The 576,716-nt window shown below is 34.0% G+C and overlaps 10 protein-coding genes, 1 long non-coding RNA gene and 1 pseudogene across 17 annotated transcripts; 6 read left to right on the top strand and 6 right to left on the bottom strand.

Annotated features, from left to right (window-relative positions):
• Positions 1–1,893: 1,893 nt before the first annotated feature.
• Positions 1,894–67,422, bottom strand: LOC105332564 (uncharacterized). Its single transcript, XM_066089316.1, has 72 exons — positions 67,002–67,422; positions 65,051–65,081; positions 64,257–64,350; positions 61,147–61,241; positions 59,522–59,743; positions 57,820–58,052; positions 56,661–56,871; positions 56,306–56,469; positions 55,369–55,609; positions 54,434–54,615; positions 52,335–52,512; positions 51,824–52,039; positions 51,385–51,555; positions 50,857–51,030; positions 50,288–50,458; positions 49,589–49,711; positions 48,697–48,900; positions 48,288–48,482; positions 47,989–48,195; positions 47,524–47,721; positions 45,830–46,030; positions 42,408–42,647; positions 41,210–41,464; positions 39,844–40,041; positions 39,470–39,717; positions 36,371–36,608; positions 35,958–36,113; positions 35,478–35,633; positions 33,420–33,590; positions 33,000–33,194; positions 32,707–32,839; positions 30,579–30,718; positions 29,972–30,181; positions 29,280–29,519; positions 28,945–29,024; positions 27,965–28,157; positions 27,000–27,239; positions 26,258–26,391; positions 25,597–25,793; positions 25,340–25,473; positions 24,985–25,101; positions 23,441–23,578; positions 22,920–23,085; positions 22,446–22,688; positions 21,457–21,722; positions 20,654–20,788; positions 19,880–19,975; positions 19,249–19,455; positions 18,267–18,543; positions 17,936–18,029; positions 17,415–17,511; positions 17,060–17,221; positions 16,157–16,312; positions 14,405–14,566; positions 13,985–14,149; positions 13,469–13,645; positions 13,013–13,174; positions 12,140–12,310; positions 11,728–11,889; positions 11,190–11,354; positions 10,907–11,068; positions 9,224–9,382; positions 8,341–8,496; positions 7,946–8,116; positions 7,610–7,774; positions 6,913–7,071; positions 5,212–5,376; positions 4,748–4,864; positions 4,317–4,424; positions 3,855–3,972; positions 3,246–3,439; positions 1,894–2,940 (listed from the first exon to the last, which is right to left on the bottom strand). Exons 1-72 carry the CDS (start codon positions 67,074–67,076, stop codon positions 2,915–2,917), a joined length of 12,162 nt encoding a protein of 4,053 aa, XP_065945388.1. The 5' UTR covers positions 67,077–67,422; the 3' UTR covers positions 1,894–2,914.
• A 36,219-nt stretch (positions 67,423–103,641) lies between these two features.
• On the top strand, positions 103,642–442,977 carry LOC117684422 (uncharacterized). Of its 3 annotated transcripts, none has more exons than XM_066067796.1 (42): positions 103,642–103,924; positions 110,916–110,946; positions 116,036–116,129; positions 117,596–117,690; positions 118,455–118,676; positions 119,155–119,387; positions 119,711–119,921; positions 121,310–121,473; positions 125,481–125,721; positions 126,174–126,355; positions 129,090–129,267; positions 129,514–129,729; positions 129,966–130,136; positions 130,499–130,672; positions 131,707–131,877; positions 136,973–137,095; positions 137,313–137,516; positions 137,660–137,854; positions 137,948–138,154; positions 149,901–150,116; positions 150,567–150,806; positions 159,489–159,568; positions 160,937–161,129; positions 161,834–162,073; positions 163,858–163,991; positions 165,254–165,450; positions 165,573–165,706; positions 182,625–182,741; positions 184,401–184,538; positions 184,959–185,124; positions 201,743–201,985; positions 202,151–202,416; positions 202,669–202,803; positions 213,711–213,806; positions 224,041–224,247; positions 225,027–225,282; positions 266,884–266,977; positions 269,851–269,947; positions 436,677–436,838; positions 437,194–437,349; positions 438,154–438,286; positions 438,521–442,977. In XM_066067796.1, the coding sequence occupies exons 1-42, from the start codon at positions 103,844–103,846 to the stop codon at positions 438,684–438,686; spliced, it is 7,059 nt and encodes a 2,352-aa protein (XP_065923868.1). In that variant the 5' UTR covers positions 103,642–103,843; the 3' UTR covers positions 438,687–442,977. The 3 variants fall into 3 exon arrangements, with proteins under 3 accessions (XP_065923868.1, XP_065923867.1, XP_065923869.1); XM_066067795.1 differs by lacking the exons at positions 436,677–436,838; positions 437,194–437,349; positions 438,154–438,286; positions 438,521–442,977 and adding exons at positions 274,611–274,772; positions 279,828–279,983; positions 295,962–296,097; positions 296,334–297,794 and having other exon boundaries at positions 103,643–103,924; XM_066067797.1 differs by lacking the exons at positions 103,642–103,924; positions 110,916–110,946; positions 116,036–116,129; ... (33 more) ...; positions 266,884–266,977; positions 269,851–269,947 and adding exons at positions 321,985–322,302; positions 323,578–323,608; positions 332,785–332,878; ... (28 more) ...; positions 432,621–432,714; positions 434,004–434,100.
• LOC136270349 (uncharacterized) lies at positions 122,406–124,849 on the top strand. The gene is made up of 3 exons (XR_010708100.1): positions 122,406–123,379; positions 123,480–124,052; positions 124,174–124,849. It is a non-coding gene; the product is annotated as an uncharacterized lncRNA (long non-coding RNA).
• Positions 309,462–312,538, bottom strand: LOC136270319 (sphingomyelin synthase-related protein 1 pseudogene; annotated as a pseudogene).
• On the bottom strand, positions 374,960–378,897 carry LOC136270286 (integrase/recombinase xerD homolog). Its single transcript, XM_066067526.1, has 2 exons — positions 377,369–378,897; positions 374,960–376,090 (listed from the first exon to the last, which is right to left on the bottom strand). Exons 1-2 carry the CDS (start codon positions 377,382–377,384, stop codon positions 375,078–375,080), a joined length of 1,029 nt encoding a protein of 342 aa, XP_065923598.1. The 5' UTR covers positions 377,385–378,897; the 3' UTR covers positions 374,960–375,077.
• On the bottom strand, positions 442,858–447,372 carry LOC105339177 (sphingomyelin synthase-related protein 1). Its single transcript, XM_034456584.2, has 5 exons — positions 447,188–447,372; positions 445,344–445,936; positions 445,014–445,131; positions 444,524–444,674; positions 442,858–443,996 (listed from the first exon to the last, which is right to left on the bottom strand). Exons 1-5 carry the CDS (start codon positions 447,200–447,202, stop codon positions 443,653–443,655), a joined length of 1,221 nt encoding a protein of 406 aa, XP_034312475.2. The 5' UTR covers positions 447,203–447,372; the 3' UTR covers positions 442,858–443,652.
• Positions 447,373–454,459: 7,087 nt separating this feature from the next.
• LOC105339176 (voltage-dependent anion-selective channel protein 2-like) lies at positions 454,460–459,692 on the top strand. Its single transcript, NM_001305296.1, is given in 9 exon segments — positions 454,460–454,484; positions 456,294–456,362; positions 457,306–457,437; positions 457,557–457,677; positions 457,904–458,014; positions 458,141–458,257; positions 458,428–458,575; positions 458,839–458,896; positions 459,389–459,692. Coding segments are annotated over 8 exon segments (843 nt in total). The 5' UTR covers positions 454,460–454,484; positions 456,294–456,298; the 3' UTR covers positions 459,481–459,692.
• A 1,732-nt stretch (positions 459,693–461,424) lies between these two features.
• On the top strand, positions 461,425–465,156 carry LOC117684423 (cerebellar degeneration-related protein 2-like). The gene is made up of 4 exons (XM_034456578.2): positions 461,425–461,639; positions 463,167–463,279; positions 463,889–464,037; positions 464,134–465,156. The coding sequence occupies exons 1-4, from the start codon at positions 461,582–461,584 to the stop codon at positions 465,146–465,148; spliced, it is 1,335 nt and encodes a 444-aa protein (XP_034312469.2). The 5' UTR covers positions 461,425–461,581; the 3' UTR covers positions 465,149–465,156.
• A 1,494-nt stretch (positions 465,157–466,650) lies between these two features.
• Positions 466,651–474,968, top strand: LOC105339225 (uncharacterized). 3 transcript variants are annotated; one of them, XM_034456570.2, is made up of 4 exons: positions 466,651–466,809; positions 468,423–468,611; positions 472,848–474,276; positions 474,364–474,968. In XM_034456570.2, exons 1-4 carry the CDS (start codon positions 466,759–466,761, stop codon positions 474,822–474,824), a joined length of 2,130 nt encoding a protein of 709 aa, XP_034312461.2. In that variant the 5' UTR covers positions 466,651–466,758; the 3' UTR covers positions 474,825–474,968. The 3 variants fall into 3 exon arrangements, with proteins under 3 accessions (XP_034312461.2, XP_034312463.1, XP_034312462.2); XM_034456572.2 differs by lacking the exon at positions 466,651–466,809 and adding an exon at positions 468,688–469,198 and having other exon boundaries at positions 468,473–468,611; XM_034456571.2 differs by lacking the exons at positions 466,651–466,809; positions 468,423–468,611 and adding an exon at positions 470,232–470,701.
• A 1,246-nt stretch (positions 474,969–476,214) lies between these two features.
• Positions 476,215–515,230, bottom strand: LOC105339175 (WD repeat and FYVE domain-containing protein 3). 3 transcript variants are annotated; one of them, XM_034456560.2, is made up of 71 exons: positions 515,138–515,230; positions 512,199–512,280; positions 511,220–511,396; positions 510,356–510,479; positions 509,922–510,196; positions 509,094–509,286; positions 508,498–508,684; positions 507,969–508,135; positions 506,988–507,043; positions 506,607–506,753; positions 506,186–506,283; positions 505,868–506,019; positions 505,603–505,701; positions 505,002–505,195; positions 504,222–504,360; positions 503,981–504,081; positions 502,472–502,662; positions 502,145–502,231; positions 501,694–501,916; positions 501,228–501,442; positions 500,579–500,979; positions 500,193–500,411; positions 499,815–499,996; positions 499,155–499,383; positions 498,660–498,799; positions 498,312–498,423; positions 497,533–497,723; positions 497,192–497,344; positions 497,019–497,092; positions 496,598–496,759; positions 496,229–496,320; positions 495,583–495,682; positions 494,625–494,842; positions 494,071–494,255; positions 493,549–493,692; positions 492,804–493,001; positions 492,241–492,298; positions 491,742–491,863; positions 491,175–491,376; positions 490,913–490,984; positions 490,595–490,823; positions 489,931–490,120; positions 489,675–489,760; positions 489,421–489,526; positions 489,040–489,141; positions 488,819–488,896; positions 488,554–488,686; positions 488,337–488,419; positions 487,786–487,939; positions 487,080–487,318; positions 486,534–486,682; positions 486,091–486,147; positions 485,839–485,985; positions 485,616–485,699; positions 485,283–485,337; positions 484,839–485,076; positions 484,484–484,590; positions 484,207–484,360; positions 483,917–484,008; positions 483,368–483,580; positions 482,964–483,102; positions 482,388–482,405; positions 481,163–481,317; positions 480,930–481,022; positions 480,363–480,590; positions 479,853–479,978; positions 479,660–479,719; positions 478,900–479,506; positions 478,543–478,654; positions 477,975–478,172; positions 476,215–477,738 (listed from the first exon to the last, which is right to left on the bottom strand). In XM_034456560.2, exons 3-71 carry the CDS (start codon positions 511,394–511,396, stop codon positions 477,612–477,614), a joined length of 10,638 nt encoding a protein of 3,545 aa, XP_034312451.2. In that variant the 5' UTR covers positions 512,199–512,280; positions 515,138–515,230; the 3' UTR covers positions 476,215–477,611. The 3 variants fall into 3 exon arrangements, with proteins under 3 accessions (XP_034312451.2, XP_034312452.2, XP_034312453.2); XM_034456561.2 differs by lacking the exon at positions 482,388–482,405; XM_034456562.2 differs by lacking the exons at positions 507,969–508,135; positions 508,498–508,684; positions 509,094–509,286; ... (3 more) ...; positions 512,199–512,280; positions 515,138–515,230 and adding an exon at positions 507,660–507,702.
• A 5,704-nt stretch (positions 515,231–520,934) lies between these two features.
• On the top strand, positions 520,935–528,772 carry LOC105339174 (elastase-1). Its single transcript, XM_066067793.1, has 6 exons — positions 520,935–521,075; positions 525,920–526,103; positions 526,311–526,407; positions 527,185–527,362; positions 528,288–528,427; positions 528,542–528,772. The coding sequence occupies exons 1-6, from the start codon at positions 521,042–521,044 to the stop codon at positions 528,695–528,697; spliced, it is 789 nt and encodes a 262-aa protein (XP_065923865.1). The 5' UTR covers positions 520,935–521,041; the 3' UTR covers positions 528,698–528,772.
• A 5,527-nt stretch (positions 528,773–534,299) lies between these two features.
• LOC105339173 (chymotrypsinogen B) lies at positions 534,300–546,311 on the bottom strand. Its single transcript, XM_011444602.4, has 4 exons — positions 546,021–546,311; positions 536,799–537,306; positions 536,572–536,693; positions 534,300–536,016 (listed from the first exon to the last, which is right to left on the bottom strand). Exons 1-4 carry the CDS (start codon positions 546,075–546,077, stop codon positions 535,327–535,329), a joined length of 1,377 nt encoding a protein of 458 aa, XP_011442904.3. The 5' UTR covers positions 546,078–546,311; the 3' UTR covers positions 534,300–535,326.
• Positions 546,312–576,716: the final 30,405 nt, after the last annotated feature.

Genomic DNA, 576,716 nt, shown 5'->3' with positions numbered 1-576,716 from the left:
GTGACTAATATATTAATAATCAACTTGCAATCAGAGATCATAAAACAGTGTCATGCACACTTAAAACATCTTTATTAATCTTACAAGAATAGGTTAACTGCGACAGTCAGTAGTTTTATTACTTTGATTTTATTTTTAAATCAAAGGTAATTGAATTTCATACAGTTGGCACTGATAATCGGCGGTGCACGGCCTCAATCGCTGGTGTAGACCAAATAATGATGATAGACATTACTCGGATTATTACTGCACTCTGTACACCATTAGTGAAAAAAGAGCTTTGGTTGGGGGGAATCTACCTTTGATTTCAACATTTCTCTCTAAACATCGAGCAATGTGGGGTTGAAAATGGCGTACTTGACGAACAGTTAATTCCTCTGCATAACGAAACCCATACGTCCATCACTTCATTCAAGCCTTTGATGACCCAATATCTGTTCCAGATTTGCTTATCACTCGCCGAAGAAGTATACATTACCCCAAAATGTTTATTTAACATGTGTTTTAATTTGTAGGTTGAAAGCCTCTTAAACAATTCGTGAATGCGCGTTCGCGGTCAAAGGGAAACTACTCACTATAAGATCAAAACAAACACAAGGGCGGATCCTTTCATTTATCAAACAAATTAACTGCAGTAATCAAAGCTGTTGATTCGACCTCTATTATATGTTTACTAGTCTGTTTTTCTGAGCAGAGCTTCCTTTTCGTGAAATACGCATATGCTGAAGACATCGATATATGGGCGCCAGGCGCTCGTACTCAAGTTCAAATGTTCTTCAACCTTTAACTGCAAAATTCCAGGAATATCGATGGTGAATGAGGCGTTAAAATTTAGTGCATGGAATCGTATAATTGATACGTACATACTGATAAAAACTGGTGTTTGTATATCAAAATAAAAAAAAAGATGTTATTTCAAAAGACTTCAGTGACATTTCATCATATCGAGATTGTTTTTTCAAGTACGACGTAAAACAATCCTATTAAACTTTTCATCACTGTACGTTGGAAATCATGTTCAAATGTATTTATAACTTTTCGCGAAAATGTAGTAGCGAGGTTTGTACATACATTAAAATACTGTATAGCAATTACAGTCTACAGAAAGTTGTAAATTGAATGCCTCATTGGTTTGAGCCACATGATGCTGTACAAATAGCTCCCCGAGAAATTTGGGTTTATATGAACCGTGGACCGACAACCCAAATTTCCCGTGAGCTAGTTCTGCAGATAATATGGTGTCCCATCGAAGCATCTTACTATGTATGTCGTTGATTTTCATTACTTTATAAATTCTTTATTTTCTATCGACAGTGGCTATTGTACAAAACAACACATTTTGCATGCTTTTATAATAGAATACCAGTTGCAAGGGGGGGGGGGGGTAAATGGTTTAAAATGCAACGGAAAGGAAGAAAATGTGACAGACTAGATCAGATTTCAAATCCCAAACTCAAGACAGACAAAATTCAACCCATCGCGTTGATTGTAACTACAGTAGTGCGTATGTCTGTGTGCGAAGGGGGGTTGGGGGGGGGGGGCTGGTGAAAGAAACGCTTTATATATTGTACGGTAACTTATGATACATGCTTTTCTAAACAACATGGAAAAGGTGATCATTTCATGGGAAAGAGGGGTTGTGGGTGTCCTTTGTATATTCCTATCTCATATTTAATAACTTTACTATAAATTTTAATAGGTATATCAAGTGAGATGAGCGGTGGGGGGGGGGGGTATCCAAGTTATATGCCTGTTTTAAAAAAAACAGGCTAGGACTTATCTTTAAATTTTACTGAAAACTTAAACTTTTTCTAAAGTGGTTATATATGTATATCATTTTACTCAATTTTTGAACATCCAAAAAAAACCCCCCAAAAAACCAACACAGATGAATAAATTGTCAACATATATTTGTAAACTTGCATAATATAGATTATAAGTATTCTAAATATATATAATTAGTATATGTATATGTATATATAAATGATTCATATGACAAAAATGATTACATATATCTTAATACACAACATCTGATTGCTGTAGTGAGGCAAAATATCCCAGCCATTCAACACTTGTAGTGTATTTTTAAAAAAAATACTATTTCGAATAGTACTGTATATTTGATCCAGACAAACATTTGCTCACTCACTCACTCAATACCAGGTAAGCAAAGCAGACATAACAAAGCATCGAACCACTCAGCAGTCAAGTAAAGTTGTCTCCCTTTTAACAGCTGATGACATCACGATAGTTGTTCTAAATGGTTCAGAGTTATAAATATACATTAGTTATTAATGGCTCGTTTAAATATTTAAACTGATGTTCGGGGTATATTCTCCAGCTTTATATCTTACAAAATTATATAGCCTTTATTTAAGGGGACTATCGAATGAGATCGTAAAAGCAGGTTCTATATCAATGTTTTTTCTAAATGGTAGATTATATTTCCCAAGAAAAGTGCTTGCTACTTCAAGATTTTCCCACCATATAGCATTCATTCTATTTCTCAACAACTATAGCTACAGCTCTTCCAGAAGACACAACATTAAAAAAAAAACATTAAAAAAATCAAAAAAATAATTTCTAAAATCTTTTGATATTTCATGAAGTTACTTTGATTAAGAATAGAACACAGACACTATGACATATTATACATTCATATTCATATGAATATTCATATTGTCAAAAAAATGGACGATTATACAGTAATATCAAGAGTATGATAAAAATATTATGGCAAGGTCATCATGTTACATGGTACTTGATGAAATAGAAATTGTTCCATTGGCTTGATGGCTCGTAGACTTGACATCCATCATTCTGACGTTGGTTTCATGAATGTTCATACACAGGGTACTTTCATACGCCCCCCTTGTCTGATCTATTCTGTGTATATCTAAGTCTGTGTGTACCCTCAAGCCTGGTATACCGCTGGGTCACCTGCAATGATGAACAGCAAAAATGGATTTACATATATCATCATAGAATTCAAACAATAATATCCAATTGTAAGATGTAAAGCACTGCAAAACATGGCTATAAGAAATTAGTTTGCACATTCTAGCTTTTGCATGCCACATACTACTTACTGAGTTACAAAATACCAGAAATTGATCATTTTTCCATCAAAAGTAAAATTTTTAGTCATTTTGATATGCGTTACAAATTAGTGAATGTAAAGATTTAATACAATGACTAAATGTCTGATGACATCACAAAACCATCTACTTCCCCCCTTGCTGTACCTCCATATCCTGTATTATCATATCCAATCTCGGGCATCGTGGCCACGCCCCTGTATGAGGCGCCTGGAGAATAGGATCTCATGCTGAAGTTATCATACGGACCTGGAGCAAAGGACTGATTATACAGAGACTGCTTATCCATCATTACTGGTGCTCCAGTGTACTCTGATTGTCTGGGATATTTTTCTGGCCTCCTGAAAAAAAATTGTGCACAATATTTTGAACTGGATATATATGGTAAACATTTTCGACTGAATTGAAACCACCCATGGGCATTTGAGTTTCAACCTATTTTGCTAGAAACCTGGATTGGAAAAAATGCTACTGTGGATGAAATTTGTGAAAAATTTTCCACCTAGAACTAAACTAACATTATATAAATAAGCTAGTCTGGATAATGCTGCTATCGATGAAATGTTTGAATAATCTTCCTCTGAGTTACTTACTAACAAACTTATTATTGATAAATCGCTAGGAAATCATGCCACTGTGAATAAAATGTTTCAGATATCTATGCCGTGACCTGAGACCTGACTTACTTGTGACCCTAGATAAAATCACGGGGGTGGGGGTAGGTTGGTAGGTAAAATGTTAGGAGAGCTAACTTACTTGCGAGCTCTGACCACACAGCAGACGATCAGGATGGCCAGAATCATGAGGATGGCTCCGGCTGTGACTGAAGCAATGATCACAGTCTCATTCTGTTTCTGAGACTGCTTACTGGGGTCTGCAAAGGAGTTCAGCAAAAAATTACAACTCACATACATTGTTACAGAAAAGGCCATCTGCACACCAGATAAGTAATTGGAAGAGCATATCTTCCTTCAGATACAGAGTATTACTTTGCTTCATGTTGTTCAAAATTTTAGGGTTGTAAATGGAGAGTCATTTAATATTGTAATGAATAATGCACAAAAGTACTGTATACCCTTGTATTTGACCATATCCTTTAAAATTTTGAAGTTGATAATAAAAATTTCATTATTTGTTTATGAATAATACTTTTAGAAATGATTATGAAGGGAGAATTGCATATCATTATGATCTAGCCTTCATGGATGTGATACATACCTAATCGTACTTCACACTGGGTGCCTGTGTATCCTTTATTACACTGACAGGATAGCTTAGGCGACTTGATACAAGACCCGTATACACAGTAGCCCAAATCACACATATCTACAATAGAAGTATATACATATGATTAAATGAAAACACATTCAGAAACTCAAACATCACAACATACTAGACCAACATACGCTATGTAACGTTCAGTGCGTGAGAAATTTTATTACATGCACATGTATAACTAGCTCATGTATCAATGAATGACAGAAAAAAAAATCATAGGAAAAAGCTAATATATAATTGTCAGTGGTTCATAATTAAACAAGAGTTTTTTACACTGTACAACTTGACAGTTTCAATGTGCATTGATCCTTACTCCAAAAATAAATGCATTATAATATAGTACAACAACTTTGTGACTGGGAGAAACTTACGAGTACAGTTGGTGCCGTCTCCTTGGAAGTCCTGGTTACAGGTACAGGTAAAGCCGTTGGCGGTAGGGGCGCATGTGGCTGCTGAGTGGCAGTTGTGATATCCTGGGGCACAAAAACCTGGGGGGAAAATATCATTTATATGTTTACTGTACATCAATGTTATTTTCTGAAATCTTATTAGTGCATAAATAAGATTATAAATTAATGTATGAGACATTTTTCATGAATCAAAATAGCTTTACTTTTGTATCTGTTTATCTCGATCCTGCCAAAAATTTTTTTGTAGCAAGTCATAAATCTTGACAAAATTACTGATGAATAAAAGTTTTTTGTATACACAGATTTAAGTTAAGGTTATACATGAATATTCAAAATAACTCCCACTGGTCTGTTAAGAGATGTATTTATCAAATGCCTTTAAACAGTTAATTTCAGGTAATATATTAATATTTTAATTCACATACGTTTACAATCTGATATGCTTGTGCTGCCCATACGGATGGTGAAGTAGCCTGCGGTTCCACATGCCTTGCAGTTTTCCGATCTTGGCTGATCTTGGTATGTTCCATTTGCACAAAGTTTACAATTCTGAACCGTTTTATCAAAGTACTCTCCAGCATTACAGTTAGCTGTAATAAAAAGATAACTAATTGTTGGTTATCCATCACTATAAATCTACAAGCCCATAATGAACTACTAACCAATCTTACAGTTATGACCAATTTTGACCATGAAACTAAAAATTGACCTAAATTAACTTTTGACCTTGACCTCTAAGGTAACTAAGTATGGCGTTATACATTCCTTTGATCATAAAAGTCTAAGGATCAACCATCATAATTGTATCACTGTTATTTGCAAAAGCCATGTAAAATATAAACTGGCATATTTAGAAATATAATAGTGGATTCTAAAAATTAACATTTTGAATTTTGAATTTTGAACATGCCATAAAAAAATAAATAAATCAAAGTACTGAAGTACTGACAGGGGTTGATTTTATCGATTATTATTTATTTTAAAATCAACAATATGTTATTTTGCTTGGCAAGTAGTTTATAATCTGTATTTGAATTACAGATATTTTCATAATATGAATTCTTTTCCGACAAAACTTCGAAAACCCTGTATGAATCATGTTGTGTAATTTTTAAAAATAGAATTGATTCCATCAAACTATGTATCAGTAATCAAATAATTTCAAAAATTGTATAGATCCAAGCAATAATGAACTCTAGTCTCGTTCAACCAGATGCTTGGCTGCCTCCGTTAATCTCAGACAAGCAAGAGATACTCTCCGTCAACACCAGGTCACGTGATAGCTTGATGACGCGACCTCTAAATATTTTCTGCTTGTCGAAGATTTACGGAGACAGCCGATGGTTGAACAAGACTATATTGAACTCTGGCGTAGGAATACACACGGCTGTAAAAATATCTAAATTGTTTGTACTATTTAAAATTGACCATTTTCAAGGTATTTATAAATAAGTTTCATTAAAAAACAAAGCTTCTGATACATTACATCGAATTTATTGATCATTTTCAATTAAGAGCTAAGTCTTGTCAGCGGTGATGATTAGTGCTTAGGTCCAAACAATGTTTCAGTTCAGGTTTGCTAGAGTAACTGCATAGGAGAGTTGATTAAAATCAACTCCCAAAAATGAGGATTTGATTTTACAATGGAAATAGGTTAACATTTGATCCATGAGAAATAGGTTAGATTTTAATATTGGTCCTTGAGACCAGATTGCCAACCCCTAGGCTTGATCAAAATGTGGTTGCTGCCTGAAAAGGGAGTAAAAAAAGCTGAGAAATGATCAACCTCCTATATATACCAGGTAAACATGTCCACTGGCAAAGAAATTTTATGGTACAAATGTTTATAGCCCCTCTACTGTCAATATATTTGGAAGTCCACCTAAGTAATAAGTACTGGTACCTACTTTGAGTAACATATCTATAAGCAATCCCCAAAATCCTTCCCAAAAATATTACCATTACAAGTACATGCAATTGTGGTTCACAGAAAGAACAAAGAAATCATCCTTTCAAGTACAGAGATTAATGTATATGATTTCAGATACAAGTACATAATAAAACTGAAAATAAAGATCGCTAATTGATGGAATGGCCGATCATAATAGACTTGTACATCAACTTACTGATGCTGCAGTTAGCACTGGATGTGGCTCCAGTGCCTGCTGTGGTGTACCCAGTGGAACACTGTTTACAGTCGAATCCCTCCGACTTGTCTCTGTAGGTACCAACAGCACAGTTTATACACACACCCTGTGACTCGTACTGTCCAGATGGACAGTCTCCTACAAAAACAGAGAAGAAAAGTAAAGAATTTACTTCATAACGCAGAAAATGTCCATAATATGCTAACACAAATAGAACATTGGCCAATAAACACCTGCAGGTTATATAAAACGGCATAAAGGAAAAGAAAATTTAAGTATTGCATTTTGTCAATTAGGCTCATATCTAATGAATTATATTACAAAAGTTGATAATTAGCTTAAAACTGGTTTTGTTCCTGTTAGCGGGTTGTTTTTTTTTCCGACAGAGATGGTAACACTAATGAGCAGGACCTTTAATCATATTAAAAGAAAATTCTTAACTTGTGCTCTTTGAAGTATACACTTAATACAATATCCATCAAATTTATTAGCTTGCATATAAAAAAAAATTTACACTTGATACATGTACTAGGTGCTGGTAAAAGCTATATAGCAAAATATTCTGATCTTCTTCACTTTTAAACAAAGGTTGTTTTGATTTTAATTAAAGTTTGGTTCACTAGCTCTTTTGTCTAAAGATCTAATACTGAGCCGTACTTTTGGTAGGGTGACTTACTTATACAATCATTGCTTGTGGTTGATCCAGTCTGTTTGGTTGTGAAACCCGGTGAACAGTTTGAGCAGGAATCCAGCCATTTAACATTGTTGTAGGTGCCAACAGGACAGTTAGTACAGACATTGGTTGATGGATTCCTATACTGTCCAGGTACAGTGCAATTCTCTATAAATTTACAAACACAATACAAACTCTGTAAATCACAGAACAAAATGGACCTTTCTTAAAATCAAATTCTGCATTTTAAAAAGAAAAAAAAAGCTTTAAAATCCAGACTGCATTTACAAATGCTAAGAGTGTTTAGAATCGGTTTTTGTGATGAAAGTTTCCACTCACTGACTGTACATGCGGTTACACTGGTGGCTCGCTCGCCTGGCGTGATGAACTCGACAGGACACATCTGACAAGTGATCTGAGAACGGTCAGTTTTATCTCTGTAGTAGCCCCGCTCACAACCACTGCAGTCATTCTCCACTGGCCGGTACTGCTCACCGGATGGACAATCCACTGTTCAAGGACAGAATTACTTTAAAATTATTTGAATTTGTGGCACAGAGTTTGAGAATTTCTGTATTGATCAAACAAAAACTAGATTTTGGCATAAACATTATGAAATAACTGGGATGTGATTTTAAGAAAATCAAAATTTTAAGTTAACGGTAATTCAGTATTCTAAAAATGGTAAAATTAAAATGGACAAATTTTCTTCTATTAAACTAAATTCTACTTACACACACAGTCGGACCTATTAGTAGCACCCTGTTTCTGAGTAACGTAGCTGGTGGGACACTCTATACAGGAACTCTGCCATTTATCTGGCTGATATTTGTCATAGGGACACTTCTCACAATTATTGTTGGTCAGGTAATATCCAGGATCACAGGCAGCTGAAGGATTGAATATGTAGTAATATCTTAATGATGCATCTTACATGGAATTATGCAATACGTACAACATGTATCTTGTACCCATTATAGTAGTTTTGGAACTTCATTTGAAGCACTCCAATCACAGTATGGTCATGCAAACTTAAACAGTTTAATAATATACTTGGCATATTTTTACTTGGCAGATTTTAAAACCTCGCCATTATTTTCAGAGAGTTAAGAACTATAAGAAATATGGATAAATATTTCGCGTTTACGATTTTATATTCTCTTGACTTGATACAAAACAGCAGGATTGTGGAATTTAAAAGCACTCGCGTAATATAAGGAATTTACAGTATTTGATCACGTGTCGACTATAATGATTATGCACCCCTGATAAAATTGAAAGAATGATTCCTTATTACATATGCATGGATTTACATCATATTTCAATAAGAGTACGTAAAATTCAAAATCATTAACAATATTTTTTATCATACCCCACTGGTGTCCAGCCCACAATGAACATCATTTGATACATAATACATAAATTTTTCTAATAGTGTAAACCCCACAGTGAAAAAAACTAGTGATGCTGAATAATAAGACTATTTCATGCAATGTACCAATTATGAATTTATTGAAATATGACTAATGGTTTTATCAAACTATAAGACACTTGAAAATGTAAATATTTACACATACATTAAGGTAAAGAAGTACACATCACTTTTTAAACACTTACGGACAGTACATTTGGCTACATTGTCAGTTCCTTCTTCAGAGGTTATGAAACCTGTGGGACATTCTTTACAGAGTGCAGCTGCATATTCAGCTTTATAGAATCCTATCTTACATTTCTCACATGTTCCACTGATGTCTTCATACCCTGGACTGCACTGCACTGTAGTGAAAAATTCTCAACAATTTATGTACTGTAATGCTGTGTATACTGCACAAATATTGACTGAGATTGAGGGCAACATTGATTACTTTAGCCTCTGCGGGACAAAATATTGCCAGACACGAAGCGGAGGGTGTATATAATGGTCTAAAGGAGGCTCATATAATCATTGTTGCCCAAAATTACAGTTAACAATTGTTTCTTATACTGAAAAATTTGAAAAGAATTTGTTTTGATTTTCTCTGCTCCACAAAGAACTCACAAGTTCATTTTTATGCTAAATATCCTCAGCATAGAGTGGTCTCCCATGACATTTTGCTGCCTATACAAATAATACTACATATGTTCTACTTTTATGCTAGTACACTGCCGTCCCTTGTTAAAATTGCCTATTGTGATGTCACCTTGTTTTGAAGTCGCAAATAATCATATGCATTCAATTGATATGGTGGATATATTCTCTAGATATTATTCCTAGCTTGTCAATATTCAAAAAATTTTTAACTGGTCAATGTCTTTCAGGTAAGCTAATATTTCAATTATTGACAATTCATTTGAAAAGAGTTATATTGAGATAATATACCGGTACATGTACTACTGAATGTAAGTTTACTGTAATTTAAATTGTATATACAGTCTACATTTGACTTAATATCACTTTCCATACCACAGTGAAATTTTTATATCAGATTAATTATGGTAACAGTCTTTATCAGAAAACAAGAGACTTAGGGACCAAATCGCTCACCTGAGCAAATATAAGCCATAACTCTGATTAAATCAACTTTCTGATATCAAATACAAAATATTTGGTCATTTTAGTAGAATAAATATCTTGTTTAAGAAGATTTTCAAAATTTTCTCCACATGTTCTTACGTTAAATATGGAGCCCCTTTTATTATAACAGTTTCAATTTTTTAAAAAGATTTTTCTCCATTTGTTCCTTTATTGTACAAACCCTCCATTTGTGACCCCAACCCACCCAATGGATAGTAATATAAATAAATTTGAATCTACACTACCCTAAGGATGCTTCCACACAAGTTTCAGCTTTTCTGTCCAAATGTTTTTCGAGAAAAGATTTTTGAAAAACAAATGTCTTCATTTTTTTTTATGTACTGATAAAAATTAAAGATAAACCCCATATTATGGGCCCACACAACAGTAAAATTTGGATATACTCTACCTGAGCATGCTTTCACACAAGTTAGGGTTAAGAGATATTTGTAAAAATGCCAACAAATTTTTCAATAATCTAAATTATCTCCCCTTGAAAAAAGACATCGGCCTTCATTTTAACAAACTTAAAACAATCATACATAAGAATGCTTTGCGCTAAGTATATATTGTTAACTCTGGTCCAAGTGAGCTAAAATCTGTGATAACAAACATTATACTGTGCAACAACAAAAAATCCAACTTCAATTAATTCTAAACTGTAAACAGCCAAAAGCTATGATTGAAATCGCAAATAATGATCTATTATATATCCAAAAGTTGGAGAATTCTTGCACAAAACTCACACTGGCACATATTCAGGGAGGAAGCTCCAGTCGTCTCTGTTGTTTTGTCGGTGGGGCATTGAATACAAGATGTCTGCCACTGAGTTGGTTGATAGTAGCCCTTAGCACATTGCATGCAAGTGTTGGAACCAGTGTCACGATAATATCCAGCCGAACAATTAGCTAGGTTAAACAAAAACAAAAAATGTTGAATACTCTGAAATACAACAACTGTCTACAACATTATCTAATGACTCAGCTGTTAGCTAGACATAAAATGTTTTTAAGAGTGCAATTGATTTACCAATGTTGCAGTCGGACTGCGAGATTGAGCCATTGTTTGCTGTGATAAACTCTACTGGACACAGGGTACACTCGGAGAATTTATCCACGTTGTTGTCTTTGAAATAACCTATCGTACACTTCATACAAACTCCCCCTTTCTTCTCTTCACCAGATGAACAGAATGCTAAAATTTTTCAAAAATTGAAAATCAAACTCAATTTTAAGTAGACTGAATAAAAAAGTAAAGTACTGTGGTTTCATTAATTTTCGTGGGTATCAATTTTCGTGGATTTTCTGAAAACCACAGTTTCAAGGATACGTAATTTCGTGGCCAATGATCCTATCAATACAAAATGTTAGTTGAAATTGAACTTCAATGAACATTTAATTTCGTGGATCAACTTAACAACGAAATCCACAAAAATTGGTATTCAACGAATATTTATGAAACCACAGTATATTTGAACGTTACAAAGAGGGTCTAATATTTAGAGACTTCCGAGATGATTTTCATATATGTTTAGATACATATGTCTATCAAGAATGGCTGGCCTTACTTTCACAGTCGGTTGCTTTGGTGGAGTTGACATCGCGGGTGAAGGTGTTGGCTGGACAGCTAATACAGGATGTCTGGTAGGGCTGAGGCTGGTACTGACCCCTCAGGCACCCATCACACCCTGTGTCTCCTGTCTGTCTCTTTGTTCCAGCTGGACAGTCTCCTAACATACCCAAATAAACTCAATTAGTTCACAACTTCTGCATCGTGTACTATACAGATAGTTCAAATAAAAAACATGGATTAGATTTGAAAGAGAATATTATAATGGTTGTTTTGGGAGGCGATCTATGTCAATTTCAGATATTTAAAAATGGAAATTTTCTTCCTTCTGCAAGAAGATAGATGTCACAAAAGAAAAAAACCTGCAATTTATCATGCTATCACATGTATTAAATCGGGCATTTACTTACGAACTGTGCAGTCAGCTACATCATCTGAGCCTGTGGTAGGAGTGACGTAGTTCTCAGGACACCGGGTACAGTTGTTGAATTTGTATTCAGTGTTTGTCTTGTAGTACCCAACTGGACAAACTTCACAGCTCTGACTTTGTTCATTGCGAATTTTTCCAGATTCACAATACACTAAAAAAATTAAGGCCTTTTCTTGAAACTTGAAGATTTTTACTATACAACAATAACAGTAGGTATTGGATTGAATGTACTGTACGTCCTCAAAATTAGGATACTGTAGATTCCGTATTTTATGTGTGTACTAAATTCAGTGATTCAACTGTTTTCCATTAAATCGCGAGAATATAAAATCGAGAATGCCAAATTTTTATCACAGTTCAAGTATAGTCAAATCTCTCCAAAAATAAAAAGTGATATTTTAAAATTTGTGAGATGTGCTTCTTGCAATTTTATGTGGATATTAATTCCTCGCGTTTAATTAGGAATGTACAGTATCAAACACATATCATTCTAAATAAATTGGGTTGCTGCCATTTTGAGGGAGAAACCTCTTGAATATTTAATGGTTTACTCAATTGAATAGATAATTACAGTATGTTTCTGAATCCTAGCTATGGATGGATTTGAGCCATACTGTAGATTCTTAATTAAACGCGAGGAATTAATATCCGCATAAAATCGCGAGCAACACCCATCGCAGATTTAAAAATCTCACCATTATTTTTTGTTTTAGAGTTGAGAACTATAAGAAATAAGGATAAAAGTTCCGCGTTCGCGATTTTATATCCTCGCGATTTGATACAAAACAGCGGTATTGCGGAATTAAGTATTCGTGTATTAATATAAGGAATTTACAATATTTGATGTTTATACCTTTACAGTCTGTGGGCTGGGTTGAGGCCATCTGATAAGTACTATATCCACTACTACACATAGTACAGTTCTCCTGATCAGCCTGAGGTTGGTAGGTTCCATAGGGGCACGGATCACAGCCGTCTCCTGTTGCATTGGGCCGGTAACCAGCACCACAACGGACTATAAAGAAGAGAGAGTGAAAGATGAAGAATAAAAAATGATCCATCAATGCTCCAAATCATTAAAGATTTTAATTTTGAGACAAAAAAACATAAAAATTTGTAAAATGGTCAAAGATACATGAATAACCATAATTTATTTTCAGTCAATATCTTTCTCATGTGTGACAATGTAAATTTTGTACATGTAGTTCCAAACGCAATACATTGTATCATAAAGGTCTATTTTGACTGACACAGTAAGAAGTCAAATCCCCCCTACTTACTGCATATAATACATGTACCCGGTACTTACAAATAGAGCAGTCATTAATGGAGTCTGATGCTGTTGTGGGTGTCAGTTTGCCCCCTGGGCAGGGAGTACACTTGCTGGTGGGGTCCAGAGTGTTGTCTTTGTATGTACCCACAGGACAGTTCACACAGGTCGGGGTACCAGTGCTGTTGTTAACCTCCTGACCACTTTCACAGAAGACTGAAAAGAGCATTAAAATCAGAGCAAAACATAGCTAAGTAATCAAAGACTACAGTGCTCATCAAGACAAGGCATTACCTTTGTGAGACCATCTTTATCGTATTTAATTAAAATCATATCTAATGATCTTTATAACACAATTGTATTGTACACAATGAAACCAATACAAATGATACCTTTCTCCTTATATTTACAGATAATACCAGTTGACCTAGGTGCAGATATCAGTTGACCTAGTTCCCTTGCAGATCAGTACAACTGGCCTAGTTTCCTTAGAGATTAGAATAACTGACCTAGTTTCCTTACAGTTTGGTGAACAGCTGATCTGGCTATACTTACAGATACAGTCTGACTTTTGGGTTGAGGCATCATTCATTGTCATGTATCGCACTCCGCCGCAGGATTTACATGACGTCTGCCACTTCTCGTCCTGATAGGTGCCCTTCTCACATCTAACACACGTTCCAGGCTCACCATCTCTTTTGAAGCCTTGGAGACAAGATGCTGTAAATAGACAATTTAAAAAAAACATTTTCATAGAAATTTAAATAAAAGTTTGAACATTTGTACACTACATGTACATCACTTTATAATCTTAACAAATTCAATGAACCTTAATTGAAAAAGAAAGAAGTATATAATCAACTAACCCGAAAGACTTATCTAAACATTATAGCAAATTAATTTTCATCTTTTATCTAAGTTCCTTTTGACATTAGTTGAGATGGCAATATTTAGCAAGGAATTGAATCAACTTACTTAGAGAGCAGTCGGTTGCTTTGGTGGAGCCCTTTGCTGCTGTTGTTTTGTCTGAGGGACAGGCCACACACACGGCTGGCGTGCCCAGTACTCTGTATGTACCAATGGCACACTGTACACACACTCCATTGGAGGACAGCTCATACCCTGGGTTACAGTCATCTGCAGAATTCAATTCAAAATGTGTGATATTGGGACTTTCTGCTTTAAATATACACCATATCAACACAAAGTAGACTTATCAAATAATCTTCCGTATTGAAATATTTACCACTTTATCAAAAAAAATAATTTAAGACTACTACAGTTATTGCCGAGATCAAAGAAATGCAGCGGACATTATTCTCCAATATACCACGAACACCATCAGTAAATTATCAAATCAGAAATACGTATTTGTCTTGCACTGATCATGAAAGTACAACTTCAAACTGTAAAAAGTTTTAAAACTATGTTAATTTCATGTGCTAGTTCAAGTCAAAACGATGTGTATTGCCTCAAATGTTTATTTTTAAGAGATCAATTATGCGGCTGTTCCTAGGACCTCCCTAGCACATTTTCAATGCATGTTTTTATGTAAAATATATAACGTTTAGTAGTAATATTCGTATAACGCCGAGACTTTTATACTTCAAAACAACATTTCGAGACCGTGGGGTTATTCTGCAACATTCACGAAAACTCGTTCTTTATTTCTTAAATCACATTCAAATGAACCAATATTACAAAAAATCACAAATTTCTAAATGCAGTTTACTGTATAGGTACAGTAACAGATGGTAATTTCTGTTTTGGTTGGCTTATATTGAGGAAATATTAATAATGATGTTAACAATGAACAATGAATAGTTTTAAAAATTCTTTTTCAAAAGCAAATTGCAGTTTTAAAAAAAAGGGTGTTTTCATTTTAGCTTCCTTTTCATCCTTTTTATTTTCATTTTTCAAATTTTTTATTAGACAGACAGAGTAGTGGTAAAAGTTTTTAAAAGGCTCTTAAACAAAGCAAGTTGACACATTTGCAGTTTATATGCATGCACTTATAAATATCAATATATTCCATATAATAAAGTAGTACGGATTACACATGTATACATATACACATTTTAAATATTACATACACACACAAAAAATCCCCCCCCCCCAACAAAAAAACCCCCCAAAAATTATAAGCAATATCTATGAAAACATTTCAAAGTAACAGTACTAATAATTAATATAAGATGTTTCATTTTATGATATAGTTTACATAATATAAAAGCAAAAAGAGTGTTTCATATGATCATCATTTCTAAAATCTTTATTCATTCAGTATCAGTTAGTAGTTTCATTTTTGTGTGGATATCAAAAGATATTATCTTGGCAGATTTATCAAATATATATCAATCATATAGTCAAACAGCCTTGCCCAAAGACACAAAAGACATAATGGGCAGCTATATTTAACAAATTCATTTAGGTTCTAGCAATTTATACCAGTAAACTGAACAACAAATCATTATTTTCTATCTTAGACAATATACAGGTATTTGTTTGCACCTGATACATGTATTTTTTTAATTGTTCTGTAATGAAACTAAATATGGCTCTGTATTTTGTGTGATTTACTTAAAGTTGCAATATTACTGTGGCTCAAGTTAAAGTCCAGTTTAAGATTCAAGTCACTGACAAGTTTAGATTTGCATATTGGTAGATGCATGTGGTACGTGATTAAGAAATGAAATAACTTTTTTGATATAACGATTTAATACTTACTGTAGCACTCAGATGCAGTTGTAGAAGTGGTCCCTCGTGTGGTCTGACCCACAGGACATGGGTCACAGTAGAACATCCCAGACTGGCTCTGGTAGAAGCCCACCCCACAGGGATCACACCTTGTTCCTGTTTGATAGTGTCCAGGGTTACAAATAGCTGAAATACAAAATAAATATCAAGGACTATCCCAAGACAACAGGAAAGCAAAATGAACAACAAATATCTGTTAACTGAAAATGAACTTGAACATCAACTAATTCAATGCTGTATACAGGGAATATTCGCCCATGTTTTATTTTTGCCCCTTTTGTCCCCTTTGATATAGTTTGCAAATTTAAGACTGGACAAATTGAAAAGGCGGAACCATTTGAAAGTGTAGCAGGGTGAGAAAAAAAACCATGGGGTATCTTTGTGTATTTTGACCTTGAAGTTTTGTTTTGGCACCATTGAATTCAATTAAGATAATTAGTTTGACAGTATGTGTTATATCTATACCCAACAAAAGAGATTTTTTGAAATTGGGACATGGAATAAGATTGTTAACATTTGCCTTATTTCAATTGTCATTGACAAATAAAATATGAAGATTTGATGACTGATAGCTAGTAAAACAAATGATTCTATCGGGTATATAATCCTATTGTTTGAATAATATTAATGGACTGAGAGACACATATGCTTGATTTTCCTTCATAAATCACAGTAATAAGAAACATTTCGTCCCCAGTTACCGCACCCCCCCCCCCCCTCCTTTCACATACAGATTTGTGTTAACCAAAAATGAATTTCAAATGAATGTGTTTAATTGATTTCCAGTGTAGAATTGACAAAATCTGAAAAGAAAAAAAGAAAAGATGCATTTTGTATATAGGTACAGAGGTGGAATTGTTTACTAATGCGTACGTTTGCAGTCTGAGCTGCTAGGGCTGGCTACAGTCTGTGTTGTGGATCCCTGGGGACATGGAGTACAGGAGGTCTGGTCATCCTGATCCTGGTAAGTTCCCACTGGACAATCCTCACAAACAAGGGTACTGCTATTGAAGAAATTTCCTGGACCACACTTGACTATAAATGTCGAAGAAGTGGAAAATTTATGAAGAAAATCAGAAAACGATTACCCGCGGCATACACCTTTAAAAACCTAGCTTTCCGTATTGTGAAAGAGTCACATAAAAAATGGAGGTAAAAGAAGGAGATAAATAAGAGGTATAATTAAGAAAATGACAGAATGGAGTTGTTGAACAGATTAAGACTGTACCACAATAGCCATCCACCACTGTTTCTCCAGTAGGACAACTTTCTGATGAGTCAATAGTGAAGGAGTTCAGGTCAGGTGATCCATTCGGAATTGTTGTCTACAAAGTGCAATATATAAATATATCATGTACTTTATTTTTCACCCCAATTTGCATTAGATTTTACATTACAGCTTAGTTCCTATAATCATAAAACAAAAGTAGCATAATGACATATGACTTATAACGAAGTACCAGTACCAGATTCCTGAATAACATAAATAAAACAGCAGTCCCCACAAACTGCGACACAAATTAATTACAGTGTACCCATTAAACAAATGATTTAATTATATCAGCTTAAAAAAAATTAATACAGAACATCATATTCTTAGCATTTCCTGAAATGATAATCCAATGTTAATTTCCTAGCCGCATATTGATAGTACACTAAAAATGATATGTAGGTACCTACCATACTCTGCGTATGAATTTGCAATATATTTAAGTATTTTCACCATCAATTTATCGAATGAAATCTCACCGAGAAGTCAAAAAGCTGGGATTCCAGGACACTTCTAGTCAGAATTTCCTCTACAGTTAAGGTCTCTGCAGGACTTGATCTAGTCAGTGTGGCTCTAGAGTGTAATGATAGTGTCATAACTAAACAGAGCACATCATACACATGTACATTAGAACTATAAAATGTCAGGTAGTTCAACAATGAAGAAACTCAATTAATTCAATGTGTAAATGTACTTCAATCACACAATCACTTCATACATCCATTAGAATAAGAGGGTACACATGCACCCACAAATTAAAACAAATTAATCCTGAAAACCTATGGTCCATTAACAAGTCCATTCACTTACAGTGATGTGGGAATGGTGATGTCGACTGAGGTTGGACTTATTATTGTCGTTTGACGTTTCCTTCGTCCATTTGAATTAGCCTGACAGTTGATGACAAAAGTCACGTCACTGCAGTCAGGCTGACCACAAATCTGATTGGACCATCTCGTGTCAATGGAGGCAAAGGCTTGTTTTAGTTTCTGGGCCAGGGTGTCCTTCACTCCTTCACAGAAAGAGGTGGAAATGTTGGGATACGCCAGATCTATCACAAGTCTCCTTCTTGCTCTGTTCTGTTCCACTGAAAAAGAACTCTTTTATCAATATCATATTCCTTATAATCAATACGTGCACATGTACATGTATATGATAATATGCAATACAATATACTTTTTCCACAGAAACCAGAAACTTCAAATTTCATATTAGGAATATTTTCAAGACTTGTTTAACAAACTCACTTAATTATAAACAAAAGACATATCATATCCCAAAGCTGAATTAAAAATTTACAAAGGAATTAAATGTTTTTTGATCTGATGGACAATGTTTACATTAATTGTCTGTGATAACACTATATTTTTAATGTAAAGTTAAATAATTTCATCAACGACGCAAATGACATTTTGTTATGATGCAAGCAGGGTTTGTGTAATCATACAAAGTGAACCCAACTTAAAATCGCAAATACTTTAAAATTTTGATACCGGTAGTGCAATTTGAAAAATTATACATGCATAAGTAAGAAGGAATCATGAATCATGGAGTTGACAATTGCCGTCGGGGTGAAATCAAATCCAATAAAGCATGAAGGGCTGTATGATAGATTTGATCATGCATCGACAGTAATGATCAACCTCATAATACTCATAAAACGATTCCTTATTCCTTAGTTGAATTAAATGTAAGAACAACTGGACAATGATGATTTTTTCCACAAAATCCATATCCAATATATCTCAAACATATTACAGTGTGTTTGTGAGACTTTTATCCAATGACTTACGTCCACAAGATGGGAAACGAAGTGGAATATTTCTATTGGATGGGTTCCAAGCTCCTGAGGGTCCACAGGTGTAAACTTTAGGTGTGTACCGATCTATCCTACGATTGGCATCAGTGCACCCAATGGTACACCCAAAGTAAGGGTTGTAGCTCCTCTCACAGGTTCTTGTACCTAGATGTGGGGGGTTAGGATCTGGACACTGCTCACCTACAAATATGTAAATAGATATACATCCATTTTTATCTAATTATATATCTGTACATAAATATAAAAAACAAAACTTTTCAAAACAGATGCAATGAACACAAACTATATGTAATGATATATAAGTTAATTTGTTCCACAATATTTTTGACTTCATGTGAAAATATCTGGGCTTGTCATTCCCTCTAATTCTGGAAATGCTTTCCTTCATTGGGATCAGAACGTTCTATTGCTAATATTCACTGGCAAAGTTGACTGATTAACTTGTTTTTTTTCTCTTTAATTTAGAAACGCATTGATTTTGTAAAAAATATCGATGGAAATTGTTTGTACAACAGATTCACTTTTATAAAACCAGTAACAATATATCCGTACACATATCAAGCTTTAACATATTTTAAGCATTAAAAAAAAAATGATCACTTACGCATCACATATATATTGAAGGAGCAGGATGCTGAACTGTTGGCTGCATCACGAATAGCGTATGTGTTGGTGTATTTGCCCCACAAGAATGTGTCTCCTGCAATTAAAAAAATCATACACCATCTAAATTAACAATTCATATTTTAAACTCCTGTTCAACTTTTATCTTAAGTTTCTCTATTGTATAGCAGAAAATTTCATTAACTCAAGGAGTTAATTTTCACCATATTTGCTGAAATAAAAACTCTGCAAAATTAACATCTAATGAATAATTATTAACATATAATGATTATGAAGAAATAATATATCGATCTATTCATGAAAACAATTAACAAAAATATGATTTCATTTTAATGGCATAACATGCTTAATTCATACTAGTATATCTTATTCATTTCGAACTTGGGAAAGCCCTTTATTGTTATCTACCAGTAAAACTGATTTCATCCATGTAATTTTTTTTGAAAATCAAAGAACTTGATCAACATTATAATTCTGAAGTACAGTTGAACTTTGATATCTCAAACACTGATATCTCGACTACAATGGATATGTCACAGTGATTTGTAAGTTCCAATCACTTTAAAAAAAAAAGTATTTTACCCTTGATATTTAAAATTCTAGGATATCACGAAGATTATAAACGGTCCCATCTAGTTTGAGATAGTGATCGAAGTTTGACCGTATATCTCTGTCAATCTACATGATATTATAATCACTGCAAATAACCTTCATTAGTGGCTTATGAAACTATGCACTTAGAATTCCTGTGTACCTGATTTGTAGGTACTCTCCTGTATGGTGGCACCTTGTGGAATGGGTTCAGTCCAGGTCACAGAGGTCAATCTGTCAGCTGACACCTTGTACACATTGGAGGGACATGGTGTTGTGAAGATTGGGAACTCCTTGTCTGGAAAAGAACAATTATACTTTCTATTTTGCCACATATGATTGCAAACAACATCATGCTCAGAACAAAGATAAACAGGAGCTTTACAGACCCGAAACATGCTATTACACCTCTATAACGAACTGTTCCGTGCAAGAAACGAACTGTACCATTCACAAAATGAAACGTACCATTCACAAATCAAACCGTACCTTTCACAAAACGATCTGTACCGTTCACAAAACGATCTGTACCATTCACAAAACGAACTGTACCGTTCACAAAACTAACTGTACCATTCACAAAGCAAAACGTACCCCTCAAAAAGAACAGAACCGTGCAACTGGTGTACTAGCACGTTTCAGGGTCTGTACCACTGAGCTACCCAGGCCAATATCCATGGTCTATATAGCTCCCAACTACTACATAAGTGTTGTCAGTGGATTATGCTCCTTAAGGAGTAAAAGTCTAATCAAGAAAGCAACATAAGATTTAACTCTTTCAACTAACAAAGCTCCCATTCTCAGGTTCCAATTAACTATATACTCTGAAGGATTGGTTTGGCCCTCTTTGTCAGTGAGTTAATATTGATACGGAACTTATCTTAGTCTAATACAGTAAATGATATTTTCTTATAACTGTGTATAACAACACTCCTATCATCTCACCCACAAATTCAGTCAACTTACTGTAGGTGACACAGTTAGCTCCAGTGCAGGGTTTCTGGGCACTTGATAGATACACGGGCTGCACACCACGGTGGTAGACAAACTCATTCCAGCGTAAAATGGACCCACTGAATACCTTTCGTGGATCAGGGATTAGCTGAGGCATCTCATTTTCAAAGCTCAGTCCTCGGTTGTAAATATTGAGCTGGCTAACATAGCCTCGGAAACCATCATTTGCTTTAGGCATGATTGTGCTGTCAAAGTCTGCACCAAGAGTGACCCATATACTGGAAGGAATATTATTTACAATTATTTAATGCTTGAGCAGTCAATAGACCCGAATATTTTTCCCAAGGTGCAGGGAACAGCTCAGTATGATCTATTGCCCGAGTACCTAATTCTGTTATTGGTAATTTGTGTTCACAATTCTTAATTACAGAATGTTATACCATTATGCATTCAAGTCATTGTTAATCAATACCAAGATGACTCAAACAATAAATTTTAAGAACAATAGTAAAATAAACATAATAAAAATATCTTTTAATCTTGTAGCAATTAAACTTTTTCCAAAAAAGCGTTGCCGGTCCAATAGATCGCAGTCTATTGACCAGCAGTTCAATAGATCACTTTCAAACCTGAATACACATACGAAATAGACGAAAATAATTAATCTGTAATAAACAACAAAATCCCTTTGATTAGATTAGGTAATAATCTCTAATATTGCAAATGTTTCATTGTTAGTTCATTATCATAAAGTGAAAAAAAAATTGCTTTTCAAAAATGTATATATATATACACCATTCAACAAACACATTCAGGGTTGTATTTAAGACCTGGAGTGCTGGGAATTCCCCCGCCTATTATGACATAATTACCCAGCTATTATTGCATTCAAACACAATAAGCTAGACCCCACAGACCTGTCTTCTACTTTTTCATTTCTTCCTTCTATTTCAATTTTTAAAGACACCCTGTGTAGTGAAAGAAAAACCCAGAGTTCTTACTTTTCGGCCATCATTGTTGTGTAGGGGGTGGTGGGAATCTGACTCTGTCTCAGACTGTTGACCACCAAGTCAAACCCGTTGTCCTTGTTCCAGGACACCACCACATAGTTCCACTGTCCGTCAGTGACCGTCTGCTGTTGGTAGGCAGCCCGCTGTGGATTCTGACCGGTCTTGTCATAGACGACCAAGCCTTGGTGGTCTAGGGACAGGAACTTTGTCACACCAGCCAGGCTGTTGGCAGACCTGCACAGAGGATAATACCAAATAAACATTATGAACATGTCTGATTACTGCATTGGAAAATGTTGTAATCAAATGAATGAAATATAGATATTTAATAAATACTGATATCCATGCAAGGTCCTGCTTTTATTTTTTAATGTTAATTATAGCCATCTTGAATATGATTTTTAATCTGACTTCCTTGAATTACTATTGATCATGCTTTTCCTGCTGAACATATATGATTCTTACTTTGCAGTGAAAATGGTCAGGAAGGTTCCTGTGAGAGAGGACTGGTAGAAGCGGACCCAGACACTGAGGGAGAAGGAGCTCCCACTCAGGTAGATGGGGTAGGGCAGGGCCGCATAGCCGTCCTGGCTGGTCTGGTAAAAGTACAGGTCATAATTGGGGTCCAAATCTGAAAGGACAAATCCATCATGTACTGGTATGTAGACAGCAAATTTTCCTTTTATAGTGAAAACCTTCTTTGTTTCATCCACAAAATACATCTCACTTTTTAACCAAAGAACAAAAAGTTATCATTATCTGGTACCTTATCAATAAAATAAATAATGAAAGCCAATGAATAATAAAACATTTTAAGTTATTTTATAATAAAAAACTGTATTTGATTGCTTAATCGATATCTTCCTACTTTTCATATGCAAATTATATAAACTGCATTTAACAGCTAAATCAGTATCTTCCTATTATTTAAAATCCAGGGTAACATGGCTTGATTTTATGGTTGTGGAATGCCTTAATTGCCTTACCTCTTACACATGACTCCCCTGTCTTCCCAAGAGGACACCTGCAGTAGTGGGCGTTGACCATATCAATGCAGGTGCTGGTACTAGGACAGTTGTTGGAACAGTCATTAACATTGATGCTGCAGTTAGCACCAGAGTAACCTATTAAACATAAAATCATGTATATAAATATATATATATATATATATATATATATATATATATATATATATATATATATATATATATTCATCAATACTGTATTTGCAAATATGTAACCTTTCACACATAAATTTTGAATCTTAAAATTAGAAAATCAATGCTGTGCTTGACCCTGGAGAAATTGTGATTAACTGTAACAACAAAAGTGTTGTAATCTGCACCAACTAGTTTTTCAAAATCATGTAAAAAATTGATGTCAAAAGTTATCTCACTAGAAATCACAAATTAATATATCTATAATTTATAATAATGGACATTGGAATATACAAATGAAAACATAAAATATAAACAATTAGATGCTCGTTGCGAGCAATGAGAGATCTTCCATTTGAGTGCACCATAAAGTAGCCAATATAGGGATAGTTGTTCTTTTCTCTCATTTCTTAACACTTTATCAAATTCCGTTTAACCTTCTTTAGGATTTTCAATAGATATATGATTATACTTATATTATACTTAAAAAGTCGCTATCATATTGTGATTTTTGATAAAATTAAATTGATAATAAGTCAAATCTATCATTTCAAATGTAAAATCATAAATCTTTACACAATTAAGGAAGAAAAAATATTTGGCACTTGGGGACTGAACCAGGGTCCCCTGGGCTCAAGTCCACCACTCTAACGACTGAGCTACACAGACATTCACTTCATGACTTTGGAGACCTTGAATCTTGAGAATGCATGGATTGATATTTTAAACAAATTCCATATTCTAAAATTAATAAAGCATCTCTATTTAATAATAACATAAAAAAAATCAAAACAAAAAAATATAAAAATATATGTTTTTTGTTTCCTTCCGGTGACGACCGGAAGTGACTGTGAACAATGGGATAAGCGAGAGACACTGCGGCTAAAGACTCTCTACCATCCCTGAAAATTTGAAATTTCTATCTATAATACTTTTGGAGAAAAATCGTGAACAAGCAAAAACATAAAATCTTTAATATCTCGGGACCGGAAGTGATGACCAAAAATTTTATTAATAAATTTCTTACAAATTTTGTGCTGAATAAGATCTGAAAGTTTTATCAAAATCGGCTGAAGCAATTTGTTAAAACGTTACAGAAAAAAAATTAGTAATAGGGGAAAAAAAACAAAACAATAACAATAAGGTCTTCTGTTGGAAACGGAAGACCTCAATAAAAAGCTTCTACAAAAATTGTTGCAATCAGTAATCTACAGTACAGTATTGTTCACCTAATAATTTATCCATTTTAATTGGTGATACCAATTAAAGCATAAGAATACCTGCATTATTTCCAACCCTTTCCACATAGGTGCTTTATTTGCTAAAGTGTTAAACAATTGTTATTAGAAATTAATAATCTGATTATTTTTTACCTGGTGGGCAGTCACATCTAAATCCTGGTGCCAAGTTGACGCATGTTCCTCCATTCTCACACTTATTTGGGTCACCACAATGGTTAACCATGATTTCACATCCAATACCACGATAGTCTACAAGCAATAAGATATAATCGTATTGACAAAAATACTTTTTCACTTTAGTCCAATACTTTTTACTAAAATCCTAAGTCAACAATTTAAAACAAAATGGAAGGTTTGATGTTAATATTAAAGCCTTGAATAATTATGCATGGCCATCACAATAATTTTTTTTTTTTTAAGTCAATATTTTCAATACTTTTATTTGATGCGTGATTAAGATAGAAAGCATCATCCATGAAATTCTTACCATCATTAGGACAGGTACATTTAGACAGTGCATTGACACCTGCAGTACATGTGGCTGAATTCAAGCAGGGTCTCAGATCACGGCAAATGTTTGGACTATTCTCACAAACTTCTCCGTAAGTGTTCTTAGGACACCTATAGATTAAAATTTCAAGAATTATATTTATAATTGATTACACTTTTAAATTGAAGCCATGATAATAAAAGTGAGAAAATTATGACATAAAATACTGATCCATATATTTCAAGCTTACTTACTTGCAGTAGGATTTTTTGAAGATGTTGAGACACTGTGAAGAGCTGGGACACTTGTTGTTGACCGTACACTCGTCATAAATCATCTCACAGCGCTTGCCTGTCCAACCTTCAGGACACGTACACTGGAAGTCATTGACTCTGTCTGTACAATTACCTCCATGCATACATGGCTCAGCATCACATTCATTTATTTCAGTCTGAAAAAGAAAATTAACCCAATTCAGGAAGGCCGAGGAGATAATGTGCAAAGCATGTGCTCACATCCATACAATGTAGTACTATACAGTAGACAGAGGTTGAAAAGATAAGTGAGTGCTTTTAAGGTTATATATTCATTAAGATGGAACATTATACATGTATATACACAGAGGATTATTGTAAAAACTGCATACTGTAATTAAACCAACCTTTATTCACAGCGATTTCATGTTTTCTTTATACTTATAAAATAGTTCAATACAACAAACTTTTGAGAAAATTAAGTCAATATGTTTAAAATTTCATATCTGATATAAATTTAGATACTGCACACATCAATTAAAGTTAATTAACACTAGTAATTTAACGCATTTAATATTTAAGATTGTTTTTTTATATAAGGTAGATTGAATTTTAAAACAAAAATAATGATTGAAGGATGTGAAGCGTGAATATAACTGACCGAACAATTCTTCCCTGTGTAGCCAGGTTTACAGTCACACATGTAATCATTTACAGCATCACTACACTTAAAACTTCCAACAGGATCACAGGGGTTTGATGAGCATTCATTGATGTTACTCTGACAGATGGACCCTAGTTGTAAATAAATCAAACATCAGAAATCTTGTCATATGTCTTACATTAGTATACACATCAGGAAAACGATTATAATAGTTATGGTGAATTAAAACTTAATTAAGTTAAGAATTAAGTTTTTAAAAGCAATTAAACTGCATGATATTTCAAATTATTTCGATAAGTATGTTCACTCTAAAATTACATATAATTATGCAAATTTTAAGCTCCAGAGCACGTTCATAATGTGAGAAATTATAAAGTTTTCATATTTTTTCTAGTAATCTTCATATATATATGTACCACCAGTCAAAATGTTTTACAGAAATTATGAAACAGAGACAGATAATTGAAGTTGGTTATTAGAAAGCAAAAAGATCATGGATACTGAATTCATAAAACACTCAATCTGTTGAAAATTAAAATGTAAACCAATAATTAACACTCGGAACCACACTAGTGGCTTCCCCCAGGTGCTAATAAAAGCTAACACTCACAAATTTCTTCTCTGAAGTGAAAGCTAGCTAGCTCATAATAAATATATAAAACCTCCATATTTATTATAACGCTTTAATAAATTCATCAAATAACTTCGTTCATTGCTTGACCAAGCGATGCTTGCTTACCTCCGTACCCAGCAGGACACTGACACTCATATCCCTGGGACCCTGGTCTATCTATACAGGTCCCTCCTTGTCGGCAGGGATTGGTTTGACAGGAATCAACATCATGTTGACAGAGTTTTCCAGTGTATCCAGTGGGACAGCTGCACGCAAAGTCTTTAAATCTATAAGAACATGCTCCTCCATTCATACAGGGGTTGGAGAGACAGTGATTCTTCACATCGCAGGTGTTGCTCTGAAATCCTGTAAAAAAGTAAAAGATCATCCCAATACAATTAAACTTTAATTATAATTTATTTGCATCTATGGTAACATATACAGAAGTGATAAAACCATCGTACATTGTGAGCAAAATATCATGCACAGGTATATAATGAGCATTTTAAGAGTATATATACGAAATATGCAATAATATTTTTCTGACATGATGAATATACATGTATATCTGATTTTTAAATGCATTGTGAAGCCATACTGAATGTAAACACACAAAATATCATATGGGAATTGGTGATTTTCAAAATGACATAGCAGAGGAAACTTAATGATACAATGTACTCGGGCCTGTCATGTTCTATTGGTGTGGGCTAACGGGATAATAACGCCTGATATTAACAGTTTACTGGAAACATGGACATAATTACAGAGCAAGATTTTGCAATTTCCATGTAAAATAACACTCAAACACTCAAAAAAGGGATATTTTTGTAGGAGTAAAATATTTTCGAAATGTATTATCAATACATGTCATGCAGAACACTTATTTTTTTTCATTTTTGATTATAACTCTTTGACATGTTATAATCTTTTTTTTTTGAAACTACAGCCGTTATTTATTTTGCAAATATTTACTTCACATAAACATTTCCAAGATTATATGTGGTAAAATTAACAAAATAGTTTAAGTAAACTGGAAAATCAATGTCAATAGTTTAAAATTAAATACATTGAAATTTTGATTCACATACCTTTATAAACAGCACACTTGTAGCGAACTTCGTAGTCTTCACATGGGTTATTGACCTGGTCATTACACTCTATTCCGTCCACTCCACACGGCAGGGAGAATGAATCCCCTGTTCCAGAAGATGCCACTTTAGATCCAACCACACGGCACTCTGCATCAATCGGCTCTGTACCGTTACAAACATTTACTCCATACTAAAAAAAAATATTTATACATGAAATAAATAATCATGTAATACATGTACAACAGAACAATATCAATGTTTATAAGGTAAAGCATCAAATAAAATTAAAACATATCTTTATTACAAATTAAACAGAAAATGTCCACATAACGTTATATAAAACAATAATTTCGACATGATCGAGTCATCACTGACCAATAGTTGTTTGTCTAAAATCTCGATCACTAAAATGAGCAAAATCTTGTAAAATTGCAAATGCATGAAAAAAAAGGCCTTTTCTTAATATTTGGCTTGTGGCATTACCGTATATTTGTGAAAATGGGGAAAATTTGTTACATTTTTTTATTTGCATCAGTAATTTTTGCGATTTAAAAAGGTTTTTTTTACAGCAAACTCTTTGGGTATTGAATATTTTTTGGTGTATAAATGATTGCGAAAAAAGCGAAAATTAAATCATCACAATTACCTAAATATACAGTATAGACCTGTTGCTAATACCATATTTTATGCCATAATCTTAGTACATGTACCATATTATGGTTTTATCCATATTATTATAATTATATATATATAATATGGTACTAAAAAAACACTTGAGCAAGCAAGCAAGTGATGTTTCCTATATACGGTAGTTAAAAAAAGAGACAGAAAAATCAAATTACTTTCATTTCCAGGTAAAAATGCATTATAACCCATGAAGTCGTTATTAAAATTAACACATGAATTCTAAACTATTAATGACATTGCAACTAATCACCTGCCTCTTGCAATAATTCCCCACTTTTCACCCCACATACCGTTGAGAGCTGCACTCTCTTCTCTGCCTCACTTCCTCCATTTGGAGGACCCTGATCATACCAAGGACTCCAGTAGTCATCTGAAAAATAAAAAGCACAATATATTTTTGAAAAACTTGTTTTTAATTCACAGCTTTACAGCAAAGTCCTCCTCAGATCAGCATTTTAAAATTAAACGTTAATTTTTGATAGAATAAAACCTATGAATCAGCACCATAATATTCAAATTTCATTGTACAACACATGTACTGTTGGCCAACTTTACTCATGTTTACATGTATCTAGTTTAATTGGTTGCAACAATTTGTATTTTAGGTGAACCATTATAACCCTACCATCAGGGTAGATGCATTTCTTTATGTTGAGAGTTGACCCTGCAACTGCAGTGATAGTTGGATCCGTGGGAGCAGTTTGATAGAGTTTGCAGGTCCCTGCTGCAAAGGTGTACGCCTGACAGATCTGTAAATTGTCACACTGCTGACGACAGTTACCAATTGTGATTGTACCAATTGGTGTAGAAAACGGAGTCAAACTTGTTCCATTGCCATTGTACATCTCATATGGACAGATCAGACCTTCAGAAAGCAGGAGAGGAGCACCATTATGCAAACCATAAAAAGTTGATTCTTAAATTTAAAACCTTTAAAGCCTACTTCCTCCCTAAAAATCAAGACCTTTAGTCATCAGTGCAAGAAGGGTACAAATGGATTTTTTTAAACGAAGTACAAATATGTAATTTTAAAACAATATTCATATCATATATCATGATATTTGTAATGAGCCTCAAAGCACAAAAACGCCCTTACTCAACAAATTATAAGAAAGGTGTGTCCACTGCCACTATAATAAGAAATTGGTTCAAACAATGTGTACATCTTAATTGTGTTACTTCTGTCAATAAATCCTATACTGCTGAATGAAATTACATCTTGTACATACATAAAATTAAACAGAACTTTAAAAACAAATATTTAATTCCTGGTAAATCATTACAGTCTGTATTAGCAAAGAAAAAAACTCAACCCACCATACTGATATCCGGGCTGACATATACACTTGAAGAGGTCCATGGAATAAGCGTCTACACACTGACCATTACTACAGCGATTCAGACTGCAGGGATTGACTCGATTCTGACAGCGGGTGCCTTGGTATCCAGTAGGACAAGTACAGGAATACCCACCGACTAGGTCTGTACAGGTCCCCCCATAGAGACAAGGGTTAGAGGCACAGTCGTCTAAAATTACAATGGAAAGTATTGTAGCAGCTAGCATTTATTTTTTATCATCTTAAGCACAGAAATTCAAATAAATGGTGTGCTGCTTTTTTTCCAGAAAAAAATAGCCATGACTATAAAAATTTCATTCTAAGATCTTACTTAAGCTTGTCTGTGAAATATTTCAAGTACATATTGTACTATTATCTTTATCAATTAAACACACTCAGATTTTTAAGACAATATATTAGGGTGTTTTCATGTTCTCTATTTCACAAAAATAGTCTCGTGCTGATGTTAGCATAACAGGTAGTAGGTACTCTCTTTAACATGAAAAAAATGATATAAAAACAAATCTTCAGAAAAGAAACCCAAAATTCTCATAAATTTCGTATAACTGTGACCAATGAACACTCACCAATGTTTGTCTCGCAGTCCTGTCCAGTGTAACCAGCCTTGCACTTGCAGATACGACGGATGTTATCGTAGTTTATACATTCCGCGGTGCCCACACTATTACATGGCTGTTCATTGCATTTGCTGGTCTGACTGGAACATCTGTAGGATACATACAAAATCTTGTACATACAAAATCTTGTACATATACAAAAATTCTTAATTAAACGCAAGGAATCAATAATGGCATAAAATCACAAGAAACTCATCTTGCGGATTTTAAAATCTACCTTTTTTTTTTTTGAACAGAGACAAACTAAATGATGCGAAGATAAAAACTTGGCCCTTGTGATTTAATGCAGAACAATTGAACCGCTTAATGAAATAATTGCATAAAATAAGGAATCTACAGTAAATTAAACAAACAGAAAATAAGCTGAATTATAGTAAATTGTCAATGAACGGCTCTGAGGTTCAGTTATATAAAATGCATGGTATTTGTTTTGAAATATAAGCAATACTTTGACAAGGGTAAGACAGAGGGAGAGGCTTAATGTCAAGCCCTCTTCATGTTTTCAACCCAAGCCCAAATTTTGCATTTATATTTCAAGACAATTAACATGCATTTTGTTTACCTTGCAACATAAAAGAACTATTGATACTTCAATTTACATATATCGGTGCATTTCTGCATTTGATACCATGATGCTATGGTGTAAACAAAGCAAAAAAATGATGTCACAATGCATTTGAATGACCAATAAATGAGGCTAATTTGGGGGATTGACCAAACACAACTTTGGTTCATTGCCGGTTAACCTTTATTTGGTCAATGCAAGGGGAGGTTGCAGGATAATGATTAAATCATGTCACCAGTTTCTCATTAGATCAGTTTCTTACAAACCATATCAGATTTACATGAAAATGAAATAGAGGACAAAAATATCAGACATTATCTTATACATATAACTCAGGTGCAAGTGCATTTAGTGTCCAACGCATAATGCTATAAGTTAGTTTTGATATTGTTTTTTAACTTTGATACAAAAATGACATAAAAATTAATTATATCCATAATTTAAATTCAAACCAAAACTATATATATAACATTATATAAAGCACCTTAGTTACTGCATTTTACATAATGAACTTGAGGGAATTTCTTTTATTAAAAAGTTTATGAATACAGTATTGTACTGGTATTTACATTTATTCAATCTGCAAAAGAAGTGGAAATATTAATGTGAATTGCAACTAATGGACTATAGTTTGCAAATGATATATAGTTACACGTTCTATAAAACATGTAATTTTAAATGTGCATATTTGAGTATGAAGTGAGGGTAATATAATTCATATCACTTAAATGAACATTTCTTCTTATTGTGTGTCAAAGAATTCTGTCACTCTTTTTTCTTTTACTAATTAAACCAGAGCAACTGACCCTCTGTATGTCAGAAATTAATTTGGTAACTGAATTCTTATTTTTTAATCATTACACAGGACTCTACATATGATGATTAGAATTCAGTTGAGGAATTAAGAGGGACCACTACATTCTCACCTGGCATTGTTACTGTTAACAACAGAGAAAACCATCTTTACACAGAAAAAGTAACATAGCAAAACATTTACAAGACATTAGGCCTGTGGGCCTAGAAGTTCACCTGAAATGTTAAACATATCTAACTTGTAGTTTATCTTTATATACACAATATAACTGTCTATGTGATTGTTCTCCCTAAGTCTTTATAAACCTGATAATATATAAAAGATAGTTTAGAAATCACTTGAAATTTTATATCATTTAAAAAAAGAAACATTACTTAAGTTCACTTTAAATGAATCTAATGGTTTTCAATAATTGATGTTTGTTAATCCATCTATAAAATATTTTTAGGATTTTCTTATCAAAAGAATTTCACACAATTTCCACACGATTCAATGAGGTTTACCTATCACCCTGTAACTAGATAAGCTACGACTTCCAGCCAATGTGCATACCCAAACTTTTCACTCTCTACAGACATGCAAGCACATTTATCTGTATCTCCTCAAATTTTGTTGCAATGAAATGACAAAATCTGATTTTTACCCATCACTTTGTCAGTATTTGAGACAAAATCTGAAAGAGAGGTGTAAATACTTACGTTGTTCCTGAATATCCTGACGTACACAAGCAGCGGTAGTTGTATAATTGATTGACACACATGCCTCCATTTTTACAGGGGGCTGTCGCACAATCATCCGTTGCATCTGTTTCACAACGTGCTCCCGTAGTTCCTGCAGCGACAAAACCAGAGTTTAAAATATCACAAAGTTAATAATGTCTTAAGTTTTGTATACATGATTACCATGAATGCACCAGAATACCATGAATGCAATTAAAACTTATTCTAAATCTTCGACTTTATAAAGTGAAGTGCCTTAAAAAACTACTTACCAGATGGACAGGTACACGTATATGAAGTGGCTCCAGACACACAAGTTCCTCCATTATAACAAGCACCTTGGATACAATAATTCACCTTATTTTCACATCTGCTACCATAGTAACCAATGGGACAATTACATATGGCTTCATTATCTTGAGCAACACATGTACCACCATTCTGACAATTCAGGCCAGAACACAAGTCTGCAATAAAAAAAAAACTTTTTTCAAGATAATAATTTTTCATTTCACAATTCGTATGCGAGCAAATGAATAAAAAAACTGTTTATTGTCATTCTGAAGTAAAATATATATTGATAATTGATACTATATATATCATAAGTATCTTTAATCACACTTATATTTAAAGAGATAATACACTTGAAAAGATATTTTTGTTAAGTATAGCATAAAATGCAAAGTTTGTACCCATAGCATTTTGGCAGCTAGATGAAGCAGAACTTCCTATTGATGCTGTAGACTGGGTATTGGGACACCTTGTGCAAGACGTGGCTCCAGTCTGATCCTGATAGTAGTTCTTGGGGCAGCTTCTGCAGGGGGCATAGCCATCATAGGAGTAGGAACCAGCCGAACATTTATCTAGTCATGACAGGAATTTTCTCTATTACAGTGCACATAAACTGTTTTACATGACAATACTGCAGAGAAAGCACACTTACATGTATGAGTTTCATACTCTATATTCATTGACCAATAAAAGTAATGTGTCTTCTAGATATATCATTCAAGGGGATTAATAACATGAAATGCAAGTCATTTGGTGAAGTATTAGATAGAATTACATGTACCGTATTTTTCGGGGCATATGCCAATGTGGGGCATAGGCCGAATTGCTCATTTTTAGACAAAATTCAAGAAAATCCTTAGACTAGCCAATTGGGGGATAAGCCGATTTTCAATCGATGATTACTATAGTGAAAGTATGACCGCTGATTAAGGAAGTCGTCGTATGAAGTATATACTTTCAGAATATCGATGTAGAAAGTCAAAAGAGTAATTAAAGTTATTAAATTTGCTTAACAAATATTTTAAGCAATTTTTAAAAATACATCTGTGTTTTTGGCTGTTTGGTCTCTCCCGTATTCGTCGGTGTATCGTTACGTATCGTAATTTTACATAGTGTAAATTTAATTGCAACACCAACCTCCAGGTTCTGTCTGGTAGAACTAAGTATAATATTTTACCAAACCTTTTATATTTTATTAATACCTTATTGCTTAATTTCATTTAATCAAGTTATTATACTTATACTTTGAAAGCTACTTGTAAATACGGGGTATGGCGTCCATTAGCTCAACACGTGGTTTCATATTCAAATAGAGTTATCCCCCGTAATCGCTATGAATGAGAAAACGAAATACCAAAGTTAACATAAAATATTTAATTTGTGTTCTTTCCATTAATTAATTAAATAGTGACTTGCCGTTATGCAGAGAAGTTGTAATGTTAAAAACACAGTTAATGCAATGAAGTGTAACGGTGTACACTACGTGTCTCCAGGCTGTGTTTGAGTCACGGGTTTCACACCTTTGTATATACACACGACTCCAGAATACCGTTATTTCATCCAACAGAAAATTAATTGTAAAAACACAAAGCATTTGATTTACTCCACACTCTAGACCAGTGATTCCCACGAACGCAGAGATGAAGAATTCAAAAAAATTCTGTCATATTACATTCTACCCGGTTTCGTTTTCTTTTTTACTACGCAATAATAGTGCCCAGGGTTCATACACAAATGTGGGAAAAATTCTTTTGATTGGGGTTGTAAAAAAATACCTCGTACAGTACTGTACATTTTATTACTCACGATGTCCTTACAAAAATTATCAACGGGACAACTATCGAACAATAGTTCAAACGGATGAAAAAAAAATAACCCTCATAATAAACTGCTACAACAGTACATTGGATAAAAACAGTGGATTTTATATTTTACTGTTAAATTTTTTCAACTTTGAGTCTACGATTAGCCTATCCCGGGGGATAGGCCGGGGCTCGCTCATCGGAGAAAAAAAATACCGGCCTATGCCCCAAAAAATACGGTATGTGTATACTTATTTCCATTTGTTGGATACGTTATCATTATTTTCAATATTTTGATATTTATATATGTGAGTGTTTATACATATATGCCACACATATATATTATAAGGTCAGTTTATAAATTACTATAACTAAAATAATGTCATTTGAAATTTATCAGCCATAAAATCAATTAGTAATATTATACATGCATGTACCGTTTCAGTCTAATTTGTAAAGACAACATTTTGTCTTATAGTGCTCACAAACCCTGTTATACTAATTCTGTATCACATTTAACATGGTTCATACAAACAGCCTTTTTCAGGGTAAGAGTTTATCGTGTGCAAACTTCGATGGTGAATTCTACCATGACCAAAAAATAAGATTTATAAAAAGTATTATAATAATCCTGTGTTATATGTTTCAGTGACTTACTTATACAGGATCCCACACTCACAGCTCCAGCACTGCTAGTTTTTCCATCATTGGGACAAGCGGTACAGCTAGTACTACTGCTCCAGTAACTGTTCCTGGCGCACTGGTTACATGGTGGCATACCAGATACAGAAAACGTGCCAGCAGCACATTTAGCTGTAAAACATGTAATAAAAATCCATTAATTATAACTATTAGGCAAATGCAATCTTTTTTTATATTTCAGTTTCCTAATTTTGCTGAATTTACTAACATAATACAGAAAGGCTACTGTTTATCATTATACATGTATAAAACTAAAGAAGAAGTTAAAATCACGAAAATCAATCAAAGAAGAAAACTTAATAACTAGAATTTAACTTAATAAATCAAATTTTCTTAAAAGCTTGTCTCTGCAGAACATTTTAATGGAGATACACGTACCTTGCATACTAAGAGCAGTACAAGTAAAAGAGATTAAAATGTCATCCCTTCACTGACCTTGACACTGTCCTTGTGATGTGGACCCTGTTCTTTGGGTACCACCAGAACCACACTGTGTGCATGCTAAACTTCCACTGTTTCCTTTGTAGGTGTTTACAGGGCACAAAACACAGGTGTTGGGGGCACTCAGATAGGTTCCTGCTGGACAGTCCACTTTGATAAAGATTTGACAAAAAATTGATGGCTAGATAAATCAATAGACAAGTTGCTTACTGGTTTGGGAGAGAGAGAGAGAGAGAGAGAGAGAGAGAGAGAGAGAGAGAGAGAGAGAGAGTGAAGGGGGTGGAGTTTTAGTTTTTTCATCCTCTTGATTTAAAATGACAATACCTTTCTATTAATTAAAGTGTAAAACACTACCAACTTTCAATGCAACTTCAGCCAAAATAAGAGATGTGATAATTCTGACTTACAGCAATAGTCCTTTTGATTCACTGTTACTTTCTTCTTCTCTGATGAACAGATGAACCCTTTTGAGTTTTCAATTGCACTTGTTCGAACAAGATTTGGACAGCCTCCAGTTGTAGATAATATCTTAGATATCGATATATCAAAACTCTGCATTCTGTTGAAAACTGCATTTGAACAGGTGGAATACAGGTTCTCACGATATCCCAATGGAGTCTGTTTTACTGTATAGATGATGCTCAGCTTTAAGACAAAAGGAAAGCTATTCAGTCAACAAGCAGAATACAGAAGTATGAAATATATGAAGCAAAAAGGGCCTTAATGGTCACCAAAGTAAAACACAAATCTGTGTAAGATTCTGGACAATTTTTCAAACAGATATCTGTACATGTTATTGTATTTGATTTAAATTATATTATGAGATTTTTTTGGTTGTTTTTGTTTTTCTGCTCAACTTTGCAACAATAACCTTAACCCTAATCAAAGCAGCTTTAATAAAGTGAAACACAAAATTTCTTGGACAACTCTGAAGATTATTTTGTTTAAAAAGATTTTAAAACATTTTCTCCACATATGCACGTAAATTGTATTAAAAAAATTTTATTGATTTAAAATAAATCAAAATACAATGTACTACAAAGTCAGGATTGCAGGCCATCTTTTACAATCTCATCCCATGTTTCATTAAAAAAAACCAAGAAGCTCATGGGCCACTTTCCTCACTTGAAAAACTATAGTTCTTATACCATTCTATTTCGATATGTTTAATATGAAACTCTTTAAAAATATTGTAAACCTTTCATTTATTCCAAGATTTGGCAACACATTAAATGATTACATAAAAAGAAGCCTACTTTTTTAGACATCATATCTTAAGATATTACCGTAGATGCGTCAACTGATCAACCTTATTATCCTAGGCCTCAACATATTAAAGAGCAGTACCGATCAGACCCAACCTAACAACAGAGTAAACCCCAACTAAACCCCGGGTTTACTTTCTGGGTTTACTTTTTGAAAATTTGGGTCCACTTGGGGTTTACTTTGGGTTTACTCGGGGTTTACTTTGGGTTTACACGAGAATTGCTTTTGGAGTCAACTATATGCACTGAAGTGTGAAGCAGACCTGTACATGTATTTTATCTTATCATCCTACTGCCTGTGATTCCTGCCCCTTGTATATTCAGAATACACATGTAGCATCTGCTTTCAGGGTATACTTCTAATCGGGGTTTACTCTCTGTGTCCACTCTGGGCTTACTTGGGGTTTACTCTGGGTTTACTCTAGTAAACCCAGAGTAAACCCAGAAAGTAAACCCAGGGTTTAGTTGGGGTTTACTTTCTGTTAGGTTGGGTCTGAACGGTACTGTAACATTATTGTAAAATAAGGATGCTTATATAGTAAAATACTTAATGTAGCATTGTAGTTCTTAAGAAGAAGATTTTTGAACATTTTTCCTGTAAACTTCTATGTTGAACCAATCTTGGAGCTCCAGTATTGGTCTGAAGGTCATGGTTTTCATAATTTAGAATTTACACTATCTGAACATTCTTGCATAACAATCCCACAAATTAAAGCATTGCAGCTATTGAGTAGATTAAGATTTTAAAACATTTTCCCTAAATCTTTCTATGTTGAACTTTGAACCCCTCCTGGGGCCTCAGTCTTGGCCTGGGGGGTCACGATTTTCATAATTTAGAATCAACACTATCTAAGAGCGTTTGCATAGTAATTTTACATATTGTAGTTCTTGAATAGATTAAGACTTTTAAACATTTCCTTATATTTTTATCTTGAACTTTGAACCCCTTTTTGGGCCCCAGTATTGGCACAAAAGGGGGTGTCACAATTTTAACGATTTAGAATTTACACTATCTGAGGATGTATGCATAGTAATCTCACAAATTGTAGCATTGTAGTTTTTGAAATAAAAAAGTATTTTAATCATTTTTCCTATATAATTTTATGTTCAACTCTAAACCCCTCCTCTGCCCCCTGTATTTGCCTGGGGTCACTATTTCAATAGTTTAGAATCTACACATCTGAGGATTCTTGCATAGTAATCTCACCAATCGTAGCATTGCACATCTTGAGAAGAATATTTTTTATATTTTTCTCTAAATATTTCTATGCTAAACTTTGAACCCCTCTGGGGTCCAAGTATTGGTCTTGGGGTCATGATTTTAACAATTTAAAATCTAAACTATCTGAGGATGCTTGCATAGTAATCTTGCAAATTGTAGCATTGCAGTTCTTGAGTAGAAGATTTTTGAAAATTTGCTCTATATATACCGGTATTTCTATGCTTAACTTTGAACCCCTCCTTGGGCCCCAGTATTTGTCTGGGGGTTCACAATTTAAAGAATTTAAAATCTTCATTATATATACAGGCTTTGATGTTAATATTGGCATTTCTGGTGCAGTGGTTCCTGAGAAGAAGATTTTTTTAAGACACACATATTAATTTTCCTGTTTTTGTAATTATCGCCCTTTAACAAGTGTTTCACCCTTTATTTTAACAATTATGAATTTCCTTCCCATAAGTATGCTTTGTACTAAGTTTGGTTAACTTTGGCCCTATGGTCCCAGAGAAGAATTCAAAAATGTGAAGTTTACAGATAGGTTGGACAGATGAACAGACAGACAGATGGACGACAAACAACAAGTGATCAGAAAAGCTCATTTGAACCTTCGGTTCAGGTAAGCTAAAAAAGATAATCAGGAAGCTCGTTTTTTTTTTCTATATATTCCTTTAATTTACCCCCTACCCCAGTTTGACCCATATGGGTAACAACAAAGGTAACCCTAAAATGATATATGAGTACTAGCTCCCTTCAATATCATTTTCACAAATGATATCCTTTACGTTCCTTGGATAAATCTTTTAAGTGTTGCAGGTTTTCTATATATTTTGATACTTAACTTTGAACCCCTGTTAGAACTCCTTCCTTACCTTTGCAGTCATGATTTGAGCAAACTTCTATAGGAGAGTTTGGAAATTACAGACCATATGCCTCAAATAATTTTTTTTTATTCATTATGGTATGTCCGTGTCTGAGAGAAATATGTTGGTACACGCATATTTTGATGTAATTCAACTTACACTGGTTGTTGTTACTGTTACAGCACTAGTTGCAAAAGATGATTCCTCATCAATATCAATGAAAATGTTGTCATTAGTAAAAAGGCCTCCACTACATCCTTGCTTTAAATTTGACTCTGTCTGTGGTGTTTGAGTAGAAAGTACTGATTTATAGGTCGAATCGAAACAGCTGGAGCCGATAGTCTGTCCTGCCGTCTCAACTCCATATGTAACAGTAATCAGTGATGTGTACAGGGCCTCCTGAGTTTCTACAGCAGAAAAATAACATTCATCAAACTTCAATGTGTTTTGATGGGTTCAAGCATGCATGGATACTTGAGAAAACACAAGTATTTAATATCATGATTATAAATTTAAAACACAAGATTTTTTACCAGGAGTGCATGCTGGGATGCGCTGTGGCCATGCACCTCCATTGGTACATTCTAAAGTCTTGACATCTAGTCCAGGAGAGTCATAAAAGGTGTACGTCTGATCACACTTTAAGTCACACTTGTATCCAGAATTGGTCGCACTACAATTTTTCTGACCAAACAATGGTGTTTCAAGAGAAAGAGGTGAGCAGGCAGCAGCTAAAACACAAATTACCAGAGGTCAATCAAGCTGCAGTTCATATGCTTAAATCATTCTTAATCTAATATGCAATTGACTTAATTATTACACATACCTCTGAAAGAAATACAATTGAAATAGATGAAAGGGAATATATATCCATGATATCTTCATTGAAAAATTATCCCTTTTCACTCATAAAATTTCACAGGAACAAAAACAATTTTTTTACGGAGATTTATAATGGGAATTAATTGTTTATTTCTCCATTCGGAAATACTCAAGATACCTCATGCAATTTTTTAACGTTATCATCCGGCTTATTAATGGCTGATGCAATGCAAAATCTCTGTAGACTTTCAATTTTGGAATGTGTATTGAAACCTGAAGCGGTAAAGGGGGCGTTTCAAAACAGATAATTTGGACATTTTTCATATTAGTGGATGAACGTAGTTTGAGCACAAAGTTATTTACTATTATTGAAATATCAAGCAAAAAGTGGTGGAAGCAAAAACTCGGGACAGAGTATAGATGAATCATCAGAAATCTTGACAAGCAAAAAAAAACCTTATTTCCCAAAATCATGAAATTCCTAATGTGGAGGGGAGCAATATTACTCGTAATATTTCATTCTTTTTAAGGTAAATTTAGGAACAATTATGTTTGCTGCGAAAAACAGTGGGGGGGCTAGCCCCTCCTAGATGCTATGTGTCTAATGGTTAGGTCTAACTTTGCAAAAAAAGTGTGTGGGGGGGGGGGAGGCTAAGCCCCCTATAGCCCTTGTTTCATAACCTTTGATGTTACAAAAATATGTTGAACTCTTTGTGCATAATTTCCCCACAGTGAATAAAATTTGTGATCAATATATACATGTATAAAACACCTTTTGCCACATATAATACTGTTCTCTTCAATATGTTAATCATGCATGTTAACACTACCCCTTCACGTGGAAGTCTACTGGTTTTTAACTATGTCTCCCACTTTTATTCTAAAATCTACCCCTTTATCAAATTCTGATTTGTAGTTTTGATAGATAGCCATTGTTAGTTCCATCAACCAAGCTACAGTGTATGCTTCTGTCATTCAAAGGCAAACATCATTTCTTGACCAATAAATTTTACCGGTACTACCGTATAAATTTACATAAAAATCTTAATTCATTTATATCAATAACAACCAGCTTACCTGCTGTGTACACCTGGACTCTACACTGATCTGTCCTACCCGTGGAATCCCTCACTGTCACAGTCATTTCCCTAGTTATCCCAATGAAGTTAGCACTGATGGTCAGACTTTGAGGACTGATTTCTACAGTGGGAGGCTGACCACTGTTGTCACTGCTCACTATCTCTCCTAGATCCAGTGTGAAGGTTCTGACCTCTGTGTCAACCACTGTCTCTGTTTTGGCTGAGGGACAGGTGACCTTAGGGGGCTCTTCATCTACATTAAATGAAAACTCTATAAATTTTAAGCTCATTGCTTTTTCTAGTTCATTTCTCTCACATGGATTCCAACACATCCACTCAAGTTGAATTTTACTAATATGATATTTTATACGTCATGAATTCCTGAATTAAACAAGAATTACATTATAACCATAACTTTCTGAATGACATAAACATTAATTTCCATTCTTAGGATTTGTGCCAATAACCTTCTCCATACAATGTTTCTTTATAATAGATGCTTCCATATTAATTTTAAAATTAATTCATATCGCAATATTTTTCAGAAGGTTATTTTTGTCTTAACTATACCGGTACTTTAAGGCAATATGAGCTGTATTTTTTAGAGTTTTATTTTGCTGCAAAAACCTGCTAGTATGCTAAGTCTGCATGTAACTTAAACTTTTATGATAAATAAGATTTGAAAAAATCATTTATTTTTGTCAGAAGAAAGATTTCTCTTCTAAGGAATATATAGCAGTTCAATTTTTGTACAGGACGACAATAGTTCAATTTTGCTTCAATCAAGGCTTTTTAACGGCTTTTCCACAAAAATAAAGCCAACAGAAATTAATAAACCATGATAATTTTGGTCATTTTAGTAGAAAATAACATTTTTGTGAAGAAAAAAATTTCAGCATGAAAATTGCAGCTCATATTGCTTTAACATATTGTTTGATATAACTGATTTTTTTTGAGATTTTTTAATCCTTACATTCAAGTACATATATTCTGCAATCCATTGTTTTTAAATCATCTCCCTTTGGATCTTTGGGGTAAAAATTTAACACAACTGACAATGTTCATATTTTAAATGAAAACAACAGAAACCAAACAAATTGTTCATAATACTGAACCTTTATCATGCTTGACATTGATAAAAACTCAAAGAGTTTTAGTGCTATAAACCGTATTGTTTTTAGATAAAACATACACACCTGTAACATTTACAGTAAAACTGCATGAGTCCTGGTTTCCGTTGAAGTCTGTGGCTGTGTATGTTATGGTTATAGGTGACTCTTCCAGCACCAATGTAGTGTTGGCATTTCTAGGGGAGACCTCAAAAGTCTTGATCCCACGACTATTGTCACTCACACTGGGTCGGTTGTGTGCGATAACAGTGTATCTCCCAAGATTCATATTCCCTGGGCAGCCAGATACAACAGGGGCTGTAGTATCTATAAAATAAAAGATTTCTTCACAATCAGAAGAAAACACCATCTATTCTTACCGTATAACGGGTATTTTTTACGCACTGATAATTTTTTACTAATTTTTACGAGTTTTATAAATCTGTAAAAATTAAACGCGTAAATTTTCACAGAAGTAAAAAAAACATCGCACGTAAATTTTCTACATCGTACGTATGAGAGTAATGTAATGACCTTCAGCTCAGTCCCTGACGGCTGTACATGTAGGTATATTTGAGCGTTTTTGGTCACGTGGTGATAACAGTTCAGATCGTAAGCTTTCTATTCAGTCTTGAGTATTTTCTAAAACTACGTATAATGCCACGTTAGTAGCTAAATTTCAATTACTCAGTCAATAACTATGGCGGGGATACAAAGCTATTTTAAACCAGTATCTACAATGCCAAATCAAAATGGATCGCATAGTGAAATGATTCCAAAGGAAGTTATAATTGCTTTAAATAAATCGGTTGCCACAACTAATTCTCCACCAAGAACACCGAAAAAAGGAAAATATACGAAATACACCAATTCCGATCGTGTCGCTATTGAATTTTAAAATGGAGTTGTCTTTCTTTTTTCCCTGGTAAAACGAACTGAGACGAGCACATGGTGTACATCAAAGTGTATATCAGATTATGAAACACGCAAGCATCAAATGGGCCGCAAAAAATATAATTCTTGTATAAATCACAATTGGTTGTTTACTAAGAAAAACACAATTCAGACGAAAATAACGAGTTGGTTGTACTAATTTTTATTGTAAATTTTAATATATTTTCAGCCACACGTTTTGAAGTTTAACATTTAACTATTATTAGTAATTAAGAAACGAGTTCGTTACTGAAAGCTTCTAACGGTAACTGTATGATCATTGCCATAGTATGATGTATCCACTCATCCTTATTCTCTTGGAGATTATGTATTTCAAACTAATTTGATTGTTTATTGTTGAATTCTATTGAATTAAAATTTAAGCATTAGTTTATATGATTTCAAGGGACCAAGCAATAAAATAGAAATAAATTATTTTAAAGGTACATATAAGATCATGCTCATCCGGTAGAATCTGCACAATTTTAAAGGTAAAAACTAAGCCGTATAATTTTTTTCCTAAATGGAATTATAAATCTTACATGTATCTACACTTCAATTAAGAAGATAATCATGGGTATTTAGTTAAAATACACAAAGTTCTCAAAAGAATTAAAAACGAATCAGGTTAGCTCAAATTTTCAGGTCAATTAAAATTTTCAGTGCTTTTCTATTTTTGCTTAAATAATTGATTTGGATGTCATTTCATTATTTTTTTCTACCACATTGCAGATGACAATATAATAAATACACACACAAAGTCATTTTATTTGACGCAGCACATAGAAATTCAAATATATCATATAGTATTTCAGGTCTTTAGTATGTCCCGTATACCGATCCCGATACATCGTTTTGAAAAGAATGAAGAACTCCAAAATTTTCCGAATAGATTATACACCCCTGCGAATGTTATTGTCATTTAAATTTTAGACCACATGGTTTTGTTTGACCCTTTAAGTTTCACAGTAAAAATCTTACCTCGTGTTAAAAGTTTATTTCATGGAATATAGGTACTTGTAGTCAAAAATAAAATCTAGAGGTTTAGTGATTTTAAATCTTATCTTCATAAATTGGTAGAAAAATTTGTTCTAGAAATAATTTCAATGTAACAATACAAAAAATAATTTGAATTTGTCTGCTGTTGTAACAATTAACATGCTTAGTAGAGATCCCCCTGAGGATTAATTTTTGATCCGTGCCTGACCTAGTAATAGCATCAATAGTGAAACAGACTATACTATTTTATGCAAAATGTTCCTTGAAAATGGCTCAATATACAAAGTTTTTATGAAAAACAGACAGCCATTATTTATTTAAAAACATGGTGTTGCACATCACAAGCATCAAACATGGCTATGATTTTATTAAGCAACCCAATGTTTATATTTTCAACCACTTTACATGTGGTTGAACACGAACGATAACTCTGTTCTGAATATTATCGTTTAGTATAAATAACCACTAGATGGTGAAATAAGACATACATCTTAAAAGATTTTCATGTTTTAACATAAGTCAAAGTAGGATATGATATGGAAAACGACCAGTACTTACGTATTTTGAGAATATTATTCGAGCACTTATACTTCCGCTCGAAATTACACAGGAACTAAACAAATCTTGGTATTAAAAGTCTCGTGAACTTTCATTCGAGCACCTCTTGATTTATTACATACTTAGCAACCATAAAGAAAACATTCCGAACACATTCGCAGGGGTGTTATAGTCTCGATAAAAACGCGCCTAACACGAGAGTCTATAACTTACTTTACATATAAGAGTAAAACCCAAAAATATGTGATATTTTTTTAAAGGCATTAAACATTTTTCTATATGCAAATTCCCTTTTAATTCATAAAAATAACCATAAAATTAATTCTATCAAAAAAACCATCCCACAGAAACGCAGTTACAATATTTAAATGTGTATCAAATAACGGACCGCTTTCTGTCGGCCCGTAATAAAGGTAAATGAATAAACACAATCATAATAATTAAGGACTCATTAACAGAAAAACGATTTTCTGATTTGTATGTGTGTTTTTCCCCCTTTTACCACAGATGATTTTAATTTTTACGGACATGTCCAATTCGTAAAAAATATACGCGTAAAAATTCAAATCGCCCCATTTTAAGACAAATTCGTAAAAAATCACAGCAGTAAAAATTACCCGTTATACGGTATAACATGCATGTATATTAATTATATCCTGAAAAACATACGATACAGAATCTGAATCATCGAACACTCAGAAACCTATAAAATTACTTCAATAATTTGATGAGGATAAAACAAACAGAAAGAGATCTGACTGACATACCAGTAATATATATACCCTGAGGTGTATCAGTTTTTTGCGTGTTGCAAGTTTTGTGTACTACAATTATCAATAGTACTCAATAGCCAGAGTTATTTCAGCCTGCTATATTTTTTGCAATCTAAAACTGATCCCATAAAAGCAAAAAATGAAACAGCACAAACAACCCCCCCCCCCCCCCCCCCAAATGTATCAAGCATCCATGCAAAATTGATGCCCTGATTGACCGTTTTATTCTCTGTGACCAGTTTATACCTTGGCACTCAGTGGGTGTGGTACCATTCCACGTCAGACCATCAGCGGCACCATTCAGTACACACTTCAATGCACTGTTGGCAGGAACAGTGAATCCAGCAAGGTTACAACCAAACGTGACCACCTTGTCCTGCTCGAATCCCGTCACATCGGTACTCAAGTACCCTCCATTTGGATATCCAGGGTCAGTACAGGTTGTTCCTATACAGAGAGTGCAAAATAAGTTTGTGTATATATAAAGATAAGTATAATTTAAACAAGCAAATCAATCTTTCATTGAATTTAGACTCTGAAATATTAAGCATTTCAGATGGGATTTTACAAATACCTGGCCGGCCGGTACTCTTTATGTTTATAAGTGATCAAAGCATTATGAAAATGCAAACTAGACAACATTGAGATGGTGACCATCTCAAAGGGCCCTGCTTATATATAGTGAACAAAAGGATAAAAAGAATTTCAGAGAATTTTGCTTTGACCTTGACCTATAACTTCGAAATGTTCCAGCTGGCATAGAACTTCTAATTCAATCTCATTACCCCTTACATTTAGGCATTTTTGTTCAATCTGAACATATTAATCAAAAGGGGAATAATCTATGGTCTAAAACTGATTATAAAGAGATCTGCTTTGACCTAGACATTGACTTTGTTCAAAGTCACTGCACACCATTAACCCAAAAGCTCTGTTTAAGTAAAGTATTAGCCAAAAAGGCTAGGTGGAGAGTATATATATGCTCTTACAAACAGGATTTTTGTTTGATCTGATATGATCTTGACACTTGATCTACAAACATCATTCAAGGTCACTGCATACCTTTTGATCAAAGGCATCATATGGGTGATGTATGAGCCAGATTGGAGCATAGAAAGAGAAGATATGCTTTGAACAAGGAGTTTCATATAAATTTGCTATGACCTTCACATTTGACCTTGAAAATTGGTTCAAGGTCACCACACACTCGTAAATCATAAACATGTTTATGTGAAGCATGAACCAAATAGGGTTAAGTGGAAAGCATTTTTGCTCTGAAAAAAGGATATTTGCATCGTCCGATATGACCTTGACCCTTGACCTAAAAACTTCATTCAAGGTTAATTCACACCCTTTGATCATAGACATTCTGTGTTTGAAGCATGAATTTGATTGGACCAAGGGGAGAGAAGATATGCTTCGGACAAGGATTTTATTTATAATTCTGCTATGACCTTAACCTTGGACCTAGAAACATGGTTTAAGGTCACTGCACACCCTTTACCCAAGGACTCTTTTTGGGTAAAGTATGAGCCAGATTGGGCCAAGGGAAGAGAAGATATGCTCCGGACAAGCATTCTCAGATGGACAGATTGACATTCTGATCACTTATATAGGACGCCCGCAGAGTAGGGCCATAATTACCATAGTCTCTTATCTTGGATACATTTCATTGACACACCAAAAACTATATCTGAATATGGAATGAAATACATGTACTTCATCTCTGCACTCGACCAGTTGATAGTCATGGGTGGTTTGATTTTAATTATCAGTTTACGCTGGTATATGTCAATTAGAGCATGGTTGAAGGTGATATATTGGTATATAAACAGACCATCAGGATCACAGCAGTAATACTTGAACTTTTAAGAAAAGCAAGAGATTGTTTTAGCTGAAACACAGTGTGCCACTAGAGGTCAGTACAATCTAAACCTCACCTTCACATCGAAGAGTTCCAAAGTCCCAGTTCCCATCATCCATACAGGTGACAGTGCTGTCATTGGTCGTGCTGGAGGACCCTTTCCTGGTCTGGAGATTTTCACAGGTGAAAGTAAAAGTAGCTCCATAGGTGGTAGGGGATGGAGTAGTGGAGTATGATGAGCCAGGTACTTTTACAGGGTTCCCACAGTCAATTACTGCAACCGCATTTAAATAAATCAATTCCTTGGCCAATTGAAATAAATGATCAAATGACAATCTGGATTCTTAAACATTTACTGAATTTGGTTATGAGATAACTACTGTATTCAATACCTTTGTCAATGTGTTGATATTAGAAATACCAATTTTTTGTCAAAGTAGCATGTGCATATATTTCTAAGATTTTTTTTTATTATATACAGATAACAATACATTAATACCAGGGTATATTACACAAATTACAGAGAAGTAGACTAACTCACCTCCACATTCATAAGGAGCACCATAGAGGGCGTAAGTATTGGTTGTCTTGTCATACAAGCACTGTTGCTGATTGACAAATGTGCCCTTCCCTTGGACATTACACGTCATGTTCAGATAGTCCAAGTAACTGACCGGGTTTGTGGTACTAAGAGTGGGGCGATTCTTTAAGTTCAATGTATTCAAGTCACTCACAGGGCAGGTTGCCACTGAAATTTTAATAAAAGTTCAAAGGAAAAATTCTTACAAGAAAATTAATCATTACAGGCACTATTTAATGTGATGTAGTTCTATCACTGACCTGAGCACTCCAACAGATTTGTGGTCTGTGAAGGTGTCCATTGCCCGTCTGACCCGCAGGTGAAAGTTTCTTCACCTCTAGACTTTACATAGCCCAAATCACACATGTATGTGATCTTGTCCATGTATCGATGCATTGCACGCTTTGTCATCAGCATTGCATTATTAACCACAGCAGGCTCAGAGCAGTTTCGACCTTTTTGGAGAAAAATAACAGAAAAATTAGCATAAGTTCCTTTAATTTTTCAGTTGATTCTAAATACAGAACTTAGAAAACTGTCGCGGTCAATATTGCTATTCATGAGTACAATAAACTGTTGTCATGCATGAGGACAATTGATTACATTACCATATTTGTCAATTATAACCAAGCAGGTACAAGTAGTATCTTATTTAGGCCTAACACTCACGAACACAGCTATGTCCAAGATGATAAACATCTCCTGCCCTGTTTCCATCATCTGGAGACTGAATGGTGTAGCCAGATCTACCATCCACATCAAACAGAACATATCCAGGTTGGTCACATGAGCAAGTGTAGGACCCAACAGAGTTTATACAAACCTGAGAGCATCCGCCATTCTTTGGACTATCAGCAGTGCATTCTTTAATATCTACAAGACAGAACAGAGTTTTCTAAAGTAATTCTTGAATTAGACCTTATTATAGTCTATATTCACTCAGGATTAAATTTTTTCAGTTGGCATTACATGTACTAATACTGTGGAATCATTTAAATTTGTGGGGGCCAATTTTCGTGGACTGTGACTATTTTGCTCATTCGCGGTGATGTAAATTCGTGGATGCGTTGGTTACTGCTTCAGTAACCAGATAACTCTTTATAAATTTGATTTCGTTGAGGATTGAAATTCGTGGGGAAGGGCTACCCTCGAATACCACGAAAATTGAGCTACCACGAATTTTAATGATTCCACAGTACTTGCAATTTGCCATATGACACAGTTAAATTTGTTTAAATTTATAGAGAGCAGCTAGTACCTAGTATTTCACAATTTTAAAGTCGCTCTCTGACCGCTGTATTGGAGATCAAGGACAATTAGTGAAAAAATAAAACCTTGCATAGGAAAAAATATATTCCTACACATCGATCAATACAGCAGCAAAAAGTGGCAGTTAGGATCAATACATATCAAGATCTGATCAATATATTATTTCTCAGATTTTCCTTTAACTTTGATTCATTAATTATTCATAATTTATTGAAGTTCATTTCTAGTCAGGCTGTTAAAATCTACAGCTTACATATGCTATATTTATTTGTTTATATAAACTTATCCTCACCGTCACACTGCCGTTTGTCTGCATTCAGTTTATAACCATCATTACAGGTACAGTAGAAAGAACCTTCTGTATTCATACAGTTCTGAGAACACCCTCCGTTTGTTGTATCACATTCATTTTGATCTATAATAGAAAAAAAAAACACGTTTTAAACCAATGTACATGTATTTTATTTTACATGCATTGTAACTTTAATTTTTATACACAGAAAACCATGTGTATTTGAATATTATATACAGGTCCACTACATATGAATACAAGGGTGTAGCAGCTGCTGAATAAGGATATGATACCATAATCATTATAACATAATGTTAAAAATTGGTATTTATATTATAAAATGGTAAATTCAAATAATAAATCTATACCCAAAACAGATAAATTTAAACTTTTAAAAATGTATCTCAAATCCTCATTTTGGTCATGATCTACTTCAAAATGAATTCTTAGATTTTTTTAACACAACATATTACCGGTATATACCATAGTCTGATCATACAGATGAAATTAATTATTATACAGAAAAAAGTGGTTGCAGAAATAAATAATGAATGCAATAATTCAATTAATTAACACAATGTATGTTTATCCATCTATCTTCAGAGTAAATTTAATTACCGGTATAACGCCGACATGTTATATACGGGTACATGTATTATATGGTTGCAAGAATATACCGTCCTGTAATCATTTTCTTACCAATACAATTGGGCACAGCATCAAAATTCCTGTCATCCCCACATGTAATGGTGGCAGATCCATTCACAATGTATCCTACATCGCAGGTTACTGTCAGAGTTTCTTGGAACTTAGGCAAGGTGGAAGAGGACACTCTGCCATTCTTTATTGCAGGAATGGGACACGTTGTTTCTGTAAAAGTTATAATTATTTTTTTTTAACCATTTAAGAAAAGGCTAAACTGTGTAATTGCTGTGAATATATATACTGTGGTTTCATTAATTTTCGTGGGTATCAATTTTCATGGATTTTCTGAAAACCACAGTTTCAAGGATACGTAATTTCGTGGGCAATGATCCAATCAATACAAATTGATAGTTGAAATTGAACTTCAATGAACATTTAATTTCGTGGATCAGCTTAACAATGAAATCCACGAAAATTGGTATTCAACGAATATTGATGAAACCACTTACAGTATATATACATGTGTACCTGAATTTATACATTAAGAAAATGACATTGTAAAGAAATCACACGATAGCTCTATGTCAAATCAAACATAAAACAAATCTAGCCATGATACATACTTATACACTCGGGAGCTGAAGCTGTCCATTGGCCTGTGGACTGACAAAACAAGATTGGTGCTCCAATCAACTGGTACCCAGCGTTACAGGTGTAGTTAACAATGGCAGCATACTGGTTGCCGCTGCTGGAGTAACGGCCATCGCTGATGGTAGACGGGGCCGGACAGCTAGCAGCTGGGGATAGAAATTAAATTAATAAGTTATCATGCATTCGTTACCATCATTTGTATAATTCTCACTTGGGAGGAATTATTTACTTGATTAACTTCAGCCAATTTTTTTCCCCTTCTTATACATTTATTTACAAAAAATTGGTTACTACATTCATGAAAATTAAACATAATTAAGTATAAAGATGCATATATCAACAGTCCATCAATTTTTACAAAACAATGCTTCCACAAACCTGCCAAACTCCATGCGAACATATTCACTATATTGCACATCTTTTAAACTGAAAAACCTTATTTACATGCAGTTTAATTGTTAAAAATTTCAGTGTTCGGAATAAAGAATATGGAGACTTACAAACACACTGTGGCCTGCTGGTCCACTGATTGGCCTGACACGTGATGTTGGCAGAACCCAGCAGAGAGAACCCTGGGAAACAAGTGAAGGTCACAAACGCTCCAAACACGACACCACTGGAGTGTGAAATGTAACCATTCTCAACAGCCACTGGCTCTCCACAGTAATTGGCTATAAAAAAAATGCTATAAGTTACTGTATTACTGGTGTACACATGCATGCATGGAATTTTGATCATGTTATATAATTGAATAAGTGTGAATAGAAAGGTTTTTTTAATCTTTTGTACTTAATTTAATTATCTCAATATTTGAAATTTTGTCACATGTAAACTGATCCAACATATCAATATCTTATTGCTACAAGGTCATTATGTTAACCACTGTAGATTCCTAATTAAAGACAAGAAATTAAGGATTAATATATGTGTATAACTCACGTTTACACTGAGGAATTGTACGAGTTCTCTGCTCAACCAACCATTTCCCTCCATACATGCACTTCATTCTCGCAGTGCGCAGATTCAATTCATCGGAATAAAAGCTGTATCCATTTTTACAGCTGACAGTGAACTCGTTGTCAAACTGACGTAATTGTAGAGCTGTCTGTGAGGGGTTCATCTCTGAGGCTTCTGTCAACCCAGGGTCTGGGCAGTCTATTAAAAAAAAAACCCACATTCTCTTATTCAGACAATAAAACATCCCTTCATCAAAAGGACATTAAAAATGTTTGTACATCTTTAATAAAACTTGATAAACAGATAATTAACTTTCTATGGAGCTTTAAACATCAAGCAATTTTTATTTTTATGTGATTCCATACTTATCATTTGGGAGGGGGTGCATTAAATTATAGATCATTTTTCCTTAATAAAACAGAATTAGTATCAAATATTAAACAACTATTTATAAGTACAATATTATATACAACCACTATATTTAAATTCTCACCAACAGAATAAAGAAATCTAAATCCTTTCTTGTTGGTGATAGCAGTAGATTTGAATCTGATGAACATTTTCCCATTGGGACTGTGAAAGGGCTGATCATTGGAAAGAGAGATGGTCGTGAACCCAGCTCCGGATCCATGGGCAGCAATTCCGGAATCATCTGTGCTATTGGTGTAAATCTAAAAAAGAAGATCTAGTCATAACTATATAGTATCATAAAGTCCCACGTATAGTATGCAACCATTTAATACACATCCCCTAAAGTTGGGAGTAAAATGTGTTTTCTAAGTATTATAACACATCCAAAAAATAACGTAATTTTCATTCGATCAAGATTGGCATAATTATGTTAACTCTATTGTGATTTGATCTAAATAAATATATATTTTTGTTTGTTTTGTCTTCTTTTCTTTTTCCTGATAATTCTGATTTTGTGACTTAAGGTATCCCACTCCTCACGTTTTAATTTCATTGGGCAGATGTTCATTATATTTTAAAGGAATATATGATTTTATTAATTTTAACCTCACAGAAAGATCATTATTTCATAATTACACAACATTCATACAGAAAATCCGTTTGAATTCAAGAAACAAACAAGTTTTTGGGGAAACTATTTTCTTGTGCGGAAGGTTTTTAGTCGAAATGACAGAAACAAGCAATTTAATGAATTTTCATTATACTTTTCTTTTTATCATTACGTACTTTACAAATTATTCACATTTTTAACATTTGATAGGTTTGTGACATGTTCTATAGGTCCTGTGTGACTTGTACATAACTAAAGAACTATATATGATAAGAGTTAAATTTGGCCCCCATAATTCACCATTTTTTAAAGTGTTTCGGTTACAATAAAATGTTATGTTATAATTTAGAAGAGTTCATATAAAATATATTTTTCACATATTTGTTTGATTTATTTGCACTGACTTGCAGTATATGACGTCAGAAGTGACGCTATTTCAAAAATTCAATCAAAATCAGTCGAAATTGACATTTTTCTCATCTTTTTACGAATGGGAAATATAGAGCGCATGCTTGAACCAGGACACATTTTTTGTCACTTATTAGTCTTGGCTAGATACATCTCTGATTAAAATATTTTGTTGGTTCAAGCATGCACTCTATGTTTCCTGAAAGAAAATCTTCTTGAAAACAAGCTTTTTTTATGCTAAAATGCAAAAATGGCGGGAAAAGGCTGTCTTTACAATGCCGTATTTCTAAATTGTGGGCACTTGAATCAAAATGAACATTAAGTTAAAACATCACATATATATCTGTACAAAGAAAACAAAGAATTACAGTAAAATAATGATATTCCTTTTAGGGGGCCATTTCAGGCCCATACCATATATAGTCCTTTTGAGAGAGTGATAGACATTTAGCATAAAATCATGCAAATATATATAAAATGTCTGAATTTTTTTAAGCCAAATTTTGCGAGAATTTTACCTTTGAAGCCATATTTTTTAAATTGACATCACATGTTTTATTATGTCAAAATGATACTGAATGCAAACTGGATAAGTCTTATAAAATTCTTGATATTCAAAATGTTTTTATTTCAAATCAAATTGTAACTATTACAGAAATTGTGTATTTTAAGTGCAGAAAGGTCACACAAAATTTATATGCAGCTTTGTACAATTGTTTTTCTTAATCCCTCTACTCAGTGTGACCATTGTGCATAATTAAAAACAATATTTCAAGAAAAAAGTTTGCGTAAATTAAAAAATACAGACAACAAATCCTAATCAGGCTGAAATCACATTTTAGGTGCAAAAAGGTCAGCTTAATTTAGCCATCACTCAGAGGGATGAACACTGACCTCCCATTATCTTTGCATTTTTTAAGTGTATTTTGTCTACAGATTTCAATGATATACTTCTCAATAATTTCTTGATACAAGAACACTGAGGAGTGGGATACCGTAACACTGGTAAAATCTGAATAAAAATTAGAACCTAGAAAATATATATATATATAATTATGCACATATTTACAATATTCTAGTTAGTTGTCCCCTTGTACAAAATATATTTCTTCACCTGATTTAAAAATTAATGAAAAAAAATTTGGAAAAAAACCCATGTTTACCTCAATGAAGTCCTCATTATCTGCAATTTCGAAACCCTTTGATCTATCCAACATAACCTTGACCCCTTTGCCACTAGGTATATCTATAGTCCAAGTACATGTCTGGAAATTGGCATAATTCACATTAGGATATCCCGGACTGGTTATCTCCCCTGCATCTGCAGTGTATCTAGCAACGCATCCTGAAATAGAATTAGGCACGTGTATCATCAGGGACTTGGATGGGGATTCCACTGGTTTTATAATTACAATATAGACAACTGAAAAACTTTTTTTTTATGATTTGATTGTTCAAATCCTATGTTTCTGATCCAACATGAGATACAATGTAGTTAAATCTTTTATATCCTTAAAAACAATATTTGAACGGAAACAGAAAATAATATTGGAAGTTCTAATTCCTTCGATGCATCCATATACCGTAATCCAGTGATAATAATACACAGTAATGTATATGTACCCCCCTCCCCCCCCCCCCCCCCCCCCCCCCACTTTGGGCTTGAAAGTGGTGAAAAAAAAGCTAGTTCGGATGTATAATAAGCATCCCAAAAATTGACCAAACGGTAACAGTTTTGCACACTCAAATTCATCGCAGAAATACACTACTGGAAATAGGAAAAACACGATTTTTAGATCAGGATTTATTGCAACTAATACATTGCGGTAATATCTTCATTTCATAATCAATGTTTTAAATAGACCTAGCATTAAATTTTCTACCATAAACAAATTAAACTACTTTTAACAAGCATTAATTGTTTTATCACAACAACCCCAATGTTTTTGGCCCAAATGACCTTGGATTTCACTATACGATCATACAAACTATAATCTATTTTCAAATATAGCATTCAATATGAAAATAATTATATGCACTTTGAATGCATCAGACTCAAACATTCATTTACAAGCAGGTTAAGAAGAAGAACAAATACCTTGTCTATACTTGAAGGAAAACCCAGTGCCTGACGTAGAACCACTGGTTCTCATGATGACGTACATCACATTGCTTGTGGAGAAAACGAACCTCTTCCCCATGACGGGCTCGGACTGGGAGAGAGGGAGGTCCACATTGTCGTTGTTACTGGCCGTATACTTCTCCAGGAGAGGGGCGCTGCCAGAGTCTCCATCACGAATCTCTATCACGTCATCTCCCATCAGGTCGATTTTCATTCTCTGAAACATGGGATATGCAAGTCTTCCATGAAAAACATTTATCTTTTTTTAATGAGTTTATTATTTTTTTTATTTTCTTCATTGAAAATCAGACATCAACCAGAACCTAAATATCATCTAGTTCTTTTGATTAAGGAGAGCTAGTAGAAATGAGAATTACTGTAAAGAATAATTTTAAGGTACCGGGTAAACTGTAATTGAAGATTAATCTGTATCCTTGTATAATTTTATATTTTCAATACTTTCCATCTTTAAAATTTACCCCCCCCCCCCCCCAAAAAATTGTTTATGTAACTGGGTCACCATTAGTCTTTCATTTTTTGGTTCAAGTGAACAAGGGGATTGTTCATGTTGACAATTCTAGTTGAGGTACCACACTCTGTTATGAACCCTCTCTTACAATATTGAATTGTTCAGATATGGGTCTACTCTGTGCCCTAGCGTCAAAGATTGGTGTCACCAGTGCAAGACATAAAAATTTCTGTAATTCTTGTATAGCTATTTTTCAACTATAAATAATTTACTTCAGATAAAATATTTGTGAGGATGATTTCATGGATCCAAAAAATTTACTAAAAAATTATGATCCAGTATCCCATTCACTTTAACTAACTATGAAACTCAGCTCCATGTAAAAACATGCAGTGGCACATTATATAGCAGTAGTGATTTGCATACATGCTGTGTACTGCATACCTCTAGGGTAACTATTTTCCGTCGTTCCTCAGCTCTAATAATCCACACGTAGTCCCGATTTCCCAGGTACGCGTTACTTCCATGAGAGCTAAATAGTGGAGGTTCCAAGGTATTGACTGTGGTTCTAGCGGTCATGTACAACTCTTCAGGATAACTATCTCGTGCTGAAATATTCAATATTGATTTCAATCTTTTGACCAATCCAATATATTTATATCTATTTGTTCTTTATATAGTTTATTGTAAGCATAATCAAGCAATTATATTTAATACATGTACTACTAGTTGCATAAAGTATTCGAATGATAAATGTACTGTTGTCTAATTGTTAAATAATAATGGAGTTTCCCCTTACAGCTATTGTAATTGGCTGTGAAGCCCACTTTCTCTGTCTGGGAATCTGTGGAGAATCGGATGATCATGTAGTTGTTGTAGCTTCTGTATCTGGCGGTTGAGAGACTAGGCTGTCCTGACAAGCGGGCCACAGAGCGGGCGGTGGACTCCGTACGGCCCCCAATAAGGACCTCCACAATGTCTGTGTCTTTCTCCGTGTTAAAGGATGTAAACTAAGGAAGAGAAGTTTATAACATTTGTTCAAGAACAATAATAACTCTTAATAAGTAGTATATCAAACATTACCAGAGGTTGATACTTTTAAAATAAGAAAATAACTTATACCGCAGGACTAAAATTATACCCTTCATCTCGCTCTCTATCATGTATGGTTATCACTCCTTCCACCAACCACGAACGATAACAATACATAACAGAGAACGAGATGACAGGTCTGTCTAATTTTAATTAATAGGTATACTACACAAATGTCACCTACTTCCCAAAATTTATTTTTTGCCAAATTCACCTATTTTTGTAGTGCCTGCATGGATTATATAAAATTTCTTTTAATGCAGTTTTTTTAAGTGTAATTTTTATGTTAGAATTCTTACATGCCAAAATCTTTCCAAATTAAGGGCTAAATTAACACTGTGCAAAAATAAATATTACAGTAAACAAGAGATGTTTGTAAATCACTTATTCCCCCCTCCCTTAAAAAACATCTGCGAAGAAAATGAACGGAATCTACAAATAATTGAAATTTTTTTTAAGTCCAAGGGGCATAAGTCTGTCGAAAATTGCTTGATCATATCCAAAAAATTAAACTTTATCTAGATATTATTATGATAAACCTGTACACCAAAATTCATTTCAATATGTATATCTTCTACAAAGAAAATGAACGGAAACTGCAAATAATTGGAATTTTTCTACACTCAATGGGCATAACTCTGTCGAAAATTGCTCAAACCTACCCAAAATTGAACTTGCCCTAGATAATACATGTACTATAATTAACCTGTATTCCTAATTTCATATCAATATGTGCATCCTCTGTGAAGAAAATGAACGGAAACTGTTGGTGGACAGACTGACCGATCTACAGACCAACCGACAGACAGCAGCAAAGCAATATGCCCTCCCTTCTTCGAAGGGGGGCATAACTATATCTATCTCACCTCTAAATAAATATTGGATCCTTCTGGTCCAACTATCGTCCATGTGCACACTTTGGAAGGTTGGTAGTTTGAGGGGTGGTTTGGAGATTGGATTCTTCCAGAGCTGGCAGTGTCTAGCAAGTAACTACATCTTCCTGCACACTCCACTTCATCCGAAAAATCTCCACAGTCATCCACGCCATCACAGCGCCAGTTGGAGTTAACACAGCGACCATTGTCACAGTGGAAACTCTCTGTATGGTCAAAAAAAAAATCAATATGATATATTTCTGTATTATTTCAAGATTAATTCAATGCATGTTTATATGGTTTTACTACTCATAGGAGAGCCAAGAGAGACGAAATCTTCAGACAAAAAATATCTTATTGCTTTTCATGGACAAACAAAAGTATTAGAGCATGCACTATATGACATATATATAATTTTGTTTGAAGTCAGAATTATAGATGCTTTAGGTTGACATCTGCTGTATTTAAATGCTATCAAACTTTAATAAAAGGGGTTTTTTTCTGGTAGAATACCTTAAACTGCAATAATGTATTTAAATGTACCAAGGTAACTACAGGTGCCACCACCTACGTGCTGAGTTTCAATCTCACAGGTATGATCTTACAGGAAATAATGCTTTGATGTCTGTTTAAAATACTAGCTAGCATGGAGATGTCAATTAAATGAACTTTTAAACATTGCAGAAACCATGAGTGCATGTTTTCGTATAGAACAAGTACATATATGGTAAATACACAGCATGCACTTCTTTGAGGTACTTTGCATGCTGAAAATATAACAGCTGAACACTAATCTCTGTGGCCCCAGCTGAAAAGGGAGACAACTCTATAACCTTAACATAATTAGTATAATATTGTAAATTTCATTACAAGGAAAATCAAGAAACTATACTAAAATGTACACATCGAGGGATGATGAAACCTTTAAATATTAGCAAATATCTTTAAACATGCATGATATATATATATATATATATATATATATATATATATATATATATATATATATATATATATATATATATATATATATATATATATATATATATATATATATATATATATATATATATATATATATATATATATATAAAGAAAAAATTAGGTTATCCATAATTCAAAAGACAGTCTGATTTTCAAAGATACATATGACTATCATGATCGATATCTAAGCATGGCTCAGTGACTCAAATAATTTAATTACACAAAAAACTAAAAAAAAAACACATATTGGGAAAAAAAATCAAATGCAGTTTTGTACTGTAAGAGGGTATTAAAAGTTCATATCATTCAGAAATGGCAATTATAATGCATGGTTTTGACAATTAGACCTTCATCAGCCCATGAAATTTACCTCAAGCATCATTTAATCTCGCACTTATAAATGCATGAATAGAGAATCATGAAGCAGTCTTATGTTTGAGTCAAAATTTCTACACAGTGTGACTGTCATTAAGTTTTACTACCCAAAACCACAGAGGTTTAAAATTGCATGTCTCCATCTTTACGTACTTTACGTCAATATTACTAAAGCCAATTCATGACACCTTTTAAGGTTTCCGTGAAAATAAATGAAATTTGACAATCTTGGGGCCAAATAATTAATTTCTAGACCCAAAAAGGTGGGTAAATATCATAAACAAGTGCAAATTATATTCGCCAAGATACTACTATGACTAAATGAATTACGTACGAGGTAAACAGGAAGTTCTTTGGCACATGAACGCCATCTTCATCAGACAGCTGCCTACAGTCCAAACGTAGTCACCGTCTTTCTTCTCTATGTAGACACAGTCTCCAAAAGTTGTGTCTGGGTTCCTCACCGACCATCGACCCTGATATATGGACGCTTCCGCCTTCATGTTCCAGGTGGTGGCTATCCCATTCTGAGTGGTCACACCCTTCTCGCTCATTCCTATAAAAATTCAACAACAAAAATCAATAAATTGTGGTGCTTCAAAATTATTTCAAATTCATTATGTTCATTTATAATTGTTTAACAGAATCTAACTTTTAGTTACCTTTCACTCTGTATAAATATTTAATTGTTCTACTTTTTCATTTCTTGTGTAAACATTTAATTGTAATAAGTTAATAGGATATTGTTGCATTTACTTATTACATGAATCTCTTTAGCTCATTCATCTTTTACTTAAAAAACAGTATTATTTCTTTAAGGCCATATATATATACATGTATATATATGTAAATACTGTCAGAGAGTATACATTTCAACTTTAAAATTAATCAATTATCATGAAATCTTCAATGTTAATTGCATCCTTATAAATTTACAGGCTTTCTATCGATCGTCCCTATACAGAAAGTGTGAAAGATTATTATCAAATGTGGTAAACCACCTTTAATTTCATTGCATAATAAATAAAACTCGATTTTCTACTTGTATTACCTGAGGCAAAAACACACAAATTTAAGCTTTACTGATTTAAAGTGCTAAGTAAAAGCCTGTTTTGTTCGCCCCTCCCCCATCCCTTTCAAATGAATAGTTTAATTCATCATGTCAAAGCTGCATTTGTAAATAATAATTATATAACTATCAACATAATTGCATTCCAGTTTGATGACAAGTCCCCCTTTTCATCTTCATATCATTGCAATGTATTGTCGTTATTAATAATATTCATGATTTCATGTAAAACAATGTGCGCATATCTTTTCAGGTATTAAAAACACATACCGGTATTTATTTGGACAAATGAAGGAGTTTTTATCAATCTTATAAGAAATATGTATACTTCGATCTAATTGATTATATTAATTTTACTCATCCTTCAGATTAGTTTCATGATTTTTTAAAGTTTTTTTTTTCAATGTTTTTATTTCATTTTTGAGGGGTGGGGGTGGAAGTGAGATGTTAATCCTTGCTGTAGATGGTGTTGGAACAATGTAATGGTCGGATGGAGCAGCAATTACTTACAGTTGGGAAAATGTAATGGTCAGATGGAGCAGCTATTACTTACAGTTGGCATTCATATTATACTGCCTACTACCTTTCTGTGGTTTCTACCCCATTAAGAGTGGGTAACTTGTCAAATCAGATAAATAAACATCAGAGATGAATATTTAACAGGTATGCAACAAAGCTGACCAGTACCACGTGGGTATAGAAAGCCTAACAGCCCCGGGGTACAAGTCTATTTATCGAGACTATTTTCTCCATCAGTCACATCACGCCATTAATTCCATTACAGGTGGCATTGATATTTCAACAAACACTTGGGTCTACAACATAGCCTCGGGTGTAGAGATTTATGTGCGAGGTGTTTTCAGTAAGTTACCCAGTCTGTTTATACTTACCCGTCCAAAACTTGTTGGTGTTCCGCACGGAAGCGAAATCACCAACATTCTGATTGGTGAAGTAGTCGTCAATGGTAACCATCTCTGCACCATTGCTATACAAAGAAATCACAAAATTCTGAATAATTATCAGCTAGCATATTATTTATATTTCAGATCCAGGTGAAAATTACAGAAGTATAAGTGAATTTAATTAACCTACAACAAATTGTATCATAGTAAATAATTAAATTTTTTTTTAATTACATACTAGATTTTGACCCGTGCGTGCACAGGTTGACATTATGTCGGGCATTTACGAAATAATTACATTAAATTTGCAAACCATGTTGACATTCAGAATATAGTTATATATAGAGTTATCTTCCACAATTTCTTTTATGAACAGAATATATATAGTAAATTTTGAATGAAAATCTACACTTATTTGTATTACATGTATCGTTTTTAGCCGGGCTCTGCTGAAAGCAGAGTCCTGGCTATAAGCAGGCAAATCGCCAATGTTACTATAAATAGCACAAATAAACAAAAAACCAAACAGCGTCAAGATAAAGCTTCCGCTATACCAAATAGTTACACAAAGAGCCACGTTTTGTCAAAAGTGTTGGCATATTGTTTCTTTTTTTTTAATTTCTAATGAAATGTCTATCTTTTTTAGTTTTCTTATTAATAACGTGTTTTTAAAACATTACTATGCATTTTGGACACATACAATGCGCATGAATTTCCATGAACTACTTTGCTGGGCGATGAAGAAACGGGGATTGAATATACATGTATAATGCTTGTTGCAAAATTCAAGGCAGTAACTGTTGAACTTTTTTACTTCTACTAGACAGACATATTTTTTGTTTATAGCCGCTTACAAAATTTGGTCGCTCTCTGATGCTTTGCCGACATTAAAAGCATGAGAGAGAGAGAGAGAGAGAGATTTTCAGTCTTTACTACACAATATGCATAAAGACACACCAAAAGAGCCCGGCTTTCAGTACTTCAGTACTTTGATTTAGTTTATCCATGCAAATGTGATATTGTGGAAACATAAACTAAAGAGCATCCTGTGATTTGGCTTGAATGTAATGGGCATGCGCAAGATTGTAAAATCTGAAATATTCAGACGATTTCCGGATTTTTTAAAGGAATTTTCTTGCATGATTATTAATTAGTGAAAACTGATTGAGAAAAAATAAAAACAAATTGGCATTCTCCAAGTACCAATGATGTTAAAAATATATAAAACAAAATTAAGACAGTAGTCTTACGATTTCTCGATATTTAAAAGCCCATTGAAAATTTGAGTCTATTAATTCAATATAGTAGTATAGATATGGTATAAAAGTACACTTGATGTACGATCTAGCTGGCGTAGACAACGATAAATATAATGATATATAACCTACATGTATGAACAAATTGTATGTATGTATATGGATAAAAACATTGACTACAACATTAAAACAAGGCAATTTTAGCTTAAAATGCAATAAAGATTATACCATATTGCTCTCTAAACATAGTTTTTACATGTATTACTTCCTTGAAGATGCATGTGTATAAATATGCAACTTTTAACAGGATAAAACCAATCTTCAGGGTTGAAACTTGAGGAGACAAATATTTCAAGGAACATTGTATTTTAAACTTGCAGGCTCAGCATAATTCATCAGACATGAAAGTAAAATGAATATGATATCATGATTCAAAGAAACACTAGGAAGCTCAGGGCAGTATAGGTTGAAATTTAGAGATGATATGCACTAGCTTACAACATTGCACCTTGCATCATGCAGTCTTGATAATATGCATGTCACTTTTACGATATAAAAAATTGAAATATAATAACGTTATATTTTACTTCTTTTTTTTTAAATAAAGATGCATGTATTTACTGATAGGTACAAGTAAAGACTTAGTTAGCACTGATGCATGTTCGTGGATCTTGTTCAAATTACCAATAGTGTTGAATCATATGCTTTTTTGATAATCAATATCCTGCAATCATATGTTTTTTGGTACTTTTTGATATTTTACTTTAAGAATAGAAAAACTTCTTGAATGATCATCATTACTGCAAAAGTTTTATCATGATGTTCGTTAAAATGTAACATATATGCAAGTCGGGACATTTAGTCAACTAACTGATATTTTGGTTCCTCTGAAACATTATGCTGATATCACAGTAATTAAATCCTAAGCTAAGGATATCTAATTCATTTTTCAATATTTTTCCAGGAATCTTAAACAATTTATATATCTATAAATAAAAGCAATATGCCCTCCTTTTCAAAGAGTTAATATATTTTTGCATTAAGTTTACTGTGTATTTCCTCCTCTGAAATCTAAGCTAGGATATACGTATACCTGCAGTAATAAAGTGCCAGGTTAGCTTTACTAACAAAACTGAATAAAGATGAAACCTATAGTAGTCTAAATGAATCTGTCCACATATGAATTTATTTATAATTTAATTATAACACATTTTTTGAACTTGATAGGCTATTGTTAATCTGTATTCAGTGCATTAATGGACAAGGTTTACCAAGTACATACTTATATACAGGGTAATATCTTTTGCTACATTGATAAATTCAGAAAGGTTCAAAAAAAGATAATTCAGGCTATGGAGGTAAACGTAGCAATCATTGCAGAAAATATAGCATTATTTACATAACCTGTTCATGTTGGTCATATTTTCTGCATTGTTCATGCACTGACTCCTTCATACCTGCATGCTTGAATCACCATGCAAATCAGCAAGCAATTTGTTGCTTAAATACATGTATTGTATTTTTGATCTATGCATTGTAATATATTTACATTTGTACCTGCAGTGATACTGTTAAGAAAAAGTCCTTTTGAAGGTGAAATACTATTAACCTTGGTTATCTTAACATAATATAGTGATTTCTTTCACAATCTACAAAATTTTGAAGAAAAAGTCTGTTTTTCACAGAAATATTTTCAGTACCCTGTGCAATATGCAAATTGAGTGCAGGAGATGTGCAAATCATTCTCTTAAGGATGATGGAAAGGAATTTTTTCTATTTTCACAATGAAAAGTCACACCACATAATTATAGGGCTTGGCTCCTGTTGATATGGTTGACTTACCCCTTGCACACCCGATACGCATTGTCCCACGTAGAGCTGGTGAGGGTATCTTGGCCATATAGTCTGTAGCACATAGTTCCCGACAAAACCCATCCTAGATAACACAGTACAATACACACGCTTCATTCTTAAATGTGTACAACAATATCAGTAACAGTCTACTTATTTTCAGATTACACTCGATCAACAGAAATTTGGGTTATGTATTTCTTTAATACGCACAAAAATTTGATACAGAATATAAATATCTTTTAAAGATTTTTTTTATCTTCATGTTGTAAAGGTATGTCTTTAGCAAAAATGAGATTCCTTTAAAAAAAAAAATTCAATTATTTTCGATATATTTAAAGATTTATTTAAATATAAAATGATGATTTCTTGCTCTGAATTTATACAGTATCAAAGATTAATGCCATATAAGAAGATGATTTACATTTTTTTGTTCTATAAAGCCTTGTTCTTAAGCATGATGGAAATATTTCAAGTTATCTTAAGTTTGTTTCACGTTCCTTGTGGTTTTAACAGAGGGGTGGATGTCTTGTTCTAATTTATCAAATACCAACTTAAAAGATAAGTACCAGCATATATGGACGACTAATTAAATAACTACAACCAAAATTTAATTTAACATATGAACATTTATATATATTTTAAAAAAAACGGATATGGTAGCCAAGTCAGCTGACTATAAATTTAAGAATTTAAGAGTATTTTTCGTTTGGCCTAAAATTCATGACAACTCAGTCCATTTAACTCCAGCTATTATGAATATAAATCTCTGAAGTCTTACTTACCTTCTGAACAGGTGTGTGTAATTTGAGTACCCTACCAAAAAGAAGAGAAAAATAAAGTTATAATTCAGGAAATTCAAAACAAAAATGAACTGTACTGCTATATATACAGCATGTTTCAATCAACAACCATGCTTTTCACAAATAAGAATGCCTCATAAACTCCACTACTTGAGAGAAATTTAACCAAATAAATGACAATTTCAGTAGGTTTTTTCATCAATTATATAATTGAGAAAATTAAACTTTCTGTTGTCATTGAAAATTGTCTTTAGAATGAACCGTTTGGCTTTTATAGCCATGATTCCTTGGATCACTATTAGTATTATGTATTTGCACAACAATTGTTGTGAAATCAACATGTATACATACAACATACTCTACATTAATTCATCATTAATTTATAGTTATAGGATATAAATCTATATATATAAAGATAGGCCAGGCCCCTTAGTCTCAGGATTGTTGTCAGATATCTAGGCTATTTCCCCAACGAGTCAGTAAGGTTTTGTAATTTGAAGCTCGAGGAATTCAAAAGGTCTCTACCATAAAAAGAAATAGGTCTTCATTTAAAAAGAAAGGAAAAAAAAAGAATATTTTCACATAAAGGATCGGCGGTTTTGACTTGAGATCTTTGTAGTTAATAATTATAGCCTTAAATTGTATTGCAAGTCCTTGCTAGCAAATACATTATTTTAACCTTGAAGTTTTTGCTCTTTATTTTAGATGTCTCTAAAATTCCTATTTAAATAAGTACATTAAAATCAATTCATTACTTAAAATAAATGTCAGGTCAAAACATCAGACAGAAAATATTCCCTCAAAATGTTAGTTCATGTAACACATACATGTATATCTATCTAAAATGATGTGAGTTGATCTTAATTAATATATAAACTGACCCATACTTGGCTAAAATGTGAAAACACTTATACCTCTTTTGGACACTCTTAGATACATGGGGACATCAAACACGAATACAAAATTTAAAATCAAAGAACCCTTTGGCCACAAAAAGTTTGAAGCATTTTGCAATCAAAATTCTTGATTTGGTGGACCATGTTTCTTAGGAATGCCAATATTTCTGGCCCAAAAGCATTTTCTCAGCATTTGATTTAAATGCAAATTCACTATTATACAATTTTGGGGTGTGGCATTTGTTTTTGAAATCACTCAAAATCTTAGTCATGTTTTCATTTATTCTGCAATACAACTTTATTGGTGAATTTTATGTTCGCTACCTGTGTAGAAATATGATAAAAACATGGAATCAAAGGTTAATTCAGGTATCAATTCTATGGAAATAAGCAAAGGATAATATTAAAAATGAATGAAAAAGATAAAAAAAATTAGGGTGTATTTTTAGGAATCTTGATGAACGTATGTAACATATTTTGGGTGGAAATAAATATATTTTATGTCTTGGAACTAAAATGTTCCACAAGTTTTCAGTTAGTGCTGTAGCTAAATTTCTTTGACCATACACATGAGTGAGTGAGAGAGAGAGAGAAAGAGAGAGAGAATGGGATTTTTTGCCTTTAACAGTGCTCTAGTCCTAAACAGGAACAAGGCATCGCCCTAAACTGTGTTCCAACTGGTTGCCCATCCATTCACATTATAATGTTTGGGTTTTAAATTCTTCAGTAATTACAATGAACCTAAAGTCGTGACCCTTCTGTAGTCTAAATATACACAGAATGTCTACGGGAAAATAACGCGGACGTACAACCTTCCTCTTTCATTTGTTTTACACTTGAAAGCGTCAACTGTGCGTGAAAAATAGCGTACGCATTAATTATAAATGGAAATTTGATTAAGCCCAAGAACATGTGTACACAACACATTCACGTCCATGTCTTCTATACAGTGCTTGCAGTTTGTGACTGGAAAACTGGGAATGTAACTTATCATTCATTAATAATTATCGATTATTCAGGTAAACAACCAAACTTACCTGGGATGCTGTCGCAAGGCATAAAATCCAAAGAAACGAGCACAACTGTCCAAATTCCATAGTTTTTGAAGTCATTTCTAAAGAATCATAACCCCTTTAGTCCAAAAATTTAACAGATCGTCAATTTTCGATCGTTCCGAGCACGCAAGAAGCGTGGGGCACAAATCCCGTAACGTCCCAGCCTCTGAATCAATCACGTACCCTCAGGTTTTTTTGCGATCTCCCGGTAATAGCAAACAACTGAAGTGCCACACCCCACGTGGGTTTTTTTTAACCGGAGCTTAGAAATTTCACGGTCCTTTGAACCTCGCTTGTGACTTGGTCGGCACCCTGTATTGGTTTTCGCAGATTGGCCTTATATACTTGTGCTTTAAATAAACCCGGGGTGTATCCACAATGTTTCCTTACGCAACAATAACCATTCTGCGAATGATCACGATCTTAGGTGCGCGTTAGTAAAGAAATTAAGACTTAAAAATACTTTTTCATGACACATAACAAAATTGATCATTCTTTGATCAATAACCGATCATCGCGTGTATTTGAAGCAGAATTTGCATGCAGGGTCCTTTCCAACACTTGTTTAAACACTGTACATTCCATGCCCAGGTAAAACCAAAATCCATCACAATTGTTATGTATTTTTTATGTGACAATTGAAAATGAATGTAGAAACTATTAACATACACTTGGTATATATTCATGGAAATTTAATTTGAATTCACATGACAGAGTAAGGTCATTCTCTCTCTCTCTCTCTCTCTCTCTCTCCTCTCTCTCTCTCTCTCTCTCTCTCTCTCTCCACTGAGCGAGTACGAAACTATAACAATGAAATATAATAAAATTGTAAAACTATTACAAACCCCGTTTTTAACCTTTAATATTTGAAAGAAATATAAACAACAAGGAAGAAGTCACAGTATTAGCTTAGCCTGGGCTTCAATTTCTATTGACTAGAAACAGTAGTAATTGAACACGACGATTATTGTGAGCATTTCACCACTGACTGAAAATTCAAGAAAAGAAGGCGGGGGGGGGGGGGGGGGTCAGGCGGGGTGGCCAACAAATTGACCATCAGATCTTCATTAGACATGATTGGTTTTGATTGATTTTGTTTTGGTCTTTTTTTTAAAGATATTATGTCTTCAGCTGTAAACTACATTTGTATTATTGAATAACAAAAAAAATCATATATTTTAGCTTTTAACATTTTGCTTTTTGCAATGTGTGTGTGTGTGTGTGTGTGTGTGTGTGTGTGTGTGTGTGTGTGTGTATATATATATATATATATATATATATATATATATATATATATATATATATATATATATATATATATATATATATATATATATATATATATATAGGCACACGGAATGTATATTTGCATTTTCTATTTTCTATTCTATTGGCTTGAAAAGGGTTATTTTCATAAATTCGTCGGGTGAAGTGAATTTACTTTGCAGAGGCACAGTTTACTTAAGAACGAGAAACTAAATATTTAGACAACAAATCAAATGACGAGGCATTTAAACAACTTCAGGCAATTCATCAGGACACGTGCACACGTTTAAAGAAAATTAAAGCAAGCTAGACCAATACCAATACCAAAATTTGGTTTATTTCTAATATTTTTAAAAGAGCTCCACTATATATAACCTTAAAGTTCAGTTTGATACATATTTTTATAGGAAGAGAGGTTGTTAGGGTGGTTTATTTCAATCTAATCTCTGACCTTTTCGCCCAAAAACGTCGATGGTCATATTATGTATTGCCAAACTCACAGCTGTAGCGTTCAGACATTATTTGATTGATGGTACCAAGTTTTATTTTCCATGAAATCCTTCCCATTTCACCAAATGCAATAAAATGCGTTTACCTTGGCTGCTAGCTACCAGCATACATGTGTGACAGTCATTATAAAGATTTCTTCATTCTATCAATGTCTGATTATAGTTCGTCGAAGGGGCCAACATTACGTGTATTTCTAAATTTATGAGTTCATTCATGCATATAATGTTGTTTATTGGTTCCCAAAGTTGTACATCAATCATAGACTTTGCAAGATATTTTCTATTTTAATTTTCTGTAAGAAACTACGTTATAAAAAAAAATGGTTGCAGCGAGTGAAGGTTGCTGGTTTGATTCCAGCATTAGTGTCTGCACGGTAGACCATTTCTTCACCGTCTCTTTCTATCCAACTATTGCCGGGGACAAGTTTTGTTTGCATAGTCTTACAAGCAGGAACTATTTTTTAAACCTTGAATTTACATTAGATGCAGTTTTGTGCTATTCGGTGGGGCCTCTGTGATTCCTTCAGTTTTTTCATCCACCATCGCATAGCGTCCTGCATTCTTCCCATATGAATTTCGGTTTCTTCTGCTTCATTTATATAGCTTTACTCAGGTTGCCTTCAAATACGTGTACATAAACACATGTATGCATATAAACACATGGGAGTTTTGTAAAGTACATGTATATTTTTCAAAACCGTGTACTCGGAATCGAAGGATTTTTCGATAGTGGAGAACCCCCTCAAAGACCCTGAGTTCAGTTATGACTTTCATTTCTTTTGAATTCTTTAAAATTTGTGCAAGATAGTTTTATATGTTATATGATTATAATCGCATGGAAATCATTAGAAATATTGTTAATTTCAAGATATTTTCGCAGCTTAATTTTATCCTAAATTTCCAATTTTTAATACATTTTATGTATGCTAAGGGGAAATAACCCTTTTTCGTACCTTTCTCTTATATATAGTTGTATGTTTAAATGCTATACATTTCTTATCCCAACAATTAATTTTAAAATGTGCTTGTAGTTTTAGTTTTCTGACACATTTGACAATTATATTAAATAAAATAAACTAGTTTCTGCCTACCAAATTTTTACTTTTGACAAAAATATGACGTTTGTGATGCTTAAATGTGCTTTTGGTATATGTATCATATATCTGACATCTGTGTGATGACATGTATATTTTTTCTTAAAATTGATGAAATCTAAGTCCATTAAGTTAATTCAGTTCAGTTTTTTAACTTTCATCAGAGAACTTTACGAGTATGAAGTTACATTAAGTATTTAAAACGGTTATAACTGAGTATATGATTTCAGGAGGATCAAATTCATGCTAAATAAAGAACAAATCTTAACGTTTTGTTTCTTGTACACACAAACACATGTACAGGTTGACACAAACTACATCTTCGCTAGCGAAGATGCACAAACTATACCAATTTGAAGATCGCACACACTCCGTCGAGCAATATTTCGTCCCTCAGGGGCTAATATAATCAATGTTGCCCTCAACTCCGGTCAATATTTGTATAATATTCATTCTTTCACCACAGGTCGTGCTACATAAGCTTCGCGAAGCTCGTGTATCACGACCTCTGGTGAGAGAAATTTTTTTAGGTTGAAGGTTTCGACCAATCGATAAACGGGTCGCGAAGAATTTAGTCTTGTTTTAGTTTCTACGCAGCTATTAATTACAACCATTTCCGTAAGGCGTAAGATATAGAGGGAATCATATTTGGTGGATGTAAATATTGTTAAATCAATCAATGGAATGTGGCTTTGCGTCTCATCCAATATTTTATGCAAAAAACCTCGTCAAAGTTTTCATTCTCACCTTTCACCTTTTCATAAAAAAACTTCACTGCATGCGCCCTTGTTCACTTTCAGTGTTTCGTTGCTATCTAATTTTTAACGGTTTCTCTCTCTCCTCCGTAGATGTTTGAGCAAATCTCGACATTGCCATTCAGCCATTTTATTCTGCTCCAGACACAACAAAAAGAGGTCATTTCAAAGGGCAACTACTCTGATTTAAAAAGTTATTTCAAAGGGCAACTACTCCAAATAAAAAATAAAGTTATACGCAGTTTCTATATTATGAAACTGAACAGTAACCTACTTATTTTACAACGCTTGATAAACAAGTTCTAAAACTTATATTTTAAATATCTCTCGTTGGCACTGATGTTATTTTCTGACAATTATCCAAAACATAAGACATGTTTATTTTTTTTTATTTCGTAATGCATCGTGCGTGTACGAAGTATGTGTATGCAGTGTAATATTCAAGAAGTTTTTTGATGAGTTGGAATAATCAACATATCGCTGGGTTTAAGCATTTAGATCTAATAAAAAAGAAATGAGAATACTTTTTTTTCTCGTTTTCACATAGTTTTGATTTCCAAAGGTCTTGTCTTTATCCTAAGACGTACTTAGGACACACCATAGTCCTAAGATAGCTTCGTGAACATGCCTGCTGGTTAAAGTTTTTGTTGCAGGTCCTGTATCTAAGTTATAACTTGTCTTATCTTCACCAAACTTGCATGGATGAGCATCTAGACCTACTTATGGACTTGAAAGACTTGGGTGCTGAATCTGGGTCCTAAATTTCAGATGCTGGAGGAGGTTAAGGTTTTTGGAGCAGGATAAAGTTTTTGTTGCAGGTGCCCTTTGATAGCAATATTTAAGTAACTGTTGGTCCTAACTTCACCAAACTTGCATGGATGGTGTGTCTTATGATACTGATGCACCAGACAGCTTGAATGCTGAATCTGAGCTGTAGGTTTTGGATGCTGGAGGAAGTTAAGGTTTTTAGAGCTGGTTAAAGTTCTTGTTGCAGGTGCCATCTGATGATGATATCTTAGTTACTACTGGTCCTAACTTCACCAAACTTGTATGGATGGTGCGTCTTATGATACATATGAACCTGACAGGCTTGAATGCTGAATCTAAGTCATAGGTTTCGGATGCTGGATAAGGTTCAGTTTTTTTGAATAGGTCACTTGTTTAATAGATTATAGTACTATTTCAAACTTGCATAGTTGAGTAAACTATAATATCGTATGATACAATATTATATAATAAACAATATTGTATCATACGATACAATATTATATATTGCAATATCATATGTAACAGTATCATATGATAATATAATAAATAAATGATACAATATCATATTTTACGATATTGTATCATAATATACAATACTATACATAACAATATCATGATACAATATCATATCATTCAATATAAAAAAATTGATACAATATCATATCGTATCATATAAGTTTTTACAATATAACATATGATATTATATTGTACCATATTAAACTAGTATAGCAAGTTTGATAGGATGCAATATTGTATTGTATATTATTGTATTGTTAAACATTGTATCTTATAATACAGTATGAAATGATGATATGATTATCATACAATTTTTTAACCGGTGATATACGATATTGGGTCAGAACAGTATCCATGAATATCCAAGATTAAAAGTATGATTTCATATAATATGATAAAGATGGTCTCATAAAGGTGATGCCTCATAAAGGTGATGCCTCGTCTCGGTGAGCTTTGTAATCAGTGATTACCTATGTTTTGTGTATGCAGTAAATTTTCTTCTTATTTGTTACATAGGGCTATGCCAAAAACGAAAATGATTTATACGTATATATTGATAATGGAGATCACTGTATAACATATTTCAACTGGCGTCAATTGCATGTGCTTGTAAACAAACATATTGTGAAAAAAAGATACGTTAGTTATGTTTATCAAAAACAATATGATCTTTTAGAACATCAGTAATTTATACATATTTTTTTCAAAGAGCATTAAGTGTCTCAATAAGAAAAAAATGTTGATGTACCTTCATAACGCACTTTGAAAAAACAATTCAAAGTGCGTTAACTCGGTCCTAAATTTAACCTTCTTTGAAAATTTTTATCAAAGTCCATTGATTTGGTCCCAAATTTAACGCACTTAATTTTTTTTTTCAAATTGCGTATTTTTTCAAAGTGCGTTGCCACAATTTCCCAACTTGTACAGTTTATGTGTAGATATGATCATGCACGTGTGTAATTGCTTTAAATATTTAGATTTTAAATGACGAATTAATAAAAATAAATGAGATAATTGTGTTCCATTTTGATAATCCAACTTAAAAGTAATTATCGTGTTAAATTAATATTGAACGTATCAATCAAATAAATCTTTAAATGTATATGTATCCAGTTCAACTATACCAGTATACTTTTGTTCATGCGCTATGCTTATACCCTGATATGTGAATATGTGGAAATTTTCAAATCCCTTAAAAAAAATATAATCATATACCCATAACTCTGATGTCACCCTTTATGAAGTAATTTTTTTTTTTACATGTACAACAAAATTTTTTCGATTATATCTAATTATGACAGTTGTAAAACATTCCACCTGCTCATATATGTGTTACTAAAAATACTGATCAATATTTTTTACACAGGAAACCTTTGATATTTTCTCATATTTTTAAAGAGGGGGATTTTAATGACATATAGAAGAAATGTAATATTCGAGTGAAAGTGGTTGTCAGATCGGGGGAGGTGGTCAAATCTTGTTTAAATTATTCAATAATTTGAAAATAAATATGAATTTTGTTTTATATTTACTTCGAATATCATAAAGAATATCTGTACGTAATTATTGCGACTTAAATATTGCGACATCTGAAGTGCGCTAAATAATTTGTTAATGTAAACATATATATGTAATTGCAAATGTATTTGCAGTATAGTGCTTGTAATGTATACGCATAAAAATACCCTCACCGAAAAAAATAATTAATAAATAATAATAATTAATGGTTATTATTGATTTTACGCTGAATTTAGCATTACATTCAATATTCTAATACGTAATCAATTTACTGATTGTGTGATCTGAGTTTCTTTATTTACCAAATGTTGAGGACAGGCACGTGATATCTTGTGTAGGGGATCATATCCCTTTTCCCCGGGCTCTGAAACATCTAAATTGTCACTGCAATTAAGAAACTGCAGGATGGCCTGGAAACGATTCCTTGATATAATTTTGCAAAAGTTTGGCGTTTCAAAAAACCACGCACGGGGGTTCGATTCCCAGTACGACTCAAATGTCGGCTTTTTAGCTCACCTGAGCTGAAAGCTCAAGTGAGCTATTCTGATCACATTTTGTCCGTCGTCCGTCTGTCCGTCCGTCTGTCCGTCTGTAAACTTTTTACATTTTGAACTTCTTCTCTAAAACCGCTTATCCAATTTCAACCAAATTTGGCACAAAGCATCCTTATGGGAGGGCGAATATAAATTGCAGAAATAAAAGTCAGATCTGTATTCAAAGCGGAGAAAACCTTGAAACTGTAGAAAAAGGGGGGTGCATGTTTAAAAATCTTCTTCTCAAGAACTACCGAGTTCAGTTCAACGTAGTTTAGCATAAATTATCCTTATGGGAAGGAAAATATAAATTGCAAAAATTAAGTGCTAATTCTGTTTCAAATCTGAGTTATTGCGAAAATAATAATAAAGGAAAGGCGTGTTTCAATCAGTTTAATAGCTTCGGGCTCGGCATACGGTAAAATGGGTAGGCAAGACTTGGCCTGAGCAAAACAAAAGATTGGCAGGTATTAATCCGCCAATCTCATTAAAATTTCGGGATATTTGATGGACCAGTATATTTGTATTCGCTGTAAATATTGCTGCAAAATAATGCGTATTTGGAATTGACGATTGCCGATCTGCCCAGGTGTAACGAAGAATTTTGACCCGGGTTGAAAATTGACCCGGGGGTCATTTTTCCACGTTGAATATTGAGACCAAAGGTGTTGAATAAAGACCCTTATCCGTTGAAAATTGACCCGCATCGTGGAATTTTGATCATGAAACCGGTTCAAAATTCAACAGCAAAGAATCACAAATTAACGAATCAATATTATAACTTGAGTTTATTTAATTAAATTTTTTTAGTTTTTATATATTTATTCTTTAGAATTACATGTTCACATGTTTCAACGGAGGGGGGGGGGGATTAAAATGAGACTTAAATAATTATTTTTTGAATTTACATAGTATCCCTTTAAATGTGTACATGTAATAACTATTTTATTCATAATAAACTTTTAACGTATAATTGCTGTGTGTGATATCTATATATTTTTAAAAAAATAAATATATATTTTAATAATATTAGTATACATGGTTACACGTTAAAATATTCAATTTAGTAAGTGTACAAATATAAATAATTTTAAAAAATTACAATACGTCATATTATTTAATTTTGGTTTTACGTTCACCCAGTAAATTGAAACGCTGATATTGTTCATTGTAAATTTTCTGAGTGGGAGTAAATAAAAAAAATTACAGTATGTCATATTGAGATTTTTGTGGTTGCACCCACTCAGTTTGTTAAAACTGTGACTATCTGAATTTTGTATTCACACCCATCCAGCCAATAACAGTTTACAAAATAATGATATGCTAACATGATTGTACTCTTTCATGAACAATGCTGTAGTAACTATATCTTGAAAGCCGATTTTTGGTGTTTTGTTTGTTCCGTTAGAATAACTTTTGATGTAACTAAATATCATCAAATTGCTCATTTTTCTAGGCATTAACAATTCTGCTTCATGGAATCTGCAGCAAGTTAGCAACCTAATTTTTGTACAGGATGACAATAGAATGTTGCTTTAAAGTTTCTAGATTGCTTTGATCTCAAAAATGTATCATAAATTTACTAACAGTAATTGCTTTCGTCAATAAATTGGTAAATTGCATTTTTTGAATAGAAATAAGTAGAAGAAGATCAAACAGCAGCGTTGGAGTAAATGGTTGACCTTCCTATCACAGCCACCTACATTATTAATTTAATTTAAACGTGTTAAATGTGTATATTATGGTATATAAGACATGAGGTACTTGAATATTAAATAATTATCTGAATATTTATCATGTATGATTGTATGACATATTGTTGGTAGACATGTTCACTCACACCTATATTAACAAACATATCACCTTCATTTATACCTGCAGAGATACAAACATAAGAATGAGATTTTCATGATCCAGCCCATTTAAAAAGAACAGTAAATAAAAGGGAACTGTATATTAAGTAAATATACAGGTATAATACTTAAATAGGTTAAAACAGTGTACCTTAAGAGAATCAAAAACGCTTTGGAGATCTAATATAAGTATAAACATGGGAAACAATTTTACAATTTTATCTATATGAAAAATCAGAAATACCATAAAGTATATAGTTCATATAAAATGGTACACTTATGTCAATAAGTTGTTTAAAAAGTTCGTCTCTTTGTTGAGTGTATCTTGGATATCAAGGGGAAAAATCACATTTCCTTCAGATTCAGACCCACAGTATAAACATCGACTCACATCAGAAAAAAAATTTCTTAAATATGTAAGTTTTACTAGCTTTATTCCGTAATTGACGTAAAATAATATTTCCTATTGTCTTAACTGAAAGGTTTGTAAGCTCTTTAAGTTTTGACTAAAAAGAAAGATAAAGTTGATGAAATTTTCTTTTCTGCATGAAGATTATTCCATAATTTACATGTAGACGGAGCAAAGCTATTGTAATAAGTATATAGTGGTAGATAGTAAAAAAGCTAATTCGATCTATGATTATATGCACGTTCAGTAAGAAAATATGATTTAATTCAATCTAACATATCTTGTGGTGCTAAACCATTTATATTTTTGTAGAATATAATTAGTTTATGGTTATCCCTTCGAGATTGCAAGGTTTCCAAATTAAGCTCACTATATAAAATTATTTTAAAAGAATTAACTCTGATCCCTGTCACTGTCCTGGCTGCTTCAATTTGTACATGTTTAAGCAATTCGGATTTTTCCTTGATACAGCTGCTCCAAACAACATATCTATCAGTTGTATACTTTTCGCATACCTTGTCATGTATATACCATTAATATAATTTGATCAACAATCCTCCGACTGTATATATAGTTGCAAACCTACTTTTTTTAAATTGATAACATTTTTGATGTATAGGGTATATGTTTTTAATTTTGAGAAAATATATTACGTCAGTTGCCTGTTTTTCTAATTTACAGGTAAATAATAGAATTGAAAAATCAAAATAATAGAAATAAATTGCATTTTTAAGAAGAACCATGACTGTATATGCAGAAAATTGGATGGTGCTTCAATAAAGTTAATCAGACAAGTTTATGAAAAAATTATTTTTAAGTCGTAAAAAATTAAAAACGTAATGTACATGATGTATATATACGTATAACAAAAAACCCAGTAAATATAAAAAAGGATAAAAATATGACAACTAATCATTTATTATTTTGTCAGTGAAATATTCTGACTTCTTCAAATTAAGCCAATGTATCTGACATTATATGCTTTCGTCTTGATATAAATATATATACCCTTTACCCAATAAAGCAGTATAGAGGTTATATATTTTCAATTATTAGAAAAATATATAACGTCAGGTGCCTGTCGAATAGAGCTCTGTTGAATTGCCTTAAAAGTGACGATAACGGGCAATATGTTTGTTAGATATATTTATCAGAGATTGTGACAAGTTTAAACTTTAAATTCTGTCACATGAGGGAATGAAAACCATGTCATCTATGTCAAAAAGTATTCTAGACCTACTCGCCTGCTCCATTCCGAAGCAAACGGTCATCTTCTTAGCTTTTATACATAGTATTGTAATACTATAGTAATAAATGGATATCATATTTTCAATCTAATAACTAAATGATTAATTGGACATATCAGCCTAAAAGAAATTAGCCACGTCCGCATATGTATCGGACAGTACGTACATTTTAAAACTGAAACTTTCAAATATGTGCATGATTGTACATTTAAACCGTGTAGAGTAAGTTCCAGTTCAGATCAAAACTCTGAGGTTTGGGTCAATTCTCAACAGGATCAATTTTCAACGTGTCGAGGTCATCAGAGTTTAGAAAAATCGTTCTCATACCGTTGAAAAATGACCCCGGGTATAAATTTCACGATTTTGGTCTCAATTTTCAACGTTAAAAAATGACCCCCCGGGTCAATATTCAACGTTGAAAAATGACCCCCGGGTCAATTTTCAACCCGGGTCAATATTCTTCGTTACACCGGCTTTTATTTTGCCACGGCCCGGGTTTGCATACCCATTTTACCAAAACTCGTATTCCATACTTCTAAAACGAGACGAAAAAGGGTCGATCTGACTATGATGAATTTGCTTGCTATGCAACCGTTCACGTACGAAGGGAAATTGTTGAAACATGCAAAATATATTGGTGCCGGTTTTGTGAAGTAAATTAAGGCTAAATATTTCTATGCGTTGACAGTTTTCACACATGACGTTGGTGTTAGCTTGTTCTGATTTTCGTTTCGTTTTCATTATTTATGCTTTGTAACTTGGGAACTATCGTCTGTATTTCGTGATTTTTACGTATCAAATCAAACAGAGACTTCGGTAAATCAAACAATTAACTGTTTATACCTGCACAAATTAAGCAAAATCTGATGTAGGGATACTGAAATACAATTCATTCTATCGGTAATTCGGCATTATCTTTTGCGTAATGGTAGATTAAGTACTGCAATAGGTTTTGTTGAGATGCTCGGCATTTTCTCAAGTTTATTCAGTTTAAATAGAGTTTGATATCGCTGACGAAATATGTAGGTATATACATGTATATTTATGATTCATTTCGAAAAAATAAATTGTGTTCTTTATTTGTTATACATGTAGTGCATGTTTCTTGTGTTTAATTGTTTACAATTTCTATTTACTAACCATATTTGAGTGTTAAGCTTCGAATTATAAGCAAGATACAGAGATTTGCTCACAATTCAATGTTTGTACACAGATCTTAAAAGCTAAAGATTAAAAAAGTAAAAAAATTGTCAATATTTATTACGAAAATTTTCAAAGTCTGTTCTTCCAGAAACCAACTTATTGAATTGTAAACTTAAACTTTTTAGCTCACCTGAGGGTGGGGCCACAATGGGGGTCGAAGTGTAACAAATGAATATATAGAGTAAATCTTTAAAAATCTTCTTCTCAGAAACTAATCGGCCAGGAAAGCTGAAACTTGTGTGGCAGCATCCTCAGGTAGTGTAGATTCAAAGTTGTGAAAATAATGACCCCCGGGGGTAGGGTGGGACCACAATGGGGGTCGAAGTTTAACATATGAATATAAAAAGTAAATCTTTAAAAATCTGTTCTCAGAAACTAATCGGCTAGGAAAGCTGAGACTTGTGTGGAAGCATCCTCAGGTAGTTTAGATTCAAAGTTGTGAAAATCATTGCCCCGGGGGTAGGGTGGGGCCACAATGGGGGATCAAAGTTTTACAAAGGAATATATACAGTAAATCTTTAAAAATCTTCTTCTCAGAAACTAATCAGCCAGGAAAGCTGAACTTGTGTGGATGCATCCTCAGGTAGTGTAAATTTCAAAGTTGTGAAAATCATGACCCCCGGGGGTAGGGTGGGGCCACAATGGGGGATCAAAGTTTAACATAGGAGTATATACAGTAAATCTTTAAAAATCTTCTTCTCAGAAACTAATCCGCCGGCAAAGCTGAAACTTGTGTGGAAGCATCCTCAGGTAGTGTAAATTCAAATTTGTGAAAACATGACCCCTGGGGGTAGGTTTGGGCCACAATGTGAGGTCGATGTTTTACATAGGAATAAACAGAGTAAATCTTTAAAAATCTTCTTCTCATAAACTAATCAGCCAGGAAAGCTGAAACTAGTGTGAAAGCATCCTCAGTTAGTGTAGATTCAAAGTTGTGAAAATAATGATCCCCAGGGGTAGGGTGGGGCCACAATGGGGGGGGGGAAGTCAAAGTTTAGCAAAGGAATATATAGGGTAAATCTTTAAAAATCTTCTCAGAAACTAATCAGCCATTCTTTATAATTGTTATGACTTTGGTCCCAGGACAATTCTTTGGCCTCACGAGAAGGTTCAGAGTTTGATGTACGTTTATATCCCATATATAAACTATTGTTAGGGATCTTTTTAAGAACTGCAATACTCAACATATGATATGACTATAAAATCATCCTGTTAGAAAAGGGACTAATGATTATAAACATAAGAATATCCAGGGGAAAATGGATTTTATTTATACAGGATCTACATGTATTATTGTACATTGTCCAGATAGTTTGTATCATGACTCCATTGAGCTGATTTTATCATACCTATTGTTCCTCAGGTGAGCGATGTGGCCCATGGGCCTCTTGTTTACAAGTCCCATGCTCAACACTATTCCAATAAATGCAAGCAATTCGTCAATAGTCACCGGAACCCAATGGCGAAAACGAAATGTGGACCCAATATTCCTGGAGGTCTGCTTTTTGGGGGCGATTTTCTAGTCCGCATAACAATTAGTCTCTCTTACTAAAATATCTATTAGGCCTATATCCTTATCATCATCGGTATGCGAGAATTTAAGAAAATAATCCAGAATTGCCATACCAGGACTAAAGTTGACGGGCCCAGCATTTCCTGTAAAATCTGGCTCCGGCAGCTGGAATGTCTGGCGGTCAACTACGCTAAACCATGGACCTCTGAAAAAACCCCAGCTTCTTCGCTTTCCAAGTCGGAAACGTCTTCGTTGGATGCGTCAACGTCTGACCCAGTGTCAGAATTGCTCGCCACCGAGAATTGTTAGCGCAATAACATGACGTCATATTTTGACTTCAACTCAGGGTAAAATGACGTCAATTTAAGCTATATTATACATAAAATTTATAATATAACACAAACCTATTATTTACCATTTCTTTCTTTGGAACTTTCCCACACGTTTATATACTTTTTCAGATAAATTCTAAATAAGTATAAAAACCGACATTTACGTTGCTTTGGCATAACGACAGGTAACGACATTTCTGTCGCTTTGGCGTTGAAAGGGTTAATGGATGTAAATAATAGTTTACGAATGCAATTATAAGTTTATCTGTATGTAAATAAACTTTAAAAATTGCCTTTGTTGATAAATATAGATCCACATCAATAAACTATCATAATAATTAACAATAGTTAGTTACAGTATAGTTTAAAGTTGTTAATCATAGATTCACAAATCGTGAAACTATATTTATAAAAATTAACGATGTTTTGTAATTGTACAACCGATAAACCTAGTTTATTAACTGTGAACTATGTTTAACTCATTTTTGTGAATATGGCATGCCATATCTGAAACATGTAAGTTATCGCGTTAATTATGGTTTATACATATTTACAAATGGAAATAATAGGTAACGAATCGTTAATTATAGTTAACGGTTCGTAAAGTATACATGTAGTTTACAGTCAATAATCCTAGTTTATTAACTGTGAAACTATTTTTAGCTAATTTTTGTGAATTTAGCGTACCATATTCAGAAGTGTTAACATAGGCCATCACTGAAAGAACAATTTGCGAATTAAAACAGTTTAAATGATAAATATAGGACGCCAAATTAGCAAAGTGAGCTAAAGATAATTTCAAAGTCGATAAAATAGGTTTATAGGTTGTAAACTATATTTTACGGACAGTTTACTATTATAGTTAACGACGTTAGTTAAAGCAGACATCTATCTTTCAGAAGTGTTAACTATAATAAACACCGAATATAACCGATTGCAATAGCAAAACATAGTTAAACGTTTAAAACTGTCTACGGATTTTCCCGTTTTCCCGATTACGACAAAGAGTATAAGGCCGATGTGACCGGCCAACAATGGATGCTCATTCCTCAATGGCACCCGATCCTACCTTTAATTCCCTTAAAGGTCTGTGTTTTCTGTTTATTGTCTCCTATTTCGTATTTTTCATTAATTGGACTTCTGATTTTGAACACTATTCGTTATTTCCACATTTCATGTGCTCGTTCTTTGTGAATATGGCGTGCCACTAAATCTGTTACTTATTTTTATCTGGTTCCCAAGTTCTGTCTCCATTCTATCTCATTCATACAAATCATTCTTGAAGAATCCAAGTTTGGATGTTGATGATGGCAAACTTATGGATGTTCCTTGTTCTAACTTTTTGGATTTAGAAATATTGTACTCAGATGACTATGTTGACGTTATATGTAACTGGCATACTTTGAATAATGTTATTGTAACATCATGTTAGGTTGGTATGGAATGGGTCATTTGGTGTTTAATTCTTGATCTTCGATTTCACTATCGGCTCTTGAAGGAAAATGTGTGCTTGATAAGTTTTCACCTGGATCATGACAGGTGTTAGATAATTGTAGTTTCTTGTCAGATACAGTCATTTAGGGATAAACCCAAACACTGTGTCGTGTTTCTCGGAAGTTTAAATTACTACATGTAGTATCGCTATGAATTGTTTCTGTGCAACTGGAATGTATAGTTGGGACCTAGACGAGTAACTTGATAAGGACCACGCACTTGATATGTCAAACTGTCTGACTAAGGGTCTTTCGGGTATCTGTAACTAAAGCACGATCATCTTGTCTACAATCGGGAACGTTGGCTGTTGTTTCATACCTACCTTAGAGTTTCTTTTGCTGTTATGGTACATCTTAACAAGGTTTGACATGAACTGTTGCATGAACAGTCCGTGGCACTAATACTAGTATTTTGGCTGGAGCTCAGAGGCTTGAGAAGAGAAAAAAACTAGTGACATGTAAAAATAAAGCATATTTGTATTTATAAGAACATGAAAAATATGTAGTATGATATTTAAATAAGACAACGGATTTTAAAATTTGTTATACATTTGATTTATCATATTACATGTAATTATTTTGCTGTCTCTAACCTATGTGATAAGAACAAATGAAACACACTGCCTGAGATTCGTCTGACTTTAACATTATTTATTATTAATATTATTAATTTTATAAAAGTATTTTGTAAAAAAATGATATTTTTTTTATATTGTTTTCTGTCGTGACAAGAAAATCAAAGATATACACTTCAACCTGGATAACAAGTATTCAGCATTATATCATTTTGCATAAAGGTAATATATTTAGCATGTGCTCGTGATACCAACTACCTTTGTCCTTTGTCCTTTAAGTTTTCCCGATGTTCACGAAAAGGGGCCCATAATACAAATATAGTCATCCTAAAATTTATTACATACTTAGTAATAAATACAGGTTCTTGGCATATGTGAAACAGATGACATCACACAACTCATATCGGCCTCCGGGGCTGATACAGGTTATCAGCCCTAGGGCTGATACGTATGGTGTTCCGATGGGGCCACTTCGACCTTCGCACTTTCGCCTTAAGGTCGAAGATGCGAGAGTGCGACGGCGAAGGAGCGAAAGTGCGAAGATGCGACGGCGAAGCGCGAAGATGCGATGGCGAAAGTGCGAAGGTGCGAAGGCGAAGGAGCGATACTACCATCGCTCTTTCGCCTTCGCAACTTCGCACTCTCGCCTTCGCACCTTCGCACTTTCGCCTTCGCCTTTTTTGAAAGCATTCAGAAAGTCTCGGTCGAATACATAGAATTTGATGCAGACACCGTATTCGTCAAGGTTTTCCGATTAATCCATGATATTATTGGTATGCATGCGCTAGGCCATTGTTTATAAATATTTTATAAATAAATATAAATAATGTGTATATGAGACATATATGTTTACCATTGCTGGCTATGCCTAATCATTATATACTCCACTTGAAATGTAATGTCCGCCATAATGTATACAAATGCACTTCCACAAATACACTCCTGTCACTCCCCAGCTGTCTGTTTACCGTGGATCAAACACAGTAACGTTCTAACCATGTTTCATTATGCGACACTCCTTGCTCATGTATGGATCCAGGGGGGGGGGGGAGAGGGGATCCGCGCCCCGGAAAATTCAATATTAAGAACTTCACACTTGCAGTAAAGGGGGAGAAAGGGTCCGGAACATTTAATTTTATTAATTATTTATAATAAAATCTCCAAAATATGTCTCGGGACCTCCCCCTTCACCCCGACAAATATAATTATCCATCGACCCCCCCCCCCCCCCCTAGAAAAAAAAGTTATGGATCTGCGCAGGCTGTTGACAATAATTTCTAAAAAGTTCATCGCCTTCCTCAGATGTCCTTTTATACAGCTAGAATTGTCTTTAAACGATAGAGAGCTCCACAATTATTAAAAGGCGAAGGCGAAAGCGCGAAGATGCGAAGGCGAGAGTGCGAAGTTGCGATGGCGAAGGAGCGATAGCAGTATCGCAACTTCGCCTTCGCAACTTCGCACTTTCGCCTTCGCATCTTCGCGCTTCGCCGTCGCATCTTCGCACTTTCGCTCCTTCGCCGTCGCATCTTCGCACTTTCGCCTTCGCAACTTCGCACTCTCGCACCTCGACATAAAGGCGAAAGTGCGAAGGTCAAAGTGGCCCCATCGGAACACCATAGATACGGATCCGTATCTCACACCTTGCGGAACATCTCTGCCTTTTTCCGTTTCTGCATTTTTGCATGTTTACAGACGAAATGAAACATTTCTTGCAGTTGACATTTTTAAATGCAGTTAAAAACTTTAGGTTTGGAGCATTTAATTTTAATACACGAAGATATTCCGGTTCTGTAGCGACATGTTGGTAAAACAATAAGATCTCATATTTTTATTTAATGCATGTACAGACTACTTTCAAATAATATTTAAAATCAATTTGTTCAAGTTGATGCCTTTTTAAATAATTTATTACTAAGTATGTAATAAATATAATAATAACTAGACACTTGTTGCAAAAGCAACAAAAAGGTCTTCCGTTTTGATATACATGTATCAATTTAACTGTGAGACATTGCTTCTCTCACATAGAAAAAAAGTAGATATGATAATTATTGTGAATGATATATCCAGACGTTACTTCCATGTAAAACAACGAAAATGAAAAAGAAATCAATTTTTGAAGTACTTTCTGTGACGACCGGAAGCAACGCCGATCTAAACAAAAATGTTAACCATTTGTACAATCATAAGTCAATCTTTCCTCAAACTTTGGTTGTTCACGTCTCTGCCAAATCTAAGATCTCTTTGAAACAATATTTTTTGTCTCGGGACCGGAAACAGACAAACAGTAGTGATTAATAAAAACAAAAGCTGGTATTTCTCGTACATTTGCTAAGCGTACATCATGTTTATCAGGCTAGATGAAACACCCGAGAAAGTCAGTTAAACTTGTTAAAAACATGATTTGTTTGAACCCTTCCAGTAAGAACCGGAAGTGACAGTTGGCAAAATTAGAGTCGTTAAACACATCCCCAATCAAATTTCTATCAATCATAAGAGCTTCGTGTCTCAATCACTTACAGTGACAAAAATCTCGCTGACATCAAATTTGTAAAAAGGAAAGCTACAGAGATATATTTGAGATATCTCACCGGAAGTAAAATTTATTTGCTAATTTTACATTATATAGATAACATATGTAAGATTATATACTGATATTTTCATTTTATGTAAAATGAATAAAATATGAAAAAAAACCCAAATTTTTGAAGTGCTTCCGGTGACGACCGGAAGTTACGCCGAACATTACAATATAGTGTAAACACATGCACATACATACTTCTATCATCCCACAAAGTTTGATTGAACAAGTCGTCACCGTTTTTGAGATCTCTAGGAATCAAGGTTTTTTGTCTCGGAACAGGAAACGGACAAACGGAAGTGTTCGATGAAAACGAAAGTAAGTAGTTCTTAACCATTACACAACAGGACTTAATTGGCTATCAATTTGTCTTACATTGGCAAACAAAAACAGTTAAACTCTTTACCAACTTGAATTGTTTGGACTCTTCCGGTGTGGACCGGAAGTGACGGTTCACAAAATGAGAGCGGTTAAACACATCTTCTATCAAATGTCTATCATCCATGTAAGTTTCGTGTCTTGGTCACTTACAGTTTATGAGATCTCGCTGTCATAATATTTGTTTTAAAAAGACTACCTGAGATATTTGAGATATCTCACCGGAAGCAATTTTTTTTGTTTATTAATCATCGGATAGATGACATATGAAAGCGTTTATACTTATATTTCAATTCTGTGTTAAACAAATAAAATGCGTTAAAACCTAATTTTTGAAGTGCTTCCGGTGACGACCGGAAGTTACGCCGAACAAAACAAAATAATGTAAACACATGTACATACATAGGTCTATCATCCCACAAAGTTTGATTGTTCAAGTCGTCACCGTTTTTGAGATCTCTAGGAATCAAGGTTTTTTGTCTCGGGACAGGAAACGGACAAACGGAAGTGTTCGATGAAAATGAAAGTTAGTATTTGTTAACCATTACACAACAGAACTTTATTGACTATCAATTTGTCTTACTTTGTCAAACAAAAACAGTAAATCTCTTAAACAACTTGGATTGTTTGAACTCCTCCGGTGTGGACCGGAACTGACGGTTCACAAAATAAAAACGGTTAAACACATCTTCTATCAAATGTCTATCATCTATGTAAGTTTCGTGTCTTGGTCACTTACATTTCATGAGATTTCGCTGTCATAATATTTGTTTTAAAAAGAATACCTGAGATATTTGAGATATCTCACCGGAAGTAATTTTTTTTTTGTTTATTAATCATCGGATAGATGACTTATGAAAGCGTTTATACTTATATTTCAATTTTATGTTAAACAAATAAAATGTGTAATAACATGATTTTTGAAGTGCTTCCGGTGACGACCGGAAGTTACGCCGAACAAAACAAAATAGTTTAAACACATCTACAGCAATAGGTGTATCATCCCTCAAAGTTTGGAGGTTCAAGTCTTTATCGTTTCTGAGATCTCATTGTCCATAGCTTTTTGTCGCGGGACAGGAAACGGACGACAGGAAGTGAATTTTGACAAAAAGAAAAACGCCTAGAGATATTATCATTTTCTATCAGTCCTGAAAATTTCAAGAAAATCTATCTATCCATCTCTGAGAAATCTTGTGGACAAAAAAGGGGAAAAAAATAATTATAATAACTAGACTCTTGTTGCTATAGCAACAAAAAGGTCTTCCGTTCCTCATGTATTAATCTGCACAAGAAATCCAGTTATCTTGTAAACAGAAAATGAATATAATATATATAAGTTTTGTGTCTTGATCTATCATAGTTTCTGAGATCTTATTTATTCTTTGTTTTTAAAAAAGAAGGCTATCTGAGATATATGAGATGTCTCACCGGAAGTAGAACATTTTTTTACCATGTGTAGATGACTTTTTGTATTTCTATAGATAAAATGTTACTTATACGCTAAATAACCAAAATATTTTTAAAAATATCAAAATTGGGTGTACTTCCTGTGAAGACCGGAAGTTACGCCGGATGAAATAAAATAGTGTTAACACATGTCCATACACAGGTCTATAATCCTACAAAGTTTGGTTGTTGAAGTCGTTACTGTTTTTGAGATCTCGTCGATATAAGGTTTTTTGTCTCGGGACAGGAAACGGACAAACGGAAGTGCTTAATGAAATTTAAATTTTTTATATCTTGTTACTTTCCTCTTTTACATTATTATTCATCGAAGTAGCTAAAGCTATCAAATTAAAACAGTTTAACGGATAAACAGTTTGATTTGTTTGAACTCTTCCGCTGTGGACCGGAAGTGACGGAAGACAAAATGAAACTGTTTAAACACATCTTCAATCAAATGTCTATGTTTAGTAAAAGTTTCGTGTCTTGATCACGTACAGTACCTGAGAACTTGCGGGTACAAAATATGTTTTAAAAAAGCTTCCTGAGATAATCGAGATATCTCACCGGAAGTAAAATTTTTTTGTTTATTCAACATTGTATAGATGGCATATGTAAGGATCTATACTAATATCTTTATTCTATGGAAAATAAATTAAATACGTAAAAACAAAAAAAATTGAAGAGCTTTCGGTGACGACCGGAAGTTACGCCGAACAAAACAAAAATGTTTTAACACATCTACATCTATAGGTCTATCATCCCTCAAAGTTTGGGTGTTCAAATCTTTATCGTTTCTGAGATCTCGATGTGACAAGCTTCTTGTCGCGGGACAGGAAACGGACGACAGGAAATGAATTTTCAAAAAATGAAAAAATCGCCTAGAGATATGATCATTTTCTATCAATCCTGAAAATTTCAAGTAAATCTATTCAGCCATCTCTGAGATATCTTGTGGACAAAAACTGGGGAAAAAATAATAATAATAACTAGACTCTTGTTGCAAAAGCAACAAAAAGGTCTTCCGTTTTGATATACATGTATCAATTTAACTGTAAGACATTGCTTCTCTCACATAGAAAAAAAGTGGATATGATAATTATTGCGAATGATATATTCAGACTTACATGTAAAACAACGAGAATGAAAAAGAAATCAGTTTTTGAAGTACTTTCTGTGACGACCGGAAGTAACGCCGAACTAAACAAAAATGTTAACCATTTGAAGAATCATATGTCAATCTTTTCTCAAAGTTTTGTTGTTCACGTCTCTGCCAAATCTAAGATCTCTTTGAAACAATATTTTTTGTTTCGGGACCGAAACGGACGAACGAAAGTGATTAATAAAAACAAAAGCTGGTATTTCTCGTACATTTGCTTAATGTACATCACTGTTTATCAGGCTAGATGAAATTCCAAGAAAGTCAGTTAAACTTGTTAAAACCAGGATTTGTTTGAACCCTTCCGGTAAGAACCGGAAGTGACAGTTGACAAAATTAAACCCGTTAAACACATCCCCAATCAAAATTCTATCAATCATAAAAGATTCGTGTCTCAATCACTTACAATGACGAAAATCTCGCGGACATCAAATTTGTAAAAAGGAAAGCTACATAGAGATATTTGAGATATCTCACCGGAAGTAAAATTTATTTGCCAATTTAACATTATATAGATGACATATGTAAGATTGTATACTGATATTTTCATTTTATGTAAAATGAATAAAACAAATTTTTTAAGTGCTTCCGGTGACGACCGGAAGTTACGCCGAACAAAACAAAATAGTGTATACACATGTACATACATAGGTCTATTATCCCACAAAGTTTGATCGTTTAAGTCGTTACTGTTTTTGAGATCTCCAAGAATAAAGGTTTTTTGTCTCGGGACAGGAAACGGACAAACGGAAGTGCTCAATGTAAATTGTAATTAATATTTTTTTTGTACTTGCCCTTTCTACTTAAATTTTCATCGACTACACTACAAATATCAAAGGAAAACAGTTAAACTGATAAACAGCTTTATTTGTTTGAACTCTTCCTGTGTGGACCGGAAGTGACGGAAGACAAAACGAAACCGGTTAAACACATCTTCAATCAAATGTCTATCATCCATGAAAGGTTTGTGCTTTGATCACTTATAGTTTCTGAGATCTCGTTTGTACAAAATGTGTTTCAAAAAAGCTACCTGAGATATTTGAGATATCTCACCGGAAGTAGAATTTTTTTGCTGAGTTAACATCGCATAGACAACCTATGCATAGATTTATACTTATATCTTTATTTTATGGAAAAGGAATTTTATGCGAAAAAGTAGTTATTTTTGAAGTGCTTCCGGTGACGACCGGAAGTTACGACGAACAAAACAAAATAGTGTGAACACATCTACAGCTATGGGTCTATCATCCCACAAAGTTTGGATGTTCAAGTCTTTACCGTTTTTGAGATCTCGTTGATACAAGCTTTTCCAATGCGGGACAGGAAACGGACAAACGGAAGTGCTCAATCTAAATTGTATTTAAGATATCTTGTAAACTTGCCCTTTGTACTTTATTTCTCATCCAGCACACTACAAATATCAATGGAAATAAGTTAAACTGATAAACAGCTCGATTTGTTTGAACTCTTCCTGTGTGGACCGGAAGTGACGGAAGACAAAACGAAACCGGTTAAACACATCTTCTATCAAATGTCTATCATCCATGAAAGTTTTCTGCTTTGATCACTTATAGTTTCTGAGATCTCGTTTGTACAAAATGTGTTTAAAAAAAGCTACCTGAGATATTTGAGATATCTCACCGGAAGTCGAAATTTTTTGTTGAGTTAACATCGCATAGAGAACCTATGCATAGAATTATACTTATATATTTATTTTATCGAAAATGAATTTTATGCGAAAAAATAATTAGTTTTGAAGTGCTTCCGGTGACAACCGGAAGTTACGACGAACAAAACAAAATAGTTTAAACACATCTACAACTATAGGTCTATCATCCCTCAAAGTTTGGAGGTTCAAGTCTTTATCGTTTCTGAGATCTCATTGTCCATAGCTTTTTGTCGCGGGACAGGAAACGGACGACACGAAGTGAATTTTGAAAAAATGAAAAAAACGCCTAGAGATATTATCATTTTCTATCAGTCCTGAAATTTTCAAGAAAATCCATTCCGCCATCTCTGAGAAATCTTGTGGACAAAAAAAGGAAAAAAAAAAATAACTAGACTATTGTTGCTATAGCAACAAAAAGGTCTTCCGTTCCTCTATCTTAATCTGCACAAAATATCCAGTTGTCTTGTAAACAGAAAATGGATACAATATATATAAGTTTCTGTGATCTTATTTATACTTTGCTTTTAAAAAAGAAGGCTATCTGAGATATATGAGATGTCTCACCGGAAGTAGTACTCTTTTTACCATGTGTAGATGACTTTTTGTATTTCTATTGCTTAAATGTTATTTCAATGCTAAATAACCAAAATATTTTTAAAAATATCATAATTGGGTGTACTTCCTGTGACGACCGGAAGTTACGCCGGATAAAACAAAATAGTGTTAACACATGTAGATCCATAGGTCTATCATCCCACAAAGTTTGGTTGTTCAAGTCGTTCCCGTTTTTGAGATCTCGTCGAAATGAGATTTTTTGTCTCGGTACAGGAAACGGGAAAACGGAAGTGTTCAATGTAAATTGTATTAAATATTTCTTGTATACTTGCCTTTTGTACATTAGTTTTCATTTATCTAACTAAAAATATTAAAGGAAAACAGTTAATCTGATTAACTGATCGATTTGTTTGAACTCTTCCGGTGTGGACCGGAAGTGACGGAAGACAAAATGAAACCGGTTAAACACATCTTCAATCAAATGTCTATCATCCATGATAGTTTCGTGTCTTGATCAATTATAGTTTCTGAGATCTCGCGGGTACAAAATATGTTTTAAAAATGCTACCTGAGATGATTGAGATGTCTCACCGGAAGTAGAATTTTTTTGTTGATTTAACATCGCATAGATGACATATTTAAGGATTTATACTAATATCTTTATTTTACGGAAAATAAATTAAATACCTAAAAACAAAAAAAATTGAAGTGCTTCCGGTGACGACCGGAAGTTACGCCGAACTAAACAAAAATGTTTAAACACATCTACAACTATAGGTCTATCATCCCTCAAAGTTTGGATGTTCAAGTCTTTATTGTTTCTGACATCTCGATGTGACAACCTTTTTTTGCGGGACAGGAAACGGACGAACGGAAGTGAATTTAGAAAATCTTTTACAGAAAACCTCTAGATGTTTATATTTTCAGTCATTCCTGAAAATTTTATAAGAATTCATCAAGACATCTCTGAGAAATTCAAAAGACAAAAAGGGGGAAAAAATAATAATAACTAGACTCTTGTTGCAAAAGCAACAAAAAGGTCTTCCGTTTTGATATACATGTATCAATTTAACTGTGGGACATTGCTTCTCTCACATAGAAAAAAAAGTGGATATGATAATTATTGTGAATGATATATCCAGACGTTACTTAAAACAACGAGAATGAAAAAGAAATCAATATTTAAAGTACTTTCTGTGACGACCGAAGTAACGCCGAACTAAACAAAAATGTTAACCATTTGTACAATCATATGTCAATATTTCCTTAAAGTTTGGTTGTTCATGTCTCTGCCAAATCTAAGATCTCTTTGAAACAATATTTTTGTCTCAGGACCGAAGCGGACGAACGAAAGTGATTAATAAAAACGAAAGCTGGTATTTTTCGTACATTTGCTTAATGTACATCACTGTTTATCAGGATAGATGAAATTCAAAGAAAGTCAGTTAAACTTGTTAAAAACAGGATTTGTTTGAACCCTTCCGGTAAGAACCGGAAGTGAAAGTTGAAAAAATTAAACCCGTTAAACACATCCCCAATCAAATTTCTATCAATCATGAAAGATTCGTGTCTCAATCACTTACAATGACGAAAAAATCGCGGACATCAAATTTGTAAAGAGATATTTGAAGTAAAATTTATTTGCCAATTTAACATTATATAGATGACATATGTAAGATTGTATACTGATTATTTCATTTTATGTAAAATGAATAAAACAAATTTTTGAAGTGCTTCCGGTGACGACCGGAAGTTACGCCGAACAAAACAAAATAGTGTATACACATGTACATACATAGGTCTATCATGCCACAAAGTTTGATCGTTCAAGTCGTTACCGTTTTTGAGATCTCCAGGAATCAAGGTTTTTTGTCTCGGGACAGGAAACGGACAAACGAAAGTGCTCAATGTAAATTGTAATTAAGTTTTTTTTGTACTTGCCCTTTCTACTTAATTTTTTATCGACTACACTACAAATATCAAAGGAAAACAGTTAAACTGATAAACAGCTTTATTTGTTTGAACTCTTCCTGTGTGGACCGGAAGTAACGGAAGACAAAATGAAACCGGTTAAACACATTTTCAGTCAAATGTCTATCATCCATGAAAGTTTTTTGCTTTGATCACTTATAGTTTCTGAGATCTCGTTTGTACAAAATGTGTTTCGAAAAAGCTACCTGAGATATTTGAAATATCTCACCGGAAGTAGAATTTTATTGTTGCGTTAACATCGCGTAGACAACCTATGCATAAATTTATACTTATATATCTATTTTATGGGAAAAAAAATTTATGCGAAAGAGTAGTTATTTTTTAAGTGCTTCCGGTGACGACCGGAAGTTACGCCGAACAAAACAAAATAGTGTATACACATGTACATACATAGGTCTATCATCCCACAAAGTTTGATCGTTCAAGTCGTTACTGTTTTTGAGATCTCCAGGAATCAAGGTTTTTTGTCTCGGGACAGGAAACGGACAAACGGAAGTGCTCAATGTAAATTGTAATTAATATTTTTTTTGTACTTGCCCTTTGTACTTAATTGTTCATCGACTACACTACAAATATCAAAGGAAAACAGTTAAACTGATAAACAGCTTTATTTGTTTGAACTCTTCCTGTGTGGACCGGAAGTGACGGAAGACAAAACGAAACCGGTTAAACACATCTTCAATCAAATATCTATCATCCATGAAAGTTTTGTGCTTTGATCACTTATAGTTTCTGAGATCTCGTTTGTACAAAATGTGTTTCAAAAAAGCTTCCTGAGATAGATGAGATATCTCACCGGAAGTAGAAATTTATTGTTGAGTTAACATCGCATTGACAACCTATGCATAGATTTATACTAATATATTTATTTGATGGAAAATAAATTTTATGCGAAAAAGTGGTTATTTTTGAAGTGCTTCCGGTGACGACCGGAAGTTACGACGAACAAAACAAAATAGTTTAAACACATCTACCACTATAGGTCTATCCTCCCACAAAGTTGAGATGTTCAAGTCCTTACCGTTTTTGAGATCTCGAATGTACAAGCTTTTTTGACACGGGACAGGAAACGGACGACCGGAAATGAATTTTGAAAAAATGAAAAAAACGCCTAGAGATATTATCATTTTCTATTAGTCCTCAAAATTTCAAGAAAATCTATCCAACCAACTCTGAGAAATCTTGTGGACAAAAAAAGGAAAAAAAAAATAATAATAATAATAAGAAACATTACAATCACTATAAGGTCTTCCGTTGGAAACGGAAGACCTTAATAATAATAAGAAACATTACAATCACTATAAGGTCTTCCGTTGGAAACGGAAGACCTTAACTAGACTCTTGTTGCAAAAGCAACAAAAAGGTCTTCCGTTTTGATATACATGAATCAATTTAACCGTAGACATTGCTTCTCTTACATAGAGAAAATAGTTAATACTAGACACTTGTTGCAAAAGCAACAAAAAGGTCTTCCGTTTTGATATACATGTATCAATTTAACTGTAAGACATTGCTTCTCTCACATAGAAAAAAAAGTGGATATGATAAATATTGTGAATAATCTCAATCTCTTACAGTGACAAAAATCTCACGGACATCAAATTTGTAAAATGGAAAGCTACACAGTGACATTTGAGATATCTCACCGGAAGTAAAATTTATTTGCTAATTTAACATTATATAGATGACATATGTAAGATTATATACTGATATTTTCATTTTATGTAAAATGAATAAAATATGAAGAAAACAAAATTTTTGAAGTGCTTCCGGTGACGACCGGAAGTTACGCCGAACAAAACAAAACAGTGTTGACACATGTTCATACATAGGTCTATCATCCCACAAAGTTTGGTTGTTCAAGTCGTCACCGTTTTTGAGATCTCGTCGAAATAAGGTTTTTTGTCTCGGGACAGGAAACGGACATGCGGAAGTGCTCAATGTAAATTGTATTAAACATTTCTTGTATACTTGCCTTTTGTACGTTATATTTCATTTATCTAGCTAAAAATGTCAAAGAAAAACAGTTAAACTGATAAACAGCTCGATTTGTTTGAACTCTTCCGGTGTGTACTGGAAGTGACGGAAAACAAAATGAAACCAGTTAAACACATCTTCAATCAAATGTCTATCATCCACGAAAGTTCCGTGTCTTGATCACTTATAGTTTCTGAGATCTCGCGGGTACAAAATGTGTTTTAAAAAGGCTTCCTGAGATGATTGAGATATCTCACCGGAAGTAGAATTTTTTTGTTGATTTAACATTGCATAGATAAGTTATGCATAGAATTATACTTATTTATTTAATTTACGGAAAATGAATTTAATGCGTAAAATAACTATTTTTGAAGTGCTTCCGGTGACGACCGGAAGTTACGACGAACAAAACAAAAGTGTTTAAACACATCTACATACACAGGTCTATCATCCTACAAAAATTGGTTGATCAAGTCTTTACCATCTTTGAGGTCTCGAGGTGACAAGCTTTTTCATTGTGGGACAGGAAACGGACGACCGGAAATGAATTTTAAAAAAATGAAAAAATCATTCCTACACTTTATCATTCTCTATTATTCCTGAAAATTTCAAGAAAATCTATCCTGTCATCTCTGAGAAAATCGGGGAAAAAAATAATAATAATAATAATAATAACTAGACTCTTGTTGCTATAGCAACAAAAAGGTCTTCCGTTCCTCACATATAAATCTGTACAAAAGATCCATTTCTGTTGTAAACAGAAAACGGATATAATTTATACTGTAAAGGAATTCCCAAGAAATAAACAGAACAAAAAGACAAAACGTCATTTTTTGAGTACTTTCTGTGACGACCGGAAGTTACGCCGGATCATACAAAACATAGTAAACATATCTTCATACATTGCCTTGTCTTTCCTCAAAGTTTGGATGTTCAAGTTTTTGTTAGTTATAATATCTCGTTGAGAAAAGGTTTTTGTCTCGGGACCAGAAACGAACGAACGGAAGTGATTAAGAAATTGAAAATACGTATTTTAGTACATTTACCTATGATATGTTATTGTTCATCACATTGAGTAAAATGTTAAAAAATTCTAATGTTAAAACAAAACAAAAAATCTTTTATTGCTTGAACACTTCGAGTGAAAACCGGAAGTGACGTACGACCAAATGGAACCCGTTCAACACATGTTCATTCAAATTGCCATTATCCATACAAGTTTTGTGTCTTGATCTCTCACTGTTTCTGAGATCTTGGGGGTAGTTTGTTTTTTTAAAAGAAGGCTATCTGAGATATTTGAGATGTCTCACCGGAAGTAGAACTTTTTTTGGTTTTTTTACCATGTGTGGATGACCTCCTGTATTTTTGTAACTAAAATGTTACTTCCATGCTAAATAACCAACATATTTTTTAAAAATCAGAATTTGGTGTACTTCCTGTGACGACCGGAAGTTACGCCGGTCAAAACAAAATAGTGATAACACGTATCCATACACAGGTCTATAATCCTACAAAGTTTGGTTGTTGAAGTCGTTACCGTTTTTGAGATCTCTTCGATATAAGGTTTTTTGTTTCGGGACAGGAAACGGACAAACGGAAGTGCTTAATGAAATTTAAATTTTTTATATCTTGTTTAATTTCATATTTTTCATTATTATTCATCAAAGTAGCTAAAACTATCAAAATAAAAACAGTTTAACGGATAAACAGTTTGATTTGTTTGAACTCTTCCGCTGTGGACCGGAAGTGACGGACGACAGAATGAAACTGTTTAAACACATCTTCAATCAAATGTCTATGATTAGTGAAAGTTTTGTGTCTTGATCACGTACAGTACCTGAGAACTTGCGGGTACAAAATATGTTTTAAAAAAGCTTCCTGAGATAATCGAGATATCTCACCGGAAGTAGAACTTTTTTGTTTATTTAACATTGCATAGATGACATTTGTTAGGATCTATACTAATATTTTTATTCTATGGAAAATAAATTAAATACGTAAAAACAAAAATTTTTCAAGAGCTTCCGGTGACGACCGGAAGTTACGACGAACAAAACAAAAGTGTTTAAACACATCTACAACTATAGGTCTATCATCCCTCAAAGTTTGGATGTTCAAATCTTTATCGTTTCTGAGATCTCGATGTGACAAGCTTTTTGTCGCGGGACAGGAAACAGACGACAGGAAGTCGATTTTGAAAAAATGAAAAAAACGCCTCGAGATACGATCATTTTCTATCACTCCTGAAAACTTGAAGTAAATCAATCCAGCCATCTCTGAGATATCTTGTGGACAAAAAATGGGAAAAAAATAATAATAAAAAACATTACAATCTCTATAAGGTCTTCCGTTGGAAACGGAAGACCTTAATAAAAAGAAACATTACAATCACTATAAGGTCTTCCGTTGGAAACGGAAGACCTTAATAAGAAACATTACAATCACTATAAGGTCTTCCGTTGGAAACGGAAGACCTTAATAATAACTAGACTCTTGTTGCAAAAGCAACAAAAAGGTCTTCCGTTTTGATATACATGTATCAATTTAACTGTAAGACATTGCTTCTCTCATATAGAAAAAAAAAGTGGATGTGATAATTATTGTGAATGATATATCCAGACATTACTTACATGTAAAACAACGAGAATGAAAAAGAAATCAATTTTTGAAGTACTTTCTGTGACGACCGGAAGCAACGCCGATCTAAACAAAAATGTTAACCATTTGTACAATCATAAGTTAATCCTTCCTCAGACTTTGGTTGTTCACGTCTCTGCCAAATCTAAGATCTCTTTGAAACAATAGTTTTTGTCTCGGGACCGGAAACAGACAAACGGAAGTGATTAATAAAAACAAAAGCTGGTATTTCTCGTACATTTGCTTAGCGTACATCACTGTTTATAAGGCTAGATGAAACATCCAATAAAATCAGTTAAACTTGTTAAAAACATGATTTGTTTGAACTCTTCCGGTAAGAACCGGTTCTTAAAGTTGACAGAATTAAACCCATTAAACACATCCCCAATCAAATTTCTATGAATCATGAGAGCTTCGTGTCTGAATCACTTACAGTGACAAAAATCTCGCGGACATCAAATTTGTAAAAATGAAAGTTACACAGATATATTTGAGATATCTCACCGGAAGTAAAATTTATTTGCTAATTCAACATTATATAGATGACATATGTAAGATTATATACTGATATTTTCTTTTTATGTAAAATGAATAATATTTGAAAAAAAACCAAATTTTTGAAGTGCTTCCGGTGACGACCGGAAGTTACGCCGAACAATACAATATAGTGTAAACACATGAACATACATACTTCTATCATCCCACAAAGTTTGATTATTCAAGTCGTCACCGTTTTTTAGATCTCTAGGAATCAAGGTTTTTTGTTTCGGGACAGGAAACGGACAAACGGAAGTGTTTGATGAAAATGAAAGTTAGTATTTCTTAACCATTACTCAACAGGACCTTATTGGCTATCAATTTGTCATGCATTGTCAAACAAAAACAGTTAAACTCTTAACCAACTTGAACTGTTTGAACTCTTCGGGTGTGGACCGGAAGTGACGGTTGACAAAATGAGAGCGGTTAAACACATCTTCTATCAAATGTCTACCAGCCATGTAAGCTTTGTGTCTTGGTCACTTACAGTTTATAAGATTTCGCTGTAATAATAGTTGTTTTAAAAAGAGTACCTGAGATATTTGAGATATCTCACCGGAAGTATTTTTTTTTAGTTTATAAACCATCGTATAGATGACATATGAAAGCGCTTATACTTATATTTCAATTTTGTGTTAAAGAAATAAAATGCTTAAAAACATAATTTTTGAAGTGCTTCCGGTGACGACCGGAAGTTACGACGAACAAAACAAAAAAGTTTAAACACATCTACAACTATAGGTCTATCATCCCTCAAAGTTTGGAGGTTCAAGTCTTAATCGTTTCTGAGATCTCATTGTCCATAGCTTTTTGTCGCGGGACAGGAAACGGACGACAGGAAGTGAATTTTGAAAAAATGAAAAAAAAACCTAGAGATATTATCGTTCCTAATCAGTCCTAAAAATTTCAAGAAAATCCATCCAGCCATCTCTGAGAAATCGGGTTAAACTTTTTAAAAACTTGATTTGTTTGAACTCTTCCTGTGTGGACCGGAAGTGACGGTCGACAAAATAAAAACGGTTAAACACATCTTCTATCAAATGTCTATCATCCCTGTAAGTTTCATGTCTTGATCACTTACAGTTTCTGAGATCTCAGGATTCAAACATTTATTAAAAAAAAGGCTACATGAGATATTTGAGATATCTCACCGGAAGTAGAATTTTTATGTTTATTAATCATCGGATAGATGACATATGTAAGCATTTATACTTATATTTCAATTCTCCGAGAAATATATTAAATGCGTAAAAGCATAATTTTTGAAGAGCTTCCGGTGACGACCGGAAGTTACGACGAACAAAACAAAATAGTTTAAACACATCTACAACTATAGGTCTATCATCCCTCAAAGTTTAGAGGTTCAAGTCTTTGTCGTTTCTGAGATCTCATTGTCCATAGCTTTTTGTCGCGGGACAGGAAACGGACGACAGGAAGTGAATTTTGAAAAAATGAAAAAAAACGCCTAGAGATATTATAATTTTCTACCAGTCCTGAAAATTTCAAGAGAATATATCCAGCCATCTCTGAGAAATCTTGTGGACAAAAAACGGACAAAAAAAAATAATAATAAGAAACATTACAATCACTATAAGGTCTTCCGTTGGAAACGGAAGACCTTAACTAGACTCTTGTTGCTATAGCAACAAAAAGGTCTTCCGTTCCTCATGTATTAATCTGCACAAGAAATCCAGTTATCTTGTAAACAGAAAATGAATATAATATATAGAAGTTTTGTGTCTTGATCTATCATAGTTCTGAGATCTTATTTATTCTTTGTTTTTAAAAAAGAAGGCTATCTGAGATATATGAGATGTCTCACCGGAAGTAGAACTTTTTTTTTACCATGTGTAGATGACTTTTTGTATTTCTATAGCTAAAATGTTACTTCAATGCTAAATAACCAAAACATTTTTAAAAATATCAAAATTGGGTGTACTTCCTGTGAAGACCGGAAGTTACGCCGGATGAAATAAAATAGTGTTAACACGTGTCCATACATCGGTCTATAATCCTACAAAGTTTGGTTGTTGAAGCCATTACCGTTTTTGAGATCTCGTCGATATAAGATTTTTTGTCTCGGGACAGGAAACGGACAAACGGAAGTGCTTAATGAAATTTAAATTTTTTATATCTTGTTACTTTCCTATTTTACATTATTATTCAACGAAGTAGCTAAAACTATCAAATTAAAACAGTTTAACGGATAAACAGTTTGATTTGTTTGAACTCTTCTGCTGTGGACCGGAAGTGACGGAAGACAAAATAAAACTGTTTAAACACATCTTCAATCAAATGTCTATGTTTAGTAAAAGTTTCGTGTCTTGATCACGTACAGTACCTGAGAACTTGCGGGTACAAAATATGTTTTAAAAAAGCTTCCTGTGATAATCGAGATATCTCACCGGAAGTAGATTTTTTTTGTTTATTCAACATTGTAAAGATGACATATGTAAGGATCTATACTAATATCTTTATTCTATGGAAAATAAATTAAATACGTAAAAACAAAAAAATTTGAAGAGCTTCCGGTAACGACCGGAAGTTACGCCGAACAAAACAAAAATGTTTAAACACATCTACAACTATAGGTCTATCATCCCTCAAAGTTTGGATGTTCAAATCTTTATCGTTTCTGAGATCTCGATGTGACAAGCTTTTTGTCGCGGGACAGGAAACGGACGACAGGAAATGAATTTTCAAAAAATGAAAAAATCGCCTAGAGATATGATCATTTTCTATCAATCCTGAAAATTTCAAGTAAATCTATCCAGCCATCTTTGAGATATCTTGTGGACAAAAACTGGGGAAAAAAATAATAATAATAATAACTAGAGCAAAGCTCGTTGCAAAGCAACGAGTGGGTCTTCCGTTAATGTCGGAAGTAAAGCTGGAAGTTCCTGTTAGAAGCAGAGCTCTTAAACCAACAACAAAAGTAACGCAAATAAAAAGATGAAAAAATCGAATTATTCCTGGTACGACTTAACAAAATACGAATGATTTTAAGTACGACTTAACAAAAACATTTCCGATTTCAAGAACGACTTAACAAAAAAAATCCGAATGTGTTCAAGTACGACTTAACAATTATTTTTGGTACGAGTTAATTTTACTTTGAACATTACGCTATTTTTTAAACCAAGGAAGCGGAATCAAAATTTCCGGAAAAATCAATTTTTAAAGCCAAATTTCTCTGTAATGCATCGTCCGATTTTTAAACAGTTTTCAGTGTTAGGTTTAGCTTAAAAAGCTCTACAAAACACATATTCGTTTTTGATTCGATCAAAAAATTCAATTTTTCGAAAAATTAAAATCACTTCCGGTTTCTACCGGAAGTGACAAAAAAATTTTTTTTGTAAAAATGCAATAAGTAAATCCGCAGATTTACAATCACAGAAAATTTCAAGTCTTTGTAAACAACCGTTTACGAGAAAAGTCCTGGACAAAATCACTTTTTGAAAATTTTTAAAATGACGTAACTAGAAAACGGAAGTGACTTATTGACTGAAAGTTTAAAAGCTTCAAGGGACTGGTATTTAACATAATCCCTTAAAATTTCTTGCAAATCGGTTGATTAGTTTTTTAGATATAAAGCAAAAAAGAAGTCAGAAGGAAAAACAAGAAGAATAATAATAATAAAAAAAACAATAGAATAACAAGAGGGTCTTCCGTTGAAAACGGAAGACCCTAATTAGACTCTTGTTGCTATAGCAACAAAAAGGTCTTCCGTTCCTCACATATAAATCTGTACAAAAGATCCATTTCTCTTGTAAACAGAAAACGGATATAATTTATACTGTAAAGGAATTCCCAAGAAATAAACAAAACAAAAAGACAAAACGTCATTTTTTGAGTATTTTCTGTGACGACCGGAAGTTACGCCGGATCATACAAAACATAGTAAATATATCTTCATACATTGCCTTGTCTTTCCTCAAAGTTTGGATGTTCAAGTTTTTGTTAGTTATAATATCTCGTTGAGAAAAGGTTTTTGTCTCGGGACCGGAAACGAACGGAAGTGATTCAGAAATTGAAAATACGTATTTTAGTACATTTACCTATGATACGTTATTGTTCATCACATTGAGTAAAATGTTAAAAAAAATTATAATGTTAAAACAAAAAAAAAATCTTTTATTGCTTGAACACTTCGAGTGAAAACCGGACGTGACGTACAACCAAATGGAACCCGTTCAACACATGTTCATTCAAATGTCCATTATCCATACAAGTTTTGTGTCTTGATCTCTCACTGTTTCTGAGATCTTGGGGGTAGTTTGTTTTTTTAAAAGAAGGCTACCTGAGATATTTGAGATGTCTCACCGGAAGTAGAACTTTTTTTGGGTTTTTTACTATGTGTGGATGACCTCCTGTATTTTTGTAACTAAAATGTTACTTCCATGCTAAATAACCAACATATTTTTTAAAAATCAGAATTTTGTGTACTTCCTGTGACGACCGGAAGTTACACCGGTTAAAACAAAATAGTGTTAACACGTGTCCATACACAGATCTATAATCCTACAAAGTTTGGTTGTTGAAGTCGTTACCGTTTTTGAGATCTTGTCGAAATAAGGTTTTTTGTCTCGGGACTGGAAACGGACAAACGGAAGTGCTTAATGAAATTTAAATTTTTTATATCTTGTTTAATTTCCTATTTTTCATTATTATTCATCAAAGTAGCTAAAACTATCAAAATAAAAACAGTTTAACGGATAAACAGTTTGATTTGTTTGACCTCTTCCGCTGTGGACCGGAAGTGACGGACGACAAAATGAAACTGTTTAAACACATCTTCAATCAAATGTCTATGATTAGTGAAAGTTTTGTGTCTTGATCACGTACAGTACCTGAGAACTTGCGGGTACAAAATATGTTTTAAAAAAGCTTCCTGAGATAATCGAGATATCTCACCGGATGTAGAACTTTTTTGTTTATTTAACATTGCATAGATGACATATGTTAGGATCTATACTAATATTTTTATTCTATGGAAAATAAATTAAATACGTAAAAACAAAAAATTTTGAAGAGCTTCCGGTGACGACCGGAAGTTACGCCGAACAAAACAAAAGTGTTTAAACACATCTACAACTATGGGTCTATCATCCCTCAAAGTTTGGATGTTCAAATTTTTATCGTTTCTGAGATCTCGGTGTGACAAGCTTTTTGTCGCGGGACAGGAAACAGACGACAGGAAGTCGATTTTGAAAAAATGAAAAAAACGCCTCGAGATACGATCATTTTCTATCACTCCTGAAAACTTGAAGTAAATCGATCCAGCCATCTCTGAGAAATCTTGTGGACAAAAAATGGGAAAAAAATAATAATAAAAAACATTACAATCTCTATAAGGTCTTCCGTTGGAAACGGAAGACCTTAAAAACATTACAATCACTATAAGGTCTTCCGTTGGAAACGGAAGACCTTAAATACCCTTTTTCCAGAGCACAGCCTGTATCAGCCCTCGACCAATATCATCCCTCGGGCCTTCGGCCCTCGGGCTGATATTGGAGTCTTGGGCTGATACAGGCTGTGGTATGGAAAAGGGTATGTATTATTCTCGATATATCGAACGTCATTATTTCGAATTGTTTCGTGATTCGAGATACTGAAGAGAGAGAGAGAGAGAGAGAGAGAGAGAGAGAGAGAGAGAGAGCTACTCCATTTTGTGAATTCGGAGATGATAATATCAAGTTTCGGGCTTTTTGTCTTTACGTTTACTTCAATCGTCATTTTTTGAATCAAACATACATTTTTGATAAATTCAGGTGTATTATCACGAGAGAGCAAGCTTTGCACATTAATCAACACGCGCTTGAATTTAATTGTAACAGAAATTACCATCAAAATGAAAGACAGATCAATTCTGGGTTTTTTCATCATACTAAAATCATTTTGTATGTACATGTGTATACCCATATTTAAAACTGCGTAGTTACGTTACTTTGGTGAATTTATCCGGGTGTTACCTAACAATGCAAACTATGTCACATAGTAAAAGCAAAGAACCGTGGAATTTTTAAATAAAAAAAAAACATTGAGAAGTGTCGAAATTGCTCTTTTGTGACGTATTTAGTGGTCGAAAATGAAACTGAATAAAAATCTTGATGAATAAAAAAATATAATAATTACAATATGCAAACAGCGTAAAAATCCCCTGTACAGAAATGGTCCAGTGTTTGGGGCGACAGATGCTCTAGATTTGTCCTTCACGCTTCTTGCATGTTTTGGGACAATTGGAAAGTGGCAATCGTTTGAAAACGTTAAGAGCGCTACTTAAACTACCATTATGGATGTAGTTCTGTGAAAATGCCTTCGAAATTTGTGGAATTTAGCATCTATGGAAAGTTATACTTTCTTTGGATTTTATGTTTTGTGAAATTATCCAAGGTAAGTTCCAAAAGACCTGAATAATTGATAATAAGTAATATGTTATTTTTTCTTCCTGGTAGCCTACTTTTAAGAATAATAGATACATCGATCTGAATGTGTGCCTTAAAGATTTTTTTAGATTATGATACTTTAAATTTGTTTATATTTTTGAAAAACTAAATGTATGTTACGTCTATATTACATTTAAAGCAAATCAAAGCATAAGTTTAAGTATTTAAAAGAACGCTAAAGAGAATAAATCACATTCCATTGGGGTCAAAAGTCATTAGGAATTGAGGAAGTGGCACTGGGGTGGGTTTTTGAACTGAATATTGGACAATCCTAAAACTATACTTAAGCAATAGTACATGGTGGTCAGGGTTGGTGGCGATGTTGCTACCCGAGAATTACACGATTACCTCTATCACAATCGTCTCAGGCCACGGTCCGGATTCCGCATAGCTCTCTCCTACATGTAGATGGGAGAGGATCGTACATTTTTGGTCGTGGTTTGCGACGCGACGAGGTTCACCACAGGACACAAACTTGCATTGTATAAGACATCTTTCTGAATGTTCGGGTGTACATCAGTCGAACAAACTATCATTATAAAACAGATCAGATTTGGTCACAATTTTGTGAATTTGATGTGCAATTAATACTACAGTAACTGTCTTTTACTCATGAAAGATTTTTAATTGTCAATAAGTCCTTGAGTAAATAGCCACTGTTTATTAACAAAAACGGATCCAGAATTCTTTTTGAAAGTTTGTGTGTGTGTTGGGGGCCGGTAATTTTGCCATGTAAATTTAATGAATTTGAATTTTCCAGGGGTCCAGAAAATAATATTTTTCATAAACAAAAAAAATATAAAATAATTTACATGTAATTATTGCCAAATACTGTCACTAGTTGGCCTGTGTATTATATATACATGTGTATATTGTATGCAGTAAGTCTTATTATTCCCTATAGTACTTCCACGTGCCAAATGTCATTTTAATCTTTCCCCCTCTATTTTTCAAAGGCTTTCTTTCTTTCTTTCTTTTTTGGGAGTTGATTTTAATCAACTCTCCTATGCAATCACGCAGACAAACCGAAAGTAAAACAGTGTTTGGACCTCAGCACAAATCATTGCTGCTGACAAGACTTAGTTCTTGAAAATAATTGATGAATTTGATGTAATGTGTGCTAAAGCATTGTTTTTCAAGGAAACTTATTTATAAATACCTTCAAAATAGTCAGATTTTAAATGGTACGAACAATTTAAATATTTTTTGTAGTCGTATGTATTCCTACGTCAGAGTCCAACTCGACGCTCGGCTGTCTCCGTAAATTTTTGTCGGAGATTTACGGTGTCAGCCAAGCGTTTGGTTGAACGAGACTAGAGTTCAATATTGCTTGGATCCATACAATTTTCAAGAAATATTCCTATCACTGATACATAGTTTGATTGAATTAATTTTATCTTTAAATATTATTTAACATGATTCATATGGGGGGTTCTCGACATTCTTGTCGAAAAAGTCCAAAACTCCATATAATAAAAATGTGCGTAATTCAAATTAGAAACAACTATAGAAATTGTATATGTACTTGTCATGCAAAATAACATATCATTGATTTTAAAATAAATAAACATCGACAAAATCAACTCCCGTCAGTTCTTCAGTACTTTGATTTTCTTTTAAAATTTTGCATTTTTATCATACATTGAAATGCTCTCACCTCATTCGTAAAATTGGTATTTCAACAATTATAATAATCTTTTTTTTAAAATTAGATTTTTACCCTTTATGTATTTTTGCAAAAATATTACAGTTACTTATTCAGGTAGTTTACTCCTATAGTATAAATGTGGTTGTATCAAGCATTTATTAAGAAATATATAATTGAAATATACAGAAAAAAACATACTTAATAAAACATAATAAAAAGAAAAGGATAGGACAGTGTTCATCCCTTTGAGTTAGGGCGGAGTTTTTTTTACCCTTTTTATTGCAATGAAAATACAGTTTTTTGCTGTAATGACATTTGTAGCCAGTACTTATTACTAAGCGGAATACCTCGTAATTACATCAAATATTGTGTTGATTTATGCACACAGTCATACACAAATCAAATTGAAAAAGGGTGGGCCGCATAATTTGTTATGACCTTTTTGCAAATCAAATGGCTCATTTATAAAAACTAAATTTAAATTAAATTTGAAGTAAAATAAATATATAATATGAATATCAAACTTTCCATAAATCCAGTGCATGTTGTTTATTATATCCTCAATATGTAATAAAACATAAGAGTCAGTGGTGTAGTTTTTTCCGAAAGAGAACGTCGAAAATAAAATTCTTGCAAACATTTGTTTTAAAAATTTCAGACATTTCCTGCACTGTTTTATGAAGGTCAATTTAAAATTCTTTTATATTGATTTCAACATTAGCGAATTGATTTTGATCAGTCATTTTTCAATAAAGTTAGCTATAATTCTCAACAAAACTCACAGGGGCTTGGTTGTTGGATAGTGAATTTCCCAATTATTTGTTCCCGAAGAAAAAAGTACTTTTTTAATGTACGTCGAATACACTTTTTTAACATGACTGAAACGGAGGGTTTCAGTGTATTTATTTAATGCAATACACAGAAATACATCTAAGATTACCAATCTTAATCAATTTTTTCTTCGGGAACAAATAATTAAGAACTTCACTATCCAACAACCAAGCCCCTGTGCTTAGTGTATCACAGTTTGTATCACGCATGCGCGAAAGGGATACTGTGTGGAACCTGAACGAAGTCAGGTCACATTATACTAGAATACGTCCGGCTCCCTGCATTACCACAAAAGACGCTCTCTCATGAGGTAAATTCTCGCCAGTTGTTTGCATGAACTGTATCAACAGTGTGTATCGCATCAAACTTAACACAAAAAGTGACACCATACGAATTTTGAAATAAGCCTAACGTTACAGGCATTTGGCCAATTTGGCGTATTCCGAATCACTTTCATTTTTTTGGTTTCAAAACATCGGGGGCGTAGTATCTAGATCTATACACGGGCCCTGGAAGTTATTGTAAATATATTGCATGTGCATGTATAAAAAAGTTTTTTATACATGCACATGCAATATATTTACAATAACTTCCAGGGCCCGTGGATCTATACGTCCCTGAAAATATGTTTAACAGCATAACCATGATAAGCATGTTTATAATTGATTGTTTGGTATCAAAAGAAAGGAGATTATTTATGTCAGGAAACATCTCTGCATCACAAAATGTGTTCCTAAATATTTGGGCAACCTGTGATTAAATTTCTTTGGATTTAAAATAAACTATCCTTCAATGCATGGGCAATCAAAATAAAAAAATTAATTTAGCCCACTCTTACAAAGTTTTGTCCCTTAGCAGCCGATTATTGGCGAGTCTTTCAACTTATGCAGGATGATTGATAATATGATAATGACTGTACACTTTCATGTATACTAGCTGTGCTGCAGTGAAGTACCTGGTTTTAAAATGCGCATCATCCGATTTCATCTCATAATAATTTTTTCTCAAATGCTATTGTTCATCGTCGGTGACCCATGTGTGATTCACATAGATTCTCTCCGAGGAAACCGTGTGAACTCAAAACTGTGGTTTGCAACGATGGCTATTGTTTTGCTTATCTCTAAAGTGATGTCTTCAATTACATGTAATAATAAGGATAAAAGCTTTAGTCATGCTCCACTGAATTCAAGTATGACATTATTTACCTGAACATTTTGTCGTACATAATGATCTGCAGGGGTGAAGAAGAGGTTTAGAATCCAAAAGAGGTAGCATTGCCCCAACCTTTTTTGCTTATAATTTGAAGCACATATTTTTATTTACAATACTTGTAGATAGGGTTTCTAATTAGTAACTAATTAAGGATATCAACTAAAATATAAAAGACTTAAAAAATTTAGCAGTATCAAGTTACTATCAACACATGCACAAAAAAGTTTGCATGCATTTACCGTCAGATTTATTAAATTTTTTTTGGAGGAAAAAAATCTTTCTGTGCAGAGACAAACTATTGCCATTGTTCAGTAAAAGTAGGATAAGTTGCTGAAAGGACTAAGTGCGGTTTTATGCAATTTTTGCCCCCCAAAATCAAAGTTTTAGAAAGAGCTTTAAAATAAGGTGAAAGATAGTTAAAATTATATTGGAAATAAAGGTGTAAAAGGTTATCACCACAGTGAAGTCATAATGTACTAATGACATCATGAATATTGCATTATTTTGATAAATTGATGTTTTGTAGCAAAATATGGGTGTTTTCCGATGGTTATTCGACTGGGAAACATCGAGCGCAGGCTTGCTCAAGTACCATTTTTTAGCATAATATGTATAACTATTTGAAGAAAAACATATGTTAAAATCGCACTTGAGCAGACCTGCGCTCTATACTTCCGAATGCAAATTATAGAGCAAAAATGAGAATATCTTCATTTGTTTGCAAATTTGCGGGAATTAGGTCATTGAGGTGACGTCATAGATAAACAGGGAGTGAGCAATGATGACTAAAATCATTGTTAAAGTTATAGGCATCCTCTTTACAATGATTTGTGAAGATTTCATTTTTATACGATACTAATTAAAAATTGGTTGAAATCGGGGGCAGATATTTGACCATACCGCACATAGTCCTTTAATTATCCCCTTGCGCAAGTTGTTGCGAAGGGATATAGCATCGCTGCTTTGCGTGTGTGTGTGTATGTATGTATGTCCATTTCAGCCTTTTAAGCAGAATTAAAGAAAAACCCTCGCATGCTTGTTTATCAAACTTGGTACTAGTATACTTTAATATAAACATGGTTAAAAGACAAACCCTATTCCTTTCAAGTAATTCTGTTAAATATTTATTAAAATATCATTAATTACAACACTTAAAATAGAAATTTTATGTACGACTTGAAAATAAACATTTCCTGTTCGCGAAAGTAAACATTTCTAATCAACAACTTGATATTTTGTTGGATTAAGGCCTTGTAAAAGGTAAGAAATGGGGAGTTGTAAGGATGTCCAAAGTGTAAAAGTGTAAAATTGAAGCAAGCAGGATATTAAGTTCATCCCAATTTAATCAATTAAAACAAGCAGCTGTCTGAGATGAATTTCGGGCTAAATTTCTTGAGTTACTAAGAGAAGAACAGGTTTATAATTCAGAAGAGACTTTGATGAGTATTGTCAACAATATAAACTGGGAATTCATTTCATGTTAATCGCTGTAGGTACATTACTCTATTTTAAAAATTACGACATGTTAACTCAAATTTTTCCATAGGGCAGACTACAAATCGCTAGATCTTTAGTTACGTTTCATATTCACTATGAAAATGCATAATGTATGTCACTGAATAAAGAGAATAACTATAGTAAGTTTAAAACATTTGTGATGTGTTTTGTTTTTGCTAGTTATGGGAGAAATTGTACAATATCATGTAAATGTAACACCCCCTCAACACCCCCCAATGGATACACCCCAGAGCATGCATAGGGATAGGAATAACGAAATATTTCAAAGAGGCATGGTCACGATTTTGGTCAAAATTATTTTTCTGATTTTAATATTTAGAATGCTTCAGAAAGGCATTTTTAATAGGCAACTGAAATTTGAGTCTCATTTGTTGAGTTATAAGCGAGTTACAGAGCTTGAAATTCTTCGCTATATGTAAACAAAGTGTTTGTTTACATTTTGAACATTGAAGTAAAAAATTCAATTTTAAACCTAAAATGAATGTGTTATACGTTAGGAATTGGATATTTATGCTTAACATAAATAAAAAGATAAACAAATAAGCATGAAAAAGATTTTTTACTGGAATATGGAACGTATTTAAACAAAAACAGGGCACAAGCCTTGTTTACATGACAAAGAAATGTAAGGCCTGTATCTTGCTTATAACTCTACGAGTGATTCTCAAATTTAATTTGATCATTAGAAATTCATTTCTAAAGCATTGTAAATAATAAAATTTGACCAAAATCGTGACCATGCTCCTTTAATTCAAAGAGGTTTAAAGAAGATGAATATTTGGTCCATTCAATTACTTGTAAATCCTAAATGATGCATTTCCACAATATTTTATTTTGTGAGGGGATGCTCCGCTTTCGCGGTGCCCTTGTTTAACATTGTTATGTCACTGGGTGAAAAATGTTTATGCTATAATGTCATAAGTTTTGCTTAAAATTACTCAATATTCATAATTTCAAACAATATTCATAAACTAAATAACAAAAATCCCTGGAAGATAAAGGTTTATGGAGATTTTGCCTTGCAAACTACATGAAAGTACTTGGTCAAATATTGAAGAATTTTAAAATCTTGATAAAAAATTTATATATATATTTTTTTTTCTTCTGCTACCAGTAAATTAAAAATGATATGAAATGTCAAAGAAGAACTAGTATTTTTTTTTTTTACTTAAATCTATTCCAATCGTACTTTTTGACAAAAGAGTTTATTAATTATTAATCACCCAAAAGTGACACACACTGGACAGAGTATAAATTCAAAGATTTATTAAAATGCTTTAATAAAGAAAAAATTATAACATGCTCTGAAATCCTGAGTAATATATTTCTGGTCATTGCTTTGAGGACTTCTAAATTCAAACACAAATTTATAATTTTGTGGCTGAACAGGTATTTAGCAAGAGAAGCTTGGTCCTAGGCCAGTATTGATGAATTTATAATATAGCTAGATGCACACTTGTTTAAGTAAATTAATCTCTTCTACTGATAGTTTCTAGTGAACTTTAGCTTTATGGCCTTCGGACACTATAATAAGATGTTTGTGTCAGTCACCATGTCAATACAGAAAGAACAATTAATATCCCATTTTAAGCCCCCCAAATCATTTGCAAATTGAAAAATCTTGAATTTTTGCTGCTGCTGAGAGTTCTTTTGTGAAAATGGTGTATACTTATATGTGATGTACCAGAAGTTTATAGTTCATTTAAATGACAGTAATTTCTTTTGGCAGGGAACATCTATTACACTTACCTGTCCTGAAGGTAAGTAACATATATGATATTTTATATATTATATGATAGCTAGAAGGCAGTTGTTAGTGATTTCTGCATGCATACTCACTTTATGAATATAGCTTGTTGTCAAATTATGAATATCAAATCTATGCAATTGAAAAGCAAATTTCCTGTTATACATGCTCGCATTTTAAGGCGGTAATGGGACATCTCATACAAACCATTTATCTTAGAAAGTTATGGACTTTCTCCTAATTACACCAGCAGAATCAATCTCCTTTCAAAGTTAGAAATAGTAAAAGTAAATAAAAAATAATTTCTTTTTGGGCAAACGAAAACACAAACCAAAATGCATCACGGGAATGTTTCGAAAAAGAAACGTTTTGTTTCGTCCCTCGAATGGTTGGGGTCGTTCAACCCGCATGCTATGCATCGATTGTAAAGAAAGCAAACTGAAGAAATATCAGCGAACAAAACATTCACGTTTATTTGTAATTTGTCTGCATGATAATTTTGACCTTTATTCAAAGCGATGACAAAGTCGTATTTAAACCATACCTGTCTCGTCGTCAGGGGTAAAAGTTTTACGAGGCGAAATAATGCGGTAATCTTTTGGTGGTAAGACATGCGGTAATGTCGTTTGTTTTGTTTGCAAATTTTGTGTGTATTTTTTTCGTTGAAATTTGGCTTAATTGACTGGGAAAACTACTGCAATGTCTATTGTTATACATATACTTAGCATATGATAACCATCGTTTAAAAGCGTGCATAAAATTTGATATAAAATCGGACCAAGCAGCTCTAACAAAATATACATTTTAAATTTTTTATACCCCCGCTCCGAAGGAGAGGGGGTATACTGTTTTACCCTTGTGTGTCTGTCTGTCTGTCTGTCCGTCCGTCCGTCCGTCCGTCCGTCCGTCGGTCCGTCCGTCCGTCTGTCTGTCTGTCCGTCCGTAACAAAAATTTCTGTCGCATTTATCTCAGCAACTATTTATCGCAGATGCTTGAAATTTTAACACAGTGTTTGTATAGGCATGCCATATCGTGGGATATATTTTTGTACCAATCGGACGCCAACTTCCTGTTAAATGACGACTTTGCTTATTTTTTAACCAAAATTTTCAAACAAATTTTCGTCAAAGAATTCTCAGCAACTGTTTATCGCAGATGCTTGAAATTTTTACACAGTATTTGTATAGGCATGTCATATTGTGGGATATATTTTTGTACCAATCAGACGTCAACTTCCTGTGAAATAATGACTGTTTATTTTTAGCCAAAATTTTCAAACAAATTTTTGTCAAAGAATTCTCAGCAACTGTTTATCGCAGATGCTTGAAATTTTTACACAGTATTTGTATAGGCATGCCATATCGTTGGATATATTTTTGTACCAATCGGACGTCAACTTTCTGTTAAATGACGACTTTGTTTATTTTCAGCAAAAATTTTCAAACAAATATTGTCAAAGAATTCTCAGCAACTGTTTATCGCAGATGCTTGAAACTTTTACACAGTATTTGTATAGGCATGCTTTATAGTGGGATGTATTTTTGTACCAATCGGACGTCAACTTCCTGTTTAATGACGACTTTGTTTATTTTTAGCAAAAATTTTCAAACAAATTTCCGTCAAAGATTTCTCAGCAACTATTTATCGCAGATGCTTGAAATTTTTACACAGTATTTGTATTGGCATGCCATATTGTGGGATATATTTTTGTATCAATCGGACGTCAACTTCCATTTAAATGACAACTTTGCTTATTTTTTAACCAAAATTTTCAAACAAATTTTCGTCAAAGATTTCTCAGCAAATATTTATTACAGATGCTTGAAATTTTTACACAATATTTGTATAGGCATGCCATATGGTGGGATATATTTTTGTACCAATCGGGCGTCAACTTCCTGTTAAATGACGGACTTTGTTTATTTTTTAACCAAAATTTTCAAACAAATTTCCGTCAAAGATTTCTCAGCAACTATTTATCGCAGATGCTTGAAATTTTAACACACTATTTGTAAAGGCATGTCATATTGTGGGATATATTTTTGTATCAATCGGACGTCAACTTCCTGTGAAATAATGACTTTGTTTATTTTTAGCCAAAATTTTCAAACAAATTTTCGTCAAAGATTTCTCAGCAGCTATTTATCGCAGATGCTTGAAATTTTTACACAGTGTTTGTTAAGGCATGCCATATCGTTGGGTATATTTTTGTACCAATCGGATGTCAACTTCCTGTTAAATGAGTACTTTGTTTATTTTAGCCAAAATTTTCAAACAAATTTTCCTCAAAGATTTCTCAGCAACTGTTTATCGCAGATGCTTGAAATTTTAACACACTATTTGTTAAGGCATGCCATATCGTGGGGTATATTTCTGTACCAATCGGATGCCAGCTTTCTGTTAAATGTCGACTTTGCTTATTTTGCATATTCACATCAGTGCGGGGGTATCACTAGTGAGCATTGGCTCACAGATATCTTGTTTGTAAAGGTGAAAATTTAAAAAATCCCCAAAATGATTGCAACTCATGACCTGCAGATTCGTAGTAAACCAGCTCTAACACACTGCACTACGCTGTTAGATGACAATATTGATAAAAAGAAACTACTTATATAATTACACTTCATTTTATTGTTTATTTCGATAAACAATACGTCACAACATGGAGGTGTCCCATACCACAGTGTATAAAAAAATATCTGCATCCCCATACTTACTTAACAGTGCCTGCAACTTGCACCATTTTGGACTGGAAGTGGTTGTAGTTTATAACATTTATAAAATACATCTTATTATGATTATTGCTCATCTTCATATTATTGGAATGTTAACTTCTCGTAAAACTGTAAATGATTTTTTGAAATATGGTATGTATACATGCAAACTTTAGTCACTGCTGACCAAAATGGAGTTGCATGCAGAGCGCTTGTTGATTTTATAGTGTATTGATTTAGTTTTTTTATACACTATAAAAGGTGGGAAGTGTCTATCATATGGATAATGGCTTATAAACAATCTTTCAAACCTTATTAGATTTGTTAACAATACGTGTTATTAGTCCCTCTACCGGTTTCACCGGAGGGGACTATAGCTTTCCTCTGCATCCATCAGTCTGTCCATCCTTCTGTCCATCCGTCTGTCTGTCTGTCTGTTCATCCGTCTGTCTGTCCCACTTCAGTTTTCCACACTTTTTTTTTTTAATGCATTTGAGAAATAATATGAAATTTGCTGAACAGCTTCAAAATGTCAAACTACAGATCAAGTTTACACTTTTGTAACGTCTGGTTGACATATGTTCGAGAAAATTAATTTTTTATATTCCATTTCTTAATGTTCGGGTTCGTTACCGGGTTTGGTGTATATTGAATAAACGAGGAAAGTATGTAGTCAGTAATAATATCGTGATTTACTTGTACCATTCCTTTTATTGTTTCTAACAAACAAATAAGTTTAATCTGTAAAATAGTGTCAAGCATTGTGTTGTAAATTTAATCGACGTTTTTTTTTTGTATTATTACAATCGGGTTCGCGATCTGGTTAGTCTGTTGATTCAGGGAACAGATGACGGTAAGAAATGATATTCTGCATTACAGTGCATTTATTTCACAAATTTCTACCAGCAAATATTTAATGGACTTGGCAAAATTACTGGAGATATAATAAAGAGTATTATTTAACCCATTTTTTATTTACCGTAATGTCTCGTGTATAACACGCACTTTTTTTCAGCCAAAATTTGATCAAAAGTGGGGGGTGCGTGTTGTACATAGGACAAAAATTTTACCCCATTTTTTCAAGCCGTGATTCTTGAAACCACGGGAGTAGTGACTGCCGATATAGCGTGTTATGCAAGTTGTATGAGTGTATACTAAATTTACTGCATCATTTTTAGTTTTTTTTCATGTATTGAAATATTTATCCTCTCTTAACACTATTTTTTGCATCAAACAAGTTTAAATATTGCCAGTGTATTCGCCATTACGTAAGCAGCCACCTGTTGACTCGGCGCGTGGTCAATGTTTGTTTAACAATTTCCGGTGTCAGAAGCATGCACCTGTCACGTGTTGGACTTTACAGGGTGTTTTCAAGTGCATGTAGATAAACAATTATTCAGATTTTATTAAACTTAATTACTTTGTGTCCAGTTATGCGGTTAAACTTTATTGCTTCAAAATACATAGACACTGCTGAAATTACACCGATCATTTGTTAGACTTGATAATGACGATATACGACATGTATACGTTTCTTCACAATGTTTATTTAAACAATAATCAAAGGGTTTGACTTTACTTAATCAATTAAATCATTTCTTTTGATGTTGTTTTGGTTTATATCTGCAAACATTTTTACTTTTAAGCACTAAGTTAGGTTCCCGTTCTTCTCTATATATGATGATCTTCAACTTCTCCGATGCTGTATAGGAACACTTTACGAAGTGTCAAATGATATTTGATACCGCCCATGTAAATCATGCTGTCCAATTTTAGTAAAATTGTAAGAACTTTGACTCTAATATCGATTGGGCCATGTTCCGATCACGAAATTACAGTAATTACGCTTGGGTTATAAAATTATCATTAAACATCGATAGTTATTTGGGAAAATGGCGGCCGTCGATTTTCATCGTCTGTGCAATGTTCCGATCACAAAATTAAAGAAATTGGCGGCCGTTAATTCTGCCATTTTTTTGGTGCTTGTTATACATAGGACCTGCTGTTTTTTCGCCCTTTTTTGGTCAACTTTTGGGGGGTGCGTGTTATACACGAGTGCGTATTATACACGAGACATTACGGTAATTTCTATATCAACTTTGTTGTTTGAATTTCCTCTGTTCATTTATCTCTGATAAAGCATAACATTTCGTTTTTAATAGTTTTGAAATAGATTTATGAGTCGAAGTTTTCATATAATAATACAAACCGGTAGGGGACGTGTATTGCTTATGCAATACTCTCAGAATGCTTGTTGTAATAAAGTTTTGAACGAGATGTCAAAAGAAATTATTTGGAAGAAGAAGGGAAAGGAAAACATTGATACTTTTATAATTTTATTAATGTAGATGCTAAATATTAATCATGTCCTGTATTTTGTGAATTAGGATGGGTTTTGTCGGGAACTATGTGCTACAGACTATATGGCCAAGATACCCTCACCAGCTCTACGTGGGACAATGCGTATCGGGTGTGCAAGGGGTAAGTCAACCATGCCAGTGCTCCAATCGCACCATCTAGTCGCTAAATGGCGACCAAACTTTATTTTTGGTCACCGTTTCAAATGTTTTGGTTGCCATCAAGAAATATTTCACTCACCACTTTTTTAAATGACATAGGTATATTATGAAACACAGAATGAACACTCATATGCCTTTTGTATTATTATTCTTATTATTAACAAGGACTTTTTTAATTAAACTTTATCATCTTACGCTTGGAGATTGTCTTGCACAAAGACACACCTTTACTTTTCCCGTGCATTGTTACACTCTAGAGCTTGGAAGGAGTACATCAAGATGTAGCAAAATCAGACATGTTTGCCAAAGATGCATGTGGATGAAAAAAAAAACTTTGCAAAGTTTACAGAACATGGTCTCCTTTGTAGGTTAACCACAAAATTCTCAATGCTATATATTTTCATCTATCGAGTGTGCATATTATACAATACAAATGAAAACTACATATAAGTACAATACAATTTAAACTTAAAATACAATACAAATTTACACGATACAAATAGAAAATTATATAGTACAGTGAAAAATTATAACAAATGATAAAGACCAAGTATTGAAACTTTTGACATATGCCATAGAAATTTTAATTCTCAAAGAAGTCGCGTTCAGTAGAGACAGTTCATCTGCCCATTGTTACTTTTTAGCTCACCTGAGCTGAAAGCTCAAGTGAGCTTTTCTGATCACATTTTGTCTGTTGTCCGTCTGTTCGTAAACTTTTCACATTTTCAACATCTTCTCAAGAACTACTAGGCCAATTTCAACCAAACTTGGCACAAATCATCCTTAGGCAACGGGAGTTAAAAGTTGTGAACCTTAAGGGTCACACTCTTTTTCAAGGGGAGATAATTAGGAATTAATGAAAAATTTTGAGAAATTTTCTAAAGTCTTTTTCTCAAGAACCATAAAGCCAGGAAAACTGAAACTTGTGTGGAAGCATCCTCAGGTAGTGTAGATTCAGAGTTGTGAAAATCATGACCCCTGGGGGTAGGGTGGGGCCACAATGGGGGGTCGAAGTTTTACATAGGAATATATAGAGTAAATCTTTAAAAATCTTCTTCTCAGAAACTAATCAGTCAGATGATTCTTTATAATTGTTAAAACTTTGGCTCCAGGACAATTCGTCGGCCTCACAAGAAGGTTCAGAGTTTGGTGTGGGTTTATATCCCATATTTAAACAACTGTTAAGGATCTTTTTGAGAACTGCAATACTCAACATATGATATGACTATAAAATCATCCTGTTAGAAAAGGGACTAATGATTATAAACGTAAGAATATCCAGGGGGGGGAATGGATTTTATTTATACAGGATCTACATGTATTATTGTACATTGTCCAGATAGTTTGTATTATGACTCCATTAAGCTGATTTTATCAATTGGTCCTCAGGTGAGCGATGTGGCCCATGGGCCTCTTGTCTTTATATAGCAATGGTGCAGAGATGGTAACTGTTGACGACTTCTTCACCAATCAGAATGTCGGTGATTTTGCGTCAGCACAGAATACCAACAAGTTTTGGACAGGTAATTTAAGTTAAACATTCTGGGTATTTTACAAAACTCTATTCTTTCTCTTAATTAACTCTTTTAAAAGAGTTTTAATTTGTGATAGCTTCAAATTTGTTTAAACCATGACTCTCAATGGTCAGAGGAAAGCCCCAGTAGAGGTTCAAAGTTCATCATAGAAACATACAATCTTCTAAAAGAGAACAGAGTGAAGAGAACCTATACAATTATTGTGGTTGCAAGATAACCTGCTGAAGTTTCAGGTTTAAAGCTAGGTGTCCAAAATTAGGAGTAGGGGTTCAATTTTAGTGGTGTAATTCTCAAACAGAAAATTCATATGAAGAAAATGGCCAGTGTAGTAGAGACAAATTGACCTCACACAACCTCAAACGGATTCTGAAAGTGCAACTGTCTACCTTTAGTTAGCATCCAAACTGCAAGAATGTGAATCAACTGAATACAATAACTGAAAGATACATATGTACTACAGGATAGTCTTCTTATTTATCTGTAAAGAAGGGATTGTAGGTGTAGAAAAAAACCTGCATCCAACTCAATATTGATCAATGAGGTAAACTTGTTTGAACTACTTAATATTCACAAATGTCACATATATGCAAGAACCAATATATTGCCACTGTATGTATATGATATACATATATCAGTAAAAATAAGAACAACCAACCATTAGACAATTTCCAGGGTTATGGGAAAAACCTTATAATATCTAATTATTATAATGTTTGACTTTTTCTTTGAAAACATGTTTCATGATTTCATAGGAATGAGTGTGAAGGGTGTTATCACTCAAAATGGAGTAGCCATGACTTGGAACATGAATGTTGCAGCATCCATTTATCAGGGACAATGGTCGGTGAAGAACCCAGATAAAGCTCACGGAGATTGTGTCTACATAGAGAAGGAAGATGGAGAGTATGTTTGGACTATAAACAGCTGTCTGATGAAGATGGCATTCGTATGCCAAAGAACTCCCTGTCTACCTCGTACGTAATACATTTAGTCTCGACTCATCATACTTAATGGTCAGATTTATGTATGATATTTATAATTGCAGGTGCAAGTATTATTAATGCTTTAGGTAATAAGTTGAACTGGCTGATGAAGAGTTGATCAGCTTTTAATTATAGCTTTCATTACTGTGACTACATTGTGTATTCAATGTTATCCTTGTTCATTTGTACCATGCAATAAAATTGTAAAAAATAATTGCAGAATTTTCAACTAAGGGGCTAAGGGTCTTTTGTTTTTTCTGTCCAGGGAATTTTTTTAACCGCCTCCCCCATTTTTCACCTTCTCTAATATATATATGAGAAACCAGAATAAAGTCCAAGGGTCTTTTGTTTTTTCTGTCCAGGGAATTTTTTTTACTGCCTCCCCCATTTTTCACCTTCTCTAATATATATATGAAAAACCAGAATAAAGTCCTGTACAAGCTCAGGTATTTTTATTTCGACCTTATAGAGAGTTTCCACTGTGACAATGGTCGCTGTGTTAACTCCAACTGGCGCTGTGATGGCGTGGATGACTGTGGAGATTTTTCGGATGAAGTGGAATGTGCAGGAAGATGTAGTTTCTTGCTAGACACTGCTAGCTCAGGAAGAATCCAATCTCCAAACCACCCCTCAAACTACCAACCTTCCAGAGTGTGCACATGGACAATAGTTGGACCAGAAGGGTCCAATATTTATTTAGAGGTAATGGATATATTTTACTGAATGGGTTATTTTGCACAATATTAATTAAGCCCATTGGGAAGATTTTGCCCTGTAAAAAATCTGAAATTATACAAAGAAAAACTATAGTTTAAGAGAAATTTTAAGTTATAATGTTTAAAATATGCCCATACTCTACCAAAAAAATGAATAGTTGAAATTTTTTTTTGAAGATTGGGGAATTTGTGTACCTGCAGTATTAGTTAGAAATATTTTTTTGAAGTATTAATCTCTGGTAATGTTTTATATACTAATCAAGAGTTATTTTAGTTCTTGAACAAATGTTATAAATTTCTCTTCCTTAGTTTACATCCTTTGACACGGAGAAAGACACAGACATTGTGGAGGTCCATATTGGGGGCCGTACGGAGTCCACCGCCCGCTCTGTGGCCCGCTTGTCAGGTCAGCCCAGTCTCTCAACGGCCAGATACAGAAGCTACAACAACTACATGATCATCCGCTTCTCCACAGATTCCCAGACAGAGAAAGTGGGCTTCACAGCCAATTACAATAGCTGTAAGGGGAAAAAAAAAATGAATTTTTGTTGAAGAAATTTTCATGAGCTGGAAACTTTTTGGAATCATACCCTGGAATGGTTCTGAGATTTGTTTTGCATAATTATGCACCACAGTTTAATATTTAACTTGGTAAAAGTTTTATTAAGGATTTAATTTCAGTGATAAATAAAAAAAATGAAAGGATGACTACACATGCAATATTTGCAAGAAGATAAACTTTTATTAAAAAGATTTTTTCTTTCAATTGCAGAAATTGTCAACATCTAAATTTCAATTTTACGTAATTGCGTGGTACTGACGTTGTCCGGGACCATCGAAAGATAAGGGGTCACGTGACCTATTACTTATGACCAATGGACAGTGATAATTGCATAACTGTTGCATAATCTTAAAAACAACAACATACAGACGTAGAAGGGCTTAGTATTAAGAGAATTGTATGAAATAAACTACGCTTAAAATTTTAGAAATAAAATAGTTTAAGCTACAATTATCAAAGTTTTGTCAAAGGGAGATTAATAGACAAACATGCACTCATGGTTTAAATGAGAAAAAACTGCCTCTTCTTTCTTTTGCTTTCCCTGTTGTAAGCAAGGGCTGATGCATGTTTAATATTATAATTCACCATGTAATTTCTCAGCTCTGGTGAACATATGTACAAAATTCTATCACATGACGTGTAAGGTAGCATGTTATGTGCTAACTAGAACAATGTTTTCGAACACGTTAAGTTGTCAAGCATTAATTGATTTAAAGTCTTCTGTACTAAAATGGGCGTGGTTAAATTGTTGAAACCATAGTAAATAGTAGACTTGTACCATATAGAATAGATAGAAATAACGCAACAGAAGTGACCGAAAAGTGCCCAAAACCCGGCTCTAAGGGCAGTCATCCTTTAATCAACAACAAATATTTCTTCTTTTATACCAGTAGGTAGACACCAGGTTTCAATTTTTCATAAGAAATCTCTTTTTTTTTCTCAAATTTCCTAATAAAAAAAAATACTGTAAACATATTACATTTGGCTGTGTATTCTATTTAGCATTTCTGGTGGAATGCGGCTTCCGCTAAATCAAGTACATCGCTAAATGCCATGCATACAGGATTTACATATTTATTCTAAAAAGTTGAAATCTCTGCAATCTATGTAAGGCAAATAGTCCATCGACAAATGTAGAATTTTTTCAGTATTGTTAATTTTTAGTGTTCTTCGTCGAGAAAGTCAACAAAAAGTGTGGTTCTTAAGAACTAACTGAAAGTTGAGTAACTGTTAGGGAAAAAATTCTGGAAATGTATTTTCAAGAGTACACATTTGTACATTTATGTAATTGATATTGCCGATTGTTTATGAGTGCTTTTAAGAGAAAACAATATTGAATATTTCAGCAAGAGATAGTTATCCCAAAGAGTTGTACATGACCGCTAGAACCACAGTCAGTACCTTGGAACCTCCGCTATTTAGCTCTCATGGAAGTAATGCATACCTGGGAAATCGGGACTACGTGTGGATTATTAACGCTGAGGAACGACAGAAAATAGTTACCCTAGAGGTATGCAATACAATGGTACACAAAGCAGTTTTATAGGGTATTTATATTTTGAATGTAGAGCAATTTTAGTTAGTGATTGGTTGAATATAAAGAAACTGCAAAAAATTTGATTTTTAGCTCACCTGAGCCAGAGGCCCTAGTAAGGTTTTCTGATTAGAAATTTGTCAATTGTTTTCATCGTTGTTGTTGGCATTGTCGTTGTTGTGGTAAAATTTCCACATTTTTTACTTCTTTTCAAGAATTCAACCAAACTTAGCCAAAGCATCCTTAGGGGGAGGGGATTCATGTTATTAAAATGAAGGGTCACTCCCTCTTTTAAGAGGAGATAGGTATTTTTTTCTTCCTCAAACTATCGGCCAAAAAAGATGAAACTTAACAAGCATTCTCAGATGGTATAGCTTAAAGTTTGGTCAAACCATGATCCCCGGGGTTAGGTTGGGGCAACAGTTGGGGGATGACTTAATACAGGAAAATCTTATTCTCAAAAACCATTTGCCAGAAAGGCTGAAATATGTGTGGAAGCATCCTCAAGCAGTATTAATTCAAGTTTGTTTAAACCATTATCCCTGAGGTAAGGGTGGGGTGACAAGGGGGTTGAATTTTTACATAGGAATATGTAGAAAAAAATCTTTAAAAATTTTCTCAAATACTGACACAACAAAAGAGTCTCAGTTTTTAGCTCACCTGAGCTGAAAGCTCAAGTGAGCTATTCTGATCGCATTTTGTCCGTTGTCCGTCTGTCCGTCTGTCTGTCCGTCCGTCCTTCTGTCCGTCTGTAAACTTTTTTACATTTTGAACTTCTTCTCTAAAACCACTTATCCAATTTCAACCAAATTTGACACAAAGCATCCTTATTGTAAGGCAAATATAAATTGCAGAAATGAAAGACCTATCTTTATTCAAAGCTGAGAAAACCTCCTTCTCAAGAACTACTGAGGCAAATTCAACGTAATTTAGCATGAATTATCCTTATGGGAAGGAAAATATGAATTGCAAAAATTATGGGCTAATTCTGTTTCAAATCTGAGTTATTACGAAAATAATAAGAAAGAAAAGGCGTGTTTTAAGCAATTTATGAATAGCATCCATGAGTCTTGGTAAAATGGGTAGGCATGACCGGCCAGGGCAAAACAAAAGATTGACAGTTATTAATCTGCCAATCTCATTAAAATTTCAAGATATTTACTGACCAGTATATTTGTATTCGCTGTAAATATTGCTGCAAAATAATGCGGAATTGGAATTGACGATTGCCGAACTGCCTCGGCTTTTATTTTGCCCCAGCCTGGGTTTGATTACCCATTTTACCAAGACTCGTATTTCATAATTCTAAAACGAGGTTCTTTGTTTAAAGCAGCCATGACACTATATGATAAACGGGTCGATCTGACAATGATGAATTTGTTTGTTGTGCAACAGTTCGTGTACGAAGGGAATCTTTGAAACATGCAAAATACATTGGTGCCGATTTTGTGAAGTAAATTGAGGCTAAATATTTCAATGCGTTGACAGTTTTCACATATGACAGTGGTGTTAGCTTGTTCTGATTTTCGTTTCGTTTTCATTTATGCTTTGCGTTAACCTGGGAACTGTCGCTTTCCTGATTTTTATGTATCAAATCAAACAGAGACTTCTGTAAATCAAACAGTTTACTGTTTACCTGCGCAAATTAAGCAACATCTGATGTATTAAGAAAGAACTAAAATGCAATTCATTCAGGCTATCGGTAATTCGGTATCATCTTTAGCGTAATGGTAGAATAATGCAATATGCTTTGTTGAGATGCTTGGCATTTTCTCGAGTTTCATCAGTTTAAAGACTACAGAATCTAAGGAAAGAAAAACTGGTTTCTGTAAAACCTGGCAGCAAAAATTCCCTTGGCTTCACCCTGTTGATGATGGAATGGGTAGGTACATTTAATTTACAAATATTTAATTTATAAATATGGCTATCTTTATATAAATCAATTTGAAAGAAACCATGTCTTGTGTACGGTATAATTATAGGTATGCTTTGTGAGCTCTGCATAAAGTTTAAGCTCACACCAGCAAATGGTAACCAAACATGGACTCATCAACCCTGCATCACCATTACTGCTGAGAGTATCCAGAACCATGCAAGGTCCAAGACTCGTAAGGAAGCTGAGCAGATGGAAACTCAACGAATACTTTCCAGCACTGGACAGGGGATTGAATCGGCTGTTCTTCGACACAAATTCATGGAAAAAACAGCTCTTGTGGGGGCTTTTAGAACTTTGTATTGGCTTGCAACAGAGGAACTTCCACACACAACCAAGTGTTCATCTCTATTAGGATATGCCAAACTTATGGGTTGTTCATACTTGAAGAATCTTCTACACAAAGGGAAGAATGTCAACTTTGAAAGCCACCGTACCATCCAAGATATGTTGGAAATACTTTCATGACCGGGTGTACATCCCCTACATTCAAAATGTAATTGAAAACCTGCATGACAGATTTCCAGACAACCCAGTCCTGGAGGCTTTAACTTTATTAGATCCAGATCTTCTGGGTGATGATCCATCAGAGCATGACTGGATTCATCAAATAAAGCTGCAGGTAATGAAACATATTAAATATTTATTAAATTCTATTTTATTTAGGTATTTTATGTAGAATTTATTTTCTATCTTAGAACTACCTGTTTATTTTCTAATACAATGTAATCCTGTTCTTGCAGACATTGGTTGATAAATTTGTTTCCATTGGCCCAAAGGAGGATGTCTGTTCTGAGTGGGAGGGGCTGAAGGATCTTCTTTACAAGGAATGTAAGGGGATGGGATTTAGACAAGCCCTTCATACAATAGTGAAGTTGGGCCTTCTGTATCCCTGCAGGGCAAAGTTTGCTGCTATTGGACTTGTTCTACCTGTTTCAACAGCAGACTGTGAAAGATGTTTTTCATGCTTGAAAAGACTTAAAACCCCACTTAGAAACAGAATGGGGCAGAAAGTGTTAAACTGTCTTGTGAACATTTCATGTGAAGGACAGCCAGTTGAACAATTTGATTTTGAAAAAAGTGCTATTAGTTTTGCAAAAGGAAAAAACAGAAAAATTTCTGCATAGATATGAATAAGAAATAAATTGAATATTGTTACTTTTTTGTTGTATATATCATCAGTAAGCATTAACTACAATGAATAATGCGCGGTAAGTATTCCCCGACCGAGGCTGTGTTACGGCGCGCTGCGCTACAATCGGACAAGTTTCCCCCCATGCATCAAAAATTTTCTGGGGAGAACACTGGTAACTATTATATTTAAAAAAAAAAATACAATAACTAGTAAGTAGTTGATGAAAAAAATGTACCTATATGCTTTCACATATTTTGATTGCTTTATTAAGTGGGGGAGGAGGGCAGAACGAAAATACAGGGAATTAGAAGTTATATAACAGTGTACCCCTACCAAATATTTAGTTCTATATCTTGCGTAGGATTTTCTTATTCTGTGTAAAATCAGTATTTCATGAAGGTACAATGTCAAAGATTACGTGTATGCAAAAATAAGTGTAAAATTCGAATACTTTACAATATTTATTTTTTTGTTATTCTTCTGAGGGCCATATGGCACAATATCTTTTGAACGCCCATTGTTGCTCAGGTGAGCGATGTGGCCCCATGGGCCTCTTGTTAACATATAGTATAAAGTCGAGAAAATTTGAAAATCTTTTAAACAAGAGCTAATGTTTTAACATATCAAAATATTTTTGTATTTGATACCATAAAACTAATTTGAGTTATAAATTTGTTGCTTAGGTGATTGATATGGCCCCTAAGCTGCTTATTAAAAATTTTGAGGGAAAAAATCATCTTGCTTCATATAAGTTTTATTCATTTATTTGATATGTCATGATTATACAATGATGTGTCCATCTACTACATTTACAAATCATAACAATCAGAAGTGAATGTCAGGAGGACAAAATTTTCAAGGCATATTCTTCATTTTTTTTTAATGTTTGATGAAGGGAAGGTTTGCATGTTTCAGAGAATGAAAATTGACCTGATGGGAGATGACGTGATAGAGATTCGTGATGGAGACTCTGGCAGCACCCCTCTCCTGGAGAAGTATACGGCCAGTAACAACGATGATGTAGACCTCCCTCTCTCCCAGTCAGAGCCCGTCATAGGGAAGAGGTTCGTGTTCTCCACAAGCAATGTGATGTACGTCATCATGAGGACCAGTGGTTCTACGTCAGGCACTGGGTTTTCCTTCCAGTACAGACAAGGTACTTTTTATCCTCTTTTTTTCATTTGTAGCATGTCTGTTTCGATGAACTATTTTGAAGAATGCTTATTTTCCCTCTATGTTTTGTAGGATATTGATTGTTGCATGATTTTGTATGTACTTTTGTGTTAAAAAAGATACCAATAGGATTTTTTAGCCTTAGGTGATTAAGATAAAGATATGAAATTATTGTGTTAAAATGTGCAAATTTTATCATAAAAAAATGTAATGACAATGCTATAGTTATCATCAGTTGAATAAAAAAGTATTCATTCTCTTTTTCCATTTAATAGTAAATTATTGTTAAGAATAAGAGAAAAACACATCTCATATTAGTAAATATGATTTGAACAAACCTTAGATACACAAGTAATTCATCTATATTTAATATAAAACCTCTGGAATCGCCATCCAAGTCCCTGATGATACACATGTACCTTGTTGTGTTTTCAGGATGCGTTGCTAGATACACTGCGGATGCAGGGGAGATAACCAGTCCAGGATATCCTAATGTGAATTACGCCAATTTCCAGACGTGTACTTGGACTATAGATATATCCAGTGGCAAAGGGGTCAAAGTTATGTTAGATATATCAAAGGGCTTTGAAATTGCAGATAATGAGGACTTCATTCAGGTAATAAGGAAATGTACGACTTATCTCATTTAAGTTGCCATGTTTCAAATGCTATGTTTAGTACCTTGATGATATGAAAAATTGTGAATATATATACATAACTAGAAACGATCTCGTTACGAGTAGATCTTCCGTGCAATTTCTGTTGTAAATGATACAATTTCAGAAAAAACACCCCCCCCCCCCCCCCTTACTCTCACATAATGTATGAAAATCCCTAATTGCATAATTAATGGTTGTGGCAATGAATTTTTCAAACAGATATTGTTACGATCAACAACTTTGATTCTATATGATACTTTACAAAATCTTTATCGTTTCAAGTTATTTTTATATACTTTACAAGTCTCTTGGTCCCTAAATAAAAGGGCCCAGCACCTTTATTCTTGATTTTCTTGAGAAGGTCTCACAAATACTTTTTTTTCTTGCACCTATCTAAAATTGTTGTTCATTTTTGAGATGCAAATGATTTAATATTTTAAGGGCCAGCCCTCTAGATCCTTAATGGGGACATACATGGATGTTTTTAATAGTGGAATTGGTTAGAATCATCAATTCAGACATTTTCTAATCTACAATGCTTAACAAAATATGTCTCCTTCTCTAGATATAATGCATCAAAGTTAAAGAACTTTAGCCAGCCCCTTTGTTTTGATTTTGTTGGAAAGAACTTTTGAAAAAAAGGTTTGATGATAATTTAATGAGCACCGTGCCAACATAATTATGAGGCAGAAACATGTATAATTATGAATTAGCTATACCGTACATTACTTGCAAAATAAAAATTCATATGGGATACATGTTACATACATTACAAGGTAATCAAGAAGTCATAGAAATTTAAGTCTATTTACTTAGATTTACTGTACAAGGTATAATTTTGCCACATACATTAAGAATTAATTCTAAATTCTATGCTGTGAAATTTCTTGCAAATTACCATTAGATCCTCTTTTTGAGCAATAAAATCAAAAACATATGAAGCAGTGTAATGCAAGATCATAACCTCACAAATAAATGAATTGTTGTTTGTAGATATCAGGCTTGGGGCGAATTACATTGTAAAGTAATGCATTACATTACCATTACTTCTTGAATTTGGGCATTAAATTACCATTACCATTACTTGATTTTCTTGAAGTAATGCATTACATTATCATTACATGAGTAAAGTAATGCATTACCATTACCATTACTTTGTTTTAAAAAGTAAAGCTAATAAAGAGTTTTTGCAAATGTTTCAAATATAAAACACTCTTTAAAATATCTACAGGTTCATGTTCAATCAGTATCAGGTTCAAATTCAATGACTATACAAGAGTTATTCTTTATTTGCTCAATATATAATCATCTTGTGGCATTATGAACAACATATTACATAAGTAAAATGATATTTATAGTCATTTGGCATAATACAATGTGGGATACGAAATAGAGACACAGAATTACATGCATAACAAAAAACAATTTATGGAATAATGTTGCGGTATCAAAAGCTAAATAGAGATATTTCCCCAGATTAAACAAATCTTTATAATTTTGGACACTTAATTGTATAAATTCATAAACAGATGGTTTTTCCAAGTAATATATCTTAAAATACGGTATTTTAATCATATTTCTTTCTACTGAGGACACTTTAAGACAAAAGATTGCTGTTGCACTTTATGATCGAAGTTTTAAAGGGTTCATCTTTTAACTGCATCCTGTTAGTTTGAAAATCTTCCCAGCTATACTAAATAAATGTTTTACAGGAGCAGTCGAAGCTTGGACTGAAAAGTACTGTTTGACGATCTCTTTCTTAGGATATATTAAGTGCAATAATAGAAAAAATACATGAATCTTGTATTTTCTATCAGTCCAAACTAATGTACAATGTACTTAATATACGAGAGAGAGAGAGAGAGAGAGAGAGAGAGAGAGAGAGAGTAAGTAAAAATATTTTCAAATGGGTTATAATACTGGAAGTGATATTGATTTTCATCATGGATGGACAGTGCATTCATTTTGCTTTTAAAGGTGCATGTCTGTCTCCTATTCTATTGGGACATAGTGAAAGGAAGGGGATTTGGGTGTTTAGCACTTCTTATAACAATACATTGTTTTGATACTTAGATTATCCTGGGGGGCATAGTGTATTGTTGACACATTTCTTATTGAAGTGCAGACTGATTAGAGTAAATTGTTTAAACGATTAAAACTCTTAATAACAACACTCTTGAAAATGTTATGAAATTGTGCTGATATATTTAGTATTAAATATTATAACAATTCAAAAATAAATCTTTAAAAATATTTTTAATAATACAATTAAAACATTTTTATCTCAATAATTATTTCTTTCTTCTTTAAAAATAAATTTAATCAAATTCTATTTCAACTATTCATTTATTCATCACATTTTTTAAAGTGAACATGCACAAATAAGCATAGTAATGCATAGTAATGCCATGTAATGCCAGCATTACACTAGATTTTGGAAAGTAATGAATTACATTACCATTACTTGTAATGCTAATTTTGTGGCATTACACATTACTAGCATTACTTTGAAAACATGTAATGCATTGCAATGCATTACCATTACATTTAGCATTACCCCAAGTTACAAATTACCATTATATCCTCTTTTTGAGCAATAAAATCAAAAACATATGAAGCAGTGTAATGCAAGATCATAACCTCACAAATAAATGAATTGTTGTTTGTAGATATATATCTCTATCATTTTAAGGTATACACTGGTACTACCGATGATTCCGGAATTGCTGCCCATGGATCAGGAGCTGGGTTCACGACCATCTCTCTATCCAATGATCAGCCCTTTCACAGTCCCAATGGGAAAATGTTCATCAGATTCAAATCTACTGCTATCACAAACAAGAAAGGATTTAGACTTCTCTACTCTGTTGGTGAGAATTTAAATTTATGAGGTGGTAACCTTGTACTTACCATCAAAATATTATAATTTAATTATGGCAATTCTGTTTGAGGAAAGAAAAAAAAAAAAGATTTATAATTTCAAGCACATCCCCCACACATCCTCTTTTTTACAGAAAGAATTAGTTTTATGATTGCTTGATGTTAAAAGTTCCATTAAAAGATTGAAGGATGTTTTATATATTGTCAATAATAGTATGTGAGGTTTTTTTTTTAAGACTGCCCAGACCCTGGTTTGACAGAAGCCTCTGAGGTGAACCGCTCACAGACAGCTGTACAATTACGTCAGTTTGACAACGAGTTCACTGTTAACTGTAAAAATGGATACAGCTTCCATTCTGATGAGTTAAATTTGCGCACACTAAGAATGAAATGCATGTATGGAGGAAAATGGTTGGTTGAGCAGAGAACTCGTACAATTCCCCAATGTAAACGTGAGTATGTAACCTTTGACTAATTTACACATTGTAATTTTTGAATGTGTGACTTCAAGTGTTCTCATAAAACAACTAACCTTAAAGCAATGTCAATGTCAGGTAGACAAAATATCAAAACATTTAAGTTTATTGAGTTTATTTTCAACAACACAAAGTAATATTTCATGACCATGCACATTTACAAGTACACACATGTACCAGTGATGCAATAACTTTAAGCATTTTATTAATAGCCAATTACTGTGGAGAACCAGTGGCTGTTGAGAATGGTTACATTTCACACTCCAGTGGTGTCGTGTTTGGATCGTTTGTGACCTTCACCTGTTTCCCAGGGTTCTCTCTGCTGGGTTCTGCCAACATCACGTGTCAGGCCAATCAGTGGACCAGCAGGCCACAGTGTGTTTGTAAGTCTCCATATTCATTATTCCGAACACTGAATTTTTTAACAATTAAACTGCATGTAAATTAAGTTTTTCATTTTAAAAGATGTGCAGTAGTGAATATGTTTGCATGAAGCTTGGCAGATTTATGGAAGCATAATTGTTTTGTAAAACTTTCTGGACTGTTGATACCTCTTTATACTTAATTATGTTCAATTTTTATGTATGCAGTAACCAATGTTTTGTAAATATATGTATAAGAAGAGGGAAATAATTCAGCTGAAGTTCATCAAGTAAATGATTCCTCTCAAGTGAGAATTATACAAATGATTATTTGCAATTGATGGTAACAAATGATGACCTATTAATTTAATTTCTATCCCCAGCTGCTAACTGTCCAGCCCTGCCTACCATCAGCAATGGCCAGCTCTCCAGCAGCGGCGACCAGTATGCTGCCATTGTTAACTACACCTGTAACGCCGGGTACCAGTTGATTGGAGCACCAATCTTGTTTTGTCAGTCCACAGGCCAATGGACAGCTTCAGCTCCTAAGTGTATAAGTATGTATAGATGGCTATATAGATTTGTTTTATGTTTGATTTGACATAGAGCTATTGTGTGATTTCTTAACATTATGTCATTTTCTTAATAATATATAAATTCAGGTACACATGTATATATCTATCACAGCAATTACAGTTTAGCCTATTCTTAATTGGTTAAAATAAATAATTTTAAAGAGACAGTATGGGGCGTCTTATCAAAAACCCGACTTGAAAAAATTTTCCGATCGGGTTTGGTATTTTTGTACTACTCATGAATGTATAAACTTTCAGTAAATTACAAAGTTCTCCGTGCAATAAATCTAATTATATCATTAAAATTAATAATTGCGTATAACCTTATCACATAAATACATTGCAATGTGTTCGGGGTTCAGCCTTTTATAATATTACGCATGCGTATTTACTGTAAACAAAACACATGCAGGGCTCGCGAAGAATTTCCTGGACAAGTTTGTTGATAAAAATATGTCTTTTCTACTTCTCATAGGTAAAAACTGTTCAAAGTTTTTAAAATAACCACAATTATTATTTTGTAAGCATGTATTTTTCGTGTTTATCATAGGAGTTGCTACAACCTAAATCTATTTTTATAAATGAGGCCCCTTGAGGGGTTATTTGACATATATATATATATATCTATTCATTTTAAAATGAACCTGAATTTGTAAAACATTTATAAATTATCGAGAAAGAAAGGATGTGTTTCATTTAGGGAATCGCTTTAACCTCGTTTTCCATGATGACCGTAGTGGGACGAAGATCTTGTAGATTTAAGCAGTGTCAATTACTGTCAATCAAAGTCCACGTGGTACAAATAAACGAAATAAGATTACTCCAGTTTGTACGACCCTTGAATTTGCGGAAGCTCATAATTATGTTAATTAAGTATGTGAAAGGGATTTTCATGTATTTCAACTTTTACAATTAACGTTATTTCTTATTTCCTAACTATACAATAGGTAAATCTGAAGTTATTCACACATGTGTTTTCAGCTGTACTGTCTCTTTAACTTTAAAATTTTTTACAGAAACAACGTGTCCCATTCCTGCAATAAAGAATGGCAGGGTGTCCTCTTCCACCTTGCCTAAGTTCCAAGAAACTCTGACGGTAACCTGCGATGTAGGATACATTGTGAATGGATCTGCCACCATTACATGTGGGGATGACAGGAATTTTGATGCTGTGCCCAATTGTATTGGTATGAAAATGATTACCGGACAGTATATTCATGCAACCATATACAGTCACACCTGCTGTTACGGCCACCTTTAATCAGCGGCCACTCGCTATTAACGGCCAGTTTCAATCCCGACTGTTTAGTTCTCCACTATTTTTTAACTCATTTAAGCGGCCACCTGTAGTAACGCAGCCAGCGGCCAGTATTTTTAGGTCCCGTAGTTTCAACATGCCCGTTTTAAATGGCCATTTTGTCTGTTTTGTCACATGACTTCTGACTCTGACATGTGACCCCGTATCGAGATAAGCCAAACTTAGACAGCTGATAATGAGTTAATGACAAATAATTGAGTGTGTTATTTGATGTTTCCTGAGATTTAATGAGATAATTGATTATAACACCAGTTTTATGTAGTTTATATATCTGCGTGTATTTATATACTTCATTTCAATGTTAATAAATCGCTAGTCTTGACATGTACAGTAATTTTCGATAATACCTTTTTTAGCTCACCTGAGCTGAAAGCTCAAGTGAGCTATTCTGATCACATTTTGTCCGTCGTCCGTCTGTCCGTCTGTCTGTCCGTCCGTCCGTCTGTAAACTTTTTACATTTTGAACTTCTTCTCTAAAACCGCTTATCCAATTTCAACCAAATTTGGCACAAAGCATCCTTATGGGATGGCGAATATAAATTGCAGAAATAAAAGTACGATCTGTATTCAAAGCGGAGAAAACCTTGAAACTGTAGAAAAAGGGGGGTGCATTTTTAAAAATCTTCTTCTCAAGAACTACCGAGGCAAATTCAACGTAGTTTAGCATAAATTATCCTTATGGGAAGGAAAATATAAATTGCAAAAATTAAGGTCTAATTCAGTTTCAAATCTGAGTTATTACGAAAATAATGATAAAGGAAAGGCGTGTTTCGTTCGGCATCCGGTAAAATGGGTAGGCAAGACTTGGCCTGGTCAAAACAAAAGATTGGCAGTTATTAATCTGCCAATCTCATTAAAATTTCAGGATATTTGATGGACCAGTTATATTTGTATTCGCTGTAAATATTGCCGCAAAATAATGCGTATTTGGAATTGACGATTGCCGATCTACCCCGGCTTTTATTTTGCCACGGCCCGGGTTTGCATACCCATTTTACCAAGACTCGTATTCCATACTTCTAAAACGAGGTTCTTTGTTTAAAGCAGCCATGACATTATACGAAAAAGGGTCGATCTGACTATGATGAATTTGCTTGTTTATGCAACAGTTCGTGTATGAAGGGAAATTTTTGAAACAGGCAAAATATATTGGTGCCGATTTTGTGAAGTAAATTGAGGCTAAATATTTCAATGCGTTGACAGATTTCACACATGACGTTGGTGTTAGCTTGGACTGATTTTCGTTTCGTATTCATTATTTATGCTTTGTAATTTAACCTGGGAACTCTCGTATTTCGTGATTTTTACGTATCAATTCAAACAGAGACTTCGGTAGATCAAACAGTTAACTCTTTACCTGCGCAAATTAAGCAAAATCTGATGTATCAAAAAAGTACTGAAATACAATTCATTCTATCGGTAATTCGGCATTATCTTTTGCGTAATGGTAGATTAATGCAATAGGTTTTGTTGAGATCGATGCTCGGCATTTTCTCGAGTTTATTCAGTTTAAATAGAGTTTGATATCGCTGAAGGAAATATGTAGGTATATATACATGTGTATATATGATTCATTTCGAAAAAATAAATTGTGTTCTTTAATTGTTATAGTGCATGCATGTTTCTTGTGTTTAATTGTTTACAATTTCTATTTACTAACCATATTTGAGTGTTAAGCTTCGAATTATAAGCAATTAAGATACAGAGATTTGCTCACAATTCTATGTTTGTACACAGATCTTAAAAACTAAAGATTAAAAAAGTAAAAGATTTGTCAATATTTATTAAGAAAATTTTCAAAGTCTGTTCTTCCAGAAACCAATTTTAACAACTTATTGTATTGTAAACTTAACCTTTTTTCGTCATTATTACTCCTACTGTACATGTGATCCTTGACTGTGTTTGTGTACATTTGTATAAACTGATTTTGAACCTTAAATACCAATGAACTGGTCTTGAGTGAATAAAAGAATTGAAAATCTTAGGCCATTCTTTTTTTCCATTTTTAATGGTGAATAGGAAATACCAAGTTAAAAATCTTAAGCTGAATGTAATAAAGTCATGTCAACAAAATATGACTCAAACCTAGGGAAACTGTGAGCTCTCTATCTTGCTTATAATTCTACGATTGACGCTGAAATTTTGGTTGAACATTAGAAATTCTATATGAATTAGAGTATGTTAAATACTTGTACAAAAAAAATAAAAGAATGATATTCTGTATATACCTACTCTCTGGGGTCCCCTCATTATACAATAAATAATGTGAAATCTACATCAATTTTGATAGTTTTTCAGACACGAGTAAATAAAAACGACATCTTTAAAACAGTTTCCATAGTTTTGACACATTTCTGTTATGGGGATAAAATAATTATCGCTATTCCTAAGAAAATATCACAGCGGAAAATTATCCTGGTTTGTATGCGAGGTAAATAACAGTCATTTTATTATAATGGAAAACAAATTAAATTTTTGAATGTTTTAATTTGAGGAATTGAGCACATTGAGGTACAATTTTCTTCTTCACATCTATACATGAAGGATTTTTTAAATAAAATACAATAACTATTATATATATTTTTTAAATACAATAACAAGTAAGTAGTTGATGAAACAAATGTACCTATATGCTCTCATATATTTTGATCGCTTTACAAAGTGTGTGTGTGTGGGGGGGGGGGGGGGGGGCAGAACGAAAATATAGGGAATTGGAAGTTAACAACTTAACAGTGTACCCCTACCAAATGTTTAGTTTTATATCTTGCGTAGGATTTTCTTATTCTGGTAAAAAATAGTATTTCATGAAGGTACAATGTCAAAGATTACGTGTATGCAAAAATAATTGTAAAATTCGAATACTTGACAATATTTATTTTTTGTTATTCTACCGAGGGACCATATGGCACAATATCTTTTGAACGCCAATTGTTGCTCAGGTGAGCGATGTGGCCCCATGGGCCTCTTGTTCTAGATAATCTCTTTGAGAGAATAAAAGGTGTGCTTATTATACATCCAAATGGAATTTTGACACTTTTTTAAGAGGTGAAACATTGTATTACTACTGTAATTGAGTACATAGCTTTTGAACGGAAACACTACTTTTGTTTGTTTACTGCATTTAATCAATTGAAAATTGTTTGGGAATATTTAGCAGAAAATGTTTTGCTCTTAATCACCTGATAGATAAATAGAATTAAAAAGGCCATTTAAAATTAATACAAACTGTTTATTCAGCAATCCGAGCTGTGCATTCACCGAGTCCAAGAACACTGCCATACAGATGCTATTTATAAATCTGTGCAATAGAGCCAAAATGATTATACTCGTGTTTTTTTTCTTCACTAATTTGAAATCTGGAATAAGAGGCCACCTGTCTTAAGCGACCAGTTTGTCATTGTCCAACAAGTGGCCTCTTAAAACAGGTGCGACTTTTAATGTACCTGTATAGAACATGTCGGCATTAATTAAATTTACTCAGAAGATAGATGGATAAACTTGGATATCTCTAATTTTTTAACCAGTCCCATCTACTTGGATATAACGAAGTCTGACTGTAAATACCAATTTATAACTTAATTTTTAATGATTCATACCTGTTAACCCTCCCGCATTGCGCGGGAGACTCTCGCAAAACGGCCTAAAAATCTAAGATCTCCCGCATCCAACCTATCACCCGCGCGGGAGACAAATTTCTCCCGCAATCGTATTTGTCTTCCCCATTACCCCCCCCCCCCCCATTCTGAATCTTTACATGCAAATTTCAACATCCACTGCGGGTTTTTCTCCGATTTTGAACTCAAAAAGCTGCTGTGTAGCTTGAATATATCAAAATCCATCCAAGTACTGTCTACCGTGATCATAGTATGACATGTTATAGCCCAGTTTACTTCTTACGATTACTTCCGGTTTTGACCTAAATCAGTTACGTATTTAGTTATGCATAGGCCTTATAAAAAAATAAGTGAAAGGTTAAAACATCTTGATTTTACTCTGTAACACCAAAGAAAACAATAACAGCCGGTGGTGTCACTTAACAGGTGCACAGGTAAAGCACCCAAGCCACGTGCAGTGAGTCGTGACTAATTCTGTCTGGCCAGCACGGTCGGTAAAAATCAAAGTGAGTTTGGAACACGGAGTGTTTATACAAGCTACCAATAAAGTGAAGCTCGAGGAAAAAGTGTAAAAGCATTTCACAAGAGTTTTTAAAGTTTATAGTACCGGTATAATGAATTACAGGGATGCTATAGACATTACAACAGAGATCATTTTTTAATGATACTGGAGAAATACATGTTAAAATTGTTTTGTGAATTAAAAATCTATCCTATATATAAGAAAAAAAATAGTTTTAATGAATATTATTTTCTGGTATTTTCTTAACTGGGTTTCACTGCATATTCAAAATAGGCAAAATAAATTTTCTGTGTTTACCCTAGATGTCAGCATGCAGTGATGGTTCAATACTGAACAATAGAAAGACTTCATATAAAAAGTGGCACTATTGACTTCTTGTATTGTACCATGCAAACAAAATAATAGTTTTCTGAACATGTACAGCAACACAAGTTGTAATTGCACACTGGTAGTCATAGAAATAATAAAATTTAAAATGATTGCAAATGCATTAATTACAATGGTAAAATAAGGTATCTAACAGTATTTTTAATATATATTTGCTTTTCACGTGAAAAAACGTCGTTTACGCAAAATCTCCCCCATAGCCAAGTTGGTAAGGGGGAGATTCTCCCACATAGCAGCTTTGAAAGGTTAACAGGTATGATAATTATGGTATCATATCCGTATTCAGCAGCTGCTATACCCTGGTACATGTATTTATGTAGTGGACCTGTATATAATATTCAAACACACATGGTTTTCTGTGAATAAGAATGGAAGTTACAATGCATGTAAAATTAAATACATGTACATTGGTTTAAAACGTGGTTTTTTTTCGATTTTAGATCAAAATGAATGTGATACAACAAACGGAGGGTGTTCTCAGAACTGTATCAATACAGAAGGCTATTTCTACTGTACCTGTAATGCTGGTTATAAACTGAATGCAGACAAACGGCAGTGTGACGGTGAGGATAAGTTTATATAAACAAATAAATATAGCATATGTAAGCTGTAGATTTTAACAGCCTGACTGGAAATGAACTTCAATAAATTATGAATAATTAATTGCAAGTATTAGTACATGTGATGCCAACTGAAAAAAAAATATAATCCTGAATGAATATAGACTATAATAAGGTCTCATTCAAGAATTACTTTAGAGAACTCTGTTCTGTCTTGTAGATATTGATGAATGCACTGCTGATAGTCCAAAGAATGGCGGATGCTCTCAGATTTGTACAAACTCTGTTGGGTCCTACACTTGCTCGTGTGACCAACCCGGATATGTTCTGTTTGATGTGGATGGTAGATCTGGCTATACCATTCAGTCTCCAGATGATGGAAACAAGGCAGGAGATGTTTATCATCTTGGACATAGCTGTGTTCGTGAGTGTTAGGCATAGATAAGATACTACTTGTACCTGCTTGGTTATAATATGACCTGGACAGTTTTCTAAGTTCTGTATTTAGAATCAACTGAAAAATCAAAAGGAACTTATGCTAATTTTTCTGTTATTTTTCCCCAAAAGGTCGAAACTGCTCTGAGCCTGCTGTGGTTAATAATGCGATGCTGATGACAAAGCGTGCAATACATCGATACATGGACAAGATCACGTTCATGTGTGATTTGGGCTATGTAAAGTCTAGAGGAGAAGAAACTTTCACCTGCGGGTCAGACGGGCAGTGGACGCCTTCACAGACCACAAATCTGTTGGAGTGCTCAGGTCAGTGATAGAATTACATCACATTAAATAGTGCCTGTAATGATTAAGTTTTATTGTAAAAATTTTTCCTTTGAACTTTGATTAAAATTTCAGTGGCAACCTGCCCTGTGAGTGACTTGAATACACTGAACTTAAATAATCGCCCCACTCTTAGTACCACAAACCCGGTCAGTTACTTGGACTATCTGAACATGACGTGTGATGTCCCAGGGAAGGGCACAATTGTCAATCAGCAACAGTGCTTGTTTGACAAGAAAACCAATACTTACGCCCTCTATGGTGCTTCTTATGAATGTGAAGGTGAGTTAGTCTACATTGTACTTGTAATTTGGATAATTTTTTAAGGTCTTCCGTTCCAACGGAAGACCTTCTTGTTATTCAACGGTTTCTTTTTCTTTATTAAGGTCTTCCGTCTTCAGCGGAACACCTCACTGTTTTTCTATGGGTTCTCATTAAGGTCTTCCGTTTCCAACGGAAGACCTTATAGTGATTGTAGTGTTTCTTATTATTTTTAAGGTCTTCTGTTTCCAACGGAAGACCTTATAGTGATTGTAAGGTTTTTTATTATAAGGGTCTTCCGTTTTCAACGTAGGACCCTTTTGTTTTTCTTCGGTTTCTTTTTATTATTATTATACTTTTTCTTTTTTTTCTGACTCCTTTTTTGCTTCATAACTCAAAAAGTTTAAAACCGATTCTAATGAAATTTTTAGAGATTTTAGCACGTTAGCGTCCCTCAAAGATGTAAAAGTTTTAAAGAGAACGTCACCTCAGTTTTGACGTGACGTCATTTTTAAAAATTTAAAAAAGTCATTTTGTCTGGGACTTTTCTCAAAAATACTTTAAGATACAGGTTTGAAATTTTGAACGGTAATAAATTTGTCATTTTACCTCTGTAATAGGGCCGGAAATAAAAAATCCGTTACTTCCGGTCGAAACCGGAAATGATTCAAATTTTTCGAAAAATTAATTTTTTTGATCAAATTAAAAACGTATATGTAATTTGTAGAGCTTAATAAGCTGAACATATCACTGAAAAATGTTTGAAAATCAGACGATGAATTACAGAGTTATTGGGGTTAAAAATTGATTTTTCCGGAATTTTTTATTCCGCGTCCTTGGTTTAAAAAATAGTGTAATCTTCAAAGTAAGATTAACTTGTACCAAAAATAATTGTTAAATCGTACTTGAACATACTCGGAGATTTTTTTTGTTAAATCGTTCTTGAAATCGGAAAGGTTTTTGTTAAGTCGTACTTAAAATCATTCGTATTTTGTTAAGTTGTACCAGGAATAATTCGATTTTTTTCATTTTTTTATTTCAGTTACTCTTGTTATTGGTCTTAGAGCTCTGCTTCTTACAGGAACTTCCTGCTTTACTTCCGAAATTAACGGAAGACCCACTCGTTGCTTTGCAACGAGGTTTGCTCTAGTTATTATTTTTTCCCCAGTTTTTGTCCACAAGATTTCTCAGTGATGACTTGATAGATTTACATAAAGTTTTCAGAATTGATAGAAAATGATCATATCTCTAGGCGTTTTTTCATTTTATATTGTATATTCTATAATATTGTATCATACAATTTTGTATAATATGATATTAGTTTCTGTAATATAGAATTATATCACATGAAATTGTATAATATGATACTGTTATATAATATCGTATCATACGATATTGTATAATATGATATTGGTTTATAATATGAAATATTATCACATTACATGAAATTGTATTGTATGATACTGTAAAATATATTATTGTATCATATAATATAATATGTATAATATAATATTGTATTATATAATATTTTACTTTATCACATAATATTGTATCATTTGATATGATACAATGTTGTATCAAATAATATTGTTTCATATGATACAATATCATATTATGTATCAAAAATGATACAGTATCATACAATATCATACTATATTATTTTTAAATTTTTTGATCAAAATTAACCAATATTATATGTAAATCATATCTGTTAACATTGAAAATGAAAAACGAAGTTCTTAGGAACAAGGTAACATATTTACCTGTAAATCGAATATATTAAATCGTACGCCTGAGTGTATACCTGCGTAAACATTAACTTTTATGCAATATAATTTTGTTGCATCATATTTTACAGAAACAAAACTATTTATGATATAATTTATATTTAATTTAAATCCGAGTTGTTATTTTCCGTGTGATATTTGATTTCAGGCTGAAATGTTCTCGGCAATCAGCTAGGGTGAGTGATAATGAAAACAATGTTAACAAATCGTACGCGGAATGTGTATCTGCGTAAATATTTATTATACCCCCGCTCCGAAGGAGAGGGGGTATACTGTTTTACCCTTGTGTGTCTGTCTGTCTGTCTGTCCGTCTGTCTGTCCGTCCGTAACAAAAATTTCTGTCGCATTTATCTCAGCAACTATTTATCGCAGATGCTTGAAATTTTAACACAGTGTTTGTATAGGCATGCCATATTGTGGGATATATTTTTGTACCAATCGGACGTCAACTTCCTGTTAAATGACGACTTTGCTTATTTTTTAACCAAAATTTTCAAACAAATTTCATCAAAGATTTCTCAGCAACAATTTATCGCAGATGCTTGAAATTTTAACACACTATTTGTGTAGGCATGCCATATCGTGGGATATATTTTTGTACCAATCAGACGTCAACTTCCTGTTAAATGACGACTTTGCTTATTTTTTGCCAAAATTTTCAAACAAATTTTCGTCAAAGAATTCTCAGAAACTGTTTATCGCAGATGCTTGAAATTTTTACATAGTATTTGTATAGGCATGCCATATCGTGGGATGTATTTTTGTACCAATCAGACGTCAACTTCCTGTTAGATGACAACTTTGCTTATTTTTTAACCAAAATTTTCAACCAATTTCCGTCAAAGAATTCTCAGCAACTATTTATCGCAGATGCTTGAAATTTTAACACACTATTTGTTTAGGCATGCCATATTGTGGGATATATTTTTGTATCAATAGGACGTCAACTTCCTGTTAAATGACGACTTTGCTTATTTTTACACAGTGTTTGTTAAAGCATGCCATTTCGTGGGATGTATTTTTGTACCAATCAGATGTCAACTTCCTGTTAAATGACGACTTTGTTTATTTTTTGCCAAAATTTTCAAACAAATTTTCGTCAAAGATTTCTTAGCAACTATTTATCGCAGATGCTTGAAATTTTTACACACTATTTGTATAGGCATGCAATATTGTGGGATATATTTCTGTACCAATCAGACGTCAACTTCCTGTTAAATGACGACTTTGCTTATTTTTAGCCAAAATTTTCAAACAAATTTTCGTCAAAGATTTCTCAGCAGCTATTTATCGCAGATGCTTGAAATTTATACACACTATTTGTTTAGGCATGCCATATTGTGGGATATATTTTTGTATCAATCGGACGTCAACTTCCTGTTAAATAATGACTTTGTTTATTTTTTGCCAACATTTTCAAACAAATTTTCGTCAAAGATTTCTCAGCAGCTATTTATCGGAGATGCTTGAAATTTTTGCACAGTGTTTGTTAAGGCATGCCATATTGTGGGATGTATTTTTGTACCAATCGAACATCATCTTCCTGTTAAATGACGACTTTGTTTATTTTAGCCAAAATTTTCAAACAAATTTTCCTCAAAGATTTCTCAGCAGCTATTTATCGCAGATGCTTGAAATTTTAACACACTATTTGTTTAGGCATGCCATATTGTAGGATATATTTCTGTACCAATCGGATGCCAGCTTTCTGTTAAATGTCGACTTTGCTTATTTTGCATATTCACATCAGAGCGGGGGTATCACTAGTGAGCATTGGCTCACAGATATCTTGTTTAACTTGTCTGTAATAATTCGTTTTAAATGAATCATTTTCTTATTCAGAAAGAAATGTACTTATGACAGATTTTATATTTACTCTAAACAAGAGTTGGATTTATATAATTAAACCCGCTATTTTCTGAGTGATTTAATCTCGGGCTGAAATATTCGCGGCGATCTAAAAAGAAATTCCAAGTAAATCTTTATTTGTACGTGTTCTCTCTCAAATTGTGCCATTTTCAGTTTGTTTGTAAATATCGTTAAAAGCGACCATACGTTTATCATGAACATCGTTTATCCTTTCCTATTGTGTATCAATCCTATCATATCGTGCGTGTATACTGTACTATCGTGCGTAAATCCTATCCTTTCGTGCGTGTATACTGTTCTATCGTGCGTTAATCCTATCCTATCGTGCGTGAATCCTATCCTATCGTTTATCTTGTAAAAAATAACGGTGCGGGTACTGTATTGTACATTGTCCAGATTGTTTGTATTATGACTCCATTAAGCTGATTTTATCATACCTATTATTCCTCAGGTGAGCTATGTGGCCCATGGGCCTCTTGTTTCATATTTCATTCATTTTACATAAAATAAAAATATCAGTATGAAATTTTACATATGTCATTAATATAATGTTAATTTAGCAAATAAATTTTACTTCCAATGAGATATCTCGAATATCTCTATGTAGCTTTCCTTTTTACAAATTTGATGTCTTCGAGATTTTTGTCACTGTAAGTGATTGAGACACAAAGCTATCATGATTGATAGAGATTTGATTGGGGATATGTTTAACGGGTTTAATTTTGTCAACTGTCACTTCCTGTTCTTACCGGAAGGGTTCAAACAAAACATGTTTTTAACAAGTTTAACTGACTTTCTTGAGTGTTTCATCTAGCCTGATAAATAGTGATGTACGCTTAACAAATGTACGAGAAATACCAGCTTTTGTTTTTATTAATTACATCCATTTGTCCGTTTCCGGTCCCGAGACAAAAAATATTGTTTTAAAGAGATCTAAGATTTGGCAGAGACTAAACAACCAAACTATGAGGAAAGATTGACTTATGATTGTACAAATGGTTAACTTTTTTTTTAGTTCGGCGTTACTCCCGGTCGTCACAGAAAGTACTTCAAAAATTGATGTCTTTTTCATTCTCTTTGTTTTACATGTAAATAACGTCTGGATATATCATTCACAATGATCATCATATCCACTTTTTATCTATGTGAGAGAAGCAATGTCTTACAGTTAAATTGATACATGTATATCAAAACAGAAGACCTTTTTGTTGCTTTTGCAACAAATGTCTAGTTAAGGTCTTCCGTTTCCAACGGAAAACCTTGTAGTGATTGCAATGTTTCTTATTAAGGTCTTCCGTTGGAAACGGAAGACCTTATAGTGATTGTAGTGTTTCTTCTTATTTTTTTTTTCCTTTTTTTTTTCTTGAAATTTTCTGGAATGAAAGATAATGATAATATCTCGAGGCGTTTTTTATACCCCCTCTCCGAAGGAGAGGGGGTATACTGTTTTACCCTTGTGTGTCTGTCTGTCCGTCTGTCTGTGCGTCCGTAACAAAAATTTCTGTCGCATTTATCTCAGCAACTATTTATCGCAGATGCTTGAAATTTTAACACAGTGTTTGTTAAGGCATGCCATATCGTTGGATATATTTTTGTACCAATCGGACGTCAACTTCCTGTTAAATGACGATTTTGCTTATTTTTTAACCAAAATTTTCAAACAAATTTTCGTCAAAGATTTCTCAGCAACTATTTATTGCAGATGCTTGAAATTTTAACACAGTGTTTGTTAAGGCATGCCATATCGTGGGATATATTTTTGTACCAATCAGACGTCAACTTCCTGTTAAATGACGACTTTGCTTATTTTTTAGCCAAAATTTTCAAACAAATTTTCGTCAAAGATTTCTCAGCAACTGTTTATTGCAGATGCTTGAAATTTTTACACAGTTTTTGTATAGGCATGCCATATTGTGGGATATATTTTTGTACAAATCAGACGTCAACTTCCTGTTAAATGACGACTTTGTTTATTTTTAGCAAAACTTTTCAAACAAATTTCCGTCAATGAATTCTCAGCAACTGTTTATTGCAGATGCTTGAAATTTTTACACAGTGTTTTTTAAGGCATGCCATATCGTGGGATGTATTTTTGTACCAATCAGACGTCAACTTCCTGTTAAATGACGACTGTTTATTTTTTGCCAAAATTTTCAAACAAATTTCCGTCAAAGAATTCTCAGCAACAATTTATTGCAGATGCTTGAAATTTTAACACACTATTTGTTTTTGCATGCCATATTGTGGGATATATTTTTGTACCAATCGGACGTCAACTTCCTGTTAAATGACGACTTTGCTTATTTTTTAACCAAATTTTCAAACAAATTTTCGTCAAAGATTTCTCAGCAACTATTTATCGCAGATGCTTGAAATTTTAACACAATATTTGTATAGGCATGCCATATCGTGGGATATATTTCTGTACCAATCGGGTCTCAACTTCCTGTTAAATGACGACTTTGTTTATTTTTAGCCAACATTTTCAAACAAATTTTCGTCAAAGATTTCTCAGCAGCTATTTATCGCAGATGCTTGAAATTTTAACACACTATTTGTTTTTGCATGCCATATTGTGGGATATATTTTTGTATCAATCGGACGTCAACTTCCTGTTAAATAATGACTTTGTTTATTTTTTGCCAAAATTTTCAAACAAATTTTCGTCAAAGATTTCTCAGCAGCTATTTATCGGAGATGCTTTTTTTTACACAGTGTTTGTTTAGGCATGCTATATTGTGGGATATATTTCTGTACCAATCGGATGCCAGCTTTCTGTTAAATGTCGACTTTGCTTATTTTGCATATTCACTTCAGAGCGGGGGTATCACTAGTGAGCCTTGGCTCACAGATATCTTGTTTCATTTTGTCAAAAATAATTTCCGGTCGTCCGTTTCATGTCCCGCGTTGAAAAAGCTTGTCACCTCGAGAAATCAGAAATCAGTTATGTATGCGATGTTATATTAACAAAAAATTCTACTTCCGGTGAGATATTTGAAGTATCTTAGGTAGCTTTTTGGAAACATATTTTGTACCCACAAGATCTCAGAAACTATTAATGATCAAGCCCAAAAACTTTCATGGATGGTAGACATTTGATTGAAGATGTGTTTAACCAGTTTCATTTTTTCTTCTGTCACTTCCAGTCCACATAGGAAGAGTTCAAACAAATCAAGCTGTTTATCAGTTTAACTGTTTTTCTTTGATATCTGTTGTTAGCTCAATGAATAATAATGTACAAAGGGCAAGTAAACAAGAAATATTTAATACAATTTTTATTGAGCACTTTCGTTTGTCCGTTTCCTGTCCCGCAACAAAAAACCTTGTCACCTCTTGATCTCAGAAACGGTAAAGACTTGAACATCCAAACAAGCAAATATTTTTATGTTTTGTATTTGCAATAAGGGACCTAATGCGCAAACTGGAAAAGGTCTTAGAAAAAAAAATCTAAAAAAGAAGGGATCTGAAGGGGTCAATATTAAAAACAGCCCTTTAGCTCATCTGATTTTCAAAATCTTTTCGGTTTATAGTTCAGAAGTACGAGTACAAGAGTACAATTTAAAAATTATTGTCCGAGGGCCCACTTTTAGACTCCTTATAGGGGTTTTAAGGGTCTGAAAATGATAATTTTATCCCAATTCAAAAAAAATAAATTTGAAGAGTTATCTCGCTTAGCTAAAAAAAATGATTAACATTAGACCTATTGGCATACCAAAACTCTTGAATCATAAATGCGTACTTTCTTACAGGGGTAGCAACGTTATTGTTGACAAACACTAAGCACGATTCTGATAAACGAACGATCATGCATGATTCACGAACGATCACGCACGATACACGGACAATCACTAACATTGAATTTTACGATACACGAACAAAAACGATAAAACGCGCAACCCAACGATTCTACACCATTAAACACCATTAAACACGCAAAATCAAAATTAATTTTTAAGATAAGAATTAAGGAAACGTATTACTTTAATTTGCATTGCTTTATGATTGTGTTTTATTGAAAAGCGGCATGTACTTTAGTCATGCATTGTTTTATATTTTACGTGTTAACACAAATATAAAGGATTCACACACAAATTAATTTTCTTTTGTCTCCATAATGAATATTAACTTCTATCATAAGTTAAAGAAAATTATGTCTAATGGAAATGAAGATAATGCACGAAATTATTTACATACGAGTTAACTGTTTATGTAATTAAATTCTCTAACGTACGATTTAATTATGCTGGATACAGGTTAATTTGTTACCTTGTTCCATAGAATTTCGATTTTTCACATCCAATATTTTCATAATTTACAGTACATAATTGATTTATTTCTATTTATCATCAATTTTAAAGCGTCTTAATGAATTTTATTTCAAACAAATGTTTATACAATCTACCAAATAATAATGCGTATTCTCATTTGGAAGAAAAACGTTTGGAATAATCGTTTAGTTTAAAACGGGGAATGAATCAGCTTGGCCGCTTTCATTTAACGTGTCGCTCTTGCCAATATGATAGAAATTATGTGTCAAGACACAATGTATGCTTGATATAGGCTGATTATAAAATTAAGCAAAACTAACTCGACCAAACAAAAGATTGAATGAGCTATGGAAATAAAAAAAATGTATTTAACGACAAACGAGAGAATGAATGTTAACTACTGTCAATGTTCTTATATAAAGAAAAAAGTTTTAAATTCACATTGTTTTACAAAAACTACTTGTCTTTGTGTTAAGAATAAATCCTGGGATTCCGTAAAAAAAGTTACAAAACGAAAAAACCACATGATCAAGCACGAACACGCACGGTAAAAAACGCAAACCAATTTTCCTGATACACGCACGATCCCGCACGTTACACGAACTATTTAACATGATTGGCTTGTCAGCATGAACTTTGTTACCACTGTACATATTAATTTTTAAAAATTTTCTTAAAGAAATAAAAGATATACTTGGATATAAGATTCTGGAGTTGTCTTTCTTTGGGCATTTAATTTCTTAAATGTTAATGTGTGGGTATATGTTCATTATATTTGTTCTTATTTTATCATATATCACAGTTTTTGAGAAAAAAAACTTAAGAATTTAAATAAGGGGTTAAAAGGGCTGTCGAAAAGCACTTCCTTTTTGTTGAATACAAAATCAGGTCTAGTTTTAAATTGTGTTCGTGACACTTTTTTAGCTGCATTTGATAAGGGGGTATGTGTGTTCTAAAGGTCGTAGAAAAAATAGAAGCATGTGAAGTGCTATATTTTTTTGCTATTTAGTTGCTTTTTAGTTGCAGTAGACATAAATCTAATATTTTAAAATTTAAAAAATGGTGTTTGACCATAAATTTTTCAGTTAAGTTAAAAAATGTGAAATTATATAAAAATTTTGAAATACCGTAATCCTGTGAATATAATACGCACTTTTTTCCCAGCATTTTTTACCGTCAGAAAGGGGTGCGTATTATACATCCCTATAGGATTTGGACATATTTTTTTCCCTAGCTGAAGCACGGGGTATCATACTGCTGTATTACCTCTGCTGTTCACAGACAGGATCGATACCCCGCTATACATCGTAACATTCCTTCATTATCACATATATATTATCATTTAAGCCTTAGGAAATCATTGTTATAGCATGTAATTAAAGAAAATGTATACTTGAAGTCTGTTAATAAATAAACTGTTTCAAAATGGCCTTTAAAAATTAATTTGAACTGCCTATTCTTTATCTCCGTGTACGCCGCCATTACAGATGTTATTAATAGAATGCGGAATTGGATGGCCACGTGCTATTTGTAACCGATCTTTGAAAACAGCTTACACATCATTTGGCACATTTTCAACCATTTTCATGTAATGCTAACTGATTTATTGCAAATAATTATGAATATGAATAATTCTATAACCTATTCCATTAATTGAAGCTATTGAAACAGTTGTGCTCCCCAACCGCTAACGCTTGACACCTTGGGTATCTCAGACACTTCCCATAGGCTATAAGTGAACTATACACAACACAACTATTTGTGCACATATTTATTATGTTCCAGGCCTCTAATTGATCACTTTGATCATCATCGGAATCATTTAAGAATTTAATTAGGTCCGTTATCTCCATACCTGTACATCGTCCGTTTTTCTCTTCACGTGGATTGTAATGACCAAACAATTATATAACGCTTCTTAAAAGTAGTTGATTTTATTTACGATAGAATATTTAATACTAGGTATTTTTAAAACATTGATTATGAATTAAAGATATTACCACGATGTATTAGTTACAATAAATCCGTATCTAAGAAAATATTGTTCAGCTTATTTCCGGTAGCGTATTCCCGCGATGAAGTTGAGCGTGCATACAAAGTGTAACTGCTTTGTTGATATTTAGGATTACCGTTTGGTCATTTTTTTTATGCGTATTATACATCCCAACAAGCTTTTTTTCATCATTTTCAGGCCCAAAGTGGGGGATGCGTATTGTACACTACTGCGTATTATATTCACCGGATTACGGTAGCATTTTTGTAACATTTCATTTTAAAATTCAATTTTATTCAATCAAATAATGATAATCACACTTGTTATTACTTTCTTACATATTTAATGATTAATTAAAACATTTGAATCTTTGTTTTGCTGTGATATTTTTTTAATATGAGCCAAATAATGATTTTGGTTGAAATCATGTGATCGAAGAAGGGGGTATGCATCTTCTGGAGACTCTAGTGACAAAAGTAAATAGTTAAGGCATGTATTTTTGGGGCTTTTTTATTACGTAAGGTATTATTCTACTTCATTAATGAAAAAAACCCTTACTTTAACCTCAAAAATCCTGAGTAGGGACCTACCTTAAATGATCAATAAATTATCTGTATTGTTAACATTGATTTCATTACCGAACACCCAAGCCGATCGCCGCAAACATTTCAACCGGAGATCAAATCACTTGAAAAATAGTGGTTCAATTAAAGTACAACCTGTTTAAAGTAAAGATAAACTCTATCACAGATGCATTTCTTTCTGTATAAGAAAATGATGCATTAAAAAGAATTATATTACTGACAGTAAAGTTAAATATATATTTACACAGATACACATTCCGCGTACGATTTGTTACCATTGTTTTCATCATGTTCATTACCGCACACCCTAGCCGATCCCGGAGAACATTTCAGCCCAAGATCAAATATCACACGGAAAATAACAGGTTTAATTAAAATACTCTTGCTTTAAGTAAATATAAATTACATCTTAAGCACAATGATGCATAAAAAACAAATTAAATTGCATAGAAGTTAATGTTTAGGCAGGTATACACGTCACGTACAATTTAATATATTCGATATGCAGGAAAAAATGTTACCTTGTCCCTATAAGAACTTGCAAAGTTTACATAAAGAACAGGGGCATACAAGGCGTTGCACATCCCCCACTCGGAGCAATGAAGACGAAAGAATTTCAGTTCAAGTTAGAATATTAATTTTTGACTTGTATGCATTGTTTTCATTATAAATTTCACGATGGAAGTCAATATTGTGCTTTCATTCTATAAACACGACAGGTATTGGTTTTCAAATTAAGTTGCACATCGTGTTTTGCCAAAATCTTGGATCATTCACTGTTCTTAATTGCAAATTAGGTATGAATGGGTCCTTACTCCATCCTAAAGTACTTTTATTTAAAGAATCAGTTTGTTTTGATTTTTATTCTTGATTTATTAAAATGGAGTCTAGATAAAAATAATAACATAGCGGGTACTGTAAAAGATGGAATAGCCATAAAACATATCATTAAGTTCGCTTAAATTTATTGTGCCAGAAACTTTGTCGAGAAAACTTTTTTTTCTGATCGAAAAGATATGATTTAATGATGATTTTTCAGAAGTACATTCTTATTTATGTAAGTTTGAACGTTTCCTTTAATGATAAAATAATAAATCTATTCAAAATATGTAATGACTTTAACTTGTAATCATACGTTGTGATTGGCATGTTATGGAAAATTGATTGTCACAGATTTCCAATGCAAACATAAGGGGAAATAAACACGGAGTATAAATATCATCATTTATTTGCCTGAGACACTTAATTAATAGATTCTACCCTTAGTTTTAGACGACTGTGCCTCTAACCCTTGCCTGTATGGAGGGACCTGTACAGACCTAGTCGGTGGGTATTCCTGTACTTGTCCTACTGGATACCAAGGCACCCGCTGTCAGAATCGAGTCAATCCCTGCAGTCTGAATCGGTGTAGCAATGGTCAGTGTGTAGATGCTTATTCCATGGACCTCTTCAAGTGTATATGTCAGCCCGGATATCAGTATGGTACGTTGAGTTTTTTTCTTTGCTAATACAGTGTAATGATTTACCAGGAATTAAATATTTGTTTATAAAGTTCTGTTTAATTTTATGTATGTACAAGATGTAATTTCATTCAGCAGTATAGGGTTTATTGACAAAAGTAACACAATTAAGATGTACACATTGTTTGAACCAATTTCTTATTATAGTGGCAGTGGACACACCTTTCTTATAATTTGTTGAGTAAGGGCATTTTTGTGCTTTGAGGTTCATTACAAATCGATCATGATATATGATATGAATATTGTTTTGAAATTACATATTTGTACTTCCTTTAAAAAAATCCATTTGTACCCTTTTTGCACTGATGACTTAAGGTCTTGATTTTTAGGGAGGAAGTAGGCTTTAAAGGTTTTAGGTTAGAATCAATTTTTTATGGTTTGCATAATGGTGCTTCTCTCCTGCTTTCTGAAGGTCTGATCTGTCCATATGAGATGTACAATGGCAATGGAACAAGTTTGACTCCATTTTCTACATTAAGTGGTACAACCACAATTGGTAACTGTCGTCAGCAGTGTGACAATTTACAGATCTGTCAGGCGTACACCTTTGCAGCAGGGACCTGCAAACTCTATCAAACTGCCCCCACAGATCCAACTATCACTGCAGCGGCTGGGTCAACTCTCAACATAAAGAAGTGCATCTACCCTGATGGTAGGGTTATAATGGTTCACCTAAAATTCAAATTGTTGCAACCAATTAAACTAGATACATGTAAACATGAGTAAAGTTGGCCAACAGTACATGCATTGTACAGTGAAATTTGAAAATTATGCTGCTGATTCATTGGTTTTATTAGCTCACCGAGACGAAGTCAAGGGGAGCTTATGCTATACCCACGGCGTTGGCGTCGGCGTCCGGACCTGGTTAAAGTTTTTGTTGCAGGTTCTGTATCTAAGCTGTTACTTGTCCTATCTTCACCACCCTTGCATGGATGATGCATCTGGACCTACTTATTGACTTGAAAGACTTGGATGCTGAATCTGGGTCCTAAATTTTAGATGCTGAAGGAGGTTAAGGTTTTTGGAGCAGGTTAAAGTTTTTGTTGCAGGTGCCCTTTGATAGCAATATATAAGTTACTGCTGGTCCTAACTTCACCAAACTTGCATGGATGGTGTGTCTTATGATACTAATGCACCAAGCAGGCTTGAGTGCTGAATCTGATCTATAGGTTTCGGATGCTGGAGGTGGTTAAGGTTTTTGGAGCAAGTTAAAGTTTTTGTTGCAGGTGCCCTTTGATAGCAATATCTAAGTTACTGCTGGTCCGTACTTCACCAAACTTGCATGGATGGTGTGTCTTATGATACTGATGCACTAGACAGGCTTGAGTGCTGAATCTGATCTATAGGTTTCGGATGCTGGAGGAGGTTAAGGTTTTTGGAGCAAGTTAAAGTTTTTGTTGCAGGTGCCCTTTGATAGCAATATCTAAGTTACTGCTGGTCCGTACTTCACCAAACTTGCATGGATGGTGTGTCTTATGATATTGATTCACCAGACAGGTTTGAATGCTGATTCTGAGCTATAGGTTTCGGATGCTGGAGGTTGTTAAGGTTTTAAGAGCTGGTTAAAGTTTTTGTTGCAGGTGCCCTCTGATGATATCTTACTTACTACTGGTCCTTACTTCATCAAACTTGTGTGGATGGTGCGTCTTTTTATATTGATGCACCTGAACGGCTTGAATGCTTAATCTGAGCCATAGGTTTTGGATGCTGGAGGAGGTTACGGTTTTAAGAGCTGGTTAAAGTTTTTGAAACAGGTCCCCTTATTGATGATATCTTAGTTATTACGTGTCCTAACTTCACCAGACTTCCATGGATGGTGCGTTGTCTGGTACTGATGCACCTGACTTGAATGCTGAGTCTGAGCCATAGGTTTCGGATGCTTGATAAGGTTAAGTTTTTTTATCCCCTCGCGCAACTTGTTGCGAAGGGGATATAGCATCGCTACCGTGCGTGTGTGTGTTCGTATGTGTGTATGTATGTGTGTATGTATGTATGTGTGTGTGTGCACTCCATTTCAATTTTCTAGTAAATTAATAAAAAACCTTCCAATAGAATTTCCTCAACCTTTGCACAAATATGCCTCATTGTAAAAGATTAAAACAAATGCAATGTCATATTAATTGGTCAAATTTTTATGCAAAAACTTAGATAAAATTACACCATTGTAAAGGGGGGGGCATACATTATGACAAAATTCGTTCAAAACTAAAAAATATTTATCATAGATTGCACAGTTCTGTAAAATAACGAATAAAAAATGCATGTGCCTTTCCAAACCATTAATACTATTACAAATTATTATTTCATTAAATCAATGTCATAATCAATTTTGTATACGAGTTATCAATCGAAATTTAAATTATGTTTTTTTCTTTAAATTACTTAAGAAGTGACTTGTTGTTTTGCAAGAAAGTTGTATTCCTAACAAACACAGTTAATGCAACAAAGTGTAACGGTTGGTCTGAGGTATACACTACGCTATCATTTATTGTGCCCGCAGGCTGTGTCTAAGACACGGGTTTCACACCTTTGTATACACACGACACCAGAATACCGTTATTTCAACTAACAGGAGATTAATTGAACCCAATTAAGTATTTGATTTATTCTACACCCAAGACCACTGATTCCTACAAACGCTGCCATGAAAGAATCACAAAAATCAAGATGATGCAATTTATTACCATGAATCAACGAGCATAAAAACATTCTAAAAGCACTTCATGTTCACATCATAACATTTTATAAAAAAAAGTTCAACAGCACAACGTTCTTATTGCTTTTACAGCACTAGTTCACAGAATTCACAGTCACTTTACACGTTCTTCAATCCTCATCGGCTGAAAATCCCTCGAAGTCGGATTCTTCGCTGTCGCTGTGGAAGAGGGCTGCGAGCGCCAGGGGGAGGTCATCAGCTGACTTGGCAGGGGCTGGCGGTGGAACCTCATCAGGTAGTGGGGCGTCGACGATATTGGCTTTAATGAAGCCGTTGATGATGGCTGTGTCGGGGACGGCGTTCCAAGCTTGTAGTACCCACTGGCAGACAGTGCTGTAAGATGCCCGTCTCATCCGGCCTGTTGCAGTAAAGCTTTTCTCCCCCGTCGTCATCCAGTTTTCCCAGATAACTCGCAGTTCCGCCTTGAAGCATCGGTTGACAGATATATCAAGGGGCTGTAATAACTTGGTAAGACCGCCAGGGATAACTGCCGGGACACTGCCAGTAGCACGGATGCGATGTTTTGTGACGTCACTGATGTGCGCCCTCATCGAGTCTAGCACCAGGAGGCTCTTCTACTGCCGGAAGAATCCACCGGGACGCTTCACGAAACATCTGGACAGCCACAAGTCCATCACGTCATTGTCCATCCAGCCTTTCTCGTTCTGGTGGACAACTATGCCGGGTGGGAACTTCTCTTTTATCGCCGTCTTCCGCTTGAAGATGACCATGGGGGGTAGTTTTTTACCGCTGGCTGTGCAACCCAGTACAACGGTAAAGCTGGCTTTCTCATGACCAGTTGTACGAATAGTGACGCTGCTGGCTCCTTGGGCGTTGATTGTTCTGTTCATGGGGATGTCAAATGTTAAAGGAACTTCGTCCATGTTGATGATGTGGTCGCTGCCTAAGTTGAACTTCTTAGTCTGCTCTGCGACGAAGGCTTGAAATGCGGCAATCTTTTCTTTGTGATCCTCTGGAAGGGCCTGGGACAGGGTGGTGCGTTGTCTGATGGCGAGATTCTTTCTCTTCATAAACCGGAAACACCAGGAGACTGTGCCTTGGAAATTTGTAATGTTCATCTCTTCTGCCATCGCTACCGCTTTCAGTCGTAGTTGAACGGTGTTCAGGGCTCGGCAGGCTGCTCTCTGCTCCATGACGAACGTTTCAAGCTTGTCTTCTAGATCTGGCCAGTGTGGTGCGTGTCTGCGGAAGGCTTTCTGGGACTTCTTTGTCTGTCGTAGGGCATCTTTCTGTTTCCTCCAGGATCGGATGTTCTTCTCGTGGACGCCAAATTTTCTTTGGGCTGCCAGGTTCCCTCCGTTTTCTTCTGCATACTCTATAACTTGCAGCTTGAATCCAGCGGTGTAAGATCTTCTTGACTGTACTGGGGGCATGGTGACTGTGATACCCCGATGGCAGTGTGCCCCCCTTTTTAAACGATTCTGCGGATTGAAATTTCCTCCACTGTCCCCACTGTCAAAACACCGGAGATGTAAAACGACTAATGATTGATTCCTTTGTTTTTTTATCCCCCTTGCTGATTGGTTAAAACAAAAACATGTAAAATTGTATTTGATTGATTGTTTGTTTTATAAACGATAATTTTGTTCATTGTTTAACACCAATAGCTGGAGAAAAAAACGTTTTAAGACTACGGTAAATCATAAACATGTACAATTAAACATTTATATGTACCTGTCTTCTTAACTATTTGATATCAAGAATTTCAATTATATAAAATAGATATTACTATCTGCTCCAACTATAAGTACAAGAGCAATTTTTAAACAATTTATGATTAGATCATTACATACCGGTAACTATTGTTTATTGTTCATAGTACTGAATGCACTGATTTCAGCTTCACCTTATTGCCGGTTGATTTGAATTATGATATACGGTGTCCAATCTTTTGATGTCATTCTTAAATATCTATTCTTAATTTCACTTTTTCACTTTAAAACCAAACTGCACACATTCATCATACCGGGGATTGCAATATTCGTTATATCACAGTCTTCCGTAATATTACTTTCTACACGGTTTCGTTTTCTTTTTTAGTATGCAACAATAGTTTCCTCGTTTCATACACGAGCGATTTCGGATTAGTTTATATAATGAAACATGGATATGGAAAAAAGACATTCTTTTGATTTTGGATTGTAAAGAAAATATAGCGTATATTTTATTGAATCGTAAGGAAAATATCGCGTATATTTTATTATTTATTATGTTACATATTAACGAAAATTATCAACATGATCAACGAGACAACTATCGAACAATAGTTTAAATGGATGAAAAAAAAACCAACCTCTCATAATAAATGATGGATAAAAGCAGTGGATTTGGGATTTTACTGTCTGATTTTTTAACTTTGGGACAAGATAAGCCCATATGGGGGATAGGCCGAATCTCGCGCATCGGAGAAAAAAAATACCGGCGTATGCCCCGAAAAATACGGTAGATAATAGTACTTTTTCAAACTTGCATAGTTGATCAAACTGTAATATAAGTGAATCGCCAAGGAAGCTTTAGATGCAGAGCTTGATCTCCATTATCAAGGATGCTAAAAAATATATCTTGGTTATTACAGGTCCTCACTTCACCAAACTTGAATGAATGGTGTGTCTTATGATACAGATGCACATGATAGGCATGGATGCTGAATCTGAGCCATAGGTTTCGGATGCTGGAGGAGGTTAAGGTTTTTGGAGCTGGTGCCCTCTGATGATGATATTTTAGTTATTACTGGTCCTAACTTCACTAAACTTGCATTGGTGATGCGTCTTATGATACTGATGCACCAGACAGGATTGAATGCTGAATCTGAGACATAGGTTACAAGGTCATTTGGGCAAGGTCAAGGTCACAGGAAGAAAACACACAAAAATTTGTGCCCGGTCCATATCTTTCTAATGGAGAAACATTGGAAGTTCTTACTTCACACAAAGATTGCTTATGACCTAATGGTGTGTCATGACCTTGATCCAAGGTCATTTGGGCAAGGTCAAGGTCGTTGGGAAAAATAGTGCAAAATTCGTGTCCAGTCATTATCTTTCTTATGGAGAAGCATTGAATGTTCTAACTTCACACAAATATGCTTAGGACCAAAGGGTGTGTCATGAATTTGACCCAAGGTCATTTGGGCAAAGTCAAGGTCACTGGCAGAAAAAGTGCAAAATTCGTGTCCGGTCATTATCTTTCTTATGGAGAAGCATTGAATGTTCCTACTTCACACAAAGATTGCTTATGACCAACAGTTTTTAAAAAAATAGAGCTCCAGCAGTTGTTATTTAAAGAAAATGGATGGTGAAATAGATTTATCCAATATTTTCTATAATTGGAAAAATACACGCATTATGATTTTTATCTTAGCGGGGGGTATCAATTGTGAGCTTGCTCACAGTACCTCTAGTTGATTTAACTATATTATAAATGAAACGCAGAGGTTGCTTCAGATGGGTATAGTCCACTAATGCATTTTCCATAGGCGGTAATGTTAACGTTATGGTTCATAGCTCCGGCCCTAATTTTCGTTCAGCAACGAGGGACCTCTTGAATGAAAGCTCATCAAATTGTCTCTTTCCTGTTAAAATTTTGTGGTTTGAAGTCAGATTCGTTTTCCGGCAAAATGCATCTGTATTGAAAAACTCTGAAAATGAAAGTAAAAGTAGGGAATTTCTCAGTTTTGGAAAGGGTGTACATCAAACAATTTCAATTCTTTTCTTCAAATGATAATTCAATTTTTACACTTGTTTTAAAAATCGCAAATCCTCTTTTCTGACATGTGTCAAGCATTATGATTTAAAATGTCCCAATAAATGTATATACACTCTGCAAGTATAGGGACTATTTTGCTTAAAGGCACTTCTTTGTTGTCCTACCGATTCTAAAAATAGTTAGAGGGATATACCCAGATGCAGAGTCTGATCTCCATTATCAAGAAATCTCCTACCTCACTTAAACTTGCTTGATAGAAAGATGTGGTTGTTAAATGATATAACATGATTCCTAATGATAAAGTATTGTATGATATAAAACACTATTGTTTAATATGATACAATATAATATCATATGTTATATTGTAAAAAGTTATATGATATGATATGATATTGTATCAATTTTTTTTATATTATATGATATGATATTGGTCTGTAAATTATTGTATATTATGATACAGTATTATATGATATTACATTGTATCTATAATATTGTATCATACAATATTGTATAATATGATATTGGTTTCTGTAATATACAAGTATATCACGTGAAATTGTATTATATGATGTTGTAATATTTTATATTAGCATATCATATGATATTGTATATTCTACTACAGTTATCGCCAAGATCAAAGAGATGCTGCGGACATTATTCTCTAATATACCACTGATCATGAAAGTACAACTTCAAACCGTCAAAATTTTTAAAACCATGTCAATTTCACACGTTAGTTCCAGTCAAAACGATGTGTATTGCCTCAACTGTTTATTTTTACGAGATCAATGCGGCTGTTCCGAGGACCTCCCCACCACATTTTCACTGCGTGTTTTTACATAAAATATATAAAGTATAGTAGTAATATTCGTATTAAATTGCCCTTAAAATATTAGGAACATGATTCAAAGATATTTTATAAATAAGTGAAGAGTATTAAAGATCCAAACAAAAATATGTCGTCTGCATTTGATTCCTTTAATCGATACACATGTAAACATTACTAACAAAACCGTTGGGGTTACACGGAACAGCCGTCAAAATGACCTAGATCGTCTCTCTATAGGAGAAACGATCTGTAGAAATACTGGGCTGTTAGTAGAATAGAAATAAAGTTCTTGTTATCGTGAATGTTGCAGGATAACCTCCTCGGTCTCGAAATGTTGTTTGAAATATAAAAGCCTCGGCTAACGCCTCGGCTTTTATATTTCAAAACAACATTTCTCGACCTTGGAGGTTATTCTGCAACATTCACGAAAACTTGTACTTTATTTTTTAAATATAATATTAGTTTATATGATATATTATTTATATAATAGTGTTGTGTTGTGCATGTACTATGCCTATATAGTAGTCAGGGTTTGATACATAGTGCACGAGCCGGAGGCGTTATTGTTATGCCGACTGTTGAATATACTGACGTGCTTTGCTATATTTAAGTAGCTGTGATGTTCGAGTGTTGACAAGACCCTATAAATTATCACTGGAAAAGCAAGCTTTTGGGTTTTTTATTCAAATAAATCAATTGATTTTATTATTTATTAAATCAACAAGTTGTTGTACAATAAAAATTCAACAAAGGTTTATGTTCTTTTCAAGAAATGAGAGACGTTTGGCCTTACCGAGAAAACTCGAAATGTTTAGCAGACGAAATCTCATTGAATTTTTTTCTTGTACATTCTTTATCAAGCGCCATTTAAAAAAGCGTTTTTGTGATTCTCATGTAGAATTTCTTTGAAAAATGTTCAATCAATTTGTTCAAAAGTTTATAAAAACTTTAACTTTAAAATTACCGTCAATAATGAAGTATTTTTGAAAAAATGAATAATTTTAATTGCTTGATGTCAGTCGTATATATCTACGTTTTATATAGATAAATACTGTTACTTTTAATAACGGCTAAATAAGCGTAGCGGTAATGCGTTGGGCTTCAAGCTTGAAAGATTTTAGCATCGTGAGTTCGAATCCCGCTGTCGGCGCTTGAAAGATTTTCGTTGAAAACATTTGCCGTGCTCTATTTCGGCATAGTATGCTTACGCTATATAAATCCTTTGACACTTACGAAAATAGATGAGTATTGAATATATAGTGACAAACTGACAGGAGGCATAATAATGTATCATATGATACAAAATGTTTATTATAATATTGTATTATATAATATTTTACTTTATCACATGATATTGTATCATTTGATATGATACATATTGTATCAAATTATAGTGTATCACATGATACAATATCATATTATGTATCCAATATTATACAATATCATACAATATGATATCATACTATATTATACAATACAATATCATGTTTCAATGTTATGATGTATTATGTAATATGATACTGTATCATATTATACAATATTGTATTATATATGATGATGTTGTATTATGTGATCAAATTCAATAAGGTTTAACACAATACAACGTTATTTCATATTTACAATACCATCTTTGTTTATTACAGTATTTTATTGTATTATATGATATATATTGTAAGTATGATAGGATGCGATATTTAATTTTATATTATGATCAATATTTAATTTTATATTATGATATTGATTAACATATGAACATATGATTATCATACAATTTTTTAATAGATGATATATGATTTTGTGTCAAAACAGAATCTATGAATATCCAAGATCATAAAGTATGATTTTCATATAACATGATAAAGGTGGTCTCATAAAGGTGATGTCTCATAAGGGTGATGCCTAGTCTCTGTAAGCTTTGTAATCTGTGATTACCTATGTTTCTATCAAAAATTAATGTGTTAAATTTTAAATTGCTGAGCTGAACTGAGGAGGACTTTGCTGTAAATTTAGCTATGAATAAAAAGATAGGTTTTAAATAATTATATACTGTGTCTTTTCTTTATCAGATGACTACTGGAGTCCTTGGTATAATCAGGGCCCACCAAATGGTGGAAAAGAGGAAGAGAAGAGAGTGCAGCTCTTAACGGTACGTGGGGTGTAGATGTTTGAAGTTTTGAGTCGTACATGTGTGGTAGAGTCAGGTATATGGCATTCCTACTACCTCTCACTAGTGGTTAACCCTTTAGCTTGGTCGGTAGAGTGCTGGACTGGCTTACCAGAGGACATGGGTTCAAACCCCAGCAGAGGCAATAAGTGTTACACATGTAGTGTTGGTAATTATAGCAAGAGGCAGGTAATTACAGTCGCACCTGCTGTTACGGCCACCTTTAATCAGCGGCCACTCACCATGAGCGGCCAGTTTCAATCCCGCCTGTCTAGTTTTTCACTATATTTTAACTGATTTAAGCGGCCACCTGTCTAACGCGGCCAGCGGCCACTGTTTTTAGGTCCCGTGGTTTCAACATGCCTGTTTTCAACGGCCATTTTGTATATTTTGTCACATGACTTTTGACTCTGACATGTGACCTCGTATCGAAAGAAGCCAAACTTGGACAGCCGATAATGAGTTAATGACAAATAATTTAGTGTTTAATTTGAAGTCTGCTGAGATTTAATGAGATAATTGATAATCATATCACCTGTTTTGTGTTTTTATATCTACACGTCCTTATATACTTCATTACTATGTTATTTAATGGCAAGTCTTGCGCCGAACAGCTTAACATGTACAGCAATTATAGCTAGTAATACCCACCTTTTTTTTCTAGAAAAATTCTTTTGAGATAATTAAAGGGGTGCTTATTATATATCCCAATGGAATTTTGATACTTTTTAAAGAGGTAAAACATTGGCCATCGTAGTTCAGTGCGTAGCCGTTGTTGGAAACGCTACTTCTGTTTGTTTATCGCATTTAATCACTTGAAAATTATTATTTGGGCGGATTTTGCAGAAAATGTTTTGCTCTTAATCCCTTGATAAATAAATTGAATTAAAACGGCTATTTAAAATTATTATAAACTGTTTATTCAGCAATCCGAGCTGTGCATTCACCATCTCCGTGTATGCCGCCATTACAGATGCTATTAATAAATCTGTGCAATAGAGCCAAAATGAAAATACTTGGTGTTATTTCTTCATTAATTTGAAACCTGGAATAAGAGGCTCCCTGTCTTAAGCGGCCAGTTTGTCACTGTCCCACAGGTGGCCGCTCAAAACAGGTGCGACTGTAGTTGCAATGTTGTTAATAATTTAGAATTCATGTGTTTTGATAAAGACTTTATTTGTTATGTGTTTTGATAAAGACTTTATTTGTTATTATGCATTTTTACCTGCAAATCAAAGATATAAATAGATTTTCATCTCTTTTTTAACTACAGTATACGAAACATTAAACTCATCAAGCCATTTTAGTACCATTTTAGTACATAATACATAACATTTTATGGTTTTTTAGTATGGAGTAAATGTTTGTAACGGTACAGAGCCGATTGATGCAGAGTGCCGTGTGGTTGGATCTAAAGCACCATCATCTGGAACAGGGGATACATTCTCCCTGCCGTGTGGAGTGGACGGAATAGAGTGTACTGATCAGGTCAATAACCCATGTGAAGACTACGAAGTGCGCTACAAGTGTGCTGTTTATAAAGGTAAGTTGAATCAAAATTTCTATGTATTTAATCTTAAACTATTGACAATGATTTTCCAGACTACTTAAACTATTTTGTAAATTTTACCACATATAATCTTGGAAATGTTTATGTGGAGTAAATATTTGCAAAATAAATAACAGCAGTAGTTTTAAAAAAAGATTATAACATGTCGAAGAGTTATAATCAAAAATGAAAAAATTAACCGTTCTGCATGACATGTATTGATATTACATTACGAAAATTTTTTACTCCTACAAAAATATCCCTTATTTGAGTGTTATTTTACATGGAAATTGCAAAATTTTGCTCTGTAATTATGTCCATATATCCAGTAAGCTGTTGATATAAGACATTATTTTCCCATTCTGCCTGGTTTAACCCACACCAATAGAACATATGACAGGCCCGAGTATCATCAAGTTTCCTCTGTTATGTCTTTTTGAAAACCACAAATTCCCGTATGATTTGTGTATTGACATACAGTATGGCTTTACAATGCTAACATCAGATATATATTCATTGTGTCAGAGAAAGTATTATTGCATATTTCAGTATATACACTCTAAAAATGCCTATTATACATGTACCTGTGCATGATATTTTGCTCACAATGTACGATGGTTTTATCACTGATGTATATGTTAGATGCAATTAAATTATAAAGTATAATTGTATTGGGATTATCTTTTACTTTTTTACAGGATTTCAGAGTAACATCTGTAGCCTAAAGAATCACTGTCTCTCCAACCCCTGTATCAATGGAGGATTATGTTCTTCTAGTTTTAATGACTTTGTGTGCAGCTGTCCCACTGGATACACTGGGAAACTCTGTCAACATGACTTTGATTCCTGTCAAACTAATCCCTGCCTACAAGGGGGGACCTGTAAAGATAAACCAGGGTCCCAGGGATATGAGTGTCAGTGTCCTGCTGGGTACGGAGGTGAGCAAGCATCTCTTTGTCAAGCAATGAAGTTATTAGATGAATTTATCAAAGCGTTAAAATAAATATAGAGGTTTTTTAAAGGACTATGTACGGTATTATGCATTTTTTGCCCCCAAAATCAAAGTTTTATAAAGAACTTTAAAAATAGGGTCAAACAAAGATAGTTAAAATCATATTGAAAATAAAGGTGCAAAAGGTTATCACCTCAATGACGTCATAATGTAGAAATGACATCATGAAGATTGCTTTATTTTGATAAATTTATGTTTTGTAGCAAAATAAGGGTGTTTTCCAATGGTTTTTTGACTGGGAAACATCGAGCGCAGGCTTGCTCAAGTATCATTTTTAGCCGGGCTCTGCTGAAAGCAGAGTCCTGGCTCTAGGCAGGCAAATCGCCAATGTTACTATAAATAGCAAAGTAAACAAAAAACCAAACAGCGTCAAAGTAAAAGCTTCCGCTATACTAAATAGTTACACAGAGAGCCAAGTGTTGTCAAAAGTGTTGGCATTTTGTTTTATTTATTTTTTATTTTCGAGAGAATTGTCTATCTTTTTTTTTTAGTTTTCTTATCAATAACGTGTTTTAAAAACAAGACTATGCATTTTGGACACATACAATGCGCATGAATTTCCAAGAACTACTTTACTGTGCGTTGAAGAAATGGTGATTGTATTGGTCCTATATAACGCTTCTTGCAAAATTCAAAGCAGCGACTGTTAATCTTTTTTCTACTAGAGAGACATATTTTTGTTTATAGCCGCTTACAACATTTGGTCGCTCTTTGACGCTTTGCCGACATTAAAAGCATGAGAGAGAGAGAGAGAGAGAGAGAGAGAGAGAGAGAGAGAGAGAGAGAGAGAGAGAGAGAGAGAGAGAGTTTCAGTCTTTACTACACAATATGCATAATGACACCAAAAGAGCCCGGCTTTAAGTACTTCAGTACTTTGATTTAGTATAATGGGTATAATCAATTGAAGAAGAAACTTATGTTGAAATTTTACTTAAGCAGACCTGCGCTCTATACTTCTGAATGCAAAATATAAAGCAAAATTGAGAATATTTTCATTTGTTTGCAAATTTGCAGGAATTAGGTCATTTAGATGACGTCATAGATTAACGGTGTAGGTATGAGCAATGATGACTAAAAACAAGATTAAAGTTATAGGCATCCTCTGTACACTGATTTATGAAAATTTGATTTTTATACGATACTATTAAAAATTGGCTGAAATCAGGGGCAGATATTTGACCATACCGCATGTAGTCCTTTCTTTTGAGCTAGCTTTCACTTCAGAGAAGAAATTTGTGAGTGTTAGCTTTTATTAGCACCTGGGGGAAGCCACTAGAGTGATTCTGAGTGTTAATATTGGTTTACATACAGTTTCATTTTCAACAGACTGAATATTTTATGAATTCAGTATCCATGATCTCTTTGCTTTCAAATCATCCACTTCAATTATCTGTCTCTGTTTCATGATTTCTGTAAAACATTTTGACTGGCGGTACATATATACCTGTAGATTACTAGAAAAAATATGAAAACTTTATAATTTCTCACATTATGAATGTGCTATGGAGCTTAAAAGTTGCATAATTATATGCTTTCAGAGTGAAGAACATAGTTATTAATTGAAATAATTTGAAATATCAGTAATATTGCTTTTGATTATTCTTAACTTATTTAAGTTTTAATTCACCAAAACTGTTATCGTTTTCCTAACGTGTATACTAATGTAAGACATATGACAAGATTTCTGATGTTTGATTCATTTACAACTAGGGTCCATCTGTCAGAGTAACATCAATGAATGCTCATCAAACCCCTGTGATCCTGTTGGAAGTTTATGGTGTCGTGATGCTGTAAATGATTACATGTGTAACTGTAAACCTGGCTACACAGGGAAGAATTGTTCGGTCAGTGTTCACGCTTCGCATCCTTCAAACACTATTTTTGTTCAAAAATTCAATTTACTATATACAGTCAAACTTGTATTAAGCAGTCACCTTCGGGAGGCACCCAAAGTGACCTCTTAACAGAGGTGACATTTGAATAGAGACTTGTGAATTTGCCAACATCAAATATCTTATTAAAATAATTATCACAACAAAACAATATGTATCAAAATGATAGATAAAGTAATTGATTAAATGTTTTATGGTATCTATTATATTTACAAATAAGTACAAATACATAACAATGTATTGTATTGTACATGCATTTTTTGTATTTTTTAAAATTATTGAAAAAAGTCATAACGTGGTAAAACCTTGTCGCTGACATTTTCACAATTATAACACTAACTATTTTCATGAGTACCGTATATATACAAAACAAACACTTTTAATACAAATCAACAATTAAGTTTTTAACTGACCATATCTGAACTTAAATCATATTATGAAATCAAGCAATATTCTCTTAATTGCCTCACCTGTTTCATTCATGTTTATAAAACAACTATTGTTAATACATGTTTAAACAATTCACTTGATTCCAATTCGTATCTGATCTGCCAATTATGTATTATAAATACATCAATTTATTTGGTTTCTCTTGCCTCAAGCGTATAATTATTGTTTACTTTTATCAACCGACATTCGGAAGCCATGTTTAAAAATCCCCGGGTGTTAATCATATGACCGGCCAAAATGGCCGCCTAATGCAAGTCGACTGTAAAATACGATGACTGCTGACCGCGTTAGACAGGTGACCGCTCTTTAGAGGGCAATTATAAAGGATTTTTCATCGGGAGGAAATAAAATGACCGCATACGAAAGGTGACTGCTTAATAGGGGTGGCCGATTCGGCAGTTTTGACTGTATAGAGAAATAATCTTAAGTATTAAATGCATTAAATTACTAGTGTTGATTAACTTGAATTGATGTGTGCAGTATCTAAATTTATATTAGATATGAAATTTTAAACGTGTTGACTTAATTTTCTCAAAAGTTTGTTGTATTGAACTATTTTACCAGGTTGGTTAACAGTATGCAGTTTTTACAATAATCCTGTATATATATAATGTTCCATCTTAATGAATAGCCTTAAAAGCACTCACAAGCATTGTATTATCTTTCCAACCTCTATCTACTGTATAGTACTGCATTATGTGGATGTGAGCACCTGCTTTGCACGTTATCTCCTCAGCCCTCCTGAATTGGTTTTTCTTTTTCAGACTGAAATAAATGAATGTGATGCTAAGCCGTGTATGCATGGAGGTAATTGTACAGACCAAGTCAACGACTTCCAGTGCGCATGTCCTGAAGGTTGGACAGGCAAGCGGTGTGAGATGATTTATGATGAATGTACGGTCAACAACAAGTGTCCCAGCTCTTCACAGTGTCTCAACATCTTCAAAAAATCCTACTGCAAGTAAGTATGCTCGAAATATATGTCATAGTTTTTTATGTCATAATGTTCCTGCTTATTATGATCGACTAACATTATTTAAGTGTATACAAACAAAGATATAATTCTTGAAATTTAAACAATAGATGTCCTATAAACACTTACGGAGAAGTTTGTGAATATAGTCCAGACATTTGCAGTGATCTGAGACCCTGTTTGAATTCAGCCACATGTACAGCAGGTGTCGATGCACAGTCCAAATGTACCTGTCCTAATGATGGTAAGAATTTCTTGCTTGCTACTGTTACGGATTTATCAGTCAATACAGCATCATAATTTTCCCATCTATCTGTTCCTAAGTAACATGTAAAGCTCAATTTCTTCGTTAATACATCCTAGTTGTTTGGTTATTTATATCAAGATAATGCATTGTATTTATATTAGCTTGTATTGAATATTTGTTACGTATGTATATCATGAACCCGAATTTCCTCAATGAGAGAAACTCATTTACAATCATCCGTAATATAAATGGAGTATTTACTGCAACAAGACTTACCTAAATGTTCAAGGCATAATTCTTTTACTTATCCAAGCAATTAATCATAAGCATAGTCCCATATCTACTCGTAAACACTACTTTGGTTGCAAAGATAATCTCAGTGTAATTCTCCTCAAACATGGCGCCAATCCGTACGGTACCGTATGTTTTGCGCGTGAGGTGATTTGCACCTACCGACCAAAGTGTATATATACGAGCGCCCTGAGCAGACGACAGCAGTGCAGTGCAGTACAACATTTACGTAACTCACTCCCGTTCAAATGGAGCCTTTAGCGCCCAGCAGAATGGTAAATATGTACTCAAGACGTTTTGTGCCTTACATTTAGGTTGGGTAAGTCTGATGCTGAATTTCGTACCCAGTATATTTGGGTCCCCCAAAAACTCCCCATACTGTTTCATCGGGTAAATTACCCATTACCCATCGTATCTATTACCCATTACCCATCATGTGATTTTGTTGTTTATTTACACCCATCTTGTATTTTGACTGTTTAATGCAATTATCAATAAATTTATAGAAAACTATAAATCCTTTTATTTATCAGGTAAATTTCAGATATAAGAGACCCACACAATTTATGTAACGAAATTGTTTCAGTAACTATTAAAGCTACTAGACACAAAAACGTTACAACTGGTGTCAGAAGTGGGATATCCATTGTCTTATCTCTGTTTACCCCTAAACTAATTAATAAGTAAACGACATTTTTTTTTGCTTTGGTATATTTTTATTGACCAAATATTTTTATTTGTACCCATTTACAATATGGAGTCTGAAGAAAGTTTTGAAGTCACTTTTAAGTCCCATCCATCTACGCCCCACCATTTGGAGGCTGACAGGGTGGCTACATCCGCTCTCGATCCTTACTCCTCGTCCCAGGCATCAGACATTGCCCAACCTGTTAATCAAAATCAATTTGATGTTATTATGTCTCTTATGCAAAATGTAAATGAAAAATTATTGGGCATGACAAATGAATACCAAAAATTGAGAGAGCATGTTAATAACTTGGAAAAAGAAGTCAAAAGTCCTATTTATGATAGGGAGACAATCATCACTTTCCAAATTATATACCGAGACCCGTTTACCCATCCCAAGCACCTGGGCAGAATCAAGTTCATACAGACCCATTGCATGATTAGAGCACAATTATGGTTGCAACCCACAAGATACCCATTTCCTATTATATGAGATGGACAGAAAACAAAATCGAGTTCCCAATCATTTTGCTCAAAAGCCCAATCATGTCACCATAAAACCTCAAACGTTTGACGAGTCAGAGGATTTTGATGAATACCTTACCCAGTTTGAAATTTTATGCGACTTACATGGATGGGATTATAGAACTAAATCTCTGTACCTTGCCAGCAGTCTAACGGGTGGTGCCCGGGCTCTACTAAGTGAACTCAATGGAGACCAACGGCGGGATTTCAATTCCTTGGTTAAAATATTAAACAGACGTTATGGCTCCGTCGAGAGATCTGAAATGTACCGTGCCCAGCTAAAAACCAAAACAAGAGGTTCCAATGAGACCTTACCCGAACTGGCCAAATCCGTTAAAAAATTAACCCGCAAAGCATACCCAACAGCTGACCAAACTAGTATAAGTTTTCTGGCACTGGATCAATTCATTGATGCCTTACCTGACCCAGAAATGCGATTAAGGTTAAGGGAAGCTAAACCCAGGGATATAAATGAAGCAGAGATATTGGCCATTCGTTTGGAAACTTACAGACTGGCAGATGCCCACAGAGTTAGAACTGCTCATGAAATTACTGGCAATGAAATGGACCCAATTTCTTCTTTAAAACAAGATAATCAAAACTTGCGGAAAGATTTACAGTCCCTTACCCAAGAAATCAGAGCTCTCACAAGAAATGGCCAAAAGTCAGCTCGAAATTTTGAACAAAATTCCCATGCATCTTACTCAAACCAGGGTTCTTACCAAAATCCATATAGGCCCAACTATCCAAATCAAAAACCCACAAATTATGGACCTAAACCCCAGGGTTCACCAAACCAAATTCTAGCAATGGGAGCAATTACCCCAACAACTCCAGACCTTTCCAACCTCGAAGACAGGGAAACTACCCAATGTCGAATTCAGGGGTCGGAAGTCGGCAGTTTCAAGGGGCAGGCCCCAACAACAGCCATTAAATATGGCTCAACCACTCCCACTAAAACCTAAACTCAATAATAAAAACAAAGTAAAATCTGAAAAAGAGATCCTTTGTCCTACACTTACCCCAAAAGAAATTTTAAAGGGAGATATTAAAGGGGGAAATGATGGAATATATGTTATTGGAAAAATTGGGAGTAAAAGAATACCTACAGTACAGGCAACGCGGATCCCGTGTTTCCCGCGCCCCGTCACGGTATAAACACATCGAGGTGATCGGCCAGGTGAGACAGGTATACCGCGTTCCCATCACGGTAAACTCATCATCTACCTGTCCCCGCCACGGTAAAATTATCGATGGAAAAGTATCGTATACAAGCGGGAGTTATCTCCCCAAATGACAAATAAATTGCATGTTTCTTTATATTTAATGACGATATTTAACCAGATTTTGACAGAGATTATAATCGAAATACTTGGAGTCTTTTTTACTATATATTTTTTTATTTCATAGCTATTAAATAAATTATAAACGTATTTAATTTAATACTTGTGCAGCAATTGCAAATAAAATATTTTCGAATCCATTATCATATTTTAAAAAGGTCGTTAAATTAAAAATTATCATGAAATGATTTTAATTGCCAATAAAATTATAAATGTGTACGCAGTGTGATTGTGTTTTCTCAACAATTAATTGGTCCGCCTACATTTGTATTGTTTGTTGTTGAAGTCCATGCGTGTCAACTAATGATGACCAAGTGATTAAAAATTAGGGCTTCCTATAAAATTACCAACCCGGTATTTTTAGCATGTTCCGTTCATTTCTTACAACGTCTTCTACGTGTAAAGAACATTTTTTTGTGAATTCACGTTTTTAATTAGTGAATTTGTGTTGCGTTACTTTAGGTACATGTATTGCTCGTCGTTTGTCATTGCGCGAGGATTCCCACTTTCTAGTGCGTTACGTTTGCGACGACAATCTTTAAGTGCGAAGCCGTTAGTTCTTCAAAACTCAGTCTGACTTGAATATTCAATGTGGAAATGAGTTCTATGTTCAGTGGGGCCGGCCTGAGGAAGTCGATCGAGCTGTGGTCTTGCATGCTGGATGTGAACAGGACATGAGGGCCAAGCTGCGAGAGATAGAAGATACCGAGTGTCTACCAGCCTCTCCTTTCTCATCAACTTCTTTGTCACCTTCGAATACGCCCCATTGTTATGCGAAAAATCAAATTAACGTATTTCTCTCTGAACTGAATTAATACAAATAGAGAGTAAGGAGCCTTAGAGATACCCAGAGTTGCATAAAATTATGTAATCGAAAGATATTGTGGGTATCCCATGTCATGGTGTCATGATGGTGTACCAGCTACCCGCCGTGACGGAGGTTAGCGTTCGCTCGCGACCGAGCCCCCCCCCCCCATATTTATATATATATATATATATATCGATATTTCATGTCGATAAAAAAACATTTAAACATTTCAGTAAATGTATTGATATCATTTTATGTGCGCATGTACATGTAATCTTATTGAAAGCTACTACAAATATGTAAACCCGTTTCCTGTTATCGTAACCTTACCCCCCCCCCCCCCCCCCACCGCTTTATGACTGTCGAAGTTAATTTTAGTCCCAATTGTTTTACACAAAGGTGTGAAACCGTCGCACTGACAGGAAATCACTCTACGCTTGAACGCACAGAATACACAGGAATGAGGCAGGTAGATAATCTGTGTAACGATTGACCAAGAAGAATTCTACATCAAACAATTTTACTGATAGTTATATCAGATAATTGATTCATTTTACTGCGTTCTTTAACCGCTTAACGTGTTGAAGATGTTCCTTCCCGCAAAAAACCTCCATTATAAACTAAACGAGAGATAGAGAAAAAACACAACGAATTAAACTTTCCAAACACAGTATATCATGCATCACGAACATTGTAAAGAAACTTAACTGTTAAACATACTTCTTATTTTCTTTATTAAAAATAAAACTAATGGAACGAAACTTTATCATGGAGGAAACACGTGGTAGAGCTAGCGGGTTGATTTGATTGACAGGTGCAGCACCTGGACTCAAATCTGAAATTGCATGATGGATTCAATCACAGTGTACCATATTCTTTTATGAATACTAATTTTATGAATATTTAGTATTGGATATTAGTATATTTCACATAAGTGTACGTTAAATTACGCCTAAACGTCCTCTCTCTCTCTCTCTCTCTCTCTCTCTCTCTCTCCTGCAAGGTGTTGTGCGATTAGACAAAGCCGTATGCGATATAGACTTTTTCTTTTGTCGTAAATAGGTGTGAAAACCCTCAAGGGCATGTGGTTTTCTACCCTGAGTTTGTTAATCACTACATGTATACACAGAAAATGATCGGACTTAAACTTTATATGTATACACAGGAAACGTATACTGACATAATACATTATGATTCCATGTGCTTTAACGCAGCACCAACTCTATATATGAATGATAATTTTATTATTGAATGGAAAAATAGATTTGTTAGTTGATTCCCGACATTTGTTCATTTCTCAATTTAAAACATACACATATATTGACAGTTTACGGCGCTATACATGTCAACTTATAAAATGAGAAGATGAAATTGCTCTGCATTGATACGAGTTCATCTAATGAAAATATTTTAATTTTAAGATTGTTATAAAAACAGGATTATCAACTAATAGAAATAATAACTGAAATAAGCACGTCAAATACAAAGATATGTGTTCTTTTTACACATCACAAAAATTTAACAGCGTAATAATCATGTTATGTTGTAATTCGAATGTAGTTTCCGATTTCATGAAATTCTATAATTTATTAAATTTATATTAATATGGACCACAATTTATTTACAATGCAGCTGTTATGCTTAAATCTGAAGTCGCATATTTGACGTGGATTTACGCGACCCGCATTGCCTGTAATGTACAGTACAGGTAAAGTAACAACAACAAGCAGCAGCAGGAATAACGGTAAATCACACCGTCGCGGTGTCACCACGGTCGCTATCCATACCGCGATCAAAAACCGCGATGGTGTATCGCGGGAACGATAATAATACCGTGACGGTAACGCGGGCCAATACGGGATCTGCGTTGCCTGTACTGTATGCAAGTTGACACGGGCGCTAGCGTGACTATAGTCAGTACCCAATTCTATAAAAATTTAAAAATGGAAAAGCCTCAACTTACCCAAGTTTCAATAAAACTTACATCTGCAAGTGGCGATATAATCCCAGTTTCTGGAGAATGCCCCATTCAAATATCCCTTGAAAATTTTCAAGTTACCCATACAGTACTTGTGGCTGATATACAAACCCCATTTATATTGGGATTAGATTTTATGACTCAGAATTCATGTGACCTTTTTGTGAAGAAGATGAAACTAAAGGTACAGGGTCTAGACATTCCCTGCTTTAGTTAATCTTGTGTAGAAGTTGTGTCGTGTAGCAAGATACGTTTTGCTGAGGATATTGAAATTCCTCCCCATTGTGAATTTATTGCACCTGCAAAGGTGGATAACCCCTTATTTAAGGATGAGGTTGGAGTAATAGAACCCATCCAGAGTTTTGTTGAGAAGTATGAATTATTGATTCCCCAAATCCTTATAACTGTGACAGTGAGGTTGCAGTTCGGTACATGAATCTGAAAGATGAAAGTGTCAAGCTTTACAAAAATACCCAAATTGCCACAGTCAACTGTGTTGACAAAGTGTTAGAAAGGGAAGTCTCTTACGATTCCCACACCCTTAATACTCTGAACCCGGAGTTTAAACCCCAATTCCCCAACCACTAACAGTGTATTGTTGAGAAACTCCCCAATGAAGTTACTCTTGAACAAAAGCAAAAATTGCAATATCTCCTTAATGAATACCAAAATAGCTTTTCCACTACCTCAACTGACATGGGTCTTACTAATCTTGTTGAACACAAAATTAATACTGGGAATGCCCCTCCCATTAAACAACACCCGAGAAGATTACCCTTAGCTAAAATGGGTGAAGTCGAAAAGAAATAGAGGATATGTTAGATAAGGGAGTAATAGAAACCTCCAATAGCCCATGGAGTTCCCCGATTGTCCTAGTTAAGAAAAAGGACGGGTCCATAAGATTTTGTATTGATTATAGAAAGTTAAATGATGTGACAATTAAAGATAAAAGATAGCTACCCAATTCCCAGAATTGATTCTACTCTAGACGCCCTAGCAGGAGCAAAATGGTTTTCAACCATAGACCTAAAAAGCAGTTATTGGCAAGTTAAGATGGCCCCAGATGACAAACCCAAAACAGCATTTTCCATACCTGGCGGTGGTCATTGGCAATTCTTGAAGAGACAGTATGGCGCATCTTATCGAAAAACCGACTTGAAAAAATTTTCCGATCGGGTTCGGTATTTTTGTACTACTCATGAATGTATAAACTTTCAGAAAATTACAAAGTTCTCCATGCAATAAATCTAACTATTTCATTAAAATTAATAATTACGTATAACCTATCACATAAATACATCGCAACGTATTCGGGGTTCAGCCTTCTATACTATTACGCATGCGTATTTACTGTAAACAAAACACATGCAGGGCTCGCAAAGAATCTCCTGGACAGGTTTGTTGATAAAAATATGTCTTTTCTACTTCTCAAAGGTAATAACTGTTCAAAGTTTTTTAAACAACCACAATTACTATTTTGTAAGCATGTATTTTTCGTGTTTATCATAGGAGTTGCTACAACCTAAATCTATTTTTATAAATGAGGCCCCTTGAGGGGTTATTTGACATATTTGTGTCTGTTCATTTTAAAATGAACCTAAATTGGCAAACCATTTATAAATTATCGAGTAAGTAAGGATATGTTTCATGTAGAGAATCGCTTTAACCTCGTTTTCCATGATGACCGTAGTGGGACGAAGATCTTGTAGTTTTCAGCATGTGTCAATTACTGTCAATCAAAGTCCATGTGGTACAAATAAACGATATAAGATTATTCCGGTTTGTACGGCCCTTGAATTTCCGGAAGCTGATAATTAGGTTAATTAAATATGTGAAAGGGATTTTCATGTATTTCAACTATTACAATAAACGTTATTTCTTATTTCCTAACAATACAGTAGGAAAATCTGAAATGTTTTCACACATGTGTTTTCAGCTGTACTGTCTCTTTAAACATGCCCTTTGGTCTTTGCAATGCAGGTGCTACTTTCGAAAGGCTTATGGAGAAAGTCCTCTCCAACTTGTCCTGGAAAATATGTATGGTCTATTTAGATGATATAATCATTCTTTCCCAGACATTTGATGAACACATCATAAATCTGAAACAAGTTTTTGATAGACTAAAAGGGGCAAACCTAAAAATGAACCCCAAAAAGTGTTACCTACTTCAGAAACAACAGGTTTCATTCTTAGGACATATTGTTGATGTAAATGGAGTCGCAACAGACCCATCCAAAATTGAATCAGTTCAAAATTGGCCAACCCCATCCTCTGTTAAAAATATCAGAAGTTTTCTCGGTTTATGTTCTTATTATCGCAAATTTATTTACAAGTTTGCTGATATTGCACAACCCCTACATAAACTCACAGAATCAAAACAAGAGTTTCGTTGGGATAAGAACTGCCAAGAAGCTTTTGATAAACTCAAACGAGCCCTTACCAGTACCCCAATCCTCTCCTACCCAAACAATGAAGGATTATTCATCCTCGATACTGATGCTTCAAATAACGGCTTAGGCGCAGTACTTTCCCAAGAACAAAATGGAATTTAAAAAATTCATCTGCTATTACAGTAAAACTTTCAGTGCTACAGAAAGACGGTATTGTGTAACACGCAGAGAATTATTGGCTATTGTAAAATCCATTAAAAATTTTCACCATTATTTATATGGTAGATCCTTCAAAGTTAGGACAGACCACGGTTCACTTACCTGGCTCCTAAACTTTAAAAACCCAGAAAGCCAAATTGCTCGTTGGTTCGAATTATTGTCACAATATGAATTTAAAGTTGAGCATAGAGCTGGCAGATCTCACAGCAATGCTGATGCCCTCTCTAGGAGACCCTGTCCCCTTGACTGCAAACACTGTAATAAAGCAGAAGAGAAATATGAGCCCTCTTGCTCTGCTATAACTACAAGAGCTCAAAGTACCACCCAAAATAATTTGCCCAATATTGATTCCCATGCCCCAATTCTTGACATCAAAGAATCCCAAAACCAAGACCCAATCATTAAAACCGTCATAGAATGGGTAAAATCCAAGGACAGACCTAAATGGGAAGAAATATCCCATCTTAGTGAAGCCCATAAATACTACTGGGTCAGATATGATTCCCTCAAATTTTTAAAAGGGATCTCATATCATATTTGGGAAGGTGTCCAGCCTAAATACCAAATTGTCCTTCCCAAATCCCTAAAACATCTCATATTTCAACAATTGCACAACAGTGTTACTGGCGGTCATTTAGGTGTTCGGAAAACCCTATCAAAAATTAAAGACAGATACTTCTGGTATCATATGTCTCAAGACACTAAAACCTTTTGTAGTAAGTTGGATCTATGCCAATCAAGAAAATCCCCCCATAAATTACCCAAAGCACCCTTACAAAAATATATTGTGGGAGAACCTATGGAAAGGTTGGCCATAGATATTATGGGTCCACTCCCCCTTACTAAAAAGAAGAATTCATATCTTCTTGTAGTGGGTGACTATTTTACAAAATGGGTAGATGCTTTCCCTATCAAAAACCAAAAGGCCCACACTATTGCCAAAATACTTATTGAAAGAGTTATATCTATATTTGGTGTACCTATGGAATTACATTCTGACCAAGGTAGATCCTTTGAGTCTGAGTTATTACAAGACATCTGCAATATACTTGGCATTGTAAAAACCCGCACTACCCCTTATAGGCCACAGTCTGATGGCATGATCGAACGTGCTAACCACACGATAGAGAACATGCTTTCAGTCTTTGTCAATGAAACCCAACAAGATTGGGATGAATACATACCCCTTTTTAATGATGGGATATAGATCATCTGTCCACGAATCTACAAAGGTTAGCCCAAATGAAATGGTCTTTGGTAGACCAACCCATCTATCCATTGATCTGGTGCTTGGTGTCCCAGACCCTGAAACACAAAAGCAAAAGTACGGATCTGAATTTGCAAATGAATTAGCAAGTAAATTACAAGTTATTCATAACCACGCCCGTAATCAACTTCAATCATCTACCAAACACATGATCAGAGAATATAGCAAAAAAATTCATCAACACTTGTATCAAGTTGGTGATGCAGTTTGGTTTTACTTTCCAAAATATGAGAAACATGGAAAAAAAGTTATGTAGACCATGGACTGGTCCCTACCTTATTGTTAAAAGAGTAAATGATGTTATATACAAAATCAGAAAAACTCTAAAACATAAGCCAAAAATCGTCCACCATAACTTACTTAAACCATATAAGGGAGATAACCTACCTTGCTTTCCCTAAGTGATGATTGGATCCCCTTCCATTATTTTTATCTTTTTCTATTATATTTACCTTTTACGTCTTGCTAATAAAATTTACTTTGTCAAATTTCAGATCCAGAAATACGATTGCACCATTTGTGACAAAGAATTCTCACTCCCTAACAATTGCGAGAGGCATATAACGACCGTCCACTCCGGATTCGGGCATAAGTGCACCTCCTGTGGCACCATATTCTGTAGAACGGATCAAAAGCATGGTTGTCCAGTGTCTTCATTCCAACTAATCAAAAAGTCAACGGGTACGTTCACTAGTGACGAGGCGATCGAATTCCAGACCTTCCAGAAAAACAGGTCCAAGTTCTGCAATCCAGTTCAACGACCCAATGCTTGGAGCCTCTTCCAAAGAAGAAGCTGATGAGCTTGAAAATCCCAGTTCCAAAGTCTTCAGGCGACTCTCTGACTCCAAAGGATCCAGCTTCTGCCTCTATTGGTCCCGACACTTCAACTTCTGCAGCCTTACCTGTACAGTCAGCTACTCCAAAAGCCTCAGAAATCCCTTTGCCTGACCTTAATAAAGACTTGGCTTTATCAGAATCTGACAAGGACTCCATCTATTCCAAAACAACTCTTGTCTCCAAACGCTCCAATCCTGATCAGTTATCTATTCACACAGATGGTGTTATTGACCCAGAACCTGAACAGGAGTATGCTGTTCCGGACCTCCCATCTTCCACTCCATACATACCAACCAATAAGCAGTCCCTAAAAGTTAAAGACATCATCGCAAGGCAGGATGAGGTTGTAACCCTAAATATTGGAGGGACCATGTTCACAACTACCAGATCCACACTGCGGGAGGATCCTTCCTCGTTGCTCGCGACTTTATCCTCAAAGCTTTCATCAACACCTTTCTTCATCGACCGCAATCCGAAACATTTCCCTTTCATATTAGACTTCCTGAGGAACAGCTGCTGTGTCTCATCCATCTCTATTCCAACTTCGGCTACAGCTCTGAAGGAACTTTCTCAAGAATGTGCGTTTTATGAGATTGACATTCTCTCCAGATTAATTGAGCCCATGCTCAAGTTGTTCTCACATTAGTGATGTTGTGCTGGACCTGTGATGCATCTGATGTGTACCTGTGATGAAACATTTTATTGATATATATGTGTCATATTATTCATTTTCTTAAATTGTTATCATTATTGGTTAAGTTATATGTTTATTCACATTATTGTTATTGTTTAAAATGTTACTATTAATGTATTGTATTTATGATGTCATATTGTTATCCCATAAATTGTTGTAATTGAACTCAGTGAGTATGTTGTCTTTATAAATGGAGATTTATTCCCATATAAAGAAAGCCAACTTTTAACATAAGAGTTCTTACCTGTACAACATTCGGGACGAATGTACAGAAGAAGGGGGGCTGTGTTACGGATTTTTCAGTCAATACAGCATCATAATTTTCCCTTCTATCTGTTCCTAAGTAACATGTAAAGCTCAATTTCTTTGTTAATACATCCTAGTTGTTTGGTACTTTATATCAAGATAATGCATTGTATTAATATTAGCTTGTATTGAATATTTGTTACGTATGTATATCATGAACCCGAATTTCCTCAATGAGAGAAACTCATTTACAATCATCCGTAATATAAACGGAGTATTTACCGCAACAAGACTTACCTAAATGTTTAAGGCATAATTCTTTTACTTATCCAAGCAATTAATCATAAGCATAGTCCCATATCTACTCGTAAACACTACTTTGGTTGCAAAGATAATCTCAGTGTGATTCTCCTCAAACATGGCGCCAATCCGTACAGTACCGTATGTTTTGCGCGTGAGGTGATTCGCACCTACCGACCAAAGTGTATATATACGAGCGCCCTGAGCAGACGACAGCAGTGCAGTGCAGTACAACATTTACGTAACTCACTCCCGTTCAAATGGAGCCTTTAGCGCCCAGCAGAATGGTAAAATGTACTCAAGACGTTTTGTGCCTTACATTTAGGTTGGGTAAGTCTGATGCTGAATTTCGTACCCAGTATATTTGGGTCCCCCAAAAACTCCCCATACTGTTTCATCGGGTAAATTACCCATTACCCATCGTATCTACATGTATTACCCATTACCCATCGTGTGATTTTGTTGTTTATTTACACCCATCTTGTATTTTGACTGTTTAATGCAATTATCAATAAATTTATAGAAAACTATAAATCCTTTTATTTATTAGGTAAATTTCAGATATAAGAGACCCACACAATTTATGTAACGAAATTGTTTCAGTAACTATTAAAGCTACGAGACCCAAAAACGTTACACTACTTTCAGTTTGTCATCAAATCAAGGTATTGAAAGTAATGGTTCTGTTTTGCTGTTATGGAGGCTGGATAGCCAAGTCTACTTCAAATTTTAATGATGAATTTCTTGACCATAGACTATTTGCTCTCTTTCCCCTCTCTAAACCCACTTTAGCCTGAAAGTTGAGGGGGAGGGAGGTAGTTTGGATGTATTATATGCACACATAGACTTTCGACCAAGCTGTATGTTGACTTTTAAAATCATGGTAATGCAGGAAAAATATATGAAGAAATAATGTACTGAAAAATATTCATTCATGATAATGTTATTAACACAGATTTCTTAAAAAAAATATTGAATTTTTACTTTAAGTTAGTGGTAACCTTCAGACTTCCCAGTAGGGTTACCTAACGTGAAAGCAACTTCAGATAGTTTAGATTTAAATTCGTTAAAATCAAAATCTTGAGGAATAGGGTGGGGCCACATTGAGGAAAACATTTAAATTATTCACAAAAACTGAAAAGTTATTATAATGGTTTTACTTATATGCAAGCATATTAACATGTTGTTGATTCTTTAAAATTGTTTAGACTTTGGCTCCTGGGCAATTCTTGAGCATCACAAAGGGTTCGGAATTTGATGGAAGTTTATATCTTGTGTATAAACAATTATTTAGGATCTTTTTTGAGAACTGTAATACTCAACATGTGATATGATCATTAAATCATCATGTTAGAAAAGGGACTCTATTATAAACATAGGAATATTAAGGGGGAATGGATTTTATTTATACAGGATCTACATGTATTATACCACATTTTTCAAATAATTTGTATTATGACTCCATTAAGCTGATTTTACCATACCTATTGTTGCTCAAGTGAGCTATGTAGCCCATGAGCCTCTTGTTATTTGGTTATTCTTGTCTTGATTTTTGTACTGAAGTCTTCTTCTTAAATAATGGTTTCAACCACCATATGTTCTTTTAAATTCAACAAGTACAAATAATGTACAGTAAAACCTGCACATATGTGACCTAATATATGGACAACTCTGTTATTATGAAAATATATTATTTTCTCTTTCCTCAGATCTCATACTTTCTTATGTGGATAATTTTACCCACAAACAAGTTGCTGAGTTCGCTGTCCTATCCATAAGTCCTTATTTTTAAAACAACTGATGCTAAGTAGCTGTACATTTCAACCTATGTCTTGAAGATTTTGACTGTTATATGAACTAGAATTACAGATAAAATACAGAGGGTTCCGCTTTATCTGATTGTCTGTTTGTCAGGCAAAAATGATCAGATTAACCGAATATCAGATAAACCAGTTTAGCATTTCATAAAGGAAATTGTGAAATATAAACAACCTATATGTGCATTATTTTCAGCCACACTTCTATTTTAACGATTTAATGTACACAGGATGAATGACCATCTTTAAGTTCTCCTTAAAGATAGCTTAAAGGTGTTTAAAGGTAGCTTAAAGACGATCTTTAAGCCATCTTTAAGCTATATGTGTTGCTTAAAGATGGCTTAAAGAAAGCGTAAAGATGGCTTAAAGGCAGCTTAAAGACTATCTTTAAGCCACCTTTAAGCCACCTTTAAGGACAACTTAAAGGTCCTTAATGTCCAAATTTCTTTAAGCCACCTTTAAGCTACCTTTAAGCTACCTTTAAGCCACCTTTAAGCCACCTTTAAGCCATTAATAAAAAAATAATTCAATATTGTGCTTTATTTACCAACAAAATGTATTAACTTTATGAAAGGAATGGTATTAAAAACGGTTTTTGTTCTAGAAAATAAAAAAAATAACAAACAAAAAAACGCCCTTGGCGAGAATTGAACCTGGGACCCTTGGTTTACTAACATCACCTCACTTCCTCTGCGCCACTGTAACTTACATATTAACAGGTGTTTTTATATCCTATATATCAGTGGATATTGAATCAATGTATTGAATGTATTTACTTGAAAAGATTTTGACAAACCATTCAGTTTGTAACAATCAGTTATATCTAATTTATAAATTACATGCATGCATGTATATAGAATGAAATACGGAACTTGGTCTTCAGTGAACAAAAATATGTTATACCTAAATGGAAACCGTTAGGCTCACTAGTAGGCTTTCTTAGTTAATAAATTTAAACCGAGTAGATATACGTTCATCTAATTTATAGCTATAAAAATGTAAGAAAGAAAATGAAATCATTTCTTTTACTAAATGCATTGAAACGTATTAGGGTATTTGCTCAATTTTCCGCAATTTCCCGGTTTTCATGATCGCGGCGCCGTTCCCAGCTGGTTCCAGTATGTTTAAATATTTAATTGTATACATGATTTTTAAACTATCAATTCTATAACAAACAATATTACCAATTACCGGTGACGCACTTACTGCATGTGGCAATTGCAAATGATGTCCTTGTAAGTACAATTGTATGATGTACTAGGCCGGGTATGTGATATTATATTTTCCCTTATACATATATTTAAATAATTAACCCCTATTGATGATCACCGGTATATTAATTAATTAGCCTCAAGATTTTACTCTTACATACATGTAACGTTAATTTGTAGACGTAACATTTTTGAAACCCAGAGTTTGAAAATGAATTACAAATGTAAATTAACTTTTATTCACTAGACTTATCGTATACTCGTATATACTAAAATTCAACGCCTTTAGAAACCCTGACGTGCACCTGGGCACACGACACACCTGTTGTGTATATCTTGTATATTCTGTGTTAGTGCCAGGGGTTTTCTTAAGTTGGACAAACAATAGACTTTAATTAGATATACACAAACCTGCACCTGGGCACACGACACAACTGTTGTGTATATCTTGTATATTCTGTGTTAGTTCCAGGGGTTTTCTTAAGTTGGACAAACAATAGAGAGATTTCACCGATTAATTTATAATAGGAAACAAACATACTTTAATTAGTTTCATGCACAGATTAAGATACAGAGACTGCGCTCACACCTACAATAATTTTGAACCCCCCCCCCCAAAAAAAAATTATAAAGAATTTTATAACGGCAATCTGTGTCCATCGGAGCGGTGTTGATGATAGCGATCTGTGTTTAATGGAGTGACAATTAAAACCGCCTGGAACACCATCCCCTTCCTTGGAAATTATATTATCATTCGGATGACCCCCTCCCATCACTATAAAAGAGCTTTTTCATTTAATATATGTTCTTATTGTTCAGCTTGATCAAACTTGACTTAAAGGGAACTTAAAGATGGTTTAAAGACAACTTAAAGGGAGCGTAAATGCCACTTAAAGATGCTTAAAGGCGGCTTAAAGATGGCTTAAAGGTGACTTAAAGAAGTTTGGACATTAAGGACCTATAAGCTCAGCTTAAAGATGACTTAAAGATGGCTTAAAGATGGTATATCCTTTAAGCCACCTTTACGCCACCTTTACGCCACCTTTAAGGACTTGCTTAAAGATTGTTTTTTGCCCTGTGGTAATAAATATCATAAAAAAATAAATACCAGGTATTTTTATTGGATTTTTTAATCGCTATGCAATAAAATTTACCGGTTTTACAGATTAAATCATTATTTACTTGCATGTGATTGCTCCTATCCATATTCATACGATGTATTGGACGCCATCTTAAACCGGAAGTGCGTTTATTGGTAGAATAATCCTGTATAATCTAATTCTTTCTGGAAAGAAAAACAACTTTATTTTTTATGAATTTAATATTCAGCACTAAAACTACAAACATTTCCTATGGGCACTACAAAATAAAATTATTACATGATTGTCAGTCACTTATCAGTACACGAGCACTAGAACACCGCAGTAACACATCACATAATCACAAGGGATTTTCACTCGACCACCGGTTCAATTAGCGATCTCTGCCTGGGACACCTTCTGTTCTAACAGCTTTACTGCTTCATATTTGTCAGCTAGTGAGAGATCTGTTCTTTTCCTTTTCAGAGCCATGTTGAGAATGATTTGTGATTGGAAATTTCAGGTTACTTATAGAAACGGCATAATTACACACAAGCCAAAGTATCGTTTAAGCCGAATTCCAAAAGTCCGCGTACACATACACACGAACTAATTGCCATAATTGCTCATCAAATGGTTTAATTGTATGCGTGAATAGATAATCAAAACAATCAAAAACAAGCAACACTATTTACTCTAAATTTCTTTGAATCAAAATTGCCCCCAGGCAAGTGTCGTCTGGAATGTGGTCGTCCTGAACTATCGATGTCTGTATCTTTCATCTATCGACCATCTGACCATCTGTGTGCGTTGAGCTGTGACTAATCCCCTGAAGCACCGTTATTTGCAAGTTTTAGGCACGTGCCAAACTGTTTACACAGTGAGAGGTTATACAAGAGGTGTGGATATGGTGGAAGAGGTGTGAAAACGTTAACTGATATTTGATCGGCCGACAGAAATCAATCAGATTAACCAAAAATGACATTTTTTCCCAATCAGATTATCTGTAGAAATTACAAAGGCTTATATATAGCAAATGGATCGGTGTTTTGATTTTTAATCGAATTATCAGATTAACCGCGATCAGATTAAGTGGAACCCTCTGTATTGAAGCTTTAAAATCTAAATGCAGGTATATTAAACAAATATTATTATAAGTAAATATTATTTGATTTTAGAAGAAAAAAATGCATTGTTGATTTGGTTTTCTGTTATGCTTGTAGACTATCGTGATAATGGATGTGAAATCATGGTTAACCATTGTGGTGATCCTAATAAGTGTGAGAATGGAGGAACATGTGTCAACTTGGCACCAGGATTTAGATGTGACTGCCCTCCAGGTAAAAAATTATCAGATTATTAATTTCTAATAATAATTGTTTAACAGCTTTAGCAATTAAAGCAGCTATGTGTAAAAGGTTGGAAATAGTGCACATATTCTTATGCTAAAATTGGTATCACCAATTAAAATGGATAAATTATTTGGTGGACTTAATGACATGCACATGCATATTCAAAAGGTTTTTAATGCATACTTGTGCACCTTTCCCCATCAGATTATTTTTAATAGATCAAGACTTTAAAATTGACATGAAGCAGATCTGCTTTGCAACTGCTACATTGTGAGTACATGAAACAAATTCTTACTTTGACCTGAGCACTAAGCCTAATGATGGTAAAAGTCTTCTTCTTAAAAATTTATTCTTTAGCATAATATTATGTTTTTTATACTGCTGAACATCCAGTTGGCAAAGTAAGAGCATGATTAGGATGAGCATTTTTTAAAGATTACTTTAGGGTCAAGCACAACATTGATGTTTTTGATATTGTGGTTATTTGGTATCGGGTGCGTTCGCCCTATCTACATGTTCACCTTAGTCCGTTCGCTCTAGGTCCGTTCGCTCTAATTACCGTTCGCCCAAATTCTCGTTCGCCTTAAACCTCGTTCGCTCCTTGTTTATAAATAACGTAAATTATAAGTTATTTCATTAACTTTTAACTTAAAACTTGTAAACTTTTATTAATTATTCGTATATTCTATGTTTTTCTTTCATCAAAAAAGAGGTAATTGGTATAATTGTTAGATTTTATTGCCGTAAAATGTCGATAACCGTCCTCTTGTTTTTCTAATGATTCGCTTGGTGTTTTTTTTTAAACAATTAAAGAATTTGAGACTTTAATTGGGTCATTCAGAAGCTCATCAGATGATTATCACCTATTCTATCTTTGAAGAATTTACATAACACAATCCTTTGATCTCTAAATGAGATATATACGGAGATGGAACATGAAACTGTATCAATAAAATTAAATTAGTAAATATATATAAACATATTTGCTAATTTAATTATATTTAATTATCGTACCCCCTAATTAATAATAAGATCGTATTATCTTTTTTAGTCACTACAAACTTCATAATTATAATATGGTTATATTATGAGGTAAAATTGAAAATAATTACAAAATAAACAGAAAATACAAACAGAGGAACATAAAATATAGTAACATTTAAAAAAATAAAATAAATCAATTAACAAGTTTTCGTAACAATATAATGTCACCGTCAGTCAAATGATGATTATTATGTAGAAGTGGAAAGGGTGGTATTGTTTTCATTAATTATATATCTATCTTTCAAAATGTTTAAATTCACCAGAATACACAGAAATATATAAATTAATTAATCCTATATAAAATTAAGGCGAACGGACCCAGTGCGAACGGCGTCAAGAGCGAACGGACCTAGGGCGAACGAAAACTAGAGCGAACGGCGTCAAGGGCGAACGCATTTTAGGGCGAACGAACAGCCATTCTGGTTATTTAATGTGTGACAGGTTACTATGGTAACAAATGCAGTATTGATATACATTACTTTAAAATTATTTATTGATAGGTTACACTGGTAGAATATTGATGATTGTTCTAAAATTGTCTTAGTTGCATAAAACAACTATAGTTTACATTGCTTAATATATACATGACTTTTGTTTAATAAGGTTACTCTGGTGCTAACTGCAGCATCAATGTTAATGACTGTTCCAACAACTGTCCTAGTACCAGCACCTGCATTGATATGGTCAACGCCCACTACTGCAGGTGTCCTCTTGGGAAGACAGGGGAGTCGTGTGTAAGAGGTAAGGCAAGGCCCTCTACAACTACTGGTGTACATGTATAACCAAACCAGGTTATGAGTGTTAGATGTACCATTGGTGTTAATGAGAAAGATACTGATTAACAATTTATTGAGAATTTTGTATATAAAACACTTTATAATAAATAATAATCAATAAATGTTTCAGTATTTTGAACGTGAAGGTACTAAACAAAAATGACACATTTTGTTCTTTTGTTATAAAAGGGCAATGTGTTTTGTGACTGAAACAAGCATGATTTCCACTGTCATCTAGTCTGTTGTGGCTTGAGAATTTGTTAAAAGTTGATAATAAAGTTTCTCGGTGAATAAGTCACAAAATTAAATCACTGGCATGTGATTAATTGAGACTATGGATGGAAAAGTTGTCGTCTTAATGTCTATGATGGATTTGTTTTTGTAGATTTGGATACAAATTATGATCTGTACTTTTACCTGACTAGTCAGGACAGCTATGCAGCCCTACCCTACCCCATCTACCTGAGTGGGAGCTCCTTCTCCCTCAGTGTCTGGGTCCGCTTCTACCAGTCCTCTCTCACAGGAACCTTCCTGACCATTTTCATTGCAAAGTAAGAATACATGTGTAATTACATATTCATAAGGCAGAGCAAGAATAAAAAAAATGTTTTAAGGTATAAAATGAATTAGAAAAGAAAGTTAGAAAGGAGGTCATTAAATGTTATTATACCCCCGGCAATCAAAGTTTAGGGGAGTAATGTAAACCAACTATTATTCATGTGCAAATTTTCATATGGTTAGCAAGAGCTGACAAGTGGTGGCAGATCTATGCCACCATAGAAAATTGTTAGAAGTTAAAATTAAACACAAAGATTGCTTGTGACCTGTAAAGATGTCCTGACCTTGAGCTTTGGTCATTGTGCAAAAAGTTGCATCCATTATTTTCTAATAAAAAATACTTTAATTATTATATTTTTAGCTGGGGTATCATTTGTTAGCTTGCTCATAGTACCTTTAGTTGTAATTGTTTTATTTTTTGAAATGTTTCGAAGCAATGTAGATTTGTTAAAGTGTTAAGTTTGAGCTTAAGAATCATTATTTAAAAACAAAAAAACTTGGTAATAGCTAAGTCTTTGGGATCTGTTGATTTACTTTGCTTTTCCTGTAATCTGTTATATCAGTACAATGAATTATGTACGACAAGTATAGTAAATTAATGATACCAAAAAATTTTCTTCCCCAGCCCTTTTCTGCCAAATGTGCCAATTTTAGTAATATATGGATTCTAAATTGAAGAATTTATGTGGAAATAAATTCTTTCAAAAGAGAAAGTCCTTCATAAGTCAAACTATGTTATCTCAAACTAGATGGGAGTATTTAAAAACTTTGATATATCCAAGTATTTGAGATATCAAGAGTAAAATACTTAAAAAATAAGTGGTTGGGACTAAAAATCACTTTGACTTATGCACTGTTTTCGATATATCAAAGTTCAACTGTATTGTAAATTGTTTAAATCATATAATAATTCATTACAAAAGATGTAAACTTTGTTGTTTCATCTCTCTGAGACTCAAACATTATCTGAATATTTTTTATATATCCTACTTCAATGAAACTTTGAAAATTGATAAAAATAATAATAATTTTACTGGGGATCCAACAAAACTTTGCCTTATCTGTTAGGCCACATAAAATTAATTCTCTGGTTCTCAGGCCAAATTTTGCAAAAATAGATGAGGGAGGGAGGTGTTTTTTTTTTTTTTTATTGGCAAAAAAACAGATGAGGGAGGCTTTTTAGCTCACCTGAACCGAAGGTTCAAGTGAGCTTTTCTGATCACCCGTTGTCCGTCGTCCGTCCGTCCGTCCGTCCGTCTGTCTGTCTGTCCGTCCGTCTGTAAACTTTTCACATTTTCAACTTCTTCTCAAAAACCACTGGGCCAAATTTAACCAAATTTGGTACAAAGCATCCTTATGGAAAGGGGATTATAAATTGTTAAAATAAAGGGCACAGCCCTTTTCAAAAGGGAGATAATTGCGAAACAGTAAGTATAGGGTGCATGTCTTTAAAAATCTTCTTCTCAAGAACCACTGCACCAGAAATGCCAATATTTACACAAAAGCTTGTATATATAGTGAAGATTCTAAATTGTAAAAATTGTGACCCTCAGACCAAAACTGGGGCCCCAGGCGGGGTTCAAAGTTTAACATAGAAATACATAGGAAAATGTTTAAAAAATCTTCTACTCAAGAACCACTGCACCAGAAATGCCAATATTTACACAAAAGCTTGTATATATAGTGAAGATTCTAAATTGTAAAAATTGTGACCCTCAGACCAAAACTGGGGCCCCAGGCGGGGTTCAAAGTTTAACATAGAAATACATAGGAAAATGTTTAAAAAATCTTCTACTCAAGAACCACTGCACCAGAAATGCCAATATTTACACAAAAGCTTGTATATATAGTGAAGATTCTAAATTGTAAAAATTGTGACCCTCGGACCAAAACGGGGGCCCCAGGCGGGGTTCAAAGTTTAACATAGAACTACATATGGAAAATGTTTAAAAAATCTTCTTCTCAAGAACCAATGCACCAGAAATGCCAATATTTACACAAAAAACTTGTATATATAGTGAAGATTCTAAATTGTAAAAATCGTGACCCTCGGACCAAAACTGGGGCCCCAGGCGGGGTTCAAAGTTTAACATAGAAATACATAGGAAAATGTTTAAAAAATCTTCTTCTCAAGAACCACTGCACCAGAAATGCCAATATTTACACAAAAGCTTGTATATATAGTGAAGATTCTAAATTGTAAAAATCGTGACCCTCGGACCAAAACTGGGGCCCCAGGCGGGGTTCAAAGTTTAACATAGAAATACATAGGAAAATGTTTTAAAAATCTTCTTCTCAAGAACCACTGCACCAGAAATGCCAATATTTACACAAAAGCTTGTATATATAGTGAAGATTCTAAATTATAAAAATTGTGACCCTCGGACCAAAACTGGGGCCCTAGGTGGGGTTCATAGTTTAACATAGAACTACATATGGAAAATGTTTAAAAAATCTTCTTCTCAAGAACCACTGCTCTAGAAATGCCAATATTTACACAAAAGCTTGTATGTATAATGAAGATTCTAAATTGTAAAAATCCTGACCCTCAGACCAAAACTGGGGCCCCAGGCGGGGTTCAAAGTTTAACATAGAACTACATATGAAAAATGTTTAAAAATTTTCTTCTCAAGAACCACTTCACCAAAAATGCCAATACATACACAAAAGGTTGTATATATAGTGAAGATTGTAAAAATCGTGACCCCCGAACAAAAATTGGGGCCCCAGTAGGGGTTTAGATTTTAACATATATAGGAAAATGTTTTAAAATCTTCTTCTCAAGAACTATAGTGCAACTGTTTTGGATATTACTTTGCATACATGTACATCCTTAAATAATGTAGATTCAAAAAATTGTAACTCCCGGACAATTGATGGGCACCAAGAGGGGTTCAAAATTTAAACATTTTAAAAAACATAAAGGAAAAGTTTCAAAATTTTCTTCTCAAGAACTACAATGTTTTAGTTTGTGGAATTTCTATGCATGCATCCTTCGCTTATGTAGATTCCTAATTGGTAAAATCGTGACCCCAGACCAATACTGGGGCCCCAAGATGGGGTCAAAGTTTATTATAGAAATATAAAGGTAACATGTTAAAAAATCTTCTTCTCGAGAACTACAATGCTTCAATTTGTGAGATTACTATCATGCATACAACCTTGGATAATGAAGGTTCGACAGTTTTAAAATAGTGACCCTTGGACTAATACTAGGGACCCAAGATGGGTTTAAAGTTAAATGTAGAAGTACCGGTATATATGGAAAATGTTTAAAAATCTTCTTTTTTAGAACTACAATGCATCAATTTGTCAGATAACTACGTAAGCACTGTAGCAACCTCTAATGATACAACGTCCACTAATGATATAATGTTGCATTAGTGGTCAGGATGTTGACCACTAATGATATAATTTTATCATTAACGAACAACCTAACCGTCCGCTAATGATATAATTTTAGATTTATATCATTAGCGGTCAAAAACCGTAACCTCTAATGATATGGGGAAAAAAATGAGAAATAAGGACTACCTTGACCACTAATGATACACATTTGCACACATTTTTAATTGCATTAGTGGATGGATTTGCAACCTTTAATGATATAATATATAATTTAATATAAAACTAGTAGACTAATTGTTCTCGAACAATTAGAGGTCTTTCCACATTATTGTTTTTTATGTTTGAAATAAGATGCTTTTATAGAATAAAGTATTTTTTCTGTGTTACTTTGATAAAAAAGTGTCAAACGATTAAGTTTGCAATTTTTTATTGCTTGACCTTGACCTTTGATCTTTATGTCATTTTGATCTGACAAGGTAGACACTTCAATACCAAGTGGTCCGATGTATATATGATTATTGACTCAGAAATTATTTGTGTTTTTATTAAATGTTAGAAACTTTCAGGGGCAATAACTGCTAAAAAGGGACTTGAGACCCTTTCAGTATGAATAAATTGAAGGAGTGTCCAAGTGTACTGAATAATTAGTAAACGTTTCAAGTCTCTATATCTAACGGTTAATGAGGAGTAGCGATAACAAGCATTTTGTACAATAGGGGCAATAACTCTATAATTGTAACATGGTAAGGGTCAATGGGTTATATTTTGAAATGTCTTAAGATGTCCTACTGCATCCATGAAAAAGTTTTTCTCTAGCACCCCAAACAAAAGAGATCTAAAAACTCATTCTTTTAGAGATTTCCAAATGACCTTGACCTTTGACCTTTATGTCATTTTGTTCGGCCAAGGTAGACGCTTCCATCACAAGTAGTCCGAAGTCTCTATGATAAGTAATAAAAAAGTTGGAAGTGATTTTATGGAAATGTAAATACTTTCAGGGGCAATAACTACTAGAAGGGAGCCTCAGATCCTTTCGGTATGAATAAATTGAAGAACCCTCTAAGTGTACTGAAGACATTCGTACAAGTTTCAAGTCTCTATCTCTTATGGTTAAAGAGGAGTAGCGATAACAAGCATTTCGTACAATAGGGGCAATAACTCTATAGCTTTTTAAAGGAAAGAGCCAAGGGGCTATATTTTAAAATGTCTTAAGATGTCCTACTACATCCATGAAAAAGATTTTCACTACCACCTTAAACAAAAGAGATCTAAAAACTCGTTAATTAACGGATTTCCAAATGACCTTGACCTTTGACCTTTATGTCATTTTGTTCGGCCAAGGTAGACGCTTCCATCCTAAGTGGTTCGAAGTCTGTGTGACAAAATATAAAAAAGTTGAAAGTGATTTAATAGAAATTAAAATACATTCAGGGACAATAATTACTAGAAGGGGGCCTCGGATCCTTTAGGTATGAATTGATTGAAGAACCCTCTTAGTGTACTGAAGACACTGGTAAAATTTTCAAGTCTCTATCTCTTTTAGTTTCAGAGGAGTAGCAATAACATGCTTTTAGTACACAAGGGTAATTACTTTGTAAGTTCTGGGAGTTATCAAGCAAAGGGTCATTTGGTACCATAACTTTTAATGGTCAATCACATAGAGAAAAAAATTGTTTCAATATCTCTAGAAATAAAAAAGCTGTCCCTGGAAAAAAAGAGAAGAAAAAAAATAATAAAAAACATAAGAAATACAAAAGGTCTTTCACCTGAAAGGTGGAAAGACCTAATTATATATATATATATTTGATTTGATTTTCATACGATACTGCATAAGAATTGGTTAATTTTTTTTTTGGGGTGGGGGGGGGGTATTTGATCATATACATGTATTTTGTCCTTTAAAATACACCATTCTGACATTACCTTGATATTTTGCCTTTTTACTTGAACTGAAATAGTCGCATACAGACAAAATACATACCATTTATGACTTCGTCTGTTTACTTGAAGATCCAAATTGATTATCATTAATCAAAAAGGAGTTGTGCTAAATATTTTTAGTTGAAGAAAGTTTGAAGAAAAGCATCTTTACGATATTAAAACATTATTGATAAACTTTTAGCGGGATTTTATTAACATGAAAAAGGTCCAATTCATAAGACTTATTCTGCCTGGTGCAGGCAGATAGCTAACCTTGCACAACGCAAACAAAAGTCACACGGGTTTCATATTTTATTTTGTGTGGAAACGTTACCGTCATGGATAATATTGGTAAAAAACTACAACAAATAGAAATAACAAATTACTAAATAGGAAAATATAGAATTTAACTTTACACCTTTAACTGTTAATTACTTTAAAGACCATAATGGTGTGCCATACTTTTAAGAATGTTTTATCTGTAAAATAAATTTCCATCTGTAACTATACTTCAAAAATACAATTTAATACTAACAAATTTGAGCAATTACTTCAATAAAAAAGACTTACTTAGTGGTTCGAGGCACGCATCTAACAAGATTGAAGACGATTGACAAAGTGAGACCGGACTGGTCAGTAAGGCTGACAGGAAGTGAGTGATTGACCAGATATAGTTAACTTGTACCAAAAATGATTACCGGGTATATTAAACTCAAAGTGGTTAGCTTGTAAAAAAAATATTTCTGAAGAATTTTAAAATTAAACCATAGACAACACAAGACTATTTGCTATTATGGTCTGTAGCACAATTGAATCACTAATTTATTGTTAAGTTAAATATGTGGGTTTGTTAATTATACCTTAGAACAACAAAGAATATGAAATAATGTTGGTTGAATTAAAACTACTTCAACAATGGTGATTATGTCGGTGTAACAAAAAATGTTAACCCGGGTTGAAAATTGACCCGGGTTTGATAAAATTATATCATTAGTGGTCAACATTCTGTCCACTAATGCAACATTATATCGTTAGTGGACAGTGTATCATTATATAAATAGTGCCTGTTTGGGAGGGTAACAGTTGAAATTGACACCCCGAGAGAACCATTGTCAACCGACGCGAAGCGGAGGTTGACAATGGTTTTCGAGGGGTGTCAATTTCAACTGTTATCCTCCCAAATAGGCACTATTTATTCTATTATACTGAATGTCTTAATTTTAAAGAAATTGTTCTGCTTTTGTATAGAAATGACGTGAATTCTACGGCGAACTGTACGCGCATAATTTACGCGCATGTAACAATTCGTTGTGTTACCCGTTGCCAAGTGTGTTGCTAACGCTGAGGGTAATAGTACAAATTATCAACTGCGTCTAAACCAATCAGATTTCAGTTTTTAACATGAGAGTATAATAAAAGAGGTTGCTACATACCACGTTTTCAGTCAAATGAAATATTAAATAATTGAAGTCAGAAAAATCAACCTTTGAAATGTCAAATTACCCAAGACGGCAAATATAGCGGATAGTATGAAAGAGTTAAAGTTTTGAAACCGAAACTTTTAAGTACACACATGTACAATTAAACTGTGAAGAGCAAGTTACACTTCTGTTCAAAGACAGTTCAAAACTCTGAAGTCGGAGTCAATTTTCAACAGGGTCAGTTTTCAACGTGTCGATGTCCTTAGAAGTTTGAAAAATATTTTTCAAGCTGTTGAAAACTGACCCCAGGTATAATTTCACGACTTTTGGTATCAATTTTTCAACGTTGAAAAATGATATCCGGGTCAAATTTCAACCCGGGTCAAGATTCCTCGTTAATGTCCAATACTCTCTAAACACACCCACGAAAAAGTTTCTGTGTAGTGTTTGTATCTGTATTGAACACATTTCAATATTTTTTTCTGTCAAATCAAGATAAGTAGCTTATTAATCATAATTTTGTTAATCTTGCAAGTTTAAGAAAAGTTATTGTTAAGTTGAATTAATTAAATAATCACTGATCGCGACTTGTCTGATAAAAATATGAAAACTGCTCATTATTATGCTGTCAGTTAATTATTATGACTTCTCAAAATAAATTAAAGTTGAATCGATTTACCGGAAATATAACATAAACGGCCGGTATTGGTTTGACAATCTTAGCAAACCACGGTCAACATGAACGATCATGGTGGAGAGATATATATATATATAAACGGACACCGGACCATGGCTTGAGACGATGTTGTTTGACATATATTCCTTTTAGCTCTTTCTACACAGTTTAACAACAAGAGACAGAGTTCTTAGTCTTAATAACAAACTGTTGCTATCTGGGAAAAAAACCCAAACAAAAACAAAAATCCATATTGGCATGAATATCGGACAATATTAGGAATTAAAACATGGAGCTGAAATTTTTTATCAGATACAAAATAATTAGGTAGAGCAAGTTCCATTTCAGAGACAGTTCAAAAACCTGTAGTTGGTCAATTTTCAACGTGTGAGGTCATCAGAGATTAGAAAAAAAACCTTTTTTTGAGCTGTTGAAAAATGACGTTTGGTCGCAGTTTTAACGTTAGAAAAGCCCCCGCCCCTCCTCCCCCCCCCCCCCCTCCCCCAATATCCCAAATCAATAATCAATGTGGAAAAATGAAATCCGGGTATATATTTCACGACTTTTGGTCTCAGTTTTCAACGTTAAAAAAGCCCCCCACCCCCACCCCCACCCCGAATCAATAATCAATGTTGAAAAATGAAACGCGGGCTAATTTTTAACTTGGGCTAATATTCTTTGTTACAACGACATGATCCCTATTGTTTAAATAGTTTTAATTCAACCAACTTTAATTGATATTCCTTGTTGTTCTAATCTATAATTAACAAACCCATATATATATATATATATATATATATATATATATATATATATATATATATATATATATATATATATAAAATCTTTTATCATGTTATATCATTAAAGGTTTCAAATCCATCCACTAATGCAATTGAAAATGTGTGCAAATATATATCATTAGTGGTCAAGGTAGTACTTATTTCTCAGTTTTTTTCCATATCATTAGAGGTTACGGTTTTTGACCGCTAATGATACAAATCTGAAATTATATCATTAGCAGACGGTTAGGTTGTTCGTTAATGATAAAATTATATCATTAGTGGTCAACATCCTGACCACTAATGAAACATTATATCATTAGTGGACGGTGTATCATTAGAGGTTGCTACAAAGCACCTTTAAATAGTGTAGATTCGAAATTAAAAAAGCCGTGACCTCAATCTAATACTGGGGCCCCAAGAGGTGTTCAAAGTTTAAATTAGCATAGAAATATAGAGGGAAAATGTTGAAAAATCTTTTTCTAGGGAACTATAATGCTTCAGCTTGTGAGGTAACTATGCAAGCATCCTTAAATAATGTAGATTCCAAATAATTAAAACTTTAGCACTGGACTAATACTGTGGCCCCAAGAGGGGTTCAAAGTTTAACATAGAAAGATATATTGAAAATGTTTTTAAAAAGTTTTTTCTCGAGAACTATAATGCTACAGTTTGTGAGATTACTTTGCAAGGATCCTCAAATTGTGTAAACTCTAATGTAGTGGAACCAAGAGTTATCTTTCTTGATGTTCTGTATAGTCTGAGAGTTATTCCTCTTGAAGTGGAACTCTTCTCTTCTTTTTCAGGTTGTGTACGTGCGGTCCCACCGCAGTGCTACACATTTTAATTCCTATGTTACTATTTATGTTGTTCAAGCCAACCATAAACCTCGGACCATAACTGGGTCCCCAGAAAGGGGTTCAATGTTTAAAATAGAAAAAGCATATGCTACGAAATGTAATGTTACAAGGAACTGCTGTTCAGGTGAGCGATGTGGCCCATGGGCCTCTTGTTTTTATTTGAGAAAGAAATTAACAACGTAAAATTTAAAAAACAAGATTTTTTTTTTCAAGTTGCTGTTTAATTATTTAATAAAGGATATCTATTAAATATTTAAACAGATTAAAAAAAACCTATGAGCATTCAGAAAATACAGTCCATCTTTCAAAATACAACAATGCTGTTTAATATTTAAGTCAAATAAAAAACATCAACTCTTTTATATGTGAACTGGTTTTTATTATTAGGGCCCCGCAAGGATTTGCGGGTGCCCTATAGTAATCACTCTGTCCGTCTGTCCTTCTGTCCATCCGTCCTTCTGTCCGTCCGTCTGTCACTCTTCCGTCCACAATTTTTCTGTTTTTTTCTAATAACTTTTTTTATGGTTGCCCAATCAAGTTCAAATTTGGTATGGTAGTTCAGTAGGCAGAAATACATATTTTGATGCTAAGTTTGGTTCTCTATGTCTTCTGGTTTGGAGCTGGGGTGGTGGGGTAGATTCCTAACTATGCATAAGAAGAATGGGCAAAGAGAGTTAACTGCTGAGAATGAATGGGCAAAGAGAGATAACTGCTGAGAATGTTACCATTGTATACATGGAAGGCTGTGCAATATTTGTCCTTTGGGATAAATTAACCTTCCACAGGAAGAAAATCCTAAGCTTTATCTCTGTCTGTCACATTGAGATTAATTACTGCACTGCCTGTGTCTGCAAATGAACTTTGTTTTGAAGTTAAGGTCAATTTTGAATGATGTGTAGTATTGTGTACATTCTTTGAAATATGGATTTAAAATATAATATTCATATTTTATTTTGGTTAAAATACCGTACACAATGATTTATAATAATTTATTGAATAGAGGCAAAGCCTAGGTATGATTGCATTGGTATCAATTCTTTTTTTTTTTAACAAATTTTATTTCATCCCATGTTAACCCACTATATCCCGTGGATATGACTCATTGGATATTTTTTTGATATCCCACAGTTGTGACTTTACAATGGGATTTGCCTAGGCATAATGAAGTAAAATAATGTAGAGTTTTATAAACAGTATAAACATTGATTGCGGTGTATAAAACATGGGATAAATAGAATCTCATATGATTTGTAGTATAATATGATTTTTATCCAACTTGTGTGTTTTATTCCCTCACTAAGGCTCAAGAAAAAAACACTTTAATTGTTGGATGAAAATCATATCCAACTACAAATCACGAGATCCTATATATTCCAGTTCTTTACATCTTCTGCCGGGCATTTATTTTTCATCATTGTTAATATAAAGAGGATGGAATTCAAAGTTTTTTTCACTTCTCTATATTAATTGTCATTGCGGGGCCCTTCCTGACTGGTCAGTTTTCTAGTTTTGTTTTTTGCTTCTTTGATCTCAATTTTTGAATATTGTTCCGCTTTAACGGAGGCTGTCGTTGCGAAGCAACACAATCAGGACACATTGGGTATTGTCCTTCTTCTGTGTCTGGGTCTTGTGTCCCACAGTGAAAACATATATTGGGGGAAATGCACCAGAGCTGTAGTAGGGGGTTTCAACTGAAGATACACAGCCCAAATTTGATCGCACGTAAACTTTCTCCAAGAGAGCACATATACGAGGTGCTTTCTCGGGGTTCTCAGGTTTTAATTCCTGAAGTTCGGACCCACATGAAAACTGATAAAGTCCAATGATTTTGGTAAGCAAGGCACTTTCTTGGGCACCAAGTTTAGTAGCACTATATATGACTCTGGGTTTCTGGCAATCTATGCAAGTTACTGTTTGTTTCACTGTTTTAGCAGGCTGAGCAGATGGAATGAATGGAATTCCATGACTGCTTGCAGTTGATTGTGCTTGTTTTGTTGATAGAGAAGGACAGTGTTCATCTGTAGTATTGGTTCCAAAAACCTCATTGAACTCCTTGTAGTGGCCTTCTTCTCCTAAAATAAATGTCAATCATTTAAAAATAAATAACAATACCAAACCACTTTACAAAACTTAAAATGACATATACCCGGTATGATATTCACTCTAAAATACCTTGCACTGGATCAGGAAAGTTGTGTAACTGGCTAAAAATATCAATAGGCAATCTTGGGGATTAAACATATCTGACAGTCACTAGAACCACATTTCTTCACAGTAAAGAAGTAAGTCCTGGATACACAGCAGTAATCAATAAACTCTGCAAGTTTTGGGCTACAAAGTTGAACATCTGAATTAAAATTAAACAAATACCAAATACATTTACAATGCTAGAACAGTTTCTGGTTATTGTTTTTTGTCTTTCAGTGTAAAGAAACAAAGTGTGTACAAATGTTACTATAGAAGGGAGAAAGAAATATATGAAAAATTAAATAGCAGAGTATAATAAACATGAGGTATGCACAATGTTTAATACATTAAACCACTGTCAATGAATATGTAGTGTCAGCTAGCATGGCAGTTGAATGAAGTTATGAGTTAATGGAGCTTAGTGGACAATAAAAGTTAGCAGATACCAGTAAAAAGACCTTCATCTTTAATATAGGTATACAGAATATGTTACAAAAGGAATCCCATCTATACTTGAAGCTACACACAGTGCATGTACAAAATACAATGATCACCACACAAGATTAGCTGTGCCTTAGAAATAGACTGGCTATTACAACACATTAAATATAAACTCACCAAATATTTCCTGTTTTGAATAGAGCATTGGTTTTATAATATTAAATACTTGATAAAACAGTCAATACAAAATCTGAAATCATGCATAAAAATGAAATTTCCACTTTAATGTAAAAACTTTATGCCTTGTAAAAATATTGAATGTTGAGGGTTTTTTTTTTTATCTTGGAAAGTAAATGATTTGTAAATTTTATACATACCAATCCTTCAAACTTTGCTTCAACTCAATTTGCTTTTTTCCAACAGGTAGGTTTCCAAACTTGCCCAATTCTCCCCAAAGGTCTTCCATTTTTTCTTCTGAAGAAGCAGTGAACAACTTGAATTGTTTCTCTTTTAGGCAGAGTCGCTTGAAAAGCTGAGACAGAAGTACCTACATAAGTAAAACAAATTAATTATTAAATATGTCTATTTAAATATTTCTTAATTCTAATGTCACCAGTATTTATATTTTGAAATTTCAACAACCAAATATTACCTTTACTGGTTTAATCGAGTCAACCATGTCCTCGCGGAATTTTGGATTTTTTGCAACGTCCTTAAGCTGCTGAAGTCCACTGGCTGATTTCAATTTCTGCTCAGTTTCTGCTGAGGTTTCTTTCCTCATTAAACCAACAGCTTGAAGTGCTAAATTTAATATGGACATAACACGTTCTGGTGGGTTTTTCCAAGATGCCATTGGTGGTGTCCTAGCTGCTACAATCATGTCATAATAAGCAAATGATGGACAGTTGGACAGAAAGGTAGGTAAGTCTGTGATCTGGACCACCATCTGTATAAAGACACAATATTGGCTTTGTCAGTTCTTCATTGGTCAAAATGTCCTTCAGCTCTGTAATATGATGCAGGGGACTGGAAGGTTCCAACACTAAATCCTTCACACCAACATAAACTTGGCCTCTATAGAAGGACCCTTCATTCACAGATTCTGGTATATCTATCAACATTGTTACACTTGGCACAATACTGAATTTGGTGAAATCATGATCAGAGACAGCAAAGACTTGATCTGCACCAACAACAAATCTCTTTCCCCTCTCCACTGCTGCCACTGGGTGTCCTGGTTCTCCAACTTTGCAGTGGTGTTTATCATCCATAGCCACAAGAACACAAAAGTCTCTAAACTTGACTGCAAACTCTTTCAGATACCTAAATGTCGCTGATGCATAATGGAGATCAATATGCGACTTTCGAAGCTGTCGACTTTGGACTTGAAATTTCACTTTTAGATTTCCAGTGAACTGCAGTGAGGTAACAGCTGAAGGGTTTTTTGGAGCAAACTGTAAGCGCAGCCATTGTTCGGATGGAATAGGAGTATTTTCTGGGCAAATTTCCTTAACTTGACGTAGGAGATCTGGAACGGACATAGCTTGGGCCATATGTGTGAACTGGTCATGTCTGCGTTCATCAACTGCAGTTTCTACAACATTTTCTAAGTACTGCTTAGCATGGTTAAAAAAAGTTTCATATCTGGAAGGTTGCCCTGTGTTATGGTGTCTAAGATCTGTAATTATATCCGGATCTTCCATTTCAAAAGCCTGTTGCACTCTTAAGTCTACTGCTTTTTCTGTCTCATTTTCTGCCAAACTGCAATCCCCTGCTAAAGACTTGTAAATGTATCTTGCATCACTTGTCTTCAAACTGCACAGTAAAGAGGCCTTACTCATAAATGCTTTTCTCATCGCACGAGTGTGATATTCTGGAAGGTCTTTGCTCAAGTTTTGTATGACGTCAGAGTTCTTTTGCATAACATCACTATCTGTTTCTGAAACCCCACCTGGAATTTTCCACAGAAAATTGTGTGATTCAAGGTTATTGCCTGCACTAAATTTCAAATGAACACATTTGTAAGGTAATCCATGCTTCATATTGTCTAAAAAATATCGTCGTTCTCTTGTGTTCTGTGGTGTGTATTCATCCAAACAGATTGGCTTGTATATTTCTAGCTTTTGAACAGAGTCTACAAGAGCTCTATAACAAGACGCGGCCCCAGGCTTAACAACATAGCTAGGTCGTATGACAGTTACACTCTTAGTTTCATCCATGCTTCTCACAGGAAACATAAGTTGTCTGTTCTGATTCATTATACCCCCCGCAAACAAAGTTTGGGGGGTATATAGGAATCACCTTGTCCGTCCGTCCGTCTGTCAGTCTGTCTGTCTGTCTGTCCGTCTGTCTGTGCAATCGTGTCCGGTCCATATCTTTCTTATGGAGAAACATTGGAAGTTCTTACTTCACACAAAGACTGCTTATGACCTAAGGGTGTGTCATGACCTTGACCCAAGGTCATTCGGGCAAGGTCAAGGTCACTGGCAGAAAAATGCAAAATTCGTGTCCGGTCCATATTTTTCTTATGGAGAAACATTGGAAGTTCTTACTTCACACAAAGATTGCTTATGACCTAAGGGTGTGTCATGACCATGACCTAAAATCATTTGGGCAAGGTCAAGGTCACTGGCAGAAAAAATGCAAAATTCGTGTCCGGTCCATATCTTTCCTATAGAGAAACATTGACATTGGAAGTTCTTACTTCACACAAAGATTGCTTATGACCTAAGGGTGTGTAATGACCTTAACCCAAGGTCATTTGTGCAAGGTCAAGGTCTCTGGCAGAAAAAATGCAAAATTCGTATTCGGTCCATATCTTTCTAATGGAGAAATATTGGAAGTTCTTACTTCACACAATGATTGCTTATGACCTAATGGTGTGTCATGACCTTGACCCAAGGTCATTTGTGCAAGGTCAAGGTCACTGGCAGAAAAAATGCAAAATTCGTGTCCAGTCCATATCTTCCTAATGGAGAAGCATTGAATGTTCACTTCACTTCACACAAATATTGCTTATGACTTAAGGGTGTGTCATGACCTTGACCCAAGGTCAATTGAGGAAGTTCAAGGTCATTGTTTCGAAAATGCTAAATTTTGTCTGTGTCATTTCTTGTATTAATGGAAATATTAGAAGCTAAAATTTGACACAAAGCTTGCTCTTCTCAGGCCACATAAAATTATTTTTAGATTTTCATCCCCATCTCTCTGAAAATGGCCTGCCTCGATGAAATTTTTATTTGGAAAAAAAAATGTGTGGAAAAAAAATTTAGGAAAAAATCGGGCTTAGTATACCAATAATTCAAAATGTTTAAATATTAAATGGCTGCTTGACATGTGGATTTCGTTTGATTCAAGTTTGATTAGAGTCATGGTTGTTAAAGGAAGGATGCAAATGTCCGCATGCATTAACAGTTAACTTAAAATAAAATGGAATTAAAGGATAGAAATTGGTTTGTTTACTCCTATTAGCATTAACAGTTTTAAAAAATAGAGCAGTTGTTATTTATAGAAAATGGTCAGTGAAATAGATTCATCCAATATTTTCTATAATAGCAAAAATACACGCGTTATGATTTTTTTCTTAGCGGGGGGTATCAATTGTGAGCTTGCTCACAGTACCTCTAGTTTGTTCTGCTTTCTTCTTCAAATAATCAATATACTTGTGCATGCTATCTGATAATGTTTGAGTAGCAACTTTGATAGGTGCCCACCTTACTTTAGAAATCCAAGGTTTCTCTAAACATGCATCCAAATGGCCTGCTAAGGAAAGCAGAGTTGATTGACTCAATTCACCTTTCTTATGTTTGTGGTTTTCAGGAACATTGTAACCCAAAAGATTTTCAAACAAAATTGGCATAGCAAAACAACGCTCCCTAAGAGTGTCAATAAATGGATCTATCACCCAGATGCAATTTGTTAAGGCATTGATAAAATCTTTACCTTCATTCAATGTCATTGGTGTAAACCCCAAACCTGCATTTCCTAGTAAGTATAATATCTTGTTGTAGACTACTCTCTTGTTGTTTGTTATTTTCGCATCTTCAGAAAATGGTTCTGGTAGCTGCAGTTTACGAGCATTTGAAACTAAAACATCGTTGATATTTCGTGTGGGTCTTTCCTCTTTCTGATATTCTGTATTTCTGTTGCTTTGTTTCAGAAAGCGAGAATCGTATGTAATGGCCAAAAATTGGAATTGTTGATGCTACTTTGTTGGTTATAATCGCGGCGTCCAAATCGTTCTTGTTTTTACCAACTGACACAGAAACGGAGGCACCCAGTAATTTTTCTGGGAAGGTCCAACTTTCTAAATCGAATTTCATCGATTTCACGCCCTCGTAGATGTCTAACAAAGAACATCCATCGGAAAAACCCTCGATGATAGTCCACAGTAGAATTAAAAGGGCTCCATGGCGAATACAAATCGAAACAGCAGACATATTGATTCGTTATAAGTCAAAAATTTCCATCGACCACATTTTCACTAGTATCGTCTATATCATCGTGACGTTTGGATCATAAAGTTTTTACACCATACGAAAATAAGCGTCTTAATGATTAAGACTACACCGGAGGCTGCGCATCATAAGCAAAAGTAAAACTATGCAATAGATATTGGTAAGACACGAGGAGTTCCGATGAATGAAAAAACCGAAAGCGGGAACTTTTTTTTTCTGGATAGGTCTCCGCATTATTAACTTTTTATTTTATTGAAAATGCAATAAAATTTGCAATGTGGCACCCTCAAAACGGATGCGCGCGGGCCTGAGAACCGTAATTTCAATTTTATTTAGCCTTATTTCTCTTTATCCATGTGCATACTTAACATGTTTACTTTCTGTGTCATCTACCAGTAATCTATTCTTTGATTACTCAAAGGTGTTCAGAGGGATAATTTGTATCATGCCTGTTAGAAAATGTTTAAATGGCATTAACTTATGATTTGATGTACATACATGGTTGTCTCCTGTGTACAGGTCTGCCAACAGCCTGGCCGGTGTGACAAAGTTCCTGTCCCTGGACCACCAAGGTTTGGTCGTCTACAACCAGAATGGTCAGAATCCACAGAGGGCCGCCTACCAACAGCAGACGGTCACTGACGGACAATGGAACTTTGTGGTGGTGTCCTGGAACAAGGACAATGGGTTTGACTTGGTGGTCAACAGTCTGAGACAGAGTCAGATTCCCACCACCCCCTACACATCAATGATGGCCCAAAAGTAATTGACTCTGGATTTTACCATCACTACATTTGTAAAATAATGTGTTTGTTAAATAATATGTTTTTTGAATAATGTGTATTTTTCAAGAGCAATTTATCTTCAGTGTAGTGGATTAAACTAATGCTGACACACTTGCAATAGTAGGAATTATTTTCCTTCCAGTATATGGGTCACTCTTGGTGCAGACTTTGACAGCACAATCATGCCAAAAGTAAATGGTGGTTTCCGAGGCTATGTTAGCCAGCTCAATATTTACAACCGAGGGCTAAGCTTCGAAAATGAGATGCCCCAGCTAATCCCTGATCCACGAAAGGTATTCAGTGGGTCCATTTTACGCTGGAATGAGTTTGTCTACCACCGCGGTGTGAAGCCGGTGTATCCATCAAGTGCCCAGAAACCCTGCACTGGAGCTAACTGTCTCGCCCATAGTAAGTGGACTTTCTGGGAGAAAAAATAGGAGAAAGGGTGTAATAGTGGCACTTAATAATTCTTAGTTTGAATTAATGTATTATTGGTCCTGAAAATCTGATGTCTCAGTTAAAAATTAATTGCTGAAGAGTGTATGATAGCATTTATCATACCTGTATTCTATATTTTTTCGCCTTAATTCTGTGTCAGGTTAAATATATTGTGTCAAGTTAAAAAAATTGAATAATATATGCAATATTGCTACTTTTCAGACAAGAAGTTCCCAGTTTTTAAGACACCATGCCCCTCTAACGTGTACAAGGTGTCAGCTGACAGACTGACCTCTGTGACCTGGACTGAACCCATCCCACAAGGTGCCACCATACAGGAGAGTAGCTACAAATCAGGTATGCAGGAATTTAGATTAATTGTGTAGCTTACAAAGAAGTTTTCATATCACTAAATCAGTAATGTAGACTAAGAGGTTTATTTAAACAAAAAAAGCTTTCTTTTGTAATTCATGCAGAATATGAATAGGCAACATTGCAAGAAAAATATGTAACCTGCATAATGATATGAATCATCAACGAAAGCATTTCATTGTTTATATTTACATCTTTCTTTTAACTAATTGATAAATTGATTATAAAAAGTATGTATAATTCACTAAACTATATTGTTAAGGATGATGTTTACTCAGAATGAAAATAAAATCCACTGATGATAATGAAAAACCATCTATTGTAAGTTATAGACTGTTGAATGTTGTTTTATTTTTTACTTTCAAAAAAGTAGGTCAATAATGACCTACTTTTTGAGTTAATGGCCATTAAATATTTTCTGAAAAATCAAGAAAAATCCAATAAATTTTTACACTATGATTGAGATTTTTTTTATTTGTAAAAATAATATGTTTTACGGTGCTACTGTTCTGGCGAGCGCAGCAAGAATTACACATACATGTACCTTGCATCATCGTCAACCTAGTGTTATTTAGGTATCAACGAACGTCAAAGAATTTTTGAGAGAGTATTGCTCTACAATAAGTATGCCAAAGGTACTAATTTTTATGGTTATGATACATACATGTACAGCGCAACCCCCTACCCCTCTCCCGAGAGAGAGAGAGAGAAAGAGAGAGAGAGAGAGAGGAGTGTGTGCATGGTCCCTGTTTGTAGGTGTGTAATTTCCCACTTTTAAATTTAATGGTTTGACTCTATGCAATATCTACATAAATTTTTTAACTGTTTATTTTTTCTCTTTATTCCTTTTTATTTAGTTCAAAATGTCCTATTGTTTATGATTTCCTTCCTACTTATATACTTACCTGCCTACTGTACATGCATGCACAATAAGCTTAAAAATAGATAAATATGACAGTAAAGTATGGCTCTTGTTAGTATATATTTATAAAATCTCTAAATTAAAAAAAGTTAAAAACAAATTATATGTCAATGAGGCTGGTATCGCAGTCTATACTGAAATAGCTAATGCACGCAATATACAGATGTTTGATCCACCTCTAAATTTATCGCGGGAAATGTAGCGCGAGAGCACTGTGACATCATCCATGACTTTGTTCGCCTTTGTTTACGTATCTCGACTCAAAACGAAGGTATGGAAGCAAGTAACAAATCTCTTGAGTCTCACCAAAGCATATGCAGTACTCTAAACGTGTCTTCAAAGCTCAAGACACTGTAAATTACAAGTTAAATGTCAGCCATTTTTGGCATAGCACCACGGGTGAAAACATTAGAGAGCATTATGGGACGTAGACAGAAAATTTTGTTTGATGAACTGTAGGTTTAGCTTGTTCTTTTTCCTATACACACTGGTTCTTAGAGCTCGCTTCGCTCGCTATTACAAATAAATAAACACTTTAAACAATGAAATACAGTTTATGAATGGTAGGGCACTTAAAATAGATACAAAGCATTAAGATTTCAGCGACAATTTTTAAAAATATTCCAGTCCGAATTTCCTCTATCAGTTTTAAAATTCCTACCTTTTTTGATTCAATTTTACAAAAAATTTAATGATATATGATAATACAAAAACATTTATAGTATTAATTTTCTTATATTAGCCTTATTTTGTTGGCATAAAATTTATATGAGGTCAATGATCAAAATTTTGAGATTTGTGTCTTTTATCGTTTTTAAGCATTTTAAACCGGGTTTTCAAACGGGAAAACCCAGTTATTAAAATGGTGCAAATGGTCGGTGGGCGGGCGGCTGCCAAAAGGGTACCCTCATTGTACAGATAACTCCTACAGTTCTCAAGATAGGAAGTTGTTCTTTTGCAGATCAATGGTACATATATCAGAGGTGTGCATATTGCTAGGATTTTGATTTCTGATAATTTATCAAAAAAATACCAGCTTTTGAACTTAGTCATTTTTTGGCAAAATATTGCATATACAGTACCCTCATTGTATGGATAACTATTCCTACATTTTTAGCTCACCGAGACGAAGTCAGGGGGAGCTTATGCTATACCGTCGGCGTCCGGACCTGGTTGAAGTTTTTGTTGCAGGTCCTGTATCTAAGCTATTACTTGTCCTATCTTCACCAAACTTGCATGGATGATGCATATGGACCTACTTATGGACTTGAAAGACTTGGATGCTCAATCTGAGTCCTAAATTTCAGATGCTGGAGGAGGTTAAGGTTGTTGGAGCAGGTTGAAGTTTTTGTTGCAGGTGCCCTTTGATAGCAATATCTAAGTTACTGCTGGTCCGTACTTCACCAAACTTGCATTGATGGTGCGTCTTATGATACTGATGCACCAGGCAGGCTTGGGTGCTGAATTTGAGCTATAGGTTTCGGATGCTGAAGGAGGTTAAGGTTTTTAGAGCTGGTTAAAGTTTTTGTTGCAGGTGCCCTCTGATGATTATATCTTAGTTACTACTTGTCCTAACTTCACCAAACTTCCATGGATGGTGCGTCTTATGATACTGATGCACCAGACAGGCTTGAGTGCTGAATCTGAGCTATCGGTTTCAGATGCTGGAGGAGGTTAAGGTTTTTAGAGCTTGTTAAAGTTTTTGAAACAGGTGCCCTCTGATGATTATCTTAGTTATTACTTGTCCTAACTTCACCAGACTTCCATGGATGGTGTATCTTATGATACTGATGCACCTGACAGGCTTGAATGCTGAGTCTGAGCCATAGGTTTCAGATACTGGATATGGTTTTTTGGAACAGGTCACATGTTTAATAGATAATAGTATTATTTTAAACTTGCATAGTTGATTAAACTGTAATATGAATGAATCACAGAGGAAGCTTTAGATGCAGAGCTTGATCTCCATTATCAAGGATGCTAAAAAATATATCTTAGTTATTACAGGTCTAATCTTGAATGGATAGTGTGTCTTATGATACAGATGCACCTGAGAGGCATGGATGTTAAATCTGAGCCAAAGGTTAAGGATGCTGGAGCAGGTTAATGTTTTAATAGCTAGTGCCCTCTGATGATGATATCTTATAGTTATTACTGGTCTGAACTTCACCAAACTTGCATGGAGATGCGTCTTATGTATACTGATGCACCTGACAGGCTTGAATCCTGAATCTGAGCCATAGGTTTGGGATGCTGGATGAGGTTTAGTTTTTTTGTAACAGGTCACATGTTTTATAGATGATAGCTTGCATAGTTGATTTAACTATATTATAAATGAAATGCAGAGGTTGCTTCAGATGCAGAGCCTGATCTCCATTATCAAGGATGCTAAAGAAATCTCCTATCTTACTCAAACCTGCTCGATAGATAGATGTGTTTGTTGATAAATGATATAACATGATTCGTATGATATAGTGTTGTATGGTATGAAACAATATTGTTTAATATGATACAATATAATATCATATGTAATATTAAAAAAAGTTAAATGATACGATATGGTATTGTATCAATTTTTTTGATATTTTATGTTATGATATTGTATCATGATATTGTTATGTATAGTATTGTATATTATGATACAATATTGTATAATATTATATTGTATTACTAATCTATTATTTTATCACATGATATGATTACATAATATATTGCATTATATAATATTGTATCCTATGATACAATATTGTATATTCTATAATATTGTATCATACGATATTGTATATTGTTATACTTTCATGTTAAATACTGAAATCTGATTGGTTAAGACGCAGTTAATAATATTTACTATTACCCTCAGCGTTAGCAACGCACTTGGCAACGGGTAACATTAAAAAATATTACATGCGCGAAAATTATGCGCGTACGGTTCGCTGTAGAATTCACGTTATTCCTATATAAAAGCAGTAAAATGTTCTTAAAAATTTTAAAAAAGACATTCAGTATAACAAAATAAATAGTGCCTGTTTGGGAGGATAACAGTTGAAATTGACACCCCTCGAAAACCATTGTCAACCTCCGCTTCGCGTCGGTTGACAATGGTTTTCTCGGGGTGTCAATTTCAACTGTTACCCTCCCAAACAGGCACTATTTATATAATATGATACAAGATTCTGTAATATAGAATTATAACACATGAAAGTGTATATTAATATGATACTGTAATATTATATGATATCGTATCATACAATATTGTATAATATGATATTGGTTTATAATATAATATATTATCACATCACATGAAATTGTATTGTATGATATTTAAAATATATTATTGTATCATATGATACAATATATATAATATAATATTGTATTATATAATATTTTACTTTATCACATAATATTTGATATGATACAATGTTGTATCTAATTATATTGTATCATATGATACAATATCATTTTATGTATCAAAAATGATACAGTATCATACAATATCATACTATATTATACAATATAATATCATATGTTTCAATGTTATGATGTATTATGTAATATGATATTGTAATATAATACTATATTGTTTTTTATATATTATGATATTGTATTATGTGATCAAATACAATAACATATAACACAATACAATGTCATATCATACGTATCATATCTCATCATCGTTTTTATGGTATTTTATTGTATTATATGATATATGTTGCAAACATGATAGGATGCAATATTTAATTTTATATTATTGTATTGATTAACATATGAACATATGTTTATCATACAATTTTTTTAACAGATGATATACGATATTGTGTCAAAACAGAATCCATGAATATCGAAGATTATAAAGTATGATTTCATTTAATATGATAAAGGTGGTCTCATAATGGTGAAGTCTCATAAGGGTGATGTCTCGTCTCTGTGAGCTTTGTAATCTATGATTACCTATGTTTTAAGATAGGAAGTTGTTCTTTCGCAGATCAATTGTACATATATTAGAGGTGTGCATATTGCTAGAATTTTGATTTCCGATAATTTATGAAAAAAATACCAGCTTTTGAACTTAGTCATTTTTTGACAAAATATTGCATATAGGGTACTCCATTTCACTGGATACAGGTTAACATGGATTGATACATTGTTACATTGACAGCTTTTCACTTCTTCAATATTTTTACAATTCGTGTTCATTCAATTGAGTTTTAAAATAATTGAGGTAAAACCAACGGCGATTATGCAAAATTATATAGACTAAATTATAAAATCTTAACTTTTAATATTAGAGTACTGTCAAAATGTTTAAGAGGAAAGCAAAATCTACAAAATTTAGTCCAAATTTCCTCTGTTTCGCTAATAGTTTATTTTTGTTTGAGCTTAATTTCATGATAAAGTAAAAATATTGAATATTATGTCAATAATAATTCATTTCATAAATACTTTTTGTGCTTAGAACAAGTTTTACTCATGACATTGTACTTTCTAACAATCCGAATTTGAGAACTCAAACCCTGAGTAAATAATTACACTGTTAATGTACAACATTACATTAGCTAAAAGAAACAGCTACATTGTGTCCTAGAGGAGATTGAGTCTGACATAATTATGATTATTTCGTGCAGTCAGTTATTTTTAGCTCACCGAGACGAAGTCAACGGGAGCTTATGCTATACCCTCGGCGTCGGCGTCCGGACCTGGTTAAAGTTTTTGTTGCAGGTCCTGTATCTAAGAAATTACTTGTCCTATCTTCACCAAACTTGCATGGATGATGCATCTGGACCTACTAATGGACTTGAAAGACTTGGATGCTTTCAGATGCTGGAGGAGGTTAAGGTTGTTGGAGCAGGTTAAAGTTTTTGTTGCAGGTGCCCTTTGATAGCAATATCTAAGTTCCTGCTAGTCCATACTTCACCAAACTTGCATGGATGGTGTGTCTTATGATACTGATGCACCAGACAGGCTTGAGTGCTGAATCTGAGCTATAGGTTTCGGATGCTGGAGGAGGTTAAGGTTTTTAGAGCAGGTTAAAGTTTTTGTTGCAGGTGCCCTTTGATAGCAAACTCTAAGTTACTGCTGGTCCGTACTTCACCAAAGTTGCATTGATGGTGTGTCTTATGATACTGATGCACCCGACAGGCTTGAGTGCTGAATCTGAGCTATCGGTTTCAGATGCTGGAGGAGGTTAAGGTTTTTAGAGCTGGTTAAAGTTTTTTGAGCAGGTGTCCTCTAATGATTATATCTTAGTTATTACTTGTCCTAACTTCACCAGACTTCCATGGATGGTGCGTCTTATGATACTGATGTACCTGACAAGCTTGAATGCTGAGTCTGAGCCATAGGTTTCGGATGCTGGATAAGGTTAAGTTTTTTGGAACAGGTAACATGTTTTATAGATAATAGCGAGCGCAGCTCGCCGGCGCGCAGCGCCGGCGAGCGAAGCGAGCTCTAAGAACCAGTGTGCACGGGAAAAAGAACAAGCTAAACCTACAGTTCATCAAACAAAATTTGTTGTCTACGTCCCATAATGCTCTCTAATGTTTTCACCCGTGGTGCTATGCCAAAAATGGCCGACTTTAAACTCGTAATTTACGGTGACTTAAAGTTTGAAGACACGTTTTGAGTACCGCATATGCTTTGGCGAGACTCAAAAGATTTGTTACATGCTTCCATACCTCCGTATCGAGTCGAGAAACGTAAACAAAGACGAACAAAGTCATGGATGACGTCACAGTGCACTCGCGCTATATTTCCCGCGATAAATTTAGAGGTGGATCAAACATCTGTAATGAGTGTACTGCTATTTCAGTATAGACTGCGATACCTGCCTCATTGACATATGATTTGTTTTCTTTTTTTTTAATATAGAGATTTTATGTATATTTACTAGCAAGAGCCATACTTTACTGTCATATCGATCCATTTTTAAGCTAATTGTGCATGCATGTACAGTAGGCAGGTAAGTATATGAGAAGGGAGGAAATAAACAATAGGATATTTTGAACTAAATAAAAAGGAATAAAATGAAAAAATAAACATTTAAAAAAAATATGTAGATATTGCATATAGTCAGACCATCAAATTTAAAAGTGGGAAATTACACACCTACAAACAGGAACCGGTCTCTCTCTCTCTCTCTCTCTCTCTCTCTCTCTCTCTCTCTCTCTCTCTCTCTGGGTAGGGGGTTGCGCTGTATGTATCATAACCATAAAAATTAGTACCTTTGGCATACTTATTGTAGAGCAATACTCTCTCAAAAATTCTTTGACGTTCGTTGATACCTAAATAAAACTATAAGTTGACAATGATGCAAGGTATGTGTAATTCTTGCTGCGCTCGCCAGAACGGTAGCACCGTAAAACATATTAGTACTATGCATAGTTGATTAAACTGTAATATGAATGAATTGCAGAGGTAGCTTCAGATGCAGAGCTTGATCTCCATCATCAAGGATGCTAAAAAATATATCTTAGTTATAACAGGTCCTAACTTCACCAAACTTGAATGGATGGTGTGTCTTATGATACAGATGCACCTGACAGGCATGGATGCTGAATCTAAGCCATAGGTTGCGGATGCTGGAGGAGGTTAAGGTTTTAATCGCTAGTGCCCTCTGATGATGATATCTTAGTTATTACTGGTCTGAACTTCACTAAACCTGCATGGATGATGTGTCTTATGATACTGATGCACCTGACAGGCTTGAATGCTGAATCTAAGCCATAGGTTTCGGATGCTGGATGAGGTTTAGTTTTTTGGAACAGGTCACATGTTTTATAAATGACAGCTTGCATAGTTGATTAAACTATATAATAAATGAAATGCAGAGGTTGCTTCAGATGCAGAGCCTGATCTCGATTATCAAAGATGCTCAAGAAATCTCCTACCTCACTCAAACCTGCTCAATAGATAGATGTGTTTGTTAATAAATGATATAACTTTTTCCTATGATATAGTATTGTATGATATGAAACAATATTGTTTAAAATGATACAATATAATATCATATGTTATATTATAAAAAGTTATATGATTTAATATGATATTGTATCAATTTTTTTTATATTTTATGATATTGTATCATGATATTGTTATGTATAGTATTGTTTATTATGATACAATATTGTATAATATTATATTGTATTATTAATTTGTTATTTTATTGCATGAAAATATTCAATAAAATATTGCAAAATATAATATTGTATGCTATGATACAATTTTGTATATTCTATCATATTGTATCATGCGATATTGTATAATATGATATTGGTTTCTGTTCGATAGAATTATATCACATGAAATTGTATCGTATGATATTGTAATATTATATAATATTGTATCATACAATATTGATTAATATGATATCGGTTTATAAAAAGGATATATAGAGAATAATACATACCCTTTTCCATATCACAGCTTGTATCAGCCCGAGACTCCAATATCAGCCTGAGGGCCGAAGGCCCGAGTGATGATATTGGTCGAGGGCTGATACAAGCTGTGATATGGAAAAGGGTATGTATTATTATATTTATTACATACTTAGTAATAAATTTAAAAAGAAAACCCATCAAATTGAACAAATTGATTATTCATATAATTTGAAAAAGTATGGACATGTACATGTATTTAATAAAAATATGAGTTCTTCTTGTTTTAACAAACATGAAGCTACAGAACAGAATTTCATCACGTTTAAAAGTTGACTGCTTTAAAACATTTGCTAGCATTTGAAGTTTTTAACTGCACTCAAAAATGTCGACTGTAACTGAAAATGTTTTATTTTTCGTCTGTAAACATGCAAAAATGCCGTAGCGAAAAAGGGCAGAGGAGTTCCGCAAGGGGTGTGATACGGATCCGTATCAGCCCTGGAGGGCTGATAACCTGTATCAGCCCCGGAGGCCGATACGGATTATGTGATGTCATCTGTACCACATGTGCAAAAAACCTGTTTTTATAACTAAGTATGTAATAAATTATCATATCACATGAAATTGTATTATAAAAATATGATATTGTAATATATATTATTGTATCATGTGATACAACATGTATAATATCATATTGTATTATATAATATTTTACTCTATCACATAATATTGTATCATTTGATATGATACATTGTTTTATGAAATTATATTGTGTCATATAATACAATATCGTATTATGCATCAAAAATGATACAATATTATACTATATTATACAATATAATATTATATGTTTTAATGTTATGATGTATTATGTAATATGATATTGTAATATAAGACAATATTGTATTATATATTATGATGTTGTATTATGTGATCAAATACAATAATGTATAACACAACACAATGTCATATCATACGTTACAATATCATATTTCATAATTGTTTAATACAGTATTTTATTGTATTATATGATATATATTGTAAATTTGATAGGATGCAATATTTAATTTTATATCATTGTATTGATAAACATATGAAAATATGATTATCATGCAATTTTTTTAACAGATGATATACGATATTGTGTCAAAACAGAATCCGTGAATATCCAAGATCATAAAGTATGATTTTCATATGATATGATAAAGGTGGTCTCATAAAGGTGATGTCTCATAAGGGTGATGTCCCGTCTCGGTGAGCTTTGTAATCTGTGATATCTTATGTTTCTTAGGTAGCTGAAGGTTTCGATAAATGGCCAGGCGAATAGATTTTAATCCTGTCAGTTTCAGCCGCTGTAGATTTCGAACGATCAATAGACTCTTTCTATAGAGCTGTGAATTAACTCTAAGTTTCCATAAAAAATTCCTTTATATATATATATATATATATATATATATATATATATATATATATATATATATTAATTAGTTTATTTGTTTGATACCTAGAAGAAAAGATTTCTAAAGATTTCATAATTTTTAGTTTTAAAAAATGAAAATCCCACAGGAGGGGAAAAAGATGTCATATCTATGTTTCCTTATCTTACAAATGCATAATACTAAATTTTGTCAATATTGGATAAGCCGTATGTACCACATATACTTGTCTGTATTAAGTCAGATATTTTCGTGTAGAAAATCTAGTGAAAGTTACAGGACTGTGATCGGACATGATATACAGTTAGAAATATTTTGCATGCAAGAAGAAGTTAGCACTTAATGACTTAATTTCTAGAGCGATAGGTTTGGCTAAAGCTCTCTTAAATGCTTTTTTTTCCTTTACTAATTATAGCAGGTTTTGAAGGGATTGGTATCTTTATAAATCTCTCTTAAATGCTTTGATGTCCTTTATTAATTATAGCAGGTTTTGAAGGGATTTGTATCTTTATAAAGCTCTCTTAAATGCTTTGATGTCCTGTATTAATTATAGCATGTTTTGAAAGGATTGGCATCTCTATGATGTTTAGTTTCAATTGTCTCATTTTGTCCTTGTTTGGATCGTACTTCGCCAAGAGAGTATAGTTGATTAATTATTTTGAAATGGTTGTAATCCTCTAGAGTCCCCTAAACAATATAATTTTCTTGTAGCTCTTGTTAAGATTAACCAACCAAATGCCTAGTTGAACAAGTGCTCTCAGGGTGATCCCTAAGTTGTGGGATAACTTATACATATCTATTCTTGCTGATCATTTGAGGTTGTTATGATTTGATCAATGCATGAATGAATGTTCCTGAGGGCATCCTAGTATATGTTTATGTAAATGCCATCCATGTCATCACCCCTCATCCTCTCCAAACTTAGAATTGATCAAATAAGTAAAAAAAAAATTAAGATTTTTTATTTTAAACCATATATCCTCTTGTTGGTTATAAGTCTGCCAGCAATTTTACTTTCAAAAGTTGCACTACACTCTGGTGATCATTAAAACCAATGAGCTTCTAAAGTTGTGAAGGGCTCACAAGTAAAATTAAAGTCCATGCATTGCCGATCACTGTGTGTACTATTATGCTTTAAGGTTTTGAGCTTATTTCTTATTTCAGGAGAGACATTCTTATGGGGCAAATACACCAACATGTATGTTATTCGTGATGAAAAAAATACTTCAAATTTCTGTTCCTTCAACATATATGTAATGCGTAAGTATATTCTTATATACCCTAAAAATATATAATTATTTCATATACAAACCAACGCCCTTTTTAAAGAAGAAATTAAATGGGAATCAGGCAAACAGAATGAGGAGTTTTTAACAAATCTCCAAAACTAAAATTAAAAGTTTTCCATTAACTTTTTCATATACAGTACCCGCAACGTAATTTTTATTGCTCTCTATTGCTATTCGTTTTCGTCCATCGTTGTGCTACGTTCATCGTCCCTCAAGCGTTAACAATTTTATATTTTTTACTTCCTCTTAAAAGCTACAAGGCTGATTGTTACCATTTTTGGTTTGAGGCATCTCTATGGTAAGAGGAATCTAAATTGACCACCCCCGGGGCACCACAAGTGGGGCCAAATATGCATACAAAAAACAAATTTTCAAAAATCTCAACTTCCACAAGTGAGAAAAAAACTGGTTTCACGGGTATAATGTCTATGAAGCCCTCTACCAAAACTAGAGAATAGGGGGTGGGGCCAATATGGCCATATAGTAAAAAATGTATTAAATCTTACAAAATCTTCTTCTCTACTAGCTCCTATGTATATTTGTTAAAAACTAAATGCATGATTATGATGTCCATGAAGCCCTCTACCAAAATTGTGAAATTCATGGCCCCTGGGTCAGGGGTTATGGCTCTAGGGTGAGGCCAATATAGCAATATACCGGTAGTTAAAATGCATTAAATCTTTGAAAATCTTCTTCTCTACTCCCATATATACTTGTTAAAAACTAAATCTTCTACTGTGGAATCATTAGATTTCGTGGTGGCTCAATTTTCGTGGAATTCGTGGGTACCTCTTATCCACGAATTTACATCCTCCACGAATTAATAAATTGAAGTAATAAAGTCATGTTTCCTTTTGTAGATATAAGAGAATACACGAAATTACGTCCCCACGAGCCTGTAAAATTCTAGCAATCCACGAAAATTGACCCCCACGAAAATTAATGATTCCACAGTATACTCCCAAACATGTGGGCAAAACACTGAATGCATGGTTATAATGTCCGCTAACTCCTCTACCTAAATTGTGAAATTCATGGCCTCTGGGTCAGAGGTTCAGAACATTAGGGGGGGGGGGATATGGCAATATAGTGTTAATGCATATAATGTTTAAAATTTTCTTCTCTATTCTCACACATCTGTATGAAAAACTGACTTATAATTATGTTAACCAGGAAGTTCTCTACTAAAATTTTAAATTTTATGTCCCCAGGAGTATGGGTTTTGACTCTAGGGCAGGGCCAAAATGGATGAATTTGTGTTAATGCATATAATGTTTAAAAATTATCTTCTCTACTCCCACACACCTGGAAGGAAAAATGAATCCACGATTTTGTAGACCAGATCTTTAAGTTTTTCTCCAAAATTGTAGGTTTCATCGTTCTTTTTGAAAGATTTCAGGCAGGGAGGTGGTCGTCAATACAAAGAACTACGAACGCTAACGCCCGTTTCCCGCCTACATTTTACATCCAAATATTTTAGAATTTCTTTGAGATTTTCAAAAACTTAATGCATGGTTAAGATCTCCCTCGCCATTATGCAATAAATGTATAAATTTTGTTCTGAAACACAGATACTTATACAGGGCATATATACCAGTAGCAAAGCATGGCATATAGAGGCTGATAAGTCGTGCAATGATAGTAAAACGTCGCAAGATTACTGTTGTTTCATCAATATTCGTTGAATATCAATTTTCGTGGATTTCGTTTTTGAGTTCATCCACGAAATTAAATGTTCATTGAAATGCAACTTCTATTAACATTTTGTATTGCTTGGATCATTGGCCACAAATTCACATATCCTTGAAACTGTGATTTTCACTTTCTCCACGAAAATTGGTACCCTTATATATGAATGAAACCACAGTACATGAGACACGTTGAGCAAAACAGACGCATTAACACCAGCGATTTATCTTACGATCTTTATAAATCATGTATCACTCTTGCGAGTACACAAAAAATTGTAAAACATTCATACTAATGTTCGTGCGTTGCACTGCGATAATTTGGATCGCGTTAAGTCACGTCTGAATAGTGTGCAAATAGGATTCAAACACGATATGATAGGATTAATGCACGATTGAACAGTATACACGCACGATACAATAGGCTTGATACACAATACCATAGGATAGGATTGTAAAAAAATAACGTTGCGAGTACTGTACATGTACTAGTATTATGTAATGACAATAGTTAATTTTGTGTAACCAAACGTAGGGTAAATATGGTTTATCATAGAAAGAGTGATTCATTTTGTTAAGTGTTTTGTACAGTTTTACAATTAAGATTGCTCACTACACCTTGAAATATTTTCTCAAATCAGCAGAATTTTTTTTGATTGTGATTGATATTATAATGGATAAGAAGTATCTTAGTCATATAGGCAAAAAATGTGCAATTTTGGATGAAAAATTACATTTTCAAAAATTTAGTTCAGTAAACATGAACAAAAGCTCCAGGCGGATTTGAACTCATGATCTGCAGTTCAGAAGCCCAATACTTTAACCATGCACTTACCTATGACGATAAACAACCTTGTCGAAGGATATAAACTGTTATACAAAACATTTAAATCGCCATCTTGTGACTAAGTGTCTTAAAAAGTATAAGTCTAGGTGTAGTGAGGTACCTTAATTCGCCTGCCTTGGATGTATGGTTTTAGTAATGTGCATCCTTATCAAATGCTAGAAATTTAGAAAGTTTAGATGGCTAAAACATTTATAATTGCTACCCTTTTTCAATAAAAGTAGATATATTTTAATAGTCGAAACTTATTGCATTAACAAATGAGATACAATCACATTATACTGGCATGTGCATAGGAAAGACGCCCCAGTGTGGTGACAGTATATGCCAGCAAAATGTAAAAGTATCCCCAAACCAGGGTAAATTAGCCCCTTTCATTTATGTATTAAAATTGTTTTCACAAAAAAATTACCTGCAAATTACAATGTTCTTAACAGTCAAGATTACCGTTTGCTCATAAGTTTTTGTGCATATAATACACCTGAACAATGTTTTCTCCCTAATTTTCAGACCCAAAATAGGAGTGTGTATTATACATACATGCAGAGGCGGATCCAGCGCTTACGACTGTTTTTTGACATAACGTCACATGTATGATATTTTGTGAATAAGCAAAATCTTTCGAAAAACTCTTACGTCAAACTTACGTCTACGATTAAACGTACGACCATTAAACCCGTATGAATCACCACAGAAAACATTGAAAGAAAAATTCCAAGAAAAAAAAACGTTTATTGTAACGATTTCACAATTCTGAACTTTCATAAGAAAGTACGACAACATACATATTCCCCACAAAAGATTTCCAAAAAGAGATTATTAAATTGTCAAATGATTCGTGTGACTTGATCTCAAGTTTCCACATTATTAAAGAAGAATGATATTCGATATAAGGTGTGAAATACGCCAACTGCAAGCATGCATGATAAATCAGAACATCATATTGCATACCTGTTAACCCTCCCGCATTGCGCGGGAGACTCCCGCAAAACGGCCCAAAAATCTAAGATCTCCCGCATCCAACCTATCTCCCGCGCGGGAGACAAATTTCTCCCGCAATCGTATTTGTCTTCTTCCCCATATCCCCCCCCCCCCCCATTCTGAATCTTTGCATGCAAATTTCAACAACCACTGCGGGTTTTTCTCTGATTTTGAGCTCAAAAAGCTGCTGTGTAGCTTGAATATATCAAAATCCATCCAAATACTGTCTACCGTGATCATAGTATGACATGTTATAGCCCAGTTTACTTTTTACGATTACTACCGGTTTTGACTTAAATCAGTTACGTATTTTGTTATGCATAGGCCTCATCAAAAAATTAAGTGAAAGCTTAAAATATCTTGATTTTACTCTGTAACACCAAAGAAAACAATAGCAGCCAGTGGTGTCACTGAACAGGTGCACAGGTAAAGCACCCAAGCCACGTGCAGTGAGTCGTGACTAATTCTGTCTGGCCAGCACGGTCGGTAAAAATCAAAGTGAGTTTGGAACAGAGTGTTTATACAAGCTACAGATAAAAGTGAAGCTCGAGGAAAAAGTCACAAGAGTTTTTAAAGTTTATAGTAGCGGTACTATGAATTACAGGGATATGCTATAGACATTACAACAGAGATCATTTTTAAAAAATGCTGGAGAAATACATGTTGTTTTGTGAATAAAAAATCTATCCTATATATAAGGCAAAAAATAATTTTAATGAATATTATTTTCTGGTATTTTCTCAACTGGGTTTCACTGCAAATTCAAAATAGGCAAAATAAATTTTCTGTGTTTACCCTAGATGTCAGCATGCAGTGATGGTTCAATACTGAACAATAAGAAGACTTATAATATAAATAATATAAAAAGTGGCACTATTGACTTCTTGTTTTGTACCATGCAAACAAAATAATAGTTTTCTGAACATGTACAGCAACACAAGTTGTAATTGCACACTGGTAGTCATAGAAATGATAAAATTTAAAATCATTGCAAATGCATTAATTACAATGGTAAAATAAGGTATCTAACAGTATTTTTAATATATATTTGCATTTCACGTGAAAAAACGTCGTTTACGCAAAATCTCCTCCTTAGCCAAGTTGGTAAGGGGGAGAATCTCCCACATAGCAGCTTTGAAAGGTTAACAGGTATGATATTGTCCTCTCTGATATACTATATAAGGTTAAGGTAAATGCCAGGTGTTGGAATCATTAACAAATGTTTATGATACTCATTCTTTAAAAGTACATTTAGAATAATCAAATTTTGGTTCAAATTGTCACAAAGTCAGAATTGTATTTTGCAGTCCTGTTATGAAATGCTGTATACCGTAATCCGGTGAATATAATACGCACTTTTTCCCCAGCATTTTTTACCGTGAGAAAGGGGTGCGTATTATACATCCCTATAGGATTTGGACATATTTTTTCCCTAGCTGAAGCACGGGGTATCATACTGCTGTATTACCTATGCTGTTCACAGACAGGACCGATACCCCGATATACATCGTAACATTCCTTCATTTATCACATATATATTATTATTTAACCCTTAGGAAATCATTGTTATAGCATGTAATTAAAGAAAATGTATACTTGAAGTCTGTTAATAAATAAACTGTTTCAAAATGGCCTTTAAAAATTAATTTGAACTGCCTATTCTTTATCTCCGTGTACGCCGCCATTACAGATGTTATTAATAGAATGCGGACTTGGATGGCCACGTGCTATTTGTAACCGATCTTTGAAAACAGCTTACACATCATTTGGCTCATTTTTAACCATTTTCATGTAATGCTAACTGATTTATTGCAAATAATTATGAATATAAATAATTCTATAACCTATTCCGTTAATCGAAGCCATTGAAACAGTTGTGCTCCCCCACCGCTAACGCTTGACACCTTGGGTATCTCAGACACCCCCCTTAGGCTATAAGTGTACTATACACAACACAACTATTTGTGCATATATTTTATTATGTTCCAGACCTATAATTGATCACTTTGATCATCATCGGAATCATTTAAGAATTTAATTAGGTCCGTTATCTCCATTCCTGTACATCGTCCGTTTTTCACTTCACATGGATTGTAATGACTAAACAATTATATAACGCTTGTTAAAAGTAGTTGATTTTATTTACGGTAGAATATTTAATACTAGTTCTTTTTAAAACATTGATTATGAATTAAAGATATTACTGCGATGTATTAGTTACAATAAATCCGTATCTAAGAAAATATTGTTTTTCTTATTTCCGGTAGCGTATTCCCGCGATGAAGTTGAGCGTGCATACAAAGTATAACTGCTTTGTTGATACTCAGGATTACCGTTTGGTCATTTTTTTAATGCGTATAATACATCCAAACAAGCTTTTTTTCACCATTTTCAGACCCAAAGTGGGGGGTGTGTATTGTACACTACTGCGTATTATATTCACCGGATTACAGTAATGAATGTGAATCGTCTTTGGCACCTGCTGAAAATTGGGTAAATGTAATTAAAAATAAACTTTTTGAAATAGGTCTAGGACATAGATGGTATGAGCAGGAATATATACATTGTGCAACCTTTTTTCCTACAATTAAGCAAAGAATCATTGATCAATTTATTCAACAACTTGTAGAACAGATTAATTCCTCATCTCGATGTTATTTTAACAAGCATATTATTGATAAAAAAGGAGGGGGGTTCCAATTGATGAAAATCAATACATGCAAAATTCATTATTTGTTAATAAACAAGGCCTTTTGAATGTTTTCCATGCGTAAATTTAATAAACATTTATCACTTCGATATCTATTTCACATCTATTCTATAATATCAGAGTGCACTGCCATTATTAAGCATTTTGGTTTAGGTAAGGAAGATTGCATAATTTCTGGCCTTAAAAAAACCAAGTCTCCAGCATGAGAACACGCGTCTATACTATGCTTAATAGAAAGAAACACTAAGAAACCAAAAATAATTCAGACTTATTACGACAAGCTATTATAATCAAAGTACTGAAGTACTGACGGGAGTTGATTTTATCGATTATTATTAATTTTAAAATCAACGATATGTTATTTTGCATGGCAAGTAGTTTCTAATCTGTATATGAATTACGCACATTTTTATAATATGAATTCTCGAACTTTTCCGACAAGAATTTTGAGAAAACCCCATATGAATCATGTTGTGTAATATTTAAAGATAGAATTCCATCAAACTATGTATCAGTAATACAGTGAAACTTCTCTAAACCGGCAGACTGCCGGACCGGACAAAATGGCCGATTTACAGGGGGTGCTGGTTTACTGAGGTTTAGTTAAAACCAGCCATTGTCAAGGATATTATGTCTCTGTTCGATCCATTTATATAAACACAATACATGTAAAGATATATACAGGTATAATGCTTTTTGTAACTTATAGACAATAATAAGATTTGATTTTTTTATATTCATTGTAAAAATGAATTATGCATATTAACATAATTACAATTACAGTTAATATGTAAAAGCATTGCGAAAACATAATCTCAAAGATAGAACACCAACTTTGTACATGTACGTGTGTACAAAGTCATATGTCAAATTTCCTTTGAAAGGCATTTATATCATATTGCGTTTACATTGAAACTGTGATAAAATATTTTAGTTTTGAAAACATCTGAAATGAAATTAAAATATTTTTTTGTGTATATGTAGAATATAAAATCACAGTAGATAAAACATTTTAGAATGTCTTATCAAGAATTTGTTATCTAAACATTTTAGCCGCTTGTATCATTGACTCGACTAATTGCCGAGTTCTAATCTTTACTCAGTGTAGTATAAAATAGAATACAATAACTAAATACGAATCAAATCGATGAATTAAAAAATAAAATAAGAATAAACACAAAAACACCCCACGGTTTCTCAGTCATTTGATATAACAACATTAATTAAACAACTCGCTATAAAACCATATTCAGCACGCGTAATTAACACCTATCACACTAACACTCTGTCGAGTCGGTGTACCTGCTGTTTGCACACCTTCTGTCAATTATACGGGTGTCTCTGCCCTCTGGCTATAGGCAGCTTTTGTGAGGGTATATTTCACAAGTTTGTTAAAGACCGGCCGACAAAAAAACGGCCGGTGTCTGGTATTCAGGGGGTGCCGGTTTTCTAAGGGTTTATATATAAGAAATGAAGAGAGAGCTGGCTGGGACTTTTTAAATCGGCCGATATTGAGGGGGTGCTGGTTTTCAGGGGTGCCGGTTTTGAGAAGTTTCACTGTAGAAATAATTTTAAAAATTGTACACTTCTGGAACCAAGCAATATTGAACTCTAGTCTCGTTCAACCAGACGCTCGGCTGTCTCCGTTAATCTCCGACTACTCACTGTTTGTCGGAGATTAACGGATACAGCCGAGCGTCTAATTTGAACGAGACTAAATTGAACTCTGGCGTAGGAATACATAGGACTACAAAATATATCTAAATTGTTCCTACTATTTAAAATCTGACTATTTTTAAGGTATTTATAAATACGTTTCCTTGAAAATTAATGGTTCAGCATACAGTACACAGAATTTATCTAATATTTTCAATATCTCAGTCTTGTCAGCGGTGATGATTTGTGCTTAGGTCTAAACACTGTTTCAGTTTCAGTTTGCCAGAGTAACTGCATAGGAGAGTTCATTAAAATCAACTCCCCCAAAATTAGGAATTTCTGTCATCATTTTAATGTGATGGGTAGTTTGAACTGACTTGAGTTTTACCAACGTTGATAAACTGTAGTTCAAGTAGTGAGAATATTCAGATAGATACTTTATTATTTACAAGTAACACTATACAAGTACAAAATATGGAACCGCTTAACAGACAAACTTGAACAAAATCACAAATTACAGTCAAACAAACATGGAAACAAAATGCAATGTTAACAGAACATTCCCATAAGTGAGATGCAGTTCCAAGTTCTCTTTAACTCAAAACAACATCAAATTAACTTACCGGGTATTTGTATGAATTTGGACTCTAATCATAATTATGCAAACTAACCAGATATATACATATTTAGAAGAGCTAAATTATAGTTTAATATATTAAGATAACAAAACAATGTATAAGTATTTTTATTTATCTATTACAATGTGGCTGTAATACTGTTTGTGAATTTCTTTAGTAATAAAAAAGGGGGGCGGTGGAGAGGGTATAGCCTTATTTACTTACATTTTCAATTTTTGAACTGCATGGTGAAAAATAAACACTTATATGGTCAGTTTGCTTAAAAACGCATTAAAAAAATTTTATATAATGAAAAAAATGTGGGTTGGCAACCTCTTGTACATTTTTTTGTGTAATCGTTAAAAACCGGACTTAAATATTTCAAATAATTTCAATTTTAAAAATGTTTAGATTTTAAATATTTATTTTATTGAACTTTGGATATATTAAAATAAACATTACACATTTTAAAAATGATACAACTTTTCAGAAATACATTTTTTATTCTTGAAACATTATTTTTTTATTCTTTAAACATTCTTTTGGTTATTGTTTTTTATTGACATTTGCATTAATAAATTCTCTCTCTCTTTCTCTCCTCTCTCTCTCTTTTTCAATGAATATTTGGTAATTTTTTTTAATGTTTTTGATGTTTAAATTCTGAACTATTTATTGATTTTGATTTCTATCGATTGCCTTCTTAAATAAAGGTCTAAATGATAGGATATGACAAAAATGGGGATAGTTTATTTGTTGAATAGATGGAGCATGTGTATTACAATTTACAAGCAATAGTGGTCCCAGGAAAATTGGAGTGACCTCTGTATAATGGGTGCGCCACATCATCGGTCACTAGTACAGATGCGATCTTATTCAGGAAAGTCTTGAAAAGTTGTGCATTTTCATAATGGTTTACATATAAACCCCTAGCTAACACGATATTTTGTAACATTATTACCGATTCTTGGAAACAAAACAAGAAAAGGACTTTCTTTTGTGTTTCATGTGGGTATGAAGGTACGGTATAGCTAGCATTCCAGAAAAATAGCATAACTTGCATAAGCGGGTCGATGTTTCTTTGTACTTTTTGTATGAAACGAAGTAAAACTTTTCTATCATAATTAAGTTAATTAACTAAACAATACATTTGAAAGCAACTGTTAAAAGAAAAACAAATGTGCGTACTCGTACTTGAACGTCAATTTACTCGAATGCTTAGTATCAGTTCAAAACTGTTATGAACTATTATCAATTTTTTAAAGAGATAGAGCAAAAAATACAATGTAGATGTATTAGAAATCTGTGTTTTTAGTGACACTGCTAAGTTTATTTTTTTTTTAATTTTCCACATGTTTACTTATGGATGTGAACACCGGATGCCGATGGGGAGTACCTTTTTCGATAAAAAAAATCATTAGGATTTTTCATCTTTAAGGAAAAAAGTTCAAATCTATGAAAAACTGGACTGCTGTTTGACTTTGAGGGATCAAGGGTTTTTAAAAGATCAAGAGTTTGAGAAATGAAGACTAAAATTGCTTATAGCTATTACTTATATAAGGAAAAAATGGGACCAGAGACTCACTTTGAGCGATCAAGCAATTAAAGTTCAAGCCATGAAGATTTACCTGTATGTTAATTTAACAATTAGAAAAATTTACATTGCTCCAGTGATCAATGTGGTTCATATGCATCATGTTCTTTCTTTGTAGGAGAGCAGTGTCCAGATCCTGACCCTCCACATCTAGGTACAAGGGCCTGTGAGAGGAGCTACAACCCTTACTTTGGATGCACCATTGGGTGCACTGATGCCAATCGTAGGATCGATCGGTACACACCTAATGTTTACACCTGTGGACCCTCAGGAGCTTGGAACCCATCCAACAGAAATATTCCACTTCGTTTCCCATCTTGTGGATGTGAGTCATAGGATAAATACCTGTAGCTTACAAAATCAGAGTAGAGAATGTACTTCTGGCAGTTGAACTGTCTTTAAGACTGGTACTTAATTATTTGAGCTGTTTTATTGGTTAATTAAATTGCTGTTGACATTGGTTGCCCCTTATGAGCTCTTTATTTGATGTTGCTTCTCCAAGTAAAAAAATAATAATAGTGTCACAATATGACATTAAAGTTATGTTAACTTTATCTTTATCAGTTACTTTTAGATCGTCTTTTTTTGTACAACCAAGCAGATTCATTAATTCTTCTAAATATTCTGAATTTTTTTAACATATGAATTAATGAAATTGGTTGCCATGGCAACCAAGGTAAAAGACATTATAGACCCCTTTACGATAATTGCAGTACTGCTTTCTTGCAGGGCAAATTGATATACTTTGCCGAAATTTTAGAAGATAGATAATTAAATGACGTAAATAAAACAATTGACATAACGTCATATTTCATCAAATGATGTCATTTTGCCCTGCAAAAGAGCAGTACCGCAGTTACCACAAAGGGGTTAATTTTGATGGTGTGTAATGTCATACCTTATGAATATCAATCACCGAGAAAGTTTCATGAAAATCTGAGATGGTGTGTGCCACGACTCTAGCCATAGTAATATTTTGGTCTTTACAAAGAATTGTTGTTAAATTCTTGTTATCTGACAAAGAATAACACTTCATACATATGCAAAATATACTCACGTGAATAGTTATTGATGAATGAGTTTCTCTTATTTTTAAATGTTCAGTGGTTCAGAGCCAAGCTAGAAGGCGAGTAATGATGAAGCTGGCATATCCCAACATTTCTGCTATCTTCTGTGACGCCCTGGCTTTGAATCTAAGAGAAGCCTTTACCTCAGTGAACACTAGATGGTCCAGTCAGATTTGTCATCAGCCTGACTGTAGTGACATGACTGTTGCTGTTAACTGTCGGGCAAATGAACGAAGGAAACGCCAAACATCATTAAGACCAACATCAGTAACAATGATCATTTCTACATCCATGTAAGTTGATATTGATCTGAGTTAAGATCCAAAGTTGAAAATCCTAAAGTAAAATAAGGGGATGGGGGGGGGGAGGTAATTAAAGAGCCATCAAGATATGTCCCTTTCAAAGACAATTATCTTTATTTTAGTCTTTGTATGGCTTGTTTCCAAATGACATTGCTTATAATTTTGAGGTACAGTGGTAGATGGTTATTTTTGACATGCAAAATGATTTCATTCTTTTATCAGCCCAATTAAGCATTTTGCATCATTTCACAATAACCCATATTATTTTCATAAAACTGTTGGGCATAAGTTTTGAACCATCAACCAAAGTGGCAAATTATTAATCAATGACCAGGTTTTGGGCTGGAAATCAATAAAAAGAAAGTTAATTAAATCAATGGACAGCAATTAACAATATCATTAAAAGAGAAATAAGGCAAAAAAATTCAGAAACCGAATTTGAGGCAAAGTCAATATTTTAGTCCAGGTCAGAATGATACCAAGTCAGAGGTATCAAGCCAAGTTTTAGAGTGTGTCTAATTGTGAAATTTTTAGCTCACCTGAACCGAAGGTTCAAGTGAGCTTTTCTGATCACCCGTTGTCCGTCGTCCGTCCGTCCGTCCGTCCGTCCGTCCGTCTGTCCGTCCGTCTGTAAACTTTTCACATTTTCAACTTCTTCTCAAAAACCACTGGGCCAAATTTAACCAAATTTGGTACAAAGCATCCTTATGGAAAGGGGATTATAAATTGTTAAAATAAAGGGCACAGCCCTTTTCAAAAGGGAGATAATTGCGAAACAGTAAGTATAGGGTGCATGTCTTTAAAAATCTTCTTCTCAAGAACCACTGCACCAGAAATGCCAATATTTACACAAAAGCTTGTATATATAGTGAAGATTCTAAATTGTAAAAATTGTGACCCTCAGACCAAAACTGGGGCCCCAGGCGGGGTTCAAAGTTTAACATAGAAATACATAGGAAAATGTTTAAAAAATCTTCTCAAGAACCACTGCTCCAGAAATGCCAATATTTACACAAAAGCTTGTATATATAATGAAGATTCTAAATTGTAAAAATCGTGACCCTCGGACCAAAACTGGGGCCCCAGGCGGGGTTCAAAGTTTAACATAGAACTACATATGGAAAATGTTTAAAAAATCTTCTTCTCAAGAACCACTGCACCAGAAATGCCAATATTTACACAAAAAACTTGTATATATAGTGAAGATTCTAAATTGTAAAAATCGTGACCCTCGGACCAAAACTGGGGCCCCAGGCGGGGTTCAAAGTTTAACATAGAAATACATAGGAAAATGTTTAAAAAATCTTCTTCTCAAGAACCACTGCACCAGAAATGCCAATATTTACACAAAAAACTTGTATATATAGTGAAGATTCTAAATTGTAAAAATCGTGACCCTCGGACCAAAACTGGGGCCCCGGGCGGGGTTCAAAGTTTAACATAGAAATACATAAGAAAATGTTTAAAAAATCTTCTTCTCAAGAACCACTGCACCAGAAATGCCAATATTTACACAAAAGCTTGTATATATAGTGAAGATTCTAAATTGTAAAAATCGTGACCCTCGGACCAAAACTGGGGCCCCAGGCGGGGTTCAAAGTTTAACATAGAACTACATATGGAAAATGTTTAAAAAATCTTCTTCTCAAGAACCACTGCACCAGAAATGCCAATATTTACACAAAAAACTTGTATATATAGTGAAGATTCTAAATTGTAAAAATCGTGACCCTCGGACCAAAACTGGGGCCCCAGGCGGGGTTCAAAGTTTAACATAGAAATACATAGGAAAATGTTTAAAAAATCTTCTTCTCAAGAACCACTGCACCAGAAATGCCAATATTTACACAAAAAACTTGTATATATAGTGAAGATTCTAAATTGTAAAAATCGTGACCCTCGGACCAAAACTGGGGCCCCAGGCGGGGTTCAAAGTTTAACATAGAAATACATAAGAAAATGTTTAAAAAATCTTCTTCTCAAGAACCACTGCACCAGAAATGCCAATATTTACACAAAAGCTTGTATATATAGTGAAGATTCTAAATTGTAAAAATCGTGACCCTCGGACGAAAACTGGGGCCCCAGGTGGGGTTCAAAGTTTAACATAGAAATACACAGGAAAATGTTTAAAAAATCTTCTTCTCAAGAACCACTGCTCCAGAAATGCCAATATTTACACAAAAGCTTCTATATATAGTGAAGATTCAAAATTATAAAAATTGTGACCCTCGGACCAAAACTGGGGCCCCAGGTGGGGTTCATAGTTTAACATAGAACTACATATGGAATATGTTTAAAAAATCTTCTTCTCAAGAACCACTGCTCCAGAAATGCCAATATTTACACAAAAGCTTGTAAGTATAATGAAGATTCTAAATTGTAAAAATCGTGACCCTCAGACCAAAACTGGGGCCCCAGGCGGGGTTCAAAGTTTAACATAGAACTACATATGAAAAATGTTTAAAAATTTTCTTCTCAAGAACCACTTCACCAAAAATGCCAATACATACACAAAAGGTTGTATATATAGTGAAGATTGTAAAAATCGTGACCCCTGAACAAAAATTGGGGCCCCAGTAGGGGTTTAGATTTTAACATATATAGGAAAATGTTTTAAAATCTTCTTCTCAAGAACTATTGTGCAACTGTTTTGGATATTTCTATGCATACATGTACATCCTTAAATAATGTAGATTCAAAAAATTGTAACTCCCGGACAATTGATGGGCACCAAGAGGGGTTCAAAATTTAAACATTTTAAAAAACATAAAGGAAAAGTTTCAAAATTTTCTTCTCAAGAACTACAATGTTTTAGTTTGTGGAATTTCTATGCATGCATCCTTCGCTTATGTAGATTCCTAATTGGTAAAATCGTGACCCCAGACCAATACTGGGGCCCCAAGATGGGGTCAAAGTTAATTATAGAAATATAAAGGTAACATGTTAAAAAATCTTCTTCTCGAGAACTACAATGCTTCAATTTGTGAGATTACTATCATGCATACAACCTTGGATAATGAAGGTTCGACAGTTTTAAAATAGTGACCCTTGGACTAATACTAGGGACCCAAGATGGGTTTAAAGTTAAATGTAGAAGTACCGGTATATATGGAAAATGTTAAAAAATCTTCTTTTCGAGAACTACAATGCATCAATTTGTCAGATAACTACGTAAGCACCCTCAAATAGTGTAGATTCGAAATTAAAAAAGCCGTGACCTCAATCTAATACTGGGGCCCCAAGAGGTGTTCAAAGTTTAAATTAGCATAGAAATATAGAGGGAAAATGTTGAAAAATCTTTTTCTAGGGAACTATAATGCTTCAGCTTGTGAGATAACTATGCAAGCATCCTTAAATAATGTAGATTCCAAATAATTAAAACTTTAGCACTGGACTAATACTGTGGCCCCAAGAGGGGTTCAAAGTTTAACATAGAAAGATATATTGAAAATGTTTTTAAAAAGTTTTTCTCGAGAACTATAATGCTACAGTTTGTGAGATTACTTTGCAAGGATCCTCAAATTGTGTAAACTCTAATGTAGTGGAACCAAGAGTTATCTTTCTTGATGTTCTGTATAGTCTGAGAGTTATTCCTCTTGAAGTGGAACTCTTCTCTTCTTTTTCAGGTTGTGTACGTGCGGTCCCACCGCAGTGCTACACATTTTAATTCCTATGTTACTATTTATGTTGTTCAAGCCAACCATAAACCTCGGACCATAACTGGGTCCCCAGAAAGGGGTTCAATGTTTAAAATAGAAAAAGCATATGCTACGAAATGTAATGTTACAAGGAACTGCTGTTCAGGTGAGCGATGTGGCCCATGGGCCTCTTGTTATATATTTTGTTGATTCTTAGCCTCCCTATTAATCTTGATTTTAAGCTAAATGAACCTGTATCAGTTTAATTTCCTATATTGTTATACCCCCCGCAAACGAAGTTTGGGGGGGTATATAGGAATCACCTTGTCCGTCCGTCCGTCCGTCCGTCTGTCCGTCTGTCTGTTCGATTCGTGTCCGGTCCATATCTTTCTTATGGAGAAACATTAGAAGTTCTTACTTCACACAAAGATTGCTTATGACCTAAGGGTGTGTCATGACCTTGAACCAAGGTCATTCGGGCAAGGTCAAGGTCACTGGCAGAAAAAGTGCAAAATTCGTGTCCGGTCCATATCTTTCTTATGGAGAAACATTGGAAGTTCTTACTTCGCACAAAAAATGCTTATGACCTAAGGGTGTGTCATGACTTTGAACCAAGGTCATTCGGGCAAGGTCAAGGTCACCAACAGAAAAAGTGCTAAATTTGTGTCTGGTCCATATCTTTCTTATGGAGAAACATTGGAAGTTTTTACATCACACAAAGATTGCTTATGACCTAAGGGTGTGTCATGACCTTAAACCAAGGTCATTTGGGCAAGGTCAAGGTCACTGACAAAAAAAAGTGCAAAATTCGTGTCCGGTCCATATCTTTTTGATGGAGAAGCATTGGAAGTTCTTACTTCACACAAAGATTGCTTATGACCTAAGGGTGTGTCATGACCTTGACCCAAGGTCATTTGGACAAGGTCAAGGTCAATGGCAGAAAAAAGTGCAAAATTCTCGTCCTGTCCATATCTTTCTTATGGTGAAACATTGGAAGTTATCAGTTCACACAAGGATTGCTTATGAGCTAAGGGCTTGTCATGACCTTGCAGAAAAGTGTAAAACTCGTGTGCAGTCCATATCTGTCTAATGGACAAATATCGGAAGTTCTTAATTCACATCTAGAATTCTTATAACCTAAGAGTGTGTCATGACCTTGACCAAAGGTCAATTGAGGAAGTTCAAGGTCATTGTTTAAAAAAAAAATCGGGCTCAGTATACCAATAATTCAAAATGTTTATATTAAGTGGCTGCTTGACATGTGGAATTTCGTTTGATTCTAGTCATGTTTGTTAACATAAGGATGCAAATGTTATCAGGCATTAACAGTTAACTTGAACTAAAATGGAATTTAAAGAATAGAAATTGGTTTGTCTACTCATATAAGCATTAACAGTTTTAAAAAATAGAGCAGTTGTTATTTATAGAAAATGGACTATGAAATAGATTCATCCAATATTTTCTATAATAGAAAAAATACATGAGTTATGATTTTTTCTTAGCGGGGGGTATCAATTGTGAGCTTGCTCACAGTACCTCTAGTTTTAACCTTGTGTGTCTGTCTGTATGTCTGTCTGTCCGTAACAAAAGTTTGTTGCATTTTTCTCAGCAACTATTCATCGCAGATGCTTGAAATTTTAACATACTGTGGTTTCATTAATATTCAAGGGTATCAATTTTCGTGGATGAAGTGAAAATCCCAGTTTCAAGGATAGGTAAATTCGTGGCCAATGACCCTATCAATACAAAATGTTAATAGAAATTGCACTTCGATGGTCATTTAGTTTCGTGGATCAACTAACAACGAAATCCACGAAAATTGGTATTCAAATCAGTTTTCAACTTCCTGTTAAATGACAATTTTGTTTATTTAAGCCTGAATTTTCATACAAATTTTCGTCAAAGATTTCTCAGCAACTGTTTGTCGCAGAACGCTTGAAATTTCAACACACCATTTGTTTAGACATGCCATATGGTGGGATATTTTTTTGTACCAATAATCGAACGTCAGCTTCCTGTTTAATGACAACTTTTTTTTATTTTTAGCCTAAATTTTCAAACAAATTTTTGTCAAAGATTTCGCAGCAAGTACACGTGTATTTATCGCAGATGCTTAAAATTTTAACACACTATTTGTTTAGGCATGCCATATGGTGGGATATATTTTTGTACCAATCGGTTGTCAACTTCCTGTTAAATGTTGCAACATTGCTTATTTTGCATATTCACATCAGAGCTGGGGTATTAATATTGAGCATTGGCTCCAGATATCTTGTTACTTATGTATGATTTTTGAACTGAGGATTCTTTTAGGAATTGTATTGATCTTCATGACCATGAAGTAGAGCCGGCATGTTTGCACCTCTTGTTCAAAATATGCTAAACAAATGTTTATATTCAGTTGATATTTAGCTCACCTGAGATGAAAGCTGAACTTTTTTTTCTAGCATCTGCCTGTCTGTCTGCCTGTAAACTTTTTACATTTTAAACTTCTCCTCTAGAGCCTTTTGGCCAATTTCATCTAAACTGGACACTATTACTTATTAGGTTAGTTACTGACTCACTACGGAAATATATTGGGTTGATCAATCTCATAGATGGCGAGGCGACAAAACAACTAAAAAGTGCACAACTTCAAACCATGCTCTACCTATCCTGAAAATTTCAAAGTCATATCTCTAATAGTTTCTGAGATCAGCTCTGCACAAAATTGGTCGTAAAAAAATCACAAAATCGACCGTAAAACAGGACCGGAAGTGATGACGACAAAAAGTTCAAAAACATATAAAATTCAGATAATGTCCCATCATCTGTGAAAAAATTGTTGAGATCGGTCGAGTAGTTTTCGAGAAATCGCGTGCACAAAATTTGGGGGGAAAATAATAATAAACAGTACGAAAACAATAAGGTCTTCCGTTGGAAACGGAAGACCTTAACTAGAACCTTAATAGGGACAGACTTTAGTGTTTTGATTAGTGGCATCGATTAGAATCATCAATGCAAACATTTTCTTTTCTACATTGCGTAACAAAATATGTCTCCTTCTCTAGATATATTGCGTCAAAGTTTAAGTACTTTGGCCCCTAAAAATCCCTCATTACGTCATAAATGGGTGTGAAAATGATTTTTCCTGATAGATATTGCTACGATCAACAACTTTGCTTCTATAATGCATTACAAAATCGTTATCATTTTTAAGTTATTTGTAATAGAGTTTACGAGTGGCTTGGCCCCAAAATAAAGGGGCCAGCCCCTTTTTCTTGATTTTTTCGGAAAGAACGTTTAATTATATTCTACTTTTGTAATATATGTCTTAACAAAAAATCAACGGATAAAAAGATACAGATCAAAACGTATGAAAATTTTGAATAGAAATTCGTACTCAATTTTCGAGCCCAGGCGAGCTCCAAGAAATGGCGCCACTGGCGTAAAACAACATAATAGTGCACAACTTCAAACTATAGACTACCTATCCTGAAAATTTCATAGTCATGTCTCTGATAGTTTCTGAGATCAGCTCTGCACAAAATAGGTCGTAAAAATGTGCAAAATGGCCGATATATTGATACCGGAAGTGACGACAGGAAATATCTCAAAAACGTATGAGGTTTACATCAAGTCCCATCTTGTGTGAAAAATGGTTGAAATCAGTCGAATAGTTTTCGAGAAATCGCGTGCACAAAATTTGTGGAAAAAAAAAAATAATAACTAGACACGATCTCGTTGCGAGCAACGAGGAGGTCTTCCGTCCGATTTTTAGAACAGGAACAGACCTTGCCTTTTATCTTCATCAACGAAACATATCAGGAAATGCAGATGTGATCTAAAAGAGCGATGGATGAAGGATTATACACCCCATTGGATCCCTAATTTGAAGGACCAGCCCAATTTTATTTCATATTAAATAAGAGGTCTTTTGACCTAATAACAGGTCTAATGATCTGTAATAAAAAGAAACCGAAGAAAAAAAGGTTTTTCTTTGTAAACGGAAGACCCTAATAACAATAAGATTAGAAGGGTCTTCCGCTGAAGACGGAAGACTCTAATAATAAAAGACTGTTTTTGTCGAAATCTTAATTGAAGAGTGTTTTTCAACTTGTACTACAGTCCAACAATCCTTTTATGTTGAATATTTTAGTTAGAAAATTAAATAAAAAGGAGAGAAAGAAATGGAGAGAAAGAACAAATTTGGCTCCGGCGAGATTAGAACACACAGCCTTTGCTGGTGTCTCAAAACATGGCTGAAGCAAAATAATTCCCGAATTTGTATTTGAATTTGGGGCGTTTCCGCCCGGGAGAGGAGCTGAGTTTTTGTATGAGATAAAAAACAACGTGTAAGATGTCTGCATGACTATTCAGGTTTGGTAACAGTGCGATGTCATTTGAAATATTGATGCGTGTTTGTGTCTGAAGGGGGGTGAAAAGACCCGAGCTTGATTTTCGTCTTTAATAAATCGAAAATAGAATTTTGAGGTGTGGATCTCGGATTCGGTTAACAACAATTAGAGGAAGTCCTAAAACTATGACTGATGCATTTTACCCATGTATTTCAGTGTCGAGAATTTTTTTTTTCGTGTCGTTTACTATTATGTTTGACTGATCTATTTCAGCAGGATTGATAAAATCTTTATAAATGTAGAAATAACGAAATCAGTAACATGTAAATTTATTCGGTAAAAATTTGATGACAGTAATTTCCACAGTTCTAACATTCATAAGTAGTTCACATACTATCGTGGATACAGACTAAACGGAAAACAAGAAATATACATGCAACAGAAATATTACGCGGCTGCTTACATCCCTTGTACTGTGCAAATTTTAAGTCCCCGTATAGGCTATACTCGCCGTTTGATCTCAGGAATTTCTTCTTAATTATCCATTCCGCTGCCTATTTTGCAGACAATAAGAATGGGGTCCGAGGTATATTTACACAAAATATCATTAGGATTGATTAAGGGGCTCGGGAGTTAAATTTTTTTTCTACAGTACATGTCAAGCGCGCCAATCGAAACTCAAATGCCCAAAAATTCATAACTCTCTTAAAAATGAACGAATAGGTCTGGTCATTAGTACAGTAATCTAGAATTGAACTAGGTTAAAAGTAAGGGTTCAAGATGAAAGATCCAGTAAAATCAGGCCAGAAAAACTAAATGATTTTGTGAATAGGATTGAGGGGGGGGGGTGTCGGTGTGTGTACTGTGTAAATTTAATTTCCAGGTATAGGCAATAAGTGCCGTTTAATCTCAGGAATTTCGTCTTAATTGTTCAATCCGCTGCATATTTGACAGACAATAAGAATGGGGTGCGAGGTTCATTTTCACAAATTTTCATTAGAAATGAGTGAAGGGCTTTGGAGTTAGAATTTTTTTTTACAGTACATATCAAACACGACAATTGTAACTCAAATGCCAAAAACTTCATTACTCTGTTAATAATTAACGAATTGGTCTGGTAATTAGTACAGTAATCTAGAATGGTACTTAGTTGAAATTAAAGCCCCAAGATCACAGATCAAGGAAAATCGGGCCAGAAAAACTAAATGATTTTGTGAATTGGGAGGGGGGGGGGGTCGGTCGCTGACTTCTATTTTAAACGTAGAATATTTAATTCTAAATATCACATATTACACAATTTCTAAATAAAATACATATGTTAGAACAATGTATAAGCGTTGTTTGAAAGATGTAACTATTGATTTATTTTACATCTTTTTATTCTTAGGTTCAAACACTCATAAACGGGTGGTCAGTTTTCAAACCTTGTCGCAGTCACCCGTTCGTTTGTATAGTTACGTGTATAAACTTCGGAGGTTTTTCTTAATCCCAGACAGGCAACAGATTTGTATCAGTATATAGACATGCACAAAAAAAAGAAAAAGTACACCGTCTTTAATAAAAATGACTTTTTAGCGTTGACTTCCAATCAGTATGAAGACAATCATTAAACAATGAATTTCAAATTATTTGAATCCATAGACATTATCCCGTAACTTGAAATAAATACATGTATAATTTTTGGACGCCGATGTACATTTAGCCTCTATCCAATTTACTGCATGTTACCTGTACGAGTTCTTATTTAAATGCTAAAACATTTGTACGAGAGAGAGAGAGAGAGAGAGAGAGAGAGAGAGAGAGAGAGAGAGAGAGAGAGAGAGAGAGAGATTTTCTAGTTTTTTTTATAGTGTTTGGGGAATCAGTATTGAGCAATGTATGTCAATAAACACATTTATATACATCCATGCGTGTGTCTATATATGTGAATAAATACTAATCAGTCCTCCTTTTAAGGTCATGTTGGATACTTACTTAAACGTGGGTGCATTGCTAATTATTGTGTGTGTCATTGAGATGGCGGCATTTCTTTGATGCCGGCAAAGCGACCCAGCGTACTGCAGGGGTACTTTGGCGGCACGTCTTTGATGCCTGCGATGCGACGAGCGTTAGAATTTAGCGAATTGCTGACAGAAGCAAGCTATCTATTTTTAATGGAAAAAAGCCGCTATTATTTCTATATATAATAAATATAAAACGGAAATCATTAAAACCCATCATTTTAAAGATAAAATCGTTAAACAAAACAAAATTAAGAAAAAAAACAACATTCGGCATGTCTTTGATACCGGCACTGCGACGAGCGTCTAAATTAAGAGAGCTGCTGACAGAAAAGAGCTCCATGTTTGTACTGAAAAAAGCCGCTATTATTTATAATTATGACAAAAATAAAACGAAAAACATTCAAAACCATCATTTTAAAGACGAAATCATTAATCAAAACACAAATAAGAGAGAAAAAACATTCGGCACTCAAGGACTGAACCCGGGTCGTCTGGGCACAAGTCCAACACTCTAACGACTGAGCTACGCGGACCTTCGCTTCAGGATTTTGGGGTCCAAAATCTCAAGAATGCATGGATTGATTTTAAAACAAATTTCATATTTAGAAGTTTTGAGGGCGTCTCTATCGAATGAAATGATAAAAAAAATTCAAATCCCAAAAATTGATAAATTAAGGTTTTTCATTTCCTTCCGGTGACGACCGGAAGTAACGGCAGACGTTCGGATATGCGTAGTACACTGCGGCTTGACACTTTCTATCATCCCTGAAAATTTAAAAGTTCTATCTTAAATACTTCTGGAGAAAACTCGTGAACAATCAAAAACATAAAATCTTTAATATCTCGGGACCGGAAGTGACGACCAAAAAAAGCCCACGTACTTTTCTTACAAATTTTGTCATAAACAAGATCTGAAAGTTTTATTAAAATCGGCTGAAGCGTTTTTGAGAAAACGTGGGAGAAAAAAAAAAGAATAATAACTAGAGACGAGCTCGTTGCAAGCAACGATTAGGTTTTCCGTCGTAGCTGCGTCATACTTGTGACGTATTACAAAAAATTGATAGCTGACCATAGTACAATATTAGATGTGTAAACACTGAGAAACAAAGTATTATATTTCTGTGACCGCGTAGATTTTACGGTGATAGAGAATTCGTCTGGATCTGCATCGGTCGTGTGCAGTACGAACCGGGTGAGGGAATGTTGGCGTAAAGTGTATAAGGTAAATGGTTGGGGCGCGCTGTGGGCCGTAAGCTAAAACGAAGGGTAGGTTTGCCATATTCCCGAAGGTCCACCAGTATACAGTTTCAGAAAAATAAACAGGCAATTGATGCAGGATTCCACATTATTGGACGAGACTCAACGATGGCAACAATTTAACAGACAGACATGTTACAAACAAGTCGGATATGGCCAGAAGTGGCCTCCGGACTCAAGACTCTGGGAGAGTAGGACGTGGCCGGGGCTGGCCGCCGTATTCCAGACTGCGCATTGACAATTGTACATAACTATTTATAAGAATCTTAACAATGAGTATAAATTGCAATTGACAGGTAATGATATAAGTAAGCTGAGTGAAAGGTTCACAGATATAAAATAATTAAATAAACTCAATGAGTCTTTGATGTCCAAGAAATGAAAATCTGATAATTGCACAATGTTGTTTTAAGAGGTTAACAGTCCTTGAGACATGACACTCTGTCTTTTTGAAATCACATATAAAGTCTGAAAAGTGTCAATCACTAAATAAAAAAAGTAACTATGTAAGAAATAAACTGTGAGAAAAAATTACGAAACAGGTGTTGAATTTTACAAGTAAAGTAAAAAAAAAAATTATAATTGAACAGTGTATTTTGCACGATGATACTACATGTTTATGAGCAAATACAGATCTTAACACGTTGTCCCTAGTTTGATTCGCCGCATTTTATTCAAAGAGTGGGACTGTGGTTATGCCCGGTACGAAGGTAAAAAGACCATTGGCAAACGTTTTACTAGCGTTTTTACTAGCATGCGGAGATCCTGGAAATTTTACAAGGAATAATTTTGTATTTCGAGGAGGTGGAACATGCGCGGATCAGAAAATTTTTCCGGGGTGGGGGTTGAAAAGTCAGACGGTTATTTGAGTTTGCCAAGGGATGTCCGAGGCATATTTGGTAAGTTTATAATGTACACGTAATTGAAAGAAATTTCGCTGGGGGGGGGGGGGGTCTGGAACCCTTCCCCTTCTAGATCCGCGCACGGAGAAGACCGATGCCGGAAATTTTACTGTACTTTTAACCATTTTTATTTAATTATTCATGTTCATAATTATCAGAAAACCAATATTACCTTTCAAAGCAGTTAAAACTTAAAACTTAAGATACGAACCATTTAGTCTCGGTGAGTATTGCGTCCGCGTACGAAAATAATGGCAATTTTTAAGAAATTCGGATGGACGATCTGTGTCCTAGGTCGTCCATCCGATTCTTTTTCTGACTAAAAGCTACAGACCTGCAGTTAGAGATTGTCAAACTCTTATTGATTATGTCAATTTGTTTGTCTCAAAAAATCATTTTTTAAATCAATAAAGTTTTACCTTAAAAAAAAAAAAGAAATCGGGCACAATTTTCAATGTTAGCATTTTACAATTTTATGGTTTGATAAAATTTAAAGAAACAACTCTTCATTGCTTTATCCGAAATATTGCATGAAAAAAATTTACATCGCATTTTTTAAATTACAAAAGGATATTCAAAATGAACTTGGATTAACCGCTAACAAACAGGCATAAAGAGAGACTGAGAACCAATTTCTTCTCTCTTTTTTTTTTTTTACATCAAAAGAAATTCAAAAATAAATCAAAATATATTTTTTCTTTGTATGCGTTAATGAAAATGTAGATCAGCAAGGGGTTCTTTTTCGTGCAAGCACCTACTTAACAGATTGTTACACGGGTGTACAACGATGAGAAATATCGTTGTGGCAATATTGTGGGTGAAGGATGAATGTGTAGTTTGTTTTTTAAGTTTATTTTTGATACATGTAATTATATTTATCTGGATCGGTTATGTTTGTTAGTTTGTTTTGTTTATTAAAGAGGGGAATAAAGAAATGAGTAATTTCCAAGCGCGTAGCATCGTTTTTGAAAGGGGGGGGGGGGGCAAACTCATCCAACAAATCTTGACAAGAAAAAAAAACAGATTTTTTTTTTTTGAATTTTTCAAAATTTCACTAATAATTTCATGATTTTCATAGCATTTTTTTTACATGCTACCGAAATGGGGGGGGGGGGGGCAACTCCATGATAATTCCATGATAATTCAATTTTTCAATGTAAATTTTATAAAAATAGTTGCTTCGAGAAAAAGTGGGGAGAGGACATCTTTATGTCATATAACATGTGAAACTGATTTCATTCCACCCACAAGCTTGAAATAATGAAATAATTTTAAGGAAAACAATATAAATAGACGTCATAAATCCCATATCAAACGACATATTACCACTTGATTCTGCGCGTCTTTTTGATGAATTTATAAACAGCGGCAAATTCTAAAATGTATTTTTAAAGGTAATGTTACATGTAGCTGCAAGTCTGTAGACCTTGTATGAAAAATTTCGGATGGTAGTCAATTTTTCCGGGATACAGACCGAGCGGTACATATATGCAGCTAAGGTAACTAAGAATAATTCCAATAAAATACTTTGTTGAGTAATGCAAGCTTTTAAGATTTGTATAAAATATAACACCCAAATACTTCGTCTTACATTCGCTATTTGTAAAACAAGCAGAACCAGTATCAGTCTGACCGGCCTCACCATATACATTGCTGGAATTTTATTGTCCTAGCATTGCATTGCTCTGCATGTACACAATTTCTTTTAAAAATTAAACACTTAAAGTGTTCATCTATATGGCTACACATAACGTACACACGTGATTCAAAATAACCCAGACGGAAAACGGTAAAGAATTCAGTCATTGAGTCTACGTTTTATAGATCTGGTAAGAAAACACATTGCGGGTCTGAATGTTTGTTGATATGTCAATCTATCAATATACAGTTTGTTAATTATTTTCGATTGCTAAGGCTACAGCGTATTTGATGAACATTGAACAACATTTTTTCCATGCCACTTATTTCCATGGAAGATAGCAAATACAAGTATAAAGCATTTATAAAATTTATTTAATTACCTCTTTAGAATTGTGTATGGAATAAATAATTTATAAGTTGCTGCTGAAGGTTGTTTGGTATTTTCGTTTGTAGACGTTTTGCAAGTAAAAAACCTGAAACGCGGGGCAAGTCATAATTAATCTATACTACTATATTAAAATAATAGACTCGAATTTTTTAGCTTTAATACCAATTAATCGGAAGAGTACTGTCTTTTGTTTTATATTATCTAAACATCATTGGTACTTGAAGATTACCAATTTGTTTTTATTTTTTCTCAATCAAGCTTCGATAATAAATAATCAACGAAAATTCCTCAAAAAATTCCGGAAATCATCTGAATTTTTTGGATTTTACAATTTTGCGCAGGCGCATTACATTCACGGTAAATCACGGGAATTTCTTTATCTTATGTTTCCACAATATCACATTTGCATGGATAAACTCAGAGACGATAAAACAAATGCGTATAAATTTTCATTAGAATTTTTTTTTCTGTTCATCAAAGAAAATACGGGTGACAACTCTAACACAGTGCATTTACTATAAAAAAAATCCCGGGAGTTTTGATTGTCAACATGGTGTGTAAAAAACGTTGTTGAAGAAATGTTAAATTCTGCAATTATGAAATTAAACTTTTCGAAGAAAGGTATTTACAGCTTCAACATGGTTTGTAATGAACAATTTGACTGTTATTTTCAATGCAACTTTATTAATTTTCTCCAAAATCGTTTTGGAGCGATTATGCGATTTTCTGCTACATTACGGGTATATGGGAGGCAGACACAGATTATATTATTCCAACTCAGCAGCATGTAGTGAAATTAATAGCATTATTGTAGGCTTAAAGCTTGGTAATGCAAATGTCAACAATATACGGTGTGTCGATGTATCTATTTCGTAAATGTCCGATATCATATGCTATGTCAACCCGTGCACGCACGGGTCAAAATCTAGTATCCCTAATAACCGTAACTTAAAACTAGCGGCTTTGGATTCAAATATTATCGTATACGAATATTAAGTTCACTTTTTAAAATCATCTCCACGATGATAATTATATTATATCCATCGCAAATCAGTATGTTCTATCGGGAGCAATCCCGCGTTCGTTTAAATTGCCAGCGTACATTTGTCATGACAGTAATACACATTGTGCTTTATATGACGGCCGTGTATACGTATTGTAGAAAAGTTGAGTTTAATTACCATGCATTGGAACCATTTTATTAACACATCTCCCAGTACTGAAACAATTCAAAATGTCTCTGTTACAGTAACACAGTGGGGCGTTAATCGTGTACGTCCAGCTCTACAAGCACATGCACTGTCGTCTAGGCGACGGCCTGAATACAGCTAGCGTCCTATCGATCGGTTACCTGAGTCTCGTAATGCATCTAAATATAGACAGGGGCACAGTTATGAAACAAACAACAAAAATAAGGTCAAAGAGGTTTATCTATATGAAATGAAAATGTACATATGTATAAAACATTTGGGAATTTTATGTGGAATTATTTTTGCGCGCTACATGTATCAGTTAGTGCATTACAAGAAGCCCTTTCATAACCTCATAAACGTGCGCACCCCCACACAAATGGACCGAACTGACAACAATTGTTTCTGCAAATACTGACTATAAATTACGAAAACATTAAATCAAATACTATAGAAGGATTCAAAATTAATTTCTTTACAACTTTGCTTAAATAATGCATTAGAAATGTTTATTCCTTTTTAAGCTATTGATAAGAAACTTTGGACGCCTCAAACTCCCTAATTATAAGGGTCAGCCCCTTTTTCGGTATACCGAATGAAAGGTCTGGGTAAGACCAAGAACTTTTAAAATACATGTTATAACAAATTTTTATCAGGTAGAAAACTAACACGGAAAATACGCGAATTTTTTTGATTTTTTTTCTTACCTTTGTTTCAACATCTATACCTTCCCTTTTATTTGCATTTAAATTATAAATAAACTATATCTCGCACAAATTCAATGTATTAGCTTCCAAACCAGCCCATCTTTGAGACTCTGCCAGTCATCGTTAAAGCTAAACCCCCTGGACAAAAGAAGTCGTTAAATTTTACTTAAAGGGGAATAACTCAAAACTGGATAGGGATTTTCCTCAACTAAAATATGCAACGACAACATCACGCGGCATGTTATCAGTCCTGAAACTTTCAAAACAATCAGTGAACAAACGAGCGAGATATTAAGGATCAAAGTTGGCGTCTAGAAGAAAAAAAAAAATAATAAGAAATTTGAAAATTTTTTCAGAATAATAGTAAGGTTTTCCGCTGACAGCGGAAAACCTTAATAATAGAGGAAAAGAAACAAAGCAATAACAATAAGGTCTTCCGTTGGAAACGGAAGACCTTAACTAGACACGATCTCGTTGCGAGCAACGAGGAGGTCTTCCGTCCGCTGAAGACGGAAGACCCTAATAATAAAACACTGTTTTTGTCTAAATCTTAATTAAAGAGTGTTTTTCAACTTGTACTATAGTCCAACACCCTTTTATGTTGAATATTTTAGTTAGAAAATTAGATAAAAAGGAGAGACAGAACAAATCTTGGCTCCGGCGAGTTTACAACACACAGCCTTTGCAGGTGTCTCAAAACATGGCTGACGCGAAATAATTCCCGAATTTGTCTTTGAATTTTGGAAGTTTCCGCCCGGGAGAGGAGCTGAGTTTTTGTATGAGATGAAAAACAACGTGTAAGATGTCTGACTATTCAGGTTTGGTAACAGTGCGAGGTCATTTGAAATATTGATGCGTGTTTGTATCTGGAGGGGGGGGGGGTGAAAAGACCCGAGCTTGATTTTCGTCTTAAATAAATCGAAAATAGAATTTTGAGGTGTGGATCTCAGATTCGGTTAACAACAAGGGGAAGTCCTAAAACAATGACTGATGCATTTTACCCATGTATTTCAGTGTTGAGAATGCTTATTCGTGTCGTTTACTATTATGTTTGACTGTTTTATTTCAACAGGATTGATAAAATCATTTTAAATGTAGAAATAACGAAATCAGAAACACGTAATTTTATTCGGTAAAAATTTGATGACAGTAATTTCCACAGTTCTAACATTCATAAGTAGTTCACACGCTATCGTAGATACAGACTAAACGGAAAACAAGAAATATACATGCAACAGAAATATCACGCGGCTGCCTACATCCCTTGTACTGTGTAAATTTTAAGTCCCCGTACAGGCTATACTCGCCGTTTGATCTCAGGAATTTCTTCTTAATTGTTCAATCCGCTGCATATTTCACAGACAATAAGAATGGGGTCCGAGGTACATTTACACAAAATTTCATTAGGATTGAGTAAGGGGCTCGGGAGTTAGAATTTTTTTCTACAGTACAATTCAAGCACGCCAATCGAAACTCGAATGCCCAAAAATTCATATCTCTCTTAAAAATGAACGAATAGGTCTGGTCATTAGTACAGTAATCTAGACTTGAACTAGGTTGAAAATAAAGGTTCAAGATGACAGATCCAGTAAAATCAGGCGAGGAAAACTAAATGATTTTGTGAATAGGAAGGGGCAGGGGGGGGGGGGGGGGGTCGGTTCGTGTACTGTGTAAATTTAATTTCCAGGTTGTTTGAAAGATGTAACTATTGATTTTTGTACATCTATTTATTCTTAGGCTCAAACACTCATAAACGGGTGGTCAGTTTTCAAACCTTGTCGCAGTCACCCGTTCGTTTGTATAGTTACGTGTATAAACTTCGGAGGCTTTTCTTAATCCCGACAGGCAACATATTTGTATCAGTATATAGACATGCACAAAAAAGGAAAAAGTACACCATCTTTAATAAAAATGACTTTTTAGCGTTGACTTCCAATCAGTAAGAAGACAATCATTTAACAATGAATTTCAAATTATTTGAATCCATAGACATTATCCCGTAACTTGATATAAAATATGTATAATTTTTTGGACGCCAATGTACATTTAGCTTCTATCCAATTTACTCCACGTTACCTGTACTAGTTCTTATTCAAATGCTAAAACATTTGTACTTGAGAGAGAGAGAGAGAGAGAGAGAGAGAGAGAGAGAGAGAGAGAGAGAGAGAGAGAGAGAGAGAGAGATTACATAGCGTTTTATAATGTTCAGGAAATCAATATATAAGCAACCTATGTCAATAAACGCATGTATACATCCATGTGTGTATCTATATATGGGATTAAATACTAAGCAGTCCTCCTTTCGCAGCTAGGTTAAGGCCTCCCATTGATTTCACCTTATGAATATCACGTGACATTTCATGACGTTAGCTCCGCCCATTATTCATGTTTTCATCTTTTTCCTACTTTCGATATAGTAAAGCAATCGCTGTTAAAATTTATCGATTGACTGCTTTAAATAATCATTTTGAATTTTATTTTAAAGAATATTGTATCGAAAATATGTGACTAAAGGTGTTTATTTCTTAAAATTACATTGTCATTTGCTAACCATCCGCGTCAACACAGCGCTTTCACTCGGAACATACTAAAGACCTGAAATACTAATGACCTGAAAGACATGAAATTTTATATAAATGATACTTTTATAAGATTTTAGTCAAATGAAATTATTTTGTGGGGGTTTAAATCATATTTCCAGGTATAATTTTGTTAAAAAAAATATCATAATGATCAGTTATTCAAGCAGAAATATGAAAGACCTGAAAATTTGAATTAACCTGAAAATTTCAAATGACCTGAAATTTTATATAATTGATATAGATGATACTTTTATAAGATTTTGGTCAAATGAAATTACTTTGTGGAGGTTTAAATCATATTTCCAGGTATAATTTTGTTTAAAAAAATATCATAATGATCAGTTATTCAAGCAGAAATGTGAAAGACCTGAAAATTTGAATTGACCTGAAAATTTAAATGACCTGAAATTTTATATGATTGATATAAATGATACTTTTATAAGATTTTGGTCTAATGAAATTACTTTGTGGGGGTTTACATAATATTTCCAATTGTGTTGAAAAATATTATAATGAGCTGTTATTTACGCAGAAATATGAAAGACCTGAAAATTTGAATTGACCTGAAATTTTCAAATGACCTGAAATTTTATATAATTGATATAAATGATACTTTTATAAGATTTTGGTCAAATGAAATTACTTTGTGGGGGTTTAAATCATATTTCCAGGTATAATTTTGTTTAAAAAAATATCATAATGATCAGTTATTCAAGCAGAAATATGAAAGACCTGAAAATTTGAATTGACCTGAAAATTTCAAATGACCTGAAATTTTAGATGATTGATACATTTCTATGTTCTGTGTCAATTTTAATGTCTATTGTTGAGTTTTTATCATATTTCTAGGTATATATGTGTTAAAATATATCAAACCGAAACATGGGCTGTTAGATGACCTACACAACTACACCATCACAAAATTTCAGGTCAGCCCAAATTTTCAGGTCAATTCAAATATTCAGGTTTTTCATATTCCTGTGTAAATAATATATTTTAACACTTATATACCTGGAAATATAATAAAAACTCACAAATAAACATTAAAACTGATACAGAACATATAGAAATGTGTCAATTATATATAATTTCAGGTCAGCCCAGATTTTCAGGTCTTTCGTATTCCTGCGTAAATAATTGATCAGTATGATATATTTTAACACTTAATTTATATACCTGGAAATATGATTAAAAACTCACAAATAGACATTAAAACTGACACAGAACTTAGAAATGTATCAATTATGTATAATTTCAGGTCAGCTCAAATTTTCAGGTCAATTCAAATTTTAAGGTCTTTCGTACTCCTGCATAAATAATTGATCAGTATGATATATTTTAACACTTATATACCTGGAAATATAATAAAAATTTACAAATAGACATTAATATTGATACAGAACATAGAAATGTATCAATAATATACAATTTCAGGTCATTTGAAATTTTCAGGTCAATTCAAATTCTCAGGTCTTTCATATTTCTGCATGAATAACTGGTCAATATGATATTTTTTAAACAAAATTATACCTGGAAATATGATTTAAACCCCCACAAGTAATTTTATTTGATAAAAATCTTAGAAAAGTATCATTTATATAAAATTTCAGGTCTTTCAGGTCTTTCAGGTCATTAGTATTTCAGGTCTTTAGTACGTCCCCTTTCACTCGCCTTGTTTTGGTTGCGAACAGCTGACAGCGGTGTGTCAACATTTTCATAAGATGCATGGCCTGCAAGACGCCGAGAGTGGAAAATGCAGCTCAACCATCGTTTGAGAGATAATAAAGGTATGTTTTAATACAGGATATGTAGTGTTGGCCTTTTCTTTTCAAAGCACATGCTCTTTTCAGTCCATGCAGTGTACATGTACGTTACACAAGTGTTGTTTTGCACATCATCGCTGTTTTGAATTATTATTTCTTATACTATAGGCTATTATTTTGTGTATTGAACTACACACCAGACACTGTAAACATTGCACTTGAAATAGGTGGGGTTCCCAGGGTACACAATTGTAGAATTCATTAGGGCCTACAAAGTGCATATGCATGTTTGCATGGTGATTATACACATGTTTTGCACTTCAGTAAATTTTTGGATCTTAGATGATATAATTCATTTTGCTGGTATAGTTTACAGTAGATATCTATAACACTGTTTTGAATTCTTATTTGTTATTATGCTATATATACATACTGTATGTACATGTGTGTCTTAGTTCGGGTTTATATTGAACTATTGTATATACACACCATAATACATGTAGCATACACTGTATAAACATGTGGGGTCCCATGGTACACAAGTGTAGAATGATGTAATCATCAAGTGCATGTATGCATCATGATTTCTTTACTTTATTTTAATAATTTTGTATCATATTGCCATCCACAGCCTCATTTATGAATTCAAAAATTCAGAAAGATTTGTACTACATATTCAATTTGTATGTGCGCCTGCATTAAAATCATATGATTAATATATTTGATGTGTTAAATATGTGCAGTTATGCTTCATAATAATCTGATAATAAACCCCAACCAGTAAAACCTAACATACCGGGTATGTGGTGGTCAGACTTGGCTGCTTGAGACCAGATTGAAATTATAGTGGCTAGATAATATTCGAGGGGCACAAGCTTTAAACTGACCTGGTTTGTTATTATTATTCACTACCTTATCCACATGTACATGCATACAATAACATATACATTTCCTCAATAGCAGACTTTTTTTTTAAATTAACCAATGTAAATTTAACTTATATGCTATTCTACAATTCATTTATGTATTTTCTTAAAAGAAGATTTTAATTTTAAAATTGAAAAGAACTTAATATATATATTACCTTAAGGTCAGAATTTTAGGGTATTTATACTCCCTGATATTCATAATACAGTCTTTTCTGGATTTTTTTTTACAGAATCATTGTTATTTGTTTTGAGTTATGGTTTATCTTTATGTAAATACATATTGATTCACTTCTCGGTAAAGTGTTCATGCATAGCACATGCACATGTACATTGTATACAAATTATTTTGAGAAAACAAATACATGTGTATGTTGGATTAATTGTTACTGTGCTCAGATACATCAGCTTATGTGTGACATTAATATGGACAATTCATTGATAGAAAAAAAAAATGAAACTAATGAAATTATAATATGTCAAAGATTATTTCGAGAAGAGATATATAGTATATCAAAAGAAATTAAATATTTACTACATGTATCACACTTTGAGTAAGCACTCTCTCTCTCTCTCTCTCTCTCTCTCTCTCTCTCTCTCTCTCTCTCTCTCTCTCTCTCTCTCTCTCTCAATTTGATATGTGTTAATAGTTTAGACCTAAGCTATGTGGTTTGGTTTTTGTACTGCCATCTTGTCACATGCACAGATCCAGAAATTTTTTTCCAGGAGGGGGGGAGGGGGTCCGAAGGGTAATTGTTTTTTTCATGTGGTCTGAGGCATAATTTGCGATAATTTTACAATGTAAAATCTTCCTCCCTTCTAGATTCGCGCATGTTTTCATACATATGACACTGCATGGTCAGTGTATTTTTTTGGTAACAAATATTCATGTATTTGCTATGCAAATGTTCCCACAGCTAATTGATTTTTTTAAATTTTTATTTCAGCCCAACATGGACTTCTGCTACCACCTGGCGACATGGGTTTTGCGGGTCAATTCTTGTGGTTTCAACTCTTGAGGTTACCCTGTCTTCCCTACCCACATATTCCTTGTGTTCTACAGACTATTTAACAAAAAAAATAATCTGATAATGCATAAACATGATGGATAAAAAGGTGCTCATCATCATATATATTGATGCCTTTATTTTGTATTCAATTGATATCATATGCACTATTTTTTATGACAATTTTATACAATTATTTATGAAAATCTTGACAAATATGAGGTTCAGTGTGTCTTTAAAAGAATTCTGTATCTTAATATGATGAAAAAAATATTCTGACTATATGGTAGAGATACTCTTATAGTTATAAGCAAGATTAAGTTATATCGTGGCAGAGACACCATGCGCGGATGCCAAAAAATTTCCGGGGGGGGGGGGTGTCTGAAGGATGATTGTGATTGCCGCCGGGGGGGTCGTGTCCGAGGCATATTTGCGATGATTTTACTATGTAAATTTAATAAATAAGTTGGGACCCCTCTTACCCCTCCTCTAGATCCGTAGAATTCTGTATCTTAATATGATGAAAAAAATATTCTGACTATATGGTAGAGATACTCTTATAGTTATAAGCAAGATTAACTTATATCGTGGCAGAGACACCATGCGCGGATGCAAAAAAATTTCCGGGGGGGGGGGGTGTCTGAAGGATGATTGTGATTGCCGCCGGGGGGGTCGTGTCCGAGGCATATTTGCGATGATTTTACTATGTAAATTTAATAAATAAGTTGGGACCCCTCTTACCCCTCCTCTAGATCCGCGCATGAACACACTTGATAACAATATCAAATTACATATTTAATAAACAGGGGTAGATTGAAGCAGGCACGTAGCATAAGATGGGGGGAGGGGGGGGGAATGATTCCAATGATTGGGAATGATTTACATATAAGAAATTAATATGCATGGAGTTGGCCCCCAACTGCTTTGAGAGTATGTATAAAGAAATATTGATATGTTTTCTTTGCTTGTCAAGGTTTTTTAGATGAGTCTGCCCCCCCTTTCAAAAACGATCCTACGTACGCGTGGATCTGGCTTCTTATTTTCTTTCCTTTAGCCTGTTATATATACACTTTAATTAGTCTAAAATTATAAGGAAGACATTTATAGAAAACCAACACCCACCACAGACCTTAGATCCGCGCATGGGGTTATCTGATTCTGTTCTGGTGCATTGACGAATCTATCACTCTATTCTGTTTAAACTGAACAAAAAATAATAAATTGGCAATATTCCTGTGTATTTTACGAATTGAAAGGTTTAAAAGGTTAATGAAATGTACAGGTAAGGAATAACCAACGATTAACAATGTAAATCTTTAAATTTTCCGCGCTTCACAACGCCGGATTATCTGCCCTTGATCCAGATCATCAGTGCGTTTGAAAATCGGCTAATTTGCATAAAATCATATACATCTGGCTAAAATTGCAAAAGTTCAACGATATCCCGTCAATTTTAAGGATTGTGTTTAACTTTTTTATTTTCATCAAATACCAATGATTGTAAAAAGTGCTGGGAGCAAGTTGTTGCTTGAAAGGAAACATTTTTTTGACACGTGAATTAACTCTGTTATCGAAAAAATTTATTAAACTTGAACGATCAATGCTAAAGTTAAGCATGTTGCTGGTACTGCTATAGTTGCTCCCAGCACTTTTTAGATTAAGCAATTAATTTTCTTTTAAGTGATATAAACAACAATTTAATATTTTAATCGTATATCGTTGAACTTTTGCAATATATGAAGTCATATGTAGCTGCTCTATTTTTAGCGAATCACGTGATAAACAGCTGATACGGTGGACTGTGTTCCGGTGAAAAATGTAGGGGAGATCGGTAGTAACATAATGATGTATAAACTTTATCATTGCCATATTTGGATGAGTTTGTATACTTTGTCTGAAATAAAGTCCATTTTTAGTGTATTTATTTCATACGGTAATCCATGGGCGTCCTTAACCTAGCTGCGTTTTAAGCCGAGTAGAATTACGTGGGTGCATTGCTAAATGTTGTGTGCATACAGTCATTGAGATGGCGGCATTTCTTTGATGCCGGCAAAGCGACCCAGCAAACTCTAATGCGGTCGAACTGCAGGGGCACTTCGGCGGCATGTCTTTGATGTCGGCGATGCGACGAGCGTCGTAATTTAGAGAGCTCTATATTTGTACTAAAAAAAGCCGCTATTTTTTTTTATTTATGACAAAAATAAAACGGAAAACATTCAAATCCATCATTTTAAAAATAAACCCATTAATCAAAACACAAATGAGAGAGAAAAAAGATTCGGCACTCAGGGACTGAACCCGGGTCGCCTGGGCACAAGTCCACCACTCTAACGACTGACCTACGCGGACCCTCGCTTCAGAACTTTGGAGTCCAAAATCTCAAGAATGCATGGATTGATTTTAAAACGAATTTCATATTCTGAAGTTTTGAGAGCGTTTCTATCGAATGAAAATATAAAAAAAAATCAAATCCAAAAAATTAAAAAATTAAGGTTTTTCATTTCCTTCCGGTGACGACCGGAAGTGACGGCGGACGTTCGGATATGCGAAGGGCACTGCGGCCGTTCACTCTCTACCTTTTCTGAAAATTTGAAAGTCCTATCTTGAATACTTTTTGAGAAAAATTGTGAACAAGCAAAAACATAAAATCTTTAATATCTCGGTACCGGAAGTGACGACCAAAAAAATCTCGTGTAATTTTTTTACAAATTTTGTCCTGAATAAGATCTGAAAGTTTCACGAAAATCGGCTGAAGCGTTTTTGAGAAAACGTGACAGAAAAAAAATAATAATAACTAGACATGATCTCGTTGCGAGCAACGAGGAGGTCTTCCGTCCGATTTTAGAAGAGGAAATGACCTTGCTTTTTATCTTCATCAACAAATCATATCAGGAAATGCAGATGTGATCTAAAAGAGCGATGGATGAAGGATTATACACCCCGTTGGATCCCTTATTTAAAGGACCAGCCCCATTTTATTTCATATTAAATAAGAAGTCTTTTGACCTAATAACAGGTCTAATGACCTGTAATAAAAAGAAACCGAAGAAAAAAAAGAGGGTAGGCCTTTGTAAACGGAAGACCCTAATAACAATATGAATAGAAGGGTCTTCCGCTGAAGACGGAAGACCCTAATAATAAAAGACTGTTTTTGTCTAAATCTAAATTGAAGAGTGGTTTTCAACTTGTACTACAATCCAACAACCCTTTTATGTTGAATATTTTAGTTAGAAAATTAAATAAAAAGGAGAGAAAGAAATAGAGAAAGAACAAATCTTAGCTCCGGCGAGAATAGAACACACAGCCGTTGCAGGTGTCTCAAAACATGGCTGACGCTAAATAATTCCCGAATTTGTCTTTGAATTTGGGGCGTTTCCGCCCGGCAGAGGAGCTGAGTTTTTGTATGAGATGAAAAACAACGTGTAAGATGTCTGACTATTCAGGTTTGGTAACAGTGCGAGGTCATTTGAAATATTGATGCGTGTTTGTGTCCGGAGGGGGGTAAAAAGACCCGAGCTTGATTTTCGTCTTAATAAATCGAAAATAGAATTTTGAGGTGTGGATCTCGGATTCGGTTAACAACAATTAGGGGAGGTCCTTAAACAATGACTGATGCATTTTACCCATGTATTTCAGTGTTGAGAATGTTTTTTCGTGTCGTTTTCTATTATGTTTGACTGTTTTATTTCAGCAGGATTGATAAAATCTTTATAAATGTAGAAATAACGAAATCAGTAACAATTTGATGACAGTAATTTCCACAGTTCTAACATTCATAAGTAGTTCACACGCTATCGTAGATACAGACTAAACAGAAACCAAGAAATATACATGCAACAGAAATAATACGCGGCTGCTTACATCCCTTGTACTGTGTAAATTTTAAGTCCCCGTACAGGCTATAGTCGCCGTTTGATCTCAGGAATTTCTTCTTAATTGTTCAATCCGCTGCATATTTGGCAGAAAATAAGAATTGGGTCCGAGGTACATGTACACAAAATTTCATTAGGATTGAGTAAGGGGCTCGGGAGTTAGAATTTTTTTCTACAGTACATGTCCAGCAAGCCAATCAAAACTCGAATGCCAAAAAATTCATATCTTTCTTAAAAATGAACGAATAGGTCTGGTCATTAGTACAGTAATCTAGACTTGAAGTAGGTTGAAAAAAAAGGTTCAAGATGACAGATCCAGTAAAATCAGGCCAGAAAAACTAAATGATTTTGTGAAAACGAAAGGGGGGGGGGTCGGTGGGTGTACTGTGTAAATTTAATTTCCACGTATAGGCATTAAGCGCCGTTTAATTCAGGAATTTAGTCTTAATTGTTCAATCCGCTGCATATTTAACAGACAAACAGAATGGGGTCCGAGGTCCATTTTCACGAATTTTCATTAGGATTGAGTGAAGGGCTTGGGAGTTAGAATTTTTTTTAAAGTACATGTCAAACACGACAATTGAAACTCAAATGCCAAAACCTTCATAACTCTGTTATTAATGAACGAATTGGTCTGGTAATTAGTACAGTAATCTAGAATGGTATTTAGTTGAAATTAAAGGCCCAAGATCAAAGATCAAGTAAAATCGGGCCAGAAAAACTAAATGATTTTATGAATTGGGAGGGGGGGGGGGGGGGTCGGTCGGTGACTTCTATATTAAACGTAGAATATTAAATTCTAAAAATCACATATTACACAATTTCTAAATAAAATACATATGTTAGAACAATGTATAAGCGTTGTTTGAAAGATGTAACTGTTGATTTTTTTTTACATCTATATATTCTTAGGCTCAAACACTCATAAACGGGTGGTCAGTTTTTAAACCTTGTCGCAGTCACCCGTTTGTTTGTATAGTTACGTGTATAAACTTCGGAGGTTTTTCTTAATCCCGACAGGCAACAGATTTGTATCAGTATGTAGACATGCACAAAAAAAGGAAAAAGTACACCATCTTTAATATAAATGACTTTTTAGGGTTGACTTTCAATCAGAAAGAAGACAATCATTAAACAATGAATTTCAAATTATTTGAATCCATAGACATTATCCCGTAACTTGATAAAAATATGTATAATTTTTGGACGCCAATGTACATTTAGCTTCTATCCAATTCACTGCATGTTACCTGTACTAGTTCTTATTCAAATGGTAAAACATTTGTACTTGAGAGAGAGAGAGAGAGAGAGAGAGAGAGAGAGAGAGAGAGAGAGAGAGAGAGATTACATAGTGTTTTATAATGTTCAGGAAATCAATATATAAGCAAACTATGTCATTAAACGCATGTATACATGCATGTGTGCATCTATATATGGGATTAAATACTAAGCAGTCCTCCTTTTTAAGCCGAGTAGAATAACGTGGGTGCATTGCTAAATGTTGTGTGCATACAGTTGAGATGGCGGCATTTCTTTGATGCCGGCAAAGCGACCCAACGAACACTAATGCGGTCGAACTGCAGGGGCACTTCGGCGGCATGTCTTTGATGTCGGCAATGCGACGAGCGTCGGAATTTAGAGAGCTGCTGACAGAATTTGCTCTATATTTGTACTGAAAAAAAGCCGCTATTTTTTTTTTATCTATGACAAAAATAAAACGGAAAACATTCAAATCCATCATTTTAAAGATAAAACCATTAATCAAAACACAAATAAGAGAGAAAAAAGATTCGGCACTCAGGGACTGAACCCGGGTCGCCTGGGCACAAGTCCACCACTCTAACGACTGAGCTACGCAGACCCTCGCTTCAGAACTTTGGAGTCCAAAATCTCAAGAATGCGTGGATTGATTTTAAAACAAATTTCATATTCTGAAGTTTTGAGAGCGTCTTTATCGAATGAAAAAATAAAAAAAATTCAAATCCAAAAAATTGAAAAATTAAGGTTATTCATTTCCTTCCGGTGACGACCGGAAGTGACGGCAGACGTTCGGATATGTGAGAGACACTGCGGCTAACGACTCTCTACAACCACTGAAAATTTGAAAGTTTTATCTTTGATACTTTTTGAGAAAACGCGTGAACAAGTAAAAACATAAAATCTTTAATATCTCGGGACCGGAAGTGACGACCAAAAATTTGATCGATAAATTTCTTACAAATTTTGTGCTCAGTGAGATCTGAAAGTTTCATGAAAATCGGCTAAAGCCTTTTTGAGAAAACGTCAAAGAAAAAAAAAATAATAATAATAGGGGAAAAGAAACAAAGCAATAACAATAAGGTCTTCCGTTGGAAACGGAAGACCTTAATAACTAGACACGATCTCGTTGCGAGCAACGAGGAGGTCTTCCGTCCGATTTTTAGAAGAAGAAATGACCTTGCCTTTTATTTTCATCAACGAAACATATCACGAAATGCAGATGTGATCTAAAAGAGCGATCGATGAAGGATTATACACCCCGTTGGATCCTTAATTTTAAGGACCAGTCCCATTTTATTTCATAATAAATAAGAGGTCTTTTGACTTCATAACAGGTCTAATAACCTGTAATAAAAAGAAACCGAAGAAAAAAAAGAGGGTCTTCCTTTGTAAACGGAAGACCCTAATAACAATAAGAATAGAAGGGTCTTCCGCTGAAGACGGAAGACCCTAATAATAAAAGACTGTTTTTGTCTAAATCTTACTTGGAGAGTGTTTTTCAACGTGTACAGTCCAACAATCCTTTTATGTTGATTATTATAGTTAGAAAATTAAATAAAAAGGAGAGAAAGAAATAGAGAGAAAGAACAAATCTTGGCTCCGGCGATATTAGAACACACAGCCTTTGCAGGTGTCTCAAAACATGGCTGACGCGAAATAATTCCCGAATTTGTGTTTGAATTTGGGGCGTTTCCGCCCGGGAGAAGAGCTGAGTTTTTGTATGAGATAAAAAACAAAATGTAAGATGTCTGACTATTTAGGTTTGGTTACAGTGTGAGGTCATTTGAAATATTGATGCGTGTTTGTGTCTGGAGGGGGGTGAAAAGACCCGAGCTTGATTTTCGTCGTAAATAAATCGAAAATAGAATTTTGAGGTGTGGATCTCGGATTCGGTTAACAACAATTTGGGGAAGTCTTAAAACGATGACTGATGCACTTTACCCATGTATTTCAGTGTTGATAATTTTTTTCGTGTCGTTTACGTTTATGTTTGACTGTTTTAATTTAGCAGGATTGATAAAATCTTTATAAATGTAGAAATAACGAAATCAGTAACACGTAAAAATTTGAAGACAGAATGTGAGCATTTCATAGGGAAAACGCGATATCCGGAAAATTACACCGATCGAAGGAGGGATAACTCTACTAAAGAAAAACGCTGATGACAAATTTGCGCTATATATTGCAAAATAAACATCCCATAAATAAAAAAACCAAATCATGTCAATGATTGAGCTTGTTTGAAATTTTAAAAAAATATTGGGCAAATAATATATTCTTACTGCCCCTTGTTCTTTCCACAGTTCTAACATTCATAAGTAGTTCACACACTATCGTAGATACAGACTAAACGGAAAACAATAAATATACATACAACAGAAATATTACGCGGCTGCTTACATCCCTTGTACTCTGTAAATTTTAAGTCCCCGTACAGGCTATACTCGCCGTTTGATCTCAGGAATTTCTTCTTAATTGTTCAATCCGCTGCATATTTGGCAGACAATAAGAATGGGGTCCGAGGTACATTTACATCAAATTTCATTAGGATTGAATGAGGGGCTCGGGAGTTAGAATTTTTTTCTACAGTACATGTCAAGCACGCCAATCGAAACTCAAATGCCCAAAAATTCATAACTCTCTTAAAAATGAACGAATAGGTCTGGTCATTAGTACAGTAATCTAGAATTGATCTAGGTTGAAAATTAAGGTTAAAGATGAAAGATCCAGTAAAATCAGGCCAGAAAAACTAAATAATTTTGTGAATAGGAAGGGGGGGGGGGGGTCGGTGCGTGTACTGTGTAAATTTAATTTCCACGTTTAGGCAATAAACGCCGTTTAATCTCAGGAATTTCCTCTTAATTGTTCAATCCGCTGCATATTTGACAGACAATAAGAATGTAGTCCGAGGTTCATTTTCACGAATTTTCATAAGGATTGAGTGAAGGGCTTCGGAGTTAGAATTTTTTTCACAGTGCATGTCAAACACGACAATTGAAACTCAAATGCCAAAAACTTCTTAACTCTGTTAAATAATAATGAAGGAATAGGTCTGGTAATTAGTACAGTAATCTAGAATGGTACTTAGTTGAAATTAAAGGCCCAAGATCAAAGATCAAGTAAAATCGGGCCAGAAAAACTAAATGATTTTATGAATTGGGGGGGGGGGTGTTGGTCGTTGACTTCTATATTAAACGTAGAATGTTAAATTCTAAATATCACATATTGCAATATGTGGTATTAAATAAAATACATATGTTAAAAACAATGTATAAGCGTTGTTTGAAAGATGTAACTATTGATTTTTTTTTTACATCTGTTTATTTTTAGGCTCAAACACTCATAAACGGGTGGTCAGTTTTCAAATCTTGTCGCAGTCACCCGTTCGTTTGTATAGTTACGAGTATAAACTTCGGAGGTTTTTCTTAATCCCAAACAGGCAATAGATTTGTATCAGTATACATGTATAGACATGCACAAAAAAGGAAAAAGTACACCATCTTTAATAAAAATGACTTTTTAGCGTTGACTTCCAATCAGTAAGAAGACAATCATTAAACAATGAATTTCAAATATCCTGTCACTTGAAATAAAGACATGTATACTTTGTGGAAGCAATGTACATTTAGCCTTTATCCAATTTACTGCATGTTACCTGTACTTAGTTCTTATGTACTTTAGAGAGAGAGAGAGAGAGAGAGAGAGAGAGAGAGAGAGATTTTCTAGTTTTTTGTAGTGTTTAGGGAATCAGTATATCAGCAACGTATGTAAATAAACGCATGCATACATGCAAGCGTGTATCTATATATGTGAACAAATACTAATCAGTCCTCCTTTTAAAGCCATGTAGAATAACGTTGGTGCATTGCTAAATGTTGTGTGCATACAGTCATTGAGATGGCGGCATTTCTTTGATGCCGGCAAAGCGACCCAGTGAACTCTAATGCGGTCGTACTGCAGGGGCGCTTCGGCGGCATGTCTTTGATGGCGGCGATGCGAACTGCTGACAAAAACGAGCTCTATATTTGTACTAAAAAAGCTGTTATTATTTTTATTTATGATAAAAATAAAACGGAAAACAATAAAAACCATCATTTTAAAGGTAAAATCGTTAAACAAAACAAAATTAGGGAAGAAAAAATAATCGGCACTCGGGGGATGGAACCCGGGTCGCCTGGGCACAAGTCCAACACTCTAACGACTGAGCTACGCGGACTCTCGCTTCAGAACTTTTGAACTCAAAATCTCGGGAATGCCTGGATCGATTTTAACACGAATTTCATATTCTGAAGTGTTTTAAGCGTCTCTATCGAATAAAAACATAAATAAAATTCAAATCTAAAAATTTGAAAAATTAAGGTTTTTCATTTCCTTCCGGTGACGACCGGAAGTGACGGCGGACGTTCGGATATGCGAAGGGCACTGCGGCCGTTCACTCTCTACCTTCTCTGAAAATTTGAAGGTTCTATCGTAAATACTTTTTGAGAAAAATCGTGAACAAGCAAAAACGTAAAATCTTTAATATCTCGGTACCGGAAGTGACGACCAAAAAAAGCCCGTGTACTTTTCTTACAAATTTTGTCATGAATAAGATCTGAAAATTTCATGAAAATTAGCTGAAGCATTTTTGAGAAAACGTGACAGAAAAAAAACCCAATAAAAACTAGACACGATCTCGTTGCAAGCAACGAGGAGGTCTTCCGTCCGATTTTTAGAAGAGGAAATGACCTTGCCTTTTATCTTCATCAACGAAACATATCAGGAAATGCAGATGTGATCTAAAAGAGCGATGGATGAAGGATTATACACCCCGTTGGATCCCTTATTTAAAGGACCAGTCCCATTTTATTTCATATTAAATAAGAGGTATTTTGACCTAATAACAGGTCAAATGACCTGTAATAAAAAGGGAAAAAAGAGGGTCTGCCTTTGTAAACGGAAGACCCTAATAACAATAAGAATAGAAGGGTCTTAATTAGTTGAAATTAAAGGCCCAAGATCAAAGATCAAGTAAAATCGGGCCAGAAAAACAAAATGATTTTTTGAATTGGGAGGGGGGTCGGTCGGTGACTTCTATACTAAACGTATAATATTAAATTCTAAATATCACATATTACACAATTTACATATGTTAGAACAATGTATAAGCGTTGTTTGAAAGATGTAACTATTGATTTTTTTTTTACATCTATTTATTCTTAGGCTCAATCACTCATAAACAGATGGTCAGTTTTTCAACCTTGTCGCAGTCACCCGTTAGTTTGTATAGTTACGTGTATAAACTTCGGAGGTTTTTCTTAATCCCGACAGGCAACATATTTGTATCAGTATATAGACATGCACAAAAAAAGGAAAAAGTACACCATCTGTAATAAAAATGACTTTTTAGCGTTGACTTCCAATCAGTAAGAAGACAATCATTAAACAATGCATTTAAAATTATTTGAATCCATAGACATTATCCCGTAACTTGATATAAAATATGTATAATTTGTGGACGCCAATGTTCATTTAGCTTCTATCCACTTTACTCCATGTTACCTGTACTAGTTCTAAAACATTGGTATTTGAGAGAGAGAGAGAGAGAGAGAGAGAGAGAGAGAGAGAGAGAGAGAGAGAGAGAGAGAAAGAGAGAGATTACATAGTGTTTTATAATGTTCAGGAAATCAATATATAAGAAACCTAGGTCAATAAACGCATTTATACATGCATGTGTGTATCTATATATGGGATTAAATACTAAGCAGTCCTCCTTTTTAAGCCGAGTAGAATAACGTGGGTGCATTGCTAAATGTTGTGTGCATACAGTCATTGAGATGGCGGCATTTCTTTGATGCCGGCAAAGCGACCCAGCGAACTCTAATGCGGTCGAACTGCAGGGGCACTTCGGCGGCATGTCTTTGATGTCGGCGATGCGACAAGCGTTGGAATTTAGAGAGCTGCTGACAGAAAAGAGCTCTATATTTGTACTGAAAAAAGCCGCTATTTTTTTTTATATTTATGACAAAAATAAAACGGAACACATTCAAATCCATCATTTTAAAGATAAACCCATTAATCAAAACACAAATGAGAGAGAAAAAAGATTCGGCACTCAGGGACTGAACCCGGGTCGCCTGGGCACAAGTCCACCACTCTAACGACTGACCTACGCGGACCCTCGCTTCAGAATTTTGGAGTCCAAAATCTCAAGAATGCGTGGATCGATTTTAAAACGAACTTCATATTCAGAAGTTTTCAGAGCGTCTCTATCGAATGAAACAATAAAAAAAAATCAAATCCAAAAAAGTGAAAAATTAAGGTTTTTCATTTCCTTCCGGTGACGACCGGAAGTGACGGCGGACGTTCGGATATGCGAAGGGCACTGCGGCCGTTCATTTTCTACCTTCTCTGAAAATTTGAAAGTCCTATCTTGAATACTTTTTAAGAAAAATCGTGAACAAGCAAAAACATAAAATCTTTAATATCTCGGTACCGGAAGTGACGACCAGAAAAATCTCGTGTAATTTTCTTACAAATTTTGTCATAAATAAGATCTGAAAGTTTCATGAAAATCGGCTAAAGCGTTTTTGAGAAAACGTGACAGAAAAAAAAATTAATAATAATAATAATAGAGGAAAAGAAACACAGCAAAAACAATAAGGTCTTCCGTTTCCAACGGAAGACCTTAATAATAGTGAAAAAGAAACAAAGCAATAACAATAAGGTCTTCCGTTGGAAACGGAAGACCTTAATAACTAGACACGATCTCGTTGCGAGCAACGAGGAGGTCTTCCGTCCGATTTTTAGAAGAGGAAATGACCTTGCCTTTTATCTTACTCAACGAAACATATCAGGAAATGCAGATTTGATCTAAAAGAGGGATGGATGAAGGATTATACACCCCGTTGGATCCATAATTTAAAGGACCATCCCCATATTTTATTTCATATTAAATAAGAGGTCTTTTGACCTAATAACAGGTCTAATGACCTGTGATAAAAAAGATATCGAAGAAAAAAAATAGGGTCTGCCTTTGTGAACGGAAGACACTAATAACAATAAGAATAGAAGGGTCTTCCGCTGAAGACGGAAGACCCTAATGATAAAAAAACTGTTTTCTAAATCTTAATTGAAGAGTGTTTTTCAACTTGTACTACAGTCCAACAACCCTTTTATGTTGAATATTTTAGTTAGAAAATTAAATAAAAAGGAGAGAAAGAAATAGAGAGAAAGAACAAATCTTGGCTCCGGCGAGATTAGAACACGTCTCAATTTAAACATGGCTGACGCGAAATAATTCCCGAATTTGTCTTTGAATTTGGGGCGTTTCCGCCCCGGAGAGGAGCTGAGTTTTTGTATGAGATGAATAACAACGTGTAAGATGTCTGACTATTCAGGTTTGGTAACAGTGCGAGGTCATTTGAAATATTGATGCTTGTTTGTGTCTGGAGGGGGGTGAAAAGACGCGAGCTCAATTTTCGTCGTAAATAAATCGAAAATAGAATTTTGAGGCGTTAATCTCGGATTTGGTTCACAACAAGTAGGGCAAATCCTAAAACAATTACTGATGCATTTTACCCATGTATTTCAGTATTGAGAATTTTTTTTGTGACCTTAACTATTATGTTTGACTGTTTTATTTCAACAGGATTGATAAAATCTTTATAAATGTAGAAATAACGAAATCAGTAACACGTTAATTTTTTCGGTAAAAATTTGATGAAAGTAATTTCCACAGTTCTAACATTCATAAGTATTTGACACGATATCGTAGATACAGACAAAATGGAAAACAAGAAATATTACGCGGCTGCTTACATCCCTTGTACTGTGTAAATTTTAAGTCCCCGTACAGGCTATACTGGCCGTTTGATCTCAGGAATTTCTTCTTAATTGTTCAATCCGCTGCATATTTGGCAGACGATAAGAATGGGGTCCGAGATACATTTACACAAAATTTCATTAGGATTGAGTAAGGGGCTCGGGAGTTAGAATTATTTTCTACAGTACATGTCAACTACGCCAATCGAAACTCAAATGCCCAAAAAATCATAACTCTCTTAAAAATGAACGAATAGGTCTGGTCATTAGAACAGTTATCTAGAATTGAACTAGGTTGAAAAAAAAAGGTTCAAGATGAAAGATCCAGTAAAATCAGGCCAGAAAAACTAAATGAATTTGTGAATAGGAAGGAGGGGGGGGGGGGGGGGGTCGGTGCGTGTACTGTGTAAATTTAATTTCCACGTATAGGCAATAGGCGTCGTTTAATCTCAGGAATTTCGTCTTAATTCTTCAATCCGCTGCATATTTAACAGACGATAAGAATGTGGTCCGAGGTTCATTTTCACGAATTTTCATTAGGATTGAGAGAAGGGCTTGGGAGTTAGAATTTTTTTTTACAGTACATGTCAAACACGACAATTGAAACTCAAATGCCAAAAGCTTCATAACTCTGTTATTAATACAAGTAAAATCGGGCCAGAAAAACTAAATGATTTTATGAATTGGGAGGGGGGGGGGGGGTCGGTCGGTGACTTCCATATTAAACGTAGATTATTAAATTCTAAATATCACATATTACACATGTACAATTTCTAAATAAAATAAATATGTTAGAACAATGTATAAGCGTTGTTTGAAAGATGTAACTATTGATTTTTTTTTTTACATCTATTTATTCTTAGGCTCAAACACTCAGAAACGGGTGGTCAATTTTCAAACCTTGTCGCAGTCACCCGTTCGTTTGTATAGTTACGTGTATAAACTTCGGAGGTTTTTCTTAATCCCAGACAGGCAACAGATTTGTATCAGTATATAGACATGCACAAAAAAAAGAAAGAAAAAAAGTACACCATCTGTAATAAAAATGACTTTTTAGCGTTGACTTCCAATCAGTAAGGAGACAATCATTAAACAATGAATTTCAAATTATTTGAATCCATAGACATTATCCCGTAACTTAAAATAAATACATGTATAATTTTTGTACGCAATGTAATTTAGCCTCTATCCAATTTACTGCATGTTACTTGTATTAGTTCTTATTCAAATGCTAAAACAGTTGTACTTGAGAGAGAGAGAGAGAGAGAGAGAGAGAGAGAGAGAGAGAGAGAGAGAGAGAGAGAGATTTCATAGTGTTTTATAGTGTTCAGGAAATCAATATATAAGCAACCTATGTCAATAAACGCATGTATTCATGCATGCGTTTATCTATATAATTATGTAAATAAATACTACATGTAATCAGTCCTCATTTTAAAGCCATGTAGAATAACGTTTGTGCATTGTTAAGTAAATGTTGTGTGCATACAGTCAAGGAGATGGCGGCATTTCTTTGATGCCGGCAAAGCGACCCAATGAACTCTAATGCAGTCGTACTGCAAGGGAGCTTCGGCGGCATGTCTTTGATGCTGGCGATGCGACGAGCGTCTGAATTAAGCCAACTGCTGACAGAAACGAGCTCTATATCTGTACTAAAAAAGCTGTTATCTTTATTTATTAAAAAAATAAAACGGAAAACAATAAAAACCATCATTTTAAAGATAAAATCATTAAACAAAATAAAATTAGGGAAGAAATATAATCGGCACTTGAGGACGGAACCCGGGTCGCCTGGGCACAAGTCCACCACTCTAACGACTGAGCTACGCGGACCCTCGCTTCAGAACTTTTGAGCACAAAATCTCGGGAATGCGTGGATCGATTTAAAAACGAATTTCATATTCTGAAGTGTTTTAAGTGTCTCTATCGAATAAAAACATAAAAAAAAATCAAGTTTAAAAAATTGAAAAATTAAGGTTTTTCATTTCCTTCCGGTGACGACCAGAAGTGACGGCGGACGTTCGGATATGCGAAGGGCACTGCGGCCGTTCACTCCCTACCATCTCTGAAAATTTAAAGGTTCTATCTTAAATACTTTTTGAGAAAAATCGTGAGCAAGCAAAAACGTAAAATCTTTAATATCTCGGTACCGGAAGTGACGATTAAAAAAAAACTCGTGTAATTTTCTTACAAATTTTGTCATGAATAAGATCTGAAAATTTCATAAAAATCGGCTGAAGCATTTTTGAGAAAACGTGGGAGAAAAAAAAAAGAATAATAATAATAATAGAGGAAAAGAATCAAAGCAATAACAATAAGGTCTTCCGTTGGAAACGGAAGACCTTAATAATAGAGGAAAAGAAACAAAGCAAAAACAATAAGGTCTTCCGTTTCCAACGGAAGACCTTAATAATAACTAGATACGATCTCGTTACGAGTAACGAGGAGGTCTTCCGTTCAATTTTTTAAACAATACCATTAAAATATCAATGAAATTTCAGAATTTCCACTCAACCCCTCCCATTCAGATAATGTAAACGATTGTTATTATCCTTTCAAATGCTTGACAAAGAGTTTTGCTTTTTCACATACAGCACATTAAAGATTTAAGATTTTAGTCCCCTAAAATTTCTAATTACGTCATCAATGGGTGTGGCAATAAGTTTTACAAACTGATATTGTTACGATCAACAACTTTGCTTCTACAATGCATTACAAAATCTTTATCGTTTTTAAGTTATTTGTAATAGAGTAAACAAGTGCCTTGGCCCCTAATTTAAGGGGCCAGCCCCTTTTCTTGATTTCTTTGAAAAGGTGTTAAGAATACTAACATTTTTTGTTCTTACACCCATCTAAAATTGTTGATCATTTTTGAGATACAAATAATTGAATATTTTAGGGGCCAGCCCTCTAGATCCTTAATGGGGACAGACATTGATGCTTTTATTAATGGTATCGGTTAGAATCATAATTGCAAACATTTTCTCTTCTACAGTGCTTAACAAAATATGTCTCCTTTTTTATATATATTGCGTCAAAGTTTAATTCCTTTGGCCCCTAAAAATCCTTATTTACGTAATAAATTGGCGTGGCAATGATTTTTTCTTATAGATATTGTTACTATCAACAACTTTGCTTCTACAATGCATTACAAAATCTGGATCGTTTTTAAGGTATGTGTAAGACACTTTACGAGTCTCCTGGCCCCTAATTTAAGGAGCCAGCCCCTTTTTCTTGAGTTCATTCAAAAGGTCCTACAAATACTAACATTTTTTGTTCTTACACTTACCTAAAATTGTTGTTCATTTTTTAAATACAAATGGTTAAATTTTTAGGGGCCTGCTCTCTAGATCCTTAATGGGGACAGACATTGATGCTTTTATTAATGGTATTGATTAGAATTATAATTGCAAACATTTTCTCTTCTAGAATGCTTAACAAAATATGTCTCCTTTTCTATACATATAGCGTCAAAGTTTAAGTACTTTGGCCCTTAGAAATTCCAAATTACGTCATTAATGGACGCGGTATTGATTTTTTCTGATAGATATTGTTACGATCAAAAACATTGCTTCTATAATGCATTACAAAATCTTGATCATTTTAAAGTTATTCGTTATAGAGTTTACGAGTGTCTTGGACACTAAATAAAGGGACCAGCCCCTTTTTCATGATTTCTTTGAAAAGGTCTTAAGAATATTAACATGTTTCGCTCTTACACCCATCTAAAATTGTTGATCATATTTGAGATACAAATGGTTAAATATTTTAGGGGCCAGCCCTCTAGATCCTTAATAGGGACAGACATTGGTGCTTTGATAAATGGAATCGATTAGAATCATAAATGCAAACATTTTCTCTTCTACAGTGCTTAACAAATATGTCTCCTTTTCTAGATATATTGCGTCAAAGTTTAATTACTTTGGCCCCTAGAAAATCCTTAATTACGTAATAAATTGGCGTGGCAAAGATTTTTTCTGATAGATATTGTTATGATCAACAACTTTGCTTCTATAATGCATTACAACATTTTTATTGTTTTTAAGTTATTTGTAATAGAGTTTACGAGTGTCGTGGCCCCAAAATAAAGGGGCCAGCCCCTTTTTCTTGATTTCGTTGGAAAGAACTTATGATTATCTACTACTTTTTTTATATATGTCTTAACAAAATATCAACTCATAAAAAGATACTGATCAAAACGTATGAAAATTTTGAATAGAAATTCGTACCCAATTTTCGTGCCCAGGCGAGCTCCAAGAAATGGCGCCTCTGGCGTAAAACAACATAATAGTGCACAACTTCAAACTATAGACTACCTATCCTGAAAATTTCATAGTCATATCTCTGATAGTTTCTGAGATCAGCTCTGCACAAAATAGGTCGTAAAAATGTACAAAATGGCCGATAAATCAGTACCGGAAGTGACGACAGGAAAAATCTCAAAAATGTATTAAGTGTATATCAAGTCCCATCTTCTGTGAAAAAATGGTTGACATCGGTTGAACAGTTTTCGAGAAATCTCGTGCACAAAATTTGGAGAAAAAAAAATAAAAAGAAACAGTACGAAAACTATAAGGTCTTCCGTTGGAAACGGAAGACCTTAATAAGAAATCGTATGAAAACTATAAGGTCTTCCGTTGGAAACGGAAGACCCAAAATAGTATATTTTTCTTTCTTTTTTACTATCATACAACTTGGCATAGAAAAAGTAATCAATGTTTAGAATCTAACAAGGACTATAATTTTGGCATAATATTGGCGCAGGAAAATATCACATGTTTCACAATTCAGAATTGCTGCAGATTAATGAGTCTGTTTTAGCATTTTAAAAACAATAACATTAATGTTGGATTTTTTTTACTAATGTGAACTAATGATATGAAACTTTGGTTTTAGAATATGTTTTTAAAATACATGTATGATTTGCCTATCAAATTAAATTTTTATAAGCCTTTAAAGCGCCCATTCTATACATTGATTTTTTGTGAAAAAAATAATTAGAATCAGTTTTTCTCTCTTATTAAATGGTCAATATAATAGCTTTTCTGTCAATTTAAATCTTTTTATAAAGTGTTCATAATACATAAAAATCAGAAATATTTTATTATTTGAAGCATAAAAAAATAATCAAAATTTCTTGAATTTTTTTTTTTTTAAATTACAGGAAATGCAGGCTAAGCAATATCAATTTTAGAGTAAATATTTATTCCAATTTAGTAGTATAAGCTGATTCTCAGACATTCTGATATTCTATCATTTCATTGAAGAATAGAATCTTCAAATCTTAAACAAATGTCTACAGAACTACAAAGAACTATACTTATTTTTATCATCCTTTACGTGAGGAAAAAAGTAGTGACCTTGACCTGACCTTTATGGGAAAACATAAAGGTCATCTTTGATTAAACTGATAAAATCATTTGGTAATATGATCCATTTGACTGTGTCAAAATTTCATGTATTTCTTATTATAAGAAGTATGTTTGATAAGACTCCTTCCTTAATAAGTCCAAAAATAGCGCACATCTTTGTGCGCAATAAATATTCAATTTTTCAGTGGGTGGCACTGTAGCTTTCAGGTCGTCCATCCGAATTTTTTCAGACCAGGAGCGGGGGCACAAGAGGTAGTGGAATTTTTACATAGGAATAAATAGAGATTAATATTTTAAAAACTTCTCAAAACCAATCAGCCAGAAAAGATGTAACTTGTGTGGAAGCATTCTTAGGTAGTGTAGATTCAAGTTTGTTCAAATTATAATCCCCAGGGCAAGGATTGGCAACAATAGGGGTCAAATTTTTCCATAGGAATATGAAGGGAAAAATCCTTTAAATCCTAAAAAATGAGAGAGAGAGAGAGAGAGAGAGAGAGAGAGAGAACAATCTATTAAAAATCTTCTCAAAAGCTTATTAGCCAGATAAACTGACACCTGGGTGGAAGCATCCTCAAGTAGTATAGAACTTCAGATCATGTTCCCTAGTGGTACTCCACAGGGTAGTGCTACGATAGGGGGATCAAATGTTAACATAAAAAAATATAGAGGAAAATCTTTAAAAATCTTCTTTTCAAAAACCATTTGGCCAGAAAAGCTTAAACTTATGTAGAAACATCCTCAGGTAGTGTACATTAAAGTATATGTTTAAATGATGAATTCAGGGGGATCGGGTGGGGCCACAATGGAAGGTTAAATTTTAACAATGAGAATTTTTATTTCAAAATTATTTGGCCATAATATTGAAACATGTGGTAAATCCTAATGACTGTAACCTCACAAATATACTCTTCATACTGTTTAGTTTGACACTATAATTACAGGGCCATACTAACTCGATCAAGTCCTGCGGAGACCTTAAATGTTGAGGAGATTCTGATCAGAAGTGTCCTGGAATCACAGCTTTTAAATTTTTCAGTAAGAATTCATGAAATTGATGCATATTCTCTTAAACAGCTTTTATTTAGTTGTAAAGAAAAAATAAACATGCATGCATTGTATTGGTTTTTTTATTGTAAAATCTAAACAATTTAGTACGTTCAATTTTAAGTTTCAAATTTCAAGGATAGTTTTATAAATATAACTATGATACAGATAAAAATTTAGTATGATTTTGTGAGATCAAATATATGCAGATATGACATTATGAAGATTATATATAATTTTTGAAAATTAATGATTTAAAGCAAATGTATGCTTTGAAACGTCCCACCCATGCTTGTTCATTATTAGGTACCATTTTGATTATGATCATATTAACAAAATAAATGTTCTTGAAAGTCACATGCTCTATTATTTAGAAGGCTAGATATGGAAAAAGATTAAAATGTTCATTTCTTTATGAAATAGAGAAACATTGAGTATTTAAATTAAAGTTGTCACCAAAAAAAATGATAAAAAGTCTGGAAATGATTACAAGGTTTAGTGATAGTCATTCTGTGTTGAACATCTAGGAAAGATATTTTGTTGATTTGTTGTAATTCAAATTGTGAAAAAAATGGTGACAGATATTTGACTTTCGTTTTAGAATTTCATGGTTATGTGTGTATCAAAATAGGTCTTTTACTTTATATCGTATTTGTAAAAGATTACATGTAAATGAGTTAAATTGGTAAAAATAAGTGTCAAACCAGTTTGATTATCACTGATTAATAGCTAAAAAAAGTTTCTTTGTTGTAAAAACTATCACAATTTAAAATTCGTTTACAGTTACAAAAACACTGATAAATTTGGTATCGGCATATGAAACAAATTAAGGCTTTTGGAGCAAGTCTTGTATCTATGTTATTGCTGTAGCTTTCCCAAATGTGCATGGATGCTGAATCAGGGTCATGAATTTCAGATGCTGAAGGAGGTTAAAGTTTTTTGAGCAGGTGCCCCTTGATGGCCATATTTAAGTTTTTACTATTCCTGTCATCACCAAATTTGAATTGATGTTGCATTTTATGATACTTATGGGATGCTAAATCTGCACTTGTTTTGGATGCTGAAGGTAAAGGTTTTTGGAATAGGTTAAAGTTTTAGAGCAGGTGCTCTTTGATGGCCATACTTAAGAGATTACTAGTCCTTACTTCACCATGCTTGGATTAATGATGTATCTTGTGATACTGATGCAATCAACAAACTTAAATGCTGAATTTGAGCCAAAGCTTTCAAATGCTGGAGCAGGTTAGAGTTTCTCGAGCAGGTGCCCTTTGGTGGCCATATCTAGAATATTATTTGTTCTATCTTTACCAAACTTGGATGAATGTTGTATTTTGTGATTCTAATGTAAATTCTAAAGGCTTGGATGAACCTGAGTCACAGGTGCCAGATGCTGGAGAGGGTATTGGTTTTTGGAGAAAGTGTTAAGATAAATAATGGTCCTTACTAATTAAATACCGTTATTCAAACTTGCTTTGGGATGGTTTACTTTACGACAGTCAAACTTCGTTATCTCAAACTAGATGGGACTGTTTAAAAACTCCCCCCCCCCTCCCCACACACACACCCCTCTTTTGCAAAGTTTTACATAACTGTAACATCAAGACCCTTTTTTCTTGTTTGTCAAGATTTTTGGTAAGTTTAGCACCCTTCCAACTTTCAATTTGCTTTGTGGAGTTTATAGAACTACAAATTATGTTAACTATCAACGAGTTCATCCTAATGACGCGATGAAAACAGAGTGCTCTGGTTGTGTTTATATACAAAAACTTACTGAAATAATGTTTCATAAGACTTTGATTCCACCACCAGTAAGCATCCTTATTCACTAATTTCAATTCCTAATCATTAGGCTTGTGTTTGTGTTATAAAACATCAACAACTGTTCCTTGTTCGAGTCAATTCAAACTAACGTGCATTCACAACTTTGTTTATGTCAACAAACTTGATTATTCATGTCTTCTGACCAGTATTTCCATTTAATCAAGTGAATAAGCTCTAAGAAATATTATTTAGAGCTAAAAAAATAATTTCAAGGTTTATTTCAGTGAAACTTTACATTAAAACAGCTAGATTTATCTCAGAAATGACGTACTAAATTGTATTGCGCAAGGTCATAATAACCGCATAACACAACGTTGCATCATCGTTTTTTAATCTTTGAAAAAAATCAATTCGGGTCATATAAGGGTCATATAAGGGACTGTCTCAAAAGCTTCATAATATAGATCAAATTGTATGAGATAAATAGAACATCAATAATTGTGTGATTTTATATTTGCTTTATTCAACTCGTTGAAATGGTTATATTCGCTTGGCAAGCCTCGCGAAATATATACACCATTTCAACTCGTTATATAAAGCAAAGTATAAAATCACACAATATAGATATCCTCTATATATAATATTATACCATAGAATATCATATCATTAAATGACATGCTATCATATTATGTCATATTATAGCATATGCTATTTTATCATACCATGTGATATAAAAATATAATGTATTACATGATACAATATTTTATATCATACAAATGATACAATATGATATTGTATGATATAATAAAGCAATGTATCATATGACCATGATATGATTCTGTATCATTGTATCATAAAATATTGTATTAATATGATTTCATTTCAAAGATGCCATATCTGTTCATATAATACAATATTGTATCAAAATATTTATGGTTTTGTGTCTTCGAACTATCCACATACATGGGAAATTATAAAACTTGTGCAAAGTAAAAAAACATTGGCTTGCAAAGTGGGAATTGTCAGCAAAATTCATTGATTTTAATACCAATCAGTGAGTCTGATTATTTAATACAAATAATAAAAATTCTTATCACTTGTAGACAACAATTCCCAATGGATCACCTGAACTGAACTCTTTTACTATTGACTCTTCAGAGAGTTGTCCTACCAGACAATCAGTGGTGGATGGCTATTGTGGTATGGTCTGACTTGAAACAACTTTTTCTACTTTCCTATTCATTTTTTAGCTCACATTAGATGAAAGCTCAAGTGAGCATTTCTGTTCAAAATTTGCCCGTTGTCTGTCGTTGTTGTTGTCATTGTTGTCATAAACTTTTCACTTTTACAACTTCTCCTCCAGAAACACTGGACATATTTCAAACAAATAAAGCACAAAGCAATTTTTAGGTGAAGAGCATGCAAGTTTGTGAAAATAGAGGGCCAAAGCTTCTTTCAAAGGGAGATGATTAAGAATTATTGAAAAGGACGAGTGCACTTATGGGCCCCGGTGAAAAGTGAAAATATGAAGAATCAAATTAAGCATATTTTTTCCCCTAAAATTATCTATTGATATCTATTCCATAAGAATTAACAAGTTTTAGCGCTGAATTTATTGTATATAAAATGCACGAAGCTTTAAAACATAGTAGGGGTCAGCAGACATTCGTGATTTTGTATAGTAAATCGAGGACAGGCATTCATTTTAAAGCCTTTGTTTACTGTCAGCCTAACCGAGTACAAACTTGTGGAAAAGACAAAATACGCATTATACATTTAGTAAACTCCCGTGAAAGTAAGAAGTTTGTACTCGGTTAGGCTGGTACCTAAAAAATGAAAAAACGTATGAAAAATTCAAGGTTTTTCCTATAGCAAGCGAAAGCTATTACCTGCGTGACCCATGTTTGAACTCATGCATGGAATAAATTATTTCAAACAATCACGTGGTTTCTATCCAGGTAAACGTTTGTCAAATGTGCTCACTGTAAAACATTGACACGTTTTAGATCGCCTCCATCATCTTTGTATGGTCATGAATGTTTGTTTGTCACTATGGTAATATGCAACTTCAAAGCTTCATTCGATTTTTTTTCAGACGTAAAATAATGCGTAAAGTATAATTCAGCAAACGCGCCAATCGATCCACCAACAGAACAATGTTGATTTAAATGTCTCCTCCCTCTGATTTAAATAGACACAATTCAAGTAGGTTCGGTTCGATTTTTCCGGATTTGGATTATTTATAGGCATTTAAAAATCCTCAGTTTTTTAAATTGTATTCTAATTTTGGTAAATTTAAGCGTGCATATAAATCAGAAGTATCTATTAGTGTTTAACTATTACGAGAAAAAAGCAATTTGTTGATATTTTCTACATATAAACGGCACTGAAAAAGGGCCCATTCTCTATAGCTTAAGTGCACTTGTTCTTTGTCGGTATCTTCCAAAAATCTTCTTCTCAATAACCAATCAGCTAAAAAAGGTTAAACTTGTATGGAAGCATCCCCAGGTAGTGTAGATTCAAATTTGTTCAAATCATGATCCCCAGGGGGTGGGGCCATAATAGTTGGTCAATTTTATTATACCCCCCGCAAACGAAGTTTGGGGGGGTATATAGGAATCACCTTGTCCGTCTGTCCGTCCGTCTGTCCGTCAGTCTGTCCGTCCGTCTGTCCGTCTGTCTGTCCGTCCGTCTGTCTGTGCAATCGTGTCCGATCCATATCTTTCTTATGGAGAAACATTGGAAGTTCTTACTTCACACAAAGATTGCTTATGAACTAAGGGTGTGTCATGACCTTGACCCAAGGTCATTCGGGCAAGGTCAAGGTCACTGGCAGAAAAAATACAAAATTTGTGTCCGGTCCATATCTTTCTTATTGAGAAACATTGGAAGTTCTTACTTCACACAAAGATTGCTTATGACCTAAGGGTGTGTCATGACCTTGACCCAAGGTCATTCGGGCAAGGTCAAGGTCACTGGCAGAAAAAAATACAAAATTCGTGTCCGGTCCATATCTTTCTTATTGAGAAACATTGGAAGTTCCTAATTCACACTAGGATTGCTTATGACCTAAGGGTGTGTCATGACCTTGACCCAAAGTCATTTGGGCAAGGTCAAGGTCACTGGCAAAAAAATACAAAAATTCGTGTCCGGTCCATATCTTTAGTATGGAGAAACATTGGAAGTTCTTACTTCACACAAAGATTGCTTATGACCTAAGGGTGTGTCATGACCTTGACTCAAGGTCATTCGGGCAAGGTCAAGGTCACTGGCAGGAAAAATACAAAAATTTGTGTCCGGTCCATATCTTTTGTATGGAAAAACATTGGAAGTTCTTACTTCACACAAAGATTGCTTATGACCTAAGGGTGTGTCATGACCTTGACCCAAGGTCATTGAGGCAAGGTCAAGGTCACTGGCAGAAAAAGTGCAAAATTTGTGTCCGGTCCATATCTTTCTTATGGAGAAACATTGGAAGTTCTTAATTCACACAAAGATTGCTTATGACCTAAGGGTGTGTCATTACCTTGATCCAAGGTCATTCGGGCAAGGTCAAGGTCGTTGGGATAATAGTGCAAAATTCGTGTCCGGTCATTATCTTTCTTATGAAGAAGCATTGAATTATTTAACACAAATATTGCTTAGGACCAAAGGGTGTGTCATGACCTTGACCCAAGGTCATTTGGGCAAGGTTAAGGTCACTGGCAGAAAAAGTGCAAAATTCGTGTCTGGTCAATATCTTTCTTATGGAGAAGCATTGAATGTTCTTACTTCACACAAATATTGCTTATGACCAACAGTTTTAAAAAAAAAAGAGCAGTTGTTATTTAAAGAAAATAGATGGCGAAATGGATTCATCCAATATTTTCTATAATTGGAAAAATACACGCATTATGATTTTTATCTTAGCGAGGGGTATCAATTGTGAGCTTGCTCACAGTACCTCTAGTTTACATAGGAATATATAGAGAAAAATCCTTTAAAATCTTCTCAAAAGATAATTGGCCAGATAGGCTGAAACTTGTGTGGAAGTGTGGAAGCACCCTCTGGTAGTTCAGATTTAACATTGTTCAAATCATGATCCATGGGGGTAGGGGGTGGGGGGGGCACAATTGGGGAATCAAATATTTACATAGGAATGTAAAGAGGAAAATCTTTAAAAATCTTCTTAAAAACTAATTGGCCTGAAAAGCTGAAACTTATGTGGAAGCATCCTCAGGTACGGAAGATTCAGGTTTCATGTTTGACATAAGAATATCTTTAGAAAAAAATTGAAAATCTTTTTATGCGGGATTCATTTTACGACATTGTCCAGATATTTTATATATGATCCATAAAGCTGATTTTATTATGGCTTTTGTGAGTGATGTAGCCCGCTTGGACCTCTTGTTTTGTTGTATTTTTTCATGATTGTTAAAAAATGTATTAATTTTTCAACATACCAATGAAAAATTGACTGGAAAACATTTGATCATCATTACATAGCTTCTTAATTTAATGTAAAACATGCTGTATCCATAGGGAAAAAATGGTATACAGAGAAATATAGAAATTGTAGTCATGAGAAGCAGCAAGACAGCTATAAAAGAGTTTAATGGTTTCGGTGCTAGCTAGATTTTGGCTTTACAAGCAGATAGTTAGACTATCTGTCAATTCAAATTTCTACATAGAACTACAGTTGTGCAGCTAAGCAAGTACACCAGGGTAATTATCTTCACTACCATTTTGCATACTTTAGTATTTGCGCCCTATAGTGATCAATCTGTCAGTAAGTGTCCTTCTGTCCATCCATCCATTTGTCCAAGATCTCTTGGTCTGAGCATAACTTCTCTCCCCCTGGCCCAATCTGGCTCATATTTCATCCACTGTGTGCAGTGACCTTGAACTACCTTTCTAGGTCTAAGGTTTAGGTCATAACAGAATTATGAAAAATTATTGTCTGGCATATATATCTTCTCTCCCCTTGGTCCAGTCTCGTTCATACTTCTCTCACAGAGTGCCTATGGTCAAAAGGTGTTTAGTGATCTTGAATGTAGTAAAGAAATGAGGGTCAAGGTCATATTGAACCAGTTAAAAATTCTTTTTTAGAGGATACGTACTCTCTACTTAGCCCTATTTGGCTTACACTTCACATAAACAGAACTTTTGAGTCACAGTTACATTTGATCTTGAACCAATGTTTCAAGGTCAAATGTGAAGATCATGGCAGAATTATATGAAAATCTGGTCCAGAACATATCTTCTCTCCCTTTTGTCCAATCTGGCTCATACTTCATCCACAGGGTTCCTTTGATCTAAGGATATGCAGTAATCTTGAATGATGTTTGTAGGTCAAGTGTAAAGTTCATATCATACCACACTAAAATCCTATTTTTAAGAGCATATATACTCTCCACTTAGCCCTATTTTGCTCATACTTCCTCTAAACAGAGCCTTTTGGTTAATTGTGTGCAATGACTTTAAACCAAGTCAAGATAAAGGTCATCGTAGATCTCTTAATGGTAATCGGGTTTAGACCATAGATTATTTCACATTTGCTTAATCTTGCTCAGGGTGAACAAAAATGTATGTAAGGGGTATTGAAATTGAATTAAAAGTTTTCTGCCAGCAGCAGATTTTCTTAGCTATAGGTCAAGGTCAAAGCAAAATTCTCTAAAATGCTTTTCATTCATTGTCCATTATTAAACAGGACCCTTTGAAATGGTCACCATCTCAGTGTTGTCTAGTTTCTAACGTTTTCAAATACATGAATAACTTTTTCAGATAGAAAGCATTTATTAACTTAACATGTATTTTCACGATTAAATGCAGACACTTTTTGGTCTCTTGTTTTTTTATTTTATTTTCTTAACTTTTTGTATAGTCCATTGTGGTCCAGGAAATTTCTTCAATAGCAATACAATTGTTTGTGAGGATTGTCCAGTGGGAACGTACCAGGATCAGGATGACCAGACTTCCTGTACTCCATGTCCGCAGGGATTCACAACACAGACTGTAGCCAGCCCTAGCAGCTCAGACTGCAAAGGTAGGCCTTGTTAATTCTTATTCAATAAAACCAATATTTGCAATAACTGAATACGGTAAACCAACTGTTATTAGGGTCTCGCTCTTTAGGCGCCCTATAGTGATCAGTCTTTCCGTTAATCAGTTCTTTCATCCATCTTTTCATTGGATTTTTCTTGTTCAGGGCATATCTTCTCTTCCCTTGGCACAATCTGACTTATACTTAATCTACAGAGTGCCTTTGGGTAAAGGGTGTGCAGTGGCCATGAACCATGTTTCTCGGTCCGAGGTTAAGGTCATAGGCTCATAGAAGAATTATATGTAAAATCATTGTCTGGGACATCTCTTCTTTGATCCTGTCTGGCTCATACTTCTTTCACAGAGTGTCTAAAGTTAAAGGGATTGCAGTATCATTGAACTGCTTTTCTAGGTCAAGGGTCAAGGTCATATCAGACTGCTTAAAAAAAATTGGAGTATATTTTATCTCCCCTCAGCCTTATCTGGCACATACTTTACATTAATAGTGCTTTTTGGTAAAGAGTGTGCAGCGATTCTAAACCAAGTTTCAAGGTCAAAGATGAAGGTCTTAGTATATCTCTATTAGATCCAGTTTGAATCCACAAATTATTATCTTAATCTTACTCATATTAAGCCCCAATTAAATAGCTGGTAAGGTCAATGAGCTTGACTTAATTCATGACCTATGCCAACCTAAAAAATTTCTTGAATTCATAGGTTAATGTCGAAGTAAAATCCTCTGAATTGATTTTTTTTAGCTCACCGAGACGAAGTCGGCGGGAGCTTATGCTATACCCTCGGCGTCGGCGTCGGCATCCGGACCTGGTTAAAGTTTTTGTTGCAGGTCCTGTATCTAAGCTATTACTTGTCCAATCTTCACCAAACTTGCATGGATGATGCATCTGGACCTACTTGTGGTGTTAAAAGACTCAGATGCTGAATCTGGGTCCTAAATTTCAGATGCTAAAGGAGGTTAAGGTTTTTGGAGCAGGTTAAAGTTTTTGTTGCAGGTGCCCTTTGATAGCAATATCTAAGTTACTCCTGGTCCTAACTTCACCAAACTTGCATCGATGGTGTGTCTTATGATACTGATCCACCAGACAGGCTTGAGTGCTGAATCTGAGCTATAGGTTTCGGATGCTGGAGGAGGTTAAGGTTTTTGGAGCAGGTTAAAGTTTTTGTTGCAGGTGCCCTTTGATAGCAATATCTAAGTTACTGCTGGTCCGTACTTCACCAAACTTGCATGGATGGTGGGTCTTATGATACTGATGCACCAGATAGGCTGAATCTGAGCTGTAGGTTTCAGATGCTGGAGTGGTTTTTAGAGCTGGTTAAAGTTTTTGTTGCAGGTGCCCTCTGATGATAATATCTTATTTACTACTGGTCCTTACTTCACCAAACTTGTATGGTTGGTGCGTCTTATGATACTGATGCACCTGTCAGGCTTGAATGCTGAATCTGAGCCATAGGTTTCGGATGCTGGAGGAGGTTAAGGTTTTTGGAGCTGGTTAAAATTTTTTGAGCAGGTGCCCTCTAATGATTATATCTTAGCTACTCCTGGACCAAACTTCATCAAACTTGTGTGGATGGTGCGTCTTATTGTACTGATGCACCTGAACGGCTTGAATGCTGAATCTGAGCCATAGGTTTCGGATGCTGGAGGAGGTTAAGGTTTTAAGAGCTGGTTAAAGTTTTTGAACCAGGTGCCCTCTAATGATGATATCTTAGTTATTACTTGTCCTAACTTCACCAGATGGTGCGTTTTATGATAATGATGCACCTGAACGGCTTGAATGCTGAGCCTGAGCCATAGGTTTCGGATGCTGGATAAGGTTAAGTTTTTTTTAACAGGTCACATGTTACATAGATAATAGTACTATTTCAAACTTGTATAGTTGATTAAACTGTAATATGAATGAATCGGAGAGGAAGCTTCAGATGCAGAGCTTGATCTCCATTATCAAGGATGCTAAAAAATATATCTTAGTTATTACAGGTCCTAACTTCACCAAACTTGAATGGATGGTGTGTCTTATGATACAGATGCACATGATAGGCATGGATGCTGAATCTGAGCCATAGGTTTCGGATGCTGGAGGTGGTTAAGGTTTTAATTGGTGGTGCCCTCTGATGATGATATCTTAGTTAATACTGGTCCTAACTTCACCAAACTTACATGGGTGATGCGTCTTATGATACTGATGCACCTGACAGGCTTGAATGCTGAATCTGAGACGTAGGTTACGGATGCTGGATGAGGTTTAGTTTTTTGGAACAGGTCACATGTTTTATAGATGATAGCTTGCAAAGTTGATTTAACTATATTATAAATGAAATGCAGAGGTTGCTTCAGATGCAGAGCCTGATCTCCATTATCAAGGATGCTAAAGAAATCTCACTTAAACCTGCTTGATAGAAAGATGTGGTTGTTGTTAAATGATATAACATGATTCCTATGATAAAGTATTGTATGATAACAAACGCTATTGTTTAATATGATACATTATAATATCATATGTTATATTGAAAAAAGTTATATGATACGATATGATATTGTATCAATTTTTTGATATTTTATGATATGATATTGTATCATGATATTGTTCTGTATAGTATTCTATATAATATTACAATATTATATAATATTTTATTGTATCTTTAGTATTGTATCATATGATATAATATAATATGATATTGGTTTCTGTAATATACAATTATACCACAGAAATTGTATTATATATGATATTGTAATATTATATATTATCGTATAATACGATATTGTATAAGATGATATTGGTTTATATGATATATAATTGTATCATATGATACAATATGTTACAGTATAATGTAATATTGTATTATATAATATTTTTACTTTATCACATGATATTGTATCATTTGATATGATACAATGTTGTATCAAATTATATTGTATCATATGATACAATATTATATAATGTATCAAATATTATACAATATCATACAATACAATATCATACTAAATTATACAATATAATATCATATGTTTCAATGTTATGATGTATTATGTAATATGATATTGTATCATATAATACAATATTGTATTATATATAATGATGGTTATTATGTGATCAAATACAATAAGGTTTAACACAATACAAGGTCATTTCATATTTACAATATCATCTTTGTTTATTACAGTATTATTATATCGACTAACATATGATTATCATTTAATTTTTTAACAGATGATATATGATTTTGTGTCAAAACAGAATCCATGAATATCCAAGATCATAAATTATGATTTTCATATAATATGATAAAGGTGGTCTCATAAAGATGATGTCTCATAAGGGTGATGCCTCGTCTCGGTGAGCTTTGTAATCTGTGATTACCTATGTTCTTATTTAACATTATTAAGCTGGCCCTTTGAGATGGTCACCATCTCAAGGTTGTCTACTTTGCAACAACTTTATTTTGGGATTTACTAGAGATGAACTAGTTTGCAGCAATTTATTTTCCCAACCATGCCTTATCAATGTTTTGTTATAACCCCCATACACCAATTCACGGTGAGAAATATACACAACAATAATGCTCTTGTGAACCTCACAAAAATTTCTAGCATGCAAAAATAGTTGGTGTACAGTACTTTTGGGCCTTAATTGCCATGAAATCAAAGGGCTACTCAAATTACTTTATTTGTATCTAAACTTAATATCATTTTCTCATAGTGTCCATTGAGAGTTTCTTGTATGGATATATAGAATATTTTTATACCCCCGCTCCGAAGGAGAGGGGGTATACTGTTTTACCCTTGTGTGTCTGTCTGTCTGTCCGTCTGTCTGTCTGTCTGTCTGTCTGTCTGTCCGTCCGTAACAAAAATTTCTGTCGCATTTATCTCAGCAACTATTTATCGGAGATGCTTGAAATTTTAACACAGTGTTTGTTAAGGCATGCCATATCGTGGGATATATTTTTGTACCAATCAGACGTCAACCACCAGTTAAATGATGACTTTGATTATTTTTTAACCAAAATTTTCAAACAAATTTTCGTCAAAGATTTCTCAGCAACTGTTTATCGCAGATGCTTGAAATTTTTACACAGTATTTGTATAGGCATGCTATATCGTGGGATATATTTTTGTACCAATCAGACGTCAACTTCCTGTTAAATGAAGACTTTGTTTATTTTTAGCCAAAATTTTCAGACAAATTTTCGTCAAAGATTTCTCAGCAACTGTTTATCGCAGATGCTTGAAATTTTAACACACTATTTGTTTAGGCATGCCATATGGTGGGATGTATTTTTGTACCAATCAGACGTCAACTTTCTGTTAAATGACGACTTTGCTTATTTTTTAGCCAAAATTTTCAAACAAATTTTCGTCAAATATTTCTCAGCAGCTATTTATTGCAGATGCTTGAAATTTTTACACAGTGTTTGTTAAGGCATGCCATATCGTGGGATATATTTTTGTACCAATCGGACGTCATCTTCCTGTTAAATGAGTACTTTGTTTATTTTAGCAAAAATTTTCAAACAAATTTTCCTCAAAGATTTCTCAGCAGCTGTTTATCGCAGATGCTTGAAATTTTAACACACTATTTGTTTAGGCATGCCATATTGTGGGATATATTTCTGTACCAATCGGATGCCAGCTTTCTGTTAAATGTCGACTTTGCTTATTTTGCATATTCACATCAGAGCGGGGGTATCACTAGTGAGCATTGGCTCACAGATATCTTGTTATTTTTATTTTTAATATCACATAAACTGATTCACTTTCATCAGAGTGCTCAGCTCAGGTCCTGGGACTTTCTATTTGTTAAAATTCCTAATTACATCCTTTACACTACTATTTCACATGAATTAGAGCTAATTTTTACATTGTAACTCTTTTTATAATATACCACTGAAAATGCTAAATACATTGTAAACTGTCTTGATAGCTGAGTTATTGTTTTCTCATGGTGCTTAAAAGGAGTATAAAAAGGCTTAAGTTCTTTGATGTCTTAAGTTTAAACTGTATATCAATATTAATTTTATTTTCTCGAATCTCTTTTTTATGCAGCTATTTGTAACCCTGGACACTATCAAACAGGATCTAGGTGTGCTCCTTGTGGGGTGGGTTTCTACCAGAGCCAGTCTGGGATGTTCTACTGTGACCCATGTCCTGTGGGTCGGACCACACGAGGGACCACTTCAACTTCTCAGTCAGAGTGCAGTGGTCAGTATATTTTAAATGAACTGAGACAAAATGATCAGATATCAAGGACTTTAGAATCATCATTGTTCGTGGCTTTCATGGGTAACCCTTGCCTACATTTACATCCCCAAAAAATGTATACATTAGTCATGTACAAATATTTGTATAATATTCGTTGAAATTATACAGAACCTGCTACCAATGAAATCACATCCCCTTGAACTAATAAATTTTGGCTACCCACAACCATTGACCCCCACAAATAAAAATGATTCCACAGTGCTAAGGACTTTTCTCTTTAGCTCACTTGGTAGATGAGCATAAGAGGAAAATTGCTAAATGTTTGAATCCATTTACTCCATTGTCCATCCACCTAACTATAAGGTGAAATTAAAACATGTTTTAAAGGGCATTGTCAAAATTTTGGTCAAAAATTATTTTTTCAATTTTAATGTTTACAATGCTTCATGAAGGCTTTTTTTTTTAAGACAACCAACATTTTTTTTTAAGGCAACCAAAATTTTAGTGTCATTTGTTGAGTTATAAGCAAGTTACAGAACTTACAATTCTTTTCTATGTAAAAAAAATATTGTGTTTACATTTTTAATGTTGAAGATAAAATTCAAGTATTAGACCTAAAATGAATATGTTTAACGTGAGGAACTATTTGTTTAAGCACAAATTAAAAAAGAAGGTATACAAATTTACTTAAAATAGATTATTCACTGGTATATTGAACCTGTGTTATCAAAAACAGGGTATGAGCCTTGTTTACAAGACAAAGAATTGTGAGCCCTCTATCTTGCTCATAACTCTATGAATGACTCTCAAATTTCATTTGATTATTAGAAATGCATCTCATAAGCATTGTGAAAAATGGAATTTGACCAAATTGGTGACCATGCCCCTTTAACATATGTTTCAAGAAACATATGTTGAACATACGAATATTTCAGAGTATGTTGAACACATGTTTGAAAAATAGTTTATAAACGTTTGTAAAATATTGTAAACATATGTTTAAAAAAGTATTGTAAACAGATGTTTGAAAAAATATGTTAAACCTATGGCAGACTTTACCAAGTGGCTGTAGTTGCAAACATAATGGAATATTTTTTTTAAAGATTCACTGTAGTGAATATTGGATAATCAGTTGAAGAGAGTAATACAGAACGAGGAGTTGTACCAACAATGAACTATAAAGTGAAAAATATTTTTTTGAATATATTAATAAGAAATATGTACTCCATGCTGTGTAATCAATCCCAAAAAATAATGAAAATTGCAAACATAAAAATGAAATTAACATATTACAAACATATGATTAAAATATGTTACCATGTCCAGTACAATCACTAGATTAAGCTATATAGCTTAATTTATCTACATTGCTTTATTAACATACCTAAGAACAGTTTTTGTTAATATGATAGTTGATTGGTAATAATTCAGCACATTGTACACTTATCCATGCCTCATCACACACAACGTGGTCTACAGTTACTAGTAATCAAACAATGGAAATGCATGTTTTCCTTAAAACTGCTCAAATGCAGTGATGTTTTAGCTATTTTTGCTGTGGATTGCTTTTTAGCTCACCTGAGCTGAAAGCCCAAGTGAGCATTTATGGTCACATTTTGTCTGTCGTACATCCACCCATCCATCTGTCTGTGCGTAAACTTTTCAAATTTTCAACATCTTTTCCAGAATCACTGGGCCATTTTCAACCAAACTTGGCACAAAGCATACTTAGGCTAAGAGAATTCAAAGTTGTGAAAATTAAGCATCACACACTTTCTCAAAGGGAAATAATTAGGAATTACTGGTATTAACAAATTTTATAAAAATATTCTTCTCAAGAATCATTTGACCAGAAAAGCTGAAACTTTATGTGGGAGCATCCTCAAGTAGTGTAGATTTAAAGTTGTGAAAATCATGACCCCTGAGGGTAGGCTGGGGCTACCATGGGAGTTCAAATTTTTACATAGGAATATAGAGAGTAAATCTTTAAAAAAATCTTCTTTTCAGAAACTCATTAGCCATGAAAACTGAAAGTTATATATAATATTGATTTTCTCAACAATTTTTTCTAGAAGACGCTATATATATTTTGACCATTATGTATGTATAACTTATTTAAAACAAAAATTGGAAACAAAGTAAAAAAGAAAATTAATTTAAAATACTGTTTTTAGCTCACCTGAGCTGAAAGCTCAAGTGAGCTTTTCTGATCACCTTTTGTCCGTCGTCCGTCTGTCTGCCGTCCGTCCGTCCGTCCATCTGTAAACTTTTTACATTTTGAACTTCTTCTCTAAAACTGCTTATCCAATTTCAACCAAATTTGGCACAAAGCATCCTTATGGGAGGGCGAATATAAATTGCACAAATAAAAGTCCGATCTGTATTCAAAGCGGAGAAAACCTTGAAACTGTAGAAAAAGGGGGGTGCATTTTTAAAAATCTTCTTCTCAAGAACTACTGATTCCAATTCAACGTAGTTTAGCATAAATTATCCTTATGGGAAGGAAAATATAAATTGCAAAAATTAAGGTCTAATTCTGTTTCAAATCTGAGTTATTACAAAAATAATAGTAAAGGAAAGGCGTGTTTCAATCGGGTTCGGCATCCGGTAAAATGGGTAGACAAGACCTGGCCTGGACAAAACAAAAGATTGGCAGTTATTAATCTGCAAATCTCATTAAAATTTCAGGATATTTGATGGACCAGTATATTTGTATTTGCTGTAAATATTGCTGCAAAATAATGCGTATTTGGAATCGACGATTGCCGATCTGCCCCGGCTTTTATTTTGCCACGGCCCGGGTTTGCATACCCATTTTACCAAGACTCGTATTTCATACTTCTAAAACGAGGTTCTTTGTTTAAAGCAGCCATGACATTATACGAAACTATGATGAATTTGCTTGTTGTGCAACAGTTCGCGAATGAAGGGAAATTTTTGAAACATGCAAAATATATTGGTGCCGATTTTGTGAAGTAAATTGAGGCTAAATATTTCAATGCGTTGACAGTTTTCACACATGACGTTGGTGTTAGCTTGTTCTGATTTTCGTTTCGTTTTCATTAGCTCACCTGAGCTGAAAGCTCAAGTGAGCTTTTCTGATCACCCGTTGTCCGTCGTCCGTCTGTCCGTCCGTCTGTCTGTCCGTCTGTAAACTTTTTACATTTTGATCTTCTTCTCTAAAACCACTTGGTCGAATTTAACCAAATTTGGCACAAATCATCCTTATAAGAAGGTGAATATAAATTGCAAAAATAAACGGCCAGATTGTATTCAAAGCGGAGAAAACCTCGAAACTGTAAAAAAGGGGGGTGCATTTTAAAAAATCTTCTTCTCAAGAACTACTGAGGTAAGTTTAACGTAATTTAGCATAAATCATCCTTATGGAAAGGAAAATATAAATTGCAAAAATTATAGGCGAATTCTGTTCCAAATTTGAGATAATTGCGAAAATACTAATAAAGAATGGCTCGTTATTCCATATATCGTAGACTGGCAATTCATTGCGATAGACTGGTCTTATGACAGGCATCGCCAGTCTACCGCATCTCGAAAACGAGGTTCTTTGTTTGAAGCTGGCAGGTTGTTGTGCAACAGTTCACGTGCGAATATAATCTATGAAACATGGAAATAACATTGGTGCCGATTATTGTGAAGTAAATTGAGGTTAAATATTTCAACGCGTTGTCATTTTCACTTGTGAGGGTGGTTTAAGCTTGTTTTGATTTTTTCGTTTCATTTTGCTTTTTAACTTGGGAAACAATCGCCTTGTATTTGGAACGTAGACTTCGGTAAATAGGCAGTTGATTGTTTACCTGCGAAAATGATAAAATCTGATGCATTAACAACGTACTAAAGTGCATTTCCCTCTGTTTTATTGTTTATTAATTTCTAATTGTGTCAACAAGGATCAAACAAGGGAGCGACTTTGGTTGAAATAATCGATTTTTGATCGGTAACTTCGCCGGAATTTCTTTCGAAAGAGATTTTAAAGTAGCCATGTATTCCGAGTTCATAATCGTGTAAATTAAATCCAAAGACAATAAAAAGATGTTTATGCATTTGAAAAGACGTTTTTACAGTCTCAGTTAAACCCTGTTGTGATTGATCACCCGCGACTGTCTTATCTTTAGAGGTTATAAATACGGGTGGTGCAAACACATATACCGTGCATTGAAAATTACAATCGATAATCATTACATTTCTTGTTTATACTACAATTAGAAGGTAACTTGTAATTATTTAATAACTCTGCCAAATTAATGCAAAACCGTTTGTTTACAGTTATCTTCAAAACTAAAAACTGTTGTAATTGGGTCATAGGGTAGGACTAATTTCTCCAAAATACACAGTGCATAAACTGGTTTTGTGTCACCTGGCTAACTCAATTACAAAACATTTTATCTATATAATGTATGAATGCATTAAAAAAAATGAAATTAAACAAATTGGATAAGTTTTTAAAAGTTGCCTATCATTCTACGACTGACGCTGAAATGTTTGTTGATCATTGGAATTGTCTTGCTAAACATTATATACTTGTGTACAAAAAAATCAAAAGGATGATGTGCTATAACTACTTTCTAGGGTCCTTTCTCATTTGATACATTATTTGAAATCTGCAACAATTTTGGTATTTTTCAAACGAGTAAATAAAAACTTCTTTTAAACAGTTCTGACACATTATAATTATGAGGAAACCCGTGCATTATCATTATTTTAAAGAAAATATTGCAGCAGAAAATCTTCTTGGTTTGTAGCCTTTTGTTGTTTTTGAGGGAATATGAAATAATTAATGGGCCTTAGTACAGAACTGATACCTGTATGCCTGACAATACATTAAATTATACATGTATAGCTTTTTAACACATCATGTGACAACATTTTCCAGTCAAATGTTTTCATCGATCAAGTGAGTAAGGATATAAAACGTCACACAAGTTTACATCAGGTAAACAATTCTTTAAGGGAAGACCAATTAAGTTTTTTACTGTAGCCTTAGCAACTTTTGCCACAGAGTTCTAACACTGCGTACTGCCTTCCAGACTAGCTGGCGATTCTCTGTCCGTCAATCTTTGTTAACTTTCACATATGAGATATCGGCTTTGAAAATGAAATGCATCTTCTCTGCATGGTATATTCATAGAGCTTGGCATCTTAAATAAACACACTAAAAATATTCACTTAGATGTGGAAAATGAAAATTACACTAATATAAGTTCGATATTTTTTTTCTTAAGTACCAATATACCAAACAAGAAATATTGCAGGTAAATGGTAGCTACCTTTTCCAGTATTTTCATCATATAAAATAAATATGCATTACATAGCCTCTAAGACAACATATTAATGAAATAAAATGTTGGCATCCTTTGATTGTGTAGATTCAAAATGTTCAAATTATGATTACACACAATAAGGTAGGCCTACAAAGGGTGCTGATTTTTTTAACTGATATGCGTCTTAGGAAATGTATGATTTTTTTTATCTTAAATGAGCTAATACTGTTCACATATGTGCAAAAACTGTAGGAAATAATATACCGGTGTTATATATAATTAATATATCACAATATATTTTCACCCCTACCCCTTTATAAAATATTGAGTTTTAGGTCAGAAAATTATCATGGTACTTAACTTTGCTAAATATTAAATTTTACTGTTCTAAATTATTTAAGGACACACGAGACGTTCCTCAATTTTATATAATTTTCCTTGATAAATTATTTCTTATTTATCAACATTTAAACCTGTTAATTCCCAAATATTCAAGGTTTATTACCAGGCTATTTTTAGAGCTATAATATTTAGAATTTTTCTTAAAATAGCATGCAAAATGCATTTGAATGCTTATAAATAGAGTCATAGTATATATTTTCAATTGAACACTTTATATCTAAATAAAAAAAAGTATCATATAACAGGAAAATATAATTGTGGAATTACTTGGTGGAAATCTTCACATTGTGGAGATAGGAAAAAATAGAAAATAACGGAAGATAGGTCGCGTCTGACCGTAAAGTGTGTTAAGTCAATGTAGTTCGCTATTGTTGCTCAGGTGAGCGATGTGGCCCATGGGCCTCTTGTTATTTTTGCTTTGTAACCTGGGAACTATCGTCTGTATTTCGTGATTTTTACTTATCAAATTAAACAGAGACTTCGGTAAATCAAACAGTTAACTGTTTACCTGCGCACATTAAGCAAAATCTGATGTATCAAAAAAGTACTGAAATACAATTCATTCTATCGGTAATTCGGCATTATCTTTTGCGTAATGGTAGATTAATGCAATAGGTTTTGTTGAGATGCTTGGCATTTTCTCGAGTTTATTCATTTTAAATAGAGTTTGATATCGCTGTCGGAAATATGTAGGTATATACATGTATATATATGATTCATTTAGAATAAATAAATTGTGTTCTTTATTTGTTATAGTGCATCTTTCTTGTGTTCAATTGTTTACAATTTCTATTTACTAACCATATTTGAGTGTTAAGCTTCGAATTATAAGCAAGATACCGAGATTTGCCCACAATTCTATGTTTGTACACAGATCTTAAAAACTAAAGCTTAAAAAAGTAAAAAAAATTGTCAATATTTATTAAGAAAATTTTCAAAGTCTGTTCTTCCAGAAATCAACTTTAACAACTTATTGTATTGTAAACTTAACCTTTTTTCGTCATTTTAACTCCTACTGTACATGTGATCCTTGACTGTGTTTGTGTACATTTGTATAAACTGATTTTGAACCTCAAATACCAGTGAACTGGTCTTGAGTGAATGAAAGAATTGAAAATCTTACGGCATTCTTTTTTCCATTTTAAATGCTGAATAGGAAATACCAAGTTAAAAATCTTAAGCTGAATGTAATAAACTCATGTGAACAAAATATGACTCAAACTAGGCGAACTGTGAGCTCTGTATCTTGCTTATAATTTTACGATTGACGCTGAAATTTTGGTTGAACATTAGAAATTCTATATGAATTAGAGTATGTTAAATACTTGTACAAACAAAAAAAAGAATGATATTCTATATATACCTACTCTCTGGGGCCCCCTCTTTATACAATAAATAATGTGAAATCTACATCAATTTTGATAGCTTTTCAGACACGGGTTAATAAAAACGACATCTTTAAAACAGTTTCCATAGTTCTGACACATTTCTGTTGCGGGGATAAAGTAATTATCGCTATTCCTAAGAAAATATCACAGCGGAAAATTATCCTGGTGTGTACGCGAAGTAAATAACAGTCATTTAATTATAATGGAGAAGATAAATAAAATTTTTGAATGTTTTTAATTTGAGGAATTGAGCACATTGAGATACAATTTTCTTCTTCACATCTATACATGTAGGATTTTTAAAATAAAAAACAATAACTATTACATTTTTTTTAAAAATACAATAACTAGTAAGTAGGTGATGAAAAAATGTACCTATATGCTTTCATATATTTTGATCGCCTTACAAAGTGGAGGGGGGGGGGCAGAACGAAAATATAGGGAATTGGAAGTTAACAACTTAAGAGTGTACTCCTACCAAATGTTTAGTTTTATATCTTGCGTAGGATTTTCTTATTCTGGTAAAAAATAGTATTTCGTGAAGGTACAATGTCAAAGATTACGTGTATGCAAAAATAAGTGTAAAATTCGAATACTTTACAATATTTATTTTTTGTTAGCTCACCTGAGCTGAAAGCTCAAGTGAGCTATTCTGATCACATTTTGTCCGTCGTCCGTCTGTCCGTCCGTCTGTCCGTCTGTCCGTCTGTCCGTCCGTCCGTCTGTCCGTCTGTAAACTTTTTACATTTTGAACTTCTTCTCTAAAACCGCTTATCCAATTTCAACCAAATTTGGCACAAATCATCCTTATGGGAGGGCGAATATAAATTGCAGAAATAAAAGTTTGATCTGTATTCAAAGCGGAGAAAACCTTGAAACTGTAGAAAAAGGGGGGTGCATTTTTAAAAATCTTCTTCTTAAGAACTACCGAGGCAAATTCAACATAGTTTAGCATAAATTATCCTTATGGGAAGGAAAATATAAATTGCAAAAATTAAGTGGAAATTTTGTTTCAAATCTGAGTTATTACGAAAATAATAATAAAGGAAATGCGTGTTTCAATCAGTTTAATAGCTTCGGGTTCGGCATCCGGTAAAATGATTCCATACTTCTAAAACGAGGTTCTTTGTTTAAAGCAGCCATGACATTATACGAAAAAGGGTCGATCTGACTATGATGAATTTGCTTGTTGTGCAACAGTTCGCGTATGAAGGGAAATTTTGAAACATACAAAATATATTGGTGCCGATTTTGTGAAGTAAATTGAGGCTAAATATTTCAATGCGTTGACAGTTTTCACACATGACGTTGGTGTTAGCTTGTTCTGATTTTCGTTTCGTTCTCATTATGCTTTGTAACCTGGAAACTATCGTCTGTATTTCGTGATTTTTACGTATCAAATCAAACAGAGACTTCGGTAAATCAAACAGTTAACTGTTTACCTGCGCAAATTATGCAAAATCGGATGTAGGGGACGGGTACTGAAATACAATTCATTCTATCGGTAATTCGGCATTATCTTTTGCGTAATGGTACATGTAGATTAATGCAATAGGTTTTGTTGAGATGCTCGGCATTTTTTCGAGTTTATTCAGTTTAAATAGAGTTTGATATCGCTGACGGAAATATGTAGGTGTATACATGTATATATATATGATTCATTTCGAAAAAATAAATTGTGTTCTTTATTTGTTATACATGTAGTGCATGTTTCTTGTGTTTAATTGTTTACAATTTCTATTTACTAACCATATTTGAGTGTTAAGCTTCGAATTATAAGCAAGATACAGCGATTTGCTCACAATTCTATGTTTGTACACAGATCTTAAAAACTAAAGCTTAAAAAAGTAACATATTTGTCAATATATATTAAGAAAATTTTCAAAGTCTGTTCTTCCAGAAACCAACTTTAACAACTTATTGTATTGTAAACTTAACCTTTTTAGCTCACCTGAAGGTGGGGCCCCAATGGGGGGTCGAAGTTTAACAAATGAATATATAGAGTAAATCTTTAAAAATCTTCTCCTCAGAAACTAATCAGCCAGGAAAGCTGAAACTTGTGTGAAAGCATCATCAGGTAATGTAGATACAAATTTGTGAAAATCATGATCCCCGGAGGTAGGGTTGGGCCACAATGAAGGATCGAAGTTTTACATAGGAATATATAGAATAAATCTTTAAAAATCTTCTTCTCAGAAACTAATCGGCCAGGAAAGCTGACACTTGTGTGGAAGGATCCTCAGGTAGTGTAGATTCAAAGTTGTGAAAATCATGACCCCCGGGGTACGGTGAGGCCACAATGGGGGATCGAAGTTTAACATAGGAATATATAGAGTAAATCTTTAAAAATCTTCTTCTCAGAAACTAATCAGCCAGGAAAGCTGAAACTTGTGTGAAAGCATCCTCAGGTAGTGTAGATTCATAGTTGTGAAAATCATGGCCCCCGGGGGTAGGGTGGGGCCACAATGGGGGATCGAAGTTTAAAATAGGAATATATAGAGTAAATCTTTAAAAATCTTCTTCTTAGAAACTAATCAGCCAGGAAAGCTGACACTTTTGTGGAAGCATCCTCAGGTAGTGTAAATTCATAGTTGTGAAAATCATGACCCCCGGGGGAAGGGTGGGGCCACAATGGGGGATCGAAGTTAAACATAGGAATATATAGAGTAAATCTTTAAAAATCTTCTTCTCAGAAACTAATCAGCCGGCAATGCTGAAACTTCTTTGGAAGCATCCTCAGGTAGTGTTGATTCAAAGTTGTGAAAATAATAACCCCTGGGGGTAGAATGGGGCCACAATGGGGGGTCGAAGTTTAACATGATTAAATAGAGTAAATCTTTAAAAATCTTCTTCTCAGAAACTAATTAGCCAGGAAAGCTGAAACTTGTGTGGAAGCATCCTCAGGTAGTGTAGATTCAAATTTGTGAAAATCATAACCCTGGGGGTAGGTTTGGGCCACAATGGGAGGTCGATGTTTTAGATAGGAATAAACAGAGTAAATCTTTAAAAATCTTCTTCTCAGAAACTAATCAGCCAGGAAAGCTGAAACGTGTGTGAAAGCATCCTCAGGTAGTGTAGATTCATGGTTGTGAAAATCATGATCCCCAGGGGTAGGGTGGGGCCACAATGGGGGGGGGGGGTCAAAATTTAACAAAGGAATATATAGGGTAAATCTTTAAAAATCTTCTCAGAAACTAATCAGCCAGATGTTTCTTTATAATTGTTAAGACTTTGGCCCCAGGACAATTCTTTGGCCTCCCGAGAAGGTTCATAGTTTGATGTACGTTTATATCTAATATATAAACTATTGTTAAGGATCATTTTGAGAACTGCAATACTCAACATATGATAAGACTATAAAATCATCTTGTTAGAAAAGGGACTAATGATTATAAACATAAGAATATCCAGGGGAAAATGGATTTTATTTATACAGGATCTACATGTATTATTGTACATTGTCCAGATAGTTTGTATTATGACTCCATTAAGCTGATTTTATCATACCTATTGTTCCTCAGGTGAGCGATGTGGCCCATGGGCCTCTTGTTATTCTACCGAGGGACCATACGGCACAATATCTTTTGAACGCCCATTGTTGCTCAGGTGAGCGATGTGGCCCCGTGGGCCTCTTTTTTGTTTTGTTTTGTTGTTTTTTTAGCTCACCTGAGCCAAAGGCTCAAGTGAGCTTTTCTGATCACAATTTGTCCGTTGTCTGTCGTTGTCGTTGTCGTCGTCGTCGTCGTTGTTGTAAACTTTTCACATTTTCATCTTCTTCTCAAGAACCACTGGGCAAATTTCAACCAAATTTGGCACAAAGCACCACTAGGTGAAGGGGATTCAAGTTTGTTCAAATGAAGGGCCACGCCCTTTTTAAAGGGGAGGTAATTGAGAATTATTGAAAATTTGTTGGTATTTTTCAAAAATCTTCTTCTCAAAAACTATTAGGCCGGTAAAGCTTTAACTTGTGTGGAGGCATCATCAGGTAGTGTAGATTCAAATTTGGTCAAATCATGATCCCCATGGGTAGGGTGGGGCCACAATTGGGGGATCAAGTTTTACATAGGAATATATAGAGAAATCTTTAAAAATCTTCTTCTCAAAAACTATCAGGCCAGAAAACCTCAAATTAAAATGGGAGCATCTTCATGTAGTGTAGATTCAAATTTGTTCAAATCATGATCCCCGGGGGTAGGGTGGGGCCACAGTTTGGGGATCAATTTTTACATAGGAATATATAGAGAAATCTTTAAAAATCTTCTTCTAAAAAACTATGAGGCCAGAAAAGCACAAATTAAAATGCAAGCATCCTCAGGTAGTGTAGATTCAAGTTTGTTCAAATCATAGTCCCCGGGGGTAGGTTGGGGCCACAATTGGGGGATCAATTTTAACATAGGAATATATAGAGAAAATCTTTAAAAATCTTCTTCTCAAAAACTATTAGGCCAGGAAAGCTCAAATTTGAGTGGAAGCATCTTCATGTAGTGTAGATTCAAGTTTGTTCAAATCATAGTCCCCGGGGGTAGGGTGGGGCCACAATTGGGGGATCAATTTTAACATAGGAATATATAGAGAAAATCTTTAAAAATCTTCTTTTCAAAAACCATTAGGCCAGGAAAGCTCAAATTTGAGTGGAAGCATCCTCAGAAAGTGTAGATTCAAGTTTGTTCAAATCATAGTCCCCAAGGGGTAGGGTGGGGCCACAATTGGGGGATCAAGTTTTACATAGGAATATATAGAAAAATCTTGAAAAATCTTCTTCTCAAAAACTATCAGGCCACAAAAGCTCAAATTAAAATGGGAGCATCTTCAGGTAGTGTAGATTCAAGTTTTTCAAATCATGATCCCCGGAGGTAGGGTGGGGCCACAATTGGGGTATCAATCTTTACAGAGGAATATATAGAGAAATCTTTAAAAATCTTCTTCTCAAAGACTATTAGGCCAGAAAAGCTCAAATTAAAATGCAAGCATCCTCAGGTAGTGTAGATTCAAGTTTGTTCAAATCATGGTCCCCGGGGGTAGGGTGGGGCCACAATTGGGGGATCAATTTTAACATAGGAATATATAGATAAAATCTTTAAAAATCTTCTTCTCAAAAACTATTAGGCCAGAAAAGCTCAAATTAAAATGGGAGCATCTTCATGGAGTGTAGATTCAAGTTTGTTCAAATCATAGTCCCCGGGGGTAGGATGGGGCCACAATTGGGGGATCAAGTTTTACATAAGAATATATAGAAAAATCTTGAAAAATCTTCTTCTCAAAAACTATCAGGCCACAAAAGCTCAAATTAAAATGGGAGCATCTACATGTAGTGTAGATTCAAGTTTTTCAAATCATGATCCCCGGAGGTAGGGTGGGGCCACAATTGGGGTATCAATTTTAACATAGGAATATATAGAGAAATCTTTAAAAATCTTCTTCTCAAAAACTATTAGGCCAGAAAAGCTCAAATTTGAGTGGAAGCATCCTCAGAAAGTGTAGATTCAAGTTTGTTCAATCATGGTCCCCGGGGTAGGGTGTGGCCACAATTGTGGGATAAATTTTTATATAGAGAGAAAATCTTTAAAAGTCTTCTTCTCAAAACTATTAGGCCAGGAAAGCCCAAATTTGAGTGGAAGCATCCCCAGATCATATAGATTCAAGTTTGTTTAAATAATAGTCCAGGGGTAGGGTGAGGCCACAATGGGGGATGGATTTTTACTTAGGAATATATAGAGAAAATCTTTCAAAATCTTCTTTTTAAAGAGTATTTGGCCAGAAAAGCTTAAACTTGTGTAGAGGCATCCTCGGGTAGTGTAAATTCAAGTTTGCAAAATCACAGTCCCTAGTGGTAGGGCGTGACCGTGATGGCGGTTTCAATTTTTACATTAGAATATATAGAAAAAATCTTAAAAAATATTCTGGGAAAGTTTTCGGTCCAAAACTCATTACTTAGTGTGAAAGCACAGGTTATGAGATTAAAGGTAGATTTCAGTTTGATGAAACCATGATTCCCTAGAGAATAGTGGGGCCACGAAATTGGGGGGGGGGGGTTATAGGAATAGAGAAAAATCTTCTTACAGGTACAACAACAAAAGGGGCTTGGTGTTTACCAAAAAATAAGAGGTGGATAAAAATTGGCAGATTTTCAATTTTTTTTTAGTAAGATCTACTGTACTCAGTTGTCAAGATATTTTGATACTGTAATGCTAATTTGGTTAGAATTAAGGCAATTGTTGCTCAGGTGAGCGATATGGTCCCTGGGCCTCTTGTTTTTATTAAAATCATTTACGCTTGTTTGGAATAACACAAGTTGTATATGTTTCAGTCAACAAAAATACTGTTATGATTACCATATTTTGCCAAATATGAAGCATACTTTATTAGCTAGACTATTTCAATGTGAGAAAGGGGTGCATAATATATAATCCTAAACGGATTTTTGTCTTATTTTCCTTCCAGGCTGTCATATTGGAAAAACATTTTGTAGTTTAAACATACGTACACTTCTGTTTGTTAACGGGATATTTAAACCTAATTTAATCTTTGTTCAATCTGTTAATTAATCTGTGCATGCCGCCATTACAGATGTTATAAATGGATATGCATAATCCAAAATAAAACGTTTAAATTCACTAAAACTTTAAAATTGTTATAATATATGGTTTTACTTATATGTAAGCATTTGATGTATAGGTTTATATACTATATATAGACAATTGTTTAGGATCTTGTTGAGAACTGCAATGCTCAACATGTGATATGACTATAATTAAAATCACCCTGTAAGAAAAGGGACTGATTATAAACATAAGAATATCCAAGGGAAAAATGGATTTTTATTTATACAGGATCTACATGTATCATGCTACACTGTCCAGATATTTTGTATTGTGACTCTATAAAGCTGTATTGTGACTCTATTAAGCTGATTTTATTATGCCTATTGTTGCTCATGTGAGCGATTTGACCAATGGGCCTCTTGTTTAAAACTACACAGTTTGAGGGTTGTAAGAAAAGTTCGCGTACGAGTTTGATCATGCGTTGACCTCGCAAGATGCCAGCAAAACATTTCAGATTTAAATTTCTAATTTCAAAGAAGATGGGGGAACAAGATAGCACAAATGCCCATTTGGTTTTGTCGTAAAAACGAATTTTAAATTAATTTTTTCCAGCTAAATATACTAGATGATGTTATATTACAAGTTTACAAAAGCACAATTTCTAACTATATTCAGTTTTGAATATTTTAACAAATGAAAAGAAAAAAAATTAATTCTAAAGTTTTCGTAGTATCAAACCCACAACCTAAAAACCCTGGCTCTATAATGTTACCTAATGTCTGGTGCTCTAACCACTGAGCTATTTCAGGCACAACAAACTTCATTGTTAAATGCTAAATGCAACTTCAACCATAAGTTTACGGACTTGTAGTATATCTCTAAAACGTTCAATTGTTGGGATACAAAAATGACATTTTTAAAGTATAGTGGGTCATCTCTCCACATTTTTGTTGATTGAATCGGTTTGATTTCCTTTAAACCTTATATAGACTATGACAAAAATATGGAGCCAAGACCCACTCTATAAAAGAAAAGGCATTGAAATTGTAAAAATGACACTATTTGGAGGGTTTGACAACCATACGCGAGTTCAAATCAACCTATTCCAAATATTTAACATATTTAAAGGTTATAAATGGATGTTATGGTAAATATACATTGTTTTCAATACTTTAGAAAGAAATTATGAGATTTGTTCATATTTTAATTTTATAGTATCTTATCTATCCTCATATAGGCGGTTTACACACCTTATTCACTCATTTTCTTTCTAATAAATATGTAAAGATTTGTTTTTTAAAAATGCACTATAAAAAAATTTACAGCTTACTTATTATGATAAGTTAGGCTTCACGGAGCATGTCAGTTATTAATTTTTATAATTATTTGTACTCATTTTTCTTTATTTAGAAAATGTACCATTTTAACTCATAAAAATAAACAAAAGGTCATTTTGTAAAAGTTTCACTAAAACTGAAGAATTTCTGACCATTTCATCGCCGAATATGGACAACCCGTTCTTAAAGATTAAGACAGAAACGTTATATAGCGTCAATGGACATCTTGGAGCACAAGTCCTTCATTATCTATTGTATGCAAGCAGGAAAAAGCTGATAAGACCAAAAGGTTCTTAAATGCTGCTAGAGATGGCCCACATGTCTAGGACAATGGTTTACAAATGGAATCAAATGTTTAGAGATGGAGGACTGAGATTTTGAGCTCTTGTTTCAACACTCCACCCCCCCCCCCCCACCCCAAACTTTTTTAACAACCCTCGTACAAATTTAGGTTGACAGTTCCTTGCGACTTTTTGTATGTTTAACATAAAAAGCAGAATTGCATAAAGGTAGCTTACTAAGCCTACTTCAGGTAGGTAAATCAAGCTACCTAGCTAAATCTAGTGATTGTACTGGACCTGTATACACAGATGTTTGGATAGTATATCATGCTCATTTTTTATAGCGAACATATGTTTTAGAATATATGATCAACATATGTTTAACATACGTTGCAATTTCCTTTATTCTCTAACAATTTTCAGTATCTTTGCCTTCGATAAAATAATCATCAAATTTTTTTGTGTTTAAGTAAAATAATTATTGGCACATGGCCAGGAATGGGTTTGTTCAAACCCATGATTGCTTTTCTGTGCGCCCCCCCCCCATTATAATACATAATCTGCTCCCTGTGTGATGGAAGAAATGTGTCTAATGACATGTAATACTGAGACAAGTGGAGACTGCATAACCATGAATTAATGAAACTGCACAAGACAGAAGAGAATTGTTCTTTGTCTTCATTTTTTGTTTCAGTTACTATATATTTGTAGATAAAACTAAAATTATAGTATACATTTTCTTCTTGCAGCTTGTAGTTCATCGACAAATGAACAGAGTGAAATTATAATAGACTATGGATCAATTACGGTATATTATATCATTGGGTTGTCATGTGCCGGGACAATCATCATTCTTTTAGTCATAATTGTCTGTATTTTGGTGAGGTAAGATTGGCTAGAGGTGTTTTTTTTTACCCCTCTCTGACATTTTTTTTCTTTTTATGTATAACATTATTGTTACTTTAAAAAATTATTTATTTTATTGAATTCAATTTGTGAAATTTGTTATACTATGAACATACATGTATAACTTTCAGTTATTTGGTTTGTTTATGACTGACTAAAGACGTTGATTCATTGTGTGTTTTATGTTAATTTACACATTTTAGACTATTTTTTAGGAGACAACTAAAACTGGTAAAGGAGATGCATTCTTTACATTATGTCAAAACAACGGACTCGTCAACACAGCAACAAATTGATGCAAACGATGGCACTCAATATCAAGAACTAGAGGAAAATCATTATCACTATCTTACTCCTGGTTATGAAAATTCAAATCTATAACCAAGTGGTTTAAACCAGCTCCATTAACTCAACAGTGCAATGAAAAGTCATTAAAAAAGTGGATAACTGTCAAATAATAAAATGGTTCATGATTTATGTTTGATGTACTTTCAATGCTTGTGTTTAATAATATATATCGGTAAAGTCAATTATTTAATCAAGGAACATCTATCAAACAATTAATAAACAAGATACGTATGTCTCATAACTTTCAGTGCATTTATATGATCCCAGAAAAACCAACTTAAAACCAACTTTAATTGGTTTTGTGAGATCATCCTAGTAGCATATTACTCACCACATATCAGTCCTTTACTCTCTTGTATTGGTTATAAATTATCTACATAGGGTATTAGCAACAAAAGAAGATGGGGGAATAAGATGGCGCAAATGCCCATTTGGTTTTGTCGTAAAAAAGATTTCAAAGTTTTTTTCTAACCAAATATACTAGATGATGTTATATTACAAGTTTACAAAAGCACAATTTCTTCTAACTATATTCAGTTTTGAATATTTTAACAAACGATAAGAAGAAAAATTAAATTCTTAAGTTTTGGTGGTATCGAACCCACAACCCTTGCTCTATAATGTTATTGAATGTCTGGTGCTCTAACCACTGAGCTATTTCAGGCACAACAAACTTTGGTAATTGTTAAATACTAAATGCAACTTCAACCATGAATTACGGACTTGTAGTATTTCTCTAAAACGTTTAATTGTTGGGATCGAAATGACATATTTAAAGTATAGTGGGTCATCTTTCCACGTTTTTGTTGATTGAAATCAGTTTAGTTTCCTTTAAACCTTATATAGACTATGATAGAAATATGGAGTCCAGACCAACTCTATAACAGAAAAGGCATTGAAGTTCTAAAAATGACACTATTTGGAGGATTTTACATGCATACACCAGTTTTAATCGACCTATTCAAAATATTTAAAGGTTATAAATCGATGTTATAGTAAATAACTAAATATACATTTTTTTCAATAATTTAGAAAGAACTAATGAGATTTGTTCATATTCTAATTTTATAGTATCTTATCTATCCCCATTTAGGCAGTTTACACGCCTTATTCATCCATCTTCTTAGTTAATACCTGCAGGGAAAGCAAAAGATGTAATATAAATTAAGGTAATTTGTTGGATTACTACATTTCTTAATAATATTTGTATACTAAATGTATAATTGTATATCAGTCAGTATAATATATGATTACCTTTTTTGTTTGTCAATTTTTTTGAATTGCAGATAAAGATTTCAATACCGTTATGAACAAATTTTGTTTAGCAATAAAGCAGGAAAAAGAATGTTTATTCCAGATTGTTAAAAAAATTCTCAATAAATTGATGAAATAATCATATTGCATTATACAATTATTTCTTACTGAATTTCATTGTGAGCTGAAAGCTCAGTTGACTTTTTCTGGCACCCTCTCTCTCTTCATCTATACTTCCTGCATTTTAGACTTTTCCAGAACCGCATGCCAATTTTCAACTAAACTTGGCACAAAGCATCCTCTGTCATACTAAGGGGATTCAAATTGTTAGAATTAAGGGCCACTTTATCTTTTAGAAGGAGATTATTAAAACCACACTCTGCGGGTGCGTTTTAGTGATCAGTCTGTCGGTCCATCCTTCCGTCCACCTGTGTCCGAGATCTCTTGTCAACAGCATGTCTTCTCTCCCCTTGCCCTAATCTAGCTCATACCTCACCCACAGAGTGGTAAAGGTGTGCAGACACCTTGAACCATGTGTCTAGGTCAAAGGCCAAGGTCATAGCAGAATTATATATAAAATCCTTGTCCGGGGCATATCTTCCCTTTCTTTGGTCTAAGTTGACTCATACCTCACTCACAGTGACAAAAGTTAAAGGATGTGCAGTGACCTTTAATGAAGTTTGTAGGTCAAGGGTCAAGGTCATAGTGAACCATGTAAAAATCCATTTTATAGAGCATATATACTTTCCACTAAGCCCTATCTGGCTCATGCTTCACATTAACAGAGCTTTTGAGTAAAGGGTATGTTGTGACCTTGAACCAATTTCCAAGCTTAAATGTGTTGGTCAAAGCAGAATTATATTAAAAATTCCTGTCTGGAGCATATCTTCTCTTTTTTGCTCCAATTATATTTATCTTGTACTTTACCCATGTGATGCGTTTGATCAAAGGGTATGCAGTTCAATTTACATATACCTTGAATGATGTTTGTTGGTCAGGTGTCAACATCATAATTCCTTTTTAGCTCACCGAGACGAAGTCAGAGGGAGCTTATGCTATACCCTCGGCGTCGGCGTCCGGACCTAGTTAAAGTTTTTGTTGCAGGTCCTGTATCTAAGCTATTACTTGTCCTATCTTCACCAAACTTGCATGGATGATGCATCTGGACCTACTTATGGACTTGAAAGACTTGGATGCTGAATCTGAGTCCTAAATTTCAGATGCTGGAGGAGGTTAAGGTTGTTGGACCAGGTTAAAGTTTTTGTTGCAGGTGCCCTTTGATAGCAATGTCTAAGTTACTGCAGGTCCGTACTTCACCAAACTTGCATGGATGGTGTGTCTTATGATACTGATGCACCAGACAGGCTTGAGTGCTGAATCTGAGCTATAGATTTCGGATGCTGGAGGAGGTTAAGGTTTTTGGAGCTGGTTAAAGTTTTTGTTGCAGGTGCTCTTTGATAGCAATATCTAAGTTACTGCTGGTCCGTACTTCACCAAACTTGCATGGATGGTGTGTCTTATGATACTGATGCACCAGACAGGCTTGAGTGCTGAATCTGAGCTATAGGTTTCGGATGCTGGAGGAGGTTAAGGTTTTTAGAGCTGGTTAAAGTTTTTGTTGCAGGTGCCCTCTGATGATTATATCTTAGTTACTACTTGTCCTAACTTTACCAGACTTCCATGGATGGTGCGTCTTATGATACTGATGCACCAGACAGGCTTGAATGCTGAATCTGAGCCATAGGTTTCAGATGCTGAAGGAGGTTAAGGTTTTTAGTGCTGGTTAAAGTTTTTGTTGCAGGTGCCCTCTGATGATTATATCTTAGCTATTACTTGTCCTAACTTCACCAGACTTCCATGGATGGTGCGTCTTATGATACTAATGCACCTGACAGGTTTGAATGCTGAGTCTGGGCCATAGGTTTCAGATGCTGGATATGGTTAAGTTTTTTGGAACAGATCACATGTTTAATAGATAATAGTACTTTTTCAAACTTGCATAGTTGATTAAACTGTAGTATGAATGAATCACAGAGGAAGCTTCAGATGCAGAGCTTGATCTCCATTATCAAGGATGCTAAAAAAATATATCTTAGTTATTACAGGTCCCAACTTCACCAAACTTGAATGTATGGTGTGTCTTATCATACAGATGCACCTGACAGGCATGGATGTTGAATCTGAGCCATAGGTTGCGGATGCTGGAACAGGTTAAGGTTTTAATTGCTAGTGCCCTCTGATGATGATATCTTAGTTATTACTGGTCTGAACTTCACCAAACTTGCATGGAGATGCGTCTTATGTATACTGATGCACCTGACAGGCTTGAATGCTGAATCTGAGCCATAGGTTTCGGATGCTGGATGAGGTTTAGTTTTTTTGGAACAGGTCACATGTTTTATAGATGATAGCATGCATAGTTGATTTAACTATATTATAAATGAAACGCAGAGGTTGCTTCAGATGCAGAGCCTGATCTCCATTATCAAGGATGCTAAAGAAATCTCTTACCTCACTCAAACCTGCTCGATAGATAGATGTGTTTGTTGATAAATGATATAACATGATTCCTATGATATAGTATTGTATGGTATGAAACAATATTGTTTAATATGATACAATATAATATCATATGTAATATTATAAAAAGTTATATGATACGATATGATATTGTATAATTTTTTTGATATTTTATGTTATGATATTGTATCATGATATCGTTATGTATAGTATTGTATATTATGATACAATATTGTATAAAATTATATTGTATTATTGATTTATTATTTAATCACATGATACTATTACATAAGATATTGCAAAATATAATATTGTATCCTATGATACTAAATTGTATATTCTATAATATTGTATCATACGATTTTGTATAATATGATATTAGTTTCTGTAATATAATATTATATCACATGAAGTTGTTTAATATGATACTGTTATATTATATAATATCGTATCATACAATATTGTATAAAATGATATTGGTTTATAATATGATATATTATCACATCACATGAAATTGTATTGTATGATATTGTAAAATGTATTATTGTATCATATGATACAATATGTATAATATGATATTGTACTATATAATATTTTACTTTATCACATAATATTGTATCATTTGATTTGTAACAATGTTGTATCAAATAATATTGTATCATATGATACTAATAGAATCATTCATTATTACGAGTGTGGGATAGTGAAATTCCACCGAGGGGACAAGATTCACTGTCTAGGACGAGGCTTTGCCGAGTCCTAGACCGTGAATCTTGGCCCCGAGGTGGAATTTCACTATCCCACACGAGTATATAATGAATGATTATTTTTCTCGCATTATATTAGCTTAAAAAAATGATGTTTGACAACTTTCTGTTATGACGTTCAAAAGATTACTTTCGGTTTATCCCTCCGCGTGCTTCAAATAGTGCAAGTTAAATGAAAGCATACGACAGTTTTTTCAATTAAAATATGAAAAATTGTAATTAATTATGCAACACAATTACTTAATGGATAATCTCAATGCACTATTTTGCATTTCCCTACAGCAGACAACGTTTGTTTACGTTTTAAAACAGCGTAGTAATACACAGTGTAAGACAGAAAAATCTCACACTGCTGTCTCACACCGGACAAACCGATCTCACACCGGTGATAATGCGAGAAAATATCATATTATGTATAAAAAATGATACAGTATCATACAATATCATACTATATTATACAATATAATATCATTTGTTTCAATGTTATGATGTATTATGTAATATGATATTGTAATATAATACTATATTGTTTTATATATTATGATATTGTATTATTTGATCAATTACAATAATGTATAACACAATACAATGTCATATCATGCGTAACAATATCATATCTCATCATTGTTTATTATGGTATTTTATTGTATTATATGATATATGTTGTAAATATGATAGAATGCAATATTTAATTTTATATTATTGTACAGTGGGGCCTCAGATATCCGGACGCCAGATAACCGGACGCTTCAGTTTACGGACGATTTTACTTGGGAACAGATTTTTTTATACGTTATTTTGTCTCATTTATCCGGAATTCCGCGTTCCGGATCCGGACGGTCTGTTTTTACCACAAAACACTGATTTACTACTAATCTTGCTTCATTTAACCGGACGGTAAAATTTGATGATACCATACTCAGTACAAAAGTTTACCAATGCGATTAAGTTTCACACCTTTTTTACGTGCTAGACCCTGGTGAGTAGCTTGTATAAACACACTGACTTCCCAAATCACTTTCAAAAATTGGAAATTTGCGAACAACAGTGTATCACACACATATCACATTTGGACACAAAGAATTTAGCTAGATTCGGTTATCATTATTGTCCGGTTGATATTTCATGACAAAATAATAAAATAAAGCAGAGTTCTTTATATCTAAAAACGTTAATATCAATAGACAACTCTAGCATGTGGTGCTATATGGTATGAAAGGCAAAAAACCTAGTATCAACACTGGGAGCCATTGTATACAAATACATAATCATTCATGACAACAATAGACACATTTCAGATATCCGGACGCTTCACCTATCCGGACGATTGGACTTGGGAACGAAAGCGTCCGGATAACTGAGGCTCCACTGTATTTATTAACATTTGAACATATGATTATCATACAATCTTTTAACAGATGATATACGATATTGTGTCAAAACAGAATCCATGAATATCCAAGATCATGAAGTATGATTTTCATTTAATATGATAAAGGTTGTCTCATAAAGGTGAAGTCTCATAAGGGTGATGTCTCGTCTCGGTGAGCTTTGTAATCTGTGATTACCTATGTTTTAGCTCATCAACCGAAGCCAGGGAAGCTTATGCTATACCCCCTGCCTTTGGCGTCCGGACCTCGTTTAAGTTTTTGTTGCAGGTCCTTTATCTAAGTTATTACTTGTCCTTGCTTCACCAAACTGGAAGATGGATGATGCATCTGGACCTAGTTATGAACTTGAAAGACCTGGATGCTGAATGTGGGCCGTGAATTTTAGATCCTGGAGGAGGTTAAGGTTTTTGAGCAGGTGCCCTTTGATAGCCCTTTGATAGCCATTTCTAAGTTACTACTGGTATAATTCATCATGCATGGATTGTACTTCTTATTATACTGATGCGTCTAAGAGGCTGGAATGCTAAATCTGAGCCATAGAATTCGGATGCTGGAGGAGGTTAATGTTTTAGGGCTGGTAAAAGTTTTTGAAGCAGGTGCCCTCAGATGATTATCTTAGTTATTGCTGGTCCTAACTTGCATGGATGGTGCATCTTATAATACTGATGCTCCCGACAGGCTTAGTGATGAATCAGAGGTTTCAAATGCTGGATGAGGTTTACTTTTTTTGAGCAGGTCACATATTACGTGAAATTAATCGTATTTTATATATATTTATATATATATCCAAAGTCTCTTTTTCAATGAATAATAAAAAACTTTTAAAACACTGTTTCAAAATATTTCGACCGTGTTACCGGTCTTCATCAGTTGGTGTTTATTGTCTATAGCAACACAACGTAGAACATATACTATGACGTCACAATGTGAATACAGTCTGTATGACAGGTACAATAGTTTCTAATTTGAATTACGCACATTTTTATAATATGGAGTTTTGGACTTTTTCGACAAGAATGTCGAGAAACCCCCATATGAATAATGTTAAATAATATTTAAAGATAAAATTAATTCAATCAAACTATGTATCAGTGATAGAAATATTTCTCGAAAATTGTATGGATCCAAGCAATATTGAACTCTAGTCTCGTTCAACCAAATGCTCGGCTGACACCGTAAATCTCCGACAAGAATTTGCGGAGACAGCCGAGCGTCGAGTTGAACGAGACTATATTGAACTCTAGCGTAGGAATACATACGACTACAAAAATATTCAAATTGTTCGTACAATTTAAAATCTGACTATTTTGAAGGTACTTATAAATAAGTTTCCTTGAAAAACAATGCTTTAGCATACATGACATCGAGTTTATCAATTATTTTCAAGAACTAAGTCTTGTCAGCAGCAATGATTTGTGCTGAGGTCCAAACACTGTTTCACTTTCGGTTTGTCTGTGTGACTGCATAGGAGAGTTGATTAAAATCAACTCCCAAAAACCATACGCCAGCCATGGTAAAACGCAGACGTGTTGGCGCTGTTTGACGTAGTGACGTTATTATTATGATGTCATTTTTACGTTGTGACGTTATCAGCAGTATTTCACGAAACACATAGATCATACGATGTATATTGATACAAATTTTAAAAAATCAATAATGAAAAACAGAACCTGAATATATTTATTTATTTTTTTTATTTTAATGAATATTTTTTCAAATTGCCATAGGCCCTGTGGCACTTAACGTAGATTTTCAAATAGGCCCAAATAGGCCCTGTGGCACAGAAATGGTTAAAAGTTTTTTATTATATATATATATATATATATATATATATATATATATATATATATATATATATATATATATATATATATATATATATATATATTAAATATATTATATTGTTGTATATTATATTGTATTATATGAACGATGTTGTATAATATGATATTGTTTTATATACTATATTACTGTATCATATGATATTGTATGATATGATACTACATCATATTATATCATATGATACGATATCATATTGTATCATATGATACATAATTGGATTATGTTTCATATGTAATACAATATCATACATTACAATATCGTACTATATTATACAATGTGATATCACGTTACAATATTGTGATGTATGATGTGATTTGATATTGTATCATGTGATACTATATTGTATCATATGATACTATGATATTGTATTATAAATATTAATATTAATAAAGGCCACACCGTTGAAGTTAGAATACTCATATGGCAAAGCAAAATATATTGATAGAGGAAAATACTGGTATGTTGCAAAAACATTAAAGAATCAAGAAAATAGTACAGTCTGGTGTGCAAACACGTCCACCAATTTAAGTTAATTCTTACATTTGTTGTTTAAAACCACGATGACTGGAGGAGAGAAAATGTCGATTCACATATACCCCCAACAGCAGGTTAAAGTTATTGCATTTTAATTCGTCAAATGTAATAAAAGCAGATCAGGTACGGTACCAAATGTATGCCCAATACTAGTATTAAAGTGACTAAGTGTTAACTCAAAAAGAAAATATTAACCATGTCTGGCAACAACCATGCTCTAATAATTTCACATCCTAAAATGAGAGGCCCAGGGGCCACATCATTCACTAGAACAACAGCCTTAACGGATCAAACAAAAGGCAAAAGGTAATGAGGTAATTTAAGTTCGTTAAAGGGGCATGGTCACGATTTTGGTCAAATTTTATTTTTCTGGTTTTATTATTTGCAATGCTTTAGAATGCATTTCTAGTGATCAAATGAAATTTGGGTGCCATTCGTTGAGTTTTAAGCAAGATACAGGGCTCACAATTCTTCGTCATGTAAACAAGGCTCTTGCCCTGTTTTTGTTTACATACGTTCAATATACCAGTAAAAATTCTTTTTAAAGCTGGTTTGTCTATCTTATTATTCATTTAACGCATACCTAAACAGTTCCTAACGATTAACACATTTATTTTAGGTCTAAAACTGGAATTTTCACTTCAACATTCGGAATGTAAACAAACGCTTTGTTTTCATAGCGAAGAACTGTTAGCTCTGTAACTCGCTTATAACTCAACAAATGCAACTCAAATTGTAGTTGCCTATTAAAAATGCTTTACTAAAGCATTGTTAACATTCAAATCGAAAAAATAATTGTTGACCTAATTTGTGACCATGCCCCTAGCTTTAACATTCACCCGAGTACCACAGCTCATACACAGACCTGTTGAGGAATCTCAAAGATGCAGTAAGTGTCATTCTGGAGTAAAAACAAATAAAATTATTATAATGACGGCCACCTCGCTAATTTCAAAATGGACTATGGAACCTATGATTTTGGTGAAAAAGATCGCAATAGAGTGCAATATTCTGATAGGAAGTACCGGTATCTGTTAACTTTCAAAATAGGTTTTATGTGTATATGTTTTCACATACTTAAACAAGGTGGCTAACATACATGTTTTATTTAATACAACCTCTTTTCTTTAACCCCCAGGGGCTAAAGAGAAACTCCCCCAGAGCATTAAAAGGAGAACAAATACCAATCTACCTTTATATCTCACTTATCATGCTTCAGCTTTTGAATATTCAATCTCTGTTTCACCATGTTGTCTTTATTTGCCCATACACAAACTTGTTGAGGAGGTTAAAAGCTAGTGTGTTTCTCACTTCTCATATTCCAGATTTTGAATATTCAACCTTTATGCTGACATTTATACCAAAATCATTTTACATGTACTGCTTATCAGTGATTTTGGTTAGCCTATTACTGAGTACTAGTATTACTTTACTATTAACAAGTCTCTTTGTTTAGAAAGTTCAAAAACTGTTTTTGTTTTTAATGATAAATATGCTTTCTTGGCCTTTATACATTTTTATAGCATGCTATAAATTTCACGATGCATGTCAATAACGTGTTTTCATTCTATAAACACAAGAGGTATTGGTTTCCAAATTAAGCCACACGATGTTTTGTGCCTAAATTTTGACCGTTTACTGTGATAAATGTAAATTGCAATATTTTGGCATTAATGGGTCTAGACTCCATCATAAATGTACTTGTTTTAAAAGGATAAGCCTTCATTCTTTATAATTTATTCGATCAGTGCTTACTATCTATTCAAGATATATTACTAAAGTCAGGTACTCTACACAATTGCGCTGAAAAAAAGAGCTCCATTCATCATCAGCAGATAAAACATTATAAAAAAAGTTTAGGATATCATTGTATATTTTATACGTGAAAGAAAACAAAATTAACGTAAAGTAATTTTTAAAAATCACCCTTTTCAATGAAATATAAATGTGAAGTATTCATATTCCTACGCTATCTGCCTCCTCATTCGTTTTCACGAAAATATAGATCATTCTTCGATTGACAAATTTTTCACTAACGAATATTGCTTATATTATAACAATAATTATATAACTTTCATGATTATTGTTCGTTAGTTATCACATAATCTCATTAATTATTTATTGTGTTTGAGTGGGTTTTTTTCTTTTTTCTAATGACGGAATGGTTAAGCAACACCTGCAACATATTAAGGATGTGTGCACTGTTTGCTAGTGACGCAGATTGGTGGCAGTATTTGCTACGGACATGAAGAACTATATTCGCCATGATTAACTTTTTTAGTTTGACAATTAAAATAAAGTTAATGTGAAAACCATAAATTTTACTGGCGTGGTGGATAGGATGGGGTTACACGAGGGGGGGGGGGGGGGGGGGGTAGAATTTTTTACATATGAATATGTAGAGAAATATCTTTAAATCTTTTTTTCTAAAATAAAACATTTGCCCACAAATGCTGTAGCTTTAGTGAAAGCAACTTTAGTTAGTGTAGATTCAATTTTGTTTAAATCAAAATCTTTTGGAGTAGGATGGGGCCACATAGGGGATCCAGTTGTACAAAAGAAAACATTTTAAATATTCACAAAAACTGAAATAATTTATATATGCTTATTAATATATGGCATTATATGCAAGCATTATTACGTATTGCTGATTCTCTAAAATTGTTTACACTTTGGCTCCTGGACGATTACTGGGCCTCACAAGGGGTTCAAAGTTTGATGTAGGTTGATTTACATAAGTCGTTTAAATATTGTATGTGCGGGGGATTCGGCAGGCATCGTACGCTCATCTCCTTTCATATGCCCCCTATGGTAGGGATTTGACTCTAGCATGTCTAGGGCGGGGCCAAAATTGTCAAATAGTGTTAATGCATATAAAGTTTTTTAATTTTCTTCTCTACTTCTGCTGAATCTCAATAGAAAACTACTGCTTATTGAGAAAGACCACAAACAGGTCTAGGCAACCTCCATTTTTCCATAATTGGAGGATAGATGGTTGCGCCCCCTGGTGGATCTTTTCAGACGAAGGGCAAATAACTCTGTTTTTACAAAAGGAGTACATGACATAAAAAATAACTATTTGACAATTAAAAAATCATCTTATTTAGCTGCCAATAGTTATATTTATTGATATTATTTAATAAATAAGTAATTGATATTTACAAATGGTATCATTTTGATTAATAAAATCTGACAATGTCTTTTTGTATAAAGGGGATTAATTTTACATGATACTAAATAGCCTGTGTATTAAGAGTTACAAAGCTCCTAAGTTATGCAAACATTTACTTGGTACATGTACAATATAGCAGATCAAGATATCCATTATGTGTCTCTAAAAGTCACCCCTGCGAATGTGTTCGGAATGTTTTCTTTATCCTTGCTAAGTATGTAATAAATCCAGAGGTGCTCGAATGAAATTTCACGAGACTTCACCGAGATTTATTCAGTTCCTGTGAAATTTCGAGCGGAAGTATAAGTGTTCGGATAATATTCTCAAAATACGTAAGTACTGGTCGTTTTTCATATCGTATCGGATTCCTACTTTGTTTTATGTTAAAACATGAAATTCTTTTAATAAGTTCGTCTTATTTCACCATTTAGCGTTTTTTTATATTATACGATAATATTCAGAACAGGGTTATCGTTCGTGTTCAACCACGTGTTGAGTGGTTGGAAATATAAATATTGCGTGGCTTAATAAAATCATATCCATGTTTGATGCTTGTGGTGTGCAATACCATGTTTTTAAAAAAAATAATGGATGTCTGTTTTGCATAAAAACTTAGTATATCGAGTCATTTTCAAGGAACATTCTGCATAAAATTGTATTGTCTGTTTCACTATTGATGCTATTACTAGGTCATGCGCGGATCGAACATAAATCCTCAGGGGGTATCTCTACTTAGCATGTTAATTGTTGCAACAGCTGACAAAAACTATTTTTTGTATTGTCACATTATTTCTAGAACACATTTTATTCACCAATTAATGAAGATAAAGTTTAAAATCAATAAACCTCTAGATTTAATATTTGACTATTATAGTACCTATAGATTCTATGAACTAGACTATAAACACGAGGCACGATTTTTACTGCGAAACTGAAAGGGTCAAATAAAACCATGTGGTCTAACATTTAAATGACAATAACATTCGCAGGGGTGAAAGTGAATGAACTCAATTATGTTTGAATGAGGAGTAAACCTCACCATTTTGTGATTTTTGTTAAATGAAACAGTTGTAAATAGTTTAGGTCATTTGTAAAACTTAACACAGGAAGAACACACTTTCAAAGCATACTGTGAAAATACTATACATATAATTTCAAATCGCTACATGCAATCATTAGTTGATTTCCTTAACTTTAATTTCCTTATGGTCTGGTGCTTGCATTTTTTCATTAAAGATTTGCACAAAGCCTTTGAAATACCAGTATACCCATGCTATTCTCCAAAATTGGAGGATAATTTTACCCACAATGCAAAGCGACTTTCCATATATGGTAAAAATTCGATGCCATCTTGAAATTGAGCTATCCTTCAAAAACGGAGGTGATAAAGGACTCTATCACATTTTTAAATTTCCTTACAATCACATAAAAACTAGAAAACTTATTTTGGTATCGAACTATGATAACAGGATTTGGTCAATCTAGTTGCTGAAAAATTTAATACCAAGCAACATATTTCTAAATACAAACTTGTTTATTTGTACATGCTCTTCAAATAAGTATAAAACATACATGGCACTCGCATTGTAAAATATGTTCAGCAAATGTAAAGTAAACAATATGTGCAAAAAATAAATAAAACAATCTTCCATTATCATTTGTTTAAAGCATGGCATAGTTAAGTCAATACTGCAACCGTTAGTTTGCTAATTCTACATCCAGTACGGTACATTACATGTTCATGTCAAGGTACATTATATGTATTTCATAATTTTCTACAACAGCAAAAAATAAAATAAGAATACAAATAATGATATCCTATAATAAACATTAATATTTAGGATGTTCCCTTACAAAGGAACTTGCCATCAACTTTATTGAGTGATTGTTCCTGTATGTTAGTACCAGGTAATTCAAAGGTTGTCATCATAGGGAAATTGATAATTCAGTATCACTTCTGTGTGCTAAGGATTTTTTAATCAGCATTTCATATTTTTTAATTTGAGAACCTGATTTCTCGTTTGTCACAAATAGTAATTTTTTTGGAATCATTTATGAAATGTGGGGGCTCAATTTTCATGGACTTTGTAGGTACCCCTAATCCATGAATTAAGATTCTCATAAATTATATAACTCACAGTATTCATTTTTATAATTACAGGCAAATGCCTGAAATAACAACCAAACAAACTTTTTGAAAAACTAATAATCCATGAAAACAATGGACAATGCACTCCTCTCCTATTTTATAAAAGAAAAGCTGTTCCTAACAAGTTAATTAAAATGTACACATGTAATTCTCAATTACATCTACAATATTCAAATGCAAATTTAGTTGCATTTAGCACTACCTTTAAAAAAATTACTTGCATTATATTCAATAAACACTTATTTAATACCACCTCTCTCTCTCTTTTTTTTTTTTAATAAAAAGCAGGTTTATGGCTAGAAAATTATCACATACATGTATGAGGACTAATTTTATGTTCAGGTTTGCAAACATATACTGGTACATAATATCAAACTGTAATAAATATAAATCTAGCTAGGTTTCACATCAGTGATTTGCCTCTAGGAATGATAATATTGTCTAAAGTGAAAATTTTTTAGCTTGCCAGTAATTCCTTCAGAAGTGATAAATCAAATTTTTTAACCAGAAAGGGGAAATTTCTGACCCATGGAATAAATAGCAAACCAAGTTTTGTAGATTTAGATCTAATGACAAAGTGTAATTTGGCTTCAGTAGTATGGTAAATTATATTTCTTATATTTGGAATCTTCAATATGAAAATTGCAGCTCATATTGCCCTAAATCAAACCAAAATATACATACATCAAAACATTTACAATGATATTATTACAAGTAATATAGAATTTTAACCTCTGTTAAAATAAATTGATTCAAAAGATTATATGATTGTATATTCCCCATTTAAAAAAAAGCATGTATACGAAAACAAGGAACACAAATCCCTGAGCTCAATTTGTTTTAGGCTTAAGAGGCGTAGCATACCCAAATGAGTTCTTAATGCCCTCAATCATTCTTGGCACTGGCCATTCAAACTCATTTGGGACCACCCCATCACATTTAGATTCAAAGAAAGAGAACATGGGGAACCAGAAGCGCCTGCGCCCTTTGTCACGATCCATCAATGATCGATTGTTGGCCAGCGTGTGATAATACAAGAACAGTCGTGAGGTGAGGTAAAAAGCAACGAAAACATCGATGGAGTAATGTTCGTGTGCGGCTAGGATTAGAAACACCCCAAACATGTTAGCCATCCAGCTACAGGTGTGAAGGTAGTACAGTTTGCGTGGAGTGTCTGTCAAACAAAACGAATTTGGCAATTTAATATCAAAAATTATCTTTTTAACTAATTTCACTCTCTCTCTTTTTTCATAATTTTTTTAAAATGCAATTTTTTGTACTGGTAATACCATACAAAGTACAATGTATCAATATTCATTACTTTTCTCATATCCCTAAAACAGAAGACTGTAACATTTTTAAGAGAATGCATATATTAAAGATATTAACAAGATTGAAGAATGGAGAATTTTACTATAGTAAGACATGGTAACCATGTTATGATTAACCAAGGCAACAAACATTTAAAAACTTTTTTAAATGCTGCTAGCACTGGTTTTAAAAGATCAACAATAAGATATCATTGCTGTAAAACAATATTCTAAACTTACCAATAATCAAAAAGGTGACCAAATATGCAGCAGTAGGAAAAGGGCCCCCAGCAACGAAAACATTCTCCTCATCAAGATGAATCTAAGATAAGAAATCATTTAATACTTGAATTCAATGAGTTTAATTACAATAGAAATCTGATAAATTGTGGGAGCCATTAAACCATTTCTTTTTTTTTTAAAGACTTTTAAAGGTTAAAAACAAGATGATAAGCAAATGTAAGTTTTAAATTCACAATGATTTACATTCAAAATCAAACATGATGTTATAACACAGGAATTATGTGATATTTGATATGTTTATCTATGCTTATGGAAGAAAAGGGTAATTATCCATACTTCACCCATACCCATTCTAATCAACTCGGCAGCATGGAAGGCCCAGGGTATGAATGGCACATTGTCCAGGAAAATGTCGGGCAGTGGGGGGGTACTTCTCTACATCGGGCACACGCTCGTGGACAATGACCATGATGAAGGCAGTGATCAGAAAGACAGTAAACACATATATAAAACTCAGAACAGTTTTCCAGATCTCGGGGTCTAGATGATGAGAATGGTGTATTTTCACTTTACAGGTGATGAAGTCCTGTGTTCCAGTAAATAGCTCATCCTCAGATGAGTTTTCAGTGCTGCCCAGTTCGTTACTCTCAGAACCCAAAACTTCACTGCGTAGGGCTGTAATATGAAACATTAACTTTTTGATGTCCCCTAGAACAGACAATTGCAGTGGGGGTTGTTTCGGATCTTTCTCTGTCAAGGACAACAGAACCTGCCCGTCTATTTCATGGGTATCACAGAAAGTTTCCGCATACTGTGGAAATCCTTTATCTTTTATCCATTCTTTGCCCTTCTGGCAATTCCAATTCTTCACACTTGCTGTTTTCATTTTGGACCTCTAAAACATTAAATTATATATCTTAATAAATGTACAAAACAACTCCAAAAACTTTACTTGTTGCTTATTACGGTAATTTGGCTTTATATTCTTTTTAGAAATAATATGATACTGATCATATTTAACAGTAGTTGTGCATGCATTAGCTTTTATATTTTCAGTACATATATGTACACATACATTACATTGTACATTGATATAATTATGAATAACAATTACATTATATAACAAAGTAACTCAATTGCTAGAAGGACATTGCTCTAACTGCTTTAACATTAACTTTCAAATAAACTGTAATTATAAAAATTAATTATACTAAGTACCATCCTAACCAATATTGTAATTTTTAAGGTCTTGCATAATTTTGATTAGCTATAAAGCATTACATGACAATTTAGATTAATAAAGACATACAGCATGTTTTAGCTATTTATGCATGCAAACTATAATTTGCTTTCAATTCAAATTAAACAAAAGTTGTCTATACAGCATTACATGACAATTTAGATTTATAAAAGGAATCATTCTTTGAGTATTATGAGGTGATAATTTTGGTCGGGGCGTGATCAAATCCAGTAAAGCCTGAAGGGCTTTATGATAGATTTGATCACGCCCCGACCGAAATTATTACCTCATTATATTCAAAGAATGATTCCTTATTACTTATATTTATATAATTTTAAACCATCTTACGATTAAATATTTAAATATAAATAAGCAAACCCCGCTGGCGCCTCAATTTGGCTTCATGAGTTATATAGTACAAAATCGATATGTAGTGTTATCACAGGCAAAGACACAGGAAAATGTAAATATAAGGACATACAGCATGTTTTAGCTATTTATGCATGCAAACTATAATTTTCTTTCAATTCAAATAAAACAAAAGTTGTTTATATGTGAGCTAATTAATATTAACTTTACTGGTTCAAACTAAAAGTCAGAGACATTGCTCAAATTGTCTTTTATTGAATTTGGGAAATATTTTAGTACCTGGGGCTCTTAACATAAAGAGTACTTGAGTCTAAAACAGTGCTTAAGTAGGACTTATGTACATTCTTAGACTTAAGTCCGTAACTACTTCTAGAAGAGTGCTTATAGCTAAGACAATTTACCCAAAACTCAGGCGGCCAGTAGAGGTGACTTAATTAAGTATGTCTTAAGTATTGTTTTCACATATTTAGAAGTTTTATTGTTAATTTTTTCAATTCAGCATATGATTACAAAGTATTAAACACATTATGATATTTACACAGAATCAATATATTAATATTCACCAATATATAAACATTTTGATTTGATTTACATCTATACTACTATATTAAAATAATAGACTCGAATTTTTGGTCTTTAATACCGAGAAATCGGAAGAATACTGTCATTTGTTTTATATATTTTAAACATCATTGGTACTTGAAGATTACCAATTTGTTTTTATTTTTTCTCAGTTAAGCTTCGTTAATTAATAATCAACGAAAATTCCTCAAAAAATCCCGGAAATCACCTGGATTTTTTGGATTTTACAATCTTGCACATGCGCAATACATTCACGCTAACGGGATCTTTAGTTTATGTTTCCACATTATCACATCTGCATGATGTAATACAAATACGGGTAAATTTTCATTTGACTTTTGCTATATATTCTGTTCATATATATTAATGATTTCTTATGAGAGAAAGTATAAAATAACAAATACACATTTCAACTAAGTACTTACTTTTGTCTTCGTGGTGACAAAAAAATATTTGATTACATGCAAAAAAGTCACATTATATTTAATAGGAGTAAAGATAGAATATGTTTTATCGTAAAAATGAATAATGTCCTACGGACCCAGTTTTACAAAGAAAATACGTGTACGTTGGTGAAAAGGTGTTGAATTCTTCCATTCTATGGATTAAAATTTTTAGTTAAAAGGTATTAGCAGTCTCAAAAAGGTTTGTTGTGATGAATTTGACTATTATTTTCAAGGCAACTTCATTAATTTTCTCCAACATCGTTCCGGAGCGATTCTGCAATTTTCCGCTACATTACGGGTATAAGGGAGGCATTCTAACTGTGGTGAGGGCCTTTCCCGAGACACAGTTAGATTATTGAAACTAAGGAAAGTGAAGTGAAACTAATAGCATTATAAATGTCAATAATAAGGTGTGTCGATATACCTATTTCGTAAATGTCCGATATGCAATGTCAACCCGTGCACGCACGGGTCAAACTCTAGTGCATATAAATATTAACAGTGGTCGTAATAGATTTGTAACATTTTCATAAACCAGAAGTATGCAAGTGGGCTGCTGAATAGGTTGTAAACACGTAATGGTCGGTTTACAATCAAGAAGTAACAGCATATATAAACTTTAGCTGAAATTAAAAAAAATTAAGGATGTTTGAAGACAGAAAAAACCTCAGCGATTTTAAAGACGACGATTGCATCATTTTCAGTATATCGACTTAATGAAGAAATTATACTCCGAATATGTGAATTGCCTTATTGGTGAGGTAAGATGTAGAACAAAAGATAAAAAGAAATCACACTATATAGTTATATCAAGTTCTAACGGCATCGCGATATTACGCCACAGACAGTCTTCGAGATTGACTAAAAAGGTCAATGTCAAAACAAAGAAGAAACAACAATAGACTTAATATATTGCCCAAGATCCATCGCTCTGAGTCTTTTAAAAAATTAGGTACACGTGTTTATATACTGATGCCACCTTGAATTTTGCGTCTGTACATTTACATCTACCCCCATCTGATATCAAAGATGTCGTGCATGTGTGTTTATAAAAATATGATTTTGTTACCAATACATTCAAAATTCGACAAAAGAAATGCAAATTATGTTTTTAACTTTTAACATAAGGATGACTTAGCTAAGACACTCTTAAGTTTGCTTTATGTTACGGTATAAGACATACTTAAGTAGGACTTATGTAGGTCATAAGATTGCGCCTAAGTCCTACTTATGACCCTACTTAAGTCAAAATCTTAGCATGCTTTATGTTACGGACCCCTGCTTAGCGGCTTGTACCCGTATCCGTTTTTGATAATCTGTCACTCAATATATGCGGCATTCATCGGACAGAAATCTTTCGTACTTTCAAAATGAAATGCACCCTGAATTTGAAGACATTTGCCTTGCACGTTACAATCACAAGTCGGCCAGATTTTGCAGCATTTTTACGAAATTGTGCAAAGCGTTATCGGGCCGTGCTATTATCGTTTTACTAACAGCGTGCCAGTTTGCTTGTCGGGCCGTGCTAAAATTTTGTAGGCCGATTATTATATTCCTCACCGATTGGTTGATGTGGATGCTAATTTGCATATCAAACACAGAACCCAGAAACGCACTGACCAATGCCATTGCATGATGTTAACGTTTTGGTAGTGAATATTAACACGTGAACAGTCCATAAGCCTGTTGTTTGTTAAATTGTTTATTTCTTTACGTTTTTAACTTCGTTAATATCCGATAGTTTCCGTAATATTTGGTTTACTTCAAGACTGGTTATTTCATGCAAGAACGCTTCCGCTCCAGTATAAATAGATTTACCGGGGAGTATTCGATTAACGCAACGTTCGTTAAACAAGTAGAAACGGTGGGGGACGTTTATTTAATTTGAATACATTGTCCATCTACCCCTTTCTAGCGTTTTGTTACCGATATAAGAATTGATGAAACAGTATGTAACTGTTAGTACCATATGCAGAAGACCCCGTCAAGGAGGTCCGAGTAAAATGGAGTAGGCATACTACTATAAATCACTTATTTCTAGGCATATATTTAATACATTTAACAAACAACAAAATTTGGACTGTCCACGTGTTGATATTCACTACCCAAAAATCATGTAATGTCATTGGTCAGTGCGTTTCTGGGTTCTGTGCTTGATATGCAAATTAGTATTAACTTCAATGAAATCGAACAACCAATCGATGAGTAATATGATAATCAGCGTACAAAATTTTAGCACGGTCCGACAGGCAAACTGGCACGCTGTTAGTAAAACGATAATACATATCGAATAACCCTTGTTTATACCATTTCGAGTGTTATAAATTGTCTTGTTAGGAATTCAACTAATGAACAGTGTCTGACCAATCACTGGGCTTGAGTATGACCAAGTAATAAGTGATAACTGATTGGGGTGTCTCCAGCCTAGTGAGAAGTGTTCACGAAGAAGAAAGCGTGCCCTGGGGCCCGTTTCACAAAGCATACTTAGGACTAAGATATATCTTAGGAAAGAACTTTTTCCTAAGTTCATTACTTATCCGTTTCACTATTCCAGTCTTATCTTATGAAATTCTTAAAGTTATGTCTTATCGTTAAGACAGGTAAATTGATGTCTTAGGAACCAACTCAACATGGCGACTGTTTATCTTTTATATTGAAATGAATTATATGCACATTTAAGTTGAACAAAAAACCTATAATACACGTATCATTAAGACCTTTTTCACTAATTCTAAACTGATTACTTTAGAACTATCAAAACGTACATATATTTCTTAAATAATTTCTTTGGTGAAGACTTTTAATTTTTACAATTTTTTTTTAGATTATCTGGTCGCACGCGCAGATGGATAGCGGGTATAGTTATAGCTAGTGCACTGATGATAATTAAATTATTCATGCCCGAGAGTCACTGATATCTGACACAGGAATAAATACTAAAGAAATACAAGTACTAAATTACAGAATGACGGGATGATTTGTCCTATCCCTCCATGAAATATACTTTTTTTACGGGAGAAATTTTAGATGTTTTGTTTAAGGGGAATGAGTGGGTGGGTTGTTTATTTTATTTTTTGTTCGTGAGGGGGCGGGGAGGGGGGGGGTATCCGGGAAGTAGTTCAGGAATGCCGATGCTAAATCCTCCATTGGAATGCTGTTTCATTCAGGAATTGTTGCATTTTATCCTCGCTTCTTCTCTTAGCCGAGATACATTCATTTACGATTTTTTCTTTTATTAAAAAAAACCCACCACATTTATATATCAACTATACAAAAAACACGACTTGCATTAACTTTGTTTAGAAGTTCCACATCGCTCCATTCTAAATGCTACTTGCCACTACATGTGATTACTGTATTTCGTTTGGAATATACCGTATGATATAATAAAATAATAAAATTTGAATATCTCAACGAACCTTTTAAATTCAGGATTATGCATATATGTATATGCTTAAACGGGCTATATAATGGACCAAACTATACAATAAAAGCACTCGATCATTTGTAAAGAATAACAAAAATTCTACTACATGTAGTAACACATGTTTTCAATTGATTCATGAGGTCATATCTAAATAATATTTAAGATAAAGAAATATATGTAAAACGTTATGTAGCAATAATCAAGAAAGATACTAAGATCGATGCATTCTTTCTCAAATTCCAAAAATACCGTTTTTAAAGAATATACAGGTTTATTACGTAATTCTTATCTACTTGTGTATGCATGTGAAGGAAACCTAACATACAAAATTTTAGTACATGTTCATAGACACTCAATATTTACATTTTTTTCTAAGAAGTTTCTAGGTGAATAAGGAAATAAGTTTTTACATTTACTAAGAAAGTTTACATCCGAGTCATATTGAAAAGAATTTACATGATCGATATAAGTTAAGAATTTATGAAATGATTTAAAAGTGGTTTACAATGTATCTTAAGATAAGACTTAGTCAACTGCGTTATTCTAAGAAAGTTTTGTGAAACAGCTATGGCAAATCTTAGGAACTTCCTAAGTTATAACTTAGGCATATCTTAAGTTCTATGTTAGGAAACATCTTAAGAAATCTTTGTGAAACGGGCCCCTGGTTCCTAAAGCCTACCAAAGTGCTTGCATATCGGAAGGCCTCGGGAGCTATGCTAGATCAGGCGTTACCAGTGAGTAGTGTTCACCGATCGAGGTGTCCCAGCCTAGTGTGAAGTGTTCACCGACCTAGTATACCCTGGTCCCCGAAACCTTCCGAAGAGCTTGCCTACTCGGAAGGCCTCGCGAGCTGTCGTAGCCCAGTGAGTAATGTTCACCGATCGAACTGACTGAACTTTATTTATTTTACAACGATTGATAAACAAGTTCTTCAACTGATATTAATATCTCTCGTTGGCACGGATGTTAGCGCGATGGGGTCATTGGTGTGGGAAGAAGCCGGAGTAACCGGAGAGAACCCACGTGTCCAAGCGGGCGACCGCCATACCCTATCACATACGACCTCTGTCGATCACGGGGATCGAACTCGGGTCGCAGCGGTGAAAAGCGAGTGCATTATCCACTACGCTACCTGGACACCTTACCGATCGAGGTGTCCCTAGCCTAGTGAGTAGTGTTCACCGACCAAGTACACCCTGGTCCCCGAAGCCTTCCGAAGAGCTTGCTCAATCGGAAGGCCTCGGGAGCTATGGTAGAGGCTCCCTAGCCCAGTGAGTAGTGTTCACTGATCGAGGTGTCCCTAGCCTAGTTAGTAGTGTTCACCGACCATGCGTACCCTTGTTATCGAAGCATTCCGAAGTGCTTGCCCAATCGGAAGGCCTCGGGAGCTATGCTAGAACAGGCGTCCGTAGCCCAGTGAGAAGTGTTCACCGATCGCTGTGTCCCCAGCGTAGTGATCGAGTAGTGTTCACTGACCACGTGTACCTGGTTTCCAAAGTCTTCCGAAGTGCTTGCCCAATAGGAAGGGCTCGGGAGCTATCCATATCTTGCTTTTCTAGCTACTGAGTATTCGCAGGGTCTCCCCAGCCTGGTGAATATAATAGTCAGTGGCCAAGAGTTGTGTATGCACAATTGGAAGGCCTCAGAAACTAGTGACACGTCTGTTTTTTACTTCTATTTGATCAACGTGTGCTACACTTATAATGGGGAAAATAGTTCTTGAATGACACTCGTTTGGTGTGAATATGTCTGCTCTTTCAGCTCTACTGACGTAGATCAGTGACCTATCTGTCGTGGAGGTCTAAGTGTGGAATTTATCGTCAGTCAAAAAGTTAAAGTTGACAATATATTCATGTCATACCCGTCTTTTCTCTTCACCAAGTCTTGCAGAATTTCTGTCATTTGTTTAACATTTGACATTTGAATGAGTCAAAGAAAACTCAAAGATAAATTGGAAAAAGACAGTAAATAATTTAACTACTTAACAAAATTATATCTTTGCACATTTAGTAAAAATTTCTGTTGAAAAAAAAATAATTAGTTGTATAATATTCATTTCTTAAATATATCGTAGTCATAACAACAAATTTAATTTTTAAATAAATTTGTGGAAAGACAGTACATGTAGCATCAATAGTTAAACAGACTATAATATTTTATGCAGATTGTTCCTTGCAAATAGCTTGATATACTAAGTTTTTATATATAACAGACATCCATTCTTTTTTTTTAAAGCATGGTTATGCACGCCAAAAGCCCCAGACATGGCTATGATTTTATCAAGCAACCCAATGTTTATACTTTCAACCACGTGTAGAGTGGTTGAACACGAACGATAAATCTGTTCTGAATATCATCGTTTAGTTTGAATAGCCTCTAGATGATGAAACAAGACTTATATCTTAATAGATTTTCATGTTTTAACATAAATCAAAGTAGGATATAATATGAAAAATGACCATTACTTACGTATTTTGAGATTATTATTCGAACCCTTAAATTTCCGCTCGAAATTTCACAGGAACTGAATAAATCTCGGTGAAGTCTCGTGAGCACCTCTGGATTTATTACATACTTAACATAAAGAAAATGATAAAGAAAACATTCCGAACACATTTGCAGGGGTGTTTATTACAGATCGAAACAAAAGTGTATATGAAACATCTGAAAAGGATTTGATGTCATACTTGTTTTTTGTTTTTTAAAGATGGAAAGTCTTGACCAATGGCCAATACTCATGAGGAAGCTGTTACTCAGAATCTATCATTATACGATCAAAAATGAAATAAAATTTCCCCATTGATAACAAAATTTATGTAAGGCTTGTTTAATTTAAGACCAAACTTGCCAAGATACATGTATAAATTTAAATGAGACGAGATTAAAGTTCGTATATATTCAAAATATCCCTTTCCTTTGAATTCTTTAGACATGAAGCATCTTACCTGGAAGTTATGTACTTTTTTAGCTTTATCAACAGCAGCTAGAGCACAAACTATTGAAAACTTGAATATTAAGAACATGAGTTTAAGTTCAGATGGAATTTTTAAAAAAAAATAATTTATCATCTTTTAAGGCATTTAGACCAGTAAAGTCATTTTATCACTCTTGATAGGTACAAGATAAAATTGATTTCGTTTTGCGTGCTTAAAAGGAATAAATCAAACGAATGAGTAAAAATCGCAAGTGTGACCAACTTCTTGTCTCGTTTAAGACTTTTGATAAAATTTACACAAGTATTTTGGAGCTAGATGAATTAAATGTGTGATGGAAAGTGCAGGAGTAGACATACGTACTTTTAAGCCAAATTCAATTCGTGGAGCATTCGCCTCTGCAGCTCTGAAAAGTGGTGTCTCACTATCGAACATTTAATCACTGGATAATGATCCTCATCGAATAATTTCAGGAGATTTTATTTCAGAGACATTGAAAACAACAATGATTCTATCTTTTTTTTTATAAATAGTGTATTAAATTGTGATTGATGTAATTTTTTCTGATAAACATTTAGACTCAATTTATTGTCATTCCCATGTAGTTAGTCGAGAAATTTCATAATTTTCAAAATTACAGACAGTCAAACAATTTGAGGTAAATTTGCCTGGTCTGAAAAATTCGGACGAATGACCTAGGAGTTATAAGTCCATACGTGATAAAAAGTTGCAATTTAGGGAGTTCGTTATGGCGGTGAGGATAGCGTTTACTTAGAATGAAAAAAAAACGATTATAAGAAAAAGCATATATTGTATATGTAGAACAAGTAAGCGTTTCTGATTTGTTGTCTATCGTCTGTCCATAAAAGTTTTGTGAGTTAAACTGTACAATATTTCAGAAGAGTTTAATTTTTGAAATTTGAAACGATAACAGAACTGTTGATCAGGTGAGCGCTGTGGCCCATTGGCCTTTTGTTTATTTCTATTTATTGTTTACTCAGTTGTTTTATTATTGAAGATTCATAACTTATTACTATAAATCGAGAGAGAGAGAGAGAGAGAGAGAGAGAGAGAGAGAGAGAGAGAGAGAGAGAGAGAGAGAGAGAATTCAATTCAATACCAATGGCAATACGATGGCAAGTATAGAACTGCTTTTTGTTGTACATTTATTTAAATCGTCTATATAAAAATTCAATTTTAAAGAAATTAAGTGTACCGTCCTGAGAGCGGAAGCTTTACAAATAAATCATACTTAAACTGCGTAATTACTTGGGTTTATTCTTCCGGGCTTACCTAACAATGTAATTCAATACAGGTTGCAATCCAAGGTACATAGTAAAATTAAAGGACCATGGAATTTCGGTATTGAGCTACTGGTGTTTGTGATATAGTAGTTGGAGACATATGAATATTTTAATGATTAGAACAAATTAAAATTGCAGAAAAAATTTTCGGTACAGGAATGATCTGGTGGCTGGGACGATAGGTGCTAAAGATATGTCCTTCACGCTCCTTGCACGTTTGTAACATTTTAAAAGTAGCGATCCCTTAACTTGGTGAATATGGTTCTGTGAAAATGACTTTGAAATTTGTGGAATTAACCCTCAATGGAAAGTTAAACTTTCTTTTGATTTTATGTATTGTGACACTATCCAAGGTTAGTATGATTAGAACTGACTAATTCACAAATCATTTTTCCTTCCTGGTTGCATTTCTAACCTACTTTGTACAAACACTTTTGATATACTTGGATATTCTATATCGGTTGGAATTTGCGAAAACTTAATTCTAAATATACTTATTCCTTGAATTAAACGCTTTATAGAGTAAAAAGTAAACAACCGGAAGTTTTCTGTGTTGAATCAAAGAATTGAAAGTACCGAAATATTTTGTTAATTCACTGGGGCATGCCAAAGGTATTTACGGAAAAATGACGGACGGGAATTGAGAGTTTTCGCGCATGCATTATTAAAGCCCCCAAATTATAATAAACACTTTCGTACTTTAAGATTGCCAGATGTCTTTTGTAGATCGAATGCATTCCACTACTTTGTACATGCGTTTTATGCAAGAAGTGTTTTCAAGATTTTGATATTTTTAATAATTTTAAGATCTTGCTGATTTTTTTTAATTCTATAATCATTTACTTACTCTTTTATTACAATCGAATATATTTGTCTTGTAAGGCTTTTCAGACCGTTAAAGAGGCAAAATATAAACTTCAGTTTCAAACTGCATTATAAATATCTAAAAGAAATTTATTTCAGTTCTTGTTAATTTTCTCTGGAACACTGAAAAGGGCAAGACATGCCAATAAAGAAATAATTTTTTATTTCTTTATATTGGTATCAATTGCACTTTTTTGTCTCCCCTTCTTAAGGGAGCCATATGGTATTTGTAGATCTTCTTTTACGTCTATTCCAAATTCGACAAGTGAAACTGCCTCTGAGATCAGAATATGAAATTTGAACATAGAAATAGGATATCAAAGACATGTGCAATGCATAGAAAATTTGACCCAATTTACCATCTCGAGGTCATTTAAAAAAATTGGTCAAAATCATAACTTTTGAATACCCGACACATGGGCTATAAACATAGATATTAAGGGATGACACCGAGGGGAGGAGCACTGCATAAAAAGAAAAAAACATGGACCTAAATTTACCCTCTGAAGGTCAATTTTTTTTCTCCTAAATAAATATTGTTCGGACCTTAAGGGGGAACAGGACGTTGCAGTGTAGAATAATTTGTCAGTGATTTTTCTTCTTTTTTTTTTTAACAAATTTACATTATGATGCCCACTACAACATATATAATTTTCACGACTACTTTCTTACCTTGCAAGGGAGATATTTTGATAGGAATTGTCCCCCTTTTTGGGAGTTGAATTAAATTCATTTAAACGATCTTATTTTTTTTTTTTTGGCAGGCAACTTTTTTGAGACTAACCTGTCCTGAAGGTAGGTAACATATAAGTTAACTAACAACTTTTATTCGAGAATCTTCGCGAGGTTCGCGAGAGCACCTTTGTTGCATTTGATTTTCCAGTTCATCTACATCTTGATCGCAAATAAAATTGTAAAACGTTTGAAAAAAATGACATTTTTTATAATACATTATTTGCGTTGTTGAGCTTTTATATACAATTTATTCAATGATTGCTACTGTTAATTTCCACATATTTATATCTATGAATCATTTTATCAATTGTGCATAATAATTAGAAAAATAGATTAATACATGTATTTATTAAGACCGCGGAACATTAACTGGCAAGATTGGAAATATACAGCTTACGTCAGTTTCACTTGTTACAGTCAAAACATTTGAAATGGGCGGGAACAAATTGACACGGACGTCTGAGAAAACATTAGATTGAAACTGTACATGTAGTTATAGGAAATGTATTTTTAATCCACCTCAGCATTTCTAACTTGCATACTAATGGAAAGCGATCGAAAACATTTTAATTAGTATCAGAAAAGCGGTTGAAAAACATTTTATTTCATCAATAAGTATATAATCAGCAAATGTGAAAAAATACCAATTCGGAGATATCATACGCAGGACAAAGCATTGTTCGATGACTTCTTATATGAATCATTTTATATATTCTATTATTGGATATAATTTTAATCTTATGAATGGGAACTTTGATTGTTCTTCTCTGTTAATAAACCCCACTTGATATCATACTTGTGACGACTGATTCTCTGAAGTCATCGGACAATGCATTGCCTTGCGTATTATTTCTCCCGAATTGAGATCTTCTCATATTTGTTGATTATATACTTATTTGTAAAATAATTTTTTTAAATCACTTTGCTGACACTAAATATAATGTTTTTCGATCGCTTTAATTAACATGTATATAGCAAGTTAGAAATGCCGAGGTGGATTGAAAATACATTTCCTATAACTGCATGTACAGTTTCAATCCAATGTTTTCTCAGACGTCCGTGTCAATTTGTTCCCGCCCATTTCAAATGTTTTGACTGCAACAAGTGAAATTGACGTACGCTGTATATTTCCAATCTTGCCAGTTAATGTTCCGCGGTTTTAATATCTACCAGATCATTACACAAGAATAAACCAATTTTCGAAGTCTGAATTCAGTGTAGCTTTAGGTTTGATCAATCAAAAAATTATCTTTGCAAAGTCATCTCTAAAACACAAAAAAGACATGAATTAACGATGTAAAAATCAGGAGGGATAAAAGGGGTGTCCCGAAATAGCGTAGACGAGTGGCGTTTTATTAAGTTGATAGAGGACACAGAAAAATGAAATTTGTACCATAAACTTGATGAAAGGTTCATGTTTGCAGTTTAATTATGCATCGATATCGAATATTGTTGGAGATTATATTGGTAAAATGAAAACATATTGGATAATAATTTCGACATGCAGCAAAAAACACACTTCAAACATAAAGAATTGGAAAAAATATGCATTTGAGTGTGTTTATTGTTCTTTTCAATATCTTCTTAATTTTGTGAATTTTCATGTTTAATATTTTGTAAAAAAGCGACGCCAGCGTTCGAGGCGGCGTACTGACAACAAATAAAATGTTGTAAATATCTTGGATTTTTTAGCATGTAATAATAACAAAATCAGCTAGAATTGCTTTTATGATTTAAAAGTCAAGCAACAAAGAAAATAAATCAGACGAATATGATGACATCAAGTGATAAAAGAAACCTTGACCACTGCACTAGAAGTTGACGAAACATGCTGAACAGCATGTCACGGAAAGACGTGCGATAGACAACGAATATAAAACATGGCATGTTTAGCGTCGGAAGATCATTTGTTCTTAGAATATACTGTATTTGTTCTAAAAACTAGAAATACATAGTGAGTTTGCAAGTCGGGTACATATTCAAGAAACATGTTGTTTTTATGACATTTTCAAAAACAGAACGTTTAAGGTATCGTTACCAATATTAAGGGTTTAACAACAACGTAAAGGGTGGATATTTTGACGTTGCGCATTGCATAATGCATTGACAAAGCCCGCTGATACAAATTATTCTATTTCTTATAGGACATATTAAGCAGTATTTGAATTTTAAGTATCAAAGGATACGCCTAATCTATGCAATTGTGTACCCTTGTAGGTATCTAACTTGAAATTGACATTTTTTAAATAAGCAGAACCGTGCTTTTAAACAAATAATAAAAATAACTAGACACGATCTCGTTGCGAGCAACGAGGAGGTCTTCCGTCAGATTTTAGAAATTGAGATTTATGTTCGATCTTGATTTTGTTATTTAACAGCTATACATGATTTGAAACATAAAAAGAAGGTCTACATTTTAAGGGCCAGATACTATTTTGTTTCAGGTGTAAGAGCTTTGTTCAACAAGTGTTTAGAAATTCGTCACCGTATCTGTGAAAAACGTTTAAAGGGTCGGTCCGTTATCTCCTAACTGGGGCCACTGAACCAAATTTTTTTAGGTTGCATGTTGTTAAGTACATCATTTTGAGCATCTTTTTTTATACTGCATTTCAAAATATTTTTCCTTTTTGAGATATAGGTGATCAAAATTTTGGACTTTTGACTCCTAAAAATCCCAAATTACGTAATACATTAGAAAATCATTATATTGTTAGCTTACATAAATTTAAGATAAACATATTTGCTTCTATGACATGATCCATTACGAAATATCCCTCGGTAAAGAGCTATAGGAAAAAGACTTTCTAACCCTCTACGTCCCTACATTTAGGGGCCAGCCCCTTTTTCTTGGTATCAGATGAAAGGTCATTTGATTTTATTGACAATTTACTCAACGTTTGTTTAAAAATTCGTTACTATTCTTGAGATATCTGAGAAAGAATATTTAAGGGGCCGGACCTTATCTCCTTATTGGGGCCACTGAACCAAACTTTTAAGGTTGCATGTTGTTAAGAACCTCATTTTGAGCATCTTTTATTTATAATGCATTTCAAAATATTTTTCCTTTTTGAGATATAGGTGAGCAAAGTTTTGGACTTTTGACCCCTAAAAATCCCTTAATTATTATATTGTTAATCTACATAACTGTTAGATAAACATATTTGTTTCTATAATCTATTACGAAATATCCCTCGGTAAAAAACTATAGGAAAAAGACTTTAGAGCCTTTTAGGTCCCTAATATTAGGGGCCAGCCCCTTTTTCTTGGTATCAAATGAAAGGAAATTTGATTATATAGACAATTTTGTTCAACAAGTGTTCAGAAATTCGTTACCATTCTTGAGATGTCTGAGAAAGAATGTTTTAGGAGCCGGTCCCTTATCTCCTTATTGGGGCCGCTGAACCAAATTTTTTAGGTTGCATGTTGTTAAGTACATCATTTTGAGCATCTTTTTTTTTATACTGCATTTCAAAATATTTTTCCTTTACGACATATAAGTTATCAAAGATTTGGACTTTTGACCCCTAAAAACCTCTAATTACGTAACATATGAGAAAATCGTTATACTGCTTGGCATCATAACTGTAAGATAAACATATTTGCTTCTATAATCTATTACAAAATATCCCTCGGTAAAGAGTTATGGGTAAAAGACTTTAGAGCCCTCTAGGTCCCTAATTTGAGGGGCCAGCCCCTTGTTCTTGATATCAGCAGAAAGGTCTTGTAAAGATAAACTTTTGTTTTACATTATTATTTTATAATATTTTCCGGAAAAGAGATAAAAAGAGAAAAGCACAAAAATTCATGACGCTTTTTTAATGTCAATTTTCGAGCCATAGCGAGCTTTGGCGCCAGTAGTGCTAAACATACAAAATATCAATCATGCAAAACTTCAATCTTTCGTTTACCAACCGTAGAAATTTGAGCTTAATATCTCTTATAGTTTAGGAGAACAACAGAAGACAAAATACCCATATAAAAATTAGAAAAATCTCAATATCTCAAAAACGGATATGACGTCATCAATACAAAAAATTTCCAATCAAGTTCCGACCACAATCTATTACATCCTAAAATTTAATTGAGATCGGCCGAGCCGTTTCTGAGAAATCGCGTGCACAAATAAAGGAAGAAAAATAATAATAACTAGAGCAAAGCTCGTTGCAAAGCAACGAGTGGGTCTTCCGGTGGTGTCGAGAGTAAAGATAGAAGTTCCTATAAGAAGCAGAGTTCTAAAACCAACTACAAAGGAAATAAAAAAAGATATTTTTTAAAAACCGAATAATTCTAAGTACGACTTAACAATGTCTAATTGATTTCAAGAACGAATTAATAAAAACTTTACAATTTTTAGAACGACTAAATGAAAAAAGTCCCGAATGTCTTCAAGTACGAATTAACAATTTCCGAATTATTTTAGGTACGAGTTAATTTAAGTTTGAACATAACACTATTTTCTTAACCAAGAACGTGGAATCCAAAATTCCGGAAAACTAAATTTTTAAGTCCCAATATTTTTGTAATGCATCGTCCGATCTTAAAACGGATTTCAGTTTTAAATTAAGCTTAATAAAAGTTCCTTTGTTGCTTTATGATTTATAACAAATCATTGGTCAGAAAAGAGTTAGTATAAAAAGTCTTAATAGCCCTCCTGGCCCCTTATTTGAGGGATCAGCCCCTTTTTCTTGTTATCAAATAAAAGGTCTCGCTAATATAAACATATTTTGTTCTACAAATGTTCACGAATGGTTAACTGTTATCGAGATATCTAAACAACTGTATTTTAGGAGCCGACCCTTCAACTCTTTACCGGTTCCGTTAACAACAAAATTTATGGTATCATATTGTTCAGAACATTATTTTGAACAACTTTTGTTCTACATTGCTTTTAAAAATATTTCTCCTTTTTCAGATATTAATAATCAAAAATTTGAATTCTGGCCGTTGAAACCCCTAATTACGTAATATATGACTTAAGTATGATACTGTATAGATAAAAAGCTGTACAATGAACATTTTTGCTTCTATAATTAATAACAAATTATTGTTCAGTAAAGAGTTTTTGTAAGAAGATTTAAGACCCATCTTGACCCCTAATTGGAGGGGCCAACCCCTTTTTCTTGATATCAAATGAAAGGTCTTGCAAATATAAACATATTTTGTTCAACAAGTGTTCACGAAATGTTAACCGTTCTTAGGATATCTTTACAAATGTGATTTAGGGGCCGGCCCTTTATCTCCTAAATGGGGTCATGAACAAAACATTTTAAGGTGGTATATTGTACAGAACATTCTTTTAAGCAACTTTTATTTACAATGCTTTTCAAAATATTTATCCTTTTTCATATATTAATGATCGAAATTTTAATTTCTGGCCCCTTGAAGCCCCTAATTACGTAACATATGACTTAAGTATGGTACTGTATAGATACACAACCCAACAATGAACATTTTTGCTTCTTTAACTAATAACAAAATATTATTCAGTAAAGAGTTATTGTAAAAAGAATTTACAGCCATCTTGGCCCCTAATTTGAGGGGCCAGCCCCTTTTTCTTGATATTAAACAAAAGCCCGTGTAATTTGAAACAACTTTTACATTACATGTTTTAACAAAATATTTATACATCAAAAGATATCACAGAAAAAGTGCAAAAATTTCGTGAAAAAATTTGGTGCCAATTTTCAGGTTCAGGCGAGCTTTGAGGCCTTTAGCAATTTTCATCATTGGAAGCATGGGGGTACATCTACATACATTCATCTACAATCCCTGATAATATCAAGCTTCTATCTTGATTAGTTTCGGAGAAGATGCGTGGACAAAATGACCCTTTAAAATTTACAAAATCGTCAATATCTGAAACCGGAAGTGACATCATCATTTAAAAATTCTATAATATGTAGCGCCGATCATGCTTTATCCGTCCTGAAAATTTTGCATGGTCCATAATCAACAGTGTAGTCATATTTCATTGAAAGGTTTTTCCTGTATCTGTCTAGTCTGTTTTCGAATCCCTTGACTTTGGTGGCAGATACAACATGCTCAGAAAGGCTGTTCCATGTGTCAGCTACCCGGTTTGTGAAGAAGTATTTCCGAACTTCTAGTTTACATCTCTGTTTTGAGACTTTCATATTATGTCCCCGGATGTTACTAATGTTGAAGATAAACATTCATTCTGTTGTTCTTTCATCATAGATTCCAGCTTTTATTTTATATGCTTCTATCATATCTCCACGTAAGCGTCTAATTTTAAGTGTTGGTAGTTTCAGTATTTCCAGTCTTTCCTGATAACTTTTCTCTGACAGGTACATGTATGGTAGTATTTTTATGGCTCCTCTTTGTACATTCTCAATAGTTTCAGTGTCTTTACATTTATAGGGGTTCCATACACTGTTCGTAATTTCTAGATGAGGTTGCACCAAAGCTTTGAATAATAGACAGAATGATGAATAATATAGTGATTAGAATGTTCGTCGAATAATGCCAACTATTTGATTTGCCTTGTTAATCTATGTTTGAATATGCTTATCAAAACATAAGTGGCTATCGATGCTGACCCTATCATCCCTTTCTGATTCCACTGATTCTAGAGTTGTTATTGTTCCATCATACTTCTTCATTATGTATCTGAAATTGTCTTTTTCTTTCCGTTTGTTGTGAACCTTCAGCACCTTGCATTTGTATGGGTGGAACCGTAACATTCATTCAACACTCCAGTCAAAGATGTTGTTCAAGTCATGTTGTAAGGTTTCAACGTCGTTTTTTGTTCTAATGTCACTAAACAGTTTGGTGTCGTCAGCAAAGAGAAATTATGGTGGCATATCTCTGCCCATCGTGTGCAAGTTATTTTTCTATCAAATATGTTGACATGCAAGATAAATATTTTGACATGCAAGATAGTTAGGTCAACATGCAACATAACTATGTTGACATGCAAGAAAATTGCAATCAAATGAGAATTATAAGAAATCTAAAATATCGCCAACATGTGACATCCAAGATGCTAAATGCAACTTATTTATGTCGACATGCAACTTATCTATGTTAACATGCAAGATAAATATGCTAACATGCAACTTACTTATGTCAATATGCAACTTCATTATGTTCAAATGCAACTTATTTATGTCGACATGCAGTTTAGTTATGTTCACATTCTTCTTATTTATGTCAACATGCAGCATAGTTATGTTCACATGAGAGAAAATTTGTTGACATGCAACTTAGAAGTTGCATGTCAACATAACTAAGTTGCATGTCAACATAAATATGTTTCACGTCAACATATTTATCTTGCATGTTAACATAATTAAGTTACATGTGTACATAAATAAGTTGCACGTCGACATAAATAAGTTGCATGTCGACATAAAGAAATTCCATGTTAACATAAATAAGTTGCATGGCAACATATTTATCTCTCATGTTAACATAAATAAGTTGCATGTCGACATATATAAGTAACGTCTAACATTTTGGATGTCACATGTGGACGAGATTTTAGATTTTTTGAGATATTATATAATTTTTATTTGAGCAATTTTTTTGCATGTCAACATAGATATGTTGCATGTTGACATAACCATCTTGCATGTCAACATATTTATCTTGCATGTCGACATATTTGATGGAAAAATAACTTGCACATAAGGGGCGGAGATATGCCACCATAAGAAATACTTCTGGTTTTACACATTCAGGTAAGTCATTGATAAAAATGACGAGCAAAATTGGACCTTGGACGGAGCCCTACGGAATCCCGCTAGTGACTTTCTGCCATTTCGTGTAATTTCGATGAATGTGTACACGCTATTTTCCTTCACTCAGGAAGCTATGCCTTTTTTGAATAATGCTGATATCTGACTAATTTTCCTTTGATGTGGCACAATTCCGCTATTTAAACTTTCGTTGAAAATCAGGCAAAGCGGAGCATCAATAACGCCTGCCAATTCGAACAACAGTTTCGGATGTACTTGGTTCGGACCAGGTGATTTGGTCGTGTTTAGTTCCTCCAAAATCTTATTTATGTCTTCTTTATCAACCAACTGGTGATGGGCGCATCAGATGATGTTTCAATACAGTAACTCTTTCCAGAATCAACTGGGTTTTCTGTTTCTGAAGTGAATACACTGCTAAAGAAAACTGCAAGTACTTTTGCTTTCTCAGAGTCTGTTGTAGCAACACAAGGAGTTCCGTCAAGTTCGGTGTTTAGCTCTGTTATGCCAGATACAGATTTGCGTTTCGAGTTCATATCTTTTCAAAAGTTTTTAGAGTTAGAATCTAGAGTTAGTTTCAGCGATTTCTCTTTCTCTCATTTTTCGTTCCTTTCTATTTACTGTTTTCACTTTGTTCCTCGCTTTACAGTAATCTCTGTAGTGTTTACTGTCTCTAGTTTCCATATAACGTGTCCACAGTCTGTGTTTCCTTCCAATACATTTTATGGTATCATTTGATAGCGGTATCTTCCCCTTTTTATTAAACTATGAAAAATAGTTGCAGGATGGAAACTTGTTTGGATTCTAATACATGCTCTAATAGAGATCTTATGATAAGGCGTCGGAACGGGGGGATTTCTTTTTTTTTCTTTTTTTTTTTTTTTTGCTTGTCGAGTTTTTTGATAAGTCTATTCCCCAACTTTCAATTTTTTCCGACGCAAATGTCATGTTATACACAAATTAGATTGTTTACCCCCCCCAACCCCCCCCCAAAAAAAATAAAAATCTGCTTCCTCATTGCAACATTTTGGTATGTTTCATGTCGACTGGATGTGGTAAAATATCATCGGTATATATTTTTGCATGGTTTCTGGTAATCTAATTTAAGAATGTTAAAAAATTGTAAAACTGATATAATCATTTGAAGTAGGGTACTTTAAAACTCTACGAGTTACTTCTGAAACACATAAAGTTGCAAGCCTATTGTAGAAGTGATTATTCACGCGTAGGGGTAATTTATTCTAGTTTCACGCGGTAAGCAACCGCGTGATATACCCGTGTGTATAACATCGGAGTGGTAAATCACGCGACCGCATGTATACCCACGCATATTGGTTGACTCAACAAAACGCGCACTTAGCCATCAGTATATTGTGTGTTCAGTCATTAATACACGTTAGAACCAGATGTATAAAAATTATTCTGTGGAAGGGGGAAGTAAGACTTTCACTCTTTTATACTTATATTCATTTGTTGTAAACGTTAAAATTTTATATCAAGAATATTTTATTGCGTGATTAGGATGGATTTTGGTAGGGACTAAGTGCTACAGACTGTATGGCCAAGATACCCTCACCAGCTCTACGTGGGACAATGCGTATCGGGTGTGTAAGGGGTAAGTCAACCATATCAAATTTTTTCCTCCTGTATAAAAATTGTCAATTGATATGCAAGACATTTCCGTGAGAAATTGTTGATTTTTTAAATTGTACTAAAACGAAACAAAAACCAAAAAAAAAAAAACCCAAAACAAGCCCAAAAAAACCCCAAAACAAAAAAAAAAAAAAAAAAAACTAACCCCCTCCCCCCAAAAAAAACCAAACAAACAAAACCAAACAAAAAAACACACACCCCCCCCCCCAAAAAAAAAAAGAAAAGAAAAAGAAAAGAAAAGAAAAGAAAATTATACAATAAAAATGAAAATTACACAAAACAAATAAATGTTTTCAAAATACAAAGGGAAAATTGTACAACACACAAAAACAATGTATGTTATGAAATTGAAAGTGAGTAAATATTACAATTTTAGAAATGTTACAGACAAAAAAATTACAGTTTATCTGTGCATTTTGTTATTTTACTTTGTATAGCAATGGTGCGGAGATGGTAACCGTTGACGACTACTTCACAAATCAGAATGTCGGTGATTTTGCAGCAACGCAGAATGCCAACATGTTTTGGACGGGTATGTTATACAGACTTGGTACTTGACTGAACTCAATTATAAAACATTAAATCAGATTCCTTATTCAAAAAAATACAAAAATAAAGAAAAGTGAGGAGAGAACTTGTAAAATTATTATGGTTGCACGATAATCTGTGAAAGTTTGAGGCATGGTGGGTGTCCAAAATTAGGTAGGGAAGGGGCAAATTATTTTTTTTGTGTTACAGAAAATTCTTATAAAGAAAATGGAGGCTGTCATTTGTGAAAACTTATCATTAAAAAGCCATTGAAGTAGGGACAAATTGACATCTTAAAGTACTTCGAAAGGTCACTGTGTACGTGCAGTTTTAGCTCACCTGAGCTGAAAGCTCAAGTGAGCTGTTCTGATCACATTTTGTCCGTCGTCCGTCTGTCCGTCCGTCTGTCTGTCTGTAAACTTTTTACATTCTGAACTTCTTCTCTAAAATCGCTTGGCCAATTTCAACCAAATTTAGCACAAAGCATCCTTATGGAAAGGCAAATATAAATTGCAGAAATGAAAGACCGATCTTCATTCAAAGCGGAGAAAACCTCGAAACTGTAGAAAAAAAGGGTGCATTTTTAAAAATCTTTTTCTCAAGAACTACTGAGTAAAATTCAACGTTACGAAAATATTAATAAGACAAAGAGAATGGTGGTCAATCAGTTTAACTTGGGGCTTGATATTTCATATATCGAAAACCAGTCTATATTAGAGGCAGCCATCTTGAACTGATGTGAATTTGCTTGTGCCACAGTTTACGTGGGAAGGGAATATTTGAAACATCCAAAATATATTTGTGCCGTTTATGTGAAGTAAATTGAGGTTAAATATTTCAATGCGTTGACATTTTTATTCGTGACGGTGGTTTTAGCTTGTTTTGATTTTCGTTTAGCATGTGTAGTTTCTTTTTTGTTTTGACTTGAGAGGAACCATCGTCTTTATTTTAGAATTTAAAATTATTACGTGTAGACCGGTAAATCAGACAGGTGATTGTTTACATGTACCTGCGCGAAATCTGATGCACTAACAACATATAAAATAATATCCATTATGTTGGTACATGTTGTTTGGTACGATCTCTACGTAATAATAGTTGATTAATACAACATGTTCTAATAAGTTGTTCAGCAATTTCGATCTAAACGGAGACTATTCTCGCTGCTAAAAAGACATAAGTATATATATTATGAGAAATAAATTGTTTTGTTTTGGTGCATTTTTCTCTTCTTTTAATTGTTTACAAATTTCTATTCACTAATCTGAGAGTCAAGCTTCGAGTTATAAGCAAGATACAGAGCTTTGCGCACATTGCTACTGTATGTTTGTACACAAAGCTGAGGTTATGCTTTAGTTAAACCAGGCCTCTCTATTCTCCTTTATTGGGGCCGATATTTGACCGATTTCCCAACGTAAAAAAAGCATCTTTTTTTCCAAAATTGAGTGTGTTTTTTCCAATTTGAGATTGACTAAAATAAATAATGTAACTAAAAGAAAAATTATTCTTATTCTAAATATATATCATGTATACTAATATTCAGCAGTCATAAAAACACTGTGAAGATCTGCATGCGCAACACTATCGTATTGTGAACTGTTTCTTGTGATCGGTAACTTAGCCAGAATTTCCTCGGACAGAGTCAGTGTAATTGAAAAACGACATTTAATACTTTTAATCCTGATATTACAGTTAGTTGATAAGCTGTTAATAGTTTATAATTCTGCAATAAATGTTAAAATTATTATTAAAATGTTTGTCTAAACAGATCCTCGACAAAACGGTAGTAAGTAGGTCAGAGGGTTGGACTAATACCCCAAATACACAGAAGTACAGAGACTGATTTTATAAATATTGTCATTCAACTTACACAATCAAAAACTTATAATTTGTAAAAGGTATAAATACAAAAATAAATCAAATCTACTTTAATATAAATAAGATAACTTTTTTGAAATTCTGATAAACTGTTTCATTTTTTTCTTTGCCATTTGACATACATGTATATAGTAATTACACAAAAACCTTTTGGGAAATTTTACATCTTCATTAAAAAACTTGTATCACACTCTATGAATTAACTTTTTTCCTTCTCATTGTTTTACTCACATGTTCCCAGTTTTAAAAATGATTTTTTTTAAAAATATTAATTCTAAAAAAATCCTATCAGTAATAAAATCTAAGTAAGAAAAAAAAATTCCCGATTTTTATCAAAACGTCGCATTTTTCCCAATCCATTGGCTCCGGCCCCAGTACCAAAAATGGGTTTGAGAAGCCTGCTGAGTTCGTTTATATTTTAAATTCAGCTATGCTGAATAGGAAATACCAAGTTCAAAAATCTTAAGTTGAATGTAATTAACTCATGTGAACAAAAATATGACTCAAACCAAACTATGTATCTTGCTTATAATTCTATGATTGACACTGAAAGTTTGGTTGATCAATAGAAATGTCTTGCTAAAAGGATGATATGCTATATCTACTTTCTGGTGTCCCTTCTTAAACGATAAATTGCATAAAATCTACACAATTTGTTTTGTCTTTTAAAAGTCTTTTTAACAGTTTCCATAGTCCTGACACATTATTATAATGAAGATAAACGCATAAGCGATGTTCTTAAAAAAGTATTGCAACGGAAAATCATCTTTGTAGACATTTGTTGTTTTTAGCTCACCTGAGCTGAAAGCTCAAGTGAGCTTTTCTGATCACCTTTTGTCCGTCGTGCTTCTGTCCGTCCGTCCGTCTGTAAACTTTTCACATTTTAATCTTCTTCTCTAAAACCACTTCGCCAATTTCAACCAAATTTGGCACAAAGCAGCCCTATAGAAAGGTGATTATGAATTGCAGAAATAAAAGACCGATCTTTATTTAAAACGGAGAAAATCTCGAAACTGTAAAAAAAAGGGGGTGCATTTAAAAAAAAATCTTCTTCTCAAGAACTAATGAGTCAAATGCAATGTAATTTTGCAAAAATAATCCTTATGTAAAGGAAAATATAAAATGCAAAAATTATCGGCGAATTCTGTTTCAAATTTGAGTAATATACGAAAATAAAAATAAAGAGACAATCGTGGTCATGTCAATAAGAATATAACTTCGGGTTCGGTATTTCATATCGAAAACGAAAGTTCTTTGTATAAGGCAGTCATGTTTGAATGTTGACGCATGACAAACGGGTCAAACTGACAAAGATGAATTAGCTTGCTGTGCAACAGTATACGTGCGAAGGGATACTTGAAACATGCTAAATATATTTGTCCCGATTTCGTGAAGTGAATTGAGGTAAAATCTTTCAATGCGTTGACATTTTCACTCATGACCGTGGTTTTACGTTGTTTTCAATTTCGTTTATGCTTTGTAACTTGAGGGGAAATATCGTCTGTATTTTGGAATTTTTACGTATCGAATCAAATATAGACTTTGGTAAATTAGACAGTTAAATGAATTGTTTACCTGTGCCAAATTAGGAAAATCTGAAGCACTAACAACGTATTTTATATTGTAAATACTATACATTCTATTGGTAATTTGGTACGATCTCTACGTTATGGTTGATTACCGGTATAGTGCAACGTGTTTTGTTAAGATGCTCTGCATTTTCAGTCTAAACAGCGATTGTTTTGCTGCTAGAAATATATAGGTTTATAGATATATTATGAAAAATAAATTGTGCTCTTTCTTTGTTTTAGTTTTCCTCTGTTTTAAGTGTTTACAATTTTCTCTTTACTAACCACATTCAGCTGTGTCAAGTTTCGAAATATAAGCAAGATACAGAGCTTTGCTCACAGAACTGATGCCATTCTTTTGTTCATTCTGAATAGGAAATACCAAGTTTAAAAATCTTAAGTTGAATGTACTTAACTCTTGTGAACAAAAAATTTATTCAAACCAAGCAAGAATTTTGAGTTCTGTATCTTGCTTATAATTCTACGATTGACGCTGAGATTTTGATTTATCACTAGAAATGTCTCGCTAAACGTTAAATACTTATACAGAGAAATTTAAAGGATGATATGCTCTAACAACATTTTGGGTCCCCCTCTTTATACGATGAAACCATACCAACTTTGTTGGTTTTTCAGACACAATTAAATTAAAACGACCTCTTTAAAACAGTTTAAAACATTACTGTTACGGGGATAAATGTATTTCGCTATTCCTAAGAAAAAATTACAGCGGAAAATCATCTTCATTTGTAGCCATTTGTTAACGTTGATTTTGAATAAAGATGGAAATAAAGGGTGGGCCTTAGTAAAACAGAGCGATATGCCTGTCAATACATTGCAGTCTGAGGCTCATTGAGGGGGGGGGGGGGGCAAGACCTTATCAGAAATCTTGAAAAGCAAAAAAAAAATTTGGAGAATGACTATGTCTAACTTTGCAAAAAAAAGTCGGGGTTGGGGCTTCACCCAGTTCCGACGCCTATGCATTGATTATACATGAAATAGCTCTTTAACATATCACATGACAACATTTTTATTCGAGTGTATTCATCTATCAAGTGAGTAAGGTTATAAATAGCTGCAGGTCTGTAGCTTCCGCTCTGAAAAAATTCGGATGGACGACCTGGGAGCTTCAGTGCCTCCCATAGTAAAAATCTGCAATTTACAGCGCACAAAAATCTGCGCTAGTTTTGGACCGATTTACCTTATTTACACACAAACTCTGTGAAAAAAATTAGTACCATTAAATTAGTCTTGCAATTTTCTACTGATGTCGTCACTTTACTTGCCTCAGACTTTTCTTGAAACACGGTTCCCGACCTGGGAAAATGAAGTATGTTAAATTCACCTTGAGATCGAGAGTCGCCATTTTTACATGTAAACAACCTGCACTCTTACTGCAACTCTTCACTTCACGGAACTGGTGATGGTTTTTAAAAGAATATCAGAGGCAAGTAAAGTGACGATATCTGTAGTAAAATGTCCGAAAATTTTTTTGGAATCAAATATTAGTACAGAATGTGCTCGGAAATAATTTTAATAAGTCCAAAACAAGCGCAATTTTTTGTGCGCCGTAAATTGCAGTTTTTACTACATATATGGGACTGTAGCTCCCAGGTCGTCCATCCAAATTATTCAGACTGAGCGCTACAGACCTGCAGCTAGGTTATAAAACGTCACACGAGTTCACGCCTGGTAAACAACAATCGTTTATAATGCGGAAGACCAATTAAATTTTTGAAGTTTTTTAATTTGAGCGCCTTAAGTTACAATTTTCTTCTTCCACATGTAGGATTTTTTTTTCTTTTTTCACATATAGGAATTTTTCCACTCAAATATAAATTTGAGTGGAAGCATCCCCAGATTGTATAGATTCAAGTTTGTTTAAATCACAGTCCCGGGGTACGATGAGGCCACAATGAGGGATGAATTTATACATAGGAATATATAGAGAAAATCTTTAAAAATCTTCTTTTTAAAAACTATTTGGCCAGAAAAGCTTAAACTTGTGTAGAGGCATTTAGTTTGCAAAATCATAGTCCCTGGGGGTAGGGCGGGGCCTCATGGCGGGTTGAATTTGTACATAGGAATATATAGAGAAAATCTTTCAAAATATTCTGGGAAAATGTTCAGTCCAAAACTCAGTACTTTGTGTGAAAGCTTAGGTTATGCAGATTTAAGATTGATGAAACCATGATACCCTAGAGAATTGTGGGGCCACAAAATAGGGGGGGATATATAGCATCAGAGAAAAATCTTTTTAGAGGTACAACAACAAAAGGGGCTTGGTATTTACCCAAAAAAAGATGTGGATAAAAAATTGGCAGATTTTCAATATTTTTTTTGGCAAGATCTACTGTACTTAGTTGTCAAGAAATTTGATTTTGATACTGTAATGCTAATTTGATCAAAGTTAAGGCAGTTATTGCTCAGGTGAGCGATTTGGCCCCTTGGCCTCTTGTTAAAGTGATGGGGGGAGGGGCTAAAATAAAGAGAACTGGAAGTGAACTGTGAACACCAACTGAAAATTTAGTTATCTATATTGCATATAATCTTATTTTCGGTAAAAATGGTATTCCATAAAGGTCAAAGATTAAGTTAATGCAAAAATGAGTGTAAAATTCGGATATTTATTCTTGGTTAATCTACCGAGGGGCCATATGGCACAATATCCTTTGAACGCCCATATAATGCGAGTGTTGCTCAAGTGAGCGATGTGGCCCATTGGGCCTCTTGTTTACTGTCTGTATCAGAAAACAGAGTACTGTAGTAAACTTGTAAACATACAATTTATATATTTATATACGAACAGTTTTATCGAGCAATTTGTAAATGGCAACGAGGAATATTTTTCCACGGTCACAGAAGTGCAACTGTTGCTTTTTGACAGTATGGTTTACACGTATCACTCAGCCAACTTAATTCGCTAACCTAGGGTCTACAATTCACTCCTTTCCGGGGCGGAGTAGATCGTAAACCCATAACTAGCAAAGATGTTGTTCGGTTTGTTGAAAGAAATTAGGAGTGATTAAGCATTTAAAAACACATTATGTATTGGGTTAACTTAAGTGAAAAAGATGTGCGCCTTGTTTATCTGTAAAAAGGAGAGGGACTATATTATGTGATTTATTAAAAAAAACCTCTAATGTTTAACATCAGTAATGTATGAAACATTCTTTGTAACCATAATTTATAACTTTATAGGGATGAGTGAAAAGGGTGTTACAACTAAGAATGGGATAGCCATGACTTGGAACATGAACGCGGAAGCGTCCATATATCAGGGTCGATGGTCGGTGAGGAACCCAGATACAGCTTATGGAGATTGTGTCTACATAGAGAATAAGGACGGTGACTACGTTTGGACTGTAGGTAGCTGTCTGATGAAGATGGCGTTCATATGCCAAAGAACTTCCTGTCTATCTCGTACGTAATTCATTTAGTCAAGACTCATTATACGTTGATGATCAGATCTATATATAGTATTTACTATTGCCGTGTGTTATTTATGCTTATGGTTATAAGTTTCATTTGCTGGTGAAGATCATCTTGCCATAGTGAGCTTTTATAACTTTAATTGCTTTAACTGCATTGTGTATTTAATGTCTTCACCGTTTTTCTGTACCATGCAGTTAAATGATGTAAAAAAAAAATTGCAGAGTTTTAAGAAGAGAGATTGGGGTACTTTATGTCTCAGTCTGTGGTTTGGTCGCTTCCCCATCTTTCATTTTGTGTAAAATATGGTAAAACTGGATAAAGTCTCGTAATTGTTAAGATATTTTTAATTTTACCATACAGAGAGTTTCCACTGTGACAATGGTCGCTGTGTTAACGCCAATTGGCGCTGTGATGGCGTGAATGACTGTGGAGATTTTTCGGATGAAGTGAATTGTGCAGAAAGATGTAGGTACTTGCTCACTGCCAACTCTGGAAGAATCCAATCTCCAAACCACCCTTCAAACTATCAACCTTCCAGAGTGTGCACATGGACAATAGTTGGACCTGAAGGATCCAATATTTATTTAGAGGTGAGATGGTAAATTTGTTAAGGGTTATTTTTGTCCAGTTATTCCAAAAATTACCCTAAGACAAACGTTTTTGGAAAAATAAAAATTGTGATTTTAAGAAGGAACTACTTTGCTTTTGCTTGCTGACAACGTGCATACAATGATGGAGGAAATAAAGTATGGAATAAAATCTTTATTTGTCACATGTTTAGCTTGATATGCTTTGGATATCACCCATGTGATTAATTTTTGTTACAATGTGTATTCTTACGCCGTGTGACATCATAGCTGAGCACTACGTATATTGCATGACGTTTTTTGTAACACACATGTCGAAGCAGAATTCTCTTACAATACAGAAACAGTTGTAAAGATCCACACGCCTACCAACAAAGTTATGCAGATTATACGCAAAAATTTTCAGACAAATAAACAACTACAACAACTTATTTAGGAACATTTCTACAATTGTCTTGAATTCAATGTTGTATCCTAACGTTCCCCTGGTTGAGTTATCCGCCACTTTCAGTTCAATGAAATCAGCACTTCGTTTCAAAACGCTTAATAAAACAGTTGCAGCCACTTAAGCACGACAATGAGTGACATGGTGAATCCAAAACTTAGTGATATAGTTAGAAGAATCTAGAGTTATAAATGTGAAATATTTAACTGTCTTTTTAAACATTCTTTCACATGCGTGATAATGATGTTTGTGTGTTTGCCTTGAAGGTTTATTCTTTATGCTTAATATTGTTGACATCACGAAATAAATGTGTTTTGTGGTTCACAACTACTAGATTAGATCGAAGTTTAATGAAAAAATGTGATGAAAAGAATCTGTAATGATTTGCAACGGTATATGATTTTTATCCAACTCGCCAAGACTCGGGGATAGAAAGGACACAACTCGTTGAGTAAAAATTACTTATCATAGCGATCCTTCATACATCAGCATGAACACTGCAATAATTTTTGCATTCCTTTACAATACAGCCCAAGGTTAATCTGCTTGTAAAACTAAATAGTTACAACAGTTCTCGTATATGTTTTTAATTCTCTCTCATAGTTTTTATCCTTTAACACGGAGAAAGACACAGACATTGTGGAGGTCCTTATTGGGGGCCGTACGGAGTCCACCGCCCGCTCTGTGGCCCGCTTGTCAGGACAGCCTAGTCTCTCAACCACCAGATACAGAAGCTACAACAACTACATGATCATCCGATTCTCCACAGATTCCCAGACAGAGAAAGTGGGCTTCACTGCCACCTACATTAGTTGTAAGATTTTCGTTAACTTGAAATATTTAAGGTCACCTCAGCCACTCCGTAAACCAGTTGCAATTGATACGTCGTCGTGCTACATGTACGTGCGTCGTGTGATAACAATTGAACATTTAAAGCATCGATATCGTGAAAACTTTAGGTTTGGAGGAACATAAATTGTAAATTTCACAACTCTTGCTCTACAGGGTCTCTAGGGAAAGGCACAATTTCCCAACATTTGACAATTTTTTTCAAAAACCTTCTCTATTTATTCCTAACTGAAAGAAGAACTGAATTTAAGTTATGTTGATTCCAGGGCAGGAGCAAAATGTCAAAGTGTAAATTCATATTTTTTTTTGGTGAGGCCCAATACAATTTGAGTGTGCATTACTTTGCGCAGCTTGTAAGGTGCAAAGTTGTAACGTTCTTTTGTAATGTTTTCAAATTAAGAATGAACATTATGAATAACACTTATCAGGGAAAATTTTATGATTTTATGGCATTAATCTGGTAAAATTCTATAACTGCGCTTACGACAGCATAGAATATTTTGACATGGCAAACAAATTACATATTAAGCTGTTTAATATAAGTATATTTTAATTTTATTTAAATTTCAATTGTTGTGTCAATTGCATGTATATACCGTTTTGTAGCAACCTCTGATGATACAGTATCTTCTAATGATATAAAGTGGCGTTACTAACGTACTACCTAACAGTCCATTAATGATAGATTTTCAAAATCATTAAGGGTCGAAATTCATATCCACTTATTATATAGGAGAAAAACGCAAAAAGGACATCGTTGACCATTAATGATATAATTTTTATTGCATTAGTGGCTGAAATTCAACCATTAATGATATAATATATGAAATAGTACTGTTTTAGATATTGCATTTTGGCATGCACAACTTCATTCTTAAATAAATAATTATTGATGTCCATCCATTAGGAAAGACAATCCACTAGACCTTATGCAATATAAAAATGTGCCATTATTGGTCAACAGAATGTTATTTTTTATTGTAATTTTCTTAAAATGATGTTTCTTTTTTTCTTCTAAGCTAACAGAGAGAGAGAGAGAGATAGAGAGAGAGAGAGGGGGAGAGGGATAGAGAGAGAGAGAAAGAGAGAGAGAAAGAATTAACATACACATGCATGACTTTACCATTATTTAGGCAAGACCGTTCACTAGGCTTAATGCAATAGTAAGATACATACATATATACCCTTCTTAGATTACGATGTACTTACTCTAAATTGTCATTTTTTACAGTGTAATAATTTATCAAATACACTCTTCTTAGCCAACAGAGAAATAGACAGAGAGACATGCAAAAATGTATGACTTGTCAAAAACTTGTTCAAAACAGTACTATTTCACATATAAATGTAACTGTATTATTAATAGTTAAAGTCGATTCATTAATGCAATTAAAAATTAGATTGTATCATTAATGGTCAAAGATGTACTTATTTTGTCTGTTTATTTTAAACCAGAAGTGGATGTGAATTTTGACCATTATTGATATAATTTAGAAACTGTAATAATGAACGGCTATGTTAGTATGCAAATGATACAACTATATCATTAATGGCACAAATTCAACTGTATATCATTACAGGATATTGTTTCATTAGATGTTACTACAAAGTCTGCAACCATTAATGAAATAGTTATGTATGAAAATAGCATTGTTTTGATTACATGCATTTTGCATGCCCCTTTGTCTTTAATTTTCTCTTTTATATGTACATTTAGCTGATAAGAGTTTAAATAGATTATTTACTCGGTTTAAACCTTGGTCTTTTTATTTACAAATGTTTAATCCAACAGGCACATGCTTATCATAATCATGACATTTTACCTGCATAAACAGCTTCTATTTTGAAAATGAGGACACATTTTATTATGTCCAATTAGTATCAGTTAATTAACAAGATTGTTTTCACAGTTAATGATCAGCTTGTTCTGGATACCTCATTTATGAATATTTTAGATAAAATGATGTGAATAAAAGGAAATGCAGCAAAACGAGCTTCATTTCGAAAAAGTTATCTAAACTTGGGCAAATTACATCGTATTTTAAAACAGTCTTCTAAGAGGTTTGTTCCTTTGCTTAAAAAGAAACATTTTTGTTCATCAGTAGTCTAAAAATTATGCATCATATATCAGTATTTATAGTATATTAATATTTTTCTAGCCTAAATTTACTTAATTCAATTATATTTACACCTACTTAAGAAAATTAATTGTAATTCACTGCAGCGTTTTAGATACCGACAAGGGCCGAAATCTAAACGACCCAGTTCTATCCAGTTTATCGATCGATCTAAACCCTTCAGCAACCTTAGAAAAATCATTGACTGCACAAAATAATTATGATGCTGTCAAACTCAAGTCTCCATATAAGACTTTTACTTTACATACTGATGTACATTTCAATAAATTAGTTACTTTTACTTACTCTGAACGATCAATTCAATAATTTGTTAAAGGAACGATGTACAAATATAAACAATGAAACACTTTCTTTGATGATTCATGCGGGAAATGAATGTAGCGACCATTGCAGTAAAATGTATTCTGCATTGTCTATTTTTAAGTGTACTTCATGTATAGGTTTATTTATTTATTAGGAAATCAACAAATAATGTTGTTCTAAGCCTTGGAGCTAACAGAGAGTAAAGTAACTGTTGGAATATCACATGAATGACAATTCAGAGAATGTATTTTTTAAAGTGCACATATTTGTATCTACGTGTTAGAAATATAAAAAAAAAAATCATTGAATTTTATAGCACAACATAGTTATCCGAAAGAGTTGTACATGACCGCTAGATCCACAGTCAGTACCTTGGAACCTTTATTGTTCAGCTCTCAGGGAAGTAATGCGTACCTTGGAAACCGAGATTATGTGTGGATTATTAGAGCTGAGGAACGCTGGACAATAGTTACCCTAGAGGTAAGCAATACTCTGTTACACAAAATATAATAGCCTCAGTAGCTTTTAGAACTTTCAATGATAATTAAATTCTGAATTTTGAATAATTAGGGCCGAACTTTTGGTGCACCCTAAATTAAACGATCAGTGTCAGTACTGTTGTCTGACCGTCCATCTGTCTTCCTAACATCACTTATTTGGAGCATAATTTTCCTCTCTTAGTTCATTTTGATTCATACTTCACCCATGGCCACAGAATGCCTATGGGTAAAACATGTAAAATGACCCTGAAGAAACTTTCTAGGTCTTGGTTTAAGGTTTTAGCAGAATTATGTGTAAAATCCTTTTTTGAATCATATTTTCTTTTCTCTCGGCCCAATTTGATTCATATCTCAAGTGCCATAGGTCAAATTTTGTGCAGTGACGGTGATGGAGATTATCAAGGTCAAAGATCAAGGTTATATCAAACTTTGTTAAATTTTAACCATATGCACTCTCCCCTTCGCCCAATCTGACAAATGATAATATTTATCCACAGTGTCCATCAAGTCAAAGAGGTTTGAGGTGATATTTGAGCAGAGTTTCTAGATCAAATATTAACCTCTTTAAAGCCAATTTTAGACCATAACCCCCCCCCCCCCCCCTTTGCCCAAGCTTGTACAAGTTTAAGCAATAGATGTTTATAGGTAAGGTATTTGCAGAGACCTTGAATTACAGACTTCCAAGAAGTAAAATTTCAGTCAGAGATTGAGGTCGTAGTAAAGTCCTCAAAAATGCTTTTCGTCCTTATGTTATAAACCTAAATGGGATCTTTTGAATTGGCTACCAACTATATGGGTATTGGTTTTTTTTTTAAATATTTTTTTATTAATGACGGAAAGGTTTTTACACATTTCAGAGAATGAAAATTGACCTGACAGGAGATGACGTGATAGAGATTCGTGATGGAGACTCTGGCAGCGCCCCTCTCCTGGAGAAGTATACGGCTAGTAACAATGACAATGTGGACCTCCCTCTCTCTCAGTCAGAGCCGGTGATGGGGAAGAGGATCGTGTTCTCCACAAGCAATGTGATGTACGTCATCATGAGGACCAGTGACTCTACGTCAGGCACTGGGTTTTCCTTCCAGTACAAACAAGGTATTTGATTTCCTTCTTAACGTACTTGTAAATGAATGTTTAGTTTGATACGTAATGAGTTTATCATTATTTTTATTTTGAATGATATTTTTAAATAGTTGTATGATCTTTAACGGTCATTTGGACCAAAAACAAGAAACATGTATAAATTAGAATTTGGAATGAGCAAATCTTATCAGGAAATACATGATCATGAGATACTTATTATTTTGGATGTGTCGAAGAAAGAACTTCCAATAACATTTTCTTTTTCTATTGAAATAATTTGTTTTTAATGATAGAGATATAATTTTCTCATGGAGCAGAAATATGATTTGAACAATCAAATTATAAAAAGTTTATTTAGGTAATTATGTTGTAATTATAAAACCACAGCAATCAGCATCCCTGATGATGTACTTTAAACCTCATTCTGTTTTCAGGATGTGTTGCTAGATACACTGCGGGTGCAGGGGAGATAATCAGTCCAGGATATCCCAATGTTAATTACGCCAATTTCCAGACCTGTACTTGGACAATAGATATACCTAGTGGCAAAGGTGTCAAGGTTATGTTGGATAGATCTAAGGGCTTTGAAATTGCTGATAATGAGGACTTCATTCAGGTAAATATGTAATTTTTCCCAAATTTTTGCAATTACAGGTACATTAAATCAGCTGTTTGCCAGGTTAAGAAATATCATGTACTAGGCAACAAATAGCTGAGAATGTAAATATATATTTTTCCTATATATATGTTTCAATTTTTATAAAAAATTCATCTTATTAGTTACAAAATCAGAATTATTAGAGAAAGCCACAAGATATTTGTTTAGATCGAATCACAATAGAGTTTTAGTGTTACCAATCTTGAATGAAATTTCTTCATTCTTTGGGTATGTATTATACCGCGCACAGGAAAAGCGTTTTTTCAGCATTTAATTTACACCCAACTTTGGGGGATGCATATTACACGGGTGGGTGCTTTACATGGGCCTTAATTTTTTATTAATATATTAGTTATTACTAAATCTACTTTTTAGATTTACACCAATAGCACAGATGATTCCGGGAATGCTGCCCATGGATCAGGAGCTGGGTTCACGACCATCTCTCTATCCAATGATCAACCCTTTCACAGTCCCAATGGGAAAATGTTCATCAGATTCAAATCTTCTGCTATCACCAACAAGAAAGGATTTCGACTAATCTACTCTATTGGTAAAAATTAAAAGAGCTGGATGGAGCATGAACGGCAGGAATCTAGTACTCTAGTTTTTAGCTCACCTGAGCTGAAAGCTCAATTGAGCTTTTCTGATCACTTTTTGTCCAGCATCCGTCTGTCTGTCTGTCTGTCCGTCTGTAAACCTTTTACATTTTCGACTTCTTCTCAAGAACCACAAGGCCAATTTCAACCAAATTTGGCACAAAGCAGCCTTAATCCTTAGGTGAAAGGAATTCAAGTTTGTTAAAATGTAGGGCCATGCTCTCTTTCAAGGGAGAAAATTAAGAATTATTGAAAATTTGTTGGTACATGTATCTTTAAAAAATCTTCTTCCCAAAAACCAATTGGTCAGAAAAGCTGTGTTTTTATGGAAGCATCCTCAAGTAGTGTAGATTCAAGTTTGTTCAAATCATGATCCCCGGGGTTACAGTGGGGCCACATTTGTACATAGGAATATCTAGAGACAATTCTTTAAGAATCTCCATCTCAAGAACCAATTGGCTAGAAAAGCAGAAAAGCTGTAACATGTGTGGAAGCATCCTCAGGTAGTGTAAATTCAAATTTGTTCAAATCATGATCCCCGGGGGTGCGGTGGGGCCACAATTGGGGGGGGGGGTGAATTTTCACATAAAAATTTATAGAAAAAAACCCATCCTCTTCTCAAGAACCAATCAGTCAGAAAAGTTGTAACTTGTGTGGAAGCATCCTCAGGTAGTGTAGATTCCAGTTTGTAGAAATCATGATCCCCAGGGGTAGGGTTGGGCCACAATTGGGGGCGAATTTTTTCATAGGACTACATAGAGAAGATTCTTTAAAATCTTCTTCTCAAGAACCAATTGGCCAGAAAAGTTGTAACTTGTTCAGAAGCATCTCAGGTAGTGTAGACTATTGTTTTAAATCATGATCGCCAGGGGTACAGTGGTGCAACAATGAGGGGGGATTGGTGATTTTATATAGGAATACATGTATATGGAAAAAAAAGATTTAAACATCTTCTTGCTTAGAACCAATTGGCCAGAAAAGCTGTAACTTGTGTGGAAGCACCCTCAGGTTTTTTTTCTAGTTTTTTCAAGTCATGATCCCTGGGGATAGGATGGGCCTATCATGAGGGGGACGTATTTTTACATAGAAATGTTAAGAGAAATATCTTCTTTTTGAAAATTAATCAAGCAGAAAAGCTGTTAATTCTGGTAGTTAAATGTATACAGAGAGAACTCTTTAAAAATCCAATAAAAAGGATGAGACTATAATGAGGTGGGGGGGGGGGGGGGGGGTAGTGGTTGAATTTTTAATATTTACATAGGAAATGAAATCATCATATTGACATTTGTTGATTCTCAGTTGTTTAGACTGTGGACCTAGATAATTCTTGGGCCACACAAGGTGTTCAAAATTTGATGTAGGTTTATATTTATATGAACAGTTTTTTAAGATCTTTTTGAGAATGGCAATGGTCAATATGTGATATAGCTATGAAATCATCTTTATGTAGTTACAAAAGGTGCTCAACACAAAAATATTTGTAAATAATTTTGAAAATCTTTTAAAACAGGATCAATTTTGCCATTCTTTATCCCAATATTTTGGATATGACCTCATAATCTAGCTAATTTTATTAAGTGTTGTGTTTCTCAGGTAAGCGATGTGGCCATGGGCCTATTGTTCGTTGATATTTATATCGTCGATGAACAGATTTTTTTTTCAAATTCTTCAGGCACGTCATTCAGGTTAGCCTTAATTCACAAAAATTAAAAACAATTGATGTAAACTACATGAACTATCATAGCAACCTGATTTTATTGCAGTGTATTATATTTAGCACTTTTAAGCAAGTGACTTTCTTATTCAAAATAATATTCGAGGTTTTATTGATATTTTTGGACATTATGGGAATCGATTTCATCCTAGAAAACATGCTTGAAAAGAAGAAATTCTGTGCTTCCATAAAAAAGATCTTAACAAAAAACCTAAATCCTGGACAGCTGGGTGACGGGAGTACTATATTTACCGCTTGCCGTGTACTGTCATGGCCATTTTCAGACTGTACTGACCTTTATGAGAAGAATGCTTTGTATATATATTTAGAAAAATATTCATTATTTAAAGCGTAGATGTATTGAAATTTTCTTACAAAATAATAGTTTATTGCTAATAAATCATTTCTAAAAATTTAAAGTAGATATGATGAGAAGTTATGGGGTTCCAGAGAATCTCTTTGTTATATTTCTTGCAGAGACTGTCAAGTCCTTCAATGATGTTCACATAATGCTTTTGAGTGTTTAAGTGTCTTTTCTTGCAGACTGCCCAGACCCTGGTTTGACAGAAGCCTCTGAGGTGAACCCCTCACAGACAGCTGTACAATTACGTCAGTTTGACAACGAGTTCACTGTCAGCTGTAAAAATGGATACGGCTTCCATTCTGATGAGTTGAATCTGCGCACTGCAAGAATGAAGTGCATGTATGGAGGGAAATGGTTGGTTGAGCAGAGAACTCGTACAATTCCTCAGTGTAAACGTAAGTTTGTAATGGAATACAACATTAAACTAGAAAAAACATATATGGCATTAAGTTTGTTTCTTAAAAGATTAAGTTTGTTAGAAAAAAAACCCTTTCATGAACACTTATCAAATTATATTGCATTTACCTGTGTTATTATTGCAATTAGTTTCGTTGGATTTTATTAATAGCCAATTACTGTGGAGAACCAGTGGCTGTTGAGAATGGTTACATTTCACAATCCAGTGGTGTTGTGTTTGGATCGTTTGTGACCTTTACCTGTTTCCCAGGGTTCACTTTGCTGGGTTCTGCCAACATCACGTGTCAGTCCACTCAGTGGACCAGTAGGCCACAATGTGTTTGTAAGTTTTAATCCTTCTTTTTTTAATTAAAGTAAACCTATCTTTGTGATTTTTTCATTTTTTTGTTTAAATGATGAAAGTAGAATTAAAAAGTATGCTGAAATTATTACATATAAATTACAGTAGCAAAAGTCCATGAAGGAAAACAAAGTTGTTTTTGGCAGTTGCAAACTGAAATTATAACTTATACGAATTTTAAACTGTAATTCTCACAGTAAACTTTAATTTGAAAATACTATCTGTATTTTTTTTTCGCAAACTCAGTAAGCATTATGAATAAATGATGGGCGATATTAAAGAAACTCTAGTTTAAAAGTTGTCTTCTATCTGTGTACAGCTCCTAACTGTTCAGCCCCGCCTACTATCAGCAATGGCCAGCTCTCCAGCAGCAGCAACCAGTATGCTGCCATTGTTAACTACACCTGTAATTCCGGGTACCAGTTGATAGGAGCACCAATCTTGTTTTGTCAGCCCACAGGCCAATGGACAGCCTCAGCCCCCGAGTGTATAAGTACGTATCATGGCTAGATTTGTTATATGTTGAAGTGGTAGAACTGTTGGGTAATATTTTTTTACATTGTCATTTTCTTCATATATATTCTGATATACATTTACAAAATAGTAAACAACATAAACATACAGTAGCTCCATGATCAGAATGTATTCTTTTTTAAAATTAATTGAAATTTGACTGCATTTTTGGATCAAACTAAACTCTTTTTTGAATCACTAACATTTTTATTTTCATTTTGTAGAAGTCACATGCCCTATTCCTGGAATAAAAAATGGCAGAGTGTCCTCTTCCACCTTACCTAAGTTCCAAGAAACTCTGACAGTAACTTGTGATGTAGGATACAGGATGAATGGATCTGCCACCATTACATGTAGGGAAGACAGAAGTTTTGATGCTGTGCCAAATTGTATTGGTAAGTATGCTGTCCCATGCTCAGAAACTAGTCAGATACAGACAGCTAGTCAATGTAAATCAAGCTTTAATACACATCGAAGATATGAACACAGTGTTTGTTTACTGCATGAAGAACACGAGAGAGTCAATTCAAAAAGTAAAATATACCTTAATGGAATTGCATATAAGTCAAAGTGCATAAGAAGGAAATACATTGTTCATAACTCTATATGTTATTATCATTTATTAGGTTTGTTACTGACTGACTACGGAAATATATCTGCGAGGCGAACCGATTTTTTCCGTAGTCAGTCAGTAACAACCTAATAACTGTTTTGTTTTTCCGAGGACTATCAAATGAAACATTTATATCTCAAGAAGCGATGCTCTAAAAAATTTCATGTAAACGTGGACTTAAATCTCATCCAATTTAACACAGGCGAACACTCAAGATTATCATTCTCACCTTTCAAATTGTCTTTAAAAACATCTGCTGCACCCTTGTTCACTTACAATGTTTTGTTGCTATTTAATTTTAACCGTTTTCTCCCTTTCCCTCGCAAAGGTTTGAATAAATCTTGAATTTGCCATTTTTTCCAGACACAACAATGTGATGTCAATTCAATTAAGGGCAACTTCTCTAATTTGAAAGTAATTTCAAAGTGCAACTACTCCAAATATTCTGAGAATGTATGGAACTAGGTTTCTGTACTGAATATTATGAAATTTCGAGATGAGTAGGCGAAGCGTCGGCCATATTGCCGAATATTAATTCTCACCAGACGGATAGAGATACATTTAGAGATATATCCGGCGGTCACGTGCCATGATTAAACCAATGAAAGTGTGACATTTCAGTCCAAGGGTACACAAGTAAAATTACCAAAATACATACAAAGTTTGGGTCTCCCTATCACGAAAAAATAAAGGAACGTGGTTTTACAAATTCGTGCTTGGCGCCATGGTGTTAGTTGCATTATAATCTTTGAACCCGATGCGAAACAAATGAATCCAGATTATATCTGAACTCAATAAACAATTTCGGAATGATTCGAGAACACTCCACGTGTAATAATTTAACAATATTACCCTTTACGAAAATGTTCACACTCTCATTCCTACCACCCACCACCCCACAAAAAATAAATTTACCAAAAAAACATGTGTTTAATTGTCAGCTAAAATTCAATGGTGCAGTGACCAGAATACCATCACCTTTGAATGTACACGTGAAAATAAAATGAACATCATAATATTTATCTTCCTTTCATGCCCGGCCCATTTCAGTTGTTCATTAAGAATAAGAAAGTAAATTTTAAAAGATAAATATGTATTTAATGAGACATACGTACGTCTCATATAGATACACGGCACAGTTTCACATTCACATTAGGACGTGCGCGGACTTTTTGCACTAGTCCATCAGCACTTGAGATAGCTTCTTCAACAAGTCCAACTTGCCACAGACATCGCGCTACATCTTTATCTCTGACAACCATACCTCCACCACCTATAAGGTTTGGTGCTCCATTAGTTCACTTACGGCGAGACTGTAGAGTATATGAAGAAACTGACCAATTCACTTAAGTATTGTACTTGTCTCCAATATTCTATACAGATTAGGAATGTCAACATTCACTCAGGTAGAGATTTGTCCTGATATTTTCTGATTCAATAGTATTGCAGGGCTCAATAAAAGAGGCATATCTGGATTACTTGATGTACATGTAGTAGTAATCGGTATCAGTTGATGATCGCTGTCACTTTGGCCATCAGTGTACTAAACCTTACAAGTGAGATTCTTTTTCTTTGGTCCTATTAGTAGAACATCTAAGACACGCCGTATCACTCTTGTCATCCTTTCCCACACTCCTCCCAAGTGGGAAGAATGAATGAGGAGTGTTGAAAATTAACTTTATCTCCTTGACTGGTCTAGGAAGAATTACTAAGTTTCGTTCCAGATTTGTTTCATTTTTTAAATAAGAACACGTGTAAGGGAAATGCATAGATTATCTGTGTACAATGTTTTTGTCACCACAATCAGTGATTCACTTTGAATGCCTCTCTATTCAACCATTAGGTTATCTAAAAATAGGACTAACGTTATACCGGCTAAAATGAGTAAATAAATAAATAAACAGTTAAAAAAATCAGCTTGAAACAATATTGAAAAAAATCTCATTCAATTTATAAAAATAATTCTTGAATAGAAATATGCAACAGTACGAAAGCCGAGAAGGATCATTCGAGATTCGAGATTCGAAATACGAGATTCGATATACGAGATTCAAGATTCGAAATTCGAGATTCAATATCTAAATTAACCAATCAAATCATGGATCTGAAACCTGTATCCTAGCAACATCAAACTGTTCTAAATAAAGATCATTCGTACATGCTCTTTCCTACAAATAAATGTCATAATAGATCTTATATAGTGGTTATAAAATGGTTAAATTAACATTGATGAATTAACCCCACACAGTATAAACAATTAAATTAGTGATAACACTGTTGGCTTTGCGAATATTAGTGGTTTTGTTTGCCCTGTGTGTATTTCCCCCCGAGCAATTTTAACCCGAAGTGTATTCGCCCCAACTGTGTAAAAATCGGCTCGCGAAGAAAGATCTGTTTAATCTAAATAATTAAAACTGAGTGTGGTTTTAGCTATGAAACGAAACACAATGAAATAATCGACATGTCAAAATATAGGTTATGATAAAATTTTAAACCATAGAAGATATAATGATTTACAACCTCAACGACAACAATCCAGATAAGAATAGAATATTGTAGGGTATGGCAATGCCGTTGGAGAGAGAGAGAGAGAGAGAGAGAGAGAGAGAGAGAGAGAGAGAGAGAGAGAGAGAGAGAGAGAGAGAGAGTTTTGTGGTGTCAAATTCAATTTTGATTTAGAATTGAAAATTGATTTGATTAAATCATTTGATACAAGCATATATAGACAATAATTAAGCCTCTAAAAGGAGAAAAGAGAGGAGGTAGCTAGGGTAGGACAGACCAACTAGCAAGCTTTAATTTTAACGGTGTTAGCGCACCTGTGATTTACTCTCTCTCTCTCTCTCTCTCTCTCTCTCTCTCTCTCTCTCTCATCACCTAGCATGCATTTCCTTTTCCGTGAGGGCCCGGTTTGGGGTATATGTGATGTCTTACATTAGCTAGCGAAAATGATAAAAAAAAACCATGAAATTTTCTTTAAATTGTGTGCGGATGTTGTAGTCAATAATCTGTTTTCAGTAAATACATTTCAAGAGGGGCGGGGGGCTATATAGTCCTAAATAATTTGTCAGTTATTCTGTCGGTTTATTCCCACTTAGCCAACATTCTGAAATTCTCAATTCCCACTTGGCCAACATTTTGATTTTTACACCTGAGTGATCAGGAGGCTATAGTCTGTTTTCACATGTAAGTGTATTTGTTATCAATTACCTGAGAATAGTTTATTGAAAAAATGCAAATAACAAAATAGCATTCAATTTTAGCTATAACATGCATATGATATTTAAAATAAATAATTAAATAAAAATAACCAAAGTATATTTTTTTCCAAAAATAAATCATCAATTTTATGCGAGATTATTACGTAACACATTTTATATGTATTAACCAATGCAAGTACTTGCATGATTAAAACATTTATGTAAATTAACAAACTGTTTATAAATTGGATGTACATGTATATATACATTAATAAGATAGATCAGCAGTTTTTAAAGAATAGACTAGAAACATGTATAACTATGTTCTAATATAATATTATATTTAATTAAACTTTTGACATTACAATTTAACGCAAACAACACAGTTTTGTACCTCATGTACATGTGTATTTTAATGATTTGAGAGATTAATTTACAGAATCAAAAGCCTGAAAATTATGACTTCTTATAATTGTTTTATGGATTGTTAGTTGAAAGATATAAAAAGTAAAAATGCCCGATATTCAGGTGCAGGTCAACTTTTAAAAAAAAACGACAAAGGATGATTTTATCTTCTTAACTAATAATGTATTTATCATCATACAATGAATCTTATAAAATGTGAGGTATCATCGTTAGGAATATAATTAAGGACTTAATTTACTCAAGCGTTTTTTTTGTATTTTGTTAATTTCATATTATCTAGATTGGAAATATTCAATATAATCATAGAAACCAAAGAAATTAAGAGGACGAATTAAGTTTTTATAACTTGTGCCCAATCCCATTGCAATATATAATGCAATAAAATATGTTCAAATCAAACGTGACCCTTATAATTACAATATTTTTCAAGGCCAAGTTTAAAAGGCAGCTTATATAATTATCTCAATAAATGATGAAAATAGACAAACCATGATATTTGTACCTTAATCAAGGGCATAAATTATAAGGGAATATGTAACAGTTAATTTTTTAAAATTATATTTTCATCTGAATTAATTATATAAAGTACTAGGACAGAAGCTCAATTCATATTTATTCCTCTGTAGGCTAACAAATATTTTATTTCTCCGACTTTTATCTGAAAACAGACTATAACTTACCTGTAATTAAATTCTTTTGTTCTCCACCTGCACGCCATTCCCACTTAGCCAACACAAATTTACCTGTATTTTACCTGTATTTTTTCAAAATGTTGGCTAAGTGGGAAGACACCATTCTGTCCCCACTTTGTTTTCTCTTCGTTTTCCAGGGTTTTTTTTTTGGCTCGGCAAATTAATATAAAACTTTCTGTGTAGCTCCATAACGATGCACTGTAGATAAATTATGAGTAGTTTTACTTTCGATAAACAGGTACATATCTGTAATTGATATTTGATTTGAGTCTTATAATCGGATTTAATATTCCAATAAATATAGGATAGGAAAGAGTAGACAGGACTTTTTTGCACATATCCTACTGTACCATTCATTCAACACAGGTATTAGCACTCATCGAGTTCGACTTGCTTTCCTTATTTTATCCACTGGATTTAAAGCTATTTATTTTTGAAAATATTTTGAATTTATGGCCTGATTATATATAAATTAGAGCTGCGCTGGTGCATCTATTTAACCAAATGGACTAAAATATAACCAAATGAATCTAAAAATTTTGACAAAATTAGTTATAAACGTACGACTCTTTTTTCAAATCTAATCTTAAACCACACACATTTTAGCAAATAAAACGACTGTCACAATTGTTTCATTTTTTTATTGGGAGGGAGGTGGTGCCGGACATGTATTTCTTGTGACAGTTGTGCTATACTCTCATTTGTTATAATAGGTAATACTTATTGATATAAAATGAAAGTTTCCAATTACTCTGTACATAGCTTCTATCATGCATTTTGACCCGTGCGATAGTTTAATACAATTTTCAAAGCATTTAATGTAATTCAACCGATCATTTTTGAAATTTAATTTTCTGGATCCCCGCCTGATACGTCCGCCTTCTTGTATATTAGAATTACATGTACGTTGACCATATGTACACATTGACTTAATCGGCTATGTTATGTGACGATAACATTTTTTATCAATGTTTTTGCAGGATATGTAACAAATAACAGCCTATTTGTTGGTTTTTGCACTGATTATTTGAGATAATTTTCCGCCATCTGTTATGCATTCAACACACCACTCACAGTTTCTTTATTTGGTGTTCTGTGTGTATGGCGACAAATTAGTAAATTTGCACCACTCGCCCCTTGTAGCTTCACCCTGATTACATTTTATCTGGCTAAGTGTAATGTAGTAGTATATTAAATACAAACATCTTTGTTTGCAGTGCTTATTTACATCTCTAGAGATTTACTTACTACTTATTGTTAATTTTGGTGCGGGGGGGGGGGGGGGGGGTAGGAAACTACAGAGAAACTGGCTGTGATACATATGCCTGTCTGTACCTTTTATTCTTTCTTGTTGATATATCAATGAATTAATTATAACAAAATACATGTTAACAATAAATTGTGAAATATTCATGCACAATCAAATTTTTTAAAAGTTTTACTGTTCTCTGCACAAGAAATCGGTAATGTAAACAAATTGGCACCCTATCATCCCTACCTTTAATGGTAGAGAGTAGGTATCCTTCTATATTGAAAACAATTCATAAAGTAAGACTCATAGTAAGTTGTTTACTGAGGAAAAGGAAAAAAAATGTATTAATTAATAATTCCGTATGATGTGATAATATCTCAATGATTTGTTTAACATCATAGTACTAGTGTATGACTGTATGTATACATAAAAACGATAAGTAATGCTTATATTTATTGGTGAAACCGGACTGATTATTCATAATTAGATTATTTAGATACATGTGCTAATCTTCATGCGCAGATCTAGAAAGGAGGGGGTCAAGGGATCTGGACCCCTCCTCGGGAAAATTGGAGCTTATTAAATTTACATAATAAAATTATTTAAAATTAGCCTAGGACCCCCCCCCCCCCCCCTACAGTAAAAAGTTAGCTACGCTTATGAAGTTCTCTACCATAACCGCATTTTTACACAAAAGGGGTGAATAAACCCGGATTTTAAACTATTACTGGTGGTGAAATACCCCAGGGTTCAAACGCATCAGGTGGAAATGCACCAGGGCAAACAAAATCACTTAGATCCGCGAAGCACACTGCATTATTACTAGTCTACTTAGATATTCTGTGTAAAAGTAAATACAAATAATTATATAGTTAGGTAGGGAGAAGTGAACATAGCATTTATTTGTATATAAGAGCATGCACGGATGATTTTTATTTAGAACTGTTTGATGTCGCTAGGATACATATTTTCAGATCCTTGATTTGATTGGTTAATTTATATTATGAATCTCGAATTTCGAATCGTGAATTTCGTATTTCGAATCTCGTATTTTGAATCTCGAATCTCGAATGATCCTTCTCGGCTTTCGTACAACAGGCATAATGGTTCAATATATTAAAGCCTAAATGCCTAGTTGCAAGTCTGATAGCTTACTAAAAAATCTAGAAAAATGCTCAGTTGAAAGGAACCGACAAGAGCATTTGTTTAAATTTGAGTCAAGATTTCTGACACAATATTGTTTGCAATGTAAACTTTGTATATATACATGTATATATACATGTATGAGGAACAACTTTGCCTATGAATGGCAAGTATTTTAAAAATAATTCCAAAATCCTTTTATGACGTCTTTCATCACTAAAATACACTTTATTCCTACAACGCCCCGCTTCGATTTTTTCAGATTCAAAAGGAACCGCCATCTTAATATCAAATGTAAACAAAACAAGCACATTCCGATCCCGGATTTAGTAAATGACAAAACCAACTGAGGAGAAAAGTATTTCCGAAATACTTTTTTATGATTTTTGATTTTTCTCATTTCTTTCTATATATTCTATTTAGACTATTGTACTGAAAATCGCCATTGTGGTAATGCTATGCAAATAAGTAAAATGTACACCACTTCTCCATATGGAAGACACAGTCTAACTCATTGTTTAATCTATAACAATGTTTGATAAACTATATATACTGAGTCATTGATTGAGCGGGTTGATACAGTATTAATACACCCAGAGCTTGATATTGAATAGTTAAATGTATACAATTTGTTTTTACGTAATATTTTTAGCTCACATGAGCTGAAAGCTCAAGTGAGCTATTCTGATCACATTTAGTCCGTCGTCCGTCTGTCTGTCTGTCTGTAATTTTTAAAAAACTTTTTGAACTTCTTCTCTAAAACTGCTTGGCCAATTCCAACAAAAATAAGCACAAAGCATCATTATTGGGAGGCAAATATAAATTGCAGAAATGAAAGACCGATCGCTATTCAAAGCGGAGAAAACCTCGAAACTGTAAAAAAAAAAGGTGCATTTTTCAAAATCTTCTTCTCAAGAACTACTGAGTCAAATTCAACGTAATTTAGCATAAATAATCTCTATGGAAAGGAAAATATAAATTGCAAAAATTATTGGCTAATTCTGTTTCACATCTTAGTTATTACGAAAATAATAATAAAGGAAAGGCGTGTTACAATCAGTTATAGCTTCGGGTTCGATGTTCCATCTTGGAATCTTGGAGTCTTGGTAAAATGGTATTCTCTCACCAGAGGTTATGCTACACAACTTCGCTTACACCTCTGTCAACGCCGGAAAAATAGTCTGTCACATGATCAAAACAAGCATGGCGAGCACATGATATTGTTGATTCGCTTCTTCTGTACAATCAGCGTGAAGGGAAGTCATCGACGGGCGATGACTTTGAGGACACGTTTAAGAACATCAAAGGAGATGGCATTGCTGCTGATTTATGTAAAATCATCGATGAATCGGTAGCGTACAGAAACTGATTTTTCAAACTTCTGTCAAACTAGATCATGTGATCATATTTTAATGTTTACCTCCGCAAAATAGTTCTTCCAGTAACGTTGAAATAAAAATAATTACTGGCGTTAAAGATTTGATTTTAATTATTCATAATCATATTCATAGAAAAAAGGAATAATCAGATTTTAATTACATTTTGCCCATCGTTTAAGTGTGTTAAAGAATCTTGTACATCGGGCGTTGACAGATGTGTAAGCGAAGCTTGTGTAGCACGACCTCTGGTAAGAGAATGGGTAAAATGGATAGGAAAACCCGGACCGGGAGAAAATAAAAGACGAGGCAGATCGAGATTTCCAGTGTCATTGAAATCAGAATATGTTACAGACGAGGTATAGAATAGGCTACTTTTTATATTCTATAACCAGGTACTATAACCAGGATGTGCGCATGCGTGAACCAACTTTCCATCGGGATCGGTAAATGATTGGGAGGAAATTCGAAAGCTATTAGGAGGAACTTCGAACTGATATAAGTGCAATTTAGAATTGCAATTTTTATATGAAAAGTTCACCAGAAGTTATAAAAATGTTATTTACATTAGATTTTACACCAAAAACTTAAATAAATAATTAAGAGAACAATAAAAATCAATGTTACAGGAAAACAACAGGCACTTCGCATCGGAGGGGGGGGGGGGGGGTGGAGTGGGGCAGGGACAGGGGGACGGGACGCCCCCCCCCCCCCCAAGCACACGTTTTCTTGCAGCAAACATTTTTCTTGAATTGACTTATAAAAAAGTAAATTAACACAGAGTTGCCCCCCCCCCCTAATGTTTTTGGGATCCTTTTTAAAAATTAAAATGAAAGGGAGGAAATAAACTGTAATTTGAAGTTAAATGTACACTTAGACCACTACCCCCGAGGATTATGATTTTTTATTATTTAAAAAGCATTTTTGAGTTGTTGTTTTTTTTTGCAAGTCAAGATTGGATGAGTCTGCCCTCAACCCACTTTGCTACGATGCTACGTGCCTGAACAAAATATCATGGTTTCATTACATACATGTATACTAGTATAAAGACTTTATGTAAACCAATATTATCTTCTGCATTGTGGCATTCACCAGGTTCTACAAACACCTTAGTCCAAAATAAGTAAAAAAATCCAAGACTAGGAGGGGAAAAATCTATTTTGCTTTTCTTTTACTCAGGAGCTATTTTGTTGGCTGGGGTATTAGGGTGAACAGGTCACTGACCCCATGTAGATCTAGCCATGACCTCTCACCAGGGTCTGTTTACCCATCACCAGGGTCTCCAGGGTCAGAGTACGTATCACCAGAGTCTGTGTGCCAGTCACCAGAGTCTGTGCACCCATAACAAGGGTCAGTATACCCATCACCAGGGTCTCCATACCTATCACCAGGGTCAGAGTACGTATCACCAGAGTCTGTGTGCCCATCACCAGAGTCTGTACACCCATAACCAGGGTCAGTATACCCATCACCAGGGTCTCCATACCTCAGGGTCAGAGTACGTATCACGAATTTGTGTGCCCATCACCAGTGTCAGTATACACATAACCAGGTCCAGTATACCCATCATCAGGGCCAGTATACCCATCACCAGGATCTCCATACCAATCATGAGGGTCAGAGTACGTATCACCAGACTCTGTGTGCCCATCACCAGTGTCTGTATACACATAACCATATCAGTGTAACCATCAACGGGGTCTCCATACTTTTCACCAAGGTCATTATACCCATCCCTAGAGTGTGTGTGCTCAACACCAATGTCAGTATACACATAACCAGGGTCAGTATAACCATCACCAGGGTCTCCTTACCTATCACCAGGGTCGGAGTAGGTACCACCAGAGTCTGTGTGATCATCACATCACCAAAGTCAGTATACTTATCACCAGGGTTTCAATACCTATCACCAGGGTCTTTATGCTCATCAATAGAGTTTGTGTACCCATCACCAGGGTCTGTACACCCATAACCAGGGTCAGTATACCCATCACCAGGGTCTCCATACCTATCACCAGGGTCAGAGTTCGGATCACCAGAGTCTGTGTGCTCATAACCAGGGTCTGTACACCCATTACCAAAGTCAGTATACAACACCAGGGTCTCAATACTTATCACCAGGGTCATTATGCCCATCACTTGAGTTTATGTGCCCATCACCAGGGTCTGTAAACTCATAACCAGGGTCAGTATACGTATCACCAGGGTCTCTAAATCTATCACCAGGGTCAGAGTACCAATCATTAGTGTCTGAGTGCCCATTACCAGAGTGTCAATACCTATCATCAGGGTCATTATACCTATCACTAGAGTTTGTGTGCCCATCATCAGGGTCTGAACACTCATAACAAGGGTCAGTATACCCATCACCAGGATCTCCATACCTATCACCAGGGTTAGAGTAGGTATCACCAGAATTTTTGTGCCCATCACCAGAGTCTGAACACTCATAACCTGGGCCAGTATACCCATCACCAGCGTCTTAATACCTATCACCAGGGCCTCTTGTTCTTGTCATCCGATGTAGTCGTCAATGTCGTAAACTTTTCACTATTTCTCTAGAGCCACTGGGCTAATTACGATTAACCTTGGCACAAACCATCCTTAAGTGAAGATAATTGTTTGTAAAAATAAATGGCTTTGAAAGATGATTTAGAATTATTAAAAAATTGATGGATTTTATAAAATCTTGTTTTCAAAAACATTCGACCAGAAAAGCTGAATTTTGTGTGGAAGCATCCCCAGGTATTGTAGATTCAAGCTTGTTGAATTCATTATATTGCCCTACCGGTAGCAGTTGTATTTCAAAAAAAATAATCATATTGCCCTCCCATGACTGTTATTTCACTCTCGCCTGCAATTATCCAGCATATCAATTACGTCGGGTTCTAAACGGAAAGAGCTATTCACTGAGAACCGGTGAACAGTTTCTTGAAATCAATATGTCAGGACAATATATTCAATTCAGAGATACTTTAAGTTGTTTAATTTATGAGAAAAACTATCTTTTTTATTAATCAAAAAGCATCAATCAATTTTTAAAGATTTTTTTTTCATAATTGTTTATCTTTAATTTATTATTTTTGTTCTCTTTTTTAACCTCACTCTTTTCCAATACAAATTAAATTAAATAATTCAAATCTAAATCATTAGCGCCGTACGAGTTACAACAGGGGTTTAAATTGTTCTGTATTAACTCGGACGTCAATTTTAATTAGCTAATTACCTCAATCAGGCGTGAAGTTAACAGCCGATGAATGTTTTAGAGCGATCTGCCGACACCTGTTCTAAGACTGTGATCAAAACTGTATAAATTGAAGTTGTTGTTCTGTATATAGTTTCTTTAGTAGTTTTATTTGTAGTGCTAGATTTTCTTTTTTTACCCATGTAATATATTTCTTTTGTCCCAAAAAAAAAGACTGGTTGTCCTGATAATTTGACAATATAAATTGTTCGTGTCGTTAGCCATTTAGTGCTTTATATATTCAGTTTACTGGGCTTTGTATCTATATATTAGATCCGACACTTTTAAGATGCCTAGTGTTGCTGATTTTATTCTGTGATATATATATATATATATATACTTTGTATGAATCTACTGAAGAGCCCGGTAGGGCGATAGAGCTTTAGATAAAATTGTTTTGGCATTGGACTTATTTTTGTGTTTATTTATCCTCGTTACCAAGAATTTTTTTTTTCTCCTTCCATATTTCGTTTTAATTTGTTGTCGTCTGAAAAAATTGAATATATTTTACTTTATGAGCTCACCTGAGCTGAAAGCTCAAGTGAGCTATTCTGATCACATTTTGTCCGTCGTCCGTCTGTCTGTCTGTCCGTCTGTAAACTTTTCACATTTTGAACTTCTTCTCTAAAACCACTGGGCCAATTTCAACCAAATTTGGCACAAAGCATCCCTATAGAAAAGTGATTATAAATTGCAGAAATGAAAGACTGATCTTTATTTAAAACGGAGAAAACCTCGAAACTGTAGAAAGAGGGGGGTTGCAATTTAAAAAATCTTCTTCTAAAGAACTACTGAGTCAAATTCTGTTTCAAATTTGAGTAATTTACGAAAATAAAAATAGAGATAATCGCGGCTAATCAGTTTATAACTTCGGGTTCGGTATTCTATATCGAAAACGAAAGTTCTTTGTTTGACTGACAAAGATGTATTTGCTTGTTGTGCAACAGTTTCGTGCGAAGGGGTACCTGATACATGCTTAACATATTTGTGCCGATTTCGTGAAATGAATTGAGGTTAAATCTTTCAATGCGTTGACATTTTCACTCGTGACCGTGTTTTTACGTTGTTTTGAATTTCGTTGATGCTTTTTAACTTGAGAGGAAATATCGCCTTTATTTTTGAATTTTTACGTATCGAATCAAATATAGACTTTAGTAAATCAGACAGTTAATTGTTTACCTGCGCAAAATAAGCAAAATATTATATAATAAATACTATACGTACATTCTATTGGTAATGGGGTACGATCTCTACCTAATGGTTGATTATACTGCAACGTGCTTTGTTAAGTCGCTGTGCATTTTCAGTCTAAACGGAGATCGTTTTTGCTGCTAGAAATTTAAAAAATAAGTGTAAAATTTGGATACAGTTTATTTTATGGTATTCTTTTTTTTTTTTCTACCGAGTGGCCATATGGCACCGTATCCCTTGAACACCCATATAAAGCCATTGTTGCTCAGTGAGCGATGTGGCCCCATGGGCCTCTTGTTGTTCGTGTCGTTGGTGTTTTAGAATATTTTTATATTTTCCCATTGTCGACAGAAAAGCCATGGAGTGTTATGTTGCCATCTTCCTTCAGCATCGAGCGACATAACACTCCAGGGTTTTTCTGTTACCTTCTCGAGGCAAATATTTTGATATGTCGCCCTTGAAGCCTTGCAATATTTTTGTATAATAATGTCTAGTGTTATTTTGTTTACACATTATTTTGAGTTCGTTTGCAATCAAATTTTTTTTGTTCATTTACCATTTCAGCTGAAGGTTGTTTCAAAGAAACCTTGCGCCCTACATCCAATGCTGTGAGAAGTTGTGATAGGGTAGGTGGTGATGTAACATGCACCTATGTTTGTAAGAGTGGGCATGTGTATTTTGATGGAACTACCTCCAAACAATACAATTGCTCAGTAGCCAATAAATGGTACCCTACAGCCAATCCAGAATATTGTCTCTGTAAGTATTTTCAGTAAGATGTTATAATGATTGTCACTTTTGCCGAGTCTAAGATATTCTAGTGAACCACTTTTTTAATACCCTTGTGCAACTCTTTGTAGAGGGAATAATGTGTCGTTAACTATGGGGGTATTGTCTTTATCGCTATTTTTCAGTCATTCTGTCCCTCTTCCTTTCCCAGACTCGTTTTCGATATGGTATGTCGAATTGATTTTAAATATCTTGTGTTGCTTCATAATGATGCCCCGTAAATACAGTACTGAGCCAAATAAAGTCAAACTTGTAAAAGCATATTTCGGGTTATGAGGGCTCAACTGTTTTTGAAAGGGAGAAAATCATAAATAGTGAAAATAGGGTGTGTGTCTTAATAATCATCTATTCAAGAACCTCTGCACCAGAAATACAAATTTGAACAAAGCTTGTATAAGCAAGTATTGGATAAAAAAGTAGTCAGTTGATGCATCTTAGCTGTTAATAGTTAAATTTAAAACTCAAAGAACGGTACATATGTATACTCCTACATTGGGTACATACAAATCCAATATTCAAAATATACATAAAGTTGAAGAATCCTTTTAGATATGCAATCAAATACATAATGCACTGCTTCTTAGGCAATATCATAAACACATGTACAATGACTTCAATTTTTAGATCCTATAATATAAATCATTGTACGTATGTTTTCAATACGGTGTACAGGCATTTGCTTTAGATTAACATTTGTCATGGAGTCATCTGAATGATGTTAACAGTTAGGTCTGGAAAGATGACTGAATGTGTAAGCTTTGTAATTAAGTCACATTTTGGTTACTTGCTTTCAGTTACCGAATTCGAAGCTTCATCGTGTAATGTTGATATAAATGAGATGCACTTAATTCAGTATGGATTAATCCTAAGATATTTTAACAAAATTTTCATCTGTATCATCTTCATTAGACAAGAAACCAACATCGCCAGAATTTTCCCCTTTCCCATTATGTTTTTGATTGAATTAAAATCACAAAACAAGATGTTATTGATATTTATTCTACTCATCCTATAAATAACACATTAGAACCAGATGATATCAGCGATAAAATAAAGGCTACTTTTTCCCATCTCAACTCCTATGTGTGTATTTATTGTTTAATCGCTCTTTGAAAGAATTTCCTAAACCCTGGAAGATAGTGAATGTACTTCCTTTATAAAAAAAAAGGGGGATCCATACTTACTATCAAATTATATATCTGTATCATTATTGAGTTGTGTAGGTAAAATAATAGAGCATGTGGTACTTACATATGTTTACAATTATTTTCATTTAAATGATCTGTTTCTTAAGTTGTTTTTACTTCACCATTCCACTGTGTATCAACTTAATATTGAGTATTTCGACTTTATAGTCAAAGCCATCAAGCCATGGTGTATAATGATGCATGGTCGTTTGTTCGTGATTTGTCCAAAACAGAGTTTGAAACTAAGTCTAAACAATGGTTTTCGAAGTTAAAACCTTTAAAAAATAAAAGCTGTCCTATTTGGTACAACGAAAAAAAATTACATTTTCCATATTGAGCATTTCAAGATTGTACTTTAGATTTTACGTCAACGCATAAGCATCTGGGGATTATTTTTCGCATGATCTTAGTTGATTAATATATATTAATTCTATATTATCAAATGCCTAGAAGAAACTCCGATCCCGATTATTATTTTTTTTTCAAAAAATACAAAGTTTATTTTTACCATCATAGAACGATATGGGGAAAATGTTTAAAACTCTTCTTTTTAAGAAATACACTGATATGCTTAGTTACTTTGCTATTCAATTTCTTATAAGTCCTTGAATATTTAGTATTCTCATATGAAGGTGACAGTGACCTTTCACTTTTTAAAATTATTTGTTGTATATTTTAGAATTGTGTTAACTTTAATCAGTTGAAGCCTAGGATAATAAGATTAGTCAGTTGTTGAACTTGTTAAAACTTTTTAAAATTATTTGTTGTATATTTTAGAATTTTGTTAACTTTAATCAGTTGAAGCCTAGGATTATATTAGTCAGTTGTTGCATCTTAAATCTTAGGATATGATGTCCAAAAATATGTATTGTTTCATGTATTGTCAAACCTTGGAATATTTGAGAGAATATTTTGTAATATTCATCAGATATCTTTGTATCAGAACAAAAAAGACCAAATCTTTAATGTTTTATATCTCAAAAAGCAAAACTATTTTGAAAAGCAATATCGAAGAGAATATGTACAGAATAATGTTGTGAACAGTATGCTCTATTAAAATTAGCTTAAACGATCCCTTTAAGGAAATTGAGGGTCACCCCTAAAACGTTATTTTCCAGATATCTCAACAACAACAAAGCCATAAAGATTTGAAAATCATTTTTTAAAGGAAATGTGTTTAAAATTACAAGCTTAAGAGGTTTCATTTGATATGAAAGGAAACGGTCTGCCCTTCAAATTAGGAGCCCAAATGGGCAGGACTCCTTAATCCATATCATTATTTAATTAATATTTTGTTACACATTACGGAAGAGAAATTATTTATTTGTTTTGTGTAGCTGTAAATGACAAAACTTTGATTGTTTGTTACATGTACCTATGAAAAGATTGGAACGGTTTTCAAACATTTTCCATATATTATTCTATGTTAAACTTCAAACTCCTTCGGGTTCTCGATTTGGTTCTGGGGTCACTGTTTTAACTATTTAGAATCTACTCTATCTAAGAATGCTTGCATAGTAAAATAAAAAATTGTAGCACTATAGTTTAAATTTTTTTAAACATTTTCCCTTCGTATTTCTATGTTAAATTTTGAACCCCTCTACGGGCCGCAGTAGTAGTCCGGGGGTTACAATTTTCACAATTTAGAATCCTCACTATACATACCAGCTTTGGTATAAATAATAGCATTTCTGATCCAGTGATTTGGGAGACGAAGATTTTTTAAGACACACACCCTATTTTCACTGTTTTGTAATTATTTTTTCTTTTCAAAAGCGTTTCTCACTTTATTTTAACAATAGAGAATCTCTTTCCCATAAGGATAATTTGTAATAAGTTTGGTAAAATTTGGCCCAGTGGTTCTAGAGAAAGTCAAAAATGTGAAAGTTTACAGACAAACAGACGGATAACAGGTGTTCAGAAAAGCTCATTTGATCCTTCGGTTTAGGTAAGCTTAATATGACTCTATATTTCATACAAATTTAAAGTATCCGACACTTTTTGAGAAAATGCGCGGACAAATCAATGTACATAAATGTTCGAAAATGCATGAAAAAGAGAATAACTTACAAACGGAAGTGAATTTTTTGGATGTGAAATCGGATGCAAAGTTCAATTAACAAAATACATCTTTCTCGGAAAATTTACCAAACTCGGTTGAGAAATAGCTGAGGGATGACTACCAAAAAAAATAATAGAAGAAAGGTAAACAAACTTAGAATAACGGTAAGGTCTTCCGCTGAAGATGGAAGACCTTAATAATTGCTACTTGAATTCAATTATTTTACGAGACAATATCAAAATTATTGCATTTCAAAGTGTAGACTAAATACTTAAAAATCAACTATTTATATATGGAACGCAATAACTTTAGAAATTAAAATATTCTCCAACTTTAGGCTCGTTTAAGAAAAATTTCCCCCATTCTAGAACTTGACGGCCATCATATTTTTTTGGGGAGAACACTATTGAAATGTAATTCTGCAAAGTTAAGACATAACTGTGTTTTTAAAAAAACATGTATTTAAATGCCATATTATCGATAATTATCTATGCTCTTGCCAAAAATTAGAAGATAACTATCGAGTTTTTTTCTTGTACAAAATACAGTGTTTCGAGAAAGAAATTGTTTAATGCTTCATAGTTTACACATTGTAGACACTCATGTTTTGTTACTGGAAGATTATTCCAAGGATCTTGCAGAAAAGAATTTTAATCTAAAGACAACAGTTTGCTGGATTTTTTTCAGTGTACGAGGTTCCATCCTACAAGGCAAAGCTTGAAGTTCAATATGTGACTGAAGACCATCTGGCATCTAATTGTAAAGGTGGTTTTGAAAATATGCTGGTTACACATAATACAACGATAGCAAAAGCAATAGATGACAAATGTAGGGATATACGCCCAGGAATGTTTGCCATTAGGAGTTTCAGCTCCACAACATTATCATTCAAGGTAACATTTATATAGAATATCACACTGTTCCTTTCATCTCGTCCTTGGTATTAGCTCGAATGATTGGGGCGGGCCGATACCATCTGAGGGCCAATACTATGAACGAAATCAAAACAACAGTATGATGTTGTTAATATCACCTAGAACCAAATATTTAAAAAATCGTTTCCAAAAGCAAAAACTATGTAGTCTGAATGTAAATCCTTTATATAAAACATACAAGTTCGAAAAAAAAGTAATGAAAAAATAAATCAGCAGTATACGGTGGACTAAAAAGAGTTTACGGTGGACCTAAATTGAAAATAAAATTATCACATATATATTCATTATAATGATAAAAGTGAATTGAAATTTTTTATAAAGTACGTCAAGATAAATTTTTCTTAGGGAATTTCATGTTCGATGAATTACATGTATTACATTGCGAGAATTATTGCACTATCCGCCACAACCCAAAAACACTAAAACTCGTCATGAAACAAAAAAAATTAACTATCAGCACAGGCCTCGAGCAAAATGTAATTATGTTTAAGTCTTTTCTCTTTTTAAGAATATTTTTTAAATCATGTATCGTTTTGCTCGAGGGCTGCGCTCAAGTGCAGCATCGGCTTCCTGCATTGTTTTTACATATGTTACAGTGATCTTTTAAGTTTTCCACTCATACATACGTGCTTTAATAGGTTCAGCGTACGATGGTCAGGAGATACCCAGGTGGTTTTATAAATATTCTTATGCCAGGGAAGATTGTACCTCGTGTGACTAGGTTGGTTTCTGCACACAAAAAATACACAAAAACCAGACCGTTTTCTTTAATCTCTTCCTTTCCATGTTTTCCTAAGAATCTTTCATATTCTACATGTAGGTTAAAAGCACAAACTTTGTTATTTCATCTTCCATCAGATTGTTAATAAAGGCCTTCAGTTGGAAACGGAAGACCTTATTGTTTTCGTACTGTTTCTTATTAGGGTCCTTCGTCTTCAGTGGAAGACCCTTCTATTATTCTATTGTTTCTTTTTAATCTTTTAAGGTCTTCCGTTTCCAACTTAAGAGCTTATTGTTACTGCTCTTTTTCTTTTTCGCTATTATTTAGGTCTTTCGTTTCCAACGGAAGCCCTTATTGTTACTGCATTGTTTCTTCTCCCCTATTATGATTATTTTTTATCTTTAACGTTTTCTCAAAGATGCTTTAGCCGATTTAAATGAAACTTTCAGATCTTATTAAGCACACAATTTGTATGAAATTTATTGGTCTATTTTTTTGGTCGTGTCTTCCTGCCTGAGATATTTTTGATTTTATGTTTTTGCTTTTTCACGATTTTTCTCCAGAAGTGTTAAAGATAGAAATTTCAAATTTTCAGGGATTGTAGAGAGTCTTTAGCCGCAGTTTCTCTTGCGTATTCGAACATCGGCCGTCACTTTTGGTTGTAACCGGAAGGAAATGAAAAACCTTAATTTTTCAATTTTCTTTGCTTGAATTTCTTTATGTTTTTATTAGATAGAGACGCTCTAAAAACTTCAAAACTAATGAAATTCGTTTTGAAATCGTTCCACGCTTTCACGAGATTTTGAGCTCCAAAGACATGAAGCGAGAGTCTGCGTAGCTCAGTTATTAGAGTGGTGGACTTGGTCCAGGCGACCCGGTTATAGTCCCCGAGTGCCGAATATTTTTTCTTTAATTGTGCACGCACGGGTTGACATTATATATGATGTCGGACATTTACAAAATAGATACAACGAACCACCGTATATTGTTGACATTTGCATAACCAAATTTCAAGCCTAAAGTAATGCTATTAATTTCACTACACTCTGTTGAGTTGGAATACTGCCCTAATCTGTGTCTCGGGAAAGGCCTTCACCACAGTTAAAATGTCTCCCATAAAGCTGTTATGAAGCAGAAAATTGCAGAATCACTCCAAAACGTTTTTGGAGAAAAGTGATAAAGCTGCATTAAAAATAACAGTCAAATTGTGAATAACAAACCATTTTGAAGCTGTAAATACCTTTCTCGAAAATTTTAAGGTAACTCCGTACCTATAAAATCATGGGTTCAAAGTTAAAAACTTAACTTTTTTTTAACTTATTGGACTTGAATTTCGTCAAAATATAAATAAAATATATATGTATCCATACTATTTAAGATGTAAGGTAATAAAAACCAAAGGCTGAAATTATCATCTGAAAATCTCACTTTTTTTTTGTTCAAAAATTAAATATAAGTGGATGAATACTTGTTTGTCTATTTAAATTTTTTTGCTTACTATGCCAGAAAACTAAAATTAATTTAAAAAAAAAGAAAAAATTGTTTACATTAGAAAAATTATAGCATTTAGATATATCACTTAGAGAAAAGTAGAAAAGAGTTATTTCCCTTTGTCATTATTGAACTATGTCGAATATAAGGATGAAAAACGCTTATTAAATATCTCCAAGTAAACAATGATTTGAGTTTTTGATGTGCACCTATGATAACATAGAAATTACAAATCTACTTGCAAGAATTTTAATGAATTCATGGTTTATGTAAAATGTATGACGTCACAGGAGGGTGGATTTACTTTAAATCTAGAATTGCAGAATTGAACATATTTTAACAAGGTTTTTTACACACCAGGTTGACATTCGGAAACTCTCGGGATTTTTTTTATAATTAATGCACTGTGTTAGAGTTATCTCCCGTATTTTCTTTGATGAACAGAAAAAAAAATTCCAATAAAAAATAACACGCATTTGTTTTATCGTTTCCAAGTATATCCATGCAAATGTGATATTTTGGAATCATAAAATAAAGAGCTCCTCGTGATTTAGCGTGAATGTAATGCACATCCGCTAGATTGTAAAATCCCAAAAATTCAGACAATTACCGGAATTTTTTGAGTTAATTTCGTTGATTATTAATTAACGAAGCCTGATTGAAAAAGAATAAAAACGAATTGGTAATCTTCAATTACCAATGATGTTTGAATTATATAAAACAAAAGACAGCACTCTTCCGATTTATCGGTATTAAAGCCCAAAACTTCGAGTCTATTATTTTAATATAGTAGTATAGATAGAGGTTAAATAGAATTTGATGACGTGTTAAAAACTGATTGAAGAGAATAAATCACCCTATAGTTTACTTTATGGTGCACTTAAACGGGAGATCTTTTGTTGCTCGCAACAAGCATTGAGTTAGGGTCTTCCGCGGAAGACCCTTCTATTAATCTATTGTTTCTTTTTCACTATTCTTATTAAGGTCTTCCGTTTCCAACGGAAGACCTTATAGTTTTCGTACTGTTTCTTCTTTTTCTTATTATTTTTTCCACAACTTTTGTGCACGCAATTTCTCGAAAACTGTTCTATTTCCACAGTTTTTTCACAGATGTTTAGACTTGATATGAACTTAATACATTTTTGATAAAAATTGTGTCGTCACTTCCGGTACCGATTTATCAGCCATTTTGTTCATTTTTTTCCAAAGTTTATTTCCTGTCGTCCGTTTCCTGTCCCGCAACAAAAAGCTTGTAAAATTGAGATCTCAGTAATGATAAGTACTAGAGCATTCAGACTTTGTAGGATTATAGATCTTTAGTTGTAGATGTCTTTAAACTATTTGTTTTCTTCGTAATAACTTCCATTCGTCACCTGTAGCACTTCAAAAACTATTATTATTCTTTTTTTGCATTAAATTTATTTCATATAGAATTGAAGTATAAGTATTAATCCCTACACATGTCATGTATCCGATGTTAAATAAAAACAAAAAATTCTATTTCCAGTGAGATTTCTCAAATATCTCAGATAGCCATTTATATATAAATGTTTTACCTACAAGATCTTAGAAAGTCAAGCGATCAATACACGAAACTTAGATAAATGATAGACATTTGATAGAAAATGTGTTAAACCACTTTCATTATGTCAACCGTCACTTCGTTTAAACGTCAGTTTAAACAAAGCAAGCTGTTTGAAAGTTTAACAGTTTTTCTTTGAAAATTTTAGTAAAATTGATAAACAATAAAGTACAGTTGTTGTTGTTAATGTTCATGAAATACTAACTTTTATTTTCACTGAGCATTTTCGTTTGTCCATTTCCTGCCAAGAGACAAAAAACAATGATTTCACGAGATCTCAAAAACGGTGACGACTTGAACAACTAAACTTTGTTGGATAATAGCCTTAAGTATGAATCTATGTTTACATTATTTTGTTTGATTCGTCGTCCCTTCCGGTCGTCACCGGAAGCACTTAAATTTTATTTTTTCCTTATTTTGTATATTTTACATGCAATTAATATATCAATGCATCTTATCTATGTTAACTACACAATTTTAAATTAGCAAACATATTCTACTTCCGGTGAGTTATATCAAATATCCTAGGTAACTATTCTTTTTACAAATTTGATACCCACGAGATTTTAGTCACTGTAAGTGATTGAGACATGAAACTTTTATGAATGATAGACAATTAATTGAAGATGTGTTTAACGGGTTTTATTTTGTCAACTGTCACTTCCGGTGCTCAAAAGTTCAAACAATTCCTATTTTTAACAAGTTTAACAGATTTTTTTAGGTGTTTCATCTAGCATGATAAACAATGATGTTCAATAGGTAAATGTACAAGAACTACTAGCTTTATTTTCATTAATCACTTCCGTTCGTCCGTTTCCGGTCTCGAGATAAAAAATCTAGTTTCACCAGGATCTCAGATTTGACAGAGAGTATCGATATTTCATTGTATCACATATAACAAAATCGGACAGAAGACCTACTCGTTACTCTTAACGAGATCTAGTTGTTATTATTTCTATTTATCTATTGTTTCTTATTCAATTTTCTTATTAGGGTCTTCCGTCTTCAGGTTTTAAATCTTTAATGTGCTGTATGTGAAAAAAGCAAAACACTTTGTTAAGCATTTTAAAGGATATTGACAATCGTATACATTATCTGAAAGGGAGGGGCTGAGGTGGAATTCTGAAATTTCATTGATATTTTAATCGTATCGTTTAAAAAATTGAAAGGAAGATAAACTCGTTATTTGTAACGAGATCGTATCTAGTTATTTTAATTTTTTTTGTGATACAAATTTTTTGCCGGCGATTTCTCGGAGATGGCTTGTTAGATTTTCTTCAAATTTTTAGGGTTAATGTGTCGGCATTTGAAGTTTGTACCGCTGTTTCCATTTGCGATAGTCACTTCCGTTCGGAAGTTATTGCCCGTTTACGATCTATAAAAGTCAATTTTGTCGGCTAGAGATCTTAAAAACGAGTAAAGATAGAGGACTGAAATTTTCAGTGATGATAAACATCCCGTTGTCTTGTTGCAACATGGTCATAATAACGCCCGTCGTTACTTTCGGTTGTCAATCGAATTTTTCAACTTTATTTTTATATATATATATTTTTTTGTATAGTTGATAGTGACCCTTTCACTTATTTAGAATATGTAATTTGTTTTAAAATCAATCAACGCATTCTCGAAATGTTATAAGGATCAAAGTTCTGAATCAAAAGTCTGAATAGCTCAGTCGTTAGAATCGTGGACATTTGCCTAGGCGACCCGGATTCTAGTCCCGAGTGCCGAAGTTATTTTTCACTCATTTTTGCTAAAATGTACATGCAAATGATGTTTATGTTCTTTTTCGTTCCACTCAAACGAACATAAATAATTTATAAAATAAAACACAAACACGTATATTAGAATGTGAAGCGCTCCGAAGTGCAGTTTACTTATTCATGAAATTACACAAATCTAAATACATAGTTTTCTTCTTTATCTTCATTTCTACAAAATAAAACAATATTTTAACATAATATTCCAATAAATATCAAAAGCAAGGGCGGGTGGGTGGGAATTAAGTTATCTGCACTGAAAAGAGCCTTTGAATGGCTATATAACTTTCCGCGCTAACATCGGTCAGTTAAAACCCGTGCAATGAATATTTAAATGTCACCTGACAAGGTGACCAACAACTAACCAATAGATTACAGGTGTAAATAAACACGAACACGTGTTATTTGAACCTTTAATAAATACATTTATATTCTTATTCGTTCCACTTAAACGAACATAAATAATTTATAAAATAAAACACAAACACGTATATTAGGATGTGAAGCGCTCTGAAGTGCAGTTTACTTATTTCGAAAGACAAAGAAGAGTGATAAAATGACTTGCATGTGAAAATTTAAATACCCAAGTTTTGAGTTACAAATAATTTATCCTGAATGCTTTCTCTGACGTAACCATCTTTAGCTTTCTCTGACCTCCACCGCCCGTGCTTTTTAAACAATCTGTCGTTAATACCAACCGCTGCAGCTGCAGTGGCCCCGCCTGATCTTAGGCTATGAAGACCAAATTTACTTTTATCTAACCCTATTTCTCCAAAAGCATGTAAGACAATTTTGCGTGCCCTGGTATAAGACAAAGGGCGATTATCTCTTCTAACTTTATAAACATTAGCATTTTTACAGAATGTCAGAGATCTGAAAAGATAATCTGAAGAATTAACTTCAACACCCAACAATAATATATATTCTTCCAACGTATGTACAGGACAAGTGTCACCGTGAGTTCTAGCAATGCACAATTCATGACCTTCCTTAAAAACATCTGTCTTGCTTTTGACAATATTAATTTTCATACAAACATCATTAAATGAAACATCCATAAGTCTAATATTTGCAAGTTCCGAAAATCTGAGGAAACCTGCAAAACCCAATAGACACATACATAAAGTACGCATATTATACAAATTGTTCGATTTGTATCTCTGAACCAGTAACTTCAAATGATCTGGTGTAATTGGTTCCTTTTTAACAACAGGCTTGGAAGTCTCTCCTATTGCGCCCTCTTTTGTTAGTTTCACTAAAGCTGATTCACATGGGTCTTTTAATCCTGCTAACTGATGAGCCCAACTTATAGAATGGATTGCTAACTGAATTTTACTTGATGACTTGTAATCTTTAGCGATCGAGATTATATATAGAGCCACTTGTTCGTCTGCTGCGGGTAACGCTGAAATAGAAGGTATAAAAGCGCCGCACCATCGACAGAAAGCGTTGAATGCGTACCTGTATTGAGTTAACGTGTTCTCTGCTCTTGATTTAAGACAGAAAGTTGGTAACATATCCCTTAATCGTTGTAACCGCTGATCTTCAATCCGTGCGCTATCAGACCATCTTCCCGTTTTGAATATATCTGAAAAATGTAATCAACGGAATACGACAATTAATTTTTTGAAAAAAACACAAAATTCGGCTCATGGTGCATCAGGATCCTTCATCAACTGCAATGCACCTTGAATTCATAGATGTATCAGGATCTTATATCATCTGCAATACATCTAACATTTATTAACTATATACCATAGTATACCAGGACCGAGCTCATCTGCAATACACCACAATGTCTACATTGACGTGCTGAACTCATCAAGAGTTTATCAACAAACCTCAAACGTTTTATTTAAGATCTTGCATCCAGCTTTACTGCCAGTATACCAGAAGTAAAATCTTTTGTACCAAACAAACATGTTTTGTTATTACCCTGGATAAGTATGTCAGTACATTCATGGAATAATAAAACATCTTTAATGTACCACCTGTAAATCATCTCTTTATCGAAAATAAATGGCCAAAAAACAGCAGAGGGCCCGTTTGGAACAATCAAAACACCAAAAGCTTTACATGCTATTAGATGTCTAATGGCGCGAACTACTAGGTTAACAGGGGGTACTAGCCAATTATTTTCATTTTCCCAGTTTTGTGTAAAACAATCAATAGCTTCCGAGCCAAGGTTCCAAAATTTTGAGTTATACCGTCCCAACTTACAATTATTATAATTTGCAAATCTGTCAACAGTAAAATTTCCGAACAAGTTGTTAATAAATTCAAAAAATTTTACGGTAACACCCCAATCATCATGATCAATGATATTACTCAGAAAATCGGCTTTCTCATTTTCTAGTCTGGGTATCCACTGAATGTCGATTGAAATTTTTTGTTCTACACACATCTTAAAAATATTATAGGCAAGAGATTGTAAGTGATGTTTCATACTACCCGACTGTACAATTTTTACGCAACTCTGGTTATCAGTGATTTTTCAGAACCATTTTACGTCTTTGTTCACCAAACTATCTTTAAAAGAAGCTAACGCTAGTTCGATGGCTCGCAGCTCTTTCCAAGTAGAGCTCATACTCTTTTCAGACTCTTTCCACATTAAATGAAAACATTTTGAATCAACTTCAACAGTGTAAGCTCCTGAAGCTAACCTACTCGCATCTTAGTAAACTATGACACTTTTCTTAGTCGGTGTTTTTAAATACCGTGTTTTTTTCAGAATATATGCATTGTAGCCAAAAATTACATTCGTTCAGAACCTCATTTTTGTGAGTGATTACAATAATATCATCCCATGACTTTCTAGATGCTATCTCAATTGAAGAGAATCTTGTCATTATGCTACATATGTTACCCATAATCGGTGACATTGAGATAATTTTTCCCACCGCTCTCGCTAACTCTCTGGCCGTCACTCTAGGAAAACTGTTTACTAGTTTCTGTAATAAACAAACTGTGTCATCAATCCGTCTTGTGGGCACTGAAATAGAAAAAGACTTTGAATCCCACAAAATTCCTAACCATTCTAGATTCTGTGTTGGGTAAAATATCGATTTGTCAAAATTGATGAGTAGTCCGAATTCTGATAAGCTGTTTTGTATAAATTCAGAAACTGACAAACATTCCTGTTTTGATGGAGCAGATACAAAACCATCATCTAGGTAAAGTACTATTTTTATACCCCTCTTTCTCCAAAATTTGACAATAGGTCTAAGACATTTCGTAAAAATGAATGGAGCAGATGACAAGCCGAATGGCAGGACAGTATATCAATAATACTTATCATTCCATGAAAACCCGAGGTACTTCTGAAAACTTTCGGAAATATCTATATGATGATAGCCAGATTTGAGATCGAATTTTAGGCAATAACAATCTTTTTCAAAATAATCCATAGCTGTTTTCAAATCTTCAAACTTAATTTTTTCATATTTCACATAATTATTAAGTCGACTCAAATCTAGTATCAACCTCTTTTTCGACCTGTTCTCTGCTACGCTGAGAGGACTTACAATATATGGTCTATATGTAACTTCTACAACACAACCTGTCTTACTTAATTCAGATATTTCTGATGTGACGAAGTCAGCGTTGTTTGTTGCAGATTTATTGTTTCGAACCAGCATCGGCGATGGAATAGAGACAAAAGGAATTTCATAACCAGAATAAATTACTTTCAATATATATTGAAAAGCCCCAATGTCTTCCCATTTTTTTAAATGTCTTTTTAAACTATGTTTTATACTACATTCCATTTTACTTTTTCCCTCAACACAATTTAAACAACCTGTATACTTATCATTGACTTTGTGTGGCCTTTCCCTTTGGACAGTTGGACTTCCAGTGCCCTGTTGCGAAGCAGTTGAAACAGACGTCATACGGCATAGGCTGCCTCCTTGACTGTTTGGTTCTGCCCTGGCCGTAGAGAAATGGCTGTTGTTGCTGCTGTTAAAACGCAGGAAAGGGCTGAAAAGAATTAGAAACACCAGGAAAAGCCAGTTTAGCTGGGGATCCCGCTGCCGCCGCTGGAGGTGTTTTGCGTGTCCCGTATGGCTGAAATCTCTTATTCTGTTTTTGGTGTCTAAGATATTCGTTGACGGTTTTCCATCCGGCGGGTGACGAGTCGGCTATGCGTATGTGTTTCTGACGAGTTTTCAATTTTTTACTTAACTCGGAAATACTGCTCAATGACTCGGAATCCTTCAAGTCGAACGCTCTCGACTCTAATTTCTCTAAACCTTCTAACAAATCGGCGTTAAACTCAAACTGAACTCGGTTACCTACAGACTTAATCTTATGTAGAGAGTTTTCTTTGAGTTTCTTCGAAATAGATTCTGACTGCTCCGCTTTCAATTGTCCCGAGAACGTCTTGAATTGAGACTGTATTACTCCCGTGAAGTTTGACGATGTCCGAAATTTCCAGTGAAGAAGTTTCTCCTGTGCTGTCTTTTGGTAATTTATCTACGTCTATATTCATTTCATCACCCGAATCGCCCATATTCCGTGGAATGAGAGAGAGACTCATCGTCACTTCCGGAACCGAGTAAGAGTCGATTTTCTATTTTTACGACCTATTTTGTGCAGAGCTGATCTCAGAAACTATCAGATATGAATACGAAATTTTCAGGAAAGCCTAACTATAGTTTGGAGTTATGCACTATTATGTTCTTTTACGCCAATTGTGCCATTACTTTGAGCTCGCCTGGGCGCTAAAACTGGGTAGGAATTTTGAAATTCCCCATTTTTTTATTGTCTACAAGATTTCTAAATAGTTGCTCGACAGATTTTCTTTTATTTGCAGGGATAATAGAAAATGATAATATCTCGAAGTTTTCTTTTGATATTTTTCAAAATTTGTTTCCTGTCCTCCGACAACAAGATTGTGACATTGAAATCTCAAAAATGATAAGAACTTGATCATTCAGGCTTTGTAGGATTACGGACCTATATTTGTAGATGTCTTTAAACCATTTTGTTTTGTTCGTCATAACTTCCAGTCGTCAACGGAAGCAATTCAAAAAAAATTTGTACAAATTTAATTTATTTTAACAAAAATTGATATATATAATATAAGTATAAATTATTAAACATATGACATCTATTCCATGTTAAATAAACACAAACATTCTATTTATGATGAGATATCTTATAGAGACACGATCTAGGTCATTTTGACGGCTGTTCCGTGTAACCCTAATGGTTTTGTTAGTAATGTTTACATGTGTATCGATCAAAGGAATCACATGCAGAATTTTTCTTTGGATTTTTAATACTCTTTACTTTTTTATAAAATATCTTTGAATCATGTTCCTAATATTTTAAGGGCAATTAAATACGATTATTACTACTACACGTTATATATTTTAAGTAAAAACACGCAGTGAAAATGTACTAGGGAGGTGCTAGGAACAGCCGCATTGATCTCTTAAAAATTAACATTTGAGGCAATACGCATCGTTTTGACTGGAACTATAACACGTGAAATTGACAAAGTTTGAAAACTTTTTACGGTTTGAAGTTGTGCTTTTATGGTCAGTGCGAGACAAATATGTATTTCTGATCTGATAATTTACTGATGACGTTCGTGGTATATTGGAGAATAATGTCCGCGGCATCTCTTTGATCTCGGCAATAACTGTAGTAGAATGAACAATAAAGTACAGTTATCCATTGTATAAGAAATACTATCTTTTATTTTCAATGAGCACTTCCGTTTGTCCGTTTCTTGTCCCTAGACAAAAGAACTTGACTCCAAGAGATCTAAAAAACGGTGACGACTTGAACTACCAAACATTGTGGGATGAAAGCCCTATACATGTATCTGTGTTTACATTGTTTTGTTTGATTCGTCGCAACTTCCGGTCGTCACAGGAAGCACTTAGAAAATAATTTTTATAATATTTTTTTTTACAAGAATGAATATATTAATTTAAAATCTTATCTATATAAACTATACAATGTTATATAAGCAAACATATTCTACTTATTCTACTTAAGATATTTCAAATATTATAGGTAGCTTTCCTTTTTACAAATTTGATACCCACGAGATTTAAGTCACAGTAAGTGATTAAGACACGAACCTTTTATGAATGATAGACAATTGATTGAAAATGTGTTAAATGGGTTTTATTTTGTCAACCATCACTTCCAGTACTCACCGGAAGGGTTCAAACAATCCGTGTTTTAACAAGTTTCACAGACTTTATTTGGTGTTTCATCTAGCCTGACAAACAGTGATGTACACTTGGCAAATGTACAAGAAATACCAGCTTTTGTTTCCATCAATGACTTCCGCTTGTTCGTTTCCGGCCCCGAGACCAAAAACATAGTTTCAAGAAGATTTCAGATTTGGCAGAGAGTATCGATGTTTCATCGTATCATAAAAAAAAACCAAATCGGACGGAAGACCTACTCGTTAATAGTAATGAGATCTAGTTATTCTTTTTATCCTTACACATTATGTGCAGGCGATTTCTCGGATGTGGCTTGTTCGAATTTCTTTAAATTTTCAGGGCTGATGCCTCCTTATCTGAAGTTTGTACCGCTTTGACAGTTTTTTAAAAAATTTACTTCCGGTCGGAAGTTATTGTCGTTAAACGGTTTTTAAAAGTGTCTGCGACATTTCTCAAAAACGAGTAAAGATAAAGGGCATCAAATTTTACTGATGATAAAAATACCATTTCTCCGGTGCAACATGGTCGTAAAAACGTCCTGCGTCACTTCCGGTCACCACCGGTAGAAAACTTTAAGACAATCGAATTTTTCATTTTTTTTAAAAATATTTTTACGCTGAGTTGATAGTGACATTTTTACTGAATCAGAATATTTTATTTGTTTTTAAATCGATCGACGCACTGTCGAGATATTTAGCATCAACGACCTGAAGCGAGAGTCCGAGTACCTCAATCATGAGAGTCGTGGACATGCGCCCAGGCGACCCGGGTTCAAGACTCAACCGACGAAACAAAATTTCACTCATTTTTGCTTAGATTTACATTTAAATGATGGGTTTATCTCCTCTATTCTAAATAAGGACGAAAGACCCAGTCGTAAATCGCAACGAGAACGATCTAGCTAAGGTCTTCTGTTGAAAACGGAAGACCTTATTGTTAAGGTCTTCCGTTTCCAACGGAAGACCTTATAGTTTTCGTACGATTTCTTATTATTATTATTAAGGTCTTCCGTTTCCAACGGAAGACCTTATTGTTTTCGTACTGTTTATTATTATTTTTTTTTTCCAAATTTTGTGCACGCGATTTCTCGAAAACTACTCAACCGATCTGAACAATTTTTTCACAGATGATGGGAAATTATCTGAATTTTATATGTTTTTGAATTTTTTGTCGTCGTCACTTCCGGTCCGGATTTACGGTCGATTTTGTAATTTTTTACGACCAATTTTGTGCAGAGTTGATCTCAGAAACTATCAGAGATATGACTTTGAAATTTTTAGGATAGGTAGAGCATGGTTTGAAGTTGTGCACTATTTAGTTGTTTTGTACCAGTGGCGCTATTCCTTGGAGCTCGCTTAGGCACAAAAATGGGGTACAGATATCGAATCAAAATTTCCATATGTTTTGATCAGTATCTTTTTATCAGTTAATATTTTGACAAGACATATAGAACAAAAGTAGTAGAGAATCAAAAGTTCTATCCAATATAATCAAGAAAAAGGGGCTGGCCCCTTTAATTAGGGACCAAGAGACTCGTAAATTCTATTACGAATAACTTGAAAACGATAAATATTTTGTTATGCATTATAAAAATCAAAGTTGTTCATCTCTACATTATCGGTTTGAAAGAGTCATCGTCAGGCCCATGTATGACGTAATTAGGGTTTTTATTCTTTATCTTCAAATTTTTATTTTTTTTTGGGGGGGGGGGGGTAATTTTGAAATTATATCGATATCTCATGGTATCATTTTATCTAAAAAAAAAAAATCGGACGGATGACCTACTCGTTACTCATAACGAGGTCATATCTAGTTATTATTATTTTTTTCCACAAATTTTGTGCACGCGATTTCTCGAATACTATTCGACCGATTTCAATCATTTTTTCACAGAAGATGGGACTTGATGTAAACTTCATACGTTTTTGAGATTTTTCCTGTCGTCACTTCCGGTACCGATTTATCGGCCATTTTGCACATTTTCACGAACTATTTTGTGCAGAGCTGATCTCAGAAACTATCAGAGATATGACTATGAAATTTTCAGGATAGGTAGTCTATAGTTTGAAGTTGTGCACTATTATGTTGTTTTACGCCAGTGGCGCCATTTCTTGGCGCTCGCCTGGGCTCGAAAATTGAGTACGAATTTTCATTCAAAATTTTCATACGTTTTCATCTGTATCTTTTTATCAGTTGATATTTTGTTAAGACATATTTAACACAAGTAGTAGATAATTAAACGTTCTTTCCAACAAAATCAAGAAAAAGGGGCTGGCCCCTTAAATTAGGGGCCAAGACACTCGTAAACTCTATTACAAATAACTTAAAAACGATCAAAATTTTGTAATGCAATATAGAAGCAAAGTTGTTGATTGTAGCAATATTTATCAGGTAAAATCATTTTCACACCCATTTATGACGTAATTAAGGATTTTAAGGGGCCAAAGTACTTAAACTTTGATGCAATATATTTAGAGAAGGAGACATATTTTGTTAGGCAATGTAGAAAAGAAAACGTTTGCATTGATGATTCTAATCGATTCCACTAATCAAAACTCTAAAGTCTGTCCCCATTAAGGATCTAGAGGGCTGGCCCCTAAAATATTCAATCATTTGTATCTCAAAAATGAACAACAATTTTAGATGGGTGTAAGAACAAAAAATGTTAGTATTCGTGAGACCTTTCGATTGAACTCAAGAAAAAGGGGCTGGCCCCTTAAATGAGGGGCCAAGACACTCGTAAACTATATTACAGATAACTTGAAAACAATCCAGATTTCAAATATCTTTGGTACCTAGCCTTTTTACAAAATTGATACCAGCGAGATTTTAGTCACTGTAAGTGATTGAGACACAAACTTTTATAAATGATAGACAATCGATTGAAGATATATTTAACGGGTTTTCTTTTGTCAACCGTCACTTCCGGTACTCACCAGAAGAGTTTTTTCACAAGTTTAACTGATTATCTTTGGTGTTTCATCTTCCATGATTAATAGGTGTGTACACTAAACAAATGTATAAAAAAAAACCCTAGCTTTTATTTTCATAAACCTCTTTCGTTCGTCCGTTTTCGGTCTCGAGACAAAAAAACTAGATTCACCAAGATCGCAGATTTGGCAGAGAGTATCGATATTTCATCGTATCATATGAAAACAAAATCGGACGGAAGACCTACTCGTTACTCGTAACGAGATCTAGTTTTCGTACTGTTTATAATTTTTTCCAAATTTTGTGCACGCGATTTTTCGAAAACTACTCAACCGATCTCGACAAATTTTTCACAGATGATAGGACATTATCTGAATTTTACATAATTTTGAATTTTTTGTCGTTGTCACTTCCGGTCCGGATTAACGGTCGATTTTGTAATTTTTTACGATCAATTTTGTGCAGAGCTGATCTCAGAAACTATTAGAGATATGACTTTGAAATTTTCAGGATAGGTAGAGCATGGTTTGAAGTTGTGCACTATGTAGTTGTTTTGCACCAGTGGCGCTTGGAGCTCGCTTAGGCACGAAAATGGGGTACAGATTTCGAATCAAAATTTTCATGTCTTTTCATCAGTATCTTTTTATCAGTTGATATTTTGTTAAGACATATAGAACAAAAGTAGTAGAGAATCAAAAGTTCTATCCAATAAAATCAAGAAAAATTGGCTGGCACCTTTAATTAGGGACCAAGAGACTCGTAAAGTCTATTACGATTAACTTGAAAGCGATTAATATTTTGTTATACATTACAGAATCAAAGTTGTTGATCACTACATTATCGGTTTGAAAAAGTCATCGTCAGGCCCATGTTTGACATAATTAGGGATTTTTATTCATTATCTTAAAATTTGGGGGGGGGGGTGTTAATTTTGAAATGGTATCGATATTTCATGGTATCATTTAATTTAAAAATAAAAAAATCGGACGGAAGACCTACTCGTTACTCGTAACGAGGTCGTTTCTAGTTATTATTCTTTTTTTCCTAACACATTTTGTGCAGGCGATTTCTCGGAGATGGCTCATTAGATTTCTTATAAATTTTCAGGGCTTATGCATAGTCATCTGAAGTTTGTACCACCGTGACAGTTGAATTAATTCACTTCTGGTCGGAAGTTATCGTAGTTAAACGATTTTAAAATGGTCAATTTTCTCGGCGACGTTCCTCAAAAACGAGTAAAGATATAGAGCTGAAATTTTCAGAGATGATAGATCTACCGTTTTTCTGGTGCACCTAGGTCAAGAGATTGTCTGCCGTCACTTCCGATCGTCACTGGAAGGAAATTTAAAAAATAATTTTTTTTTTTTTTAAATTTTTTTTTACTATTCGTATAGTTGATAGTGACCCTTTTACTCGAACAGAATATATAATTTGATTTAAAATAGACCAATGCATTCTCTCGAGATATTAAGCATCACAGTCCTGAAAGTACATGTAAGAAATCGAGTGGCTCAGTCGTTAGAGTTGTGGAAATGTGCCCAGGCGACTCGCAATCGGGTTCAAGCCCCAAGTGCCCCGAAAAAGTGATTGACCATTTGCTCAATCCCCGGCTTACCAAAATGACCAGGAATTTAAAATTACTTTCCTCTAGATTTCTGCCAATCAAGCTAAGGCTGTCGAGTCATAGCTGACATGAACAACAAAGGGAAATGTCTAACAATCATCGAAGATTTTTCGAAATATGTGTGTCTGGATTTCAGTTCGTGTTTTTTTTTTTTTTGCATATACCTTGCCAGTGTGGCTGTCATACACATGTAGTTTCCTAATACGCGTTTGTAAGACTTCTACCGCAGAAAGTCTCCCCGTCTGTACTTGTTATTGACAACGTCAAAAGTCCGGTAAAATGCTTCACAAGTTTATTGGATCGTATATTGGTATCAAAGCTGGTCTAATTCCGTTCTGTTCTAATTCAGTTCTGATTTACTAACAATTTGACATGCATATATATACCCTTTCGGCTGGGACAGACAGTTTCGGTTACTCATGACCACCTGCGCTGGTCATGAGTGTAGATTTAGTGATCAAATTCCTAAACAATATTTTAATTCTAAATACAGTATCAAAACTGTCAAACTGTCCATCACAGCGTCGGGGGATGCGGGCTGACAATCTCCTGCATCAGTACAAAACATGAGTATAGGTTAAATTGTTAAAAGAAAACATGTACTTTGTGACAAGCTTGCAATATCAGAACTCCATAGAGTCTGTAAATATGATAAATATAGCATTACTGTCCCACACCTGGACGTGTGAGATGCTGCTGCGCAATTAATTTCCAAAATATAATTTCCGAAGGACTTTCCAACGTAGTGAATGACATATTAATAATTGCGCAGTTTGCATATACAGCTTACATATTCATTTCATAGTACATGTACCTATCAAGGTCATCTTATAGTCATCTGTTTACATACGTCCCCCAAACAAAAGAAATTCTTATGGGGGTGGGGTCATTATTTATACTAGTAACAATATTCGATCTCGAAGACGTATTGATCTCGAACCAGGTAATACTGAATGTATTTGGATAGAAATTGATAATCTCACCTCGCGACTACTCTTATATTGTGTTTACCGTCCACCGCATGCCGATTCCGCTTTTTGGAGAAACTTCTCGTGGTCTTTAGACAAAGCCAGTGAAATTTCCGACAAACTCATAGTAGTTGGTGATATAAACGTCGACCTTCTTACTATTCCTAACACACATAGTTTGTACGATGTAATATCCAACACTCACTTAGTCAACAAAATCCATGAACCTACAAGAATCACGAATTCCTCACGAACACTTATTGACCCAATTTTTACAAGTGAACACATTGACGTAACCGAATCCGGAACTTTAAACGTAGAGGCGCGGCTTAGCGATCACAAGGCAACCTATGTGTGCGTTACTATGAATTACAAAATTAATCGTTCGTACAAACGTAATGTCTGGCGATACAAAGATGCGGATTTTGACAAACTTAACAAACTAATTAATGACTGCGACTGGCGCAACATAATAAGCAACGCAGAAAATGTCAATATTGCAACTGAACACTTTACTTCACAATATTTAAAGCTTGTACGTGAATGTATACCAGAAAAATCGGTCACTATCCGGCCCAAGGACAAACCATGGTTTGACTCAACGCTTAGAAAAACCATTAGAATACGCAACCGGCTTCGAAACAAAGCATTAAAAACAAAGAATGAATCTGATTGGATAAATTATCGTAAACACAGAAACAAAGTTAACAACATGAAAAAACATGCACTTTGTAATTATTATGATAGTATTGACTTACAATTGTCGGACGCGAGCTCGAATAATAATAACAAATTATACTGGAAGTTAATTAAAGACGCTTTTCATGCAAAACCAACGAAAGACATACCACCGATACAGTATACGTCTGATACGGGTGGATTTAATATTGCTTTTACCGATACAGAAAAAGTTGATGTATTAAACAAATATTTTTCATCTGTTTCAAACGTTGATGACTCTTTAAGCCAACTACCTCAATTGTATCACATATGTAATGACAAATTAAACAATGTAACTATTGAGGAGCAAGAAGTTATTGATATAATAAAAATACTCCCTGTTAACAAAGCCATTGGTCCCGATGCAATAAGTCACAAAATGTTAAAATCTACTTTACAATCTGTCGCCAAACCACTATGTTTGTTATTCAACAAATCTTTGACTGATAATGTGTATCCAAATGATTGGAAAATTGCTCATGTCTTACCATTGTTTAAAAAGGACGATCCTTCTGTAGCAACAAACTACAGACCTGTATCACTTTTGAGCTGTGTTAGCAAAATTATGGAAAGAATTATTTTCAAACATGTCTACAATTATTTTATTAAAAATAACCTATTTTATAAATATCAAGCTGGTTTTTTGCCTGGCCACTGAACTTTATATCAATTACTAGAAACATATCACAGTATTGTTAAAGCTATAGATGAAGGGAAATTTTGTTGCATGGTTTTTTTGGATTTGTCGAAAGCTTTTGACAGAGTGTGGCACAAAGGTCTACTTTTTAAATTACAAACATATGGTATATGTGGCAATATTCTTAATTGGTTTGAAAGCTACTTATGTAATCGTAAACAAAAAGTTATGTACAAGGACATATTATCCTCCTGTAGAAGTGTCATTGCTGGTGTACCACAGGGCTCAGTTCTTGGCCCTCTTCTATTTTTGATTTATGTTAACGATGTGTCAGAAAATATGCTTTCACTGTGTAGACTGTTCGCTGATGATAACTCTTTACAATCTTCTTCATACAATGTTGCCAATATTGAATATGTCCTGAATCATGATCTGAAGGTTCTAGAAAACTGGTCATCCACTTGGCTGTTAAAATTTAATCCATCCAAAACAAAAGCAATATTTTTTACACTCAAAACAAATTTTTACTCTCCCAAACTCCAATTCCAAAATAGTCGATTAGAATATGTTTCATCACATAAACACTTAGGATTACTTTTTTGTCAGAACCTTTGCTGGTCAGAGTATATCGATAATATTGTTAAAAATGCATACCAAAGACTTGGCTTGTTGAAGAAGCTCAAATTTAGCATAGGAAGAAATACTTTATCAAAAATGTACATGACTTTTATTCGACCTTTAATTGAATACTGCTCTGTTGTTTGGGATGGTTGTTCGTTACAAGATGTCGAAAAATTAGAAAAAGTTCAACTCTGTGCAGCAAGAATCATCACTGGCTTACCCATATTATCTTCAAGAGAGTCCCTTTATTTAGAAACAGGTTGGACGCCTCTTTCCGAGAGACGAAAATTAACAAAATTGAGCACAATGTATAAAATTCATAATAATTTGGTACCGGATTATTTAAAAGAAATTTTCCCTTCTATCAGGACTTTAGAATCGAATTACAATACACGTAATAGAGAAGACTATACTATTCCAAAATGTAGACTAGAAATATTCAAGAAATCGTTTGTTCCTGACACGATCAATAAATGGAATAGTTTAAGTTTACTTATCAGAAACAATTCCTCCTTTACAAGTTTCAAAAGCAGTATTCAATTAAACCAAATTAAACCTCCGTCCTATTTTTGCTTCGGCAAGAGACGACTTAACATCATACACACAAAACTTAGACATAACTGTATCTTAAACTTCGACCTTTTCAGAAAAAATATTATTGAAAGCCCTAATTGCCAATGCGGATTACCAGAAGATTCTTATCATTTGTTTTTTGGTTGTAAAAATTATATCAATGCACGAAATGAATTGTTTTCAAACCTTTTGAACTTAAATCAAATTAATATTATTAATTGTCATTTACTTTTGTGGGGAGATGAATCTCTGAGTGTCAATTTAAACCAACATATTTTTTTAGCTGTTCAGAGATTTATAAGAGATTGTGGCAGATTCGTGTAACTTCAATTTTACTGCCTAAACCAAATTCAACAGAACTTTTTATACATGTACGTTTGTTCAATAACTTAACTATATTAGTAATATCCATTTCTATGTACTTTCCATTGTAAACTACTATACAGTTGTAAATTGTTATACTTGGTAAGAACCTCGTAAGTTGTAAGAACTTGTGTTCGAACCATTTGTATATGTTTATACAATAAAATATGTTCAAACCAAAAGAAATATCCCGGAGGGAGATTTCTTCTGCCTAGTGCCCAGAGCAGGAGAGTGTCCTTGATCTCCCCTAACTCGGATGAGCTTTCGAGTGAAATACCGGTCGGAACATCTCTTTAAGAGGTAGTATCAAGTGACGTACTTCCTTGTATGGCTAGGGACAACAAACACAATAATTAAGTACAAACAATTAATCAAGAAGACCAAGATGTCAAACTTAGTAAAGGTGACCAGGATATATAACTTATTAAAGGTGACCAGGATGTTAATCGTATTAGAGGTGACTAGGATACATATAGGTGCTCAGGATGATACACATAATTCAATCAGTAACATAAACTGTTACATAATATCTATACATCTAAAAACAATCATAGTCATATATTTCATAGTTCATAATGGTCAGAAATGACCAGGATTTCAACAGATCATTATAGTGTGGATTACACTGTTCATGGTGGCCAGAAATGACCAGGATTCAATGACTAGGATTTTTGAAATATAAGAACATACAAATACAATCTCATGACAATATTACAATATACAGTCAAAATTGCTAAAGCACCACATTAACATCAGTTGACACAGTTGCTGTAGTTTTCGTCTTGTTCGTTGACATCGGAGTAGGATCCTTCCAGAAATGAATTCACATATTTTTATTTAAGCACATAACACAATACACTTTTCACAGTTTTCACCGGATTTCATTATTCGTACATCATGGGGGGTATAATTGGATAGAGGTTTGGCGCGGATGGCGAGATGACCTCTCGCGGAACGTTTCCTACGTTCCTCTGACTATTAGACATAGCGGCCTTTTCCTCAAGGTATCTTCTCGCGAGTTCGGGGTCCGGTTTATAATATTTGCTCCAAGGAGACTCCAAGTCGTTCTTCTTTCCAGTAAGTCGTTTTGTTAAAGTTTCGGAGATTGTTCCTGTGCTATGAATGGTCTTCCGAGCTGCCAACTTTCCACTACGACGGGGTTTCTTGGGGTTTGAAATGTCCCTTAGTTCGATAGTCTGTTTTGAAGTCAGTGTTTCAGGATTGACACAACAGTATGATGTACTTCCAGGAGAATCCCTTTTAACTCCGTTACTATGTCTCTCGTGGCAACATGTCCAACAACCACCACAGCAACTGCCCATTTTCCTAACAGTTTTACGTTTCTTAACACAAAGCCCTAACATTATTGCTACTGCCACACACAAAACCATGGGCTTCCCACCCAAGACGAGGATTTCATAAGTTGCAAGTTAGTTGTTGGCTATTCCACCATGAGTGTATTCATAGGGAAAACTTTAATATGTTTAGTTTTTCAGGAATTTTTATTTTTCTAATTTCTGTGTATCTTATATTCAGAGGATCCCAGAGAGTGCATGTGTCTTGAATTTTGAAATTACTTTCTTGATAAGGACAATGAAAATTCGAACAACCTTGTCCCATACGCAAGATGTCGATCGTAATATTTGATTGTTTTTACCAATAATTTTAAATCACTTACAAAAATTAGTCTTACAGTTTCTTTACTTATTCGCTGTTTCATGTATTTCGAGTATATGTTAAATCTCTTTAACTTCGCATATACATACAAATAACCGAGGTTCTGAATCCGCGTTTGCTAGTCGGCGTATCTCAATACATGTTTTAATGTCACAGGGGGTCATCCTGTCATACCTTTTTAAAAGCGAGCAATATATACAAAGCTTAGCTTATTTAAAATTATTTAAATCTACAATCGGTTACGAGTGGCGCCCTTCCTTGCTGTTAATGTATTTCTTCCGAACCTTACTTTGATATAAAGTTCATTAGGGGGCGTCTATCTCAGTTCCAATAACTCAGATTCTGACATCTGAAAATAAAGGATACTTTACTTATCTTATTACTTTAGTTAGTGCATTGGTTAACTGTTTTAAGACAGTCAAATAATCTTCATTGTATTTCTGTTTATTACATTTACGGGGTTTTGGGATTGGTTTTCGTTGCTTAAGGTTTGGGGTGAAGCCTAGACCTATTTATACTTCATCTACTCCCATGTTTTCATTCAAAGGAACTCTAAAATTATCAAAGGGAATTTGTGACTCATTTTCAGACTCTGACTCATAGTCCTCAATTGTCTCTTCTGTCTATTCAGTGTTTTGTTGTTGATCATCCATGATCTTTTTGGCTCTTATTCGTTGTTGAAGTTCTGCTAGGGGGATATCCTCTTCATCGGAAGATTCTTCTCTTTCACGTTTCTTAAATTGGATTTCTCTCTCCAGTGGCTCTGGTTGTATGTCTTCCTCTTCAGAAGAATCAGATTCTTTTTCAGGTGGTACAACGTAATTATTTCTTCTTAGGTTTCGACCATCTTCAGCACTTCCTTGCGAAAACGAAATGGGCCAATGCGAGATGTCAGCCAACCTTAATTGTCGTGCATGGCATTTCGTAGTTGCTCCGGTCAATTGATCCTTTATGGCGAAACTAACTGGTCCTCTTTGCTCGATGATTCTGTAATACGGAAGCCATTTCTTATCTAATTTATTCTGCCTCCTATTATTCTTTAGGTAGACTGGATCTCCTACTTGAAATTCTTCGTCTTTACTCTTCTTATCTGCTTGATCTTTCTGTTTTTTTCTTGGCTTTGGGGACTGTAATAGGACGTAGTTATATGGTTTATATTAAATTCCTTTAACGTTTCTTCTACTTTCTTTCCGTTCCATTATCCGTAAGGATTTGTAAAGGGCAACCATATCTTGGATATATTTCTTCGAGTATCAAGTGTACTATATTGTCTGCTGACTTGTCGGGTACAGGAAAAGCTTCTGGCCATCCAGAATAGATGTCGATAAATGACACTATGTATTTATTTCCTGATAAATATGTTGGGTATGGTCCAGACAAGTCAAGTCCCATTTTAGCCATACGGAAGGGTGGTATATCCGTTTCTTGTTGTGGGGGTTGATTTTTCTTGTTACTTCTGGTCTGACACACAGCACATCCCTCTATGTAGGAGTGTAACCTTTTATACAGGTTAGGCATATAATATTTCTGTCTGATGACGTCGTAAGTCTTGTCCACTCTCATGTGTCCGAGTGCGTCATGATATTGTTGCACCACTAAGGACTCTAATTCTCGTGGTACGTATAAGCGAAGTCTTGGGCATTCTGCGTCTCCGTCTGACAGATAATACATCAATCAGTCGATTTCTAGAAATTTCTTCTCTTCGGTTGCTGTCGCTATTCCTTTCTTGAGCCTATCTTTCAATTTCTTTATTTGTTCGTCGCTCATTTGACTTTCCCTAACATCAATGTCTTTTGGGAGGTCGATGAACGGCTTAAGTAATTCATCGGGCTGCTTTACTTTACATTTAGCAAGCCTCTTAGGTGAGAAGGCGTTTGAATTTAGCACATTGATTTCAAAGAAATTATCTTTCACATATGGTTCATCACAATCAGATTGATCTTCGTTTCATCGTTTTCACTTTCAGATGGTACTCTCGACAAGAGGTCTGGACAGCAGTTGAATCTGCCTTCGATGTATTCCACTTTACAGTTGTACCCAGCAATACTAAGTGCCCATAATTGAATCTTTTTATTCTGCATCGGTGATTCTAGGATATACTTCGATGGTTTATGGTCTGTCCTTATGGTAAACTGAGCGCTGTGAAGATAGTGATCTAACTTCTGTAAGGCATAGTGTATGGCAAAAGCCTCTTTTTCAATAGTTGACCAATTCTCTTGAGTTTTGCTCAACTTATGAGACAGATGGTATATTGGTTTGTCTTCTCCTTCATCAGTCTTCTGCGTGAGACAGGTTCCTATGCAGTTGTTACAAGCATCGGTATATAGGATGTAAGGTTTATTTGTGTCAGGGTATGCCAATAATGGTACTACTGTTAGGCTTTCTTTAAAGAAATCAAACGCTTCTTGACAGTAAGGCGTCCATTTGAATCTGGCGTATATTCTTGTAAGGTCAATCAAAGGTTCTGCTATTTTCGAGAAGTTGGGGATGAATCTTCGATAATAGCTGCACATTCCTATGAAACCGCGGACCTCTCTGACAGTAGTTGGTGCAGGTAACTTCTGTATAGCTTCTACTTTCTTCGGATCGGGTTTAACTCCATGTTCATTGATAATAAAACCGAGATATTCTGTTTGTTCTTTGAAAAAACTGCACTTTTTAATTTCAATTTCAACCCGTGTTGTCTTAAAGCGATTGAATACGTCTTGAATAGGGCGTAGATGGTCTTGTGGTGTTTCAGAAAATATCAAAATGTCGTCCAGGTATGCAATGGCAAAATCCTCCTGTCCCTGAAGAACTATGTTCATCAGTTCTTGAAAGATTGCAGGCGCGTTACTCAACCCGAATGGCATCCGATTGAACTGGAACAATCCTTTGTGGCATGCAAAGGCTGTCTTTTCCTTACTAAAGTCTTCTAATTTTACTTGCCAATATCCGCTTTTAAGATCTAAGGCTGTAAAGTACTTGGCCTTTCCTAGCAAGCATAAGATGTCGTCTATTTATGGTAATGGAAATGACACTGGTTTCACAATCTTATTTAAGCTTCTAAAGTCAACACACATCCGATCTGATCCATCTTTCTTTTTCACTACCACTAAAGGAAATGACCAAGGTGATTGTGATCTTTCTATTATCTTGGCATCCATCATCTCTGCTATTGCCTTATCTATGATTTGTCTCTTATTTAGGGGGGGGCTCTGTAAGGTCGATTCTTAATAGGGTGATGACCTTCTGTGTCTATCTTCATCTTCACTGTCTCCGTAACTCCAAGATCACTATCCTTTTTGGCGAACAAGTCTTTGTTCTTGTTTACTAATCGTTGTACAGATTATTCAAATCTTTTAGATACGTCATTTTTTTCCTTGGTGTCTTGTCCAGAGGATATTTCTGAGATTTCCTTCCGATTAACGCTGGTAATACGTCCTATGATATACCCTCTTGGAATTTTATAACCTTTATTTGATTGGTTTACGATGATCAAGGGAATTTTTCCGTCCTTGCGAACTTCACAAACAGAGTCTTTTAAATAAAGTCCTGGTTCCTCCATTATACAGTCATTGTCTATACAATTCACTTCAACCAAGTCACTTTCTTGAGAAGGGAATTTGTTATTCACTTTCCCATAAAACACAGTTATAGTATTTGGTTTCACAAATAGTTTCTTTGGGGTTCTCACAATTGTTGAGATACGTAAGTCTTCTTTGAGTTCCGCATAAGTTTTACCATTTATACGCATGAGTCCTAAGTCAAAATATAATCCAACATTGTTCTTCTTGAGCCAATCGCGGCCAAGAATCAGATTCCGTTTGAGTCCCTTTGTCACATAAAGCTTTTGTTCTAACGCTAAACCTGAAATCTTGAAGGAAATATTTACGTACCCTATCGCAATTAAGGAATTACCGTTTGGTGCTTGAAGAGTGGGAATGTCATTTTTACATAATTTAGGGCGAGGGAATAAGTTATCGTACATTTTCTTGCTGATTAAAGATACAGCAGCACCGGTATCTACTAAAGCTCTGAATTTATTTTTACCTATATTTAATAAACAACTACTGGGATTATTGGTAAAATTAATTTCATATCAAGGTCTTTGTTTAAAGTTCCTTCTTCGGGCCTCAACGAAGGAAAAACATCTTAGTTTTCCTGATTTTGTTGATTAAAAGAGCGAGGGTTGTATCTTGAAGTTTTCTGAGACGTGTTCCTTATCCTTTCTTGTACTTCGTCTTATCCTGGTCACGGCACCAAAATAACTAAGACAGATGTAAGACTTCTACAGCAGAAAGTCTCCCCGTCTGTACTTGTTATTGACAACGTCAAAAGTCCGGTAAAATGCTTCACAAGTTTATTGGATCGTATAGTGGTATCAAAGCTGGTCTAATTCCGTTCTGTTCTAATTCAGTTCTGATTTACTAACAATTTGACATGCATATATATACCCTTTCGGCTGGGACAGACAGTTTCGGTTACTCATGACCACCTGCGCTGGTCATGAGTGTAGATTTAGTGATCAAACTCCTAAACAATATTTTAATTCTAAATACAGTATCAAAACTGTCAAACTGTCCATCACAGCGTCGGGGGATGCGGGCTTACAATCTCCCGCATCAGTACAAAACATGAGTATAGGTTAAAAGGTTAACAGAAAACATGTACTTTGTGACAAGCTTGCAATATCAGAACTCCATAGAGTCTGTAAATATGATAAATATAGCATTACTGTCCCACACCTGGACGTGTGAGATCATACTGCTGCGCAATTAATTTCCAAAATATAATTTCCGAAGGACTTTCCAACGTAGTGATTGACATATTAATAATTGCGCAGTTTGCATATACAGCTTACATGTTCATTTCATAGTACCTATCAAGGTCACCTTATAGTCATCTGTTTACACGTTTCTACAAATCTTTCCATTTAATGTAACGTGTTCGGGTGAATAAAAATACCTCAATGCAGTGAAGCATGAATAGTGCTTTGAGCCTATAAAGGAGGTGTTAAGCCATGAGCGTAACACTAGAAATCAGCTATTGATATGACAGTAGTCTGAGATAAATGGAAAATACTGCGTATATAAGGGGGTGTGCATTTTTGCATATGAATATAGAGAAAATCTTTATAAATCTTCGTCTCAAAAACATTAGGCCAGGAAAGCTGAAACTTGTGTAGAATCATCCTCAGGTACTGTAGATTCAAAGTGAAAATCATGACCCTTGGGGGTAGGGTGGGGCCACAATGGGGGGGGGGAGCATTTTTACATACGAATATAAAGAGCAAATATTTAAAAGTCTTCTTCTCAGAAACCATTATTTTAGGAAAGCTGAAACTTGTATGGAAGCATCCTCAGGTACATGTAGTGAAAATTTAAAGTTGTGAAAATCATAACCCTTGGGGTTCGGTGGGGCCATAATTGGAGGTCGACTTTTTACATAGGAATTTATAGAGTGAATTTTTAAAAATCCTCTTCTCAAGAGCCATTTGGGCAAGAAAGCTTAAACTTGTTTGGAAGCATCGTCAGTGAGATTTTAAGTTTATTCAAATTATGATTCACGATGGGTAGGATGGAGTCACAAGGGGGATGGGGGGCAAATGTTTACATAGGAATATATAGAAAAATATCTTTTAATCTTTTTTTTATAATAAATTTGCCTATAAAAGCTGTAACTTTAGTGAAAGCAACTTCAGATACATGTAGCGTACATTCAAATTTGTTCAAATCACAATCTTTAGGAGTAGTGCGGGGCCACATTAGGGATTCAGTTGTACAAAGGAAACATTTTAATTATTCACTGAAATTTTATTATATATGCTTTTACTTATATACATGCATTTTTTTATATAGCTGATTCTTTATAGCTGATTCTTTAAAATTGTTTAAACTTTGGCCCCTGGACGATTATTGGGCCTCTCAAGGGGTTTATGGGTTGATGTAGGTTTATATCCTGTATATAAACAACTGTTAAGGGTCTTTTTTTAGAACTGCATTGCTAAATTTGATATGACTATAAAATCATCCTGTTAGAAAAGGGGCTTGATAAAAAATATAAGAAACAGTGGGCATGTTCACGAAAGTATCTAAGATTCGTCTTAAGACATGTCCTAAGACATATCTTAAGACAAATCTTATGACCAATCTGAGACATATCTTAGGATGTTTCTCGAATATATCTCAGACGTGTCCTATTTAAGACATCTTAATTTCAGTTTGTATGTATCCTTACAAGAAAAACACTTTAAAACGATGATACAAAATACTGAATCTTATGACCAATCTGTGACATATCTTAGGATGTTTCTCGAATCTATCTCAGACGTGTCCTATTTAAGACATCTTAATTTCAGTTTGTATGTATCCTTACAAGAAAAACACTTTAAAACGATGATACAAAATACTGTTCTATACTTTGGAATGTATTTTGTCAATCAGAAAACATAATTTGGGTATCATAAATAGAGTAAATAAAATCGTCTTAATAAAGTATTTATATTTTCACATAAGTATTATATAAACTGTGCAGTGTGTTGAGCATTTGGTCGTTATTGATTTACGGTATAAGCATTGTAACGCAGCGGGGGAGGGGGTGTTAAAAGAATTATATATATATATATATATATATATATATATATATATATATATATATATATATATATATATATATATATATATATATATAAAATTTTCCCGTGTGTCTAATTCAACTTTACGAAAATCCTCGATCTTCATATTCTTCCCTTTCCCTTTCCCACCCGATCTTGTTAGAGAGAGAGAGAGAGAGAGAGAGAGAGAGAGAGAGAGAGAGAGAGAGAGAGAGAGAGAGAGAGAGAGAGCGAGTTCTTGTGAAACATTCACTACTTTATTGTTCTTTTGGATTTTTTATCTGCCTTAATCCAACAAATGTAAGTGATTGACTTCAATATTATGGAATTTTAACATGTAAATAAATACTTTTAGAAAAAGCTAATGTATGTAAATGAATGGTTCACACAGCAGTCAACATACACTTGTAAAAGCACGTGTACCTTGTTTATGTGTTTATATGATTAGCCAATGATATTGGTAATTGGTATTAAGTCGCGCCAGTCTTAAATCATCCGTTCGTCCAGTTCTGTCCAGTGCCTATTCATTACATTATACATGTTAAGCGAGTGAACCATAGCCATGTCATCAAGAAAAAGAAATCCTAACTTTTCCGAGGCTGAAATTCAAATCATTCTCAAAGAAGTGGAGAAATGCAAAGGGGTCTTGTTTTCGAAACTTTCAACGGTATCTCGAAATTTGCGCTCGCGATGTAGGTTTGGGTTTCTTCTTCTTATGCAGTTGTAATAGGCGACGACATTTTTGGGAGTTGATTTTAATCAACTTTCCTATGCAGTTACTCAGACAAACTGAAAGTGAAACAGTGTTTGGACCTCAGCACAAATCATTACTGCTGACAAGACTTAGTTCTTAAAAATAATTGATAAATTCGATGTAATGTATGCTAAAGCATTGTTTTTCAAGGAAACGTATTTATAAATACCTTGGAAATAGTCAGATTTTAAATGGTACGAACTATTTAAATATTTTTTGTAGTCGTATGTATTCCTACGCCAGAGTTCAATATAGTCTCGTTCAACTCGACGCTCGGCTTTCTCCGTAAATCCTCGTCGGAGATTTACGGTGTCAGCCGAGCGTTTGGTTGAACGAGACTAGAGTTCAATATTGCTTGGATCCATACAATTTTCGAGAAATATTTCTATTACTGATACATAATTTGATTAAATTAATTTTATCTTTAAATATTATTTAACATGATTCATAGGGGGGTTTCTCGACATTCTTGTCGAAAAAGTCCAAAAATTTATATTATAAAAATGTGCATAATTCAAATTAGAAACTTCATGTACTTGTCATGTCATGCAAAATAACATATAATTGATTTTAAAATAAATAAACATCGACAACATTAACTCCCATCAGTTCTTCAGTACTTTGATTACTAGTTATGACACCTGTTAGGATGTCTTAAAGTTAAGATATTTTTTAAGACATGTCCTAATATAGGACGGCTTCAAGAAATTCACTTAGGACTAAGACGGGTCCTAAGTGATGTCTGAGGCATATCTTAGTCTTAAGATAGCTTCGTGAACATGCCCACAGATTTTTTTGTATAGGATCTGCATGTAATATACCACATTGTCCAGATGTTTTGTATTATGCCTCCATGAAGCTGATTTTATCATGCCTATTGTTGCTCAGGTGAATGATGTGACCCATGGGCCTCTTGTTATCAGTGAACATCTAGCTACTTTTATTATTCTACAACCATTTAGTAAATATAGTTGTCTGATTTTGAGTCAGATTTTATGTAGTGAAATACTGTTTATGATGAAATGACACAGGATAATTTTGCAATTTTTAAAAGTTCATGAAAATTGTTATACTTTTCAGATAACAACTGTTATAAGAGGAGAGTTTATTGGAGATGGATTAACACCTGCAAGGGATACTTGCATCAACGTTATAACCATTATAGATCCATCATTTATCTTACCTGTTTCATCTGTAACGTGTTCAGGCAATCAGCAAGCCACTTTTACAGTAGAGAGTATTGGTAGCAGAGAAGTAGGAAATATGTGTAGTGACAACATGGTACTTTTGAACAATCAATACTGTGGTAAGTAAACTAGGAGTAGGTGAAGAAGAAACTTATATAAATTAATAATGAAGAGTACTTTATAAGTCCTGTCCATTATTTATAATTTTATAACAATGGGTTACCTTTTACCTCCTAACAAAAATTCAATATTAATTTAATACATTAGAAAAATTGTATATTGAGTTTAAAAGTATTGTTATTACAGTAGTGTTTTATAAGATAAATTGTGTGAAAGAAAAATGGGTTTTTCCTACATAAATTGTGCTTCCCAAAACGGCAAAATTTCAGTTTCATTTTTTTAATTACCCGATTAAGATGTGTTTATTATGATTCCAAGCACTAGTATTCGATTATGTAGGTACATCAAATGTGTATCATCGTAACAACACATGTAATGTCTTGATTGATAAAAAAAAATTATTTCATACATGTTAAATTAATAGTCATAATACCAAGTATTATTTAAGAAATGAACTCAATGTCTACCCAGGTTATACGAGTGTAACCTGGCTTGAGGCATTTAACGCTTTATAATTATAATCAGCGAAGCGGATTATAATAAGGTGTAAATTGCTCCAACCCAGGTTATACGAATAGAACTTTAGGTAGATATTGAGTTCATTCCTTATGATTTAAATTTTTGTAATTTACTGTACAAACTGAGGGTGCTTTACCTTTCAAAACGATATAAATCTCTTCAAAATTCAATTAAAACGTCAGGCAGATTAGTACTTTTTTGACGTTGGTGCATTGTGACGTGTCTTGTGACATGCTAACCAGGTAATACAAATTTAACTAAATGTTTCCATCCGCTGATGCCTAGGCTTAAAAACTAGCAATTTAATCTAGAAGACAAAATACAAATACTAACTGATGTTTTTTCATAATCATTGGTAAGTCGTACCTTGTACGATTGATTTTAAGCAACAAACCTTTGATGATCTACATGTCGAGACATGTGTACACTCTTCTCAGGATTGTTTTCTTGTCATTAACAGCAAGACAACATCTGCAGGTAGTTATCAGGTCCCGTAGTGTTTCCATGAAAGAGAATTAACAAACGAAATATTTGTTGTAAAACACAGGGAATGATTTTTAATTATGCTACTGTTAACCACATTTTTATTTGCGTGCAAGAACCAGCAAGAAAATTATTTTGGATTCAAATCTTGAAGTCACAAATATCCCATTATTAGGAACTCAGGGAAATAAAATGGTAGCATGTTTTGTGCTGGTTTATAGTTTTCAGCGAATGAGTATCTTTTAAAATTAGTAAATTAATTGGATTACATATAAAATATCAGTTACTAGTAACCAATTTAGTATTCAATTTAGTAATCAATAATAAAGGCCTTTTCATCATATTTTTACTTTTAGTTATCAGATTTTATTTTTGATAGTGAAATGTCCACCAGGAAGATATTTCAATGGATCTAATTGTGTAATGTGTGCAGAAGGACAGTACCAGAATTTGACTGGGCAGTCATCTTGTAAATTTTGTGATGAAAATACTGTATCAAGTGCTGATAGAACAACATGTGTTGGTATGTCTATTTTGTGAACAAGTTTATTTAAAATTCGAATCATTATTCAAATGTACATGACTAATTTCCTGAATTGTTTCAAATTTCATGATTTACCATGCTTTTGTTTTATCATTAAAGTTTGATTATTTAGGATCCGATGACAGTATCTGTACACCTGGCTACACAGGAGGGGATTGTTCAGTCATGGTGAGTATAAACACTTATAACCTTTTCAATTTAATGTTGAAAATCACTTTTGAGCAAATACAAAATTGTAACGTGTTATTAAAAGTGAATTTTTTTTAGGATCCATAAATAAATATTTGTTTAGGATCATAATGAATGAGGTCACGCCATACGGCAAAATTTTGTGTTATGTAACAATAACAATGTTATTTAACAATAACAATGTTATGTAACAATAAACCATATAATGTCGAATATTTTTTATAAATCTGGCCTAAACCCAAATAATATTGCATATTGAGAACTCAAATTGAGTATTTTTATGATATTCTTTGTACCAAATAATGATGGGATATATCGTTTTGTTAAGCAGAAAGTAGTTTATTAAGGCAGATAGTCCTCGTTTAAATTTACTAAAAAAAATATGACGTCGCCGGACGACACGAAGCACGGAGAACTGAAAACACTATGGATTAAACTAGGAAAACACAAAAGCAAGCTGAAATGCACGATGATGCAAATTGTCAGAGTGCTCAAATGTGATACGTTTTTTTTTTTATTGAAGAATTTACATAAGATTCTTAAACAATAGTGGGTAAATTAGATGTCATTTGGTATAGAGCTATTTTAAAATGCAAGATGATAGGCAAAAGAGACTATTATATAAGAATGAGATACATGTAGATCATACGATGCTGTGTTAGGGTTCCTTGACACACAACAATTTTATTTGATGGATCAATAAAGAATATCTTTTTTAAATATGATTTTACAAAATAGAGACCAATATCGGCTTTCAATTATTTTATATAATTTTTTTTGTATTTTTTCAGTGAAATAAGAAAAATTGTTTTGACTGCAAATAGAGTAATTAGAGCTTAAAACTTGGTCGGTCTCAGTTGATGAGTAATTTATAGTAATGAATAAACACATGCTAAACATTATTTGGTCAAGCTTTTAATGCTTTAATTTTTTTTTAAAAATGTATAAAATTTAAAATTGTTATTCTTTTGAACGAAACAAGTGCATGAGGAGTAAGTAATTTTGTTTACATTTATATAAAGTTTACAGACTATATGACACACAGACGGTTGTGGTTTAACACTAAAATAACGTAAATTACCTTGTTAACTTTCATTTAGGGCATTTTTGTCCGGCGATAAAAGCAGTTTGTTAGTGAAAATTTACATTTTAACTTTCTAGCTGTCATCATCTTTTAGTGTAGACTTCGTCAATTCCGGTTATCGATGTTTGCTAATTATATGTTTTGATTAATTAATTCACTATTGGGCATGTTTTTTTTATCATCATGTGATGTCTAAGGATTGGAAATTAATGTTCATTTGTTGATTATTTGCTAATATTCAGTCTTACTTGTGGAACTATATTTGTTTACCCTATCGTCGGTAGTTACGATATTCATGCGCAGATTTTATATAGAGAAACTAGAATAAACCCTGTTTATTAAATTACTTAATTCATTGCATATTTGTTGCCTAACAACTGATTTTTACATGGTTGCTATAATTATTTATCATTTGCTTTTGTACGGTAGCCATGTGTGGTAGAAATAATTTGTGTGGGAACTTCCCGTACAGGTCGCTGATTGGTTCATCGCTTGTATGGCCTTATTTCATGTTATGTAGCAGATAATATGAGGTTATATAAGCGCGCGAGTACTACGATACGACAGATTTCTGCTAGTTGTACGGCGGCAACATTTAGAAATGTACAAAAAGGTGAGATAGCTCTACCATGTAATTTATAGCCCAGTTAGAAATCTCCTACCACACTGGAAAACGTAAACTTGTGATTCTGAATTGTCAGCCGTATTTATATCAAATTATATTAGAAGAATCTGTTGATATTTGTGTGCCCTACACTGTTTACATCATTATGCCAGATTAATGTGTGACAATAAATGAGTATGACTGATCATTCATCTTGAGTATTATTGGACAAAGAGAAAAAGTGTAGTGGAGCCTGGTCAACTTTAATTTAGAAGTTATTAATCTATTAATCCATCCTGACAAGACGAGTTGTTGAGACAAACAATAGACGATTTATATACATGCTGAGGTTTCAGAAATACTAGCCAACCCACAGATGGCTTACAATATCAACAATTTTTTTAAAATTAAAGATATATGAAAAATAGTGACACTGTCAACGTATTTTTTTACTGACCCTAGTATATTATTTGTATTTAATTATTTGATTTTGAATACAATTATATTATTGTTATTGAAATGAATTATGATACATTATATTCTATATAGATATAATGTTAATTCTTTATTGATTATTTGATTTTTAAAAAATAGTGATATCAAATATAGTATTCATCAATACTACTGTATTAAAATAATAGACTCGAATTTTTGGGCTTTAATACCAAGAAATCGGAAGAGCACTGTCTTTTATTTAATATATTTCAACATTATTGGTACTTGAAAATAACCAATTTGTTTTTATTTTTTCTCAATCAAGCTTTGGTAATAATAATCAAAGAAAATCCCTTTAAATATCTGGAAGTCATCTGGGTTTTTTGGATTTTACAATCTTCGGCATGCGCAATACATGTACATTCACGTTAAATCACAGGAGGCGCTTTAGTTTATATTTCCACAATATCACATTTGCATGGATAAACTCAGAAAGATATTACAAAAACATGTAAATTTTTATTGAAAATTTGTCGTAATTATATTCTGTTTATCAAAAGAAATACGGGAGATAACTCTCAGGGCATTTAATATGAAAAATTCCGAGAGTTCCGAATGTCAGCATGGTGTATAAATTCGAAGATACATGTAGTAATCAAAGTACCGAAGTACTGACGGGAGTTGATTTAACGATTGTTATTATACCCGCACTTTCTAAAGGAAGTTCGGGTATATTGTTGTTACCCTGTTCCGTCCGTCCGTCCGTCTGTCTGTCCGTCCGTCCGTCTGTCTGTCCGTCCGTCCGTCCGTCTGTCACGTTTTACTTTCTCAAACTGCTCTAACATCTTATAAACCAGCAAACTGAACTCTTGGAGTTTGATTTGGGATATCATGTTGTTTTGTAAAAAGGTTTCAAAAATTCTATGTTAGTCCTGGGGGTCAAATAATTGGTAAAAATTGACTTTTTTCACAAAAAACCTTCTTCCTCGAACTCCTCCTACATTTTCAACAGTAGACAAATCATCTTTTGGAATATATTTGAGGGTATCCTATAGATGCGCAATAAGGTTTCGGAATTTTCAATTTTGTCCTGGGGGTCATTTAATGGCTAAAAAATGACGTTTTTTTTTAACAAAAAAACTGATTTCAAAAACGTCATTTTTTTTGGCAGTAGCCAAATGATCTTCTAGAATATGATTGGGGGTGTCATATTGAGGCGTGATCAGGTTCCAGAAATTTTTTTTTTATTAAGGGGATCAGTGGGCAACAAAAAATGACGTTTTTTGGCAAAAAAAATATGGTTCCCAGAACTCCTCTTACAACTTTTGGAGTAGCTACGTCATCTCTTGGGATATAATTGGGGCTGTCCTATAGATGTGCAATAAGGTTTTAAAAATTTAAATTTCATCCAGGGAGTCAAATAGTAGCAGAAAATTGACGTTTATCACTTCAAAAAAACATAGATCCTAGGACTCCTTTTATGATTTAATGGATAGACACATCATATCTTGGGATATGATAGGAACTGTTCCATAGATGTGCATTACGGTTTTGAAAAATTAAATTTAACCCTGAGGCCCATTACCTACCAGTACATACCTTTTGATACCCTTTAAGGATCAAGAATATATATGGTTAAGGGGTGGGGATCTCAACCGTTTTCGAGATATTCGTGCACTTCCTGTTCAAGGGGGGTCATGACCACCCCCGGGACCCATGACCTATATACCGTTTGATGCCCCTTGACATAAGGAACAAGAATATATATGGTTTAAGGGTGGGGATCTCAACTGTTTTGAAGATATTAAGGGACTTGCTGTTTGAGGGGGTCAGGACCACCCACAGGGCCCATGACCTACATAACATTTGATGCCCCTTGACATCAGAAACATGAATATACATTGTATATGGTTTAGGGGTCATGATTATAACAGTTTCTGAGATATATGGTAATTTCAAATTCCTGGGGGGGGGGGGGGGTGGGGATGACCGCAGGGGTCAGATCTAATAAACCCTATATATTGCCAGTAACAGCCAATATATGATTATGAAAACCCTATATTATTATCTTTGTCCGTTTTCAAGTTACCATTTACAATAGAGTCTACGATTCTTCCTACAATGTTCAATGTTAGACCCCACACCCTTTTGACACCCCCTCCCCCCCCCCCTCCCCCGAAAAGTGGTTGTCTAACCCAAAATGAGAAAAATCAAACCAGGGTGCACAACTAGATATGCAGGCCTATCATATCCTAGAGTTTTGTACAATTCTTTTCAGCCATCTCTGAGAAACAAGTTCAGAGCAGGAAAGAAGAAAAAGATGAAGAATAATAATACATGTATTAAGAACCGTACAAAAACAATAAGTCTCCAAATTTCATTCGGGAGACTTAATAATAAAGATTAAATAGAGATAGGATCATCAAACATCAATAATTTAAAGATAATTGACAATTTCTGATTCTAAGGGGGTCAGGATGACCCCTTAGGGTCATGACTTACATGCCATAATGATCTGATGCGCCTGCATGACCTAAGGAGGAATATTATCTTTGGATTAAGGTGGGGATCTCAATGGTTTTTATGATATTTAATAATTTCGGGAAGACCACTTGGGATCATGACCTACATACAATCTTAAATGCCTTGAACAAAGAAACAATAATATAATATGTACATGATATATGATTCAATTTAAGAACCCAGATATAGATCAATCATCTGTTTTGTAATACTTCCTATGTATATACAATGTATACATGTACATGTATTAGTTTGTGTTTTGTTCTATACTATACATGTTCATGACTGTAGTATGGCTTAGTTTTATTTTAAATTACATTAAAAAATTGTCAAATATATGACTTGAAACCCCCACTCTAAAACAAACTCAAATATAAACTGTTCCCCCCCCTCCCCCCTTGTCGAATGATCTATTAAAATCAAAATATAATTTGGGTGTCTAAAACCTTTCATAAACTGGTAAAAATGTTATTCTTAAAAAAAATTATTTTACACCTTGCATAATTGACAAATGATCTATTGAGATATGATCAGAGGTCATATTTCTACCTTGTGATCAATAAGTAGTATTCATTGACAAGTTAAAATTAATAACAATAAATGATTCAAATTAATATTATAAATGTTTATACTCCACATTCACCCCCCCCCCCCCAATCTAACCTGGTTATAAAGATTCAGTCTTCTGAATACATTCTTACATGTGTACAGTAGCAAATTTTAAATCATTTCTTGATTGCTTTTTCTCTCGTGATTCACATTAACATTTTGGAAATTGCTTAATTCAATTTTTAAGATTTATAAACAAAATGTTATATGCATCATTTCCATGTGTATTCGCCTATTTGGGGCAATTGTAAAGTCTCCTAAACAAAGCAGTGACATCATTAGGCTAGGAATTACCCACATGGATCAAACACTACTGTATAACATATGAATAAGATAAAATACATTATTATCTCTAGTTCTAAAGATGTCAGGGTGTCTCCAAGGGGGCATAATCTATATACAATTTTACGTGCAATGACACAAAGAGCAAAAATAAATTATATGGTTTAGGGATGAGGATCTCAGATCTCAGAAGTTAACAAAATATACATTATATATCATTTCCTATTTCATAAAGGCAGGGGGGGGGGTTAAAGACAACACCTGGGGGTCATTAATGTACTTTACACCATTTGATGCATCATAATGACATTAGAAGATATTTTGTATTTTCCTGTTCCGTAGGGTCAGAACAGTCCCATAAGGTCATGACCTACATTGTATTTGATGCATTATAATACATTCAGAAAGAAATACTCCATCCTTCCTATTATAACTCATATAAAAATGATAAGTGTCTACACCTACTTACATGTAATACACACATTTAATAAGAAATTGTTTATACAGGGTCAATATGGGGTCAACTCAATAGTGCATGCAGTCTGACAAATGAAAAAATTAACTTTTGCAACTAAAATGACAGAAACTTTACAAATGCGATAGGATAGGTAACGATGATAAGCTTATTTTTAAAAATATTAAAAGATGATGATACAGTATGCTGTCAAAGGGAGATCACATTTAGAAAGTGAAAGTAGAACTTATATATGTATGCATAAACATATAACGTTATGCTGGCATCTCATTATATTCTGCTACTGCTACTACATGTATTATGCTTACCTAAATTGGTCAACATCCTAATGATAATCCAATTTAAACACAATAAGGAATTCCTTTAGCTGATCTTAACTAATCCTTTTCTGCATACGGAAAACACAGACATGTATGTATGGGTGTTGCTAAAACGCGGAACGGAAAACGGAACGGAATGGGAAATATCATCACGTTTAACGCTTAAAAAGGGTATAGACTGGCCAGAAACGATTTACTTTGTATCTTTTATTTATATCTAATGAATGATTATCAACATGTTGTTATCTTATTAATATTCATATGAATGTCTATCAATTATAGCATTGTATTCATTCGGCTTTAGTTGAGTACGAAACGGAAAAATCAAATGTATACGAATTGTGAAACATTAACATGATTAAACGAGCAAATTAGCTATAACTTTTTACTTATTTTTCTTATATGGTATTGCTGGCATATCAGCGTAACGTACGCAGTTAGTGAAAGCGTTTTATGCGTGTTTTGAGTATTTTTATATTTCAAATATGATGTACATGTATATACTTACATCAAAATTGAATTTTCGGTGTTCTAGACGATCTTTTATCATACAGATGGAAGGAAAAAAAAACGTAAGACTGACGACATTAAAAATTAAAATACAGTAAACATTAAAATACCAGGCTCCGATTTCACCAAAAAAAACTTAAGTCAAATCTCAGAGTTTTTTCTCAAATATTTGTGTTTTTTCTCAAATTTGAGAAATCTCAAATATCTGCGTTTCACAAACAAATCTAAGTCGTGTTTTTTACTCAATTTGAGAAAAAACTTAAGTTACCTCCATAGCAGACTTAAGTCAAATCTCAAATATGAATATGTCATTAACATCATTAATTCAGTATTTTATTGTCTGTAATGTTCATTTCTTAGATCTATTCCACTCAATAATCAGCGAATATGCAATGTTTCATGCAGGTTTGATAAAAAAATTTCATTAAAAAATTATAATTTTGGCGGAGTTATCTCCCTTGACAAATATGTAAACAAAGGGAACTAATTCATTTGTTTGTGTTAAATGGAATAACTGTGCAGTGATTCTATTTTCTAATGATTTTAAGGTAACCATAATGTATTCAATGTGGTCTTTTGTTTGTTATATAATATATAAGATCATGTAGATATGTCATCTATACTTAGCATAACAAAGTGTACATTTCATGACTTACGAACATTTTATGACTCTTGTTAATTTAATCCGATTTTCCTCTGTTGAAAACATAAGCAGACGATTGTTTTTAATGAGAATAACTTAAAAAAACAAGAAAAGTTATAAGGGGCCACTTGTGACAATTACAATTCTTGACTCAGTTAAGTAAAAAATTTGACTCAGCTGAGAATTGACTAAGTTTGTTTTGTGAAACGCAATTTGAGAAAAATCTCAGCTGAGTAAATTCTCAGGATTTGAGATTAAACTTAGGTAAAAACTTAAGTTTGTTTTGTGAAATCGGAGCCAGTAAAATATACCCAGTAATTTGTGAAACTAGTAATTTGTGAAACTAGTATTTTTAGAAATGCAATTTTGTTTACGTTTGCATAACTATACAGTTGGTTATTTCAGCAGCTATATACGTATGAACCGAATAGAGAGCTCTAGACGTTGCCTGGTTTGATTTTCCGATTATATATTGGGACTATAGTCTGTCGATCCCAAAATATTCATGCAGCACATTTGGCACATTTGGAAGTCACTCAGAAGACCTTGCACAATTTTTCAACACTATCATCCGGGTCTGTTGAAATGCAAAACACCGTAGACTTCTTTATTTTTAGCCGTGTATTTATACCAGCTGATAAGCTAGAGAGGACGTTTTAAAGAAAGAATAATGAGAATGTTTAATGCTTCTAAAAGAGAATCGCTTGAACCCTAAAATATTAATAAATATATAGCAAAAAGTGAATCGAGGATATGTTGGGACAGAATATAGTGGTCAATGCATGTACTGTTAATTTTGAGGAAATAAATATTCTTGAATAAATAATCTAATATTGCTAATCTTTCAAAAAAAATTAAAAAGGTACATAAAGTATATCGTTTTAGCATGATTAACAAATCTATGAGGTAAATAACATTAGATCAGATTTTCCGTTTTCCCTTCCGTTCCGCTTTCCATTCCGTTTTCCGTTCCGCGTTTTAGCAACACACGTGAACCCATCTAATCGAAGAGCTGGGTAAAACTAGTACCCGCTAATGAGACATGCAGACCTGTGTTGTGTACGTAACTTCAGACAAAGATCATTCGTTTGTAACATGCATGTATTTTTATGACCTATTCTTCAAATCCACTTGCACTATTTTATTAAGTAAATAACAGCTTTAAGGTGGTGCAGGACACCTGCATATTGTGATGTACATGTATACTTTCTATTGAGGTAAACAATAAAGTATATTAAATATTGATTAAATATTTACCCCCCAAATAATGTTACCTAACATTGAAGCACAATGGGTTAGAGCGTTTACATGTCTGTAAGAGCACTGGGGTCCAAGGTGTATTTTTGGTAATTTTACAATTGATATAAATGAACTTTTCATGGGGAGGGGGGTGGTCTTGACCCCTCACTCCCACCCCTTCTCTAAATCTGTGCACACGATGATGTTCATGTAGGCACACAGAAGCAAATCTAAAACCGGCAACCGCCACGGGGAGGGGGTATAATTTAATTTTTAATTTTGTTTGTAATAATTATATAGACCATTATACTATCTATAACATAAAATGTTAAGATTATTGATTAACTGAAAATTCACTGCAAACAGTTCTACCCCAAATTGCACATAAAGTGCTGCTCATGTCACGATGTGTATTATCATATGGGAAGGGATCTCATCTTTCAGTTATGAAAATTATAAATTTTAATTGTATTACCGGAGCTTGCATGTAACCTTCTTTTTTAATTAAACTGGTACAAAACAGTGTTATTTAGGGGCAAACACATGGTGCAGGTATTACTGTCTAATGACAGCATCTAGTTTATTTTAAAATCAACGATATGTCATTTTGCATGGCAAGTAAGTTCCTATAAGTATTAGAATTACGCACATTTTTATAATATGAATCCTACAGGAATATCGTGAAAATCAAATATCAATATATTAATCATGTTGTGTAATATTCAAGGAATTATTCCATCAAACTACGTATTTAGTAATCGAAATAGTTATGAGAAATTGTATAGATCCAAGCAAAATTGAACTATACTCTCGTTCAACCAGACTCTCAGCTGTTTCCGTAAATCCCCGGCAAGCAAGAGAAACTCTATGCTTGTCGGAGATTTACGGAGACAGCCGAGCGTCTGGTTGAACGAGACTATGGGCGCGCTTGATTTTACCAAAAGGTGTACACTTTTGTAAATCAAGTGCAAAGGTGTAGCGTTTAGGTGTACACCGGGTGTACACTTTTCTACACCGAGTCAGGGACATGTGTTGTTGGACCAATATGGCGGACGAGTGTTATGATGGAAACTTGGAAAATGATTTTAAGTAATGTAACGGATTAGAAGTCGCATAAAAGTTGTCGTTTGTATGAAAGCCATAGACCAATCCATACTTTATAAAAGTTATGTCCATTGACCGCCATCTTTGGGGAAAAGCGCATATATTTCTCACAGTAGCCTTTGTGGATTATAGGGTTATAACTTCGTCATTTGACATTAAAAATCCGTTTGTGCTGTGAATATTAATTGGCCCAAGATGGGGCAACCCACACACCGAAAGAATAAATCGAATTCCAAGAGATTTCTTCAAAGGACGCCCAAATATTTGGTTGCTTAAAGAAGGGAAAAGTTGCTTTTCCCCTCTTGACCTTTGGTTTGACCCCGCAAAGGGGAACAATTTTTGCAAAGTGTGGATTGGACTATTAAATTTGAAATGTGTGTTTATTTTATTGCATTTATATCACAAAAAACCAATTAATTGTCGCAGAACAGCAGATTCTTTGTTAAAACTGCACCCTTTTCCGTCATATTCATTCTTAACTTCCCTACACCATGTACACTACACCATTGAAGTGGACTTGATAAACAATACAAACTTTTTACACCGGTGTACACCAAGTTAGGCTTAATCAAGCGCGCCCTATATTAAACTCTGGCGTAGAAATACATAAAATGTACGACTTCAAAATATATCTAAATTGTTCGCACCATTTAAAATCTGACTATCTACAAGGTATCTATAAATGAGTTTCCTTGAAGAACAATGCTTTAAAAGAACTCATTACATCGAATTCATTGATTAGGACTAAATGTTGTCAGCGGTGTTGATTTGTGCTTAGGTCCAAACACTGTTTCACTTTCGGTTTGTCTGAGTGACTGCATAGGAGAGTTGATTAAAATCAACTCCCAAAAAACGTAAGTGAAAAAGTGTTGAATTCTTGGTTATGTAAATGCCAACAATGCGGTGTGTTGATGTATCTATTTCGTTAATGTCCGTTATCATATGCAATGTCAACCCGTGCACGCACGGGTCAAAGTCTAGTTTTGAATAAAATAATGACACATAATTTTTTTCTGTATTATATCATGATATAGGTCATTTACTATGATTTTGATATCAATGAAATAAAATAATGTTGTGCTGGGCATGTACTTTGCATAATTATTATGCTTCCTCTCAGTTTGTCAGTATATATTCAGTTCTTATCTTTTATAGGTTGCTGTTGTGTGTTCGGTAGCGCACTGGGCTTTTGTTATCAAGGCTAATGATTTAAGGGTCGAGAGTTCGATACCCTTGTTGGCACTCATACGGTTATCTCAAAACAGTTGCCTTGCTCTATTCCTGCAAAGTATGCTAGCTGTAAATCAAATCTTAGTTTACTATGATAAGATAAATGAATATTAAACATAAGATGAAAACTGACAAGAAGCATAATAATTGATAATAGTAGCCTCATTTGGTTGATGTTCTATATCGGTGAGCTTTGTTATCTTTGATAACTTATGTTTTATAAAAAACGGTTATTTGTAAAATTGATATAGGAGCATAAACAGTACTTGATCAGTGAACTTCATATATTTCGTAAACTTGCCTTTGTAATTCAAATTCTAGTAATCTCTTACGCTAGACCAATTTTGAATTTTTTATAAACTGTAGGATGTAGTAATACTAAAGCTTATTGTGTTATTTTTAGACTGAAATAAATGAATGTGATGCTGAGCCGTGTATGCATGGAGGTAATTGTACAGATCGAGTCAATGACTTCCAGTGTACGTGTCCTGAAGGTTGGACAGGCAAGCGCTGTGAGATGATTTATGACGAGTGTACGGTCAACAACAAGTGTCCCAGCTCTTCACAGTGTCTCAACATCTTCCAAAAATCCTACTGCAAGTAAGGAGATCAAAAACTGCTAAACCATTTTTATATCCCCTTGAAATTAAGGCTCAATTAAGTGGGCTTTTATGAACACATTGTTTTATGCATTTGTCTGTCAGTCTGTCTGCCTATCAGTCCACTTGTATGTCAGTAAACTGGTACTTAGACTAAGGCTCAAAATGATTTTTTTTATCAAAAGTAGGTTTCTGTCGTTGTTGTTGCCAGTGTAATGAAGAATAATGACCCCCGTAGAATAATGACCGGGGGTCATTTTTCGACGTAGAATAATGACCCCTTTGCTGAAGAATAATTGGATTTTTCTGAAGAAAAATGACCCCCGTAGAAAAATGACCCATGCTGTAAACTAGAATAGAAATTGGTTACTCCGTATATAACATACTACTTTGAAATTAATTGAATTTTCACTTAGTTCAACTGATTTTGAAGTTATAAACACCGAACTTTAAAATAAATCGCTGTATATAGTTTTTCATATCCGTAGCAAGCACACCCAACACACTCTTACATTGCCACAAATTGAATTTTAACAGTAACGTCACTTCTCTCGTCGACATATGGCGGGAAATGACGCAAATGAGAAAAAACAAATTCGTATACAATGAGGATATTATGTGATAATTAACGAACAATAATCATGAAAGAATAATTGTTGTAATAATATAAGCAATATTTATTGGTGGATGAATTGTCAATCGAAGAATGATACATGTATTTATTTTTATGGAAAAAGACTATTAAGAGGCAAGTAACGTAGGAATATAAATACTTCTTATTTACATTTCTTGGGGAAAGTGATTTTTAAAAAATCATTTCACGTTAGTTTTGTTTTCTTTTACGTAATGCATGAACATTGATATTCTAAACATTTGTTGTAATGTTGTACTTTTGATCATGAATAGACTTTATTCTTTTAGAGCAAATGTGTGAAGAGTACCTGACTATAGTAAATCTTTTTAAGAGACAATAAACACTGATCAATTATACAAGATAAGAAGAGATTGTTTCTAAAAGCGTCAAAAGGGGTTCGGGCTCATTTTGGGGTTCATATCCCCCTTGATTTTGATCACACGATCTTTACTGAATTCAAAGTTGTCAATGCTCATACAAACTATTGTTGCATTAATCATCTTGATATTAATCAAAGTATGCCGATGAAAATATATGTTCTGTTCGGGTACTCTCAGTACTTTGACGATTTTCCTTATTGGCCGTTAACTGCTACTGGCGTAATGGCTGCTGTCAGTGCCTGCTAACTTCAGCTTGGTTATACTGCAAAACAGTGGCGTAAACTTTTCATAATTTTGGTTTCATCATTAGATCTGGGTGATACTCTTGCATACCCAGAAGTTTGTAGTAGGGGAAAATCGTCAATGCAAGTATAATTCATGAACAATATCGAGTCTACTATTTGATCGCCAATAAACAGAATTTTGTTCTATAGTGTCTTGTATCTCAAAATAATTTTAATGTGTTGTCACTCGTAATAATGAGATATATATGGTGTTCCGACGGGGACAAATCGACCTTCGCACTTTTGGCATAGGGCGAAGATGAGAGATTGCGAAGTTGTAAGGCGAAAGTGCGAAGGGGAAGGAGCTAAAATGTGATGATGCGACGGTGAAGCGCAAATTAAAGATGCGAAGGCGAAAGTGCGAAGTTGCGAAGGCGAAGAAGCGATACTACTATGGTTCCTTCGCCTTCGCACTCTCGCCTTCGCACTCTCGCCTTCGCATCTTTTCGCTTTCGCCTTTTTTCTTAATTGTGGAGCTCTCTATCGTTTAAATGGTTCCGAGGCATATTTTGGAAATTTTATTTTATATATATAAAGCGTTAACTGTTTCAAACCATTTTATATCGTATAAAACTAATAAATATTGAATTCATTGCTTTTAATTTAATTTTTCTACTCTTCATTGTAGATAAAAATGGTCATTTGACCTTTAAAATGACGTAAAAGTGTACAAAATTCAAACGTAACGTCAGGCGTGTTGATACGTTTTTGACGTTAGTCTTACTATGACGTAGGTAACATTCTTTATACGATATAAAATAATTTTTTAGCCAATCAGAAAGCGCGTTACAACCAGAATTAAATTATTAGAAAATCACTAGGCCAGTTTCATGCAAACTTGTCACTAAGAATTGTTTAAGGAATGAATTCAATATATATTTGTTTTATACGATATAAAATGGTTTGGGGGCAGTTTACGCTTTATAAACCGCGAAGCGGTTTTTAAAAAAGCGTAAACTTTCAAACTTTCGAATGAAAGTTCACGAAGCTGCACCGAGATTTGTTCAGTTCCTGTGAAATTTCGAGCGGAAGTAAATGTGTTCGGATAATATTCTCAAAATACGTAAGAACTGATCGTTTTTCATATCACATCCTACTTTGATTTTTGTTAAAACATGAAAATCATTAAAAATGTATGTTTTATTTCACCATCTAGCTGTTATATAAATTAAACGATTATACTCAGAACAGAGTTATCGTTTGTGTTCAACCACGTGTAGAGTAATTGAAAATATAAATATTGGGTTGTTTAATAAAATCGAAGCCATGCTTGATGCTTGTTGTGTGCAATACCAGTTTTTAAAAAAAAATAATGGGTTTCTGTTTTGCATAAAACTTAGTATTTCGAGCCATTTTCAAGGAACATTCTGCATAAGATAGTTCCGTTTCACTATTGATGCTATTGCTAGGTCAGGCGCGGATCGAAAAAAAACCTTAGCGGGGATCACTATTAAGCATGTAAATTGTTGCAACAGCAGAAAAAAACTATTTTTTTGTATTGTTATATTTATTTCTAGAACACATTTTATCCACCAATTAATGAAGATAAAGTTGAAAATCAACAAACATTCTGAGAGATATTATTCCTAGCCGGTCAATATTAAAACAAATATTGATTGGTCAATATTTTTCGGACGAGCTAATATTACAATTATTGACTATTCGACTAAAAAGAGTTTGAAGTGAGGAAATATTACTGAATAAAACAATGTAAAATATCATTTCAATTGTACGTACACATGAAAAAATGATAAGAATAAAAGAAATAAGGAATTATTTTTTTACTCAATGGGGTTGATCTTTACAGTCGGTGCGTGATGAAATCTATCTATTTATTGGGTTTGATCACGTGCCTGACTGTAATAATCAACCCATAAAAATCAAACAATGATTTTTCATTAATTAAGTTGAAGTTTTGCTGCTACCGTAAAACACAGTTATAACGAATTTCACGAATTTTTAGGGAACAGCGTTTACTTCGCTATATTCGTGATTTTGTTATAACCATGTTCGTGTTCGTACTACGAGTTTAACTGTAATATGAAATTTAAATTGCATAGTTTTGATATTTAATCCATACATATGCAGTGTACTTAAAAATTATAAGGCTTTTCATTTAGCAATGCTTTTTTAAACTTATTTGCCATTATCTACTGTATATCAAAGTATTAGGTTTAAAGAAATGTCTGTAAATGTGATAATTTAATGAAATACAAAAGGCAAACTTTTTACTAGATGTCCGAAAGGCACTTATGGAAAAGTTTGTGAGAACAGTCCGGACATTTGCCGTAATCTGAGACCCTGTTTGAATTCAGCAATTTGTGCAGCGGGTGTCAATGAAATGTCCAAATGTACCTGTCCAAATGGTGGTAAAATTTTCCTGCTTCTATTGTCATTGTATTATCAAATCAATGTAAAAAAAATATTGAATGAATTTTACTGTTGATTATATAATTTGGTTATTGATAAAAGAAAATTACCAGAGGTATAATTGTCAAACAAGAACAATTTTATTAACCCTCAATTTAATTCCAAAGAAATGATCATAAATCATTTATTTTTGTTCAATTCAACATCAAATTTAGTTATTCAAGACAAATGATCATTTAATTGGGACTACAAACCACTGTATGGTATAACATTTCTGTTATAATGAAAATACATGTATATCATTTCCTCATCCTTATATCTAAGACTTTCTTAAATGGATAGTAATACCCCATAGAATTAAATTGCTGAGCTTATAATGATTTTGTCTCATCAATAGTCTATCAGCCAACCAACCTGACAGTCCTCACTTTTGTCAGCATAGTTTGTTTTAAACAATTGTCACTGAACATAGATCCATAAATTAATTAAAAAATCGTGGTATCACTAATAAATGACCTCCTTATGAGCAATTTTGTAGATTTTATATATATGCCATACAAGCACGTGATTATGTTAAATACTTACAAATGGAATATTGAAGCTAAAAATTCTGTATATGTGTAAGTACAGATTGAATTTTTGAAAATAAACTTTTTTGAAAAAAAGTATTGTTGATTTAGTTTTCTTTCATGTTTGCAGACTATCGTGGTGTTGGATGTGAAACCATGGTTAATCATTGTGGTGACCCAAAGAAGTGCATGAATGGAGGAATATGCGTCAACTTGGCACCAGGATTTAGATGTGATTGTCCAACAGGTGAGGAAATTGTTAACCATTTACATACTTTACTTCTTATCCAACACTACAAAGTTGATTTTAACAAATCTTAGCAAAATGCAATCATATGTAATGGGAGTCTATATTTATTTAAATAAAGGACCATTAGCCTAGATGCACTTCAGTGGGAGATACTCAAAAGAATGAAAACATATAGGGTGTTATAAAAATCTTATTTTTAAGAACGAAATAGCATATAAAATCAAAATTTTAACTGAAGATTCCTGATATATAGTACTAGATTCTTCAAATCATGACTACCACTTTGGAGCCACCCCCAACCTCTCCCAGTGATTTTATGTTTGATAGGTTACTGTGGTAACAACTCCATGTTTGCTGAACACGATTTTATGTTTAATAGGTTACTCTGGTGCTAACTGCAGCATAAATGTTAATGACTGTTCCAATAACTGTCCTAGTACCAGCACCTGCATTGATATGGTCAACGCCCACTACTGCAGGTGTCCTCTTGGGAAGACAGGGGAGTCATGTGTAAAAGGTAAGGCAAGGCCTTTCATACTAAAAAAAACAAACTACTTATAAGTTGTTAGTGTGACAATGGATTGGCAACAAACTTTAATGTTTGTTTAAAATTCAGTGCTGTTGTAGATTCCTTATTGAACGCAAGGAATTAGTACTAGTATTCGCGTAAAATAGCCAGAAGCACTCCTTGCGGATTTTAAAATCTTGCTTTTATTTCAGAGAGTTTGAACTTGTCTATATAAAATAATATTAAAATACTGGTCCTCGCTTTTTTTCATTCTCTCGATTTGGTTCAAAACAGCAGGACCGCGGAATTAAGTACTCGCGTAATAGAAGGAATTTACAGTAGTTATTGATTTTTATTAAAGCTGAACACCGCTCGTAAATAGGCACCGTCCGCCATATTTCTCTTTCATCAACCCCTATATAAGGGGCATACCTCTAAACAGTTCAAAGTGCTTCGCTGTAGAGGTTTCACCTGTGTGGACGAACAGCTTGCCTCGCCGTGTTACTCGGTCGCGATGAAAGTATCAAATTTTACGCATTTTTGTCAAGCCAGGAGAAAAGCAACATCAAATAAATTGGTCAGTGCATTATTTACAAACAAAATATGCACATACAATAAGAAAGAAATGCATAAAATCCAAAGACTACTCGTCGGCCACGAGTTTCAGGTGTGCAATCGGGTGTAACAAAATCTAAGGGTTTATATACAAGGTATCTGTGTGACGGTGCCTATTTACGAGCGGTGTTCAGCTTTAATAAACAAAGTTTAGTTTTGCCTTCCCTTCCAAGTATTTGAATAAAAAGAAGGACCAATAATGGCAGTCTGAAATAAACATCACCTTACGAACGTACAACGTGTATGTTTACTTTGTACAGATAATCATGTGAAACTTAGAATAAGGTTCAGTTTGATCCAAATGAAAGTAAAAACCCTCAACTTCCGGTCCTTTTGGCATCTTTTTTGGCATGAATCAAAACTATTACTTATTTTCAAGTACTAGGTTCTCTCAGTAAACATGAGCACAATGTTAAAGATACAAAATATTCCTATAAAAAACCTTACCTTTCAAAGACTAACAAAGACAGTAAAATATAATTAATAAGTAACCTCATACAAATAAACAAATGACCTTTCTTCTATAAAAACAGCATAGCCAGCTAGGAAAAAAACAGAAACAAAAACGATGCGAATCGTAAAAAAAACTCTGGGAAACCTGTATCCGTCGCCAATGCTACATGATGCAAGAGGGATCTGACGGACCTCACATATTACGTATAACTTTATATATACATGTATCCCCTAGATAATAACAAAAGAAATTTAAAAAATTCTCCAACAAAGAAATATTTCAACGAAAAGTATTTTTTGGTCTTTGAGCAGAAGCGGCGGCTAGAAAATGATTTGCTCTACTTAATCGTAATGCATTCCTTACAATACATTGCCGCTCATTAGTCAATACCGGATCATAACAATTTGTAAACCATGACTACCTTGAATATAAGATGTTCCAGCTATACTGACGAAACGCGGGAAAATACAATTCTCAACATAGAACAGACATTCTTGTACATGATGCATTTGTACTTTAAGATTTGGATACCAATTACGACCTGTACTTTTACCTGACTAGTCAGGACGGCTATACGGCCCTGCCCTACCCCATCTACCTGAGTGGGAGCTCCTTCTCCCTCAGTGTCTGGGTCCGCTTCTACAAGTCCTCTCTCACAGGAACCTTCCTGACCATTTTCATTGCAAAGTAAGAATAACTACATATTCATTAGCAGTGTTCATCAGGATAAGCATGGACAAAGAATGGTGTTATATATGCAATTTTGCAATTGAGTTTAGATAGAAAACTATCAAATATATATTTCCCAATTTTTTTAAGTATCTGAAATTTTTCTAAGCTGTTTAGACTTGTTCATAGTTGAAACTTAATTTGTATGAGAATCACTATTCAACACAAGTACTTTCATTGGACTACTACAAGTCATTCGTTCTTAAACTAGGTGCACAGGGTGGTTATAATTATCGTGTGTTCCAAGAGATAGAGAGCATGACATTAGAAATATGATTTGAACATTTAACATCATTATTTTTTTTTCTATAGGTCTGCCAACAGTCTGGCCGGTGTGACAAAGTTCTTGTCCCTGGACCATGAAGGCTTGGTCGTCTACAACAAGAACGGTCAGAATCCACAGAGGGCCGCCTACCAACAGCAGACGGTCACTGACGGACAGTGGAACTATGTGGTGGTGTCCTGGAACAAAGACAATGGGTTTGACTTGGTGGTCAATAGTCTGAGACAGAGTCAGATTTCCACCACCCCCTACACATCAATGATGGCCGAAAAGTAAGCGACTGTCGGCTCGATGTCTTCAAAATGCATTAAGAACAATTTGGGTGTAAATTTGTGTGCTAAATAATGTACATTTTGTACCATACTTTTCGTTGAATGCAAATTAAAATAAAACTGAAAATGTGCAGTTGGTACTAGCATGTTTTTTTTTTCTTTCAGTGTATGGGTCACTCTTGGTGCAGACTTTGACAGTACAATTTTGCCAAATGCAAATAATGGTTTTCAAGGTCATATTAGCCAGCTTAATATTTACAACCGAGTACTGAGCTTTGATGATGAGATGCCTCAGCTAATCCCTCATCCACAAAAGATATTCAATGGGTCCATTTTACGCTGGAATGAGTTTGTCTACTATCGCGGTGTGCAGCCTGTATATCCATCAAGTGTCCGGAAACCCTGCACGGGAGCAAACTGTCTAGCCTACAGTAAGTGGTCTGTATTTGTGGGTTGAGAGGGAAGTAAAACGTTGAGAAAAGGGCACTCAACTTATTTATGTTTAAATAAAGTACAATTCTTGTTACTTAGAAAATATGTTATTGTAAATTGATGAAGAATTTAGCTCATCGCGACAAAATGAATAGAAGCTAATGATGTATCCTTTGTATTTGCTTGGCAGTGGTGTCAGTGTCAGCGTCCGATTGAAGTTTTTTGAGCAGGTTTTATATCCAAGATATTATTGGTCCTTACTTAACCATCCTTGCATGGACGCAGCGTCCATACTCTGTTAATACTCAAATGCCAAACACTAAAGTGTAGAATATGAGCTTTGAATTTTAGATGCTTGAGAGGGTTAAGGTTTTTGGAGCAGATACCCTATGATGGTCATATCCAAGTTAATACTGGTCCTGTCTTCACCAACTTGCATGGATGGTGCACTTGGACATTTTCAAGTACTAAACAAACAATAATTCTGAGTCTTAGCCATAAGTTTTAAATGGTCAAATTTAAATTTTTACTGGTCCTTTCTTCACCAAAGTTCCAGGAATACTGCATTCTGTGAAACTTATGCACGTGACAATCTTGAATGCTTAATCTTAAGGTCAAGATCTAGTAAATGAAAGATGCCTACAGGTTTATGAAATTTAGAATATGATGCTTCGTAGCAATAACTTTGTTTGATAGGCCTACAATTTTTTGGTAAACACATTTTAAAAAATCATATTTTTAACCGCCAAGTTCTGTGTAATATGAAGGAAATAAGTAACAAATTTTGGGCTTTTGTCAATTTTTGACTAATAAAATATGTAAAATGAATGTAAAAAGCCTACAGTTTTCCCTCCCATTTAAAATGATGTAAAAACGAATATAGATATCAGGATTACTTTTTCCATGATTTTAAATAAAAACTCCATTTTTACATAATTTCTTAAAATCCGTAAAGTACGGGGGATAAGTTTAAGAAATCAATTATGACGTCATATTGGTTCTACCAAAAGGACACTTTGGGAATTATTTTCAAGATTTTGACCTTTACCAAAAGTATTGAATGCTGAAGGAGGTTTACAGGTTTGGGTAGTAGGTTTAAATGTTTGGAGCATGTGCACCTTGGTGCATTCAAGCTTGTACTTTACAAGCATGAATGCTTAATCTGAGCTATAACTTTCAGGTGTTAGAGAGGGGTAAGATTTAATTTTCTAAACAGGTACCTTTGATGACCATATCAAAGTTATTCCTGGTTCTGTCTTCCTCCAAATTGCATGGATGGTGCATTTTGTATTGCTCATGCGCTTGGCAGGTTTAAATGTGTGTTTTTGATGCTGAAGGAAGATAAAGATTTTGAGAATGTTGTGTAGATTCAAATTTGTTCAAATCACGATCCCACGATGTAGGATGGTGCCACAATGGGAGGGGGGTGTCAAAATTTAACATGGGCAAATATTGAGAAAAATCTTTTAAAATTTTCAAAAGCTGTAAAAATTTAGTAAAAGCAACCTCATATAGTGTTGATTCAAGTTTGTCAATCACGATCTTCGTGGGTAGGGTGGGGCCACTATGCTTGGGGGAGGTGTCAAGTTTTTACATATGTATATAAAGAAAAAACAATCTTAAAATCAAGGTTGTCAAAATCATAATCTTTAGATTCTAAAGTATGGTTGAGCCACAATAAGGGGTCCAATTTTACATAGCAAAAATTTTGAATTATCTTCAAAACTCAAATGTTATGATAAGTGGTATTACTCTTTGCAAGCATGTTGACATAAGTTTGCAGTGGGTCTATATGTTTACGATCTTCTTGAGAACTGGAGTGTTCAATTTGTGATATGATATCATTCTGTTACAAAAGGGGATAATATATGTATCTCGCAAGCTCGGTCAATATGTGTGTCTTTGGTCAACATCATTTAACATGGGTCCATATTACCACATACCGACCTACAATGAAGTCCATAGTTGTATAATAACAATAAACTAGATACGATCTCGTTACGAGTAACGAGTAGGTCTTCCGTTAGTTTTTTTAACGATATGATTAAAATATCAATGAAATTTCAGAATTCCCCTCAACCACTCCCTTTCAGAAAATGTATACGATTGTCATTATCCTTTAAATGCTGAACAAAGAGTTTTGCTTTTTTTTTCATACAGCACATCAAAGATGTAAGATTTTAGTCCATTAAATTCCTAATTACGTGTAATCAATCGATTTGGAAACGAGTTTTACAAACTAATATTGTTACGATCAATAACTTTGTTTCTACAATGCATTACAAAATCTGTATTGTTTTAAAGTTATCTGTAATAGAGTTTACGAGAGTCTTGGTCCCTAAATAAAGGGACCAGCCCCTACTTCTTGAGATCATTCGAAAGGTCTCACGAATAATAACATTTTTTGTTCTTACACTTATCTAGAATTGTTGTTCATTTTTCAGAAACAAATGATTGAATATTTTAGGGGCCAGCCCTCTAGATCCTTAATGGGGACAGACATTGGTGTTTTGATTAATGGAATCGATTAGACTCATCAATACAGATATTTTCTCTTCTACAATGCTTAACAAAATATGTCTCCTTCTCTAGATATATTGCGGCAAAGTTTAAGCCAGCCCCTTTTTCTTGATTTTGTTGGAAAGAACATTTGATTATCTACCACTTTTGTTATATATGTCTTAACAAAATATCAACTGATAAAAAGATAGAGATCAAAACGCTTAAAGAATTTGATTCAAAATTCGTACCCAATTTTCGAGCCTAGGCGAGCTCCAAGAAATGGCGCCACTGGTGTAAAGCAATATAATAGTGCACAACTTCAAACTATAGACTACTATCCTGAAAGTTTCATAGTCATATCTCTGATGGTTTCTGAGATCAACTCTGCACAAAATAGGTCGTAAAAATGTACAAAGTGGCCGATAAATCGGTACCGGAAGTGACGACAGCAAAAATTTCAAAAACATATAAAATTCAGATTACATCTCATCATCTGTGAATAAATGTTAGAATAGAATAGAAAAACAGGGTCTACATGCTAATGGCCAGATTCTATTTTGTTTCAGGGATAAGAGCTTTGTTCAACAAGTGTTTAGAAATTCGTCACCGTTCTTAAGATACATGGAAAAAAAGTTTTAGGGGCCAGTCCCTTATCTCCTTATTGAAGCCGCTGAACCAAATTTTGAAGGTTGCATTTTGTAAAGTACATCATTTTGAGCATCTTTTCCTTTTTGAGATATAGTTGGTCATAGTTTATGGATTCTTGACCCCTAAATAAGCCTTATTACATAACACATGAATAAATCATTACATTACTTGGATACAAAACTTCAAGATTAACATATTTGCTTCTATAACGTATCACAAAATATCCCTAAGTAAAGGGCTATAGATGAAATCATAGAGCCCTTTGCATCCCTAATTTTAGGGGTCAGCCCTTTTTCTTGACATCAAATAAAAGGTCATTTAAATCTCAACACATTTTGTTCAACAACTGTTTAGATGTTCGTTAGCGTTCTTGAGATATATGGGAAAGAACGTTTTAGGGGCTGATCCCTTAACTCCTTATAGGGGCCGTTTAACGAAATTTTGAAAAATGCATATTATTTAGTACATCATTCTGAGTATCTTTTATTCTATACTGCATTTCAAAATATTTTTCCTTTCTGAGATATTGGTGATCAAATTTCTGGAATTTTGGCCCCTAAAAACCCCCTTATTATGTAACTCATGAATTACTCATTACATTACTTGGATACATAACTGTAAGATAAACATATTTGCTTCTATAACCGTTCACAAAATATCCCTCAGTAAAGGGCTAAACCTGAAAGAATTTAGAGCCCTTTGGTCTCCTAATTTGAGGGGCCATCCCCTTTTTCTTGATATCAAATGAAAGGTCTTGTAAATATAAACTTTTATTGCTCTACATGTGTAAACAAAATATTTTTCAAAAACGAGATAAACTAAGAAAACCATGAAAAAATGCGACGTTTGTTTAGTCTCAATTTTCGGGACCAGGCGAGCATTAACGCCTTTTGAGCATGGCAAATATGAATGCCAAATTGCACATCTACAATCTCTTGTCTACAATCCCTGAAAGTTTGAACTCAATATCTTTTACCGTTTAGGAGGAGATCCTTGGACAAGCCGACCCTCTGAAAATTGCTAAAACGTCATTTTCTCAAAAACGGAAATGACGTCATCAAAATAAAAAAAATGTCTATTAAGTTCGGAGTAATATCTATTAGATCTGAAAGTTTCATGAAAATCAGGTCATCAATTTCCGAGAAATCGCCTGCACAAATTTTGTAAGAAAAAAAAAATAGGGAAAAAGAAACCGAACGAAAACAATAAGGTCTTCCGTTGGAAAACGGAAGACCTTAAGGTATCCCACTCCTCAATGTTGTTGTATCAAGATTTTCATGAGAAGTTTATCATTGAAATCTATAGACAAAACAAACTTAAAAAATACAAAGATAATGGGGGATCAGTATCCATCCCTCTGAGTTATGGCCCATTTAATGTGACCTTTTTGCACCTAAAATGCAATTTTATCCTGATTAGGATTTGTTGTCAGTATTTTTGATTAAGCAAACTTATTTCTTCAAATATTGTTTTTAATTATGCAGAATGGTCACACTGAATAGAGGGATTACGAAAAAAAATTGTACAAAGCTGCATAAATTTTTGTGTGACCTTTTTGCACTTAAAATAGACAATTTCTATAATAGTTACAATTTGATTTGAAATAAAAACTTTTTGAATATCAAGAATTTTATAAGATTAATCCACTTTGCCTAAATATGTATTCAGTATCATTTTGACATAATATAACATGGGGGTCAGTGATGTCAAATTTTAGATATAGGGCTTCAAAGGTAAAATTCTCGCAAAATTTGGCTTAAAAAAATTCAGACATGCTCTATATATATGCATGATTTTATGCTTAACGGCTATCATATTCTCAAGATTTGATTTTGTACATGTCACACAGAACCTATAAAATATGTTACAAACCTATCACATGTTAAAAATGTGAATAATGAATAAAGTATAATAAAAAGAAAAGTATATTGAAAATTCATAAAATTGCTTGTTTCTGTCATTTTCGTCTAAAAAGCCTTCCGCACGAAAAAATAGTTCCCCAAAAAACTTGTTTGTTTCTGAAATTCAAATGGATTTTCTTTATGAATGTTGTGTAATTATGAAATAATAATCTATCTGTGATGATTAAATAAATAAAATCATATTCATTTTAAATATAATGATCATCTGCGCAATGAAATCAAAACATGAGGAGTGAGATACCTTAATAAGAAACAGTACGAAAACTATAAATATGAATATCTGCCTGTCCATTCAATGCCTTAATAATACTAACAATAAAATATCATATTGTATCAAACAATACAACAACGTGTCATTGTGATTTGTATCATATGAATAATTAACCAAATTATGTTAAAAGTATTTAATTACATTGATCAAATATTTTCTCGATTCGAAAAATGGTCATCAAATATTCATATTGTAGAAAAGAGCATGCCATTTTTATCATGATATAGATTATAAACAAAAAATTTCATGTTCTATGATAGTGGTGATCTCATAAAGGTGATGCCTCGTTTTGGTGAGCTCTGAAATCTTATGTTGTCTATGTTAATTGCTGCAATCTGATGGTTTTTGTCTTACCGTGTTTGATGATATTGGTTACTAATTAATTCAACAGAAAATGTTTTCATAGTTAAAACCATACATAGGATGAACTTTTTGCCATTCAGTCAAATGGGTGTTAACTGTAAGTTCTGGAAAGTTATTTGAATTGCATTTCAGTAACCTTTCAGTAACCTATCAATCACGTTTTAGTTGACTAAATGGCAGAGATGGTTGCTCTGTTAAATCATAATTGGAAATATTATGAAATATATTCTGTTACTTATCAGACAAGACATTTCCTACATTCAAGAAGTCATGTCCATATAACGTGTACATGGTGTCAGCAGACAGATTAACCACAGTGACCTGGACTGAACCCATCCCACAGGACGGTGCAGTTCAGCAGAGTACCTACAAATCAGGTACGCAGGAACTTTGAATACAATGAACATTCTGAGTAATAATGATATAGAAAGTTGGCTGGAGTACAGTGTTGATAAAGACCAAATCATGTCTTAAGATAATTATATAAGCCAGCATTTTATCCTTTATTGCGTTTGTTCAACACAAATTATAACCCTTAAGTTATTCATTATACATGGTATCCGTCTGCTTGTGTTCTATAGTTATCAGTACTAGTCCGCTTGTCTATCTGCCTGTCCATTCAATGACTTTGGTCTGAAGAATCCCCCTTTGGCCATAACTTTGCTATTTCTTCTCCAAAGGGGGGAGGGGGTATATATATGTTATCCTCTTGTGGTAAAATAGAGGAAGATTAATCTTGAAAAAGATATGATTTTTTTGCAGCTTTTTTAATGTAGTTTTCAAACCCATACACGTTAAAATACTGCCTCTAATGACAACCAAAAAATAATACCCTAAAAGGTACCTGGAATATAAATTTCTAAGCAAAAGGTTAGAGTCAAAGCAAAGTCCTAAAAGGCCTTTTGAGATATTCACTGTCTTGATTATTACATGATTAAGGGGCTAAAATAAGCCAATTGTAAGATTAAATCAACATATGCAATAACTTATATGTATGAAAAAAAGAAGATGAAAAAGACGATATAAGCATCACAGCTATAACTTGGAAACCAGTCGTTGGAAATCCAGTACTTGCATTTGTACATGTACGTTGATATAATTTGATGCAAAATTTAATGAGGTAGTGTGTGAAAAGGGGATCTACAGTATTTTATCAAAAGGGTTCATATTTTGTGGTATCAGCATTTTTATGAAACCAGTACTTTGAACGATTTAAATTGATATGAATAATATTTTTCTTGCAGAATGAACGGACAATTTTGTTTATGTATTACAGGAGACAAATTCTCTTGGGGAAAATATACCAACATGTATGCTATTCGTGATGCAGCCAATAGCTCAACATTTTGCTCCTTTAACATATATGTGATGCGTAAGTAAACAGTTTTAGTATGTTATAGTAAAGTAAAAATTTTGATAAAGAATCAATGAAGGCGGCGTTCCAACTCAAGTGTTGAAAATTTGAAACAATTGTTGTTGATACAAGTTGTTGATGTGCACAATAGTTCCCGTTGAACAGACTGTTTATTGGTCTATCAATTAATTTTTAATGATTTTTTTTACAAACTGAAGGATACGTGTTCATTTCAATAATAATTTACTTAAAATTTGGTGGGAAACCTTCTTGCAAATTACTACGTATGCATAAGTTTATTGGGTCTCTACTCAGCAATGTTTTGGTTAACGATTTACGCTGAAATTGATGTATAAAAATATTTGGTCGTCATATTATTTTCGATTGCTTATTAACTGCTAAATGTGTATTTATATCGGTCGAGAAAGTCACGGTCTCTTGCGGCATACAAGTTGCACTGACTTCTAAATGCATGAAGTAGTAATATGTTTGTTAAAAGGGGATAATATAAACTACAACCAATAAGAAAAAAACTGGTATACTTTTATTCGTTGGATAAATTACCAAGGTATCCGCATTGTTTTGCATAGCTAGAGCTGCCTAAGTCTCCTTCGTATGCACATCGAACACGTTTCGTTCATACAGATTGAAATTTTATAACGTCTGCTTCATAGTGTAGACCCCGGTCGCACGATACCAAACATAGTAAATGAGCGATAATAAATCGAAGAAAGTAACAACGTGTTGTCTTTGCTTTATTTCAGTTTCTTAAAAAACAATCCACTAGCACTCGATTAAAAACGTTCTACACTGACCGAAGATTTTTTTATATATATGTGTGACGGGTTTTTAGTCTATTTTGTTTTAGTTTTAATTGGATATTTTTTACCAGTGCAGTTGCTATCATTTTTATTTTCATTTTTATGTCCGATGTTCAAGTGAATGAACTCCCTCAACGCGGTGAGGCATGAATAGTATTTATGGCCTTATATAGCGGTGGGTAGCGATGATCGTAACAACAGATATCAAAAACTAATATGCCGATAGTCAGAGATAAATACATATTTATAAATTCATATTTGACTATCACTTAATCATATATATACCGATTAAGACTAAAAATATTGTTAGTCGATTACTGAAATGTCAGATTGTAAACATCTTATTAATTGCAAGAAGAACAAGTTATAAATCTACATTTTGAAATCAAGTATTATACTGGAAATACATGACAGATTTCATTTTATTTATAAATTGCGAAAAAAGACATTTTGTAGATCAAGAACACAATATTAAGATTACTTCTAAATCGATATATATTTGAAATTCCATGGTTAACCGACATATTTTTCTCATAAAATGTTTAGATAAAGCTGTATCTGATGCACTTTAAAAACTAAAGAAATTTATATTTGTTAACTCTTTTATTTTCATTTTGTAATTTACAGGACACATAAACATGTACCCCCATTTTGTTAAATCAATTTTTCCCACATATAATGATTTTTTAATTCCAATAATTTTTAAATGTTTATATGTTTTAAAATATAGTAGAAATCTTTGTTTTAAGAGATATTCCGTTGATTAAATTGATATTTAACAGTACATGCATGTGAGTACAATGCATGTACAAATACAATATTTTGAAGCCTAGAAAAGTTACATGTAAATATCGAAGTTTTAAGCTTCTATATATGCCGATAACTATATTGCCCTTTACTAATGCAATAGTAAAAACATATGGTCTATACAATAATTCTATAATTCTCCAATAAAGATAATTACGTCAATGCTCTCGAGTAAGGACCCACCTTAAAGTGCATATGTTGTGATATCTTAATTGGTCTTCATCGTAAAGTAATCGTAGAAATCGTATCAAATATCGTCAGATCTTGGGGTCAGCATGGCAATTGTGTTAATCGTAGACTAATTTTGAAGATCAAAAATTTTTGTAATCGTTATCATTGTGTCAGATTGTATTGCGCCGTTACCGAACGTGACAAATCCCATTTAATTGTGCTCCCTCATCGGGATCAATTTTGGACAAGACAATCATCACACTGTGTTAGGTTTCGTTGTATTTTCATTATTGGTCACGACGAGTAAGGCTTGTTGTGTCCAACTGCACATGATATGACACGCAGTTCATACGACCAGAAACAATTTTAAAAATACAGATGGCTAAAAGAGAGTGACTGCCATCAGATACAAGACTTTACACTTTAACTGAGATATGTTTGCGATCTCTTAAAATTCTTAAACGTACATGTGCTTTCGTCTGCTTCATATTTGGTGAGCTTTATTAGCCTGTCCACATCCAGCGATTCTACTGTATGCCACAGCCTCAAAACCACTGTCGCCTCCAAAATATCATTCACTGTATTAGTTTTCTGATGTTTAGCCCTAAGACACTTGAATCTATTTGCTATGAACCGAAGGGCATTTCCGCTAACTTTCGAATTTTCCTCTTGAGATTTAAAATCTCTCTTTTCTGCAGCTCCGTCTTCTAATGTATAGATTCTAAGGTAGTTTCTGAGTGCATTGTTGTCAGTTCCGAGCGGATGGGTTGTAGGTAGTCCTGAAGCTTTCACTTTCAGGCTATTAAACAAGTCAGATTCCCTAAATATATGAGCATCTGACGGATATGACACGCCACATTTACAAAAATGAGCTTAACATAGTTTACAGCTCATAAACTAGATTTATCGACTGTTATCTTTATCTTACAACCCATAAAGTTATTAACTATAGTTAATGGTTAATTAACTTAAGTTTTCTTATGTAAAACCATATTAAACGGTTGTTAACTATAGTTAATGAATATTTTAACGAATACTTTAGGTTTATTTGTCTCTAAACAAACGTTTACAATAGGTTTTGCTGAAAAATATCGATTCAAATCAGTAAAATATAATTCACATTCGTTAACTATAGTCTAAACTATGTTTTGCAATCGCAAAATGATTGTTTACCGTGTTGATTATAGTTTACACAACTGAAACATAGATTATTACATTAAGTATGGTTTACAGATGGTGTTTATTATAGTTTACTGTCCTTGAACTATTTACAACCAACTGGCCTAGTTTGTCGGCTGTAAAACTATGTTGGGCTCATTAGACGATGTATGTGTAATTTTTATGTATAATCAAAACTATTGACCGCACTAGTATTCAATGTCCCAAGTCTCTTTCTCTTGTTTTTGAGTCGCTATATTGAATTCTGATAACTCGAACTTGTTTAAAAGTATTGGACTTTACAATCCAAAATGGCAGACATACAGCATCGACAATTAGTTATTTAGAACAAATTGTGACTGCTCAAATTTAATTTATTTAATTCTATATTTCAAATACTTTTAAAGTTCATACTTGCATAAACATTCAAGATACGTACCAGTGTATAGTTTTTATGAACGCTAATTCATTCAATCGTAAATTCTGAATGTAATGAATGTAACTATGTCCAATGAACATGCACAATGTTTGTTTGTGGATTTATTTTAATTGAAAGAGAGCTTGATTCAAAGATCATGTGTCTGAAATCCTTTTAACAGTAATCATCACTATGGTGGCCTGTTGAAAACAGTTTTGAATGTTTCAATGTTATTTTTTGTAGCTGAGCAGTGTGTGTATCCTGACCCCCCACATCTCGGTACAAGGACGTATGAGAGGGGCTACTACCCTTACTTTGGGTGCACCATTGGTTGCACTGATGCCAATCGGAGGATTGATCGGGACACTCCCAAAGTTTACACCTGTGGACCTTCAGGAGCTTGGAGCCCATCCAATAGAAATATTCCACTTCGTTTTCCATCTTGTGGATGTGAGTCATCTGATGAATAGCTTAAATACAAAATTAAAGTACAGAATGTACTTCTGGCAGTTCTTCCAAAATGATTAAAGTACGGTACCTAATTGTTTTAGCTGTTTTATTGGTTATTATATTGCATATGCTATCAACAGTAATTGTCCCTGGCGAGCTGTTTATTTGAATTGTTACTTCTACATTTTTCAAATACTTGCTATCAGCTTAAGAATAAAACTTCATACATGTATAACATAAATATACGTTAATAAATGTTCAGTGGTTCAGAGCCATGCGAGAAGGCGACTAATGATGAAAATTGCTTATCCCAACATTTCGGCTACCTTCTGTGACACCCTGGCTTTAAAACTGAGAGAAGCCTTAACCTCAGTTAACACTAGATGGTCCAATCAGATTTGTAGTCAGCCCAACTGTAGTGACATGACTGTTGCTGTTAACTGTCTGACAACACCAACATCAGTAAAAATGATTATTCCTACATCCAAGTAAGTTGATATTGACCTAAGTTAAGTACCAGTTGTTCAAAAACCTAATTACAGTATCTTTATTAAAGATTCAATTTTTTAAAAGTGGTGTTATTTATAGACCGGTATTTTTAATATTTGTATGGCTTTCTTCAACTAACTTTACATTTATTTATCAGGTACAATGGTTACAATGTTACTTTTGACATGCTTTTATCAGCCCCTATTTGTGTATCTTTGAAATTTTCATAAAACTGGGATTTAACTATTAGCCAAAATTGCAGCATAGTAATCATTGATCAGGTTTTGGATGAAAAATATATAAAATCAAAGGACATGTTAATAAAAACAGCAAGAAAACAACATTTAGGTAAAACAATAATGAATATTTTATCATTTTTCTGTGTATTATTCTGTGTATTGTTTTCAGAATTGTATCAACCTTAATGACCGTTAAGTAGGGCCAGCTAGCTTGCAACTTTTGTTAAAAATATTGTCAAATTTGCAATCATATATATATATATATATATATATATATATATATATATATATATATATATATATGCTAAATCCTTATCACTGTAATCTATACAAATATAATTTGCATACTACTTAGTTTTAACACTATCATTACAGGGCCACACTAACTCGGTCAAGTCCTGCAGAGACTTTAAGTGTGGAGGAAATTCTGATAAGAAGTGTCTTGGAATCACGGCTTTTAGATATCTCAGTAAGAAGTCATGAAATTAGTGCATATTTTGTAAAAAAGCTCTTAATTGCAATAAGTGACGTCAAAAGTTTCAAGTCTTTCAGTTGTTGCTAAACACTCCACATCGTTTATGGTAACACTCATGTTTTATTTCCGACGTCTTCATTTTATTACGACTTTTAAACACTTCAATTTGTCACAAAACGCGCTATAAAATCTTGAAAAGTTTTGTTATATCCAAAGTCATTAATAGCCTTATATGGTCATTATAATTTAGATATGACGTCATTTATATCATCTGATATTTAACAAAATATGAATGATTTAAAGCAAAAACTTGGTACGTTTATGTTTTGTTTGCTTTACTCAAGTTCTATTTTAGCTTACTTGAGCTGAAGACTCAAATGAGCTTTTCTGATCACTATTTGTCTGGTGTCAGTTAGTCTGTCTGTCACTTTTCTCAAATACTATTTGGCTGGAAAAAAACTTGTGCGGGGGCATTATCAGGGAGTGTAAATTGAATTTAATTGCTATCAAAGAGTTTGCGTATAAATAAGGTTTATCAGTCAAAAACTAGCGCACGTTTTTGTGCGCAATAAATACACTTTTTTGCAATGGGTGGCACTGCAGTTCCAAGGTCGTCAATCCCGGTAGCTAATTTTTTTCCTACCTGGGAGCTACAGACCTGCATCTTTAATGGAGGGTCAAATTTTACATAGGAACACATAGAAACAATCAATTCGCCAAAAAAATTATCACTTGTCTGCTAGAAGCATCCTCAGGAAGAGTAATTTGTTTAAATTATGATCCCCAGGGGTACCGGTTGGGCGAGGAGGGTCGCGTTAAATTTTAACCTAGGAATATATCAAGAATAGTCTATTAAAATCTCTTCTAAAAATCAATCGCCTATAAAAGCTGTAACTTTGCTGAAAATATTCACAGAGGGGAGGATAAGTTTTACAGTTGTAATAAATTGGAATTTTTCGTAAAAACTCAAGTCATATATATTACCTGGTATTTCATAAATGCAAGCATCTTGACATTTTGTTGATCCTCAATTGCTGAGACTGTGGACCCTGGAAAACTTTGGGGCCAACACCAAAGGCTCAAAGTTTGATGAACATAAAGGTCTACAGATAATATATGGACAATTGCTTAACATCTTTTTGAGAACTGCAATGTTCAATATCTTTTTATACAAGATCTATTCTGCATTGGGAGAATTTTAGCAAATTCCATGTATTTTGACCTCCACCAGTGAGTCTGATGATTATAAAAACGAGTGATGATAAAATACATTTTACTTGTAGACAGAAATTCCCAATGGATCACCTAACCTGAACTTATTCAATATTGACTCAACAGAAAGTTGTCCTACCAGACAATCAGTGGTGGATGGCTATTGTGGTATGGTCTAACTTGTAACAACTTCTTTTAATTTTTTCTTCGTATTTAGCTCACCTGAACCGAAGGTTCAAGTGAGCCTTTCTGATCACCTGTTGTCCGTTCGTCTGTCTGTCCTTTTGTACACTTTTCACATTTTTTGACTTCTCTTAAACCACTGGGCCAAAGGACTATATATGATAAGGGCCTAAAATGGCCCCCTAAAATGAACATCAACATTTTACTATCATTCTTTGTTTTCTTAATACAGATATGTATGTGATGTGTTTACATAATATTCATTTTGGTTCAAGTGTCCACAATTTAGAAATATGACATCGTAAAGACAACCTTTTCCCGCCATTTTTGCATTTTTAGCGTAAAACAGCTTGCTTTCAAGCAGTTTTTCCTTCCGAAAACATAGAGCGCATTCTTGAACAAATAAAATATTTTGATCAGAGATGTATCTAGCCAAGACTAATAAGTGACAAAAAAATTTTCCTTGTTCAAGCATGCGCTCTATATTTCCCATTCGTAAATATATAAGAAAAATGTCAATTTTTGGCCGATTTTGATTAAATTATAGAAATGGCGTCACTTCTGACGTCATATACTGCCAGTGAGTGCAAATAAATAAAATAAATAGATGAAAAAAATATTTTATATCAACTCTACTCTCTCTATTTTATTGTACCCGAAACACTTAAAAAATGACGAATTATGGGGGCCAAATTTAACTCTTATCATATATAGTTCTTTAACCAACAATGGTACAAAGCATCCTTATGGGGGGTGGGGTGGTTTGGGGGGGGGGGTTAAAAAATTTTAAGATAAAGGGCGTTACCCTTTTTAAAAGGAGATAATTGCGAAACAGTGAGTATAGGATGTGTGTCTTTAAAAATATTCATGTCAAGAACCACTGCACTAGAAATGCCAATATTTTACAGTGAATATTCTAAATTTTTAAAATCGGGACCCCCGGACCAAAACTGTGGCCTCAAATGGGGTATGAAGTTTAACTTAGAAATACTAAGGAAAATGTTTAAAAATCTTCTTTTCAAGAACCACTGCACCGGAAATGCAAATATTTACACCAAAGGTTGTTTTATAGTAAAGATTCTACATTATAAAAATCGTGATCTTCGGACCAAAAGTGGGGCCCCAGGTGGGGTTCAAAGTTTAACTTAGAAATACGTTGGAAAAATGTTTAAAAATATTCTTCTCAAGAATCACTGCACCGGAAATGCCAATATTTAAACTAAAGTTTGTATATATAATGAAGATTCTAAATTATAAAAACCATGATCTTCGGACCAAAATTGGGGCCCCAGGTGGGATACAAAGTTTAACATAGAAATACGTCCGAAAAATGTTTAAAAATCTTCTTCTCAAGAACCACTGCACCAGAAATGCCAATATTTAAACCAAAGTTGGTTTATATAGTGAATCAGACGAGGTTCAAAGTTTAACATAGAAATACGTCCGAAAAATGTTTAAAAATCTTCTTCTCAAGAACCACTGCACCAGAAATGCCAATATTTACCTAAAAGCTAGTATACATAATGAAAATACGGTGGCCCCGGACAAAAATGGGGTCCGAGGTGGGGTTCAAAGTTTAAAAAATATCGAAAAAATGTTTAAATATCTCTTCAGAACTACAATGCTTCAATTATGCAAGCATCCTTAAATAGTGTAGATTCTAAGTCAATAAAGCTGTGACCACTGGACTAACTACTGGGGCCAAGAGGGGTTCAAAGTTTAACAGAAAAATATATCATGGAAAATGTTTTAAATATTTCTTTTCGAGAACTACAAAGCTACAGTTGTGAGATTACTATGCAAGCATATACAACGAAATAGAATGTTACAAGGAACTGTTGTTAAGGTGAGCGATGTGGCCCATGGGTCTCTTGTTTCTTGATCATATATCTTGTTTCTCTCTCTCTCTCTCTCTCTCTCTCTCTCTCTCTCTCTCTCTCTCTCTCTCTCTCTCATTTTTTCTCTTTTGTATGTTTCTGTAAATAAACTGTTTGTGACAGCTATTTAATGATTTTCTTCAGTCACCTGAGTCATTAAGATAACTGAATTTAATAACTGTGGCTCACATTTTAAACATTTTGATGTGAAGCATGCTTTATCTGTGTGAGAAAAATGAATATAGCCTAATTCAGAGAATACTAGGATAGTCATATGTTAAGCTAGATTTCTCCAGTCAAAATAGTAGTGTTCATGGTCCAAGTGTTAAGGGTTCTCGTGCTAGCTATATCTGGCATTTACAAGCACACAGTAAATCTGATGGTTAGACTACTTGTCAATCTAAGTTCCTTCATAGAGCTACAATTCTGCATTAATTTAATTACAACGGATAATCCCCTTCACTACTACTTTGCAGACTTCAATATAGAAAAACCAATTTGGATATTATATTTCTTTGCTACTTTAATCAAGATGAACAATTTGGTATGTTTGGTTAGATTTTTCAAATCCATTAACAAATTTTTCAGATATCTCAGGTATTTTCAAGGACAAATGCAGACACTCAAGTGGCCATTAAAGCCTATTGGCCTCTTCTTTTTTATTTTCTTCATTTTTTTGTACAGTCAAGTGTGGTCCAGGAAATTTCTTCAATAGCAGTACCCTTGTTTGTGAGGATTGTCCAGTGGGAACTTACCAGGATCAGGATGACCAGACTTCCTGTACTCCATGTCCCCAGGGATCCACAACACAGACTGTAGCCAGTCCTAGCAGCTCAGACTGCAAACGTAAACCTAAGTCATTAAACAGTTAGCTAAGACATGAATCTGGGGGCTTTTTTTGATAACACCAGATGTCATACAAATAACTTTCAAAGAAAAATAACAATGTTTCACCTTAAATATTGATGAGTAGGGCCTAACTTTAAATAACAATATTGTTATATGCACATGAATGAACTAATTTTAAAAATTGCAATGAAACTACCAGAGGAAATGCAAAATGTAAACTGTCCTACAAGAGCAATGTTTTTCTTGGTACATAACAGGATAACAGGAGTAAAATATGAATTGTTTTTAAGTTCTTAAATGTGTTAAGTTTGAACTATTTATCTTATTTTAATTGAGTCTAATTTTTATGTAGCCATTTGTAGCCCTGGACACTATCAAACAGGATCTAGGTGTGATCCCTGTGGGGTGGGCTTCTACCAGAGCCAGTATGGAATGTTCTACTGTGACCCATGTCCTGTGAATAGCACCACACGAGGCGACTCTTCGACTTCTGCGTCTCTGTGCGATGGTCAGTATACTCAAGATATACCAAGTCTACTGAGACAAAGTGAGATGTCAAGCATATTTAGCTCACCTAATAAGTATCAATAAAGTGAGTTAAAGAAAAGAAAAAGTGATAAATGCTAAAGCAATCTTGATTCCATTTACTCCAGAGTCCATCCATTTATCTGATACGCCGGAGGAAGGGGGGGCTGTATATTCAGATTGTTAATTTCATAACCTAAAAGCAAAAGAACTTTTTGTAAGGGTGGAATTTGTTGGTCAAATGGGGAAAGTGTCCAATATTCATTTCAAAATTGTTATTATGATTCCTAATATAAAAATAATAGATGAATAGATGATTTTTCTTATATTAACATTTTCCAATGTCTTTGCCTTTGATAAAACTACAAATCAAATTGTTTTATGCAAATGTAAAAAAAAATATTTGACACATGGCTTGAAATTGGCATATTCGAAACCATGATTTGTTTTTTTTAATGCATAATCTGCACAGTCACTACATGATGAAAAAAATGAGTAAAGTGACATTTTTTTTTTTTTAAATAAATGAATCTTATTTAAAGTTTAATGAAAAAACAAGGAAATAGAAATCCTTTTTTACATCTATAGGGTAATAAATATGAGTCTGTATATGATCATATCTATGATAAAGCCCTTTGGTAGACGTGATTACGTCACAAAGTGTATTTTTATACCCATAAAAGCCAAAAGAATTGTACCTGGTCTCCGTTTTTGTTTCGATTTCTACTGATATATTTCGATTATAGATCAACCTAAAATTAAAGCATACAATTTTTTATTCTTGTAGTTAGTAGTTCAGTGACGAATGAGCAGAGTGACCGTAGAAAAAATGAAACAATTACGGTTTATTATATCATTGGGTTTTCATGCACGGGAATAATCGTCATTCTTTTAGTCACCGTTGTCTGTATTTTAGTGAGGTAAGATTAGCTAGGGTTTTTTTTACCCTCTTTGTCATTTATTTTATTTTAATTTATAACATTATTGTTACTATTAAAAAAATCATTTTTTAGAATTCTATTTGTAAATAAGTTCAACTTAACATATACATGTATAAGTTTGTTGTTATGTTTATTTATGACTTGTTAATCAAAGAAATTGATTCCTTTTTAGTTTTATGTTAAATTCATCATTTTTATGCTGTTAATTTTTAGGAGACATCTAAAACTGGTAAAGGAAATGCATTCTTCACATTATGTCAAAACCATTGACTCATCGACACTGCAACAAATTGATGCAAACTATGACACTCAATATCAAGAACTAGAAGAGAGTCATTACCACTACCTAACGCCTTGTGATGCAAATTCACAATTATAACCAAGATGTGTAAACCAGCTCCATGTACTTGACAGTGCAATGAGAATTTCAAAAGAAATTATTGTTAATGTTATAATTTGTATCAAAGTAAATCGTTCAAAAATAAGTACAAACTAGCTGAAGTTAAAAAATATTATAAATAACTGTGAATGAAAAAAATCATTAATAATTCATATTTGATGTACTTATAATTCTTGCATTATGTAAAGTCAACTATTTCACTAAGGAGCATGCCTGTATATCAAACAATTAATTAATAAACATGTTACGTGTGTCCGATCATAAGATATACCGGTACATACTCTAAACAAACTTTTATTGGAGTGAAATGAAAATTTGCAAGATTGTCAATCATAGTAGAATATTCCTCATAGCCAAACAGTCCTTTACTGTCTCTCATATCTACAACAAACAAACAAACTTGGATCTACACTAACTAAGATGCTTTCACACAAGTAACATATTTTCTGGCCAATTAAATTTTGAGAAGAGGATTTTTATACATTTTTCTCTGTATGTTCCTTAGTAAATATTTGACCCTCAGTTGTGGCCCCCACTCAACCCCACGTGATCATGCTCTGAACAAACTTCAAATCTTCACTACCTGAGGTTGCTAATCCACAAGTTACATCTTTTTCTTGCAAAATGTTTTTAGAATATTTTTAAAATATAACAACTTGTTTGGAAGCATCCTCAAAAACTGTGGACTCAAGTTTGTTCAAATCAGTATCTCTGGCGTTAGAATGGGGCCACAAAGGTTGGGGTGGAATTTTTTCATAGAAATAATTAGATGAAATATTTAAAAATCTTCTCAAAAACCATTTGGCTAAAAACATTTGTTACTTTAGTGAAAGCAACTTCATATAGTGTAGATTAAAGTTTGTCAAATCATGATCTTCAGGGATAGAGTGGGACCACAAGGGAGGGGTGGTCAAATTTTAACATAGGGAATATATAGAAAAAATCTTTTAAAATCTTCTTCTCAAAACCAATCAACCAGAAAAGCGTGACGTGTGTAAGCCATCTAAGAAAGTGAAGAAATTAGTTTTTCAAAAATCTGATCTTCGAGGATAGGGTGTGGCCACATTGGGGCGGAATTCCAATTTTACATCGAATTTTTTTTAAAATAATTGTTATAAACACACCATGTTATGATATATAGTATAACTTGTTTGCATGTATTTCGACATATTTTTTTATTCTTAATCGTTCAAATTGTGGTCCCAGGACAATCGTTGTGCCCCACAAGGGGTTCAAAGTTTGATGTAGGTTTACATGGTAAAGATTTTCTTGAGAACTGCAATGCTAAATATATGAGATGGCTATGAAAACACCGTGTTACAAAAGGGGTTCAATATTTGACACTAAAATATTTAGGAAAAAAATGAAAATCGTGTATTCTATTACATTGTCCAGATATTTTCTGATTTCGTTCTGGCTGTTGTTACTCAAATGAGTGTATGGTCTATGGGCCCCTTGTTGAGAAGATGATTTTTTAAAAGTACCAACACATTTTCATCAAGAGAAAGCGTCAATTTAACAGAAAACCTGGTTTTCTTTTGTGTGGACAGTATTTATAAACCATTTGTCAATTAAGAAATCGAAGTATGATGCGTTGATCTATTGTTCATATTTGTATAATTCAAATGTACATAACTTCCTATCTTAAAAAATGTAGGAGGAATTACTAGTGTTTGTCAAATGATGCACCCTGTGTACAATATTACGGAAACGAGATGTTTGTAAAACACTTATGCCCCCTTCCCTTGGAAACAAAGCAATATGCCCTCCCTTCTTCGAAGGGTGGCATAAAAAGTATCAAGTTCAATAGCTGGCATTTTTATAACAAAAAAAGTAATATATATACAAATCGTGCATATACATATATGTACAATTTAACTACAAAATAAAAAAGGTCTTGTCTTGAAAACTGTAGGAAAAGTTATCCGAACATGGGGTACCCTTTATGCAACATTTTGTTATTAAATTACTAGTTCAACAGCTAATATTTTTCTCATGTTTTATCAATTATAATTAATATCCAAATAAAATGCACATTTCTAAAATATGAGCAATCGATTTGGAAAAGAAAAGCTTTCCATCTTGAAAAATGTAGGAGGAGTTGTCCGAACAATAAAAGTGTCCTATATGAAATGTTATGCCAAAAAAATGACTAAAGTCAACAGCTGAGATTTTTTTGCATAAATTATCAAAAGTCAAAACCCAAGTTATATGCACATCTCTGAGATATTCATAATTGATCTGCAAAACAAAAAGTTCTTATCTTGAAAACTAAAGGAGGATCATTTATCCGTACATAAGGGGTACCCTTTTGGCTGTCGCCCACTCATCCATCCACCATTTTCACCATTTCGATAACCACATTTTCCTTCAAAAACCCGGTTAATAATTCAAATTTGTCTCCCCTTTAAAGAGGACATGGCCCTTCGATTGAACAAATTTGAATCCCCTTCACTCAATAATTCTTTGTGCCAATTAAAATTGGTCCAGTGATTTGATGATGAAAATGTAAAGAGCTTACGGTAACAATGACGCCGACCCTACAGACAAGGAACAAATGTTGATCAGAAAGTTCACTTGATCTTGTTTGATTTCTTCAAATTATCAATTTCTATGTCAAATTTTAGCAAAAATTTCAGGAAAGTTGTTGTTTATGTTTTGGGCCCTATATTTCCAAAAATGGCATGTGACATGGGTCAAAAGTGGTTATGAATATATAAAACTTTATAGGTCCTCATGATTGACATTACTATTATTTCAGGTACCAACCTCCTTAAACTTCATGGAACTTTTTTTCAATGCGTAAAGTTGTTGACGTCTTGTAGATAATGTGTTGTGTGGTGCACAAAAACACCTTTTTGAGAAAAAGTTGAGATTAACAAAATACTTGGTAAAACATGTGATAAAAAAACTCTCATGATTTGCGATGGTATATGATTTTTATCCAACTCGTTGTGTGTTTTCTATCCCCTCGCCAAGGCTCGGGGATAGAAAACGCACAACTCATTGGATAAAAATCACATACTATCGCAAATCATGATATATGTTGTGTTTACTCAATAAACATTTACTGGTATATTCCTCTTTTAAATTACGTTATTAACAGTGATTAAATGCAACGTAGTTATTAAAGACTTTGTTTAAAAATCCAAAATATTTATACAAATTTAATGGGGTCATAGTTCTGCTAAAAGTGGATAAATAAATGTGTAACTCAAACCCGATCAATAAATTTTTTTTGGGTGAATCCAGAGACCAAAATTCATATCAATATCAAAACTATTAAAGCTTAATTTATTGTCCATAATGGGATACGGGTGGCTGAAATCAGTGTGATGAAGAATCAAATCAAAGCAACATGTTTCTAAATCCAAATTTGTTTATTTGTACATGCTCTTCAATAAGTATAAAAAAAAATACATGGCACTCGCATGGTAAAATATATGTTCAGCAAATGTAAACAATATGTGCAAAAAATAAATAAACCATCTTCCATTATCATTTGTTTAAAGCATGGCATAGTTAAGTCAATACTGCAACCGTTAGTTTGCTAATTCTACATCCAGTACAGTACATTACATGTTCATGTCAAGGTACATTATATGTATTTCAAAATTTTCTACATCAATAAAAACTAAAAGAAGAATACACATAATGATAATGGTATCCTATGATAAACATTAATATTTAGGATGTTCCCTTGCAAAGGAACTTGCCATCAACCTTATTGAGTGATTGTTCCTGTATGTTAGTACCAGGTAATTCAAAGGTTGTCATCATAGGGAAATTGATAATTCAGTATCACTTCTGTGTGCTAAGGATTTTTTAATCAGCATTTCATATCTTTTAATTTGAGACCCTGGTTTCTCGTTTGTCACAAATAGTAATTTTTTGGAATCATTTATGAAATGTGGGGGCTCAATTTTCATGGACTTTGTAGGTACCCCTAATCCATGAATTAAGATTCTCATAAATTATATAACTCACAGTTTTCATTTTTATAATTACAGGCAAATGCCTGAAATAACAACCAAACAAACTTTTTGAAAAACTAATAATCCATGAAAACAATGGACAATGCACTCCTCTCCTATTTTATAAAAGAAAAGCTGTTCCTTACTAGTTAATTAAAATGTACACATGTAATTCTCAATTACATCTACAATATTCAAATGCAAATTTAGTTGCATTTAGCACTACCTTTAAAAAAATTACTTGCATTATATTCAATAAACACTTATTTAATACCACCTCTCTCTCTTTTTTTTTTTTTTTAATAAAAAGCAGGTTTATGGCTAGAAAATTATCACATACATGTATGAGGACTAATTTTATGTTCAGGTTAGCAAACATATACTGGTACATAATATCAAACAGTAATAAATATAAATCTAGCAAGGTTTCACATCAGTGATTTGCCTCTAGGAATGATAATATTGTCTAAAGTGAAAATATTTTGTATATTTGTAAAACTGAAATAAACAATATAGCAATTTGAGCTGTAATTTAAAAAAAATAATTTTGCAGCAAAATATGCTACATATACAAGTATACATTTAATGACTATATTTTTAGCTTGCCAGTAATTCCTTCAGAAGTGATAAATCAAATTTTTTAACCAGAAAGGGGAAATTTTTGACCCATGGAATAAATGGCAAACCAAGTTTTGTTTATCTAGATCTAATGACAAAGTGTAATTTGGCTTCAGTAGTATGGTAAATTATATTTCTAACATTTGGAATCTTCAATATGAAAATTGCAGCTCATATTGCCCTAAATCAAACCAAAATATGTATACATCAAAACATTTACAATGATATTATTACATGTGATATAGAATTTCAACCTCTGTTAAAATAAATTGATTCAAAAGATTAACATGATTGTATGTTCCCCATTTTAAAAAAAGCATGTATACGAAAACAAGGAGCAAAAATCCCTGAGCTCAATTTGTTTTAGGCTTAAGAGGCGTAGCATACCCAAATGAGTTCTTAATGCCCTCAATCATTCTTGGCACTGGCCATTCAAACTCATTTGGGACCACCCCGTCACATTTCGATTCGAAAAAAGAGAACAGGGGGAACCAGAAGCGCCTGCGCCCTTTGTCACGATCCATCAACGATCGATTGTTGGCCAACGTGTGATAATACAAGAACAGCCGTGAGGTGAGGTAAAAAGCAACGAAAACATCGATGGAGTAATGTTCATGTGCGGCTAGGATTAGAAACACTCCAAACATGTTAGCCATCCAGCTACAGGTGTGAAGGTAGTACAGTTTGCGTGGAGTGTCTGTCAAACAAAATGAATTTGGCAATTATCAAAAATTATCTTTCTAGCTAATTTCACTCTATCTCTCTCTCTTTTTCATAATTTTTTAAAAATGCAATTTTTTGTACTGGTAATACCGTACAAAGTACAATGTATCAATATTCATTACTTTTCTCATAGCCCTAAAACAGAAGACTAACATTTTTAAGAGAATGCATATAGTAAAGATGATAACAAGAATGGAGAATTTTACTAGACATGCATGGTAACCATGTTATGATTAACCAAGCCAACACACATTTAAAAACTTTTTAAAATGCTGCTAGCACTGGTTTTAAAAGATCAACAATAAGATATCATTGCTGTAAAACAATATTCTAAACTTACCAATAATCAAAAAGGTGACCAAATATGTAATGCTGGTACTGTTGTAAATTGGCATTTATCACAGCAATGCCTAACCACAGGCAAAACAGTTTATAATACATGTACAGACTATTGCCTGGTACATGTACGTATAATTATATCATGTGTCATGTTTGACTTACACTCAGTAATGAAGAAGTTGAGCATGGTGAGGATGACAGTGTGCCCACTAAACATGTAGTCCCCACAGGTCCTAACGCCAGTCGTGGTCATTCCCAGACCCGACCAGATCTCAAAGGCTCGCTTTAGCTTGGCCCAAATGTCTCCATATGACTGGAATAAATTTACTGATATACAGTAACTATAGAAACAGAAATTATAATGGGAATATATTTTCCTTGATTTGTAAAACCAACAAATCTGTGGGGATTTCTAATTTCATTGTTTCAAAAATGCACAATAAACATAAAAATAAACAGCAATCTTTTTGAGAGATTAAGAAAATGAAGTACTTTAATTTAACCCCTGAAAAATATTTCTACTTTTACAGTGTTCAACTAATTTTAAAGTTGACCATCATTGTTACAATCCATTTCAACTGTGTTTTTCATTGTTATTGATATAACTATGATGTATGTTTGCAAATTTGATATGGAATAATTAAGTACAAACCTTCTTCTCACAAGCTAGATGTTCACTTGGCACTGAGAGAGAGGTGATCAGCATGCACACACTGCGCAGCAGGAAAAGGGTCCCCAGCAACGAAAACATTCTCCTCATCAAGATGAATCTAAGATGAAAAATCATATAATACGGTTGAATTACAATATAAATCTGATAAATTGTGGGAGCCATTAAACCATTTCTTTCTTTTTTTTGAAGACTTTTAAAGGTTAAAAATAAGATGATAAGCAAATGTAAGTTTTAAATTCACAATGCTTTAAATTCAAAATCAAACATGATGTTATAACACAGGAATTATGTGATATCTGATATGTTTACCTATGCTTATGGAAGAAAAGGGTTGTTATCCATACTGCACCCATACCCATTCCAATCAACTCGGCTGCGTGAAAGGCCCAGGGTATGAACGGCACATTATCCAGGAAAATGTCGGGCAGTGGGGGGTACTTCTCTACATCAGGCACACGCTCGTGGACAATGACCATGATGAAGGCAGTGACCAGAAAGACAGTAAACACATATATAAAACTCAGAACAGTTTTCCAGATCTCTGGGTCTAGATGATGAGAATGGTGTATTTTCACTTTACGGGTGATGAAGTCCTGTGTTCCAGTAAATAGCTCATCCTCGGATGAGTTTTCGGTGCTGCCCAGTTCGTTACTCTCAGAACCCAAAACTTCACTGCGTAGGGCTGTAATATGAAACATTAACTTTTTGATGTCCCCTAGAACAGAGAGTTGCAGTGGGGGTTGTTTCAGATCTTTCTCTGTCAAGGACAACAGAACCTGCCCGTCTATTTTGTGGGTATCACAGAAAGTTTCCGCATACTGTGGAAATCCTTTATTTTTTATCCATTCTTTGACTTTCTGGCAGTTCCAATTCTTCACACTTGCTGTTTTCATTTTGGACCTCTAAAACATTAATTTATCTTAATAAATGTACAAAATAAATCCAAGAACTTTACTTGTTGCTTATTATTGTAATTTGGCTTTACATTCTTTTTAGAAATATGTTACTGATCATATTTAACAGTAGTTGTGCATGCATTAGCTTTTATATTTTCAGTACATATATGAACACATACATTACATTGTACATTGATATAATTATGAATTACAATTACATTATATAACAAAGTAACTCAATTGCTAGAAGGACATTGCTCTAATTGCTTTAACATTAACTTTCAAATAAACTGTAATGATAAAAAATTAATTATTATAATACTAAGTACCATCCTAACCAATATTGTAAGGTCTTGCATAATTTTGATTAGCTATACAGCATTACATGACAATTTAGATTAATAAAGACATACAGCATGTTTTAGCTATTTATGCATGCAAACTATACTTTGCTTTCAATTCAAATTAAACAAAAGTTGTTTATATGTGAGCTAATTAATAAATTAAACTGCCTGTACAAGTCTTAGTCTTTGTAAACACAAACGACAATAGAAATTATATATATATAAATGAGATCTGCTTCGATTCAGTCTTAATACCATAGTAAATTAGCAGTCAAAACGCTTCAGTTTGGTTGCTAATCATGTGTTCCAATGATATTTTGTAACAAATTGTGCATGTGACTTTAACTTATAAGATAAATAAAATTTTAATTACATTGAATATATAAGTATACCTATACTACAATACATATATTAGGAATAGAATATACAATTTATTTGTACATTTGGCTTCGCCTTGCCTTCTATGGACTTTACCGACCCCACAAATTTCTGTAAACAGTCAGTAACAAATTAACCTATAATAAGTACAGTTGTTTTACCGGTAACGAATTAGTATGCGGTTTCATCGTGCATGCTACTATTATCATCGGAATTCCAAATGTTTTTATTTTTTGTTTAAATCACATTTCTTTGTCCTTCTAAAATGAAGTATCAAACTTCCGAAAATATAAGGGATGAATTACGGAGATAGTAATTTCAACACCTCCTCAATTTTCCTAGTTTCGAATTCGTTTTCCAGTAATAATGTGACAGTCAGACATGTTCAACTACCAGTATCAGATACTATACATAGTAGCTGAGTTGGTAGAGCACCTGATTAGCATGATTAGTGTTACATTTCGTGGGCCAGCTCCCCCCCCCCCTCTCTCTCTCTCTCTCTCTCTCTCTCTCTCTCGCTCTCTCTCTCTCTTACCGTTGAACTCGCCATCGTCGGTGGTTGTGCAAAGCAGTTATGATATAATAGACGACAGGGAGCTTAACGTCATGTTTATTTGCCACAAAGTTGGACTTTGTACATAATACTTAAAAGTTAACCACGTAGCTTCGCCGAAGCCTTCGGTCAGTCACATTGCATCCAAATCAAACAGGAAGTTGAGAAGATGGTACTAACTACCGAAACTGGTAACACGGAATTTGTACGGTTTTACCATCTCATAAGAAGAATGTGCAATAAACATTTACAAAAGAGCCTCATTTGTGCCTATGGTTCTTTTGGCAGCACTACCGATATATACAGGCTTTCTACCATGTTCTACTATGTTTAGTCACAGACATAACTTTGGTTTAAATAGTATGTCATATATTTAGTTTTAATTTTAATTTAATTTTTTCTTAACGTTACTGGTTCAAACTAAAAGTCAGAGACATTGCTCAAATTGTCTTTTATTGAATTTGGGAAATATTTTAGCACCTGGGACTCGTAACATAAAGAGTACATAAGTCTAAGTTGTTTACTCAGGGTTTGAGTTTTAAAATCCGGATTGTTAAAAAGTTTAATTTCATGAGTAAAATTTGTTTTAAATACAAAAAGTATTTATGAAATGAATTATTATCGATATAACAATCGATATTTTTACTAAATTATAGAATTAGGCTCTGACAAGGTTTGACTTTTAGCAAAACAGAGGAAATTCGGAATAAATTTTTCAGATTTTGTTTTCCACAGAAATATTTTTGGTAGTACTATAATATTTAAAGTTAAGGTTTTATTTGTTAGTCAACATAATTTTGCATATTTTCTGTTGGTTTTATCTTGCTTTTTCGTTTAGATAATTGTATGGCACACACTACAAAAATATTGAAAAATGCTTAAAAAATTATAAAAGACACCATATATCTTATCATTGACCTCATATAAGTTTTATGCCAGCAGAGAAAGGTCAATATACTTAGTTTAAAACTTTTAATGTTTTAGCATTATCATCATTCAGTTTTTTATTATATTGAATCAAAAATGGGTTGTAATTTGAAAACTGATAGAGGAAATTCGGACTAGAATATCTATAAAAAATGTGAATGAAAACTTAATGCTTTGTATCAATTTAATGTCACAACCATTCATAAACTGTATTTCATTTGTTAAATAGTTAAGCAATTCCTATTATTTTCACAATAATCTCAATCATAGTGTAAAATTTTTATGGATTTTTCTTAAATTTTCAAAAAATATTCAATGGTCATTAACTCAAAAAGTAGGTAATTGACCTACGTTTTTGAAAGTGAAGATTAACACTACCATGTAAGTTCTATAACACACAATAGTTGGTTTTTCGTTATCATCAGTGGATTTTTTTTTTCATAATTCTGAGTAAACGTCATCCTGAAGTAGGACTTATGTACATTCTGAGGTTGGGTCCTGCGATCAAAAGTCTTAAAGTTTTTTTTCTAAAGTATTTTTTTAAAAATCTACACACATAGCTTAACCAAAATTCAAAACAAAATTTTGGGGTCTATATGCTTCATTTGGCGCTACGGTGTATTTAATATGACCTTTCTGCACTGAATGTGTAGATTGCACATAAATCGCTTTTCCCTCTATATTTTATTATTGGAATGAACTATGGCATCAAAAACAAAAAGAAACTATTTAAAATAAATAAAATAAAAATTATCATAAAGAAAAATGTTGCAATTTCTTCACCTTATTGATATTTTGACCTTTTTGCACTAATAAAATGCTGTTTTTATCCATTACCGATTCAACATGAAAATTTTTTATTTAAAAGTCTCAAACTTTTTCTCAAATTATGATAAACTTGTCAGAATAATCTTCAAATTTCAGAAACTAAAACCAAAAGTATGGGTCTATTATGTAAAATTTGAGATATGGCATGAAATTGGGATTCATTTTTTCTTGACTTTTATGAAATGTAAGTTAAATTTGCCAAATTGTGTCGATATAAATATTGAAAAAATTGTCAGAATATGTTTTTCATAACGAAATGAAGATATCCTAATGCAAACTATCAGTAAATTTTGTTTGCACTGAAAATAAGGAAGTTAAAGTGACGGTACTCTAAAGCAACTGAGTTATAAAAAATGTTCATTTTCTTCTTAAAAACCTTCCGCCACAAAATATAGTCCCATACTAAACTCTGTAAATATGTAATTTTTCCTTTACTTTTTTATTTAAAATAGTTTAATTAGCATTATAGAATATGATTTCATTAGTAGAATCAATATATGATGCATAATATCCAAAATAGAGGTGACCCAAAATGGCTACCAAAAAACAGAGGAACGAACCTCTTTAAGTCAGTAACTAGAAGAGTGTTTATCCAAAACTTAGGCGGCCGGTAGAGGTGACTTAAGTATGTCTTAAGTATTGTTTTAACATATTTAGAAGTTTTGTTGTTAATTATTTCAATTCAGCATATGATTACAAAGTATTAAACACATTATGATATTTATACACAGAATCAATATTATTATATTAATATTCACCAATATAAAAATTTTGATTTGATTTATATAAATATTAACAGTGGTCGTAATAGATCTGTAACATTTTCATAAACCAGTAGTATGCAAGTGGGCTGCTGAATAGGTTGTAAGCATGTAATAGTCGGTTTACAATTGAAAAGTAACAGCATATATAAACTCGCGAAACTTTAGCTGAAATTAAAAAAAAGGACGTTCGAAGACAGAAAAACCTTCAGCGATTTTAAAGACGACGATTGCCTCATTTCAGCATATCGACTTATTGAAGAACTACTTATGACCCTTCTTAAGTCAAAATCTTAGCATGCTTTATGTTACGGGCCCCTGCTTAGCGGCTTGTACCCGTATCCGTTTTTGATAATATGTCACTCAATAGTCAATATATGCGGCATTCATCTGACAGAAATCTTTCGTACCTTGAGTATGACAAAGTAATAAGTGATCACTGATTGGGGTGTCCCCAGCCTAGTGAGAAGTGTTCACGAAGAAGAAAGCGTGCCCTGGTTCCTGAAGCCTACCAAAGTGTTTGCATATCGGAAGGCCTCCGGAGCTATGCCTGATCAGGCGTTCCCAGTGAGTTATGTTCACCGCTGGGGTGTCGCCAGCCTAGTGAGAAGTGTTCACTGACCAAGTGTACCCTGGTTTCCGAAGCTTTCCGAAATGCTTGCCTACTCGGAAGGCCTCGCGAGCTGTCGTAGCCCAGTGAGTAGTGTTCACCGATCGAGGTGTCCCTAGCCTAGTGAGTAGTGTTCACCGACCAAGTATACCCTGGTCCCCGAAACCGTCCGAAGAGCTTGCTCAATCGGAAAGCCTCGGGAGCTATGGTAGATCAGACTCCCTAGCCCAGTGAGTAGTGTTCACCAATCGTGGTGTCCCAGCCTAGTGAGTAGTGTTCACCGACCATGTGTACCCTGGTTCCCGAAGCTTTCCGAAAGGCTTACCTACTCGGAAGGCCTCGCGAGCTGTCGTAGCCAAGTGGGTAGTGTTCACCGATCGAGGTGTCCCTAGCCTAGTGAGTAGTGTTCACCGACCAAGTACACCCTGGTCCACGAAGCCTTCCGAAGAGCTTGCTCAATCGGAAGGCCTTGCGAGCTATCGTAGATCAGACTCCCTAGCCCAGTGAGTAGTGTTCACCGACCATGTGTACCCTGGTTCCCGAAGCTTTCCGAAAGGCTTGCCTACTCGGAAGGCCTCGCGAGCTGTCGTAGCCCAGTGAGTAGTGCTCACCGATCGATGTGTCTCTAGCCTTGTGAGTAGTATTCACCGACCAAGTATACCCTGGTCCCCGAAACCTTCCGAAGAGCTTGCTCAATCGGAAGGCCTCGGGAGCTATGGTAGATCAGGCTCCATAGCCCAGTGAGTAGTGTTCACCAATCGTGGTGTCCCAGCCTAGTGAGTAGTGTTCACCGACCATGTATACCCTGGTCCCCGAAACCTTCCGAAGAGCTTGCTAAATCGGAAGGCCTCGGGAGCTATGGTAGATCAGACTCCCTAGCCCAGTGAGTAGTGTTCACCAATCGTGGTTTCCCAGCCTAGTGAGTAGTGTTCACCGACCATGTGTACCCTGGTTCCCGAAGCTTTCCGAAATGCTTGCCTACTCGGAAGGCCTCGTGAGCTATCGTAGCCCAGTAAGTAGTGATCACCGATCGAGCTGTCCCTTGCCTAGTGAGTAGTGTTTACCGACCAAGTACACCTTGGTCCCCGAAACCTTCCGAAGAGCTTGCTCAATCGGAAGGCTTCGGGAGCTATGGTAGATCAGGCTCCATAGCCCAGTAAGTAGTGTTCACCAATCGTGGTGTCCCAGCCTAGTGAGTAGTGTTCACCGACCATGTATACCCTGGTCCCCGAAACCTTCCGAAGAGCTTGCTAAATCGGAAGGCCTCGCGAGCTGTCGTAGCCCAGTGAGTAGTGTTCACCGATCGAGGTGTCCCTAGCCTAGTGAGTAGTGTTCACCGACAAAGTATACCCTGGTCCCCGAAACCTTCCGAAGAGCTTGCTCAATCGGAAGGCCTTGCGAGCTATCGTAGCCCAGTAAGTAATGTTCACCGATCGAGGTGTCCTTAGCCTAGTGAGTAGTGTTCACCGACCAAGTACACCCCGGTCCACGAAGCCTTCCGAAGAGCTTGCTCAATCGGAAGGCCTCGGGAGCTATGGTAGAGGCTCCCTAGCCCAGTGAGTAGTGTTCACTGATCGAGGTGTCCCTAGCCTAGTGAGTAGTGTTCACCGACCATGCGTACCCTTGTTATCGAAGCATTCCGAAGTGCTTGTCCAATCGGAAGGCCTCGGGAGCTATGCTAGAACAGGTGTCCCTAGCTCAGTGAGTAGTGTTCACCGATCGTTGTGTCCCCAGCGTAGTGATCTAGTAGTGTTCACTGACCACGTGTACCCGGTTTTCAATTAAGCCTTCCGAAGTGCCTGCCCAATTGGAAGGGCTCGGGAGCTATCCTAGATCTTGCTTTTCTAGCTACTGAGTAGTCGCAGGGTCTCCCCAGCCTGGTGAATATAATAGTCAGTGGCAAGAGTTGTGCATGCACAATTGGAAGGCATCAGAAACTAGGCTAGATCAGACCCTGAGATTATAAAACTTTCTTGAGTACAAACTTATGCTTCAAATTGTACTCGTGTTCCAAATCTTACTCAAGGTTTTCATTTTCATGCTCATACTCCGACCGAGTACAATACGGCGATTTTCCGAGTAAGCTATTGATATTACTCAAAGACATACTCAAAATACTAAATCTATGCAAAATGCTGTACAAACAAAATAGATCACATCTCGTATATTGTGTACTACAACTAAAATTATCTAAATTGCGTTTAGATTAATGGGTTTTGTAATGTACTTATAGGTTTACGTACACTTAACGATTTCATTGCAATAGCTCGACTTCCAAAAGAATCTCTACTAAGTCAAATAAGACCCCTATCCATCATTTTTAAAACCATGAATCAGTGTCTCTTTTTTTTATTTAATGATTCAGATGTGCTTACGGACTCATTCTTTGATTTTCAAGAATTGGGGTTAGTTATAAATCTAAAATTGGGGGGGGGGGGCACTACATATAAGATATCCCTTTCTATTGATTTATTTTTAATTAACGCGTTATAGTGATACATGCAGCAAAGGCCTTTGGAATGGGGTGGAGGGGGGGGGGGGTAGAATTAATTAGAGGTAATTATTCCAAATGGGATTTTAGGGGATTGAATGCTTTCTGTGTGACAACTATTTAACTTTTTCAGATTCATGGTACATTTTATATCTATAAATCAGCTTTTAAAAATCGTCTTTAGTTAAAAAAAAATATTACTGTATCTGAGAGAGTTTCTTTTTGAGAAAATAGAGACAGAAAATTAGGGAGAAAAAGAAAGACAAACTGAGCGAAATAGAGAAAAGTAAAGTGACATCTGGCAAAAGTTATATAGCATTGTGAAACTTTGGAAACAATCAACATTGCATGAATACTAGTATATTCAAAGTTCTTATTATGAATCTATACCTTTGGAATCTCAAATAAATTGTCATCTTTATGTCTTTTGTTTTTAGTCCAATTTCTTTTGATTACAAAATGTAGTTTTCTAATAAATCGATCTATCATTTTTGCTGCTCTAAAGTTCAACACCATACGGTAAATATTAAGCCTTCGTACATGTAGTTCAGCAATGTCTGGCACATTGAAAAATTAATAATTTGATATGAATGTTTTTTAATTCTCTATTTTTAAGCAAACCGAATGCAATTGAGAATCATAGTTCTACAGAAACTGACAGGGCGGAAATCTACATGATCCAATTCTAACCAGTTTATCAATTGATCAAATCTTCAGCAAAAATCACTGAATGAAGGAAATAATCATGTGGATATAAAATTCAAATTCCCTTTATAGGAAAAATTGGTTACTGTATTTACATTGACAACAATTTAGTTACTTTTAATTATCTACTTTATCATCGGATTAATTTAACAACTTTTTAAGAAAGATAAACAGTATAATGCTATTTTGTATGATTCATTCGGACTACATGTATGAAGATAGCGACATTGCAGAAAAAAAATCAACACGATCCAGCTGGGCACTAACGGACGTGGGTTATGTATTTTTTTCTATAATCTCATTGTTGTTGCTCTGTTTGCGAAATAAAAAACAAAAACAAAACAAAAAGCAAAAAAAAAAAAAAAAACAACAACAACAACAAAACAAAAACACAACCCCCCCCCCCCCCAAAAAAAAAAAAATCATTCTTTAAAAAAAGGTAGAATCAGTCCTATGTATAGTTATTTTAACATGTTTTAAAATTTCGGTACATTATTTTTACATATGTATCCTCAAGTTGTTATAATAGTTTTTTCTCATTTCAATCGCTTACGAACTATTTTGAATTTTAAATTCATATTTAAACGTATGTTCAACCTTCACCTAGCTAAATTTTATATAAATTTATTATTTTATTTGTAGCAATTATCTATATGTACTATCCACGTCTCGGCTTTCTTCTGGAAATTAAGGTCTCTCTTCATTGCGGTAATTAGATAGATCATATATTTACGGGCTGAATATTTGTCATTGAAAAAAAATCTATGAGTACTATATAGTATTTATTCAATACAGATACTTTTCTTTAATTTTACATGATATCAAAATCGGGGTGAAGTTATTTTATAAGAATAATATGTATGATTACGGATATTCTGCGAGACTACCGGAAAAGAAGATTGTGACCTTCAGCGTGTGTTCCCGATCAAGAACGGTTGCATCTCACTTGACAGACTTGTAAGTACAAAGAAGGTATTTGCTGAAGCGCTGTTGATAGATCACGATTCATTGTTTAGTGCCCTGTTTCAGATAGACACTTTCTATAACTATAAAATACAGTAAAATACTTGATAATTTGACTTAAAATATATTGAATGCATGTCATTTAGTATTGACCCTGTGTCCTACCGAAATGCAAAGTAGGAATACATATACTTGTTTTTGTAAGAAATGTCAACAGAGACACAGTAATGTTTTAATATAATAATTATTTTGTAAACTCCTTCGACTGGTCTAATTTTTAATGCTTGAAATACAGTCTTGCTAGTTGCTTAATCTTGATCAGGATGCCGACCCACCTTATCCTTGTCTTATCAAGGATATATGTTAATTAATATTCTGATGTAAAATTATTGTTTCATTTATTGGAGAAAGAGTTAACAGAGTTCTCAAATCATTTCTTCAATCGGCCTGCTCTTTCAATCAAGTCTCGAGACGCAACGTTACTGTACAGCATTTTCTTGGCAAGCACATGTTGTGGAAATTCCCTGGTTGTACTTTCACTTTTATGATTTGTGCTTGATTCTTTGTGTTCTTATATTACAAAACGGTATAACTGAGGAATGAGAAGTAAATACAAGATGATGTCATGGCATATGCCGCATTTGAATTTGCATATAGGAAACGCATTAAGGATTGCTAGATCTATTCATTAATTCTTTCAAAATCATTATAGTCTGTCCCTAGATATTTATGCTGCATATTTGAACGGTTTTTAATAAAAATACACATACCTGTGACTTGCAATTAAAATCGATGAAAGGGAAAATTCCCAAGATAACTTCATTCACACATTATCATTTTTCCCTCGTAAAAATTCACAGGAACGAAAACCGATTTCCTACGGAGATTTATAATGGGGAATGTTGACATCTTTTCTCCATTCGGAAATACTCGGGACACCTCGCGCAATTTTTCGACGTTATCATCCGGGCGTCTTCATTTCCTTGGCAATGGAAAAACCTCGTAGACTTTTTATTTTTAGCCGTGTACTGATACCCGACAAGCTAGAGGGGGCGTTTCAAAGGGGAAATCTTGGGATTTTTTCATACTATTGAATGAACATCGTCTGAACCAAGAAGTATTTATAAATATTGAATAATTTAAGAAAATATGCGGCAAAAATATCTTGGGACAGACTATAGTTTAACCTTCAGTTAAATGTGATTTTCTTTTAAATGGTCAATATGGTACATAACTTGTCAAGTGAAAACACAAAAGTCAATATCACAAAATTAAGTTCATTCAAATAAGTCAAATTTTTTAGGTCAGATGACCATAGGCATTAAAACCCAAATTTTTTACTCAGCAGCATGTCAGCTTTTGTTTAAACAATATTTGGGACATCAGTTGACTCATACAAAAAGTCAACCATGGCAGATTAATAACTGCAATAGATTTTCAGGTCAAAGGTTAAATAGCTACATGTAGGTCACCATGTCCAAATGTATGCTAATACCAAATGTTTCCAACTTAAAATCAAGGGAAGTTGGCACGAAAATTTTTGTTTTTAAATAGTGCCAATAAAAGATACCAATACAAGAAAACAAACAAGATAAAATGAATAGTTGAAGAATCCATCAATTTACTTATCATTTATTTACATATTTACAGTTTACTAGTAACCGTTTTGAACACAAGATTCTTTCTCTCATACAAAGACATCACTAAATACCTGTGAGGTACTTCAAATACTGCTAAAACCTCATTTCTGTAAAATAAGTAATTCTCACGTCATTTATGATTATATTATTTTATACATTTTAGACGTGATGGCTCCCCCAACATATGGTGATCTTGGAAAGGCAGCAAAAGATATCTTCAGCAAGGGATACAGTACGTAATGATGTATTTTTCATCGATGAAAATTTCTGACAAAATTGAAATGAAGAAACCCAGGGCTCTACATTAACTTTTTTTCTTACTTGTCCATTCGGACAAGTGACCAAGATATTTACTTGTCCGAACTTCAACTTCACTTGTCCCAAAAATTTTCAGTATTAAAGATCAAATATTGTCAACTTGAAAACTACAGTTCTGTATTACTAAAATAAAGTCATTTATCTATTATTCTTGCCATAATTAATAACCTGACTTCTTAAATGGAAACTTAAAGTGTCTTTCCTAAATGTATTGGTTCCATATAACATAAAACATGATTTGTCAGCTGTAGCTTTGTCATGGCAAATTACAAGACATTTTAAATTTCAAAATACATGTAACTCTTAAATTGATTTCTCATCTGTTTTTTAAACTAAACATAAAAAGTCATCATAGTCTATCAATGATGAATGAAACCTAATATAAATTACATTTCTTTCCATAATCCTTTTAAGTTTATCTTTGCTACCTATTCTTCCTTTCTTTTTGATAACATGTGTGTTTGGTACTGTGTAAGAACTAAGATCCACATATTTACAGATCAATATTGAAAGTTGTTTGTAATTAGTGAACTTCAATCCCGATCAAGAGTAACTCAATTGCATTACAATTTGAAGTCGCGATCAAATTCAAAATAACTAATCGATAAACTTATAACGGGACTACAGATAAACTTATCACAAAACTTTCTTTACTTTTTAAAATGTTGGAGACTTCTTTACATAAAAATGCACTTGTCCAGTCGGACAAGTGGCAAGCAATATTCACTTGTCCGTATATTTTTTTAACTGGTACCGGACAAGCGGACAAGCATTAATGTCGAGCCCTGAAACCTCTGTTTTTGTGTAAGTTTAGTACACAGCGCTAAAAGAATAATTGTGATGATGACTGTTTTCAGACTATGGAGAGTGGAAGCTGGAGGCAAAAACCAAGACAGACAGTGGGGTAGAATTTACTACAACAGGCAGTCACAGTGACAAAGGAATCATCAGTGGAAGCTTAGAAACCAAATACAAATATTCCGACTTAGGTACGTAACTGAATTTCAACAGTGTTGAAATTTATTGATATCATGTTTTATCTATGATTTTCATTTTGATAGTTTTAGTCTTACTTTTGCTTGATGTTTTGTTGTTGTGTCTTACTTAGGTCTTACATTCAAGGAGAAATGGAATACCAGCAATGTGCTGTTTACAGAAATTGCCATTGAGGATCAGCTCGTGAAAGGATTGAAACTGGAATTCAACACATCCTTCGCTCCCCAAACTGGGTAAAGATATGGAACATTGCTATGCTTAGAAGTCCATTTATGCATCAATATGAAAGTGAAATTTAGAAAGAAAAAAAATACCAAAAGTCAAATGAGATACACCTTCAATATTGCAACAACTGAATAGATATCTCATTTAAGTTGGTGCATTGGATAATTTATACCACTGTCCATCTCTTGTAACAAAGCTGAAGCATGTTCATATCATTATGTTATTTACTTAAAGAACCAAGAGTGGAAAAATCAAAACCAGCTACAAGATGGATTACTTGAATCTTGGTTGTGATGTTGACTTTGTGTTTGCTGGACCAACCATCAACGCAGCTGCTGTCTTAGGGTAATTAAAACTACCACAATTTCAGTTTCCTAGTTTATTCATAATGCCTATGCCATATTAAAGAATAAAAAGCAAATTATTTAAAATGATAATAAATACAAACCAAACTCTTTTTCCTTTATATAGCTACAAGGGCTGGCTCGGAGGTTATCAGATGTCCTTTGACACTTCCAAATCCAAGCTGACAAAGAATAACTTTGCAGTAGGTTATGAAGCCAGCGACTTTACCATTCACACCAATGTGTGAGTATAACAGAAATCTCAAGACCACCGTTTTGTGTAATGAATGTCATTTATTGCTCCATAAAAATTGTACATGCATCGGTAATAGTCCTAGACTAATAGTCATATGTATCTGTAAATGGATGACAATCTAGGAATTTTTAATTTTATTCTAATTTTTTGTTTTAAAGCAATGACGGAGCAGAGTACTGTGGCTCCATCTACCACAAGATTAGGAAAGATCTTGAAGGAGGAGTGAAGCTCTCTTGGTCCTCAGCCAAGAGCACCGCCTTGGAACTGGGCACCAAGTACAAGATCGACAGTGATTCATCAGTCTCTGTAAGTCATTCAAACAGTCAAGTTTCGTGTAATTATGTATAAAACCAATGCAAATATGGAAGATTATGTCAGATGTTAATTTTATGATGCAATAAGAATACAAGTTAAAACAAGATTTAAAATTAATGTATTGAGATCTGAGGAATTATTCTGTTATTGAAGAATATACAGATAGTTATTTATATTAATATATACACAATATACAGATTTTATTCGAGTTGCCGTATATATTGTTTTGATCATTGTGACTTTATTTCAAACAGGCCAAGGTAGACAGCAACAGTCGAGTAGGATTAGGATATACAACTAAACTTAGAGATGGTACGTACGTTACACAGGGTGGGACAAAACATAATGATGTCAGATAGAAACTATCCTCCCTCTATTTAGGAATATTGTTGCAGGATTTCACTCTACTGTCTATGGATTTCCATTTATATGCCCATGATAAAGTGTGTTTGCCAGCAAGAGTCTAATGAATTGTACATCTAATGATCTTGATTGAATAATCATTGGACCAATCACTGTGTAACTAGGCTTTTGACATAAGGTTCCAGCAATTCTACCCCGACAAAATTTAAATCATTCAATCAAGAATAAGAGGCTGTTACACAGTTGCCTTGGGCATGCAACTCTATCAAGCTGTGTAACAAATCTTACTGATTATTTGTGCAATATCTCCATTAAAATTAATTACAAAATTAAACTTTGTAATTTTAAAAAATATATACAATTTTTTTTCCAAAGTTATAACTATCCATGAAAATGTACCATGTTTCACATTATTGTGAATTTTTTTTTCTTTCGACACAGGAGTGAAGCTTACTCTGTCCGCCCTTGTGGACGGCAAGAACTTCAACGCCGGTGGACACCAGCTGGGTCTCGGTCTGGACTTCGAGGCCTGAGCACCGACTCGAGTGACTTTTGTTGACTTGTAAGATGTAACCCAGACATTCAGTGGGGAGAGTGAATTTCATCAGATCTAGGAGTGCTGTTTATTTTTCATTCATCATGTACAAAATACGATCTTGCAGAAATATTCTAAATGGTCGAGCTTATGTGTTTGTCAAAATACTTTTTAAAAAAAAAGGAGAAGTAAATCTGATTTGATGTCTTACTAATGTTTTTGGTTGTGTTTCTCTTACGCTTTGATTTCTTCCTGGAAGATTAATCTAGAGGGTTATAAGATGGTGGGATTTCGTTGGAGATTTTTTTTCTGTTTTGTCTTGTCTGTGTTGCAAGATTGTCATGTGGAAAAGACCTCTAGGTCAGGTTGAGAACTGGAGTTTTCTGGGCTCTATTACAAGTAGTCTTTAATAAAGTAGTATAATCGGACTATAATCTATTTATGTTGTGATAATTTACCAGTGACTGACTATCAGCTGTATTGTAAAGTATGTCTACACTTCAAATGAATAGAAGTGGTTTTCATTTTATCAGCTAGTGAATTCTCTTGACTATTAAATCCACCATTCGAAGTTCCGCCCATGTTATGAAGTTCATAACCATGTAAATATCAAAAGAGGACACCAGATGTAAATTATGTGACTTGAACTTGGTGTAGATTATATTATTTATGTTCTTTGGGTGTCCAGGATTCTGGATTTCTAGAATCCACAGAAATACGCATGTTTTAGCCCTATGGTGTACTATAGTACAATAAAAAGTAGCCTAATTCCATTTAATTACGTTATATCTTGTGTTTGTAAACCTCTCATTAAATCTTCTGTAATTGATGAAGTTTTCTCATTTATCTGCGAAGAAGTAGGTATGCAGACGGTTTATATGGAACATACTCGGTACTAGGGTATTACACAAAGTAGGATATCAAGAATGTTCAGAATTGAATGCCTTCTTTTTCTGTAACACAATGGATTCTTATGCATGATTGGACAATCTTGCAGTTACTGGGATATCATGAATATCTTTTTCTGATAAGAGTTCCATTTTTTTTTTTACGTTTTCTTGCATCTTCTGGCCCCGCCGTCACCAACGTTTTAATTAAATGTGTTCAACTCTCAGATCTTTATAAAAAGGCAAAAACTCGAGAGTCGAGACTGAGAATAAAGATGAGCAAAATTGGTGACGGCGGAATCGGGGAAAGAGAAAATAATTACCATTGATATGAAATTAAAAAATCGTAACAAGAAGCCTACGTTTCATATATAAATGATACAGCATAGGATGGATTCTTCCTTCATTATAATATTTATTTACACTAAGTAAGAAGGGGAAAAAACCGTTTTGGACAACCCTGAGAGTTTTTGTCCGCCTAAAAAGAGATCTTTCATTCTCATCGAGTCTTTTTGCTCACTGTATGATTCAGCATTAATTAAATGAAAAAGATATTACTTATATATTAATGATATAGATTACTTCTTAGAATGTAATTACTTCCGAAACCATAGGTATTATAGGTAAAACAAAATAAAGAAATTATTGCAATTCTATTCCAAATATTTATACCCGGGTGATTTTAAAAATCATTACCAACGAGTACAAATAAATCGGCAATTATTGTCATCACTAGAAGCAAATACTAAATTCAGAATAGAGTAATAAGTTATCTTGCAGGAATTTTTCATTATCAAATGCACGTGTGGCCTTCTGGTTTATCTATGAAGAACATGCATAATTTAGGTTTTCGGATGTTTTCATAAAAAAATTGGTCAACGTGTGATTTTTTTTAATTAAAAAAAAAAGCTGACAGGTCCGACAATGGTTTGATTAAAAATTTCATAGCAGTCTATTTTGTAGCATTGCAAGGAATGGGTCGTCCCTTTTCCTCGCTGGATCCACCCATACATTAATTATTCAAAATGTTCTACTCATCCCCTTGGTCACGTGACGAGTCATGTGATATGTTCATACAATGTCAGACTGATGTTTCGCCACGTATATTGACGTACAGCAAGGATTGTGCATAGCACACATTTTAGAGTGAGGCCTTACAAAGGGGGTAAAATGTCATGCCGTATGTAAACAGAAGATAGGCGATATTAAACGATGGAAGACGATTCGGAGGTTCAAGATGACCAACAGGAGGAGGACTGGTATCAAAATGGTAGGTGAGGCTACTATAGAACGCATAGGTGATTGATAAAAGCTAACTTATGATAATCAAAACATACACAGAACACGCACGTGTTATCAACTATTTTTTTAACAATATAGTTCACTATCAATGATACGGATAGTGCAGGGAATTAAATCGGTTAACTTTATCAGAAATTATTGATCAGTTTCGCAGAACGTGGCTGCGGTATGGATAATTTGGAAAAATCGATTGTATGAATCATGCTCCATCCATCAGTAGCAACCAGAATCATTCAAGACGGGGCCGAAAAAATCGCCAAACTGTTTCCGGCGGGTCGAGATATGCTCAAAATATTAGTATTTTAAGTAAAACAGATGTAGTTCTTCAATCTTCATGACTAGCAGACGTATACATTTACATATTGCTGCATCTGCTGGTCAGGTCGATCAAGAAGCTATATTGTGCATATAGAAAATTAAGTGATGACATGTTTTTGCATACGTAATTGATGTCTGTAGTAGTTGAATACTTCTGGTACTAAGTTGTAAGTCATGTGTAACTCAGAATCACAATTTTCTGTAATATATACGTAATTAAGAACATCACCCCAGACAGATTATTAACAAATAACCGGTCAGTAGTTACTATAGTTACGTAAGTACCCAGTCGGGTCTGGAAAGTTTTACTGCTGTGTGGAGCAATAACTTTTTTGTATAATATACAGACGATAGTATTAATTGTTAATAGAATCGATGAAATTCTGACAAGAACTAAATTTTAATAATTTTTTGAAATTCAGTGTGTGCACGCCGTTACAATGGCTGCATTATGAATGAATGGTGTCATTTTCCCACAGTGCACAATGAAATAGTTGGAAGGAATGCAGGCCTTTACATGCACATTCCTTTCATGATTCTTTAAAAGTTGACTAGTATTTCATGCAGGAAAAAAAAACAATTTTTCTAAACACTTGAATTGAATTCAGTAGAATAGTTGAATGTGTGTCTTATTTATTATTTTTTTTTAATAGAATAGAATTATGCTGTAATACACACGCTCATGATATAGTAATACATTTTGAAATACGGTAGAAACAACTTTTTTTTCAAAATGGTCCTCGTGTTCATACGAATGATTTATTAATGTTGGGCGGTGGGTACCGAATCTGCCTTTCACTTGTATAATACTACTATTTCGTGCCATGTAAATCGACATGAAAGGGAGAGGTATAATAATTTCACTATACAATATGTACGGTATATTGCATGTATCAGTCAAAAATTTCCCGGGAGTCTAACGCCATTTTGTGAATGTCTTTCATAATTGATTTGAAATATGATATTTTTTTTTTTGAAGTTTGATTATTGATGATCTTGAAATAAAAATCACCCTTGAGTACCCCACATTGGGACTTTAAGAACATGACAGCTTTTTTTCTACATGCATGTATATTAGGCTTATATAGGGCAGTTCGCTCTTGATAATTAGAAGAATAAGAATAGTCAACGTGTTGGCAAATTAAAAGCGTAAACGGAGTATCTATTTCTACTACAGATCTACAACTGGCTGCAGAGCTTGGAAAAGCCCTTCTTGAGAGGAACCGCGAATTAGAGGCGCAAATCATCCATCTCCAACAAATTAACAATGAACAAAACCTGGAAATTGAGGTACAACTATATTGCTTACTTGATTTTGGCCTTAATAATATGTACCCTGTGGTATGTTAATTATTGGGTTATTGAGGTACATCTACGTGTATATTGCTTATTGGCCTTAATATCTTGTGGTATGTTATTGGGTGGTCCATTCAATAGTTAGGAACCATTATGAAAGATTATTATTATCATGACGCGGTTACCATGAACTTGAAGAATGTTATAAGCAACTTCTCATTACTAAGTTAATGGAGTCGTGCATGTTTATGATTGTATGTAATCCAGGTAATTGTCTTGGAGTGAACGTTAATTAGTTACAAGACCACGCAACAAGACAACAAAACTATTCTGATGTGTAGAAGGCTAATAAGGATTATACTTCCTTTTGGTCCAAGTTACGGAAAATTGGAATTCTACAAAAATTTCTTTTACTTAAAATTTAGTAAAATAGTACCCGAGTTTTCAGAATGAAAGTTTTACTCTTTGGTTACGTAAACAAGAAAAAATACCAGTAGGCTATGCATAATTAAAAATAAACTAAAAGGTTGCATCCTTCTATCCATGATTCTTTCTATGAAACCAACTCACAAAATTTGTATGTATTTTTCTCGTATAATGCAGTATATCACGCGGCAACTGGAGACTGTCAGGGACAGTAGTGAATCACGCATGCGTATTTACGAGGAGTTGGACAGGACGTCGCAGGACCTGGAGAAGACAAACCAGAGGCTGCATATTGATGCCAAAACAGACAAGCAGCGGATAGAAAAGTCAGTATACAGAGGGGCAATGTAGTATACCAGGTGCACGATTCCTGAAGTGTAATGTATATATGTCATACAACCCTTGTTTTGTATCATTTTCAGATTGATGACTACCGTTTTGCAGTTGGAGGAAAAGTGTGACAATTTGGAAAAAAAGGTTGAAGATATGAAGGCCGAGGAGAAGCGTTTGAAACAGAAACAACAGAAGCAGGATAGCAGACGAGCTGTGAGTCTCGCGAGTCTCCGCGAGAAGGAGCGAGATCCTTATTTGAAGGATATCATGAACGAGGACTGTCACTGGACCTATAACAATCAGTTCAAGAAACTACCTCTGAACCCTTACGAACAGGAAATCAAAAATCTCCAAGAGGCTGTCAAGCAGCTCAAAGCGCAGGCGCTAATTGATAAAAGGAAAAAGGAAGACTTGGAGACGGAAGTATCTTTATTGTGGGAAGAAAATGCCGGACTGGAAAAGAAAGTTAGATCTTTGGAGGACGATGTAAAAGAAAACGGTTATTTAAAGTTCGAGATCCAACGTCAAAAGTTGAATCTCGGTAAATACTGCAAAAAGTGTTCCAGTGATCTAGTTGAACTGAAAACTGCAATCGAAAAGGAGATAGAACCAGACGATCCGCAAGTTGGCGCGGGAAAACTGGTTCGTCTGGAAAGTGGAGGGAGCGTTTATGGAAGTACAGAATCTTTGAACAAAATAGTCCCCGATATACAAGAAGTGTCTCCGGTGGAAGATAATGATACCAGCAGTGTTTCTATTCTTGATGAACTGGAGACCCAATACAAGAAATTGTTCAAGAAGTACGAGGACCTTCAGAACAAGAGCAGCAGGCGACCCGGAAGTTTTCACGAGAGCGAGACTTTCGACGAAGCTCTCCATAGACAGTTAGCCGTGTCTCACAAAGAGGTTCAGACATTGCTAAAGATGCAGAAATCCACGTCTACTGCCGAGGCGGCCACGTCTGCCGAACAAGAAACCAACCTGCCTCATTACAAATCCCTGTTCCGAGACATCTTCGCCACGCTAAAACAGACCCGTATCGACGAGTCTTCTGAGCAGCCCCCGACAAGTCCGCATTCCGCAGAATATAAACCGCTCAAGTAGCTATATTATTTTTTAAAAGTCATAAATTCTAGTCATTCTGTGTATTAATAACTGCAATATTGAATTATAATCCGAAGATTTGAAAAAAATATTTTTGTTTCCTAAGTCGTCTAACAGTATTCAATTAGATCCCGAAGGTAAAAAAAAATCAGTCAATTTTGTTTTCGTTTCTAAAGTCGTTTACACTTTACAGCATTGATATTATATAATGTTAGTTCCTGTCGTATCAAAAAGTTATATTATATATTAGTTTGAAATGATATTGTAAATTAGTGCAAAAACTGTGTATGGTATACAATTAATAGCATTAGACAAAATGTTTATCAAACTATTCAATGTAGATCCGTGATTAGCTGTAGAACTATATAGCTCAATGGGAAACGCGGGTTAGTGGTCTGTCAATCCGAATTTCCTGAAAAGCTACAATTCTGCAGTTAATTGTGATTAGACATCTATTAAACTGCCATAAAAACGAGTGCAGCATATATGTAGATGCCTGCTATTTATTCTTGTACAGTTCACAGCATTAGTGTTTTGTTTGTTTATGAGAGCGCGTGCATCTCGATATTTTTATTTATTTATCGCGGAAATCACAGTGGTGTTCCAGTGTGTTTTGTTATGTCTTTTTTTTTACTGCTTTTTTGTTGAAATATATACTCGTACAAGTGATATTGTTGTATTCTTCGGGTATTCATTTATACTGTTAAGGATTGGAAATTTTGCATTTCCTGTCGAATACAATCAATTTATCTGTTGTTTTTGTACTGTATAATAAAGATGTAATTGATTAGTTGTCATTCATCAGTATGTTAATGACATATTTTTTCATATTTTCCAAATTAATTCCGGGGGGTCGTATTGATTTTGCACCGAGCACATTGTGTATCGGTATATCCTCACTTTTAAATATTCTATCGATTACATTCAATTCGAGTTTGCCGATGGGAAAATGGAGTTTGAGTTATCGACCTTATATTGGTGTAGCATGCACAATCCACTGCACTTTCCAAAAAAAACTTATGACACCTTCGTTGGATGTTAAAATATTTTTTATATCTTACTAGTATTCTTGATATCATCGTCGAGGTGAAATTTGAGATGAAATTGAAACTGTAACAATATAGCAACAATTTCGAGAGGATGGCATCCAATGCATCTTCGCTAGCCAAGGGTTTTTGGTCCACTCCGCTCCCCTCGAAAACCCTTGGCTAGCGATGATGCATCTGGTAATGCAATCTAGTTACAAGTAATATCTCTAAAAAAAAATTATAATGAATATAGAAGTTTTTCGTTTTTTTGGCTTTGTGTAAACATTTCTGTCTTGTTTTCCTTCAGTGGATTATTTATAGAAAGCGTTTTGTAACTTAATCATTCAACGTTTCTTGACCCTACCCCCAATTAAGATTATATAAATAGAATGTGCGCGATTTTTTTTAAATGACCGTGCAAATTAGAATTACACCAGATTATGATCAGTTTCACAAGTACACGAGCTGTGCAAACAGGGAGATTAAAGGATTAATTAAATCAAGCAGCACACAGTTCTAAATTCGGAACGAACAAAACAACCTTCATGAAAGACGCGAGATACAAGTACAGTTCAATTCAGAATGGACACTGATATTGTGGAAAACGCCTTTAAACAGACTCTGCGTCCACAGGTAAAATACGTTCTCTCTCTCTCTCTCTCTCTCTCTCTCTCTCTCTCTCTCTCTCTCTCTCTCTCGTCGTCTCCTATCGACCAATTCGCAAGTGCAACTATATTTTGCTCAACCAATTCAAAGAAATTTCTATCGTAGATTTAATTTAAACAATATTTTATTCAGTTCAAATTGATTAGGTCTGGGCTGCAGGAAAAATCCATTCCATAGTCCTCCTTCTGTTTAAGTACGGAATAATTCAAAGTCCTCTGTGTGTGCTACGGTACCAAACAGAATTGCAATGCGTTTTTATTTCAATATTTAGCTCGCCTGAGTCACACATGTCGCATCAATAATGTTAGCTGAAGCGCCAACAACGAAAATTAAAAATTGAAATGACGTGGTTTTTAATTAGATTGAACAGCATCTATTGACTTTCTAATTAGTATATCGCATTTGTTATAAGTATATCGAATTTACTATATACATGGTTTTTTGTATAAGACTACAATTTATGCTAATTGATGCATAAAATGAAATACTTTTTTAAAAATTGGATTGTAAATTAAAGAATATATGCGGAAATTAATTAATTCAAACTTTTATTTCTATTGGTATCGCTCACGTTTAAGCTTTAAAGAAATTCGTTATAACGTTTTAAATTTCTTTATTTTTCACCTCTACGGGATTCAAAATCAGTTCGCTATATCCGTAAATTCGTTGTATCCGTATTCATTGTAACCGTATAATTGTGCATGGATTTGCTAAAGACTTTTGGCGGTAGGTCAATACAACTTTGCTGTATATATATATATCCGAGCAATTGCATTATTTGATAATTGATTCTTTGTATGAACATTTTATTCAAAAGTTGGGGGTTTGGATTTAAATTCATACCCATCATGTCCATGGTTTTGTCATGAGTGTGTTCCAGGTCGAATAAACGTCATCTTTGAAGCATCCAAACAAACGGAGATATCCGCCACTAAATAACGTGTTTACACATTTCAACGTTTTCTTATGTACATAAAGTGTTCTCTTTTTTAGTAATTTTGCACGTGGCATTATGTAATCATATTCGTTTACTCAGATGAAATTGCATGTGGCATATCCCCCCCCCCCAGGTTTACCTGATCAAATACTTTTCCCCCCGATTTATATATGAAATATATCACCGACTACATTGCACTTTAAATCGTATTTCTTTGAAATTATGCCCATGCACGTTTCTTTGTGCTTAAGGAATCTTTAAAAATTTACCAGGTAGTTTTTTTTTTAAATGGAATCTTCAAGATTAGTGAAAGGACTTCCACCTGTCAAAAACTCAAGTAGCATTGTCTGGGAATTATGGAAAACTTAAAGGACATGTCATGCATTCTACGTATCAAAGGCCTTCTCGTAAATGCAATGCACAGCTCAAAAAAACAAAATGAGTACATGTAAATCACAGTGATCATGAAATATATTCAATGGGAAAAACTATTAACCCTGCAAATTTATTCATTTTGCGATAAACAAACTCTCATTTTGTTCAGTATTTGCTGCCCGTGTCCCATTTTGTTGGGTTTTTTTTTCTTGTTTTGTTCTAAAATATTTTCAATAAAAAAAACAAAACAAATTATCTTCATTTTCAGGGAGAAACCGACACCGAGACTTATTACGACACGGATGGAGATGACCGAGGGTATGCGAGTTTGGACGAGTCCGCGGCCCGAGGGAAGCGTAAAGAAGACCCGGGTTACCTCAGCATGGATGAACTGCACCAGCCGCCTCCGAAGACCAGGAAAAGGCGGAAGATTAAAAATGCGGACGGCAAGCAAGAGGTAGCGTAGATCTATTAGATTTTTTTTTCAACAAACATTTCTACTGGGTTGTCATCAAAGAATATTTCTATTTCAGACTGCATTTTAACAGACAAAACAAGAAAGGGAAATTCTTAATGCATTCCAATTTAAAAAGAAAAAAAGGGAAAAGTCTTGTTTAGCATTCGTAAGAAAATTGAAATGGAATCGGAGACATTTAAATGGCGTAAAAAAGACTGGGATACCTGAACCCTCTCAAAGCATTATTTGTCGTAGAGACAGAAGGTGGCTTTCTAGAGAAAGAAAACAGTGTCATAAAATAGACTGGAATTGGTATTCATTAAAAGTGAAGCAATTAGCAGTTAAAATCACAAGGTGTAAAAGGGAGCCATCCATGAACGGAATGTAAATGAAGAACGAACAATGCGTGTGTATGAAAGAGAGAGAGAGAGACTTTTAAATGGGCCGCTCACGTTATAATTATGGTTAGAATCTCTAGGCAAATAAATTATTTAGTGATTTTTGTCTCCTGTTAATGTTTAGTTCCATCAATAATTGTATATATAATACACAAACGTTTAATCTGCAATGGATGCATTTGTATTCAGGTAAGGATTTGGATATTGCGGTAGAATTTATTCTTACAGATTATTCTGTAATTTGTTTTTATTTGTCTTTCCTTTTTTCTTTTTATCTGAATTATTATTTAATGATTTTATTTAAATTGGTTTTTGTTTTAAATAGAGACCTTGAGTGTTCTCGCCCTTTAGAAAAAAACTTTTAGCGGTAAAAATATATCCACCTCGAAACTGAAACTATTTGTTAGCCAGTATATAACACTGCGTGTATCGCTGTGATAAAACATAGAGTTTGTTTATACATGTAAATATATGTATAAGCATACTGACTATATTTTGTAATCCTTTGAAAGCGATTTAAAGAAATTGAAAAATCTTTTTTTTTATTTTTTAGGATTGTGAACACGCGCGATTTTACATATGTTGGTCTCACTATTTCTGTCTCCGTATAGAGTTTTGTTAAGTGATTAATCTAGAACAAATTAAGGCTTGTTTGAATAAAAGAAAAAGGAAAATCTACATAAGTGTTAGTACATTATTATTATATTAGTATTTTTTTATTCCAAGAGATAAAATCATCGAGCCAAATTCCGAGAGAAAAGTATTTAAAAAATCATCGTCAATTTCTTAAATTATACATCCACAATGTTTTCTGTTCATTTCTTGATCAAAGATTCGGATTATTTTTTTATTGCCAGAAAGAGTTGATTAGTGCCGATGAACGGAAGGGAAGATTACACTGTAATCCCTTGAAATTTGAAATTCAACGTTATTGAGATTGATAGTTTAACTCGATTCAATTTTAATAAAATATGGGCATTGGATGCAGAACGAACTAAAAAAAAAACTGTGCAGTAGTATTTTTATAAGTATTTAGTTCATAGCCTGGAGAGAGAGAGAGAGAGAGAGAGAGAGAGAGAGAGAGAGAGAGAGAGATTTATTTTATCAAGCGCCAGGGTAGATCTGGAGTGCCTCTCCAAAGGCGAGCCACCAAATTCGTTTAAAAAATAAACCCTATAAATTAAATATCTTTATGTCCGGCTGCATCCCACCCCACCAGAACTGCAGCAATTGTCCCCAAATTACCGGGCAAATAGAACTTCCTATTTAATGCGCTATAAACAAGTCGCTATAGTCGAGACGCTGTGTTATTATGTATGCTGTAACTAAAACCGGCGACATCAGCAAAACAATTAAACTGAATTGATCGAAGAGTTGTGTGAAGTTGTTGGTAACGGTATCGATTGGGGGGACTCTATCGCAATCTCTAGTACCAATGTTGACTTTCCGCGTGCGGACGTGATTGAGATAAACACAGACCGGTAGCAGACGGTACATACCCCACCAAAAAAAAGCTGCTTCTCTCCTACCTCAGATGAGCACCATGCACTGACAGCAACGCCCCTTTTGTTGTTTGGAAATTTATTTTTCGAAATGCACCTTACGGTCACAAAAAAATCAAATGAAAGAGACAGTGGGATTTTAAAATTACTTTCTGTTCAGTCGACGAGAGGTAGCAAGATGGATCTGAAGGTAAGCTCCTTTTAAATCTGAAGTTCTGTTACCTGTATATTTTTCGATTTAAAAAAACCCCTTATTTCCCTTCCCTAAAAGTGGATTTTTGTAACAAAATGGCGAATGTTTCACTTTATTTTTCTGTTTTTTGAACTGTTAATCTAATTCGTAATTATTGAATTTTTGGAAAATTGTTCAAATATAACATTACCGGTTATCTCTTTATCTCTTTTTTTTTCACTTGTTAACGGTATATTTGTGTACAAACCAGCAACCCTACAGCTTCAAAATATTTGAGAACCATAGCTGTTAATCGATGTTAATTATTTCTTCCAGCTTCTGGCATCCGTTTTTATTCCATCGAATCTGTTAACAATCTTTTAAAGCAACAGCAAAAATAAACAGTATTGTTTATGGCTCATGTTTTGTTGGGTGGTGCATTTAAAATTTATATTGTAATATAATCAATTTTTTAATTCAACAACTAATGGTAACTAATAGCAGTCTGTTCCTGGACATATAGAAATTCCTATCAAGCAAATATTGGCACTGAAGATCGGAGGTTTTCATTCGATTTACGGACGACAAACGGTGATAAGTAGAAAAGCTTGTCTGTACGCTCAAAGGCGGTCAGCATTGCCCTGATCTACTGTGTATTGGTTTATATCAAAAAGCAAATACACGCGCGATAGAATAATTCCAAACAGTTAACTTTTCTCCTATCTAAATGTCAACTGTTGACAATCAAACGTCATTGTGAACGCTTCGATGAACTTTTTCAATCCCAAATTTCCGATAAGACATTCACTGGAATTTTAAAGTTAAGACCTGCATTTAATAATTTTCGATTGAGTATACTACCCTGAAAGCAATCACAGAAATGCGACGCCGGAGAGAGAGAGAGAGAGAGAGAGAGAGAGAGAGAGAGAGAGAGAGAGAGAAAGAGAGAGAAAGAGATGCAAGGGTAGATAGAGGTTGCCCAATTCACAGAGTTTTTTCACCTCTTAAAATGTCAAACAAAACCTTTGTAATTTTCAGGTTTTGTTTCATCAGCAATTAATATATTCGTAAAATACTGTATGAAGTGATCAATTCGGTTGGGGGTGATCAAATCCAATAAAGTCCGAAGGGTTTTATGATAGATTTGATCACGCCCGACATTATGTGATCACCTCAAAATATTCTAAGAATTAACACTTATGTAATCCTTGTGTAATTTTCACTAATTATTTAAATATTAAATTATTTGTTATTTTCATTTCGTTTAAAATTCAAACCCCGCTTGCGCCCCACATTGCGTCATTTGTAATGTATTGGATTATATGTTACTTTGATTATCAGTGTTACAGATCACGACAAAGACACTGCAAATTGTAAATATTAACGAATATTTTACATAAAAATCAGTAGGGCACATCTTTAAATTTTCATAGGAATAGAAGTTTTGTACAGATTCATGATGTTTTACTGCGTCCATTACCACACATTTATTCCAATGTATTCATCAGTAGAACGTATTTTGTTGTTATGACACAACATTCTCGAATCATGATTCCATGCAGTTTATTCTTAATGTTGTATTCTCCAAAAATCGAAACCTCACCAACAAATAATGAGTTGTTTGTTAACGATCATTACTTATGACTTGCAATTCTGCCTTCAGTGAGATCTCCATTATAAAGTCCGCTATTCTGACTCCATCTAACTTCATTTGACGCAATTAGAGAGCTGGGCGCACACTGATACCACCAAAGTTGAGAATACCTCAGGAAAATGTCTTTCTTACTGCTTATAAAACGTCATAACATTTCGTTTGTACACTAAATAAATAGGCCAATTCACTGAACACTTTACACTATAAACCGCTGAATAAATATTGAAGAACTAGCACTTTGTTGTAAATGCTCAGGAAAGATTATAAAGCAATACACATTTAACGTCTAATCCCTTGATTGTGTCTATGGGGACAAAAGATGCGACAGCTTAGTGAACTGTCATGCCATGTCTTAATATCCGACACACCTATCCTAGTTCTGAGAGTTCTACCCTTCAAAAGAGATTCGAATTTTGAATGGGTTTTGCAGTTTTTCCCAACGAGGACCTTCTTTATCAATGATTTTTACGACCTCTCTTACTAACAGTTTTATTCCTATCTATTTCGCAGACGAGACCTGTGTTGGAGTGTCGGATGCCAACTCTGGTAACCAAGCCAGCGTTTCTTCTACCGTTTGACGACATGCCGAAACATAAGCGCCAAGCGCTGGGGTTGCAGATGTTGGAAGCCAGTCCTCCTCGCAGCCTGAAGGACCTTCGCAACATCATCGCAGCCGAACTGAAGCAAGTTGCGAAGAAACTTTCTCGTCTGGAAAGAGCTTATTATGGAGTTGGTAAAAGTATTCAAGACGAAGTCAACCGATATGTCAGTCCAATCAAAGTTGTGATGCGAATGTTGACAATTTTCGACTTTTCGTCAGGGCGAGTGATCGAAGACGCGATCAAAGCAGGTCAGGATCCGAAAAGATACAAGGGCGATCCAAACAATATCGCTTTGCTCAAGGAAGTACACGCAAAGATCAAGCAGTATGTGCCAGAAAAGTTCACAGAAATCTCTGACTATTGTCTTAAGATATTGTCTACGATAGAAAAGTACTGTGTTAGTTTCTACGATCCGGAGAAAGACGAGTATCTAGAAACCGCCGCTCATTACCAACAGCAGATAAATATGTGGAAGAGTACCATCAGAAACAATCTAGAAAAGGTTAAAAAGCTACAGAAAGACTTCCATGAAAGAATTATTCATTACACGATGTTCACGTCACCAGTTGTCACATTTTGTAAGAAAAATGAATGTGAACAGGTGCCCTTTCTCTTCCTTTTCGCAGACGCGTGTACCAATATTCGTGCCGCCATGGCAATCATGACGACATGGCTACAAGCAGACGAAAATTACCCCATTTTCTTACGCAATGATATTGATGACATGGAGAGGAACAAGGAGGAGAAAGTTCGGTGTATGCGCGACTCGAAAACTCGTTTTCATTCAGTGACGTATAAACTTAACCACGCTGAAATCGAACTCGATACTGCAAGATCGGAAATCGAGGGGTGGAAGGAAAAGGAAGAAGCTTTGCGAATAGAAAAAGACTACCTTTTCAACCTGCAGAGTGAGTTGCAACAAGAATGCGACTTTAAGGAATTTCGACGAGACGAACTCGCAAAAAACAAAGCTGACTTTAGTCCGGACGACTACAATGAAACTTATGACATGCTTACGGAAGAGATCCGCTATGTGCGGGACCGGATGCCGTTAGTTAAACGACAATTGGCAGCAGCCGAACATAAGTTGGAGTGGATGTCCGAAAAAAAGCACGCGAGCAGAAAGATTGAAAAAGAAGTTAAACGCCTCAAACAAGAACTAAAGCAGGCAAAAGTAGAACGTCAGCAAAGGGAGAGCGAGTTCACGGAGCTTGAAAATGCACTAGAAGTTGCGAGACGCATTCACCGCTACAAGACTAGCACAGACGCAGCCGAAAAGATTTATTTCTGCCTTCCCATGGGACCTAAGCAATCGCAGGTTCTTGGCTCTTTGGATGGTGAGTGTATGAATTAAAGCATGTTTTTAAATAACCAAGTGACAAGTAATCTCAATTTAAGAACTAACAAATCTTTCCTTTTTTCAGACAAAATGACAAAGTCCATAGGAGTAGTATGTCGTGAGATAGACCAAGACTGGATGCTTCTATACAGAACGTTGCCATTTTACCCACAACGAGGTTCTGAAACGATTGAAAAAGACATTGCTTCCGTCAACATGGAAAGCGCAAGAGGGCCAAAAGAAGGACGGGCACTGGAAGCGTTGACGCGATGGCGACGTCATCATACCCGCGCTAAATTTGATGACCTCATAGAAGCTCTCAAGAAAATAAAGCGGCATGATATTGTGGCGGAAATTAACAAAGTGTTAAATCCGCCGAGATTAATGGAAGACGAAGAACAGGAGATCTACGTGCCTCCTAGCGTGGCGCCAGAGTTAGTTCCCTTTTACAAAGAATTGGAGAGATACGACCAACTCAGGAAAGCTCATAAAAATCGAAGGAAGTCTGTGACACAGCATAAAACCGCTCAAAAACAGAAGTCTTGACAAGTTTATTGGGCACTCGACGAATGTCATTGAGCACACTCATGACAGGATCAGACTGTTTATTTCGTTAAAATGAATGTTCTTGTTTATCATTATTTTTTTTATATACCTTTCTTAGAAAAAAAATAAAATTATTCCGAGTTATAGAGTTGTTATTTTGACGCTTTCTGAGTAGAATAAACAACGAGGGAGAGAAAATTGAAATATAAAATTTATTCTGCTATATGTGTGCCAATTTATTATTTAAAAAAAAAACCCAACATGTTATCAAGAGTGTTTTACCCTTATTGGATCGAAATAAATCTGCCATTTGAACGTTTCAGTGCCCCGGGTGTGTTTTGAATGTAAATATTTTTATAACGTAAATAAACATGAATGATTTACGATATTATAAAAAATTCTTACGACAGGAATGTAAATATAGCAGTTTTTTTTAAACATTTCAATTCACAGGCACCCTAATTATGTCCCCAAAAACCGCCGCTTTTAATTTACAAGCACCTTAACTTGTCCAAAGACCCCCCCCCCTTAAAAAAAAAACACAAGAGGCCCTTAGGCCACACCGTTCACCTGAGCAATAACAGACATAATAAAATCAGCTTTATGGAGTCATGTACAAAATATCTGAACAATGTCGTATATTAGATCATTTATAAACCAAAAAAAAATCCCCTGCATATTCTTATGTTTATCATTTAGCCCCTTTGTAACGGGATGATTTTACAGTCATATCACATATTGAGCATTGCAGTTCTTGAGAAGATAATCATACTTAAACAACTGTTTATATAAGGATTATAAACCCACTTCAAACATTAAACCCCTTGTGAGGTCCAAGAATTGTCCAGGGACCAGGTCTAAACAACATTAAAGTATCAACAATATGTCAAAACCATAAATAAAACATTTTAGTTTTGTGAACAATTTAAATGTTTTCCTTTGTAAAATTGGACCCACCCCCCCATGTGGCCCAACCCTACTCCTGAATAATATGATATTGACAAATTTTAATCTAGACTATTTGAAGACTGTAATGACTAAAGTTAGCGCTTTTCTAGACAATTAGTGATTTAGAAGATTTTCCCTATATTCCTATGTAAAAATTTTACACTCCACTCCAATTGTGGCCCCACCAGAAAAGCTCACTTGAGCTTTCAGATCAGGTGAGCTAAAAAAATAATACCCCCCCCCCCCCCATCCGGACAAAAAAAAAAAACAAAGCACGCATGACTCACATACATGAACAACAAAAATTATTTGTACCGGTAATAGACACCAACAATGCATCATGAAGTCCAAGCCTGTTGATGAGATTGGAGATTCATGCAAATACAGGAAACAATTACCTTTGTATTTCAACTTCTTGCACAAGAAAAAAACAACAATAAAATTGACTTTGGTGTTTTATTTACTGAGCTGAACTCGGACAAATTACACAGGGTAAAACAGACAGAAGACAAAGGATAGTATTGTTAATTTAAACTTTTCAGCGCTCCACAAAATAACAATAAAGGATGATTTGTCTCCCTTTTCAAGAATTGAACAGTGCATTATTTGATCACACCCAATGGTTAAATCCTAGCTTTCAATAGTACAACACTGATTTCTAGTACAAATATCTAAACATAGATAAAAGTAAATAAGTTACTGATATTATGCAGAGTTTTGTATAATAGAAACTTGTTTTAAAAGATAACCTAACAGTAGTTATGAAATTCATTGAACGTCACAAAAATATTAAAAGCTGTTTATCATATCAGAATTAAAATGGCAAGACCAATGAAAAGGATTCCATTTTTTATACAACCGAGAAATAACATCCAAAAGCAAGCATCTTTAAAGCAGAAATTAAAAGGTACAGATACAGTCTTTCCTCTTGAATGTTCAGCCTTCTTATTTTCTGTTAAAGGTATAGTATCAATTAAATAGTCTCATAACAATTTATACCTACGCATTGTCATATTGCACTCTGGGTTTATTGCATGGTTTCCAGTAAAATCTATTATATAGTTATATACATGTAATAATGACTTGTATAAGGAATGATGGGGATTTTATCTGAAAGCCATAGGGAGAGTGAACTAAACCTGCTACAACAACTAAAAATATCACAGTCAGCATTTGGAATAAAAATGTCTGCAGCCATTTTATCACTGCTACCTACTTGTTCACATTGTTTTATTTGTGTCAACAACCTATCCATTACAAGCATGGTCTATGAAATAACATATATGAATAAATCCAGCAAGCTCCCTTTTATACATAAACTTTTGTTAGCCAGCAAGGTGATTGAAGCATAAGACTAATCTACATGTCGGAGCTATAATATACTAATGGTTTGATTATTATGGAGGTCTACCTTATTATGATGATGTCTACACTAGACAGACTTTACACGGTCTACCTCATTATGACGATGTCTAGATGTCTACACTAGACAAGACAAGACAGACTGTAGACAGTCCTATAAGACAACGGGACTAGAACACAGCATTTTAATATCGTGAAAAAAATCCAATTCCTAAGGAACAGTAAATCTCTTTCAAACAATAAATACTAAAATATCAACAAGAGACATGGAAACAATGTCATTCATACACTGTACATGTATAGATGTATGTAATTTAACACATATATAATTTAATATTTCATCAATGGAATTTCGAACACATCCATCAAATTTCAAGACCCTCATAACCTTAAAACATCACCATGTTAAACAGATGAACAAAACTTCCACAAAATGCTGCTCCCCATTATGACCTCAGAAGCATTGACCTCTAACGGTCAAACTTTGTTCTGTGAAACAGCATCTGCTGCTTGCTGTGCCCGTAATATATTAAAGCAAGCCTGACACACCCGCACAGGTTTAAGGATTCGTAGGCGACGAATTTCTGTCTCATATCGACTGCATCTACAAAATGAGTATTATTCATAATAGAAACACATTCAATACTATCACATTTTTTTTTTCCAATAGTAAACAAAAAGAATAGATAAACAGAATTAAAATATTTGTTGCAAAAAATGTACATGTATTTATGTCAAAAATTGAAATTTTCAATACAGCATATTAATACATACTATATATGTTTATCTCATCAAGTATGAGACTCAATAACAATACAGTATATGTGTATTTATGCTTACTTTGAACAAAACACTTTCCCACAATTTCGGCAGTGGTGCTTGCGTTCGGAGAATGAGAACCTAATGGCGCAGGAATGGCACTTCTCTACACCATCGTCCTTTATCCAGTGATCCGCGACCACTCGACCTGGTTGATCTGTTACGGTCCAGTTGTACACTCGACCTTTGTCCTCGCCAACAAACACCGTACGGTGATCCCTGAACACAGGAAAGGAAGAAAACCTCAATTAATTGTCTTGCTTTATTCAAGATAAATATACAATACATGTACATGTATCTAATATAAGAAATTAATGAGTATATTAATAAAGATGTGATTTGAAAATTTATATGTGTCCTACATATATCTAAAATATTGAGTTTATAAAGTAAAGGATTTGAGTGTGCAATATATATATCAACCTTATAATACATGTATAGATAATTTTTCATAAATAAATCACTATTATTCCTTTCCAAAATTATAAAGTTAAAGATCAAGTGATTTTTGTCCTCCGGCACATGATGTGCATTATAATATAGACTGAATTTCAAACATGGTGAAAATCAAGCCTCCTGGAAGCCTTACTTTGAGACTGCTATGGCTGTGATGGCTGCTGGTTCTTTGTTATCGTCTCTTTCAAATGCAGTGTGCATGGTCAGTTTGCTCCTGAAAAGCAGCTGTCTTTGCCACTTAAATCCTAGAAACAAAAATCATGCATTTTTTATAAAAAAAAAAAATAAGAAATTTGACACACAGTGACAATTGGTTATTTTTTGGAATAACTGATGCCTAATTTAATATAAATGACTTAAGAACAATGAACCACACATACTCAGTTTTGGTTCTTATTTTCTCGTTATAAAAGAAATATTTCCCAAAGTTTTTAGTGATTTTAATACAATTTTAACAGCCCCATATTCCATACAAATCAAACTACTGTACCATCTCTCAGGCAATTCCTATGATTTCCCTTGTATTTCCTAAGCAGGTCCTCCACTGTTTTGGGAGCCCCGTGGACTTCAGAGTCCGTGATCACTTCAAAGTCTGTTGACATGGACTTGACCATGATATCATTCTCCTTCAGCGAGTCCTTCAGGTCGGGCTGGCTCTGACTTCGATCACTGATCCCCTTGATCAAATCCCCTTGCATGTCCAGATCCTCATCTGCCTCTATTGCTGTATCTATGGAGGGTTCCGAGGACTTGACTGACAGTCGGTCCTCACTGTTTAGACTGACAGCATCCTCATTGTGAGGAGTCACATTACTGACACTGCTGACTACACTGTCCTCATGCTCCAGCATAGCAGCATGGGTAGCAGCATGTGTTCCCATGTGACTCTCACTATCCACCGAGGAACCCAACTCCAACTCCTTGTTCTCCATTTTCAGATCTTTTAACGCCTTCAGACGATCCACAGCAGTCTGGATGTCCTTGAAAGCATCATTTTGATTGGTTGATTTTTGTTTGTTTTCTGATGGGCTCTTTTCCTCCACTTTGAGATTCCTTTTCTCCTCTTTTGGCACTTGAACATACTCTACTGACCACATCTAAATAATTCAAAGTTACATTTAATACACTTATTTACAAAAGAAAAAAAAATCAAATGTTTAATTTATGGTATAATTGTAGGTACATGTAGTTCCTAATATTTAAAAAAAAATTAATTTGAAATAATTCACAATAAAATAATTTCTACAAACCCTGACTACTCCATCTTTACTGCCTGTTAAAATGACATTCTTGCTATCCCACTCATACATCTGAAGTTAAAAAGCAATTAACATTAAGACATAATAAACAAAATCTACAACCATACAGCCATTAAATGATATTGACTACAACTTTGGGAGGGTCCTCTGTGTTGATGGCCCCCCCCCCTGTAGTTACGTGTACCTGTGACATGGCCAGACATAGGATCTGCTGGTTGTTCTGTGGGGGCGCGGTGTTGACACAGGCGATCTCCTCCCCATTGATGGACCACAGGTACAGGTACGTACCCGAGCAGGACGCAATGTCACCCTGTCACAAAGAAACCAAAAACATTTATGTGAATATTTTGATGGGGAGGAATATTCTCGGTTTAGAGTATGTTTTTCCTTTTTAGAGCAATGTCACTTTGCAATATCTCATTTATTTGGCTTTAATTGTGAATAGATATAAATAATGCACAAAAAGTTCACAATTATAGCAATAAAAATTTCATAAAACAAGAGAACTGGTACTATAATTTGACAACATGAATATGCTGACCATATGTCATATATTTAGCAAAACATTATTCCGTATTTAAAATTAACAGAAATTATTCATCCGGAATCTTCCCTAAAAAATCAAATGTCAACCTTTAAAGCTATCAAACTAACAGTATCACCGAGTTAAAATCATCTGCATAAGGAATCTTACAGTGAGTTCATTGATGCAGACGGCTGCTACAGGTCCTGAGTGACCTCGTAACTGTCTGACAAACTGGAGGCGACTGAGGTCCCATATGATGCAGGTCCTATCCCTGGAGCCACTAACAATCATGTTATAACCCTGGCAGGATGCCAGGCAGGTCACGGCCTCCGTGTGTCCATAAAGAGGCTGCTTCAGGGTCAGGCGCTTCTGTCGACTCTCCCAAACATTCACAACCTGTGGGGGAGAAAATTAATCAGTACTCAACGATCTGAATGAATCCTCACTCTACAAGAAATCTTTCAACAACAAGGTTTAATTAAAAATCATTTATTTCCTGTCCAAAAGGCTTCCAAGTTGAATAGATAAATGATTTTTATTACACTACATGACTCCATGCCTGAGTAATATTTAGAAATGCACACTTGCAATGAAAACCTATATAGCAAATTGGTCTTTACGCTTTATAACTTTTAATGTGCAATGCATCCTTTTCTTTTTAAGAAACTTATATTGTTTTTTTAACACATGTATGGATTTTTTGTTGGAAAAGAAGAGTAAAATACAAGAACTAACACAACTTGTTCCTCCAGTGATGTAGGTTTTGGCATCAGGGCAGGTAGCACACAGAATTTCTCCATTATCCAGGCATTCATACACCTGAGATACCTGTAAAAGTCAAAATTACACACTTCAGTTTTTACATATACTGGTACTTATCAATCTTCATTCAAAAAACAAGCAAACATCAAAAGCTAGAGAGAGAGAGAGAGAGAGAGAGAGAGAGAGAGAGAGAGAGAGATACTGACCTTTTCAGAGTCGTATGTCCCAATGCGAACACTTCTGTCTGAGAACCCCCAGGACAAGAATTTCTGGAATGTATTTGGAATGAGGACTTTGTTTTGTTCAACTGCCATGACAATGCGATCAGTAGCAATGATCTGTCCCACCGCACTTCGCACCTCTGCAACAGAAAATTCATCAATTTACCACGAGAAAACCCTTAAATTTATTAATTAATTAACAGATTTTCATTATTATCAAAAACCTTTTTTTACATGAACAATGTGCAGATCATACTTGTATTAATGAAAAGATTTTCATTCCATGTCACATGACTTGTTAGTTCACAAAAATAGTGCCACAAAAACACAAGTGTAAGGTTTAAAGATGAATCCAATGTTTTATTTCGTTCATATCTTTGGTTATTGTTTTTCAGAACCAAGCTTAAAAATCCATTTTCTTTCAAGGTGCAGTTTTAGTGAATTTGATTCTTTACAGTGTTAAAATTCATACAACAAAATTTTAAAATGAATTTTTTTAATAAAATGTAAAAAATAAATAAATAAATAAATAAATAAAAAAGGCGGCAAAAAAAATCTTTTATATAAACAACCCCATAAATTTAGAACCTGTCTAACACAAAAAAAGCCTGAAGCTTATATCAACCTAAGTTCTATTGTAATCTACAGATACATTGTGCAATGATTAATTGATTAATAAACATCTACCAATAATACCAAAACCTTGCGGTTTAGATGAGTAGAATTGGTCAAATTCTTAAACAAACTTTACAAGGATTCTTGGAACCATTCACACTTCATAGAAGGATTGAAGAGAGCAAGTAAATATTCAAACTCTTTAAATATCTACAGGATAACTAAGTCTAACTGACCAACTGCATATTAAACCAAGGAATCAAGCAAGACAATTGATTTTTTTCTTTGGACAATAATAATCTATGGTGATCATATTTGAATTCTTCAGACTGCCCTATATATAAAGCCAATTAAGGGAACATTTGATCAATGCAAAATTTCAAATGCTTCCTCTGCACCACTTAACATTCTACCAAATAAAGTAACTACAAATCTAGACTGTTTCGGAGAAGAAGATTAGAAAGAACATATCTCATGGATGCCCAAATAGACAGACCAATGACAGATGCCAAGTGCTGGCAAACAGCCAACTCTAGGTGAGCTAAAAAGAATAGTTCTGAAAACATGCATTAAACAAATAAAAGTAAAATCTTACTCATGTATAGCATATGATCTATGGGATTAAAAATCATCTGTGATTAGTATACGTACATGTTTGTTCAGTGTTTGTAGACTGAATTTTTAATTTAAATCATCATGGCAGAAAATAATACTTGAATGTGAATGAGGAAAAAATCCACTTTCATATTTTAAATTACTACAATAGTACCGTAACTAGATCTAGAGATTCATCAACCTTCTGTACTCTCATTTTCATGAATTCAAATTCATTTTAAAATATTGTAAACCATCTTTTATTCGCAACAACTTTATTTCTCAATTTACTATTGCTTATTAACTTTCTTTGCAGATAATGAAAGCTTGGTCAGCGGAAAGAAAAATCTGCTCAAACCCAATTATTGGGAACCAAGTGAAATTTTCTTTCACTTGAATAAAAGTTGGTTTACAATACAAGAAATACAAATTATTTCAGCAAACCTTGCAGGAGACTAACTTTGACACATTATCAATCATAGTAATTAATCTCCCTGTGAGAGTTATCTCACTTATCAGGGGGATCAGTGTACCCTAACATCAAACATAACAAATATAGAGAACACATAAAACAGACCTTTAATGGCCTGTTTAGCTGGTCGGAGGTTGTCCACATTGTGAAAGAACAGTTTATCTTGACTAGGTACCACTCCCATGGGTAGAGATTCATTGAGTCTTAGAGCCAGCCTCTTCTGGGGATGTGGCTTCTTAAAAAGCTGCAGATAAGAATAATTTCCATTTCCCATTTCAACACTGTACAACACTTGTGACTATTTTCTGTCCTAGATTGGACCTATATGTTATGTCTTAAAATCAGGAAAACTTGAAGGGGGGGGGACAAATTATATTTTATCTAGGTAAAGAAATTCAAATTACAAATTAAAATGCATCTGTTCAACTCTCTTTTTTACTATTCAATAAAAATTCTTAAATTTATGAGGAAAATTCAGTACATTAACTTTGTTTATCCCAAAAACTAACCTGTTTTGGAATTTGACCAAAATTATTGATGAAGCCGATGGTAGCGTTTTTCTTGAGGGGGTCGTCAATGCTGTAGATGTCGACATTTCCCTCGTAGAACAGATGATGGAACACATTAACTGATTCCACAGCCGCCGGCCCTTGCTGTTTGTATCCAAAAATCAGATCTATCCACTCGTGCAGGTGTGCACTGACAAAGTCACTCTCCATAGCCTAAAACACAGAAGTTATTTATCAATATTAACTTTTACAGTAATTGCAAACTGACATAATTGACATATATACTGAGGCTTTGTGTGAACATGGATATTATAATAGAGTTCAATCGTTGTAAAATAAATAAAATACAGTTTCAAACAGAGTGAACATACAATAAAAATACCCGTAAAGAGGAACTTTATATTCAAAAGTTTCAGTGATATACTTTAAATCAAGTACTTCATGCAATACAACTGTGTGTACATGTAACTATATAGCTAGTATACAACTATTAAAAAGGTGATAATACCGGTAAGCTGTAAACACAACCTGACACTAGATCTGACCTACCTCTCTGTGTGCCCGAATAAATTCTCTTGGGTCATCCTTGGCCCAAGGAGGTAGCACTACATCATGCAAAGCAACCCCACTCTGCTTAACACCTATTAAGAAGACCAAAAAAAAATGCCAGAAAATGCAAGTACTTTACTATTGTTTTAATTTAGAAAAAAATCATATATTTTAGGCATTAAAATGAAGTAATATTTTTAACTTGATGTTATCATTATACAAAACAAATAATGATGTGTCTTGAATAACGTACAACATTTTGAGCACATAGAATGTAAAGTATGGTGTACCTAAATCAAAATTATTGGAATTCTTCAGGAATTCAGGCAGGTAGAAGAACTCAGGAATAAGTTCCTTAACATCGGCCATATTGTTTTTGGCTGCAGAGTACCAGTTTTCTCTCACACTGTGAAACATCCTGTCAGCTAGATCAAAATGCCCTCCCTTTAAAAGAAAACATTAACTTTAGTAATCACCTGGTAATTTTAAAAAAATTCGCACACATAAACTGCTAAACCATGAATACCTCTCTGAAATGATAACTCTAAGTTTGAACTTTGACCTCACCTGGAGGGACAGGAAGTGCTGTGTGAATGGTTCCATTCTGACTAGATAGGAGGCTACGATCATAGCCGAGGAGTAGTGAGTACCGTAATGATATGGGGGTGTCTCTCCTAAACAAAAGAAACATGGATAGGAATCAACTCAAAATAGACATTGACATTTTGATCCTCATTATCAAGTTAAAATTTAATAACTACTATAGTAATTTCAAACTTTCACAAAATTTGCTCTTCATTTTCAAAATTCAGCTGAAAATAATTTTTTAATTTCCAGCCTCAATTAATTATTATTATTCTCAAACACTGAATCTTCCAATACAGTGCAGAAAATGATTTCCCCTTCAGATAAACCACTTTACCTTGAGGGTCATCCCAATCCTGGTAGCGTTTCTTGAATTGCTGTAGTCGCCCAGGTGTTTGAGCACCCATGGGTTTACTTAGGTCCCTGAAAGTCTTTTCATCATACAGATCTAGTTCCTCTGAGTCATAATCGGCTACAATCCAAGGAAACACAGGGTACTGCATCAGATCATTGTAGGAGCGACCAGCTAGGGTGTTCAGATGCATCAGGTATTGGAAGTTATTAATTTCTCCTCTCTAAAAAACAAGTTATTAAGTTATTTTAATTTTTGTCAAAACCCTTTTTAGTGTATAAATTTTAATCCATTTTTGCATTACAAGTACCAGTTATCTCTCCTCTTTTAAAAACACATTTTAATGCGATCATTTTTCTAGAGTATCTTTTTAAGGACGATATCTGAATTACAACTAATTACTCTGAATTAAACTTTCATTCGCCTTACCTCCCATCTTTGTGTTACTGACTTCTCTCCCATCAGTGAACTGATTATACCGGTCCTACAACAAGAATTTAATGAAACAAATAAGATAATGATATGACTTATAGATCTTTCCTATGAATTTTGGTTAACTTAATGATCTGTTATAACTACATTCTTCACTAGAAACATATTTTAACTTACATAGATATAGTGGGAGTACATTAAAAATATTTGACAATTTACATGTAATTTTTAAAAAACTTACTTTATCTACCAAAAATTGACTTTGAAAAATCAAGACTCCCCTCCACAAATAAATTCTTATTAAACAGAAAAGAAAACAGCTGTACCCACCCTGCCTCTATTTTGGCCCCTTGTTTTTGTCCAGACACAGACTGGTGGGCACTGTCTGTCATTGCTGTGGCAACAGACATGAATCTGAAGCAAAAAAAAAAAGTTAACAAAAATATCCCATCAGCTTTATTTACATGTACTTTTAAGAGCAATGAAAAAGTTATTATCTGATACATGTATCATAATAAATTTTCGGGCTCTGAGTGAATAATTTCAGCCTTACTTTGCAAACACTTTGTTTCTGAGCTTCCTGGGGAATGAGAGGAGATAGTTTCTGCCGTCTGCTGAGAAGACCTCCACAGCGATTGGCTGCAGGAGATACCGCCTCTTGTGGACCTCACGAATGTCCTCATACATAAACTTGCTGCACCTGGTAAAATTAAGAATGCTTCCTTTCAGCTGAGGTATTTTGATTTTTATCAATTTGGATTCATCCATAATTATTTTAAACTACATTAATGAATTTTGTACATACAGTCGTTTTAGAGTTCCACTTCCTTTGGATGCCTTTGGAATGATTGGGTCATGCAAACTGTAAAGATGGAATTTATAATTTTATACATGTACATGCATTTAAATCAGGATCAAGAATTACTTGTATAAATTAGCATTACGAAGAATGCAGACAACTCCTAAAAGATACAAGATATTTCTGTAAAACAGAGAAGTTAATTCTTAAGTATGACCAAATTTTTTGCTACAAATCTAAATCTTATAATGAGTTTAACCTTCAACTTGACAATTTACCTTGAATTTTACATTATGTTATTTATTTTTTAGCTTAAATTATTATGGGTCATAAGGTATTAAGTCTTATTCATGTTACGTTAAAATGAGAAAATCAAGATACCAATATGTGTAAACTTATCAGAATTCAGTGAATAATAAAATCAGGGGCATTAGAAACAATGAGCTTACTCAGAAGGTAGACTGTCAATGTCTCTGATTTCTCGAGTCCTCAGCATGGTGAATCCGTCGATCACATAGAAGTGTTCCTTACCAAACAACAGAAGGCCCTCCGCCGTATCCAATCCTTGTATGCGCGCACACCGAAATATGTTTGTTATCTACATAGAAATGGGCACATACAAGTATCATTCCACTTAACTCATTTATAATGCCATCAGAATTTCTTCATGGCATTATCATTGTACCTTATTTTCAAAATTTACAAAACTATCCTATACAGTAACAGTGGAATAATCAAAATTCACAGTGGCTCAATTTATTAAATTTCTTGGGTCTAACCCTAACCCATGAATTTAACTTTGCATTGAATTATGCAGCACAATCTTAATTCCTTAATCAAGCAAGTTAATCCATAAAACAATGGATCCTTGAAAAATTGACAATCCACAAATACTGGCCCTTAAGTTATATATCACATGTATTGGTAGTACTCATACACATGCACTGAGTCATTAATATTTCGTACAGATGTACATGTAACTTAAACAATTATACCTTTTCTCCCTCCCCCAGGATTCTGAGTATGGTCTGGTTGTTGTCGGTTTTGGGCCCCGGGGATTCTGGCTGTCCCTCCCTGCCCTCCTCTACACGTAACTCCTCGCCCTGGTTTTCGGACTTCTCCACATCCGTCAGACTCTCTGGATAGGACTGGTCCTCAGACTCCTCATCCACATCCACCTGCCTCTGTTTGGAAGGTCTCCCCAGCAGCTTGGTCATCCTGGTGATGTCTGAAACTAATAAATCACAGATACATGTAGTACTGTAGAACCATCATTGTTCGTGGGAGACCAATATTTGTGGCTTTCGTGGGTAGCCCTTGCCCATAAATTTAAATCCCCACAAAACGTATATAAATGTTCAACAAGCATTTTTAATATTTCTTTAAATTATCTTAAACTTGCTACCAATGAAATTATGTATCCAAGAACCAGAAAAATTTTTGCTACCCATGAACATTGCCCCCCATTAATAAATATGATTCCAAAGTAATAAATTATAACCAAGGTACAAACATATTTTATCATCTCTTCCATTAAAAATGCCTGTTTTCCCAACAGTTTTTGATGTTACAACTATGCTTAGTATTCAGTTTTGATTCCAATTCATTACATAGCTACATTCAAGCATTGTTTTTTTAGTCATCATTTTTTGTAGGTACATATTAGTTTTTCAAATTTTGTTCTTAGAGAAGGAAAGTTACCATCTGGGAACTTTTCCTCCACACTGTCTGTATCACTGGTGTCCTCCACCCCCCTCATGATGGGCAGGACGTCCGGTTCCACCAGGGTCTGGGAGCGGAACCTCTCAAAGTACTCCTTACTGTCGTAGCTCATGGCGATCTTGTACTTCAGGGGCTATCCAACAAAACAGTTTATAAAAAGATTGATGCTTCATCTCTTACAAAATGTGCATGATTAAAAAAAAGAATCTGACAAAGAAGATTTACTGAGATATAGTATTGATGTATCAGTATTTGATAGTGAGGTTGTAGATACTGTGGAATCATCATTGTTCGTGGGGGACCAATGTTTGAGGCTTTCGTGGATAACCCTTGCCCACGAATTTACATCCATACGAATGTATATACAAGCATTTGTTTAATACTTATTAAAATTGTCCAGAACTTGCTACATGTACATGTACCAACAAAATCATGTCCCCAAGAACCAGGAAAATTTTGGCTGCCCACAAACATTGACCCAAACCAATAAAAATGATTCGACAGTAAGCAGAAAGTATCTGTAAAATTACACTGTCTTCCATGTCCGGTCTGTAGGGATAGTGGGCATAGAACATGTCATTTGGTATCATCTTCTTCATCATTCGACTTGGGCCTGCAATACATAATGACCATACGTACATGTACATGCAAAAATTCTTCCTCAATAAAAAAAAACCCACAGCAAAGTTCATAAAATCAACCAAATTACAAAATATTCAATTTATTTTGATATCTAACATTCCGTACCCTCTGTCATATCCAGCATCCACTTCCTGAGCCTGGACCCCACGGGGGGTCCCCACAGTCCCCTCTCCCTCAGTAGGTCGGTCTCCCTCAGGGTCCACTCCTCCAGCAGGTAACGCTCCATGTGCTCCTGGGCCTGGAAAATAGACAGATGGATGAAGATGACAGATCGAAAGACATGACAGATGGACAAACAGGACAGTCTCTGTTGTACAGTGGAAGCAAACATACATTTCATTTCTCTAATTCACAAAACCAGGCCATTTACCTTGAGATATTGCTGGTGCTGCAACTCAACCAGGTCTTTTACAATGGCAATATGGGAGAGAGTCCAAGAAATGAAGTCCTTTTGATTAAAAAAAAAACAAAAACACATGAAACATGAATCCATCTTATTTCTACACTTATTCTTTTGTTTTAAAATCAATATTTGATTTCTTGATGAATTTTTGTTAGATATTTTTTTAATTGAATAGCAGGCCTACTTACTGTCATGTGAACATTGGAACATGGGGACACTTTCAGAGGCAGCTCTTTCTTTCCTTTTCTTGTTGCCAATCTAAGAACTCCACTTCCAACTTTTTGGAGAGTCTGTAATTATAATCATGGATGAATCACATGTCGAATAGAGCATTGCAAAGCACAACAATGGGGAATGAAATTATATGATATTGTCTTTCGTTTGAATAATTTGCAACCACAAAATCTTTTTTTTTTCAATCTTCAAGACAACAGTCTTTATATGATTACAGTAAATAAATAAATTTCAAAACATACACAATATATGGTACATGTATTTACTCTCTTTTGACAATATTATATTCATGCACGTGTCTAAACTGAAGCCAATTTTAAAATCAACCAACTAACCGACTGGATCTGTGTGGGGAATCTCTCAGCATAAGACGTCTGACATCTCCTCTCATTGTCCAAGTAGGCCACCCAGACTTTGGAAGCATACTCTTGTATCAACCCTCTGAAAAAGGCACAAAATGGTGACAATGTCAACACAAGTCAGTCAGAAAAGCAAAAGTTATCACCAATTAATAAAGGTGTCCCGCAAACCACAGGTACATAGGTGATTATTTTTGCCATGTTGGTATAAAATAGGCTATAATACCTACCTTACAGAGAATATATCTGGTGAAGATATGGAGGTAGAACTGCTGTCAATGTTGTTCAGTTGAGTTTTGAAAACCTCCTCCAATGCCTGTTCAGAAACATGATCATCATAATGCATAACATACATTTGTTAAAAAACACTATCAAAATTTCAATATATACATGTATATAAAATTATATATAATGCACTAAGCATATAACTATTCAGCAAACTTTTTTGAATAAAACTTGGAGATCTTGAAGAACTCCTTTTCTTACAGGTTTTTTACAGGCATACAGTTCTTCCCACACTCGCTTGGCAGCCCTCACAACCAGCTGATGCCCCTCGTTGACACCTGACCCCTTCAGGTAATGACTGTAGTTGGCCTCCAGGTCCCCATTCTCCTCCTCAGGAAAGGTCATGTGCCAGGTGGTCCTCAGGGCTTTCCCTCCATGCAGATTCTCCATGCTGTCAGAATGAATCAAAACATGTCAATCAAATACACAGTAACACAGTACATGTAGAGTACAAGTAGAAAAATACATGTATCAGGTATGTTTTTAATAAGAAATCTATGTATATTCAGAGTACATTTACAATTATTACGATAGTCTAGTTTATGAGGACCTTATATAGCATTAAACAGACATTCCAAGTTCACATACAGAAAGACCTATCTATAATTACTGCTTCGGGCAGAACGTTTTGTAGGTCTGATTTAACAGTATATTAAGATATTATTGCTTTTGGAACTGATGTTGCAGTCAAAATAGAGAGATGTCAATTTAAAAATTTTTTTTTGGTATAGCTGTATTTGTGAGAATTTGGAACAGATACCATGCATTTATGAAAGGAACTACATGTATTTACAATGAAATAAAAATCACAATTTTCTTTACACTTGTTCTCGATATATCCACAATAAAGCCTTGATTTATGTACCTTTTCTCTGGATCCTCCTCTGTTAGCTGAAGCAAGCAGTAGCACAGACAGACAAGAAACTCTGTGTCGTAGTTCTTGGGACCAAAGATGAGAGTCCTGTTGCTGGTCAGCTTATGTAGTGAGTCTAGGACCATGGTCTGTCCCGACACCGTGTTGATGGGTCGTGATAATTGGTACAGCACTGTCCGATTCAACGACTTGTATATCAAATCCAAGGATACTCCCGAAGCTATCAAAAATAGCAGTGCATTTGTACGAAGTACAGAATTTATAAAACATCATAAAACTAACGGTAGGTAAAGTTTATTGTGTACTTACATTTTTTCTTGGCCTGTGAAATGAGTTTACTGATGAAGTCAAACACTTCCTTTGTTTCTCTACTATATACTCCTACAATTTGAAAAATGAAAAAAAAATGTACATGTATAATGATTTTCAAGCTAATTCAATGCATTTTATTGATAAACAAGTTAAATGTCTTTCAAATGTCTATCTAAAATTGAAACATGTACATGTTCGGATTCAAAATCTCAAAGAACAATAACAAAATAAAAAGTTGAGTCATAAAAAATACACATACCTTGCCAAACTTTGTCAACAAGACGACTGGCAAAGTAGAAAACATTGTTGGCCATGTTGGAATAATTTCCGCCCGATGATATTGGCAGGGCTGCCTGGTCTCCTAGCAACACATCAGCGGCCAGAAGATGCTCCATGATCACAGTCAGAATCTCCGTCTGGTATTCCCGTCTCTGTGACCTGGTGGCAGTCTCTGGGGAGGCCTATCAGGACACAAAACAAATTTTGAAGGATGCTGGGAAATATCTTTCAAAAGTTAATCTAAATTTTCAACAATTTTTAAAAGCCAATAGATACCATGGATTATTTTTTAATGACACAATTTTCGTATTTCTTAAGACTGATCAAACCTCAGTTAACTTAATTGACATTTTGCTATAGTCACAGTAAGAGTAATTTACCACAAAATGAGATCTATTAAATCAAAATAGAAACAGAAATCGCTTCAATATGAACAGGACAAATTTAATATAAAGAAAAAATAGTTCTTTTTTTACTCATTTAGAGTACATTCATTGTTTTTTCTCTTTATAATGGAAAGATGAATTCTTCAAATTTTGAGGCTTACATCTAGAACGACATCCAATGTGATGGAGGATTTGGAGGAGACGTGGTGAGAGAAGCTGTCCACCACAATGGTCCGGATAAAGTCTACCACGTACTTCCTCGCGGGGTGACCAGTCAGCAGACCTGTCAGAAAAGTCAACATCAAACCGTCAAATATCGAAAAAACATTTTACCTGTGTTATCTTAATTTTACTCAACACAGATGTAAAGCTATGGTCTGAACTTATTTCAAATGTTATTGAAAAATTATTAAACGTTTTTCTTCTAACAATATTTGTTTATTTTTTCATTAACTGTAAAATTTAATGTCATTGACAATGATTTTTGCATGTATACACAATGACAAGAACTTTTATTGGGGGCTGACACCCCAAGGAAAATTTCTACATTTGAGAGGGCATGTAGATCTAAATACATTTGTAACTGCAGTTGCTTACATTAAAATCAGTAAGTGCATTGTATACATATGTATTATCAAAGCAACATTAGCACTGACTTACTTGGCAGATCCTTCTCTGGAGTGCGAACTTTGACAAAGCTCTCTGATTCAGGGAATGGCTGAATTAAAATAAAGCACGGGTATAGGATTCAAATATAATGTATTTAGTTTAAAATCATGCTTGATATATAACACACTGTATACACTATATTTAAAGTTCAGTTAATAAGCAATTATATTAAAAGTCAACTAATAGTTTGCATTAAAAATGAAGTAAGATCCAAATACAGAAAGCACTGCTTTTTCTTATATGCAATGTAAATGTACTTTAAGCACATGTTCATGTACCAGGGATAAAAACTATTAGATTATCTGTATATATTTATCTACAGAATACTTGATTGTCTTCTTCATGAAATTGACAAAATGATCTGTAACTTATTGAAATACTGGTATGGGCAGATTTCTATACACAAAATACATGTAATTCAAAATATAAATTTGAAATCAAGAACATGTACATGTATCAACTTGATGTGTACATATTGGGAAATGTGTTTTGTACTGATTAAAAGCAAACCAAATTGGCTAAATGTGATAAACTGTTTTCAAAGACCTGCTTACTTTAAACTCCTCAGTTGGTGTGGTGACATCGTGGTCCACAATATTGTACGGAAATAGGGTGGCGGCCAGACTGCTGATGAACTCCGGGGTGGAGGACAGGTGGACAAAGTCAGGCTGGTTGTGGTACAGGAACAGGAAGAACTGCATCAGGGTGACGGGGTACTCCTGTATCCAGGCCCCGCCCACCTCCTCCTGGTCCTGAGTAAATATAGTAAACTCGGGTCAGCGCAAGATTTATAACATGTCATCAATGTGACTAAGTGGTTTGTACGTAGAAAATTAATATATATACATATGTTAAATTGACAATCTTGTTAAAATTAGACTTTAACATCTGCTCTTCTGCAATGCCTTTTCAAAGTTCAATTCTAATTAGAATGGTAAAATTTACAGATTAAGTTCAGGTTCAGACCAGACAAGGAACAGGAAATTATTGAATCGAATATGTTTCACAAATATAAGACTAGATGATCATTATCAAATTCTTAACTTTGCTCTCTGGGAACTACTTGGCATGACATAACAAATGTATATTCGGAAAGCTACCAACAGACACAAAGAACATGTCTTAAAAAAATCACTGTAGGTCAAGAGCATATGCTACCTGAATACAAAATGCACAAAGCAATTATCAGTACATGTATATAAGATTTTACCTGAAAGGAACATGGCTGATTTGAATAAATATGATCCAACTACTGACTTATTTGCATGAAACATTGATTGATTCTGAGCACTGACTGACCTGATTGAGCATGCTCCTGATCATGCTCAGTATGACCATGGCTGCCTCGGGACACAGGTCTGCATGCCTCTCTTTAGCCGCAATGGAGACAGGCTTACTGGCCGGTACCCCAAAAATCACAGTCCACACCTTGTCCAGATTTAGCTAAAGTTTAAACAACAATGGACTTGTTAAAGAGAAAAATTTGTGATTTGAACAGTGATTTCTTCATCAAAACTGAAACACATCGAAAATGAAATTGGAGTTCAATTAAAAGAATCAGAGATATGAAACACTAATGATGATTAAATATGCAACAAGGCCTGACTAAACAGAATCACTTTTTTTTCAGAATGTACAGATTTTAAGACCAAACATAGTCAGAATTATTGAAAATTCATGATCAATTTCAGAAATCAATTTGCAGACAGAATGGATATTGCCATGGATTACAAATAGTGAATTAAGACAGCTTTCTGTACTTTAATGAAGTTACATTGTAATTCGATATTTATCTGTACTATGGTCGTTAGTTTGTCTTACCTCTACATCAGTAGGTAGTTTGTCTACATGCTGCCCCAGTAACAGGGCCATCATCAGGAAGTAGACCTCTGGGATGTTACTGTGCTTAGGCAGCAGCCATTGTAGCTCTGTGAACCCTGGGACCTTACAAACCTCCTGGTTCAGCTCTCGCTTCTGACCAGTGTTCTTCGTGCTGATGTTCAAGCCTGTAATTTTTAATGCAATAGTTTAAATCCTCCTTATATTTTCCTAGATTAAATGCTTTTGCCTCTTCAATGGTACATATGTACATGTATGTAATTTAAACAATTTTAGGATTAAAAATGAGAACAAATTTCTTTTGCATTTTTGAAAGTAGGAGATATTCAAATTTAAGCAATGTCAGCATCCTTACAAATAATGCCAACCAGAGATAAACTTTGATCCAGTCAATGCTGGTTGAATGAAAAATGTACGGATTTGTGAATGCAAGCTCCATTCATTGCAACTTATTGAACTGAAGCATAACCTTTGCCTGAATTTACTCCCTGTTCAGGTAATAGAGGATTTAGCCCCACTGTACAGTACCCACTAACCTAACATGACTCCAACATGCTGCTTTAGGACTGGTTCAGTGTTACTAAGCCAGCCCCCTCCTGGAGCCCCTTCCCTGAATTTCTGCATGGAGGCTGGGTTGTGTAGGATGGTCAGCAGTACTTTCAGGGCACAAATGACTGTGCTACGATGGACATGGGGCTGGATAAAGAGCAGCAGCCAATCAAAGCCTAGCACCTTCTGAATCTCCTCCAACACACTGCAAAAAATAAATACAGTTACATAGTACCATTCATACAGAACCGATCAGACCCAACCTAACAGAAAGTAAACCCCAACTATACCCTGGGTTTACTTTCTGGGTTTACTCTGGGTTTATTAGTAAACCCCAAGTAAACCCAGAGTGGACACAGAGAGTAAACCCCGATCAGAAGTATACCCTGAAAGCAGACGCTACATGTGTATTTGGAATATACAAGAGGCAGGAATTACAGGCAGTAGGATGGTAAGGTAAAAGATGGGTCTGCTTCACACTTCAGTGTGTATAGTTGAGTCCAAAAGCAGTTCTCAAGTAAACCCAAAGTAAACCCGAGTAAACCCAAAGTAAACCCCGAGTGGACCCAAATTTTCAACAACTAAACCCAAAGTAAACCTGGGATTTAGTTGGGGTTTACTCTGGTGTTAAGTTGGGTCTGATCGGTACTGTACATAAAGTACCGGTAGTTACTGATTGCATGGAACTGCATAATCATGAATTCTAAAATTCGTCAATTTTTTTTCCAAAGAATCTTATATCAAAGATGTCTTTTATTTAGAACCTGAGATATGTAATGTTCAAATGTGAATCCACCCTCCCCCAAAAAACCCCTCATACATAAAAGTATTTCCCATTACATTTTAGAAATTTTCATTTAGAGGGTCAAATACATGTAATGTAACATAAAGATGTGAATTCACAGGTTTTACATAAACATGAAAAAACATTATGATAGTACTTACACATTGCTCCCAGAAGACGGATCTTTCAATAATTCCAGTATAATTTCTAAACAGACGTTCCTCATCTTGATTTTGTAAACAGAGGCACCAGTGTCACCATCTGAAATACATGTACATTTAAGATCAGCTTTAAGCAACAAGAATATCGACAAACATGCACACAGACAATAGACACATAAATTTCACAGAAATCCCTCCCACCATGATTTACAGAGGCTGGGTGATCAACAAACTATCCATCAGGTCTTTCTTTTTTAAACTGTAGATTCCTTATTTTATGCGAGTACTTAATTCTGCGATCCCGTCCTTTTGTATCAAATCGCGAGAATATGAAATCTCGAACAGGGTATTTTTATCCTTATCTCATAAAATAAAAAAGAGATTTTAGAATCTGCAAGGGGTGACCCGATTTTACACGGATATTAATTCCTCGCTTTTAATTAGGAATCTACAGTATATCATTTTAAATGTTATACTACATGTTTTGTTCAGTAGAAAAAAATCCAAACACTTCAGCTTTTATATTTCAATATTTTCCTATATCTTTATAATTATATAACTCTTCTTCCTAAGGAGATTGATAAAGTTTAAAAATGGCAACAACAATCCAGCCCTCTTAAGCCTCTAATTATACCCAGACACTGACCGGCGTCCTCGGTGGGGCTGATACCGTTGACCACCACCTGCTTCTCTGAGGCTGACATGGAGGGCAAGGTAGATACAATAAACTGTCCCAGTCTGAAACAGGATATATTTTGGTAGAACAAGAATATGATTATTATTGAGCTTTATCAATACCAAACATTTATCTAAAAGATTTTTTGCAAGCAGTGAAAATTTTTCAAACCAAAAAATGTGGACTTCAGATGCTTCACAAATATCAAAAGCATACATACATGTATATGTTTACATATAGATGTACATAACGAATTTGGGAATGACTAAACTACGCATAGTCATTACCCCTAACAATCCTCTTCTTTCTATAGCTACTTTCAGAGATACCCATACTTACTTCAGCATGGACACGGGATCTGGGGTTCCCTGCAGGAGAACTGTGATGACACTGGAGATGGTTCTGATGGTGGCAGGGGTCAACTGATTGTCCTTCAGGATGTGGAGCAACCGACCCACCATTCCAAGGTCACGCATCAGCTGGAAGTTATTGCTTTGATCACTGCAACAAAGATATACCTACGGTAAGTAATGTTTCTGAAAAAATCTTAAATTTCATTACCGGTAATAATAAAATTTCAATACTATATAAACTAGAGACTATTAACAATACAGAGCAACATAAGGGTGTTTGATCTAGAACTTTAGTCCAATTATCAAATTAGAATTATCCATTAATTGTTTAATAAGTACTTCTCCTACTTTTCCCCACTCCTAATCAACAACAAAAAAATTAAGATAAAACATGTTTAATCATTTACCTGGAGTCAGTTAGAAGCTCAAAGAAATGCTCATATAAAGATCTCTGAAGATCAAAAGGAGCATGGTGCCAGACCTGCAAAAACAATATAATCAATAGTTCAACCCTCACAACCATACAGAGTAAAATGTAAAATACCCCCAATTTGAAGGACAAGAAATCATGAGGCCATACCTCCAGGTCACACAGGAGATCCTGAAACGCCTTTTTGTTTGGAATGACGGAGCTTTCCTTGCCACTGTCGATGGTCCCAATCAGTGAGAATGTCAGGTGTAAAATGTGACTGTTCAACAGGTTCTGTTTCTTCTTGTAGAGCATTGCTAGGAGCTACAAAAATTATTATATAATTATAATTATGGTATTAAACATTCAGACCTATATCAGAAGAAATTTCATTCTTTCCTTCTCTGTATCATTTAATTCTTGAGTACACATTAAGAAAAGCATCATTTTTTGCCTTCATGTACATGTATAACTTTAACAATGATAACTGTCATATAAATTTGTATATATACCTGATAGCCACTGATTCTCTCCATGTCCTTCAGGATGGACTTGTTGCTCTTAACAACACAGACCAGGGCTTTCACAGCAGCATACAACTCCTCCACATCTGTAGCCATGGCAACCAGCCCAAGCAAAGCTGAAGCACCTCCAATGTTTTCTAGCATTTTGGCAACTGGTCGGGGGCAGAAAGTCCGAACACCTGTGAAAGGCAGAATAATATTTTCAATTGTAAAGGACATGGAACAATTTTTATTCAGTACATAAATTTTAAAACATGCATGTAACTTGCTGTGACTCTGTGGTTTTTTAGTTATCACATTCTTAGCACTTTAGAAATGTTCAGGTTTTTACAGAGTTAAATTATTTACCATTACGATAACTATCACAAAATCAACATGGCATTGCATTTTACAGGTTCACAATTCTAGGGCTTCCAATAACTTTGAAGTGTAGCGGTAAATAACTCATTTGAAAAAAAGCTCATTCGGACTTCTACAATTCACCATTCTAGGGCTTCCATAAACTTTGAAGTGTAACGGTAAATAACTCATTTTAAAAAAAAACTCTTTAAGAATTAATTCCTTATTGTTAATTTGCTGTATATGAAATTTGAGGCAGCTTATTCAGATCATTGAAGCTGTGAAAAATTGCCTCCAGTTTCCTCTTATCAAAAGCCCTTTAAGGTGCATACTCTTCTACCTTCTAATGGAGTCATTGGCACATACATCTAACATATGCTATACAAGTCATGTTTCTGAAAAATCCAGGTTTGTTAATGTCTGCTTACCAAGGTATCCTATGAGTATTGCACCGAGACTCCTGGCTGGTCCATTCAGATGACCAGCTGAGTTATGAATGATTCTAATGGGAGTAGCATTATCATGGGCAGACATAGCCAACTACAAAAAGAAAATTCACAAAACATTACTATTAAACAGTAGGAAATACATGTAGCATGTATGCACAGAAGTGTAAGCCCTAATGTTAAAACTGAAGAGCACAGAACAGGATTCTAAAGAAAACTGAAATGAGATGAACACTGAAACAGCTTAAGACATAGGAAAATCCTTGTTTAGTTTCAGGTATTGGATACTACAATATATTAGCTGCTCTCTTTTCCCAGTGACCCACTGACCTGCTTGGCTATTGACTTGCTGTCCACTTTGCTGTAGTTTTTCCTGATCAATAGGACAGTCATCTGAGACACAGCATGAGCGTGGATCCCAAACACCAGCTTCTCTTCTGCCGCCAGGGCACTGGATATCTCCATGTCCTCTGTATATTGTAATGAACACAGTTATATGTATTGATGAGATAACTAATTCTCCTTAAAATTTAACATTAAAAAGCTCCACTTAACCAATCACTGTGGTCAGTGTCTTTAAGGGGTTTTAATCTAAATTTAAATATAATTATGCAGTTTTCTGGAAAATTTCTGTCATGAAGGAAAGTGTCTAGTAATAAATGCAGTGAAATTTTCATTATCACCAGTATGAACTGACGGATCATCGGGCACTGCCAATTCAATAGACCCTTTTTGGTTTTAAAAAAATGGTCTTTGTCTAATTATAGACAACTTATTGTTCTTCTTAAACATTAGTGGGAACCTGTTCTACAAAACCACTCTTACCGATACACGTCGACTGAAAACTTCCAACATAGGTGGGTCCCAGCTTATATAGACAACTAATAGCAGAGCCAGATATAACGTCCTCCATCAGGTGGCAGGGCCCCTGTCTCCAGGTGAGGCGAGAGTTCCGTCGCAGCTGTGGGGGACTGCCGATATAGGCGTACACTGAGGTAAAGGCGGTCGGACTAGCAGTACCACCACCACCCAGATTGGGAGAAATGTAGTGCAGCTAAGAAAGAGAAGCAGACTACTCACTACACAGACCCAAGTTGGACAAAAAATCAAAAAGGCCAAATTCCTCAAGTTGGAATGTAACTAAAGAAATGATACTACTGCGAAGTCTTCAATTATAGTTATTCAAGTGAATAAAAAATAAGTTTTAATTGCAGCTTATTACTTTTATGTAAAGTATTCTAGAACAAATAAATCTCATTCTATCACTTCTATTTATTATGTATACATGTAAATGTATATACACATACTGTAAGCATGATTATTTAATTTACATGTAAATTTTGTAAGCATCGTTATAACCTTAACCTATCTATAAAAGAATAATTTTCTACCACAATAGTGTCAATTAGCAAACTAATCATGAATTTTGCTACACTTCTGCCAGTTTCCATTACCAGTAACATATAAATGACAGTAAAAGATTACCTTTTGAGTATTAACCAACTCAGCATCCACATACAGACTAACACTGCTGTTCTTCATGATTCCAGCTCTGTGGAAAATCAACACTAGGTGGTGCCACTGTCCTTCCTGTGTCAGCTCTGGACACCAGAATCGCACACAGTTGTCATTTAAAATGGGCTCAGGCTCTTGATCAAGACCAGTCACTAGGAAAAGATATTGATATAGTTAAAGAAAATTTTTTTTAAGTCCTTAGACAACTAAGGTTACATACATTTGTATTCTGAGATTTAAAAAAAATCATTTAAAAAATCTTTCTAGAGCACAATCTTTTACTCATCAAGCTTCTTAGGAAATTTATTTCTTAATTCTTAATTTCAAAGTCAAAACATGCACCAGTACCTGCATTTGGTAGTTGAGTTTCTTGAGTGGACACAATAAGGGATCTCTCCTTCGATGTCAGAGTTACGGACAGACAAACAAGGTTTTCATCTCTACCCTGCAGATTTCGGACAATGGTCAGCAGACGTACTGGGTGGGCATCGGCAATCACACTGAACTTATCCACACAAAACCAGGTGGAAAAAGTCATGCCTGATTGAGGTGGAAAGATCCGCTCTCCTAAAATACACGTAAAAATTTTTTCAAGAACAATACATTTTCATTCATACATCCTGAAAACACACAGGACAAACATACTTTTCCTTTCCCCATAACTACAGACAAGTTAAAGTACGGTGATTGTAATGATTAAGAAATTTTCCCTAAAAGGCTAATACATTATATACCTGTCCCTATTCCTCCAATGACTGTAGAATCAACCCCCACAACCCCACTGACAACAGAGGGTGTGGGAGGTCCCTGGGGGGCAATACTTGGAAGGTACAAACAGCCGAAACCCTCAGTGGTCATTTCAAACTCCACAAAAGCTGGCGTAACTGCAGACCCATTTATCCTGGCATCCTTAGGCGTGGTCATTGACACCAGACATTTCACCCGTGTCAGCGGAACTGCCTCCCCTGCTGTTTTGAGTTTGTTTTCCACCTGGAGTGGAGTCTTCCTCTCGTCAATGCTGGAGGCTCTGCTGATAGGCCAGCTCTGAGTCCAGGATGTCTCCATTGACTTTGGACCATCAACCTTCTCATCTATGGAGCGGCAGTTGAGGGGTGAACCAAGGCGCAAGAAGTCCCTATTTTAAAGGTAAACTTAATAATTACAATTTGACTTGCTACACAATTTATTCACTGCAAAATATATAGTAACTATGCTTTGTCTTTAAAGCTGTAAGATTATGACGAAAATTTTATATAAATTCTTTTTATAAATAAACAATGCTGAGTTTGAACACAAAAAAGTTATCTTTTTAAAAGAGCATACATACATATACAAAAGATAACAGAAAAAGTGACAACATGTAAAACAGAACTGATTAATGACCTTAAATCCCTGGGGGTCAGTGCTTGTGCTGCCAGTCTCTCAAACATGGCCCTGAAGGGAGGGTGGAGTGGGTGGGTGTCGTCCGCTAGAGCCACATATCCCAGGGTCAGGAGCTGGTGGGGCATCCCGGCGTCACACATTATCTGCTGGTTCCTCTCTGTGTACAGGATCCCCTTCAGCAGCTCAGCAATGTAGCTCTGGACGCCTAATGATTTCTGAGGAAATAACAAGTTAATGCTGTAAATCTACATTATGTGCATGTACTATAGACAGATTTCCTTTTGGTCATTTGTATAGAGAAAATGGTTATTGAGCTTTACATGTAATGTAGAATGTTTCCATAATACATCACAGTTTTACTCCTTGATCGTAATAATTAACTAAAAACATGTACAGGTGATGTCAATAACAGTTACATGCATATGATTTAAACATCATTTTTTTAATATCATAGACTCATACTTACTATGAGTTGGCCATCTAACTCTGCAGCAGGTAACAGGTGCAGAATGGACATGACGGCCCCCGGGTGTACAATAATCAGGTCACACTGAATGTTCACTGAGAATGTGATGCTCCCCGTGCTCGCACGCTTGAGCGACAGTGAGCGAGATTTCTCCTCCTCCTGAACCATGGTGAATCTCTTCAGAGCTGGCGAGTCGGTCTGAACTTGGAGACAAGCTGATGGTCTGAAATTAAACCACATAAAATAAATCTACAATAAACTTCATTTCAAACTATGTAAATCTGTACATGCAAGTATTTCCTTTTTAGTCTTTAAATATCATCATATTAAAAAGAAATCTGAGTAAATTTCATTAAGAATATTAAGAAAAACAGTGATACATTTAACAATTTTCACAATATAGTTGGGTTTTTTTCCATAGAAATACACAACAATGAACATGTATTTGTACCTGTCAAATGTGTCCAGCACCATATTGTATAGAAACTTGATCAGAATAGCAGCTGACTGTAACACCAGTGGGAGTTTCTCATCAAACCTACATGTAGTAAAAACAATAACAATGGTAAACATAATCCACAGGGTAATTGTTAATCTGACACAGCATCAGTGTGTCCTACACCCTCTAAACAGTTGTAGAATATTGCATATACAAATACATGTACAGAAAAACTGCATTGCCTTATTTTGTTACACGTATATGGTAAAAGTCTACATGTAGTAATAAAGGAAAGAAGCAATTGTTGATGTAGAAAATTAATATTCAATATAATCTCACTGGTTTTCCGGACTCTTCCAAAAGAACTCCTCCCACACAACTCTGTTTATATCAACTTCAGCATCCAGTGACTGTTCTTGAACAATGGTATCATTTTCCTGGATATTTGTGTCAAATAGAGGCTGGATATCCACAGCATCCGAAAAACATCCAAGCAGACGGACAGCTTCAGTAAGACTGTCATATTGCACCTGAATGGACAAGAAAACAATTAATGCAAATAACTATAATTAATTATAACAAGAGGCCCAGGGGCCACATCGCTCACCTGAGCAACAATTGCCTTAATTCTGATCAAATTAGCATTACAGTATCAAAATATCTTGACAACTGAGTACAGTAGATCTTGCTAAAAAAAATTGATAATCTGCCAATTTTTATCCACCTCTTATTTTTTGGTAAATACCAAGCCCCTTTTGTTGTTGTACCTCAAATATTTTTTTCTATTCCTATATACCTCCCCCCCTTCGTTGCCCCACTATTCTCTAGGGAATCATGGTTTCATCAAACTTAAATCTACCTTTAATCTCATTTGAATAAAGTAAAAATTCAAACCGCCATCACGGTCCCGCCCTACCACTAGTGATTTTGCAAACTTGAATTTACACTACCCGAGGATGCCTCTACACAAGTTTAAGATTTTCTTAAAAGATTTTTCTGTAAAACCTGATCCCCAAATTGTGGCCCCACCCTACCCCCGGGGATCATGATTTGAACAGACTTAAATCTACACTACCTGCGGATTCTTCCACTCAAAGTTGAGCTTTCCTGGCCTAGTAGTTTTTGAGAAGAAGATTCTTAAAGATTTTCTCTATATATTCCTATGTAAAACTTAATCCCCCAATTGTGGCCCCAGCCTACCCCCGGGGACCATGATTTGAACAATTTTGAATCTACACTACCTGAGGATGCTTCCATTTAAATTTGACCTTTTTTGGCCTAATAGTTTTTGAGAAGAAGATTTTTAAAGATTTTCTCTATATATTCCTATGTAAAACTTGATCCCCCTCTTGTTGCCCCTCCCTACCCCCGGGGACCATGATTTGAACAAACGTAAATCTACACTACCTGAGGATGCCTCCACACAAGTTTAAGCTTTTCCGGCTGAATAGTTTTTGAGAAGAAGATTTTTGAAAAATACCAACAAATTTTTAATAATTCTCAATTATCTCCCCTTTAAAAAGGGCGTGGCACTTCATTTGAACAAACTTGAATCCCCTTCACCTAGTGGTGCTTTGTGCCAAATTTGGTTGAAATCTGTCCAGTGGTTCTTGAGAAGAAGATGAAAATGTGAAAAGTTAACAACGACAACGACGACAACGACAACGATAGACAACGGACAAATTGTGATCAGAAAAGCTCACTTGAGCCTTTGGCTCAGGTGAGCTAATAATACACTGTATATTGACCTTTTGTAAATAGACATCATAATAATTTCAAATCTGCATCAAATGAAAGAACATGTATGAAAAGGATGATTTGATTTATTCTAATTTTTTGAAATTTTACCTGTGTCTCAAAGAATTTGGCATTAGCTGGTTCATATCTCATGGCTACTGTCAGGGTACTAAACACCGTCTTCAGCATGCCCAAAATAGCAGATCTTTCCACTGAAAAAGATCACACATCAATGATCTCTAGTTTTATTTTCTGCATGTAAATTCTGTGCAACGGTCTTGAATACAATGACAGCATTTGCAACAATCTGACTATTCAAAATATTTACATTATCAATGCTCTATTAACACACCTGAATCCCAAGGCAGTTTGGGAGGATCTAAGAGACAGCCCTCCATTGAAAGCAGAAGAGACATCACATAGACAAATCCATTGACTTTTCTGAACACAGTTCTGGACCTATGGCTTTCTCTGAGTACTGAGAGCAGGGCCTGAAAAACACATTGACGACTTCTTACTCCTCAGAGGCTGATCTTAATTCAATACAGACATATAGCTGGTACATGTAATTGTTATGCAACTATGTTGTATAATCATCATGAATTACATTTACATCCTATCATAAGGTCATCATGACATAGTACCATAACTGAATATGAAATTTACATGTACTACCAGCATTTACATGGCATTGCATATATCTTTAAAAGCACCATCACATAAATGTACATCTATAGGCTGTGTTTAGTTTTCAAAATTGATGTTTGCCTTAAACTTGCATGTAGTTAACTGTTAAGAGGTAGATATTGAGCCTGGCCTTGCGTATGTGAATTTTGTTATGTGGTAGATATTGTGGCTAACTTTGAATATGTGAATTTTTTTATGAGGTACATGCAGTGTAGATATCAAGGTTGAAATTGAGTATTTGAGTTTTGTTAAGAGTCAGATATCAAACCTGACCATGTGTATGTGAGATCTGTTAAGAGTTATATAATGAGCCAGACATTGAGTGAGTTTTGTCAAAAGTTAGATAATGAGCCTGACCTTGAGTATGTGAGTTTTGTCAAGAGTTAGATATTGAGCCTGACCTTGAGTATGTGAGTTTTGTCAAGAGTTAGATATTGAGCCTGACCTTGAGTATGTGAGTTTTGAGTTGTAGAGACCGGACGGGGGAGGTGTGCATGAGTCCCAGCAGTGTGGCCATGTCGTCATCCCCCTGGGGGGACAGGATCAGCTGTTGTATGATGCTGAGGGCCTGCTGCCTGCAGTCTGGGTGCTGAACCATAGCGTGGACACAGCGGGCTCCCCCACACTCCCGGAACACATCTGTAAAACATCAAGAATTAACTTAAAACCAGCTGAACAGTTGTAATTACAAGTAATTGTACTAACATGTACACTGTACATGTATATACTTGTGTCATAAATGTGTTTAAAATGGTTACATAAAAACATTACACACATTATACATTCTACATTTAAACAAATTAAATATGGATTAATAGATTTTAAGGTTGCAATCGCTTACCTGTTTATTAATCAGAATAGCATTCAAGTTTTTTTTTTATCATAAAATGATAAATGATGAGATTCTATGCATGATTTCAGAATCAGGAAAATACTAAGTAAAGGATCTTTTTCAGCCTTTTTATGGTAGCGAATAGTGATAAACATCTACTTGTCAAAATGATAACAAGCGATGCCATCCCAAGTAAATTTAACAGAAGACTCACTAGCATTGCTGTGGTTGGATGAGAGGAGTAGAGTCAGACAATCCATCACCAGACACCCTATCTCCCTCTGTTCCTGTGAAATTGGTTTCATTTCCGATTCTGAAATAAATAACAGCAGATACAGTTCTACTGTATGGACAAATTGTTACTTTCTCACCATTAAAAACATTTTTCTACATTTCATATGTTACATATATATTTTCACATCTACCACTTTTTTACAGCCACAGAAAACAACCTTCCATGACTGTTATTATTAATTTACCTTCGTTTGGCTCAAACAAAGCAGCGTATCTACGGAGACAAGTAACAATGACCTCTAACATTCCAACTTCTCGGAAAACATCTTTGAACAAGGGATGGAACTGGAGAATTCGATGAAGGGTCTTGAAACAAAGCACTGTACAAGAAGCTGAACTAAGAGAATAAAGAAAAATAAATATCTAGTAAGCAAATCACCTTCATGAAGCAAAATCGAATTCCTGTGAAAGGTACATTTTGGCAAAGTGCCCATTATGCTTATTACATGTATATTTTCATAACTTACATACATGTACTATTTAAGAAACAGTACAAAACTTACTGGTTAGATTTGATGAGAATACTGATACTGATCAACTCTTTGTATGGAACAAAGTTCAGGTCAAAAATAACAAACTCCAAGATCTCAAAGAACTTTTCCTACAAAAAAAGGAACATGTCATCAACATTTAATAAAACATACCTAATATCAGAAACAATATCTTCATTTTTTTTTAATATGCACGTAAATAAGTTAAAGTTTGGCTTCATATTAAGATTATCATAGAACATTCACTGATTTTCAATTGTTCTGAATTAAATTCATACTTAAGCAGATAAGCAAATCTATTTAGATCATATAAAGCACATGTATGGGAGCTAGTACTACTCTGCCTAGGTCATGTAAAGCATGTGTATCAGAGTACTATGTAGGTCATGTACAGCACATGTATAGGGGTACGTGTCCACTTCTGTCTCCTTACCTGTACATCATCAGGTTTGGTGTAGATTTTCTCGGAGAACTGGGACAGGGTGTTCTGTGGTTCCAGGATGAAGTAGTTGGCATTGTCCTGGTGGTAGATACTACTGATGACGTCCAATATGACCGTGCACAACACGCTGGTACTGGCCTATAACCATGCAGCATTATGAATTAAAATCATCAAGTTTACATTTAAAAGCAAGACACAAATTATTACTTGTGGTAGAAACACTTTAATTTTAATATTAGTCAGAATTTATTTGCAAAGTTGATATCTCAGAGGAAGATTCTGATTGCTAAAGTTGTTGGTGTGTTGGTGTGTATGGTTTTCATAATTATATGGATACAAGTAGATACAGCAAGAGCTGTGATGCAATGTTACCTTTAGAAATACTGACTGTAATACTTGAAATGCTTGGATGTTTCGGACACTCACACCTACAATCATATAAAAGCACTACAGTGTCTGGCTTTTGTAATGTCACTAAGTATTAAACATGTTTTATCAAAGTCCAAGTACATATACCGGTACATATGTATTTACAATTAACTTCCCTTTCCACAATTTAAGAGAGATAAATTATAAGGGTATGCCATCAACATTTGTTACATTTACACATACATGTATGTCATCCTTATATAGCAACTTACAAATACACAAAGTTATATAAACAGCTTAAAACTATTCTTTTCCATAAACTTGTAAGAAACAATTGAAAAGATTGCCTTGGACCTTTCACCTGCTGCTCGTATGAAAAACATGATTTTATAATGTTAACAGACAATGATCTTCAAAGAAATACATAGAGATACCATATTTTAAAGTAGAGTTGCAAATTTTAACCCTTCATATACTTTTTTTCCAATGTTCATAATTCACATAAACCATGATGTCCACCTAGGTAAATATGCTGATACATGTACATATAAGAGCTTGCCAGACAGGACATGGTATACTAAACAGACAGAGACATGTACATTGTACATAAATCATGCATTGCTCCCAGTTTAGTCACCCTGTTACCAAAAATACTTAAAAAAGTGATAACTCAACTGGAACTGGGGCTTGCATTTACTTGCATTTCTGTAGAAAATACAAAAGAAAGACTGCATGAACAGACTTTGAGAGCTTATTTGTTTATCTTCGTTACTCACATGGCTACAAACTTGTTTCATAATTTTAAGCCTCAAAAATGACAACTTTAACTGCATCCTGTTAGTTCAAAGAAAAATACACTTACATGTAGGTGTTAAAAAAGGGAGTAAATATTGGAGCAATTATCAACAGTCAAGAAAAAAAACATCTATAGAGTTAAAAAGAGCACCTGTAAATATCTGAGCAACTGTCAAAATGTCTACTGACCTTTGCCAACAGGCTGTGGAACTGCAAAGCCCGGCATTTTGAAGAGGGAGCTGGAGCAGGCCTGGCTGGGCTTGATCTCCGTGTGGCCCGAGGTGGTCAGTGTGCCCATTAACAGCACCAGGTTCCTGAGGGCCTGCTGAGACTCCTCCCCATCATCCCTCTCCAATCTGATTGATACATGGTAGCATAATTTATACAATGTAGATTAGTGTATACAGATGAACTGAAGTATGCATGGAGATAAGCTGAAGCTGGCCTTTACAAAACTTACAGCGATGGATATGGGCTAAAAAGAAACCAATTTTGGGGAAACATCAGGACTCTTGGAAATTAATGTTACTAAAGCGCAATCCAGATCTCAGTCTCACTTTCAGCAACCGGAAACATGGGCAGAGGGGCAGATAGGGGATGACGTGGGGGAGGGGGTAAAAGTCTTGCAAGTAGATCAAGACTCTTAATTTGTCTCTTTATTTTTTAGGCCAATAGCAAAAATATGAATTATACAAGTTTGATGCTATGTTTGCCTCACCTTAATAAAAAGTCTGAGAGGAACACGTAGCCCTGGCAGGTCTTGAAGTCGTCCAGAAGGACGTGGGAGACCTCACTGGAGTCCTTCAGGAAACAGAACACCGTCACAAACATGTCCACCAGCTCCAGGGGGGACAACTCCTGAATCCTCTGCATGTTCTCAATACAGTGTCGCACACAGCCCTTATCTAAAGCAATGGAGTAAAAGAATAGATTTTGATGTACTGGTAGCTAGAATCAAATTTTTGGAAGATTTACATGTAATTACCGTCTTAATCTTTTCAAATTATAAGTACAGTGTATATCAATGAAGTCTTCTAATATACATTTATCAATGATCAGTTTTGCCTTAAGCTAAAATGATGCTCTGGGTTTTGTTTGTTTTTTCAATCAAAAAGTCACTTGTTGACTTCAAAATTTTACTGCTTGGCATATGTTCTTAGACAGTCTGTAACACAACAAAACTGGTAAGAAATAATAAGGTTCAAAACAATACAAATTCAAATATACATGTATAAAGCTCCATGTTTATGAATATTTTCAAAAAATAAAATCAAAACAGATTAAAATTGTAGTTCAACAAATTTTAAACCTTACCATGGATATATCTGACGACGGTAGGAGTCAGTCCATGTCTTGAGAGTGTCATCAGTATTTCTGCCGCACACTTCCTCCATATTGCATTATGGGGTGGGCACCAGCTGGTGATGGCACTAAACAGCAGACTAAGGTCATCCTTCCGCGCCAGTTCCTCCGCCGGAGATGTGTGCTTGCATAAGTGGACCAAAATCTGAAACATACAAAATCAAATCCAGTAAGATATCATAGGGACAAAAAGCAGGTAAGGCTTATTATCTACAAATTCTACATGTATCTTTATATGTTTATATAACAATGTGATTTGAACTACATCTTGAGGTCTTACAAAAACATTTATAACTTCATTCAAAATCTTATTAAAATTTCTGAATCACATGTATATTTTTAATAGTATTGTCTCAACAGCCTGACACAAACCAGAGAGTTCACAGTCTTCAAATTCAATTCAATTTCTATAAGTAACATTCTATTTGTTTGGCTATGAGAATTATCATATACATGTACAAGCAAAACTTCTAAGAATTGCTCCTAAAACTTATCAATCAACATAAATTTTGTACAATTTAATAAGAGCACAAACCTGTACCTCTTAATAAAAAATTGAATTTAAAGGAATAAAATTTATAGCAAAAATATTGCTTATAAACTTGATTGAAACAATTCACGATTTTATTTATTAATGGTTCATAGTTCATATATTGAGGATAAACTGTTCCAACCTGACTTGAATTTGTAAATAAGTAAATTCAAGCTTTTGAATTTTTTCTTTAAATGAATCAGTTATGAACACTGTACAGCAAAAATAAACATAAAAGAGCAAAATACCTGAACCCAAATTTTCTGCAGCAATGCCCGCCTCTCCTCAGCAGTAAATTCTGAGTTTGGATTACATTTGTCTGGGTCCTCGATTTCGGGCAGATCAAAGAACAGGTAGAGACACTTGACGAGGGTAGAGGGGAGGGAGGCAGCGGTCATACAGTCGATCAGGGCCTGGTTTCCACAGGACAACAGATTGAGGGCGGTCAGCAACATCCAGCCATTGCCGGTGGTCTCTGACGAGTCCATCTCCAGGAAAGTGACTATGGCACAGCTGGCTGCTTCTGTAAATAGCCATTTTTCTTAACTTCAGAATTGAGTTCGGTAATTTTTTGTTTTTGATTGATCAATGTAATAAGAGAAAAATTGACTAAAAATTTTACATGTGCATGTGCATTGCTGGTAAATACGGAGTTTATAATATGATGTTTTCCTTTACCGACCTGTGCTTTGGTTTGATGCCCTTCTTCGTATCTCTGTGACCATCAGTTTTGAAAGATGACTACAGAATTGCAAGACATCCCCAAACTTCTCAGTCATTTCACTGGCTGGTACCTCACCAAATACCTACAAATGTCAATATTTACAATATATATGTGGTATACATATGATCAATGGCCAGAACAGTTCCCCCTCCTCTTTTATAGTGCAGACTCAATGCATTTTAACTAACAAGAAACTATAGTTCTGAATGAAAATAAAAAACAGTGACAATATTTAAATTAATTAATTTCAATAATGTAAGTTGCAAAAAAATATTTGGTAAATGATTGAGAGGACATGAAATAATTGCACAAGCAAGATGCCAATTTGATACTAGATTTTGAATTATTATTCTTATGAAAGAATTTGTAATTTTTTTTTTTGCAATACACAATTATCATAAAAAAATTTGCTGATACGCAAATCAAACATCATTGGAATAATAAATTCCCAATAACTGTGTTCATTACATTCAATATTAGCTGTAAAAGCTGTAAAGGTTTGTTATACTTCTTCAATAATATATTTATTTTAATTTCTATTAACCCCCTTACCCCCCAAAATAACCCAACACCCATCCCCCAATAATAACTACCCAGCAGAGGTACTGTGAGCAAGCTCACAAATGATCCCCCCCCCCCCATGACTTGCCCAAATGACCTTTGTGTGAAGTAGGAACTTCCGATGTTTCTCCATAAGAAAGATATAGACCAGACTTTTCCTTCCAGTGACCTTGAACTTGACCCTATGGGAGAGGGAGGGGGTAAAAAAAAAGACGAAAAAAATGGGTAACAATTCACATCTTGTAAACAAAGACAGGGTACCTTGACAAAGAGAGGGATCATGTTGTAAAGCTTGTATTCCTGCTCCTCCTGAGTGGCCTTTCGGGTTGGATGTCTGAATTCTGCGAACAGCTTCCTGAGGTGGGTCAGTCCCAGCGCATGGTCTCTCTGATCAGCTGAGGAGCGCCCCATAGTCCCAAGTTTCTTGATGTAGTTCATCTATAAAATCACAGAAAATATAGATACCCTATATTATTTGCTATACCAACATTTGTCATCTATTGATTATTTTGAAAGTAAAAAGTGAGCAAGCTTTAAGAAATACCCCACTTTAGCAAATTACTTGACATTGCTACACTAACACATAACAGTGATGAATGGTGATGCATGCATTAAATTCAGCAAAGAGGCTTAATTAAACTTTTTTTTGGAAATAATGGAATCAGGATTTCCTGCAAATGTTTAATTCTATCAACTACAAGTTTCATGAAATTCTTTTGAGGGGTTTGAAAGGAGTTGTGATAAAACAAGAATGGTCAGGGCTGATGCAAGACAAGTTATGTTCGAAGGTATAAAAGGAGTTTGACTTACAAACTGTTTATAAGCTAGTACCAGTATATTTCGTTTAACTTGCATGATCAAACAAAGGCATATAAAATCCCCCTACCCCTCCCAAAAGTTGAATTGAATTTGAATGCTATAAACAATTCATGCATGCATTATAATTCATATCCTTCTTAAACATAAAGTTTTATGAAATTCTCTGTGGTGGTTTAAGGGGGGGGGGGGGGGGGGGCTGACAAAAACAGGAGTGATGGATTAACTGACTGACTACTGGTAACTTAACAGAAGTGCCAATTTCTTGCATAAGTTAAAATATAAAAAGCATCAAAATGTCCAAACCATCAAAAGTACTGAACAAAAATAGGACGAGTTCCAACTAGCTTGCTGCAGGTTTGAAATCATCTATAGTATTGTAGTTAGAGACTATCTATAGTATTGTAGTTAGAGACTATCACACCTTTACAAAAAGGACATCAGTGTGGGTACCAGTCACTGCGGATGTTCCTACTACGGATCATTTCCTTTGCATGGCAGGTAATCTACAAGAAGAGGAAACATTAATCATTTTTATTCATAAACATACCACTGAGATCCTTAATATCAACAGGAAATATAATTAAAATTTGCTATTTACTATGCTTTACTAGTACATTTTACTTGAAATTAGAGTGTAATTATATTGTTTCCTTATACACATTACATGTATATATATACATATGTAAAACTTATCTAAACTTTTACTTCAAATGAATTTTATACTGGTAAGGAAGGATGGGGGTTTTCTAATAAAATACATTTTTAGTATTTATAAGTCTGCAAGTCTTCAGGCTAGACTTTACATTAAAGTTGAAACATCTTTCATGGACAAATAGAAAGCATTTTTGAACTTTTATTGTCATGGAAAAGAAAAACACATATCTTAGAACTGATATTTGAAGCAAATTTTTTAAAAATAAGAATGGCAACCTAATAGGATGTCCTAATATCCTTGCTTTAAGTGTGTATTAAGTGTTATTATTTTATCTTGCCTAATCAATCAATTTTGAATAATAGTAAACATGCATAATCAATTATACCCGGTACATTGCAACCACAGTATTATCCTAAATAAACATGTAATAGCAATAAAATTAAAAGTCCCTTACGGATTTATACATTTGTATAAAACAGTATATTCTTTAGAACATGTCTTAAAAAACATTTTTTTGAGCATTTCAAAACAGATTTAAATAGTAAAGTATGCTCTGAAAGATTATATTTTCCTTGGAGCCTTAATTGTTTTAAAAAGGATTAGCTACTTCATTGAAGTTAAACAATTCAAACCTTGTATTAAAGTCATCTCAAAGTATACTTATTCTGTATCCATTGTAAACATGGAGGGACCTTAAAATATCCTAATAGCGACCGCAGCACAGGCAAGTACAGGCTAGCACAAGCAGCACAGGCTAGCACAGTAAGCAATGTGAGCTCTAACAACAACTCCTGGACAAAAAGAAAATTCGAACTAGTGCTCCCTTTGACCTACTGATTTTTTTTTGTCATTAGAATCGAACCCACAAATTCCATGTAAATTGCATATGGCTTCCAATTTCCCATTCTCATGAGAACAAGGGAAACTGTATTTTAAGAACTTCATGCACCACAAAGATAAACAAGAGATGTTTGTGAAACACTTATGCCCCCTCCCTTGGAAACATCCACAAAGATAATGAACGTAAACTGCAAATAACTGGAATTTTTCTAAGTCCAAGGGGTATAACTCTGTCAAAAATTGCTCTATCATACCCAAAATCAAACTTGACCTAGATATTATTTAGATAAACCTGTATACCAAATTTCATATCAATATGTGCACCCTCTGCGAAGAAAATGAGCAGAAACTGCAAATAACTGAAATTTTTCTACGTCCAAGGGCCATAACTCTGTCGAAAATTGCTTGATCGTACCTAATATCACACTTGACCTATATATTATCATGATAAACCTGTATATCAAATTTCATTTCAATATGTTCATCCTCTGTGAAGAAAATAAGCGGAAACTGCAAATAACTGGAATTTTTTTACGTCCAAGGGCCAATTGCTCGATCGTACCCAATATCAAACTTCACCTAGACATTATTATGATTAACCTGTACACCAAATTTCATTCCAATATGTTCATCCTCTGCAAAGAAAATGAACGGAAACTGCAAATAACTGGAATTTTTCTACGTCCAAGGGCCATTACTCTGTCAAAAATTGCTTGATCGTATCCAGTATCGAACTTGACCTAGATATTATCATGATTAACCTGTATACCGAATTTCATTTCAATATGTTCATCCTCTGCGAAGAAAATGAACGGAAACTGTTGGTGGACCGACCGACTGACAGACAGCAGCAAAGCAATATGCCCTCCCATCTTTGAAGGGGGGCATAATAAAACATTCTAATGCTCAAAGTTTATTCTCAGAGTAGTTTTTAAAAAGTCAGATGACACCAAATCTACAATGCCATTAAAGTAAACTCTGGTGCCCCAATAACTTAAAACAAGTTAGAGGAAAGAACTCTGCATTGAACACTTTATCAAATCTATATGAATCCTTCAACGACAATGGCATTCAAAGATGCAACTACATTTGTAAATGATTAACCATATTTTCTTCATTGTTTTTTTTTTCAGAAGAAAAAATTGTATTTTGTTTATTGAATTCTGCACCCAATTGGTTAAACTACCCTAATTTGTGAATATGTAATGATCATGATGATACATATACACTTAATTTCTGTGTGTATTTAATGATATACTGCGCTCACAGCAATAGTCGCACTGTAGAATGTATATAGTAAATGAAAACTGCAATACCTTAATCATTTGCACTTGAATTAATGGACAAAACAGCATGTTAAAATAAAGTTATCAGTTTTTTTCCACGAATGACTATTTATTTGGCTACATAGAGAAACTAACATTTTGGCCATTAAATTTTGCAATATGGGGAATAGCTTACATTTGTTCTTAACTTCATTAGCAAATTATATTGTACACAAAGAAGGCCTACATTTCAAGTATTACTCATTTCTATGAAACAACAATTACAGATATTGAGATACAAATGAACTGAAGAAGAGAAATGCCAAACGTTTTCCGATTCACCTCTCATTTTACAAAGGGCACTCTTTCAAATAAATCTAGTTTACTTTTGGGCTTAGAAGCACATTTATAATCCAACAGATAGTAAATCTCAGACACTTAAAAGAATATACGACACTAGGTTCACACCCCATCTCTTAAGTCAGAAAATCAATAGAGCAAATTATAATATTTGGCAAACGTGACAAATTTTGCCACCAATTTGCAGTATTTCTATACAATCATTACAGCAAATAAGACAATTATATATCGCAAAACTACCTTCATTAATGATTTTTCACATTTTCAGTTTATATTAGCAGAATTAAGTGTTTCCAGTTCAGCCATATTTTCTCTTTTACTTCCGTGCATCTCATTTTCGATTTCATCATAGATGGCGCTTCTTCTTTCGATTTGGAACGGGAAGGGGGGAGGTGAAAGAGTGGGGATGTGTGGGTTTTGTTTTGATCAATTCGATGAAAATTTTTTAAGGGATCGATGTTAATATGATTTAAAGGCTTACAAATTATTTGACTTGTGAAGTAGAGATAAATGAATGTATTTTACATACAACAGATAAATCAGAACTCAGACTCGTAGTTTTTTTTTTGTTGTTTTTTTTTTTGGTGGAGGGGGGGGGGGGCAGTCATTGTCCGGAGTCCGCATATATGGGAGGGAAATCAGAGGATCGTATGAACTGGTCGTAGTTTGCAACGATGGGATGGGGGGTTCTGACTAAACTAAATGGTACCCCCCCCCTTGTTTTTAATTCTCGATCTTCCGACTTGCTCAACGTCAGCGTCTTTGGCCAGTGGTTGAAAACGAACAAAACCTTTGCAAATGTACATAATTATATACATGTATAAGTGATAAATCGCCCCATTTCCCATTGCAATCACTGAACATGTAAATTAACTCTTTCACCAAGTTTAATGAGATAACTTCAGTTACATATAGGTAAATACTTAAGCATATAATATGTTTTACGGTGTGACCGTTGGGGCGAGCGCAGAAGGAGCCACACATATGTCATCATTGTTAAATGCAACCCGTGGACTTAACCAAACCAAAAAAAATTTGGCTTTGTCTCGAAAACTTTTACCACCGCAAGGAACCGGAAGATATCAAACTTTTATTCCAATGGTCCCTTCCTAGGCTTATACACTTAAACAAAAAACTACCACTGAGCATTAATAAAATGTTAAACAGACTTATTAAAATATTTTGATAAACACAAAGCCGGTTTTTTTTATTTTTTATCTCTACTTTTCCTTTTAATAATGATCATTGAAATCAATAAATTGTGTGTCTGTGTTATTTCTCATTTTGTTCCTTGTTGTTACCGGTGTTTTAATTATTTTCCTGTGTGACATCAATTTTGTTTTTAATCTTTTTAATTTTTGTACGCTATATAAGCGTTGTAGACATATGTGCCCTCCCCCTTTTTAGTGTGTGATATCCAATATTATTGAAAGGTTTGACCACATATGCAACTATAACAAATACATGTAGATATTTTTACAGTTTAATTTTTTTCTTTTATTTATTCATTACAAAATGACGTGGCTACACGTAGATCAAATAACGATTAGACTTTTCTTTTTTAATAATTTTTGTCACCTACCTAACGTATACAATGATTAGATCAATATGACAATAAATTTAGCATGGAACTTGCATGTGTATTTACTTAGCAAAAAAAAAAAATCATCAAAATAAAACTAATCAGCCAAAGAGTCACCGTTAATAGCGAGCGCAGTATCAGTATTAACGGTGACTCCCTATATACTGAGTACTTCCTACACGTTACATTCAGTACAGATGCTTGATCCACCTCTAAATGTATCGCGGGGATATAAAACGCAAGATCACTGTGACGTCATAGTTAGTTTTTGCGCTCGACAGTTTTCGTAAACTGTCGGACAAATTCGGGGAAGGAAATGACGTCATAGGTACAGTTTTTACGTAAGCATATGTGTTGTTTACTTTAATGGTTTTAAACGGATTTTTTATTGTTAAATGAAAATGATGTATGCGATTTACAGGTAAGAATTTTCCTTAGAAACGCCTCCTGTTCCGCCATGTTGCTATGCACTGCAAAGGATCACTGGGATAGTAGAACGTTTTCACGCGGGTCCACAACATTTTCTTTGAACAATGTGCAGATTTCAACTCGAATTTCCTCCGTTCGTACACGTTGTCTATGGAGCTCGCTACGCGAGCGGCGCTTCGCGCCGCCTCGCTGCGCTCGCTATTATATACGATTATGCCTATCTATCATTAATCATGAAAATAATATGTTTTACGGTGCTACCGTTCTGGCGAGCGCAGCAAGAATTACGCCTACTGTACCTTGCATCATTGTCAACTTATAGTGTTATTTAGGTATCAGCGAACGTCAAAGAATTTTTGAGAGAGTATATTGCTCTACAATAAGTATGCCAAAGGTACTAATTTTAATGGTTATGATACATACAGCGCAACCCCATACCCAGAGAGAGAGAGAGAGAGAGAGAGAGAGAGAGAGAGAGCCCGGTACCTGTTTGTAGGTGTGTAATTTCCCACTTTTTAAATTTAATGGTCTGACTATATGCAATATCTACATAATTTTTTTACCTGTTTATTTTTTCATTTTATTCCTTTTTATTTAGTTCAAAATGTCCTATTGTTTATTTCCTCCCTACTCATATACTTATAATATAGACAAAAAATTTTGTTTGATGAACTGTAGGTTTAGCTCGTTCTTTTTCCCGCGCACACTGGTTCTTAGAGCTCGCTTCGCTAGCCGGCGCTGCGCGCCGGCGAGCTGCGCTCGCTATAAACACACGTTCACATAAAATTATTGAAACTGAGATGTTATCTTACCTAAATGATAATTCACTAAAGGCATCTATTGAAACGATATGGAGGCCTCAAGTTTTTAAACTCACCCATTTACTCACAATTGGAACGAAAAGAGCAAACTATATAATTATGCTTTACTATCGTTGATTTTTCAATTTCTATAAAACCTATACCTAATTCCCACGCCTAGCCAAAAACCGCACAAACAGATCCACCCATCTAAATGCCGCATAATTAAGATGTGGGGTAGGGAACTTAGCCCCCCCCCCTCCCGCGTCATAAACAATCGCACAAACTCTCTCTCTCTCTCTCTCTCTCTCTCTCTCTCTCTCTCTCTCTCTCTCTCTCTCTCTCTCTCTCTCTCTCTCTCTCTCTGAAGCTTTTTCATGCATTTGTAGAGCCCGCAACACTTTAAAAATTCTTCCGACGAAATGATATACATGCAATCATAGAATTTCTTCACTGGTCGATAATATTTATGAAATGAAATCGGGTTACAAAATAAGAGTGATCGCGCGTGGAAGAGTCAGCTGTACAAATCATGTATCCTAAATATTTTGATGAATGATACTTTAGACCACTAGTAAAATAATCAAGATTGATAAACATTGCCACTCTTTGATAAGTCTCTTTGATTGTGCAATAAACTCAGCAAATTGTGGGAAAATAACGGGTGTGGAGGTACTAAGGGTGGTTCCCTGTATCACGATCTCAACCCCCTCTATATATAAAGAAAGAATTTTTGGTGCATTTTGTTTTGTATCTCAAATCGACACCATGAACCCACTGTTGTTTTTACTGATTGGTATAGGTGAGTATATCTGGGTAATATCATTTAGGAATTTTAATTTCCTTCCCCAGAACTATGGCTTAAAAATAAGATTAAGGCCAAAATTATTAACTCTGAGGCAATGGCCGACATAAAAACTCTATGCTTGTAATTTTTTTTTTAACTATTATAGTTTCGAGAGAAAAAATCTTTAATGTGCACATTTATTTTTTGTGAAACAGCATTTTTACAGAGTAATTTTAAGCAAATGGAAGTTTATATATAATGCTTGTGGAAATACAAAAAATAAGATATTAACCATTTTAAGGTAGTCCTATACTCGGCACTAAATGGGCTCAATCATTAAAAGCTTAGCTTTAAATGATAAATATACATTCTAGCAATACATATACAAAAGAAAATATGTATGTTTACATGCTAGTTTGTTTGGTATCACCTCTCAGACGAGTGTACCCCCTTGCGAAAATTATTGACAATTATGAAATTAGCCAAACGTCCGTTTTTCCTAAAAATAATTACCAATTTTGGGAAAATTAGAACTGAACATACAAAATAGAGTATAAATATTTATTTAAACCATATCTCATCAATAATTTTGTGCAAATTTTTGTAAGTAAGTACGCTTTATGGGCCTGATGTATCAAAATATAATACAAAAGATGCAATGCTAGTATCGCGTTTGGTAATTTTTTTACTATTTTATGGACTCAAACTTAAATTCATGGTGTTTATTTTATAGATTGACATCTTAGAAAAAAGATTTGGTAAAAAAAATTATATGTTGACGAGTTACTTTTCACGCTATAAGCTCTAAACCAAGTAGACCCTGACGAAAAAATCCGTAAAAATCACATTTTGCTACCGTTTTCTGCCTAGATCTGTCAACAATGTTAGATATCATTTAAACACTAATTAATTGACAATTGATTTAATTCGCAATAGCTTCTGTCTCTAAATTTAAACCGGTTTTAGTAAAAGAAAAAGAAAAATTCGGAGGGGGGGGGGGGTCAAAACAAAGAAGATATAAGCATACCTGAGATCCTGGTTAATCAGAAACTTCGTTTCTCATTTTACTTTAACAGAATCGAGTTTCTCAACATTAATCATTTCTATCTCTTATAGAATACATATATTACCGTTTTAATTGCTTATTATTGCCATTGTTAACAACAGCGTTGTAGAGCAAAATCAATACCGGGTATCAAAAACGCTTTGTAAAAGTCGAATCAATATTGTAAAATCCGTATTATGACGTAGTGCGATACTCGGACTACTTTAAATTTTTAAAACTGGTTTAAATTTAGAGACAGAAGATATTTCGAATTAAATAAATCGTCAATTAATTAATGTTTAAATGATATTTAACATTGTTGACAGATCTAGGCAGAAAATTGTAGTAAAATGAGATTTTTACGGATTTTTTCGTCAGGGTCTACTTGGTTTAGAGCTTATAGCGTGAAAAGTAATCCGTCAACATATAAATTATTTTACCAAATCTTTTTTCTAAGATGCCAATCTATAGAATAAACACCATGAATTTAAGTTTGAGTCCATAAAATAGTAAAAAAATTACCAAATGCGATACTAGCATTGCATTTTTTGTATTCTATTTTGATACATCAGGTCCATAAAGCGTACTTACTTACAAAAATATGCGCAAAATTATTGATGAGATATGGCTTAAATAAATATTTATACTCTATTTTGTATGTTCAGTTCTAATTTTCCCAAAATTGGTAATTATTTTTAGGAAAAACAGACGTCTGGCAAATTTCATAATTGTCAATAATTTTCGCAAGGGGGTACACCCGTCTGAGAGGTGATAACAAACAAACTAGCATGTAAACATACATATTTTCTTTTGCATATGTATTGCTAGAATGTATATTTATCATTTAAAGCTAAGCTTTTAATGATTGAGCCCATTTAGTGCCGAGTATAGGACTACCTTAAGTTAAAATAATGAAATAAGCTAGAGGTGCTTTGACGTTCTCTTCATTAAGATTACTTAAAGCTTCGAAAAACTTAATACATGTACATGATGTAATCGTATTATGTTGTTATTGTTAATCCCCTCTCTCTCTCTCTCTCTCTCTCTCTCTCTCTCTCTCTCTCTCTCTCTCTCTCTCTCTCTCTCTCTGAAGCTTTTTCATGCATTTGTTCAGCCCGCAACACTTTAAAATTTCTTCCGACGAAATGATATACATGCAGTCATAGAATTTCCTCACTGGTCGATAATATTTATGAAATGAAATGGGATTACAATATAAGAGTGATCTTAAACGCGCGTGGAAGAGTCAGATGTACAAATCATGTGTCCTAGATATTTTGATGACGGATACTTTAGATCATGCACTAGTAAAATAAACAAGATTGAAAAACATTGCCACTCTTTGATAAGTCTCTTTGATTGTGCAATAAACTCAGCAAATTGTGGGAAAACAACGGGTGTGGAGCTACTAAGGGTGGTTCCCTGTATCACGATCTCAACCCCCTCTATATATAAAGAAAGAATTTTTGGTGAATTTTGTTTTGTATCTCAAATCGACACCATGAACCCACTGTTGTTTTTACTGATTGGTATAGGTGAGTATATCTTGGTAATATCATTTAGGAATTATAATTTTCTTCCCCAGAACTATGGCTTAAAAATAAGTTTAAGGTCAAAATTATTAACTCCGAGGCAATGGCCGATATAAAAACTCTATGCTTGTAATTTTTTTTTTAACTATAAAAAATCTTTAATGTGCACATTTATTTTTTGTGAAACAGCATTTTTACAGAGTAATTTTAAGCAAATGGAAGTTTATATATAATGCTTGTGGAAATACAAAAAATAAGATATTAACCATTTAAGTAAAAATAATGAATTAAGCTAGAGGTGCCTTGACGTTCTCTTCATTAAGATTACTTAAAGCTTCGTAAACCTTAATACATGTACACATGATGTAATCGTATTATGTTGTTATTGTTAAACGTCTCTCTCTCTCTCTCTCTCTCTCTCTCTCTCTCTCTCTCTCTCTCTCTTTTAATAATTCTCTAAATCTAATCAGCATGGATTACCCATCATAGATTTCTATTTCGATTTTGAATTGTACTCTTTGAAAAGGACAGTTTCTTGTAGGTTCATTTGGTATACTTCGTAACCCCTTAGGGTATTCGACTGAATAAAGAGATATTCGAACACTTTTAAACAAACCACTCTTCAGTTTTCATCACGTATACGTAGCGATCAATATCTCAGTGACACCGCGCAGCTCCAATTTCCCACTGACCCATTGCTCACAGCAACAATCGACCTACAGAAAATCCAATCATTAACTCTGGTATCCATGACACGAAATTTCGGGTTTTTTTTTTTTATTTAATGAAACTGTACTTTATAACTTTAACAACGTTCCCGATGGGCCAGGCATTTCAGTACTTAGTGACGAATAGACTTACTGTCTCGTATAGTCTAACAGTGCCTGAATAATCACCGTGTACGTTTTGTCCCCCGAATCGTTTAGTTTGGTCTAAAATTTACCCATGCATTAGTCAACATATTAGTATTTTGCATGAATATGTATTTTTTTTTCTGCTTAGTCATATGTCAACAGGTAAATTTGATGCTAGATTGCGAACTATGCTATCACCAGTTGAAAGTGGACGCTGCGCCAGTATACTAGTACAATGTATACTACTTGGTATATTGTATAAACAACAAGATTTAAGACGAATCCACTTAACTTATAGATTATTGAAACAAGAAAAATACGATATTCATTAGTGAAACGTATAAAAACAAAAACAAAAATCTTATTAATTTTAATGTCTGGTACTAACCATTATACCCCGATTTTTTATTAAAAAGAAAAATATGGCCTTTTTTTAGGGAAATAAATGAAATGTGCTCCCCGTTCTAGAAGTCCCTTCCGTTGAGGGGCATGGTCACGATTTTGGTCAAAATTTAATTTTCCGGGTTTTTTTATGTTTACAATGCTTCAGTAAGGCATTTCTTAAAACAATATGAGCTGCAATTTTCATGTTGAATTTTTTTTTTTTTACGAAAATGTTATTTTCTGCTAAATAGATATAATATATTATGGCTTGTAAATTTCTGTTAGCTTTATTTTTTGTGGGAAAAGCCGCTAAGAAGCCTGAATTGAAGCAAAATTGAATTATTGTCATCCTGTACAAAAATTGATTTGCTATATATTCCATAGAAGAGAAATCTTTCTTCTGACAAAAATAAATGATTTTTTTTAAAATATCATTTATCATAAAAGTTTAAGTTACATGCATATATTATCACTCTAACACGTTTTTGAACCAAAAAAAAAAAAATTCAAAAAAATACAGCTCATATTGCCTTAAAGTCAACCAAAATTTGAGTGTCAGTCCTCGAGTTATTAGCGAGATACAGGAGCTCACAATTCTTTGTTACAGTATGTGAAGAAATCTCAGGCCATGCTTTTGTTTTGATTTTGAATGTTAAAAGGATAATTCCAGGTTTAGACGTAACAAACTCTAGAAACTATTTATGTATGATCAAAATGAATTAGTAGAAAGGAAAACAGCTTGAAAAAGAACTTTAACCGGTATATTGAACCAGTGTAAACACCAAAGTACTGAAGTACTGACGGGAGTTGATTTTATCGATTGTTATTTATTTTAAAATCAACGATGTTATTTTGCATGGCAAGTAAATTCCTATAAATATTTGAATTAGGCACATTTTTATAATATGAATCCTAGAGGAATTTCGTGAAAATCCAATATCAATCATGTTGTGTAATATTCAAAGAATTATTCCATCAAACTACGTATTAGGAATCCAAATACTTATGAGAAATTATATGGATCCAAACAAAATTGAACTCTACGTCGTTCAACCAGACTCTCAACTGTATCCGTTAATCTCCGACAAGCAAGAGAGACTCTATGCTTGTCGAAGATTTACTGAGACAGCCGAGCGTCTGGTTGAACGAGACTATATTGAACTCTGGCTTAGGAACACATAAAATGTACGACTTCAAAAAATATCTAAATTGTTGGTACCATTTAAAATCTGACTATTTACAAGGTATCTATAAATGAGTTTCCTTGAAAAACAATGCTTAAGAACTCATTACATCGAATTTATTGATTAGAACTAAATGTTGTCAGCGGAGTTGATTTGTGCGTAGATCCAAACACTGTTTCACTTTCGGTTTGCCTGAATAACTGCATAGGAGAGTTGATTAAAATCAACTCACAAAAAACTACACACGAACCCTGTTTACATTACAAAGAATTGTGAGCTCTGTATCTTGCTTAAAACTCTACGACTGACACTCAAATTTTGGTTTATCATTAGAAATTACTTACTATATAAACATTGTAAATAACAAAAACATTAGAAAAATAAAACTGACCAAACTCGTGACCATACTCTTTTAACAAAAACATTTGTTGTAATTTTGTTTGTCTTTTTTGATTTTTAAATGCATACCATAATTATTAGTAATCATTATTTATATTATAGACTATACTCTTTTTTCGTAAAATTCCTGTATGTTGCTAAATCTCAAACATGATCTCAAAGATTGTAATAACTACATATTTTTCCTCATAATTATTATGGGGAAAAAACCAAAGATCTCGTATTAGGAAAAAAATACTGGTCAAATGCAAACATTTTTTAATGAAGATGGTTAATCAATTACGAAAGCAAAATAGTACCAAATATATTAAAAAAGATACCTATCTCGTAACCAGGAGGAAAAAAAAAATAAATTACAGATTAATTTTGACCCATGAAAGAGAAAACAGTTCATTATTATGCCAATATATCCTATTATTTCGAGAGAAGATAATTTTATAATATTGCTACATAGACACAACTTTAAATTAAAAGGAGTTAAAATGTTCCATTAAAACTGACAATTATCAGAGTGTTCGAATAAAATAGTGAAGACGATTAGCCCAGTTAAAGGGTCCAAAGGACAATGAAAATGCAAAAAAGGAGAGAGAGTTTAAGCACAGCTTTGCACGGATTTTTTAATCCGATGAAAAATATAATCCTATACCACTGACCGCGTAAACCATGTACGTACATACATGAAAATTCTCTAAAAATACCGGTAATATGTAATGTTTGCGAATTAAAACTTAAATACATGTATATTTATAACAACTAAATTGTTTTTGGTGTGCAAAGACTATCCTGTTTGTTAGCCACTGCGAACTCATGATTTTGAATTTCTTGCACCGAAAGGAGAATGAACTTGTACCCCCCTTCTTTGTATATACACATCTTCTATCTACTACATTATTAAAATAATAGACTCGAATTTTTTAGCTTTAATACCGAGAAATCGGAAGATTACTGTCTTTTGTTTTATATATTTTTAACATCATTGGTACTTGGAGATTACCAATCTTTTTTGAATTTTTTCTCAATCAGGCTTCGCTAATTATTAATCAACGAAAATTCCTTTAAAAAATCCCGAAATCGTCTGAATTTTTCGGATTTTACAATCTTGCGCATGTGCATTACATTCACGATAAATCACGAGATGCTCTTTAGTTTATGTTTCCACAATATCACATTTGCATCGATAAACTAAAAAACGATGATACAAACACGTGTAAATTTTCATTAAAAATTTGCTATATATTCTGTTAATGAAAGAAAATACGGGAAATAACTAACTCAGTGCGTTTAATCAATCGGAACATCGCTCGGCCTTTTCCGTCAAATCTCGACTTGACGGAAAAGGCCAGCGATCTTCCGATTGTGCGTTTTATATGTAAAAATTTCGAGAGTTCTGAATGTCAACATGGTGTGCAAATTTGATGTATCTATTTCGTAAATGCTCAACATAATATGCAATGTCAACCCGTGTACGCACGGGTCCAAGTCTAGTTATTCTATTAAATCTATTCAACCATCCATCATCTTATATATACAACATTTTGATCGTTATAAGCTTCAGGAATTGTTCTTTGTTTCGCAGTTTGACCCAACGAGTCAACCCCCCCCCCCCCCCTCGATTAAAAAATCTTGTTTAAAGTTACTTATTAAGCATGAGATACGTGATGGTTTCGCCCCTTGCGTACAAACGCATCTTCGCATTTTAACACAGCAAATAATTCATGCATAAATTTTGCCTATTGAACCATAAATCACAATTTTTCGATAGAAAAAAAAAATATTACAGAAATCTTATAATAGAAATAACATTAAACAACTTGTTACTACAATAAATATAAATAACAAAATGTTTGTAACATGGGCTATACCACACCGACATATCAAGTTCCATGCGATTTTGCGTCAAGTAATTTTGCTGAGCCGAGAGAGAGATAGAGAGAAGAGGGGGAACCGCCAGGACTTTATCCTAACAATGAAATCAATGAAATATGATAAAACCAACCAAATGCTTTGATTAAAAATCGTTTTACAGCTTCTGGTCTGCCCAGACACCCGCAGAATCGGATCGTGAACGGCGTGGACTCGGGACGAGGGGAGTGGCCTTGGCAGGCCTCCCTCCACTACGAGACAAGCCGAGGCTCCTTCTCTCACATCTGTGGCGGATCTTTGATAAACAACAACTGGGTCGTCACCGCCGCACACTGCGTCGAATTCGAGTATTGTGTTCCTTTTTCATACTTCTCTCATAATACTGTAATAAAAAAATATAATCTAATTGAGAAAAGCTATTTTCTAACATTTGTTCTTTCCTCAATGGACTTTTTGTAGAAGTAATTTTTGTTCTTCTGTCAATCGACTATTTGTAGTTTTACTATCTATCTCTCTTTTTTGTCTCTCATGGCTGTAATTACAATTCGCTTCAGCAATAACATGAACAAGTTCCGAATTGTCCTCGGAGAACACATTCAGAGCCAGGACCATGGATCAGAACAAACCATCAACGTAGCAGAGATTATCATGGTAGTTTAACTTATTTATACCTCCACCTACACCCCATCCGACCAGATTACTTACTAGTATATATTCATCCTGGTGAGAGAGAGAGAGAGAGAGAGAGAGAGAGAGAGAGAGAGAGAGAGAGAGAGAGAGAGTTTATGACAGAAGTTTAATAAGTTCTTTTGGAATCCGGTTATCGATCTTTTCTCGTTATTGCGAGATAATTAACACGTAATAACGAGATCTTTTCTCGTAATTACGAGATAAAAATATTTTTTATGTGGCCCTATTCGTCTTTCGTAGATTTATATATGAAAGAATTTAGAGAAACATTTAGAAATAATTGTCACCTTTGCAAATGTGAGGTTGAATGCTTAAAACTCAACATTTTTATCTGAAAGATCAATCAATTAATCATGATCAATCTACACACAAGGTACTCATATATAATCACATGCAGTTTCCTGGTACATATATGTTACATAAAACAGTATACTTGCGATATTATTTTGTCCCTATACAGTCGATGATGTTGATACACGAACTTATCATGTTTTTGATATTATTCGAAACTTTTTAAACACCCCCTTTCTCCCCCCCCCCCCAAAAAAAAAACAAAACAAGAAAAAGAACAAAACCCAAGCATGATTGCATGATTAATCAAGGGTGGGGGAACCGAGGTAAACTAAACAGCAAACACCTCTGTACGTGAGTAAAACGCGACGAATCTACTATTATTTAACACGATACAAATATTTTTTCTTTACATACTACAAACGATGTATTTTTGTTTATTGACAGCACGAGCAATACAATGGGGCAGGAAGTGGAATACCTAACGACATCGCGCTTATCCGTCTGGAAGAACCCGCAGACACATCTCGAGGGGAAATTGGAACGGTGGCTGTGCCTAGCTCCTCCAATCAGGAGTTTACTGCCCGAGACACGTGCTTCATCAGTGGCTGGGGGAAAACTAGTGGTAAATATGAAATCGCCGTCATTATTTGTGATAAACGAAGATGTTATTGCTCCATATTCAAATTTTCCAGTGTCTGTCTGTGATAGCACCACAAATCGATTTTGTAATGCATAGTCTGATCCATTTCATCAATGACTTTTTTTGACATTTTGATCTTAAAATTGCTGAAAATGATATAAGTAATTTGATTATGAGAAAATTGAATACGGTCGTGCGTGATCAAATCTATCGTAAAGCCCTTCGGGCTTTAATGGATTTGATCACCCCCACCGGATTTGATTACGCACCCAATAATATTCAAAGATTGGTTCCTTGTTCTCTAAGTACGGTACGGTATCACTATGGAATCGAACCGGTAATGCGATGAGGAATATTGCAAAACACGATTTCTTGTATACACATGAAACGTTCCATTTGTTAAACAATCTTATCTTGCAAAACGTCCTTAGTTATTTTTAGAAGTTTAGACCCATTTTAACAAGAGCTTGGACTTTGGGTAGTTGTGACAATCGACAACGTGACGTAGGCCTGTCTATTTTATTGCTGGCCACTCAGCCATGGCTCTTTGAAATCAACAAGATTTGTCTGGCTTTTTAACGAAGACTACGCAATCGGTGTACTAGTATATTTCGCTTGAAACCAGCGTCATTTTAACTTGTTTTGACACAAGAAATAGATTGTTACATCCTGCTGAAAGTCCAAGGCTTTGTTAAAATGGTTCTATAGCATTTTCTGAACAGAGGTAACAAATGGCATAAAAAGGTACAAAACAAGTGCTTAATGGAATCGAACCAGCAATGGTACGAAATATAGGGCACACTGAGAATCTCAGTGCGAAAAATAATCCATAATCTTATTTCAAAAATTCATAATATTTTCACAACACATTTCACAAAAGGATGTTTAATATATCCCTTAATTACAGCCGACGGTGGTGTAGCAGACGTTTTGCAGCACGTGCAGATTAACGTTTTGACCAATTCTGACTGCAGTTGGCGATGGCTTTTCCAGAGCATTCTTTCCACGCACATTTGTGTAGGTGGCGGGACTGAATCTGCCTGTAATGTAAGTACACTGTTTATAATACTATTGATCTTCGACCGAGAACTAATGTTCAAAATTTGTTTTTAGGTAATTTATTTTTTTCTTATTTTTTATTTTGTTTGTCTTGGCATCAAGGGTGACTCCGGTGGCCCTCTTGTTTGCCAGAAGAACGGCGAGTGGGTCTTGGCGGGTGTGACGTCATGGGGTTCCTCCAACTGTCAGAACATGCCCAATGTGTACACCCGCGTGTCCAAGTACTTGTCTTGGATGGACACAAAGATGGCAAACTGAACAAATGGGTCACATTGAAAAAAATATCTTTGTCACATTCTGAAATAAACAAAAATAAAAAACCGAACAAGTCGAGTTTTCCCTCCTTATTTCCTCAAGATACGAATTCGATCTACACAGGAATTCAAGTTAGATTAGTCGTATTGATTTCAATGGTTTTGAGTTTACAAACTTATTACGTGCCTAAGGTCTGTCTTAAGGCCAAGGGAACGCTTAAAAATAAAATTGAAAGAGTGATGTATTTCTGTCTTTAGTCGACATATTGCCAAGTTTTTAACTAAAAGCTAAGTTAAATGACAAATCCTGAGTTATTTATTCCCACAAAAGTTGTGGTTATTTTTGTTTTCTTTGATGTATTTTGTGACATGTAAAATTTACCTGTCAAGATAGAGCAACAGTTCTGTGTACCAATTTCCGAATAAGGACCAGCCTTTCAGCGAGCCTGGACAGCGAAAATAAAATTAATGAGAAGTTTAAGCAAACCCAAGTACGGTAAAAACGGCAAAATGTTTTTGGCCATTTTGCTTCATACGTCACTTTTGTACTTTAGAGAATTGACAAAAAAAAAAATCAATTAACATTTCCGATTTTAAAAGAAAATTCTTTAAATTTACTATATTTTCCTGCATATTTCATATTTAATAAATATAAACAAAAATTATTGATTTTGGATTGCGAAAGATATTTCAAGATTCTGGATTGATTTATGTTTTAATTCGAAATTATATTTCGTCTGGTATTTCAAGGACAATCGTCTGTGTCACCAACCACTAACCTAATTTACCGAACGTGCTTTCTAGCATGTTTGAAAGTCGAGCATATCGCAAACTTGTGACAGAATTTTATGAACTTAAAAACGTAAGAAGCATGCAAATGGCATGTAACAGTGAACTGGGATCCATGAAAAAGAAACACGTGAATTAAAGTATTCACGTGCAAGAGCTTTTTGATCTTACAAAAACAATGACGCAATCATTAAAATACTATTGCTATTGCGTGCACTTTTAGTCGGCTGCATGAAATTGACTCTGACTCTCCAGAAGAAAACACGAATAGCATGAGATCAAAACAAAGTAATTCACCATAACCAATGCATTGATTTAATTAATAACTGAGACGGCCTTTTCATACGTTTCTCTAAATTCATCTCAGAACCTTGCTTTGAAATAGAAAAAAAAAATAGTTTTCGTCATCAATTAAAATTAAGGTGGAATAACACATCATCACAAAATGGCTGGCCTCTGATTGAAATTATATTTCGTTTTATCAAAAAGATTTTATTGATGATAATATATAACTTACTCCATAGCTGAGTGGATAAAGTGTCGGCCTTGTGATCCGTACATTCCGAGTTCGATTCCCGCAGGGGCTTTTGTTATTTTTCACTGAGTTGAAGTTTTTAGATATTTTTTTATCCCCAAACTGCAACATTATCACTTATTTGAGATTATACGGTTTATTTATCATTTTATCTTTTATAATCAAATACATGTAATTTGCTGTTAATTTGAGAGACTTTTCGAGATGTGTTATTCCACCTTAAATTATATCTTAATTAAACAAAAGAGAATAACAAGAAATTTACTCATTAGTTATATACCTTAAAATTCCTATGTTGCTTTTTATGTAAGTTACACACAGAAACTGGCAATATTTTACCTTTTTTGCTTGAAATACCTAAATCTATATACAATGTTCCTTTAATTCTTTTTTTATTCATTTCAGAAATACAATGCAATATAATTATGTATATTTAATGTCGGTGAACGAAACTAGCCCAAATTTCCCATGTTTTGCTACAGACCCTTTTTTTCTTTGTTTTGTTGTTTAGAATAATTTTTTAAATAATAAAAATATTAAATGTTATGTTAATGTATTTAGAACAACATCTTTAAAGTGAAGTATAAGGCTAGCGCTGTACTTATTAATTAATATTATCTGCACCATTTCTGTAGTGTATGTCTAAAACTTAGTGTAAAGTTCGGACATGCACTATTCTCTGGTTGTCTTTTGTATAAAGATCGGTCTTAGGATTATCAAAACAAATTGGAGTTTAAAGAAACCGTTATTTTGTGTGTGGAATATTAATTAAAGATAGTTTGGGAGTCTCAAGACAGATCTTATTCATAAACTGGTCCCTGCTTTGCACGAACGTTGCGCGATCAAACCTTCCAACCGCTCAAAACTTGGAAATACAACTCGCATATCAAGTTCCAGCGCAACCAGTCAATATTATGTTTGTTGTTCTTAAACACATAGCAAAGGAATTTATTCATTTTTATTCTTTTTGTAGTGTTTACGGCTATATTTGTGCCTTTGATCTATTTTCGGACCGCCATAGATCTACCTGTCAAGGATCACGTCTGCTCTAGCCCCGCTCTCACAATACCTGTTTCAGAGCCAGACCACAGACCTTATTTATGGCCAGCTTAGCGTGGTACATATGTTCACAGAGAGCGCGTTGGTCATAATAACGACTTTCGGTTTTCTTTTCGTTGTATAGACCGATTTTAGTATAAAGTTTGACAATAATGTGCTAATATTAAGGGGGTCAGAGTATTTATAATAATTTAGTAATTATATTGAACAAGAAATAAAATCATATGTTTTAAAAATTCTCTTTATTTATATGACAAAGTATAATTTTCAAATTCAATATAATAATTTTGTTCGCTGTGTATAAAAATATTGCTTGCCATATCCATTTAATGAGAGTTTGCGCTCAGACATTTTAGCAAGTAATATTGCCTGAACGTCTGATGTCAAAAATGTTTTGCTTTTCCCGTTACTGTAACAAACAAATACATGAATATGAATTGTAACATTTATTAATTTTGTTATAAGTCTTCTTTTCGTGTTAATCTATAAACAGTGTATTAAGAGGTGCCTAGCGAGGCGGCATGACTGACAAAGTTTGTAGGACAAAAAAAAAAACATCGACGTTTCTTCAAATACTATACATGTACCATTTGACTTGGAATATTTTACAGTTTACGACAAAAAGCCCAACACTTAAAAAAACCCATAAAAACCCCAAACACTCCATACCTTATCTGAATCATAAACATGTACATTGAAATAATGTTAGGCAACCGACGACAAGTTAATAATTGCAGCTAATTCCTACAGACAGCAATGGTTGGCTTTATTATGAGATTTACAGACCTTTGTATTCTTAGACCTTATGTCAAGGCCAAACTTTAACCCTCTGGCGAGATCCCAGAATAACACCGAAATCAATTTTAGGGCAGTCGTTCAAATGGAGCAAGTACAAACCTCTGATGTGAGAACCTAGGCCCGCTGGAATTTAGGGATTAAACGCGTTAAAGATTCTGAGCGATTACCTTAATTTACGATCAAAACAATACCGTGTATTGATTTGAGGATTATAAATACACGGCCGTGAAGGAACTGAGAACAAGATCATATACAAAGTGTTGACAGGGGTGAAAAATGGGTCTGAAACTTCTAAAGAGGCGTAACAATAAAAATTTCGCTGCCCATGTGCTTCCTATCCTTGAGTTAATTACTTCCGCTCTTTTGACTTTTCCCTTTCGGCCCTTATAGTGCAAAAAGAGCATTTTAAGCAGCTTTTGTACATGAGTATAACTTATGTCTTCCTACCAATGGTATTTAACTATGCACGTGAATCCGGCCTGAAAAACTGATCATGCTATGATCAATAACATTTCAATTTAAATTTATTCGAGTACATGTATACCAGCACTTTATGAAGAGACGATTCGAACATGTTGTTTATCTGGAATTTTATGTAAAGGCAGCAGGGTAGTCAACAAAGTTCCGATGAGATTTACACTAAGATATATATTTACGAAAGCTTTAAAAGTTGAATATTTTCTATATATTTATACAAAGAAGATTAATTTAGTCTTAAATGGTCGCGTTAACCCACCAGCCATCTTGAAGAATTCTTTACGCATTTGATTAATAATCAAATCAAATAAGGTCTCAACAGTTTTATTTTTTGTTGTTGCTGGTCCCAACAGAAGCAAAACAACAAAACAATATCATTTCATTCTATTGGGAATCTGTAATCAGGAATCTGCATTTTTTCTGTCCAAAAATCAAATTGGGGCCATTTAATAAACAAAGTTGTAAAGTTGTGACTGAACCCAATATTGGCTAAAACGATCATCCAATTTCTTTTCCATTTTCATTTATTGAGAGTTTGTGGGTGTAAATAAGGGGCAATTAAAATTAATAAATGTACGATTTCCCTATCCCATATCTGAAGTTTACTATTAAGCCATATGAATAACCACTTTTTTTTATTCGATTCATTAAATTGTAAAAATTACAGGGTCTATACTGAAAACAAAACACCTTCATGATGAAAATATTCAATATGGTGACTTCGGTGAGCATTTATTTTTGTTTGATAGACACGATGAAGTTGAAACGAATTGTGTGTTTATTCATCGCTGTACACAAGTTGGGTTAGGTTCCCGTTTTGAACACAAGCATGCGCAATGGGGGGTCATGTGACAACAAACAATTCACTTGTTGCACTAATTCAAATACTTTAATTTAAGATATCAATCATATATATTTGTAACATGCTATGAACTCCGAGAACAATTTTAAAGAGAATGTTCAAGTGGTTTTTTTGTGTGTAATTGTTATATTTATGATCTAACTGTTCATTTTATTAAATGCATACCAATTATTTACAGCATGAATATCAATGGAACACTACATGTTAAGAGAGAATTTCGGAAAAGGTAATTCATATTAAAATTTTAAAAGGATACAAATAAAAAAACCCCAATATAAATGTCACTTTTAATATATTCTCATATTCAGTATTAGCTACTTCAGAGTCCCCCCCCCCCCCCCCCGAACCAAAAACTTCACAAATTATTAACCACGAAAATTTCTTATGTCTGAAAAGACGTGATTTATTTACAAAGGTCGAATACATATATCACATGAATGGACAATGACTCAATAAATTAGATGTAAAACAAATGAACTGAGATCGTAGTTGAACAAGTGGGCTGCAAACGAATCAATATCATACAAAAAAAGATATACTATAGTCTATAGTATGCGTACACTATGTACATACATGTATGTGATGAATAGCAATTTTGCACGTACGCTGCAGATTGAACCAAGAATCTGGACCTCATTGACCTGGTTTCAATATACAAGTAAATATTACACCATAGACCTCTATAAATGAGTTTTAATTGTCTATGTTCTGGCGTTAAGTGGAGCTTTCCCAAGCAAGACCATGCGTTGATGTATCGAACGTACTGTAGTTGGTACATGTGGAAAGAATATATAGGAATTTCGTTGTTTCGAGAAGATGTTGTTTAGAATGGACTGATTAACAGAACTACGAAATAACACTTACATTCAGACGATGATCTAGGTTTGAACGGACGAGAATCAATTTAATACTATATATTAACATTTACAACTGTCTTTGTCTGTGGTAACATTATTACGAATTAATTTTGAAGCCCAATAATTTCATAAAAGAAGAACGACACAAAATAGGTGTGTCTTATATCATAACCGAAAAAAGGTATTGGCTGCGCCGCGTAGTAATACATAGCATGTGCTACATGCATTCTTTGAATATTTTGAGGTTGTAATTTCGGTCGGAGCGTGGTCAAATCTATCATAAATCCCATAGGGCTTAATCGGATTTGATCACGCCCCGACTAAAACTATCACATCATAATACTCAAAGAATGATTCCTTATTCCTTAAGAAAGTATTTGCCTTGACATTTAAGTGCACAATTGTAAGATACAATTAGATTGTTAATAGGATTGTTAATTACAGTTTTGTTTTTTGATAAAATGCATGTTTCTATACCAAGTATGTCTATTTTTTTTTTTTACCAATTAATGAGTAATATGCATTAAAAGCAAAGGCAAATGATCTTATAAACACAACAAAACCAAAGAGGTAGCTACTAGGGACCTGAAAATTACGATGAGTTACAAATGGAAAATATGTCAAAGATAATAAATAGACAAAAACATAACAAATGAAAATGACAATGTTAATACAGTCATACTCAGTGCCTTTTAAATGTTAAAATACATACACTGTATACTTTTAAAAATGTGTTACTATAGTTAAACATTGTTTTTTTGTAAAACCCTATTCCATGTTCCCGAACACCGCTACACCATCATAGGACATGCAAGCAATGGCAGTTTAAGTATGTTTGAATATGTGCAAAAATAAAATGGAGCAGAAAGATCATCAAATAAGAAGGGAAAAAACCCTGATATTTCATTTGATGTTGTAGATAAAGATACTATATAACATATTTACAACTAGATGGGTGATACTTGGCATGTGCATTAAATACCTTTATGTTATACTTGTGGGAGTTTTCAAGAAGGAGATACGTCTTGATCATAAATATTAAATAAGGTGAGTTAGCTGAACCTGAGCTTGATTTAATACTTTATGCTCAGTAATCAAAAATTTAATTTCTTTTTGTAATGAATTAACCTTTTAGATATAATTGTGTGTACATGTTACGCAGATCGTTTCAAATGACCAAGAACTGCCCTTCTTAAAATCATATATAAAGTGAAAATTCTCTAAGACATTTTTATGAAAAAAAATAATATAATGCACTACAAGTCTTTTGAGATGGTTTTTGAAATCCATCGATAAAATTTGCTGACATCCGTATAAATTCCAAACTTTCGTTTCTGCCCACAACCTTCACCATAACTAGTTACGCCATTCACATACCACTTCCGGTTAGTAGAACGACGTGACGACGGGCAAAGCAATGGTCCACCGCTGTCGCCTGTACAAGAGTCTTTTTTACCCTTTGAGTAGCCTGCGCACAGCTGAGATTTCGTCAGTCTAAAGGAAAACGCCTTTTTGCATTTCTTTTTCTTCACTATGGGCACTTGCACTTCATGGAGCACTTTATTGTTCTGAGGGGCTGTGATGTTCATTTTACCCCAACCAATGGTGCTGCATAGTGTTCCCGGTTTGATTCGGTATTTTTTCCCTTTTTTGGGTAAACAGGCATATCCTGTTATATTAGACAAACGTACTGCGTTTGATAGCTTTAGTAGAGCTATGTCATTAGCAATTAATTTATAGTCAAACTTTGGATGGGGTATGTACCGACTAACTCTGATGTCTTGTTCTGTTCCTTCATGCATCCGTGTGTCATGTTCACCGACACGCACGAGCACTTTGCGCCTTCGTCCATTCTTTAAGATACAATGGGCTGCTGTTAACACCCAATGAGGCGAAATCAGAGTTCCTCCGCAAGAATGTCGTTTCTTTTTCGTCAATATTTCTACCTGCATAGAAAATTACAGTAACTCCTGAAAGGTTTCCTTATTATATATCATATAAAATTTTATACTTATACATATTTTGTCTCAGGTTCTAATTACCTACATTTTTTCCTTACATTCGATAAATACCTAGGTGTTCAAGTTATAATCTTTTAAAAAACTAAAAAGGTCCAAATTCTGTTTTGAAACGATTCTCCTTTCTCGCCAGTTTGAAGGACAGGGCTTAATAAGAAATCTCCGAGGATTTTGCAATGCAAAAGACATGGAGCACCCAGATGAAAATGTAAAAAATGTGTATATCTTGCTCCGAAAGGTTCCGAATGCATCAAGATATTGTATTTTACAATTTAAAAAAAATTACTTTTGATATTGTCAGTTCTCAGGGTATATAGAGGAGGGGGGGGGATATAATTACTAGTAATAAGAAATGTTAGACTTTTTTCCTTATATCGATTTCAATTTACTCTTTACCAGTTGGCATGTGTAATTATTAAAAAAAATGTTACGGGACCTACAACAGTAAAATTTTTGTTTCACGTCATAAAAATGATAGACTACCTGCCAGGGCCAGCTGTTAGGAATACTCTCGTGTCCACCGACAATCCGTGGACGTCTCGTATTGGGTCTTTTCCCACAAACTTGACGTAAATCTTTTAAATTCTTCAAACCCTTAAGGCGGTCTGAAATGAATATGGAATATGTGGGTTATTCATATAATAATAATATGTTTATAAATGAACTTGCAAAGATAAGATATATGTGATAGAATTTAATAATATCGCAACCTTTTTTGGATTTGTTTGAATGCACTTGGAGTGACATTATCCTTTTGCAATCAGAGGTGTTCGCGCATGATCTCTCTTCCTGCAAGAAACCTCCGGTACATATCTCAGTTTTGCACTTCCGACGTCGTCTCCTTTTGCAATCACTATTACAAGAGCTCCAAGCAGACCACGAATGAAAGAATATATCATATAAACGATCCTCGATTCTTCTATTACGATCACTCGAATTCATGATTATTAGTTTATGGTTCAAGCACTTATGGCTTTGGTTGGTGCATGCTCTCTTATCTTCTAAGCTTGATTTTCCGCAGACGTCTTTTTTACGACACTTGCGCTTGCGCTTTTGAATGCATTTCTTGTTGCATTTTGACCAAGTTGTCCATTCGGTGTAGAAGTTGCAAAATATTTTCTCCGGGAAAAGAGAGGGGTCAATCACGTTTGTAAGTGTCCCACTGGTGGCATTGAACCCTACTGCAATGTCGGCTGTTGCTGTGCAATTTTCTGTAGCCTGTAACGATAAGAAAGTGGCAAAGCAATAATTCTCGTGGCGACAAATCAATGTTAAATAGTCGCAATGGAATCAAAATTGTCTGTAAAAAGAGATTGAGGGGAAAATGCACATATTGAGGTCAGAAAAATTTAGCTATTTTTGTCCATTTTTTAAGAAATTACAAGATATATATGCACGTCGATTATTTTGAACGATTTTCATAAAACTTATAATACTTACTACAAACACGAGAAAAAAAAGGAGAAATTAACGTACAACTAATATTTTACTCAAACTTGTTTTAAATATATAATTATCTCTTTATAAAAAAAAAATTCTTTCCCTAATAAAGACATATACTATTTAAAGGTTCTTTTTTCCACTTTCAAAAACTTCTAGCCGCTAAATTAAAGTGTAAGCTACACCGGTAGTTCTATATCTTACACCGTTCAACAGGGTCAGGGTTAGAACTGCTGATTGTCGCAAAGTGTAACGTACTCGTTTAATTAAGAACACCATTCGGTTTTTCTTAGTATATGCATGCAGCATAGAGATCGTCGTACGAAAACTTTATTTAGCCAATCATATACATTATGTCTAGTAAACGTTTTGAAAAATTCCTTTTCTATTGGATTCAAATATTATCCTAGATTTGAAAAAAGTAGGATAGGCTGGATTGCACTAATCTATGTATGTATCTCATTTTCATGTGTTTCTAAAAATATCAATCATTCAGACTGATTACATTTAAATCCATTCACAATTTTAATATAATAACACGACTTTTATCGTCTCTGTCCAGAGGATACAGACTGGGAACCCGGGTTTTCCCGGATACGCTTTATCGTTATCTGACGTGGACATTTTGAATAGAGCTTGTGGCCACGTTGTTCTATAGTTTTGACTTTTTTAATCAGAAGACATGTTTTCATTACTGACTAAGAGATTATATGTAACAAACTTGACAAGTTGACTCTGAAAAACCTAAAAAAAAAACAAACAAAAAACAACCCAACAACATTTAACTGTGAATGAAAATTGAAATAAAAACCCTGTATCTTTTTAGAGTGTTCGATGAAGATTCCATGTATAACTGAATTAATTAAATACCCCCATGGCTATATCAACATAAAACCTCAATGATTTGTATAATAAGCTCACGATCTTCAACTGTTGAACTGTTTATATAAATAGTAAATAGATATCAATGATTGGGGATCTCTTTTGTAAAATTACGGGATGTTGTTTCATTTAAATAATCCAACACGTTTTATTTTTTGGTTTTTTAATCACCCACGTCTCGGTCATATGTTTTTGGGTTTGTTTTTTTTTTACAATTTTTTTTATACGTTCGTGACATCTGTTTTAATTTGCACTTCTTAATCGATATTAATATTTATCAATGAAAGGTTGCAGTGAACTATAATTTTGATATAATTGATATCAACAGTACATATATACCAAAGACTTTTTATAAGAATGTTGAGTGAAATCTTTCATATTAAACGCTTAAATTTCTATATAAAAGCTGATTAATTTTTTAAACTTCTTTTAAGTTCTTTATATTTTGCATCATTCCTATGAAGCTTTGTTCAATATTGCTTAAATTATCAGTAGAGTATCAGACCCTTTTCCCCTAAAAACAAACAGCTAAATTTTATCTTAGACTTTCGCAGTTAAAACGGCGTAATTTGGCGAACGCCATTTAATATCGCCTAAAATTAAAAAGGTAATAAATTCATTCCTCAAAGCATCTTGGTTTGATGTTTTTGCTATTTCAGTATGAAATAATTTCCCATAAAAATCAATTATGCTTATAAAGTTATATAGACCTTTACCTATTTACACCAGCAGAATCGGTCTCCTTCTAAACATAGAAATATTTAAAGTATAAAAACTAATTGACTGAAAAATCAAACAAAGCACATACATGTACATCATTGGTGCGTTAAGGTGGTATTGGATATATGTCGATATTATTGTGGATAAAGGTACATTATAATTTAAATACTTTCATCGATTTAGAATTTTCAAATTTTCATTTCAAATTCAATATTTAATCAAAATATACGTTTTAAAAATTTTTGCAGAGGTAAAAATCTTAAAATCCCCAGCAGGATTCAAACTCATGACTTACAGATTCGTAGCAAAACCTCTAACCCACTGCGCTAGGCTGTTATGTAATAGTTTGGGGAAAGAAACTTTGTATAACATTACATTTGATTTTATTGTTTATTTCGATAAATAATACATCACAACCCGTGGTGTCCCATACCACCATAAAACCCGGTAACTATTTGGTATCGTCCCCAAATTGTTTGGGTTGATTCAATCCGCATAATATGAATCGGTTTTAAACAGAACAGTCTTTAGAAAAAAAAAATGTATAAAATATCAACCTGTTATGAAAGAGACCTTGAGGAAACGATAATTTTTTATTTCATATTTGCATGACATTTTTTAGTCTTTTTTTTTCTCTAGAGCAAGTTGTCCCATGTAAGAAATAATTACATGTATATATATAGGCTAGTAATTTGCTTTGAAAGAAATGCATAACGTTCTTTGAATAATTATACAAATATATATACGTGTTAATTAAATTAGTTCTGAAATATAGTAACTAAAGATATCAGTTTCATTACGCTACAATATCTTTTTGTCAAAAGTGGGTGGGAGGGGGTGGCGGCAATACAATGGTGTGTCTCAAAAGGGACTTAAATTACAATGCATTGACAACGACGATGTGTGTTTTCCCCCTTAGCAATTCAGTTGCTTATTTCATGGAACCATTGATGAGCCAATGGATACAGGCTAATTGTACCGTGGTAGAACAACCTATACTCATTGTAAGCTCCCCCCATTGACGTCATCGTCACGAACAGGACGAAATTGGATATTAGTAAAATTAAATAACTCGTGTATCATATTTCTTCTGATCATGATTTGTCAAACAATAAGAAACTGAAAAGATTCGCAAAAACCCGATAGCTAATGTTAATAAAAAAAATTGAAAAGAATTTTGTTTAAAAAAAGAAAATAGCAACCAGTAATCCGCACTCGCTCGATGTAGAAACTTGAGAACAACACATTCCGGGATATTTGTTTATTGTGAGTAGAATACGTAATTTACCCAAAAGAAATAATTCAATTGATAATATGTCATAATAACGGTTTACTATCAAAGATAAAAGTAATCACCACATGTTATAATGCCCCAATCTTCCGACCTCGAATTTATATTTAGCGGAAAGAGATGAAAACATATGGTCCAAAATAGAACAATTTTCCTGATATGTTCTCTAAGCATTTCAGAGTCATGTCAAAAAGCGATACACGGTCTCGGCCCGTATAGATGTACAATCGGTTAACACCTAACATAATTTCGCAGTTTAATTGTCTTGATATTGATTTCATCGATGGACGTCTTTCAGATTCTAAATCTAACGGAGCATTTGAAAAACCATGTCATAAAAGATCAGCGACTCCATTAACACAATTCCACCAACAATCTATCCGGTGCAGCTCAGGTTTTTTTCTGAGGTTTGAGGGATTTGGCTCCCAGAAAAACTGAATATTTTACAGTGCTGTGTTTTAAACTGTTTTCATGTACCATTTAACCGTAATGTTAGTCATTGACGTTGGTTCGATGTCATATTGCATATATCGGCCATATCATAATTTAAAAAAAATATGGTATGACGTCATGACGTCATTAGACTTATAAGTACTACGTTGATAGTAGTCGACTCGAACAGTAACCGACCTTTATTATATAGCTAGACATGTCATAGACTGGTGGTCTATTTTTTTGGTTAAATACTGGATGTACTTTTCAAATGCCACATACATGTACGTATTGAAAGTTGTCATTCGCCATCTAGACCATATCTGGTTTATCATTATTTTAATTTAAGAAACATTTTATTCAAGTATGTAGATACATTGAAATGGATTGAACAGCAGGCATAATGCCTATTTATGTTCTCTCCTGTAGTCAAGGTATAATATGAGTAATTATATAATTTTATATAAGATATATATATACATGTATATTGCAACCGAATTTTGTATAATAGATTAATATTATAACTAGCATTGGAAGGAGGTACAGTGCAAAAAAAATAAACAAAACAAATCAAATAGCTAATGATAGGAAAATGAAAATGAAAAAACTAGTCTAGAAAGAAAAAAGTATATGTAGCGTAGAGAAAAAATGAGAAAGAAAAGAAAAAACATATAATAATAACAAAACAAAAATTGATAACACAGTAGTAATAAATGGAAAGTTGGGGGTGGGGGGGGGGGGGTGGGGGGTGGTAAGGGAAGAACAAATAGGCAATAAAAAAAATGAAAAGAAGGGAGTGTAAGGAAAGTCAGTGTTACCCATTTTGATACATTTTTTATACAATGTGTACATTTTTACCTAACTTACTTGAATCTGTTTGTACTTTTTAGGTAAAAATGAATTTTATCAAATAACAGTAAGTTATTTTGAAATGTTAGTTTATCACTTCCAAAAAGTAGATTCTTAATTGTGATTGGTATGGAATTGTCGTTCATATAATCAAATAGAGATTTTCTTTGGGAGGCATATAATGGACAGTGTAAGAAATAATGTTTAGAGTCTTCCACTTCCAGAAAGCACTTCTGACATAGTGGAGAAGCAATAAGGTGGTGTGAGTAAAGGTCAGCATTTAAGTTACTACTGTTATTTCTCAGCTGACAATGCCAAATATTTTCTAATCTTTTGCCAGGGTTAAATAATTTATGCATATTCAGTTTTTTACTATTTATATTTTTAAGGCTGTTCTTAAATGCTGAAACTGTAGTTATATTTTTTGCATTTTGAGGTAGATTGTTCCACAATATAATTGTAGATGGTATAAAACTGTTGAAGTAAGATGTTGTTCTTGCAATAGGAGTGCGATAGATAAAATTGTTACGAAGATTGTAGGTATTATGTGGGGGGAAACATTCACCAACAATATTAGATAAGTATTCAGGGGTATAATTGTTTAATATTTTGAACAATAATATTAATTTATGGTTATTTTTACGTTTCTTAAGTGTTTCCCAGCCTATTTCCTGATATAGGTATTGTTTAGATGAGTTTCGTCAAAGAACAGTAATTATTCTTGCAGCTTCAATCTGTATACTTTCCAATAAATTACTTTGTTCATCTGTACAATTGTCCAAGACTACATCACCATACTCTAACACAGGGCGAATAAATGCAAAGTAAATTTTATCATTGCGCACAACAAACTAATGAAACAAGGTTTAAGAGGGATTGATGGTCGTTCCATTTTTAGACTGGATTGATCTCCTTAAAAAGAAGCGTTCTGTATATAGATATACGAAAATACTCATATTTAAAAGCTAAAATTTATGGAATTTATTTTTACTGAATAGTAGTTTATAGCTTAAATAATCATATCTAAAAATCTAAAGTAAATCTGGTGGGAAAACTGTTAACACCAAACATACTTGCTATTTGAAGGAAAAAAACCATGTGATTTACCTTTATCATTTTGTTATCTATGCTTAACTTTGACATTAAATGAAATGATTCAACTGCAATAAACTAATAAATGCAATCGCTTCTCATCGCTGCGACCCGATTTCGACCCGCGAGATCGACATAAGTTGTATGTGATAGGGTATGACGGTCGTCCGCTTTGACACGTGGGTTCTCTCTGGGTACTCTGGCTTCCTCCCGCATCAATGACCCCGTCGCGCAAACATCCGTGCCAACGAGAGATATTAACATAAGTTGTAGAACTTGTTAATCAATAGTTGTAAAATAAAGAAAGTTCAAGTTCAAGTTCAACACTAATCAACAACCAATCAAATCAATTAATTATTAATCGATTCCACAATAAGTTATACCTCTAATGCACGCTCTGATATTTTTGCCCTTTTTAATTTCTGTTGCATCGATTTCTTTGGCTGCGTGCTTGAGAAACCCTTCTCACATTTACCTTCTAAGTTCACTTATTAATAAAGTTTTCGGAAAAATAATCACAAAATTAAAAAAGCCATTACGCAAAATGTTGCATGAGAAGGAAAACTGAAACAAACCACAAATTATAGCTATTCATAACTGCTAGCGATGTGTAACCTTTTTCTGAATACCCCCCCTCCCCCCCCCCCCCCAAAAAAAAAAATAAAAAAAAATAATTGTGTTTCTATAGAAAATGTATATCCGTAAGTTTTTGTTTGTTTTTTTTTACCGTAGCTCGGTGTTAGGCGTCGCCAAATAATACCTTGGGATATCACTGATTTCAAATATCGGTATCTAGGACCCCAACATGCAACAATAAATTAAGAATTCTTACGATTTATTCCATAAGCACAAGCTCTTAAAACTAGTGAAAAAAATTCTTCCCGAAAGCACTTAGTATTATTTTACTACACGGGTTATTACTCAAAAACACCCAAGAGGTCATTCGGGTCTTAACTGACGTCATAGAAGTCCCATGTTGCATATTCATTTTTATGGTTTGTTTGCTGCATTATGAATGGTGTCGTTGAAAACTAGACTTAACAACGAAATACCAGAAATTCACAACGTATCAGAAAGGCCATTAGGAAGTTATTACATGGATTTTTTGAAAGGGTCATTTACTTCTAATTCTCGGTAAACCTTGCTTATCCCGTCTTCGAATTCGCTATCTTAAATCCTTTAATCTACTAGTCTAGTAATCATTTTTAGCAAAGCGGTAATTTAAAGTACATTAACATTCTTTGAATGAAATAAAAGGAATTAAAACGTGTCAAGTATATTGGCGAAGATCTGAACCATTTTTTTTCACAGTGTACACATCTTGATAAAGTACTTTATAGTACATTTTTGGGGACTAGACTCTTGTACATCAGTTATAAGAATAAGGTCGCTGATAAAAATATTCACCAATAAAAAAAAAAAGCCCCCGACGCAAAAAAGCAGAGTTGACAGGCCGCGTTCAATAGATCACAGAAATAGAAATCAATAGTTTAATCTATATGTAAACAATGCAACAGCATTACTCCATAGATGTTATGATGTATTGTTTTAACAATGGCCCGCTAAGTCTCCACAGTAAAATTTGTGGGAGTGATTAAAGCGGGGGTGTCGAGTTTCCGTCTGAACCGGGTTTTGTTAATGAAATGATTTCTAAGGCTTCCTGTCCCATAAAGTATAGTGTGCAATTGGTGATTTTCACTTCATAACCATTTTTTTCCCTCCACCTTCTTTTCCTCTCCATGACCGTCAGCATATAAATCACTGCTTATAGAATTAAGGTCAACCACTAGTTTTGAAATGTGCATGCTCTCAATTTGCTACGATTAATGTTCCGAGATAAATTGTAATTGCAAAAAGGGGATCAAATATTCTTGAAACCAAACAGCATTGACCTAATTTTTATGTTTTCAGTATTTAATATATAGTAAAAAAAATATGGGGAGAAGTTGAGTGCTCTCGTTCTCAACTTTTCAGTTATCGTTTAAACTATAAAACTAAGATGTCTTTTTACAAATTGCCTGATCCATCTGTGAAAAGGTTGGTATAACGGAAGTTTTCAATATTGACCTGTTTTGTAAAGGTGGGCATATTTCGAGTTTAACACCTGATATTTATTACTCCCACAAGTGAAATGACCGAAGCAGGAAATTTAATGACACAAATTTTTATGTCATTACACGTGCATTCTTCTCATTTAATTACGCAACTGCCTCGAAAACATCTGTGACAAACCCTTGCTAAGGTAAATTGTTTTTTTTACAAAATGACCCCGATTTTTTTTTTTTTAAATCGAATTGACTTACTTTTACTGAAATAAAGTGTCTGATGAAAAACAAAAACAACCCCTCCCAACAATTTGTTTAATTTTTGAAATTTATAGCAAATGTCACGATCGAGTAATTAATCTGGGTTCGATGGACATGTTATATACTTTTTGTTTTTTAAAGTTGACAGAATGTTTAATTAAAACAAAATGAACAACTACTCATGCTATTGCAAGATTTTTGTGGGTTTTTTTTTTGTACATTAAATCTCCTATTTTCCCTGGTTAATTTTATAATAATTATATATTTTTCCTTTTTTTGTTTTTGTTTACCATTATATTTGACCACCTATATCTGACTCAATATTCATATTGTATACGAACCAGCAACGTCTTGTGTAAATGATTCCCCCCTTTACGTGTCCTGAGCAAAGTTCATATATCTAAATATAACCCATATCTGAATACCAACTTAGAAGAATAATTGGTAGCGAGACATTGCATTCAATATAACAGGTGTTGGCATACGGAAATACGAAACGAATCTGCAGAGAATTCAAGGAATTACACCTTGGATTTTATTAAAGGTAAACATTAATTTTGTTAACTATGCAATTAATGAAGCTTAATTACTTAACATTGTATTAAGAAAATATAGTTACAATGCCAATAACAATCATTGAAATGAAATGAATATCGGCATAAGAAAAAAAGTTTTTTTCATGTAAACTAAAATTTCCGTTAGGTATTTCATCATGCAGCGATGTTTATTTCTCAAAGGCTTTGGGGGTTAGAAATATAAAAAAAAAAAGTAGTTCGACCTTGCACGAAAAGTGATGGCCATTTTTCGTAAAACGTACACTAATGTTTCTTCAGTACTAATCAGTGTTGACATCAGAGGAGAGATAGAGAGAGTTACAACAGGAAAAGAGAACAACACGCAAGGAAAGCATAGGTACTTACCATGCACAGAAGGGGGACTTGTAAAAGCGCAGCAATCACGACTGGTCGGAAGTCCATATTCCGTTAAGAAAAACTACCGCAAGACTACGTTTTCTCTCTCTGTGGTGCTGTATTTTATATGGAATACTTAGGTAGGCGACTTATTATAACCAAAGGTCGATTCTTTGTCACCCGTAGATCACTCGCCAAGTAGCCCAGGCGTTCAGGAGCCGGCTATTTATAACCTCTCTACTCTCTCTCTCTTTCCCTCCCTCCCTTTCTCCTTCTCTCTCTCTGTACGGTTTGAAGAATAAAAAGCTTTTTTTTTGACAAGCATCAATACTATTAATATGACGTCTGGTTACACTAGATGAAATTGTTATCCGCCGGTGGTAATCTGTTGATCAATTTTATAAATAACGCCGTAATGATAAGCTGATTTCTTTACCGCTAGTTATATTTGTTTCTTTAACATAAAATGACAAAAAGTTGTCGTATAATTGTCTCATTTATCGTTGACTGTTCCACGGCGGTGGCGGCGATCGCGGGCGGACGCTCAGGCCGCCAGATACTACATAGATCATGAATTCAACAAAATAAGATACATTGTTATCGAATAAATCACAATTTTGTTTCCATAAATTAGAATTTCTTACAGTCAGAACAAAAAATGGTTGGAGAAAAAAGTTCAGTTTAGAAGAAAAGTTACTATTATTCAGAGAAGGTCGTTATAATAAATGCGTACATGCGGAACTTTGCATTCCTTCTGGGGCCCATTATTTGGTGCAGAGGTCAAGGTTTGAACATTTTCATTCTAAATCATCAAAAATTGTAGGATTGCATTTTCTAAGAACCTTATAATAAATTAATATAATACCAAGTGCAAAATTTAAAAATTGTACCATGTAAGCTTATTATATTTGTTTCGTCAGTAGATAATCCCTTTACATTCTACTGCAGAATCTTGACTCTCTTCTGGGACCTAATTATTGAACCGGGGTCAACTTAAATCGGCACTTCATAAAGTAACCTTTTGTGAATATTGGCATTTCTGGTGGAGTGATACTTGAGAGGGTTTATATTTAATTAAAGGCCCATAGTCCACATCGCTCACTAGAGAAAAAAGTATATTTCTACCTAGATTTACACTTGTCAATTAAATACATCACAATGTCATGCACATATTAACAGTATTTATCTCAAAATTAATCCTGGAAATAACTCAACTCCTATAAAAAAAACAAGCAGAAAAAATGCACAAAAAAGCCCCAATTAACACAAGCAAATAAACAAAAACAAGTGTACAAAGAATTATTTTGCAGATAATTGTTTTACTCAATACACGTATTTATATCTACAATTAAAAAATGTCTTCTTGCCCTTTATCCAAAAAACCTAAGAACCATTGATGATGTTTCTTGTTGACTGTGGATTCCCTCTATGTACCCTTCTGAAATAAAAGCGAATTGGTCTTTAGAGGATTACCAAACGAGAGGCTTTGAGATGAAAACTGTCATCTTACAAATGTATATAGTATTATCCAAATTCAAACAAGTAATGTCTTCTAAAAACGACCGATTGTTAGTCATCAAAGTTTATAGAGTATTAGCGATTTTATTGTCTAGTACCATAAAAAGGATAGAGACCGGGCAGTTTCCAAAAGTAACATGATGTGGAGTAGTATTTTTTAAAAACGAAGAACTGAAAAATCAGCGCAGACTTCTTGCCATGATATTCAAACACAACACATGTATAAAAGAACGCACACTGAAAAGAAATACATTATGCAAAACGCGTACACGCAAACCAATTTCTATTAAAAAAAATAACGAAATACTTCATATTTTTGAAATTAAAAAGATTCCATAACAGAAACAACTGCGATTAAAATGTACTTTACTTACATGTATGTATTATTATATAAAAAATATACTAGCAAAGACGCATATTAAAAATGAAATGTTCTACTTCCCTCTTGAAAAGTCCGACTTTAGTTTTATTTTTTTTGGGGGGGGGGGGGGAGAAAAACTTCATTAAAACGTACATTTTTAAAAATAAATTAATATTCATCACTTGCTTCATAAGAGTAATAATTGGTTCTTAATAGTATCAAAAACACCACAATAATGACTGTCAATTTAAAATATTTGCAAAATATGCTTAAAAAATTTGTATTTGTTGATTGTATTAGATTTGATACATGGGGCGATATTTTTCTTTCAAAGTGAAAATACACTGTATTTTACTATGGTGCGCAACATACTGCGCAATTATAACCCAAGTCGGTCTCCTTAAGGAATAATTTGTTGGACAATCTGAAGCATTCTGATGACTTAATTGTAGGTTTCAATTTGTTTGAATATTGCTCGGTTCCCTACCCGTTACATGAACATTTAATTAGTCATCATTTACCAAAGGTCAAATGGTATTGGACAACTGTCATGCCTAGAGCTCATCCAGTGCTCATCATGTCTTAAATATCAGGTGTTAGCTCATGTATTGTCTTTACCCCTAGTCAAAACCTCTTAAATAGCGGGAAAAAATGTACTAGCCGAGCAGTCACCTTCTATATCTTTTCAAACAAGCATTTTGAGAGTATTGCATAAGCAATACGCATCCCCTATCGGTAACCCTTTGTATTTAGAATGTAAAGATTTTGAGACCTTGTGTATTACATGTATATATTCCACCACAGATCAGAAATTTTAATCTCGCATAGTATGACATTGTGAAAAATAATTATAATACATGCAGCAAACAATATCGAAAATCCATTTAAAAACTGCCGATAAAATATACAACACAATAATTGACACTATTTTACAGAACTTTGTTTGTTAGAAATGATAAAAGTAGCGATACAAGTAACGATATTATTACTAAACACATACGGGTAACGTTTATTCAGTACACATCGAACCCGATCGTTAAAAAATAGAATGTAAAAAAATTACTTTCTCGATAATATGTCGACCAGACGCAACAAAAGTATAAACCTGATCTATTGTTTGACATTTTGAAGCTGTTCAACGAGTTTCATATTATTCTTCAAAAGCATAAAGAAAAAAAGTGTGTAAAACTAAAGTGGGGACAGACAGACAGACGGACTGACCGACGCGAAAGAAAGCTTTAGTACCCTCCAGTAGGGGACTAATATGAACTCCAATGCATTTTCTCTTTGCTTATACTATAAGCGGGGGATAAATCTTGAAACATATAACCGACTTTTTATATTCTCGCTCAAGCTCGAGTTGGACAGATGCAGTAATTCGTGATAAGCTGTTTTATTGCAGGAGAACATGTATCGATAATCCATCACAAATGTCCTATTTATTGTCTGGAAATACTAAATGGTGTTTGCGTTTCAACCTTGATTCTATATTAAGACGGTAATGTTAAAACGATACTCTGCAAGTCCAGATTTATCAAGCAATGTGTCAACTCAACTTTATTTTTGGTAGTTAATGAAAAATTTATATCACTTGTAAACAAAACTAGCTACAGAAATCCATTCGACAGATTTCATTCTGCTGCAATATCTTGCCAAATACAAGAACATAACTAGTTTTTATACCTATTTCGTCATTTTTTCATAGGTCGTGTCCTTAAGATAAGATGTGTACGAAATTAAAAATGCTTGATATTTCAATATTTTGTTTTAACATTTTCTGAAAATTTATCTGAGTTCTAAATTTCCTTGCAAACGGATACACAAAGGAGTCTTCATATTTCCGGTAGACTATGAGATAAAAAAGGTGTATAATTTTTGAGAGTACAATACTGTAGGTTTTAATCGTAAACCTATTTCAAATATAATCACTTTGTCGTCTTTTGATTTTATAAAACAACCACCTAGTAATTAAATAAAATGACAAAGTGTGTAATGTAATCATTATGATGAATAAGATATATCGCTTGTGTTTCAGGTATTGACGTTTTGATAATAGGTTGACAATGAAAGCGCTCTTAAAATTCTAATACGTGGTCATCTCAATTAATTTGGATAAGCATGCAGTTTGCCATTCCCAACTCATCATCCCTGTTGAATTATTTTTGGTCGCTGCAACTAAATCTGCAAGAGAATTGTTTGCTTTGTTGCAAGTGTTGGCAAACTTTAAACAATGTCAGGCAAACGAGAAAGAGAAAAAAAATCTAAAAATGTTTTATAGTAAGCCAAGTAAACGAACGTCAAGTATTTAAAGTTTCTGACATTTTCATATACAAAGATCGAACTGTAGGCACACTAAAGGTTATAACGAAAGCAATTCAACAACCGTGAAAGTGCGTGTGTTGGAATACAGTTCAGTGTATGCTGTTCATTGAGGATAGGTGGAATAACTGTGCTTTCATGATTATACTACGTATTGCAAGACACGCGATTTCCGAGTCCCCGAGTTTTTAAGCTTACGTACACACACTGAGTCGTTATTTTTGGAAATAAAAGTAAAACCATTTACACTCATCATAAACGGTAGTAGCACTTATGTATCATGTAGTACCAAAGATAGACATTGTCAAACAAGTAACATTGATGCAGTCAGAAATTTTATAGAATAAGTTAATGTACGTGTTTGGTGATCGTGGATAAGAGTTTTGCCAGTCGTAGCTCCCGTGGCTGATCGCAACGTTAAAAACCGCATTGAAATGATTAAGAATGTAACGTAAGACAAACGCACGTTTGACGTGCCAGTCGTAAGTGTCACGTACAATTTTGTTTGGAGCCGGGTTGCCACTCGCAATGTACAATGCCCGTGGGAACTGTACTTCTGTCTTACGATTGCCATGCACCAGACGTACGTTTGTCTTGCGACGGCAGTTATAACATCCGCGACGTAGGTCATTTTCAAGTTAACGGTATCGGCGTCTTTTTGTACCTCACGACAGCTGCACGGGTATTAATCAGTTTTCACATGAAATAAAGATTTTTTTCTTTAGTCATGTACTGAAATAAATCTACCGTAAACAAGTGAATATTGAACTCTAAGAAAAGACGACTATTTTTTTCTGCATTTGGAGTTTGATAATTAAACTAATTAAACTGGCCGACACATATGAAGAATGTTTTGAAAACATCATTTATCTTTCGTATCTTATACCATAAAAGATTGAAAAATTCTCTGAAAGAAGTCTCGTAAAAACCTATTTTCACCGAAGTAATTATAAAATAATAATTTTCCTGGCCAATGTTCTGTCTTTAAATGCTTTTACATTTTTGTTCACTATTTGTTGAACTTATCTTCGAAAAAGTTCTGACTAAGTTTCCTACTGAAAGTAAAAATCCACATCAAATTACAATGTACTATACAAATGTTATTATTAAATTAATAAAAGACACCATTTACACTTCTGGTTAGGGCAGCGATCAACAGGAGCGTTTAATCACAAGCTCCGCAATTTTACAAGCGTTTTCTTTATATTGCCTTGCTGTGAGAGTGAATGGAGTAATTCATTTGACAATATGTAACAGTGACTGCGTTTTGCACATTTATTTTGCAGCAAGGAACAATTGGTATGTACATTATTTACATTTATCTGTCGTCTTTGAGTACCAGCCGAACACTCTTTCGAAACGCATGTGCATGGCTTAAAGAATATTGGCAAGTAAATGATCAGAAAGTGGAAATGGAAGAGTTATGGGATGAAAAAAATACTGCACTCATCGAGAATGGTCGTACGTGCTCCTATGGGCGATCTACGGGTGGATTTTAATTAATGAAAATCCTGCGAGACACGCAAAAGCATCTTACGATTTTAGATGGACGTACGCTTCCCGTAAGCACGCACAGTAGCTGTTGGACATGCACAACAATCACCGTGGTTTCCTTGCGAGATCTGAAAACGTACGCTGCTCTTGCGCTTCACTCAAGGAACCCGTAAGATGACTGTACGATTTAAATTGCACGAATGACGTAAGGAGGTCTCACTTGTTCCTTGCGTTATGCCCACAATGACTGCAAGTCGGATATGCTCACCATTAACTTACAAGAAATTATATTGACCCAAGCGTCAAATGGGCCGCAAAAATATAATTGTTGTATGAATCATCATTGGTTGTTTACAGATAAAACACACCACAAAGAAAATAACGAGTTGGTTGTAATAATTTTAATGGTAGATTTACATGTAATTACTATATTTTCAGCAACTCGTTTTGAATTTTGACATTATACTATCATTATTAAGAATAGAGTTCGATAATTTTTTCTAAATGGAATCTTATCTACACGACAGTTAATGAAGATAATGATTGTTATTTCAAAAGAATTAAAAATAAATCAGGCTAGCTCAAATTTTCAGGTCCATACAAATTTTCGCTTTTTTCATATTTTTGCGTAAAAAAATGAAATGGATGTCATTTCATGATAATTTTCTACCACATCCACACACAAAGTCATTTTATTTGACGCAGCACATAGAAATTCACATACATCATTTATATAAAGGTCCATGTCATTCAAGTCTTTAGTATTTCAGGTCTTAAGTATGTCCCGTATACAGATCCCGATACAATGAAAAACTCCGAAATTTTCCTAATATATCATAGTCTCGATAAAAATGCGTCTAACACAAAAATCTATGACCAACTTTTCATTTACGAGCAAAACAAAAAATATGTAATATTTTTAAAAGGCATAAAACATATCTCTACATGCAAATTTACTTTCAATTGATAAAAATGAGAATAATATTAATTCATAAAAAAAACTATCCCGCAGAAACGCAGTTACAATATTTAAATGTGTATCAAATAACGGACCGCCTCCTGGCGGCCCGTAATAAATTGAACGAATAGTAAACGTACGTCATACTTACGTCATGCGCACACTAATTGCTCGTTGGGCGTGCGAATTATCCGTGAACAAGATTTAAGCTGGTATGGACACTTTCATGTTGTGAAGTATTATTTATCTAAATAAACAATAAAACCAAGTGTAATTATATAAGTAGTTACTTTCCCAATTTTGTCACATATCAGCGTTGTGCAGTGGTTTAGAGGGTTTACTACGAATCTGTAAATCATGAGTTCGAATCCTGATGGGGTTTTACAATGTTTACCTCTCCAAATATTTTTAAAAGCTATTTGTGCTTAAGTATTGTAAAATTTGAAAATTCTAAGCCGGTGAAAGTATTTCAATTATAATTCACTTTAATCCACATTAATATCGAGAGATGTCCCATACCACCTTAAAAATGATTATTAAAAAACACCATAAGGATTAGAGAATCAGCAGTTTTACAATTCATGAAAATCAAATCAAAGATTCAATCCCCTCTACTAACCAAAATCAAACAAACAAATGCGTTCTTTTGGTCAAAAAGATGGAAGGCCAAGAAAAAAGAACAGGACAAGAAGAAACTGGGTATTGAAGTAGATATTAGAAGCAGTGGAAGTAGAAAAGCACAGGATTTCCCGATCACTTCGACCTGCATGCGTAATAAGATAGAATCATATACATTTTCTGAGTAAGGAGAGGAAAAATGATCTTTACGCGCAGAACGATATTTTTCATACATTACAAACCAACAGCACAAAAAACTCCAAAACATCCTATGGGAGGAATTGTTGTTTTCATGAGAATGGTAATATTTGTTTGTATAAACAAACCTAAGTACTTTCTCCATTTTGAAAAAAAAATTGATTATCATCTCATATGACCATTAACACTTTATAAAAATGTTTTCATAATTGTATCAAAATCAGAATATCAGAAAAGACTTTGATTTTGATTTTTAGAATATGCATGAAATGTAAATGGTGTCACTCTTCTAATAAAAACATATGTAAAATCAAATTAATTCGATGTGGCTTATTTTACTTTCAATTGAAAGTTTCATCAAAGTTTTTTTTTCTCTCGAAGATATTGTAAAGTACAACCAATAGTTAACAAAATTGTAAAATCATTTTAAGATATTACATTGGCTGAAAAATTATCAGCTGATAATCACTTCGCTAAAATTAGATTTTTGCACAGACTTTCTTTTAGATTTAAGAAAAGTTTTCAATATTTCATGAAATTAGATATGAAAGATAAATTATAATTTCAAAACATTCTTCATTTGTCTCGAACAGTTTAGCTAGTCTAATCACCAAAGAAGTAATTGCATAATAATAATCTTCTTTTTCTAAGAGTGCTTTTGACGTTTCAACATTTACTTGCTTACAGTATATATATATATATATATATATATATATATATATATATATATATATATATATATATATATATATATATATATATATATATATATATATATATATATATATCAGTACATGTCTAGATAAAAATTTCTTTAACAATTGTCCGTGCGGCTGTCTGGGGCACAGAAAGACGTCGGTACGATTGACTTGCAGGTAACCTACGACGCGAATGTTATTACTGCCGTTGGAATGGCGAACGTACATGTACGTCTGGTGTACGACAATCGTAAGACGGAAGTACGGTTCCTACGGGCAACGCACGTTGCGAATGGCAACCCTCTTTAAAGAAAATGGTACGTGACACCTACGACTGGCACGCCAAACGTCCGTTTGTCTTACGTTGCACTCGCAATCACTTCAATACGATTTTTAACGGTACGATTAACCACGAGAGCCACGACTGGCAAAACCCGTAGCACACGCACGATCACCAAACACGTACGGCCAGTTGTGACTGAGGCTTTTGACCAGTTGTGACTGAGGGTTAAATTAGGCTGCAGACATATTTCTTAGAATTGGCTGTATATGTGCAGAGAGGACAGAGTTCAGTTTTATAAAATCCTACTAATTTTATATTCACGCACGTCCATTACCTTTGAAACCTATAACCATTTTTTTTTCGAGTACATGTACCTTATTCGATCAATCAATGGCAAAATACCCACACCAGGCAAAATAACAGTCCTATCTTTCCTTAATATGCCTGATACTTCCTATAAAGAAAAAAATAAAGCTCGAGAGATATAAATATTTCGATTCGCAATTAATAAAATCGGAGCCTACAGTATCCGGAAAGAAATTGATTCGATATTTAAAGATGAGAAAATATGACAAAACATGGAAGGAAATATTTGATCTGTTATGAAAATAAACAAATTGTAAACTTCCCACCCTGCTTACTTTAAGAGTACTTGCATTTTGCGACCAAGTAATTTGTCCTAAAATTTTATACTCCTTCTGTAACTCCTAATTTTTAGTGGTCATGGTGATTACAAATTTAAAACAATTTCAGATAGCTTAAAATACAATTTAGAAAGTTGAAGATAAAAAATTCTTCGAAACTAGAACGGGAAATTTATAAACATCCTGCTTTAACTTTACTCAAATTATTCTAAGAAATGCACAAGGCTCTTCAATAATAATACTGATGGAAAGACGTCGACATTAGATCAAATATGTCACACATTTTAAACATTCGATTCAGATGAGCTAATTAAAACTATTTTTATAAACAAAACCCAATACTATACACTGTCCAGAGATTTTGCTTCCATCACTTTTCGCTTGATATTTCATTACTAGTAATCATAAATACCTTTGTGCTCAAACTACGTTCATCCACTAATATGAAAAATGTCCAGATTATCTGGTTTGAAACGCCCCCTCTACCGCTACAGATTTCAATACACAACCCAAAAGAGAAAGTCTTCGGGGATATTTGCATTGCATCAGCCATGAAATAGCCCGGATGATAACGGTGAAAAGTAGTGTGAGGTATTCCGAGTGAGTTCCGAATGGCGAAAAGATGACATATTTTTATATTATATAAAACTATTGTCTTGGCATTTTCTAGTAAAATACCACTCCTCTATTCTAGTCAATTGCAGGTGGATGATTATTAACCAACAAGAAAAAACATACGAAGAAGAAAAGACCCCGAGGGGATCGTTGGAGAAAGACATTTTTAGAACCATTGTAACAAGAGCTTGGACATTGGGAGGTTATGTTCAACAGCAATGTGACTTAGGCTTATGTAGCCCACTCTGCTATGACTCTTTGAAATACACAAGATTTGTCTGGCTTTTAAGCTAAGACTACGCAATCTATGTTTATTTCACATTAAATCAGCGTCAATTTCAACTTGTTTTGATGCAAGAAATAGATATCATAGTTACATTATACCTAAAGTCCAGGGTCTTGTTTAAATGGTTCTAATTCTAATGGACACTGACACTGGTCCAGAGATGGATACCAGACAGGATAGCGAAAACGAAAACTTGACCACCTTAAGTGCTGATTTGGATAGAGAGGACAAACATAAGTGATTAAATAAACTCTATAATCGATTATTATACTTTCATGATAAATACTGAAATCTGATTGGTTTTAGACGCAGTTGATAATCCGTTCTATTACCCTCAGCCTTAGCAACACACTTAGCAACGGGTAACACAACGAATTGTTACATGCGCGTAAATGATGCGCGCACGGTTCGCCGTAGAATTCTCTATTCTAGACATTCAGTATAATAAAATAAATAGTGCCTGTTTGGGAGGATAACAGTTGAAATTGACACCCCGAGATGTGTCTCGGGGTGTCAATTTCAACTGTTACCCTCCCAAACAGGCACTATTTATATAATGGCTTATATGCTTTAATACCTGTTATTTTATCTTTTTTGCCCACACTCTCATATCCCTATTTCTAATATTTTATTCATTCAAATTTCAAAAACAAGATTAAATAATCATTTTTTTTGCCTCAAACAAAAGAAGCTATGAAAAAATTATATATTTTTTGCGTTAATATCAATTATCCAAAATGGTACCTTGTCTCTACGAAGGTGGCTAAATGACTCAGATGACCTGAAAATATCGGAGCGATATTATAATGACCATTTCCAATAACAGAAGACGGTGCTATAAGTAGGCCGCTCAAATTACAAGTCTGCTATGAATAAAAAAAAAGAAGTTCTGAATATGATAAATGGATCCCCTTAAGCTAGAACGATAATAAAAGGCAAATCGGTAAACTATTGAAAATCTAAACCTCAGTAAGTTGGAGACATGTGGCGTAAATAATCGTACGAGATGGGGTTGATAATGAATTATAACTCGATAATAACAATTACTTGCGATTATTACGACATGCAGCCCGCCGGACAAAAACAAATGTCACACCAAATATTTTGACTGAGAATTTCCCTTGAAAAAAATCCTGTTTATTATGGGATTAAAAGGAAGGTGATAAACTGGTAATCTTATCCCTCCTTTTAAATACGGTTGAAAATGAAAGCATTATATTCTCTTCTGGTCTTCAGGTTCTATAACAGACTGTGATTTTGCAAAATGTTTTTACATCTTGTAATCAATTTTAAGTGAATTAGAGTCACTGACCTTCAGAAGGCCAAAAAAAAATACAATAATTATTATAGTTGAACGTAATGTTGGGCTTTACCATCCCATTTAAAAATCAATTTACCTCGTATTTCATAAGCAATCCAAAATATTTCCGAAAAACAAGAGGCCCATGGGCCACATCACTTACCTGAACAACGGTGAACTATTTATCAATAGCTCACCGTGACCTTAAAATAAGAGGATATGAAGATATGAGGATGCTTATAAAGAGGTTATCTATGCTGTGTGATTTAATATCTGCTTTATCGAACGAGTTGAATTGGTGAATATATCTGCCAGGCTTTTTCAAGAAGTTGAATTAACAAATATAAAATCACACAATTATAATTGTTCTATTGATCTCATACTATTTGATTTATATTATAAAGCTTTTGAGACAGCCCCTTCAATGATGTGTCGACACGAATTATTAAGGTCTTCCGTTTCCAACGGATGACCTTATTGTTATTCTTCGGATTCTTTTTCTTCTTCTTCGTTTTTTTCTTAACACTTTTTGTGCACGCGATATCTCAGAAATGGCTCGACCGATTTGCACGAAACGACTTACTAAATATGTTCTGAACCTTATCGGAAATTTTTTTGGTTGATGACGTCATTTCCGTTCTTGAGATATTTGCATTTAAAGGATTTTTAGGGGGTTGGATTGTCCAAGAGTGTTCTCATAAACTACAAACGATATCGATTTCAAAATTTCAGGGATGATAGATAAAAGATTGTTTATATGCACGAAAGCATTCATGTTTGTCTAGCAAAAGAAACGCCGGAGCTCGGTAGGGCTCAAAAATTGAGATAAAAAAGTGTTGTAATTTTGCTTGTTTTTTTTTAGTTTATCTCTTTTCTTAATTGAAGGAAATGCAAGTATTTAAAAAAACAACGTAAGAGAACTTATAAAAAGCATGACAAGAAAGCATTAATACTCAACTCCTATTTCCAGATCATGTTTTGTTATCGAAAATTAAAGTGATGACGTCATATCACCTTCTAAAAATCGGACGGAAAACCTCCTCGTTGCTCGCAACGAGATCATGTGTAGTTATTTTTACTAACCTCATTGATAAGCAAGGTTATGTTACACGGTTATTGTGACTTTGCACAATAAAATTTAGAACGTCATTTTAGAGTTAAATATAGTTGATTTAATGTTAAATTTTCTATAATCACTTAAATGGAAAAACCGAAGACTTGAATAGTTAAGTTTTTTGACATGCACAAAGTTGCGTATTCTCGTTAATCAGAATAGATCCTAACGAGGAACAATTGTTCATGTTTTATTCAACAAATTCCTTCATTCGAAGTAAAATTATTTATCTAGGATGCTTACTTGTGGTTAAATAAAAGTCTTGGGAAAATATTAATTCAGTAAGTTTGGGGGTATACAAACGCAACCAAAGCATTCTATTTTCATCGTATCGTCAGGATTATGTAGCCTTAAGGCCTAACTCCTTGATCTAATATCATTTGCAGGTTAATTAACTACACATCTACATTATTTTCTACATTTTTCTAATTTAAATATTCGACAAAATCCAATTTTAATCAATTTTTGATAGTTTGGTAGTTGAAATAGTGATGTAAAATACTAGTAAACAGGAAAATTTTCTAAAACTTAAGCGTTAAAGCGAGGGGTTGAGTCAAAAATAGATCTAAGTAGTTGCTTATGCATCACCCGTTTGAAAGAGCACACGTTTTTCACCCGAGTAGTATACACCACATGAAATAAATAGAGATAGCACTAAACTTAGCATTGTATTTTTTCATGAAAAGATTTTTATACATTTCCATAAATTATACTATGTTGAACCCCTTCTGGGGCCCCAGAATCAGTCTAATATCAATCTATAATATGTTGTTCTTTGAATTTCGCTTGGGGCCACAGTATTGGTTTGGGTCACGGTTTAAACAATTTAGAATCCTCACTACATATACAAGCTCTGGTATAAATATTGGCCTAACTGGAGCAGGGTTTTTTGAAAATATTTTTAAGACATAAATTATACCGTTTTGTCATTGTTTCGTGATTTTCTCCTTTTTGAAAAGGGGTTTCACCTTTACTTCAACAATTATGAATTCCCTTACAATATGGATCCTTTGCACAAAGGTTGGTTATATATGGCCCAGAGCATCTAGAAAACAAATGAAAAGAGGAGGAAAATGCCACCTTTTAAGGACGTCGTTTACTCAGGGTTTGAGTTCTCAAATTCGGATTCTTCCAAAGTTCAATGCCATACGTAAAATTTGATTTAAACAAAAAAGTATTTATGAAATGAATTATTGTTGACATGACGTTCGATATTTTTAATATATTATGGAATTCGGCTCAAACAAAGTTGTGCTTTTTTGCAAAAGAGGAAATTCGTATTATATTTTTCACTAAAATATTTTTGGTAGTACTATATTATTTAAAGTCAAGATTTTATTTTTTAGTTAACATAATTTTGCATATTTTTGGTGCTATCTTACTTTTTCATTTAGATAATTGAATGGCACATACTACAAAAATATTAAAAAATGCTTAAAAACGATTAAATACACCATATCTCAAAATTTTGATCATTTACCTCATAAAAATTTTATGCAATCAGATTAAGGTCAATATACATAGTTTAATAGTATAAATGTTTTAGTATTATCATCATTCAATTTTTTGTAACATTGAATAAAAAATGGGTTGGAATTTAAAAACTGATAGAGGAAATTCGGACAGGAATATTTATAGAAAATGTGAATGAAAACTTAATGCTCTGTATCTATTTGGTGTCTTTGCCATTCATAAACTTTATTCCGTTTTTAAAAGAGTTTAGCAATTTGTATTATTTTCACAATTTGGAAAATATCAGTCTTAGTGTAAAATTTTATGGATTTTTCTTAAATTTTCAAAAAATATTCAATGGACATGAATTCAAAAAGTAGGTCATTGACCTACTTTTTTGAAAGTGAAAAATAACACTACCATGAAATGTATATAACACATAATAGATGGTTTTTCATTATTATCAGTAGAATTTTTTTTTAATTCTGAGTAAACGTCATCCTTAACAAAACGTCACAAAGAAATACCCGTAAATTGCACGAAAAACAGTTCAAAACACAATCTTCACTAAAGTGTTATAAAATAAAACCCTTTTCATTTTACAAAAAAAAAATCTTCATTAAAACATGACTAGTCACAAAACAAAGTCACGCACATTGACCAAATGTCGACGAGTTTCGAAATAAAATTCAGAAAAATCTGACAATGTCTACAAGATTAGTGTGGGTGTGAATAGCACTCTGAAACGATATTGATATTGGTTATCTATTATTTTGGCTTTGCGATAAGAAAATAACTTAATTGGGGTGTCTTTATTATGGTTTATATTAGTAAGACATAAAAAATTACGAAAAGTTTATCCGTTGGTGTGACATTTATAACTGGCCGTGTACCGTTAGCAGACAGTTATGCAAATATCGACATTAACAGATCAGCAGGACATGTCTTTTTGTTCGATTGTTACTGCAAGATAAAATTAGAGTCATGATAAAATCGTTTCGCTTTCGTGACAGAAAGATACCACTGGAATTATTCGAAGGCCGGCTTCTTTGAGAATTTGAATTGCTTGATGGGTATGAATCATTGGATTAAAGTTGAAACGGATGTGATAAATTTTGAACCGTACATTTATCAAAACCTGGAGTGATGGTTTTCAAGATGCACCTGCTATGTATTTATCAAAGTGACATTCATTATCCGTATGCATTAGATGCAAGTGAACAGATAATATTATAATAATAGTGCATCTAAAAATGCTGACACTTTTCAAACGTCTGCACACCTGTTTTCAAAGCAATTTCAATTCATACAGCTGAACTTTTACTGAGCAAATTATAAAAAAGCGATTTCAGTTTACGGTGGTATGAGACTTCTTTTGATATTAATATGGATTAAAGTACATTATAATTGAAATATTTCCATCAGTTTAGAATTTTCAAAATTTACAATATTTAACAAAAAAAAAAAAAACAATAAAAAAAAAATTCATTTTGGAAATGTAAAAATTCTAAAACCCCAGCGGGATACGAACTCATGACATACATACAGTACCGATCAGACCCAACCTAACAGAAAGTAAACCCCAACTAAATCCTGGGTTTACTTTCTGGGTTTACTCGGGGTTTTCGTTGGGTTTACTAGAGTGAACCCAGAGTAAACCCAAAGTAAACCTAGAGTGGACAAAGAGAGTAAACCCGGTCAGAAGTATACCCCTGAAAGCAGACGCTAACTGTGTATTAGGAATTGCAAGAGGGGGGAATAACAGGCAGTGGGTGGTAAGATAGCAAACAGGCCTGCTTCACACTTCAGTGCATAAATTTGACCTCAATAGCAATTTCCAAGTAAACCCAAAGTAAACCCCGAGTGGACCCAGATTTTCAAAAAGTAAACCATGAGTAAACTCCAAGTAAACCCCAAAAGTAAACCCAGAGTTTTGTTGGGGTTTACTCTGGTGTTAGGTTGGGTCTGATCGGCACTGTATCTGTACTGAACCCTCTTACCACTGCGCTACGCTGTTATATGACAGTTTTTGGAACAAACTTCGTGTGAAATTATACTTGATTTTATTGTTTATTTAGATAAATAATACATCACAACATAAAGGTGTTCCATACCGCTTAAAGGGACATGGTCACGATTTTGGTCAAATATTATTTTTTCGATTTGAGTGTTTACAATGCTTCAGTCGGGCATTTTAAAAATGCAACCAAGATTTGAGTGTCATTTGTTGAGTAATAAGCGAGTAACAGAGTTTCAATTCTTCGCTATGTAAACAAAGCTTTTGTTTACACTCTGAATGTTGAAGTGAAAATCCTAGTTTTAAACACAAAATGAATGTGTTAATCGTTAGGAACTGTTAAGAGGATAAACAAATCAGTTTAAAAAAGATTTTTACTGGTATATTGAACCTATGTAAACAAAAACAGGGCACGAGCCTTGTTAACATGACGAAGAATTGCGAGCCCTGTATCTTGCCTAAAACTCAACGACTGGCACCCAAATTTCATTTGATCATTAGGAATGCATTCATAAAGCATTGTTAATAATAAAAAGGGAAAAATAAAATTTGACCAAAATAGTGACCATGCCCCTCTAAGGTTTATAGCCATCTAATAAGTGGAGTAACTAGTACTGTTACTGGGATTTGTAACAGGTCCCACATTATATGGGCAAGGGTCTTCTGCACATTAAGCAAAACCCTTTATCAATAAACCATATCAACTTTCAACGTAAATTACAAAATACATTAGCATGAGTGATAGAAAATTAATTCAGTTATAATTCATGACGAACCATCGTTTATAAGACGCATTATTTAGTTAATTAGATTGATTAAGATTAAACTAATGATCAATATCCTTCATACTACTTAAACAATTTCTAAGGTACAACAGAATTGAAGTTTTACAATACAAATTCAAAATGAAGATCACACAATACAACATTTGTAATAAATTAATATTCATATCACAAATACAATACAAAAATGAAATTACACATGAATAAAAAAATCAAACAGCACAAATTAAAAAAAAACTATACAATACAATGCAATTGGAAATGAAATAATACAAATTTGAAATTCCAACTAAAATTATACAATCTTTCAAATGAAAATTATTACAATTAAACGGAAAAGATCAAAAATATTGTAACGTTTGACATGTCATGGCCATGAAGATAATTCTTTTCTTCGCAGATACTAGTAGCTAAATAAAGAAATCAAATAAAATTGTTATACAATAAAGTTAACATCCATTGTTCAAAACAAGATCATGGAAGTAATTGAGAAGAAGTGGGAAAACATAATTATGCTTATTGCCTCTGCTTACATGTATATTGTTATTGTTTCGCTTACGTCCGGTAGCTGTAACTTGAAGCGTTCGGATGCAGCCTTTCAAAAGCAGACTCGGGGCGTCAACCGTTAAAAGAGAACGACGTGCAAACATGTTTTTACTGAACATGTTTGTTGTTGGTAGCAATTGTATTATAAATAACTTTTATAGGAGACCTGAAAAAAATGAAATTTTGCGCGTTCTTAGTGAGTAGCAAACTTATCGTCCTACTGAAATTATTTTTCGTTTTCATTGCAATTGATTAGATGGCGGTGGGCTTAGCTTGTACTACATTCAGCGTAAGGATTCAAACGAGAAAAACCAAAGCGTCAGGAATAACAAACAAAGATCCACCTTTGAAAGCTCTGATATCGATATATTGTGTATGAGCCAATATATCAACTAAAAGACGCTGAATATCAACGCTAAACAACTAGGCTAAAGAGTTGTCTGGTCTCCAGAGAGATCAAATTTTCTATTTTAAACGTTAAATGCAAAGAGAAATAAAAACACAAGGTTTAACTGTAATGCAAACTATTCAGGTTAAAATACTTAGTCGACACGCAAAATAAATATAATTACCAACACAGTAACATATTCGTTGAAACTATGCTCTAGAAAAAGAATTTCGATTATCTTTAAAAGTGCGGCGTGGATTTATTGATGTAACAACGACTTAAAAGGGACCCAGATATAAAAACATTAATGAGAAATAGTTTGATGGTGACATCTTGATTTCATGGGTTTCTATATTTGAATTCTAGGTCGGTATTTCCTTTGGGGTAGCTGTTATCAAAGTTCCCCGTGTTCTGTCTTACAATTCACAAATAGGCAGGATTTCTGTTCATTCATAAGTTTATCGCTCTTCGTAACTTACACTTATGTTCCAACACCGATTTGCGAGCATTATAAATTTTGTAAATCAATACCTTTTGACATTTCTTTTATACATATAACTTCCGATTAGTAACAAAATTCAATTACATTTTAAACAAAAATAACACAAACGTATTATTCGCAGTGAATGTACGTGATCAGTCATCGCGATACTGATTATACAGCTTAATTTTCTTCCATGGTGAAAAATCTTGGAATCAATCTTGATAAAAGAAATTCTTGGATTTAAAGACATGGGAGAGTTGCAAAACAACAGGGACACCCACGGACCAAGTATCCCCCACTAAGAGAGCCTAAGTACAACAACTCTAGGAAAATTGCCCTCTAAAAATACATCTCGAATGCATCTTCATGTTTGTTAATAAATGGTTAAACGTTTATGGTTTTAGGAAAATGGTTTTTCTTTTAAATAACGATCTAGGTCGCGTTGATTTTCTGTTTGCTCATAGATTGATCGTTTGTCTTGCAAGTAAAGACCGCGCAAATTTAGATTATAGATATTTGCAAAGTTGACACAAGGATTAACATAATCATCCTTAGGTTTGATATTTGATTTATTTTCAATGCAAAGTAGAAATTAAAGTTTTCGTGTTTTAAAAATGCATTGAATTTAAAATACATGTAATATTAAGTAATATTGATGACCATCCAAAGTCCATGGACAACAGCGTTTTGTTCTTTAATATGGCATCATATCTATATATATTTATACTTGTAAATCAATAAATTTTCCGATAAAATTTTAATGTGGGTGTATTTCAACGGCCGGTAACATAGAAAAAATACCAAGAAAACACGGCTAGAGAGTATTTCAAAATATCCCCAAAAGTGGGGTCGGTCCTCGGGACAGAGCAGCCGGCAATTGTCCTCGGGACAGAGCAGCCGCAAATTGAAACATTTTGCTGAAACCTCGGAACAGCCAAAATAGTATAGAAAGAATGGGATATAGATGAAATATTTACAGGTATACAAGTGGCACTAACAGTTTTTAAGACCGTATGTTTAAAATGCATATGGAAGACGAGGCAAGAAATAGAAGACATGCATTGTTACGTTATCTAGTATTGGTGTATATGACGCTAGAGTGAATGAAAGACGTCTTACGCTAAGAGAAGCTGCGTTTATATTTGTGTGATTTGGGAAATCGAAAATTTTCAGTAAACCTAACATACAAAAACTTATGAAAGAGAAGTGTCTATGCAGTGTGGAATCCAACACTTTTATTACAATTTGCGGTGCATTTTTAAGTAATTCTCTTTGTACCAAATAAAACAATAATTTATCTTCTTTCTATGGATGAGTGGCATCTTACGACTTAGTAAGAAAGTTGAAAACCTAGGAAATGTTGATTTTAACACACCTAGACATTATCCCTATATTCATGGTACATTGTGCATGAAGCTTTTGAAAATTAATTTCAATTGTTCAAACTCGATGGAATTAAAATTTTGCAATTTTATTTAACTGAAATAACATTCGTACAATATTATCTACAATCGACAGAAAATAGTTTTACAATCTATATAGTTACACGAGGAACTACGTGGAAAAGTACAGAAAAATGATGACCACAACGTTGCAAATTAAATTATGACGGACTTTGTACTACATCCTAGGTACATAATATCGATAGCATTCGTATAACAATGTACTGTGCTTTAATATAATTATAATTCATTTCATTACCAATCTGTATATCAAAATATTGTCGATGCCGTGTCATCTAAAAACAGTTACGTTTGAATATTTAAATATCAAATCATAAAAATAAAACAATCTCTACCGGATTAAGTAATATAATGAGGAGGCTTGGTGGTCAACAAAATTAACCAGGAATATTTTTTTAAATAATTTGTTAGGCTGTACACTATAATTATCAAGTAAAGATACATTCCATTTATTTCAACTGTACAATTTTAATACAGAGCTCTTCATATTAGGGAGATATATAAGGTAGTCTGAAAATGGCCATGACCGTCCAGGCATCACTTCCTTATCATAAAATTCATAACTATACCTAACAGTAATTATAAAGTCGAATTTTTGTTGCTTTAATACATCAGACATTCGTCTTTCATGATTTCTTTCTTTACCACTTTCATAATTATGATTTCTTTGTTGATAGCATTGTTCAGGATGGGATTATTTAGCAATTCTCTTCTCTTTTCTTGGGTTAAACAGTGCGTCTAAGGTTAAAAATATTCTTAGCCAATTGTGTTCCTGAATGGCTCCATGTTACTGAAAAATTCCCAGAAAACATTAACACTAATCAATCAATCCGTTTTGAACTGAAAGATGGTTTTATAATGCATATGACTGCTTAGCTATAATGCAAAACAGATTAAAATTGTTCACCATTGTTAAAAGCTTCGTTTATGCTATTCATGGATTAAATTGGTCTTTTCGAAGAAAGTACATTGGCCCCAGAGAGAGGCCCCGTTTCCCAACTGACTTTTATTACAATGTTTGTAAACAAACCATTTATTTTCGCCTGATAACACGTTGTTTCAACATTTCTTCCATCAAACCGAATATGACATTGAACAAGTCGACATTTATAGCCGATACAACTGCACAAAAGTAAACGAAGCGCGAGATGTAGAGAATAAGGCAAAGGTCGCTTATTGTAGAATTCGGTTATCATAACCAAATATTGAACCATATTTGCTCTTTTGTTTATCTAATGTTCCAGGAATTAGCTCTCTTCCTTTCAGTCGGAATTCTTATCTTTGAGAATGTTTGTTTTCATCATTATGTCATAGCAATCAATGTAAAACCGTATTCCGTGTAATCAAAGTGTTTACAATATTAGGTAGAAATCTGACCTCAAAATTTTTGCCAAAATCGTCTCAAGACCTACCTATTCAACCTTCTTCTAACAGAGTGTAAAATGTAAAATTTTTATCGCCAATATGTTACTTTTAAATTTTTACTAATAATTGTGTTGCTATTTATACAAAATACATTTCTGTTACAGAAAGACACAGAAAATTCTCACCGGTAACTTAAAGTAAAGTCTGAAGTAATATCATGAAAAAATAGTGTACGAAAATAATCCTTTAAAACGAAAATTTGAAACACTTAAAGGACTTTTAAAATGTTATTTTTAAACTTTGTATAACGTGTAATACTAAAATTGTCATGATTTAACCGTGGGTTTTAGATTTTTTAAGGAGTAAGAATATTTGAAAGAGGTGAACATTCATAAAAATTAAGATTTCGTCTTCGTCTTTAACCCTAGACTCTTGATATGCACTTGAACTATAATAATCATAAAGTTTGTAAGGTTTACATTGACGTGTTATGGTTATGTTAAAATTTCATGTCATTTTTATAAAAGGAACACAATTTACACATTCTTAAATCAATTGAACACCATTAAAATGTAGGGTTCGAAATTATAAAAAATACGTTGTACCTCGATTTTTTCTCCCTGAATAAATGAAGGGTTGACGTATAATTTTCTTTAAGGTAATGGATTAAAATTTAATTAAAAAAATTATTGAGCCATTATTTTTGGTATTTGAAAAATATTTCAATTTATTTCAGAAACGTCATTTTTTGTTAAACAGAGTCCAGTGAATCTCGTATTGCCCTGCATTCCGTCCGAAAATTACCTGTAGCTATCAAAAAATGTCTACTCATTGGACGACTAAAAATGATATATGCAGATGTCAATCACACAGAAATACAATAAAAGACAAAAGAGACACACATATTTGGTTTCTCCAAATCTATGAAAATTTATCAGAATTTCGGCGGCAAAACGGCAAAGGATATCTTGAAAATTGCACAAAGATTCTAATCCCAAGATTTTCATCGTCAAAGGGACCTGTTCTTGTTATTTCTGTCGTTTCTTTAGAATAGTACAAGGAAGTTAAACATACATAGTTCAACTTCTCTCATTGGATAAAATCAGAGTTGATCCTTGCTTGGAAATCAGCCATCATAACGTTTACTTTTGAAACAAAGTTTTTTTTTTCGATTTGTTTACTCCTTAGATCTGAAAATACCCCGATTATTGGAAGGTTTCTTGATTTCTTCCTATTTCGTCGAGATAACATCTATCGATCACTGGAGATCAAGCTGATGGAAATAATAAACAAAACCTCATATAATGATAAATGAAATCTTTGTCGCCGTTTCTAAATATTTCTAAAAAGTATCTCAATTCACAGAAAATACCCAACTATACCTGCTTACTAAATTTCGAACAAATGACTTCTGTCTATTATCGTGTCAAAGATTTTACTTCTGTTTATTTTGTTTTTCTTCTAAATTTTAGCGCGATTTTAATCAAAATACTTTCTCAGGGTTTGAATATGGCCTATTGTTTGGAAAAAGCTTTTGTTAGGTTCAAATGTTGGTTAATCTTATTTACTCGTTTATCTACGTTTATGATAGTAAAAACGTCAAATGTCTTAGAGTTTTAGATAATTGAATTTCCTCACCTGTCATCTTTATTTTGCTAAAAGCATTTACAGGCATTATATACTTCAAAGGGAATTAATTGGCTAGGTAATTTACTTAAGGATTAACTCAGGTGTCATGGTCTGAGCTATTATTCATTTATCGTTTTACACATGTTACATAATTTTTGTTTTATATACTGTTGAAATTCTTTTGTACAGTAGTCGGAATCGGACAGCCGTCCCGATATCACCGATCTGTATCAAAATTACTGTCAGATCCTGAATAAATGTTGAAACGCTGATTGGACTTTGCTCGGTTACTTTTACCAAACTGAGGGCTACCACCCGAGTGTTGATCGGGTTATAGTACAGCCGAGTGTCGATCGAGTTGTACAGTGGTCCTTATTGGTGGTGCTAATTTTATTGTCGGTAATCGTCCCAAACCTTTCTGGACTGGACATTGCCGGTAAAATCCTTACGGACATTCCGGGAAATATGATAATTGGTGGAGAATTATCAATAATCTAAATTTTTGTAAAGGACACTACGGTTATCTTCGATAACAAAGACTATAACACTGTGCCGGATAATTATGCCAGTGCCAAGGTGGCATTTTTGCACCCGCTTAAGATGCAGTTTCGGAAAAAATCCATGTATACCAAATGATAGACCATTGTCTAGAGAGTATAAAACCACTTTTGTTTTTAGTGTGTTTCACCTTACAGGTGAGATATATACCTTTAAAAAATAATATCCCATCGGAAAATGATAATTCCCATAGGAGAATTGACTCTCCTACAGGAAATATTGACAATCCTATAGGATTTTTTAAAAGTCCTATAGGAATTATATTTCCTATAGGAGAATGGTATTTACTGTAGGAATTTGATTTAGACATGTAGTTTTCCTATAGGATATTAAGTTTTCCTATCGGATTTTATCAAATCCTACCGGAATTGAAATTCCTATAGGAAGTTCTTATATTCCGATAGGATATTTCAAATTACCTATAGGAATATTGTTTTTCCTATGGGAAAAATTATTTTCCTATAGGAATTTATTTTTGAAAGGTAAATATCTCACCTGACAGGTGAGATACAATGATAACAAAGGTGGTTGTTAACTCTTTAAGCAATGGTCTATCATATGGCATATTTGAATTTTTCGAAATATGCAGCTTAAAGTAAATCCACCCTCCTGTGACGTCATACATTTTACATAAACCATGAATTCAATGAAATTCTTGCAAGTAGATTTGTTATTTCTAAGTTATTATAGGTGCACATCAAAAACTCAAATCAGTGTTTACTTGGAGATATTTTATAAGCGTTTTTCATCCTTATATTCAACATAATTCAATAATGACAAAGGGAAATAACTCTTTTCTTTTTTTCTCTAAGTGATATATCTAAATGCTATAATTTTTCTAATGTAAACAATTTTTTCTTTTTTTTTTAAATTAATTTTAGTTTTCTGGCATAGTAAGCAATAAAATTTAAATATATAAACAAGTATCCATCCACTTTTATTTAATTTTTAAACAAAAAAAAGTGTGATTTTCAGATGATAATTTCAGCCTTTGGTTTTTATTACCTTACATCTTAAATAGTATGGATACATATATATTTTATTTATTTTTTGATGAAATTCAAGTCCAATAAGTTAAAAAAAATTAAGTTTTTTAACTTTGAACCCATAATTTTATAGGTACGGAGTTACCTTAAGCGGGTGCAAAAATGCCACCTTGGCACTGGCATAATTATCCGGCACAGTGTTCTATGCTCTTTATGTAGAGCTATTGATGATATATTACATTCTGTTTTACAATGTAATTTGAAAATGTACTGCTAACACCGTGCTTGAAAATTGTTCCTTGACAAATCCCAAATAACTTGATTAATACTGAAGTATGTTTGCTGTTTGCACGTTAAAAAAATCAATTACTGGTATTAAGAAAAGTTTTACATGTAAAGTAAATTGCTATTCGCCGATTGAACGTATCCACTATATTATTTTTATTCATGGAAAAGAGTGATCTAGCCCACATACCTACCCTCAAATATTACTTGACACTGGAATGCATAATAAATATTAACAGGGTGCGCATTAAATACGGGGGGCATTGGGGTCAAATAAAGGGACGTTACTTACGAAAAGTATTGAAATCAAAACTTCCCTCGAATCTACACTTTTATATCAAACACGAAAGCTCAAAAGGGAAAGATTCAGCCAAAAATATTTACATTTTCCAGTATCTTTGCCTGTGATAACAATTAGTCTACGTATCGATTTTGTAATATATAACCATACGTCATAGTCAAAAAGGACAACTTTCAAGAAAAGTCATAAAAGGAAAAATGAAATTTATGGTAATATGTTCATATTGTGTTCTAAAAACCCTCAATGTTTCTTAAGAATGTGTGCAGCAGTCTAAAAGCATTTGCTCTGACAAAAAAGGACCGACGGAATGACAGACAAACCTACTGACCGGCTCGTAAAAAACAACCCCTGACAACTTATAAAATAGTATTCCTTGTACCTTTTGGCTGACTTGTGAAAAAAAATCATAATGCATGTAATTTTTTTTTTTAATTTATATTAGATACATTTTAGCTTGTCCTAAACAATGTATTCGTTAAAAACCCGTTTACTGCAACAGATAACATCATTACACCGGATAATTGAATAAAGCATCGGCGCTGGGAAGCAGTTTTATGTTTATTCGCAACAACTGGATTCTACTCTGTGGTCATCAATCATAGTGTTTTTTGAGTGACTTCATGTCGACTTACATTGTACTCATTGCGACGTTATGAAGTCAAGTTAATACTTTGTAAAATATGACTGGAGTTGTTTCTCTTTGTAAGGATTCTAAAAGACTCAGTATAGCCTTCAATTTTACTATATCGTAAGTTTCCGTTTCCATAACTTTTGATAATCATAGATACCACTCACACTAATTAAGTTACATTAAATAAGTGTAACTTTTTTTCTCTTTTGATACGCCCCCTCTTAACACTTCATTACACAACTCTATGGAGAGTTTGCCCTATAAGCGACAAAAAGGTACCCGGATGATAATGTTGAAAAATTCTGCGAGGGATTTCGAAATATTCTGAATGGATAAATGATGTCATATTTTTCTCATTATATTCCCCCCCCCCCCCCAAGAAAACCAAAAAAACAAAAACAAAAACGTATTATCATTCCTGTAAATTTCTCAAGGCATAAAGTTAAGGAGGAAATCGTAGAATTTGTTTTTAATCTACAAGTTTGTGTTTACATATTAAGAAAATCAACACAGAATGTTGGAAACGATTGTAGATTACTAGTAAGAACAAAAAAGAATTAAAAAATGAAAAATGGGAGGTTATCGAGTACCGGACAGGCCTTGGCATTAGTGTTACTTGCTTGCAATGTAACAGGTGTTGTTAAAAATAACTAGAGGTACTGTGAGCAAGCTCACAATTGATACCCCCGCTAAGAAAAAAATCATAACGCACGTATTTTTGCTATTATAGAAAATATTGGATGAATCTATTTTACTATCCATTTTCTATGAATAACAACTGCTCTATTTTTTAAAACTGTTAATGCTAATAGGAGTAAACAAACCAATTTCCATCCTTTAATTCCATTTTATTTTAAGTTAACTGTTAATGCATGAGGACATTTGCATCCTTCAGTTAACAACCATGACTCGAATCAAACGAAATCCACATGTCAAACAGCCATTTATATTCAAACATTTTGAATTATTGGTATACTGAGCCCGATGTTTTTTCCAATTTTTTTTCCACATATCCCCCCCCCCCAAAAAAAAAAAATTCATCGGGGCAGGCCATTTTGAGAGAGACGGGAATGACAATCTAAAAATAATTTTATGTGGCCTGAGAAGAGCAAGCTTTGTGTCAAATTTTAGCTTCTAATATTTCCATTAATACAAGACATGACACAGACAGAATTTAGCATTTTTGAAACAATGACATTGAACTTCCTCAATTGACCTTGGTTCAAGGTCATGACACACCTTTTGGTCATAAGCAATATTTGTGTGAAGTTAGAACATTCAATGCTTCTCAATAAGAAAGATATGGACCGGACACGAATTTTGCACTTTTTCTGACAGTGAACTTGACCTTGCCCTAATGACCTTATGTCAAGGTCATGACACACTCTCAGGTCATAAGCAATCTTTGTGTGAAGTAAGAACTTTCAATGATTCTCCATAAGAAAGATAAGGACCGGACACGAATTTTGCATTTTTTCTGCCAGTGACCTTGACCTTGCCTGAATGACCTTGGGTCAAGGTCATGAAACACCCTTAGGTCATAAGCAATCTTTGTGTTAAGAAAGAACTTCCAATGTTTCTCTATAAGAAAGATATGGACCGGACACGAATTTTGCACTTTTTCTGACAGTGACCTTGCCCTAATGACCTTATGTCAAGGTCATGACACACCCTTAGGTCATAAGCAATCATTGTGTGAAGTAAGAACTTCCAATGTTTCTCCATAAGAAAGATATGGACCGGACACGAATTTTGCATTTTTTCTGCCAGTGACCTTGACCTTATGACCTTGGGTCAAGGTCATGACACACCCTTAGGTCATAAGCAATATTTGTGTGAAGTAAGAACTTCCAATGTTTCTCCATAAGAAAGATATGGACCGGACACGATTGCACAGACAGACGGACGGACGGACAAGGTGATTCCTATATACCCCCCCCCCCCAAAAAAAAAAAAAACCAAAAAAACTTTGTTTGCGGGGGGTATAATTAATCTGTAAATCTCTAGTGAAAATACATAAAACATAAAAAAGCTCTGCTGCAATGGGAAATAATTTTGGATTGAAAAATACTGCCAATCATCAAACAACCATACAGTACATTCTGAGAATAAAGAATTTCCTTACGCAAAATTATAAAAAAAAAAAAGGTCAAAGGAATTGGAAATAATTCATATAAAGTTATATATTTACATCCATCAGGTGTTTTTCCTCTTGTTGCCAAAAATAAATCTGTAATTCATACAAAACTAACATGACAGTTGTAAAATGCGTGTGCCGTTTAACTATGATTTTATATAGCTAGTTGCAGTATGATGTTTACATCGTTTATTGGTGTCTTATTGTTTTTGTGTCGACTTTGATTTGGATATTTCTTGTTCATTCAAAATAAAGGTAAGTTACGAACTTCACATAACGGCACATTCAGAGTTGCGTTGACTTCCAGGAAGTTTAAGTTACCATGGTTTCCCCACACTTATACTTGTAAGCAGAATTAGCTGTTCCTTCTTTGTACCATTTTGAACGTCAATAGTAATTATACCCGGTTATTTACGAAACTTCTCTTTGACAAGTGATTTAACGTTAACGCTGAACACCGCTCGTAAATACGCACTGTCCGCCATATTTCTCTCACTACCGTTATCCCTACAACACCTTTAATAAAGTATTTTGCTGTAGAGATCTCACCTGTGTGGACGTACAATTTGCCTCGCAAGTGTTACTCGGTCGCGATGAAATTTTCAAGTTTTACGCACTTTTTTCAAGCCAGGAGAATACTAACATCAATTAAGGTCAGACGACACGTTCCTCAATTTCAGATAACTTTTTCCAGGAATTTGTTAATGGTTTACTACTACTTTGACAAGCTTTCTTGCAAAAAATTAGGGTACCTAACCAGGCATTTCTGCAAAATACTAGAGTATGCAATAATAATCTTCTTGAAAATACACTTGAATTGCTGATATAAAAATAAATACAACTCCAGCACAGCGATATTCACTATATTAGAACAATATCTCCGCCGGGGCGGGGACTTGAACATACGACGTCTAGAACCTTCGCGCTTTTGGCAGTGAGCGGCCACGGTTCTCACCACTCGACCATCTAGACAAATATTAAAATCTGAGTAAATTTTGATCATTTTTAAAGTAATTATAAAATTAATATTTTTTATTGGAACTCTTTATTACGAGGAGATACAAAAAAGATTTTTGAGGAACGTGTCGTCTGACCTTAAACTGGTCAAAATGTAAATTACAACTGAATATGCACATAAAATAAGAATAAAGTGCACAAATTCCAAAGACCACGAAATGAATACTACACTTCAGCCACGAGTTTCAATTGTGCAATCGGGTGTAACGAAATCGAAGGGTTTATATACCAAGTATCTGTGTGACAGTGCCTATTTACGAACGGTGTTCAGTTTCAATACATAAACCCTTCGATTTCGTTACACCCGATTGCACACCTGAGACTCGTGGCCGACATGTAGTGTTCCTTTCGTTGTTTTTGGATTTTGCATTTAATCTGCATTTAATTCTTATTTTATGTGCATATTCTGTTAGTAAATCTTTATACTTTCATCGCGACCGTGTAACACGGCAAGGCAAGATGTACGTCCACACACACAAATACTTTGAATTGTTAAGAGGTCTGTGGCTCTTATATAGCGGTTTTAGGGAAAACGGTGCTGAGGGAGAAATATGGCGGACAGTGCCTATTTACGAGCGATGTTCAGTTTTGAGCGACAGATAAAAAAAATATATACACAGTTTTACATGAACACTGTGCCAGATAATTATGCCAGTGGCAAGGTGGCATTTTTGCACCCCCTTAAGATGCAGTTACGTAAAAAACAATAATACCAAATGAAAAGGCCATTGTCTAGAGAGTATATAACAACGTTTTTAGTGTGTCTCACCTGACTGATGAGATATTTACCTTAAGAAAAATGATATCACTAGGAAAATATTAATTTTCATAGGAGAAATAATTTTCCTACAGGAAATAATGAACTTTTTGTAATTCAAGTAGGAATTTGATTCAGACAGGTAATTTTCCTATATGATATAAGATTTCCTATCGGATTTTAAAATACTCTTTCTGAATTTTTTTTTCGTTGAGGATGTAAATTCATGGGGAAGGGCTTCCCACGAATACCAAGAAATTTGAGCCATCACGAATTCTGATGATTCCACAGTATTATCTGTAGTTTCCGGTCTGAAAAAATTCGGATGGACGACAGTACGATTGTCGTCCATCCGAATTTTTTCATACCGGGAGCTACAGTCCTGCAGCTAGTTTGTCAGGTATTTTTTTTCCTGTGGAAGGAATGAATGATTTAACTTGAAAATTGTATTTCACTGAAATTTAATTTTAGCTGTCTTTAACTTTTTTTCAAGATATGTTTTGTATAACCAAGATTTCATGGAATTGATAATTTACACTTGTAAATATGGGTAAAATGTTATAATAATCTTCAATTTAATTGTAAACTATCTTTTTCAAGATTTTGTACAAACCGGGACTTGATAGCTTATGTTAACCTCTTCGCGATAACTTTGGTAGCCTACTGCTCTCTCGCAGATCAAATTGATTTTGGGTGAGTTCACCATGCATCGGACATATTCCTTGGATCGGACACCGGGAGTTAAAATTCACAATTTACGCATTCCTTGTGATTATCTTAAATGCATAATAAAATTAAAAAATATAACAAACAATTCTCCGACGACCACTTAAAATCCGAGCTTTACGGAAAGAGGATTTTAAATACAAAAAATCCGGTAGTTGATGGCACGATTAATAACCCTCGCTGATATTTACAATAATTTTATTCTTATGTAATACATGGGTTTAGAGTTATCGTTCTTTTTTCCTTACTCCCCTTGTGTTACCGAAATACTAAGCGCAATTTTTGAATGCTGTGTTGCAGATGATTTGTAGTTGAATACATGTATTCATTAATTAAACGGTACATCAATTACAACAACGTGTTGGTGATTGTTGGTGATTTGAATTGGCGATATTGTTGGTGCACGTGTTGGCGATTGCTACAGATTGGTGATGTGGTGAATAAGAAATGTCATTAAATAGCGCTTATTTCGACTTAGTAAACAAATCATACCTGCTAACCATAACTTAGTTATTCATATATTTCCCCATGCTGTTTTATTATCGATGGCATCCCATACCAAACGTAATTTCTCGTAAAATAGTTTTCCATGCACCGCATAAACATTGGTAACTCTGAACTTCCGGTTATGGGAGTTTGGTAAAAGTCACCAAAGTCAGTGACGTAGTTTTGGGTACTACGTCACTATTTACATTGGTGACAAGGAAGAGTATATATAGCAGGCGGATCTAACAGAGAGGGAGAGAACGAGCGGTAGGCTACAGAGAGTAAGCAG

The sequence above is a fragment of the Magallana gigas genome, chromosome 7, assembly GCF_963853765.1.
Source record: "Magallana gigas chromosome 7, xbMagGiga1.1, whole genome shotgun sequence".
Lineage (NCBI taxonomy): Eukaryota > Metazoa > Mollusca > Bivalvia > Ostreida > Ostreidae > Magallana > Magallana gigas.
Note: the sequence above shows the minus strand (reverse complement) of the source record. Positions and strands in the feature narration are given on the sequence as shown.

Bases quoted from the DNA above. Each gene is read 5' to 3' on its own strand.
- LOC105332564 (XM_066089316.1), bottom strand. From the start codon at position 67,076: ATGACTTCAAAAACTATGGAATTTGGACAGTTGTGCTCGTTTCTTTGG. The intron at 51,556-51,823 runs GTGAGTTATACA...TTTTTTTTATAG, and splicing joins TACAATTCCTCAGTGTAAAC to CCAATTACTGTGGAGAGCCA. The intron at 26,392-26,999 runs GTAAGCAAGCAT...ATTTACAACTAG, and splicing joins GTGTCCTGCTGGGTACGGAG to GGTCCATCTGTCAGAGTAAC.
- LOC117684422 (XM_066067795.1), top strand. From the start codon at position 103,844: ATGCCTTCGAAATTTGTGGAATTTAGCATCTATGGAAAGTTATACTTT. The intron at 103,925-110,915 runs GTAAGTTCCAAA...TTCTTTTGGCAG, and splicing joins GTTTTGTGAAATTATCCAAG to GGAACATCTATTACACTTAC. The intron at 126,356-129,089 runs GTAATAAGGAAA...TATCATTTTAAG, and splicing joins ATAATGAGGACTTCATTCAG to GTATACACTGGTACTACCGA.
- LOC105339177 (XM_034456584.2), bottom strand. The intron at 445,132-445,343 runs GTAAACATATCA...TTTTCATCTTAG, and splicing joins CTTTTCTTCCATAAGCATAG to ATTCATCTTGATGAGGAGAA. The intron at 443,997-444,523 runs GTAAGTCAAACA...TTTGTTTGACAG, and splicing joins CAACTTCTTCATTACTGAGT to ACACTCCACGCAAACTGTAC.
- LOC117684423 (XM_034456578.2), top strand. From the start codon at position 461,582: ATGGAAGACGATTCGGAGGTTCAAGATGACCAACAGGAGGAGGACTGG. The intron at 461,640-463,166 runs GTAGGTGAGGCT...TTTCTACTACAG, and splicing joins GGAGGACTGGTATCAAAATG to ATCTACAACTGGCTGCAGAG. The intron at 464,038-464,133 runs GTCAGTATACAG...TATCATTTTCAG, and splicing joins GACAAGCAGCGGATAGAAAA to ATTGATGACTACCGTTTTGC.
- LOC105339225 (XM_034456570.2), top strand. From the start codon at position 466,759: ATGGACACTGATATTGTGGAAAACGCCTTTAAACAGACTCTGCGTCCA. The intron at 466,810-468,422 runs GTAAAATACGTT...CTTCATTTTCAG, and splicing joins AACAGACTCTGCGTCCACAG to GGAGAAACCGACACCGAGAC. The intron at 474,277-474,363 runs GTGAGTGTATGA...TCCTTTTTTCAG, and splicing joins GGTTCTTGGCTCTTTGGATG to ACAAAATGACAAAGTCCATA.
- LOC105339175 (XM_034456560.2), bottom strand. From the start codon at position 511,396: ATGAACTACATCAAGAAACTTGGGACTATGGGGCGCTCCTCAGCTGAT. The intron at 486,683-487,079 runs GTATAATTGTTT...ATTTCTATGTAG, and splicing joins TCCTGGGGGAGGGAGAAAAG to ATAACAAACATATTTCGGTG. The intron at 479,507-479,659 runs GTTTGTAGAAAT...TGAATTATTTAG, and splicing joins GTAAAGATGGAGTAGTCAGG to ATGTGGTCAGTAGAGTATGT.
- LOC105339174 (XM_066067793.1), top strand. From the start codon at position 521,042: ATGAACCCACTGTTGTTTTTACTGATTGGTATAG. The intron at 521,076-525,919 runs GTGAGTATATCT...ATCGTTTTACAG, and splicing joins GTTTTTACTGATTGGTATAG to CTTCTGGTCTGCCCAGACAC. The intron at 528,428-528,541 runs GTAAGTACACTG...CTTGGCATCAAG, and splicing joins GGACTGAATCTGCCTGTAAT to GGTGACTCCGGTGGCCCTCT.
- LOC105339173 (XM_011444602.4), bottom strand. From the start codon at position 546,077: ATGGACTTCCGACCAGTCGTGATTGCTGCGCTTTTACAAGTCCCCCTT. The intron at 536,694-536,798 runs GTTGCGATATTA...TATTCATTTCAG, and splicing joins TTCAAACAAATCCAAAAAAG to ACCGCCTTAAGGGTTTGAAG. The intron at 536,017-536,571 runs GTAGTCTATCAT...TTTTCTATGCAG, and splicing joins CTAACAGCTGGCCCTGGCAG to GTAGAAATATTGACGAAAAA.